The sequence below is a fragment of the Anolis sagrei genome, chromosome 5 (genome assembly GCF_037176765.1).
Source record: "Anolis sagrei isolate rAnoSag1 chromosome 5, rAnoSag1.mat, whole genome shotgun sequence".
Lineage (NCBI taxonomy): Eukaryota > Metazoa > Chordata > Lepidosauria > Squamata > Dactyloidae > Anolis > Anolis sagrei.
In genome coordinates, this window is record NC_090025.1 from 97,556,069 (window position 1) to 98,077,197 (window position 521,129).

General features: G+C 40.5%; 5 protein-coding genes across 8 annotated transcripts; 1 reads left to right on the forward strand and 4 right to left on the reverse strand.

Annotated features, from left to right (window-relative positions):
* Positions 1-2,751: 2,751 nt before the first annotated feature.
* Positions 2,752-39,171, reverse strand: TTLL1 (TTL family tubulin polyglutamylase complex subunit L1). 2 transcript variants are annotated; one of them, XM_060778179.2, is made up of 11 exons: positions 39,064-39,171; positions 32,042-32,213; positions 28,085-28,201; positions 26,272-26,480; positions 24,754-24,934; positions 21,900-22,034; positions 18,786-18,894; positions 13,746-13,889; positions 10,427-10,513; positions 7,539-7,702; positions 2,752-3,228 (listed from the first exon to the last, which is right to left on the reverse strand). In XM_060778179.2, exons 3-11 carry the CDS (start codon positions 28,195-28,197, stop codon positions 3,099-3,101), a joined length of 1,272 nt encoding a protein of 423 aa, XP_060634162.1. In that variant the 5' UTR covers positions 28,198-28,201; positions 32,042-32,213; positions 39,064-39,171; the 3' UTR covers positions 2,752-3,098. The 2 variants fall into 2 exon arrangements, with proteins under 2 accessions (XP_060634162.1, XP_060634163.1); XM_060778180.2 differs by lacking the exon at positions 32,042-32,213 and having other exon boundaries at positions 39,064-39,170.
* A 43,182-nt stretch (positions 39,172-82,353) lies between these two features.
* On the reverse strand, positions 82,354-90,052 carry MCAT (malonyl-CoA-acyl carrier protein transacylase). Its single transcript, XM_060778178.2, has 4 exons — positions 89,544-90,052; positions 86,332-86,419; positions 85,694-85,911; positions 82,354-83,488 (listed from the first exon to the last, which is right to left on the reverse strand). Exons 1-4 carry the CDS (start codon positions 89,961-89,963, stop codon positions 83,066-83,068), a joined length of 1,149 nt encoding a protein of 382 aa, XP_060634161.2. The 5' UTR covers positions 89,964-90,052; the 3' UTR covers positions 82,354-83,065.
* Positions 90,053-95,448: 5,396 nt separating this feature from the next.
* TSPO (translocator protein) lies at positions 95,449-121,613 on the forward strand. Its single transcript, XM_067468904.1, has 4 exons — positions 95,449-95,557; positions 110,440-110,635; positions 116,316-116,454; positions 121,331-121,613. Exons 2-4 carry the CDS (start codon positions 110,448-110,450, stop codon positions 121,499-121,501), a joined length of 498 nt encoding a protein of 165 aa, XP_067325005.1. The 5' UTR covers positions 95,449-95,557; positions 110,440-110,447; the 3' UTR covers positions 121,502-121,613.
* A 3,385-nt stretch (positions 121,614-124,998) lies between these two features.
* Positions 124,999-153,562, reverse strand: TTLL12 (tubulin tyrosine ligase like 12). Its single transcript, XM_060778177.2, has 14 exons — positions 153,348-153,562; positions 144,355-144,530; positions 143,103-143,301; positions 141,777-141,936; positions 141,404-141,537; positions 139,715-139,791; positions 138,245-138,361; positions 137,946-138,140; positions 136,959-137,070; positions 135,261-135,412; positions 135,083-135,164; positions 131,955-132,023; positions 129,282-129,420; positions 124,999-126,063 (listed from the first exon to the last, which is right to left on the reverse strand). The coding sequence occupies exons 1-14, from the start codon at positions 153,465-153,467 to the stop codon at positions 125,912-125,914; spliced, it is 1,884 nt and encodes a 627-aa protein (XP_060634160.2). The 5' UTR covers positions 153,468-153,562; the 3' UTR covers positions 124,999-125,911.
* Positions 153,563-166,416: 12,854 nt separating this feature from the next.
* Positions 166,417-449,304, reverse strand: SCUBE1 (signal peptide, CUB domain and EGF like domain containing 1). Of its 3 annotated transcripts, XM_067468905.1 has the most exons (23): positions 449,085-449,304; positions 430,638-430,760; positions 395,085-395,213; positions 378,069-378,203; positions 321,721-321,846; positions 312,446-312,562; positions 307,234-307,323; positions 272,563-272,679; positions 240,982-241,104; positions 199,237-199,353; positions 197,641-197,763; positions 193,332-193,451; positions 192,845-192,937; positions 189,965-190,084; positions 187,395-187,553; positions 184,448-184,654; positions 181,328-181,489; positions 179,594-179,761; positions 178,163-178,324; positions 177,349-177,546; positions 175,576-175,728; positions 172,460-172,539; positions 166,417-170,087 (listed from the first exon to the last, which is right to left on the reverse strand). In XM_067468905.1, exons 1-23 carry the CDS (start codon positions 449,191-449,193, stop codon positions 169,935-169,937), a joined length of 3,084 nt encoding a protein of 1,027 aa, XP_067325006.1. In that variant the 5' UTR covers positions 449,194-449,304; the 3' UTR covers positions 166,417-169,934. The 3 variants fall into 3 exon arrangements, with proteins under 3 accessions (XP_067325006.1, XP_067325008.1, XP_067325007.1); XM_067468907.1 differs by lacking the exon at positions 430,638-430,760; XM_067468906.1 differs by lacking the exon at positions 307,234-307,323.
* Between the last annotated feature and the right edge of the window lie 71,825 nt (positions 449,305-521,129).

The following is a 521,129-nucleotide window of genomic DNA, read 5'->3' on the forward strand; positions in this document are numbered from 1 at the left end:
AGACAAGACAATCCTCGAAAAACGAGGGATCGCCTAAGTAAGTAAGTATCGACATATAAATAAGGTGCAGTGAATCGAAGCAGATTTATGAACACTGGCAAGCAAGAGAGTCCAGTATGCCACTGCTGAGCAAAAAGAAATGGTGGAGTAACATTTAAAATTCAAGGTACATGCTACCTGTCAAATCTACTGCAATGCATCAGTGCTTCGGTGCAGCTGCCAGATGCTGCAGAGAGATACTTGGAATTCTGGCAATGTTTCTGAAAGGTAAAAGCTGTAGGTCAAATCGTGGGGAAAGAGATTGCTGTATCAGCACTCAATTTATAGATCGGTCTCCGCTATAAATAGTCAAAACAACTGGTGAGTCACCATATCCTCAACAACAGAAAAGCACCAAGTCCTCTTAAAGTCCTACAACCAACATTCTAGTTTGAATAAACCGAATTCTTGGCAAAACATAAAAAATGGCAGAATGCCATCTTTAAATGTGCTTAATTTAATACAGGACATCATGTTTATTATTTTATGTCTTTTTCACCTGAAAGTCTGCATGCTTTCAATAGGAAAGAATTTTAATATTTATTTATTTATTTTATTTACGATATTTATAGCCCGCCTTTCTCAGCCATATGGCAACTCAAGGCGGGTTACAGATTGGCACAATTCGATGTCAGGCATTCATAAAAGTGACATTAAAAATAAGCAACATTACCATATAAAACATAAATAAAAACCGTTAAAAGCATATAATCATGGGTGTCATCTTGCTAAAAACGTTATCTAGTAACATCGTCTGGCTATTGCAAGTTCATAATTCATAGTTCCGTGTTATATATTCCGCTGCATTTTCAAAAGCTTCAGAAAGTCAGGAGTGGGGGGGTGTGTGATCTAATATCCCTGGGGAGGGAGTTCCATAGCTAGGGGGCCACCACTGAGAAAGCCCTGTCCTTTGTCTCTGTGAATCGCATTTGCAAGGCAGGCAGGATCGAGAGCAGGGCCTCCCCAGACCATCCTAAGCCCCTAGATGGTTCATAGGAGGAGATACGTTCCGACAGGTAAGCTGGGCTGGAATGATTTAGGGCTTTATAGGCTAAAGCCAGCATTTTGAATTGTGCTAGGTAGCAAATTGGCAGCCAGCGGAGCTGACACAACAGAGGAGTAGTGTGTTCCCTGAGCGCCGCTCCTGTTAGTAACCTGGCTGCTACCCGTTGGACCATTTGAAGCTTCCAAACAGTCTTCACATAGAGCCCATTGCAGTAATCTATTCGGGATGTAGCAAGAACATGGACCACCGTGGCCAAGTAAAACTTCCCAAGGTATGGGCACAGCTGGCACACAAGTTTTAAAACTGTGCAAATGCCAAAACTTGGGGTTCCAAGCTCAGCAATGAGTCCAGGATCACCCAAGCTGCAAACCTGCATCTTCAGGAGGAGCGTAACCCCGTCCAACATAGGCTGTAACCCTATGCCTTGTTCGGCCTTTTGACTGACCAGGAGTACCTCTGTCTTGTTTGGATTCCATTTCAATTTGTTCGCCCTCATCCAGAAGTTGACTGGCACAACCTGGGGATCACAACCAGATACAGTGAAGACATCTGCCATTGCTCTATGCTACTCTGCTGCTGAGTACGCATGCCCAGTGTGGAACACATCTCAGCACACTAAAACAGTGGCTGTGGCTCTTAATGAGACATGCCACATTATCACAGGGTGTCTGCGCCCTACACCACTGGAGAAATTACAATGCTTAGCTGGAATTGCACCACAGTAGCAGACAATAGTGAAAGGACCAAGGCAGAGACATCTCCACCTCATCCCTTGTTTGGGTATCAGCCAGCACGTCAACGACTTAAATCAAGAAATAGTTTTCTTAGATCTACAGAGACACTCGCCTGAACACCTCAGCAAGCGAGAGTCCAAAAGTGGCAGGCTCAAACCCAGAACCTCAATCCGTGGGTGATACCAGATGAGAGACCCCCCGCCCCTGGGCACACAGAAGACTGGGCAACGTGGAAGGCGCTGAACAGACTGCGCTCTGGCACCACGAGATGCAGATCCAACCTTAAGAAATGGGGCTACAAAGTTGAATCCACGACATGCGAGTGCGGAAAAGAGCAAACCACTGACCATCTGCTCCAATGCAACCTTAGCCCTGCTACATGGACAATGGAGGACCTTCTTGCGGCAACACCAGAAGCACTCCAAGTGGCCAGATACTGGTCAAAGGACATTTAATCAACTACCAAGTTTGCAAAACTTGTGTTTTTTTTTAATCTGTTTGTTTGTTTTGTTCTGTTAGATATGTAATACAATGGTATGGTTGCTGATGACATGATAAATAAATAATCCAGATCGTCACAGCGGCCAAACATTGGTTCAGGACCTGAACAGCCTCTTTAGTAACAGGTGGGAAGGAGTGACAGAATTGGACGTCATTTGCGTACTGGTGACACCGCACCCCAAAACTCCAGATGATCTCCCCTAGTGGTTTTATGTAGATGTTAAACAACGTGGGGGATAATACTGACCCCTTCGGAGAGAGGCTAGATCTACACTGCCATACAATGCAGTTTCAGAATACAGATTAACGGTGTAGACTCATATAATCAATGCAGTTAATCTTGTATTCTGAAACTGCATTATATGGCAGTGTAGATCCAACTTGTCTTCACTAATTTTGGAATGAATACTTTTGTTGCAATGAGTCAGAGATGTGAAAAAAGGAGTCGCCTATTTAAAAGAAATCAATGCATCCTGGAAACCCGTCTGTTTATTTTTAAAAGTTGAATCCCACTTGCATTAACTCATACTATATATTACCATTTCTTGATAGAGCATGCGGCATAACAAATCTCGTAGCAACTGCACATAATTATATAGATGTTTGTATAATGGCACTGAATCAGTTGCGTACAGACCTCTGCTGACAATACAGAAGAAAAGAAAATATTCTGTCCTCTTTGAACAAAGTTACTCCCCCATATGAGTATTTTGCAAAAGAGAAGGTCATCCAAATCTGTGGATTCATTTCAAAGCAACATCCTGCCAAGACCGCAGCCCCAAAATCCAGGAAGCATCAATCTTCGGTATATTCTGCAGCTACTTCCATGTAAGGGGCCCTGATTTCCCAGTGTCTCTGGCACGGTTTCCCTTAAACCCCATGGGCTGCCCAGAACGACTTCGCAAGTCACGATCTGACATCTCACTTTGTGCCATCTCTTCATCATACCTAATGAAAAGGACAAAGGCATCAATCAATCACTTGGCTCAAAAGGAGTGATGCAGTGAACCAAAGCCAAAGGGTGCAGCTCTGACCTAACCATTACAGATTGATGATGAGGATGTTGCACAACTGAACATGCTGCTTTATGTTTAAAAAGATGAGACACTACATATTAAAATGCTTATTTCTAGAAAAAGTGTCTTGTTCAGCCTTCTAGTTTTTTTGTACACAGAGCGATTTATGAGGGAAATACATGTGTAAATCTCCAGTAACTGCAATGACTACAGTACAGTATGTGCTTGTTCACTCATCATCCCTCTGTCATAAAACAGAATAAGAGCAACTCATTATTTTGAATATATAGCTTTATGTAGAAATACACATCAGAGTCTAATCAACACTGAGGTACTCCTTCCAGCAATGTATGAAGGTTGAATGAAAAGTAATGCCTCCACCTTCGTTACTTGTGTTTGGATTGGAATGTTTTAATAAATCAAATGCAGAAATTGTCAGGTTTTACAATGTATTGTAATGTAATATAGCTGAGTCATGCACTGCTAATAGGCTTCTATTGGAAATGCTGAGTTGTCAGGAACCGGTTTCCAGGCCTTGAGTCTTGGCGCAAAAAACCAGGATCCTGACATGTGATGCTGATAAGAATGTGCAGCTGGTGGCCTTGGGGGGAAGCAGTTGGTATTTGGTGGGGAATATTGCGCGGGTCTCTCGGTTGGCGGGAAAGGGGAATTCAATTGTGAGGGAGGGTATATAAGGGTTGAACCGCGGCTGCCGGCCAATCCTGGCTTTCTTCGTGTATGAATGTCCAGCAGTAAAAGTTCCTGATTGATTACGGATTGGCGTCCTGTGTTGTTATTGGGAGCAGCTGCTGTGAGCTTACATTAAGCCAGACTCCCCTTTCGAGAATGCGGAGGAGGAGCTGGAGAGAGTGGCTGCCTTGGCTTCATCGACTGCTTATGCCCGGCCCAACGGGGTGACCCAGAGGCAAGTGAAGGGGGCAGAGGTGGCAGCGAGAGAAAGCAGTGGGCTAGACTTCCCCTCTCCGCAGAGGATGGAGTATTTGGAGGAAAAGGTGGCGGCCATGGAAACCACCCTCGCAGTGATGTCGAGGGTGATAGAGCGGCTGGCCCCCTTGGTAGAGGAACCACAACCCCGGGGGGAATCGGTGTGGAGTGCAGAGGAGAGGAGCGACCGGGGACCCGGAGCACGGCCTAAAACGCAGGCGAGTTGGAGAGCCGGGGCAGAGAGTGATGAGGAGGAAAGACAGCCGCGGGGCCTAACGCTAACGTCCCAGCAGACGCTTCTGGTGCCCCCGGCTGGAGCCGGGCGCGGCACAGGGCGATACGGAATGCCCCCGGAGCAGCATGGGCTCCAGGGAGGGCCACCGCGAGCAGAGAGCCGGGAGATGCAGCCCCTTCTCCACCACCAGAGAAGGGAGGTTGCATTAACTGTATATAGAACTTCATTTGGGAATGTGTTATGGCCTAGTCCAGGTGATTGTGAATGATGCGATCCTGGGTTTGAGTTAAGTCAATGAGTTGGGAACCAATCAGTGATTGTTATGTGTAAATGAATAGTATATAAGGAAGTCATGTACAGTGTATTCTCTCTCCTTGTGCTGTGATGTTGTTCGCCGAAGGCTATATGTAATTAAAAGAACCTGTCTGCTAAGACAAGCATAACTGTATGCTGTGGTAAATTCGTAATATCATCTAGACTGGGGGAAAGACAATGGTAAAACTGACAATGGCCGGGCATGTGCTCAAGTGTATGTAAAAGGTTCCAGAGTGACTGCCGGCTGTGGAAGCAGTTGACTGAGAATACTGTGCAGGAAGAAGCTACTGGAAAGCGCTGAAGTTGTGCAATTGAGCTGCTGCTGAATTGTGAAGTTAATCTCAACAGAAATAATCCTTAGAACTACCACTATTCACTTTTCCACACAATCACCAAACAATTGAATACATTTCTGCCAACAATTAACAAGTTTTCCGAAGCCGTCACGGAAGGAGTCAACACTCTGTTTCCGCAACCAGTATCTCACAGTTCTCTCATCCTGCATACCCATCGTGCACAGTTCTTCCAATAGCCAAGCAAAGCAATAATGTGACCCACACGTTCTTGTGAAATGCCAATTATGTTTGAAATTTCTCTCCGAGTGATACGATGATCGTCCTGAATCAATCTGTCAGCCTTTTGCTTGTGAAGCTCGGTGGTTGCTGTCGCAGGACATCCAACTCTTTGTCACACAAGTCAGATGTTCCCACCTCAACATCTTTAAACTTACTCGCCCAACAACGCACAGTACTCAGATCAACACAATCACCACAAACAGCTTGCATTCTCTGATGAATCTCCTTTGGGGTGACACCCCAAATGGCTGCACATTGCTTAAGTTGCACTGACTGACCGTCTGTGCAGGGTTTCATACTTCGCACTTTAACACAACCGTTCAATGCTAAGGCTTCCCACCAAAATGGAACTGTAGAGGAAAGTCTACTGAACAAGCCAGTACCTGCTGCTGTACAGTGCTGTTATCTCAAATCCTCTCTGCTGCATAGCTTCAGCAGACCAGGTGGCCTGTATTTCTCATATCTAAAGCAAAACCGACCAGTGCAAATATGGCAGTGTGAGACATAATAGCTGCCAAGTATTTCAAAAAGCTGGAATAGCTATACTGTATAGTATATATGTGTGTATACATACCTACATACATACATACATACTTACACATACATACATACTTACTTACACTTACAGTGTTTCTGGGCTTCATTATTCTGAATTACTCCAGGTCTGTGACTGTATAATAACATTCATTCATTCATCATTCTGAATATCACAATTGTAACATGCCTTCTTTAAATAAACCATGTGATGGACTTTATGATGTCACCATCTTTCTTTTGTGCCATTATACTCTGCTTTACTGCATTGTGCCCAAATCATTTTTATGAGTAGACTTTTTTATCCACCTGGACTTTTATTTTAGACAGTGTTGAGGAACAAATGACCCCACAGCTATTATTGGTCTACAGCAGTAGACTGTCATCTTTCGCCATAAGCTGCACTGATTTGACCAATATCTGGGGGGCTGTTGAGTTTCTTTCTTGTATTAGGAAATCATGAGTTTTTTGCGATTGGGATTGTCTGTAAATATTTGCAACATCTGATCTTAAGCTGCTGTTTAGCACATACATTACTGAGGTTCAGCATTGAACGGTTGTGCTGTTAAAGTGTGAAGTATGGAATCCTGCGCAGACGGTCGGTCAATGCAACTTAAGCAATGTGCAGTCATTGAATTCTTGACAGCAGAAGGTGTCACTCCAAAGGAGATTCATCAGAGAATGCAAGCTGTTTATGGTGATTGTGATGATGTGAGTACTGTGCCTCATTGAGCGAGTAAGTTTAAAGATGTTGAGGTGGGAACATCTGACTTGCGTGAGAAACAAAGAGTTGGACGTCCTGTGACAGCAACCACCCAGTTTCACAAGCAAAAGGTTGACAGATTGATTCAGGATGATCGTCGTATCACTCAGAGAGAAATTTCAAGCATAATCGTCATTTCACAAGAACGTGTGGGTCACATTATTGCTTTGCTTGGCTATCAGAAGATCTGTGCATGATGGGTACCCAGGATGCAGACGCCTGAAATGAAAGCGCACAGACTTGAAACTTCAGAAACTGGATCTCGCCACTGTACGACATCCTCCATACAGTCCAGATTTAGCACTGTCTGACTTCCATCTGTTCCCGATAATGAAAGAAGATCTGCGGGGACATCATTACGCTTCTGATGAAGACTTTGAGAGAACTGTGAGACACTGGTTGCGGAAACAGAGTGTTGACTTCTTCTGTGACGGCTTCAGAAAACTTGTTCATCGTTGGCAAAAATGTATCCAATTGTCTGGTGATTATGTGGAAAAGTGAATAGTGGTAGTTAAAGAGAACATTCTAAGGAATATGTCTGCGTTTGATTTATTAAAATATTCCTATCCAAACCCAAGTAGCGAAGGTGGAGGCATTACTTTTCATTCAACCCTCATAAATGAGCCACAATCTCAAACCCTCTCCACTTATCTCACAGACAGCTGCTCTATCAATTTCCTTCTTAACAAACTACAGATTTCCCTGATATCTGAATAATGGTACTCATTTGATCTCCAAAATGAAATCAAATTCCCATCTAATGAAATAGTATTGAGTCTAAAGAAGTTAAAATAATGGTTTTAATGGAAAACATAGCACATGAAATTTCAGTGCAAGGAGTGTGCAGCTGCTAAGCTATCCTTTTTAATACTTACAAAACCTCATAATTCCCAAGAGCTTCCTTTGGAGGTGATTTATTCCATTTGCAATCTGGAATTTCTCCATTAGGTACAGCGATATTGAGAGTATCATTAATAAGATTGTATTTGAGTATACGGTCATTGGCGGTACTGGAGGTAAGAGATGGAGAAGCATTGACCTATGGAAGGAAGAAAGCAGATTACTACCCACCATTTTCACTACAAAGAAAAATCTTATTTATGCAACAGAATGGTGCAATGGTTGCACTTCATGAATTATTAAGCTGCCAATCGTACCTTATGTGCAAACCTGAATCACTGGCTTGTTGCTTTCCTCACAAGCCAAAATCATAAACCATGGTTGGTTCTCGGCTAATGATTTTAATTTATCAAACAACAACAACCCAGATATCCAAATTCCAATGTAATGCTAAACAAATCACTGGCAGATACTTTTTGGTCTAATTCAATGGTTCTCAACCTGTGGGTCCCCAAGTGTTTTGGCTTACAATTCCCAGAAATCTCAGCTAATGTACCAGCTGTTAGGATTTCTGGGAATTGAAGGCCAAAACATCTGGGGACCCACAGGTTGAGAACCACTGGAATTGTACCCACTGACAGGAGAAGTAAAGTCGGAGCAAGGAAGCAGCATGTAAGAACACTAAGATTTTCTGGGGAGGCCCTGCTCTCAGTCTCGCCACTATCACAGACGCATTCGGCAGGGAAGAGAAACAGGGCCTTCTCAGTGATTGCCCCACGGTTATGGAACTCCCTTCCTGGCAATACTAGATCAGCCCCCTCCCTCCTGTCCTTCAGAAGAATTGTGAAGACATGGCTGTGGGACTAAGCCTTTGGGACAGTGCAGTGAGGCAAAATGGTGTCCTGAGATGGTTTTGTAAGCAATTTTTAATGTGAATATAAGTTATTTTAATGTTTGTGTATATTTATGGCTTTATGTCCCGGCATTGAATGTTTGCTGTATATATGTTGTGCTCCGTTCTGAGTCCCCTGCAGGAGAGAAGGGTGGAATATAAATGTTTTAAATAATAAATAATAAAATAACATACCTATTTGTTAATAGTAAACCTTAATTCTTAATAATTATAGCTTTGCACAAAGTACAAACCACTAATGGCACTATCTTTCCACAGTGGTGGGAATGCATGTTCTTGAAAAGCAAGAATGCTGATGGCAACAGTGCTGTTAGTAGGGTTTCTTAGGGCAGAAATGCTTTTGCTAAGGAGTCACACTAAATATGCCAAGGAACTAATGAGCAGATAGCCAATAGAGAAATCAAACAGACTTTATACTTGGGAGCACAAAATGGAGAAGCTGCAGTCTCTCTGCAAAAACAAGACCAGGAACAGATTGTGGCACAAACCATAAACTACAAATATAAAAAATTAGAGTAACACTAAACTAATCATTGTGATAAAAATACAACCTGAAAAACATACCTGTAAAATTTAAAGATAATGTAAGAAAGAGATTTACAGTAAGACTGAAAATACGAAGGGTATTTTTTTAAGTAAGTTCCGTTTTGTTGTAGACACTAGTAGTTCGCGCGCATACCGCAACGAGTGTGTGCGTCGTGTACCGGCATGCCTCGGGAACAACTGTGCTCAGTTTCCGCTCTGTAGCTAACCTGTACGGTTCTGTTCTGTGCTTTAAAAATGTTTCAGACTATCAACTCACCCTCCGCATGTGAGGTTCGCTCAGTGATACGGTTTTTGTCAGCAAGGAACCTGCCTGCTGCAGAAATTCATCGACAGATTTGTGAAGTGTACGGTGATACTGTTATGAGTGAAAGCAAAGTGCGTAAGTGGGTACGACAATTCAAAGATGGCTGTGACAACGTCCATGATGAGGACCGCTCCAGTCGCCATTCTTTGATTACAGACGATTTGGTGGCTTCAGTTGAAGCGAGGATTCGTGAGAACAGGCGCTTCACAAACGAATTTCCCGACGTATCGGGATCAGTGCTTTACAACATTGTTTCTGAACACCTAATGTTTAGGAAACTGTGCTCCCGTTGGGTCCCGAAACTTCTAACAGAGGACCACAAAACCCAAAAATTTGAGTGTGTGATCAAATCAAATAGTATGTAATCAAAGAAGAGCGGTCCTCATCATGGACGTTGTCACAGCCATCTTTGAATTGTCGTACCCACTTACGCACTTTGCTTTCACTCATAACAGTATCACCGTATACTTCACAAATCTGTCGATGAATTTCTGCAGCAGGCAGGTTCCTTGCTGACAAAAACCGTCTCACTGAGCGAACCTCACATGCGGCGAGTGAGTTGATAGTCTTAAACATTTTTAAAGCACAGAACAGAACCGTACAGGTTAGCTACAGAGCGGAAATTGAGCACAGTTGTTTCTGAGGCATGCCGGTACACGATGCACGCGCTCGTTGCGGTATGCGCGCGAACTACTAGTGTCTACAACAAAACGGACCTTACTTAAAAAATATCCCTCGTATTTGAACTCTTACTCTGTGTATTAATAAAATAATGAGCATTGCAAATGCCACAGGAAATCTACAAAGAACTTGAACTTGGTCAGGGATATGATTTTTCCTCAGACAAAATACCAACACAGCTGCACTGAGGAAGTAACATGTCTTCCCAGATCCATGTTTGGTAAGCACTGTTTTCCTGCTTGTGATAGCTCCATGAAAGGTGGCACCTGTATCAGACAGGGAGCTCAGAAATAGAGGTGTTGGAGTGCAGTACTCATGGACACATTGATTATTCTGAGAAAATTACTCCAATGTTATCAAAATTTCCTTGCTACCCACTTTTTTTAAAGTCTTTCTTTATAAAGTGATGGGTTTATTGGATCTCAAGGTCCACACAATTCTTAAGAGGAAATGTACAGAGAGAACATAACCCTGTTTACCTCAATAAGCCATGGCTTAAGCTTGTCATCAATGATGATATCATACCCATAGCATTCGAAGCAGTGTTTATCATTATTCATTACAGGCTGAAAAAGTTGAAAGCAACCATTAAAGAGTAGGGGAAAAAATCAGCAGATGTTTAACAACTATGAAATATAGGTGATTTAAATTTGTAAGGCATTTCATGTCTGGCCAATAATAGTGTGTTGGAATTATCAGTGTGTCACAAGGCATGTGAAAGGATACCAATAGTCACATTATGGGCAATGAACAAGAATCCACAGTCTAATATTACTAATAATATTACGATATAGTGGCATGGTGCAATATAGTAATGTTTAATACTGATATTGTACTATGCTAATAATATAATATATTGTATGTAATATATACCTTGTAAGCTGCTCTGAGTCCCCTTCAGGGTGAGAAGGACGGCATATAAATGTCGTAAATAAATAAATAAATAAATAAGTGATTTTAGTAAATTGGTGCCTGCAACTTCCATCAGTTGCCCTTTCATCCAATCCAGAGTCCTCATGATATGGCAATGAGGACAATCCACATAACCATTCTAAGGAAAATAATAATAATAATAATAATAATAATAATAATAACACTTTATTTATACCCCGCTACCATCTCCCCAGGGGATTCGGTGCGGCTTACATAAGGCCGAGCCCAAAATACAACAATACAAGCAACAACAACAACAATACAAGCAATTTAAAAACAACAAAACAATAAAACAATAACATAAGCATTATCAATAGGACAACACACTTTAAAATCTACGGCTAGGCTAAATGTAGTTAAAATTAAAAATAATCTGTCAATCTAAAACTAATTTATAGTGATCAATTGCTTCCTTTATAACCCACTTTCCCCCCCCCCCAAAAGTGGGGTTTAAGGAGGCTAAATATTTATATTTTTATATGTATGAAGTCTGCTACTCTGTTTAATGAGCTTCATACAGCACAAAGGCACATAATGATATCAATATTCAAAAGGTGGTATAAGAGCAAAATAAATCAGTGCAATACTTAATATTCATTATGCTTTGAAATATATTACATATCCCTACTTTTTAAGGATATAATTCAGAACAATTATTTGTTTATTTATTGACTGTATTTGTATACTGCCTTTCTCAGCCAATTGGCGACTCAAGGCGGTTTCCAACAAATCAGTATACATAAAAGATAACAGACAAAAAACATTAAGCAGTATAAGACATCATAAGCAGCATAAGACATCATGATATTATACATGATATTATACATCAAAAATATATATATTTCAAAGAAATCCTAATACTCAGGAACAGCAAAAGATCTCACCAGGCTTTTCTTGGCTTTATTTATAATATTATAATATATTTATAATATTATAATATTGTGTGTGTGTGTGTATGTATATATGTGTGTGTGTGTGTGTGTGTGTGTATATATATATATATATATATATATATATATATTACGGCATTTATATGCCGCCCTTCTCACCCCAAGGGGACTCAAAGTGGCTTACAAGATATATTTTCATACAATATATTATATTATTAGTATAGTACAATATCAGTATTATATATTACTATATTGCACTATACCATTATATTGTAATATTATTAGTAATATTAGGTAAAGGTAAAGGTAGTCCCCTGACATTAAGTCCAGTCATGTCTGACTCTGGGGTGTGGTGCTCATCTCCATTTCTAAGCCGAAGAGCCGGCGTTGTCCGTAGACACCTCCAAGGTCATGTGGCCGGCATGACTGCATGGAGCGCCGTTACCTTCCCGCCGGAGCGGTACCTATTGATCTACTCACATTTGCATGTTTTCGAACTGCTAGGTTGGCAGAAGCTAGGGCTGACAGCGGAAGCTCACGCCGCTCCCCAGAATCGAACCTGCGACCTTTCGATCAACAAGCTCAGCAGCTCAGTGCTTTAACCCACTGCGCCACCGGGGGCCTCTTTAGTAATATTACATATGATGTAAATATATAATTATAATTATAATGTATTATTATTACTAGTATTATATTGTATTACATTATAATATTATAAATATTATATGTATATACAATATACTATCTTATATTATTAGTAAAGACAAGATGGAACTGTCTTCTGCTCCCCTCTGTCTTCACCCTGGCCAGAGCACCAGTTGGTGAAAGAGGGAGAAGAGGGCTCCCAACTGATGATATAGAATCATAGAATCAAAGAGTTGGAAGAGACCTCATGGGCCATCCAGTCCAACCCCCTTGCAAGAAGCAGGAATATTGCATTCAAATCACCCCTGACAGATGGCCATCCAGCCTCTGTTTAAAAGCTTCCAAAGAAGGAGCCTCCACCACACTCCGGGGCAGAGAGTTCCACTGCTGAACGGCTCTCACAGTCAGGAAGTTCTTCCTCATGTTCAGATGGAATCTCCTCTCTTGTAGTTTGACGCCATTGTTCCGCGTCCTAGTCTCCAAAGAAGCAGAAAACAAGCTTGCTCCCTCCTTCCTGTGGCTTCCTCTCACATATTTATACATGGCTATCATATCTCCTCTCAGCCTCCTCTTCTTCAAGCTAAACATGCCCAGATCCTTAAGCCGCCCCTCATAGGGCTTGTTCTCCAGACCCTTGATCATTTTAGTCGTATATAGGCAGAAGACAAGATGGAAATGTCTTCTGCTCCCCTCTGTCTTCACTTTATATTTATAATATTACATTTATAATATTATGATGTAATTCAATATAATACTACGAATACTGATATGATATTATTATTATATATTTATATTACATGTAATATTACTAACAATTTTACAATATAATGGTATAGTACAATATAGTAATATTTAATACTGATATTAATATGAATTCCTAATAATATTACAATATAATAGTATAGTACAATATAGTAATATTTAATACTGATATTAATATGAATTCCTAATAATATTACAATATAATGGTATAGTACAATATAGTAATATTTAATACTGATATCAATATGAATTCCTAATAATATTACAATATAATGGTATAGTACAATATAGTAATATTTAATACTGATATTGTACTATGCTAATAATACAATATATTGTATGTATATATATCTTGTAAACCACTCTGAGTCCCCTTTGGGGTGAGAAGGGCGGCATATAAATGTCGTAAACAAATAAATAATAAATAAATTGGATACATCTTTAAAAGAATTTGGTAACAAATACATTATCATTAAAAATACAACTGAAGATAATCCTGAGTAATTGTCTCTCTTTCCTATTAACCAAGGAAGCATGTTTATGCTAGTAAATGCGTTTCTCCACTCACTGCGACAGCTTTCAGCGACTGCACAATTATCCAGTGTATTTCATCAAACAGCTTGCTGGTGACCTCTTTCCCTCGAGTGCTTTCAAGATACAAGCGCAGATTGCTCACTGTCCATTTGCCACCATGAATATGATTGTAATCATCCTACACAAGACAGCCATTAATCAGGATCTAAAGCACTGGCATTATATGTCAACATTCCATATATTTTTCAAAACAACAAGGTTCTATGCCCATCTGCTATACATATTAAAATCTATATGTATATAAATAAAAATGTAATGTTCGTTTGTGAGATTAACAGAACTCAAAAACCACTAGATGAATTGACACCAAATTTGGACACCTAACAACCCAATGTATGTCCTTCACTAAAAAAAAAATTGATTTTGTCATTTAGGAGTTGTAGTTGCTGGGATTTATAGTTCACCTACAATCAAAGAACATTCTGAACCCCACCAACGATGGAATTGAACCAAAATTGGCACACAGTTCTCCCATGACCAACAGAAAATACTGGAAGGGTTTGGTGGGCAGTGTCCTTTGGTTTTGGAGTTGTAGTTCACCTACACCCAGAGATCACTATGGACTCAAACAATGATGGATCTGGACCAAACTCTATAAGAATACTCAATATGCCCAAATGTGAACTCTGGTGGAGTTTGGGGAAAATAGAATCTTGACATTTGGGAGTTGTAGTTGCATTGCAACCCAAAATAAAATGACTCCTGAAAACCCAGAAATCTTATCATTTCTGGAATTAGCTGACATTTCAGACACCCTTTGTCTTTTTGTTGTTATGTTAAAAACAAAGAAAACCAAGGTAATGTTCTCCGGTTACTTCCAAAGAGAAACAGTATACAAGAGGACAAGGATGAAAACAGCAGCTGGCTGCCAACCCTTCCCATAGCAGTGTGACTACTCATCCATGGTTGCAGCCACCTATGCGGGCACTGTAGAGATGTTATCTCACACAGATAAATAAACACACGCACGCCCTAACTAAAGCTGTGTTTTCAGGAAACCAAGTTTCCTTGACGCAATGGTCAATGGCAACTTGAAAAGAAAGGATTATATTATTAAAACTGAGGAATTAAAAACAATACGTTTAAACTCTTGAGATGAGTCAGGCCATGTAAAACAAAGGAACACTTCTTTTGAAACTGGTCAGTCTTTTGAAGCTGTCCATTTCATAAGAAAGCAAGATAGGCTGTGCTAACATTTGTGAGTGCGTTTGTATCCATCTTGAAAATTAACATCATATTGAAAGGTATTGTGCATCTCCCAAATGATTCACCAGCATTCAGTCTAATGGAATTTAAGCATGACTACCACTTTCAGCTATCGAGTGCATTATTGATTACGAGTGTTCTGCTGTAACCCACATCCTGTCTCAAAGCACAAATTACAAGCACAGAAACCTATGCTTACTCATTTTCTGGCAAGGCTCAAAGGTCCAGTTTGTGCTTTCATTCTGTTGTACAGCATTAGAGTTTTTTGTTCTTTTTACCAAAAGTGCAGCAAGCAAAGAGCTATAGAATTGTCGAAGGCTTTCATGGCCGGAATCACTGGGTTGCTGTAAGTCTTTTCGGGCTATATGGCCATGTTCTAGAGGCATTTTTTCCTAACATTTCGCCTGCATCTATGGCAATCATCCTCAGAGGTAGTGAGGTCTACTGGGACTAGGAAAGTGGGTTTATATATCTGTGGAATGACCAGGGTGGGACAAAGAACTCTTGTCTGTTGGAGCTAGGTGTGAATGTTTCAACTGACCACCTTGATCAAGGGTCCTCAAACTTTTTAAACCGGGGGCCAGTTCACTGTCCCTCAGACCGTTAGAGGGGCAGACTATAGTTTTTTTTTAAAAAAAAAATCAATAAAAAAATTCCTATGCACATTTATTTATTTATTTATTTATTTGATGCACTTATTAACCGCCATTCTCAGCCCTTACGGGCGACTCATGGCGGTGTACAGTACACATAAAAAGACAGTTACAAAGGCCAGTATCAACAACATATAACTATACGACAAATACAAACTACATAAAAATCCGCTTCGTCTCTTAGTAGAATCATAGCCAGTCTCATCTTCCTTATACCATTCCAGTTCTAATTACCTTAATGTTGTTGCTTAGCACTTAATTAAATGCCCTCTCGAACAGCCAGGTCTTAAGGCTTTTTCGAAAGGACATGAGGGAGGGCGCCTGTCTGATGTGTGCTGGGAGAGTGTTCCACAGCCGGGGGGCCACCACCGAGAAGGCCCTCTCCCTCGTCCCCGCCAGCCGTGCCTGTGATGCAGGCGGGATCGAGAGAAGGGCCTCCCCAGACGATCTCAAGGTCCTCGTGGGCTCGTAGGCCAAGATGCGGTCAGAAAGGTATTTTGGGCCGGAACCGTTTAGGGCTTTGTAGGCCAAGACCAGCACCTTGAATTGGGTCCGGTAGCAAATCGGCAGCCAGTGGAGCTGGGACAACAAGGGCGTTGTGTGCTCCCTGCTACCCGCTCCAGTTACATTGCACATATCTTATTTTGCTGTGTGGAAGGGCCCTTAGAGGGGGTTCGTTCTAGCCCTCTTTAGGCAGTAATTCCAGGAGCAGAGAATGGGAAATCTTCCTATTTCTAGTCTGAACAAAATCTGGCTACCAGTATTAAAAAAAACTCTAAAATTATAATTGTAAATAAAGAGCAACACTCAAGTACAGGGGAACTCCAGACAAGAAATAATCAGGGCCAGTTAATCACCTCTCAACAAAGGATTCTCCCTAAAAACTGTCAGGCTATGAAATGGTAATCAAGGTGGCCAATTGAAACATTCATACCTACCTCCATCAGACAAGAGTTCTTTCTCCCACCCTGGATCTTCCACAATTTTCCTAGTTAAAGGTTTTCCTCTGACATGAAGTCCAGTCGTGGCTGACTCTGGGGTGTGGTGCTCATCTGCATTTCTAAGTTGAAGAGCCGGCGTTGTCCGTAGACACCTCCAAGGTCATGTGGCCGGCATGACTGCATGGAGCGCCGGGGCAGCCTCCCTTTGCTGGCTCACGCTGCCAATCGGGCAGCGTGAGCCTGCCAAGGGAGGAGCAGCACCGCGCGGCCTACTCTCGCGTAAAGCACCTCGTACCTCGCACCTCGGGCCTGACGGATAGCGTGAGCCAGCTAAGGGAGGGGCACCGTGTGTGTGTGGGGGGGGGGTGCTCCTCCTCCGCAGGTCGGATAAGTGCCCTTGGCAGACCGGAAGTGGCCCATGGGCCATAGTTTGAGGATCCCTGACCTTGATTATCATTTGATGGCCTAGCAGTGCCTGGGGCAATCTTTTGTTGAGAGGTGATTAGATGTGCCTAATTGTTTCCCCTCTGTTGTTTTGCTGTTCTAATTTTGGAGTCTTTTAATACTGGTAGCCAGATTTTGTTCATTTTCATGGTTTCCTTCTTTCTGTTGAAATTGTCCACATGTTTGTGGATTTCAATGGCTTCTCTGTGTAGTCTGACATGGTGGTAGTCTGTCATATGACAAGTTTATTACTTATAAACACAATATAGAGGAACAACTTCTCTTAGTCGTGGATAAATCTCCATATTCATTTAGATAAACATAATAGTCCAATCTGTCTGATGATTTAAAGAGTCACTTGCAGATGTTTCAAAGGACTATTTGTGGCATCCAAGGTTGTGTCAGAGAAGAGTTCTACACGGTGACCAGGTTGCAACAAGGTATCCCGGTTGTAGTTCCTTGTTTCAGTGTTGGTGATGAAAATATCTTCTTCAGGTAATGAATTCTTAATATTACAACAGGAGACAACTCTCTGGTACTACAATTACATGTATGAAAAGAACAACAACATACATAAAATAGATATGCTATAGCACCCCTATTCAGTCACCGTGTAGAACTCTTCTCTGACACAACCTTAGATGCCACAATTTCTAAAATGCGCAGCTGGCTGAGTGTCAGCTGCATTAAGATCACTCTGACCAAAAGGTCATGAGTTCAAAGCCAGCCCGGGTTAGAGTGGGTTTCCAACCAATTGTGTGTAGCCTGTTGTCGACCTTTGCAACCCGAAAGACAGTTGCATCTGTCAAGTAGGAAAGTTAGGTACCACCTTAAAAGTGTGGGGAGGCTAAATTAACTGATTTATGAGCCCATAAAGAAGTCTCCAGTAAAGCATTCCAGCGGGGAAGCATGTGGGGAATGCGGAAGTGCTTCGTCAGCGTCTCAGATGGACGATGAAAGCGACAGTTCCCCTGACGGCCAGAAAAATAAAATGTTAAATAGCCTCTGTGTATGTCTGTATATGTTTGTATGTCCAAAATTGGCATTGAATGTTTGCCATATATGTGTACACTGTAATCCGCCCTGAGTCCCCTGCGGGGTGAGAAGGGAGGAATATAAAAGCTGTAAATAAATAAATAATAAAATTCCCCAGGATGCTGCGAGAAAGAGACCTGTTTTTATTCAAGTGGTTAGATATACTAAACACAAAACTAAAACCAAACCAAAAATCTTTAACTATTTCAAAAAATTACTATGTCTACCTAGAGATGAGGAAAGTTGAACTATAATTCTAAAAATTGGCAATAATCCAAAGACAATAGGACTGAGCTAATAGTATTTTATCTAAATGGTAAATTAATAAGAAAAACTTTAAAATATTTTTGATTTGCAGGCTGTTTCAAAAAGATGGACCCAATTTAAATCTGCTATTTCTCTGCAACCATGAATTTCCTATGAGTGAAACTCATACAACTTGTAAAAGTGGAGCATTGAGTTTCAAATGGTCACTGCTAGGTGCCTCTCCTTGCACACCAACAGCCCTCAGCCTCAGTCATTTGCAAGATAGTGACCCCTCAACATGAGATATTCTCCAATTGCAAAGTCATTTTGAGATCTTTTATTCTGGCTCAAAATAGTAAGTAAAACGAGAACTCATTAACCCATTTGCAACTTTTTGTGCAATTGCAACCTGTTGCCATTATACTGCTTTGAATTTGGGTCCATCATTCTGAAACGTTCTGTATATTGTACAAAGATTTCTGAACTTACCCCATGCTTCTGAATGGCAACATTTGTCAGATGCACGAACATATTGTCTAATTCACTTGTACTCGGTGTATATTTTACTGTGCAGAATCGACAAAAACCAAGTTTATACCTTAAATTTAAAAAAAGGCAGATTATAATTCATCCATAATTTAAAGAAAGCCTACTCTGTGGTAGTACTCCATTTATGTATCTGAGGGAAGTCCACCTTGCAGTTATTTTACCTTTGTTTTTGGTTGATCTCGCATCAGCTTTACTTTAATTTTTGTTTTGTTTTTTTCCCTTTTAGTTTTTTCTATATTGTTTAATGGTTGCTCTTTTGCCTTGATTTATTTTGTGAATGTTTTAGCATGGTAATCTATTGTGTGTGTTTTTATCCAAGAAACAGATATGATCTTAAAACAGTTACTTATGCCGTCAATAAAAGAAGGTGGCTCAAAGTCATCACAATGTCTCAGATACATCTTCCAAATGGTGTAACCATTTCAAAATTCGGCAACTAATCTTCATTAAGATTTCATCACAGCCTGGAAGTAAAAAGTTACAAGTTTTATGCCATTCTCTTATTAATCCTAAATCTTCCCCCATCTAAAAAACAACAGAAAATAATGGAAAAATAAGCGCAAAACATAATGCGATAAGTCACAATTTTTCATCATCATGATGAGTAACGAAAATGGGTTGCATTTTAAATACTGTATGAGTTACTATTTAAAGAGTAACTTTCTAAATTCTTGATTTTATATCCTTCTTTTTAAATGACAAATAGCAATATTTAAGGACTGTATACACTGGAAATGCTCAAATATACACAACATATATAGGTTGAGGACTTTATCATGCAAGACTGATAAAGTTCAATTATTGGGATAAAAGTGTATTTGGATAGAGCTTATCACACAACGTAGTATCTTTCCTGTCAAGGCTGAAACATTATTGGATCATCTCTTTTCAGTGATGGGAAAAACATATCAATTAATTATTATTATTGTTGTTGTTGTTCTGTCACTCTTTCTTGAGTGATAGTATATGAACCACTGCATCCCTGATGATGCAAAACAGAGAAAGGTGCAGTGAGGATGCACACATGTGTAAAGGAAACAGGTAGAAAGCAAGGCTCAATCAACACAGTGCCATTGTTGTGGAATTGCAGTGAAATGCGGAAATGATCAGTTTAATAACAAAATATTTCCCTTTACTTAAATAACACAACTGCAACAAAACAACAAGTTAGTGTGATACAGTCCTGAAAGAGTGCTAAAGAGCCATAGTTACATCTCTATAGATATGTGTCACAACATTATCCCCCAAGCCTAACTAATCAGAAGGACACCTACCCCAGCAATACAGACATTTCTATACTGACAAGAGTGTGGAAGGATGAGTAGAGACATGTTCAGTTCTCTTTCTGTAGCTGAACGCATCTCTGATCACCCCCCAACTGTCCATCAATAAGGAAATTTCAGGGCTGCACTTCTCAAAAATGTAGGTTTGGTGCAGACTTTTAGTTATTATATTACACAAAAACTGTATGTGTGAATTGTGATTGCATAAAGCAGACTTACAACATCTCACATACTGAATAGGATGCCAGCCATTATATGAAAAATGTATTCAAAACACAAAGCAATACATCCAGCTATTAAACCACATTTACAGGATGAGAAAAGTAACAAAGACAAAACCATATTTTTTTTTAAAAAAAAAAAATCTTTCGGAGTTTTTTTTAAAAAATACCATAGATTAAAAAACACTGGAGGGCAAATATTGAAGAACCTTACCCTTTAAAATGTTTGACAAATAGTAGTAGTAGTAGTAGTAGTAGTAGTAATAATAATAATAAAAGGGTATTTTTTAAGTAAGGTCCGTTTTCTTGTAGACATTAGTAGTTCGTTCGCATACCGCAACGAGCACATGCATCGTGTACCGGCATGCCTCGGGAACAACCGTGCTCAGTTTCCGCTCTGTAGCTAATCTGTACGGTTCTGTTCTGTGCTTTAAAAATGTTTAAGACTATCAACTCACCCGCCGCATGTGAGGTTCACTCAGTGACACGGTTTTTGTCAGCAAGGAACCTGCCTGCTGCAGAAATTCATCGACAGATTTGTGAAGTGTATGGTGATACTGTTATGAGTGAAAGCAAAGTGCGTAAGTGGGTACGACAATTCAAAGATATCTGTGACAACGTCCATGATGAGGACCACTCCGGTCACCCTTCTTTGATTACAGACGATTTGGTGGCTTCAGTTGAAGCAAGGATTCGTGAACAGGGTATTTTAAAATTGGTTCAGAGGTGTGATAACTGTTTGAACAAACTTGGCAACTATGTCGAAAAATAGAGTGAAGTATGTACTTTCTGAAAATAAATTTACTTTTTTGAAATAAACCTTCGTTGTGTACTTATGTTCAAACGGACCTTACTTAAAAAATACCCCTCGTACATATACACAGACTGGGCCACAGCAACGTGTGGCAGGGGACAGCTAGTAAAATATAAAAATAAAAATAAGGTACAAGAAACAATATAAATAAACACATCAAACAATGTAAAATCACAATAATTTAAACACAGAAAATAAATCACAATGGGCAGGGCCAGTAGCAAGGATTAAAAGTTTAAAACACTGGGTGAGAAGGCAATGTAATGTATCTGGAGAGGGGATCAAAGGGACGAAAGTAGGATTTAATTGCACTAGTAGGTAGAAAAGAAAGTGCTTCTGAGGGCATTTTATGCAGGATTTGGTCAGGTCAGGGGTTATTGTTCAGTTAATCAAAAAAACAGAAACTGACTGTTTGTTTTTAAAGATTTGCCCCAGACTGTGTGTTTACAGACAAGAACTTCTAGAAACAATTTTAGAAAGTATCAAATTAATTTCCAAATGTAATCGATATCTCCATTCTTCCAGCTTGCTGACATGCAAAACATACATGCAAATTGAAATGCAACTTCTAATTGCTCAGGATAAAATTCATGCAAAATATGCAAAACATACATGCAACTTCTGAAATGCAACTTCTGAAATGCAAATGCAACTTCTAATTGCTCAGGATAAAAACCACTCTCCATCCATATTTACTACCCGAAAGGGGCATTATCAGAAAAGTTAAGTAACTTACATATAGCACCGCAAAGGACGGTAAGTTGACACTAACACATACAGCCGCAGGTCAAATTTCTTTCCCCCAATCAGTAGTGGATTGTTGATATAGAGAGAAATCACATATGCCTCTTTAGAAGACTGAGACACAAACCTAAAGAAATATATATTCTGTTAAACAAAATGTGCTACAAAACAATATTCTCCATTCAAAATTAACCACAAAATGGGGCTACTTCATTTTAGTCAATAGTAGGGAAACGTTTGGAGTCTGAGTGCCACATTTGGTTGAGTGCAATATTTCCCACAACAGCATGACAACAGTGAGTTGCAACTAAAACAGCCATCTGTATCTCCCAATTCCTCTCCCTACATTCTGTGATGTGGCAGGATTGTGGACCCCTTCCCCCAGCACTAACTGCTGCTCTGGACAGAGTGAAGAGAAAGGGGGCCAGGGGTCAATTCCATCTTGTCTCCTGTGCTATGCTAATAATATAATACAGGGTGCGGCAGCATAACTTCCTTTTTTTAAATGCATGCTATTCAGTTGGTCGAAGACATAGCAGAGCGTTAGTGGTCTCGTTCGAGAGGTAGAAGTATAAAGTTTTGTCCTAACACAGTTCAGTCACCATCATGCGTTGGAACAGTGAGGAGTGTGCTTTTGCCGTTGAGGCCTACTTTTCGAGCAGATGTTCTGTGATTGCAACCCAGTGTGCCTTTTGGAATCGCTTTAATTTAGCCCCATTGGTGGCTGTCCCAGACCGGAATTCAATTGTGGCGTGGGTCACTACATTCAGACAACTGCAAGTGTGACAAGACGAAGAACTGGAGTCCCTCGGCCCATTAGATCACCTGAGAACATTGAGGAAGTAAGAGCTTCAATGTTGCGATCACTACGGCGTTCTGCGCGCAAACATGCGTCTGCCCTTGGACTTTCTGATCGTTCTGTGAGGAGAATTCTTCATGACGATCTTAATTTCTATCCTTACAAGACCGCGATTGTGCAGGAACTTTCTGAATGTGACTTCAATTCTCGGACGAACGCATGTGAGGTTCTTCTCGAAGTCGTTCCTGAGGACGCTATTGTTTTTTTTTAGTGATGAAGCCCATTTTCATTTGTGTGGATCCGTCAACAGACAACAATTCTCGAGAATTGCATCAAAGGCCTTTGCATTCACCTAAAATCACAGTGTGGTGTGCAATTTCCTCAGCTGGAATTATTGGTCTTTGGTTCTTTGAGGAAAATGAAGTTGCAGTGAAAGTGAATTCGGATCGGTAAACATGTTACAGGAATTTTTTTCCCACGGCTAGATGGGTTGGACGTAGGGGACATTTGGTTCCAACAAGACGGTGCAACTGCACACATTTCAAGAGCATTGATGGTGGTTTTGAAGGAACACTTCCCAGAGCGCCTTATCTCAATTAGGGGGGATTTGGAGTGACCGGCCTGCTCTCCAGATTTGGCCACTTGTGATTTTTTTTTCTATGGGGTTTTTTGAAATCCTGTGTTTATGTGAACCGTCCAAGGACCCTACAAGATTTGAATACCAACATCCAGGAAGAAATTACCAACATAGTGCCTGCTATGCTGGCAAGAGTCATGACAAACGCCAGAAATCGGTTTACTCAGTGTATGGAGAATGGGGGACGTCACCTACCTAATTTGATCTTCAAAACTACGTTAAACAAAACTTCAGGTGTGCGCCTACATTATAAAAAAAATTCTGATTCATACAATGGGTTTTATTAAGTTTAAAAAAAAGGAAGTTACGCTGCTGCACCCTGTATAATATAATATAATAGGAACCTAAAAACCTGGCTGTTCCGATGTGCCTTCCCAGATTAGGAATTTCCCCCTTCCCAAGTCCTAGAAGCACTTTAGCACAACCGATGTTACTGCACACCGCACCTTTTAATTCATGTTCCTCCAGCCATCTCAGCATTTTAACCCCTGTACCCCATTGCGCCGGCCGAACCAGTTTTAATTGTGTCCTGAGGTAGTTATTGTTGTTATTTTGCTTGATTGTTTTGATTTGCTTTGTTTATTATTGTGTTATGTTCTATTGTATTGTGTTTTGAGGCTCTGGCCTGTGTAAGCCGCATCGAGTCCTGCGGGAGATGCTAGCGGGGTACAAATAAAGTTAATAATAATAATAATAATAATAATAATAATAATATATTGTATATAAATATAATATTTATAATATTATAATGTAATGCAATATAATACTAATACTAATAATATGATGTAATTATATATTTATATTACATCTTACTAATCATATTACACTATATTGGTATAATACAATATAGTAATATTTAAAACTGATATTGTACTATGGTAATAACATAATATATTGTATGTGTATATATATCTTGTAAGCCGATCTGAGTCCCCTTCGGGGTGAGAAGGGCAGCATATAAATGTCATAAATAAATAAATAATACTTAAATTGTGGTCAAGATTTACAAAGAGGTCAGGTCACTTTCCTGTTGCTTTGCCAGCTTGCTGTGTTCCCATACTATGCACATGGGAAGGGGATGCAGTGATGCAGCAAGTGACAATTTCTTCCTCTCTTCACCAATCTACCTGCACAACTCCAGTTCATCCTGCTTCTTAACTGTTTCCCACAGAAGGAAGAAAACAAAAAGACAAGGTTGACATCCTCCCTGTCCTCCTTCTTAGGTGACCCAGAAGACACATGTAAATGTCTCTATAACTTCAGCTAGTAACATTTGTAAGAACAGTTATGAACAGCTATTTGAATAACATTTAAAAAATAGATTTTTATTAGCATATCCCAAATTTATTCAAATATGCTTGACTGCAATAAGATACCAACAAGGAAAAATATTGATTTTTTAAAACATACGTTGATGTTTTGCTGTCTCGAGACCACTTTTTAATTTGTGAAAGTTTATTGATAAGGAATATTCCTTTTCCTTGGGCTTTTCCACAGGGCTTCATAATCCAAGTACTGGAAGGATTTTTCCGGAATTCTTCCACAAATAAATTGTAATCAGCCGGGAGCATGAAAGTAACAGGGACAAAATCTAAAAAGAACCAAAGACAACCCTGAGTTAAGAGTAGCTGGAAAAGGGGGTCCCAGGGACTGAGGTACACCCCTTTCAAAGCACAGCAACTGGAAAATAGATGCCAGAGTTATATGTGCGTATTAGGGCTGGGCGGTTTCGTTTCGTTAATTCGTAATTCGTTAATAATTCGTTAATTTTTTCAATTACAAAACGATAACGAACCATTCTGGAGCAATCATTAAAAAAAACGAATTTTCAAAAACGTTTTGTAGATGCTTCGTATTTCGATATTGTATTCGTTTCGTTATTGTTTTGAGGTCGTTTCGTTATTATTTCCGCATGTCTGGGCCAGTTTTATGGTTTAATTAGTGAAAAAAATTATAATATCACACCAACAGTCAACAACAGAGGGAGAGGGAAGCTTCAGAAGGTTTTGGAGGTTTTTTAGCGTATTTCGCGGTCGCGTCCGCCATTAACGAATCGATTCGTTATTGTTTCGGAAATCGATTCGTTAATTTTTTACCATTTACGAAATTTTGTAAATATCGAACTTTTTAAAAGGAAAATTTTGTAATTATTTTAAATATCGAAACAAAAAAAAACCCCAAATACAAATCGATTTTAGAAACAAATTTTTCCATTGTTACCCAGGCCTAGTGCGTATATGTGCATGGCAGGGAAATAGAGCTGCATGACTAAGAGCCAACCTAACAGATAGGAAAGTAGTACCGTTATGTTCTTAAAGGGAAATTTACTTTCTGGGTAGGTTTCCAGCCCTTTTATATCCTTGAACTGCTAGGCTAAATTAAATCAATGTAACTGAACACAGCACAACCTTTTCGGCACAATTGGGCAACTGTTAATATTTGGCCATGGTGCCACTAAGGTTCTAAAACCCATCTGCCTTAGAACAGGGCAACACCAACATAGCACACTAGTAATAACAGGCCACACAAGAGAATGTTCTTCTTGTGAAACCATGGCTAGGCAAAGTTGGTATGGGATTCAAACTGGGTGGAGAATACTACAACAACCTGCTAGAAATATGCAAATGGTCCATATCAAATTTCAATCAGAAAAGGTTAAAGCAAGAAAGCAAGTTCCTGGATAATGAAAGGGTTTTAAACTACTTATATTTCATCATAATAGAGTAATAGTCTAATCGTAGTATTATGATTTTTGATGTAATATCTTGAGAAGGGAAATAGATGAGTAAACTGCAAAATTCAGCAACAATACAAAGATTCAAAATATTGAATATTCAACATCATGCACATTGCAGTGAGCTGTAAAATTAAAACATTTAAGTATTTAAGTGTACACTGAGGTATTTCTAATTGACTCTATCAACTCACCTAAGTAAAGGTATTTTCCATTTTCATCTTTCTCTGCAAGAGGACTACCTTCTTTTTCTAATTCTTTCCTATACCTCTTTATATTTTTTACCATTAGGTCCTTTCGAGTGAGTTCATAATGGTTTGGGAAATGGTTGACAATCTGGTCATCGGAGAGGCGGTAACCAGTTTCCACACTGAAGACATTTCGAATAGTTTGCACGCTCATCCTGCAAAAATAAAACTCTTCGTGACTCTCCATGAAAAGACTGCATTTGCAATTTAACTACAAACAGATCTGACCATAATAAAATAAGACAGAATTGATTGTTGTTGTTGTTCATTCGTTCAATCATCTCTGACTCTTCGTGACCTCACGGACCAGCCCACGCCAGAGCTCCCTTTCGGCCGTCACCACCCCCAGCTTCTTCAAGGTCAGTCCAGTCACTTCAAGGATGCCATCCATCCATCTTGCCCTTGGTCAGCCCCTCTTCCTTTTAGCTTCCACTTTCCCCAGCATAATTGTCTTCTCTAGGCTTTGCTGTCTCCTCATGATGTGGCCAAAGTACTTCAACTTTGTCTCTAGTATCCTTCCCTCCAGTGAGCAGTCGGGCTTTATTTCCTGGAAGATGGACTGGTTGGATCTTCTCGCAGTCCAAGGCACTCTCAGAACTTTCCTCCAACACCACAGCTCAAAAACATCTATCTTCCTTCGCTCAGCCTTTCCTAAGGTCCAGCTCTCACATCCGTAGGTTACTACAGGGAATACCATGGCTTTGACTATGCGGATCTTTGTTGCCAGTGTGATGTCTCTGCTCTTTACTATTTTATCAAGATTGGATATTGCTCTCCTCCCAAGGACCTTGGTGGTGGCAGCTTTCCCCTCCGCTGCTCCGTGCTCCTTCCTTGCCAGTCTGGGCGCCAGGCTTGGGAGCCCAGCCTGGTGAGGAAGGGACCCTTTGAGGCATGGAGCAGCAGAGGGGGCAAGGAGGAGGCCATTGTCAAAGAGGGCCTCGGCAGCAGTGGCTTCCCCTTCGCCCCTCTGTGCTCCTCCGCGCTCCTCCCTCCCAGGTGGGGCACAAGCCTTGGGTGCCCAGCCTGGTGAGGAAGGAGCATGGACCAGCGGAGGGGCGAGGGGGAAGCTGCCGCTGCCACTGAGGCCCTCTTTGGCAGTGGCCTCCTCCTCACCCCCTCTGCTGCTCCATGCCTCAAAGGGTCCCTTCCTCACCAGGCTGGGCTCCCAAGCCTGGCGCCCAGCCTGGCGAGGAAAGAGCACGGAGCAGCAGAGGGGGAAGCTGCCACCACTGAGGCCCTCTTTGGCAGCGGCCTCCTCCTTGCCGCCGACTCCTCCAAGGGCCTAACTGGCCCCCTCCTTCCCCGCTGCCTCCTTTGCCTCTTTGGGGTGGCAGCGCCTCGCCTTCAGCTCAGGAGGAGGAAGCGCCGCCGCCACCAGGAGACATGATCCAGACCGCCCCTGGGCAAAACGAAGTATACTGCAAATGCTTACTCTGCCTAATGGTTGAGCCTCCCCTGAGTACAGGCCCTTGAGCGCTCCAGCTGGAGGTCAGGTGTTACCAGCAGTGCTGCAGAATTTGAAGAGGCATGAATGGAGGGTGAAAGAGAAAAACATGCCAAGAGGAAGGCGTGTCAAGCCAACCCCGACCGAGACCGCCTTCCACCTGGAAACTAATGCCCTCACTGTGGGAGAAGATGCAGGTCAAGAATATGGCTCCACAGTCACCTACGGATCTACAAGAAACTGATCCTGGAAGACTATTCTACTCGTCCAACGAGGGATCGCCTAAGTAAGTATAATATAAAAAATGCTGCTTACCAGTAGAAGTTCCAGTCTTCATTTTCTGAAACTTGAACCCATCCTCTTTTTTCAAAGTTATTGATTAATACAGATTTCTCAATGTCGGTCACCCACTTTACTTTTCCTGCCATTATCCTAAAAAGAACAAATTTAGCAGCATTATTCACATTCAGTTTTAGAAATAATTTTATTTTTAATGAAAAATGCAATGTATACAGAAGATACAGAGTGATATGAAAATTGTCCAAACTATATTGCATTTAAAACACAGGAAGAGGATTACGTATTTTGAAAGGCAATCTTAGGCTTCACTCCGTACCTCAGAGTACACCAATGTGTCAGCCTCTCATTATAGAGACCTTTCATTTTCGTTTGTGGGATTAACAGAACTCAAAAACCACTGGATGAATTGATGCCAAATTTGGACACAAGACACCTAACAACCCAATGTATGTCCTTCAATCAAAAAATTGATTTTGTCATTTAGGAGTTGTAGTTGCTGGGATTTATAGTTCACCTACAATCAAAAAGCATTCTGAACTCCACCAACGATGGAATTGAACCAAACTTGGCACACAGTTCTCCCATGACCAACAGAAAATACTGGGTTTGGTGGGCAGTGTCCTTTGGTTTTGGAGTTGTAGTTCACCTACATCCAGAGAGCACTGTGGACTCAAACAATGATGGATCTGGACCAAACTCTACACGAATACTCAATATGCCCAAATGTGAACACTGGTGGAGTTTGGGGAAAATAGAATCTTGACATTTGGGAGTTGTAGTTGCTGGGATTTGTAGTTTACCTACAATCACAGAGCATTCTGAACCTCACCAATGATAGAATTGGGCCAAACCTCCCACACAGAATCCCCATGACCAACAGTGGGCCACAGCAACGCATGACAGGGGACGGCTAGTATGGTATAAAGTAAGAAATACTTAACAAATTGGTTAGAGAGAATCTGAGAGGTTAGAACGTACCCTGAATGATAGTTTAGGAGGAACAATGTTCATTCCAGGAGCAACAATCCACCCACAAATGGGGAAATTCCCACGTGCCAGTCAATTAGGCAGCAGTCAAAGTTCTTTCTGAATGGATACATTATGACTCCTTCCTTTCCCTGACAGTTTAATTATCCAGCCCTGATTTAACTACCTATTCCCTTGCAATAAAGCTAAAACTCACCTGAAAATATACTTGACTGAACCATATCACTTTGTGGAGAGAAGCAGATTGCTCCTCCTGCTATTCCAGAACTCATGGTAAAATTCAATTTCTTGTTCTTGGGATAGCATAGAAAAGTGAGCCCGCAAATGGGACTTGCCCAAGGTCCTATCCCTGGGTGGGAATATGATATACTTTACAAAACTACCAGTTGAACCACCATTCAGCCAAATCTCATCTGTGCTGATTTTTATCTATCCAACCTAGGGCCTTTCCACACAGTCATATAACCCATATATCAAGGTTATATACCAAGCCTGACAACACATCAATAAAACAAAACGCAATAAGCAAATAAAACAATACAATTAATATAAATCACATATAAACAATAACATGCAAAGATTTTAATACCTATAGGCGGGACAAATGTAATAGTTTAAAATTTAAAAAATAAACGCTGGGCATGAACAGAGGTAGGATGTATCTGGTAAGAGGGTTTCTAAAGATACCAAAACTACACCAGCCAAGTTAGTAGCCGTAGATCCCTTTGATGCCATCAAATATTCTTTGATCTTTTTGTGATAGTCATAACACAGATAATCACTGTTTTAAGGTTCACTGTCCCACTCCCATGGATAAAAAGAGATGAATAAAGCCTTAGGATGTCTAGTTCGTGAAGTTCCTTTCAAGTACAGCTCTCTTTACATGTTTTATGCTACCTACATTCTAATGAATGGATTAGTCATGCACAAAAGTTGGTAAATAAACTGCTTCCTAAGTTTATTTCCTAATAACACATTTTGGTAGAAATCTGAGAGTCTGTCTTGTTCATATTTTAAACCAGGCATCCTCAAATTATGGCCCTCCAGCTGTTTGGGCCTTCAACTCCTAGAATTACTGAGAATTGAACAAACTTGCTAGGACTTCTGGGAGTTAGAGGACCACAGTTTGAGGATGCCTGTTTTAAACAAACTCAGATTTACAGCCAGAGCTGCCAACTCAAATAAACTATCCTTGTTGATGTAACTGAAGTTAGAAAAGCCACCTTTGAAGAGAACATCATCAAGGAAGCATCCCTGATTGCCTGAAGTGATGATCCCATAAGCCTATTTAAAATCAAATTTGATGTTGAAAACCTAGATTTTATTGTTGCACCCCTTAAAAATCTCTTTACATCTAGATATGCTGATAGTGGAACCCAAGCAAACTTAAAATACAGTGGTGTTTCAATGTATTTTGGTCTCAAACCCCTTTGAAACCAATGCTAAAAAAATGTAGTCCATATCTCATTTCAACCTGTTCCAATTGAACCATTTTAGATCTACAGTCTTTCTATATAAGTTTTGTACTTATTTCCTTCTGGAAGCCAAAATGGCTTCCTAATTTGTGCATAAAACATTGCAGATCTAAGGATTTTCTTTCAAGGTCCATATAATTAGATCCAACCATTTTGGGTTGGGATGAAATACTGGATCCTGTCTTAGCAGATCTGGCAATTTTGGTAACTTCTATGGTGGACTCATTGATAAAGGAAATCAAGTACACCTGGGCCAATGTGCCACTATCATTACCACCAACACTTTCGGCTACCATTTTAACTCTGTTCTCAAACAAACTGGCATCATTTCATAATGAACCTTATTCCCCATTGTCTGTTGATGAGGAATCATGAGTCCCCGAAGATCTTTTGAGGAACATCTCCCTCAAGGTGCTGAATGTATTGCTGATATTACGAGGGGTATTTTTTAAGTAAAGTCCGTTTTGTTGTAGACACTAGTAGTTTGCGCGCATACCGCAACGAGTGCGTGCGTCGTGTACCGGCATGCCTCGGGAACAACTGTGCTCAGTTTCCGCTCTGTAGCTAATCTGTACGGTTCTGTTCTGTGCTCTAAAAATGTTTAGGACTATCAACTCACCCGCCGCATGTGAGGTTCACTCAGTGATATGGTTTTTGTCAGCAAGGAACTTGCCTGCTTCAGAAATTCATCGACAGGTTTGTGAAGTGTACGGTGATACTGTTATGAGTGAAAGCAAAGTGCATAAGTGGGTACGACAATTCAAAGATGGCCATGACAACATCCATGATGAGGAACGCTCCGGTCGCCCTTCTTTGATTACAGACGATTTGGTTATCGGAACAGGCGGCAAGTTTTTATGAAGAGGGTATTTTAAAATTGATTCAGAGGTATGATAAGAGTTTGAACAAACTTGGCAACTATGTCGAAAAATAGAGTGAAGTATGTACTTTCTGAAAATAAATTTAATTTTTTGAAATAAACTTTCGTTGTGTACTTATGTTCCAACGGACCTTACTTAAAAAATATCCCTCGTAGAATGACCATCATCTTGGCCAATAACATTAACCTGCAGACTTTAAAGATGATACATGATCTATCTTGTGAAATGTTCTATCTCTAATTTAATTTGTCCTTCTCTTCTCCTGAAAAGCCGCATTGAGTCTCCTTGTGGAGAGAAAAAGTGGAGTAGAAAGAAACATAATAATAATAATAATAATAATAATAATAATAACTTTATTTTTATACCCCGCCAACCATCTCCCCTAGGGGACTTGGGGCGGCTTACAAGGGACACGTCCAAGACTACAATTAAAACACACATGTAAAACACTTAAAACCAATTAAAACATCAGATAAAACAATAAAAGACCAGACAACCCACTATATGACAAAGACTTCTGCCCCTAAACAAGCCAGTTGGCTCCAAATGTAATTCATTAAGAAGCTCTAACATTCTAGAGTTTGCAGCATTATTTCCATATTCTTTAAAGCTTTGCCAGTTGAACTCACCTTCAACAAAATATTCTCCAGGTATGGACACAGTTGCATCCCCTTTTGCCTGAAGTATGCAACCAGAGGACTCAATACCTTCTTGGTCAATACCCTTGGCACAGACTCCAGGCCTTGAACTGGTAATGTTCAGTTTTGTATTGGAAACTCAAGTATTTCCTATCCATTGGAGCTGTGAAGACATGAAAAGTACTTTTTTAGACATCTACAGGCACCATGAGATCTACAATTCTTAAATTCTCCTTTACTGTCTGCAAAGCTTCCTTCCTGAATCTCAGGTACCCCACAAAGCCACCCAAGATTCAGACCTGGATGAAAATCTCTGTGGCTTTTGGACACAACAAAGAAAACTCCAACCTGTGCTTGACGGGGTTACACTCCCCCTGAAAGCACAGGTCCGTAGCTTGGGGGTCCTCCTGGACTCAACGCTGTCGCTTGATGCTCAGGTGTCAGTGGTGGCCGGGAGGGCCTTTGCACAACTCAGACTTGTGTGCCAGCTGCAACCATACCTCGTGAAGTCTGACTTGGCCAGGGTGGTCCACACCTTGGTTACATCCAAACTGGACTATTGCAATGAGCTCTACGTGGGGCTGCCCTTGAAGACAGCCCGGAAGTTTGAACTGGTACAGTGGGTGGCAGCTAGGCTCCTTACTGGAGCAAACTATAGGGAGCATACAACACCCCTATTAAAACAGCTTCATTGGCTGCCGATAAGTTGCCGAGCCAAATTCAAGGTGCAGGTCATGACCTATAAAGCCCTAAACGGTTCGGGCCCCGCCTATCTCCATGATCGCATCTCCTTCTATGAACCGGCACAAGCTCTAAGATCTTCTGGGGAGGCCCTCCTCTTGGTCCCATTACTATCTCAAGCGTGGTTGGTGGGGATGAGAGGGCCTTCTCAGTGGTGGCCCCCCTTCTCTGGAATGCCCTTCCAAGGGAAATAAGGGAAATAAGACAGGCCCCATCCCTCCCCTCCTTTCGTAAGAGCTTGAAGACCTGGTGGTTTCAACAAGCCTTTGAAAATGACCAGTTCTAACTCAGCCCTACACATTGTCTAATACGGCCTTATTCTTCCTACCAGTTACCCAGATTTTTTCCTCTAATCAGCCCTGGAATGAACAGCCACAGTCCCGTACCTAATATTACTGTTGCCTGCCATAGCATTGCACTCAATTCCCGGGTCCCCTAGAATTTTTGGGCTTGCACAAATCTTGGCCCGGCCTTTTAAATTTTTAATTGCCTTGAACAAGCAGGATTACTTTTAATATATGTGCGTTGTGGCAACAATTGGCATGCTTATATTTTGTTTGTTAATCTTATGGTTATGTTGTTTTTACTCTGTATATTTTGTAATGTTACTTGGGAACCACTCTGAGTCCCCTCGGGGAGATGGAGCGATATATAAATAAAGTATTATTATTATTATTATTTCCAATAGATGAGTAATTTCTATCAACAGCACCTATTCTTTGCCTATGTATTTTGCCATGGGAGAAGCTATCTGCTTTTTGGTTTCTTGATTAGAATGTTGTATCTCTCAGCCACTACTTTTGGTATGATGTTAATTCCAGCCATAAGTTCCTGCAAAGTAGCACCCTTCCCTGTACTGGTTCACTCTTGCTATCAATATTAAGATCTAACCTTTTGGGAGGTTGATCCTGCTCCTCTTACTTGACCCTTTCTACTTTACTGTCATATCTGTCTGAACTAAAGATGTGGTTTGGACCACAGGTTCTTAAACTGTTGGTCTTGACCCCAAATGGATCAATGTTGGGGTTATGAAAAAATTGGGAACAGTAAGTTTTGCCATCTAGTGGCTCTTTTAGACATTTAAACAAATCTGTATTGTCAAAGGCTTTCATGGCCAGAATCACTGGGTTGTTCTGAGTTTTTCAGGCTGTATAGCCAGAGGCGGCCCTAGGTAATTTTCAATGGTAATCAAACAGTATTTTGTCCCCCCGTCCCCTCCAACCCCTCCAACCAATCACTGACCACAAAAGACCACCAGAAAACATAGTATTTTCTGTTCGTCGTGGGAGTTCTGTGTGCCATATTTGGTTCAGTTCCATCATTGGTGGAGTTCAGAATGCTCTTTGATTGTAGGTGAACTATACATCCCAGTAACTACAACTCGCATATGTCAAGGTCTATTTTCCCCCAAGAGCGCCTCAAGAACGCCCCTGTGCAAAATCAACTATACTGCAAATACTTACTTTGCATAATGGGTTGAGCCGCCCCTGTGTATGGCCATGCTCCATGCTACTGGAACATGGCCATACAGCCCAAAAAACTCACAGCAACCAGTTATACAAATTTGTTAGAACAAATCTGAAGTGTTTACAATGGAATCTGCAGGAGATGCTTCAGCTGTACATCATAAGAAGGAAAAACAGCCTGTTTAGCAAACCTTGCCTACGTTGATTTATTCACAGTCAATGTTTACATTTTTATACCTATTCTATGTACCTATATAAGGAGCCCCGGTGGCGCAGTGGGTTAAAGCACTGAGCTGCTGAGCTTGTTGATCGAAAGGTCGCAGGTTCGAATTCGGGGAGCGGCGTGAGCTTCCGCTGTCAGCCCTAGCTTCTGCCAACCTAGCAGTTCGAAAACATGCAAATGTGAGTAGATCAATAGGTACCGCTCCGGCGGGAAGGTAACAGCGCTTCATGTAGTCATGCCGGCCACATGACCTTGGAGGTGTCTACGGACAACGCTGGCTCTTCAGCTTAGAAATGGAGATGAGCACCACACCCCAGAGTCAGACATGACTGGACTTAATGTCAGGGGACTACCTTTACCTTTACTATGTACCTATATACCTGGAGATACATTAAAAAATATTGGGTGAAAAAGGTCCATAGGTGGAAAAACTATAAGAAGCCCTGGCCTAAATTACTGCTGTTGTCAAAAACTGGAATCTGAAAGGTCTACCTTCATGAATGAAAAAGAAATTTCCTCTATATCAAGGTCACCAAACTAAGATCCATGAGCCAGATGTGGCCCTCCAAAGTCATTTACTCGGCCTCCTCCATAACCCTTAGACTTAGGATCAACCTAAGTCTGAAATGGCTTAAACTGCTGAGCTGATAAAAAATTGCTGACAAAAGGTCAAAGGCTTTAATCCGGGGAGCAGCGTGAGCTTCCCCTGTCAGCCCCAACTTCTGCCAACCTAGCAGTTCGAAAACATGCAAATGTGAGTAGATCAATAGGTACCACTTTGGAAGGAAGGTAACAGCGCTCCATGCAGTCATTCGAACCGGAGTGTGGTGGAGGCTCCTTCTTTGGAAGCTTTTAAACAGAGGCTGGATGGCCATCTGTCAGGGGTGATTTGAATGCAATATTCCTGCTTCTTGGCAGGGGGTTGGACTGGATGGCCCATGCGGTCTCTTACAACTCTTTGATTCTATGATTCTATGAACCTGCGACCTTTCGGTCAACAAACTCAACAGCTCAGTGCTTTAACCCACTGCGCCATCGGGGGCTTCAGTTAGTATATGCTGGTTAAAATGGATCTTCCTTTTATATATTGTCTTGTTCTTCCATGCTTGTTTTGTACTACAAATAAGGTGAGTGCAGTGTGCATGGAAATCTGCAGTCCAGACCCAAGATCCTGTGTGATTGGTCAACCAGCCCTTGGCTTTAAAAAACCTGAAGACCCCTGATCTTACCTGCCCAAATGCACCTCCCTCTATGAATCACCTCAGAGGTTAAGATCTTCTGGGGAGGCCCTGCTCTCGGTTCTGCCTTCTTCACAGGGACGAGAGACAGGGCTTTCTCAGTGGTGGCCCCTCAGCTCTGGAACTCCCCATCCCCAGTGCAATTAGATCAGCCACCTCCCTCCTGGCCTTTAGAAAGAATATAAAGACATGGCTATGGGACCAAGCCTTCAAATTACAGTAAAGTAATGCTGTACAATCTATATAAATAAAAATGTAATGTTTGTTTGTGGGATTAACAGAACTCAAAAACCACTGGACGAATTGACACTAAATTTGGACACAAGACACCTAACAACCCAATGTATGTCCTTCACTCAAAAAAATTGATTGTGTCATTTGGGAATTGTAGTTGCTGGGATTTATAGTTCACCTACAATCAAAGAGCATTCTGAACCCCACCAACGATGGAATTGAACCAAACTTGGCACACAGTTCTCCCATGGCCAACAGAAAATACTGGAAGGATTTGGTGGGCAGTGTCCTTTGGTTTTGGAGTTGTAGTTCACCTACATCCCGAGATCACTGTGGTGGATCTGGACCAAACTCTACACGAATACTCAATATTTCCAAATGTGAACACTTGTAGAGCTTGGGGAAAATACAATCATGACATTCGGGAGTTGTAGTTGCTGGGATGTATAGTTCACCTACAATCACAGAGCATTCCGCATCCCACCAATGATAGAATTAGGCCAAACCTCCCACACAGAACCCCTATGTGGGCCACAGCAATGCGTGGCAAGGGGCGGCTAGTAAATGAATAGAAATACATGCAATTGACAAGTGGAATGGCTTTGGATTATGATTCTGGATTATGTGATTTTAATGTTAATATTAAGATGTTTTAATTTTATTTTAATTGTCCAAATGTTTGTTTGTGGTTCATGTTTAATATTATTTTAATGGTGGTAATGTGTATGTCTTTGTTTTTGGATATCATGCCTTGGTTTTTTATGTATGTTGGCATTGAATCTTGCCATTATTTGATGTACACCGCTTTGAGTCCCCCATGGGTGAGAAAAGTGGTATATAAATGCAAAAAATAATATATAATCTCTCTATATATAAATGCTCTGTGTATAATGAGTACCTTAAAAACAAAAGAATCAATGAACGAAATCATACCAAATTTGGCAACAAAACATATCACAACACAAGGAGTGACCATTACTCAAAAAAATATGATTTTGTCATTTGGGAGTTGTAGTTGCTGGGATTTATAGTTCACCTACAATCAAAGAGCATTCTGAACTCCGCCAACGATGGAATTGAACCAAACTTGGCACACAGGACTCCCATGACCAACAGAAAATACTGGAAGGGTTTGGTGGGCACTGACCTTGAGTTTGGGAGTTGTAGTTCACCTACATCCAGAAAGCACTGTGGACTCAAACAATGGTGGATCTGGACCAAACTTGGAATGAATCCTCAATATGACCAAATGTGAAGACTAGTGGAGTTTGGGGAAAATAGAATCTTGACATTTGGGAGTTGTAGTTACTGGGATTTATAGTTCACCTACAATCACAGAGCATTCTGAACCCCACCAATGATGGAATTGAACCAAACTTGGCACACGAGTTTCCCATGACCAACAGAAAATATTGGAAGGGTTTGGTGGACAGTGTCCTTTGGTTTTGGAGTTGTAGTTCACCTCCATCCAGAGAGCACTGTGGACTCAAACAATGGTGGATCTGGACCAAACTTGGAATGAATACTCAATATGACCAAATGTGAAGACTAGTGGAGTTTGGGGAAAATAGAATCTTGACATTTGGGAGTTGTAGTTACTGGGATTTATAGTTCACCTACAATCACAGAGCATTCTGAACCCCACCAACGATAGAATTGAGCCAAACCTCCCACACAGAACCCCCATGTGGGCCACAGCAATGCGTGGCAGGGGACAGCTAGTAAATGAATAGAAATACTGCAATTGACAAGTGGAATGGCTTTGGATTATGATTCTGGATTATGTGATTTTAATATTAATATTAAGATGTTTTAATTGTCCAAATGTTTGTTTGTGGTTCATGTTTAATATTATTTTAATGGTTGTAATGTATATGTTTATTGTTGTATATGTATATGTATAACGGTGCTCCATGCAGTCATGCCGGCCACATGACCTTGGAGGTGTCTAGGGACAACGCTGGCTCTTCGGCTTAGGAATGGAGATGAGCACCAAAAACAAAAGAGCCAATTAAAAACAAAAGAGCCAATGAACGAAATCACACCAAATTTGGCAACAAAACGTCTCACAACACAAGGAGTGGCCATCACTCAAAAAATTATGATTTTGTCATTTGGGAGTTGTAGTTGCTGGGATTTATAGTTCACCTACAATCAAAGAGCATTCTGAACTCCACCAATGATGGGATTGAACCAAACTTGGCACACAGAACTCCCATGACCAACAGAAAATACTGGAAGGGTTTGGTGGGCACTGACCTTGAGTTTGGGAGTTGTAGTTCACCAACATCCAGAGAGCACTGTGGACTCAAACAATGATGGATCTGGACCAAACTTGGCACAAGCACTCAATATGCCCCAATATGAATACAGATGGAGTTCGGGGGGAAATAGATCTTGACATTTGGGAGTTGTAGTCACTGGGATTCACAGTTCACCTACAACCAAAGAGTGTTCTGAACCCCACGAACGACAGAATCGGGGCAATCTTCCCACACAGAACACCCATGACCAACAGAAAATATTTAAAGCCATTCAATCCAACTCCCTTCACCAGGGCAAATAAAACGTAATCAAAGCCCTCCTGACAAAGAGCCATCCAGCCATAGATATAGATTGATATATATAATTCACACACACACAGATATAGTATCACAGATTTGAAAGAGACCCTTAAAGAAGGACTATGATATGTTCCATATTCCAGAGTAGGCAAACCAGGCACTCTCCACATCAACACTGACAAAGAAACAGCAAGAAATACTGTTTACCCACAAGCATAAAGAAATTACTTATATTAGAAACTAACACTTTCTCATTACTTTATTTCCCAGATCAACAGACTGGGCCACAGCAAACCGTGGCAGGGGACAGCTAGTGTATAATAAATCTATCTTCTCTTCTATCTAATCCCTCCCCATTCAAAGTAGGCAGAACTTGCATCCTCTCCTGACTCTCCACCTGCTCCAGAGCTCCCATTTAGCTCTCCTCCATGGAATGGAAAATAGGTCGGTTGTTCCTAAATGTCTGGGCTACTCCTGCCAAATATATATTCCCTGCAGCAAAGGAAAACCAGACGGAGAGCCCCTCCCTTGGAAAAATAAACCTCACCTGCATTGTTTCCTCCAGGAGGCGCCCCCTCCCTTCCTGAAGAGGCTGCTTCCGGAGGCAGTTGCTAGGAGACCGGAGGACGCTGCGCGTGCGGAGCGGAAGCCCGGCTCTCGCGAGAGCCCCGCCCCAGCCGCGAGCGCTGTTACAATGATTGGTCACCCCTGATTGAGCTCTCGCGTGGAAAGGAGAGCTGAAATTCCCAGAGTTGTAGAGTTGGAAGAGACCTCATGGGCCATCCAGTCCAATCCCCTGCCAAGAAGCAGGAAAATGCATTCAAAGCAGATGGCCATCCAACCTCTGGGTTGTTGTAGGTCTTTCCAGCCTGTATGGCCATGGTCTAGAGGCATTCTCTCCTGACGTTTCGCCTGCATCTATGGCAAGCATCCTCAGAGGTAGTGAGGTCTGTTGGAACTAGAATCAAAGAGTTGGAAGAGACCTCATGGGCCATCCAGTCCAATCTCCTGCCAAGAAGCAGGAAAATGCATTCGAAGCACCCCTGACAGATGGCCATCCAGCCTCTGTTTAAAAGCTTCCAAAGAAGGAGCCTCCACCACACTCCGGGGCAGAGAGTTCCACTGCTGAACGGCTCTCACAGTCAGGAAGTTCTTTCTCATGTTCAGATTGAATCTCCTTTTTTGTAGTTTGAAGCCATTATTCCGCATCCTAGTCTCCAGAAAACAAGCTTGCTCCCTCCTCCCTATGACCCCCTCACATATTTATACATGCCTATCATATCTCCTTGAAGTGACTGGACTGACCTTGAAGGAGCTGGGGGTGGTGACGGCCGACAGGGAGCTCTGGCATGGGCTGGTCCATGAGTTCACGAAGAGTCGGAGACAACTGAATGAATGAACAACAACATCATATCTCCTCTTAGCCTTCTCTTCTTCAGGCTAAACATGCACAGCTCTTTGAGCCACTCCTCATAGGGCTTGTTCTCCAGACCCTTGATCACTTTAGTCACCCTCCTCTGGACACATTCCAGCTTGTCAATATCTCTCATAGAATCATAGAATCAAAGAGTTGGAAGAGACCTCATGGGCCATCCAGTCCAACCCCCTGCCAAGAAGCAGGAACATTGCATTCAAAAACCCCATCCAGCCTCTGTTTAAAAGCTTCCAAAGAAGGAGCCTCCACCACACTCCGGGGCAGAGAGTTCCACTGCTGAACGGCTCTCACAGTCAGGAAGTTCTTCCTCGTGTTCAGATGGAATCTCCTTTCTTGTAGTTTGAAGCCATTGTTCCGCATCCTAGTCTCCAAGGAAGCAGAAAACAAGCTTGCTCCCGCCTTCCTATTTTATTTTATTTTTGGTTGTGTCAGGAGTGACCTGAGAAACTGCAAGTCGCTTCTGGTGTGAGAGAATTGGCCGTCTGCAAGGACGTTGCCCAGGGGACGCCCGGATGATTTGATTTTTTTTTTATCATCCTTGTGGGAGGCTTCTCTCATGTCCCTGCATGAGGAGCTGGAGCTGATAGAGGGAGCTCATCCGCCTCTCCCCGGATTCGAACCTGCGACCTGTTGGTCTTCAGTCCTGCCCGGCACTGTGCCACCGGGGGCAGTGGGTTAAAAAAAAAAAGTTTGAGTCCACAGTGCTCTCTGGATGTAGGTGAACTACAACTCCAAAACTCAAGGTCAATGCTCACCAAATCCTTCCAGTATTTTCTATTGGTCATGGGAATTCCGTGTGCCAAGTTTGGTTCAATTCCATTCAGGCCCGTAGCCAGGATTTTGATTGGGGGGGGGGGCTGAGTTTGTTTCGGGGGGGGGGGGGGCTGAGTCTGAGTGAAAGAGGGTCTACCCTAGCAAACCTTTTGTATCGTTAACCCAAAACCCCCATGCATATGGGATATATTGAGTAGGGTGATCAGATCATGATATGAATAAACATAACAGTTTAAATAATGCACCAGTAAGGCCTTTTCGCGAATCACCATGAGAATTTCGGGGGGGGGGGGTGAAGCCCCTCAACCCCCCCCCCCCCCCCCCCCCCGGCTACATGCCTGATTCAATTGTTGGTGGAGTTCAAAATGCTCTTTGATTGTAGGTGAACTATAAATCCCAGCAACTACAACTCCCAAATGACAAAATAAATCCCCCCCAATTCCACTAATATTCAAACTCGGGTGTATCGGGTATTTGTGTCAAATTTGGTCCAGTCAATGAAAATGCACCAGATATTTACATTACAATTGACAACAGTAGCCAAATTACAGTTATGAAGAAGCAACAAAAATGATTTCATGTTTGGGGGTCACCACAACATAAGGAACTGTATTAAGGGGTTGAGAAACACTGGTGTAATGGGTTGATTTAAATGAGATGAGGAAGGGCAGGTGTTTTGCCATAGCATTGGCCTCTTTGGCACAGACCGCAGCAGTAGCACAGCCTCCCTCCTCCTCCTCTTGCAAGGCCAGGCGTGGCCTCTGCTCCAGCTTTCCTCTGTTTTGCGATAAGGAAGAGTTGGCAAGTGACGCTGCGGTGAGTGAGGACTGCAAACTGGGCCTCACAGGGAGAGGAAGGGGCTTTTACATTACTTTAATACGTTTTTAAAACACTCTGATCTTATGGTCTCCTTCTTTTTTCTCTCTCCTGCAGGGCAGCTGTCGCTTGTACACAGAGGCGGTGCCACAGAAGAAGAACAAACAGGTAAGGGGATGTTGACCACCAAAAAGTTCAGGGATTTCTTTAGAAGACCCCGATGGAGGGGTCTTGGGTTAGGATCAGGTTCAGCTAGGGCTCCTTCTACACTACCCTATATCTCAGGATCTGTGGAGACTCATATAATCCAGTTATATCTGGGATTTTTTTTTTGTCGTGTCAGGAGAGACTTGAGAAACTGCAAGTCGCTTCTGGTGTGAGAGAACTGGCCATCTGCAAGGACGTTGCCCAGATGATTTGATGTTTTATCATCCTTGTGGGAGTCTTCTCTCATGTCCTCGCATGAGGAGCTGGTGCTGGTAGAGGGAGCTCATCCGCCTCTCCTCGGATTCGAACCTGCGACCTGTCTGTCTTCAGTCCTGCCGGCACAGGGGTTGAACCCACTGCGCCACTTCATCCTGGGATATAGGGTAGTGTAGATCCAGCGTTAGAGCTTTCCATGTAGCAATGCCATCATGACATCTCTTTACAAACCCTAAATGATGTCTCTCGGTCCTCCAGCACTCCTTTTGAGTGGGGTCGAAACTTTTGATGAAAATGACGATCGATTCCATATATATTTTAGACCGCTGTTGTTTTTCGCGTCAATGCTTCCTTGCAAAACAAAACACTGTTTGCAGGTGCCATCTTGGAAGGGGAAAGCCCTCTTGGAGGGAATGCCTCCTCAAAGATGGTATCTACTGTAACAGGTGTGTGTGTGTGTCGCGTCCAAACAAAGGAAGAATGCCTTTGTTTATGAAATCACTAAAAAAAAGAATGCTTCCGTGGATCATTTAAACAATCAAAGCACTAAAGCACACTGCTCTATATCCCAGGATCTGATCCCAGGTTTTCTGCTTTAAATTGGATTATATTATATTCTCCACTGCCAGATATTCTGGAATAAACAGAAAACCTGGGATTAGATCCTGGGATGTAGGGTCTGTCTAAGATTCCTAGGCAGTTTTAAAAAACAAAGTAAATATATTGTCGAAGGCTTTATATATTGTAAATATATTGTCGAAGTAAATATACATAGATTTCACTTACTCGGAATAAGAAAGCTTGAATCCATTCTGATGTGAGTCTGTTTTGCCCAGAAGATAACAAACCTGGCAAACTGCCTCAGAGGTAAATTGTGGAAAGTTCATCCTATTTGTATTTTCTCACATACATCTGAACTTTCTGGGTGAAAAAAATAGGCACAACTGAGTTTCCAAATCATTTTGATTGAATTTTGCCTTTTTTATTATTGTTACTATATGTATGTGGTTTTGCGCATGCATTGTAATATATATTTTTGTTTTTTGGCTTTTTAAGTCTCTTCCGCTGTGCTTTTCAGTGTTTTTATGAGTGATGGTCACTCGTTGGCCTGATAGGTGTATTGTGTCCAAATTTTGTGTCAATTTGTCCAGTGGTTTTTGAGTTATGTTAATCCCACAAATGAACATTACATTTTTATTTATATAGACTAGCTGTCCCCTGCCACACGTTGCTGTGGCCCAGTCTGGTGATCTGGAAAATAAAGTAATTAGAAAGCATTGGTTTCTAATATATTTATTTTCTTTCTGCTTGTGGGTAAACAGTATTTCCTGTTGTTTCTTTCTCAGTGTTGATGTGGAGATTGTCTGGTTTGCCTACTCTAGAAAGTGCAACATATCATTGTCCTTCTTTAGGGGTCCCTTTCAAATCTATGATACTATATCTCTCTCTGTGTGAATCATATTTATCTATATCTATGGCTGGATAGCTCTTTGTCAGGAGGGTTTTGATTACATTTTCTTGCCCTGATGAAGGGAGTTGGATTGGATGACCTTAAATATTTTTTGTTGGTCATGGGGGTTCTGTGTGGGAAGTTTGCCCCAATTCTGTCATTTGTGGGGTTCAGAATGCTCTTGATTGTAGGTGAACTGTGAATCCCAGTGACTACAACTCCCAAATGTCAAGGTCTATTTCCCCCAAACTCCATCTGTGTTCATATTTGGGCATATGGAATATTCGTGCCAAGTTTGGTCCAAATCCATCATTGTTTGAGTCCTCAGTGCTCTCTGGATGTAGGTGAACTACAACTCCCAAACTCAAGGTCAATGCTCACCAAACCCTTCCAGTATTTTCTGTTAGTAGTGGGAGTTCTGTGTGCCAAGTTTGGTTCTATTCCATCGTTAATGGAGTTCAGAATGCTCTTTGATTGTAGGTGAACTATAAATCCCAGCAACTACAACTCCCAATTGACAAAATCATATTTTTTGAGTGATGGTCACTCCTTGTGTTGTAAGACATTTTGTTGCCAAATGTGGTGTGATTTCGTTCATTGGTTCTTTTGTTTTTAAGGTACTCATTATGCACAGAGCATTTTTATATATATAGATTGTCTGCCTTGTTGTTGTTCTTTGTTTGTTTGTTTGTTTTGCTTGAGCTTCTAACAACTTGCATTTCCAACAAAATGCTGTGTTTCTTCAAGTCTGACGCATTTTTTCCCTATATAGACATCTCTAAAAATGGAGCACGTCTTAGAAAAGCAGGTGTATCTTATGTATTTATGGAGGTGGTGTTGGTACTGAAATTAGGGTGAGTCGTACAATCCAACAGGAAAAAATATATGGTGTTGTGTTTCACTTCTGCAAATAGACTGTTTCAACAGAGGGAGGAGCAGGAGAGAGGTTTTACGAAAGCGAGCAGCTTTCTTTTCTTCTAAACAAGGTTTAGAATTATCGAACTATGTCAGTGTTCATTCTCGTTGTGTTTTGGAAGAAGGAAGTATCTCAAAACAAAGGAAGCTTAAAGGCCTTATTTATTTTATTAATTATTGTGTCAGGAGCAACCAGACATTTGTATTACATTTTTAACAAAACAAACAAACAGACAAAACACAACGTTTGCAAGCTTGGTAGTTGATTAAATGTCCTTTGACCAGTATCTGGCCACTTGGAGTGCCTCTGGTGTTGCCACAAGAAGGTCCTCTATTGTGCATGTGGCAGGGCTCAGGTTGCATTGCAGCAGGCGGTCAGTGGATTGCTCTTCTCCACACTCGCATGTCGTGGATTCCACTTTGTGGCCCCATTTCCTAAAGTTGGCTCTGTATCTCGTGGTGCCAGAGCGCAGCCTGTTCAGCGCCTTCCAAGTCGCCCAGTTCTTGTTGTGTCCAGGGGGGAGTCTCTCATTTGGTATCAGCCATTGATTGAAGTTCTGGGTTTGAGCCTGCCGCTTTTGGACTCTCGCTTGCTGAGGTGTTCCAGCGAGTGTCTCTGTAGATCTTAGAAAACGATTTTTTGATTTAAGTCGTTGACATGCTGGCTGATACCCAAACAAGGAATGAGCTGGAGATGTCTCTGCCTTGGTCCTTTCACTATTGGTTGTTACTTCCCGGCGGATGTCAGGTGGTGCAATACCGGCTAGACAGTGTTGTTTCTCCAGTGGTGTAGGGCGCAGACACCCCGTGATAATGCATACTCAGCATTACAAACCGCATTGAGTCGCCTGTTAAGGGCTGAAAAATGCGGTATAGAAATAAAGCAAATAAATAAATAATAAATAAGGGCAGATGTCTTCACTGTGTCTGGGTGTGATCCCCATGTTGTGCCAGTCAGCTTTCGTATGATATTGTTTCTAGCATCCACCTTTTGCTTGATATTCAGGCAGTGCTTCTTGTAGGTCAGAGCACGGTCCAGAGTGACTCCTAGGTATGTGGGTGTCCTGCAATGCTCCAGTGGGATTCCTTCCCAGGTCATTCTCAGAGCTCGGGATGCTTGTCTGTTCTTAAGGTGAAAAGCACATGTCTGTGTTTTAAATGGATTAAGGATCAGTTGGTTTTCCCTGTAATAGACGGTAAGAGCACCTAGAGCTTCGGAGAGAACAGAAGAACGGCCTGCCTCAGGGGAGCATGCTTGCTCCATCCATGTCCAGCATTTACACAAATGACCAGCCACTGCCAGAAGGGACAGAGAGCTTCATCTGTGCTGATGATCGTGCCATTACTGCTCAAGCAGGGAGCTTTGAGATGGATAAGAGATAGTCAACCAGTACCTGTAAATATTAAAAACAGCCTTCCTGCCAGTGTTGAGTCTATCCCCCAACTTTAAGATCAGTGCTGAAGTTCCTGCAGAGGTATCTTATTCTGAGTTGGCACATGTTGGGCATTACTGCCAACTAGTGGGTAGTAACTCTCAAAGGTGTCAGATAGGCACCTGAGATCCTCTGCAACTGGTGATATTGAGTTGAAACTGGGGCCCTCCAAAAGGAAAGGAGTAGAATGGCTCTGAGAATACAGGAGTTGGCAATTCCTGACCCCACTGTGTTCTAAACATGTTTTTCTTGTGGAGGAAAATGTTTACTTGCTTCCATTATTAGAACCAGGAAATAAAAATCAAAATGCCTGAGATGAGTAAATGGCACTTTGTCATACATAAAAGGTACTCTCAGCCAGTAAACAGATGAGATAGGCCTTGCAAATAGTAGTTCAGGTTCTAAATTTTAAAAGATGATTGAATACTCCTCCTCAAACCAGTCTGGGATTTTCTTCTAACAGCTTGTCCAAGCATAAGGAAGGCAAGCAAGTTGTGATTTTGTCATCAAGGAGGGGAACATATATCTAATGATAGGAAGTAGAATAATAAGTAACTGTGATAAATGTCTACCACACCTACCCCCTTTTTTAATTTTTTAAAAAACAAAATTAAATATATGAATTTCTGAAGAAATATCCCCCTATGAACCAGGACAGATGTTAAGATCTTCTGGGGAGGCCCTGCTCTTGGTACTTACTTTACTTAGGCGATCCCTCCTTGGCCGAGTAAGATAGTCTTCCAGGATTAGAATTCTGGTGGGTCCATAGGTGATTGTAGAGCCCTATTCTTGATCTGCATCTTCTCCTGCAGTGAGGGTGTTGGTTTCCAGGTGGAAGGCGGTCTCGGTCGGGGTTGGATTGACACGCTTTCCTTTTGGCACGTTTCTCTCTTTCACCCTCCATTTGTGCCTCTTCAAAATCTGCAGCACTGCTGGTCACAGCTGACCTCCAGCTGGAGCGCTCAAGGGCCAGGGCTTCCCAGTTCTCGGTGTCTATGCCAGAGTTTTTAAGGTTGGCTTTGAGCCCATCTTTAAATCTCTTTTCCTTCTCCTCCAACATTCCATTTTCCGTTCTTGAGTTCAGAGTAGAGCAACTGCTTTGGGAGACGGTGGTCTGGCATCCGACATCGTGGCCGGTCCAGCAGAGTTGATGGCGGAGGACCATCGCTTCAATGCTGGTGGTCTTTGCTTCTTCCAGCACGCTGACGTTTGTCAGCCTGTCTTCCCAAGAGATTTGCTGGTTTTTCCGGAGGCAGCGCTGATGGAATCGTTCCAGGAGTTGCTCTTGGTCCCACCTCCTTCACAGGTGTGGTTGGTTGGAACGAGAGACAGGGTCTTCTCAGTGGTGGTCCCTTGGCTGTGGAACTCCCTTCCTCATTATGTGAGATCAGCCTCCTCCCTCCTGGCATTTCAAAAACACGTAAAATTGTAGCCGTTCGAAGACTAGCTACAATGCAACAGACAGTTGGGAATCAATGTGACTGTAACTGGCTCATGGACTCTGGTAATAGACTATGTGGTTGTTTTAATTGCGCCCCTTTGCGCCCCTGCACTCGGCAGGACTTTATGCCTGAAGTCTTGCCACACTCGTGGCTGGGAGTGGAGTGTGTCGAGCCCATCGGCTGCCTTCTGGGACTCTCTGGATCCAGGTAAACAACAACTCCCATTTGAAAAAGAGCAATCATTCCCCAATCCCTGCCCTTATTCACAGTTTGGCACATTGGCTCTATGTGCCAAGTTTAGTCCAGATCCAGTGTTGGCTTGGTTCAATGCCCTCTGGATAAGGGTGCACTGCAACTCCCAGATTCAAGGTCAGTCATCCCCAATCCCTGCCTGTCCAGTATGCAGAGTTGGCTATGTTTGGTCCAGATATGATGTTGGCTGCCTTCAGTGTTTTCTGGATCCAGGTAAACAACAACTACCATTTGAAAAGGGCAATCATTCCCCAATCCCTTTCTGTATGCACTGTTGGGCACATTGGCTCTATGTGCCAAGTTTGGTCTAGATCCAGCGTTGGCTTGGTTCAATGCCTTGTTGTTGTTATTGTTGTTGTTAAACAGTTATTCTACGTCAAAATGAAGTTAGTTATGCTGCTAATATGCTGCCTCCAAAGGCAGAATATGTAACTTAGGGTTTGCTAGGGTAGAGCCTCTCTTACTCAGACTCAGCCCTCCCCCATCCCCCCAAATCAAAATCCTGGCTACGGGCCTGCTAGTTGTGGATAGCTACCTCATTCCAAATCCTTTTGATATTTACTTGTGAGCAGGTGCCATAAGATGCACAAACCAAGCAGGAGAAATTCTCCTGCTTGGCAAGGCTAGCATTGCAGAGATCCTGCACCTGTAGCAAGGGAACGAGCTAAAAACAAGAGAATGTCAGAATGTCTGACGCTGAAATACATGCCTTTCAGAGTAATTTGAGCTGCATTAGAAACTGTTTTAAATCTAAACAGTATTTCAAGGTCACTGATTTGTCACAGGAAATGACACAAGGAAGGGACAAGAAGATTACTGTTGTGTCCCTTTTACGGAGTTGCTCTGAAAAACTAACTGAGAAGTACAGAAAAATGAATCACGTAGCCTCTGAGACGTCTTTACTGATCCTCTGAGAATGCCTGAAGATCAATATTCCCCTAGTTCACTTTTGCATATTTTTGCATTGATAGAACACCATGATTATGTTCAGCAGTAATGTTCCTTAAAACATTAACATGGTGTCCTGATGTATTTATCAATTCCCCAAACTCTGTTCACCAGTGCTTACTTTTAAAAGATATCCCTTGTAACAAAGAGTTTGTATTTGCAAAACTGGTGATGATGTCATAGTTGGGAACAGTAACACGTCCATTTGAATCTCATTTGCAAATGGGAACTTGGTCTGTTCTTTCACTTGGTTTGCAAAGGCACATTGTCAATTTTGCATTATTGGTAATTAAAAGGCTAAGACCCAGTGTGATAATTGTTTGTGCACCAGACTGTGACAAGGACTTGAATCCTTACTCAGCCATGGACATCCAACGGGTGAGCTTGGACAAGTCACACTCTCTCAGCCACAGAGGATTTATTTATCGTGTCATCCGCAACCAGAACATTGTATTATATTTCTAACAGAACAAAACAAACAAACAGATAAAAAAAACCCACAAATTTTGCAAACTTGGTAGCTGATTAAATGTCCTTTGACCAGTATCTGGCCACTTGGAGTGCCTCTGGTGTTGCCGCAAGAAGGTCCTCCATCGTGCATGTGGCTGGGCTCAGGTTGCATTGCAGCAGGTGGTCAGTGGTTTGCTCTTCTCCACACTCACACGTCGTGGATTCAACTTTGTAGCCCCATTTCTTAAGATTGACTCTGCATCTCGTGGTGCCAGAGCGCAGTCTGTTCAGCGCCTTCCAAGTTGCCCAGTCTTCTGTCTGCCCAGGGGAGAGTCTCTCATCTGGTATCACCCATGGATTGAGGTGCTGGGTTTGAGCCTGCCACTGTTGGACTCTCGCTTGCTGAGGTGTTCCAGCGAGTGTCTCTGTAGATCTAAGAAAACTATTTCTTGATTTAAGTCGTTGACGTGCTGGCTTATACCCAAACAAGAGATGAGCTGGAGATGTCTCTGCCTTGGTCCTTTCACTATTGGCTGCAACTTCCCGGCGGATGTCAGGTGGTGCAATACCGGTTAAGCAGTGTAATTTCTCCAGTGGTGTAGGGACACCCTGTGATAATGCGGCATGTCTCATTAAGAGCCACATCCACTGTTTTGGTGTGGTGAGATGTGTTCCACACTGGGCATGCGTACTCAGCAGCAGAGTTGCATAGCGCAAGGGCAGATGTCTTCACTGTATCTGGTTGTGATCCCCAGGTTGTGCCAGTCAGCTTTCGTATGATATTGTTTCTAGCACCCACTTTTTGCTTAATATTCAAGCAGTGCTTCTTGTAGGTCAGAGAACGGTCCAGAGTGACTCTCAGGTATTTGGGTGCGCTGCAATGCTCCAGTGGGATTCCTTCCCAGGTAATCTTCAGAGCTCGGGATGCTTGTCTGTTCTTAAGGTGAAAGGCACATGTCTGTGTTTTAGATGGATTAGGGATCAGTTGGTTTTCCCTGTAATAGGCAGTTAGAGCACCTAGAGCTTCGGAGAGCTTCTGTTCTACCATCTCAAAGCTCCCTGCTTGAGCGGTGATGGCACGATCATCAGCATAGATGAAACTCTCTGTCTCTTCTGGCAGTGGCTGGTCATTTGTGAAGATGTTGAACATGGATGGAGCAAGCACGCTCCCCTGAGGCAGGCCGTTCTTCTGTTTCCGCCATCTGCTTCTCTAGCCACAGAGGATTGACAAAGGCAAATGTAGGAACACATTTTGCTAATTAAACTCCATGATAAGTCTTTCCATAAGTTGGAAATTACTAGAAAGCACACAACAACAACAATGCAAGTAGTAAAGCATACCTTTCCATCATTACCCAAAATCAGCAAAATACTTGTTAATATGTAAGGTGTGCAAGTATGTGTACTGGTACATGGAAGATTTGACCTTGCAAAGAGTTTGATATGAATGCTCATAGACAAACACAAAACACTAGTTGCCGCACTCTATTTATTTTAGAAAAACAGGTTTATTTGTTTGTTTATTTATTTATTTCCAGTATTTATATTCTGCCCTTCTCACCCCGCAGGGGGCTCAGGTCAGATCACAATGCACACATACATGGCAAACATTCAATGCCATTTAGACACACAACATATATAGACAGAGCCAATTCTGCTTTCCCTGTTGCCTTCCCCAAAGTGCAAGCAAATGCCTTCTATGGGAAGCATTAGGTAGTTGGGGAGGTTCCTGTCATAATCTAGAACCATTCAAAATTTATTTAATTATCGTTTCAGGACAAACCAGACATTTGTATTGCATTTTTTAACAAACAAACAAAACACAAAGTTGTCAAGCTTGGTAGTTGATTAAATGTCCTTTGACCAGTAGCTGGCCACTTGGAGTGCCTCTGCTATAAGAAGGTCCTCCATTGTGCATGTAGCAGGGCTCAGGTTGCATTGCAGCAAGTGGTCTGTAGTTTGCTCTTCTCCACACTCGCATGTCGTGGATTCCACTTTGTAGCCCCATTTCTTAAGGTTGGCTTCATCTCGTGGTGCCAGAGCACAGTGTGTTCAGCGCCTTCCAAGCCACCCAGTTTTCTGTGTGCCCAGGGGGGAGTCTCTCATTTGGTATTAGCCATTGATTGAGGTTATTATTATTATTATTATTATTATTATTATTATTATTAACTTTATTTGTACCCTGCGAGCGTCTCCCGAAGGACTCGATGCGGCTTACACAGGCCGAAGCCACAGACACAATACAATAGGTTCTGGGTTTGAGCCTGCCCCTTTTGGATTCTCGCTTGCTGAGGTGTTCCAGCAAGTGTCTCTGTAGATCTTAGTAAAATTATTTCTTGAGTTAAGTCGTTGACATGCTGGCTGATACCCGAACAAGGGATGAGCTGGAGATGTCACTGCCTTGGTCCTTTCACTATTGGATGTCAGGTGGTGCAATACCGGCTAAACAGTGTAATTTATCCAGTGGTGTAGGGCGCAGACACCCCGTGATAATGCGGCATGTCTCATTAAGAGCCACATCTACTGTTTTAGCGTGGTGAGATGTGTTCCACACTGGGCATGCATACTCAGCAGCAGAGTAGCAAAGTGCAATGGCAGATGTCTTCACTGTGTCTGGTTGTGATCCCCAGATTGTGCCAGTCAGCTTTCATATGATATTGTTTCTAGCGCCCACTTTTTGCTTGATGTTCAGGCAGTGCTTCTTGTAGGTCAGAGCACGATCCTGAGTGATTCCCAGGTATATGGGTGTGCTGCAATGCTCCAGTGGGATTCCTTCCCAGGTGATCCTCAGAGCTCGGGATGCTTGTCTGTTCTTAAGGTGAAAAGCACATGTTTTTTAGATGGATTGGGGATCAGCTGGTTTACTCTGTAATAGGCAGTAAGAGCACCAAGAGCTTCTTATGCAAAATAAGGATTCTAGATTATGTGAGGAACCTTGACAAGAAGGAAAAACCTCCCCACTGCATATGTTATCTCTACAGTTTAATGGACAGCGGCTGTGCTAACACAATTGTTCTGTCCTCAATGCACATGTGGGTGTTGAATTTACATAAAAATAGAATGGCTATTTTTATTTCAGTCATTGTACTGATTAATTCAGTCAGAATGATAAACTAATCTGTTTATGCAAAAAGACATTTTGGATCTTGTTCCAGCCCAAAAGTAGGCAAATGTGGTAGATCTTTCAAGAAGCTTCCCAAAATGGAAATTGTCTGAGATACATTTTTTAGTTTGAAAACTAGAAGTTGTATGTTTTTTTTAAAGTTAAACAGCTAGGACATCAATGGGCTGCAGCACATTTAAAATCTAGATTGCCTTTCTGAAAAGTCAATTCATTCTATTTATCATAAGTATTTCTTTGACTGAAACAAAGGCAAGAGTTGCAAAAAAATGTGTTTAGGAGGCAATGTGTAGCCTTGAGGTGTACTCTAACTCCTGTTTTAGCATCAGGTATCAGTTCTGCTCCTGCAATGGAGGAACAGTCCTTAATTGTACCACATAGCTGTCACTCTGGAGCAGCTTTTACACAGAGAATCATAGGATCATAGACTCAAAGAGCTGGAAGAGACCTCATGGGTCATCCAGTCCAACCCCCTGCCAAGAAGCAGGAATATTGCATTCAAATCACCCCTGACAGATGGCCATCCAGCCTCTGTTTAAAAGCTTCCAAAGAAGGAGCCTCCACCACCCTCCGGGGCAGAGAGTTCCACTGCTGAACGGCTCTCATAGGAAGTTCTTCCTCATGTTCAGATGGAATCTCCTTTCTTGTAGTTTGAAGCCATTTTTTCATGTCTTAGTCTCCAGGGAAGCGGAAAACAAGCTTGCTCCCTCCTCCCTGTCGCTTCCTCTCACATATTTTTACATGGCTATCATATCTCCTCTCAGCCTTTTCTTCTTCAGGGTAAACATGCCCAGCTCCTTAAGCCGCTCCTCATAATGCTTGTTCTCCAGACCTTTGATCATTTTAGTCGCCCTTCTCTGGACACATTCCAGCTTGTCAATATCTCTCTTAAATTGTGGTGCCCAGAACTGGACACAATATTCCAGGTGTGGTCTAACCAAAGCAGAATAGAGGGGTAGCATTACTTCCCTAGAGCTAGACACTATGCTCCTATTGATGCAGGCCAAAATCTCATTGGCTTTTTTTGCCGCCACATCACATTGCTGGCTCATGTTTAACTTCTTGTCCACGAGGACGCCAAGATCTTTTTCACACCTACTGCTCTCAAGCCAGGCATTGTCCCCCCTTCTGTATCTTTGCATTTCATTTTTTGTGCCTAAGTGGAGTATCTTGCATTTGTCACTGTTGAACTTCATTTTGTTAGTTTTGGCCCATCTCTCTAATCCGTCAAGATCGTTTTGAATTCTCCTCCTGTCCTCTGGAATATTGGCTATCCCTCCCAATTTGGTGTCGTCTGCAAACTTGGAAAGGAGAAGTCACTTGTTTTATCTTAGAAAAGTTCAGGGTGACATCATTTTTCCTAGTGACATGGAGAGTGAAAAACTCTCTGCTTGAGAGGTGGAGGATGCATTCAAGAGAAAGGTATGGGAATGCAGCACAGTAAATGAATAAGCATGTACATTTCTAGACACAGAATGAACAGATGCTGCAGCAAATGTTTTAGTGGCACCCGTCAAATGCAGAAATGGTCTCATCAGACAATTATCTGAAAAGTGATGGAGACAAGTGGGATGTAACAGCATTTGTGTGGTCTGGACTTAAGATGTCATAGCCAAAGAAGAATTCATCCATTTAAGAGCCTGTTGTCATTTTCCCCCTCATTAGGCTCCACAAAAGACACTGACTGAAGTAGAGATGAGCTCCAAGGTTATAATGGTATTACAATTTTGTTCTTATTATGCAAAACAATTGCAATGCTAACAATACTATGTACAGCTATGAAAGAAATAGCTGTGTTCGTTTGCATTTATTTGTTTTCTACACCTGGTTGTAGGAAAACAAATGCATAAAGAGCATAAAGCCTTGATTAAATTATACACACCAAACAGACCAAGTTGTTCATTCGTTCAGTCGTCTCCAACTCTTCGTGACCTCATGGACCAGCCCACACCAGAGCTCCCTGTCGGCCGCCACCACCCCCAGTTCCTTCAAGGTCAGTCCAGTCACTTCAAGGATGCCATCCATCCATCTTGCCCTTGGTCGGCCCCTCTTCCTTTTGCCTTCCACTTTCCCCAGCATAATTGTCTTCTCCAGGCTTTGCTGTCTCCTCATGATGTGGCCAAAGTACTTCAACTTTGTCTCTAGTATCCTTCCCTCCAGTGAGCAGCTGGGCTTTATTTCCTGGAGGATGGACTGGTTGGATCTTCTCGCAGTCCAAGGCACTCTCAGAACTTTCCTCCAACACCACAGTTCAAAAGCATCGATCTTCCTTCGCTCAGCCTTCCCTAAGGTCCAGCTCTCACATCCGTAGGTTACTACAGGGAATACCATGGCTTTGACTAGGCGGATCTTTGTTGCCAGTCTGATGTCTCTGCTCTTTACTATTTTATCGAGATTGGACATTGCTCTCCTCCCAAGAAGTAAGCGTCTTCTGATTTCCTGGCCACAGTCTGCATCTGCAGTAATCTTTGCGCCTAGAAACACCAAGTCTGTCACGGCCTCCACATTTTCTCCCTCTATTTTCCAGTTGTCAATCATTCTTGTTGCCATAATCTTGATTTTTTTGATGTTTAGCTGCAACCCAGCTTTTGCGCTTTCTTCTTTCACCTTGATTAGAAGGCTCCTCAGCTCCTCCTCGCTTTCGGCCATCAGAGTGGTGTCATCTGCATATCTGAGGTTGTTAATGTTTCTTCCAGCAATTTTCACCCCAGCTTTGCATTCATCCAGCCCCGCACATCGCATGATGTGTTCTGCATACAAGTTAAAAAGGTTGGGTGAGAGGATGCAGCCTTGCCGTACGCCTTTCCCAATCTTGAACCAGTCTGTTGTTCCGTGGTCAGTTCTGACTGTTGCTCCTTGGTCCTTGTACAGATTCCTCAGGAGAGAGACAAGGTAGCTTGGTATGCCCATCCCACCAAGAACTTGTCACAATTTATGATGATCCACACAGTCAAAGGCTTTAGAATAGTCAATGAAGCAGAAGTAGATGTTTTTCTGAAACTCCCTGCCTTTCTCCATTATCCAGCGGATACTGACCAAGGCGTAACCCTTATTATCCAGCCTGGCGTCCTTACCCTTAGCAAAACTATAAGTTACTATCTCTTATGGGGGGGGGGGGTCATGTTTGACTTCAACTTCACAAATGCGGGGAAAGATAGAGCACAGATAGATGGACGGGTATGACACACCATGGTTTACAGTACAATTGAGCCAACATTTCTTGCTTCTTGTCAACATGTCCTCAATTAGGCACGTTGTGCTCCATGATATAATGTTGTACATATCCCTCCTGTTAAGATTTCCTTGCTATAAAACTGCATACAACCTGGTAAGTGAACCAGCGTGAATTCTGGACTTCATGGGTTAATATCTGTGTTTGTTTCTTTATTAGCCAATGGAAAGCTGATCTTGCCCTAACAGGTGTGTGTGACATATGCTGTGCTGTGGAGTTTTGTCCTCCTGATATTGTATTATTTGTTTACTTGTCTGACTTCTAGTGCGTGTGCTCCTTTCCTTGTTCATTTACAGAGTGCAGTTTTTGTTTTGAACACGTATAGACATTTCTATTTGTGATGGTGTGTATTACAAGAGATCCAGCATATTTTGAATGATCTTTTAAATGTTTTAATACATTTAAATGCATTTAATTAAAATATTTTCCTACCAGTTTGTTTTCTCTCTGTCCCAGTATTATTCTGCAAGGCAGTTGTATTTCATTTATTTTATAAGGTTGTTTAAATTTCTTATATTTATATGGTTTTTTCTATTTAATCTGTGGTTGGGAGTGTCTCAAGCAAGGTGGTTTTTATTCATTTATTTCTTTAAAAAACATTTTGCAATTATGATTTATTTTTGTACAGCTGGCAAACATACAGCAAAATGGCTGTATCTTGAGCCACCCCAAGTCTTTTTGGGGAGATAGGTGCAGGACATAAATAAAGTTTATTATTGTCGAAGGCTTTCATGGCCGGAATCACTGGTTTGTTGTAGGTTTTTTCGGGCTATATGGCCATGTTCTAGAGGCATTCTTTCCTGACGTTTCGCCTGGATCTGTGGCAAGCATCCTCAGAGGTAGTGAGGTCTATTGGAGCTAGGAAAAGGGTTTATATATCTGTGGAATGACTAGGGTGGGACAAAGGACTCTTGTCTGCTGGAGCTGGGTGTGAATGTTTCAACTGACCACCTTGATTAGCATATAATGGCCTGACAGTGCCTGGAGCAAACTTTTGTTGAGAGGTGATTAGATGTCCTTGTTTGTTTCCTCTCTGATGTTGTGCTGTTGTAATTACAAGGTGGTCAGTCTTCAGTTTACATATAGCCTCATGACTCTATGCTTACTTGGTTTATATGACTTTTCTCATTGAATGTATCCCTGAAGCCTATACACAGTGGAATCCCTATCCAAACCCAGAACTGTTACGTTTGAGAGCGGTTGCTCCTTTTGATTTCTGTGTACCACTGAATTGAGCTTTGTACTGGGGATTTTGGTAAATAGAATATTATATGTTTTCTTGATAATACACTTTGACATTACGCATAGATTGTTTTGTGTTTGTACTCATACTTAAAATTATACAAATTGAAGAATATAAAATACTAATAAAAAGAAATTGTAGAACCATTGACATGAAAAATGCTCAAAAATGCTCTACATTTATTACACTGGAATATATATTGGAATGAATATACCACTTTGTTTGTTAACCATGGGCATGAAGGAACTAGACATGATCAATTTGGATAAATTTTTGTCCTGAACTCCAACCACTGATTGTGATATAACTCTGTAATATGTTGTCTGCTGTGCTTTTGAGCTGATGTTCAATCTGGTTGTGAAGTTAAAGTTTAAGTATGAATTGAGAGGAAGTCTAATAATTCTGATCATCATTTCTGTCTCCTGTCCCCAGAGTAGCATGAATGGAATTGACTAGATTGGCATAGAGAAAGCTCACTTGAATAGAAGAGACTTTAGTTGAAAAAGAGAGAGTTTTGTTGCAGAATCGTTTCACTCTTTAAAATAAATAACAGCATCCTAGATTTGGAAGGGTAATATTGGCACTCTTGAATATTAATATTAAAGCACTCTTGAAAATACTCACCCAACCCTTGCTTAAAGATCTCTGAAGAAGGAGAGCCCACCATCTTCCAAAGCAAACCATGCCATTCACTGATGAACAGATCAATAAGTTCTTCCTTATGTTTAGATGAAATCTCTTTTCTAATAATAATAATAATAATAACAACAATAACAACAGCAACAACTTTATTCTTGTATCCCACCACCATCTTCCCAAAGAGACTCGGAGTGAGTTACACAAGGCACAAGGTGCCTAAAAACAGAACATAAATTGAAAACAATTTAAAAATACAATTAAATAAAACATATAGCCATAGAAACAGCAACTAACACTCGGTTAAAAACAGTGCTCATTACCAATGGAGTAAGCTACTATAAGCATGGCCAGGCTGTAAACAATCCAACTGGGGAATGGGATAAGTGTAAAACTCTTAACAATGGGAATACGGCATGGGATAAAGTGCAAGGCTTCCCATACCTTGGGAAGTCAGATCTGGCTACAGTGGTCCACGCTCTTGTCACATCCCCAATAGATTACTGCAACACGCTCTACGTGGGGTTGCCTTTGAAGACTGTTCGGAAATTGCAATTAGTCCAACGGGCGGCAGCTAGATTACTCACCGGAGCGTAATACAGGGAGCATACCACCCCCCTGCTGTGCCAGCTCCACCGGCTGCTGATCCAATTCCGAGCACAATTCAAAGTGCTGGTCTTAACCTATAAAAACCCTATATGGCTCCGGTCCAGCGTACCTGTCCGAACGTATCTCCTTCTACGTCCCACCTTGGAGTTTAAGATCGTCTGGGGAGGCCCTGCTCTTGGCCCTGCCTTTGTCTCAAACACACTTGGCGGGGACAAGGGACAGGGCCTTCTCGGTGGTGGCCCCCCGCCTGTGGAATTTGCTCTCCGGGGAAATTAGGTCATCATCATCCCTCCTCACCTTTAGAAAAAAGGTTAAAACGTGGCTGTGGGACCAGGCCTTCGGGCAATTAGGTTAAAGGACAATTGATAATGTTTGACTATGGCATGGAAGAGGATTTGGATAAGTTAAGCGGAGTAATCAATAGTAGATGGATAGCTAAACAGCTACCAGACGGGCAATAGCTAATCAGAGTGTAAGTATATAGTTATCTTTATTTATTAATGTTCATGTATAATTGTTATTCTGTATTTTATGATGTGGCATCGAATTATTGCCAATTGTAAGCCGCCCTGAGTCCCCCCAGGGGTTGAGAAGGGCGGGGTAAAAATGTACAAAATAAATAAATAAATAAGGCTGCAAAACAATTGCGTAGGTCAACTAGGGACTTGGTGTTCTCAAAAGCTTGTTTAAACGGCCTGGTCTTCAGGTCCTTATGGAAGGAGGACAGTGTTGGGGCTTGCCTGGGGAGGGCATTCCAGAGCTGGGGGGGGGGGGGCACCACCGAGAAGGCCCTCTCCTTCATTCCCCACCAACCACGCTTGTGACAGTGGCAGGACCACGAGGAGGGCCTTCCCAGCACATCTTAGAGCCTGCACTGGGGGGGAGGCGGTCACGAAGATAGGCCAGACCCGAACCATTTAGGGCTGTATAGGTAATGACGTGCACTTTGAATTGGGGCCAAAAACTTATCAGCAGCCAATGGAGCTGCTTTAGTAGGGGCGTCATGTGCTCTCTATAGCTACTTCCAGTAGTAGCCTGGCTGAACATTGGTTCATGTTTTAGGTTCGTAGTCCAGCACTCAAACCATAGCACCACATGGCTGTTAAGCTATTGTTATCCATAATTACAGTTTGCATTTTAATTTCATTTAATATATTTTATGTTATTGCAGTTTCATCTGCTCCAAGGAATTGTAACCCACCCAGGACAACGTGCAGTTTCTTCTCTCTAGCGCCAAGAACATAACTTCAAATTTAGAAGACAATCGATCTGTAACGATTTCAGACAAAGACCAACAAATGGAGATTGATATCAGGTATTACATAGTGTTAGCTTTCTTATTGGCTCGTTTTCAAGTGTGTGTGTGTGTGTGGTGAATCTTGTTTGAGACAAAACCTTTTTTAAATTTAGATATTAGGTTACTAAATTGAGGGTTGTTGTAGGTTTTCCGGGCTATATGGCCATGTTCTAGAGGCATTTTCTCCTGACGTTTCGCCTTCATCTATGGCAAGCATCCTCAGAGCTAGTGAGGTCTGTTGGAAATGGGTTTATATATCTGTGGAAAGACCAGGGTGGGACAAAGGACTTTTGTCTGCTGGAGCTAGGTGTGAATGTTTCAACTGACCACCTTGATTAGCATTTAATGGCTTGGAAGTGCCTGGGGGAATCTTTCTTTGAGAGGTGATTTGATGTGCCTGATTGTAATTTTTGAGTTTTTTAATACTGGTAGCCAGATTTTGTTCATTTTCATTGTTTCACACCTAGCTCCAGCAGACAAAAGTCTGGTCTTTCCACAGATATATAAACCCATTTTCCTACTTCCAACAGACCTCATTACCTCTGAGGATGCTTGCCATAGATGCAGGCGAAACGTCAGGAGAAAATGCCTCTAGAACATGGCCATATAGCCCGGAAAACCTACAACAACCCAGTGATTCCGGCCATGAAAGCCTTCGACAATACATTACTAACTTGAGTTCAAAAAACTTGATATTTCACTAAAATGGATAAAATATTCTGCAATTAATTAGCGCAACGTTTACATCTCCAGGAAGTCACAATTAATGCTCATTCAGAAAAGCCCAGCTGTTGTAAAAAGCAGCTGACAAAGCCATGTTTACTACATTCTTTGCATAATTGCTTCAAGCTACTGTATAACACATTTCCTGATCAGATGGTCCACAGAACTATTGTTCTTTTTCTCTATAGCCATCCTTTTATTTGGATGCTTAAAATTGTCTAAGGAGCAAAACAGTGTTCTTCCAAACAATGTGTGGTTTGGGTTGTTGTAGGTTTTTCAGGCTATATGGTCATGTTCTAGAAGCATTCTCTCCTAACATTTCTCCTGCATCCAGGGGTGGCTCAAGGCGGTACGCAAATTACGCTTTTGCGTAGAGCGCACATCTTGGGTGGGCGCTCTTGAGGAGCTCTTGAGTCGCCCCTGCCCCGAACAACACCCAGAGGCAGCTCGCTCTCCCTCCCTCCCAACGCGTTGTCTTCCTCTCCTCTTCTCCTCGCAGGCCAAGAGAGACAACGCCGGCGTGCATCCCTCTCCTGGCGTTAGGGATTGCGCGGGGAAGGAGGAGCGATACAGGGTGCACACTTTTGGAGTTTTGGAGGTTTTGGAGTTGTAGTTTACCTACATCCAGAGAGCACTGTAGACTCAAACAATGATGGATGTGGACCAAACTCTACACGAATACTCAATATGCCCAAATATGAACACTGGTGGAGTTTGGGGAAAATAGAATCTTGACATTTGGGAGTTGTAGTAGCTGGGATTTGTAGTTCATCTACAATCACAGAGCATTCTGAACCCCACCAATGATAGAATTGGGCCAAACATCCCACACAGAACCCCCATGACCACCAGAGTGGGCCACAGCAACCCGTGACAGGGGACCGCTAGTAGAATAATAAATATATAATAAAAATACAATAATAATTATAATAGAATAATAATATAATCTATATAAATAAAAATGTAATGTTAGTTGGGTTATTGTAGGTTTTTTGGGCTATATGGCCATGGTCTAGAGGCATTCTCTCCTGACGCTTCACCTGCATCTATGGCAAGCATCCTCAGAGGTAGTGAGGATGCTTGCCATAGATGCACGCCAAGTGTCAGGAGAGAATGCCTCTAGACCATGGCCATATAGCCCGAAAAAACTGACAACAACCCAGTGATTCCGGCCATGAAAGCCTTCGACAATGTAATGTTAGTTTGTGGAATTAACATAACTCAAAAACCACTGGATGAATTGGCACCAAATTTGGACACAATACGCCTCTCAGGTCAACAAGTGACCATCACTCATAAAAACACTAAAAAACACAGCGGAAGAGATTTAAAAAGCAGAAAAAAACATTACAATGCAAACCTAAACCCACATATATATATACACAAACACACACATACACACACACACACACACACACACACACATATATATATATACACACACATACAGATATATACACACACAAAATACATATACACAGACTGGGCCACAGCAACACGTGGCAGGGGACGGCTCGCTTCTGAATAAATATATGTAGGATAATGATATTGGTTGCTTTTTTCTGTATGGGCTTCAACACTATTGTATCCTTTTTCAGATTAGATAACTAGACCCCCTTCATTATTGTTTTTGTTCGGTCATTATCCTTAATCAGATTGCAATCTGTTGCCTATTTAGATGGTAATTTGTTTAGAATTGAGACCACTATGTGATTTATCATCTTCCTATGTGTTCAATATCCATAGAGCTGTGACTCAGGTTGGCCGCCAGCTTGCATTAATTGGGGATGAGTATAACAGGGCCTGCACTGGCAAAAGGGAAGATTCTCTTTTTCATCTCACAAAAAGGTAAGCACTGCCTGTGGGAAGTTTTAGTACTTGTTGTATATATAAACGCGCACTTCAAGAAATGCTTCTCTGTGAAAACAGAAAGGAAGGAAAGGGGAGGGAGATAAGGAAAGGGAAATCTCTGTGTCAATTAGAAAATGGCACAAGAAGCAGCAGGCTAGGATGGAATCTCATTCAATACATTAAATTTCACTGCGATACTGCATGTTTGATTTTCAATTTTAATACAGTGGGCCCTTGCACGAAGGCACTTTTTGACCCAATTCCTGAAGAGTTTCTCCCTCATAAATAATCTACTCCATCTCTATCTCACCCCATGTTTTTAGCTTTATTATTTTATTCTGTACATGCGGCCCGCTCACTGTTACTGTGTTATGAATGATTTCATTGTAATTTTGTATTGTTTGCTTTATTCTTATGTTTTATGTAATTTATTATGTTGTTGTTTGTGTTTTGACTTCATTTTTGTATTGTGTTATTGGGCTTGGCCTCAAGTAACCCGCCCCGAGTCCCCATCGGGGAAATGGTGGCAGGGTATAAATAAAGTTTGTTAATTATTATTATTGTCGAAGGCTTTCATGGCCGGAATCACTGGGTTGTTGTAGGTTTTTCCGGGTTATATGGCCATGTTCTAGAGGCATTTTCTCCTGACGTTTCGCCTGCATCTATGGCAAGCATCCTCAGAGGTAGTGAGATCTGTTGGAAGTAGGAAAATTGGTTTATATATCTGTAGAATGACCAGAATGACCACATACATAACTAAATTAATCCAGAAAAAAGATTTAAATCATTAAATCCAAAGTCAGCTGCATAATGATTGTTGATTTTAATTTGGTGGAAGACAATAAATGCTTGGTTTTTTTGATGCAATAATACTCCATGTAGTTTTAAATCAAATTCTAATATATTAATTTACGCTACTTTTTTTCTTAATAGGGTAGCAGCCAATATTTTTCAGAGTTGTATTTGGAACAGCTTTAAAAGTGTTATGGAAAGTGTGGGGAGTTTCTTGAAAAGTGGCTGGAAAAAGACCAACCATACTTCGGTAAATATATTTTGCTCTGTATAACGTTCCGTTTGCAGAATGGGAGTAGGAATAAATGTAGCAAAAAGAAATCTGAGACTTATGATACAAAATCGTAGCTATGTAAATTAATGCAGATTCTGTTTAGAGAGCCTAGTCTCAAATTATATGCACTCTATTGTACAAAATCTCCGGCTCTTACATTTGCACCATCTTGCATTCTGTACTAATTCAATGTTAGGGCATTACTATTTACAGTATGACCTCTGTATCCATGGGGGATGCATTCATGCACATACAGTGGAAGCAGGAAATTGTGGATAAAGGCAGTACCTATGTTATGAACAAGATAGTTTCTGTAGGTTTGTTCTGAAGTTGAATTTGTAAGTCAAAACAGGTACATTTTAAGTGTAAGTTCAGACACACACACACATGCTTTGGATAGCACTGGGAAGGTTCATCACTCCTGTTGTGTTTGTTTTGCTGTCTGTGCAAGATTTCAGGAGTGAATTTCCCTTCTGAGGGGCAGATTTTTCTCCCTTCCTGTTGTCTCAACCCTGTTTGTAACTATGATCTCAACCTTCCTAATGCCACGACCCCTTAGTACAGGTCCTCATGTTGTAGTGACCCCCAACCAAAAAATTATTTTCGTTGCTACTTCATAACTGTAATTTTGCTACTGTTATGAATCGTCATGTAAATATCTGATATGCAGGATGTATTTTCATTCACTGGACTAAATTTGGCACAAATACCCGATATGCTCACATTTGAATACTGGTGGGGTTGGGGGAGGGTTTATTTTGTCATTTGGGAGTTGTAGTTGCTGGGATTTATAGTTAACCTACAATCAGAGAGCATTCTGAACTTCACCAATGATGGAATTGAACCAAACTTGGCACAGAGTACTCCCATGACCAACTGAAAATATTATGGAAGGGTTTGGTGGGCATTGACCTTGGGTTTTGGAGTTGTAGTTCTCCTACATCCAGAGGGCACTGTAGACTCAAGCAATGATGGATCTGGGCCAAACTTGGCACGAATAATACACAATATATCCAAATGTGAACTCTGGTGGAGTTTGGGGAAAATAGACATTGCCATTTTGGAGTTGTATTTGCTGGGATTTATAGTTCACCTACACTCAAAGAGCATTCTTTTTTTTTAATATTCTTTATTGAAGTTTTTTATATTACATAATAATTAAAAGCCAGAAAGAAAGAAAGAAAAGAGAGTAAAGGGGAAAGGAGAAGGGGGAGAAAGAAAAGAGGGGGGGGGAGCACGGAAAGTTAAAAAGAAAAGTCAAAAAGTGGATTTTCACCACCCGAGGTTTTCCCTTCTTCTTCGAGTTGACTTCCAGGGTTCTTCGAGGATAGTTTCTTCCTTTTCTTTCGTTCTTCTTCCTTCTTAGTTTTCTTAAATATATATTTAGCTTTTTGACTAATCTACTGAAGATCATTGTGTATTTACAAATTAACCTTTCATTCTTTTTTAACAGATTTTTTGTCACCTCACTTCTCTTGCATTAAGTATTCATTAAGTGGTGTCCAGTGTGTATATGTCTCTGCTATTCTTTTATTTCTTTGTAATAGATAACTTAAACTATCCATATTTTTAACATCCAATATTTTCCTTTTTCATTCTTCCATTGTTGGTCTGTCTTCCTTTCTCCACCTTTTGGCGTAGCACATCCTGGCTGCCGTTGTGGATAGGAATATCAATTTATCTGTATTTTCCTCAATTTTCATCTGTTATACCCAATAGAAATAACTCAGGTTTTAGGGGGATTTTAATTTTTAGGGTTTTTTGTAAATTATTATGAATTTCTTTCCAATATTTTTTTGCCTGTTTGCATTGCCACCACATGTGGTAGAATGTTCCTTCTGCCGTTCCGCATTTCCAACATTTAGGATTCAAATTCTTATAGCATTTACTTAATTTGTAAGGTGTCATGTACCATGCAATATTCCTGCTTCTTGGGCAGGGGGTTGGACTGGATGGCCCATGAGGTCTCTTCCAACTCTTTGATTCTATGATTCTATGATCTATAGAATGTCTTTGCCCAATTTTCTTGCAAAGAGCATTCTGAACCCCACCAATAATAGGAATGAGTCAAACTTCCCACACAGAATCTCCATGACCAACAGAAAATACTGTGTTTTCTGATGGTCTTTGGTGACCCCTCTGACACCCCCTCGTGATCCCCCCCCCCCCGGGGTCCTGACCCCCAGGTTGAGAAACGCTGATCTAGATAATTTCTAGAGAGTTATCCTCCCTGGGAATTTTCTTGGTTCTCCCAAGAACTTATTTGACGGTAACTTATACAGTCCTCTATGGTAACTCCCAACAGAAGCATATTATATAGAACTAGTTGTCCCCTGCCACACGTTGCTGTGGCCCAGTCTGTTGATCTGGAAAATAAAGTAATGAGAAAGTGTTGGTTTCTAATATATGTAATATTTATGCTTGCGGGTACAGTATTTCTTGTTGTTTCTTTGTCAGTGTTGATGTGGAGAACGTCTGGTTTGCCCACCCTGGAACATGCAACATATAATTGTCCTTCTTCAGGGGCCCCTTTCAAATCTATGATACTATATCTGTGTGTGTGTGTGAATAATATCTATCTATCTATCTTCTATCTATCTATCTATCTATCTATCTATCTATCTATCTATCTATCTATGGCTGGATGGGTCTTTGTCAGGAGGGCTTTGAATACGTTTTCTTGCCCTGGTGAAGGGAGTTGGACTGCATGACCTTAAGTATTTTCTGTTGGTCAAGGGGTTCTGTGTGGGTAGTTTGGCCCAATTTTATCATTGATGGGGTTCAGAATCATAGAATCATAGAATCATAGAATCAAAGAGTTGGAAGAGACCTCATGGGCCATCCAGTCCAACCCCCTGCCAAGAAGCAGGAATATTGCATTCAAATCACCCCTGACAAATGGCCATCCAGCCTCTGCTTAAAAGCTTCCAAAGAAGGAGCCTCCACCACACTCCGGGGCAGAGAGTTCCACTGCTGAACGGCTCTCACAGTCAGAACACTCTTTGATTGTAGGTGAACTATAAATCCCAGTAACTATAACTCCCAAATGTCATCTATTTTTCCCAAACTCCATCTGTGTTCATATTTGGGCATATGGAATATTCGTGCCAAGTTTGGTCCAGATCCATCATTGTTTGAGTCCATAGTAGTCTCTGGATGTAGGTGAACTACAACTCCCAAACTCAAGGTCAGTGCTCACCAAATCCTTCTAGTGTTTTCTGTTGGTCATGGGAGTCCTGTATGCCCCAGTTGGTTAATTCTATCATGCTATTTGATTGTAGCTGAACTATAAATCCCAGCAACTACAACTCCCTATCTATCTATCTATCTATCTATCTATCTATCTATCTATCTATCTATCTCTCTATGGCTGAATGGCTCTTTGTCAGGAGGACTTTGATTACGTTTTCTTGCCTAAGTGAAGGGAGTTGGATTGGATGGCCTTAAGTATTTTCTGTTGGTCATGGGGGTTCTGTGTGGGAAGTTTGCCCGATTCTGTCGTTCGTGGGGTTCAGAATGCTCTTTCATTGTAGGTGAACTGTGAATCCCAGTGACTACAACTCCCAAATGTCAAGGGCTATTTTCCCCAAACTCCATCTGTGTTCATATTAGAGCATATTGAGTGCTTGTGCCAAGTTTGGTCCACATCCATCATTGTTCGAGTCCACAGTGCTCTCTGGATGTAGGTGAACTACAACTCCCAAACTCAAGATCAATGCCCACCAACACACTTCCAATATTTTCTGTTGGTCATGGGGGTTCTGGGTGGGAAGTTTGCCCCAATTCTGTCGTTCGTGGGGTTCAGAATGCTCTTTGATTGTAGGTGAACTGTGAATCCCAGTGACTGCAACTCCCAAATGTCAAGGTCTATTTTCCCCAAACTCCATCTGTGTTCATATTTGAGCGTATTGAGTGCTTGTGCCAAGTTTGGTCCAGATCCATCATTGTTTGAGTCCACAGTGCTCTCTGGATGTAGGTGAACTACAACTCCCAAACTCAAGGTCGATGCCCACCAAACCCTTCCATAATATTTTCTGTTGGTCATGGGAGTTCTGTGTGCCAAGTTTCGTTCAATCCCATCTTTGATGGCATTCAGAATGCTCTTTGATTGTAGGAGAACTATAAATCCCAACAACTACAACTCCAAAACTCAAGGTCAGTGCCCATCAAACCCTTCCAGCATTGGTCATGGTAGTTCTGTGTGCCAAGTTTGGTTCAATTCCATTGTTAATGGAGTTCAGAATGCTCTTTGATTGTAGTTGAACTATATATCCCAGCAACTACAACTCCCAAATGACAAAATCATAATTTTTCGAGTAATGGTCACTCCTTGTGTTGTGAGACGTTTTGTTGCCAAATTTGGTGTGATTTCATTCATTGGTTCTTTGGTTTTTAAGGTACTCATTATGCACAGAGCATTTATATATAGATAGATCATGGGGCAAATCTAGAAAATGTTTAGAGGACATATTGTAACAGATGTTATTTGCCACGTTTAATGATGTTAATCCTATTCTTTATTCTTTCTCCGAACAGATTATTTGGGTTCCTCTCAAGCATGTGTGCCAGAAATGGGCGCCAGCCACCCTGTTTGCTGTTTTGATGTGGTGGCTGATCACTTTTGAACCTCAGAACTAATGTGAAGTTGCCATTGAAGGTCATTGCTGGACTCTGACCAATATATATCTCACCCAGGAGGTGGAATTTGCTTTGTGTGTTTGTTTGTTTTTTTAAAGTTATCTATGAAACCCCTTTTTTCTATTTAAACTGTAGGGTAGTGCTGGGTCACTGCTGTTTTCATACTTTTAAATATATACATATATATATTAATCCTAGGTTGTTGCTGGGTAACTACCGGAATTGCTTGTTTTTAAATATGTATTTTCAGGTGATTAATGTCTGTCTATTCTTAATAAGATGTCCACTTTGTGTTGTTTTATACAAGGGAAGATTTTTGAAAGACGACAGAAGGAATGCTGGCCATCCTTTTAAAATATTTGAACTGCAAAATATGTAATAGAAATGAAAATCTTAAGGCTTGAATAAAATTAACATTTATGACATAATTATTTTTAGACCTGCATTATTGTGTATTTGATCTCCCATGCACATATCTAAATCTAACTACTTCCAGGGCTCAATTACTATTTTGTTACTTCACTGTTCAACGGAGAAAAAGTTTCGGGCCTGAAAATAGTTGTTCTTTTATGATTTTGGGGTGCTGAAAACAAAAATGACATTTAAAAATGTATATTGGCTTTAGTTTTTATGATATAAGCAATCATGTGATCACGTATGGTTGAAAAAATGCATGTTACGACTTACACTATGGAAGATTCTAGAATATTCTAGAAAGTTTGATGATGCAGTATTAGTGCCATGTGCAAAAGCCAGAAAGCCCTATATAAGGCCAGACTTTTGAACGGTGAGGGTCAGTCAGCTGAAGACTGAGACAGTATCGTTAAACATCGTTTTACATTGTTCTTTTTACTGTAGTTATGCCTCGCACGTGTGTAAATAAAGCACTATGGAAAAAAGATATCAAGGCAAATGGACTCTGTCAGTGCTGTCAGACTATTGCTGGAGCATTGTAAGAGACAATCCTTTCCTTGAATCCAAAAGAAAAGTCAAGAGAAGCAAACAGGATATAAACTAAAGTCACGATTAAAGCGACATTTAAACTTTCAGACTTTTCAACTGCATTAGGCCTACTAATATAGTTTCTTGCTGCACAAACATAAACAATAGTCTAATTAAATAAATATTTCTCATGTATAAACTATTGGCAATATAATTTGACTAAAATTTAGTAAATATTCACGGTAGTAAATATCCACTGGCTACCGATTTGCTACCGGGCTCAATTCAAAGTGCTGGCGTTGACCTTTAAAGCCCTAAACGGTTCCGGCCCAAGCTACCTATCCGACCGCATCTCTGCCTATGAACCCACCAGGACTTTGAGATCTTCCGGGGAGACCCTGCTCTCGATCCCGCCAGCTTCACAAGCACAGCTGGCAGGGACGAGAGATAGGGCCTTATCGGTGGTGGCTCCCTGGCAGTGGAACGCCCTTCCCACAGACATTAGATTAGCACCATCTCTAGTGGTATTCCGCAAAAAAGTAAAGACCTGGTTATTTGTGCAGGCGTTCGAATAATTAGTGCAATGAATGGTAGTGACATAGGAATGGAACAATTGATGACAAATCTGGATCATTTTTTTTTAGTGATGAGACGCTAGTGAATGGTTACTATAGTAATTGTGTACTAACTGTGTATTAGATTAGGTTATTAACTGTTTTTATATTGGTGCATTGAATTTTGCTGTTTCCTGTGTGTTGTGAACCGCTGTGAGTCGCCTCCGGGCTGAGAACAGCAGTATAGAAGTAAATAAACAAATTTATATACATGCAGTAAGGTTAGGCACATTATCATAATATTAACAAATTACCTATTGTTGAGAAAATTGAAATAGCTGTTGCATAAAAACCAGAGCCAATTAACACATTTAATTATTATATTTGAATTCAGCATGTTAAATTTATTAGGAAACGGCACATTTCGTTTCAGTAACTGAGAAAAACTGAAAATTTGTAGTACAGTGTATTGGCATGATTCCTGCCAAAATCTTCAGTTTCTTTACTTCTGCCACAGAAGCAGCATCCAGTAGGTGTCTTTTGGATGTTCTTTCACAGACTATCAGTTTGACCTGGTTTTCAGTATATTCCCTGTATCTTGATTACAGAGAGGTCATCCGGAGTTTTGGAGTTGGGTGCCATCTCTATGCAGATGGCACACAACTCTACTACTCTTTTCCACCGAATCCCAAGCAAGCTCCTCGAATGCTGGACGAGTGCCTGACCGTTGTGGCTGTCTGGATGAGGACAAACAGGTTGCACTCCCCCTGAAGTCACAGGTCCGCAGTTTGGGGGTCCTCCTGGATTCTTAACTTACGTTTGAGGCTCAGGTGTCAGTGGTGGCTGGGAGGGCCTTTGCACAATTAAGACTCGTGCGCCAACTGCGACCATACCTTGGGAAGGCAGATCTGGCCAAGGTGATCCATGCCTTAGTCACCTCTAGACTGGATTACTGCAATGCACTCTACGTGGGGCTGCCTTGAAAACAGCCCGGAAATTTCAGATGATCCAATGGGCGGCAGCCAGGTTGTTAACTGGGGCTCCTTACAGGGAGCAGTCAACCCTCCTGTTCAAGGAGCTCCACTGGCTGCCATTCATTTACTGGACCCAATTCAAGGTGCAGGTTCTTACCTACAAAGCCCTGAATGGTTTGGGACCTGCCTACCTGCGTGACCGCATCTCTGTATACGAACCCACACGATCTCTTCGTTCATCTGGAGAGGCGCTCCTCTCGATCCCGCCAGCATCGCAGGCGCGATTGGTGGCGACGAAAGAGGGGGCCTTTTCGGTGGTGGCCCCTCGACTCTGGAACTCGCTCCCTAAGGACATCAGGCAGGCCCCAACCCTGGCAGTTTTTAGGAGGAGCTTGAAGATGTGGTTGTTGCCATGTGCCTTCCCGGATTAACGATCCCATAGCACTTTGTCCCTCTAAAGCACTTTACATTTTTTAGGTCTGCTCATATGTCTTTCCACAAACGCCACTATCACCTTTTTGTCCATGTTCAGCACTATTTCCAATTTTAATTTTACATTTGGCCTTCCCATAATTTTAATTGTATGTTGTCTTATTGATAATATGATATATGTTTATGTTTTATTTTAATTGCTTGTATTGTTGTGATTATTGCTTGTATTGTTGTGTTTGGGCTCGGCCTCATGTAAGCCGCACCGAGTCCCTTGGGGAGATGGTAGCGGGGTACAAATAAAGTGTTGTTATTATTATTATCATCATCATCATCAAACTGTCTTCATGCTAGATCTGTCCTGTATGTGAGTTTCTACATTTGACACTTTATGATTTCATGGCTTTTTCCTCATTTTTTCCAAACACTCTGCCTCCTTTGGGACCCGCCTACCTTCGTAACCGTATCTCCCTGCATGAACCAGCCCAGGCCCTCCGATCTTCTGGGGAGGCCCTCATTTCGCCCTTGCCAGTTTCACAAGCTCGCCTTGTGGGCACAAGGGTGAGAGCTTTCTCCTCTGTGGCCCCCCAACTCTGGAACTCATTACCTGGAGAGATTAGGAAAGCCCCTTCCCCAGAAACCTTTAAAAAGAACCTTAAAACTTGGCTCTTCCGCTTCGCCTTTGGCGAGTAGGTACACAACCTCACACTATTGCTCGGTATCAACGTTTTTGTCAATGGAGTACATGTCCCTCCTCCCCTCGTGGGAAAGCTTGGTTCCACAATCCCTGTTTTAATGAGCTCCCCTCCGCAAATAACCTGCTCCTCCTTTTATCTCACCCGAGTTTTTAAATCAGTTTTTAAATCATTTTATTGTGCAAATGTGGCCCACCTATTGTCACTGTGACTGTTTATTGTAATCTCATATTGTTAATGTATTCATATGTTTTATGTAATTATGAGGTTGTTGTTTGTTGCTTGTGTTTTTGGTTTTATTTTGCTGTAATTTGTTGTTTGGGCCTGGCATCATGTAAGTCGCCTCGAGTTCCCGTTGGGGGACATGGTGGCGGGGTATAAATAAAGATTATTTTTATTATTATTATTATTATTTGAAACACAACAAGATGAGTCCACAGCAGACACTCTGCTGGCTGTTGAATTGGATCACACGTCGGACACTTCCAAGTGTCTAGGACTATGTGATGTATCGGCGAATAATGTGTGCAGATCCCAGTAATGTGGCCTTCTGCAGCTGGCAGATGGTAATTTTGTCAGCGCCGATTGTGTTTAAGTGCAGGCCAAGGTCTTTAGGCACTACACCCAGTGTGCCGATCACCACCGGGACCACCTTGACTGACTTGTGCCAGAGTCTTTGCAGTTCGATTTTTAAATGCTCATATCATGTCATCTTTTCCAGTTGTTTCTCTGCAATCCTGCTGTCACCTGGGATTGTGACATCGACGATCCATACTTCGTTTTTCAACACAATTATGAGGTCAGGAGTATTATGCTCAAAACCTCTGTCTGAATCCGGAAATCCCAGAGGAGTTTGGTGTGTTCATTCTCTGTAACTTTTTCCAGTTTGTGATCCCACCAGTTCTTTGTCGCAGGCAGATGGTATTTGTGGCACAAGTTCCAATTAATCATCTGAGCAACAGTGTTGTGCCTCTGCTTGTAGTCTATCTGTGCGATCTTCTTGCAGCAGCTGAGGATGTGATCTATTGTTTCATCTGCTTCCTTGCAGTCTACATTTGGGAACTGTTGTTGACTTTTCAATTCTGGCTTTGATGGCATTGGTTCGAATGTCTTGTTCTTGGGCTGCCAGTATCAGGCCCTTTGACTCCTTTTTCAAAGTTCCATTTGTGAGCCACAGCCATGTTTTTTCTTTGTCAATTTGGCTCTCAATTTTTCCCAGGAACTGTCCATGGAGAACCTTCTTTCGCAAGTTTTCTCTTCGGCTCTGGATTGTGTTTTTTACAGTATTCCCTCTTTGTCTTTTGCATTTTAAGCAGTTTACTACTACTACTACTACTACTACTACTACTACTACTATTATTCCTTGTGGAGGAAAGATGTCTGAGAAGGACAATTTGAAACACCTCCTTTATCTTGGGCCTGGCCTCATGTAAGCTGCCCCGAGTCCCCGTTGGGGAAGATGGTAGCAGAGTATAAATAATAATAATAATAATAATAATAATAATAATTACTAATAATAACAATTATTATTATTATTATTATTATTATTATTATTATTATTATTCCTTGTGGAGGAAAGATGTCTGAGAAGAACTATTTGAAACACCCCCTTTATCTAGAAGGCCATAACATTGGCACCTGTGTCTATCGTTAGCCTTTCACTTCTCAGGCATGTTGCAATTGAGCTTCACGCCTTGTTTTGGGGAAGAAGCCATTAAATTGTCCAACATTGGTCTTTTTGCATGGCTTTAGTCTCCATCATGAAGTTCAAATCCAACTTTGATCAATTTCGTTTGGAGCAAGCAGCTTCAGAACTATGTATCACCTACACCGAGAATTCCAGTAGATATTCCCACGGTGAGTTCACAAATAATCGCTAGAAGTGCTGGTATTACAGGTATACATCCTCTTTTTATTCTGTCATGTGCCTCTTTACAAGGTTTACATCTGTATATACTGGAATCTGCATCCCAAAAACATTCGGGTTCATAAAGTGAGAGAGCTGAATGCGGTATGACAGTGTTATTGTACCTTTGTGTAAACACTCATTTCCTATGTTTAACGGCTGCCTCTAGTCAAACAGGTTTTACATGTTATTTGGAGCAGTATTCAAAGAAACCTGTGTGTCTAGTTTCCCAAATCTACACTGAAGAACTGTGTACTGGGGGTGGGGGGTACTGGTGAAGGGTGTTAGGCTCTGTTGCAGCATAACCATACGCAAACACACAACCAGTGTGCTCTCCATACAAGTTGTATGCTTATGCAGGGTAAGCGATTCAACCTGTCCTTCTGTTTCACGGATTAGTTCACCATGTGTGGGTGTTTTCTGTGAAGAGAAACCATACAATCAAAATATCCCCACACATATACATAACATGTGATTTAATCCAGGAGGGAAATAGCCATCTGATTCAAAAGCCCATATAAACTGACTCTATGAAATAGAGATTCATCTATCTATCTATCTATCTATCTATCTATCTATCTATCTATCTATCTATCTATATAAATGCTCTGTGCGTAATGAGTACCTTAAAAACAAAACAACCAATGAACAAAATCATACCAAATTTGGCAACAAAATGTCTCACAACACAAGGAGTGGCCATCACTCAAAAAATTATGATTTTGTCATTTGGGAGTTGTAGTTGCTGGGATTTATAGTTCACCTACAATCAAAGAGCATTCTGAACTCCACCAATGATGGAATTGAACCAAACGTGGCATATAGGACTCCCATGACCAATAGAAAACACTAGAAGGGTTTGGTGGGCATTGACCTTGAGTTTGGGAGTTGTAGTTCACCTACATCCAGAGAGCACCGTGGACTCAAACAATGATGGATCTGGACCAAACTTGGCACAAGCACTCAATGTGCTCAAATATGAACACAGATGGCGTTTGGGGGAAATAGACCTTGACATTTGGGAGTTGTAGTCACTGGGATTCACAGTTCACCTACAATCAAAGAGCATTCTGAACTCCACCAATGATGGAATTGAACCAAACTTGGCACACAGAACTCCCATGACCAACAGAAAATACTGGAAGGGTTTGGTGGGCATTGACCTTGGGTTTGGGAGTTGTAGTTCACCTACATCCAGAGAGCACTATGGACTCAAACAATGATGGATCTGGACCAAACTTGGCACAAGCACTCAATGTACCCAAATATGAACAAGATGGAGTTTGGGGGAAATAGACCTTGACATTTGGGAGTTGTAGTCACTGGGATTCACAGTTCACCTACAATCAAAGAGTATTCTGAACCCCACGAACGACAGAATCGGAGCAAACTTCCCACCCAAAACCCCCATGAGCAACAGAAAATACTTAAGACCATCCAAGGCCATTTTCCAGATCAACTGATTGGGCCACAGCAATGCGTGGCAGGGGACAGCTAGTAATTTAGAAAAACAAACAAACCAGTAATTCATTCTGCACAAATCCACAACATGGCATAAGGTGAGCAAAGTGTGCCTCATAGAACACATGCAACCTCCCAGGGCCTTTTTACAGCTCCCAAATGGCCCCTGGAGAGTGTAAGCTCATTTTTCCATGTTTTGAATCCTCCGGGTCATTTTAGGTCCAGGAGAAGCTTTTTTCAAAAACAGGAAGCAAAGAAAAATACCACTTCCTGTTCTATATTTTTAAAAAGGTCACTCGTGACCTAAAATTACCAGAGGGCTGATAACAGAGTGAAAACTCTCCCTCCTGGCAACAATGTTTTTGTACCATGCCTCGGGGTGCAGTCTTCTAAGGTTTCCCGGAGGAAAACCCCTAGCTAGCCCCTCAACTCTGGTTCAGCATTACGGAACGAGGATGTTGCTTGTTTTCTTTCTCCTCCACCTCTCTTTGTTCCTTGTGCATGATGTTGGCCTCAAGGGAGAATGTTTTACGACTGCATTTCAATCAGAAAAATTGATTCAACCTGAAAATGAGGTTTATAAACTAAATGTTGATCCTGGCATTCAAACCAAACACAAACTTTAGTTGTTACAATAAACTATGGTTTTCTGCAAATCAGAAAATAAGTGATTCAGCAATGCCAAAACTAGCATTAGTTTCACAACCCTGTGCGTCTTTATGAGCTCCCTGCAAATAACTTGCTCCTATTTTCATCTCATTAGTTTTTAACTTTTTATCCTGTACATGTGGCCCGCCCACTGTTACTGCAACTGTGTTTTTTGTTTATTGTAATGTTATTTTGTTATTGTATTCATATGCTTCTTTCCTTTTGATGATGTTGCTTGTTGTTTATGTTTTGGTTTTATTTTGATGTAATACGTTGGCCGAGCTTGGCCCCATGTAAGCCACTCCGAGTACCCATTGGGTAGATGGTGGCGGGGTATAAATAAAGATTATTATTATTATTATTATTATTATTATTATTATTATTATTATTGTCGAAGGCTTTCATGGCCGGAATCACTGGGTTGATGTAGGTTTTTTCGGGCTGTATGGCCATGGTCGAGGCATTCTCTCCTGACTTTTCGCCTGCATCTATGGCAAGCATCCTCAGAGGTAGTGAGGTCTGTATTGTCGAAGACTTTTGTCTGCTGGAGCTAGGTGTGAATGTTTCAACTGACCACCTTGATTAGCATTTGATTGCCTGGCAGTGCCTGGAGCAATCTTTTGTTGAGAGGTGATTAGATGTCCTTCTTTGTTTCCTCTCTGTTGTTGTCAGACACCAACAACCACCACGTCATACTACACAGAGAAGCCATTGAAATCCACAAGCATGTGGACAATTTCAACAGAAAGGAGGAAACCATGAAAATGAACAAAATCTGGCTACCAGTATTAAAAAACTCTAAAATTAGAACAGCACAACAACAGAAAGGAAACAAACAAGGACATCTAATCACCTCTCAACAAAAGATTGCTCCAGGCACTGCCAGGTGAAACGTCAGGAGAGAATGCCTCTAGACCATTGCCATACAGCCCGAAAAAACCTACAACAACCCATTATTATTATTATTATTATTATTATTGCATTAGGGTTAGCAATTTTACACAGGGTGTAGAATTGGGACTAACAGTTCAGCATTAAGTTACCACCTCAGATGTACTCGGGATGTATGATTACCCATAGAAGAAAAGAAAAGAGAAGAAGAAGAAGAGGAGGAAGAGGAGGAGGAGGAGGAGGAGGAAGAGGAAGAGGAAGTAGTAGTTTATTTTTCTACCCTGCCTCTATCTCCCCAAAGGGACTCGGGGCAGCTTACATGGTAGGTTTCAAATAGCTACTTCATGGCAAATTAACATTCAAACCACTTAATAGAGCATGAGCCCTGTCAAAATAGACATGGATAAGTACTAGAGAAGCTCTCCTCAACTGTGGTGCCTCCCAGGTATGTTGGACTATAACTCCCATTGTCATTCTACCTAGGGGAAATGAAAAAGATATACATTGGATGGAAGTCGCATTGGGAGAAGCCCATTGAGACAGTCCCTACCAGATATACCTGTTCTTTGAAAGAAGAGAAATATTATTATGTTGATGTTGTGGTTACTCATGAAGGGTTGCCTCCATGCCACATGAGCAAATATTAGACATAATCGAAAGAGATTATAGTTCCTGGGTAGATAGATATATGAAGAGACATTGCAAGTGTAACTTATTCTGTTAAAATAAAAGCACATCAAGAAGCATTTTGTAGCCCAGTGGCATATTCAAACCTAAAAAGGCTGTATTGTAATCCTTCATAGTCTAGGTTGGCTTCTGCTCCCCACCCCCAGTGTGTAGATGGCACTATAATAGCTACTAGGCTTGGTTGATCAATAAAAAAAATGGTTCTAAACTCGTTTCGTATATAGCTGGCATTTCGATTTTAAAATTATTTCTCAAATTTTCTTGAAAATCTGAATAGCTTCGTTTACTTCGTTAATGGAAGGTGCCCCTCCCCCCTGTTAGTTTAAAATCTCAGTTTCCCTGGCCTCCCTGGCGACAAGCGGCAATGCAGTTTTCCCCAGTGGTCATCAGGAAGAGCTGGGCATAGCCACGCCCACTTCATTTCCCTGCCACCCATCGCCGTTCGTAGTCCTCCACCCAGGGAAGGGAAACTGCGAGATTAGTTTTAAAATCTCGCAGTTTCCCTTCCCTGAGTGGGTGACTGCGAAGAGCGATGGGTGGCAGGGGAATGAGGTGGGCATGGATACGCCCAGCTCTTCTTGACGGTCACTAGGGGCATGGCCTTCAGGAAGAGCTGGGCATGGCTACGCCCACCTCGCCCTTCCGCATCGCGGCTTGTCACCAGGGGGGCAAGGGAAACTGCGAGATTGTAAACCTTGACCAGACATCCGAAAATAATTCCGAAAAATGGGTAAATTGTTTCAATTTGTAATTACTCCTCACACTATTCCAGCATGGCTCGAAATTGTTTTAAAAATCATTTTAATACGAATTCATTCCAATTTTAGAAGCTTACGAACCAGATCAACCAAGCCTAATAGCTACATAACTTCTTCTGCAAAGAAGCTTCTTAAACTGTGGTTCAATGTTGGGATCACCAACAATTTGGTAACAATGTATTGTCGAAGGCTGGAATCACTGGGTTGTTGTAGGTTTTTTCGGGCTATATGGCCATGTTCTAGAGGCTTTCTCTCGTCACGTTTCGCCTGCATCTATGGCAAGCATCTTCAGAGAACATGGCCATATAGCCCGAAAAAACCTACAACAACCCAATTTGGTAACAGTAACAGGATTTTGAATGTCACCTATTTGCACCAATCGATTAGCAACAAGATGTTTACAGTGCACTTTGCAGAAGATGCTTCAGCTGTACTCCACGGAAAAAAAATTCAGCCTGTTTTGCAAGCCTTGCAAATGTGGATTTATTATCAGTAAATGTTTGGCTTATATACATATTTTAATAAACCTATATACTTAGTGTCATGTAAAAATTTCTCAGGCCAAAAGGGATACGGAGTGGAAATTTTAAGAAACCCTGACTTGGTGTCTCTATATGTGCAGGTGCACATACAAACATAAACACACAAGACAGCAACACCTACAACATTCTGCAAAGAAACTACAATAAGCAGTTTCTTTGCAGAATGCTCAATGATACCACCAATTTTTGAAGCATAAACATAGGCTGACATGCCACACCCTACTGATAAAACACAGAAAGACCTCTGAGGTTTATCGTAGTTAATGTTTACACACATCATAGAAACTGTCACCACAGTGTCACAGAAATTTCCCTGTCCGTTCTCAGCTTCGCCTTGAGTCCCTGAAAGCCAAACCAGCATAGGACAGCTAACAGAAAGAATGGAAGTGAAGTTAAGCCTCTAGGAAAACTGTAGGAAGGAACTTAAAATCGCCCCAAATATAAATGACCTCCTCTATAAATATAAATGACCACCTCTATGCCTTGCAGGTTAAGGGTCACAAACAATAAAACAACTGTTAAATGTGCAAGTCATCAAAATGGCACAGCTTTAATTGTGGTTTTCCAAGTCAAGAAGCATATTCATAATAGTACAGGTAGTCCCTGAGTAACCCGGAGCCCCCGGTTAAACCCCTGTGCTGGCAGGACTGAAGACCAACAGGTTGCAAGTTTGAATCCGGGGAGAGGCAGATGAGCTCCCTCTATCAGCTCCAGCTACTCATGCGGGGACATTGACAAGCTGGAATGTGTCCAGAGAAAGGCTACTAAAATGATCAAGGGTCTGGAGAACAAGCCCTATGAGGAGCGGCTTAAGGAGCTGGGCATGTTTAGCCTGAAGAAGAGAAGGCTGAGAGGAGATATGATAGCCATGTATAAATATGTGAGAGGAAGCCACAGGGAGGAGGGAGCAAGCTTGTTTTCTGCTTCCTTGGAGACTAGGACGTGGAACAATGGCTTCAAACTACAAGAGAGGAGATTCCATCTGAACATGAGGAAGAACTTCCTGACTGTGAGAACTCTCTGCCCCGGAGTGTGGTGGAGGCTCCTTCTTTGGAAGCTTTTAAACAGGGGCTGGATGGCCATCTGTCAGGGGTGATTTGAATGCAATATTCCTGCTTCTTGGCAGGGGGTTGGACTGGATGGCCCATGAGGTCTCTTCCAACTCTTTGATTCTATGATTCTATGACATGAGAGAAGCCTCCCACAAGGATGATAAAAACATCAATTCATCTGGGCATCCCCTGAGCAACGTCCTTGCAGACGGCCAATTCTCTCACACCAGAAGCGACTTGCAGTTTCTCAAGTCGCTCCTGACATGACAAAAAAAAAGTCCCCGAGTTACAAACATCCAACTTACAACCTACAAACGCAGGTGAGACAACAGGAAGTTAGATAAATCTATCCTTCGGAAGGGAAATTCTCTCACAGAAGTTATCATGGGGAAAAGGGGTCTCCACTGAAGCTTTATCTCCAATCCATATTTCCACAATAAGCCCATTTTTTTCAAAATCCAATTATCACAAGGACAGAAAGTGAGGTAAAATCCTCTGAACAGGGAAGAAGAAAGCAAAACAAATACAGGGGTGTTCACCCTTTCTTATGCTATCCAAAGTGTGTGTGTGTGGGGGGGGGGGGTACACTTTAAAATGTACCTATTCCCATTTACACACAAATTCAGCTTAAGAACAAACCTACAGAACTGCTCTTTTTTGGAACTTGGGGACTATCTGCAAATCATTAAAAACCTGCAGTGATACTTACACAGTGCATTATATTTTTGTGGTTTGAAATTTTGTTACTGTGAAAACTATACAGATTTTCTTTCAACAACATAGAAATTAAAATCTTTCAATATCTACTTTTAAAGACATCTTACTTCACCTATATAAATAAAAATGTAATGTTCGTTTGTGGGATTAACAGAACTCAAAAACCACTGTAGAAATTGACACCAAATTTGGACACAAGACTCCTAACAATACAATGCATGTCCTTCACTCAAAAAAAATGATTTTGTGATTTGGGAGTTGTAGTTGCTGGGATTTATAGTTCACCTACAAACAAAGAGCATTCTGAACCCCTCCAACGATGGAATTGAACCAAACTTGGCGCACAGTTCTCCCATGATCAACAGAAAATACTGGAAGGGTTTGGTGGGCAGTGTCCTTTGGTTTTGGAGTTGTAGTTCACCTACATCCAGGGATCACTATGAACACAAACAATGATGGATCTGGACCAAACTCTACACGAATACTCAATATGCCCAAATGTGAACACTGGTGGTTTGAGGAAAATAGAATCTTGACATTTGGGAGTTGTAGTTTCTGGGATTTATAGTTCACCTACAATCACAGAGCATTCTGAACCCCACCAACGATAGAATTGGGCCAAATCTCCCACACAGAACCTCCATGTGGGCCATAGCAATGCGTGGCAGGGGACGGCTAGTGGAGTTATAAATTTCACTACTTCCTAAAATGCCAATCAAATTATAACAAGATGTAGATATTTTCCGGCAGTTCAGATATTTTGCACGCTAATAATTATTTTAACAAACAAGCATAATGAGGATGATCTGAAGAACAAAACATTAAATATTAAAGGAACTTGGCATGTTCAGCATGAAGACAAGAACAAGGAGTGACATCATTGCTTTTTAAATATCTGAAACGCTGCCACAAAGACGAGGATGCAAGTTTGTTTTCTGTTTATAGATAAGAACTAGATTTCAGGATTCTCAGTTATTGGCAGATTGACTGAACATTAGGAGGAGCTTCTGGACAGTATGAGTTCAACAATGCAACCTAGAGAAATGATTTTTTTTATTTCTTTACTGTACTTATTCCCCACCCTTCTCACCCCCGAAGGGGGACTCAGGGCAGCTTCTCCGGATGTTTTCAGATACTGGACAGTTATCTCTAGGACTGGTCTAGCTGGGCCCCTTCTAACTCTGATGCTATCTGCACAAAAATGCAAGTTTAAATTGCATACACACTTTGAAAGACTGACCACAGCAAGTCTAAAATTAAATAAATTACTGCACGTTGCTGCCATCGTCTGGCAGAAGGCTGCTTCAAATGTCTCTCAAAAGATTATCTAAAACTCAGCCACTGTTTCCAATTGTGTAAATGTTAAACCTCCAGTATTTTTAAAAACTTTCTTCCCCCTTAAAAGTCCCATATTTACCTTAGGTATCAGTTATTTCTTGAATGTGCATTCTACACATCCTTCAAACTCTACATGTGGTTTAACAGTGGTTTCATATCCTAGCTGTGGATCAGTTTTACTTGCTTAGATTTAACAGTACTTCTATAACTTCTCTTGGAACCATTCTCTGATTACAGCTTTGAGCAAAACTATGGAAGACTAGACACTTTCCAAATTATGAGCTTTGTAAAAGAGAAATAAATATACAAATAGAGGAATGGTACAAGGAAGTATGGAAATTGGCAATAAATGATAAGCTGACATGTATATTAAAAGTTAAAAGAGGTTGGGACGTCTTTTCACTACTTCAGTCCTTTTACGGGTGTCTTTTTATGTGTGACGATGTGAGGGGAAAAATATTTTCTTTTAAATCTTTTTACTGCCTTGTATTGATGTATTTTCCCCTTTTTAAATTGCCTGGGGCTTTCTTGTGAGCTTTTACCTTGAGGCTTTTATATTACAGGCTTGAGACACTCTTGTAGTAAACGAAGTAACACAGTTTATTTATAGCTTCTGGCGCCAACGCTTATTGTTACATTTGTGTGTTCTGTTACAGTCTTGAGTCTTACATTCAATAGCATTCACTTGGTTAACTTTTCCTATCAAACTTCAACTGTTTCACCTCAACAACTACTTTTTCATACACTCTTGACAGAACCATATTCTGCCTTAAACCACACTGGCACTTCTTTATTTTCCTTAAAACTTAAGCTCCATTTTCCAAACTGCTTTTCTCTCACAGAAGTTCCTAACTGTCCTTCACAAACAGGAATCCCTAACTGCCCTCTTCTGACTCTCTAACTGCCTATTTTTAAACTTAACTCCGCCCCGTTGGAATGCTCAGCTCTCTTTCCCCCAACTGCCATTCTGGCTCAGTGGCCCTTTCAAATCCTGGCCTACACTCATCTGCATATGACCAATCGGCTGCATGTATGCAAATTTATCTTGCCTCTACTGTTGCTACCCCATTTCTGCCAATTCTGCCCATTTGCAACATAGAGCTATACATCAAAAATTTAACATAGATCAACACATTCACTACAGAGGTATATGAAAATAAAGTGATTTTGATGATGTATGAAGAAAATTTATTGAAAAGGGGTTAAAAAAGAAAGAAGGAAAGTGACCTTCACTAGAAGAATTGAAATTCTGGACAGATGATATGTAAAAACCGTGGCTTGGGCGGGGGGGGGGGGGGGGGGAGGGGGAGCACAGCAGTGAGGGATAGATAATATGTATAAGCAGAAAAATAACACTAGATGCCAAAAGTTAAAGTATGGTAGATTGTATTGAATAATATGTATCTGCTGTAAAACAATGTATAACAAATGTATTGAACCATGATAAAATAATAAAAATATTTTAAAAAAACAAAAACAAATTATGAGCTTTGTCTCTTACAAGGTATACAAGAGATGCTCTTTATTTTCAGAGACACCACTTAAAGTAGATATTCTAATCCATAAACAGTGAACAATACCAATAAATTATTCTGACTACCTCCTTCGAAATTCTTTGTCTTTCAACAGATACAGATCATCACGGTTCCCAAAACACAGCTTTCAAAAATACAACTGGGAAGAACCACTAGGCCAATGTATTTGCTCCAGGAAGAACATACTAGAAAAGGATATCCTGTTTTCTGTTATACACACACTAGGAATATTCTTTTACCAAGTGAAATTCCCACCCGCTGATGCAATGCAAAACAAACCAATGTTTAAAGCATTTTTAATATCAATGATTCTTCAAAGTCAAAAACAATACAGCAAGCCAACCCAACTCTATGGATCATGTTGACATCCATCACTGGAATAATTCATTTGTAGAAGATTGTGGGTATATTTGCCGAGAGCTGCCAAGTGGCACCCAGAGTGACTCTGGACATTACTTCAGCTCGTATGACAACAAGTAATTATTCTCTTCACAGTAACTGAGTACAAACCTGATACCAGCAGTGAAAGTGCACAGCACTCCCTGTGCCGAGGACAAGAATCCACATTCCTCAAGGTGAGATTAGGATGTCATTTGCAGCTCTCGGCAAATCTACTTAAAAGCAAATGAGCAGAATGTACGATGAACACATCTCCTGCAGGCAAATTTATGTGTTGTCTTTTGCAACGTCTTCTGAAACGTCAATATTTTTGTAGAATTTCCAAGCCTTCAAATTGCAACTTTTAAGGATTGCTCCTAGTTGCTTCCCAGGACCAACTTCATATGAGCAAGGAAAAGCTGTTCCTTTTTTCCTTTCATAGATAGCATGTATTGTTTGTTCCCATTTCACTGGCAAAACCAATTGCTTCACTAACAATTGCTGGATCTGTTTTGAGTTCGTATATTTTTGGCCGTTCACATTTGAATAGACAGAGATAAGAGGCTGTCGAATGGTAATTGATTTGAGGGCTTCAGACAAAGGTTCCATGGCAGATTCCATAAGGCGAGTGTGGAAAGCACCACTAACTGGCAGTATTTTTACCCGTGCAAATGCGTATTTCTTAGAATTTTTCTGCAAATATTCCAAAGCCTGAAAGAAGAAAAACAAAATCCAGAACTATCAGAACTTATCAAATCCAGAACTATTATATATATAACTTCTTTGAAAAATTGCAGATGCATTCTGTCTATACATTGGCATACTCAGTGACAGAAATATATTCGGGGGGGGGGGGGGGGTTAGTAAGCATTAGTGTAAACACTACTGGCAGTTCAACGCTTAATGGTTAAAGAACAGAGCCTCAAATATAGAAATTTTACCATGTTAGATGAACTCGAGTGGAAAAAACATCTCAGCAAGCCTGTCCTTGAACATAAGCTGGAAGCTTCAGAAAGTTTGCCCAGTGTATGTAATGCCAGTACTAACCACATTGATGCACTAGCTAAATCTAAACATTCAGAAAGCAGGTAAAAATCATTTCATTTTCATTCATTTAATTCCAGATATGAAACACTAATTTATTTTGCAGATGAATGGTATTATTTTTACTATTGCAAATGTGCTCTTAACAATCAATTTTAAAAATGAATGTACGGTTATTAATAAGTTACTTTTTATGAAAAATGCAGGATAAAAAATTAGTATGTACAACAAGCAAACAAATCTCTTTCACTAGAAACATGTAATAAAAGAGATTTAATGATCACTAGCTGTCCCCTGCCACGTGTTGCTGTGGCCCAGTCTGGTGATCAGGAAAATAAAGTAATGAGAAAGTGTTGGTTTCTAATATATGTAGTTCCTTTATGCTTGTGAGTAAACAGTATTTCTTGTTGTTTCTTTGTTAGTGTTGATGTGGAGAGTGTCTGGTTTGCCTACTCTGGAATATGCAACATATCATAGTCCTCCTTTAAAGGTCTCTTTCAAATCTATGATACTATATCTGTGTGTGTGTGTGAGAATCATATATATCTATCTATATTTATGACTGGATGGCTCTTTGTCAGGAGGGCTCTGATTACATTTTCTTGCCCTGGTGAAGAGAGTTGGGCTGGATGGTCTTAAGTATTTTCTGTTGGTCATGGGGGTTCTGTGTGGGAAGTTTGCCCCATTTTGTCATTTGTGGGTTTCAGAATGCTCTTTAATTGTAGTGAACTATAAATCCCAGTAACTACAAATCCCAAATGTCAAGGTCTATTTCCTCCAAACTCCATCTGTGTTCATATTTAGGCATATGGAATTTTTGTGTCAAGTTTGGTCCAGATCCATCGTTTGAGTCCACAGTGCTCTCTGGATGTAGGTGAACTACAACTCCCAAACTCAAGGTCAACGCCCACCAAACCCTTCCAGTGTGTTCTGTTGGTCATGGAAGTCCTGTATGCCATGTTTGGTTCAATTCCATCATTGGTGGAGTTCAGAATGCTCTTTGATTGTAGGTGAACTATAAATCCCAGCAACCACAACTCCCAAATGTTAAGGTCTATTTCCCTTAAACTCCATCTGTGTTCATATTTGGGCATATGGAATATTCGTGCCAAGTTTGGTCCAGATCCATCATTGTTTGAGTCCACAGTGCTCTCTGGATGTGGGTGAACTATAATTCCCAAACTCAAGGTCAATGTCCACCAAACCTTTCCAGTTTTTTCTGTTGGTCATGGGAGCCCTGTGTGCTAAGTTTGGCCCAATTCCATCATTAGTGGAGTTCAGAATGCTCTTTGATTGTAGGTAAACTATAAATCCCAGCAACGACAATTCCCAAATGATAAAATCATTTTTTTTTAGTGAAGGACATGCATTGGACTGTTAGGTGTCTTGTGTCCAAATTTGGTGTCAATTCCCCCAGTGGTTTTTGAGTTCTGATGGTAGCACGAACTAACATTACATTTTTATTTATATAGATGTTTGACTATGGCTTGGAAGTGGATTTGGATAAGTTAAGCGGAGTACTCAATAGTATATGGCTAGATATATAGCCCACCAGACTGGTAACAGCTCAATGGACTGTAAGGATACTGTTTTAATTTTTATGTCTTAATGTTTATGCTTTTTAACTGTTATAATTCTTGTTTTGTATTTTATGATGCGGCATCGAATTGTTGCCAATTGGAAGCCGCCCTGAGTCCCCCCCCCCCCCCCCCCCCCGGGGTTGAGAAGGGAGGGGTAAAAATGGTCAAAATAAAAATAAATAAAAATTTAATTACAAATCATTCTGGGTCCTGGTTGCTAGCAACAATGCTATTTTAAAAAAAACCAAACACATAAAAATCAATAAAATAGTTTAAAATTTTGGAAGAATACCTGCAAATGTCCTGCAATGACTCTGCTATCTGGGAACAAATAATTTGAAACTTCACATACTGGATTTTCTATTCCCACTGACTTGCAGTATTCGCGAGCTTCAAAGCAAGCAGCAAAATAATCTGAGTTATTCCGGCCAATGACAGACAGCATTCCACTCGGGACAGCCTCGGAGGCCTCTTGCATCGCTTCAGCACGCACCTTTACTGCATATAAGGCTTAGGAAATAACAGAAAATGTAAAGAAATGTCTCTCATTTTGAGGTAAGTGAATGTTACTGAAAAGTTATGGTTGCAACATCTCAAAAACTAATATCCATTTTAATGCAATTCACAAAATAAAAAAGACAAGAATGCTGATATTTATCATTTAGTATTTATTTTATCTAATTTACATGCCACCTTCCTTCCAAAAAGACTTCATTTTGAAAAAAGCTAGCTACTGCAATATTTACTGGTGATACCCCAATTCTAATTGTATACTTGTATATGCAAACTGGCCTTTCAAGTGTACCAAACTGGGTGAAAGACTGTTATTCTTGGCATGGACTAATATATCTGTATATTAACCATGTTGCTACACTGGAACTGCAAGAACCTGATGAGAAGGACAAAAGTGCATGGATATTCTCTTTATACCTTCTGGGTAGTCAATGGCTCCTGCAAAAACAAGGGCTGCATATTCTCCAATGCTGAAACCAGCAGCTCCAACACAGTTTTCAACTACCTGTAGAAATGTGAAGTTTCAAAATATTAACAATGTGTAAAAAAAAAAAACTAGACACTAATTTAAAACTGTAAACTTTCAAGCTGAGACAATTCAATATATTTTCCCTTAATTTACTAAGACTGGTGCCATGGAGATGTAACAGGCTTTGAGGATTTTAAAATATAGATTACAGCTTAAAATAAAATAAAATACAGCTTTACCTATAAAATACAGCTTTACCTATAAAGCCCTTAACTGTTTGGGACCCGCCTACCTATGTGATCACATCTCTGTATACAAACCCACACGATCTCTTCGATCTTCCGGAGAGGCCCTGCTCTTGATCCCACCAGCATCGCAGGCGTGTTTGGTGGGGACAAGGGAGAGGGCCTTTTTGGTGGTGGCCCCTCAACTCTGGAACTCACTCCCTAAAGATATCAGACAGGCCCCAACCCTGGCAGTCTTCAGGAGGAGCTTGAAGACGTGGCTGTTCCAGTGTGCCTTCCCAGAATAATTGAATCCCATAGCCCTTTGTCCTCCAAAGCACTTTACATTTCCCTGAGTCTGCTTGTATGCCCTCCACAAACACTAGTATCACCTCTCGTTCAGGCTCAGCATTATTTCCAATTTTAACTTTACATTTGGCCTCCCCACTGTTTTAACTATGGGTTGCTTTTTTGATAATGTTGAAGAAGGACCTGCTCCTTGTCCCCACCAATCTCACATGTGATAGAGGTGGGGTTGAGAGCAGGGCCTCCCCAGAAGATCTCAAACTCTGAGGTGGGACGTAGAGGGAGATGCATTCGGACAGGTACGCTGGGCCGGAGCCGTATAGGGTTTTTTGGGGGGTGGTACAGTGTAGGGGAGACGAGGATAGTTGATGCATATATCTATGGCTAAGCTACATTCTTTCCCTGTGAGAACTGGATTTTTGTGGAAACAAGGATTGGAGAGAAAGTTTTAACTGAGGCCCCTTTATATCTATATCTATATAAATGCTCTGCGCATAATAAGTACCTTAAAAACAAAAGAACCAACGAACAAAACCACACCAAATTAGGCAACAAAACACCTCACAACACAAGGAGTGACCATCACTCAAAAAATTATGATTTTGTCATTTGGGAATTGTAGTTGCTGGGATTTATAGTTCACCTACAATCAAAGAGGACTCTGAACTCCATCAATGATGGAATTGAACCAAACTTGGCACACAGAACTCCCATGACCAACAGAAAATACTGGAAGGGTTTGGTGGGCATTGACCTTGAGTTTGGGAGTTGTAGTTCACCTACATCCAGAGACTACCATGGACTCAAACAATGATGGATCTGGACCAAACTTGGCACAAGCACTCAATATGCCCAAATATGAACACAGATGGAGTTTGGGGGAAATAGACCTTGACATTTGGGAGTTGTAGCTACTGGGATTCATAGTTCACCTACAATCAAAGAGCATTCTGAACCCACGAATGACAGAATCGGGGCAAACTTCCAACACAGAACCTCCATGACCAACAGAAAATACTTAAGGTCATCCAGTCCAACTCCATTCATCAGGGCAAGAAAACGTAATCAGTCCACCTGACAAAGGACCATCCAGCCATAGGAATAGATATATATGATTCACACACAGAGAGATATAGTATCATAGATTTGAAAGGGACCCTTAAAGGACACTAATATGTTGCATGTTCCAGGGTGGACAAACCAGACACTCTCCACATCAACACTGGCAAAGAAACAGCAAGAAATACTGTTTACCCACAAGCAGAAAGAAATTACATATATTAGAAACCAACACTTTTTCATTACTTTATTTTCCAGATCAACAGACTGGGCCACAGCAGCGCCTGGCAGGGGACAGCTAGTGAATTTATATTTTATTGATATGTTTAATTTTTATTATATGTGATGTTTTTAATTGTATTTTTAATATTGTAAGCATTGCATTTTACCCTATTAACTGCATTGAGTCACCTATGGGCTGAGAAAGGCAGTATACAAATACAGTAAATAAATAAATAGAAGGGGCCCGAGTCTCCACTGCCATATAATCCAGTTAAAAACAGATAATCTGGATTTTATATGGCTGGGTAGAAGGGGCCTTCACTTCACATTCTTTCCCTGTGAGAATTGGATTTTGAAACATGCGGCTTTTTTGTGGAAACAAGGATTGGAGAGAAAGCTTTAACGGAGGCCCCTTCTACATTGCATACAACAAAAATACCACTTGTATAACATAAACAATAATATAATTCAACAACAGTATATAAACATGCTGAACTGTTAACCTCACAGCGACAACAAACAATATGGTGCAAAATTTTAGTACAGTCTTATCTTCTTATAAGTAGCTTGTGGATCAGCCGTCCACGACCGGTTTCGGCCTACCTCAGGCCTTCCTCTGGTGGAAAAGTTATACACTTGAGAATTTGTTCTCCTCAGGGGCTACAGATTTTTTTGGGTCAGTGGTATAAAATTATACACTTGAGAGTTTGTTCTCCTCAGGAAATACAGATTTTTTAGCTTAGTGGTATATGATACTCTGTTCCATGTTGAGTTCTGGCTCTATGTTGATACTCGCAGCCAGAACTCAACATAGAGCAGAGTATCTTATACCACTGAGCTAAAAAATCTGTATCTCCGAGGAGAACAAACTTTTCCACCAGAGGAAGGCCTTTTCCACCAGAGTAGGCCGAAACCAGTCGTGGACGGCTGATCCACAAGCTACTTATAAGAAGATACGACTGTACTAAAAAATTGCACCATATTGTTTGTTGTCGCTGTGAGGTTAACAGTGCAGCATGTTTATATACTGTTGTTGAATTATATTATTGTTTATGTTATACAAGTGGCATTTTTGTTGTATGCATTTCATTCAGGAACCCATTTATATTATAGTATATTGTTACAGAGCCCCTTCTACATTGCCATATAAAATTCTGATATGATGTATAGTACGCCTGAGGCCCCTTCCACACAGCTGTATAAAATCCACATTTAACTGGGTTATATGGCAGTGTGGACTCAGATAATGGAGTTCAAAGCTGATCTTTGGGCGATAGGCTGTGTGGAAGGGCTGCGCAGGGCCTGCCTGTCCAGTGTTCTCCCATGGCCGGGCCTTCCTGCTGGCTCACCGAGGGCTCCAGGTGGTGCAGCTTCTCCGCGGCGGCCAGGGAGGCGACGAAGACGGCGGGCTGGCTGTGGACGGTGCGGTCCAGCTGGGCCTTAGGCCCGTGGAGGCAGAGGCCCAGGAGGTCGTAGCCCAGCACCTCCTCGGCCGCGCGGAAGAGCTCCCTCGCGCTGGGGTAGCGCAGCAGGCCTTGGCCCATCCCCACGAACTGGCTGCCTTGGCCTGGGAAGAGCAGCACCGAGGTGTCCTGCGGGGAGCGACGCGGGCCCCGCAGCCCTTCGCCTGCGCTCTCCTCCTCTTCCTCCCCCTCCTCCTTCTCCACCAGGGCGCCCTCCAGAAGGGCCTGCACCCTCCCGTCCTCCTTCGGGCTCCTGGCCTGGCTCAGCCACCGTCTCGCCGCCACGAACCTGCCCCGCCACGCCATGGCCACAAGGACTAGGCCGCCGCACGAGGAACACACCGCCGGTTGCTACGGCAACCGCCCGCGTGCCAAGGAATTGCGCGCGGCTCGAGTCCGGTTGCGAAAGGCTTCCCCCTGCCTGGGAACTATAGCGCGAGGAAAGGGTTCCGCCGCATGAAAAGACTCTCTGGAATAGAATACCTTCCTCACAGCTGAATAAAACCCCACATTATCTGCTTTGAACTGGACTATATGGCAGTCTGGACTCAGGTAACCCAGTTCAAAGCAGATATTGTGGGATTTTCTGCTGTGTGGGAGGGCCCTAAGGCTACCTAAGCATTTTTTTTTAATTTTAATTATTACATTTGGCCCAGCTATTGGTTTTTAAACGTGTCGTGTTATTGTTAATGTTTATTGCTTATATTTGCATATGAATTTATTTATTGTTTTGTATTATTGTTGTTATTGTTTATTGTTGTATTGTGGGCTTGGCCTCATGTAAGCGTAAGCCGCAGCGAGTCTCTTGGGGAGATGGTAAAAGGTAAAGGTAAAGGTAGTCCCCTGACATTAAGTCCAGTCATGTCTGACTCTGGGGTGTGGTGCTCATTTCCATTTCTAAGCTGAAGAGCCAGCATTTTCCGTAGACACTTCCAAGGTCATGTGGCCGGCATGACTGCATGGAGCGCCGTTACCTTCCCGCCGGAGCGGTACCTATTGATCTACTCACATTTGCATGTTTTCGAACTGCTAGGTTGGCAGAAGCTAGGGCTGACAGCGGAAGCTCACACCGCTCCCCGGAATTGAACCTGCAACCTTTCAATCAACAAGCTCAGCAGCTCAGTGCTTTAACCCACTGCACCACCGGGGAAGATGGTAGCGGGGTACAAATAACTTTTTTTTAAATTATTATTATTATTATTACCTTCCCTCCTCCAACAGAACCCAACTTTACCCCTACAGACCTCAAGTGGGGCAATTCAGGCCTTTGGTCTGTACCTTTTTGGCAGATTTGATTTGGAGGGGCTAGAACTGTTCTTCGCTGAGGGCCCTTCTGTGGGGAAGCATTGTGAGGAAGCGTTATTTTACTGCCACCAATGTATAAACCATTTGTGAGGGTGCCCCCACTTAATGAGGGTTTATTTAGTTTGATAGCGTAGCTTATGACTAATAAATGTTGGGTTGTTGTAGGTTTTTTCGGGCTGTATGGCCATGGTCTAGAGGCATTTTCTCCTGACGTTTCACCTGCATCTATGGCAAGCATCCTCAGAGGTAGTGAGGTCTTTTGAAACTAGGAAAAGGGGTTTATATATCTGTGGAATGACCAGGGTGAGACAAAGGACTCTTGTCTGCTGGAGCTAGGTGTGAATGTTTCAACTGACTACCTTGATTAGCATACAATGGGCTGACTGTGCCTGGAGCAAACTTTTGTTGAGAGGTAATTAGATGTACCTGCCTACTTACTCTCTGTTGTTGTGCTGTTGCAATTTTAGAGTTTTTTAAATACTGGTAGCCAGATTTTGTTCATTTTCATGGTTTCCTCCATGCTTGTGGATTTCAATGGCTTCTCAGTGTAGTCTGACATGGTGGTTGTGAGAGTGGTCCAGCATTTCTGTGTTCTCAGATAATATGTTTTGTCCAGGTTAGTTCATCAGGTGCTCTGCTATGGTTGACTTCTCTGGTTGAAGTAGTCTGCAGTGCCTTTCATGTTCCTTGATTCGTGTTTGGGCAATGCTGCGTTTGGTGGTCCCTATGTAGACTTGTCCACAGCTGCATGGTACACGGTAGACTCCTGCAGAAGTGAGAGGATCCCTCTTGTCCTTTGCTGAACTTAGCAAAGTTTGCTCCAGGGACAGTCAGCCCATTGTATGCTAATCAAGGTGGTCAGTTGAAACATTCACACCTAGCTCCAGCAGACAAGAGTCCTTTGTCTCACCTTGGTCTTTCCACAGATATATAAACCCCTTTTCCTAGTTCCAACAGACATCACTACCTCTGAGGATGCTTGCCATAGATAAATCACAAATTCATCACCATCCGCCAGTGTGGTCATTCGTTATTGACTCAATCATCATTCTGCAAATGCTATATTCCAAAGCCAGGTTTTTACCAGCTTTCTGAAAGTCAGGAGAGAAGAGGCAGATCTAATCTCCAACGGGAGAGAGTTCCAGAGCCGAGGGGCAAGGCTTTAGAAAAAATAGTAACAAGTTTATTAGAATGTAGAAGTATGATGGATTCAATGTTACTTAACTCTGAGAGGCACAAAACTTCATAGGTTGCATTTATAACGTTTCTTGAATAACTCTGGGAAGGGCTCTTCCTTCCTCTAAACAGGTTTCAAACAGTTTCTTTAAAAAGATGTTTCTTTCTTTTACAGATTGGTTCAGGCACACGCTTATCTTTGCTTTATGATGGTTCTTTTAATATAAATAAGTCACCTGACTTATCTCACTATACGGGCTCAAAGCCAAACCCTGATTCTTAATATTAATATTAAAGAATCAGTCATCCCCTATAGTTCTCTAACTATAGGATTCCTGCTGGTTTTCCACACACCACAGGATCAACCACCTCTGCAGTTCACCGACCACAGACTGACAGTTAAAAACGGCTGCTCTGCCAAGTGGCAACTCAACTCAAAGCAAACTAAGCTATAAATCCCAGTAACTACAACTCCCAAATGTCAAGGTCTATTTCCCCCAAGTTTCATCTGTGTTCATATTTGCGCGCATGGAATATTCCTGCCCAGTTTGGTCCAGATCTATCATTGTTTGAGTCCAAAGAGCTCTCTAGATGTAGATGAACTACAACTCCCATATTCAAGATCAATGCCCACCAAACCCTTCTAGTGTTTTCTGTTGGTCATGGGAGTTCTGTGTGCCATGTTTGGTTCAATTACATCATTGGTGGAATTCAGAATGCTCTTTGATTGTAGGTGAAATATAAATCCCAGCAACTATTTATTTCTTTATTTATTTCATTTACTTATACCCCGCCCTTCTCACCCCGGGGGGGGGGGGACTCAGGGCGGCTTACAGTGGGGGCACAATTAGATGCCCAAAACAATTCACAAGCAATAAAATACAAACAATTCAACAATTAATTAAAAACATCAGTACATAATAAAATAATAAAAACAGTCTTATGCTCAGGGTTCATAGTCCATATATCCATTCCATTCCATTTGTCCTTGTCTATCATCAGATCCTTCAGTTAGTTGTCAGAATGACCAAAGGCTTGATCCCAGATCCAGGTCTTCAGTTTTTTCCTAAATGCCAAAAGGGAAGATGACGATCTAATCTCCCCAGGGAGTGAGTTCCACAGGTGGGGGGCCACCACTGAGAAGGCCCTGCTCCTTGTCCCCGCCAGCTTCACTTGTGACAGTGGCGGGGTCGAGAGCAGGGCCTCCCCAGAAGATCTTAAGCTTCGAGGTGGGACGTAGAGGGAGATTCGTTCAGACAAATACACTGGGCCGGAACCGTATAGGGTTTTGTAGGTCAAAACCAGCACTTTGAATTGTGCTCGGAATTGGATCGGCAGCCAGTGGAGCTGACGCAACAGGGGGGTTGTATGCTCCCTGTACGTCGCTCCGGTGAGCAATCTGGCTGCTTCTCGCTGGACTAGTTGTAGTTTCCGAGCAGTCTTCAAAGGCAACCCCACGTAGAGTGCGTTGCAGTAATCCAGCCGGGATGTGACAAGAGCGTGGACCACCGTGGCCAGATATGGCTTCTCAAGGTACAACTCCCAAATGACAAAATCAATTTTTTGAGTGATGGTCATTCCTTGGGTTAATACAGGGGTCCTCAAACTATGTCCCGGGGTCCGAATACGGCCCTCCAAGGTAATTTACCCAGCCCTCGTTCAGGGTCAACCTAAGTCTGAAATGACTTGAAAGCACGCAACAACAATCCTATCTCATCAGCCAAAAGCAGGCCCACACTTCCCATTGAAATACTAATAACTTTATATTTGTTAAAATTGTTCTTCATTTTAATTATTGTATTGTTTTTAGGAGCTTTTTGCACCACAAATAAGATATGTGCAGTGTGCATAGGAATTCATTCAGTTTTTTTCAAATTATAATATGGCCCTCCAACAGTTTGAGGGACTGTGACCTGGCCCTCTGTTTAAAAAGTTTGAGGACCCCTGGGTTGTTAGGTGTCTTGTGGCCAAATTTGGCGGCAATTCATCCAGTGGTTTTTGAGTTATGTTAATCCCACAAATGAACATTATATTTTTATTTATATAGAAGATAGTAGACTGTGACCCCTTAAATCAGTGTTTCTCAACCTTCCTAATGCCACAACCCCTTAATACAGTTCCTTATGTTATGGTGACCCCACAAAAATGAAATCATTTTTGTTGCTACTTCATAATTTTGCTACTGTTATCAATTGTAAAGTAAATAGTGTATGGTGTATTTTCATTGACTGGACCAAATTTGACACAAATATATGATACGCCCGAGTGGGGTTGGGGGGCGGATTGATTTTGCCATTTGGGAGTTGTAGTTGCTGGGATTTATAGTTCACCTACAATCAAAGAGCATTTTGAACTCCGCCAACAATGGAATTGAACCTAACTTGGCACACAGAATTCCCATGACCAATAGAAAAAACTGGAAGGGTTTGGTGAGCATTGACCTTGAGTTTTGGAGTTGAAGGTCACCTACTTCCAGAGAGCACTGTGTCTCAAACAATGATGGATCAGGACCAAACTTGGCACAAATCCTCAATATGCCCAAATGTGAATAGTGGTGGAGTTTGGGAGGAAATAAACCTTGACATTTGGGAGTTGTAGTTGCTGGGATTTATAGTTCACCTACAATCAAAGAGCATTCTGAACCCCACTAACAATAGAACTGGGCCAAACTTCCCACATAGAAACCCCACGATCAACAGAAAATACTGTGTTTTCTGATGGTCTTTGGCGACCCCTCTGACACCCCGTTGCGACCCCTCAAGGGGTCCCGACCCCCAGGTTGAGAAACACTGCCTTAAATGAAATATATCATCAGACAAATGATTATGGAACATTGATAGAAAGTATTGCACTGTATGCAACAAACACTTGCAAATGTATGCCTACTTAAATTTTAAAAAATGGGGGGGAAAATCCGGTTTCTGCCTCCTGCAGAATTCTGGGGTTTGTAGTTTAGTGAGGCTGTTAATGGCTCCTCCCTAAACTACAACCCCTAGAATTCTGCAGAGGCAGAAAACGGATTTTAATTGAATTTTTAGTGTGATGAAGTGGAAACCATTTAAAGAGACCCATTTGAAATGCCATGCCCTTCCCTTTCAAGGTCTACAGCTATAGTTTGGGAAAGTTACTTGGGCTGGGAGGGGGGAGATGCTGGGAGTGGCAGCCCAGGCTTTTTTATAGGGGTGTGTTGAGCTTGAGAAAACACAGCTGCATAAAATCCACATTGAACTGGATTATATGGCAGCGTGGACTCCAGATAACCTAGTTCCAAGCAGATATTGTGGGTTATCTGCCTTCCCTTCTTCCGTGGGAGGCTGGGAGGCGGGGCCTGGGTTCCTCGCCAGGCTTTAGCTCCCGCCTGGCCTCGCCTTCCCTTCCTTCCTTCCTTCCTTCTGCCGAAGAAGAAGAAGAAGCAGCAGGTAAGAAACGGCTTCAAAGTACCCCTAATATCCAGCACCTGTTTAATAGCCTCCAAGGAAGGTGCTTCCACCAAACACCGAGGCAGAGAGTTCCACTGCTGAACGGCTCTCACATTCAGGAAGTTCTTCCTCATGTTCAGGTGGAATCTCCTTTCCTGTCATTTGAACCCATAGCTCCATTGAGTCCTTGGGCCCTTCCACACAGCTATACAACCCAGAATATCTCATATCTGCTTTGAACTGGGTTATCTGAATCCACACAATCATATAATCCAGTTCAAAGGGATTTTTTGCCTTGATATTCTGGGATATAGGGCCCTTCCATACAGCCCAGAATATCAAGGCAGAAAATCTCATAATATCTGCTTTGAACTGGATTATCTGAGTCCACACTGCTGTATAATCCAGTTCAAAGCAGAAAATGTGGGATTTTCTGTCTTGATATTCAAGGATATAGGGCCCATCCACACAGAATATCCCACAATATTTGCTTTGAACTGGGTTATCTGAGTCCACACTGCTGTATAATCCAGTTCAAAGCAGAAAATGCGGGATTTTCTGCCTTGATATTCAGGGATATAGGGCCCTTCCATACAGCCCAGAATATCAAGGCAGAAAATCCCACAATATCTGCTTTGAACTGGGTTATCTGAGTCCACACTGCTGTATAATCCAGTTCAAAGCAGAAAATATCCAGAGATATAGGGCCCTTCCATACAGCCCAGAAAATCAAGGCAAAAAATCCCACAATAGCTGCTTTGAACTGTGTTATCCGAGTCCACACTGCTGTGTAATCCAGTTCAAAGCAGAAAATGTGGGATTTTCTGCCTTGATATTCAGGGATATAGGGCCCTTCCATACAGCCCAGAATATCAAGGCACAAATCCCACAATATCTGTTTTGAACTGGGTTATCTGAGTCCACACTGCTGTATAATCCAGTTCAAAGCAGAAAATAGCCAGGGATGTAGGTCCCTTCCATACAGCCCAGAAAATCAAGGCAGAAAATCCCACAATATCTGCTTTGAACTGGGTTATCTGAGTCCACACTGCTGTATAATCCAGTTCAAAGCAGAAAATATCCAGAGATATAGGGCCCTTCCATACAGCCCAGAAAATCAAGGCAAAAAATCCCACAATAGCTGCTTTGAACTGTGTTATCCGAGTCCACACTGCTGTGTAATCCAGTTCAAAGCAGAAAATGTGGGATTTTCTGCCTTGATATTCAGGGATATAGGGCCCTTCCATACAGCCCAGAATATCAAGGCACAAATCCCACAATATCTGCTTTGAACTGGGTTATCTGAGTCCACACTGCTGTATAATCCAGTTCAAAACAGAAAATGTGGGATTTTCTGCCTTGATATTCAGGGATATAGGGCCATTCCACACAGCCCAGAATATCAAGGCAGAAAATTCCATAATATCTGCTTTGAAATGGGTTATCTGAGTCCACACTGCTGTATAATCCAGTTCAAAGCAGAAAATGCGGGATTTTCTGCCTTGATATTCAGGGATATAGGGCCCTTCTATACAGCCCAGAATCTCAAGGCAGAAAATCTCACAATATCTGCTTTGAACTGAGTTATCTGAGTCCACACTGCTGTATAATCCAGTTCAAAGCAGAAAATATGGGATTTTCTGTCTTGATATTCAAGGATTAGGGCCCTTCCACACAGACCTATATCTTAGAACATCAAGGCAGGAAAGCCCACATTATCTGAGCATTATTGTGGGATTTTCTGGGATATAGGATTGTGTGGAAAGGCCCGGAGTCTCATGAGTAGCAGAGAACAAGCCTGCTTCCTCTTCCTTGGGATAGTTTTCTTATACTTCGATTTAAGTTATATTCCTAGTGTGTTTTCATCTTTGTACCATGCATTTTCATACGTGTATCTTTCACGACACACTTCAATCTATGTCTTTTCTTTGTCTGTATTTTATGGTGATGTGTTTTAATGGTAGCTGGAGACACTTCTGTATAATGGCAGTTTCTGAATGAGGATTAACTGCATTGAGCTGGATTATTTGGCAGTGTGGACTCATATACTCCAGTTCAATCTGCATTCTGAAACGGCCTTTAGATCCAGCCTGTGTTGTGCCTCGCCTCAAGCCACAAGAAAAGTTGGCTAACAAATCAATCAATTAATAATTAATTAATTAATTAATAATCTTTGTTTCTGGGTTATAAATGTCATTTCCTAATTCGTTCTATCTAAAAACAATTTAAAAGTGTATTAAACTACAAAAACTTTGTTATGTGCGGGACATCCTGCAGCGCATTTTGTTCTAGTTTTTCAATGAATATCTCATAGTCTCAACTGTTTTGACATTGTTTGTGGCAGCCACAAAAACAACCTTTTTGGACTATGACTTTCAAATTAAGTCCTGCAGAATTACACAGGAAATGACGCTTTCAAACCAGGAATGGAAACTTTATCAAAATTTCGTTACATAGTGTTATTATTCTCTTCCAAATAGTTCTGGGGCCTTGCCATATGATAACTCCCAGGATTCCCAATATAACATTGCAATGGTTTATATAGTATTTGAATTGTGTATTTCGCATTGTATTTAATAATCTGGTTTTTATGTGTGTATTTGTTTGTCCTGTATGTAAAAGGCCTATGGTCTAAGCATTATCTATATATATAAATCTGTTAGGTTGGTTCAACCGGACAGCAAAACTCCACAACCCCCCAACGAAACTTAACCAAAATTCCCATGCCCATAACACAACCCACAAGGTACAAACATATCTACTCAAAATGAAAAACAACACAACAACACACTAACAAAACGGCAAAACAACAAAACTCAAAAAAAACCCCAACGAAACTTAACCAAAATTCCCATGCCCATAACACAACCCACAAGGTACAAAGATATCTACTCAAAATGAAAAACAACACAACAACACACTCACAAAACGGCAAAACAACTGAGCATGTGCATTGGTGCCCAGCCGCAAGTTCCCTGGCGCATGCACACAGCCTTCCGGCCAACGTTCCCTCTGCAGAAGCCATGCCCACTCCAAGCCCCACCGCGCCGCTTCCCGCACACACACACCCCCTGCCGCATGCACACACACAACCCCACGCTCCATCACTCCCCCCGCCGCCGCACACACACACGCATCCCCACGCTCCATCACTCCCCCCGCCGCCGCACACACACATGCAACCCCACTCCCCCCGCCACCGCGCACACACACACAATCCCACGCTCCATCACTCCCCCTGCCGCCGCACACACACACGCAACCCCACGCTCCATCACTCCCCCCGCCGCCACACACACACGCAACCCCACGCTCCATCACTCCCCCTGCCGCCGCACACACACACACAACCCCACGCTCCATCACTCCCCCTGCCACCGCACACACACACACAACCCCACGCTCCATCACTCCCTCCGCCGCGACACACACGCAACCTCACTCCCCCCGCCGCTGCACACACACATGCAACCCCACGCTCCATCACTCCCCCTGCCGCCGCACACACACACGCAACCCCACGCTCCATCATTCCCCCACCGCCGCACACACACACACGCAACCCCACTCCCCCCACCGCCGCACACACACACACAACCCCAGGCTCCATCATTCCCTCCGCCGCCGCACACACACACGCAACCCCACGCTCCATCACTCCCCTGCCGCTGCACACACACACACGCAACCCCACGCTCCATCACTCCCTCCGCCGCCACACACACGCAACCCCACTCCCCCCGCCGCTGCACACACACACGCAACCCCATGCTCCATCACTCCCCCCCCGCCACCGCACACACACACGCAACCCCACGCTCCATCACTCCCTCGCCGCTGCACACACACATGCAACCCCACGCTCCATCACTCCCCCCGCCGTCGCACACACACATGCAACCCCACTCCCCCCGCCGCCGCACACACACACGCAACCCCAGGCTCCATCATTCCCCCCGCCGCTGCACACACATAATAGTCCAGATATCTACCTCAACTTTGATAAGTTTTACTATAGGCCACAGCAACGCGTGGCAGGGCACAGCTAGTATACTATATTATATTATTTTAATAATTCAATTGGTTCATCTCGTCAAATACAAGATCTGCCTAAGGGGATGAACCAATGGTTAAGCTATTTGGTGAGAAATTGGGACGGGGGGGGGGGGGGGTGGTGTTTTGGCAAATGGTAGATTTGTTTGAAGCCCAAAGGAGTGGATCGACAACAAATCAGATAGGATAGAATAGGATAGACGCACATACACACACACACCACGATTCTATGAATGCTTCAGTACGTATATTTATTTATTTATTTACGATGTTTATATGCCGCTCTTCTCACCCGAAAGAGGACTCAGAGCACCTTACAAGATATATATATATATACATACAATATATTATATTATTAGCATAGAATAGTAAAGGTAAAGGTAGTCCCCTGACATTAAGTCCAGTCATGTCTGACTCTGGGGTGTGGTGCTCATCTCCATTTCTAAGCCGAAGAGCCAGCGTTGTCCGTAGACACCTCCAAGGTCATGTGGCCGGCATGACTGCATGGAGCGCCGTTACCTTCCCGCCGGAGCGGTACCTATTGATCTACTCACATTTGCATGTTTTCGAACTGCTAGGTTGGCAGAAGCTAGGGCTGACAGCGGAAGCTCACGCCGCTCCCCGGAATCGAACCTGCGACCTTTCGATCAACAAGCTCAGCAACTCAGTGCTTTAACCCACTGCGCCACCAGGGGCTCCATTAGCATAGTACAATATCAGTATTAAATATTGTCGAAGGCTTTTATCGCTGGAATCACGGGGTTGTTGTAGGTTTTTTCGGGCTATATGGCCATGGTCTAGAGGCATTCTCTCCTGACGTTTCGCCGGCATCTATGGCAAGCATCCTCCGAGGTAGTGAGGTCTGTTGGAACTAGGAAAAAGGGTTTATATATCTGTGGAATGACCAGGGTGGGACAAAGGACTCTTGTCTGCTGGAGCTAGGTGTGAATGTGAATGTGAATAAATCAAGGTGATCAGTTGAAACATTCACACCTAGCTCCAGCAGACAAGAGTCGGGAAGTACCAGTAGCGCTGATCCGCTGCTATCAGACTGGCGACGAAGTTAATCTGTAATGGCAACCAGTACTGTCTCTGTCCCATGGAAAGGGTCCAGGCCGGCTGTGTCATCCAAAAATTGTTGCAATTGTCCCAGAACAGCCCGCTCTATCATCTTACCTAAGAATGGAAGGTTAGAGACAGGACGATAATTGGCAAGGGTCATGGGATCCAAGCTAGGCTTCTTTAGCAAAGGACGAACCCTTGCCTATTTTAGGTTGTCCGGGAAGACCCCTTGTTCAAGAGAGCCATTGATTATCTTACTCAACGGATTGAGTAGACCTTCCAGGCAGCTCTTAACCAGCCAAGAGGGGCATGGATCAAGGGAACAGGTGGTTGGTTTTGCAGCAGCCAGTCAAGCGGAGTAAATCGGTCAAAGATAGGCCCACTAAGCGGCCACAAAGTTCGAGCTCACTCAAGGTATCGACTGTAGGGGGCAGTTCCTGCCGAAGCATGGTGATTTTATCAATGAAAAACTTTTGGAATGCCACTGCTGTAAGAGCCATGGTTGCTGGGTTCTGGACTAAGGGAGCTGGACTGATCAAAGCATGAACAATATTGAATAATTGTGCTGGGCATGATCTAGCAGAGGCTATTAAAGAGGAACTGTAAGATTTTTTAGTGTCCTTGACGGCTGAGGACCTGCGAAAAGCCTTGAAAGCAGACACTGCCACCTCGTCGGGTTTCCACCGCCACCGGTGTTTCAGCCGCTTTCGTGCTTGCTTCATTGTCCGTAGCTCATTAGTGTACCAAGGGGAGCGATTCTGGCGAGGGCGAAGGAGGTGTCTGGGGGCAATCTCATCCAAGGCAGCCAACAACAAGGCAGTTGTTGACTTGCTCATTGAGAGCGACGCACACAGTTCTCAGGCCCTCAAGGGCATTCATGGCAGTTAAAGTAGTGTCAAAATGCATTCATTCTCTAGTATGGACGCACCGTTGGTCAGGCAAAGATGTGAAGAGGTGTACAGAATAACGAAAGTACGAGTGGGAGCCTGCTTTGTGTTTGATATTTGCGTCAGTTGACTTTCAAAGCAGTTTTAAGACTTCCTTAAAGGAAGAAGAAAGGGGAAGGGGAAAAAAAGAATTTTTTTTGTTTATTTTAACATAAGCTTTTATGGACACACTGAGTAAACCCATTTCTTCAAAGGCAGTACAGAGCGAGGGAGAATTGATGAAGAGGATTAAGGATAAAGGCCGCAAAGTTTCCATGTCCATTAGCAGCAACAGAGTACTTTCCTTTGAGTTCTGGATTGATTCTGACTTTGCAGGCAGAGCACAGTGTGTCTGCATTTGTTTGGAGTTAAGGGGGATTTTTATGACCCACAAAGCCAGAGTATTTGATTCCCCCCCCCCCCCCCCATCGCTTGGCAATGATCTTCTAAATATCTACTATATTCATTAATTGTAAGGCTAGGAGCCTAGAAGTTAAGCCTACTGCTTTGGTGACTCCGTTTGGGTCAACTATTACACAACCAAGTGCATTAATTGCAGCAATTCAGTAGCAGCATGACACAGAAAAATTGTACAGCAAAGCAGGTGATAAGGTCAGGGCCCTATGTAACTATTTGCATAACACACCTTATGAAACCCTTCAAGATTTTATACCGCAACTACATGCGAGGAAAACACTGCTGGGTTTTAGTTTTGTCCCTTTGTGTGAACTGTGCCTCATTCAGGAGCCGACTGCTGTTCCTGTTGTGCCGGTTGCACAAGCATTGCGACTACTTGCACAACCTGTGCTCTATTTTACAAAGATATTTCAGGGAATTACAGGGATTTGAATTACAGGGAAGAAAGGAGGAGAGGAGTTTTTCTCCGCACTTTCACCTCCCAAGTGTGGGCAGAGCTGTTGCCTAAATGAAAAGTTGGGAGTTCTTGTTGGAGGATTTTTCAGCTATATATACTCTGTCTTCTCTTCATAGGTATGATTAGCTCATCACATTTGTGAGGATTCACTTTTGCAGATTTGATTATTTGCACATTTGATTAATATGTTCTCTCTAGGAATCTTTAGGTCCTCTAGTGCAACTTTATGGCCACCAGATACCCACCAGATATTGACCATAGAGTTGTACTGGAAGACAGAGACGTTCCTAGAAAGAATTCTTGCCTAGATATAGTGGGATTAAATAGTCACATTTCAGGAGCCCCCAGTAGCGCAGCGGGTTAAACCCCTGTGCCAGCAGGACTGAAGACTGACAGGTCACAGGTTCGAATCCAGGGAGAGGCGGATGAGCTCCCTCTATCAGCTCCAGCTCCTCATGCAGGGACATGAGAGAAGCCTCCCCCAAGGATGATAAAACATCAAAAAAATCATCCAGGCATCCCCTGGGCAACGTCCTTGCAGGCGGCCAATTCTCTCACACCAGAAGCGACTTGCAGTTTCTCAGGTCACTCCTGACACGACCAAAAAGTTGACCAATGACCATAGGATTCTACTGGAAGACCTAGAGATTCTAGTAGTGTTTCATTATCAGGGCAGAGGACACAAAGGGGCCTAGAGAGAGAAGGATAGTCCATTTTATGGGGATAGAACGGAGTTGAAGGAGTATAATCATTTCCCCATTGTTCCTGTTATTTCCCCCACCCATGTCACCATTGTCAAAGCAACCATTGTTTATGATATGGGAAAGTGGGGGAGGGAAGGTTAAAATAGTTTTCCTCCTTCAACCCCCCCCCCCCATAAAATGGACTATCCTTCTCTCTCTGGCCCCCTTTTGGAATCCACCTGGATAATGGGACAGTACCAAGATTTCTAGTGAGGAACACTAGTGTTCTCACAGGTTAAAAATATTACTATATTTTTTTCAAAACCAAGATGCACTGGACGAATTGACACAAAATTTGGACACAGTACACCTATCAGGCCAATGAGTGACCATCACTCATAAAAACACTGAAAAACACAGCAGAAGAGACTCCAAAGCCATTTTTTTACAATGCATGCGCAAAACCACATTTATACACTTATACACAAATATATACCCACACATATATACACACACAAATCACACACATACGGAAACTGGGCCACAGGAACATGTGGCAGGGGATGGCTAGTCTAAATAAAAATGTAATACTTGTTTGTGGGATTAACATAATTCAAAAACCACTGGACAAATGGACATGAAATTTGGACACAGTACACCTATCAGGCCAACAAGTGACCATCACTCATAAAAACACTGAAAAACACAGCAGAAGAAACTAAGAAGCCAAAAAAAATTTACATGTGCAAAACCACATTTATACACTTATACAGAAATATATACCCACACATATACATATACAAAACACATATACAGAGACTGGGCCACAGCAACATGTGGCAGGTGGCAGCTAGTCTATATAAATAAATATGTAATGTTCATTTGTGGGATTAACATAACTCAAAAACCACTGGGCAAATTGACAGGAAATTTGTACACAACACACCTATCAGGTCCACAAGTGACCATCACTCATAAAAACGCAGCAGAAGGGACTTAAAAGGCCAAAAAGGCAAAAAGACGCTACAGCGCATGCGCAAAAACGACTCCCCCTGGCAAACAAAACACACAATGGCATATCCACACTCTCTTTCGGACTACAGGTCCCAGCATCCCCTAGACCAGGCCCTTTAGAAGAGGAGGGTGAAGGAGGGAAGGAAGGAGAGAAAGAAAGGAGGAGAGAAAGAGGGAAGGAAGGTTGGCCACAGCAACGCATGGCGGGTACAGCTAGTAATTCATAAATATATAAGAAGAAAAGGGGCCACATGACATTTGAAGACCTCAGAGTTGGCTGGCAGTAGGCACACCACTGTCACATGTCAGATAAATCATGTATTTTTCCCTGTTCCTCTTTGCCTTACAATCTTTTGTTACTCTTACTCCTTTGTAACACTTTATGCCTTGAAATGGAGTTGGCAGCTGTAACAAAATTGCAAAGCTATGTGTAACCTTAATCAGAGGAAAGTTCCCATTAAGCTTTGGATGTTTGTCCCCAAGCGCACTAGGGCAAAGGTCTGGCACCCACTTTTGGTGCCAGGGATTAGGGCTGGGATTTTATGAGGCAAGAACAGATAAGAATTATTTTAAATGCTGAATGTTTCAGTTTTCTTACTGGGGAATATGAAAGAGAACATTGTTGGAACGCATTCTAGATCAGCGAGTTTTTGCTTTTGGACAAAATGAATTTCTAGAATCTCTTTGTTTAGAACAGGGGTCCTCAAACTAAGGCCCGGGGCCAGATACGGCCCTCCAAGGTCATTTACCCAGCCTTCGCTCAGGGTCAACCTAAGTCTGAAACAGCTTGAAATCACACAACAACAACAACAACAACAACAACAACAACAACAACAAACAGCAATCCTATCTCATCAGCCAAAAGCTGGCCCACAATTTCCATTGAAATACTAATAAGTTTATATTTGTTAAAATTGTTCTTAATTTTAATTATTGTATTGTTTTTAAGTGGGTTTTTTTGCACTACAAATAAGATATGTGCAGTGTGCATAGGAATTCATTCATTTTTTCCTTCAAATTATAATCCGGCTCTCCAATAGTTTGAGGGACTGTGACCTGGCCCTTTGTTTAAAAAGTTTGAGGACCCCTGGTCTAGAAAGACTGATCTGTCCTGAGTAAATATAGTGTATGTTTTTAATAATATAGTCTAGTATAGTCAGTATGTATAGTCAGTATGGGAACCCTACAGTGGGTTAAACTGCTGAGCTGCTGAGCTTGTTGACTGAAAGGTCACAGGTTCGAATGCGGGGAGCAGCTTTGAGCTTCCGCTGTCAGCCCCAGCTTCTGCCAACCTAGCAGTTCAAAAACATGCAAATGTGAGTAGATCAATAGGTACTGCTCCGGTGGGAAGATAAGGGCGCTCCATGCAGTCATGCTGGCCACATGACCTTGGAGGTGTCTACGGACAATGCCGGCTCTTCAGCTTAGAAATGGAGATGAGGACCACACCCCAGAGTCAGACATGACTGGACTTAATCTCAGGGGAAAACCTTTACCTTCATCTATAGTCAGTATGAGAATCTCAAATATAATATTAGTATGAGTGTGTGGTTGGAAGCCCCCGGTCATCTTAATTTTATTTGTTACAACTCTTTTAACCTCTGTGCACTGTGTTTCTCTTTCCTCTTGTAACACCGCCTCTTTCCTAACTGTATTTCTGTTTGCTGTCTCTTGGGTCACAGGCCCAGGCATCTGCAAGTCTTTTGGTATTTCCTTTGCTTACAATCTGATGAATACATGGCAAGCATCCCACATAACTGCTTACTGACCAGTGGGCTGGTCAGAAATGTAGATGCTTTCAAAGACGAGTCAGACATGGTCCAAAATCTGGCATTGAAGGGTGGGAATGTCAACGGAGATTCCTTATGCCTGGAAACAGATATGAATTTCAGAAGCCAGTTGGGTTTCACATATCTTTTTCTCAGATAAATCCTTGAAGGGCATGCTTTTTTGTGTTAGTCTCACATAAGATGACACATAATGCCTATACAAACAATAGAAAATAAAGCAATGCAGGAAAAAAAACGACTCGTGCAGATTCACTTTCGGTCAGATTTGCTAGTTCTCCTTTCCAAATGTCAGCAACTTATTTATTTGTCGTGTCAGGGAAACCAGTCAATTGTATTACATTTCTAACAGAACAAAACAAACAAACAAACAGACAGACAAAACACAAAATTTGTGAGTTTGGTAGTTGATTAAATGTCCTTTGACCAGTATCTGGCCACTTGGAGTGCCTCTGGTGTTGCTGCAAGGAGGTCCTTCATTGTGCATGTGGCGGGGCTCAGGGTGCATTGCAGCAGGTGGTCAGTGGTTTGGTCTTCTCCACACTCGCATGTCGTGGATTCCACTTTGTAACCCCATTTCTTGAGGTTGGCTCTGCATCTCGTGGTGCCAGAGCGCAGTCTGTTCAGTGCCTTCCAAATCGCCAAGTCTTCTGTGTGCCCAGGGGGGAGTCTCTCATTTGGTATCAGCCATTGGTTGAGGTTCTGGGTTTGAGGCTGCCACTTTTGGACTCTCGCTTGCTGAGGTGTTCCAGCGAGTGTCTCTGTAGATCTTAGAAAACTATTTCTTGATTTAAGTCGTTGACATGCTGGCTGATACCCAAACAGGGGGTGGGCTGGAGATGTCACTGCCTTGGTCCTTTCACTATTGGTTGCTACTTCCTGGCGGATGTCAGGCGGTGCGATACCGGCCAAACAGTGTAATTTCTCCAGTGGTGTAGAGTGCAGACACGCCGTGATAATAACCTTGCTCATTAAAAATTAAATAAAAATGGTTTAAACCTCTTTTCCGATCACCAGTTGTCCAGTAGAAACTCTTTTTTAAGAAACAGGTGGGTGGAGTTCACCGGAACTTTTTGCTGCATTTATCTCATGGCCTAAAGAGAGTTTTTGAAGCTGTGATAAGGAACACCTTTGAACAATAAAAGATAACAAGTTGCACAAGTTTCTGTAACTCCTTCCTGGGCCAACCCCTCCCTCCCCTTACTGGTGCCAGTTATAAGGTATCCCTGACCTCTGTTTAAGCCACACCTTTCAGTGATCTTTTCATTTCATAAAGGTGTGTGTATACCTTTGCAATGCTATTCCACAGACTCAGTGGCCACACTATTGCAAGTCACTAAAGAGTAATTAAAATGTGGATAAGGATACACATGTGAATTGGTTGGCTCATTGGTTTTGCTAATGAATCATAGAGTTGGAAGAGACCTCATGGGCCATCCAGTCCAACCCCCTGCGAAGAAGCAGGAATATTGCATTCAAATCACCCCTGACAGATGGCCATCCAGCCTCTGCTCAAAAGCCTCCAAAGAAGGAGCCTCCACCACACTCCAGGGCAGAGAGTTCCACTGCTGAATGGCTCTCAGGAAGTTCTTTCTAATGTTCAGATGGAATCTCCTTTCTTGTAGTTTGAAGACATCATTCCGCGTCCTAGTCTCCAGGGAAGCAGAAAACAAGGTTGCTCCCTCCTCCCTGCCACTTCCTCTCACATATTTATATATGACTATCATATCTCCTCTCAGTCTTCTCTTCTTCAGGCTAAACATGCCCAGCTCCTTAAGCCGCTCCTCATAGGGCTTGTTCTACAGAAGTCCCAACTGTATCAACACAGCCCAACACCAAGGAGCCTCTGTTGGCACAGTGGGTTAAACCCCTGTGCCAGCAGGACTGAAGACCGACAGGACGCAGGTTCGAATCCATGGAGAGCGTGGATGAGCTCCCTCTAACAGTTCCAGCTCCTCATGCAGGGACATGAGACAAGCCTCCCACAAGGATGGTAACACATCAAAACATCCAGGCATCCCCTGGGCAACGTCCTTGAAGACAGCCAATTCTCTCACACCAGAAGCGACTTGCAATTTTCTCAAGTCCCTCTAGACATGACAAAAAAAAATAGCCCAACAACAAAAGCTTTCTTGCTGACTTGGTTTTTAGGCCTGTTGCTGGGGTTATTTGGGACACCAATTGAGAAAATTGCATTGGATAGATTGCCTCAGCTCTGGTTTCTTAGATATGTGTGGCGAATGACAAAAAAGTTTGTATTCCTGTTATTATGTTATTATTATATCATTATATTATATTATATATTATATACTATATTATTATAATATATAATATATTATTATTATAATATTATATTAATTACATTATTACATTATTATATTATTATATTATTATTGTGCATCTGTGATTTTGGCATGAAATAAGTAAACTATCATGTAGCACACTTTTCTTTTAATTGCTAATATTTTTCCTTCATGCTTAAAAGTTACTAATTCAAACCATACACTAAAATATCCTGATTTTTATGACCAAGCAGAGTGAAGAATGGTATATGGCATATGTTCAGTATCTCAAAACTATAGCCGATAAGGGGAAATGGAGGCGATTTTTTTAAAAGGCCAGTCAGATAGTTATTTATTTATTTATTTACATCACTTTTATCCTGCCCATTTCAGCCCGAAGGTGACTCAGGGCGGCGTACAAATCGGCAACAATGAGATGCCATATATAAATACATACATCGGTTAAAAGCAATTAAATCAGATCATAATACATATAAAAACCATAAAAGTAATAAAAACAATAAAGTTATAAAACTACTAGCCGTCCCCTGCCACATGTTGCTGTGGCCCAGTCTGGTGATCTGGAAAATAAAGTAATGAGAAAATATTGTTTGAGTCCATGGTAGTCTCTGGATGTAGGTGAACTACAACTCCCAAACTCAAGGTCAATGCTCACCAAACCCTTCTAGTGTTTTCTGTTGGTCATGGAAGTCCTGTATGCCCCGGTTGGTTCAATACTATCATGCTATTTGACTGTAGGTGAACTATAAATCCCAGCAACTACAACTCCCTACCTATCTCTCTATCTCTATCTATCTATCTGTCTGTCTGTCTGTCTGTCTATCTATCTATCTATCTATCTATCTGTCTATGGCTGGATGGCTCTTTGTCAGGAGGGCTTTGATCACATTTTCTTGCCCTGATGAAGGGAGTTGGACTGGATGGCCTTAAGAATTTTCTGTTGGTCATGGGGGTTCTGTGTAGGAAGTTTGCCCCAATTCTGTCATTCATGGGGTTCAGAATGCTCTTTGATTGTAGGTGAACTGTGAATCCCAGTGACTACAACTCCCAAATGTCAAGGTCTATTTCCCCCAAACTCCATCTGTGTTCATATTTGGGCGTATTGAGTGCTTGTGCCAAGTTTGGTCCAGATCCATCATTGTTTGAGTCCACAGTGCTCTCTGGATGTAGGTGAACTACAACTCCCAAACTCAAGGTTAATGCCCACCAAACCCTTCTAGTGTTTTCTGTTGGTCATGGAAGTCCTGTATGCCCCAGTTGTTTCAATTCTATCATGCTATTTGATTGTAGGTGAACTATAAATCCCAGCAACTACAACTCCCTACCTCTCTCTCTCTCTCTCTCTCTCTCTCTCTATCTATCTATCTGTGGCTGGATGGCTCTTTGTCAGGAGGGCTTTGATTATATTTTCTTGCCCTGATGAAAGGAGCTAGACTGGATGGCCTTAAGAATTTTCTGTTGGTCATGGGGGTTCGTTGGTGGGGTTCAGAATGCTCTTTGATTGTAGGTGAACTGTGAATCCCAGTGACGACAACTCCCAAATGTCAAGGTCTATTTCCCTCAAACTCAATCTGTGTTCATATTTGGGTGTATTGAGTGCTTGTGCCAAGTTTGGTCCAGATCCATCATTGTTTGAGTCCACAGTGCTCTCTGGATGTAGGTGAACTACAACTCCCAAACTCAAGGTCAATGCCTGCCAAACCCTTCCAGTATTTTCTGTTGGTCATGGGAGTTCTGTGTGCCAAGTTTGGTTCAATTCCATAATTGATGGAGTTCAGAATGCTCTTTGATTGTAGGTGAACTATAAATCCCAGCAACTACTATTCCCAAATGACAAAATCAGAATTTTTTGAGTGATGATCACGCCTTGTGTTGTGAGACGTTTTGTTGCCAAATTTGATGTGATTTCGTTCATTGGTTCTTTGGTTTTTAAGGTACTCATTATGCGCAGAGCATTTATATATAGATAGATAAGTAAATTAGTAAGTGCTGCATATGACCAACTTGATTGTACTCTGGGACAATGTGGTCTAAGTGTTCTCCATCACCGGCTTCCACTTAAGTTGGTTATGAATAGGAGTTTAAGGCCTGGAATGTTATCATATGCTACGTTTTGTCTTCCTCGGTGCATGCAAGGTCAGTTCTCACCAACTCTGGTCATTTGTATATGTTCATTGCAGAATCCACAATGGAAGAGGTAGAGTCCTGGGCCCCTGTGATTGGCTTCACCCTCTTACCCAACGCCGGAAGCCTTTGGGGAGCGAGGATTGTCAAGAGAGAAATCCCTGCGTGGTATCAATACCTGGAGAAACCTTCCTGGAACCCACCTAACTGGGTGTTTGCACCTGTGTGGGCATCTTTATATTCATCAATGGGGTATGTAGTTCATCATTTCTCTTGATACTTTAGAGGCCACATTTATTTTTTAAACTTGTGCCTTTTGGAATTTGTATGGGACCTAATGTCATCAGGACATGATTGATTTGCCTGACTATATGCACTAAAAACTTTTAATTTGATGCATTACATTGTTTTTCATGTTGTCAATAGTTTAATCCCATTTAAATAGTGATTTTCCCCCTAAGTTTCAGTTATATTGCATACTAGCTGTACCCGCCACGCATTGCTGTGGCCAACCTTCCCTCCCTCTTTCTCTCCTTCCTTCCATCTTTCCTTCCTTTTTTCTTTTTCTTTCCCTATTTCTCTTCTTTCTTCCATGTCTACTGTTTCTGTCCTCCCTGTCTTTGCTCTTTGGTTACATCCTTCCTTCTCTCCTTCCTTCCTTCCCTCCCTCCCTATCTTTCATTCCTTCTCTCCTTCCTTCCATCTCTTTTTCCTTTCACTTGTTTCTTTCCTTCTCTCCTTCCTTGCTTCTCTTCCTTCCTTTCCCTCCCTCCCTCCTTATATTTCGTTCCTTCTCTCCTTCCTTCCCTCTTTTTCCTTTCACTTGTTTATTTCCTTCTCTCCTTCCTTGCTTCTCTTCCTTCCTTGCTTCTCTTCCTTCCTTCCTTCCTTCCTTCCTTCCTTCCTCCCTCCCTCCCTCCCTCCCTCCCTCCCTCCCTCCCTCCCTCCCTCATCTTTTGTTCCTTTTCTCCTTCCTTCCTGCTCTTTTTCCTTTCACTTGTTTATTTCCTTCTCTCTTTCTTTGCTTCTCTACCTTCATCCTTCCTTTCCCTCCCTCCTACTCTCCTTCCTTCCCCCTTTCCCTCCTTCATTCCTTCCCTCTTTCCCTCCTTCTCGTTATTTCTTGACTGTCCCTTCCATTTAAAATTGTATTTATATCTTACATAGAAAGAAGGAAAGGAAGAAGGATGGAAGGAAGGAAGGAAGGATGGATGGAAGGAAGGAAGGAGAAGGAAGGAAGGAGGGAGAGGAAGGAAGGAGATGAAGAAAGGAACGAGGGAAGGAAATGAAGGGGAATGAAATAAAGAAAGGGAAAGAAGGAAGGAAGGAAAGGAAGAAGGAAGGAGGGACAGGAAAGAAGGGGAGGAGGGAAAGAAGGAAAGGAAGGAGAAGGAAGGGAAAAAAGGAAAGGAAGGGAGGAAAGAAGGGAAGGGAGTGAGGGAGAGAAGGAAGGTCCTTCACTCAAGCACCGTCGACCTTCCTTGCCTCCTCCTCTTTCTAATAAGGTAAGAGACGAAATGGAAGCTGGGGTCTGGAATTGTCAACAAAATATTTTCAGTGGATAGAAAACTTTGTTAAGTAACTACATAAGCTTGTGGCTATGTGCTGATGGGGGATGAAGGAAGTGACATACAGGATGAAGGGAATCAATCCTGAAAACCTCCAGAGGGAAAGAAGCAACAGAAAGCAACCACACCATGGGAAATCCTATTTATCAATTTCCCCCAGTATTGTGTCACGTTGCCAGGGCTCTACCTTATTTAGGTAGAGATGAATCAAACTCCCAGTTTTAACAAACAGTTTAATTAAAACAGCACTTACTTGCTGGCTGTTTTTATAATATAAAACAAAAAGATAGCACACAGCTACAGAATAAACTGATAGCAAAAATAACTTCGTAGTCAAAAGGGTCCAGTCTAATGTTCAAATGCTGAGAGTTCAATAAACAAAGTCCAGGGATCAAGTGTCTATACTGTAGTCAAAAGCCAGTCCAAAGGTTGAAGGTTCCAGGATTCTAAGATTACAGGAGACAGGTCAGGATACCAAAAAATCCAACAGACCTGGGGGAAAAACCAACAGCATCTACCACCAAAATACAACAAATACTTTTCTCCCAAAGATCAGTCTCAAGGTTAGCTCCTTAAATCCAGTAACACCCAGCTGCAACTCATCTCCTGCACACCTCCACCCCTAATTGCTTTCACCCATGAACTCCCACTTACAGATTACCAAACCCTCTACAGGGTTAGTCAAAATGCATAGGCCAAACATACATACAATTGTATGTATGTTTGGCCTATGCATTTTGACTAACCCTGTAGAATACTCACATTAAGCCTTCCATCACCACCACCATCAACTGCAGAACATATCATATTGATCCTTGGAGGCACATACATCCTTGTGCCTGAAATTTCTCCAGTCCCAACAATACTTCCAACGCAAACTACTAATTTCTTTCTTATAAGCACAATCCACCACTTTCTTATAAGCCAAAGTTTATTTTCCATGCTGTTTCCATGCAAGGACTTGTTGAAAGATTGGCTGTTCGGGAGATATACAGCCCCACCCTTCTGCCTTTGTGTTTCTAGTGAACATACTGGAAACGGGCATTGGGAAGCTTGCCACTGATTTGTTTCTGCACGTTCTCTCAAGAGGACAGCAAGGGCAAACACCACATTCTGGAAAGAAAACTGTCTTAGGGTCCTAGTTAGTGCGGAAAGAAGTAAAAAATGAGCTGAAGGTATACAACCACCACAACAAACTCACATTGGAGCTGGAATAGGTTACCTAACTAGGAAGTTCTGTTGATCCAAACATTTGCTTATAGAAGGTTGCATGTGTTTGGTGCCACCTTGTGGGTGAGACTGGAAAAGCTTTCGGGGAAAGTTCACCAGGTCCTCCACATTCTGGTTGGACCCCCATAAAATTGGAAAAATCTTTATATAAATAAAAATGTAATGTTCGTTTGTGGGATTAACATCACTCAGAAACCACTGGTCGAACTGACACGAAATTTTGACACTATACACCTAACAATCCAATGAGTGTCCATTACCCCTAAAAACACACACAATCTCCTCAAAACCCCCTTAAAACCCCTCAAAATACACCATATATACATACACTCATTCATACACACATATATATGCACAAGCACACACAAATATACACATGTAAACACACATACACATACATATATACGTATACACATGCACACACAAATATACATATATACACACATATACACATGCACACATACATACATATACACATGCACACTCATATACATATACACATGCATTCATACACACACATATATATGCACAAGCACACACAAATATACACATGTTCACATACATATACATACATATATTTGCACATGCACACAGAAATATATATACACACATATACACATACACATGTACACATACATATATACATATACACATTCACACGCATATACATATACACATACATACATTCATACACACACATATTTATATGCACAAATATACACATGTACGCACACACACACATATATATAAATGCACATATACATGCACACACATATAGATATACACCTACATATATTCATACACACATGTATATACAAGCACACACAAATATACACATGTACACACACATATACATACATATATACATATGCACATGCACACACAAATATATATATATATACATATACACTCATGCACACATATATACATATACACATACATACATTCATACACACACACACATATATATACACAAGCACACACAAATATACACATGTACACACACATACACATACATACAGATATACATATGCACATGCACACACACACACACATATATATACACACATATACACATGCACACTTATATACGCACAAATATGCATATAGACAAGCACACACATATACACAATATGCATATACACGTAATAAACACAGTAATACACAAATATACACACACACACACATAATACACCTATATATATATGCGAACACACATATATAAACAAATACACACACACATACACATATATACACACACAAAACACATATACACAGACTGGGCCACAGCAACACATGGCAGGGGATGGCTAGTCACAAATAAAAGTTCCATTATTTTTTTAACCTGAGAAAACACCTCTCTAGAAACCTTTGTTTTCCAGCATGATTCCAATTAACTTCTATTCGAGTTTGACTATAGAATCATGCTGAATGACCTACAAATGCCTAGAAGGTTAACCATAGAGTTGTACTGGAGGACCTAGAAATTTTCTAGAAAAAACAATATTCAAATTTGTGAAAAGTCAAATCTACAAAAAAATCTGCAAATGTGAAGAGCCAACTGTACATTTTCTTTAGCAGATGCACTACTTTTTAAATGCTGAATAGCAAGTTCCAGAAAAGGTGCAAGTGTGCATTATGGGTGGAAATACAAGAGAGTTCTCTTGGTAAATAATGCCACTTGCCCTTTAATGCATTTGTCATTCTTTTAGCTCCCATTTCTATTATGCCCGTTTCTCAGGAAGCTTATATTTATTTTCACAATCACAGAAGTTAACTGAGAACATGTGACTGACTAAAGGTCAATTACATGTTAAGGACAAATAATAAAGCCATTTAATTCAAAGGTACATATTTGTATTACTTAGGCGATCCCTCGTAGTGCGAGGATGATGGTCCTCCAAGGTTGGTGTACTGGTGGTGGATCCATAGGTGACTGTGGAGCCCAATTCTTGATCTGTGTCTTCTCCCGCAGTGAGGACATTGGTTTCCAGGTGGAAGGCGGTCCCGGTCGGGGTTGGCTTGATGCACCTTCCTCTTGGCATGTTTCTTTCTTTCACTCTCCATTTGTGCCTCTTCAAATTCTACAGCACTGCTGGTCACAGCTGACCTCCCCCTGGAGCGCTCGAGGGCCTGGCATTCCCAGTTCTCAGTGTCTATGCCAGAGTTTTTAAGATTGGCTTTGAGCCCATCTTTAAAGCTCTTTTCCTGTCCACCAACATTCCCTTTTCCGTTGAGTTCGGAATAGAGCAACTGCTTTGGGAGACGGTGGTCGGGTAACCGGACAACATAGCCGGTCCAGCGGAGTTGATGGTGAAGGACCATCGCTTCAATGCTGGTGGTCTTTGCTTCTTCCAGCACGCTGACATTTGTCCGCTTGTCTTCCCAAGAGATTTGTAGGATTTTCCGGAGGCAGCACTGATGGAATCGTTCCAGGAGTTGCATGTGATGTCTGTAGACTGTCCACGTCTCGCAGGGTTGGGAGGACAATAGCTTTATAAACAAGCACCTTGGTATCCCTATGGATGTCCCGGTCCTCAAACACTCTCTGCTTCATTCAGAAAAATGCTGCACTCACAGAGCTCAGGCGGTGTTGAATTTCAGTGTCAATGTTGACTTTTGTGGGGAGGTGGCCGCCAAGGTAGTGGAAATGGTCAACATTTTCTAATGTTACACCATTAAGGTGTATTTCTGGCATTGGGGAGGGATTGCCTGGTGACTGCTGAAAGAGCACTTTGGTTTTCTCAATGTTTAATGACAGGCTGAGCTGCTCGTATGCTTCTGCGAAGGTGTTTAGAGTGGCTTGTAAGTCTTCTTCTGAATGTGCACAGACAACATTGTCATCAGCATACTGGAGTTCTATAATAGATGTTGTAACCTTGGTTTTGGCTTTCAGTCTGCTGGGGGAACTAGAATCTTTGGAACACTTGGGGGGACATGGAAGGAGCAAGAGGGCTATATGCAGACTACAGGTTTCACTCCCTCCCTTCCCCAAGAATTTGCACTTCACAACTTTCTCAGTAGTCTTATATCTGGAGTATTCGGAGTTTCTGTACCATACATAAAAATATCAATGACTTGGAAGGTCCTTGTGTCCTTTTCATTTTTTAAACATTGGATTGCCTTCTTCGCAGATACGGTTCTTACCTGGTGTGGAAAGAATTGGGAGGCTTCAATGAAAAATCCATGGTCCCCCTTGGACTGTATGCAGGAAACCTAGCATTGAACTGGTCATGGGTTCCCATATTCTTTGGAAAGCATAAGAAAGGATGGGTAAGTAATAACAGTGGGGATTTTTCTCTGTGTGTGTGGTAGTTCATAGAATATATTACAAAAGGATTTCTCCCATGCCATATATGATTATATTATGGAACTCCATGTATTGATTAATGCAATGATCATATCAGTCTGATTTTCAAAGGAATCAGAAAAAAATTGGAGGATGTCTTTAATCACAATAGTTAAGTATAACTGTCATGATCATACGCAATCTATACCCTGGTGTCTAAACAAAATAAGGGATGCCTATCACCTCAGTGTTTTGAAGTAGCTAGATCTTTCTGTGTGGAATATCAGTCTACGAATTAACTATTATTTGCAACTAGCTGTCCCCTGCCATGCATTGCTGTGGCCCAGTCTGTGTATATGTGTTTTGTGTGTATATAGGGAGCCCCCAGTGGTGCAGTGGGTTAAACCACTGTGCTGCTAAACTTGTTGACGGAAAGGTCACAGATTTGAATCCAGGGAGCGGCGTGAGCGTCCACTGTCAGCCCCAGCTTCTGCCAACTGAGCAGTTAGAAAACATGCAAATGTGAGTAGATCAATAGGTACCTCTCCGGCAGGAAGGTAACGGTGCTCCATGCAGTCATGCTGGCAACATGGCTCTGTAGGTGTCTACGGACAACGCCGGCTCTTCGGCTTAGAAATTGAGATGAACACCAACCCCCAGAGTCGGACACAACTGGACTTAATGTCAGGGGAAACCTTTACTGCAACCTTACCTCGTGAAGTCTGACTTGACCATGGTGGTCCATGCCTTAGTTACCTCTAGACTGGATTACTGTAATGCTCTCTACCCTTGAAGACGGCCTGGAAACTACAACTTGTCCAACGTTCAGCAGCCAGATTAATAACTGGGGCGACCTACAGGGAGCAGTCTACCCCTCTGTTTAAGGAGCTCCACTGGCTGCCGTTTATTTTCCGGTCCCAATTCAAGGTGCTGGTTATCACCTATAAAGCCCTAAATGGTTTGGGACCCGCCTACCTTTGTGACCGTATCTCCCTCCATGAACCAACTCAGGCCCTCTGATCTTCCGGGGAGGCCCTTTTCTCGCCCCTGCTAGTATCTCAAGCTCGCCTAGTTAGTACAAGGGAGAGAGCCTTTTCCGCTGTGGCTCCCCCACTCTGGAACTCACTGCCTGGAGAAATTAGGCAAGCCCCTTGCCTAGAAATTTTTAAAAAGAACCTTAAAACCTGGCTCTTCTGCTGCACCTTTGATGAGTAGATATATAATCCCACATGATTGCTCAGCCCCAAAGTTCTGTCATTGGAGTATACGTCCCGTCCCGTCCCCCCCATGGGAAAGCTTGATTCCACAACTCCCGCTATAATGAGCCCTCCTCCGTAAATTCCCTGCTTCTATCTTTTATCTCGCCCGAGTTTTTAATTAGTTTTAATCAGTTTGTCTTTTAATCATTACATGTAGTCTGCCCATTGTTTCTGTGCTTGTGTATATTGTAATTTTTATATTATGTATTTATATGTTTTATGTAACTATGATGTTATTGTTTATTGTTCGCATTTTCGTTGTGTTTTGGTTTTTCTTTATTGTAATTGTCATTTGGGCTTGGCCTCATGTAAGGCGCTCCGAGTCCCCATCAGGGAGATGGTGGCGGAGTATAAATAAAGATTATTATTATTATTATTATTATTATTATTATTATTATTATTATTTACCTTTGCCAACCTAGCAGTTTGAAAACATGCAAACATGAGTAGATCAATATGTACCGCTCCAGCAGGAAGGTAACGGTGCTCCGTGCAGTCATGCCGGCCACATAACCCTGGAGGTGTCTTTGGCTTAGAAATGGAGCTGAGCACTAACCCCCAGAGTTGGACACGACTGGACTTAATGTCAAGGAAAAAACCTTTACTGTTACTGTGTATATAGTTGTATACCTAGGCATTTGTGTATATATGTGGTTTTGCACATTTGTTGTAATTTTTTGTTTTTTGTCTTTTTAAGTCCCCTCCACTGTATTTTTCAGTGTTTTTAATGAGTGATGGTCACTTGTTGGCCCGATAGGTGTATTGTGTCCAAATTTGGTATCCGTGGTTTTTGAGTTATGTTAATCCCACAAACGAACATTACATTTATATATATATAGATGGATTTCATAAGTTACTGCCTTCATTCTTTTATGAGCAATGCAGTTTGTATTGGAAATCAAGATACTGTAGAAGTGAATAATGCCATTTCTTCCTCCTACTTTCTAACACACATGGTGCTTCTATGGTACACACTGAAAAGCCCATGGAGAGGCACAGCTCCATTTCAACCACCTTTAAACGTTGTGTACTTATAAAAATACATTCTCACTTATGATCATTTCGCTTCTGACACGATAAATACTACCAAAGCATTCTTGATAATATCTTAAATTTCCAGCCACCTTCTTGAGCTGGTCACCAGGTTTTGTATTCTGGTTCCTTGGCAGCACAGACAGTCTCTGAGTTACAAACACCCAACTTATGAACAACTCACAGTTAAGAATGGGGGTGACAACAGGAAGTGAGAGAAATCTACCCCTCGAAAGGAAAATTAATTCTTGAAAGAGTTATCAGGCGAAAAGGTGTCTCCACTGAAGCTTTATCTCCAATCCTTGTTTCTAAAACATGCTGAATTTTTCAAACCCCAATTATCACAGGGACAGAAAGTAGGGTGAAATCTTCTGAATAGGGGTACAGACAGCAAAACAAACACCACAAGGGCGTTAATCCTTCTCTATACTCTCTCTCTGTATGTATCCATCTTTCTTTGGCTGGAGTGACACATAAAAATGTATCTATTACGACTAAGAAATTCAACTTACGAACTACAGTCTATCTTGTTCATAACTTGGGGGCTGCCTGCATTCATTCAGTTTAGATAGGATTGTTCATTTAGTTCAATGTTTCAATGTTCACATTCGGGCATATAGAGTATTCATGCCAAGTTTGATCTAGATCCATCATTGTTTGAGTCAACAGTGCTCTCTGCATGTAGATGAACTACAACTCCAAACTCAAGGTCAATGCCCACCAAACCTTTCTAGTATTTTTTGTTGGTTATGGGAGTTCTGTGTGCCAAGTTTGGTTCAATTCCGTCATTGATGGAGTCCAAATGCTCTTTGATTGTAGTTTAACTATAAATCCCAGCAACTACAATTCCCGAATGACATAACAGTAGCAAAATTACAGTTATGAAGTAGCAATAAAGATTTTTTATGGTTGGGGGTCACCACAACATGAGAAACTGTATTAAGGGGTCATGGCATTAGGAAGGTTGAGAATAACTGATTTAGTCCAATTCCCTTGGTCAGTCAAGTGAGGGAAGATGTTGCTGGGTTGTTGCTACAAACTCCATATTGTGTCCTAAGTGTGTGCAACTGGCTTGAACATTATCCTACTGGACAGGACAGATTTGTCCCCCAGAATCACACTTTCTTGCACAGTTCTCACTGAACGAGAATGACAATTATCCCGAGACAAAAATAGCACCAGGTTTCATCCATTTATACGATTTTTTTCCACATAGGAAAAAAAGGACAAAGGTATTACGTTTTTCCAACAAAGTAGTGTTTTATCTGGGAGCCAGTGTGCAGCAGTGCTTGAACATTTGACTGTGACTCTGGAGACCAGGGATCAAATCCCACTCGGCCGTGGACAACTTACCTCTTTCAGCCTCATAGTTATTTGAGTCCCTCTCCCACAGCAACAATTATATGATACTAATATTATGAATGATGTATTTGTATTATGCTAATAATATAGTATGTTTTATGAAGATATGACTTGTAAGTCGCTCTGAGTCCCCTTCGGGGTGAGAAGGGCGGCATATAAATGTCGTAAATCTATATAAATAAAAATGTAATGTCAGTTTGTGGGATTAACAGAACTCAAAAACCACTGGGGGAATTGACACCAAATTTGGACACAATACACCTAACAACCCAATGTATGTCCTTCACTCATAAAAACACAACAAAACGTAGCAGAAGGGACTTAAAAAGCCCCCAAAAGCTAAATGATGGAAAGCTAAATGACAATACAGAAAAAGGGGAAGAAAGAGGGAGGGAAGGGGAGAAAAGAAAAAGAAAAGAAAGACGGAGGGAAAGAAAGAAAGAAAGAAAGAAAGAAAGAAAGAAAGAAGGAAGGAAGGAAGGAAAGGGAGAAGGAAGCATGGAAGCAAAGAGAGAAGGGAGGAAGGAAGGAAAGAGGTAGAGAAGGAAGAAAGGAGAGAAAGAGGGAGGGAAAGAAAAAGGGGGAAGGAAGGGAAAGTTAGAGGAAGGAAGGAAGGAGAGAAGGAAAGAAAAAAGGAAAAGAAGGAAGGGGGAAGATATAGAGAAAGAGGGAGCGAAGGAAAGAGAGAAAGAAGAAAAGAGACAGCAGAAGAGAAAGAAAAAGGGGGGAGGAAGGAAAGAGATAGAGAAGGAAGGAAGAAGTGAAGGAAAGATGGGAAAGCAGGAAGGAAAGAGGGAGTGAAGGAAGGAGGGAAAGAGGGAAGGTTGGCCACAGCAACGCGTGGCGGGTACAGATAGTAAATAAATATCAGGGAAGAACGAGATGGAGGGACTGATGTTTTTGAGAAAGAGGGATGGAAAAACCTAGTGGAGACTTCCCGAGTGAATGCACTGTGGAGTAGTCAGGGACATAATTTTGAACATCCAGGGCCAAAGGAAGAAAGCAAAGAAGGAATCCTGTGATGTATTTCACACAGAAAGCAACCTTTGTATATATTCTGTGAAAATGGTGTATAGTGAGACAGTGAATGTAATAGGTAATTGTCATGCAGGTATCTTAACAGGTGTTCAAAGCAGCACATTTTTACAGTACTCTCTGCTCTGGATTTCAACTGATATTGTATTCTAACCTCCTGATATTGTTTCAGGGCCTGGTGACTATCCTACTAACCACAGGAGCAGCCATGTTAACAACGACAGCCTGGTATAATGTCAACAAAACAGCAGCCTATTTTATGTACCCCTACTTAGCCTGGTTAACTTTTGCCTCTGTGCTCAACTACCGGCTCTGGAAGGACAATCCAGATAAAAAACACTAGTTACATGTACACATTTTTCCTAAAGCAAGTCTTACAAAGAGAGGACTTTAAAAAAGTTTGTTTATACCGTCCTATTGCTTAAGTCATTTGCTGTGCCAGGCAAATGTTTTTTTTTTTAAAAAAATAATCATGTACATGTTCAGCTAAAATGCAAACAGGTTTACAACATAAAACTAAAATAAAATAAAATGAAAAAGTGAAAGACTACAGAATTTTGTGATTCTTAGCGACTTGTTCAAAGCTCTAAGTCAGGGGTCCTCAAACTTTTTAAACAGAGGGCCAGGTCACAGTCTCTCAAACTGTTGGAGAGCTGGATTATAATTTGAAAAAACCCCTATGAATTTATTTATTTATTTATTTACATTTGCATACTGCCCATAACAGCCCGAAAGCGACTCAGGTGATTCCTATGCATATTGCACATATCTTACTTGTAGTGCATAAAACACTTTAAAAATACAATAATTAAAATAAAGAACAATTTTAACAAACATAAACTTATTAGTATTTCAATGGGAAATGTAGGCCTGCTTTTGGCTGAGATAGGATTGTTGTTGTGTGCTTTCAAGTAATTTCAGACTTTGGTTGACCCTGAGTGAGGGCCGGGTAAATGACCTTGGAGGGCCGTATCTGGCCCGCGGGCCGTAGTTTGGGGACCCCTCATCTAAGTCCACAGTGGTATTAATACAGGAATTAGGGAGAGATGGGCCTACATTTGTGCATTCGTGGGTCACACATGCAGACATCTTGTTTATGAATAGACTTCATTTCAAGGTGAAAGGAGTAGACATGCTTACTTCCTAGTGCTGCTCAGAGATTGCAGAAACACAGGGACAAATTCAGCAAAGGGCATATAGAAAGATCAAATTACATCTTAGTTGGCAATCACTTGAGAAGGTTTAGATGTTGCCAATGCCTTTAAGCTTTGTGTCACAGTGACATGGGCCCAACAGACATGATAATGGGAGAAATTTGAAGATGAAAAGTCAAACTAGTAGCAACTTGCTTGGAGAAGATTTTTAACTTGAGCACTGTATTACATAAAGCAGCTGATCTGCATCCTGAACTATTCTCATCCACCCTCCTCCCAAAGCTAGGTAACATATTTCAATTAAGCCAAAATACTGATGGTGTCTTTAAGAGTGGCATTAGTAAACGTTAAGAATGCAGTACTACTTTTAAGGAGTTGCATATGGGTGGCATCTTAATGAGAGTTGCACAAGAAGCCCAACCATACTAGAGTTACATTACAACATTACTAAGGAAGTAATGCTACCCCTCTATTCTGCTTTGGTTTGGCCACATCTGGAATATTGTGTCCAATTCTGGGCACCACAATTCAAGAGAGATATTGACAAGCTGGAATGTGTCCAGAGGAGGGCGACTAAAATGATCAAGGGTCTGGAGAACAAGCCCTATGAGGAGTGGCTTAGGGAACTGGGCATGTTTAGCCTGAAGAAGAGAAGGCTGAGAGGAGATATGATAGCCATGTATAAATATGTGAGAGGAAGCCACAGGGAGGAGGGAGCAAGCTTGTTTTCTGCTTCCTTGGAGACTAGGACGCAGAACAATGGCTTCAAACTACAAGAGAGGAGATTCCATCTGAACATTAGGAAGAACTTCCTGACTGTGAGAGCCGTTCAGCAGTGGAACTCTCTGCCCCGGAGTGTGGTGGAGGCTCCTTCTTTGGAAGCTTTTAAGCAGAGGCTGGATGGCCATTTGTCAGGGGTGATTTGAATGCAATATTCCTGCTTCTTGGCAGGGGGTTGGACTGGATGGCCCATGAGGTCTCTTCCAACTCTTTGATTCTATGATTCTAATGTAATTCTAGAATAGCTGACATAAATTTAAACAATGTGAACAGGAGCTCAGTCTTATTAACTAGAATGGTCAAGCAATTCCTACTGAAACAGCCAAATGCATCTTGTTTCAAGTAATTTAAAAAGGGTTCGATCTAAATGGTTCTTGCATCTGTAGGTATGTGACAGGAAAGACATCTTCATACTTTTGTCACTGCTTGATTGAGTCTACAAAATTGAGGGGGGAGGGTTCAACAGCCTCCCTCTTTTCTCCAGACAGGTAGCTGGGAATTTTGGTGATATAGTCCCAAGTTGAACTTTCCCATGTTTTCTCACTTTGGTGACCATCAAATCAAATCAATCACTACCTCTGAGGATGCTTGCCATAGATGCAGGCGAAACGTCAGGAGAGAATGCCTCTAGAACATGGCCAAATAGCCTGGAAAAATCTACAACAACCCAGGAAACAGTATTGAGAGAATTTAGAGATATTAAACTCTCATGGTTCCATTGTCTACAGTTAGAGTAATGGTTCAAGAATTGGATAAAAAATAATGGGGAAGGAGGCAAACTTACACAAGTTGAACAAATGATACAAAAAGAAAGAGCGACGGGAAGATACCACAAGCTGAAAGGAATAACTAGCAAATTGTATAAGATAATTGATATTAAGGGGGGAAAAAATAAAGGATGTAACATTAAGATAGATATGGGAGGAAGACCTAGGGATTAGAATAAAAGAAGCGGATTGGGTACAGTTATGGGATCAAAGATATTTAAAGAACTTATCGATACGTGTTAAAGAAAATTATTACAAATTGGTTTGGAAATGGTACTTAACACCAGTAAAGATTGCAAATATTAATAGGAATTCCACAAAAAATTGTTGGAGAGGTTGCCAGGAGGTGGGTACATATATACATATGTGGTGGCAATGTAAATATGTAAATGAATTTTGGGGGAAGGTATTTGGAGAGATAGAAGCTATAATGGATATGAAGATAGGGAAAAGTGGAAGTATTGCATTGCTGTCACTATATAATGTTAAGAAATTGAAAAAAACAGAGAAAGATGTTAACTGCAGCAAGATTACTGATAGCGAATAATTGGAAAGGTAAAATAAACATATCAATTGAATAATAGTATAAAGAATTATAGAAAATAGCAATAAATGATAAATTGAGATGTAGATTAAGAGTCAGGAAAGGGGTATGGAAGGAAAATGTTTTTGATAAAATTTGGGGAAAATTTATTGAGAATGGCTTAAAAGAAGTAGATGGGAAATTACCTCCACAAGAAGAAATGGTATTTTGGAAAGAGAATGCAAATTGAAGTGGCTCGGAAGAGGGGGGGGGGGCACAGAGGTGGGGGAAAAAGGTATACAAGATATATATATACATTTTGGTTGATGTAATGAATTGAGGATGGAATATAAGATTATTGAAGGTATTGATGTATTCTAAGAAAACCAATAAAATATTTGAAAAAAAATTTAAATCAATCACTACCTCTGAGGATGCTTGCCATAGATGCAGGCAAAACGTCAGGAGAGAATGCCTCTAGAACATGGCCATATAGCCCGAAAAAACCTACAACAACCCAGTGATTCTGGCCATGAAAGCCTTCTACAATAAATCAATACAAGTTTGGCAGCTGAAGAGGCAGTTCTATTTACATTCAACACATAAAACATTCAGGTGACTGGCCACACTGTAGTTTTAATATTTATTATCAAACAGAAAGACATACTTGGTGAAAAGAAAACATATCATAGTATTGTATCTGGCCTTCAAACTCTTCCCTGCCCCGAGCAGCTGTTTTTTAATGGGAAAGATAGGCCAGTGAAGTCAGGCTATACCTAATCTACCCACCATCTGTCAGAATAGTTCTCGAAGTAAAAAAAAAGGAAAACAATACAAAGAAGGAACATCAACACAAATACAGTGGGATATGGGACTAAGGCAAGAACTGGTTGACCCGGGGCTCGACTTGCTAGCATACTTGACATTCATAGAAATAGATAGAATGGATTATGCAATCCTTTCTCTTCATATATATGTTTTCAACTAGAGACAATAATGATGGGCTGGTACTTCAAAGACAGTTTATGGTACCTTGCTACAACATGATTTATTAAAATTGAAATCTCTGATCACATGAGCCAACTGCAGCCTTGGAATAAAATGCTTTGTTTTACAAATAAAAAGCATATTAAAAGATAGGGACATAACAGTATCAAAACAATGGACACAGATTGCCTTAAGGGCAGTAAATCATGGAGAAAGGTATACAGATTTTTTTTTCTGTAAGCAAACTAAACACAGTAACTACAGAGACAGGGAAACACTGATTTGCTACTAAAGTTCTGAAATCATCCTTCTCCAATAAAAACATAATTTGGGTTGGTAAGCTAACAATACAATAAAATACTAGAGGAGAAAGCAGACCATAGCTTACAATATCCACGTGTCCCACCTGATTATACGTGATTTGTCCTTGTTGCCATTATAGAAAGAAATAGTTGCATAAGCAGCTCATAGAACTGAAATATAAATATAATATATATATATTCCTGTGAAGCACACATTATCAGCCAAGTGAAGCCACAGAGCTAGGCAATCAAGGTCACATGGCAACCACTGGTTTCATCCCGAAAAAGTGTGCTGAAGACATCGTTGAAGAAGGTTGGGTGGTATTTGCAGGCTCTGTCACAATCAGGGTTGAAATTCACTTCCAGGATCTGAGGCTGCATATATGGCTTCCCTGTAAGACAGATAAGATACATATTGTATATTTCCAATTATAAGATGCCATCGAATAATTCTGCTCCTTTATCTCATCCTGAGTTTTTAAATCATTTTATGTACATGTGGCCCGTTCACTTCATTATGTTTGGTTTACTGCTGCTTCTTTTTACATGTTCTGGGTATATTGTTTATATGCTTATATGTTTTATACTTTGTTGTTTATTTTATTGTAATTTGTATCTTATTTTGTTGTAATTTGTTGTTTGGGCTTGGCCTCATTTAGGCTGCCCTGAGTCCCTGTTGGGGGAGATGGTGGTGGGGTATAAATAAAGTTACAATAAAGCGTACCTGTCCGAACGTATCTCCTTCTATGTCCCACCTTGGAGTTTAAGATCTTCTGGGGAGGCCCTACTCTCTGTCCCGCCTCTATCACAAGTGAGACTGGTAGGGACGAGGGACAGGGCCTTCTCAGTGGTGGCCCCTCGCCTGTGGAACTCACTTCCCGGGGAAATTAGGTCATCAACATCCCTCCTCTCCTTCAGAAGGAAGCTGAAAACATGGATATAGGACCAGGCCTTTGGGTAATCTGGCAGACTGACAAGGTAATGATGACCAGAATCTGGAAAGGACTATGGTAATGTTGAATGGACTTACGGATTTTAGAACTCGGTGAACGTTGGCCACTAGATTGGCTTTTAGTTGTTATTGTATTAATTGAATGTTTTAACTATTGTAGTTATTGCTGTTATGTATTTTATCTGTTGAATTGTTGGCTTCGAATTGTGCCAGTTGTAAGCCGCCCTGAGTCCCCCCTAGGGGGTTGAGGAGGGCGGGGTAGAAGTGCCCAAAATAAATAAATAAATAAATAAATAATTATTAAATATTATTATTATCAATTGTAAGTTGCACTCTTTCAGTGCTACCACCATCACCAACAAAAATCCATAAGATACACCTGTGATTCCAAAAATCATCCAATTTTTACAGATGTATATATTGGAAAAAGTGCATGTTCAAATTGAAGAAATACAGTACTACTTATAGACCTCATGCATGAGCTCCAATCCAGCCATGTTGAAATGACCGCACATTCTAGATACAGATATTGCTGTTTTTTTCTCCTTCCCTGATGAAAAATCCCCTTACTGCACCTGACATCCCTAAAGCTCATCACCATCCTTCAAAAATGTGAAAGCTTTCCAATTCTTTCTATGTTTGTGACACACTTTTTAGACATGCATCCTTTTGCAACACGGTAATTCAGTTTTACTAGCAAATCAGACGTTAAACTAACCCCTTATAAGGGCATCATACAATATATTACAGTCAGTCCTCGAGTTACAAACATCCAACTTACAAACAACTCATAGTTATAAACAGGGGTGAGACAACAGGAAGTGAGAGAAATCTATTTCTCAGAAGGGAAATTCACTCTTGGAAGAGTTATCATGAGGAAAAGGCATCTCCACTGAAGCTTTATCACCAGGTCACTTTTTTTCAAAACTCAATAACATAGACAGAAAGTGAGGTGATGTCTTCTGAACAGGGTGATAGACAGCAAAAAAATAACAACAAACAAAAAAACCCCACAGGGGTGTTTACCTATGCTATTAAAGCTAATATGACTGGAGTTACACTTTAAAATGTACCTGTTCTGACTTACATACAAATTCAACTTTAAAACAAACCTACAGAATGTATCTCGTTTGTAACTGGGGACTGCCTGTATTTTATATTACATTGTATATCATATTATATTGCATATACGCTTTAGTTTTTACTGTATAAACGAGGTTTGGAATTTTTTTGTTTACACTTCTCATGTACTACAGTTGCTTCTTGTCTAGTTTCCTCTATAGCTGTACCACGTGGTTCATCACAAACATTATTTTCAATAGATTTTCTTTTCTTAATTATAAACGTTTCAGTCGTAATTACTGCAATTCAATCAACACATTGTGAAAATTATAAAGGTTTTAACAGTACCTACACTTGAACAGCACTAGCACTTCCCTTCGGGATAATTAAACCCCTGTGGAGGTTCTTAAACAGAGGCTGGATGGCTATCTAGGGGTGCTTTGATTGTGGATTCCTGTCTGACGGAAGGGATTCCTGCCTGGCTGAATGGATTGGACTAGATGCCCTTTGGGGATCTCTTCCAGAGGCGTCTCCTTCTCTGGAGGCTTTTGAACTGAGGCTGGATAGCTGTCCATTGGGAGGGCCTTGGCTTCCTGCCTGGCTGAAGGTGGCGAAAATGCTCCCTTCCAAACAGGTTTTTTTGGGGGGAGGGGGAGCAGTTTTCATGCGACACACCGTTTGGAAAGCTCTGGTCTTAAAGTTGAATGACCCTTCAGTGTTTACCCCTTGGATCCCCGGGAGGTAGGGATGACGACTGAAGAGACCTTTCACTACTTCATGTCCTTTCTTCAGGTGTCTTTTTATGTGTGACGATGTGGAGGGAAAAAAATTCTTTTAAATCTTTTTACTGCCTTGTATTGATGTATTTTCCCCTATTTAAATTGGCTGGGGCTTCCTTGTAAGCTTTTTCCTTGAGGCTTTTATATTACAGGCTTGAGACACTCTTGTAGTAAACGAAGTAACAAAGTTTATGTATAGTTTCTGGCTCCAACGCTTATGGTTACATTTGTGTGTTCCTGTTACAGTCTTGAGTCTTACATTCAATATCATTCACTTAGTTAACCTTTCTTATCAAACTTCAACTGTTTCACATCAACAAATATGTTACTTTTTCATACATTCTTGACAGAACTATATTCCGCCTTAAACCACACTGGCACTTCTTTATTTTCCTTAAAACTTAAGCTCCATTTTCCTAACTGCTTTTCTCTTACAGCAGTTACTAGCTGTCCTCCACAAACAGGAATCCCTAACTCAAACATTTTGACTCTCTAACTGCCTATTTTTAAACTTAACTCCGCCGTTCAGCTCTCTTCCCCCAACTGCCATACTGGCTCAGTGGCCCTTTCAAATCCTGGCCTACACTCATCTGCATACGACCAATTGGCTGCACGTATGCAAATAAATCTTGCCTCTACTGTTGCTACCCTATTTCTGCCAATTCTGCCACATTGCAACATAGAGCTATACATCAAAAATTTAACATAGATCAACAAATTCGCTAGAACGACCTATAAAAAGATATCCAGATTTCTTCATTTCAAAGCAGTTCTACCCATCTCTTTGGTTGTGAATGTAATCAAAACCATTACTTACCATCACTGGATGTCTCCCACTTAAGCATCAGGTCGATGGCATAGATGGCTCGTGAGGATGGATAGTCGCAGATACCAAGCGGAGCAGGTTTTGCACAAGCTGCTTGGAATAACTCCACAAAGGCCTTGAAAATATCTTCCTAATGACAAAATCACATTTGCAATAGAAGTACCAGTTAATACCACACAAATCATTTGCCTAGCTTGACAACACTGTGAGCAACACCATTTTTGTTAAGCTTTAAAAGGCATCATAATGACTTGCATGTTTAGCATAACAAATAATATTTCTTTTAAACAACTGCTTTTGCAACTGTTGTATTGAAGGATTTGGGGTAGTATTTTTAAAACCTAGAACGAAACTAAAATAAACTGACAACTATTAATGTAACAAATTATTTTCTACAAAAAGCAACATAAAGGAATACTGTTTCCCCTCCACATTGATGAGGGTTAGGAACATAGAAGCTCTAAAATGTAAAACAAAACAAAACCCTGAATAACTATCACCTTTCTCCAAAACATACAGTTCAGACTTTGGTCAGTCCCTTGCTCGGAGAATTCGCCTGAATTTCAAGTCGGACTTTTCCACCCGTGTAACTTTTCTCTTACCCCTTCTGATTTCCTCTTCCCATATCTTACTATTTTATCTCTTGCCCACCATAACACTTAGACTGCATTGCCCACCATCCCGCAACAAGTCTCATCCTGAATTTAAGATGAGGGAAGCCAAAGGAGTAAGTGAGGCAGACTGAGGGGGGACTTGTAATGAACTGTGGGGAAGAGAGATACTAAGGAAGGGATTTAAAATCTAGATGAGGATTAGATGCAAAGAAGAGCGATGAAGGAAGGAGTTTAAAATCTGGGTGAGGCATCGATGGAAAGATGAGAAGGGGAGAAAAAGATGAAAACGTTAACATTCTGGATAAGGCCTTGATAAGTTGGAGAGAAAAGTTTAAAATCTGGTTGAGGCTTCTATGGAAAGTAAGGGGGGAGCAGGGCTAGTGCTATTAGCAGGACAGTGCTGGAGAGGCAGCTGAAAAATTAAGATGAGGAAATCAAGCTGCAGCTACGAACTAAATAATGACCGTTTCAAAAGTGAAATACATGAATATGGAGTATTGCCTATAAATAAAACTGTAGTTTAAAGTGTTGTCTTCAATATGTTAAATGCTATCACAGAATCAGGCTCTCTTATGTGGAGATTATTATTTTCTCCAGTGTGTCGGCGACTAGAACTATATTTATTCCCACTGACTAGAGTTTCTTTATTTTGAGGAAATTCACTAGAGAGTGGGGTAATGCTCTTTATCTTCCTTCCCTAACATTTCATTTTTATAAGCTCGATTACAGTGAGATCTGCATTTCCACTGTAGATGTGTTGCAGAATGCGGCCCACCAATATCCTAAAATCATGGATAATAGCACAGCAATATACTTGTGCAGGATGCTTGTCTCACAGAATCACAATGGTGAACCTATAGAGGTCTATAAACACTTTATTTGGGGTGGGTGGGTGGGTGGGTGGAGGATGAATAAGTGAAACTGTGGACATCAACTCAGTTGATGAGGTAATGTACTTAAAAAAACGTTGATACTCATTTCCTAGAGGGGACAGAGCTTAGGAGCAGCCTGGAGGGAAATGTGGAGAGCCTTGATTGGCTGGGAGAAAGTGGGCGGAGCTTAGAGTGCAGAAAAAAAATTGCCTGAAAGGGTGTGTTTTAAAATCTGACAGTTTAGTCAGGATCTGGTGTTTGAAGAAGGAGTTAGGGTCTGAATGTTGAAGAGAAGAGAGGTTTAGGAGTTAGGAGAAGTCAGTCAGGTTCAGAGAGTTAAAGAAGATAGTTAGAGAAGAATGATCACTATTAGGTAGAATAGCTGGATTAGAGAATAGACAGATCCAAGAGAAAGGACTGTCTGGAGTTTTAGGAATTCTAGTCAGAGGGAAGTCTGCTAGTTTCCTGAGGGAGTGATGAGTTGTTTTTGGAACCAAGTATTGAACTGTTTTGAAGTAACCATAAGCTTAATCTCTTTATTGAAACCCTTACGCTTAAAGTGCCTATATTGTTGAAGTTCACACAAATAAACAACTTTATTTGCTGTTTGTCATCAACTGTCTCAAAGTGCCTCTGTATACAGAGTTTCTATAACATTATCAGGGGAACGGAATACTCAGATTGATGGCAGCAACTACTAAAAGGTTTTCAATATATTATTTACCTCAGAGTTTCAAAGCCCTGAGTGCGAATCCAGCACATTCCAAGAAATTTAAAACATCTTGCCGAACCAAAAGCTGAAAAGTCCTTTTAAGTGTGGTGGTAGCCAATGTTCACAATAAATTACCTCAGGAATACATTGTACTGGGGAAAAGACTCTACAGCTTCCAAACACTGAAGTTGTTTTAAATAGTAATTCCATTACAATTGGTGGATCAGCGGTGTGATAGTTTAACACCCTAAGATCTAATCCTTTACATTTTTGGTGGCACAGCGGTGGGCTCTCCCAAACCAAGGGTGATCCTCTTCACGTTATAGATTCACCTCTAAATCCTTTACACATAGCATCACACGTGGGAGGTGATCATGATCAATCAGTGGGGGGAAAAATCAAAACTCTAAAAACTTTTTATCAAAAGAGAAAAAAAGAAAAGATAATAGAATCAGTACAGACTTACTTGAATAGATTTCCAAGAATAATCAGGATACTGCTTCTCAAAGAGAGGGATAAATTCATTATAGTGTATCTGGAAAATAATACACCATTTGATTAATAATGAAGCCTTTAAAATATATGATCCCTAGAGTTATTTCTACAAGTCCTAGAGCCACACTCAATTCTAAGGCCTCCCTGGTGCAAATCTACCAAGAGTGCTCTAATTTCTTGGGCTTTTCCCTATTCTCTAGCTGCCTCAAAGTAGAACCATTAAAAGCCATTTTCCAAATGGATCACTTGTCCTTTGCCATCACTTCAGCAGAATTGCTGTATATCTCTATTTCCTTCCTTTCTTTTCCCTGTACTGTATAGGGCAGTTTCTCAAGTCACTCCTGACACAACAAACAAACAAACAAACAAATAAATAAAGGGCTGCAATGGGAGAGGGGTTCACTTGAAGGAGGGTCCTATTTCCGCAGGAAAACTCCTATTGTGTTGTGAAAGGTAGTTCAGCAGCTAACCAGCCACCTTCTGCTCTCTCTTCAGCAGTCCAATTTCTTCTGGGTAAAACCCAAAGCTATATGTGCTATATACATGATGTTAACACAATGCTCAAACTTCCGTACAGTGGCCCTTATTTCTCATGCCAGTAAGGTAATGCTCAAGATTCTGCAAGGAAGACTCCAGCAATACATGGAGCGAGAGTTGCCAGATGTTCAAGCTGGGTTTAGAAAAGGCAGAGGAACGAGAGACAAGATTGCCAATATCCGCTGGATAATGGAGAAAGGCAGGGAGTTTCAGAAAAACATCTACTTCTGCTTCATTGACTATTCTAAAGCCTTTGACTGTGTGGATCATAATAAATTGTGGCAAGTTCTTAGTGGGATGGGCATCCCAAGCCACCTTGTCTCTCTCCTGAGGAATCTGTACAAGGACCAAGTCGCAACAGTAAGGACTGACCACGGAACAACAGACTGGTTCAAGATTGGAAAAGGTGTCCGGCAAGGCTGCATCCTCTCACCCAACCTATTCAACTTGTATGCAGAACACATCATGCGATGTGCGGGGCTGGATGAATGCAAAGCTGGGGTGAAAATTGCTGGAAGAAACATTAACAACCTCAGATATGCAGATGACACCACTCTGATGGCCGAAAGCGAGGAGGAGCTGAGGAGCCTTCTAATCAAGGTGAAAGAAGAAAGCGCAAAAGCCGGGTTGCAGCTAAACGTCAAAAAAACCAAGATTATGGCAACAAGAATGATTGACAACTGGAAAATAGAGGGAGAAACCGTGGAGGCCGTGACAGACTTTATATTTCTAGGTGCAAAGATTACTGCAGATGCAGACTGTGGCCAGGAAATCAGAAGACGCTTACTTCTTGGGAGGAGAGCAATGTCCAGTCTCGATAAAATAGTGAAGAGTAGAGACATCAGACTGGCAACAAAGATCCGCCTAGTCAAAGCCATGGTATTCCCTGTAGTCACCTACGGATGTGAGAGCTGGACCTTAGGGAAGGCTGAGCGAAGGAAGATCGATGCTTTTGAGCTGTGGTGTTGGAGGAAAGTGCTGAGAGTGCCTTGGACTGCGAGAAGATCCAACCAGTCCATCCTCCAGGAAATAAAGCCCGACTGCTCATTGGAGGGAAAGATACTAGAGACAAAGTTGAAGTACTTTGGCCACATCATGAGGAGACTGGAAAGCCTAGAGAAGACAATTATGCTGGGGAAAGTGGAAGGCAAAAGGAAGAGGGGCCGACCAAGGGCAAGATGGATGGATGGCATCCTTGAAATGACTGGACTGACCTTGAGGGAACTGGGGGTGGTAACGGCCGACAGGGAGCTCTGGCGTGGGCTGGTCCATGAGGTCACGAAGAGTCGGAGACGACTGAACGAATGAACAACAACAACAACATAATGCAAGCAGGATTTCTCCCCCTAAATTCTACTAAAGAATCATTTCTTCATAAATCATCTGTAGATTAGATTTGTGTTACGGAAAGAGGCCTTAAATCTTCATTTCTTCAAAGGCAAATTCACCTCTTTCAGCTGACTTTTCATGAATATGTATTATGTTTATATCTATGAGGGCCCTCTAGATGTCTATATAGGGCTTTTTGGTGGTGAAGCATCTGATTTCTGAACATGCCACCAGCTAAACACCGAAAGCAAAGCTTTTCAAACTATATATTGCGACATGGTAGTATGCTTGCTGCTGTGTGCAGATGTGTCACGCATGAGAAATGACAATAGTCTTGAAAATGTATGTTATTATCTTACAAATCAATGTTTTTAAAAACTTGAGTGAAAGATTTTCATGAAATATGTTGTGTCCACATATATATAATTATTACAATTTATGGATGGATCCATATCTCTAATAATCGATTGGTTTAATCTCCGGCTTGTTAATAAAATTTCTGTGTCGTGAAATTATGCATGCCTAAGGAGTGTGTCACCAATATGAAGTATTTTGAAAGCTGTGGCCTAAGAACTTAAAGGACCATCTAACTTAAAGCATATTCCATTATATCACCCTCTCAATCACAGTGAAGGACACAGTCTTGGTTTGATGCATTACTGCATTTCATTGCACGATATTAACTTTTTATCTTTTTTTTTTGGCCAAAAAGGGGTGTGTGACTATTATCAATTTTTTAAAAAGCCTTTGAGTCTTTGGGTTGTTTTTGTTAAAAAAATAAACCACCTTTCTTCTGATACAGAAGGAATGGTCCCACCTCAAACAAACAGCTCTATTTGTTTGTTTGTTTTTTTAAGTCTGACTTGCCTTGGGGAAAGGAGGAGGGAAGATTCCCCCTCCTTTCCTTCTTTCTCTGAAGGCAAGGCAGTTTACAAAATCTGAAATTGAGCTCTTTAGAGAAAGGAAGGGAGATCTGAGTTCTGGAGATCTCCATTTTAAAACTGCCTTGTCTTCAGAGAAGGAAGGAAGGAAGGAAGGAAGGAAGGAAGGAAGGAAGGAGGGAAGGAAGGAGGGAAGGAAGGAGGGAAGGAAGGTGGAATCAGCCCCAAATGGCTCTACGTCCATTATGTGATGAAAGGAAAGATGCCAATTTTGGAGCCAAAAAAAAAGAAAAAAGGATACGATGATTATGCAGCAGCGGGTATTATATGGTGAATTATGGTATTTACTTACCTGTTTTAAAGATACAGTGGGATCATAGTTCATGACAGTGAAATGCTTTTCATAATCATCTAAATCATCAAGAGAAAAGGGCCTTAAAAAAAGACAGAGAAAGTGCATTAATTTCCCAGAAAATTCAGAAACCCAGGAAGTTTGAATATTGTCAAAGTGATAAGAAAGCAGGCATTACCGATTTGAGAACCGCAGCCAAAAGACATCATAAACATACAGCCTGAGGGGTTTAACTGATCTCAACAACACCACGTAACGGATGTCAAATTTAACCAGTCCCACATCTTCAAGGTGAAACAATACTGGTTTCTCAATATACTTAGACACCACCTGAAATGGGAGGGAGAAAAAAGAATTGTTCAAGACAGCAATGAACCAAGTCTTATGTTGCATCCCAGTCTTTGGAACAATTTTTACCACCAAAGCAACTTACAATTCACAACTATATAAACATCACCAACAAAACTGGGGGAGTCAAGATTCTTTGCCGCAAAATAGGGCTGCAATAATATCCTTCCAAATGTGACTAGGAATTCTTCAGCAATAGAAGAGTTTAGAAGAGATACAGAATGGGGGACAATGCCTGGCTCGAGAGCAGTACGTGTGAAAAAGATCTTGGAGTCCTCGTGGACAACAAGTTAAACATGAGCCAACAATGTGATGTGGTGGCAAAAAAAGCCAATGGGATTTTGGCCTGCATCAATAGGAGCATAGTGTTTAGATCTAGGGAAGTAATGCTACCCCTCTATTCTGCTTTGGTTAGACCACACCTGGAATATTGTGTCCAATTCTGGGCACCACAATTCAAGAGAGATATTGGGAAGCTGGAATGTGTCCAGAGGAGGGCGACTAAAATGATCAAGGGTCTGGAGAACAAGCACTATGAGGAGCGGCTTAAGGAGCTGGGCATGTTTAGCCTGAAGAAGAGAAGGCTGAGAGGAGATATGATAGCCATGTATAAATATGTGAGAGGAAGCCACAGGGAGGAGGGAGCAAGCTTGTTTTCCGCTTCCCTGGAGACTAGGACGCGAAACATGAGGTCTCTTCCAACTCTTTGATTCTATGATTTCAAAAGAATTGAAATAGAGATCCATCTACCTAAACATGGAAAATGGGAGTGGTGATCTAATCTCTGAAGGAAAAGAATTCTGTACCTGCGACCACTACTCAGAAGGTCCTCTCTTGATGGCTACCAGTTAAATGTGGAGATAGCTCTCCCTGTCCTATGCCAATAAGACTGAAGGGATATTACTAAGGGAAGCATATGAACGATCTTGGAAAACCATCAGGATTTCTTCATTCCACATCTCATCCTAGACATAGGACTCCAGATATAAAGCAATCCATTCTTACTTGTGAGAGAGCTCCACTAACGTTGTGAAGATTCATCAAATGGTATGGAGATTTTAGCAAAATATAGCTATATGTTGCAACTCCAAGTACTTGCATCTCACAATCGGTTTTGAAGCATGGTTTGTGACCTTGAAGAACTAGGCCTTCTCTAGCTTTATTACATTACTTGGAAAAGATGTGAACTAAAAACATGCCGAAAAGTTCATTACCAGTCAAGAGTACAAGAGCAATAAGCCTCTTACTGAAAGATGTGTTGCTTCACAGCAAAGAAATAAATGGTTGAGAGAGCCAAAAACTGCCATACCTAAATTTTATTGCTCCATAAAAGCACAGCAAGCATTTGCAAGGAGCTCCTGGGAAAACACTTTATAGTCAAATTTCAATCCAAGCTCAGCAAAACAAGCTCATGCAGCAGGAAAAAACATTAGGGACCATTTTAAAAGGGAGAAAACAATCCAGAGGTACTTCAGTCTCTCTTCCAGAAAATCAAAGTCCATGCCTACAAGATTTGCTTTTCTCTGACCTTAGGGATGCTCTCTCTTTGGCGGATGATGTTGTTAAGGCTCTTGGTGATGTGTGTGTCTAAGCTTCTAGCCAGGTTCCAGGGTTTACATATCCAATGGTTGTCTTCACCCCTGCAGCAAGATGGAAAGGGGGGGGGCACACAGCAGATTTATATTCATTTAATGTCTGTACCCAAACATTTTCCCCTAGCTAACAATATCTTCTCTTAAGTTATGCAACTTGTGCCACACCAAACCAAGTAGCAGTTGTATTTTATTCTTCATTTGATCAAGAGAAGCATGGTACCCAACGCAAGGAGTAACACATACACGGATCAAAGCCAGACAATGGATAGACATGCTAATGTGGCCAAGTGAAGTCGGATCTGGCCATGGTGGTACAAGCCTTTGTTATGTTCCATTTGGATTAATGTAATGTGATCTGTTTCCAACTGCCTTTGAACAGTGTTCAAAAACATCAGTTGGTCTAAAGAGCAGCAGCCAAGTTATTACATGGGGAGCTCAAAACTCTCTGTTGCAACAACTTCATTAGCTGATAATCCGTTTCCGGGTACAATTCAAAGTGCTGTTTTGATCTATAAAGTGCTTTATGCTTTGGGCCAGGTTAGCTGAAGGACCATCTCTCTCTTTACGAGCATGTTAAAACGCTAAGATCATCTGGGGAGCGCCTTCTCTCCATCCCACCATGCTCTGAAGTGCATTTTGGTGCTACCAGACTCTGGAATTCTTCTCCAAGAGAGACCAGGATGGCCCTGTCCCTGCTTGCATTTTGCAGCCAGATAAAAACACTCTTCTGCCTTCAGATAAGTATACACTGAAGAGGGTGCGCTTCTGAAAATAGTATGATTGGGATTTTAGGGTGGGTGTAGAGTTTTTGATGCATTTTAATATTTTATAGCTTTATTGATTTATAATCAAAACACTTAAAAGTAACACAATTGCCTTGTCATACCATCTATTTCATATCCTCTGCTCACAAAACTTACCTTCTTTCACGCTGCTGAAAGAAACTGATAAACTGTGGCAACTCTGTATGAAGATTAAAGGTTCGAGGCAGCCATTTCGGCCCTTCACTGCCTCCAACCCGCCTGGAGATTGATGCCAGACAATCCTTAACAGTCAAAAGATTCTCACATGGAAACTGATTCACCATCACATGAGGCCTTTCTTCACTAAGTTTCCTACAACAAAAGAAAGGTAATTAAAAAATAAAGTCCCATGGCCAAATATATGCAGATTTGACAGGTAAGAAAAATCATTACTTGCAGGGAAATAGCTGTGTAACCTGTAATCTTTGAAGTGGGAGAAGTTGTAGAGAATATCTGCTTCTTGCTCAGAGTCCGTAAATTCAAAGTTTGGGTGATTCAGATTCTGAAGGACCTGCTGGAGATCTGTGTAAACTCTGGCAAAAGGGGATCGAGAAAAAATAATGAGAGGAGGATAAAGGTGTACCAAGATTCCAACAGCACAAATTGATTTACTCAGATTATTTTTTTAAAAAAAAACGATCACCATATTTTAGGATGAACTATGGGTTAGAAATACTTGAATGGGAATATGAGAAAAGTGGAGCTTCACAACTCTAATCTACAAGTGGATGCTTACTTCTCAATCTAAAGGCCACTTACTTAGATATTCTACCTGTTCTTAGATTTGTGGCCCTGATAAGGAAGTTGGTCTTATATATTTGCAGGCTTGACTTTTGTGAGTTTCAACATTCAAACATTTCTTTAAAATGTTCTCAATAGGAATAACCTAGTGTTTATTAGGCATACTACTAAACTTCTGGCAGAGGAAAAAGTATGTCTATTACTACAGCTATTTGCCAGATCAACAGCCCAAAGTCCGAGCTGCATCCTTGTACTTAACTTAATGCAAGCAAGACGCCCTGTAGCTGTTTTTGGTTTTCTAGTTGTTGTCTTCTTTTACATAACCTGTATATGGCCAAACTCTGCAGGTTTTACAATGTGTTTCCCCTCCTCTGAGATGAGTCACCTCTACCCTCATTTTCCATAAACAATATTGACTTCATGGCCTACAACAGTTCAGTCAATGCTTCCAACTGATTTTTACTGAATTTCATAACACCCATTAACAGTATGTTCTTGGAGTGGAGTACAAAAATACTTAAAACAATAAAACATCAAGAGTACACCAGCCCCGATAATTGAAAACAAGTTTAAATAGCCCCACACTGCAAGTTAGCAACAAGCATGCTAAAGGTCTAAAAAGCGTAAAAACATGCTCACACTGCAAAGTAGGGATCACAGGAGTGAGTCTCTTTGGAGGGATTATCACAATCAGGGTGCCACCAATGAAAATGTCATTAGCCCACACCCTACATTTTATCTTACAAGGGCCTCTGAAAAGAATGGCAGACTTCAAGGCAAATACAGATGATGGATGGAGACAATTCTGTAGGGCCAATTCAGATCAGAAAGCAAAAACCTAATGCCAGTGCTACTTTCTCAAATTGCACTATCTACTGGTTGTGTCTGAGAGCTAAGTTTTTTTTTTAATGTTACCTTAATACAATACCTTAATACAATATTTTAAGAACAGAACACCATCTTTCTTTTCTATATCTTGCTGTACTATCCATTACATAACTGAGAGAGATAGTTGGAACCAAGGCTGCATATCAGATCACACAATGACTGGCATCACATTTTTCTCTTGAGTGGTTGGACTTTTAGACGTTGAAAAAGAGACACAAAAGTAATATTACAAAACAAGCCATTGTGGAAATACTTACTTGAAGATTTTATCCTTGCCATAAACTGGAGGCTTTATTGAAACAGGTAGTTTCTCCTTGTTTTCATTTAAGATTGCCTTTAAAAAAGGAATCACAAATCCCCACCAATGTTATGAAGGTTTGCACATTTATTTATAGTTCAAAGCACATAAACAGAGGGGAATAACCTGGCCTGATCTACTAATTTTGTGCTTTCTCTACCACTGATTCAGTCCTATCCCTTCCGAAGACCAAACTATTTACCTGAGCACCCTCTTTAATAATAATAATAATAATAATAATAATAATAATAATAATATATTTCTAAACTCTCCCCGGAGGGACTCAGGGTTGTTTACACATTAAAAATGTCAACGTTCAATGCCTCGAAATAGATACAATAGATACAAACACATTGAAATAATACAGGATAATTGATAGTAACAACAGAAAACTTACAATGAAGGGATTAAGCGTTGAAATAAAAATAAACAGGAACAATCCACTTTCTGTCCCCACCTACTTCTCCAAAAGAATTGAACATTATATCGGACAATAAGAGTATTACTGCAGGCTATTCTGGAGTGTGTTCATATTCCAACTGGGTTCAATAGGGCATACCCCAGCAGTATTTTACATTAAGGTTCCAAACAAATAATAGAAATAGGTAAATTTGTGCTACTAAAGTATCAATTTTGACAAAAACTTTGCCTTTTCCTTAGTCAAATATTTCTGGGCTGTCTCAGAATTCCAGATCAAGTAAGCTCACATGAAAACCATATTACAGGAGTTTTAGGACAGTGATTAGTGTCTATTTGTGTATTTTCTTGTTTTTATCTTTTACTGTTGATATGGTCAATGGACTAATCAATAAACTTTACATATTACACTTGAACAACACCAACACTCCACTTCTATAGTGATTAAACCTCTCTGCAGGTTTTAACCAGAGGCTGGATGGCCATCCAGGGGTGTTTTGACTCTGCCTTCCATATCACAGAGAAAAAGATCTGTGTGTCAACAGCATTCTAGTGACCATTTGCTTCAAATGCCCTCACGGCATTATGAATGTATTTAAGTAGTACAGGGGCAAAAAAAAATTGCCCTATAGTACAAGTGCCAGTCAGCCAAAAAGAATACCACCAACACCATGTTCTGGAACTGTTCCTGCAGATATAGATGCCTCTAAACCCAGAGATGCTCATATTCCCATTTCATTCTATCATTTATAGTTTGTGATCAAGCTCATTTATCATGTCATTCAGTCCCAAAACGAGATTGAAACATGTCTAGATAATCATCCAGGAATAACTGGAGTTGCTTCAGGACTTTTACTAGACAAAAAGGTTGAAGAGCAAGATCTATGGGACCCACAGTAAGGCATCTTAATCACAATTTGGAGGTCATTTGAAGTGCTATGTAGTTATTATCTAACTGTTTAGTGAACACACAAAATGGGAGTAGACTAGCCCACCCCAATACCCCCTACTATACCACTTGTGGAGACTAAGAAGTGTGAAAAGAAATGCTTCCTCTACATGTGGATACTTGCATTGGGTACTATGATTTTTATTTATTTGGTTACTGACAGTAAGGAAAGCACCCATGTGTCAAGGAAGTGCTCCTAAATCATAATGACTTATTGCTCTCCACATGAAGACAGTGACAAAACTCAAATAAAGCAGTTTAGGCAAAAAGTAAGAACTGTACCTGATAGTGATCATCTGATGGCTCTGTGGTGAAACAGTTGATATCTAGAGTGTCACTGGATAGCCATGGCAACAGCCGACACCTCCTGAGTAAACGATCAGTTTCCCCATAGGCAAAGTCACGGGTAACTTCCTCTGCAAGAAAAAAAAAAGACATTTTGTAGGAATTTCTGAACACTTGCCATCAACTCACCTTGATTTTGTAAATTCTAATCACTAACTGTCCAATGACAAGACATTTAGAATCCCGTGCATGCATATCTGTTTTCTGTATATTTGTTTTCTGTCAGCTCAGCATCCTGGCTTGACAACCAAAGACATAACTCGTCTCCTTCTCTTTTTCAAAAACATACCTGTTGTAAAGATACACTTACCACCATTTTCAAGGTCTCTTAAGGGCCAAAGAACAGTATAAGCAATATGCTGTGGCATGTAAAACAGTGGCGCAGTTGCAAAAGTTGGCTCATCTGAATGTTGAATCCGGGATCCAAATTCATCCATTATGTACCATACTGAAACCTTGTCCTCTGCTGTCTATATATGAGAAGAACATGGTCATATATCATTAGCAATATCATACTTTCATTAGAAATATCATACTATGGTTCCTCTTCCATTTCCACATCTAGTTTAAAGTTGGTTTTGGGCTTCAAAGCCCTGGATGATTCACATTCTGAATATTTAAAGATCCGTGTCCCTGTAGGCCTAATCACACATTGAGGTCTTCAACAAGGCACTTACTGTGGGTGCCTCTTTCATTAGAGGCTGGGGGGGGGGGGGTACAAAAAAGATGCTTCCCTCAGAGAGCTTGCCTGTTTTAATAGTATTTCAGCAAAAGATAAAACCATTTTTATTTGGCCAAGCTTTTTGGAAACAATTTTAATCCTGGTGACCATTTTGACTAAAATTGTGTATTTCCGTTATTTGTGTGTTTTCATTATCTTTTCTTTATTTCTTTTCCTTTTTGGTAAATCAATTTGGAATATGGCTGAAGGTCAATACCATGAAGGGTAAGTACTTAGAATTTCAGAAGTAACCAAGGACAGAATATCATGATAAATATGGCAAAAGAAGATTACGGAATGGCTGGACCATAACCCCTGCCCTTCTCCTTCCCACTAGATTACAGACTCTTCCTGATTTTTCCCCAATCATAAAGCACTTGCTTTTGAAAGTATTTCAAGTATATTTCAGTTATTATACAGAAAATCTGCATGGAATGAATGGCATTCCCCTAATTCATTCTATACAAGGTTCATCAAACTGCACTTGAAGTAAAATGCAAAATCCTTTGGGAACTGAAATATCTCTGTGCTCTGTTAAGACATGTAATGTTCATTTTTAAAGATAAAAAAATGAATACTTGTGATGTATGTGTCTGTATTTGTTCAATACCACCATATTCCTTCTAAGTTCAAATGCCAGTATTATAAGGAGCATGCATTCTCTATCTGAATTTCTCCTTGTTCTTCTTAACATAAGCATGTTCTGCTGAAATATGACAACATACAAAAAATAAAGGGAATGGAACTAAACTTTTGGAAGATTTATTTCCACAGAATTCCCACAGAAACTTCCTCTTATGAGACTGCTTAACAACCTTGCAGGTTTTTTTTCATAACATGAATGCTATCAAAATATTATTTCATTGTCTCAGTTAATATCAGCAACAATTTAGTGCATTCCTCTTATGGACGTACCCCAGAGGAGAGCTGGTAGGTTTGGTTGTATTTCCACATTTCCTCCAACACTTGCTCAACAGCTCTTTCATCTGGTGCTTCCCCGTGGAATTCTATTCCCATCAAGTTGGCCATTCTATGAAGCAAGCCAGGGACCACTAGCAGCTGCTGGTGGGCATGTCTCACGCGGTAAGTCCAGGCATGGTCAATCAGAAAAATGCTTTGAAGACAAGGTGTTGCCATGTAAGAGCAGAATGCACCACATATACTGTACATTAGAGCTTTGATTAACAAGGAATTAATCTACTCAAGAGAGGACAGTGATACAATACAAGTATCCAAGGGGGAAACATTCCAAGACCACCATTATCACCCATCATCCTTAGATATCTGAAACTGTGGATAATAGCAAATCCTATATTTTGACTATACTTGGGCCAGAAGCATACCATAGACTAGACTGGAGGATTGAGCAGGATTCACAAACGCTTCTGGAGGAAATATTTTTTGGAGAATAAGTAAGCCAAGCCACGGATTTTGAATTCACTAAAGAACATACTGCAATGTCCTGTATTACATCCCTCATCTCGCAATTGTAAAAGTTACTTGTGATATATAACTTCAACTCCTTTATTCAATGTCTCACCAAATTACACTCCTTCTACAAGAAACATACCCTTCCATCTGCTCCCTTGAGTAACCTCTGGTTCATGCCTTGGTCAACTCTCACCATGGCTACCACAATATTTTCCTCTCTTGAATGCCATTCCCTCAATCTGACCTCTTTACCTCTGCCAGCAAAACCATTCATGTATTTTGGCATATAATACTCTAGACTGAATTTTTAAAAAATCATTTGCTCATAGATTCCAAGCTTATTATTTTTCTTTTTACAACTCTCCCAGGACTGGTACTTTGTCATCTTTCCATCTTTGTATTCAGACACATATTGTATCCTTCCTACCTCCAAGATCCACAAAACTGAAAGTCTTCTGATACCTCATACAATCTCCAATCTTTTCTCCCTCCTGTATGCATGTCATCCAGATCACTTGTGAAATGACACCTGTCCTTACCTTCTACAAATCCCTCTTTAAAACTAATTTCTTTGAAATCTTTGAAATAATCCTAGCAGTGTGTGTTAGGAGCTTGGGGGAGGGATTGCATTTTCTATCAACTTCAACCTCTACTGCCTCCTCTAGGGCTGGGATCTTTCCTCCCATAATTTGTAAAACACCATAGCATTCAAATCTGTTGTAGAATAGTAACTTACCTATCAGGATTTGCTTCTTGAAGTCCATTCTCATTGGTAACTATTACCTTGTAACAAAGTTCATTGCCAGGGTTTAATTTCTTTTTCAATTCTTCCTGTATCTCTTCACCACCTTCTGTTTCCTCCTCTGCCTCTTCCACTTGCATTATTCCAAAATACTCTCCAGCATCAAATACCTGAAATCAAAACCAAAACGCACCTTTGAACTAAAATCTACAAAACCTGAGATTTAAAAACTTTTAAAAACAAATACTAATGTTAAAATTTCCCAACACACAATTCCATTTCTTACAATGAAATGGTAAAATCCTGGAAGTGCCATAAGATGGCTGTTTTTGCTGTTTCATGCTATGTTTCTTCAACTTTGTCACCACAACGGAACCCATACCTGCTTGGGGCATACTGAATTGGGAAAGAACTTTCCTTGAAATTAAACATGTGGTTGACACATGGGAGTCAAAATGGAGTAATAAGCAGGATCCTGTCAGCATATTCTTCTTATCCTAGCTCTAGGTATCCTGTGTATCCTTAGCAAGGTTGCTGCTCTCAGGTGTGACAGAACAGCACTCCTCCACATGTTGATCCACAGCCTGTGCCAGTCTATGAGTCATAGGCTGCCAGTCTATGCTAGGAGCTATGAGAATACAACATAACTACAGTAAATGTCTCTGCAGCACAGTATGATTCAACTACCAGTTGAGTTTACCTTTGTACATGGAATGAGGTGGTGGTGTCAAAGTATAAGTTTGTCCTTTGCCTCAGGCAACAACATTTCTTCAACTGATCTTATAGCACAGAAACGATTATCTAAAAACAATGCATCTTTGAGGTTTTGTAATAATCTAAATCTCTGGGCTTTTAAATTAAGATGTGCAAACGTGAAAACAAATATTTCTGATTCTAATTTCAATATTGATCACAACACTTCAAAAACCTAGGTATTTTTGTATCTGCTGTAATAGTTTCCCAGTAACTGCCTGATCTGCTAACCAACACCAGATGTTTAAAAGCACCATCTCTATATTACACAAAGGCGCCAGACATGGAACAATGAAAACCAGAAAGAGCAGCCAGCACTGTCTGCAAAAACAAACTCAGCTGCCATGGAAACTTTAAAAAATCTGAGCATAGTAAACAATCTAGACTCTATCATCTTTCAGTGTTTGTCAAGAAACTTGAGACAGGTGCATTTTCAAATGAAAAGGGAAATATGAAAACTTAGGAACTGATTTTACAGTGCTTCCAGTCCCAAGGATTGCTATACCCTTTTTCAATTTCATGTCATACCTTTCTTCTATCTGGCCAGATACTGTCAAAAACATACAGATCTTGGAAACTCAAGGGGCCTTTACACACAGAATTCATGCAAAATATATGCTGTATGGAGCCCCGGTGGCGCAGTGGGTTAAACCACTGAGCTGCTAAACTTGTTGACCGAAAGGTCGCAGGTTCGAATCTGGGGAGCTGCATAAGCTTCTGCTGTCAGCCCCAGCTTCTGCCAACCTAGCAGTTTGAAAACATGCAAATGTGAGTAGATCAATAGGTACCGCTCCGCGGGGAAGGTAACGGTGCGCCATGCAGTCACGCGGCCGCATGACCTTGGAAGTGTCTATGGACAACACTGGCTCTTTGGCTTAGAAATGGAGATAAGCACCACACCCCAGAGTTGGACACAACTGGACTAGACATGTCAGGGGAAAACTTTTCCCTATATGCTGTACACCAAGCTGTTGGGACAAAATTATTATTTGATGGTTCACATATAAAATTTGAGTATTATGTTCCAAAAAGTGACATTCCCTGCTTAGGAGGTATAGGTTAGACAAGCTCCAAAGAAACTGAAAATAATATTTTTTTAACTTTGGGTGACTAACTGGCTTGTGTGCTTTATATAGAGTCAAGGCAAATGATATGTATTTACATGGTATCAACGAATAGTTCTCTGTTTCAATAAAAGTTTCCACTCCTTTAACTGTTTTTCAATTTTGAATTTGCTTTTCAAAAAGGTATGTATGAAATCTGATCTTTGGATAATCTCCCCATTGTTCATTTTAAAGAACAGGTTTGTACTTATCCCTCATGTTTAACAGAGTGAAAGAATGAATGCTCTTATCCACTGAGGCAAAAAGCCAATTTTGGGTCAAAGTTGTTGGGCGGAAAACCCTGTTCTGGGCCTAAAATGGCTCAGAAAAGGTCAGAATTATGACAAAAATAGAGATATAAAAGCCCGAGGAAAAAAAACCCACACAAAATGTTTTTTCTCTCTCTCCAAACAATCCTCCTGCTCCCCAAGTTTCTTTTTTCCTGGAAAACTCGGGTGTAGAATGATCATGGAATGTTTTCTTTTAATTTTTCTTTAAAAAGCATTTCAGTATCAACTATATTTCAGTATCTTGTCCTTCCTATTCTGTTATCTTCTTCCACTTCCATGCATTTCTTGTTTTAAAATAGTTCCTTATCTCTTCTGGCTAACCTCTGGAATTGTGCATTTAATTGTGTGTATCTCCCCCTATCACTGTTTCCTTTTGCTTTCCTTCTTTCTTGGGTTACTTCCAGTGTCTCAGCAGACAACCATCTTGCCTTCTTGGTTTTCTTTTTCTTTGGAAAGTACTTTTTTGCTGCCTCCTGAAGAATGTCGCGGACTTCTGTCCATAGTTCTTCTGGTACTCTATTTATTAAATCTAGTCCCTTAAATCGGTTCTTCACCTCCACTGCACATGTGCTAGGAATGTTAGTGAGATCATATCTAACTGATCTGTGTGTTTTCCCTGATCTCTTTAGTTTGATTCTAAATTGTGTAATAAGAAGTTTGTGATCTGAACTACAGCCAGCTCCAGGTCTTGTTTTCACTGACTGGACTGATGTCCGCCACCTTTGGATGCAAAAGATGTAGTCAATATGATTTCGGTGTTGATCATCTGGTGAAGCCCATGTATAAAGCCGTCTTTTGGATTGTTGGAAGAGTGTGTTCGTTATACAGAGTGAGTTTTCCTGGCAAAATTCTATCACTCTTCGTCCCGCTTCATTTTGTTGTCCAAGACCATGCTTGCCAGTGTTCCCAGTTGTCATTTGACTTCCCACCTTGGCATCCCAGTCTCCTGTAATGAAAATAATGTCTCTTTTTGATATATTATCCAGTAGGTGCTGCAGATCCTCATAGAACTGATCTACTTCTGCTACTTCAGCAGCTGTGGTTGGGGCGTATATTTGGATCACTGTGATGTTAAATGGCTTGCCTTGCACTTGAATTGAGATAATTCTCTTATTTTTGGATTGTATCTAAGTACTGTTTTAACGACTTTATTATTAATTATGAAGGCTACTCCATTTCTTTGGTGTTCCTCTTGTTCGCAGTAGTAAATCTGGTGGTCATCTGATGTGAAGTGACCCATTCCAGTCCATTTCAGTTCACTGACTCCCAGAATGTCTATTTTCGGTCTTGACATCTCACCAAAAAACCCTCCAGTTTGCCCTGGCTCATAGATCTTACATTCCAGGTTCCTATGGTGTGCTGATCTTTAGAGCATCATATTCGTTGTTCACCTCCAGCATGGTCAGCCTTCCTTTCGGCTTTGAGCTAGCTAAGTCATCACATCTGGGGCTTGTTGTCTCTGCTCCTCCTAAGTAGCATTTTGACCATCTTCCGACCTGGGAGTCCCATCTTCCGATTGCATACCAACGTATCTCTGGTTGTACTGATCCATTTAGTTATCTTGGCAAGAATACTGGGGTGGGTTGCCATTACCTTCCCCAGAGATCGCAGTTGGTCTGACCTCTCTGCCATGACTGACTCGTCTTGGGTGTCCCTTCATGGTTTTGCATGAGGCATCATTGAGGTGCTCAAGCTCTAGCACTGCGACAAGGCAGCGACCCTATAAGCATTCACAAATGTTATGTGAAACTTTTTCAGTAGGCCTATATGCCTCTAATACAAAGAATACCAGGTTTTATTGTGATGAATAAATAAAATACAGGCTGACAGAAATCATAGTTAATGAGTAGAAGAAAAAGGCTGGTTCTCTTGATATCTATTAAATATAAAGCCAGAACCACAACCCTTAAAATAAACCATGCTGACCATGTGTGTGTGTGCATACCTTGAAGTCATCAATCTACTTTATAATAATCCTATTAGTTTCATAGTGTTTCCATAGGCAAGTATTTAGAAATGGTTCCAACAATTCCTTCATCTGAAATACAGACTACAGCCCCATGCAGGCTCAGCATCTCTTATATGAAATGCTTGAAACAAGAAGTGTTTTGAATACTTTTTAAAGGATTTTGAAACACTTGCACCTACATAATGAGATAACCTAGATGAGAGATAGGACAAAAGCCGAAACAGGAAATGCCTTTCCTACATATACACCTTACAAAGATAGCCTGAATGTAATACAATTCACAATATTTGTAATAATTATGTGCATGAAATAAAGTGTGCGCACACTGAAGCATCAGAAAAACAAAAGGTGTCATGATCTCAGCCACACATGTGAACAACTTCAGATTTCAAAATAGTGGAATTCCAGAATTCTGGAGAAGGCTTAATCAACCTCTACACATCAACTGCATACACCTGGGTCACCATAATTCCGCAATGCTAAGTTAAGTTCAGTATGTTCGCCACGAGTCTTCCAGAACTACAAATATCAACAAGATTTTTTAATATAAATCTCTGGTCACTAAAAGATATTGCCTCATTTTCTTCATTTAGGACATGCCAAGATGGCTGCACTGTGCCTACGTATGTAGGGCAGCACAGTTTGAATGATCAGAAGTCGATCACTATTGATTTCCTGGGGGGAACTTTTTTGGTTTTGTAGTTCCATCTTCCTCTATAGCCCACTTTGTATTCCCTAGTAGACCCCTCCCAAGTATTAACCATGCTTGACCCTGCTTAACTTCCATAAGAAGAGCCAGTGTGATGCCTTCAAGATATACAAACTTATTTAAATCAAATAGGCCAATGAACACCAGGTGCTGTCAGTTATATTTCAGGAATTCGCGAAGTGACCTTTGAGTATTCCTGGCCTAAGAAAACCTTATGGAATTGATGAGTCCACAGGTAACTGGAAGACATCAGTGAAAAACATGTGCCATCATAAAGATCCCCTGCAAAAGTCAGATCATTGCATTGTTTCAGATACTGTCACTCATTTGAAGAATAGCATATTACTGACAAGTGATGGACTAAGTGCTCAATAACCTGCGTATGGAAGAAGCCACAAAATACAGTATGTTGAAATTAATCTCTTGCATGTTTTGACGGAGTTCCACCTTTCCAAAATTTCCACTGAGAGGCGTGTAACAGGAAAAAAACAAAAATGAGAACAAAAATTCAGAATACTTAGAACCATCCTAATGAATAGTTCTCATATCCTATCCTCCTTTTGGAAACCAGGTGAGCATTCAACCATTATTCTCCAAACAAAATACATACTTATTACATAATAAAAGCCATCCCATCTGCCAGAACAAGCCAACTTTTCCAGGAAATAAAAATCTAAAGTAAGTGTTTTAACTTGTCTGCGCAGGTTAGCTTCTCATCAGCCGGATTAACCTTTCAGGGTGGCATGCAGCTCTCTGGAGGTAGACCAGGTTCCAACCTGCAGCACCATTAAAAATCTGTCAGAATGGTGGAAGCTGCATAATTCAAGTGGAGTGCAAGTGCACAACAAGAACAGGTTTATATTAGAAAGTAGTTTGATTATTCAGAAGGGCTTCAGAACTCATTAAAGTTTTATTTAAAACATTTTAGTCTGCTCCTATCAAGTTATATTAGGGACAACTCCATGTCTGCCCATGTAACTATGTGGTAATTCTCCTTTCCTTGTAACCCCAAGCTGGAGAACTGGCCTGGGGTCTGCTCAGTGTTGTTCCAAGGAAAATTCAAGTTTGGTGATCTTCTGAGGTGCAGCACCTGAAGCCAAGCAGTGGTTTGGATACCATCCTTGTTAGAGTATGTGTATATATCACTCTCTGTGCATATATACCTGGATGAGGAGCAAGATCTACAGAAGGGACTATCCCACTGATGAAGCAAAAGTGTGAGGATGTAAGTACTGACTGCTTTCTCATTAGAGGCCTTCTCTGCTTGGGCACCCTGGATGCAGGATGCCTTCCTTTCAGAGGCCTGACTGGTACCATCACTGGATAACAGTGGCAGGACCAGCAGGTCCCTCAAGGTAAAGCTGGCACTTCCTAAATTCCGCCCTGATGACTGGAAAGCTGTTTTACCTTGTATAGTGTATATTCATGTAGTATATTAGTCTAGAAATGTTGAGTTAAAAAATCAACACAAAATTGCCATTGACCTCAGCAACTGGCCCACTGAATGAGAACCAAATCAAAGTCCCAATATGTACATATATTCAATAAATTTCTACATCAATACTAATGAACAGATAAATGAAAAATATCTTAAGATATTTTGCTGCTGTGCTGCATTTTTCATATCCGATTAAAATAATTTTCTTCAGAGAAAATCTGTGATGCTGAGCTAAAAAATATTGCAAATAATCACCTGCTCTGTGCAGTATAAAATAATCTCAAAAACACAGAATATGTGGTTCTGAATGTCCCATATCTCAGTATTGACACAAAAGAAACATCCAGTCCTAAATATCTATGAATAACTGCTTCAACCCCAACATATCATTCAACCACCATGTGAGCTGGAGCCTAGAAGTAAAGAAAAATCATGTGTGTAATCACATCTTTAAGATCTAGGAACCAGACCTTTCTAACCCGGATCAACCTCCACTCCCAAATTAAACATGAAGACATTCAATTGCCTGAAAGAAACATGTCGTGCATGTCTGCAAAGCATGATAAAACAGGAGATCTGTGGGAACCCTGGCTTATTTTGGATGAGTAGCATGTTCACGTGTGATTAATTTGGCGAATCTAGTTTGTTTTTCTCTAAACAAACCAGAAAGGGAATCCCATAGTGGTGCTTTTAAAAATGTGTTCATGGACTCCAGCTGGGAGATGTTCCTTAAAGCAAATATTTGTAGTTTATTTTAACTGCTTTGGCTTCAAGTAGGAGTACCCAAGAAGCATACCTGAGTGTGATGCTCACCAATGGAAAATAAGTACTTCTGTACATCCTTGGCTTACTGTGTTGTGTGAATGTACTCAAAGCAGAATGAGATGCATAAAGTCAATACCACAAGTCATTCTGAACAACTAACCAGTTCATGAAAAACAAGGTTATAAAAGGCTGTACTGAACTTCTGGATACAAAGATCTTTGGATGTACCTGCATTTGTTCAATCAGGACAACACTATGTGTAAAGAGAACAAAGGGTACATCTATAGTTTGGAATTAATGCAGCTTGACACAATGTTAACGGCAATGTCTCAAGACGAACCATGGAAGCTGTCATTTTACAAGGTTTTTAACTTTCTCTCTTCTTGTAAGCCGCACCAAGTCCTTCGGGAGATGTTAGCGGGGTATAAATAAAGGTTTATTATTATTATTTTCTGTCTTGATATTCTGGATTATATGGCTGTGTGGAAGAGCTCTGTGTTATCTGAGGGCCCTTCCAGACAGGCCCTATATCCCACAATCTGATCCCAGGAAGGAATCCCACTGGAGCATTGCAACACACCCAAATATCTGGGAGTCACTTTGGACCGTGCTCTGACCTACAAGAAGCACTGCCTGAACATCAAGCAAAAAGTGGGCGCTAGAAACAACGTCATACGAAAGCTGACTGGCACAACCTGGGGATCACAACCAGACACAGTGAAGACATCTGCCCTTGCGCTATGCTACTCTGCTGCTGAGTATGCATGCCCAGTGTGGAACACATCTCACCACACTAAAACAGTGGATGTGGCTCTTAATGAGACATGCCGCATATCACAGGGTGTCTGCGCCCTACACCACTGGAGAAATTACACTGCTTAGCCGGTATTGCACCACCTGACATCCGCTGGGAAGTAGCAGCCAATAGTGAAAGGACCAAGGCAGAGACATCTCCAGCTCATCCCGTTTGGGTATCAGCCAGCACGTCAACGACTTAAATCAAGACATAGTTTTCTAAGATCTACAGAGACACTCGCTGGAACACCCCAGCAAGTGAGAGTCCAAAAGTGGCAGCACCTCAATCCCAAACCCAGCACCTCAATCCATGGGTGATACCAGATGAGAGACTCCCCCCTGGGCACACAGAAGACAGGGCGACTTGGAAGGTGCTGAACAGACTGCGCTCTGGCACCAGGAGATGCAGAGCCAACCTTAAGAAATGGGGCTACAAAGTGGAATCCATGACATGCGAGTGTGGAGAGGAGCAAACCACTGACCACCTGCTGCAATGCACCCTGAGCCCTTCTACATGCACAATGGAGGACCTTCTTGCAGCAACACCAGAGGCACTCCAAGTGGCCAGATACTGGTCAAAGGACATTTAATCAACTACCAAATTTGCAAAATATGTGTTTTGTTTTTTTCTTTTTAATCTGTGTGTTTTGTTTTGCTCTGTTAGAACTGTAATACAATGGTATGGTTGCTGATGACACGATAAATAAATAAATCTGAGGGCCCTTCCAGACAGGCCCTATATCCCACAATCTGATCCCAGGTTTTCTGTTGATCCCAGATTATATGGCAGAGCGGACTCCTATAATCCAGTTTAAAGCAGAAAACCTGGGGTCTCATCCTGGGATATAGGGCCTGTCTGGAAGGGCCCTGTGTTCACAATGCCAGATGACCCAGTTCCAAGCACAAAAATGTGGAATTTTATTCAGCTTATTCACATGGTCATTGTGTTATTACCACCTAAGAGGAGGTTAGAACTAGGCCTGGAATCACAGCGTGTCTACTGAGGGGGCGCACTAGGCCCCATTGGGATACATTTCCTCCCAAATGCCAAGCGAGACTCATGTGTTCAGCCTGAGGCGACTGTTGTGGGGAAATGCGTCCCGCTCGGGCCTAGTGCGCCCCCTTCAAATGGGTGTGGGACCTTCGGGAAAGGCCGCCTTCTTACCTCTCCGTCCAGTTTGCGCCACAGACTGGGCCAGTAGCGAGTCGGGACCCCTGAGGCGCTGAGGGCCGCGCCATGTAGCGCCACGAAGTCCTCGTAGTGCCTCTCGCAGCCTCCCTCCATACTGCTTCTGCTGCTATTCCTGCTCCTGGTTGCAGCTCGCTCCTTGAGGAGAGCCGCCGCGAGGCATGCTGGGCCGACGCTCTTAAAGCGGAAGCGGCGAGAGCCTCGCGCGCGCCTCCTTCCCAACAGAGCCGCCTTGATTGACAGGCTTCGCGCTCGCGCTGAAAAAGCGCGCCTCCCGCCTAAAATCCTGCCGCTGCCTCATTCCTTCAGAATGCTGAGGCTTGTCATTCAGTCAGACCCAAAGTTGTTGTCTGGCTGAGCCTTTGAAAGGCCCCTCCCCTAAACCACAAGGCCCAGAATACTGCAGGAAGGAGACTAAATTGCCAATACCCACTGGATAATGGAAAAAGGCAGGGAGTTTCAGAAAAACATCTATTTCTGTTTTATTGACTACTAGCTTGGGGATCTGGCGCTGCCCGGGTTATTAGAGAAAGTGGGTAATGGTGGTTCTGTATGCCAAGTTTGGTCTTTAGTGGTCATTGGATAACGGCTGCATTGTTTTCAGGAAGGGAGTGAAGGTACTTGAAGTCCCATCATCCATGGCCTATCCTCCTCCAAACAGCAGCAGGATATAGAGTGGGTCATGGGGGCTCTGTGTGCCAAGTTTGGTCTTTATCAGTCATTGGATGAGGGTGGCAGTGGTTTCAGTAAGTGAGTGAAGGTACTGCAAGTCCCATCATCCAAAGTCCATCCTCCTTCAACCTGCAGCAGGATGTAGAGTGGGTCATGGGGGCTCTGTGTGCTAAGTTTGTTTATTATTATTTATTTATTATTAACTTTATTTGTACCCCGCTAGCATCTCCCGAAGGACTCGATGCGGCTTACAAAGGCCAAGGCCTCAAAACACAACATAACAATACAAAACCTAAAGCAAATAAAAACAATTAAAGCAATATTAAACCACAAACAATAAACAATACACCAAGACACAGTAAAACGGGCCGGGCCAGAGTAGTGGGTACAGAATTAAAAGTGCTGATGTGACAGGTGATATATAAGGATTATGGGGTAAGTGCAATGTGCAGTGTGCAGCAGATCTTAATTCTAATAAAGTGCTTCTGGGACTTGTTATTGGAGATTCCTATTCTGGAAAGGCACATCGGAACAGCCAGGTCTTCAAGTTCTTTCTAAAGGCTGCCAATGTGGGGGCCTGACTAAGATCTTTGGGGAGGGTGTTCCAGAGTCGGGGGACCACCACAGAAAAGGCCCTGTCTCGCGTACCTACCAAATACCTACCAAACGTGCCTGCGACGCAGGCGGAATCACGAGCAGGGCCTCTCCAGATGAACGAAGTGGATGTGTGGGTTCATAGACGGAGATGCGGTCACGCAGGTAGGATGGTCCCAAACTGTTTAGGGCTTTGTAGGTAAGCACCTGCACCTTAAATTGGGCTCGGAAAATAAATGGCAGCCAGTGGAGCTCCTTGAACAGAAGGGTTGACCTCTCTCTGTAAGGCGCACCAGTTAACATCCTGACCGCCGCCCATTGGACCAGTTGGAATTTCCGAGCTGTTTTCAAGGGCAGCCCCACGTAGAGTGCATTACAGTAATCCAATCTAGAGGTGACCAAGGCATGGACCACCCTGGCCAAATCAACCTTTGCGAGGTACGGTTTCACATGAGATGCTAGGCTTGCTTGCTCTTTCAGCCCCAGTGGGATAATGGCCTAAAAGAAACATTGTTAGATCATAGGCCCTTTCTACACAGCTGAATAAAACCCCACATTTTCTGCTCTGAACTGGAATATATGGCAGTGTGGACTCAGAGACATGGAGCGAGAGTTGCCAGATGTACAAGCTGGGTTTAGAAAAGGCAGAGGAACGAGAGACCAAATTGCCAATATCCACTGGATAATGGAGAAAAGCAGGGAGTTTCAGAAAAACATCTGTTCATTCGTTCAGTTGTTTCCAACTCTTTGTGATTTCATGGACCAGTCCACGCCAGAGCTCCCTGTGGGCTGTCACCACCCCCAGCTCCTTCAAGGTCAAGCCAGTCACTTCAAGGATGCCATCCATCCATCTTGACCTTGGTCGGCCCCTCTTCCCCTTTCCTTCCATTTTCCCCAGCATAATTGTCTTCTCTAAGCTTTCCTTTTTTCTCATGATGTGGCCAAAGTACTTCAACTTTGTCTCTAGTATCCTTCCCTCCAATGAGCAGTCAGGCATTATTTCCTGAAGTATGGACTGGTTGGATCTTCTCGCAGTACAGGGCACTCTCACAACTTTCCTCCAACACCAAAGTTCAAAAGCATCTATCTTCCTTCACTCAGCCTTCCCTATCAGGCATGTAGCTGGGGGGGGGGGGGGGGGGCTTGAGGGGCTTCAGCACCCCCCTTGAAATTCTCAGGGTGGGCCTTACAGGTACATTATGTAAACTGTTATGTTTATTCATATCATGATCTGATCACCATGCTCAATATATCCCATATGCATGGGGGTATTGGGGTAATGATACAAAAGGTTTGCTAGGGTAGATCCTCAGCATCCCCCTTTGAATCAAACTCAGCACCCCCCCCCCCCCCCGAATCAAACTCAGCACCCCCCGAATCAAAATCCTGGCTACAGGCCTGTTCCCTATGGTCCAGCTCTCGCATCCGTAGGTGACTATGGGGAATACCAGTGCTTTAACTATGCGGATCTTGGTTGCCAGTGTGATCACGCTGTCAACAAAGATCTGCATAGTAAAAGCAACGGTATTCCCCATAGTCACCTATGGGTGCGAGAGCTGGACCATAAGGAAGACTGAGCAAAGGAAGCTAAAGACTTTCGAACTGAGGTGTTGGAGGAAACATCTGAGAGTGCCTTGGACCACGAGAAGATCCAACCAGTCCATACTTCAGGAAATAAAGCCCGACTGTTCCCTGGAGGGAAGGATATTAGAGGCAAAAAGATGAAGTACTTTGGCCACATCATGAGAAGACAGGAAAGCTTAGAGAAGACAATGATGCTTGGGAAAATGGAAGGAGAAACAAAGAGGAGCCAACCAAGGGAAAGATGGATGATGAGTCCCCCTTCGGGGGGAGAAGGGCAGGGTATAAATATAGGAAATAAATAAATAAATGGTATCCTTGAAGTGACTGGCATGATCTTGAAGGAGCTGGGGGTGGCCACAGCCGACAGGGTGCTCTGGCGTGGGCTGGTCCATGAGGCCATGAAGAATCGGAAGCGACTGAACATCAGGCCTATTCTACATTGCCATATATATATAAAACCATGGTTCTAAAGTAATTACAAAACTAGGGGGCATTGCTGCTTTGCTTCTACAGTGTTGCTAAAGTTCTGGTGGTGAAAATTTCAGAACTCTAACAAAACCTTCAACATTTCTTTATAAATGGCTGTTCCTAATTGGTTCTGACATAAAATCGCCAATAACAAAATAATAATGAAGTTTTGCTACAGATATGGTGCTGACTGCGGCACAGTTCTGGGGAGGACATTTTCTGTGGTTGTTTTTGCTGTGACACTGTCTGGTCATATGTGAGTCTCCTGTGGAGAGAAAAAGTAGGGTATAAATAAGTGGTTCTTAACCTGTGGGCCACGGACCACCAGTGGGCTGCGAAGATGAAGATCTGATCCACAAGTTTCCTTCCTTTCTATTTATTTCATTTTTTTATTTCCACTCCTTTTGCACTGTCTGCCACTCCTTCCCTGTCACTGACCATGGCACATGTTCTGTATCAGAAACTAGAGCTGATGTGGTCTAGCCAATGCAATTTTTTGAATCAGCACCCCAAACCAAATCTAAAATTGACCAAAATCTGATTCATAACCCTTTTGGTACTAATGTTGGAGAGTAGTCCCTGGTCAAAGTGGTTCCTGATCAAGTGGTCCTTGGTCAAAAAAAGGTAGGGAACCTCTGGTATAAATCGCCATTGTTATCATCATCATTTTATGAGGATTTAAGAGTAATTGAACACAATTCAACATAATATTTATCTCATTTCAGATTTATTATGAAAGTGATTTAACAAAAAAACAAAACACATGCTTCCTTTTGACCTCTGACAGAGAAAACAAAGCTACCAAGGCACAGAAAAATGTAGAGTTTAACAAGGTACATTTACAACAACTGTTTCAATGACTGATGTGAACAATGTTGTTAAAATGTTGGTAATGATGAGACCATTAAAAAAACCCTTCTAAGTTCTGAACTTTATACATTATTTCATTACTTTTCTTCTACACTACCATGATACAATTCTTGTGGAAAACAACAATATGTACATAATTTACACTGGAAATAAAGCTTAGCAGAACCAGCAGCATCTACAAAGGTTTTATTCAGATTTTTACGCATGCCCATTAATTCATTTTTTTTAAAAACCCAGGATAATATAAATTATAATACATCCAGTTTGGAGCTCTTGATGTTTCGTATGAAAGAATAGACATTTTTCTGAAACATGGCGTTAAAACATTAGTGATTTGGCGTAGGCGAGGGTTTGGGAATGGGCCAGGGACTTCCATTTCAACAGGAGCCATGCTGCAGGGATGCGGTACTGTTTCGGACACCTTGGGGCACATTTTTGTTTCCTCTTTGGTTCTCTCCCCAATCCCTGCTCCATATTAATAACTGGCGTTGTCTGAGGCCTCTTCTACATTGCCATATAAAATCAAGATTGTCTGCTTTGAACTGGATTATATGGCAGTGTAGACTCATATAATCAAGTTCAAAGCAGATAATGTGGACTATCTGATTTGGTAATTTGGATTCTATGGCAGTGTAGAAGGGGCTTGTGGTAACAAACTATGGCTGATACCACAATAGGGTCTTATACAGCATCTCAGACATCTGGGCAACAACTTCCTCTAATAGCAGACAAGATGGTTCCAGACTCTTAAAAGCAGCATCCACTTTAAAATAGGCACCACTGAGAACCTGTTTACACTGTATAGGTATGGGTCACACTTCCTTTACCACTATGCTAGCAACTGTAAAGAAATTTGTATGGACTGTTTTTCAAAGCCAAATCTGTCATGTTGAATGGCACCCAGATTGGCTTCCAGGACACCTTACCCTGCGCCTTGCAGGAAACTCACCTTGATCAAAATTACAAAGTAAAAACTAATTAGATGTTACATAAATAATATATTATGGAGTATAGCATCCCCACCTGGTTGGCTTGAAACCAGCCAATCTGGTTTTGCTGCCAGCAACCTAGCCTGACGTTCTCACTTAATTTCAACAGAAGACAGTTTTTAATTCTTTTTTGAAAAATTGGATATACCTGTGTGTTTACATATACAGTGCCCTGGGGGGTTCCTTCTTCAGAGACAATAGGCTGGAATAACAACTGCCCAAAATAGCAGCCACTCAGTCTTACAGAATTTGTGAATATGTGTATGAAGAAAATACATTTGTCATTACAAATTAGACATTTTACAAGTTATATTTTTGAAGTGAAAACCACAGTAGATGCCTCCTTTCCTAATGCTGGGATTTGAGAACACACATGATTTTTCTTCTGCAGATTAGGTAAATATGCAGTCTAACAACAACAAAAAAGCATTCAAATATATTAGGTTTACAGATGCAAGGACTCCATATTGCCACACTCTGGAAAATTGTGCACACTGGGAAATAAAATACATGCCACTCGTGGAAGGATTAATTATTAATTATTTTGAAATCACATCTGAAATTTGGTTACATTATACATTGTGGCACATCCCCATTTTGCACATTTTCTTTCTTTCTGCTTCTAGTTATGGAAATAACTGCTTAAGATTGCTTCATCCCTGCTTACAGTTTCACCATTGGGTTGTTGTAGGTTTTTTCAGGCTATATGGGCCATGGTCTAAAGGCATTCTCTCCTGACGTTTCGCCTGCATCTATGGCAAGCATCCTCAGAGGTAGTGAGGTCTGTTGGAACTAGGAAAACGGGTTTATATATCTGTGGAATGACCAGTGTGGGACAAAGGACTCTTGTCTGCTGGAGCTAGGTGTGAATGTTTCAACTGACAACCTTGATTAGCATATAATGGCCTGACATTGCCTAGAGCAAACTTTTGTTGAGAGGTGATTAGATGGTTCATTGAAACAATCAAGGTGGTCAGTTGAAACATTCACACCTAGCTCTAGCAGACAAGAGCCCTTTGTCTCACCCTGGTCATTCCACAGATATATAAACCCCTTTTCCCCTAGTTCCAACAGACCTCACTACCTCTGAGGATGCTTGCCATAGATGCAGGCAAAACGTCAGGAGAGAATGCCTCTAGACCATATAGCCCGAAAAAAACCTACAACAACCCAGTGATTCCGGCCATGAAAGCCTTCGACAATACAGTTTCACCATTCTTTGCACAGAGAAGCTGTGGACACAGAGTGCAATTCAAAAATGTTTTTTCAACCTTTTTTTTGGCATGTTGATTAACTGCATTTGACCCCGATTTCAATTACTCAAGCAGGAAGGAAAAATTACTCCAAATTAATTAAAACTAACTGTGTGGTTATAGACACATACTTACACAATCCCTTATTCACACGTTTATATATTCTCATTCTCTTCCTGTATTCATGCACAGTTTTATCTCCATGTTTGGGTGCCACCCCACCTAAGATTACCAAAGGATTTTTCTGTACAGCAAGGTCCATGTTTTTCTGCAAAAAAACCCATGCAGAAAACATGATCTTTGTGCAAGTAAGCCATGAATCGTTCTGTGCAGAAAAATCCCTCAGAACACTTTGGGATGTTCAAATGCATGGAAGTCTCTCTCTCTCCCCCCCCCCCCCCCCCGATTATCAGGAAGCCCATTTATCCACTGGGAAATGAATAGCAGAAAATAGGTAATATTCTTTCAATTCAATAGAGAATATTCTTTCAACTCTTACTCTTAGGGAATAGACTGCAGCAGGCATGGGCAAACCTTCTAACTTTTAGCATGCTAGCACTCCCTGCTAAGAAGACTGGCTGCCTGGTGATGGAAGGAAGGGAGGGAAGGAGATAAGAAAGAGAGAAGGAAGGAAGAACGAAAGGGAGGGATGGAAGGAGAAAGAGGGAGAGAGGGAAGGAGGGAGGAAAGAGAGAAGGAAGGATGAAAGGGAGGAAGGGAAGGATGGAAGGGGAAAGAGGGTGAGAGGGAAAGAGGGAGGAAAGCGGGAAGGAAGGAAAGACAAAAGGGAAGGAAGGACGAAAGGATGGAAGGAAGGAGGGAGGGAGAAAGAGGGAGGGAAGGAAGGGAAGGAGCAAGGAAAGGGGAAAGAAGGACGAAAGGGTGGAATGGAAAGATGGAAGGAGAAAGAGGGAGAGAGGGAAGGAGGAAGGAAAGAGAGAAGGACAGATGAAAGGGAGGAAGGGAAGGGTGGAAGGGGAGAGAGGGAAAGGGAGGAAAGAGGGAAGGAAAGACAAAAGGGAAGGAAGGAAGGACGAAAGGATGTAAGGGAAGGAGGGAGGGAAAAAGAGGGAGGGAAGGGAGGGAGGGAAGGAGCAAGGAAAGAGAGGAAGGAAGGATGAAAGGGTGGAATGGAAAGATGGAAGGAGAAAGAGGGAGAGAGGGAAGGGGGAAGGAAAGAGATAAGGAAGGACGGACGAAAGGGAGGAAGGAAGGATGGAAAGGGAAAGAGGGAGAGAGGGAAAGAGAGAAAAGAGGGAAGGAAGGAACGAAAGACAAAAGGGAAGGAAGGAAGGACGAAAGGATGGAGGGGAAGGAAGGAGAGAGGGAGAAGGTGGGAGGGAAGGAAGGGAGGGAAGGAGCAAGGAAGGAGAGGAAGGAAGGATGAAAGGGTGGAAGGGAAGGAGAAAGAGGGAGGGAAGGAGGAAGAAAGGATAGAATGGTGTGAGAGAGGAGAACCTGAGAAAAGAGCCCAAAGGGCCATATCCAGCCCCCGGGCCTGGGTTTGCCCAGACCTGGATTACAGGGAGGTTAACTGTGATAAGCTCAGCTCGTTTCAACCACATACTCTTTTTGTTTTTCATATGAGAACCTAACCATCCCCACATTTTATAAGTTATTGAAATAATGCACATTTAAACAAACAACTTTGTCGCTGCCACATGTAGTTGAACTTAGGCCAGATATTTAATATAATAACCTCTAAACATCAACATGGATCACCACCAAAAGCCGCTCTGGCATAGAGGCTACTTCCATTTGTTCCCCAGAAATATATGAATATAATCTACAGAGGTGAGCATTTATTAAAAGGCAGTTTAATACTACATTCTACATCTGCCAGGAAAAGGCAGCAAGTTTCAGTCTTACAGATTATGAGCATTATAGCCGTTTTCTCCAACAAATATACAGGAGAGTTACAAATAATATAAGAATATCTGAATCTTGTAATGTCCAATATATATTCAATAGCTTAACATTTATTCCTCACTGTAACGGGCAGAAAACTATTTACACAATTAGAATAAAAAAGTAAACTGTTTTTCACATTTTAATAAAAAAGATTTGCTTCATTAACCAAGTAGTTTATGAACATTAGCTTCCTAATAAGTAGTTCAAGCCAACTGTCATGTAATACATACTTATCTAAGGATAGGAAGCAATTAAATGAGCGAGGTATGTCTTAAATAAGGTAACTCCATGACTACAGGCATACCAGTTGAAATACAATGCAATAAAATAACCATCATCTTATGAAGGTACATAGAATAATTCTGGTATTTGCGTAGACATTTGTAAATATTTAACCCTTAATTCGGTTTCCTGAAGATAGATGGCCTAAATTAGAATACCTAAAAGGCATCTCTGTATATACATGTTATAAATGTATATATATATATTATATATACATTACACATATATATATATATATTATATAGTACACATCATCAAGGATTAAAAAATGAGACTATGCAGAATAAATAAATGAAATAACAAATATCTACTGCAGTATACTGTTTTTGTATTTGGATACTCAAACATTTTGCTTTATAGTTTATCTACTTGAAGGTACATATATAAATGATAGCTGTGATCCAAACAATATGGTTTTTCAGTCCTATGCAGGATATAGTCTTTTTTTTTTTTTGGTAATAGAATTGTGTTCCTGGTATAGGCTGGAAGTCTTTCAAGTGCTTACAACAATAGCCCTTTGCTGTAGCTTCCTATTTTTAAAAGTATTCAGCTTGCTTTAATAGCATTTTAAAGTTAACAGGAGCCAAATCTCCTTTATCGTGACTTTCTTTTCTTACACGTTCGGTTGGTGTAGAAATGTGGGGAAAATCTAAAAGAGGCTCTAATGGATGTGCTCAGATATGACACTTTGTATGATCTGCCCTCCATCTGGTAGGTGAGAAGGAGGATTCAGTTGAGAGTATGTGTGACTTGCAGAGCAACTGTTAGGCATAATTGCATTAAAATGTCTTATTCTTGTGCTCCCTCAGATGCTTAAAAATTCAAATATTTATGCAATAATGCATACCTGCTAACATTTCACAGATAAAACCAGGACACACGTAGCCAAGGGTCAAAGTAACAGAAGTCATTCAAGTGGGGAAGGCAACAAGCTAGGAGAGACTGCTGGAGTTTCCTTTTGCCTAAGTCTATAGGGAAGGGTATCATACCTCACTAACTCTCCCCTGAATTAAGTGACAGCAAACTCAGTTTGCAGCAATGGAGGCAAAGTGAGAATAAAAGGGCAAGATGGGCAGAGGAGGCGAGAGACACTGAAACATTTTAAAATAACCTGAAAAGTGTTAGGGATTCCTCTTCTTCAGAATAGGAAGGGGAGCAGGGAAGTGCTTAGGAATTGGAAGAGGAATCAGACGATGAGGTCTTGCAAGTGCCCACATTTCTGGAGAGGTGAAAGGAGACAGAGCACAGACGGTGTTCAGCTAGAATAGCTGCTAGAAACGCTGAGCTAATTGGGAGACGCACTAGCATCTCCTGTATGGGGAATTCAGGGCTATAAATCAGAAGCAGGGGCAGTCAGCTTTCGCTGGCAACAACGACTCTGATGCTGATGTTTTCGCTCCAATGGAACCTGCTTCAAGTCTGCTTCTGAGGATTTAGTGAACATTGCCGGTTGTCTGATGTAAGACTGCCGTTTCTTTTGGGATTTTATAAGAGACTTTAATTTTGTGTCTGCCTTAACACTTCCTTGCTTTCGTTTGCATTTTTCAATTGCCTTTGATGATCCTTTGTGTTTGCTGAAGTAAAGCATTTTTCTATTACTTTCAACATTGTATTAAGGCTGGTTTTTGAAGGGCAAATCAGGACAAAAAGATGTGTAAATAGAGAACTATCAGGACTGCCCTAGCAAATCTGGATACTAGAATGACTAGTTTTAAAATATAGAATCGTGTATGTTTAGTGATGTCCCATCAATGGCTCCTTGCTAAGTATATACATGGGGCAAGAACTGGTAAGTATACAAGCCCATCTTTATCAGTGTCATTGTTTCACCAGGGCTGGAAAATGGTTAGGATTTGCAGGGTTACATGTCTCTCATTGGACATTGGAGAACACTGCTTTCACTCCATTTTTGAAAAAAAAAGTATTACTAACAGAATGGGGTGGGGAGCTGTATTGGGGAGAAGGAGGTCAAAAAGGCCTTTGAAGGCAACATTTCAACTAAATTATGATCATGACTCTAGATCAGTGGTTCTCTACCTGGGGTCCCCAGATGTTTTGGGCCTACAACTCCCAGAAATCCCAGCCAGTTTACCAGCTGGTGGGATTTCTGGGAGTTGTAGGCTAAAAACATCTGGGGACCCCAGGTTGAGAACCACTGCTCTAGATAGTTCTTGTATCACACTTTCTTCCCACGTTTTCTGAAGCTTGAGAAGGTGTTTACAACAAGCTTCTATTTTGGTTTTCATATTGAATAACAATCTATGGTTAACATTAAGCATGGCTTGTTTAAAATAAGCAACTGGTTTCTTTAGTTGGTTTCTATCAACTAACTGGTTTATCAAAAGCAGAAAGAAAAGCCCCAACTTATAACTGGCTGTGCTCAAGGGAGTAGGATGACCTCTGAAAATGTGCACAGAGCAAGCCCTCCAACTATCCTCAGTTCTTGTAATCTGTGAATTTCTGTTAGTCCATTGCAACAACAACAACAAAAAAGAAGAAGAATCTTGTGGTATGTTTAAGATGCACATGTTTTATTTGGCGAGTGATAAACACATTACTTGTTTAGAGTGTCTCATTGAGAAACTATTTTTTCATTATAAATGTCCATGCACGAATCATTAATCTAAACAATTCCTGTCTTGAGGAAACCTTTGACTTTTTAGATATTCTGGAAACTCAGAAGCTCCTGCCAGAATGACTAGTGCTATGGGCTTGTGGAGGTTGTAGCACCAAACATCTGGAGAACCAACAGTTACACCTCTAAGATGATTTATGCCTTTGGGCCTTCAGCAGCCCACCCATCTCTCCCTCCATTGATCTCTTTTTACAAAGATAAAATGGGAAAGATGAAAGAGATGCAATTGGATCATTTGAGAAATTACATGTCTATTTTGGTTGAATGTACAAGCAACGATGCTTCTCATTAAAAAAATATTATGAGTTCACATGCTATGCTGCATATGGGAAAAACTAAAATAAGGAAATGCTTTCTGGGTGTGTAGCAAGAGAATATTGCAGAAAATAGGCAACATTGGCAAGATAAACAATACATATCTGTTGCATATTGAGATGAAACAGCCAACTACAGAGGGAGTATCAAGACGCAAAATACTTTTAAATTTGTTTTTAGAATTGTTTCTTTTAGTTCTAACATTTCGATATCCAATATTCATGGCAACTGCATTAAAGGGGAAAAAATCTGGAGTAACAGCCAGAGTTCAATATAGAGAAGGAATGAAAACATCCAAGACCGAGTGTCATGAAATCACATTTAAATAATTTCTTAAAATCTAATTTTATATTGCTCTGTTGCAAACTGTGCGTAAGCCCACTATTGTTAGTAAGAGGGGAATTATATGAATTTGGCATTAATCAAATTCAAGTTGTTAAGTATATCAATTATCAGCTTGCTGACAATATAGTCTGATGACTTGAGGAAGGAAACTGAATTGGTATTTAAAAGAATTAAGTGCAGAATTTAGGAGAGACGAGATAAAAAAATAAGTGCTACACAGTACAACTTTCATAGGCATGCTTCAGAAAAAGTTAAGCGCTTTGTCCTTTTGTTTTCAATTTAGTATATGCTTAATCCATTTAAATCAATAGGACTTTAAAGTGTTTAACAGCTGGACTGTATCCCTGCACATGCACATTCAACAAGCAACTTAGATATGAATATCTTCAGAGTCCTTGACAAATTCATTTTTAATTTTGCCGTGGAAATCAGTGAAACCCAAAATGTAATGAGAATCATCATTAAGTATTCAACTTAAACATCAAAGGAGTTTAACCAGTTCACAAAAGTGAAGGGTGGAGAATTAATGAGATGAAACACTGCAACCAGGAGCACAGTCTCTCGGTTATATTATTTCCCCTAAATGAAAGAGGAATGTTAAAAAATTCCTTTTTCAGTGATGTATGCTGTGAGCCACGTGAAAAAACACAGCTCTCGAACTGGATCCACCATTGTGTTAAAATAAAGGAGGTGATGTGCGGATGTCCAAGTCTGCCTTAGGATTTTATCACATGAAGCCAGTAGATCACAATTGGAGCACAATTATAGTGTCTGAAGCTGGAAACCCATCACATGATACCATGTCTGTCCCGTTGATGTTTTGAATTTAAATTGTTATTTAAGTCTGCAATTCCTAAGCTGACTACTTATAGCAGGCCCGTAGCCAGGATTTTGATTCGGTGGGGGGGCTGAATTTGTTTCGGGGGAGGGGGGCTGAGTCTGAGTGAAAGAGGGTCTACCCTAGCAAACCTTTTGTATCGTTACCCCAATACCCCCGTGCATATAGGATATATTGAGTATGGTGATCAAATAATGATATGAATAAACCTAACAGTTTAAATAATGCACCAGTAAGGCCTTTTTGCGAACCACCATGAGAATTTTGGCTTGAGGGGCTTCAGCCCCCCCCCCCCCCCCCGGCTATATGCCTGACTTACAGGAACATCCAGGAATCAACATATCACCCCTATACTAAAATCATTCCTAAGCTTGCTTTCAAGCCAAGTACAAAATGTTGGTACTGACCTATATGGTTCAGGTCCAGGTTACCTACAGGATCACCTTCTCCTTTACAAAATCCACCCCTTTGGACATTAGGACATCTGTGGGATGCAGGATGGCTACTCCAACCAGCCAGAGCCCAACTGGCAACCACCATCCAGAAAAACCTTTTTATTGGCCACCCCAAGACAGTGGAATGACCTGCTGGGAGAGCTCTTACAGCTAAAAGAGCTGTCAGAATTTAAAACACAACTGAAGTATCTCTTCTGGCAGGTCCACCCAGTCTATTGTCGAAGGCTTTCATGGCCGGAATCACTAGGTTGTTGTAGATTTTTCCGGGCTATATAGCCATGTTCTAGAGGCATTCTCTCCGACGTTTCACCTGCATCTATGGCAAGCGAAATCTATGCTTGCCATAGAAGCAGGCGAAACGTCAGGAGAGAATGCCTCTAGAACTTGGCCATATAGCCCGAAAAAACCTACAACAATCCACCCAGTCTGTTTTAATGATTACTTTTAAATCACATACTATGTTTATTGTGCTTTCACTTTTGTCTCAGGTATTTTAAAATGTTTATGTTTTAACATGTGCTTTTATGGTTGCATTTTACCTATGTTTTAATATATGATTTTATAGATACACTAGCCGTCCCCTGCCACACGTTGCTGTGGCCCAGTCTGTGTATGTGTGTTTTGTGTGTGTATATATGTGTATATGTGTGTGTGTCTATATTTGTGTGTATGTGTATATATATATGTGGTTTTGTGCATGCGTTGTAATATATTTTTGTTTCTTGGCTTTTTAAGTCTCTTCTGCTGTGCTTTTCAGTGTTTTTATGAGTGATGGTCACTCATTGGCCTGATAGGTGTATTATGTCCAAATTTGGTGCCAATTCGTGCAGTGGTCTTTGAGTTATGTTAATCCCACAAACGAACATTACATTTTTATTTATATAGATCTGACTATGTTGTGCCTTGCCTCGAGGCAAAAGGAGAGGCTGGTAATAAATAAAATGTATTATTATTATTATTATTATTATTTTATTTTGATGGGGAAATACTATCAATGACTCCCCATATTGCTGCTTGAGTGAGTCGGTATGTCTCACTTCTTCATTCCTTTCCTTCCTCATGCAGATCCTAAGCAGGCTGGGGTTGGTTTTATGTATATAAAAATACGTCCCAGGGAAGGGAGAAGGAAGCTCCCCCTTATTGCCCATCCCCTCTCTTTGGGCCAATTGCTCTGCATCCCTCTCTAACTGATTGCCATCCGAGTGATCCCCTCTTACAGATCAAGGGGTATTTAGATAGAGAAAAAAGAGAGAGAAATATCTACTTCTGTGATTTAAAACTTCTTTTGGGGAGTAGAAAGAGACAGACATTTGGCAAAGCCTATGGATAGAGGGAGGCAAGACAAGAGACAAGACAGGAAAAGTCAGGAGCACAATGGTGTAATTGCAGATAGGTGTGATAGTAATGGTTTTCAAATCAGTATGCTCTTGTTTGCGTCAACAATGCAACTGATTAAAGACAACAGGCTGGTGTGATAAAGTCCTTAAAATTCTATTTGGAGCTGATTTATTTGTGAGAGCCGTTCAGCAGTGGAACTCTCTGCCCCGGAGTGTGGAGGAGGCTCTTTCTTTGGAGGCATTTAAACAGAGGCTGGATGGCCATCTGTCAGGGGTGCTTTGAATGCAATATTCCTGCTTCTTGGCAGGGGGTTGGACTGCATGGCCCATGAAGTCTCTTCCAACTCTATGATTCTATGATTTTGTAACTTTCTATCAGACAAATAATTCATCGAGGAGCCTGACTGGTGGTACAGCAGGTTAGTAATAGTGAAACAGGTAATAAACAAGGTGATAACATAGGTAATGATAGGATAGGTAATGATTCTGCATATATACATTATTTCATCAATATATCCATTCCGTTTGAGCACTGTGATGACTAACAAATAATATTAATGGGCAAGATTTTCTTTTCTTTGTTTATGCTATATTATGTGTATATGATTTTTTTAAAAAATGCAATCTATATTGCTTCTTTTGAAACGTACTTCAACACAAATAACGTTGGTAACAGGTTGGTTGTCTTATTCTCTAAGGTAATTATAATGATAAAATCCATAAGAGGCGATATACAAGGCTAAGACATATTGCCTTAGCTAAATAGTCCAAGAATTGTGAGCAACTACCAGTAGATTCCTATTTCGTTGCTCAAAAACATATGGAAGCGACAAAATAATTCATACCCATTTTCTTAATTCCTGGCATCTTGTGTTCTGACCATGGTAGATCTGATGAGGATAATTTTTAACATGAAATTTCAATCTACTTCAGATAAGCATTGCAACTTCTTCAAGAACACAAATAAAATGAAAAGATAAGCATAGCCACAATCCATGAATATGCCCCAATTATTGCAAAATATGTAGTATTAAAAGCTGATAGAGAAATCTCCCTGCACATGTGCAGAGTTCTGTTTTCAACAGCTCCCAAGCGTATCCGGTCTTCATGTGCCACTATGTACAAACAATTCTGAATTGTAATGAAACAGATTATGGTATGAATGGTATTTACATGACTTATAGGTTATAATAATAGTAATACTGAAGTACCCAGAAAAAGATATATTTATATTATATTGTTTAGATCTTCTATCAGGAGTAGTAAAATTAAGCATTAGGATTTGTCCTTTAATCTCTTTCATTCCATTGTAATTTTTTAAAAGAGAAATCACTATTTATCCATAACCCTGACATTGCACTGGCAATGTTAGACATCCGTAGAACTCATGAAAAAGTTTTAAAAGGGCCAATGAAATAGTAGATTGTGAGCATAGAACTTGCGTAATCCATCAACCAAAATTACACACCCATTTCATCCCATTCTTCTTTCTTTTTGGCTTAGATCTAGAACAAAGTCTCCATAAATCAACGAATGGGAAAGTATGATATTTAGATTTCCCAATAAATTTTCACATATAAAGTTCAAGTGCAATTCAAAATCCAAGTATTATTTATACTACATACTCCTTTCCATCGTAGCTCTTCTTTGCAGGTAGTTTCTTTGACCAGGTTTCTTCTTTGGTGAAGAAGAAAACTTTTCCACTAGACAATGTTTTGAAATGCATTTCTAAACAGATGCTTCTCATCATGACTGAAGATAAAATAGTGCAGGCTTAAATTTGGATCTTCAACTCGATGCACTCTGGAATCCAATATTCTTCTTCGAAGTAAAAAAAAAATCCCATTCAAAATATTGGAGATTATAAAACATTATAGTTATTCTTCAATATACAATTTAAGATAAAAACTGCCAAGGAGTCTTCAAATTAGCAAAAAATGTTTCTACTGTCAAAGACAATACAATATCTGACAGGAATGCAAAGGGAAAAGAAACAATTTAAAAGCGCTAGGAAGTTATTTGTATGGTCGTAGAAATCTGGAAACTTTCGATCGAAGTAACTTTATAAATGATCTTGGGAACATCTCCTTTGATTCTTGTGCTGTGTACTTGAAATAGTTTTGCGGATGTGCCAATACATCAAAAAGGGCTTTAATAAGCTTCTTGTCCTGTAGGAGACAAGAAATATGCATAATATATAGAGAGAGGACATATATTCCACACAGAGATGTTAATGAACCCCCTTGTAACATATAATGACACATTTTTCCTGCTAGGAAAAAGTTTCTGGTTCGATCATTCTCAATCTTTAGAAAACAATTGGCAGCATTCAACATTTATTTCTCAAAAATTTGTGATATTTTGTGTCCAAGAGCGACTATAGGAGGGAGCAAGCTTGTTTTCTGCTTCCCTGGAGACTAGGACGCGGAACAATGGCTTCAAACTACAAGAGAGGAGATTCCATCTGAACATGAGGAAGAACTTCCCTGACTGTGAGAGCCGTTCAGCAGTGGAACTCTCTGCCCCGGAGTGTGGTGGAGGCTCCTTCTTTGGAAGCTTTTAAACAGAGGCTGGATGGCCATCTGTCAGGGGTGATTTGAATGCAATATTCCTGCTTCTTGGCAGGGGGTTGGACTGGATGGCCCATGAGGTCTCTTCCAACTCTTTGATTCTATGATTCTATACTTGAGAAAAAACTTCATACATACAAATGTTGGAAAAGAAGGTATAAACCAACCCTCCTGCTGATCAATGAGCCAATATTTTGGCCTGCTGCTGGTACCCATGGGGTGACAGCAAAAGATCCACACAACAGCTTCCTTATGTGGTCCTCCTGCCACAAGGAGGTCCAGAAGGTTCTGCCTCTGAGCCAAGCAGGACTCTGTTTTACCCACACCTCCCAAGTCCCCATTTAGTGGACTCCCATTCATGTACCAATGCCTAGTATATGGAGATAATCCATATCCTGGCAGCAGGACTTATGCCAACTGCTTAAAGTACATCAGGGTCCTCAAACTATGGCCCGGGGGCCAGATACAGCCCACCAAGGTCATTTATCTGGCCCTTGCTCAGGGTCAACCGAAGTCTGAAACGACTTGAAAGCACACCACAACAACAATCCTACCTCATCAGCCAAAAGCAGGCCCACACTTCCCATTGAAATACTAATAAGTTTATATTTGTTAAAATTGTTCTTCATTTTAATTATTGTATTATTTTTAAGTGTTTTTTCAACTACAAATAAGATATGTGCAGTGTGCACATTTATGTTTTTTTCAAATTATAATCCTCCCCTCCAACAGTTTGAGAAACTGTGACCTGGGCCTCTGTTTAAAAAGTCTGAGGACCCCTGCAGTACATATATAAATACAGATGCATGAGAAAGAGGGAGGAATCTCTCTCTCAAAAACAACTGCCAAGCAAGGGCTCAAACAGTCAAATATGAACTCCTCAACATGAATTCTACACCAGGAATACCCAAATCTGGCCTATCAAGGTTGTTTTTTTGGCCCTCGTTGGTACTGCCACCCATGTGCATATGCATGCGGCATGTGTGTTGTGGAGGGTTTTGGTGGCGACGGTAACAGGGTGTGCAGTGGCAACAGTGGTGAGCACCGGGATTGTGGTGCAACTGGCTGAGTGTCAGCTGCATTAAGATCACTCTGACCAAAAGGTCATGAGTTCGAAGCCAGCCCGGGTTGGAGTGGGTTTCCAACCAATTGTGTAGCCTGTTGTCGACCTTTGCAACCCGAAAGACACTTGCATCTGTCAAGTAGGAAAATTAGGTACCACCTTAAAGTGTGGGGAGGCTAAATTAACTAATTTATGAGGCCATAAAAAAGACTCCAGGAAAAGCACTCCAGCAAAAAAGCATGTGGGGAATGCGGAAGTACTTCATCAGTGTCACAGATGGACAATGAAAGCGACAGCTCCCCTGGCGGCCAGAAAAAGTTAAATAACCTCTGTGTATGTCTGTATATGTTGCATGTCAAAATTGGCATTGAATGTTTGCCATATATGTGTACACTGTAATCCGCCCTGAGTCCCTTGCGAGGTGAGAAGGGCGGAATATAAATGCTGCAAATAAATAAAATAAATATGTGGCACAGCTGGTACACATGCGCCCACACGCAACTAAAGTCCAGCCCACCAACAGTCTGAGGGACTGTGAACCAGTCCTCTGCTTGAAAGGTTTGGGGACTCCCGGTCTACACTATTTACTCAAGCCAGGTTCAAACCACAAGCTTTTAACTCATTGACTGGCAGCTTCTGCCTCTTTTCCACAGTGTGAACTGTTTTGATCTTATAAGTCCTGTGAACTACATGTTGTTTTGAGATCTAATAGGAACACTTGCAGCACACATATAAAGAAAGGCTATTCCAGAACTAGACTTTCCCCTGAATGGCTTTTCTGGGAACAAGGAAAGCCATGAAAGAAATTAGTTCTGATTCCTCACTGTGAAAGTATCAGTAACCCCCACCCCCACCCCAATCTCCCTGCAAGTTTGGCCATTACTAAACTAAATATAAGTTTACTAACTTTTAAAATTTCTTGATGGTTTTCTGATGCATATAAACGTCCATCTCGAACAATGTCTTCGATTAACTGTTGATAATCCTCTGTAAAGTGCAAATTCAAGAAGTCAAAGTAAGCAACATTTCATCATCATCTCACAATGGAAACAGTCTGCTGCCCAGACAACAAACAATTTCCTACCAAACACATCTTTAATTTTATGAACAGGATCCCAAACCTGTAGCTAAGTGGATTGGGGAATAGGTGGGTTTACAGGTTCAACCCATAAACATGCACATCTGGATTGCAAGTGAAAACTGAGGAAACTGTGGAAACTGAGATGCTAAAAAAGCATGGGACAGCAATAAAAACAAGGAGCTGAGTCATTGTTAAACCTTAGACATTATATGAACAAGACTGTTTCTGATTACCAAGTAAAAGCTCAGTTAGTTAAAAATCCATGGACTCCATTGCCAGGATATGTGGATAAGAAGAGGCATCTAAGTTTTCAACCCAATTGGTTCAACAGATTTCCATGGTTAGCCTACTTATTTCATGTACAAGGTGCACTCTGTAAGTATTCTGTAGTGTTTAGAGAAGTTGGAGTAAAGGTGGTCATTGGAAACTTGATGTACTGGTTGCTAAACCATTTGTGGTGCAATGGAAATATGCAATACAAGTCTTCAATGCACACCAAAAAAGAACAACTTGATTAAAAACTTCTTGCTAATTCACAGTGGAAAACATATTGATGTAACCCAATATCTTTTTCAAGGAAATAAGAAAGCAGAAGATAACAGAAAGAAACTTCTGCCAATTGTGGAAACTATTGTCCTTTGTGGCCAACAAGAACTAGCTTTAAGAGAGAGCAATGATTCAGGACCCATTACCTGTAAAGAACCTTTGCACAATGATGGTAATTTTAGGGCCTTGTTGAGATCTCATGCCAGATCAGGAGATACTGACCATAAAAGTCACCTCGAAACTACAGCTATGAATGCCCAGTATACTAGCTCTCAAATACAAGATGAACTAATAGAAAAATACGGTGACAAGATAGTCAAAAATATGGTTGAAAGATGCAGTGCATTACAGCGTTTATTGATTTGGCAGATGTAACTTTGGATATGAGTAACTCTGAACAGTTATCACTCTCAGTGCTCACTCATGAAATCTAGCCTTGCAGTATTCCACATGTTGGAAACTGCCAAGAAACAATATCACCTGTGTGCAATTTCTTCAGAGCATCATTCAACAGATGGGAACTGTTGAAAAAAAATATAAAGACTGTTTCCCTAAATCAAGAGCAAAAAACCCGTTGTTGCTTTCTGAAACCAGTTGAGTTGAGTGATATTATGCAGTTTTATGTTATGTTGAATTGTACAGTGTGGTGGTGAGAACACTTGAAGAACTAAAGAAAATCTTCTATATAACAGTGAGACGTCTTCCCAAGCTGGACACCTTCTTTAGCTGTTCTGAATCCTGAATTTGTAGTACCTTGGGTCATGGTGATGCAATGGGTTAAACCCTTGTGCTGCTGAACTGCTGATCTGAAGGTCAGCAGTTCAAATCTGTGAGAAGGGGTGAGCTCCTGTTTGTAAGCTCCTGCCAAACTTCCAGTTCGAAAACATGCAAATGTGAGTAGATAAATAGGTACTTCTTTGGTGGGAAAAGGCAAAGAGATGCTCCAAGCAATCTTGCCAGCCACATAATTAGAAGATAACAACGTAGGCTCCTCGGCTTGAAAATTGAGAAAAAAGCACCTCTCCAGAGCCAGAGATGAACACCGCATCCCCTCTTCCTTTTTCCTTCCATTTTCCTCAGCATCATTGTCTTCTCTAAGCTTTCCTTTCTTCTCATGATGTGGCCAAAGTACTTCATCTTTGCCTCTAATATACTTTCCTCCAATGAGCAGTCGGGCTTTATTTCCTGAAGTATGGACTGGTTGGATCTTCTTGCAGTCCGAGGCACCCTCTGAACTTTCCTCCAGCACCACAGTTCAAAAGCATCTATCTTCCTTCACCCAAGTTCCTTTTTCCTTCTATTTTCCCCAGCATGATTGTCTTCTCTAAGCTTTCCTATCTTGAATTCAGTGGTTGATAACGACTAAATTATCAACTAAGAGTCATTTTAAGTTTTTTTTAGACTTGAAACTTTGTAGCCAAGATAGAAATTTGATTTAATTAAGTCTATATAAAAATATAGAATGAGTCATAGAATGATTTGAATATGAACCTACTTTTCTTGATTTGTTAAAAAAATAAAATTATTTCAACCCCCCCCCCCCCCATTTTTTTCTGGCTATGGGCCTGCTGGATCCGGTCAATGGAAGTGCAAGGAAGACTGGCAAAAGAGAAGATTTACACAGAAACTTAAATGGGTTAAGGAGCTTCCTCTGAAGTTCGGTTCAAGGCCAAAATTCACTGTTCTGTACAAATGTTATCTTTTCTCTTTTCATGAATAACCTTTATTTAGAAAGTTTTGCCCTTAATATTGATATCACTTTGATAGTTTCAGATCTAAGCAAATGATAAATATTAATTAACATGCAGAACGATCGTCTTTAACAAGAGTTTGAAAACAATCTTCAAACTATGTTTAGAAATTATTCTTAAAATAACAAATGTTTTGCACAGTTGCAAGTCGATAGCACAGGAAAGCAAAGGAAAAATGAGTTTTTTTGGAGTTAGCTTAAAAGTTACTCTTGATTTTCAACTACTTAGGTCAGTGTGATGCCCTACGAATGCCACTCAGGGGTCATCTGCTTTAACCTAGGGCAAGGAAACCTTAGTGGTTAATTAATTCGGGGACGAGGGAGGGAGTTTCCCCCATCCCAGAGAAATGACAAAATCTGTTGAAATTTACAGAGACCCCTGAAGATCTTGATAGATGTGTTTGGTCTACTTCTAGTCCTCCCATTCTCCACCAGCCACAGAATAGCTGTTGGGAACAGCCATTGAACTGGTAAGAAGAGAATCGAGTAGTTTTCACACGTAAGATTTTGGTTGTCTGGCTACCAGTACTTTAATACAATAGGAAGCCCACTCTCACAAAAGTTATATTTATTTTTATCCTTTAAATAACTTTTTTCATTGATCTTTGTGTATATTTAGAGAGATGTAAAATAGGAAAAATCTTACCATCATAGGTTACATAGGGAACTTGGAATCCTTTGCCACTGTTGCCTTCATTTGATTTGAACTGTATCCATAACTTTCGTGACCTGGAGGTGAATGCTATAGGTCTTTCATATGTCTGGCAAGTTTCATACGTAGTAATGGATGTGGGCGAAGCTAGAATATTAAAACATTAACATAAAGAAATGTTTTTGTAAAAATTCGTCTTCTCATTTTTGAGACATGCCAGACAGTACGTATCCCAATCTATGATATTTTCACTATATAAATATAAGCAGCAGCTTTGAATGAACCGAGCCATTGTCTTTTCTAATGCTGGACTGCCTAATCTCACTGGTAGTAGTCGTCCAAGCAGAGATGTTTACTAAAACACAAATCGATGGACCTTAGAGCAATTAAAGCCTGAAATCACTCTAGAAGCCAAGAACTAAGACTATTATGCTTTGGTCATATTATATCATACGAAAGCATGGCTCACTAAAAAAAGATAATAATGCTTGGTTTGGGTCCAATTGCATCTCCCTATATAGACCATCCCATGCACTGTGGTCAGCAGAGGAGGCCCTGCTCTCGGTCCCACCCCAACACAAGCTCGGTTGGTGGGAATAAGAGAGAGGGACATCTCCATGATCACTCCCCATCTCTGGAACTCCCTCCCCAAAGAAATAAAAACAGTCCCATCCTCCTCTTCTTAAAAAAAACTTGAAAACGCACCTTTGCCCTTTGGCATATGGAGAGGAAGAGAACTAGGACCCTCTAGATCAGGGGTCCTCAAACTTTTTAAACAGAGGACCAGGTCACAGTCCCTCAAACTGTTGGAGGGCCAGATTATAATTTGAAAAAAGCATGAATGAATTCCTATGTACCCTGTACATATCTTATTTGTAGTGCAAAAAAAAAAAACACTTAAAAACAATACAACAATTAAAATGAAAAACAATTTAAACAAATATAAACTTATTAGTATTTCAGTGGGAAGGGTGGGCCTGCTTTTGGCTGATGAGATAACATTGTTGTTGTTCTTGTGTGCTTTTAAGTCATTTCAAACTTAGGGTGACCTTGAGCGAGGGCTGGGTAAATGACCTTGGAGGGCTGTATCCGGCCCTTGGGCCTTAGTTTGAGGACCCCTGCCATACATCTATTTGAATGTTGGCTGATCTACTTGTACCTTGTGGCCACTTAGGTAAACTTCAAGAACTATAACCAGCCAATTTCCATTTATTTTAATTGTTTTTATCATTTGAGATGTTTTAATGTTGAGAATGTGAATAGTGTAACCTGTTTCTATGTGATTATTTGTATGTTGTTTTCCATTTTGATGTCCATTTTTATACAATAAGTTCACTGACATTATTATGTTTATTATATTGCATTATTATAATTGTTTTTTGCGTTTGTCTGGGCATTGAATGTTTGCCTTTTTGTGTTGTAAACCGCCCTGAATCCCCTCAGGGAGAGTGCGTTCTATAAATAAAGATGATGATGATGATTATTATTATTATTGGTAAGGTAGAATGTGGTAAGAAAAGAGGAAGACCATGTTTCAGATGGATAGACTCAACCAAGGAAGCCATGGCCCTGTGTATGCAAGACTTGAACAGGGTGATGATAGGGTGACGTAGATGTCTCTCATTCATGGGGCTGCCATAGTTGAAGTCGAGTTGGCAGTAGTTGACAACAACAAACAGGGTATAAACAGTAGCATGCTTGGTGCACAGCTGAAAGTCAAAGATGAGCCATGTTAAGAAGAGTAACTGACAGTACAATTTTGCTTACCACTTTTTCTCATTACTAAAACATCTCCACACTCATCTTCGATTGGGAGGAATATCTCAGGTACCACTATAAGAATTCGTCTCTTTGGAGGTGGACTTATATTCCAAATACATTCAACATTGGCTGGGTAATCTCCAGGGTAATTGGGAGACTCAATGTAGCCTGTGTAATCCCCAAGTTCTCCACCACATTGTTGATCTATGGAAAAAAATAGCGAAAAGAGGATAATCGATAGATTGAATAGGTCGTCTCAGTAATTTCAACAGTTCTTGATTTGTAAAATGGGAATATCAATGACTTATATTACTGGGTTAGTTTAAGACTGAAAAGAATAAAGAACGTAAATAACTTGATGAACCAGACTGCTTCAGCAATGATCATCAACAGCAATATAATCACACGAGGCCCCTTACAACGCTGGGGCTCCTCTTCAGGGACAGATCCAGACGAACCCATCACATGATGCAAGTTGTGACCCCCTGAAGTGACGAGGAAACATTGCAAGAAGCTTCCTTTTCAACCAAGGTCTTTTGAGTAGGTCTGTCGGAGCTACCCATGGTTTTTGGCTCCCCCCCCATCTGATGGGGAAAATGGCCACACGGTAATGTGCCCTGCCACACGTTTTCCTGTCTGATCTGACTGTACCCTCTTCTATGAAGTATGATCTATCTCTAAATGCAGACATCTATATATACTGGAGCACACTTGTCAATAGTTCACAATGATTTCCAAATGATTGCAAATATATTGCTAAGTTTCAGTAGTAGAACATGTTCAACTCTATCAGTCATTGAAAAATATGGCTATAACTTACTTTTACAGTGTGTAACATTGGTAGAGCCATCAAAATCTGTACTTGTATTCCCAGGACAGGTAATGCAATAATTCTGACCAAACTCAGGCTGGTAGGTTGCAACAGGACATCTGATACATCGGTGAGTTGTAGAGTTGTAGTAATGGCCAGGAGAACAATGAACTGTAGTAGAAAGGTACAAGCATTTTCAATATATTACTGGTAAAGATAAAAAGAATGGCAGGAAAACGAAACAGCTAAGGATGGAAGAACGCAGAAGTAGCATAGGGCTGTCACCAGGCACAGCAGACACACTACAGGTATGGGCAGATAAAAATTCAAAATATCTAATTACATCCACAGAAAGCTGCTCTACCCATACAGCGGGGGGAAAACATTTAGTCAGATACCAAGAGATGAGAGAGGCCTGTAATTGACATCATAGGTAGACCTCAACTATGAGAGACAACATGAGAAAACACATCCAGAAAATCACATTGTCTGATTTTTAACCAATTTATTTGCAAATTATGGTGGAAAATAGGTATTTGGCCCATAACAAAAATTCATCTCATAGTTGAGGTCTACCTATGATGTGAATTACAGACCTTTCTCATCTTTTTAATTGGGAGAACTTGTACAATTGGTATCTGAATAAATATTTCTCCCTCCCACTGTAGCTATAGAAAGCAACTTGATGTAGAGCAGTGGTTCTCAACCTGGGGTCCCCAGATGTTTTTGGCCTTCAACTCCCAGAAATCCTAATCGCTGGTAAACTGGCTGGGATTTCTGGGAGTTGTAGGCCAAAAACGTCTGGGGACCCCAGGTTGAGAACCACTGATGTAGAGGTAACAACCTCAGCAGAAGCTGAAATTCTTAAGAGCATTGAAAACATTGAAACTGTAGTTTTCCAACTTGCGTGGATTCTGCTTCTACAGGACAGTTGTTGCTAGACACTGTATATTTTATATCTATATACAATAATCTCAGTAAAGTTGCTGCTAGAAAAACAACAAAGATTCTTACACCCCAGTAAATCTCAAAATGATGACTTTATGATGACTGGTCCCAAAAGTTAACTGTGCATCTAGTAATCACCTTCCTTGGTTCTATAATTTGCTGATAGACCTGTGCATTGTATGTTTTTGCCCTGTTTCCCCTTCCACTCCCTCACCCCCTATTGTGCTTCATTATTTATATTTACATTTTAAATGTACTAAACACATCAAGTTCGTATGAAACTTTTATTTCCTGTGCTGGTCTATGACCAAAATAAATGATTTGATTTGAATTTATGATGATAAATTGATGAATTATTGACTTATTAGGTTAAAGGTAAAGGTTTTCCCCTGACATTAAGTCCAGTCGTGTCTGACTCTGGGGGTTGACTTATTGACTTATTAGTAGTCTAATAAAAGGATTCAAGCTGTTTCACCTTGCTTTATGACTTACCCTTTGTTTCACAGTCCTGAAATGACACCGCACCTTCGTATTTGGTCCCCAGTCCTCCACCACATGGAAAACAGAGGGTCCTTCCTGGCTCAGATTGATAGGTGCCGAGTGGACACAATCGACAAGGTTTAAAGCCATCAGAAGAAAAATGTCCAGGAGAACACTGCCCTAAAATGGAAAAGTTCCATTGTGTTATTGAGCTTAACTCTCTGCAGATATTCAAGACATATTATATTGATATTGTCAATACTGATGAATGTAAAGTTTGTCAAATTTCATTCTCAGGTCCATCCGCATAGCCCGCGAATGGAAAAACAAGGATACAGCAACCTTTAATTCTTGGATTAATAAGGCTATGGACATCATGAACATGGATTTGTTAACTCAGAAAATAAGACAAAACAGAGTAATAGCTAATAATACGGATTGGAATAAGTTCATTAACTTTCTTAAAAAAAAATTACAAATATTTTTTTTTTACAAGGGAAGGAATAGAAGAATCCTAAGGGCCACGATATAATGGGTTACAGGATAACCGGCTGAATTAGGATATGATGGGAACGAAGTAACACACATGATCGCTTGAAGATCCTGGAAGTCAAAGGGAATTTATATATATATATATATATATATATATATATGTGTGTGTGTGTGTGTGTGTGTGTGTGTGTCGCACTGTATTATATGGAGGTGGATGGGGGTTATCTGTTTGTTTGGGGCTTTTGTTGTTGTATTTGTTAGGTAAGGAGGTATGTATATTGACAGGAAATATCATATGCGAAGCCATACACATAAAGGTGGTATGGCCTTAATATATACAGAGGGAAACATACGACCCTCAACTGTTGTAGATATTGTTTACTTGTATGTCTGTTTGTTTGTTTGTTTGTCTTGCTTAACTTTCAATAAAAATAACTTAACTTGAAATTTCATTCTCAGGATCTTCAGAATGAAGATAATAGACAAATGGATGCAGGCAGTCCCCCAGTTTCTGTGGATTTGTTTTTAAGTTGAATTTGTATGTAAGTCTGAACAGGTACTTTTTCAGTGTAATTCCAGAGAGAGAGGGAGGGAGAGGGAAAGAGAGCATGCACACTTTGGATAGCATAGGGAAGGGTTAGCACCCCTGTGGTGTTTGTTTTGCTGTCTGTGTCAGGTTTTACCACTCTGTTCAGAGAAAACAATGATTCGTTTTTTGATAAGAGTTAGGATACAGTACTTACTTACACTGCCCTGTGGATAAGTCAAGCCATTTTTGGGTTCTGGAGTATATACAGTGACAATAATGCCCACAAACTTGGCCTGCAATCCATGGAAGCGAACTATGCAGCAATCTAAAACCCAGGGATTTCTATTTGTAGCAGATTTCCGAAGCAAAGCAGCTGATAGGAAGCACTGCCAATGAATCATAGAATCATAGAATCAAAGAGTTGGAAGAGACCTCATGGGCCATCCAGTCCAACCCCCTGCCAAGAAGCAGGAATATTGCATTCAAATCACCCCTGACAGATGGCCATCCAGCCTCTGCTTAAAAGCTTCCAAAGAGGGAGCCTCCACCACACTCCGGGGCAGAGAGTTCCACTGCTGAACGGCTCTCACAGTCAGGAAGTTCTTCCTAATGTTCCTAATGTTCAGATGGAATCTCCTCTGAACAGAAGGATTCCCTCCTCTCTCTTCCTTCACCTCTTATGACTTTCTTTCACTATGTAACTTTTAGAATCAGATTACACTTGCCTCCACATTCTGAGACATTCCGGGCACCGGCTATGCCCTGTCCATCATTGCTTGGGCAAGGTTCACAGGACAGTTGACCTTCCGTGTCTTGGTATGTTCCTGGTGAGCAAGGAATGCACTGATTATGTTCCCCACTGAAATAGGTACCAGTGCTGCAGGTAACTGGGAAAAACAAAAATGCAATCTAGGTTAACGACCTTCCCTCTAGTATTGTAATTTGTATTCAGACAAACAGAGTTCTTTCAAATGTCCCACGATGCTTCCTAATTTAAATATTTGAACCACCTCTTAGACGTCATAAAGTTAGGTTGTTGTATGTTTTTTCGGGCTATATGGCCATGCTCTAGAGGCATTCTCTCCTGATGTTTCATCTGCATCTATGGCAAGCATCCTCAGAGGTAGTGAGGTCTGTTGGATATAGGAAAATTGGTTTATATATCTGTGGAAAGACCAGGGTGGGACAAAGAACTCTTGTCTGCTGGAGCTAGGTGTGAATGTTTCAACTGACCACCTTGATTAGCATCAGTTGAAACATTCACACCTAGCTCCAGCAGACAAGTGTCCTATGTCCCAGCCTGGCCTTTCCACAGATATATAAACCCATTTTCATAGTGTCAACAGACCTCTCTACCTCTGAGGATGCTTGCCATAGATGTAGGTGAAAGGTTAGGAGAGAATGCCTTTAGAACATGGCCATATAGCCGGAAAAAACCTACAACAACCCAGTGATTCCAGCCATGAAAGCCTTTGACAATACATTGTCATAAAGTTATTGTAAATATTGCTGTTGATATTACAAGTGAGCACTGAACTCTCATATTTAAATCTTGATATGGTAGATAGTACACTGAAATATTCTGTTTCCAATATGCTCTTTAATATACAAATGCTGTATCCTGTAGAGTGAATGTAGGTTGACAACACTTTAATTGGTGTGACTCAATGCTATGGAATCCTGGGATTCATAGTTTAGATACAAGGCTGATAAGGTCTTGTAAAACTACACCTCTTAGGATTCCATAACATTGAACTACAGCAGTCAAACTGCATTCATGCTACAGAGTAGATTAATGCTCAATGTCCTCTTGTGTTCTGGCAAGATATTTTCTATCTCTCTACGTCAAGCTTCCATTCTTTACTTCTTCACAAGTAAAACCAACCAAAGAGAAGGCTGAGAGGAGATATGATAGCCATATATAAATATGTGAGAGGAAGTCACAGGGAGGAAGACACACAGTTCAGGTTGATAATAATACAATGGATTGGCAAGAGCAATAAAACAAGCATTTCCTCATTAGGAGAATAACATGTGAATGACTTCTCCATCTAGCCTGTCTTCTGAAGGTACTTTGCATATTATAATAAAATGTGTGCATCCCAGTTTTTAAAAACACTTTAATACAAATAATGCAACATCTGCATGAATAAAAGCTCAATCCTATGAACTATGAAAGTGAGCATCTTTTAATTTATGTCACCTTGTTCATGCCCAGCATATTTTAAAATTTTTAATTATTACTTTTGGCCCAGCCATAGGTTTTTAAATGCGTCGTGTTATTGTTATTGTTTATTGCTTATTTTGCTTATGAGTTTATGTATTGTTTTTGTATTATTGTTTTTATTGTTTATTGTTGTATTGTGGGCTCGGCCTCATGTAAGCCGCACCGAGTCCCTTGGGAAGATGGTAGCGGGGTACAAATAAAGTTTTATTATTATTATTAAAACCGCATTATTATTATTAAAACCGCATTAAAACCGCATTGAGTCGCCTGTTTGGGCTGAAAAATGCGGTATAGAAATAAAGCAAATAAATAAATAAATAAATAAATAAATTATTATTATTTATTTTGCATAATTTGTTCTGCCTTTGTCACGGCAAAGGAAAAAGATATGCAGAATTATGAAGCACTATTCCTGGTCACAGAATATTTGATTTCAGTACCATCTGGATTTTGAGGTCTCAGCAGGCATAGCCTATAGACTTCCCAAGCACAATTTCCCAAAGGTTACACATTCAGAAAAGCTGAAAGTTTAATTCAGCTCCACTTTGTGCTGACAAGGAAAAAAACCACTCATATACACAGCCCTGAGTATTACTATCAACATATTCTAAATATTGCGCGAGGACAGTGGCATGCCATTTTGATGTGAGCTACAACAGAGAGAGGTTTAGACATAAATTCAGTAGAGTTGGATAGGTTTGGTTCCGAAAAACCTAAAAGTTGTAAAAACCTACCAAATTTTGGCTTCCGAAGCAGTTTTGAACCATGCAAGAAAGGTGGGAGGGGCAAATCCGAAATTGAACCACTTGCCTTTTTTTCAGAAAAATTCCATAATGTTCGGATTTCTCCCAAGGTTATTTTATTCCTTCCTTCTTCGGTTTTGCCCTTCTTCTTGTCCCTCTCGCTTGCGAGGGAGAAGAAAAGGGGGGGGGGGGAACTGGAGGAGTTAATTCCTTCCTTCTCCAGTTTTGCCCTTCTTCTTCTACCTCTTGCTCGGCTTGAGCCTTGCAAGGGAGAAGAAGAGGGGGGAAACCCGGAGAAGGAAGGAATTAACTCCTCCAGTTTCTCCCCCTCTTCTTCTCCTTCGCAAGCGAGAGGGACAAGAAGGACAAAACCGGAGAAGGAGGCGCAGTGGGGAAGGCCTACCTGCTGCTGCTTGCATGGCTCCAGAGGCCAGGGAGGTAGGCAGGCATATGGGCCAGGAGGAGCAGCTGCACAAGCGCTCTGAGTCACGGGAAGGCAAGCGGAGCCAAAGGAACACCCCCAAGAAGTGAGGGAACATTGTACTATGATTTCTTTTCTCCACCAATTTAACACAGTTTGTGCAACACAAATAAAATTTCTATAGTGGAGCAACTACTTTCAAAGTAAAGACCACCAAATGAAACAGGAAATAACATTTTCAAACCATTAACAAAATGATTCGGAAGTCTTGGAAGTTTAGAAAAAATTTGAATTTTTTTCCTCTGAAGATCGGAATTGACTTTAGAATTGAACCACCAGTGCCCCCTACATCCAAAACAAGTTTTGAACCTTTTTTTTTTTTGGATCAACCAAGGTTAATATTCAGCGGTGGCCAAAAGAGAATGAATGCTATGAGAACTTATTCAGATCTTACCACATTTTCCATCTTGCTGCACTTGTCCTGTACTGCAGGGTTCGTGTCCTTCAGGGACAACTTTAGCTGCCTTCTGAGCCACTTCATACTCAGTCCCAGAAAACTGAATGTAAAATTGTTGTTTGTTAATAGATTTCCTCAAGGTTTTGATTGCTGTTTGTAGCTTCTGTTCCATCCTTTTCCTCAAACAGTCAAGGTTGCAGGTATCTAATTGGAGAAATGATCAGAAAGAAGGGTGATTCAAATTCAAGATAGACCTTGAATCCTGTTGACTTTGCCAACTGCATTTCTACACTGACGGAGATAGAGGAGTTGAGGTGGATTGCCAGTTCAGGACCATCTGAAGCCTTCACATTTTGAGCCAAAACCCAAGATCTAGGGACAACCTGCTTGTGATATCACTGGAGGCTGGCCTGATTATGTCATTGAGCATGATACATTAAGCACTAGGTGGGTGTGAATCCATTTTGTTTTTGTTTTGAATTTTGGTGCCCCCCCCCTTCTGTTTTCGAGAAGATTCTGAGAATTAGGAGGAGAGCTATTTAGATTCGTAATTCAGAACCCTGAGTTTCATTTCCATTTTGGTGAAAGTGTCATCCACATCTGCAGCAAGGATCCTGGAAAAGGCAAAACTTCCCTCCAGTAACATTACAAGGAAGGCAAGACAAGCCATCAGAGACCTCAACTCAGATCCTGAGATCATCATTCTCCCAGCAGACAAGGGGAATGCCACAGTATTCATGGATACAGAACAATACAAGGAGAAGATCAGAAAACTCCTGGATCCTACTATATACAGAAAACTTAAACAAGACCCAACTTCCAAAATAACCAGGAAAACCAACACTCTGATTAAGAACTCCTCAATCAACTTCGACATACGACAACAGCTATGTAAATCGGAAGCCCTTCCACCTAGGCTTTATGGTCTCCCAAAAATCCATAAGGACTCCACCCCACTCAGACTTATAGTAAGTGCCATTGGATCCCCCATGTACAACTTAGCAAAATTTCTTGCTGCACAGTTACAAAGCCATATTGGGCTCACTACACACTACATCAAGGACTCAGTCAACTTCATAGAAAAAAATCAACAATCCCAAGCTAAATACCAATGACAAACTGATCAGCTTCGATGTGGTGTCTCTATTCACCATGGTCCCGGTAGCAGACACCATGGCACTCATCAACCAGGGTTTCCCAGAAGACATCACAGCTCTGTTTTACCATTGCCTCACCAGCAGCTACTTTCAGTGGGACAATGAATTCTACAAACAGAAAGATGGAGTAGCTATGGGGAGCCCTCTCAGCCCAGTCATAGCGAATTTCTACATGGAACACTTTGAAAAACAAGCCCTGGAAACAGCAACAAAAAAGCCCACTATATGGTTCAGATATGTGGATGACACTTTCACCATTTGGAGCCATGGAGAAGAAGAACTCAACAGGTTCCTGGACCATCTTAACAGCATCTACCCAAACATCCAATTCACCATGGAAAAGGAAAATGAAGGAAGACTGCCTTTTCTAGACGTCCTAGTAATCTGTAAACCAGATCAACAATTGGGTCACACCATTTACAGAAAACCTACACACACGGATAGATATCTACATAAAAACTCAAGTCATCACCCAAGTCAAAAAAGAAGCACCATTAAAGCCTTGGCAGACCCTGCAAAAAGAATCTGCGAAGCCCACCTCCTCCAAGATGAACTGAACCACCTAAACTGGGCTCTACACCTCAGACATCAGAAGAGCCACAAGACCGAGAACAAGCCACGAGAGTAAAGACGAAGATCCACCCAGAGGAAAAGTGTTCTTGTCATACATCAAGGGAACCACTGACCGCATAGGGAAGCTGATGAGGAAACACAACATACAAACTATCTACAGACCCACCAAGAAAATCCAACAAATGCTACGTTCAGCAAAGGACAAGAGGGATCCTCTCGCTTCTGCAGGAGTCTACTGTATACCATGCAGCTGTGGACAAGTCTACATAGGGACCACCAAACGCAGCATCGTCCAAACACAAATCAAGCAACATGAAAGGCACTGCAGACTACTTCAACCAGAGAAGTCAGCCATAGCAGAGCACCTGATGAATCAACCTGGACACAGCATTTTATTTGAGAACACAGAAATGCTGGACCACTCTCACAACCAACATGTCAGATTACACAGAGAAGCCACTGAAATCCACAAGCATGTAGACAATTTCAACAGAAAGAAGGAAACCATGAAAATGAACAAAATCTGGCTACCAGTATTAAAAAACTCTAAAATTAGAACAGCACAACAACAAAAACTAAACAAACAAGGACATCTAATCACCTCTCAACAAAAGATTGCTAATCAAGGTGATCAGTTGAAACATTAACACCTAGCTCCAACAGACAAGAGTCCTTTGTCCCACCCTGGTCATTCCACAGATATTTAAACCTTTTTTCTTAGTTCCAACAGACCTCACAACCTCTGAGGATGCTTGCCATAGATGCAGGCGAAACGTCAGGAGAGAATGCCTCTAGAACATGGCCATATAGCCCGAAAAAACCTACAACAATCCAGTGATTCCAGCCATGAAAGCCTTCGACAGCTTTACTCATGTTCTCTGGACTTTTTCTTATGTTGATGTATAGCTTCCATTTTATTGTTGGAAAATAAAAAGACTTACATCTGTGGGATAATGTTCCAAGGGGGACAAAACTTGTTTTCTATTCTTGGAACAGGATAGTTCATTTTTTTAATCAACAATGTTCCTGTAAGAGGTGTAAAACATTTTTGCAACATACAAGCCCATCCAAATACATAATATACATTTTGCTAACAGATAAATAAATAGTGTGGTGAGTGAGGCATTTGGGGGTGTGTGGTTTGCTCCAGATGTGTAGCAGGCAATCATTCTCATGAGCAACACAAAAGGCAAGAGGAGATGTTTTCCACCAACCTGAGACTTCTTCAGACTTCATCTCCATTTCAAACTCAGCGGTGATGTGTGATACTTCCTTCGATGGTGATTTTCGTCCACGACGTTTTTTCTTAGAGGAGTCACACTTCAAGTTCACAAAGGCTACTGGGCAGTTGTCTGTACAAGGAAATTGGCCTCCTTCACATGACAGGAACAACATGGAAAAGAAATCAATGTGCAAGGTAGCATTGCTGCATTTGTATTAGTTGTATTATCATGAACAAAGGGTAAGGAGAAGCCAACAGAGGCTAATAAGATCTTAATTGCTTATCAGAAATGCCTGCTTAGTTATAAGACAGCATTAAATCAATGTCTTCCTATTAAAATACAAATTTTATCTGATCCCTTTTTCAGCTCCTGAGCTACAACTTTGATATTTATCCCAAGTAGTACACATTACAAAAAATTACTCCGAGCAGAAGCAAAACATAAACTCTTGGGTAGTGAAGCCTTGCTTTTGGAGCCAGATTCCAAATGTAAAGAAAATCTAAGGATGCATCTACATTGTAGAATTAATGCAATCTGACACCACATTAATTGCCATGGCTTTGTGCTGATCATTGACCGTAATAAAGTTTGAATTGAATTGTATTATAATTGCCATGGCTGTGTTATGGAATCAAAGAAGCTGTAGTTTAATGAGGCACCATCCTCTTTGATAGAGAAGGCTAATTTATTTATTTTCTTTTATTTCTGATATTTCTATCCCATTCCTTCTCAACCACCAAAGAGAGACTCAGGACAGCTTACATTTGGCAGCAATTCGATGCCACTACATATAACAGAGAAATATAATAATTAAAACAATAAGTAAAACAGTAAAAAACAGTATTAATAGCCATATCATCATTCCAGTCAATTCCATATCCAATTCCATGTTCGAACTGCTATGTCTGTTGTCCAAAAGCCTGGTCCCAGAACCATGACTTCAATTTCTTCCTAAATAACAGGAGGGACGGAGCTGATCTTACCTTAGTGGAAGCGAGTTCCACAGGCAGGGAGCCACAGCCAAGAAGGCCCTGTCTCTCATCCCCGTCAGACGTATTTGTGACGCTGGTGGGAGCGAGAGCAGGGCCTCCCCGGATGATCTTAAACTATGAGGCGGGACGTAGATGCAGATGCGTTCGGACAAGTAAGCTGGGCCAGAACCGTATAGGGCTTTATAGGTCAAAACCAGCACTTTGAATTGAGCTTGGAAGTGGACTGGCAGCCAGTGGAGCTGGCACAACAAGGGGGTGGTATGCTCCCTGTATGTCACTCCAATTAGCAATCTGGCTGCCACCCGTTGAACCAGTTGTAATTTCTGGGCAGTCTTCAAAAGTAGCCCCATGTAGATTGCGTTGAAGTAATCTATTCGGGATGTAACAAAAGCATGGACCACTGTAGCCAGATAACTCCCAAGCTGCGAACCTGCGTCTTCAGGGGGAGTGTAACCCCATCCAACACAGGCTGTAACACTAATGACATATAAAACTATAGCTCCCAAGATTCCATAGCATTGAACCATGGCAATTAAAGTGGGGTCAAACTGCATTTATTTTACAATATAGATGCAGCTTTAGGGCCTTTCACACAGCCATATAACCCAAAAGATCAAGACAGAAAATCCCACAATATCTGCTTTGAACTGGGTTATGTGAGTCCACACTGCTATATATTCCAGTTCAAAACAGATAATGTGGGATTTTATTCAGCTGTGTGGAAGGGGCGTCAGTGAATAAAGAGGAGACCACATGCATCTGCCCAGGAGTGCAGCCCTCATAATTCTGTGGATGCCAAAGAATTCTCTAATTATAGGGTCTAACAATAAATAAAAATAGAAAAACAGCGAACAATGAAATAAATGAGAGATAGCTTCATTGGAGACAAATTTTCCCCATAATAACTCTTCCAGGAGTGAATATTCTTTTCTAGGGGTAGATTTATCTCACTTCTTTTTGTCTCACCCCCATTCTTAACTATGAGTTGTTTGTATGTCGGATGTTTGTAACTCGGGGACAGCCTATACATGCTTTATTGAAAGGTAGGTACTGGAACGGTTTCTGAGTTGTGTTCTTTTGCTGACTGAAACATGTTGCCTGTTGAACTTTGGAGCTGTCCAAGGTACAAAACAATCTCATATTTGACCACAGACCCTCTCTTTCTCTGTGTGCTTTTTACAGAATGCTCTCCAACTTTTTGTTACTGGCATTCATAGCCAGTCACCAGTTTGCTTCTCCAATGGCCGAACTCAGTATTGAGTCTAATCTTTAGGAAACAAGATTGATAAGAAATAAGCTTGCAGTTTCTCAAGTTACTCCTGACATGAAAACAATGTCATTAAAAAAACAACAACGAGCACTGAGTTGTTTGCGTATGCTTTGACTGCAGTTTAATATATTATTATTGACAATTAACATCACATTTAGGGTCTAAGCTAAGGCTAGGGATAGGTTTTAGTATGTGTTTCCTTGGGTGACAGCTAGCTTTTTTTTGATCAGAGAAAAATCAGCCACAAGTATGTTTGCCCATTTGTGCTTATGTATTGTAACATCCTTTCTTCCACATACCTATAACAGCCTGCTGCTTTCCAATATCCTTTATTTTTTCTTTGCTACGAGGCCTCAAGTGACACTTTGCATCCTTGATTTTAAAACGAGCCTTCTGTTTGATTGGAGGTGCTAGTATGTCTGAAGGGGGAAAAAACCAAACAAACAAGTTATTATCATTGGTGATGTATTTTTCAGGATATTCAAAGACAGATCTGGTTCCTTTTGGTAGAATAAAGAAGAGCAATGCTAACTTCAAACACTTCTTTTCACCACTGTTACAGGTTTTATAATGATTGATAACTGGGAAATAGAGGGAGAAAATGTGGAGGCAATGACAGACTTTGTATTTTTAGGTGCAAAGTTTACTGCAGACTGTTGCAACCCAGTTGCAACCCAGAACAGAAAACTGGACCCTCAGGCAACAATCCACCACGCTTGGCTTCAGGAAAACAATCCTTTTTTATTGATGAAAGATGAATACAAAATAGAGGAAAAAATGCAAAGGTAAAAGGCCACAGTAAAAATCAGCAACAAGAAATGTCCATAAACAAGATCATTAAACCCACAGCTAAACTGCTGAATCCTGGAACCTGTTAGCAAATCACTAACCGTACTTAGGGCAACTAGAAAATCTTCGTGGAACAAGGCTACTTGGATCAGGAGACCTGCAAACGCTGGCACATGAATCTGGAACGATGCCTGGTCTGAAGCTGTATTCAGAGCAGTCATAAAGACAAGGAATCTACTGCGGGACACGCCTGAAGATTTTGTTTGGATTTCCTTCAATCTGGCTGACCTGCGTAAACATTGGGCTTCTCCCCGACTCTGCCAAATCTGCCCTGCCTATCCTCAGAGCCCCCGGTGGCGCAGTGGGTTAAAGCACTGAGCTGCTGAGCTTGTTGATCGAAAGGTCGCAGGTTCGATTTTGGGGAGCGGCATGAGCTTCCGCTGTCAGCCCTAGCTTCTGCCAACCTAGCAGTTCGAAAACATGCAAATGTGAGTAGATCAATAGGTACCGCTCCGGCGGGAAGATAATGGTGCTCCATTCAGTCATGCCGGTCACATGACCTTGGAGGTGTCTACGGACAACGTTGGCTCTTCGGCTTAGAAATGGAGATGAGCACCACACCCCAGAGTCAGACATGACTGGACTTAATGTCAGGGGACTATCTTTACCTTTACCTATCCTCATTAGGCAGGCCAGGTGCCTGATTCTCTGGAGAGCTAAAACTGGGAGGAAAAGGGAGTGAACCATCTCCGCTTGGCCCGGAATGTATGTTCTCATGGGAATTTTGACTTTCGCTTTCCAAGGTTGTAGGATTTTCACGACTCAACCCATCATAATCTAAACTGGCCTCAGAATTCACATGGGCATCAGGAAATACATGAACATCAGGAAATACAACCAGAGAGTCAGATTCAAGTTCACACACAGGCTGAACCCCAACACAGATGCAGACTGGAGTCAGGAAATCAGGAGATGCTTGCTTCTTGTGAGGAGAGCAATGACCAATTTCGATAAAATAGTGAAGAGTAGAGACATCCTACTGGCAACGAAGATCCGCACAGTAAAACCAATGGTATTCCCCGTAGTAACCTATGGATGTGAGAGCTGGACCATAGGGAAGGCTGAGAAAAGGAAGATAAATGCTTTTGAACTGTGGTGCTGGAGGAAGTTCTGAGAGTGCCTTGGATCACCAGAAGATCCAACCAGTCCATACTTCAGGAAATAAAGCCCGACTCCTCATTGGAGGGAAGGATAGTAGAGGCCAAGATGAAGCACTTTGGCCACATCAGGAGAAGACAGGAAAGCTTAGAGAAGACAATGATGCATGGGAAAATGGAAGGAAAAAGGAAGAGGGGCCGACCAAGGGCAAGATGAATGGATGGCATCCTAGAAGTGACTGGCTTGACCTTGAAGGAGCTGGGGGTGGTGACGGCCGACAGGGAGCTCTGGCATGGACTGATCCATGAGGTCACGAAGAGTCGGAAACAAATGAACAACAACAATAACAGGTCTTATAATGTTGAGGTTTTATAATGTTGATCCAGTCCAATTTTTTACAAGAACAACTATTCTTTATGAGGAAATGTGAAGTCGAAAGTACCAGAATGTACTAGGGAAGGCAGGAACATTTGTATAACTGGAAAACATTATAATATATTTTTGATGAACAACAGAAAATACAATGATATGAAAACATGGAAGCATGTTTTAAGAAAAACTCATGTGCAAAACTGGATATCTGAAACAGAATCAGGATGTCAAAACCTGCAAAGAGCAGAAAAGAAGCTTAAGGGAAAGACAAAGATCCCTAATGGTTTATTTATCACATGGGATGAGGTCCTTAGGACTCATAGAAGAGAAAGGATGAGATTGTTAATCATGGTAGGAAGGAAATACAAGGTCCTAGGCACTTCAATGAGCCTCAGAACCAAACAGCTGCATATTTTTCCTGCACATTCTAGAACAGGGGTCCTCAAACTTTTTAAACAGAGGGCCAACTCACAGTTCCTCAAACTGTTGGAGGGCCGGATTATAATTTGTAAAAATATGAATTCCTATGCACACTGCACATATCTTATTTGTAGTGCAAAAAACACTTTAAAATAATATAATAATTAAAATGAAGAACAATTTTAACAAATATAAACTTATTAATATTTCAATTGGAAGTGTGGGCTTGCTTTTGCCTGATAAGATAGGATTGTTGTTGTTGTTGTTGTTGTTGTTGTTGTTGTGTGCTTTCAAGTCGTTTCAGACTTAGGTTGACCCTGAGCGAGGGCCGGGTAAATGACCTTGGAGGGCTGCATCCGGCTCCCGGGCCTGAGTTTGAGGACCCCTGTTTTAGAAGATATACTAGAAATACAATATGAGATGTTAATGAAATTACTTACCTGCACAACTAGGAAGTGTACTATTACGCTTTTGCTGTAACTTGCCCTGCTGTACTGGAACTCCACAGCTTACTGAATAACTATTCTCTGAGTCTGAACAGAATGACAACACCATAAAATATCCAAATTAATTCATTTGTACTTTTCTATGCCAATTCATTTTTTTTATAATAACAAGTCATTTTTGAGAGAAGTCACAGGTAGTTTACTGATATGGAAAATTGTCAGTCAATATGGCACAAAAAAAAGATAAATCATATCGCTCCCCCCAAGAAAACTGCCAATCGCTATCTTGTTTTCACACACAAATAAATAAAAATGTAGGATGGATTTCAGTCAGTAAGATCTATTGCACGTTTATATCAGTTATAGTCTTCTATATATTATAATCTAGAAAAAAACAAGAATTGTGCATGAAGCTACACTAGACAGGAACTTAACTAGATAGAGAAAAAATAAAATAAAAAACATGATGCACAGTACCAACCTGGGACAAAAAGTGTGTTGGATGGACAAGATAAGAAGCAGCTCTCCATTCCTCCTGATTTGCTGCAGACCAGCTGAGCCTTTGGAGCTGGTTTGACATTTGGCAGGCATTTCACCGTCTCTGAGGAAACAAAAATAGGACATCATTTGCTCAAATAACTGCAGAGTCTTCTAATGGACTTGTGAACTTTTTCAAGTAGAAAGGGGAAAATGGAAAAAAGAAACTCGAGAAAGCACAGAAGCCTAAGGCTAGTAACAAATGTGGTGGAAACAATGTCTAAACATTCCTGGGACGATCCCTTGCCAGGACAATTCAGTTCATGAAGATCCAGATCCTCTGAGCTTCTGTGAGAAGGCAAAGATTACTACACTCCATTTCAGAGTCCATTTTGCTTTCTCCCTTCTCCTCGGAAAGAGCTGAGACTAGTTACGTGTCTACCATCTCCTCTTTCCTTCCTTGACAGCTGCTAGGTGGTAGGAAGACATCGAACCTATCCACTGTCTATTCTACAAATTGAGAAAGGAGCTGAAAGATCCCCAAGATGAAATTATGGGTTGTTATTAATAATGAACAAAGACCGATAAAGACCAAATTTGGCACACAGACCCCCCCATGACCCACTCTACATCCTGCTGCAGTTTGGAGAAGAGCAGACCATGGATGATGGGACTTGCAGTACTTATACTCACTTCCTGAGACCACTGTGACCCTCACCAATGATCAAACTTGGCACACAAAGCCACTATGACCCACTCTGCATCCTGTTGTGGTTTGAATGAGGATTTAACATGGATGATGGGACTTGCAGTATGTTCACTCACTTCCTCATAGCACTGCGACCCTCATCCAATGACCGATAAAGACCAAACTTGGCATAGAGAGGCCCCATGGCCAACTCAACATTCCAGTGTGGTTTGGGGGAGGATGGAATATGGAAGAAGGGACTTGCAGTGCCTTCACTCACTTTCTGAGACCTCTGTGACCCTCATCCAATGACTGATCAACACCAAACTTAGCACACAGAGCCCCCATGACCCATTCTACATCCTGGTGCAGTTTTGAGGAGGATGGACTATGGATGATGGGACTTGAAGTATCTTCACTCACTTCCCGAGACCACTGCGAACCCTATCAATGACTAATCAAATCTAAACTTGGCACAGAGAGCCCCCATGGCCACCTCAACATTCTGGAGCAGTTTGGGGAAGGCTGGACTATGGATGATGGCACTTGCAGTACCTTCACTCAATTCCTAAGACCACTGCTACCCTCATCAAATGACCAATAAAGACCAAACTTGGTATACAGAACCCCCATGACCCACTTTCTCAAATAACCCGGGCACCGCTGGGTCCCCAAGCTAGTTACTTATAAAGTAGACTCTATTGTTGCAGTTGTGCCCAATGTGTCACATCCAGAAATTAGTAACCCTTTAGTCCCAAGGATCACACCTAAGATTGCTAGAGAGGCCAGAGGCAAAATAAGTACACATATGATGTGTGCGTCATTGCTTTACAACACACATATGTGCACATACATACCTTAATCTCTTCATCTCACGAAGTAGCTTTTAAATGGGGATTTTTCTATACAGGGAAATTTAATGAATTTTAATTTTTCATCCCAGTTCCCTTAGTTATTTTCAAAATTAGCATACTCTCCCCTTCTCTCAAAGGCTGCACCCATGGAACAGCCTTCTGCTAGATCAGATAGTTTTCACAATGGAGCAGCAAAGTAGCAACAAAGCTTTGGTAGTAGAGGTGAGCTCAGTCCAAGCAATTAGATCACGCCTTTTTCTTTTATTTTATCTGCTTTGCTCACACAACTGTACAATATTACAACACATGCACATGGCCAGTGACATTACTGTGGTTGCTAGAATCCTTTATACCAGAGCTGTCCAAACTGTGTGTTGCAACATGTTAGTGTGTCCGCTGCAGTGTAGGTGTGTTGCAAAAAGGCAGGTTAGTCAGTTACTGTAATCCTTTTAGTTAATTTATTTGATTTACCTTGATTAACAGGAGCGCCTTCAGGTTTGTTTATTTATGTATCTGTATTTCTTATAGAGGGTTGGTTTAACTTCCAGTTTACTAGTGAAACTGAATTATTGTGTTAGTGTTATCTCATCTATGTTAAATGCCACAATCTGTTATATTTGTTTGATTATAACTCCAATAATTGAGCTAAGATCATCAATTCCTTTTATTTTGGCTTGCTCGTGTACTTTTGATTTTGTTATGTAATTTCACAATGTTAAAAATGAGGTGAAGTAAAACAGCCAAAAAGTGGAATAAATAATGTACAGAATTATATTAGTACTGTTATATGACTATGGGTGTGGGAAGGACAGGAGAATCCAGTGAAATGGAAGTATGAAGGTATTATTTTCCCATTGTAGCCCCTTAGCTATCCCCACAAATTCGTTTTAAAGACTGGGAATCCCACTGGAGCTGTTTTTATGTCTAGTGGGGAGGGTTGCTGGTGGGAACTGGGAAGGAAAGAAAATCCTGAAAGTTCAAATCTTATTCACAGTTCTAACAATAACCAGTAGGTGTCTCCAGTACCCATATATTTAAACCATTTGCATCTTAAAATATGTATAGGGAATGTATGAAATTATATAATCTGGATTATATCCCGAATAGGTTACTAAACCAAACTGAAACTTTTGTACCAGATGTAAAGTGCATTTCATTGAGATTATTTTCATTTACAGGCATACTTCTGAAATAACGGCTATAAAACAACTGCAATAAAAATAGCATCCATCCATCCATCTATCTAAATAAATAAATGTAATGTAATGTTTGTTTGTTTGTTTGTTTGTTTGTTTGTGGGATTAACAGAACTCAAAAACCACTGAATGAATTGCCGCCAAATTTGGCAGCAAAACACATTCTAATCCAATCTATGCCTTTCAAATAAAAAAAAAACCTTTTAAAAATGAAGGGGAAATAACTTAAAACTCCCCCAAAAGAAAATTGCCTTACAGAACATGCGCAAAAGCCCTCTCCATTGCGTGAGAAGAATGACGTACCAACCATTGTGAGGGAAGAGAAGCCTAGCCATAGAGTCCCTTTTCGTGCATGAAGGCAGAGTCCTCTTTCTTTTGGGGAGGGAGGGATAGAGGAAAGGAAAGAGGGAAGGAAGGAAGGAGAAGGCCTGCACGAGTGGCTGCCCACCATGAAGGAGCTGGCCTTACCTGTTTCGGGAGCCAACTACGTGTGCACAGCCACACACACACACACACACACACACACAGGCTCCCTTCCAACTGGATGGCCATGAGTTGGGAGGGCTTAAATTGTGTCTTCCTTTCTTAAATTGTGTCTTCCTTTCCAGCCAAAGGGGATTGGGTGGCATAGCCTTTGGGCCTTCCTTCCAACTGTTTTTCAGTGTTTTCATGAGTAATGGTCACTTGTTGGCCTGAGAGGTGTCTTGTGTCCAAATTCGGTGTCAATTAGTCCACTGGTTTTTGAGTTACGTTAATCCCACAAATGAACATTACATTTTTATTTATATAGATTAGCATAGTACAATACCAGTATTAAATATTACTATATTGTACTATACCATTACATTGTAATATTATTAGTAATATTGCCCATAATATAAATATATAATTATAATATCATATTATTAGTATTATAATATAATAATAATATAATAATAATATAATAATAACTTTATTTTTACACCCCACCAACCATCTCCCCTAGGGGACTCGGGGTGGCTTACAAGGGACAAGACCAAGATTACAATTAAAACACACAAGTAAAACACTTTAACCAATTAAAACATTAGATAAAACAAATAAGAGCACAATTGAAAGCAATATAAAAATACATAAAATATTATGCATACGATTTTACACACCATCAAATCTAATGTGCACCTTAATTTTACCAATGTAATTTAGCCAAAAAGTTAGTGTTACAATAAATATGGTATTTGTGTAGTCTTAACCTTGTCTAATGAAAATATCAGCAGTGAAGTAATGCTGTAGATAACTATCTCTGAAAAATGGAAAGGGAAGATAGTGCTATGCAAAAGTGAGAAGTAGGAAAAGAAGCTGCAAGGTGATCCATCAGATCTTCAGGGTAAAAATATTGAATGATAATAATAATAATAATAATAATTTTATTTCTTACCCGCCTCTCCTCACGGATCATGGCAGGTTACAACACTGAAGTGACCAGAGCTAAACTGGAATATAATCCTATATGTAATCATATGTACATATGAACTTTATTTATTTCTACTCTCTTCTTTAGTGCAAAATGTGTATGAAGAACAAAATATTACTTACCAATACAATCTTTTTTATTCCAATGCAACTTCTTTCCAGGAGGACATACACATTCATAGGTTCCCATTGTATTAAGACATCCGTAGTCACAGCTCCCATTACTGATGCTGCATTCATCAATATCTGAAAGTATATTTAAACGGATTACTGCAGTATTGCAGGAGTGAATTATAATATACACAAGCACTGGGACTGTGGCGCAGCTAGTTGGGAGTCAGCTGCATTAAGATCACTACTGCCCAAAAGGTCATGAGTTCAAAGCCAGCCCGGGTCGGAGTGAGCTTCCGACCACTTTTGTGTAGCTTGCTGTCAACCTTTGCAGCCCAAAAGACAGCTGCATCTGTCAGGTAGGAAATTTAGGTACCGCTTATGCAGGGAGGCCAATTTAACTAGTTTATGAGGCCATAAAAATCTCCAGCAAGCATGCAAAGAATGGGGAAGTACTTCATCAGTGTCACAAATGGTCGGTGAAGGGATGGCTCCCCTGGTGGCCAGAATACCCTCAAGAAAAGCTTGAATGTTAAATTGTCTCTGTCTGTCTATATATATTGTGTGTCTATGGCATTGAATGTTTGCCATGTATATGTACATTGTAATCTGCCCTAAGTCCGCTGTGGGGTGAGACGGGCAGAATATAAATACTGTAAATAAATAAATAAATATTGGAAAAATCCTAAATTATATAAATATATGAATGCTGATATAAATACTGGATAAGCTATAATGCTATGTACATTATCTGAGCGTATCTGATTATGTTTTCTTGCCCTAGTGAAGGGAATTGGACTGGATGGCCTTAAGTATTTTCTGTTGGTCATGGGGCTTCTGTGTGGGAAGTTTGACCCAATTCTGTAGTTGGTGGGGTTCAGAATGCTCTTTGATTATAGGTGAACTATAAATCCAGTAACTGCAACTCCCAAATATCAAGATCTATTTTCCCCAAACTCCATCTGTGTTCATATTTGGGCATATGGAATATTCTTGCTAAGTTTGGTCCAGATCCATCATTGTTTGAGTCCACAGTGCTCTCTGGATGTAGGTGTACTACAACTCCCAAACTCAATGTCAATGCCCACCAAACCCTTCCAGTATTTTCTGTTGGTCATGGGAGTCCTGTGGGCCACGTGTAGTTCAATTCCATCATTGGTGGAGTTCAGAATGCTCTTTGATTGTAGGTGAACTATAAATCCCAGCAACTGTTGTTTTAATTTGTGTTAGATTCCAGTTTGTTTTGTAAGCCGCTCTGAGCCCTAGGGGAGTGGCGGCATATAAGTTTGAATAATAAATAAATAAATAAATAAAATAAACTACAATTTTTTTGAGTGATGGTCACTCCTTGGGTTAGTAAGTGTCTTGTGGCCAAATTTGGTGTCAATTTGTCCAGTGGTTTTTGAGCTATGTTAATCCCACAAATGAACATTATATTTTTATTTATATAGATTTATATATCTATATATAGTTACTTCCACATTGTGAATTAAGAGTCATACTAAGATTGCTACCCCCCCCATGTTTTTTTCTTGCTGCAATTCTGAAATCTTAAAGAAGAACCTAATCACATGTAAAAGTAACACAAAATAATAAAACTTTCCAAACCTCCACAGTGTGTCATTCCATACAATGTGTAACCTTTATGACACAGGCATTCAAAACTTCCCGGGTAGTTGATACAGGTATGGTCACAGGTCCTTTCAAATGAGCATTCATCTATATCTGGATTGAGGGCAAGAAGGAAAAATGCTTGTGAGTGATCGTGCAAGTTTGGTAATTGTAATGCAGCATCAATGTTCAAAATGCATTTCTGAATAATTGGTGACAAACTGGAAAGGTGAACGCAAGACATAGACGTGTTTACCAGCACATTAAACAAATTTCCTATTATAAATGCTTACAGATATATTTCATTACACACACACACACACACACACACACAGAAAACCTCTCCATGTGATGATGTTGCTCCAGCAGACCCTTCAAGATTTCCTATAACTGGGGGAAATGCAACATGCAGCTGTACTTAGTTAATCACGAAGTAAGTTGAATATATTGAAACTGTCTACCAGCAATGCATGCTTTCACCACAGAGTGTCACCCATGTATCTCTGTCCGGCATCAGAACTTAAATGTAATTTTAAGTAGTCAGCTGCAATCCTTATTTTCATGATAGGACTCAACAACCATGCATTTCTCTTTCTTAGCTTTACAAGAAAATTAAACAAAGACAATGTTGACCCAATAAAGAAATGGTGCCATGATAACATATGCACTGCGCCTATTCTAAACAGATTTCATATACGGTATATACTCGAGTATAAGTCTAGTTTTTCAGTCCTTTTTTTAGGCTGAAAAAGTCTCCCCCGGCTTATACTTGAGTCAAGGTCATTTATTATTTTACTTTGTTGTTGTTGTTATTATTACATTTACTATTGTTGTTGTTATTATTACATTTATTATTTTACTCTAAATATTATTGTTATTGTTACATTTATTATTTTACTGTATTGTTATTATTACATTTATTATTTTACTCTATTATTATTATTATTATTATTATTATTATTACTTTATTATTACTGGAGGACATGTTAGCATATTTACATTGAAGAAGGTTAGAATAATGGTTTGATCAGAGTTGGACAGTCTTATCTTGAATTACAGTTTTATGTAAATATTCAAAAACATTTAACCTACTGATGTCTAAATTAATATAATTTTATTGGTATCTATTTTTATTTTGAAATTGACCAGTAGCTGCTGCATTTCCCACCCTTGGCTTATATTCGAATAAATCCATTTCCCCAGTTTTTTGTGATAAAATTAGGTGCCTCGGCTTATATTCGGGTTGGCTTATACTCGAATATATACGGTACATTGATAATCACACTAGTGAGTCCCAGGACCTCTCTGGAAGAACAGCAAAGGTCCCTCTGCTGAACTACACATACCAGAATTCTGCAGGTGAAAGCTACATGATTTCAGATGGGATGCATAGTCTTTGCCTACTCTTTAAGCTCTAGTGTGATGTTGGTCATGGTGACCTCCATCAATAAAAGTAAGTCCTTATAATTGCCTCAATATTAAGAATGGGGGACTGAAACTAAGGGCCCTTCTACACATGCACTAAAACCTGAGAGGAAGTAGGTTAAAAGGGGGATGGGTAGCTAAATGACGTTTAGCCAAAGGGAGGAATCGGGAGGAGCTGGAGGTTTAGCGCAGCTGGTAAATCATCAGCAATTATAAGATCTATTAACCAAAAGGTTGCAAGTTTGAAGCCCCATGTTGGCATGAGCTGCCAACTTTTAGCCTAGCTCATTGTTTACCTAAACAATTAGAAAACAGCTCTAGCTGTGATTAGAGAAATGAGATACTGCTAAAAGTGGGGGGAGGTGTTTTATGATGCCATAAAGAAAGAAAATCAAAAAATGTTGGGCGACCAAAAGGAAGGAGGAAGCCCTGACGGCTCTTCATCATAGAGGATAGAGCAACAGCACCGCCATGTTTAAAGGTGACCTTTAAACATGGTTCTTCCTGAGAAATATGCACAACTGGAAAGCAAATACAACTCTCTCAAATTCTGTCTTTGATACTTTGTAATGTTAAATAGAGCTTCAATTAACAATTGGGGGAAAAATAGAGATCCGAGGGAAGTTGGTTTTTTAAAAGTTCTGTTATGTGCTGGACATCCTATGTCCATATGCGCATCTCTGGAGTGAATTTTTATAAAACTGTCCTGTCGGATGTCTCCCATCCGTCTTCCATTTTAATCTGCTTCATAAAACAGCTGTGAGGATGGTGGAGGACTATGCAGTGGGACAGACAGGTCTGTTTCAATCCTCTTTGAGGTCTCACATTTAAAAAAACTACTACTTATCCCGCGTTTTGGTGCTGTCTGGAAGGGTCCTAAGGGTGCATCTGTAGCATGCAATTTGATGTCACTTTAACTGCCATTGCTCAATGCTAGCAGTTGTACCTTTCCAAAGTCTTTAAACCGATTTCAGGATCCAAGTTCCAGGTTTATTTTATGGGTCCATATGGACCTTCAAAGGTCCTGATCCCAACCTGGTTTACATCATCAACACATCAAACTGGGCCAGGAAATACATTGATGACTGATACAATTGGTACAATATTGGGGTTATATGCTTGGAATAAGCAATCAGATCTTTTGCCCTAGGTTGAGTCTCCAAATACATAGCATGTTACAGTACTGTGTTTATGTGTTTGAAATATCCTGTTATTCCCTTGAGCCACGAGGAGAGGTGGATAAGAAATTGTTGTTGTTATTGTTCCAGTCAACAGGTTCCTAAACATTATAGGCACTTCTGTGCTTAGTTCTGGATATCTATAATCTATTCAAGTAATCTGGGGGAACAAACCCTACTCAAAATGAGTCGGCCTTTCATACTTTGTTAAGCAGTTAATAGATTTCTGCAACACCACTGTTTTCACATAATGTACCAATAATTCAATTAATGCATTTATATATGATAATACAGTTGTGTTAATGAGATCTCACACAAGCTATGGAAAAATGTGAACCGGGACTGTGGTGCAGTTGGCTGGGAGTCAGCTGCATTAAGATCACTACTGACTGAAAGGTCATGAGTTCGAAGCCAGCCCGGGTCGGAGTGAGCTTCCAACCAATTTGTGTAGCTTGCTGTCGATCTTTGCAGCCCGAAAGACAGTTGCATCTGTCAAGTATGCAACTGTCTTATAAAGTATGCAACTGTTTTATGAAGTATAAAGTGCTCCCCAAAAGCACTTTATATTGATTTAGGATTGCTTGTATTTCTCCATCAACGCCCCATCTCCTGCATCTTGTCCATGTCTAGCATTATTTTTTAAACCTCAATTACATTTGGCCCAGGCATAGTTTTAAATGTGCACTGTACCTTGTGTAATGTTTATGGAATTTATTTTTAACTGCTTTGCATTGTACCTCTTATTGCTTGTATTGTTTGTATTACAGGCTCGGCCTCATGTAAGCCGCACCGAGTCCCTTGGGGAGATGGTAGCGGGGTATAAATAAAGTTTTATTATTATTTATTTATTATTAAGTAGGAAATGTAGGTACCGCGTATGCGGGGAGGCAAATTTAACTTATTTACAACACCATAAAAATCTCTAGCAAGCATGCAAAGAATGAGCAAGTACTTCATCAGTGTCACAAATGGACAATGAAGTGACAGCTCCCCTGGTGGCCAGAATACCCTTATCAAAAAAGCTGGAATGTTAAATAGCCTTTGTATGTCTGTCTATATGTTGTGTGTTTATGGCACTGAATGTTTGCCATGTATATGTACATTATAATCCGCCTTGAGTCCCCTGCGGGGTGAGAAGGGCGGAATATAAATATTGTAAATTAAATAAATAAATAAACTTGCCTTCAAGTTGGCGGACTATCTCATGCACAACAATTACCATCTCCTGTTCTTTTAAATTATATGTTAGTTTTCATTTACATATCTCTTAGAGATAGTCAAAATGGACTCTTTATCACAGAAATTAGAAAGCACAAAAAAGAAGACGAACTGGTCAGGACTTCTGGACTACTGCAAAGGAGAAAAGATACCACTGATGATAGATCTGTCCAACGTTTAAACACTGATCATTTAAGAAGAGACCTTAGAGAAACAGAAGATACCGAAGAAGGGGAAAACTCAAAGATCAGAGGAAATTTGGGAAGTCAACGTTTTTAGAAACCCCATCCCATCCCTATCTCCCCTACCCAACCCTAACCCAACCCCCTACAACATTCCCAACACTACCCCCCCTCCCTCTCCCTCCACGATATCCCCCGATTCCTACCCTCAACCCTTCTCTTTTTTTTACCTGCAATGTAAAATCTTTTGATAAATAAAATAAAAAAAAAGTTTTCATTTACATGGGGTAAAGTGTGAAATATTATTATTATTCTAGCTTTCTCCTACTATTTGTCAACAGAATGTTGGTGGACAAGAAAAGAGATTTAAAGATGGCCTCAAAGCCAACCTTAAAATCTCTGGCATAGAACTGGGAAGCGCTGGCCCTTGAGCGCTCCAGCTGGAGGTCAGCTGTGACCAGCAGTGCTGCAGAATTTGAACAAGGATGAATGGAGGGTGAAAGAGAGAAACGTGCCAGGAGGAAGGCACATCTAGCCAACCCCAACCGAGACCACCTTCCACCTGGAAACCAATGCCCTCACTGTGGGAAAAGATGCAAGCCAAGAATAGGGCTCCACAGCCACCTACGAATCCACAAGAATACTGATCATGGAAGACTATCCTACTCGTCCAACAAGGGATCGCCTAAGTAAGTAAGTACCATTTGTCATTTAGAGTGCCAAAAAACATTATTAGAACAACAGGATAGTCAGATATAAAAAAACAAAACAATTTTTTCCCCAGGACAAACTATTGAGTAATAGTTACATTCACATTACATTCATATTATTTAGAAAATCATAATTATAATTCATATTATACAGAAAATCATAATCATTATTTTTTAAATGAATAGAAATAATGTCAATGGTAGCATGAATGAGATGAAGTGGAAAAGAATGACACACTGGGGAATGAACTTCTGTTCTCCAGCAATCTAATACGTGTGAGAAAATTACTTGGCAAAGAAAAATATACATTTTTTTTCTGTAGGAAAAGCATACATTTTTCAGAATAGTGACATGCTTCACACTCAAAATATTCAATCAAATACATTCATGAAAAAAGCCCACCCTGCACTTTTGAAGTCAATGGCCATGTGTCTATTAATGGGTCTATTTGAAAATTGTGCACAAAATACAGTTTTTGTTACATATTAAAATCTGCATAGAGGAAGATTTGTTTGACATGCCAGAGAGCTGAAGTTGAGAAAAGGAAGTCTATAGAAATCAATCTGACACATCCGCTCAACCTTATTAGTAATGTGTCCACTTATTACAAGGATATGTATTTAAGTAATAAGATTACCATATCCATTCTGTAGTCATGGTTGTTTTTATAATAATTGTTCTAATGGTTCTAACAGAAGTGTGTTACAAAATCACTATAACAGCATTCTAAGCATTCAAGGGCAGCACATACATATCTAGTTAATTTGCTTTACTTGTCCACGGGAGGATAAGTCTATATGACAGCATTTATTTTCTATGGTGAAACACTGTGAGCTTTTAGTAGGAGCTAGGGGTGCATCCATACTGTAGAATTAATGCAGTTTGACAGCACTTTAACTGCCATGGCTCAATGCTATGGAAATCTAGGATTTGTAGTTTAGTGAGGCACCAATACCCTTTGGCAGAGAAGGTGAAATAATTTCTGACATTACAACTCTCTGGATGCCATGGCATTAAACCATGGCACTTAAAGTTGTATCAAAGTGTATTAAATCTATAGTCCAGATGCACTCTATGATAGTATTATGTTGCATGGCCTTTACACCTTAAAATCAGGAGATTTTCCACGGAAAGTGTTCAAAATGTGATTGTAGGTGAACTATAAATCCCAGCAACTACAACTCCCAAATGTCAAGATTCTATTTTCCCTAAACTTTACCAGTGTTCACATTTGGGCATATTGAGTATTTGTGTAGAGTTTGGTCCAGATCCATCATTGTTTGAGTCCACAGTGATCTCTGGATGTAGATGAACTACAACTCCAAAACCAAAGGACACTGCCCACCAAACCCATCCAGTATTTTCTGTTGGTCATGGGAGAACTGTGTGCCAAGAATGGTTCAATTCCATCGTTGGGGTTCAGAATGCTCTTTGATTGTAGGTGAACTATAAATCCCAGCAACTACAACTCCCAAATGACGAAATCATTTTTTTTTTGCATGAAGGACATACATTGGGTTGTTAAGTGTATGCTTTCCAAATTTGGTATCAATTCGTCCAGTAGTTTTTGAGTTCTGTTAATCCCACAAACGAACATTACATTTTTATTTATATAGACTAGCTGTACCCACCACACGTTGCTGTAGGCAACCATCCCTCTCTCTTTCTCTCTTTCTTTCTTTCTTTCTTTCTCTCCTTCCTTCCCTCCCGCTTTCCTTCCTTCCCTCTTTTTCTTTCCCTTCTTCTTTCTTCCTTCTCTACTTGTTTCTTTCCTCCCTTTCTTTGCTCTTGTTCCATCCTTCCTTGTCTCTTTCCTTCCTTCTCTATCTTTCTCTCTTTCGTTCCTTCTCTCCTACCTTCCCTATCTCTTTTCTTCCTTCTTTCACTTTTATATTTCCTTCCCTCCTTCTTTCCTTCTCTACCTTCCTTCCTTCCTTCCTTCCTTCCTTTCTTCCTTTCTTTCTTTCTTTCTTTCCTTCCTTCCCTCCTTCTTTCTCTCTTTTTCTCCTTCCTTCCTTCCTTCCTTCCTTCCTTCCTTCCTTCCTTCCTTCCCCCTTTCTGTGTATGTGTTTTGTGTGTATATATAAGCATATATGTGTGTATATATTTGTGTATATATGTGTGTTTGCGTGTATATATGTCATTTTGCGCATGCGTTGTAATGTATTTTGGGTTTTTTGCTTTTGAAGCCCTTCTGCTTTGTGTGTGTATATATTTGTGTATATGTGTGTTTGTGTGTGTGTGTGTGTGTGTGTATATATATGTGGTTTTGTGCATGCGTTGTAATGTATTTAATTTTTGGGGGGCTTTTTAAGTCTGTGTTCTTCAGTGTTTTTATGGTCACTTGATCGGTATCTTGCATCCAAATTTGGTGTCAATTTGTCCAGTAGTTTTTGTGTTATGTTAATCCCACAAACGAACATTACATTTTTATTTATATAGATTTTAAACAAATTCCAGAATTTGTTCTTAAAAGTTGTATCTTCTTATGTTTACTGTGTATATATTTGTGTATATGTGTATGTATGTGTGTTTGCGTGTATATATGTGGTTTTGCGCATGCATTGTCATATGTTTTTTGTGTTTTTGGCTTTTGAAGTCCCTTCTGCTTTGTGTGTATATATATTTTTGTATATGTGTGTTTGTGTATATATATGTGGTTTTGTGCATGCGTTGTAATGTGTTTTTTTTTTTGCCTTTTAAATTCTCTTTTGCTGTGTTTTTCAATGTTTTTATGGTCACTTGTTGGCCATATCTCCTTACGTTTACTGTTTTCAGCGCTTTCATTTGTTATACATCACTGTGAGAACACTGGTGGGCTGAGATGTAATAAATAAAAGTTTTAAAAACTATACAAAATAATTTTTCCCAGCCTTTCTTTTAAGCCATCTTTTCAGAAAACTAAAATGCCTACATGTTTCAAACACAAAGTCTTTGGTTGAGACCCGAATTCCTAGGAATGCCTGCTAAGCTACATCCTACACTGCATTTTATGCAACCGTTTTCTATAGAATCACCAGCAAGTTGTGGAATTCAGCACTGCCTATAGAAAAGAGAAAACTATTTCACCTACTTAAATCTGTAGAAAAGGAAGCTTATTCTGAGTTAAAGGGAAGACGCTGGAATCTCTCTTCCACCCCTCTTGAGATTCCAGCATCCATGCTCTCAGTCAACTGCGGATTCTTGCCTGGCCTTTTGAGTTATTCAACTATTTGATTGTCAGTTTTACAAAGCTATGTCCTTCCTGCCAGTTCTTTTTAACCCTACTTAATTTCGGCAAACAACCATTTTAGACTTACAATGCTTCTGTCATGAGAGGGCTGTTTGAGTATTCGACTTCACAGAAGTTACCCAAATTGTTGTCCAACAATTCACTAACATTTCTGCTGCTCCTTGGACAAAACAAATTAGAACTTGTCTGAATCCTTTCTTTTTTGTTTGCAAAATAACCCAATGTAAGTAATTAAGGGCATTCAAAGCCCCCTATACTTTGATACTATTGGAATATCAGTTAATCTTCAGACCAATTTGGAAAACATGAAGGCCTCATCTACATTGCTATATACAATCCAGATTATCTGCTTTATCTATTTATTTATTTAGGGCTTTTATATCCCGTCCTTTCTCAACCTCCGCAGAGGGACTCAGGACAGCTAACAAAGCAGCACCCCATGGCGCCCACATCAAAACATAAATATACAATTAACAGTAATGTAATAATAACAATAAAAAACAGTATAAACAGTATAAAACCATATCTATGTATATAATAAAAGTCAGTGTTTGTATGCGGAGGGAGGGAAGGCGGTGTATGTGGCAGCTTTCTGATTGGCTGCCAGTTTCACAGGCCACTGTGACCTGCACAGGTGACGGACCTGGATCAAACTTGGCAAACATAACCCCCATGACTCCCTTTACATCCTGGTGCGGTTTGGGGGAAGTGGACCATGGACTACGGGATTTGTAGTACTTTCAAACACTTTGGCTCCCACACACCACTGTGGCCCCCACCAATGATAGATCAAGACCAAACTTGGCACACAGAGCCTCGATGACCCACTCTACATCCTGGTGAGGACAGACCATGGATGATGGGACCTGAAGTACCTTCAACCACTTCTTGAGACCGCTGCAACCTTCATCAAAATGACTGATCAAAACCAAACTTGGCCAGAGAGCCCCATGACCCACTCTATATCCTGGTGCAGTTTGAAGGAGGAGGGACCATGGATGATGGGACTTGCAGTACCTTCACCCACTTTCAGAGACCACTGTGACCCTCAATCAATGACTGATCAAAACCAAACTTGGCACACAGAGCCCTCATGACCTACTCTACATGCTGGTGCAGTTTGGAGGATGATGGACCACAGATGATGGGACTTGAAGTACCTTCACTCACTTCCTGAGACCGCTGCAACCCTCATCCAATGACTCTGATCAATGACTGTGAGCCACATAAATAACTGAGAAAGACCAACCTTGGCACATAATGCCTTTCTCAAATAACCTGGGCACCACTGGGTGCCCAAACTAGTAAACAATATAAAAACAATATAAAAACAGACAACAACTGGATTAAACTGGATTATATGGCAGTGTAGACTCATATAATCCAGTTCAAAGCAGTTAATCTGGATTTTATATGGGAGTAGATTCAGGGTGCTTCCACACTGTGCCAAAACTCGCACAGAAGCTGTGTTGAAATAACCTGCTCCAGTTTGGGTTCCTGTCCCGAGTCCCCCACCCAAATACTGGGGTTTTCTGGGGGGTAGGTAGTTACACACCATCCCAAGACAAATTGGGGTGTCATGAAGAAGAAGAAGAAGAAGAAGAAGAAGAAGAAGAAGAAGAAGAAGAAGAAGAAGAAGAACTTTATTTTTCTACCCTGCCTCCATCTCCCCGAAGGGAGGAACCGGATTATATGGCAGTGTGGACTCAAATAATCCAGTTCAAAACAGATAATCTACATTTTATATGGCAGATGGGGTCAAAGACTACCAAGACAACTAGAGGAGTATATGGTTAACAATAAGCACATTCTGCAATTGTAGGAATGAACTAAAGGAAGCACTCATGGAAGCAAGAGGGCCAATTTTCATTTTCCATGCTCATCAGCCAAGTCCATGAGCCTGAACCTCTGTCATTGAGGTTCCCAAAATTTCCAATTACAGCAACACTTATTATGCAGGTGGTTTTAGTGAGTTGGACACTTGCCTGCCTGTGGACTCTGAGCCCAGGCCACAAAACAGTAATCACACAGTAATGGTTTTAGGCCATCCCTGAACTGGTCTGGAGTCCTACCAGTGTCTGGGAAGTGAAAGGCTCTCTGTTTCCCCATTTAGCACCTTGCACACAACTGATGAGTCAAAATGTACCCCTGTTAATCAAACACTTTTGAGTAAGACTTTTGAGTGGCCTTGTCACAAACTATCAAGAACACGGGTAGTAGTAATACGTAATATAGAAGACTAACTATGGATCAGAGTAACAATATCCCCATTCTCATTATGATCTTTTATGGCTATACTAGCCGTCCCCTGCCACGCATTGCTGTGGCCCAGTCTGATGATCTGGAAAATAAAGTAATGAGAAAGTGTTGGTTTCTAATCTATGTAATTTCTTGATTTTTTTTTGTCGTGTCAGGACAAAATTTCTTGATGTTTGTGGGAAAACTGTATTTCTTGTTGTTTCTTTGTCAGTGTTGATGTGCAATGATCACTAAGTCCTTAGCAGTAGACACAAAGCAGGTTCAATTGGAGTGAAGACATCGGCATCAGAGTTGTTGTTACCAGCGAAAGCTGACTGCTCCTGCTTCTGATTTATAGCCCTGAATTCCCCATGCAGGAGGTGCTAGGGCATCTCCCAATTAACTCAGTGTTTCTAGCAGCTATTGTATCTGAACACCGTCTGTGCTCTGTCTCCTCTCGTCTCCCTAGAAATGTGGGCACTTATAAAACCTCATTATCTGATTCTTTTTCTCCCTCCAATTCCTGAGCACTTCCCTGCTCCCCTTCCTCTTCCAAAGATGAAGAATCCCTAACAAGTGGCTTGAAGACAAACAGGCAATTCACAAGTGAGTAGAATCTATGACCAACTTAGCCTGCCTCCAAAGGCCCATCAAATGGGATAGTGGGTAGAGAAAAGATTCAGCAAAAGGGGGGGGGGGGTTGAGCATTCACTTCCTTTCCAGTTTAGATTGGACTCCAACTCCAGATAGTTAATACAGACCAGAGTCTGCATTATCAAATTTTGTTTAAGCCAACACAAAGATTTGCTTAAACCTAGTAAGGATACCAGAGTCAACATGATTACAGGGCCTGGTTAGGCTTCTTGCCCCATTTCTATGGTTCCATATACTGTCTCAATGGCAATTGTACTGCAGTGTGGGAGAAATTTATTTATTTATTTATTATTTACAGCTTTTATATTCCGCCCTTCTCACCCCGCAGGGGACTCAGGGCGGATTACAGTGTACACATATATGGCGAACATTCAATGCCAATTTTTGACATACAAACATATACAGACATACACAGAGGCTATTTAACTTTTTTTCTGGCCTCCAGGGGAGCTGTCACTTTCATCGTCCATCTGCGACGCTGATGAAGCACTTCCGCATTCCCCACATGCTTCCCCGCTGGAATGCTTTGCTGAAATCTTCTTTATGGCCTCATAAATCAGTTAATTTAGCCTCCCCACACTTTAAGGTGATACCTAATTTTCCTACTTGACAGATGCAACTGTCATTTGGGTTGCAAAGGCCGACAACAAGGCTACACACAATTGGTTGGAAACCCACTCCAACCCGGGCTGGCTTCGAACTCATGACCTTTTGGTCAGAGTGATCTTAATGCAGCCGACACTCAGCCAGCTGCGCCACAATCCCGGAAATCTGATTGATGCTTCCCTCAGTTTGCAAAAATGCATTGAGGGCCCTGGACTTGAGAATCTTGGTGGCTTGGGAGTTTTTTTTCCATACCTCCATTACAGGCAATTCTTTAAAAAGAATACATGTAATTGCTTCAATTCTAACTATCTTCCATTTTTCTGCACAACATGGCAGAATGTTAATAGTAAGGATGGGTAGCCTGTGATTCACCATACACTGAGGAACTATTATTCTTATCTCTTCCTCTTGACTAGGAATGCTTCCAGACAGAGCTAAAACTCATGCAGAAATGGGTTGAAATAACCTGCCTCTGCATGTTCTAGTCCACAACCCAAATGGGGGGTTGAGCAGGAGGAGATGGGTGCTTCTTTGGAGGCTCCTTCTTTGGAAGCTTTTAAACAGAGGCTGGATGGCCATCTGTCAGAGGTGATTTGAATGCAATATTCCTGCTTCTTGGCAGGGGGTTGGACTGGATGGTCCATGAGTTCTCTTCCAACTCTTTGATTCTATGATTCTATGATTCTACATGTCAGACTGAATTTTGCGTATAGTGTTGCACTCCAGGACAGGAAAAGTCCTCTGACTGTAAACACCATACCGTTGATTGGAAAACAATCCTTTTATTGAAGATAATTATATAAAAAAGCAGGAAGGAAAAAGCACTTTAAAGAAATAGATAAATTCAATTAGTTAAGAATAGTCAAGTGTAAAGTTCAGCAAAGTCCATAAAAACAAAGTCCATACTTCTCTAATATAATTCAGGAAAACAGGAAACATTAATCCAAGGCATGAGTAGGCATTCATACATTCCCAGAGTCCAAACCATGAACAAGAAATACTTAGACAAAAATCTTTCAAGCAAAGCTTCCATGAAACAAAGGACGAGAACTACGCTTGAATCCAACGATGCTTCATCTGACAATATTTCCCATACTTGGAACTTTTATCCCCTGTGTTAAGCTATTCCACGCACTCAGGAATGGGTTTCGCTTTATTTGAGATCCCTTATCTTTTTCTGTCGGAGCCTGGCAGAACACCGAAAGCACTGTTCGGCCTGTCTGTTTTGATTAATTTCCTCTCGTCTATCTATTTGCTCATTAAGTCTCATAGCTGGGCCAGGTGCCCAGTTGTTTTCAAGCTCCAAATCCTGGGAACTCTCTGGTAACAATCCAGGGAGTACACTATCATCCCCACACCCTTCAGGGACATTCTCATGGGAAACTACACTTTGCACAGGGGTCTCCTGGTCCTTCTCTGCATCAGTATCATTGACCAAACCATTGCCATCTTGAAATTTATTGGCATTACTTCCCACATCCAAAGCACCCTGATCCTGAAACACAATCACAGGCTGAACTCTCAACACATGGGCTTTGTTTTTGACATGTGTGTTCTATAGAGAATAAAGAGATAAAGATTTTCCCCTGACATTAAGTCCAGTCATGTCCAACTCTGGGGGTTGGTGCTCATCTCCATTTCTAAGCCAAAGAACTAGCGTTGTCCATCGACATCTCCAAGGTAATGTGGCTGCATGTAGCGCTTTTACCTTCTCGCAGGAGCGGTACCTATTGATCTACTCACATTTGCATGTTTTCGAACTACAGAAGCTGGGGCTGACAGTGGAAGCTCACGCTGCTCCCCGGATTCAAACCTGCGACCTTTCGGTCAACAAGTTTAGCAGCTCAGTGGTTTAACCCATTGTGCCATCGGGGGCTATATAGATACTCTCATCAAATAAGTAAGGTGGACTCCAACATTACCAGAGTAAGGACAAAATCTGAATGACAAAATGCTACCAATAGGTTCTCTTCTAGAGAATTTTGAAAAATATTGCCAGCTCACTTGAAGGAATGAGTACCTTTTTCTTCCATTAACTACCGCATACACACCCTCACATTAAATACATAAACCTGACAAGTTGTATGTGTACACATTTGGTTCTAAAATAGATATTTTCTGTTTTCCTTTTAACCCTCCCAGGCTACTACCTGCAGCTGGTGCCACCCACACAATGTAATCCATCTCACAGAATACTTTGCTAATGGTTGTCTGAGGAAAGTTGAGGTACATTCACAGTGAACCAGCATTACTATGATTTTGGAGTGAGAGTAACTAATTCCAGGTTTGCTTCACCGGAAAGGAAAAAAAAAAACATGTTGAACACTTTTCTTTTTATTCTTTTATTCCTATCTTGATGCCATGGATTAGATATTCATAATTTCAGATCCCTGGTGAGTTCAACTAATGGTGGATTAGCAAGGATATTCTCCAATAAAAACTCCAAGATATTAAAATACTTGTCAGTTATCTATATGCAAGAGCTCGCCATACTTTCACAACCTGAATGACAACCTAGTTCTCTTCTCTTCTTTCTCTCGCTCACACGCATGTTAGAACAAAGTTTTCATGTAAGAGAAAGAAATTCACCATTTCAAATGGTAGATTTAGTAAAAAAAAAACTTGGGGAAAAGTTCTCTACATGTTGTTAACCAGTAACTTCTCTCCCAGTTCACCATTTTCAATAAGACTTATTGCTGATTGGTAAGTTTAGGTTTGGAATGCTAAATTCTAGATCAGCCAAACATTTCTAAATCAATCCTGCATTTTAAATGCCTCACCAGGGAGTGCAAAAGAAATGGGTACAATTCTGTTGATCTAAAAGGTATGTACTGAGTCTGCTCTCCATATTTGTTGGAGTTTGGGTGCAAAAGTGAGAAAACTACCAAAAATGAGAAATGGGTACAATTCTGTTGATCTAAAAGGTATGTACTGAGTCTGCTCTCCATATTTGTTGGAGTTTGGGTGCAAAAGTGAGAAAACTACACACACACCCAAAAGTGAGAAAACTACCTCCCTCTCCCTCTCCCTCTCCCTCTCCCTCTCTCTCTCTCTCTCTATATATATATATATATGAAAATAGCATTTCTGGACTTCCAGATGAGTGGCAGAGGTGCCCCTAGGTAATTTTCAACAGTAAGCAAACAGTATTTTGCCCCCCCCCCCCAACTGATATATATTTTCTGTTCGCCGTGGGAGTTCTGTGTGCCATATTTGGTTCAATTCCATCATTGGTGGAGTTCAGAATGCTCTTTGATTGTAGGTGAACTATACATCCCAGTAACTACAACTCACATATGTCAAGGTCTATTTTCCCCCAAGATCACCTCAAGAGCGCCCCTGGGAAAAATCAACTATACTGCAAATGCTTACTTTGCGTAATGGGTTGAGCCGCCCCTGATGACTGGTCAACTTCCACTGGAAATCAACCACAGAATCATGCTAGAGAACCTACAAAAGCCTAGAAAAATGTTCTCTTTAAGAATCACTAGGTCCTTAATGTGACTCTGAGCCAGGACAACTTCTAGCAGAGGACCTAGAGCAGTGTTTCTCAACCTGGGGGTCGAGACCCCTGGAGGGGTTGCGAAGGGATGTCAGAGGGGTCGTGAAAGATAGCAGAAAAGACAGTATTTTCTGTTTGCCATGGGCATTCTGTGTGGGAGGTTTGGCTCAATTCTATCACTGGTAGGGTTCAGAATGCTCTTTGATTGTAGGTGAACTAAAATCCCAGCAACTACAACTCCCAAATGTCGAGGTTTATTCTCCCCAAACTCCACCAATGTTCACATTTGGACATATTGTGTATCTGTGCCAAGTTTGGTCCAGAACCATCATTATTTGAGTCCACAGTGCTCTCTGGATGTAGGTGAACTACAACTCCAAAACTCAGGTTCAGTGCCCACCAAACCCTTCCAATATTTTCCGCTGGTCATGGGAGTTCTGTGTGCCAAGTTTGGTTCGATACCATCACTGGTGGAGTTCAGAATGCTCTTTGATTGTAGGTGAATCCCAGCAACTACAACTCCCAAATGACAAAATCAATCCCCCCCAAACCCACCAGTATTCAAATTTGGGCATATTGAGTATTTGTGCCAAACTTGGTCCAGTGAATGAAAATACATCCTGCATATCAGATATTTATGTTACGATTCATAACAGTGGCAAAATTACAGTTATGAAGTAGCAACGAAAATAATGTTATGGTTGAGGGTCACCACAACATGAGGAACTGTACTAAGGGGTCACTATGGAAATCCCAAGCGAGAAATGGTACACATATAAACACCTAATAAAAAAACAAAACAACGAGTGGACCCTGAAAACATTGGAAGAGTTATGGGAAACAGACAAAAAGTTGAGTTGTTTTCACTATCTACAAATAAAAGAGTGCTTTAAAGAAGACAAAAAGGTAGGCTTCAACACACAAGAAACAAGCTGGGACATCGTAATGATAAAGGATAAAAAAAATTAATTAAAATACTCTACCAAAGATTACTGGAATGGGACACAGAGAGAGAATTAGTAAAAGGAAATATGGTTAATTGGGCTGTGGACAAAACAGCAAAACAGCAGAGAGGAAACAACCAGGCACATCTTAACACCTCTCAACAAAAGATTTTCCCAGGCTCAGCCAGGCATTCAAATGCTAATTAAGGTGGTCAGTTGAAACATTCACACCTAGCTCCAGCAGAGAAGAGCTCTTTGCCCCACCCCAGCCATTCCACAGATATATAAACCCATTGTCCTAATTCCAACAGACCTCACTACATCTGAGGATGCTTGCCATAGATGCAGGCGAAACGTCAGGAGAAATGCCTCTAGGACATGGCCCTATAGCCCGAAAAAACTGTTCTAACTCCAGTACAACTATCCAAATTTTACAAAAGGTATAATAATCAATGCTGGATATGCGGGAAGGAACTGGGAACCTATTTTCATTTATGGTGGGGCTGTAAAATAATCAAGAAGTATTGGTCAACAATCCATAAGCATACTCAAAATGTTATCAGAGTAAAATATGACATGAAGCTGGAGTATTACTTGTTGAATATAACGGATTTCGAGATAGGGGAAAACGAAGAGAAGATATTGTTTTATTTGTCGACAGCAGCGAGAATATCAGTAGCACAGAAATGGCGAGAAAAGGACCCTACCTCAATTGAAGGTTGGTTCTCCAAGACAATAGAATACATGAACATGGACATATTGACACAATTGGGTTATTGTAGGTTTTTCCAGGCTATATGGCCATGTTCCACGGTGGTCCACGCACTGGTTACATCCCGTTTAGATTACTGCAACGCTCTCTATGTGCCTCTGAAGACTCCAACTAGTCCAACAAACGGCAGCCAGATTACTAACAGGAGCGGGGTACAGGGAGCATACTACTCCTCTGTTGCGCCAGCTCCACTGGCTGCTAATTACCTTCCGAGCACAATTCAAAGTGCTGGTGTTAACCTATAAATCCCTAAACGACTCCGGCCCAGTTTACCTGTCCGAACGGATTCTCCCCTATGAACCATCAAGATTGTTAAGATCGTCTGGAGGGGCCCTGCTCTCGGTCCCACCATCCTCGCAAGCGCGTCTGGTGGGGACGAGGGACAGGGCCTTCTCGGTGGTGGCCCCTCGGCTCTGGAACTCTCTCCCACTGGAGATTAGAACTGCCCCGTCTCTCCTGACCTTTAGAAAACAAGTGAAAACCTGGCTCTGGAAACTGGCATTTGATGAGTGAGTCAATAACTCGCGACTACATGGACGGATGGTGATGAACTACAATTTTATTGTGACGACTTGGCCAATGTAATTATATGACTGTATTTTAGTATTTTAATGTTTTAGTGTATTATGGGATGTGATGTTTTTAAACAATTGTTTGTGATACTGTTGTTGTGAACCGGCCTGAGTCCCTCTACGGAGGTGAGAAGACCGGTATATAAAAGTTCTAAATAAATAAATTCTAGAGGCATTTTCTCTTGACGTTTCGCCTGCATCTATGGCAAGCATCCTCAGAGGTAGAGAGGTCTGTTGGAAGTAGGAAAATGGGTTTATATATCTGTGGAATGATCAGGGTTGGACAAAGGACTTTTGTCTGCTGGAGCTAGGTGTGAATGTTTCAACTGACCACCTTGATTAGCATTTAATGGCTTGGAAGTGCCGGGGGGGGGGGGTGTCTTTTGTTGAGAGGTGATTTGATGTGCCTGATTGTTTACTCTCTGTGGTTTTGCTGTTGTAATTTTTGAGTTTTTTAATACTGGTAGCCAGATTTTGTTCATTTTCATGGTTTCTTCCTTTCTGTTGAAATTGTCCACATAATTGACACAATTATTAAAAAATCAGAATAAAGTGAACCAAACCAATTGGAAATCACTCAAAATGTATCTGCAGACAAAAATTAAACTCAATATTTAATAAGCTAAAAGAGGAAGACATCAGAGATAGTTAGTCAGTGAGACGGGAAAAAAAGAAGAAAAAATACTACATCTCTGTGGAATGAACTAGAAGTCCCATCAATCCCCATCCTCCCCCCATCCCGCTCTACTCATCCCTTCTGCACAACCCATACCCCTCCTCTCATATAACCCACCCATCCACTTCCCTCTCTATTTCTTACTTTCCTATCAACTCGATTGTTCCCCAACTTTCTTTGTTATTTGGAAATAATACTAATAAAAATGATTAAAAAAAGAGAAAATAATGTTATGGCTGAGGGTCACCACAACCTTGAGGAATTGTCTTAAGGGGTCACAGCTTTAGGAGGGTTGAGAACCACTGACCTAGAGGTTCCTAGAAAGAGCATATTAATCGAATCCATGAATAATCAAACTTGCAAAAGTTGTAGAAGGTTGACTGTAGAAGATATAATACGTATCAATAAGACAATTAAATAAAGAAGAACAAAAAGGTTAACTGAACTAAAGCCGTATTTCATTTGTTCATCGCTCAAGCTTGGAAAAATGAGAATTAATTGAGGTTGAAAACAAAAAAGCCCTTCTTTGGGTTTCCTTTGCATGACAAACTGGTAATGAACTCCATTCCATTGTTATTGAAACTTAGTTAATAATGTACTAATGATGTGCGTGCACACACACAAAGGTCTGGCATTGATTATAATACCTTTAAGTTGAGCTTTAAAGTATAAAAGGTTTAGCCGCATGTTCTGTTTCAAACTCTATTAGTGGGCAACTCTGTCCATTTTGACGAACTCTGACTTAGATAGAGTGAATGTTTATTTAAGGCTTTTATTGCTGACACTTAGCCATGTGATTAGAGAAGTCCAAATGAAACATGATAAGCAGAGAAGAAAGGACCTTTGAAGGAAATTGGTTTTGCTCAAAAGGAAATGTGCTTTCTGTTACAAAGTATTAACTTTGAAAGAATTGAGAACAAGCAGTAAAATTATAAATCCCACAGCGCATTTATGAGCTGCCCGGATGACGAGCACAATAAATAACATCAGAACATATGCAAAGATCAAATGCCACGGCTAGCAAAACATTTCTTCTCCTACTTTCAGAATCAGTGGAACAAGGGTGCTCTGAGTGCCTGTTCTGTATGAGGGTAGCCGTTTGCTATGGCATCTTTGCAGGTCAGTCTGAAAGACATATCTCCTCTATATAGTCCAATTTTTTTTGTCGTGTCAGGAGAGACTTGAGAAACTGCAAGTCGCTTCTGGTGTGAGAGAATTGGCCGTTTGCAAGGACGTTGCCCAGGGGGCACCCGGATGATTTGATGGTTTATCATCCTTGTGGGAGGCTTCTCTCATGTCCTTGCATGAGAAGCTGGAGCTGGTAGAGGGAGCTCATCCGCCTCTCCCTGGATTCGAACCTGTGACCTGTCGGTCTTCAGTCCTGCTGGCACAGGGGTTTAGTCCAATGAATTATCACGAGTCAAGAATAGGCTGGGGTTGGTATGCATAGATCAAACTATATTTTCTGTTGGCAAGTAACTGACCGCCAATCTGTGTCTCCGTTCAGTGTGCGACCTGAGACTGCATTCTATCTTCCACAATTCCGTCTGCAAGAGGCTGCCATGAAGAAAATGTGAAGCTTCTGCTTGAACTAAACATTACTACGGGTACACTGTAGAATTAAGGCAATTTCACAGCTCAATGCTATAGAATCATAACAGTTTTGGGTTTTTTTTTTTTTTATACCAAAGAGTTCTGGTGCCTGAGGAAACTACATATAATTAAGTCATGGAAGTTAAACTGGTATCAAATTATATTAATACTAGCCGTCCTCTGCCACGCGTTGCTGTGGCCCACATGGAGGTTCTGTGTGGGAGATTTGGTGGGGTTCAGAATGCTCTGTGATTGTAGGTGAACTATAAATCCCAGCAATTACAACTCCCAAATGTCAAGATTCTATTTTCCCCAAACTCCACCGGTGTTCACATTTGGGCATATTGAGTATTCGTGTAGAGTTTGGTCCAGATCCATCATTGTTTTGAGTCCACAGTGACACTGCCCACCAAACCCAGTATTTTCTGTTGGTCATGGGAGAAATGTGTGCCAAGTTTGGTTCAATTCCAACGTTGGTGGGGTTCAGAATGCTCTTTGATTGTAGGTGAACTATAAATCCCAGAAACGACAACTCCTAAATGACAAAATCTTTTTTTTAGTGAAAGACATACATTGGGTTGTTAGATGTCTTGTGTCCAAATTTGGTGTCAATTCGTCCAGTGGTTTTTGAGTTCTGTTAATCCCACAAACGAACATTACATTTTTATTTATATAAGATTACAGTGTAAATGCACCCTTGGAGATGTAGGGCAGTAGCACCCACACATTCAAATGAATGTACAGATTCACCAACTACTGTGCGTAATACTGGCACAATGGTTGTTGTTGTTATGGGTGTGATCCTGGACTCATCGCTGAGCTTGGAACACCAAGTTTCGGCGGTGACCAGGGGAGCATTTGCACAAACTTGTGCACCAGCTGCGCCCATACCTTGGGAAGCCTGACTTGGCTATGGTAGTCCACACTCTGGTAACATCCTGTATAGACTACTCCAATGCACTCTATATGAGGTTACCTTTGAAGACTGTCCAGAAGCTTCAAATGGTCCAGCGGACAGCAGCCAGATTGTTAACAGGAGCGATGCTTTATATGTCATTACCTGCACCTTGAATTTGGCGCGGTAACTTATCGGCAGCCAATGAAGCTGTTTTAATAGGGGTGTTGTATGCCCCCTATAGTTTGCTCCAGTAAGGAGTCTGGCTGCCGCTCGTTGTACCACTTGTAATTTCTGGGCCGTCTTTAAGGGCAGCCCCATGTAGAGCAGATTGCAACAGTCCAATCTGAATATAACCAAGGCATGGGCCAGCCTGGCCAAATCAACATTTGTGGACCACCCTGGCCAACAAATATCTGATGAGCTACCAAGCTTTTTTCTAATCGAAGTATAGCATCCTATCAATAAATGCAACACTGACTTTTCCATGGGCTTGTGAAAAGGGACAAAGCTACCTTGATCTAAACTTCATCTCAAAGTTGTTTGAACAGAGCAATTCATTTGGTAGTTGTATGACCAGCACTGGTTAGATTGGTTTAATGCAAGGATTCCCAAAGTGTGCTCTGCCAAGCCCTTGGGGTGAGTATGAGGAGCTCCACATCAGGTGGCGCTCCTCCTCTTCTTCCCTCCTCCTCCTCCTTCAACCCGGGGTGGCATAAGGGTGCATCACAGCAGCTGATCAACACATAGTCTTCATAGAGTGAGGTTCCACAGGTGGCATAGTTAATACGACAACCGTTACTTCTCAATCTGTTGCAGCCTTTTTCAGCCTTCACAGTCGTTGTAACATGTACAATGTTATCCTCCGCCTGCTTCGCCGTTGAGGTTTTGGGTCTTTGGACTGTGCTTGGTCTGGAACCTTCCCCGTGGCCACTCCTGGGAGTGCATGACTCTAGTCGTTGTGCCTGCAGGTTCACTGGAATACACAAGCCCCCTCACCATGACGAGATTGTATGCTGGTTGTCACGAGGGAAAGCGTTGTCCTGTTTATTTGAACTTCAAACTGAAGTTTCTTCATTTTTGAAGATTAATTGAATTATTTATTTCTCGTGTCAGGGCAGCCAGTCAATTATATTACATTTCTAACAGAAGAAAGCAAACAAACAGACAAAATACAAAATTTGTGAGATTGATAGTTGATTAAATGTCCTTTGACCAGTATCTGGCCACTTGAAGTGCTTCTGGTGTTGCTGCAAGAAGGTCCTCCATTGTGCATGTGGCTGGGCTCAGGCTGCATTGCAGCAGGTGGTCAGTAGTTTGCTCCTCTCCACACTCGCATGTCGTGGATTCTACTTTGCAGCCCCATTTCTGAAGGTTGGCTCTGCATCTTGTGGTGCCAGAACGCAGTCTGTTCAGCGCCTTCCAAGTCGCCCAGTCCTCTGTGTGCCCAGGGGGGAGTTTCTCATTTGGTATCAGCCACTGGTTGAGGTTCTGGGTTTGAGCCTGCCACTTTTGGACTCTCGCTTGCTGAGGTGTTCCAGCGAGTGTCTCTGTAGATCTTAGAAAACTATGTCTAGATTTAAGTCATTGAATTAATTGAATGATCAGGAATAATTGTGCAAATTATGTTACTTGCCAGATGTTTTTTCGAAGATGAGTGATTTCAACACATCCACACAAAGGAAATGGAAGACAATATTCGATGCTGATAACAAAATTGTCACACTGAAGAAAAAGATAGCATTCTGGAAAGTGTCAAGAATAAGGATCTGACATGTTTTTAATGGGCTTCAAACTTTTTAGAAGGAAATAACATAACAATGAATGAATCATTGCCAGCAATAATAAAAAAAACACCATCACAATTTGCTTCAAGGTCTGAATTCGTACTTTCTAGGGGACACTCAGGAATCGATTTGAAAGAATTCTGAGTGGATTGTAGATCCATTTTCAGTGATATCAAACCTAGCAGTCCTCACTGCAGCAGAATAGCAGTTCCTTATCAACATGGTTTCAGACAGCCACTGTCAGGCATCATTTAAGAGTAGACTACTTCATGACTGTTGGACTCAGTTAGGGAAGCATCTTTTGATATTAAGTTCAAAAGCTAACTTGCTCTTACTGCCTTTTGGTTCTACATTCCTGTGTGAAATGGCCTTTTTGAGGTACGTGACTACAAAAACTAAACAACAAGCTTGTTTGGATGCAGGAGACCATATGTGTCTTTAACTGACTTCTGTGACACCGATACTGACAAACTCTGCTGCAAGAAGTACGCACATTGTTCATATTAACTTTGGGTGAACATATAATATTGTAATAGTTTTCAAATATCTTAACTAGTTATTATTTTGTAGATTTAAATAATGAAAAATTTTGTCTCCGTATTGTCGAAGGTTTTCATGGATGGAATCACTGGGTTGCTGTAAGTTTTTCGGGCTGCATGGCTATGTTCCAGAAGCATTCTCTCCTGACGTTTCACCTGCATCTATGGCAGGCATTATCAGAGGTTGTTAGGTCTGTTGGAAACTAGGAACATGGGGTTTATATATCTCTCGAATGTCCAGGGTGGGAGAAAGAACTCTTGTCTGTTGGAGGTAGGTGTGAATATTTCAATTGGCCACCTTGATTAGCATTTAATGGTCTAGCAGTTTTCAAGGAGTGGCTTCTTACTGCCCGGGGGAATCCTTTGTTGGGAGGTGATTAGCTGTCCCTGTTTGTTTCTTGTCTGGAGTCCCCCTGTTTTTGAATGTTGTTCTTTATTTAGTTATGATTGTTTTATGTTTTTAAAATACTGGTAGCCAGATTTTGTTCATTTTCATGGTTTCTGCCTTTCTGTTGAAATTTTCCACATGCTTGTGGATTTCAATATTGCCTCCTGATCTTTTTTATTATTGTTTACTTTATTAAAATATGTACCGTATTATTCATACTTCCAAATACAACAATAATATAATATATATATATCTATATTGTCGTGTCAGGAGCATCCTGTTGTGAGAGAATTGGCCGTCTGCAAGGACGTTGCCCAGGGGACGCCCGGATGATTTTGATGTTTTATCATCCTTGTGGGAGGCTTCTCTCATGTCCCCGCATGAGGAGCTGGAGCTGATAGAGGGAGCTCATCCGCCTCTCCCTGGATTCAAACCTGCGACCTGTCGATCTTCAGTCCTGCCGGCATAGGGGTTTAACTCACTGCACCACCGGGGGCTCCTGGTATATAATATAATATAATATAATATAATATAATATAATATAATATAATATAATATAATATAATAATATGCTTCATAGAACACACAGACTGAGAGAACTAAACACTAAACATTTCTTGGGGCTACACGAGAAACTTTTGCTTTGAGAAGGGCTCAATGGCTGAAAAAAGTCTGGGAACCCCTGCTTTAATGTGATCAGTCTGTTTATGTTCTGGTCTAACAAAAATAAATACAACAAGTAACAATTCATTTCCTACTGTATGCTAGCACTACTTGGCTAGGTATTTCATCAGAAATAACCCCAATGAGAACAAAAAGATAGGTCTGCTAGGGAGTAGTAATTGTACTCATATGGCAATCTGGTTTTATTTATTCTTGGCAATGAATCATATTGCAGAGAGCGAAGTGAACAGCCGTCTTTGTGAAGACTGAAAATGTACCTGTCTGACTGGAAAGCACAGATGAACCAAGTACTGGGAGTTGCTGGCAAGCTTTCATCACACAACCTTCATCTAGGGCCAATCCCAGACATTAAATCCAATTCAGATTCAAGTCTCCGAACATCTATAAGTACGAGAATCTTGCAAACCAATGCCATAAGAACTTCAGGTAAAGTTCTAGACCAGACAAATAGGAAGGTCAAACAAAGAGATCTAGAAGGGCTTCTGGAGCAAGTCAGGGATGAAGAGTTAAGACTATATATTAGCTAGAGACTACAAACCCTGAAGCTAGAGAACCGTGGGCTTCTGGTGTAAAACCTACCTGCATTACTCAGAAAGCTAACTAAAAACTCCTAGCGGCCAACTACACTGTTATTCATTCAGAAGCAACAGGGTGCTGACACAGTATAATAGGACCAGAAATGGAAAATTATTAAAAATTGATAAAGGTTGAGTATCACTTATCTGAAATGCTTGAAATGTATTCCTTATTTTGGATTTTTCTTTTTAAATTTGGGAATATTATATTTACCTAATGAGAAATCTTTAGCCTAATTTTATTTACCAACAATCAGTTTTGCTCCAATGAAGATGTCAAAATTAATGCTACTGCAGGTTATCAAACATCATCCAGCCACCTCTCTTGCAACACCACATAATATGACAAATAACTTCAGATTTATTGTTGAAGGCTTTCATGGCTGGAACCACTGAGTTGTAGGTTTTTCGGATTATATTGCCATGTTCTAGAAGCATTCTCTCCTGACTTTTCACCTGCATCTATGGCAAGCATCCTCAGAGGTTGTGAGGACCTCACAACCTCTGAGGATGCTTGCCATAGATACAGGAAAACATCAGAAGAGAATGCTTCTAGAACATGGCCATATTGCCCGAAAAACCTGCAACAACCCAATTCAGATTTCCTTAAATTAAGGTTACATCAATTCTAGATTTGGGAGCAATGCCTGTAAGTTTTATATTTTTCAGATCTTGGAATTTGGCTTTATTGTTTGGCTTATTGTATTATTTTGGGATCTTACAATAATTTCTGGGCTGAGAGGGGCAGTATATAAACATAGTAAATAAATAAATAATAAATAATAAATAAATTAACTAAAAGTTAAGATTTAGTACATAAATGATATAGCAGGGCAAGACGGGAAAAGCAAGTTAAGTTTTATCTTTCAAGTTTGATTCATTTTGCTACACTGATAACGGGGAACAGCAACATTATCTACTGTATTAACAAGAAACAAAAACATTAACAACACACCAGCCCTGAATGTATATCTGTTTGCACAAAGAGAAAATGTATACAATTGGCAGACGTCACTTGCAAAATACTGCCAAGCAAGCATAACAATCATAGCTGAAGGATAATATCATGCTTAATAATAATAATAATAATAATAATAATAATAATAATAAAGCAAGCCATCAGAACAAATGCCATTAAGACCAGGATAAAAAAAATCAGCGGATGACCCAAAATGCAGACTGTGCAAGGAAGCTGATGAAACCATGGATCATATCCTTAGCTGTTGCAAGAAAATTGCACAGACAGATTGCAAACAAAGACACAACTTTGTGGTCCAGATGATTCACTAGAACTTATGTCACAAGGACCACCTGCCAGCAGTAAAGAATTGGTGGGATCATAAACCCACAAAGGTCGTGGAAAATGAACACGCAAAAATACTGTGGGACTTTCGAATCCAGACTGACAAAGTTTTGGAACACAATACACCAGACATCACAATTGTGGAAAAGAAAAAAGTCTGGATTATTAATGTCGCCATACCAGGTGACAGTCACATTGACGAAAAACAACAGGAAAAACTCAGCCGCTATCAAGACCTCAAAATCAAACTGCAAAGGCTCTGGCATAAACCAGTACAGGTGGTCCCAGTGGTCACTGGCGCACTGGGTGCTGTGTCAAAAGATCTCAGCCGGCATTTGGAAACAATAAACATTGACAAAATCACAATCTTTCAACTGCAAAAGGCCACCTTACTTGGATCTGTGCGCATCATTCGAAAATACATGACACAGTCCTAGACGCTTGGGAAGTGTTCGACTTGTGATTTTGTGATATGAAATCCAGCATATAGATCTCATTTGCTGTGACATACTGTGTTTTTGTGTCAGAATAATAATAATAATAATAATAATAATAATAATAATAATAAATGTAAAACTTTATATATATTCCGAACTATCTCCCCGAGGGGACTCATGGCGGATTCCAACAAACAAAGAGGCAAACATTCAATGCCTCAATAAGTACAAGAGTAATAACCCAGAATAACCCCACATAAAAAGACTGGAAACACAACATCTATAACTTTATTAGAAGGAAACATATGATCTACAGCACAGTGTATAAAGTTACTGTATAAAGTAGTCTAGCAGAGGATACATTAGTCTACAGCGGTCATCTTAAGTACTTTTAAATTGGCATAGTGGCCTATTAGGCATTGATTTAACAAACACAGAAGAATGAATTACTTAATTGGTTGCTAAGTCAACATCCACAATCCAATTTCTTTCCTCCCTTAATGGCACATTCAAGGGAGGATCTACAGTAAAACACTTTAGTAACTTTCCAATACTGTTTGGAGGATTGAAAGGTAAAACTAGAACTCCGATCGCTTGAATGTACAGCTAGATCAAGATTTAAGAATTTTCTTAGAATATCTTTTAGAATTGCTTTTTTTTTTGTTTCAGTATGGCTTTGTAGTGCAATATTTCCTATGAGATGAGGGGGGAGTGTGAAGAAACCCACAAATCATCTGTCTGCATGAATCTATACAGTATTACGTTTATGTTGGGGATGCAGCCGAAACAGGCTACCATCTCACCAGCCTCATAGGAAAGCTGCTACAAAACAGGAGCTTTTAGGTTGAGTTCCAGAGCCAGAAAAGCAGATGGCGGAAACAGAAGAACGGCCTGCCTTAGGGAAGCGTGCTTGCTCCATCCATGTTCAACATTTACACAAATGACCAGCCTCTGCCAGAAGGGACAGAGTTTCATCTATGCTGATGATCATGCCATTACCGCTAAAGCAGGGAGCTTTGGGATGGTTGAACAGAAGCTCTCCAAAGCTCTAGGTGCTCTAACGGCCTATTACAGGGGAAACCAACTAATCCCTAACCTATCTAAAACACAGACATGTGCCTTTAACCTTAAGAACAGACAAGCATCCCAAGCTCTGAGGATCACCTGGGAAGGAATCCCACTGGAGCATTGCAGCGCACCCAAATACCTGGGAGTCACTCTGCACCGTGCTCCGACCTACAAGAAGCACTGCCTGAATATCAAGCAAAAAGTGGGTGCTAGAAACAATATCATACGAAAGCTGACTGACACAACCTGGGGATCACAACCAGACACAGTGAAGACATCTGCCCTTGCGCTATGCTACTCTGCTGCTGAGTACGCATGCCCAGTGTGGAACACATCTCACCACGCTAAAACAGTGGATGTGGCTCTTAATGAGACTTGCCACATTTTTATGGGGTGTCTGCGCCCTACACCACTGGAGAAATTACACTGTTTAGCCGGTATTGCACCACCTGACATCCGCCGGGAAGTAGCAGCCAATAGTGAAAGGACCAAGACAGTGACATCTCCAGCTCATCCCTTTTTTGGGTATCAGCCAGCACGTCAATGACTTAAATCAAGAAATAGTTTTCTAAGATCTACAGAGACACTCGCTGGAACACCTCAGCAAGCGAGAGTCCAAAAGTGGCAGGCTCAAACCCAGAACCTCAACCAATGGCTGATACCAAATGAGAAACTCCCCCCTGGGCACACAGAAGACTGGGTAACTTGGAAGGTGCTGAACAGACTGCGTTCTGGCACCACGAGATGCAGAGCCAACTTTCAGAAATGGGGCTACAAAGTGGAATCTACGACATGCAAGTGTGGAGAAGAGAAAACCACTGACCACCTGCTGCAATGCAACCTGAGCCCTGCTACATGCACGACGGAGGTCCTTCTTGCGGCAACACCAGAGGCACTCCAAGTGGCCAGATACTGGTCAAAGGACATTTAATCAACTACCAAGCTTGCAAACTTTGTGTTTTTTTTATCTGTTTGTTTGTTTTGTTCTGTTAGAAATGCAATACAATGGTCTGATTGTCCCTGACACGATAAATAAATAGCCGAAACAGGAAGCAGCACTTAGCAAAAATACCTATAAACAGTTGTATGGTTGGGGGTATGGTTAAAATGGTGGAGACGTAGTAGATCCTTTGGGGCAAAAGTCCTTCCTCCTCCTCTCTTTCAGAGGTAAGACAGTTTTGCAAACAAACAAAAATGGCAAATATGAGGCACCATCAAATGTAAGGCACACCGCATTTTTGAAGCACTCTAAATGGCGAAAGTGCACCTTAAAATCAATGAAGTATGGTGTGTACATGTGTATGTGCCCGAGTGTGTCTGCATGCAAGGGAAGGGGAATCACTCTGTTGAACAGAAGGAAATCTGTTTTGTAATCCATTGTTTTCAAAGAGCCATCTGCACCCAGTCATAGCAATGATGCAACATTAGGCTAAATTAAAATTCTTTTGGAGATAGTTAAGATAAATGGAGCAATAATGTATTGAAATATTTGCATTCAGAACACTTTGAACCTTGCCAAACACAGTTTTGTAAGTCTAGGAATTTGTCCCCGGTTGGTTTGTGACATGGGTTACTGAAATGATCCAAAGTAGAGGTCGAGTATTTTGAAATATTTTTGTATTGTCGAAGGCTTTCATGGCCGGAATCACTGGGTTGTTGTAGGTTTTTTCGGGCTATATGGCCATGTTCTAAAGGCATTTTCTCCTGACGTTTCGCCTGCATCTCTGTCAAGCATTCTCAGAGGTAGTGAGGTCTACTGGAACTAGGAAAATTGGTTTATATATCTGTGGAATGACCAGGGTGGGACAAAAGACTCTACACCACCGGAGAAATTACAGTGCTTAGCCGGTATTGCACCACCTGATATCCGCTGGGAAGTAGCAGCCAATAGTGAAAGGACCAAGGCAGTGATATCTCCAGCTCATCCCTTGTTTGGGTATCAGCCAGCACGTCAACGACTTAAATCAAGAAATAGTTTCCTTAGATCTACAGAGACACTCGCTGGAACACCTCAGCAAGCGAGAGTCCTAAAGTGGCAGGCTCAAACGCAGCACCTCAATCCGTGGGTGATACCAGATGAGAGACTCCCCCCTGGGCACACAGAAGACTGGGCGACTTGGAAGGCGGTGATCAGACTGTGCTCTGGCACCACAAGATGCAGAGCCAACCTTAAGAAATGGGGCTACAAAGTTGAATCTACAACATGTTAGTGCGGAGAGGAGCAAACCACGGACCACCTGCTGCAATGCAACCAGAGCCCTGCTACATGCACAATGGAGGACCTTCTTGCGGCAACACCAGGGGCGCTCCAGGTGGCCAGATACTGGTCAAGGGACATTTAATCAACTACCAAGTTTGCAAAATTTGTGGGGTTTTTTATCTCTTTGTTTGTTTTGTTCTGTTAGAAATGTAATACAATGGTATGGTTGCTGATGACACGATAAATAAATAAATAGGACATCATTTTGCTCCTTTCTCTATGAGTAGTGATTGAGAACATATGGATGGAACAGAATAATAGCAGCAAGAAATTAAATTGATAGAATTCCCTAGAATTGTAGCTATTGGGATCTCCCTCTTGTTTTGTGTGAGTTTAATGTTAATATGACAGCTTGCCTTTGGTGAAATGGGGAAAAACAGGTTATTTTTAAACTGTTTGAAGTTCAACTATATTCCTTCATTAATATGAAAGATCCAGAGACTTTCCAGCTGCCACAGGTTTTCAAACCTCCTTGGAATCCACAGCTTCTGTGGTGTTCCCTTCTTTCTCCTGGGGACAGAGCGAACCTTGATCTCGGCTTCACACTCTTGCCTATTGGAGGGACTTCAAACCTGACCACCAGGATACCAGTTCAAACATGGGGTTTGTGTGGGATTGGGTCAAAAACTATTTTAAAATCTTTTTGTTTTTGGATGTAAACTTTTTTTTTGTCAAAGCAACCTGTGTAACCTTCCTTGCGGTGCCCTTTGGATGCCCTCCTGCTTGGCCTGAAGGGATTGCCTCCGTTTAACATTGCTCACCACATTTCCATCTACAAATGAGAGAAGGACGTTCATTAATGTTATTCCTGATGGATTTCAACTCCACAGCCCAAGCTGTGGCCGGTCTCCACTGCTTTCACACAACTAAGGCCTCAGACCAGTTTAATGTACAACTAAGGTAAACTGTAGGTGGGAATAGTAATTTTCTGGTCCAAAGATTCAGGATTACTAGTTCTCTGGCTCCCATGTAAAAAACAAAATTCAGAATTTTAGTTGATTCTTGTCTTTGATCTCGCTTGCCAATCAGTTCCTCTCCTCCTTTCTTTCAAAAGATGAACATCACTGGAGATTGTTTTTCTTATTAATACTCGGTGTAACTGCTTAGCTACTAGGGCTGGGCGGTTTCGTTCGTTAATTTCGTAATTCGTTATTAATTCATATTTAAATTAGCTTACGATCCGATATTGAGCCATGCAGGAATAGTGTGAGGAGTAATTAAAAATCGAAACAATTTTTCCAATTGTTTCGAAGTTGTTTCGTAATTGTTTCGTAATTGTTTCGTAATTATTTCCGTATGTCTGGTGCAAGTTTATAGTTGTTGTTTGTTTCATCAGTGATAAAAAAAATTATCACACCAACAATCAATAACAGAGGGAGAGGGAAGCTTCAGAAGTTCCCCCTGTCCCATTTGGAGGTTTTTTAAGCATATTGCGCAATCGCGTCCGCCATTAACGAATCGATTCGAAATTAACGAAATTTCGTAAATAACGAAATTTCGAAATCTCAAAATTTCGGAAGTATTTAGAATTTGGAAACGCTAGCGCCCCCTGGAAACGAATTGAGTTTAGAAACAAATTTTTCCGTGGTTACCCAGCCCTATTAGCTACTACTCCACTACCTAGATTTGGTTCAAAAGAAGGGCAATTCCAGCAAAAATACTGGCATGCTAGGTTTCCTTGAACAGGATATATGTGTTTGTTTAAAAGAATATTGGCCCTACCAAGGTCCAATGCCTATCCTATGTTTGAAGTCCATACATAACTCCCTGGAGAAGACAGTCTATTCAATAATGCAGTCGTCCGTTTTGTCTGGATAAGCACCAACTGGGGATTCGATCCCTTCAACTGCCACCCACATGGAGAACTTTAGAAAACATAATGTTAGGGCAGTCTAAATCAACACTCTTCAAGGCAAAACCTTCTCGATGCATGGACTGTAATGCTCATCATCCACAGTCAGCACAGCCAACAAGAAAACTGGTAAAACATTCCTAAAATGCTGTTTACATTCTATTTTTTTCACCCTTTAGGACAGTGGTTCTCAACCTTCCTAATGGCGTGACCCCTTAATACAGTCCCCCATGTTGTGGTGACCCCCAACCATAATATTGTTTTCATTGCTACTTCATAACAGTCATTTTACTACTGTTATAAATCATAATGTAAATATCTGATATGCAGGATGCATTTTCATTCACTGGACCAAACTGGGCACAAATACCTAATACACCCAAATGTGAATGCTAGTGGGGTTGGGCGAAGATTGATTTTGTAATTTGGGAGTTGTAGTTGATAGGATTTATAGTTCACTTATAATCAAAGAGCATTCCGAACTCCACCAGCGATGGATTTAAACCAAACTTGGCTTCCATGACCAATGGAAACATTGGAAGGGTTTGATGGGCATTGACCTTGAGTTTGGGAGTTGTAGTTCACCTATATCCAGAGAGCACTGTGGACTCATGCAATGGTGGATCTGGACCAAACTTGGCATGAATACTCAATATGCCCAAATGTGAACACTGGTGGAGTCCGGGGGAAACAGATCTTGACATTTGGGAGTTGTAGTTGCTGGGATTTATAGTTCATTACAATCAAAGAACATTCTGAACTCCACGAATCATAGAATTGGCTCAAACTTCCCACATGGAATCCCCATAACCATCAGAAAATACTGTGTTTTCTTATGGTCTTTGGCGACCCCTCTGACACCCCCTCGCGACCCCCTCAGGGGTCCCGACCCTCAGGTTGAGAAACACTGCTTTAGGAGATCATTTTAAAGAATGAGGCATGCATGGAACCAAGCATACAGTTTCTTTTCATCTTTGCTTGGACCAATTTGGTTACTTTGCTATTTTTATGATTTTTTTTCTTTTTCCTTCTTTTTTCCCTGTTTTTTTTGTACTGTTTTTAAATGAAAATTCCAAATAAAAATTATTTAACCAAGTATCTGAAAGCATGATTTTTCTCGTTCCATGTCCATTAAGCTAATTATCTTTTGTCAGCTATCCTACATTGAAAGGTGGTATATAAACACTTTAAATAAAGTGTCTTGCATCCAGTTTCTAAAAAGCTGAAGTCACAATAATAATACACCACATATTTTTCTCTGTGTCCTTTCGTCTATTGTAGATTTGAAAAAGTATACCATGAAGTCAGGCAATACTTCACCCCTCAAACAAAGCAGAATAAAAGTAAACAGAAGCAGTTAAGAGGAGAAAAAAACAGATAGAAAAATACATAAACAATATGAACAACTGCATCATCTTTCAACAGGTATATAATTAAATCTTTCTGATTCAGACTGTGGCAGGATTAAAAATCTCAAAATAACCTGCCACAAGTCTCTCAACAGTACTTAAAAAAGTCTCGCCTACAGGTTACCAAGATAAAAAACTGAAGATTTATAAATTGACATAATGACTAACTTATGCCCACCGTGGCTCCTTCCATTTCAAACAGCCACCAGTGACACTCGGTCAAGAAAGAAAGAAACAGAATACAGGTGATTCACCACTAATTCCTCGGTCTCTATTTTGCCTGCTTCATTTAACACTAGTTAAATCACAATTATTCCCATAGAAACACTAAAAAGGAAGTAATACACCCATAATCACCCATGTATTTAAGCAGGGGCGGCTCAACCCATTACACAAAGTAAGCATTTGCAGTATAGTTGATTTTGCCCAGGCGCTCTTGAGGGAAAATAGACCTTGACATATGTGAGTTGTAGCTACTGGGATGTATAGTTCACCTAAAATCCAAGAGCATTCTGAACTTCACCAATGATGGAATTGAACCAAATATGGCACACAGAACTCTCATGACGAACAGAAAATATATATCAATGATTGGTTTGGGGGGGGGGGGGGAATACTGTTTGCTTACTGTTGAAAATTACCTAGGGCCGCCTCTGTATTTAAGGCAGATATTACTGGTAATATAGCGGCTGTCGGCTTTTAGTTTAGGTTGAACATTTCTTATGCAGAATTCTGAAATATTCCAAAATCTAAAATTTGAGTCCCATCTCCAAGATGTACATATATTCAAATACAACTAATCCAAAATCAGGGGTGAAAAAAAAACAGAAATCAAAATCCAAAGCATATCAAATAAGGAATGATCAACCTGTTTTCTGGCATACAGAAAATATTTAATACTGCCAAACCATAGTGGTGTATAATATTCTTCTTTTAAAAAAGCTTTTGGTGGTTTCATTTGAAAAACAAACAAACAAGAGCCTGGGGATGTTCCTTCTCAATAAAGGAAAAAGTAGGAGCTACTCATGTAGTACTGTTTTCCTCCATATGGCCCAACATAGTTTCCATAAGAAATATTTATGTGATGACTTGACTAGCCAGCAGCTTTCTGTTAATCCTAGGCACAACTGACATGTCTTCACACCTCTTAATTTTTGTGTGACTCTTTGAATATCTTTATAGAGCATTTATTTCATTAGGTAGGTTGCTATTTCACAGTTAATGTTTCCACACACAAATTGAAGTTACTAGATGAGGAAGACTGCTTGGAAAATCGCATAGGGACGTCAAAGTGGAATCTTTAGGCATATTTAGTATGTCATGTTCTTTTTCACTACATATGTATTTATTTATTTCAAACACTTTTACCCTGCCCTTCTCAATCCGGGGGGGGGGGGGGGGGGCACGGACTCAGGACGGCTTCCAACTGGCAACAATTTGATGTCGCATAATAAAATACAAAACACCAATAATTATAATAGTTAAAACATTAAAACAATATACTTACAATCTACTGAACGATTACTAGTCTGGTGGCCATTATCTAGCTGAATTCTATGATTGAGTACTCCACTTAATTTACCCATAATCCATTTCCAAGCCATTGTCAACACTGTCATTGTCATTTCCGCCTAATTACCCGAAGGTCTGGTCCCACATCCAAGTTTTTACCTTCTTTCTAAAGGTTAGGAGGGGTGACGATGACCTAATTTCCCTGGGGAGTGAATTCCAAAGGTGAGGGGGCACCACCGAGAAGGCCCTGTCCCTCATCCCCACCAAGCATGTTTGAGACTGAGGCAGGGCCGAGAGCAGGGGCTCCCTAGAAGATCTTAAACTCCGAGGTGGGTCGTAGAAGGAGATATGTTTGGATAGGTACACTGGACCGGTGCTGTATAGGGTTTTATAGGTCAAGACCAGCACTTTGAATTGTGCTCGGAATTGGATCAGCAGCCAGTGGAGCTGACATAACAGGGAGATGGTATTTTTCAAGTATATATGCACAGTGACTCTAGACTCATATCTAAAACAAAACATACTGTAACAAGTATTTTCCAGCAAAATTATAAAAGTAGAGATAACCCATATAACAAACATATACGCACATAGTGCCTGATAGCTTTATCAACTCCCGAAGAAGGGGATTTTTTCCCTGAAACAGGGTCCAAAAAATACCCGGGCACACCTGTCAATGCCATTTGGATTTTCCCTACAAAGACATTTTTGAGAGCGGTGCTCCATTATCACTGGACTTTACTTGGATGTTGATGCTATTTGGACTTTACTTTGGACATCATGACTCATTGTCTGTTTACTTTGAAAGGTTTCTTCATCGAACACATATCCCTGAAGCCATATATGTGGATCTATCAGTCATGTTATGTTTGAGAGAGGTTGCTCCTTTTCACTTTGCTTTATGCCACTGTATTGAGCTGTATACTGGAAATTTTGATAAAATTATATACTGTATGCTCTTTGGATATGATACTTTCTCCTTACATAGATTGCTTTGTGTTTGTTCTGACATCCAACAAGGATTCTGGGACATTGTATAGTAGTATAGCCATTACATTTTTAAGGCAAAACCAATATATTTATCTTCTAATAACACTATATAACATGATTATTGTTCCTTGGTTACAAATGTCATTTCCTAGTTGGTTCTATCATAAAAACATGGAAAAAGTTTATGAAATTGTAAAAACTTTGTTTTTGCAGGACAACCTGCAGCCATTTTGCTATAGTCTTTCAATGAATATATTGAGAGTCAACCAGTTGAATATAGTTTGTGGCCGCCACAAAAATGAAGTTTCTGAAGTACAACAATTACTTTCAAAGTAAGTACCATACAATTAAACAGGAATATCACTTTCAAAACAGTTTTTCAAATTATGTTACACAGTGTAATATATGACTATTATGATGAAAACCCATCTCTACCTTCCTTACTGACACAATAAAAGGTAATTGTTCCCATCCTCCTTAACACTGCTATCCACCAAAAGATGGTTTATAAAAATTTATTGTTAGGTGAATGTTACTTAAACATATCTCATGTAACACTATCCTCCATCTCACACACATAACTTTATGTGGCTCAATACACCATTAGATCCCAGCAGAAGAAAGTTAAAAAGCCAAAAAATAAAAAATACATTACAATGCCTGCACAAAACCATACACACATATATACATGCACACACATACAGGGTGAGGCAGCATAACTTCCTTTTTTCAAAACTTAATAAAACCCATTGAATCAATCTGAATTTTTTAATTTTTTTATAATGTAGGCGCATATCTAAAGTTTTGTTTTACGTAGTTTTGAAGATCAAATTAGGTAGGTGACGTCCCCCATTCTCCATACACTGAGTAAACCGATTTCTGGCATTTATCATGACTCTTGCCAGCATAGCAGGCGTTATGTTGGCAATTTCTTCCTGGATGTTGGTCTTCAAATCTTGCAGGGTCCTTGGACAGTTCACATAAACACAGGATTTCAAAAAACCTCATAGGAAAAAATCACAAGGAGCCAAATCTGGAGAGCTGGCCGGCCACTCCAAATCCGCTTGAAAAGTAGGCCTCAATGGCAAAAGCACGCTCCTCACTGTTCCAACGCATGATGGCGACTGAACTGAGTCAGGACAAAGCTTTATACTTCCGCCTCTCAAACGAGACCACTAGCGCTCTGCTATGTCTTCAACTGACTGAATGGCGCGCATTTTAAAAAAGGAAGTTATGTTGCCTCACCCTGTATATACACATATACATAAATATATAGAATCATAGAATCAAAGAGTTGGAAGAGACCTCATGGGCCATCCAGTCCAACCCCCAAGCAGGAATACTGCATTCAAATCACCCCTGACAGATGGCCATCTAGCCTCTGTTTAAAAGCTTCCAAAGAAGGAGCCTCCACCACACTCTGGGGCAGAGAGTTCCACTACTGAATGGCTCTCACAGTCAGGAAGTTCTTCCTCATGTTCAGATGGAATCTCCTCTCTTGTAGTTTGAAGCCATTGTTCCGCGTCGTAGTCTCCAAGGAAGCAGAAAACAAGCTTGCTCCCTCCTCCCTGTGGCTTCCTCTCACGTATTTATACATGGCTATCATATCTCCTCTCAGCCTTCTCTTCTTCAGGCTAAACATGCCCAGCTCCTTAAGCCGCTCCTCATAGGGCTTGTTCTCCAGACCCTTGATCATTTTAGTCGCCCTCCTCTGGACACATTCCAGTTTGTCAATATCTCTCTTGAATTGTGGTGCCCAGAATTGGACACAATATTCCAGGTGTGGTCTAACCAAAGTCATACACACATATACATACATATACACACATATACACACACAAAGCACATATAAACAGACTGGGCCACAGCAACGTGTGGCAGGGGATGGCTAGTATACAATATATTATCTTATGGAATATGGAAAGCCATCTACTGATAGGGTTGTTGTGGGTTTTTCTGGGCTATATGGCCATGTTCTAGAGGCATGTTCTCCTGATGTTTCGCCTGCATCTATGGCAAGCATCCTCAGAGATAGTGAGATCTGTTGGAAGTAGGAAAATGGGTTTATATATCTGTGGAATGACCAGGGTGGGATAAAGGACTTTTGTCTGCTGGAGCTACGTGTGAATGTTTCAACTGACCACCTTGATTAGCATTTAATGGCTTGGAAGTGCCTGGGGGAATCTTTTGTTGAGAGTGATTTGATGTGCCTGATTGTTTACTTTCTGTTGTTTTGCTGTTGTAATTTTTGAGTTTTTTAATACTGGTAGCCAGATTTTGTTCATTTTCATGGTTTCTTCCTTTCTGTTGAAATTGTCCACATGCTTGTGGATTTCAATGGCTTCTCTGTGTAGTCTGACATGGTGGTTGTGAGAGTGGTCCAGCATTTCTGTGTTCTCAGATAATATCCTGTGTCCAGGTTGGTTCAGCAGGTGCTCTGCTATGGCTGACTTCTCTGGTTGAAGTAGTCTGTAGTGCCTTTCATGTTCCTTGATTCGTGTTTGGGCACTGTGTTTGGTGGTCCCTATGTAGACTTGTCAAACATTCACACCTAGCTCCAGCAGACAAAAGTCCTTTATCCCACCCTGGTCATTCCACAGATATATAAACCCATTTTCCTACTTCCAACAGACCTCACTACCTCTGAGGATGCTTGCCATAGATGCAGGCGAAACGTCTGGAGAAAATGCCTCTAGAACATGGCCATATAGCCCGGAAAAACCTATAACAACCCAGTGATTCCAGCCATGAAAGCCTTCGACAATACATCTACTGATACTTTTTAATTGTGAGGTCCATCTTAATATTTGTCGACAAACTTCTATTTTTTTCTTTGTAATAATAATATACAAATGTTGAATAATAAAAATCTTTGGATTGTATTGCTTCTGAATATTTTAAACAGGCACAAATTCACTGCATATTACATCATATTTCAATTTAATTATTTGTGAATTGCTCCTGAATGTTCTACAAAGAAGTGTTTTACCATTAGGCAACTGCATGGGTTTTATTAGATTGAGAAAGAGGACATTCAGTGAAAACTCTTAAGAGTAAATCTGAAATAGTTTTGCATGTACAAATCCAGAACTCACACCACCATACTCCTATTTGACTGACCTTTTCAGACACCTAAGCATTATTATTTTTTCTTAATTCTTACAAATGTGTCACCATATTGTCCAAAAAAATCAGTCATGTGTCACATCTATCTTGACTTTGGAGGTAAATGTCACATCAAATGTCATACAAACACAATCTTTTATGCTATTTCTGCAGACCTGTGCTTCGGTCATTGCCATAGTCAATGTTCCGGTTGCTGTCTACCCACATTGGCCAAGCTAACCTTATGCTGACTCCCCTATGTCTAACCACACAAACTTCTCAGATGTGGACAAAACTAGTAAAAGCTATGGAAATGCTTAACCTGCTTGAGTCACTTTTTTTCTTTTCTATGGGCTCATCTAGCCACTTCATAGGAAATGGAGAAGATGACAGAATAATTGATAGGTATTTCAGAATAGCCAGCACTTGCTAATTTGTGTGATCTTTAAAATTCAAAGTGAATATTTCACTAAGCAAAAGCCATCACTATTTATTGCAATATTGAATGAGAAAAAATGTAAAAGCATTAAGATTTCATGCCTTGCAATTAACTGCAGTCAAACAAGTGATAGTTATTTTTCTTCACACTGTTTTTCTCTTCTGTGAGATATTTAAAGAAGAGCAAACATTTTAACATGTTTCCATATAGCAAGTCCCATGCAATCCTGCTATAGTGATTGACCTGGAAATCAAGTAATGGATAATGGAGAAAGGCAGGGAGTTTCAGAAAAACATCTATTTCTGTTTTATTGACTATTCTAAAGCCTTTGACTGTCTGGATCAAAATAAATTGTGGCAAGTTCTTGGTGGTATGGGCATACCAAATCACCTTGTCTCTCTCCTGAGGAATCTGTATAAGGACCAAGTAGCAACAGTCAGAACTAACCATGGAACAACAGACTGGTTCAAGATTGGGAAAGGCGTACGGCAGGCTTGTATACTCTCCCCCAACCTATTCAACTTGTATGCAGAACACATAATGCGATGTGTGGGGCTTGAGGAATGCAAGGCTGGGGTGAAAATTGCTGGAAGAAACATTAACAACCTTAGATATGCAGATGACCACTTTGATGGTCGAAAGCGAGGAGGAACTGAGGAGACTTCTAATCAAGGTGAAAGAAGAAAGCGCAAAAGCTGGGTTGCAGCTAAACATAAAAAACCCCCAAGATTATGGCAACAAGAATGATTGACAACTGGGAAATACAAGGAGAAAATGTGGAGGCAGTGACAGACTTTGTATTTCTAGGTGCAAAGATTACTGCAGATGCAGACTGCAGCCAGGAAACCAGGAGACACTTACTTCTTGGGAGGAGAGCAATGACAAATCTCGATAAAATAGTGAAGAGTAGAGACACTGGCAACAAAAATCTGCATAGTCGAAGCAATGGTATTCCTCGTAGTAACCTACAGATGTGAGAGCTGGACCATAGGGAAGGCTGAGCAAAGAAAGATAGATGCTTTTGAACTGTCGTGTTGGAGGAAAGTGCTGAGAGTGCCTTAGACTGCGAGAAGATTCAACCAGTCCATACTTCAAGAAATAAAGCCCGACTGCTCATTGGAGGGAAGGATAGTAGAGGCCAAGATGAAGTACTTTGGCCACATCATGAGAAGAAAGGAAAGCTTAGAAAAGACAATGATGCTGGGGAAAATGGAAGAAAAAAGGAAGAGGGGCCGACCAAGGGCAAGATGGATGGATGGTATCCTTGAAGTGACTGGATTGACCTTGAAGGAGCTGGGGGTAGTGACAACCAACAGGCAGCTCTGCCGTGGACTGGTCCATGAAGTCGGAAATGACTGAACGAATGAACAGCAACAAAGTATAGGATGACAGATTAACTCTGAATATGTTAATCTTGTCTTGGTCTTTTAATTCCATGTAAGAGATTTGTTCTACAGTAAAACCTGATACTTGATAAAAGTAAAGTGTAATCTCAAAACCTTATCAAATAGTTTTGTGAAAGAACCACAAGAAGCTAGAAGGCAACAGGACCTAAGCATCCCACTGTCTGTGTCTTAATTCAGATGCCTCTGGAGCCCCTGGTGGTGCAGTGGGTTAAACCCCTGTGCTGGCAGGACTGAAGACCGATAGGTCACAGGTCTGAATTTGGGGAGAGTGCGGATGAGCTCCCTCTATCAGCTCCTGCTCCTCATGTGGGGACATGAGAGAAGCCTCCCACAAGAATGGCAAAACATCAAAACATCCGGGAGTGCCCTGGCAACGTCCTTGCAGACAGCCAATTCTCTCACACTAGAAGCGACTTGCAGTTTCTCAAGTCGCTCCTGACACGACACACATGCAAAACTCAGATGCCCTTATTTTAAGAGTACCACCTTGTACAAATACAGTGAGCCTCACACATTTGCAAGTTTGCCTTTTGTAGATGGATTATTTGCAGTTTTGCTTAAAACTTTATCTCTAGGAAGCTCTGCAGTGTGATTCTACAGTCAGCTATAGACATGCCAGATATACCCAGAGCAGTGTTAACTCAGGTTTTTCACTTTCTTGGGGTGAGTATAGCTTCAGTGAGCATATCAAAGGTGTGAAATTAGTCTTAAATATCATTTTTGTTCCCAACTAGAAATACACATATCAATGGAAACTTGGCGAGTAAATACTTCTATGTAACATTTAACAATGAATAAATATAAATTGATTTAATAGATTTTCTCTTGCCAAGATTGACACTTAAATTCAGCTTAACTAGGCTGACTGATTGAATTTTATCTCACAAGGTACTCACAAAGCTGGTACTAGGACAAGGAATATTTTCCCCATCACCTTTAAAAAGTATACAGACACCTATTTACCAAATCTACATTATGTCTCTGTTGTAACCCAGGTAATAATAATAATAATAATAATAATAATAATAATAATAATATTAATAATAATGATTTATTTATACCCTGCTCCATCTCCCCCAGGGGGACTCGGTGCGGCTTACATGAGGCCACGCCCATCAGTACAGTACATACATTGTAATACAAAACACACCAATACCAGAAAATAAAATACATAAAATGCAAAGAAATATAATAAACGACACAAACAATATAAAACAAGCAATTAAAAACAAGATTTCACTGGGCAGGGCAACCAGTCATGACTGACTGACAGAATGACTGGTTGCCCTGACACGACAAATAAATATTGGGCAGGGCCACATTCAAGGCTAAAATTATAAAAACACTGGGAGATAGGACGATGTACATTATCAGGATTTGCTGGTATTAACAAATTGGTCTGTTTCTATCTACGGATCACATAGATCAAACTTGTAATAAAATTTATGTTGAAGATAACAGAATTACAACATTGTTATTACAACCTCTCTGGTAGATAACAAAATAAGCCTTCTGGATTTTTTCATTTTAAACATTGAATTACTGAAGTCACTAAGCAATGACAAACAAGTATGCTTAAAAGAGTATTACCTTGGCAGGTTCGTTCATCTGTTAGTAGTTTATAGCCCTTCTGGCAGCTGCATTCAAAGCTGCCCACTGTATTACGGCAGAAGTGGTCACAGCCACCATTGTTTACCAAACACTCGTCAATATCTATCGGAAACAGCAGAAGAAACAAAACATAACATCAGTCCTATAATTTCAAGGAGAGGGGAAATATTAGCTACCCACACAAGAAGTCTTTTAAACATCAAAATGAGATCTTTAGGAGTACGATCTTCACAACAATATACTTGTTAACAATACTGCCAAGAGGAGAAAAAGTTTCAATATTCCAGGTGATTAATAGGAAATTTGTACCATGTAACTTTGTCAACAAATCTGAGGCAACATATACATATGGTGATTCAAGAAAAGCTAAACTGTTATCGAGCAACCACCTTCCGATCTGTAAGTGGTTTCAGCTGATTTGTTCAACACAGAAACTAATGAAAAAATTTAAAAAGTATGAAACTTCTATTAAGGTATGATCTTAAGATTAAAATGCTTCTAATCATTTACAACTGGCTATTCTATCTGCTATTATTAAAACAAAGCTGACCTTCAAGTTTCACACTTAATTGCAACGGAACAAGTCTTCACATTGTCACAAGCTCAGTATATGCAAAACTCAACTTCTCATCTCTTTCTTTTGCTTTTTTAGAACTGAAGTGTAGGCCTGTCTTTATTTTTTCGTTCTCCTTTCATCTTGTTTGTCGGTATTCACAGTCAAGTCATGTCACTTCTGCTTGGTTACATTGCAAAGATACATACTTATTTATTTCAAATATTTGTACCCCGTCCTTCTCTACCCCCATAGGGCGACTCAGGGCAGATTACAGACAGCATATGTACAACCCCACATATACAACAGATAAAACAACAGTTACATAATAAGTAAAACATTAACATTAGATTAAAAACCATTTAAAATAGTACAAATTGAATTAGTTGGCATGTCAAGTCTGAGTTCTACAATCAACAACTTAATCCGAAGCTTGTCCATAGTCTTGTTTTCCATAGCATTGTTGTTCTGGTACAGCTGTACCAGGAGCTCCAGCTTTATTTGCTTTGTATTACATGTTTGTTTGCAGTCCTAGGTTTCAGGGACTCTGCAGATAGGTGGTTTCCTTCGGTTGCAGTCATAGAGCAAGTCACCTGTTCATCATCGTTAAGTTTTGGTCTCGCCCCTTGCTCAGGGCAATTGGGAAGGGAAGGGAGCCATTTTTTAGTTAGTCTCAGCAAGGAAAGCTAATGTATAGGACGTGTGCAAGCTTCCCCTGTACAAAAGCTTCAACCTTTAAGAATTTCCAGGGAAACAGCCCTAAAGACCAAAGAACTCCAGCTGGAGAACATCTAAGCCTTTACTGGTAGGTCCACTTGGCGTTCACGAAGCAGTTCGACCCAGTAGCAGAGCCCACATTAGTAAGGGTTAGATTACAGTCAGCCTGGGAAAAGTTAAAAAGGGGATTTTCCTTTAAAGAAGAAGTTATTGAAGACAGTTGCCTGTCCTTCGTGGGAATTCACCAGTTGCCTAAAAGCTTGGAATCATTTGCTTAACTTTACTGAAGACAAGAGAAGTTTCTGTTTGATTGTTCATTAATAAAAGACTTTGTTGTACTTCACAAGCCATCTAAAGAATATTTGTGGTGAAAAACCTCTGAGAACTTCTCTTTAGGCTTCCCACTGGGCAAAGGTTGCACGTCCTGTTCTAAACGAAATTCTTTACAGGCCCAGTGCATGATAGAACAATTGTCATCATTTTTTTTTCAATCTGCTATCTGAATGCCTGGTCCCATAGCCACGTCTTCAACTTTTTCCTGAAGGAAAGGAGGGAAGTCGTTGACCTAATTTCACTGGGGAGTGAGTTCCTTAGGCAGGGGGCCACCGCTGAGAAGGCCCTATCCCTCATCCCCATCAAGCACATTTGCAGCAAAGGTGGGAATGAGAGCAGGGCCTCTCAAAAGATCATAAATTTTGAGGTGGGACATAGGGGGAGATACGGTCGGACAATTAAGCTGGGCCAGAACCGTATAGGGTTTTATAGGTCAAGACCACCACTTTGAATTGTGCTCGGAACTGGACAGGCAGCCAGTGAAGCTGACATAACAGGAGGGTGGTATGCTCCCTGTATGTCGCTCCCGGAAAGTAGCCTGGCTGCCACCCGTTGGACTACTTGAAGTTTCCGAACAGTCTTCAAAGGCAGCCCCACGTAGAGTGTGTTGCAGTAATCTATTCGGGATATAACATACCTTTCTTTCCATTCCCTCAGCAAAGAATCTTGTACATATACTGGTCATATATTGCCTAGACCTCTTTTCACAAACCTCTCTGTGCTCCGCTTTAGGTACCAATGAGCCTATCCAGTTCTCTCCTAACCAAATCATTTACTACTTTCGACAGACATCATCTGAATTTTTGCTTAAATCCTTACATGGGTTTTGTTGCTGCTCCAAAATATGGCATGGGCTCTTTTTCCTTTACTCTGAAGACATTCATGACCTTGGCTTACTCTCATTTGTCTGTTCTGACATTGCTATACATTTTAAATTGTGACCTTTGCTTCTCTAGCACTACAACCACCCAAAGATTTTTTGCTTTTTCAAAATATTATATCTCTCTCCCTTCTACAAACACTCAACTCCTGTTATTTATTTATTTACACCATTTTTACCCCACCCTTCTCACCCCCAAGGGGGGACGCAGGGCGGCTAATACAGGCAACAATTCAACTTGGTTAGCAAGTTTAACAGCTCAGTGGTTTAACCCACTGTGCGACTGGGGTCTTCGGCATAGCCACATGTGTATTTATGCACAACCACATAAATATACATGTACACAAATATATACACACACATATACACATATATACACACACAAAACACATATACACAGACTGGGCCACAGCATAGCGTGGCAGAGGACGGCTAGTATACGTAACTAAAATAACTTTTCATACATCCTACTTCTGTTTATCTGCTCTCCTCTGCCCCCCCCCCCCCCCCATCTGCTCTTTCCACTGGGTAGAATTTTGCATTGGAAGCTCTTCACCTGTCCTCTTGTACACTGTAATGAACCATGGATGCTGAGCTTTGTTTGAGAATTGCTGTTGTTCATTCGTTCAGTCGTCTCCGACTCTTCGTGACCTCATGGACCAGCCCACGCCAGAGCTCCCTGTTGGCTGTCACCACCCCCAGCTCCTTCAAGGTCAGTCCAGTCACTTCAAGGATGCCATCCATCCATCTTGCCCATGGTCGGCCCCTCTTCCTTTTGCCTTCCACTTTCCCCAGCATAATTGTCTTCTCTAGGCTTTGCTGTCTCCTCATGATGTGGCCAAAGTACTTCAACTTTGTCTCTAGTATCCTTCCCTCCAATGAGCAGTCAGGCTTTATTTCCTGGAGGATGGACTGGTTGGATCTTCTCGCAGTCCAAGGCACTCTCAGAACTTTTCTCCAACACCACAGCTCAAAAGCATCGATCTTCCTTCACTCAGCCTTCCCTAAGGTCCAGCTCTCACATCCGTAGGTGACTACAGGGAATACCATGGCTTTGACTAGGCAGATCTTTGTTGCCAGTCTGATGTCTCTGCTCTTTACTATTTTATCGAGACTGGACATTGCTCTCCTCCCAAGAAGTAAGCGTCTTCTGATTTCCTGGCCACAGTCTGCATCTGCAGTAATCTTTGCAACTAGAAATACAAACTCTGTCACGGCCTCCACATTTTCTCCCTCTATTTTCCAGTTGTCAATAATTCTTGTTGCCATAATCTTGGTTTATTTGATGCTTAGCTGCAACCCAGCTTTTGCGCTTTCTTCTTTCACCTTGATTAGAAGGCTCCTCAGCTCCTCCTCGCTTTCGGCCATCAGGGTGGTGTCATACAGTACTTAAAACAGATCAACAACTGAATGCCACAACTAACCTATCCATTAACTCCATTGTTGTTCTAATATTCTGGATGTCCCCTAGACTGTTAGGGAAAAGATTTGGGACATTTATTTGTGGTGGAAACAGTTTCCAATTAGGAAGGGCTGGATTATGTCACTTCTTTTCTAGTAGTCCTGCACCCGCTTTATAGTCCAACTGAAGGCAATCATTTGCAGTACACATATAATAAGGCAATGATCACAGAAAAAGGTTCAATTCAGAATCACAAAAAAATCACCAAGGGAAGAGTCTATCTGAAATTGTGGTATGACAGTTAAAATCAATTCCAGTACAAATTCATCGCATCGCTTGGAATGGATTGCTGTGGTTTCAGTTCCTCTGTCAGCACTACCACAAAGCAGTTTTAAACGGAGGAATCCAATTCATTGCAGATGTCAGAAGAGAGCTGAGCCACTCCAAAGCCATACAAACTTCAAAAAACCCAAACAAAACCAAATGACAATGAATTATAAAACTGTTACATTTTAATGTCTAAAGCTTCTATCCTGAGTGAATAACTGTAGGCTGTTAACACGGGAAATAACTACCAGACTATGGAAAGACTGAACATGATGTCAAACACTGGTCAAAATGACCATCTTCATAATATAAAACACACTATGCATCAGTCTGACAGTCTCTTTTTACCTAGCTTTTATTTATTTACTGTTATTTACGTATTTATTTATTTACTGTATTTGTATACCGCCCTTCTCAGCCCGCAGGCGACTCAAGGCAGTTTACAAGGCAACAATTTGATGCTCACAATACCATAAATATAATTAAAAACATTAATACAATACAATACAAACATAAACCATTAGCGTCTCCTTGTTAAAACATTGTCCAGTCCTCAAACTAGGGGTCCTCAAACTTTTTAAACAGAGGGCCAGGTCACAGTCCCTCAAACTGTTGAAGGCCCGGATTATAATTTGAAAAAAAAAAGAATGAATTCCTATGCACACTGCACATATCTTAATTGTAGTGCTAATAGACAAACTTATGGGTAAAGATGATACAATAAACAAACATCAAACATCAAGCATATTACTGTGACTCTTTGTACAGTGAAAGTGGAGGAACATAAATATAGAGAGAAGTATGGAAATAGAGAAGAAAAGAAGAGAGAAAAGGAAGCTAAATAAAAATAATAACTAAAAATAATATATATATATATACACTAGCTGTGCCCTGCCACGCGTTGCTGTGGCCTATAGTAAAACTTATCAAAGTTGAGGTAGATATCTGGACTATTATGAAAGAGAGGTCCCTACCTATTCCTTCCCCCTTTCTCTCCTTTCTTCCTTCTCTACCTCTTTCTTTCTTTCCTTCTTTCACTACTTGGTTTCATCCTTCTCTCTTTCCTTCATTCCCTCCCCCTTCCTTCCTTTGCCTTTCTTCCCTCCCTGTTTGCTTCCTTCTTTCGCTTTTTATTTCCTTTTATTTCACCACCATCATAACAATAACAATAATGCAGTGCATTGCCTCTGGGACCTGACACCTCTCCCATTCCCCCTAAAAGGGTCTCAGAGGAAGAATAGCATCATAATAATCATAGAAATAACAACCTTTACCCGCCACGCATTGCTGTGACCAACCTTCCCTCTTTCTCTCCTTTCCCTCCTTCCTTCCTTCCCTCCCATCTTTCCTTCTCCTCTTCCTTCTCTATCTCCTTCCTTCCCCCTTTTTCTTTCTCTTCTGGTCTCTTCTCTTCCTTCTCTCTTTCCTTCTTTCCTTCCCTCCCTCTACATCTTCCCCCTTCCTTCACTCCCTCTTTCCTTCTTTCATTCCCTTTTTTCTTTCCTTCTCTCCTTCCTTCCTTCCCCCTTTTTCTTTCCCTCCCTCTGTCTCTCATTTCTTCCTTCTCTACCTCTTTCCTTCCTTCCCCCTTTTTCTTTCTCTTCTGCTGTCTCTCTTTTCTTTCCTTCCATCTTTCCTTTTCTTTCCTTTTCTTCTTCCTTCTTTCTCTAACTTTCCTTCCTTCCCCCTTTTCTTTATCTCCCTTTCTCTTTCTTCCTTCTTTCCTTCCTTCCTGTCTTTCCTGGATTTTGACAGGGCGGGAAGGGGTGCGGTGGGGCTTGGAGGTGGCGTGAAGTAAAAGGAGGTAAGATTGGGGCAGGCGAGTGATGGAGCGTGAGGTTGTGTGTGTGTGTGCGGCAGCGGGGGGAGTGATGGAGCGTGGGGTTGCGTGTGTGTGTGTGGCAGCGGGGGGGAGTGGGGTTGCGCGTGTGTGTGTGTCGGTGGGGGAGTGATGGAGCGTGGGGTTGCGTGTGTGTGTGCGGCGGGGGGAGTGATGGAGCGTGGGGTTGTGTGTGTGCGTGCGGCGGGGGTGTGTGTGTGCGGGAAGCGGCGCGGCGGGGCTTGGAGTGGGCATGGCTTCCGCAGAGGGAACTGTGTGCGCGCGCCAGGGAACTTGCGGCTGGGCACCAATGCGCATGCTCAGTTGTTTTGCCGTTTTGTGAGTGTGTTGTTGTGTTGTTTTTCATTTTGAGTAGATATGTTTGTACCTTATGGGTTGTGTTATGGGCATGGGAATTTTGGTTAAGTTTCGTTGGTTTTTTTTGAGTTTTGTTGTTTTGCCGTTTTGTGAGTGTGTTGTTGTGTTGTTTTTCATTTTGAGTAGATATGTTTGTACCTTGTGGGTTGTGTTATGGGCATGGCAATTTTGGTTAGGTTTCGTTGGGGTTTTTTGAGTTTTGTTGTTTTGCCGTTTTGTGAGTGTGTTGTTGTGTTGTTTTTCATTTTGAGTAGATATGTTTGTACCTTGTGGGTTGTGTTATGGGCATGGCAATTTTGGTACAGTTTCGTTGGGGGTTTTTTGAGTTTTGTTTCCTCGTTGGATGCCCCTAACAAATTTATATATATAGATATAAATGCTCTGTGCGTAATGAGTACCTTATAAACAAAAGAACCAATGAACGAAATCACACCAAATTTGGCAACAAAACATCTCACAACACAAGGAGTGACCATCACTAAAAAAATGATTTTGTCATTTGGGAGTTGTTGCTGGGGTTTATAGTTCACATATAATCAAAGGGCATTCTGAACTCCACCAATGATGGAATTGAACCAAACTTGGCACACAGGACTCCCCTGACCAACAGAAAACACTAAAAAAGTTTGGTGGGCATTGACCTTGAGTTTTGGAGTTGTAGTTAACCTACATCTAGAGAGTGCTGTGGACTCAAACAATGATGGATCTGGACCAAACTCGGCACAAATACTCCATATGCCCAAATAGAAACACAGATGGGGTTTGGGGAAAATAGACATTGACATTTGGGAGTGGTAGTTACTGGGATTTATAGTTCACCTACAATCAAAGAGCATTCTGAACTCCACCAACGACGGAATTGAACCAAATTTGGCACACAGGACTCCCCTGACCAACAGAAAACACTAGAAAGGTTTGGTGGGCATTGACCTTGAGTTTTGGAGTTGTAGTTAACCTACATCTAGAGAGTGCTGTGGACTCAAACAATGATGGATCTGGACCAAACTCGGCACAAATACTCCATATGCCCAAATAGAAACACAGATGGAGTTTAGGGGAAATAGACATTGACATTTGGGAATGGTAGTTACTGGGATTTATAGTTCACCTACTATCAAAGAGCATTCTGAACCCCACCAACGACAGAATTGGGCCAAACTTCCCACACAGAACCCTCATGACCGACAGAAAATACTGTATTTTCTGGTGGTCTTTGGCAACACTTCTGATACCCCTTCGCAACCCCCCAGTGGTCCCAAACCCCAGATTGAGAAATGCTGCCTTAAGGCCATCCAGTCCAACTCCCTTCACCAGGGCAAGAAAACATAAAGCGCTCCTGACAAAGAGCCATCTAGCCATAGATATAGATAAATATAGATCACACACACACACACACGCTTATGACAGATAAAATACCATGGATTTGAAAGGGACCCCTAAAGGAGGACAATTATATGTTGCATGTTCCAGAGTAGACAAACCAGACAATCTTTACATCAGCACTGACAACGAAACAACAATACTGTTTACCCACGAGGATAGAGAAATTACATATATTAGAAACCAACACTTTCTCATTACTTTATTTTCCAGATCACCAGACTGGGCCACAGCAACGTGTGGCAGGGGACCACTAGTATATATATAAAATACATACATGGATACATCATATATTGTTCCTTTTACTTCCAGATCGCATATTGTGATACTGTTTATATTCTTCCTAGTTGATTCCTGTTCACTTTATGTAGAATAAAGACCCGTAGGACTTCCTTTATTCTATTTTTATAAGCATTTGTAGTTGCTGTTTTTTTTAAGAAATTAGTAAAGTTATTCCAGTTTGTTTTATTTGAAGTTGATCTGTTTTGGGCCTCAAGCAATATTTTTAATGGGTTGTTGTAGGTTTTTCCGAGCTATATGGCCATGTTCTAGAGGCATTTTCTCCTGACGTTTCGCCTGCATCTAGGGCAAGCATCCTCACTACCTCTGAGATGCTTGCCATAGATGCAGGCGAAATGTCAGGAGAAAATGCCTCTAGAACATGGCCATAGGTAAAGGTAAAGGTAGTCCCCTGACATTAAGTCCAGTCATGGCCATATAGCCCAGAAAAACCTACAACAACCTAGTGATTCCGGCCATGAAAGCCTTCGACAATATTTTTAATGTTTATTCATTCCACATTTTGGACAGTGAAGAAGCACTCTTTGATGAAAGGTTTCTCGCCTTTTCCACTACTTATATCCATCAGAGTCCGACTCAAAAATATTAGGCATAAATATCACCCTGAGCCCATAAACGGCAATCATAACCTTCTTAAGAATATGAAAAATCTGGAACTCAAATGTTTAGTGTGAAGGTCAGTGCAATGTGTTGAAATTTCAAGAGCTGCAAATAAATACTCTGTTGGAGAGTTGATGGAACCCCAAAATACTAATTCAACCCCTTGTTTTTTATTCAGTAAATGCACTTGGTTTCTTTGTATATTCCTGCTCATATTATGGTGTTTAAACGGAATCCAGTAATCTAAATTGGTTTATTTGTTTCATATTTGGAAAATACTTGGGAGTATCAAAGAAAAAGCAGGGGCTTCCTCCAGATGGTCAACAGTCATGGTAAATGTCAAACTGTTGTGTTCTTGAGCTGAAGATCTCAGAACAGTTTTTTTCCACCCCTACACTCAGTCACACCCATGGAGGCACTCCTCTTATTTCCTGACTAAAGTGTGGTGTGGGTAGTTTCTTCCCCTCCTGAAAATCTAATGAGAGAAGGAAAATAAGAGGAGGACCTCTATAAAACATATGGTCAGTGAGACTGCCCAAGAAGTACAAGAGGAATGGAGACAATGGAGACAGATGTGGGACTTTATCCCTGCCCAGGAGAGAAAAATCCACTTCCTACTCTGGACTTAAAATGTTATGACTCTTCCCAGCAATTCATGAGAAACAGAGTAAGGGTAAATTTCATTCAGAATTGAAAAAAAGGCCTCCCGTTAATCATAGACACACAACTCCTACCAAATTTGAGGCTTATGCCAGTCTGAAGAACTGCAGTGAAATCCAACAACCACCATCATAATCCAGCTGCACAAACAGAAGTAGTTCCCAGTGCATTTCAAACACATTCTTTACGATGGGACAAGTGATGAAAGTTACTTTGGACAACTTTTCTATTCTAGTTTCCTGAAAAACATCCTTAGCGACCAGCATGGAATAAATGCCATATTTGACATCTTCATATAATTTGATGCTTCAAGTCGTCTCTGGTTTTCCCTATTACAGGGAAAACCAGCTGATCCCTAATCCATGTAAAGCACAGACATGCGCCTTTCACCTTAAGAACAGACAAGCATCCCGAGCTCTGAGGATTACCTGGGAAGGAATCCCACTGGAGCATTGCAGCACACCCAAATACCTGGGAGTCACTTTGGACCGTGCTCTGACCTACAAGAAGCACTACCTGAACATCAAACAAAAAGTGGGCGCTAGAAACAACATCATACGAAAGCTGACTGGCACAACCTGGGGATCACAACCAGACACAGTGAAGACATCTGCCCTTGCGCTATGCTACTCTGCTGCTGAGTATGCATGCCCAGTGTGGAACACATCTCATCACACTAAAACTGTGGATGTGGCTCTTAATGAGACATGCCGCATTATCACGGGGTGTCTGCGCCCCACACCACTGGAGAAATTACACTGCTTAGCCGGTATTGCACCACCTGACATCCGCCGGGAAGTAGCAGCCAATAGTGAAAGGACCAAGGCAGAGACATCTCCAGCTCATCCCCTGTTTGGGTATCAGCCAGCACCTCAACGACTTAAATCAAGACATAGTTTTCTTAGATCTACAGAGACACTCGCTGGAACACCCCAGCAAGCGAGAGTCCAAAAGTGGCAGGCCCAAACCCAGCACCTCAATTCATGGGTGATACCAGATGAGAGACTCCCCCCTGGGCACTCAGAAGACTGGGCAACTTGGAAGACGCTGAACAGATTGCGCTCTGGCACCACGAGATGCAGAGCCAATCTTAAGAAATGGGGCTACAGGGTGGAATCCTCGGCATGCGAGTGCGGAGAAGAACAAACCACTGACCACCTGCTGCAATGCACCCTGAGCCCTGCCACATGCACGATGGAGGACCTTCTTGCGGCAACCCCAGAGGCACTCCAAGTGGCCAGATACTGGTCAAAGGACATTTAACCAAATACCAAATTTACAAAATCTGTGTGGTTTTTTTCTTTCTTTCTTTTTTCTTTTTAATCTCTGTGTTTGTTTTGCTCTGTTAGAATTGTAATACAATGGTTGCTGATGACACGATAAATAAATAAATATAATTTGATAACCTGAGTCTAACGTTTAGAATCTAAATGAATGTGGAAACTACTTTTGACATCAGGAGACAAATTTGATTAATTCAAACTGGTTGTGTACAGCAGCAACTCAAAGGATTTGAGCCCAAACTGGGAGTGATGTAATTTTGTGTTATTTGAAATCAGGCCTTCAAAAGAGGAGGTCAATGCAATTAACTGCAAAAACATTCAGAGCAACATAAATAACACCATGTTTCAGTTCTCACTGTATTTCTTTCCATAGCCATAGCATGTGGCATGTAAAATTATTTCACCCTGTGGAGAAGAGAGAGTTGCTGCTTTTCACTTGAAAGGGAACAACATCTAAGTGTATAACCTCTAACAAAGTCAATGGCCCCTATTATTTTTCTTTCCATAACTACAAATACAGTCTTGTTATGAGATATGTGGAAATATCTACAGAACGGATCCTACAGAACGGAAAACACAAGTCTTCATGTATCTTTGCAGATTGGTATAGTTTTTTAATTCCAAAAACATTGCATTGTTTTCATCAAATATCTGTTCTTTGTTTTCAGTTGTTTTCATCAAATATATGTTATTATAGTTATCACTTCTTAAAAAGACAGAAGCTGGAAAATCAATTTTGAGGATATTATTGAACAGAAAACTTTCAATGGGTCACCACAAATGGACATCCCAGCTAAAACTTTATAATAATTACGTGTGCACAATGGTAGAAGCACAAAGTTGTGGTAAGGAAACACAAAACACAAAGTGAAGAGGCAGAAGCATCATTTTCTTCACACTGTACTCATTCCAGCCTCACCCCCTCTCTTGCTCTCTCACCCTCTTCTCTTTTCATGAAGCCAAACATACCAGGAATAAAAACCCCACAGTATCAACTAACCACGCAAAATTAACTAACTCAACTGAGACTGTTATAAATTTTATTCTTAAGATTAGCAATGTTTAATTATGCTTTCATTTTTATCTGTGATGTCTTGTTGTATAAGCCTATGTTGTGATTTTGTTGTTGTATGCCAATAAGGGCAGTGTGAACAAACTCAAAGTTCTTCAAAGTGGACAAGAGTAAAGCAGACCGCAATCTCCCAATGGGGACAAGAGCATGAATCATGGAGGTACAAGACACAAAGGACACTTCCCTTGAAGACCCAAAGCTCGATACTTTTGTGCTAGTGCTTGGTCTGGTGCTAGCGCTTAACTCAAAATGTTGCTCGTATGTTAAAGCTAAAACTGGACTGAGCAATGGCTCTTAACTCAAAATTCTCTTAAGATGGGATGCTCTTAAGTAGAGATTCCACTGTATATGTCTGTGTGTGTGTGTGTGTGTGTGTGTGTATGTATATATACGGGGGGGGGGAGAGTATTTAGTCAGATACCAATTGTACAAATTCTCCCACATAAAAAGATGAGAGAGGCCTGTAATTGACATCATAGGTAGACCTCAGCTATGAGAGACCCCACTCTGTGTGTGTGTATCTATATCTTTACCTAGAGTCTAGGAAATCTAGGAAAAAACTGCTGTATAGGACACATTCCTATACATGCTACTTGAGTTTAAGGGCCACTCAATCCATTTGTCTAAGTAGACATCAAAGGAGCACATGGCTAGAGTTTAAAAACCATTGGACTGTAAATATTAAGAGGGATGTTAGTAGCACCCCAACACATGGGCCTGCTTTGTGCCTCAGATTATGGTCTATTGTTAAAATAGTTTAAATAAGAGAACATAAAACCTGAGTGTCATAAAATTAGTTGCAAGGCTGTGCAATGACAAGAAGGAACTGACAAGTTCTTTTTGAATTTTAAGACCATGCCACGAAGATTTGCTCAGTGCAGTTGACATGAGTTCTCAAATATCTGGAAGGACCTGGTTTTCATTAGATGCATGTGTAGATAGGCAGGGGTGCACATACACCAACCAGAAACATGGTCTATTCAAATAAATAAGTAGATTGTATACATACTAGATTTTCAGACACACCTACTTTCATAAAAGCTAGCTGCATATATATATATATATATATATATATATATATATATATATATATATGCCTCCATCTCCTATTCAAATGAAAATTAATTATTTTTTATTTTTTTATTTTGTAAATTTATTTATTTAAATGAAAATTAATTATTTATAACCTTGCTTGGCAGCTATATTTAATATTTACTCAATAACAGTTTTCAAATACATTTTTGCTTTTATAAAATGGAATTGGACTGGATGACAGTATGTGAGTGTTTGGGCAGCGTGGGGATGGTTAATATTTTCCAAGTGAATATTAACCCCACTAGCAATATTTATCCACACAGGTGATGAATTACAGAAAGAAAAAAGGGCTAAGAAATCTCTTTCCTTGGTCTGTAGTTCAAATCATTCTCAACATTTGCAGTTGCGGTTCAAGTCATTTTCAACTTTTCTGCATTGTATGAAGAAAAAAGTTGTCTTAGAAGAATTAGAAACGTATGCTGGCACACCACTATGTGAACATGCTATTCAAATAATTGATTAACTAATGTACGAAGGTTTTCCAGAATGTAAAATTACATTTTTTTAAATACAAAGAATGAATATATTTTAATAAAACGTACATGGATTGAGGCATAGGTATTACATTATTTTTCTACATACTGTTATCACCATTCTGTTCAATACAGTTTGTCATCCGTGGGACAAATTTTTGATGCCCGTGTTTCCCTCTGCCTTTCCAACCAGTTCATCACTTCGATTTTCACCTCATCATCATCAGAAAAGTGTTTTCCATGAAGGTGTTCCTTCAACTGAGTGAACAGATGATAGTCACTGGGTGCAAGATTGGGGCTGTGAGAGGGGTAGCTTAAAACATCCCAACCAAATGAAGTCAACAACTCTTATGTTGCATGAGTGGTGTGCGGACACGCATTATCATGAAGGAGACAAACTCCCACCGTCAGCATCCCACAACATTTGTTTTGGATGGCTCTGCGAAGTTTCTTCATGATCTCTGTGCCGTCGTGCCTGGGGGCTATAGTTCTTAGTGAAAGAAACATGGACGTGGCATCTTTTCCCCAGGAGATTGCTTCTTGCCCTCCTTTAGAGAACTGGAACTCTCAAGGATCAAGACAAAATAGATAACTCGAAATAGTCTTTATTGTTCACAATGAGTTATCTTTCTTAGGCATAAACTTGATGTTTCAACAGGGGTAAAGGAAATATACGTTACAGTCTCTGAAGTCTTGGGTCCAAGGAGTTTTCCAGCTGAGCAGCTTTCCAAGTTCCCTCTTTCTCATTCACAACCCCAGTCCAATGACCTATACTGAAGGCCAAAGTCTTCCTCTCGATGCCAAAGGACTGGTTTGAAGGCACTTAAGATTCCGCAACGTCGTCCAGGGTGCACTGGGCATGAAGAATGAACCTTAAGAGTACAAACTTAAGAATTGGTGATAAGAGATGACTTGACTGAGGGCTTTAGAGCCAAGCCTTTCTCATGTCCATCTGGGCTGGGGGAGCAATTCAGCCAGTGCAAAACAACATTGATAGAAAGCAGTAGATAGCCAAACAATTTAACAGACTACCTTGGGAAGTCTGACTTGGCCACGGTGGTCCACGCTTTGGTTACATCCCATTTAGATTACTGCAACGCTCTCTACGTGGGGTTGCCTCTGAAGACTGCCCGGAAGCTTCAATTAGTCCAACGTGCAGCAGCCAGGTTACTAACGGGAGCGGGGTACAGGGAGCATACTACTCCTCTGTTGCGCCAGCTCCACAGGTTGCCTAGTCAGCTTCCGAGGACAATTCAAAGTGCTGGTCTTAACCTATAAAGCCCTAAACGACTCCGGCCCAATTTACCTGTAAGAACGTATCCTCCCCTATGAGCCATCAAGGTTACTAAGATCATCTGGAGGGACCCTGCTCTCGATCCCACCGGCCTCACAGGCGCGGCTGGTGGGGAGGAGAGACAGGGCCTTCTCGGTGGTGGTCCCTCGACTCTGGAACTCCCTTCCACTGGAGATCGGAACTGCTCCTTCGATCTTAATGTTCAGGAAACAGGTGAAAACCTGGCTTTGGGGATTGGCATTCAACGAATGAGCCATGATCCTGTGATATGGATGGATGACGACTTTGATGACGACTGACCACTGTAATCATATGATTGTATTTTTGCCATTTTAATTGTTTCAATGTTTTAATGTTTTAGTGTGATTTAGAAATATGATGTTTTAATGACGGTCTGTAATATTGATGTTGGAAACCGGCCCGAGTCCCTCGAATGGAGGTGAGAAGACCGGTATACAAAACTACCAAATAAATAAATAAATAAAACTGTACATTCACATACAAGTGGGGCCAGATGCGCTGTCATAGTCTGACAATATTTTTTGTACCCATTTTATCACATGCTGTCTTGACATTATGTCTCTCCATAAACTGAAATGATTTCACAATGAATCGCATGCCCTTATCATTTAGGTAGCCTATTACAACAAGAACTTCACACTTGGCAGGAAACGGAATGAGGATGCTCATCTCTAACCTTCACCACAATGCCAGTTGATGAGCTACCGACGACTGGCACTGCTCATTCACTTCCACTGGCTTCCCACTACATGGCAGTAATACCAATTGCTCCTGAGAAAATTCCCCGTGAGAGCTACATGCCTTATAACCTTACTTTCTGGATAACCCTAGTATAATCCTAGTTGGCAACTTAAAAAAAAAACAGTTTAAATTGGCAAGTTCTTAAATATAAGGATCAGCATCATCAGCGTTCATGACCAAATCAGGAAGAAATTAGATATATTTGTTTAAATGCAGATCTTACTCATATCACAGAAAAAGATGTGAAAACTGATAATTAAGAGGAAAAAGGCCCTGTCAAAGCTCAGAAGGTTATTATTTAAGACCAAAAATAATAATAATCTGAAATTCAGAAGGTATCAGAAAGACATTTCACTTTACAACTTCTCTATAAGGAAACTGACTTTGATTTGAGCTTGCGCCATCAGAGATATATAGAATGTGTTCTTTCCACCTATTAACTAACCTAGTAATTTGCTAGGGATGTGCATTTACTCCTTAATCGAGGGCAGTTGATCAGGCTACCCTAAAATGGTGTGAATGCCATTTGTGTAGTTATTATTATTATTATTATTATTATTATTATTATTGTATTTTATATTGTTTACTGTATTCTCATGTTTTATGTATTTTATTGTGTTGTTGTTTTACGCTTTGGTTTTATTTTATTTTATTGTAATGTGTTGTTGGGCTTGGCCTCATGTAAGCCGCCCTGAGTCCCCGTTGGGGAGATGATGGCGGGGTATAAATAAAGATTATTATTATTATTATTATTATTATTATTATTATTATTTTACTGACACAAAAGCAGAGTATGTCACAGCAAACGAGATCTATATGCTGGATTTTGTATCACAAAATCACAAGTTGAACACTTCCCAAGCGTCTAGGACTGTGTTTTCGAATGATGCACGCAGATCCATGTAAGGTGGCCTTTTGCAGTTGACAGATAGTGATTTTGTCAATGTTTATTGTTTCCAAATGCTGGCTGAGATCTTTTGGCATGGCACCCAGTGTGCCAATGACCACTGGGGACCACCTGTATTGGCTTATACCAGAGCCTTTGCAGTTTGATTTTGAGGTCCTGATAGCAGCTGAGTTTTTCCTGTTGTTTTTCCTCAATGCGACTGTCACCCAGTATAGCAACATCAATAATCCAGACTTTTTTCTTTTCCACAATTGTGATGTCTGGTGATTTGTGTTCCAAAACTTTGTCAGTCTGGATTCGAAATTCCCACAGTATTTTTGCAAAAACACAGTATTTTTTGTAAGATTGTTGACAGAGAGATCTTGGCAATGATGAAAAGCATTGGGGACAATGAGTCCCCCTGGGAAAATTCCTCTTCTGATGTTGACAAGTCCATAGTTTTCATTTCCAACAAACAGTTCAGTTTTCCAGTGCTTCATCGTATTTTCAATAAAAGTGCCAGCGTTTTTACAAATCCCAATGGTGTCTAGGCACTTGATGATCCAACTGTGTGGGAGTGAGTCAAAGGCTTTTTTGTAGTCAATCCACGTCATGTGAAGATTGGTTTTTCGGCTATTATTATTAGAATCATAGAATCATAGAATCAAAGAGTTGGAAGAGACCTCATGGGCCATCCAGTCCAACCCTCTGCCAAGAAGCAGGAAAATTGCATTCAAGTCACCCCTGACAGATGGCCATCCACAGCCTCTGTTTAAAAGCTTCCAAAGAAGGAGCCTTCACCACACTCCGGGGTAGAGAGTTCCACTGCTGAACGGCTCTCACAGTCAGGAAGTTCTTCCTCATGTTCAGATGGAATCTCCTCTCTTGTAGTTTGAAGCCATTGTTCCGCGTCCTAGTCTCCAAGGAAGCAGAAAACAAGCTTGCTCCCTCCTCCCTGTGGCTTCCTCTCACATATTTATACATGGCTATCATATCCCCTCTCAGCCTTCTCTTCTTCAGGCTAAACATGCCCAGCTCCTTAAGCCGCTCCTCATAGGGCTTGTTCTCCAGACCCTTTATCATTTTAGCCGCTCTCCTCTGGACACATTCCAGCTTGTCAATATCTCTCTTGAATTGTGGTGCCCAGAATTGGACACAATATTCCAGGTGTGGTCTAACCAGAGCAGAACAGAGGGGTAGCATTACTTCCCTAGATCTAGACACTATGCTCCTATTGATGCAGGCCAAAATCCCATTGGCTTTTTTCGCCGCCACATCACATTGTTGGCTCATGTTTAACTTGTTGTCCACGAGGACTCCAAGATCTTTTTTACACATACTGCTCTCGAGCCAGGCGTCCCCCATTTTGTATCTTTGCATTTCGTTTTTCCTGCCAAAGTGGAGTATCTTGCATTTGTCACTGTTGAATAATAATATTATTATTATTCAACACTAGCTTATGTACATGAATGATGGTTTTATACTCACCTTTCTTGCACTACCACAATATGAAGAAAAAGTTTGGTTCTGGAAAAAAATATTTCAGGTTCTCTGTAAACCATTTCTTTAATTAACTAATCTAAAAATAGACAGGAATTTACTTGAGCATTTTTTCAAGTCTGCATCTTACACAGCATGATTTTTGTAAAGCACTCATCTGTATACAAATACTCTCTGAACACAGAAACTGGAGGCAGGTTTCAACAAATTTCTGTCATGTCACTTTCTCCTTTTTCACCTGTTATCTCTGCAATTTCCTGGAGGAGCATGCTTTCAAATACAAACAGTAATCTGTCACACACGCATTTGGGTGTCAGTTATTTCCCTTCAGGACATATTCAGTCATTCATTACCAACCAGCTAATCAATTTTGAAAAGATTTTCAGGCCTGCCATGAGAGTAATCACCTTGTAAAACAAACATTTATGATCTCTTGCTTTTGTATTAGAGGGAATTAATTTTATAGAAAATAAAGGAAACCACTAGAAATGAGGTACCAAATTTATAAGTTTGGTGATTTTCCGGGATGATTCGTATCAAAATGAAAAGAAACATCATAATGTTATACTTTAAAACATTTGGTGCAAGGTCAGTATAATTACTGTTACGAAGCTAAGACAATATCACTGCATTAGACAGGTCGGGGAAAGTGGGAGAAGCAGAAGGAACCAACCTACACCATTCCCTCCCATCCTTCCATATCTTCAGAGATGGCCAGCCATCTCACATGCTTATTGCACCTTCCCCTGTCTTTCCTTTGCTTTCCTTTGTCTTTTTCTATCAGGCGTTGATTGACACCCAACTCCTGATGGAAACCTTGGGGTACCACTTCCATGTGCTTGGGAAACAGAGTCCCACTGGAAGTGTCCTTATGTTGTTTAATGGTCTCCAGGGGACTCCCATGGAGCTCCGTTTCCCAAGCACATGGAAACGGTGCCTGAAGACAGTGGGATGAAGTCCTTAGTTTATAATAATTAAGCGAGAACGAAGAGATTGGGTTGTTGTGAGTTTTTCAGGCTGCATGGCTATGTTCCAGTAGCATTTTCTCCTGACATTTCTTGCATCTTCAGCCCGAAAACCTCAAAATAACCCAGTGATTCCGGGTTCCATGAAAACCTTCAACAACACAAAAATTATATTATAGAGCTATATAATAATATGTTCTTTATATTATTTTATGACCAACAACTGTGTAAGAAATATTCACACAATTAGTCCCACCTTGATGTACCCCATTCTTCCATGCATGCATACTCCCAGGCAGGCCCGTAGCTAGGATTTTGATTTTTTTTGGGGGGGGGGGGTGAGTCTGAGTAAGAGAGGATCTACCCTAGCAAACCTTTTGTATCATTATCCCAATACCCCCATGCATACGGGAAATATTGAGCATGGTGATCAGATCATGATATGAATAAATGTAACAGTTTAAATAATAAATGTTATGTATTTACTTTCATTAACAAAATGTTTAGAATACTTTTTGACTTATTTTTTTACTTTACAGCAACAGTCTTCTTTTCTTCTCCCTGGCCATTTTGTCAATTACTTTTTCTGGTTTGATAGTTATGTCCCAATGGATAGAAATCATTGCTAGCCCACTAAGTCTCTGGTCTGTCATTAAATTACATATTCTGCCTTTGGAGGCAGCATATTAGTAGCATAACTAACTTCATTTTAACGTAGAACTGTTTAATAATAATAATAATAATAATAATCTGCACGCATTATTCGCCGATACATCACACAGTCCTAAACGCTTGGGAAGTGTGATCCAATACAACAGCCAGCAGAGTATCTGCTGTGGACTCATCTTGTTGTGTTTCAAATAATAATAATAATAATATTAATAATAATAATAACAACAACAACAACGACAACAACAGGGCACAGGAATGAGTGAGTCATAACAAAGGAATCAGCGGTATTAGGAAAAAGAGAGGAAATGGGAAATAAAAGGGAAATAAAAGAAGCAATAATTGAATGTGCACAAGCAGTAATAGTATTAGGGTGGAAAGATAAATCAAAATGGACAATAAATAAATGGTACCAATATATGGTGGAGCAAATGGAATTTGAAATTATGAATGTGAAATTAAATGATTTAAAAATCAATGAAAATCGAATGAGAGAAATGGAAGATAGATGGACAAGGCTAAAGAACTATATTATGAATCATTCCGGAGATCAAGCCATAAGAAATAAGATACAAATGTTATATAGCATACAGGATGGAAATGTATAAAGATAAAGAAATAATAATTGTCTCAAAAAGAAATGAATATGTGAAAGAAAATAATCCTCATGTTGGTGGTGGGAATTGTAAATGTTTTGTGTGTGCACGGTATGTATTTTTTGTCTTGTAAAAATAAAAAGTCGTTAAAAAACAAACAAAACGACAGGGCACTGAACCAAGCCAACGCTAGATCTGGATCAAACTTGGCACATAGAACCAATGTGCCCAACAGTGCATACAGACAGGGATTGGGGAATGATTGCCCTTTTCAAATAATAGTTGTTGTTTACCTGGATCCAGAAAGCACTGAAGTCAGCCAACATCATATCTGGACCAAACATGGCCAACTGTGCATACAGGACAGGAAGGGATTGGGGGTCGCTGACCTTGGATCTGGGAGTTGCAGTGTGCCCTTATCCAGAGGGCATTGAACCAAGCCAATGCTGGATCTGGCCTAAACTTGGCTCATAGAGCCAATGTGCCCAACTGTGCATAGAGGCAGGGATTGGGGATTTATTGCCCTTTTTCAAATGGGAGTTGTTGTTTACCTGGATCCAGACAGTCCCAGAAGGCAGCCGAAGGGCTCAACACACTCCACTCCCAGCCACGAGTGTGGCGAGACTTCTATGCATAGGCACGAAGATCTGGCGAATGCATGGGCCGAAGGCCTGACATATACCAGTAAGGAATTCTCATGGACCACCTTGAGAATTTCGAGGGGTGGTTGGTGGGTGAAGCCTCTCAAGGCCCCTCCCCCTGGGCGACATGCCTGCTCCCAGGTTACACTCTGCAAAAGTAGTTTTAATGCTGCTTTGGATGCTACCATTAAAGGATCTTAATTGTTTGGCAGACAATGGAAGGAAGAATCCACCAATGCACCCTATTGTTTCATTTTCAAAAGAAAGGAGGATCAAGAAACGTACCAGAGGGAGCCACTGGACAAAGTCAGAACTACCTCACCCATTTTGGATATCCCCTCTACCACAACACACAGCTAAGACAAAGTGTTCTGAATGAGAAAATTGGCAGATGAGACAGGTGCCATTAGTGTACATACTCCTATTTCAACTGGAAATTCATCCTTCTGCTAATTCTATTATTCATGCTTACACAATCTAATTGTGGGAAGTTTTTTTGTACTTAAAGTATTCTTGTTCTCTGTACCTCTTTCTCTTCCTGAGACCAGTTTTATACTATTTTGTTTTGTTTTGCTCTAGGGGCATAGAGTGATATATAACTGCATCGTTCTTTGGTCCCCCAAGCTACTTTTATTCCCCCACCCTCTTTACTTTTGGCATACGCACACATATACACACTGTAAGTGAATTCAAGAACCTGAAAATACGAATAGTATTTTTTCTTGCTGCACCTGAAAGCCAAATGATAGGGATTTGTTTCAAGGAAGTAGGCAGTGTATTACATAGCTGGGTAACCATGACAATGAGACAGAAAGAACAAGAAATGTTTGCTTAAAAGAGCATCCAGTCAAATAATTGCTCGGTTAAACAGTATATGAGAAAGTTAGGAAAAAGTCTTACACTAGTAGAATACAATGTCTGGGCATTTCAGATTTCTTTTGACACAATGAGTTGCTGAAATGTCTAAACAAGTCTATGTTTTAGGTGCTTAGAAAGTATTACGAACAGAATATTGTTGTAGTACTGAATGCTATCAAACACAATCATGGATTGCACTTAAAAGTGAAGAGGAGATCCAGAACGTAATATTATGGGGACATGTAAAGGTAAAGCATCTCCATTTCATGTGGAAGTTCTCCTATGGACAACCAGATCTCAGGATGTAGTCCCAGCTATTTAGGCTTGCTCCTGGTTCCTTTCCCCCTTTCATTATTTCTCTCTCTGTGATTCTCTTTTCTTTCTTTTTTAAAATTATCTTTATTGAATTTTCAAGTATAAAACAGACAAAACATTTAACATTCAACATACAATCGCTACAGAAGGGGGGGTTATGGGGGGGGGGGTAAAAGGATGGGGGAGGGGGATGTAAGGTCCAGCTGTGTTACCTGGATTTCCTAAGTGACGTCCTGATATAACTGTCCATTTTTCATCCCTACACGAACATTCCACACACATTCAGACAATACATATGATATTAAAAAGTGACTTCCATTCTATTTCCACCCAGGCCGTTAGTCTGTATCCCCTACTCTCCCCACCGGGAGAACTAGATTAAATTTTGGACCCTAGCTTCTTTGTATCTTATGTTCTCTTCCTCTCTCCTCGTTAGATTAATTTATTTTATGTTATTTTTATCTTCTCACTGTTTTTCCCTTTTCATACTCCTCCACACAGGACCAATCCGTTTGACTCATTGGTCTTCCCGAACTGTTCCTCAGGAGGAAAGTCAGTTTATCCATATCCCTTATGTCCAATAATTTGTCTTGCCATTGCTCACAGGTAGGGGTGAACTCTTCTTTCCAATATTTTGCAAAAGTTATCCGTGCGGCAGTTGTTATATATGTGAAGAGCACCTCTTCGTTATTATTTAGGTTTAACTCTTTGTCTGTGAGGCCCAGTAGGAAATATTTAGGGTTTCGTGGAATCTTTCTTTTTAGAATTTTTTGGGTTTCTTCCTGTATGATCCGCCAGTACTTTGTAGTTTCCGGACAGGTCCACCACATGTGGTAGTAGCTCCCCGTTTGTTTTTTTTTACATTTCCAGCATGTTTTTGAATACGTTCTATACATTAAGCTCAATTTTTTGGGGGTCATGTGCCATCTGTGGAAGATCTTCAACCAATTTTCCTTAAGGGCCACCGAATACGTAAACTTTAATTTTCTTCTCCATACCTGCTGCCACTCCTGGATTCCTATCTGTTGTCCTATGTTTTTTGCCCATACCACCATACAGTTTTTTATTTCCTCCGTTTCCGTTTCCCAGATTAACAGCTGGTTGTATATTTTTGTTATGGTTTTTCTTTTCATTTTTGTTATTTTGTCCCAGGTTGTTTCTTTATCTTCGAATCCTAGTTGCTCATCCTGTTTGAAGATTTCTTTAATCTGTAAGTATTGTAGCCACGTGAGTTTTTTATATTTTTGGCTTAACTCCTCTTGAGGTTTCAGCTTCCAGATGTTACTGTTTTTGCTTCGTTCTAGCCTAGCAGGTCTTTATAGGTTGGCCAGCATTGCCATCCCAGAAGCCTTCTTTGTTTGGCCTCAATTGGAGAGATCCAAAGAGGGGTCCTTGTGTAAAAGTACCTTTTGTATTTGTCCCAAACTTTAATCAAACTAGATCTAACAAAGTGATTCTCTTTTCCACATTTCCTACTTTCACTGCTCTTCTCTGTCCTTCCTTAATTCTCCTATCTCTCTATTATTGTATTTTTCCTTCCCCCCTCCTCAAAAATCAGTAACATTTGTATTCTTTCTTCTAAAATCTTTTTCTTTCCACATCCTTCTTAACTTTCTCATATGCTGTTTAACCAGGCTGTTCAACCCCTTTTCTCCCAGTTACACCCATCAACTTCCTTCTCCTTCCATCTCTCCCTCTCTTTAACTCTCTTCCTCTTTTTCATATTCCCACCAAAAACTTCAAAACCATAACTAAGTTGGTTAGATTCTTAAAATATTAAACCTTTATCCATTAAAGTCAATAAGGCCTGACTTTAAACATATAGCCATAGATGGGACTACTCTGTTGGATTATCATAGTCATATATCCTAATTCTTATTATTTCTTCCCTCCAGACAGTTTATGATAATTAATAGCATGAATATGAATATTATTTAGAGGGTAAAAGATGTCACACCCTTACCAGAAAGACAAGGAAAATATCTCTCATGATTTTAACAGCCTGTTAAAAATCACACTTTGGAAAAACATATACACTCACACACAAACACACAAACACACACACACACACACACACACACACTGGCATGGAAATGCTTCTTTTATTGAATTATAATTCCTCTGTGTTTATAACAGAGTTATAAGAATTCCTTTTTTTCTGTTCAAAGTAGAACATGGAAAATTTACTCTCATTGAATTACAATGAAAGAATCCCCCATGTTTTTAAAAGCAGTGTTAGCAAGTGAGTTAAAGACAGAACTGGTAAAATTTGCCTTTTTTCTGTTCTATATACATCTTGGAAAACTATCATTTGTTGGATTATAATTTAGAAGTACTGTATTTTCTGTCGTATTGATTAAGAACACCTCTCTCTTTTTTCTGTATCCCTAAGGAAACCTAGTTTTGCATTTCCTGTGCTACACTAGGCAGATTTGCTGCTTTCGGGCTGTAAACTCAAATGGTTCAGTGCTTCCTTTGATTTTCCATTCCTAAAACCAGTTGATATCAAATAACTCTCTACTCTGTCAGCAATGCATGTTGTGTCCAATGTAGTTAAACACTAAACTGATTAGACACTTTATATATTTCAGTCAAGGCAGATAAAGAAAGGATTTAGCACCTGACAAGGATTTTGCACAGAAGCCAAGAATGTGTGGATAAATGCCAAGTGAGCTGGAAGGACAAGTGTCAAACTAAGTAGGAGAAACTATGGTGAATGGAGATGACTGTATTGACTGATGAAATTTCTTCCCAGTCTGCATCCATTTTCAGGAATTTGGAGGTCTTCCACAGATCATGAACAAGGAAATACATGTACAAGATTCTACTGCGGGGGCCACAAAGCACTTCATGTCCACCATATTACACAAAATAGTGTTAGTTCTCCGAAACAGGAATCACAACACATATACTAGGAAGGGCCTTTCAAGAGCCATTTTTTGGACAGTCTCACACAAGGTAGCTAAGCTATAAGACGTAGACCAGCTCGTCCTGTAGAAAAGCTTCCTTTCTCAATAGCATCCAGGGAAAAATAGCATCCAGGAAAAAATAACATCCGGGGATACAGAAGCAGAAATTCCAGGAGAAAGGTCCCAAAAGCTCTGGCTGAGAGCTCACAGCCTCTAAGCCTCACAGCATCAGAGGGAACAGCTCTGAAGTTTCTAAGATTTCTCGAAGGGAGAACAGCATTACAGATCCACGGAACTCCAGCTGAAATATCTTCAAGCCTTGGCTGGTAGGTCTACTCGATACCCAGACACATTTGGAATCGGTAGTAGGTCCCACACTGATGAGGCATAGATAGAAAGCAGCCTGGGAGAGGTTAAAAAGGGTTTTTCCTACAGAGAAAGTTTAGTTAATCAAAGTCAGGTGCCAGTCCATTGAGGAATAGACAAAGAAAGCCTTGAAGTATTGTTTGAACCATTGAAGATTTGTTGTTTGTTCCATAATAAAGACTTTGTTGCATCATTAAAGACTCTAAAGACCATCACTTCAGAAAAATCCCTGAGAACCTCTCTTTGAGGTGCCCTGGCTGTCCCGCTGGGCTTAAAGTATACGTCCCATAGAAAAGACAACTGTTACAGACCCAGCGTGCGACAGAACAAGTGTTATTTACAAAAAGTTACTTTAATAAGCAGTTACTTTGTTACAGTTTGCTTGTAATGGCCAGGGATCTAGTTAATAACTTCTCAGAATAATATAATAGTCTTCTGGTTGTTCATCATTACTTGGGAGACTTCTGACCCTGTATGAACAATGGAAAGACAAAGATGAAGAGCACCACTCCCACACCAGAAGCAACTTGTGGTTTCTCAAGTCACTCCTGACACGATAAAAACAAACAAACTACTGTACTTTGAAGCAGATGAATAAAAACTAAATGGCTTATTCTTGTGCCATAGTACCATCATTATTGTACCTAGAGTGTTCCCTCACTTATCGCGGGGGTTCCGTTCCAGGAGCCACTGAGATAAGTGAAAATCTGTGAAATACGGATGCTCCATCCACTCGGTGGTGGTGGGGGGGCTGAAGTTTTTTCAGGGGAGGTTTCGGGGGGGTTGAGTTTCGGGGGGGCTGAGTCTGAGTGAAAGAGGGTCTAGCCTAGCAAACCTTTTGTATCATTACCCCAATACCCCCATGCATATGGGATATACTGAGTATGGTGATGAGATCATGATATGAATAAACATAACAGTTTAAATAATGCACCAGTAAGGCCTTTTCGCAAACCACCATGAGAATTTCGGGGGGGGGGGTGAAGCCCCTCAAGCCACCCCCCCTGGCTACATGCCTGCCAGGAACATATTATATTGTTCTTGGACCAACCACTCTCAATCTCTAACTGCTATATGGGAGCAATCACCGAGTTGGAAGAGATGACAGGGGCCATCCAGTCTCTGCTTAAAACACTCCAAAGGAAACTCCATCATAGCACGAGGCAGAGTATTCCACTGTCAAATGGTTCTTACTATCTGGAATTTCTTTATAATATTCATCTGGAATCACTTTTCCTGCAGTTTAAACCCACTGCTCTGTGCCTAAAACAGCAGAAAACAAGTCTGCTCCATTTTCAATGTGACATCCTTCCAAATATTTAAACATGGCTACCATGTCACATCTTAACTTATTATTTTTCAGACTAAATATTCCCAGTTCCCTAAGCAGCTCCTCATAGGATGTGGCTTCCAAACCTTTGATCATTTTTGGTTGCCCTCCTCTGGACACCCTCCAGCTTCCCAATATAGCTTCCCAGTATTCCAGGTGTGGTTTCACCAAAGCAGAATAAAATGGTGCTGTTTCAATAAGACTGATGTGCCATTCAGTGTTTTCGTTAAGAATTACAAAGCATATATATTATTTACAAGTTGCATTGAAACAGGAATCGGTCATTACAAAATATACACTCATGTTGCTTGTTGATAGGCAGAGTAATAGTTTGAGAACAATATAAAGCAGTTACAGAAAATAACAGACTCCAGATGCTTTTCTCTAAGACACAAATTATTTTTAAGAGGGAGAAGAATAAGGGATTCTATCTCAATAAAAGTTATTGGTACATTAAGAAACATAATTAAATTCCTATTTGCTTACAAGTTGTCAGCATCTAAGACACAGAGCAGTACTTTAAAAGAACTCATATTCCCCTATTTCTTTAGGCTTGCATCTTTGTTTCTTAAGCAACAGCATTTACTTACTGAGTAAATGTCATAGCAGTTTTTATACAAAACACCAATTTTGCAGGTTATTTTCCTTTGCAGTTTTTTTTTAAAAAATAGTGAATACTCAATGGCAATAAGCCCTTTTCAAAGGGATATTATTCAAGCAATAAAAAGTCAGCTTGACCAGATGCATTGGACAGAGTCTCAGGTAAGAATTTCCCCCTTCTTTTCTGTTACAAACTGGAAGGATCTTCAAGCATCATACTATGCCTTTCCTTGTCTATTCACTTGACAACGTTAATTACCTCCAAAAAGTTAAAAAGCATGTTAAACAGCCTTAAGACGGGTGATCATTTTCAGCAAGTGGCATTTCATGGCTAGCTTTTCTGCAATGACAGTGAAAAAAGCATCATGTTGATCTTTAAGAAAAACAAATGAAGAAACAATTCTTTGTTGTTGTTTTTGGTCCTCAATTAAACTCAGACAAGAACAGTTTAGAGTGATCCTAAAAGCATTGTTACCAACTATACAGAAACTGGAAAAGTTACTTTCATTAAATTATACCTCCCAGAATCCCCAAACAAGGATAGCTAATAGATGTTCTGGCTGGAGGATTATGAAAGGCATAGTTCAAAAATATCCTTTTAAAGGCCTGCTACTATGTTAAGATTAAAACAATAACAGGTCCACACCTTCCTTACAATTTCATTGAATCAAATTACAATCCATTCTCACTGCAGTTAGCTTTAGGACCCATATACATAGACCATACACATCAATGTTGATCTGGAATTGGGAACTCTGGCCCAGTTGCTAAATGACCTAGTGGTGCAAAATCCAGGATGGCGCTGCTGGGTCCCTCTTGTTCTTAGTGGTGACCAAAAAATCGGGTGCCCTAACAAATTTGTGAACATCCTGTGGCTCCTCCATGATGACATGATGGCAACAGTCTTGGACAGCAATGGCTCCCAAAGTGACCCATTTGAGGTGGAATCAGGTGTCAAACAGGGATGTGTTATTGCCCCAACCTTTTTTTCCATCTTCATCGCTATGATACTTCACCTTGTTGATGGGAAGCTTCCCACCGGAGTGGAAGCCATCTATCGGACAGATGGCAAGCTATTCAACCTCAGCAGACTGAAAGCCAAAACTAAGCCTACAACAACATCTGCTATAGAACTCCAGTATGCTGATGACAATGTCATCTGTGCGCATTCAGAAGAAGAACTACAAGCCACTCTAAACACCTTTGCAGAAGCATACGAGAAGCTCGGCCTGTCATTGAACATCGAGAAAACCGAAGTGCTCTTCCAGCAGTCACCAGCCAGTCCCTCTCCAATGCCAGAGATACAGCTTAATGGTGTCACATTAGAAAATGTTGATCATTTCCACTACCTTGGCAGCCACCTCTTCACAAAAGTCAACATTGACACTGAAATCCAACACTGCCCGAGCTCAGCAAGTGCAGCATTTTTCCGAATGAAGCAGAGAGTGTTTGAGGACCGGGACATCCGTAGGGATACCAAGGTGCTTGTTTATAAAGCTATTGTCTTCCCAACCCTGCTATATGCCTGCGAGGCATGAACTGTCTATAGACGTCATATGCAAGTCCTGGAACGATTCCATCAGCAATCCTGCAAATCTCTTGGGAAGACAAGTGGACAAATGTCAGTGTGCTGGAAGAAGCAAAGACCACCAGCATTGAAGTGATGGTCTCCCAAAGCCATGAACTCCGCTGGACTGGCCATGTTGTCCGGATGCCCAATCACCGTCTCCCAAAGCAGTTGCTCTATTGCAAACTCAAGAATGGAAAACAGAATGTTGGTGGACAGGAAAAGAGATTTAAAGATGGGCTCAAAGCCAACCTTAAAAATTCTGGCATAGACACTGAGAAGTGAGAAGCCCTGGCCATTGAGGGCTCCAGTTGGAGGTCAGCTGTGACTAGCAGTGCTGTAGAATTTGAAGAGGCACGAATGCTTGGTATGATCCATTTTATAGGCGAGCATCCTCCAACAATCAATAGCAACAACACCTTAAATACCATTATTTCCAATGGGGATGTTCATGCATAAACATACTAATAAAGTGCAGACAATCCGTACATTATATACACACAGGCGAATCAGTTCTTTGTCTCATTAACTCAAGAAAAATGGATATAACTAGTAATCAACAGTCATTAAGGTATATTATTTTCAATTTAATGAAACATAATATCAGGTGACCATGCAATGACAACCATAAAAGGAAATATCTGGTGGCCTACCCTATCTATAAATCCCCTATAAAAGTTCACCAATTGTTAAATAGATCTTCCTGCTTAAGATCAGATTGACATAAAGGATACAATACATAGAAGACCATCAAGAAGAGATTATTTGACTAGGAGTCTATGTGAAAACATCATAGTTAAGGGTGCTGTATTAGCTACTGTGGCTTCACCAATAAATACATAGATCACCTGTAAAGCTAAATATGACTAACATACATAACATCTCAAGGTATAGGCACGGAAGAGGCTACTTTCTCTGATTGGAGAGATTTCAAGGCAAAAAAATTATCTCTGGTATCTGATTCTGCTTGGCACTGGAACCTGAGGAAACCGCCATATAAAATCCAGACTATTTATTTATTTACTTCACTTGTATACCAATTTTCTCACCCTGTTTTGGGGGGGGGGGGGGTCGAAGCAGTTTCCAACGTATTTATGGCAAAATATAATGTCTCACATACATATGAAAGCTAACATAAAACAACAATAACATGTAACTATTGTAAAAATGTAACAACATTAAAACATGGAGTTTAAAACATATTAATATAAATGTTAAAATCACATAATCCAGAAATCATGGTCCAAGGCTGTTCCAAATATCAAATATCAATTGCACATAATCCCTGATCATTCCTTGTATTGCTTACTGCCAAAAGGCTTGGTCCCATAGCCAAGTTTTACTTTTTTCTGCAGACCAGGAGGGAGGGCACCGATCTAATTTTATTGGGGAGGTAGTTACATAGTCAAGGAGCCACCACTGAGAAGGTCCTGTCTCTCTCCCACCAGTTGCACCTGCAAAGGGGGTGGGACCAAGAGCAGGGCCTACCTGGAAAATCTTAATCTACAAGATGGTTCATAGAGGGAGGTACATTCGGACAGGTAAGCTGGATCAGAACCAGGTCCCCAGGTGTTTTGGCCTACAACTCCCACAAATCTCAGCCAGTTTCCCAGCATTCTGGGTGTTGAAGGCCAAAACATCTGGAGACCCACAGGTTGAGAACTACTGATTTAGGGCTTTATAGGCTAAGGCCAGCAATTTGAATTGTGCTCAGAAGCAGACTGGCAGCCAGAGGAGCTGACCCAATCTATTTACTAATTTCTAATTATTTTCTTGGATGTTTCAGTCGTATATATCTGAGAAGAATACACTATTTCTATACACAGTTGATTCCTCCCTTACGTAAAAATAAAAACAAAAAGGTGTCTGCTGGATTTCATAAAATTTGTGTTATACATTCACTGAAATATTCATCCAAAACATAGGAATGAACCCAAAAAGAAACAGTTAGTAGACTTAATAAAAGGGTGGCTTCAGTTAGTTATGACCAACCTAACTCACACTGATGCTACTCTAAGCATGACTGCATGTAACCTACAATGGAAATTTGTAATTCAAATAAGAAAGGCTATTAGTGCCTGCTGTACAGTCAGTGATAGCACAGAATAATGATGATGATGATGATGATGATGATGATAAAAAGGTAAAGGTAGTCCCCTGACATTAAGTCCAGTCATGTCTGACTCTGGGGTGTGGTGCTCATCTCCATTTCTAAGCTGAAGAGCCAGCGTTGTCCGTAGACACCTCCAAGGTCATGTGGCCGGCATGACTGCATGGAACGCCGTTACCTTCCCGCCTGAGCGGTACCTATTGATCTACTCACATTTGCATGTTTTCGAACTGCTAGGTTGGCAGAAGCTAGGGCTGACAGCGGAATCTCATGCTGCTCCCCGAAATCGAACCTGCGACCTTTCGATCAGCAAGCTCAGCAGCTCAGTGCTTTAACCCACTGCGCCACCGGGAGCTCTGATAATAATGATAATAACACTTTATTTGTACCCCGCTACCATCTCCCCAAGGGACTCAGTGCGGCTTACATGAAGCCAAGCCCACAATACATCAATAAACCGAACATCAATAAAATAAAACATCAATAAACAATAAATGCAATATAAATCATAATCACATAAACAAAATAGACAATAAGCAATCAACAGTAACATATAAACATTTAAAACCAAAGGCCGGGCCAAATGTGATAGGTTAAAATTAAAAAATAGTGCTGATGTGAGCCAAGTAGGATATAATTGGGATAGAAATTTTAGAGAGAATGAGGGAATGCAGTCAATCGTAAAGCAGTAGTAAAGTGCATTTTGAGAACATAATGCTGAGAGTTTTCCTTATTCTGGGAAGGCACACTGGAACAACCACGTTTTCAAGCTCCTCCTAAAGACTGCCAGAGTTGAGGCATGTCTGATGACTATTGCACTGCTAAGAGACAGAAACCCAGTGTGGGCTATATTCACATTTTAACTCTGATGCTGAGACGACTAAGAGGAAAGATGCATTGCAAAACAAACAGAAGCTGACCTTTGCATGTTTTCCCATCAGGCTGCAGGGTAAATCCAACGGGGCAACTGCAGCGTACTCCTGTTGCTGTATCCTTGCAAGTACGGTCACAGCCTCCATTATTGACAGCACATGTTTCTGAGAAGCGAAAGAGAGGAACAGGGGAAAAAGAGGAGACAGAGAGAATAACACAACACATTGTAGTCCTCTAAGTGTTCTGCATAACGTTTCAATGCTATGTAAGCAATCTACCCCTAAGCATGCATATATTTGTTGCCAAGGCTTTAAGACTTCCTTAATGTTCATCCCCAAAGCACATAGTGTCCTAATTTTATTTACAATGACCTGGATTTTTTTTCATAGAATCAAATGTGCCTTACTCACAATGAAGTGAGTACCAAATATAACTATCACACTGAAGAGTTTCACTGAAATTAATTAATTTTATTCCCATGTAAACACATTTTGATTGGAAAAGCGCAACTATCAGAGAATATTTATCATTTTAATCAATATCATATTACTGTAGTCCAGAAGGAATATTTACATGCAGGTTTTGAAAAAAGCATGGCTGTTATTAACAAATTAACTTTCAAAGCAGAAATGAGTAAAAACAGTATGGCCCTGGGGTTGAATTACAGCTCACTTCCAAGTAATGTTTGACGAGCATATCAGCCGTTCTCCGTGACTACTTTTTAATACTTATGTTTTGGAGGAGGAAGAAGGGGTATTCTTCTTGATGTTTGTATTTGGAAAAAAAAAAAACAACCACAGAAAAGCAAAGCCCAATGCTGTACTTCAAAAGGAACATTTCAAATAGTTTCAATCACAGAAAGAGTGAACAGAAAATGAACTGCATACATCACTTTGACAGAAATCTACATGCCCAATCTGTTCTTACTGAACTACAAGAAAAAGGCATCTGGGTTTTGTCCACTTAAAGCTTTTTTTGCAAATTGAAAGGAGTTTGGAGTGGGTGGGGAGGGCATAATTGAGGTCACTGAACCCATTCCAAGCTGTGTCATTGAAATTTCCCAGTGCTTGTTGGATGTCAGATGATGGTTGGGCAAACATAAGAAAAGAAAGCTGCAACACTTTTTGAAAACTTTTACAATCATGAGAAATGGTTATTAGGCACCACCTCATGAAGAGTGTCTAATACATCGCCAAAAAGAAAAACATGTGACGCAAACTCACGAAAAAGTAAGCAAATAATGTTTGTAATGTAAATAATAAACAACAGCCTAAATACATTCCTTATCATTCATTTCATATAGAAAGAAGCGGTTACTACTGTTTCTTTTCATGAGTAGAACCATGGTGTGATCCAGCAGTTACTTATTGCTTAGAACTAGATTTTATGGTCTCATCTCTCCTCTATTTCTCTCTCTCTGCTAATAGACAAATGGGAAAGGCAACCTCTTTTCTGTTAAGGGTAGCATCCTTTCAAGACTAGAATGATGGGATTGCATGTTGATGTCATCAATGGCAAGATGCACACTGATTTTTGTATCACCACCACCACAAAAACCCTAAGATACACCTGTGACTAAGACACATCTCATTTTTAGATATGTTTATATAGGGAAAAAGTGCATTTTAGAATTGAAGAAATGCAGTAGTTCCATGGTTTTGGAAGCTTGATCTTTCTTACTAGAAAACTTGATACAAATACTTTAAAAATTAACTGTGAATAGATACTTCTTCTTAGGGGATGGGACTGAAAGCCTTTTCAAAGGTTGTTGGCTCAATTTTAACAGAGGTTTAAAACTGCATAAACTATAGAAACAGGATGTATATGGAGAGAACTAGTGGAACTTTTTTTCTCTTTGACAAAGTCTTGTGTGAAAATTTAACAGCCTCCCTGTTTTATGCATGTTTCTAGATGCAGGCATCATTTTCTTCTTTCCAGATATTCTCTTGGATCTGTGACATAGAGTGCAATCAAGTCTTATCAAGCCTTGTTGTTTGGTTTGGTATTGTGATATGGCCTAAGGGCTAATCAATAAAATTACTACTACTTTTGGATCTGTGGATTCACTGGAATTCCAATAACATGCTGTTGGAGTCATGAAAAATGAGTGTGTCCAGCTACACAAAGTGAGTGTGTCCAGCCAAAAGGTGACTGTTGAGATAGTATGGCTTCTCACATATATCAAAAATGAAAAGTTTTTATCTTGTACATAAAAAAACCCAATTATGAGTATCTATGGCAGTGGTTCGCAACCTGTGGGTCCCCAAATGTTTTGGCCTTCAACTCCAAGAAACCCTAACAATTGGTAAACTGGCTGGGTTTTCTGGAAGTTGTAGGCCAAAACACCTGGGGACCCACAAGTTGAGAACCACTATGGTTTTTTATGCAACATCCTTTCCAAATCACCATTAAAGCCGATATGGGCATCTAAAGTTGCATGACAAAAATATCTATCAAATATAACTATCATCACGAACAATCTCCAAACAGAGAGATGAACTATGATCTTCAGATGATTTGGAAAAAAAACCCCATAAAAGTTCATAAATAAATTATTATTTATTTTATCTATCGGTTACTTTGTTATAGTTATTAATTTACTTTTGGGATTAGGCGGGGTTGTTTATTTTGTCATTGTTTAATGTATTTATGGCATTGAATGTTTGCCATTTTTTGTTGGAAGCTGCCCTGAATCTTTTCGGGGAGATAGGACAGAATATAAATAAAGCTTTACTATTATTTATTATTATTATATGATTGTGATTTAAATCCATATTTTTCTGCCATAAAACATGCAGTTTTTACTGTGTAACTTTCACTGTGCAATCTATAAACACTAATATAAACTTTAATTTGATGATAGTAGTCAAGATACTGTGGAGTCCATGTAAAATTTATTGTAAAATACAGCTTGAGCATTTTATTTTACTGGATCTGAATTTTACACATGCCCCAAGAAAAAATAGTGTGTGTGAATGTGGTGCTGCTTTCTGTGATTGCCTATAGCAGTAGTTATCGTATTTTCAATACATTTTCTCTGTTTATCTATATGTTCTATGAGGACTGTCTTTTCTTTCTGAGCAAGAGCCTCTTTGCTTTTCTCCTGGTAAGGTACTCACCATTTTAGAATCTAAAAATATATTGTCTGCTACCATAAGAAAATCCTGAAAAGAGCGGCAGAGTCACCAATAGACCATGCTCTCATTCAGCCAAAAAAAGTTTCTGTTATAAAGGATTCATTATTGTTAGTCACACTTCTATTTTCCCTTTCCTTTCTTGGGAGTGTGCAAAATGCCAGAAATCCGTTCTCTTTTCATTTATAATTTCTGGTTGCCCCCCCCCCCCCCGCCTTGGTTCTATTTTTGGGAAGATTCTTTTTTCTTGATTGTGTTGCTATAATCAATATTTTTAACAACATGATTTGTTCATTCTTCAGTTATTGTTTATTTTAGGATGAAAAAAAAAACCCATCCAAAATGTAAAGGATTTTTTAAAATATCCTTGAAATTCCCTCGCATGAATTTCACCCCAACCCAAGTAATGAGAAAGCCTAAACCCCCCCCCCCCAAAAAAAACCCCCAGCATTTATTATATATGGGAAATTGTGGTCATTGTTAAAAAATTTTATACTGCTACTCTCAAAAGTAATGCACTGTCATTACTTGTAACCAGGCACTTCCAATAAACCGCGGGGATGATACGGTCAATATTAAAAACTGTTTGAAGTCCTAGCAATTTTACCAGGAGGCAGTTGAATATACTTAAGTCTATGGACTTCTACAAGTGTATAATTCTGATTGATGCACTCCATGTATTTGCTTATTAGGATTCTACTACTCTCAACCCACTCCCAACCATTTTTGAAGGCTGAATCTGCTGCCAAATCCTATTCACGTGAATGTACAATAAAACCTAATGGGAATTGTTTCTTGAGTAGGTACTACATTAGAAGATGAGAAACTGCAAGAATAGATTGTCAAAATTATCTTGAGTTCTAGCAAAAGAAGAATGTAAAAGTCTAGTACTTAAAAGCATGTTTTTGTCCAAAATAGTTTTTGAAGAGCAAGATCAGTTTACAATTAACGATGATGAATAGTCCTATCTGAAAGCCTGGATGTGTATGAAAAACATGAATTTGGCATTGCACCACAATGAATTGAATTATTACTAAATAATAAATTATGGCCTATGAAATAGAGTAATTATTTGCTTTCTACAATGCAAAATGTACCCGAAAATCAAATGTTTAGTGAGTAATCACGATACAAAAAGGCAAAGATTAAAACTCTGAGTACATTTAGAAAGCATAGTATGCATTTTGCAATAAGAGAAATTAAAGGATGTTGCCTATTTGTTCTATTAGATATAACTCATGGCTTTTCTACACAGGACCTAAAAGGGGGATTGAACCAGGCTAAAGGTGAGGATGGGTAAATGACATTTGCCAAAAATGCGACTGGATTGAAAAACACATGTTAAACAAAGGTGTTCTTAAAATCTGATTTTGGCTGAAAGATGCACATATTCGCATCACTGTATTTATTTATTTAAAGCATTTATATTCGGCCCTTCTCACCCTGAAATGGCAAACATTCAATGCCAAAACGTACTAGACTATACACATACAAAACCATTAAAATCACTTATCTTGACATTAAAATCCTCTAGTTAAAACTGTCTCAACAACCATATCGAATTTGGTTGGCATACTAAGAGCTCCTATTGCCACCTCATTACACAGTCCCAAAGGCTTGGTTCCACAACCACGTTTTTTATTATCCTTCTAAAGGACAAGAGGGAGGGGGCTGACCTGATCTCATTAGGAAGGGAGTTCCATAGCCAAGGGGCAACCACTGAGAAGTTCCTGCCAAATGCGCTTGTGATGGTGGCGGGACTAAGAGCAAGCTCTCCCCAGAAGATCTTAATCTCTGCGGTGGTTCATAGGGGGAGATGCATTCGGACAGGTAAATTGGGCTGGGGCCATTTAGGGCTTTATAGGCCAAAGCCAGCACTTTGACTTGTGCTCGGTAGCAAACTGGGAGCCAGTGGAACTGGCATAACATGGGAGTTGTGTGCTCCCTGTATGCCGCTCCAGTTATTAACCTGGCTGCCTCTCGTTGGCCTATTTGAAGCTTCCGAGCAGTTTTCAAAGGCAACCCCATGTAGAGTGCGTTGCAGTGATCTAACCTAGATGTGACAAGAGCATGGACCACCGTGGCCAAGTCTGACTTCCCAAGGTACAGACTCAACTAGTGCACAAGTATATCCCTGCACTCACAAAAAGCATGTGACTTCACCCCTATACACTGGTGTGGACTAGGCCAACACATGTCCACATTTTAAAATCCTGAAACATCTGATGAGGGTTGTAAACAAATGGAGCCACAAACTCAAAGGGGGCTAAATGGAAGCACAATTGGAAAGTAATTCCCATGAGAAATTTCTGCAAGCATTCATTTGTTTTGATGTTTATGAAATTAAACAGAGCTTGAATTTATACAGTGGGCACCCACATGGGAGGCAAGTGACCCCAAAGGAAAATGGGGTTCATGGGAGAAAAAAGTAAAGGGTAAGGAGGGATAATGACAAGAAATCTACTTGTGTGCACATTCAGATATCTGCATCAGTGTTTATAACAGTGGTTCTCAACCTGTGGGTCCCCAGATGTTTTGGCCTTCAACTCCTAGAAATCCTAACAACTGGTAAACTGGCTGGGATTTCTGGGAGTTGTAGGCCAAAACACCTGAGGACCCACTGATTGAGAACCACTAGCTTATAAGGTCCAGGACATCTTGAAGAGTCAATTTAAAAAAAATAAGAAGGAAACTTCTGGCAGATGTCCCCTGTCCGTCTTGCGGATTTCTAAAATCTGCTATAAACAAACGTGCCAGGAAACTAAGGGAACATTTACCAGGACTGGTAGCTCTGTGCTTGGTCTTGCTGTCAGGTACCATGATTTTTGCTACACTTCTTTGTCCAGGATGATGAGAAGGTCTGGAAGCACACTCAGATGACCAAGCCAAACTTCTGACTACTACTTTAATCCAAAGTAATTTTAGCTAATCTTTAGTGCTCTAATGTCCTTTTATTCCAAGTATGACAAAGGTCCCCCCCACCCCCAATGTTTACTGATAAGAAATTAGAAGATCAATGTTTATGAGGCAATGATACTGTATCAGGATATCTCATTATGTGAGACTTATATGTAATATTCTTGATGGCAATTAAATCCTGTATTTACTATGATTTCATTAGAAATGATACTAAATTTATTCTAAGGTGCAGTTATGCTTTGGACTCACAATTGCTCTTGGAACACTAGATTGTTCCACTGGTCAGGAGTCCATTGGCCAGCTTTGGCTGATGCATAAGTGGTTCATATCTTATTCGTTGTCGATTAGACTACTGCAGTTTAATGTATGTGGGACAGCTCTGAAAAATATTCAGAAGCTGCAAGTTGCGCAAAATGTAGAGGCCAGTAATGCATTTTAGAGATCATACACTAGTCTTGGAAAAAACTACACTAGCATCCTATTTGTATCAGAGCTGGTGTTGGCCTCCTTTTGAAGGCAAACGCCTAACCAACATGAAAGGCTGCCTCCTCTAGAGCCTTCTAGAAATCTGAGATCATCAGATTTTTGTGTCCCAAAACTTCATTAAGTTAGGTTGGGGGGGGGGGGGGCACAGAACAGGACATTCTCTGTAGCAGTGCATCAACTGTGGAACTCCATGTCCAAGAAAGTTACTTTTCTGTTTTACGTTTCTGACAGGTAGCCAAAACAATGCTGTTCTACATGATATTCACTGCTTTAACTGTGTGAAAACTGGATTCTAGGATTGTTTTACACTGCTTTCAAGAGTTTTTAAAGAATATCTGAATGCACTTTAAAATGTTTTATAATCATCAAACTGATTTGATTGGTTTTTATTCATCATTAGTTTGTGGGATTAACATAACTCAAAAACCACTGGACAAATTGACACCAAATTTGGAAACAATACACCTATCAAGCCAACGAGTGACCATCACTCATAAAAACTCTGAAAAACACAGTGGAAGAGACTTTAAAAGCCAAAAAAAATTACATTACAACACATGTGCAAAACCATATATATAAACGCAAACACACATATATACACACATATACATACACAAAACACACATACACAGACTGTGCCACAGCAATGCGAGGCAGGGAACGGCTAGTTTTGCATAATTTTGTTCTTGCATTCAAATATCCTATGGTGTTGTAGAATAATTATTCTGTGCAAAAACATCCCATGTGTTTTGTTTCCACAGAATATTTCCTTCATGACATTTTGAAGTGTTCAAATATGGGAAGAAAACAAAAGAGGAAAACTACTGTAATATGTCCTATTCACTTATGAGGATGAAACAAAGAAGATTTTACATCCATATGCCATTGTTTATCATCTGTGTTCAGCACTTAACCAATTCTGAATGCTTTCATGGCCAGAATCACTGGGTTGCTATGAGTTTTTGGGCTATATGGCCATGTTCCAGTAGCATTCTCTCCTGATGTTTCACCTGCAACTGTGGCAAGCATCTTCAGAGGTTTGTTGAGAGGTCTACTGGAAATGAGGCAAGTGGAATATGTGTATGTGTGTGTCTGTCTGTGGAATGTCCAGGGTGGGAGAAAGAACCCTTGTCTGTTTGAAGCAAGTGTGAATGTTGCAATTAGCAAGCTTGATTTTTTTTTTGTCGTGTCAGAAACTGCAAGTTGCTTCTGGTGTGAGAAAATTGGCCGTCTGCAAGGACATTGCCCAGGGGATGCCTGGAGGTTTTGATGTTTTTACCATCCTTGTGGGAGGCTTCTCTCATATTTTATTTATTTGTCATGTCAGAGCAGCCAGTCCATTATATTACATTTCTAACAGAACAAAGCAAACAAACAGAAAAATACAAAACTTGTGAGTTTGGTAGCTGGTTAAATGTCCTTTGACCAGTACCTGGCAACCTGGAGTGCCTCTGGTGTTGCTGCAAGAAAGACCTCCATTGTGCATGTGGCAGGGCTCAGGTTGCATTGCAGCAGCTCTTCTCCACACTCGCATTTCGATGATTCTACTTTGTGGCCCCATTTCTGAAGGTTGGCTCTGCATCTCATGGTCGACCAGTCTTCTGTGTGCCCAGGAGGGAGTCTCTCATTTGGTATCAGCCATTGGTTGAGGTGCTGGGTTTGAGCCTGCCACTTTTGGACTTTCGCTTGCTGAGGTGTTCCAGCGAGTGTCTCTGTAGATCTTAGAAAACTATTTCTAGATTTAAGTCGTTAGCGTGCTGGCTGATACCCAAACAGGGGATGAGCTGGAGATGTCTCTGCCTTGGTCCTTTCACTATTGGCTGCTACTTCCCGGCGGATGTCAGGTGGTGCAATACTGGCTAAGCAGTGTAATTTCTCCAGTGGTGTAGGGCGCAGACACCCCGTGATAATGCGGCATGTCTCATTAAGAGCCACATCCACTGTTTTAGTATGGTGAGATGTGTTCCACACTGGGCATGCATACTCAGTAGCAGAGTAGCACAGTGCAAGGGCAGATGTCTTCACTGTATCTGGTTGTGATCCCCAGGTTGTGCCAGTCAGCTTTCGTATGATATTGTTTCTAGCACTCACTTTTTGCTTGATGTTCAGGCAGTGCTTCTCTCATGTCCCTGTATGAAGAGCTGGAGCTAATAGAAGGAGCTCATCCATGCTCTATCCGGATTCGAACCTGCGACCTGTCGGTCTTCAGTCCTGCCAGCACAGGGGTTTAACCCACTGAGTCACCGCAGTGAGTAGTCTTGCAGCTCCAAAGTCAATCAGTGAGGGTATCTGCACAGAAATATCCTGGCTGTTGTGCCAGTAACACTCTCAAACAAAGGATGCCTCCAAACACAACAAAATTAAACCACTTATACTGAAGGGAAGGTAACTGAAGGCCCGAGAGAACCCCAAAGTTTTCAGATATTCCCCTCACTGAAACTTAAGAAGATAAAACAATATAAACCAGGTTGCTGGGCACTACCATTTAAATTATTTAAAACATTGAATACTGTGGCTCTGATCACTCTGACTTTGGAATTCTAAAGAGGAACACTCCATGCTGCACTATTTGGTTGCAAACCTCAGGGCCCTTCCAGACAGGCTCATAATCTGTGACAAATAAGTGGGTTTAAATCATATGTGGTGGAATTGCAGACCATGCAAAAAAGAGTCTACTAACCCCAGCTACTCCAAGGGGAACAGACCCTCCTAAACTGTGCTCTACAGGCCAATGGATACTCCACCGCAGACATCATAAGAGCTGCAAGACCAAGAACAAGTCACGAGAGTGAAGACAAAGATCCACCCAGAGGAAATGTGTTCTTACCATACATCAAGGGTCTGGAGAACAAGCCCTATGAGGAGTGGCTTAAAGAGTTGGGCATGTTTCCCCTTCAGAAGAGAAGACTGAGAGGAGACATGATGGCCTTGTATAAACATGTGAGGGGAAATCATAGGGAGGGAGAAAGCTTGTTTTCTGCTGCCCTGGAGAATAGGACACCAAACAATGGCTTCAAACTACAGGAAAAGAGATTCCACCAGAACATGAGGAAGAACTACCTAACTGTGAGAACTGTGAGAGCAGTGGCACTCTCTGACCAAGAGTGTGTGGAGGCTCCTTTGGAGGCTTTTAAGCAGAGGCTGGATGGCTATCTGCTGAGGGTACTTTGGAGGCGATTTTTCTGCTTCTTGGCAGGGGATAGGACTGGATGTCCCATGAGGTCTCTTCCAACTCTATAAAGGGGACCACTCTCTTCTATCAAGGGAACCACTGACCGGGAAACTGATGAAGAAACGCAACCTACGGACTATCTACAGACCTACTAAGAAAATCCAATAAATGCTACCTTCAGCAAAGGACAAGAGGGATCCCCTCACCCCTGCAAGGAGTCTATTGTATACCATGCAGCTGTGGACAAGTCTACATAGGGACCTCAAAACGCAGCAATGCTCAAACATGAATCAAGGAACATAAGAGGCACTGCAGACTAATTCAGTCAGAGAAGTCAGCCATAGCAGAGCACCTGATGAACCAACCTGGACACAACATATTATTTGTGAACACAGAAATGCTGGACCACTCTAACAACTACCATGTCAGTCCACTGAAATCCACAAGCATGTGGACAATTTCAACAGAAGGGGGTAAAAACATGACAATGAACAAAACCTGGCTACTAGTATTAAAAAAACTCTAAAATCAGGACAGTAAATAAAGAGGAACACTCCAAAAATGGGAATTCCTGACATGAAACAACCAGGGCCAGCCAACACCTCCCAACAAAGGATTCCGCCCAGCCAGGTCTTTGAAGCTGAACAGGGCATAGGGTTACAGCTTGTGTTGGATGGGGTTACACTCCCCCTGAAGACGCAGGTTCACAGCTTGGGTGTGATCCTGCACTCATCGCTGAGCCTGGAACCCCAGGTTTCGGCAGTGAGCAGGGGAGCATTTCCACAGTTAAAACTTGTATATCAGCTGCACCCGCACCTTGGGAAGTCTGACTTGGAGACAGTAGGCCATGCTCAGGTTACATCCCATATAGACTACTGCAATGTTTTCTACGTGGTGTTGCCTTTGAAGACTGTCCGGAAGCCTCAAATGATCCAATGAACGGTAGCCAGATTGCTAACAGGAGCGGCACTCAGGGAGCGTACAACTCCTCTGTTGCGCCAGTTCCACTGGCTGCCAGTTTGCCACTGGGCACAATTCAAAATGCTTGCTTTAGCCCATAAAGCCCTAAATGGTTCTGGCCCAACTTACATGTCCGAACCTAGAGAAACTAATGAGCATATAGACAGGCGGGTGGAAATTAGCTAAAACAGACAGCTCGGCTAAGGCCTTCGGCGTTCTGCCAGGCTTTGACAGATAAGGATGAGAGGCATTCAGGGAAAACGAAACCAATTTCTGAGTGCTTGGAATGGCTTAACAAGGGGATATAAAGTTCCAACCATGGGAAATATAGTCAGATGAAGCATTATTTTAGAATCCTGCTAAGTTCTTGCTCTTGTCTTATGGAAGCCTTGCTTGGAAGATTCATGTTTAAGAATTTCCTGTTTATCGTTTGCCTCTTTGTCTCTTGTGATTATGTACTCATGCTTCAGATCAACGTTTTCCTGGTTCTTTGGATTTTATTAGAGAAGTCTGGACTTTGTTTTGAACTCTGAAGAACCCTACCTTGAAATACTTTGTTCCTGCTTATCTTCCTATCTAATTGGATTTACCTATTCTTTTAAAGTGTTTTTTTACCTTCCTGCTTTTACTTATCTTCAATAAAAAGGATTGTTTTCCTACTCAATGTGTGGGGTTTTGAAGTCAGAGGGTTATTCCTGTTCTGGAGCGCAACACCGTTGTCCATTAAAATGCCCACACAGACCTCACACTAACAGTCAAAAGCCTCTCCTAAAATGGCATAAAATACGAAAGGTCCAGCCTACCCTTTCATGTAAAGGGCTTCAACAGCTCTGGAACAGTGAGTTAAAAGGTCCTGTCTTGTGTCTCCCTCAAAATATGCTGGTGCTGGTAGTAAGTCAAGAAAAAAACTTCCTCTGACTATCTCCAAACTCAGTCAGGCTCATGTACAGAAATAAAATCTTTCAGGTAGTTTGGGTCATAACTAGTATATTGATCTATGCCCAGAAATGAACCACTACTAGACAAATCTGTTCTAACAAGGAGTTTGGGTTCTCTTGTGACCAGTTTCAGTAAGAAGTCCAGACATAGCATCTTGTATCAGTTGAAGTTTCCAAACATTTTCTAAAGGAACCCCAATGAGATGTACCAAAAGCAGATTTGAAATATCTCTGAGAGGACACAACTATCCCATGAGGTTTAATTGTGCAAACATACTCCTGGCAACTATTCAAATGTAAGCATTCTTGCTCATGGCTAAATACTGGAGTAGCTGCAAATCTGCACTTTCGAAATGTAGCCCCTTATTGCATAGGTTGAATCCCTATTTTTGTATCTCTGCAAGAACACCACTATCTTGTCTTTTTAAAAAAAATCTATTTGTTCACCCGCATCCAATTTATGAAAAGTGCCTCGGCTTCCTTGCTGGGCCTTGCACGGGGCGGTCGGGAGGCACTTTTCAAGGCAGGCTTCGCTCACCCAGCGCCGCCCCCTTTTTTTGCCACGGCCATGGGGCCCTTCCTGCCTTTTTGGCGGGTGGGCACGCAGGTGGGATCACGTGAAAGGTGTTAATTAAAGTTTTCTTTCACACGACCCCCGTATGTGCGGCGACTCGCTAAACAGACGGGAAGGTGCCCCATGGCTGTGGCAAAAAAGAGAAGGGGCTGGCGCTGCAAGGCTTCCATCACCTTGGCGCCCAGGCAAGGGAAGGCGAGGCCTGGTGAGTGGCCTATCCTTTGTCAGGCCGGGGGGGGGGGTGTCCAGTGTTGTGCTGGTGAGTGGGCACCTCCAATGGCTGCCTCTTGCCTGGCGTCAGCAATTTCCCTCATCAGCTGGATTCAGTTCTCTTTGGATGTGGGTGAACTACAACTCCCATGTGCAAAGCGGTGCCCACACGGAGCAGCCAGCCTCACCAGGGGGAAAAAAGGAGAAGAGGTCCCTGCTTGGTGGGGCCAACAAAGGGTCCCAATGGGGGGAGGGGGGCCTCCCCCACAGTCCTCATGATGTATCCACTTCATGTGGGCAATGGCAGACAAGCCACCGCTGAGCACCCATCGCCACTCAGGGGCCACTGGGCTGAGTGGGTTTTAAGGCCAGAATGCCCGCCACCCCACCAAGCCCCATTTACAGACTGTTGACATCCTTCTACAGACACAGGTTCTGGCTCCTCTCTTTCTCTCTCTCTCTGTCCCTTTCTGTTTTCTTTCTCTCTTCTTCCCCTTGTTCTTTCTCCCTTCCTTCTCTATTTCTCCCTCTTTTTTTCTCTCCTTTTCATATCCCTTTCTTTTCTTTTCCCCCTCAATTCTCATCATTTTTATCTTTTCATTCAGGAGAGGGGAGAAAGGACGAGAAAGAAAAAGAGAAAGGGGGGCTCTTCCTGCTGTGCACGTGCACCTCTGCCTCCAAGCACCTCGACACTGGAGGAGGAGGAGCCTGACCTGGAGGTGGAAAAAGGAGGAAAGAGAAGCAGTGTGGGTGCTGGCTGGCTTTGGCTGCAAGAAGTTGCCCGGTAGCCATTTTGGGGAGGCAAAGGGAGCGAGGCTGAATAAGGCAGTGCCGCGACCCCTCCGAAATGGCCAAGTGACCCCTCTGGGGGTTGCGACCCCCAGGTTGAGAACTGCTGATATAGTGGCTGATAGTATCAAAGCCACTAAGAGATCTGCAATACCTAATAAGAATACACTTTTTCTTGCTTCCTCCTGGTTTAGGTCATACATCAAAGCAACCAAAGCTGTCTATATTCCACAAATAGGCTGAGACCTGATTAAAATGGCTCTAAACAATCCATCTTATCCAGTAGCTCCTGGATTCCATTACAGATGAATATTTAAAATACATTCTACTTTGTAGAAATCTTAGGCCTATGTAATACAGTCAGATCCAAATTGTGTTAAAAATTGAAAGATATTCCAAATCTTACATGGCTTAAAAATGCTGAAAGTTCATTTATCTGGCTCCATTTTATGTGGTTTTGATCCCACAGTCATAAGAATATGAGTAGATTTAATAGTTTTGATCGGAAACCAGTGAAAAAACACATCACTTTGATTGCTTGCTTTGGCAGTTGGGACACATATATGAACCAATGATGGAACGAAACCACTAACCATCAAGTAAAAACTGGGTAAAAGCTGCCAAGGTTTCTTTATTATCTTGAAGTCTGGCACCATCAATATTTGTGGGCAAATTACATGCTATACTCAAGTAACACAGTTTAACTTTAATAGAGGCTCTGTTTAATTTGGAGGGGGGGATCACATTTATCATATAATGCTGTCTTTATAATGATCAGAACATGAACATAGGCTTCAGGACACTTGAATTATGTTTCCTCATCACTAAATTCAAAAGGCAAATAAGAACACATTTGAGGGAGGGATGAGAGTTACTTGCAGCTTTCCAGATCCTCAATTTGCTTCTGCCTCTCTACCTTTCTTGTATCCCTTTCTCAAAGCAGTTATCCTCTGATTCATTAATTCCTGCCTGAAAGGAAACCCATGTATTTGTCAGGATTATTTAGTTATGTACGTGTGTTTTTCAATGTGCTTCTATGTAATTCAAGATGGATTAAGATGTATTTCAAGATGGATTCTATTCTGTTCAATTGTGTATTAGAAATACTGTGCTGAGGACATGAAAATGTAACCTTGACAGAAATGAGATAACGTGTTCTCTTACTGGGAAGAGAAGGGAGGAACTAGTCTCAGCCAGAAGTCAGATAAGCAGATGTTCAGAGACTGTTGTTTTTGCCTAGGAGTTCCTGTCTGTAGCTTGCTGTGAATAGACGCATGTAGATGTACTTAGTAAACTTAGTTTTCTGTTGTAACTGAAAGATTGCAGAGTCCTTATTCTGAACACAGTGTCTGCTGATCTAGCAATCCTTCCGCTGGCAAACGTCAATACTCTGACAGTATTAACTACATCATCTTTTGGAATTTTCACTGTACGTGTTTGTATCCTCAGTGTTCTTCACGCTAAGTGCATTTATGTATATGTTACTATTGCATTATAGTGGTCCTGTGGAAGGGTTCGGCTCTGTGACCTGCTGCAGATGTGAAAAAACCCAAAAGCAATCACTTTATTAAAGGATAAAGCTTCAGCTCATCCATGTTCATGCTTCCTTGCTCCATCCATGTTCAACATCTACACAAATGACCAGCCACTGCCAGAAGGGACAGAGAGTTTCATCTATGCTGACGATCGTGCCATTACTGCTCAAGCAGGGAGCTTTGAGATGGTAGAATAGAAGCTCTCCGAAGCTCTAGGTGCTCTTACTGCCTATTACAGTGAAAACCATCTGATCCCTAATCCATCTAAAACACAGACATGCGCCTTTCACCTTAAGAACAGACAAGCATCTCGAGCTCTGAGGATTACCTGGGAAGGAATCCCACTGGAGCATTGCAGCGCACCCAAATACCTGGGAGTCACTTTGGACCGTGCTCTGACCTACAAGAAGCACTGCCTGAACATCAAACAAAAAGTGGGCGCTAGAAACAACATCATACGAAAGCTGACTGGCACAACCTGGGGATCACAACCAGACACAGTGAAGACATCTGCCCTTGCGCTATGCTACTCTGCTGCTGAGTATGCATGCCCAGTGTGGAACACATCTCATCACACTAAAACAGTGGATGTGGCTCTTAATGAGACATGCCGCATTATCACGGGGTGTCTGCGACCCACACCACTGGAGAAATTACACTGCTTAGCCGGTATTGCACCACCTGACATCCGCCGGGGAGTAGCAGCCAATAGTGAAAGAACCAAGGCAGAGACATCTCCAGCTCATCCCCTGTTTGGGTATCAGCCAGCACGTCAACGACTTAAATCAAGACATAGTTTTCTTAGAACTACAGAGACACTCGCTGGAACACCCCAGCAAGCGAGAGTCCAAAAGTGGCAGGCCCAAACCCAGCACCTCAATTCATGGGTGATACCAGATGAGAGACTCCCCCCTGAGCACTCAGAAGACTGGGCGACTTGGAAGGCGCTGAACAGATTGCGCTCTGGCACCACGAGATGCAGAGCCAATCTTAAGAAATGGGGCTACAGGGTGGAATCCTCGGCATGCGAGTGCGGAGAAGAACAAACCACTGACCACCTGCTGCAATGCACCATGAGCCCTGCCACATGCACGATGGAGGACCTTCTTGCGGCAACCCCAGAGGCACTCCAAGTGGCCAGATACTGGTCAAAGGACATTTAACCAAATACCAAATTTACAAAATCTGTGTGGTTTTTTTTCTTTCTTTTTTTTCTTTTTCTTTTTAATCTCTGTGTTTGTTTTGCTCTGTTGGAATTGTAATACAATGGTTGCTGATGACACGATAAATAAATAAATCCATGTTCATACCCTCACCATTATATGTATAAGGTATGATGATCAGTGGTCAGTGGAAATGGCTGATCTGAAGGTTTTGAGAAAAGCCTGCAATATGTCCTTGCTTAACAATTTATTGCATAAGGGGAAAGGCTGTTACACAATCTATGATGAAGTGCAAGCACTCATACACCTAATTTTACACTTTCAAGCAAGATGTCAACTTCCTCTGTATATGATTTTAGCTATATAATAATTTTATACTAACATAAAATTAGTATAAAATTATTGTTTTTGCCTAGGAACTCCTAGGCAAAAACAACAATGAGCAGACAAAGAGATCGATGCCCATCACTCTGTTTGCAACTAAAAAAGGTCTGATTAAGATTGTTATGTTAATGATAAACAGTGTGGCTGACACTTGAAAAATATTGATTCGAGGAAATTAAAAATACTGATTTGAGGAAGCCTTTCATAGTTGGAAAATATTTATGTTTTCTGTATCTTTCTGTTTTTCCTTTACTGTGTATATTTTACATTTTACTGATGTAAATCATATTTAAATTTTGAAGCAGTAGCAGCAGTACATAAATACTTGTAAATAATAAGTAGGCATAAGAAGTTACGAGTTTAAATACGGAGTTTATTGCAGTCTAATAAACAGTGTGTTTAACACTATTTTGAAAAATATATAATATAACTGATTTAGCATAATAACATGTTGGTTGATTATATAGAGACTTGTAAAGTTACATTATTTGTAGATGTGAAAGATCAGACAATGGAAAGTGGAATGACAAGAACAATGTAATTTTCAGGGAAGTTATTACTGGACAAACCACTGCTTTGTGTAAAACTATTTCAAAAACCAAAGTACATTTTATAAACCAAAATGAAAACCTTGTTATAGATGAAACTAGACTTGAAAATAGGCTCAGTTAATATTTGTGAGGTGTAATTTTCTCTCTCTCAGAAATATATTGTTGAAATATATTGTTGGGGAAAAGTCTTGAAATGAAGGAACCTTCAAATAGTTCTTGAGCAGTCATATAGTCTCAAATTAACATTAATATGCAGTAAAGGGGGAAAGCAATTGGCTTATAAAATAATAAAATATTAAAACCAAATTAAAAGATAAGGACTTTTCCGCAGCGTGGTTCTTGTTTTTATTGGGGAAGGAATCAAAAGGCACGCCTACTTATAAGGTAGAAACCCAAAACAACAATTTGCAGAGTTTAAATCTGAACAAAGAAAAAAAAAGGTAGCTTGATATTGTTGGTGATATCTTGGGAGAAAGTAAAGGATATACTGTTATTTTCGAGTGCTGGTACTGCCTTAAAATAAGCCCTATGGATGTGAGAGCTGGATCGTAAGGAAGGCTGAGCAAAGGAAGATACATGCTTTTGAACTGTGGTGCTGGAGGAAAGTTCTGAGAGTGCCTTGGACTGCAAGAAGATCCAACCAGTCCATACTTCAGCAAATAAAGCCCGACTGCTCATTGGAGGGAAGGATAGTAGAGACAAAGTACTTTGGCCACATCATGAGGAGACAGCAAAGCTTAGAGAAGACAATTATTCTGGGGAAAATGGAAGGAAAATGGAAGAGGGGTTGACCAAGGGCAAGATGGATGGATGGCATCCTTGAAGTGACTGGCTTGACCCTGAAGGAGCTGGGGGTGGTGACAGCTGACAGGGAGCTCTGGCGTGGGTTGGTCCATGAGGTCACAAAGAGTCGGAATTGACTGAATGAATGAACAACAACATCTTGGGTTTTTTTTTCTCACGTACTCAACCTTCATATTTGCAAATAAGTAGGTATCTGAAAAAGGCCACAATATTTTCTTCTCAGGAGGCAATTCACCCTAAAACACCGCAACACTTTAAGAAATGCTAAGGGCAAAAGCTTTTAAGTCTAGAGTTCCTCTTGTACTAATAAAGCACTCTTTACCTACATAAGGAACTTGACAAAGTTGTTGTCTGGTTCTTATTTTTGTATTGATTTATTTTTAAGAACTCAAAATACTAGTCATGTACAGGCAGTCCTCAAATTACAAATGACTCATAGTTAAGAACAGGAGCACAGACAGTAAAACAAACGTCAGAGGAATGTTAACCCTTTTGCATGCTATCCAAAGCTATCTCTCTATCTCTCTCTCTCTCTCTATCTATACTAGCCGGCCCCTGCCACACGTTGCTGTGGTCCAGTCTGTGTATATGTGTTTTGTGTGTGTATATATGTGTATATGTGCATGTATATATTTGTGTATATGTGGTTTTGCGCATGTGTTGTAATGTATTTTTGTTTTTTTTAAGCTTTTTAAGTCCCTCTCACTGTGTTTTTCAGTGTTTTTATGAGTGACGGTCACTGGCTGGCCTGATAGGTGTATTGTGTCCAAATTTCATGTCAATTCGCCCAGTAGTTTTTGAGATATGTTAATCCCACAAACATTACATTTTTTTATTTATATAGTTGGGGGGGGGGGGGGGCTGGAGTTAGCATGTAAAAATGTACCTGTTCTGACTTAAATTCAAATTCAACTTAACAACAAACCTACAGAACCTATCTTGTTTGTAACTTGGGGACTACCTGTACCATTGCCCTTAAGGTGATCTTGATAATGACAGGTCTCCCAAAGTGAAAATGGTATAATAACGGATAACACCAACTGCTGTCATAAAATTGTATGGCTTAGAATGGTGGTGGTAGTTCTAAATGGGGGGAAACAATCCGTAAACACAGTAATCAATGGCATCAAAACCTGTTACATAATTTCAGATCTATTGAGCTGGTTGGAAATTGTGATTACAATACAATAAATCTGAATGCTAACAGATGTGCCTTAAAAAGAGAAAAATGATGGGGATGGGTAAAGTTGAAAGCAAAGATCAAAATGGACAAATTTATCCTAAATAGTTTGGATGATTTAAAATCACAATAAGAAGCTCAGCTAGATATATACTGCAGACCTAGGCTCTATGTACAGTGACTATTTAATGCTGTTTCAAACCAGGATTGAAGAAAGTGGATTTGCTGTGCAGATGATCACACAGGAAATCCTGGAACCAGTTTGAGTCCCAGATTATTATTACATCCATACTGTAAGTGGTTAAATATGGGGAAAGTACTTGTGGTCATTCTGCGTCCCCAAAGAGTCCTCTTTTTCCCCACTCCAGAAACTAACCAGTATTGAGGCTTCCTTGGGAGGAATTAAACCAATTATAACTAGAATGTATACAGTCAGAAATGAAATAGATCTAACCCAGTCCAGAGAAGAGACTTTTCAGATACTACTCAAACCTTGCAAAAAAGAAGAAGAAGACAGATTTGCCTTAGGGTTGCCATAGTTGAAAAAGACTTGAAGGTACACAACAACATTATTATATTATATTGTTACATTGTATTATTGGCAAGTTTTACCTATACAACATCTAAATAGTTTTCCAAAACAACAGTATGGTCTTGTCCAGCAGAAGAGGATGCTTTTCAAACATCCTGGTGGCTGAGAGACCAAGCCTGGGTTTGCCAAAGTTGGGCCATCTCATGGCATCGCTGGGAAGACCAGCACTGGGTCAGATCTGATGTTTTGTCTTATGACTTTTATAATAGGCTGTGATTTTTATTTAATTTTAGTTTGTTAAGTTATAATTTATGTTTATAGGTTAGGTTGTATAAATTTTGCTAGTATGGATGTATTGTTGTTGTACTCGGGCATTGAATGTTTGCCTTTTATGTTGGGAATCCGCCATGAGTCCCTTTGGGGAGATAGAGCGGAATAATAATAATAATAATAATAATAATAATAATAAGGTATTGTCGAAGGCTTTCATGGCCAGAATCACTGGGTTGTTGTAGGTTTGTTTTTTTTTCGGGCTATATGGCCATGGTCTAGAGGCATTCTCTCCTGACGTTTCGCCTGCATCTATGGCAAGCATCCTCAGAGGTAGTGAGGTCTGTTGGAACTAAGCAAAAGGGTTTATATATCTGTGGAATGACCAGGGTAAGACAAAGGACTCTTCTCTGCTGGAGCTAGTTTGCCCCAGGCACAGTCAGGCCATTGTATGCTAATCAAGGTGGTCAGTTGAAACATTCACACCTAGCTCCAGCAGATAGCCTGAAAAAAACCCTACAACAACCCAATAATAATAATTATCTGCAGACTTGTCCATCAATAATGCATTGGTCAGTGCCTAGATCCAGATCCATACATATGTTATCTAGCTACAACTTTAACCAAATAAAAACTGTGGCTGTTTCATGTCCAAGTTATTGTTCTGTCTGATCTTTGTGTTATTCAGAGTGCAGCTCGCCCCTGAACACAAAACATCTGATACAAAATGTAGGCCTGTATAATTTTTAAAACATTTTTTTTCCCAATGAAGACACTAGCAAAGCTTCAAAAGCTACATGATCGACTTTGTGCATTTTGGTTGGCAATATTTCGTGGATTTTTGGTTTTGTTGCATTTTGCTGCAAGGTCTATATGGTCAGAAAAAATATATTCATTTTTATATTACTACTAGCTAGCAATCTCATCACCACTTCTTCTGGTTTCGGGAGAAAAGAGGGGGAGCGGGACGAATCTGTTGCCCCCCATGCAGCTTCCTCTCACTGACACTTCCCCCATCCATTGGAGCCAGCACAATCCTTTCACTCCATTTGGGACTTGGGCCTCCACCAGAAGTCACATGATATTATATGATGCCCAGTGGGGAGGTCCAACCCCAAGTTAGGGGGATTAGACAAACTTGCCTTGTTTTTATATTGCTTTCAATTGTGCTGTTATTTGTTTTTATCTTATGTTTTAATTGGTTAAATGTTTTACATGTGTGTTTTAATTGTAATTTTGGGCGTGCCCCTTGTAAGCCGCCCCGAGTTCCCTGGGGGAGATTGGCGGGGTATAAAAATAAAATTATTATTATTATATTGCCTCATGTTGTCTTTTTCCTAATGACAACTGGAGCACTCTCCCACCAGACAGGATCTCAGCAGGGTAAACAATAACAATAAACTATGCTAACATAACATCTTCACAATAATATTTCATTGTTTTAAATGCAATCCATATAGGGTCATGTCTGCTTTGAAGATTAGACCTTTCAAATTTCAAAACAAAAGAGAGGTGAAAATTAACAAAAGAAATCTGAAACTCTTGTTTATGACTACCTCTTGTCAGAATACAAGTAGCTTTAACATCATTGGGACTGCTATTATGCTGCTTCTCTATCAAATATTTTATTATTCAGTTTCCAAAGGATCTAAACCAGCTTTTCCAAAGGCACAACCTTCCAGTTAAAAGTACGGACCAGGCAAAATGTGTCATCAAATCTTAACCTTTTCTATATTCATATACATGGAGGGGACAGAGCTGACAGTAACTGAACAGGAAAACGCTGCTAACATAATGGGGCTCAATTTAATGAGAGCATTGACACAGTGTACACATTATTTTAGGAATTGTTATGAAGAGACTGGAAATAAAACTATCAAGATGGAGATATCTTTATACAAACCTATAATTTCACTATATTATTCACTTAATTTTAATCTCCATCTTTCAGAAGATGATTGTCTACCTGAAAAGGTACAAAAATACAGACAGACTGGCCAGTGGGCAAGAGTTGTGCTTCTTACAAAACCGACTGAATGAAGATATGATAGAAGTTTATAAAGTTAAGTATAAGTAGAGATAATTGAGACATATTTTGTCCTTTCCTAACAGAATCATAGAGTTAGAGGGATCCCCATGAGTCATCAAGACCAATCTTCTGCTCAGTATAGGATCTACAGGCTATGTGAGGTCAAACAGATGATTTGGACTTCAACTCCCAGAATACCTGACCACTGAACAAGCTTCTGGGAGTTGGGAGGCACAAACATCTGGAGGGCCACAAGTTGACATCTGTGCTACCGATATCCTCAACACGCAGATGTTCAATTTCTTTTCTGAAGATGTCCAGAGAAGGAAAGTTTACCACTTCTCTAAGCGATTGGTTTACTGTCAACCAGTTCCTCCTAATACTAAAACCTAGAGTCAGCCAATGAGATTGAAGAGGAGAACAATTAAAACAGACAAAAAGAAGTGTTTTTTCACAAAGGGCAACAACTATGAAATTTAATATGGTGAAGATTGTAGATTGTTTTGAAAGGAATTAGACCAATTCATGGTTAAGTCTCATTAGATCAGTGGTTCCCAACCTATGGGTCATAACCCCCAAATGGGGTTACAAAAGGTTTCCTGTAGGGTCACCGGGCAGTGGTGAGCTATAAATTAAAAAAAAAAATCATGTCATTGCATCCTGCACAGATATTTATTTGTGTAAATGTGTAACGATCTTTCATTCATTGGGTTAGTTTGTTCTGAGGCCCAGATCCATTCGCAGTTTGGTGACTGGATCTACGGAATTCAGGTGTTGCTTGGTTTTTGTGATTGGTTGATTCTTAGTGATACAGATTTCTACGTATCTCAGTGAGATTGGATTTTCAGTGCTTCTTCAACTGAAAACCAAAACAAGAAACAGATGATATGTTGAAAATGACATGAGGTTGGCATTAACAAAAACTCAACTGCGCATTTTAAAGCTTGTTAATGAGTTACAATTTCAATCATCGCATTAAATATGTTCTAAGTTAACATTATTTTGAATTATATTATACTGAAAAATCTACTTTTATTTACCCTATTTAAAAGCCTATTTTAATGTATTGGGTTCATGGGTCACTTTGCCTTCATAAAATGGGGTCACATCTCAAAAAAGGTTGGGGATGAGTGCACTAGATCAGTGATTCCCAACTTTTGATCTTCCAGGTGTTTTGGACCTCAGCTCTCACAATTTCTAACAGTTAGTAAGCTAGCTGAAATTTCTGGAAGTTGAACTCCAAAACGAATGGATGACCAAAGGTTGTAAACCACTGCACTATGTGGAAATCTCTATAGCTATAATCATGTCTCTGAAAATCAACTGCTGAGAAGTGGCAATAACTCATGACCTGCTTTTGGCTTTTCATGGGTGATTGACCATTGTTGGTAAATGGGATGTTGAATTAGATATGGCTTCAGTCTCAACCAGGAGGGCACCTTCTTATATTCTTACACACGAATAACAATAAATGTTGAATACATAATGTGTTTTTACAAAGTCAGAACACTTTGTGATTTAATTTTGTACAGAAATACTTTTAATACGTAAAATCCCTCTAACTTTTTGTGAATATTTTAAAAACCGAGCAAAAATAAAAAATAACAAAAAAACAAAAGTCAATGGAGAGAGTCTGCTATAAGATGTTCTAAATTTAACTGCATTATAGCCACATTATTAAAGAATGCTTGAGTTTTATTTTTAAAGAAAGAAACTGTAGTCATATTCCTGAAGTTGTTTATGTAAATTGTGTGCATAAAAGGGATTTTAAGATCTGTAAACATAGGCAATTATTGACTTTACAGACTTAAAAGACTTAAAAGAGTTTTGCAGGTTTAAAAGCAATTCAAGAGACAAAATTATAGTTTCTGGGAATGTATCTCAGGTACCATTGGATACGTTGGGAAATTTTTGACCTCACTAGGATAGAACTGATCATGGATCCTTTCCCCAAATCTCTACAAACTAATTCTAAGATGGCTTCCCTAAAACGCCAAAGATCTGGATTTTACAAAGAAAAAAAGGATGTGGTAGTGAATGCAGAGGTATGACATTAATCTGTTGAAGAATATGAGATTGCATGGCTATAAGGGAATATTTGGAATGTATCTTCTTGGGAGGAAAGCAATTACCAATCTTGATAAAATAGTGAAGAGTAGAGACATCACACTGGCAACAAAGATCTGCATAGTAAAAGGAATGGTATTCCTCATAGTTACATATGGATGTGAGAGCTGGACCTTAGGGAAGGCTGAGCAAAGGAAGATAGATGCTTTTGAACTGTGATGTTGGAGAAAAGTTCTGAGAGTGCCTTGGACCACCAGAAGATCCAACCAGTCCATACTTCAGGAAATAAAGCCCGACTGCTCATTGGAGGGAAGGAGAGTAGAGGCAAAGATGAAGTACTTTGCCACATCATGAGGAGACAGCAAAGCTTAGAGAAGACAATTATTCTGGGGAAAATTGAAGGAAAAAGAAGAGGGGCCGACCAAGGGCAAGATGGATGGATGGCATCATTGAAGTGACTGCATTGACCTTGAAGGAGCTGGGGGTGCTGACAGCCAACAGGGAGCTCTGGCGTGGGCTGGTCCATGAGGTCACGAAGAGTCGGAGACGACCGAACGAATGAACAACAAACAATCTAATATGTCTCCATTCCATTGTTTTAATTGTTTGCCAGTCAGTAGGGAGGAGCATGTGAGAGCTCAAAAACAGTTCTGCTAACACTTCTGCCCAGGAAAACATTAGCAATTCTCTGGCTGAAGAGGACTGGATCAGAGCTTTCTGCCAATCTTTTTGCTTAGGAATGCAGTCTTTTTTTTAAGAGCGAGATTTTTCTTAAGAGAAAGGGAAGAAATCCAAATAGAAGAGAAACTATTTTATTCACCTCTTTTAAACAACAAGATTATTATGAATAAACTTTTAAGACAGTTCAAATAAAGTCTGTAGTTAGGAATCAGTAGTACATATATTAGCTGATGGCACAACAATATTTACAGTAGTAAAAATCGCTCTGAGTCCCCTTCGGGGTGAGAAGGGTGGCATATAAATGTCGTAAATAAATAAATAAAATAATTACAAAAAACTAAAAAAGATCTATTTCTTGGAAAATTGATATTAAAATGGCAAGTGAGAAGCAAATACAGGGTGAGGCAGCATATCTTCCTTTTTTTGAAACTTAATAAAACTCATTATATGAATCATATTTTTTTTATAATGTAAGCACATACCTAAAGTTTTGTTTTACATAGTTTTGAAGATCAAATTAGGTAGGTGACATCTCTCATTCTCCATTCACCATACACTGAGTAAACCGATTTCTGGAGTTTGTCATGATTCTTGCCAGCATAGCAGGCATTATGTTGGCAATTTCTTCCTGGATGTTGGTCTTCAAATCGTGTAGGGTCCTTGGATGGTTCACATAAACACGGGATTTCAAAAAACCCCATAGGAAAAAAAATCACAAATCTGGAGAACGGGCCGGCCACTCGAAATCCGCTCGAAAAGTAGGCCTCAACGGCAAAAGCATGCTCTTCACTGTTCCAACGCATGATGGCGACTGAACTGTGTCAGGACAAAACTTTATACTCCCGCCTCTCGAACGAGACCACTAGCACTCTGCTACGTCTTCAACTGACTGAATGGCGCACATTTTAAAAAACGAAGTTATGCTGCCTCACCCTGTACAATGAGCCATAATTTTACAAATACATTGGTTTCAACTGTGAGCAGCTCAAAAAAGGTCACTTGGAATCATGGTACTTGAGTTGATGAAAATGTCAACCCAGTATGTTGCTGTACTAAAAACAATATCATGTTGAGTATAATTAGAAAAGGATCTGGAATCAAAACTGTCGACATCTTACTGATCCTACATACATGCACAGGTTTGACCACATTAAAAAATGATAATGCAGGGTTGCAAAAGGTATAAGAAGGGTAAACCCAGATAATCAGAGGACTAAACCAAATTCCCATGAAGTGCCTGGGTCTATTTTGTTTAGAGAGGTATGTCAGAGTTATATAAATTATGTATGGTGTTGACACAAATAGATAAGGTAAAGCTTTTCTCCTTTGCTGATAATATTAAAACCAGAGATCATCCACTGAAGCTGAATGAAGGATCATTCAAGACAAATAAGTTTCCTTCTCCAGGAAGTGGATGGCTATCTATTGGAGGTTCCTGTATGATTGGGGGTTCCTTTGACTTGAGGTTCCTGTATGGTTTCTTTCAACTTTATTATTCTAAGCAAACAAGTCAGTGAAATCCATGTTACAAGAAGTAGGGAAGATGGTCACCTTTGACAACTTTCAAGGCTGATTTGGTAAATTTATGGAGCTTTGGTCCTCACTAGTTACTATCTCGAGTAGTAAAGGCAGCATGCTGCAGTATTCAGTTGTTGGAGACTGCTAGGCTGCCAGTACAGTAGAAGTCATTTCTTGCTCAAAAGTTTCCTGTGATCACCTGCCTAGCTACCATTCTAAGCGTAAAATAAGAATTTAAGTTTCAATTGTATGCTGAACTGTTTTAGTGAGCCTCATAAATTCCATCTTGGCAGCACCTGGCATTTCCCCATCAACTATATTGTTTGCTGAACTCTGCCAGTTTGGCTAGGTTAGAAATGCTATAGTTACAATATTATATGCCTAGGATCAACAACCAGAAGTTATGGTTATATACAGTGCCAAAATTTAGAAACACTCTCATCAACAAATTATTGAACCACTATAAAATACAGTACTTGAAATAAACTTTTTCTGTCTTGGTCAGTGTTTTGAGTAGTTTGATTAAAAGCAGTGCAGGGATCTGGTAGATCCTTTGGTCAAAATTATGGTTTCTTGTCTCTTTGTCTTCTTGCTTAGTTTCAGGTCTTATCTTAGCTTGTTGTTCCACCTGGACAACTGATACTTCAGTCCTACGAAACAGCATATGACATAATGGTAGATAGCATAGATCTTATGAAACACCACTATTCTTATGTTCTTAAAATAGGAACCATCAATTTAACTAAATAAGAGAATCAAGAGGTTGAGACAAAATATAGCAGGGTATAGACTATAGAAGGAGAAGACTAAGAATAACTACAGAATAATGCAAAGCAGTTGCACTTTGAAGATTATTTAAGAAATGGGAATGTCTCTGTAATTTATGTGTTTCTATCTATATTGACCAAGAAATATGACTAAAACACATAGGATATTTTTTAAAGCCAGTTGAACTCTAGATGTCCTGGCTTAATTTATTTACAATTTTAAACATTATTTAGGCAAGGAAGTTCTACCTGAATTCATCATAAAATGTATTGACAGGGACTTAAAAGGTAGAATTTCAGAAGTGAGGATCAGCTCAATGTGGGGGAGATGCAATCCAGAGAGAAAAGTGATTATGAGGGTCCAAAACTGGCAGAATTCTCCTTCTAGGAATAGAAGAAGTGAGGATTAACCATAAAAGGCATTATTTGTCTTAGTCGTCCATGAATCTGGAAGGAAGAAAAGGTCACAGAAAAGGCAACGGCTCGGGTCAGCCATCTTAGAGTGAAAATTGGAAACCCTCTCAACCGAAGAGGAAGTTTTTTTTTACTTCTCAAACAAAATATGTCTAAATCAGATCATATCTGAGGAAACTTTTTCACTAACAATATCTGCTGTTACTTAATAAATAAGACTGCCATTTATTTCTTGTCCTACTCTAAGGAGATATATCCTTGAGCCTAAAAACACTTTCGTTAATACTTGTACAACACTTCTCAACAATCCCAAAACTAAGATGAAAAACTCATAACTATAAAAATTATAACCTAAAAATAATAAAATGAAAGAGTGTGAGAAAAACAGTCCACATTCCAAGCAAAGATAAGAACTGAGCCAATTTCATCAAGTAACTAATATATGTTCTCAGCTGGTGGAAAACAAACCCTAATTTTGTCACAGAATTTTGTTCCTGTGATTTATGAAAGATGTCATATCTACAGATTTTGTAAATGTTATTAGAATTGAAGAAAGAATAAATTCAAATGGAAATCAGAATCAAGTATGATCTAAACGAATTATACAATCAGAACAAGGGGAAGTAAAAGAAAACATAGTACAGCAGACTAATGAACTATCTGATGAACTATTGATGCCATGGGAAGAAAGGATAACATAAGCAATAGAACTGGAATGAAAAGAACAAGGAGATCCCTATAAACAGATTATGTACAGTATGCAGATGTGACTGAACCAGGAAATTGAATGTGACTGTATTTTCAGACTGAGAAAACTCCCCCAAAAAATCACATTAAAAATTGTGGAAAATATGTACAAAAAGGTTTTAAAAAATCCTACATGAACTGTATGAAAGTCCATTTCAATGGGAGAAACATGTTAAAATCAAATAGAAAATGTTATATGTATGCAATGTCCTGGCGTACAAGAAAATATTGAGAATGAAGTGGACTAAATGTATTGAGAACTCTGGCAGAATTAAAAGTGAATACTTTTTTAATGTAGAGGGATGGAATGGTGAAATAACCACACTGAGAATGAAGAGGGAAATGTAATAAGGTATTACACAGAAAAAATGTTAAAATACAGTAAAATCAATTTAAAATAAAATAAAAAATGGGAGGGGATATTGAGATGATGTATAAAAGATGAAACTGCAAGAAAAAAGATTTTAGTCAATATGGTCAAATTGTGCTAATATTACATGTGAATATTCATTTTAAATATATGTGTGTATTTAGCAGAAGTTTATGCAAGTAGTAGAACAGAAGTACCATATATACTTGTGTATAAGCCAAGTTTTCAGCCCTTTTTTAAGATGAAAAAGCCCCTCTTGGCTTATACTCAAGTCACAGTTATTTATTATTTTACTGGATTATTATTATTTTATTACATTTATTATTTTACCCTATTTATTATCATCAGTATTACATTTATTATTGTTCTATATTTATTATTATTATTACATTTCCATTATTTTACTCTATTATTATCATTTTTATTACATTTCCATTATTTTACTCTATTATTATCATTTTTATTACATTTCCATTATTTTACTCTCTTTATTATTATTACCTCACTGGCAAAATTCCGGCTAACTGGAAACAAGCCATTGTGGCACCAATTTACAAGAAAGGTCCTACCAGCGACCCTGGGAACTATTGACCAATCAATCTGCTCCCAATCATGGGAAAACTCTACACACGACATTTGTGCAAGAGACACTCTTCTTTTGTGGAATCAAACAACACAATTACAGACACACAAGCAGCTTTTAGAAAGAACTATTCAACTACTGACCACTGTTTAGTGCTCTCACATCTTGCTGAGAAACATGTCAGACTACTACAAGGCAAGCTGTTTGTGGCCTTCATGGACCTAAAATCAGCATTTGATTCCATCTCAAGAAACAAACTATGGGAAAAGTGGAATAAGACATTGAAATAAAAAAGACTTCTAGGCCTTATCAAGGCCCTTTACAGAGACAGCAAACTTCAGATCAGATGTGGTAACTTGGACCAACTCTCTGGTGAGATATTCATGTCCAGAGGGGTACGTCAAGGATACATCCTTGCCTCCACTCTACACAACATATTCATAAATGATATGGCGGATACCCTTCTGGACCCCAATGGTCACTCGCCTAAGCTTGGAACTAGAAGAATCCCCTTACTGCTTTATGCAGTTTCCAATATCTGGGACTTTTTTTTTTCACCACAGACTGTCCTGGTCTACTCATATTGTTCCATTACCTTCAAAGCTCAAGTAAGCATTCTGCCATTTTGCGTCTTACTGCTACTAAAGGGGGGCTGTTCATACCTTCGGCAACTAAAGTCTTTAACACTAAGACAGCTTCCCAGCTGCTGTATGCTTTCAGCATCTGGATTAGAGGCCTAACATCAAAGATAGACCAACAGCAAACAGTTTTTAAGGGGCCTTTTCCAGCTCCCCAGATGTGTATTTTCCTGTGTCTTATTACTTGAATCCGGGGAAGCACTCCTGTCAATAAGAGCCTGGTGGTGGGCACTTAAATATTAGCTCAAGATCAGATTTTTTTAGTTTAGGGTCTAGTTTGATGCATCACTTAGCTCAGGATGAGTACATCAGCAATTGGTTTAAGATCAATTCTAAGAAAGTCTCCCCCATCGGCCTTTCTGCATTTCTCCTAACTCATCTGGGTTTTGACATGGCTCTCAAATCAATCAAACAGAGACAGTGGGACATTGCCTTTTGTGAGCTGCACTCTTGCTCTTATGTATCTTCCTCTCCTAGTGCCCTGTCCATACATTATTTTGGGCCTTTTCATGCAGCAAATTATCTAAAGAACTTGACTGTAGCCAAATAGCGTTTTCTATTTTCCAAAGCAAGGTGCAATGTGCTCCTGTTGGAATTGCTGTGTGGGAGATTTGCAGGTACTTCATATAATGAAAGACTCTGCCCATGTAACAAACAGGAAGTAGAATAATAGAATCATAGAGTTAGAAGAGACCTCATGGGCCATCCAGTCCAACCCTCTGCCAAGAAGCAGGAAAATTGCATTCAAGGCACCCCCAACAGATGGCCATCCAGCCTCTGTTTAAATTAGCTTCCAAAGAAGGAGCCTCCACCACACTCCGGGGCAGAGAGTTCCACTTCTGAACTGCTCTCACAGTCAGGAAGTTCTTCCTCATGTTCAGATGGAATCTCCTTTCTTGTAGTTTGAAGTCACTGTTCCGCATCCTAATCTCCAGGGTAACAGAAAACAAGCTTGCTCCTTCCTCCCTATGAGTTCCTCTCACATATTTATACATGGCTATCATATCTCATCTCAGCCTTCTCTTCTTCAGGCTAAACATGCCCAGCTCTACCACATTCTACTGTCATGCAGTTTCTATGAACAGCCCTGAGCACACATAATAAACCCTCTACGAAGGGATTTACCAGTAAGTCCAGTGAAACTTTATGTGAACTTTCTACTTAGTGACAACTTTCCTTCCCCATGTGACCTTGGCAGTTGCTAAGTTTCTTTCTGAGGCAGCCAGAATTAGACAATTCCCAATTTTAGACACAGGCTGAAATATGACAGCACTTCTCGTAGTCTTTTATTATGTTTTAGCCTACATATATTTTAATCAGTTTTTAACTGTTATTAATTTTATCCATTTGTGTGTTCAATGAACTGGATGTTCTTAATCTCATTATCTGCATACCTTGTATGCCTATAGTACAATAAGGGTCTTTGGACCATAATAAAATGTTGTTGTTGTTGTTGTTGTATTATTGGAAGGATACATAAGCACGCTTACATTGAAGAGGTGTAGAATAATGGTTTAATCAGAGTTGGAGAGTCCTATCTTAAATAACAGTTTTATGTAAATATTCAAAACCATTTAACCCACTGATGCCTCAATTAATGTAATTTTATTGGTATTTTGAAATTTATCAATAGCTGCTGCATCTCCCGTCTTCATTTTATACTGGAGTCAATAAGTTTTCCCAGTTTTTTGTGGTAAAATTAGGTATCTCGGCTTATATTCAGGTCGGCTTATTATCAAGTATGTACGGTATATTACAATATTTTGATAGCTGCCTTGGCTTGAGGAGGGGAGAAGTCAGTTGTGTTTGTTAATGTTTATTGTGCATTATCATCTTTTTTTCCCAAGGGAGGATACAAAGATAAGAAAGAAGTTGTGAGGAGGGAGTATTACGGTATTATTTTAAAATGGCTACTGCCACTCCACTCCATCTCAAGAACCCAAAATAGTTCCTTCACATTGCTGATGAACTCTGATCAGCCCCCCACACCAAAATAAGATGAGCAAGGATGGGTGAGGGGCTCCCTTTCTCTCTCTGGCTTACATAAAGGAAGTGTAAATGGGATGGGACCACTTCTTGCCTCTGTTTCTTGTTATTGCCTTTGTGCTGGGTCCTTAACCATTGCTTTCTTTGCTCTCCGTCTTTTTTTCCAGGTTGTATTCTCACCCCCCCCCCCCAATTTATATTCCTTTCCTTATTATATTTGTGCAAATGGAGACATTTTAAATTCAGCAATGCAATTTATCACCCCTTCAAATAAACAGATCTTTCTTTCTTTTTAGATTTTCCTAAGCATCTTTCCTGTGTGTATTTGTTACATGTCCCTAGCTTTTACCTTTGACATATTCACTTATCAAAGCAAAATCAATTTCTGGCCCAAAAATCTGCTTTTGACATTGATATGAAAAATGGAGAAATATATTTTTGTGTATTTTTTCAGATATCCTAAAAAGACTTATAGTATGCAGAATCTAAATTATATTGGACACAAAATCTGGTACAATATCTTGGAGGTTCTGACAAAATTTGGATGAAAGTTATTCTAGTATCATCACCTCAAATTCTGGTCATTCTGAAATCTTTTAGCTATATGCTAAATGATATATGCACTTTATTCACTAGCTTTATCCTCTATTGTTGTTGCACCAGTCCGCCCACCCACATTGAATTTTGCTATTGGTTGTTGGTTCCAAAATTTGTTCTATACACTGCTTAATATTTTGTTTTATATTGTTTTTTGTTATTATTTTGCTGCTATGCATTTTAATGTGTTATGTTTTAACTGTATTGCTCGGCTTGGCCCCATGTAACCTGCCCCGAATCCCTTTGAGGAGATGGGAGGCGGGGTATAAAAATAAAGTTATTATTATTATTAGCTATCGTTCCGACTCATTTCAAAGGAATTATAAAAAAAAAAATTACAATTGAAATGATCTGGAAAGTTCAGCAAGGTACCAGCCTACAGCTGAAGATGTCTAGATGTATTTTTTTATAGTTGCCTTTCTGTCAACTCTCAGCATTGAATACACTAAATTTCTTGCTTCAAATATTTAAACATCTGAAGTACATAACTTCCTGAACACTCTAACTTTTGAAAATGACTAATCTATACTTGTTGCTAACTTCTTAACTCCCAGGACCCCAGAAACCCTGTCTGATGAATAAGCACTGATATCTGCATGGCAAATTAGTAAAGGTACTGAACTATATGTTTACAGAACTTTCCAAACTTTTCATGTTAATGACATAACGTTTAGACAACCATCATTTCACAACATAGTAATTCAGGTTTAAGAGATATGTACACTTACATATATTGTAATTGCAAAGTGTATAGGGATACAACATATCTCATGAAAACTTTAATTTATATATTTTAAAAAATATTATTTATTGCTTATTTCACAAAGAGTCAGAGATTTCTCATTAGGTTTGGACAACACACCTACACACTGCAGCTGACACAGTTTAGAAAGCTCTGGTATAGACTATCTATTGATGCTATAATTTAAAATCAGTTTTATTTTTTCTTCAAAGAGAAAATGTTTCTGCTGATTAAATATGATAAGTTGGTTTTGAATCAAACATTTAGAATAGCTAAGAACTTCACAAAATATTGGGGTCATTAAAAACTGGCAACATTAAAAGGTTTCTGTATGCCACCTAGATATTTTCATAATTCTGTTAGCAACAACATGGAGTATTACAGTGGACTCTGCAGAAAATGCTGCAGCTGTACTTCATAAAAAGGAAGCAAGGCTTTAAAATGCTAGTTTATTATAAGTAAATGTTTCATTTGTATGCCTAATTTATATACCTATCTATGTCCAGGGCAGCATAAACATTTATTCAGTGGAAAGAGGTCATGAAAAAAAATCAGTAGAAAAGGTTTGCGATTGAAAAATGTTTAGTAGCCCTGTGCTAGAGGACTTAAAGATTCCTAGATAAATATTCCCTCAGGCAGGCCCGTAGCCAGGATTTTGATTCTGGGGGTGCTGAGTTTGATTTGGGGGGGGGGGGGGAAGGCTGAGTTTGATTCGAGGGGGGGGGGCTGAGGATCTACCCTAGCAAACCTTTTGTATCGTTATCCCAATAGCCCCATGCACATGGGATATATTGAGAATGGCGGTCAGATCATGATATGAATAAACATAACAGTTTAAATAATGTACCAGTATGGCCTTCTCGCGGACTACCCTGACAATTGGGGGGGGGGGGGCTGAAGCCCTCAAGCCCCCCTGGCTACATGCCTGCCCTCAGGTATTATTTAATTTGAAAGTTTTTTATTTTTTTACTTTTGTGGAGTCTTTGGTCCAAATCCCAACAAATATGGAGGGATGACTATAATGAAATCTGGTGGACAATATAAAGCAGTGGTTCTCAACCTGGGGTCCATAGATGTTTTTGGCCTTCAACTCCCAGAAATCCTAACAGCTGGTAAACTGGCTGGGATTTCTGGGAGTTGTAGGCCAAAACACCTGGGCACCCACAGGTTGAGAACCACTGATATAAAGCTATTCACTCACCAGCTTCAAATGACTAAATAAAAAAATTAAATTCTTCTGAACCCAGTAGTTTACCAAATCTTTTTTTGCTTTGTTTTTGTTTTCCCCCACTTGTTTTCGTCTGTATATGACATTCTAATAACACAGAGAGTAATTTAAGTTAATATTGTAGGATCTGGTGGCTTCAATAGTTTTGTGCTCAATTATAATTTTGGAGATGATACCATCTAACCTTAACTCTATATTCCTTACAATTACTCTTTAAAGAAGAACATCAGTAACCATGGGAGTGGAGAGGTGTAGGAATTATTCTCATAATTTCAAACCACAAGAAGATAAAATTATCTAAAGCACTAATATAAATAGTTCAGCTGAGGTGCAGGAAAATTGTTAGATATATGCAAAAAGTACATACATCATTTTATAACATCAGCATCCAAATATAATCTCAAGGGCTATATATGTCCAAACTGTATCAATTTGTACTCAAAGAAAACACACAAGTCACATGTGTAAAGCAGACTTGCAACGGGTAAGCAAGGTTAGTGGCAAATGTTTGATTCTCTGCACCAAAGACTTTAAACATTAAAGCTACAGTATTAGAGGGACTGGATGGGAAAGAGAACAGATTTAAAATGGGAAATGGGCTTTTTGATGGAAGAGCAGAATTCTAAACAATCATGACCTCAGCACACAGATGATTAACTCAAGATAAAAATAATTGAAAAACACCCCATCCCCATCCACACAGAAACAAAAGTTGAGAGCACATCAAAGGAAGTGGAAGAAAAGTGTTACCCATAAGTAGCCGCCGTTTCACCCGCTTGTCCACATCAGCTACTGACGTGGCATTGAACTCAGAACTCTCAATTGCAGCCTCATCCTTCTCTAAAACACAAGTAAGGGACAAACATGGAGCAGTTGGTTAATGAAAAGCCCAATTTTCCACTGCTGAAGACAGTTTCTTGGCCTGGTACAACCTAAGCCAAGAAGCATGAAAGCACTAAAACCCCATTTAGAGAGTTAATTCCATTTGAAATCCCAGAAATAAATCAAAGTGTGCTGGAGGAAGGGAGTGGAGGAGGTGGGCAGAAGGAAATGATGGAACATTAGCCAGCCAACATACGTTAAGCTGGTGTCACACTAGTCATAACGCAAACACAGAAGAGAAGGTGCCCCAGATCAGTGTTAATTGAGAAATTAAATTGATAAAGCTTCAAGTTCGACACATGGTTACACATTCACACACAAAAGACAATCTAAGTGTTGCAGGCGAAGAGACGCCAGCTTTTCAGCTGGCAAGAAAAGTGATCAAACACAGAAGAGAGCTAAAAGAATCCGGTGATGGATGGGCATGGGTACATGATAGCGTTGTGCACACTGACACAATGTATTAAAACACAAGAGAAAAAAATGCATGCAAATTTAAAAAAAATTAAAATAGCAAACAAAACAAATATAAATTTAAAAAACCAAAACACTTAAGTTGGGCAGTGCTGGTTGCCTGCTTGTCTATGGAACATGACTAGCTAAACATTCAATGCTAGACAAAGGATGTCACAGAAAGAGATTAGAGATTTTAGATGCATGCAGTCAAGTGGGGGATATCATTAGCATAGGGCAGGGATCCTCAAACTTTTTAAACAGAGGGCCAGGTCACAGTCCCTCAAATTGTTGGAGGGCTGGATTATAATTTGAAAAGAACATTAATGAATTCTTATGCACACTGTACATATCTTATTTGTAGGGCAAAAACACTTTAAAACAATACAATCAATTAAAACGAAGAACAATTTTAACAAATATAAACAAATTAGTATTTCAATTGGAAGTGCGGACTTGCTTTTGGCTGATGAGATAGGATTGTTGTGTGCTTTCAAGTCGGTTGACCCTGAGTGAGGGCCAGGTAAATGACTTTGGAGGGCCGTATCTGGCCCGCGGGCCTTAGTTTGAGGACCCCTGGCATAGGGCATCTTTTAGGTCATTTCTGATATCCGAAATATGAAAAGCTCCTATCCAGCATTAATAGGTGTTAAATGATGCAATATTTAGAGATCTACCAAAAAGCAATCTGCTTGCAAAGATGGGAAGAGATGAAGTGAGTAAAAGGTCTCATTCAAGGGAAAAAGCCAATACAGGGGAAGCAGTGATCAAAATAATGCACGTGGAATGAAGTATTGCATTTAAAAAGGAAATACCAAACACAAGTGGGGACTTTTCACATGCAGCAGACATAAAATAAGCGGATAAGTTGAGAAAACAAAGACAAAATGGGTTAGACAAAAAGGTATGTAGGTGCCATTGCAGGTATCTGCATCCAATAGGCACCACTATTGAAGAAAGCAAACAGTAGGCAGATAGGAGAAAGAAGTGGAGGCAGCTGGCAGGTTTTATCTGTGGTCATTCTAAATGGTTGAGTTGTAACAAGAGACGGTTCTAAGAGGAAAAAAAACAAGTTCTAGATGGGATCAGGCTGCAATAGAGGCTTTGGTTTGAGGTTTTTGTCTTTTCTTTTAATATTTTTTTCCAGAAATAATTAATGAACAGCAGGGATCAGACAAGACAGGCAATCAGGAACCATCACCAGAAAGCAGGAGTAAAAATAAAACAAAATTTGTAAAAAAAAAAAATCTAACAGAAGAAGCTACTTAGAAGGAAGAGAAGGAGGAGGAAGGGAGGAAACGACACAAGCAGCAATATGTGATTTACATCACAAACACAGAAAATGTAACATGAAGTAGTATTCTATAGCAAATATATTATATTGCAAAAATAAAGGAGAGCATGTGCAGTTTTCAACAGTTCAACAGTTTTTAATGCCAAACCAAATACATATCACCTTGAAATTAGAAGGCTGAAAGATTTAAGCAAAATTGATTCATTTTCAGCTCCTTGAACAAAATCTGTACCTATGCCCCCAATTCTTCAATAATACAACATGGCTTTTTTTAAATTGTTTCTTATGCAAATAAAGTTTTAGAGAGAAGTCTCAGGTATGCAAAACTAAAATTAGAAGAAATCCAAGAACAAGATGAACACAGCAAGATAAAATCATAAATAAATTTGTTTTTAATAAAGGAAAAAAGTGTCTTTCATCCTAAGCCCCAAAATTTTCTTTTTTAAAATTCATGGAGCTCCGATTGATAGTACTAAACATAAGAGCAGCAAAAAGTAAAAGTTGAATAGTTTTCATTCCTGGATCAATATTTTTAGTTATACACAATCAAAGCTGGCTGAAAGGGCATTCAGTATATTCAGTTCAACAAATATACAGGCTTACTGGAACTAGACATTTATCCAAAGATATCAATATATGTTAATTTCATCAAAAATGTACCCAAATGTTATGTTTAAAAGGGAAGAAAGGATTATAGTAAAATATGTATACAAAGTTTGCTGGAATTATGCATTCAAATTCATTCATACAATTAGAAAAATTCAACATTTAAGAGCAATTTGAAAAATTGTAAACATGTTTTAACATGTTACCAGAATTTTTAAAATGTGAAACCCAATTTTTTTCATGCTAAATTCTAAATTATGTGTAAAATGATTTAAACAGTTTAAAGTTCTTTCAGTTTAGAGGAGAATGCAGAAAAAATGGTGTAATCATTTTCCATTGAAATCGGTTAGGACTAGCTTAGTCAAATAATGTTCAGTATTTTTATATTATGAGAGTAACCAGACAATGAGATGAAAACAGTCACCAAACTATTATGGGCACAATTTTATTAAAATACATTCAAAGATGTGGATATGGGTCTGTATAGGTGTAATACTTATGCTTGATTCTCCTACTGAAATCAATGACACTGAAATGAGCATACTACATGTTGGATCATACCTTTTGATAATATTTCAGATTGCCATATTTAAAATGTATTTCTTGAATGTGACCTTCTCCCAAATACAGTTGCTATAGATCAGTGGTTCTCAACCTGGGGTCCCCAGATGTTTTTGGCCTACAACTCCCAGAAATCCCAGCCAGTTTACCAGCTGTTAGGATTTCTGGGAGTTGAAGGCCAAAAACATCTGGGGACCCCAGGTTGAGAACCACTGCTATAGATTGTAATACCAGTTGGAACTCATTTACGTCTCATTGATCTCACATGACAAACCTAAGCACATCTCCCATTAAATAAAAAGCTTTAACAGTCTAATTCTGATTGATTTTAAATAAATGTTATATTTTGGTGTAAAATTTAAAGATTATATTTTATTACCTATTACCATTTGCAAGTCCCTTATCCAATAAACGATATATCTGTAAACTTATACTAAATAACACCTCTGCTTATTCTACGATTGTCACTACAATAAACTCTAGATAATTATTCCTCATTAGAAAACATTCACTTCATGAATTTCTATATTTTCTTGCCTCTCATGTAATACAGTTATATTCTTTAGCCTACATAGTTGAAGACTAAACTTTATTTCTCAAATTGACTCTATATCCTCGCATCAGGTTCTCATCATGGATTCAACAGTTGGTATATTCATTCTGTGGTGACTTTATTACAAACTGGTTTTGTGAGGTTTTACAATGTATTGAAATGTCATGCACTGCTAATAGGCTTCTATTGGAAATGCTGCGTCATGTATTAACTGTATATAGGGAATCATTTGGGGAATGTGTTCTGGCCTAGTCCAGGTGATTGCTATGTGTAATTGTATAGAATTGTATATAAGGAAGTCATGTACAGTGTATACTCTCTCCTTGTGCTGTGATACTGTTCGGCGAAGGCTCTATGTAATTGATTAAAAGAACCTGTCTGCTAAGACAAGATATAACTGTGTGCTGTGGTAAGTTTGTAATGTCATCTAGACTGGGAGAAAGACAATGGTAAAACTGACAATGGCCAGGCATGTGCTCAAGTGTCTGTAAAGAGTTCCAGAGCGACTGCAGTTTGTGGGAGCAGTTGACTGAAAATACTGTGCAGGAAGAAGCTACTGGAAAGTGCTGAAGTTGTGCAACTGATCTGCTGCTGAATTGTGAAATTAATTTCTTTGCTCATTCAACTTGAACAGCACAACTTTTTTTTAAAAAAAAGCAACATCTGCAATAAAGAGATGTTGCTTGCAACAAACAAATATATTTTACAATACTATTAAAATGGTGCTTCAAACCTTCATATTACTATTTTTTCATGTCAGGAGCAACTTGAGAAACTGCAAGTCGCTTCTGGTGTGAGAGAATTGGCCGTCTGCAAGAAAGTTGCCCAGGGGATGCCCAGATGTTTTGATATCTTTGTGGGAGGCTTCTCTCATGTCCCTGCATGGGGAGCTAGAGCTGACAGAGGGAAGTCAACCCGCTCTCCTCAGATTCGAACCGCTGATCTGTTGGTCAGCAATCCTGCCAGCACAAGGGTTTAACCCATTGCACCAAAACTATAAGGTAGCTAGACATTGCACTTGGTAAACTCAACTGTTATGTGTGATTTCTGACATATTCTCTGTATGGATTCTTTCTTTTTTAGACAGAAAATCCACTTAAACCATGTGGTGAACCATTTTCATGTATGAGTTAGCATGTTTGCTTCTCATCATATGATCATGATAAGAACCGATCCCCCACATGGATCACACATGTTTAAAAATACACGTCCCAGTCCTCATAATGAGAATTAATTTATCTCCCAAATAATTCTTAAAATTGGAAAATTGTATAAATTATAATATTGATAACACAACTGTCAAAACTATACTTCTAGTTAGTGCTACACATGCATGAATAGTAACTGCTCCTACTTTTGCATTAAAAAGTAAAGGGGGCAGAGAGCTGAACAGTGTTTCACAGTGTACATGAATGTGTTTAAAAAGTACTGTAGAATACACACAAACACAAACAATGTCAAATATTTCAGGAGAAATACATTATACCTTTTCAGTGATGATTTCCGTAATCTTTACAAAACAAATCTTAAGTAACACCAAGAGCTGATTGTGCATTTTTTAAACAATATTTCACCCCCGCCCCGCAAATTCTATTGTTTAGAGAGGTACTTACCAATACACGTTCGTCCGTCAGAGTGTAGGGCATACTTCTGGTGACAACCGCAGACAGGACCAGTATCTGTGTCATCACAGGTATGTTGGCAGCCTCCATTTCCATAGTTACAGGTTACTAGTTATTCCCCCAAAAACATGTGTATATACATATATATGAATAAAACAACAATGAAACTAATTAGTTGTTTGTGGGGAACCATCTAGGCACATGAAGAAAGTAATGTTTTAAAAGGTAAGGCATAGGACACAATAATTCGACTAATATTTACATTGGTTTTGATCAAATCTTCTGTCATTGCTGGTCCTGTCCTCTGGTACAGTTTGTTACCTTCAACAGTCCTAATATCAGCACAGTGATGAATCTACCCAGAGCATTAGTTCAACTATTTCTAGGACCTTGGACAACTCAACTGAAACCCAGACTTTAATTGAGTTGTTTCAACAAAAAAAGATTTACTGCCTCACTATCATCTGCAGAAGGCCACACAAGCCCTTAATGACAATAAATTAATTATGATATCAAAGAAAAGAGAATGTTTGAGATAATAAAGAAAGTTATAAAGGACATACAAGGAAATAAAAATAAAGAAATATGAATAAAGTGGGTCACATGAAGGTTTCTAGTTGCTGGAAAAAAGCAATGAAAAAGAACTGAGGGAATAGGTCGAAGGTTGCTTTGACTTGTGCGCTAGAGTGAGCAGGGTCCCCCAAAATCCCTATGAAGGTTCTAAAGAAGCCACATGCACGATGATACTTGCACACATATGCAACAGAAAATACTAATCCCAATAACTATTCAAATCTCTACTTGCAGAAAACAACCCCATTTCTGTGATACTAGAAGAAGAAAAAAGGAAAACTACTTGAAACAGTGTTGTAAGATTACTTTGTTCTCTAAATGTGAGAGATTGCCCACCCATGGAAATCATAGACTTGGAGGAGACCTCGTGGTCCATCCAATCCAACCCCTTTCTGCCAAGAAGCAGGAAAATTGCATTCAAAGCACCCTCCGACAGATGGCCATCCAGCCTCTGTTTAAAAGCTTCCAAAGAAGGAACCTCCACTACACTTCGGGACAGAGAGTTCCACAATCAGGAAGTTTTTCCTAATGTTCAGATGGAATCTCCTTTCTTCTAGTTTGAAGCCATTGTTCCACATCCTAGTCTCCAGGGAAGCAGAAAACAAGTTCGCCCCCTCCTCCCTGTGACTTCCTCTCAAGTATTTATACATGGCTATCATGTCTCCTCTCAGCCTCTTCTTCTTCAGGCTAAACATGCCCAGCTCTCCTCATATGGCTTGTTCTCCAGACCCCTGATCATTTTAGTCACCCTCCTCTGGACACATTCCAGCTTGTCAATGTCTCTCTTCAATTGTGGTGCCCAGAATTGGACACAATATTCCAGGTGTGGTCTAACCAAGGCAGAATAGAGGGGTAGCATGACTTCCCTGGATCTAGACACTAGACTCCTATTGATGCAGGCCAAAATCCCATTGGCTTTTTTTTGCTGCCGCATCATATTGTTGGCTCATGTTTAACTTGTGGCCACGAGGACTCCAAGATCGTTTTCACTGCTCTCAAGCCATGCTTTCCCCATTCTGTATCTTTGCATTTCATTTTTTCTGCCTAAGTATCTTGCATTTGTCACTGCTGAACTTCATTTTGTTAGTTTTGGCCCATCTCTCTAATCTGTTAAGATCATTTTGAATTCTGCTCCCGTCTTCTGGAGTATTGGCTATCCCTCCCAATTTGGTGTTGTCTGCAAACTTGATGAGCATGCTTCTAACCCTTTATCGAAGTCATTTATAAAGATGTTGAACAGGACTGGGCCCAGGACAGAACCCTGCAGCACTCCGCTCATTACTTCTTTCCAGGATGAAGAGGAAACATTGGTGAGCACCCTCTGGGTTCGTCTCCTTAACCAGTTACAGAGCCACCTCACCGTAGTTTTGCCTAGCCCACATTGGACTAGTTTGTTTGCCAGAAGGTCATGGGGGGCCTTGTCGAAGGCCTTACTGAAGTCCAGATATGCTACATTCACGGCATTCTCTGCATCTACCCAGCTTGTAACTCTATCAAAAAAAGAGATCAGATTAGTCTGGCATGACTTGTTTTTGATAAATCTGTGTTGACTATTAGCGATTACGGCATTTGTTTCTAAGTGTTTGCAGACCACTTCCTTAACAATCTTTTCCAGAATCTTGCCGGGTATTGACGTGAGGCTGACCGGATGGTAATTGTTTGGGTCATCCTTTTTTCCCTTCTTGAAGATTGGGACCACATTGGCTCTCCTCCAATCTGCTAGAACTTCTCCTATTCTCCAAGAACTCTCAAAGATAATTGCCAATGGTTCCGAGACGACTTCCACTAGTTCCTTCAGTACTTTTGGGTGTAGTTGATCTGGCCCCAGGGACTTGAACTCCTTTAGAGCAGCCAGGTATTCCTGGACGACTTGTTTCCCAATTTGGGGTTGAGTGTCCTCTAATCTGTCATCCACTCCATCTTGCTGAGGTTGAAGATGACTTTCTTTTTGTGAGAAGACCAAGGCAAAGAAGGCATTAAAGTAGTTCTGCCTTTTCCCTATCACCTGTCAGCATTGCCCGTCTTCTCCTCGAAGAGGCACTATTGCCTCCTTGTTCTTTCTTTTTCTACTGACGTAAGAAAAAAAAGGCCTTTTATTGTTTTTAATGTCCCTGGCAAGCCTGAGCTTGTTTTGTGCTTTAGCCTTGCAAACCTTTTCCCTACAGGAGTTGGCTGTTTAAATTCTTCTTTGGTGATTTCTCTCTTTTTCCACTTCTTGTGCATGTCTCTTTTGAGTCTTAGCACAGTTAGAAGGTCTTTGGACATCCATTCTGGCTTCTTTGCACTTGTCCTATTTTTTTCTCTTTGTTGGCACTGTTTGCAATTGCGCCTTAAGTACTTCACTCTTGAAAAACTATCATCCATCCGTAACTCCCTTGTCTTTTAGTATCTGTGACCATGGAATGCTGCTCAGTATTTCTTTCATTTTTTGACTGTCAGCTTTCCTAAAGTCCAAAATGTGGGTTTGACTTGTCTTAGTTTCAGCCTTCCTTTGTACCTCAAATTGCAGGAGCACATGGTCACTTGCCCCTAAGGATCCAACCACTCCAACTGCATCGATCAGGTCCTCCACATTTGTTAGGATGATATCGAGAGTAGCTGACCCCCTTGTTGCTTCTTCTACCTTCTGAACCATGAAATTGTCTGCAAGGCAAGCAAGGTGTTGGACTTTGTACTCTTGGCTGAGTTTGTTTTCCAGGTCCTCACAATCTCTGGGGATGCTTGCCATAGATGCAGGCGAAACATAAGGAGAGAATGCTTCTAGAACATGGCCATATAGCCCAAAAAACCTACAACAACCCAGAATCTTGATTGACTAGAGATGCCATATGCGATGCCACTGGGCAGTAACTCTAACCATCCTATCTCACTCCCTATGTTGAAATGAGTCTCTACTTCTCTCTTCCCAGAGCATACTGTCACCTTGTCACAGTATGAAATGGTTGGAAGGTAGGATATGTATCACAGCAGGAGACAACTGCAGCATAGAAGGTAGTAGGGGGCAGTGACTGTCATCACATGTCCTTGGGCCACCCAAGAAACATGGGATGCCAATGGAACAGTTACAACCAGTTCTGTTTTGGAACTGGCCCAACTGTTCACCAGGTCCACAGTTAGGGGATACTCTAAATTCTGACCTTGAAATTGGACTGTCCCCCAACTTTTTTTTAATACACTACCCTAGATCCATTCCATGCATCATTTGGCTGCCATGGGGTTGATCAGGTCTTACACTGATCTAAATCATCAGTGTAGATGATTGCCCAAGATTCAATTCTCTCCCTTGGGCAAATCAAACACTTCCAGTTTCAGAAAAAAGCAAAGGAAACCCCTCTGAGCAAACCCTACCAAAAAAACAAAAAAACAAAACACATGCATAATTTCACATTTGGGTCTACATAAATCAGAAATGAGTCCCAGGGGTGTGCAAATACATTCTGTTTTCATTTCAAATTTCAGGTGTCCCCTATCCTACCCAGAAATGTTTTGGGGAAGATTCTGGGAAATTAAAGGAATTGGATTCGTAATTTGGGATCCAGAGATCCATTTCTATTTTGAAAAGAATCTTCCCAAAAACAGGATCAGTAATGAGAAAGTATTGGTTTCTAATATATGTAATTTCTTTATGCTTGTGGGTGAACACTATTTCTTCTTGTTTCTTTGTCAGTGTTGATGTAGAGATTGTCTGGTTTGCCTACTCTGGAACATGCAACATATCATTGTCCTTCTTTAAGGGTCCCTTTCAAATCTATGATACTACATCTGTGTATGTGTGAATCATATATATTTATATCTATGGCTGGATGGCTCTTTGTCAGGAGGGCTTTGATTATGTCTTCTTGCCTTGGTGAAGGCAGTTGGACTGGATGGCCTTAAGTATTTTCTGTTGGTCATGGGAGTTCTGTGTGAGAAGTTTGCCCCAATTCTGCCATTAGTGGGGTTCAGAATGCACTTTGATTGTAGGTGAACTATAAATCCCAGTGACTACAACTCCCAAATGTCAAAGTCTATTTCCCCCAAACTCCATCTGTGTTCATATTTGGGCATATGGAATATTTGTGCCAAGTTTGGTCCAGATCCATCAGTGCTCTCTGGATGTAGGTGAACTAAAACTCCCAAACCTAAAGTGAATGCCCACCAAACCCTTCTAGTGTTTTCTGTTGGCTATGGGAGTCCTGTGCACCATGCTTGCTTCAATTCCATCATTGGTGGAGTTCAGAATGCTCTTTGATTGTAGGTTAACTATAAATCCCAGCAACTACAACTCCCAAATGACAAAATCATTTTTTTAGTGATGGTCACTCCTTGGGTTAGTAGTTGTCCTGTGGCCAAATTTGATGGTAATTCGTCCAGTGGTTTTTCAGTTATGTTAATCCCACAAACTAACATTACATTTTTATTGATATAGGCTAGCCGTCCCCTGCCACGCGTTGCTGTGGCCCAGTCTGTATATATGTGTTTTTTGTGTGTGTATATGTGTGTGTATATATTTGTGTATATGTGCATTTATGTGATTATGCATAAATACACATGTGGTATTTATGTGCTGGAGCTCGCAGTGGGTTAAACTGCTGAGCTGTTAAACTTGCTAACTGAAAGGTCACAGGTTCGAATCCGGGGAGCGGCATGATCTCCCGCTGTTAGCCCCAGCTTCTGCCAACCTAGCAATTCGAAAACATGCAAATGTGAGTAGATCAATAGGTATTGCTCCGGCGGAAAGGTAACGGTGTTCCATGGAGTCAGGCAGCCACATGACCTTGGAGATGTCCATGGACAACGCCGCCTCTTGGGCTTAGAAATAGAGATGAGCACCACCCCCTCCCTCACTCCGCTTTGGACGCGACTTGGCTTAATGTAAGGGGAACAATGTGGTTATGCGCATGCGTTGAAATGTTTGGGTTTTTTTTTTTTGCTATTTGAATCCCTTCAGCTGTGTTTTCCAGTGTTTTTATGAGTGATGGTCACTCGTTGGCCTGATAGGTGTATTTTCTCTAAATTTCATGTCAGTTTGTCCAGTGGTTTTTGAGTTATGTTAATCCCACAAACAAACATTACATTTTTATTTATATAGATTGGGAAGCCTACAAGAGACCCCTGTGCAAATAGCCCAATGGTAAGAAATGCAATTATCTTAAGCAGTCAGAAAGGCGAAATTTTAAGTGGGCTGTATTTCTGAAACTAAATTAGATTGTTTGAGAAACCTAGCAGAGATGTTTGACAGTTTGTTTTCTAATTCTGTATGCAACTACCAACTACCAACTACCAACAACTACCACTCAGCTACCCACCCCCACACCATTTTGGGAGTACTGTATATCTGATGGGAACATTTGACTTGCTCTTTGATATTGCCTGATTTGTCCCTGTTTTTTCCTCTTTGCAAGTTGCTTCTCTTGCTAGGTGTTTCCATTCCATCTATAGCAACTGTTTTACGAGCAGGGAAGTGGATGGTTTTTGAATTCATCCACTCTATGCACTTTATCTAATGTGGCTCCATTTTATATTATTTGGAATCCCATTAAATGTTTAGAATTCTCTCAGGGATTTCAGATTCTGTAATTCAGGGCAGTGTACTTCAGAATTGGAAACACTTCGTCACACTATACATTCCAGCATTCCGAAAGATGGAGCCATGGCAGCCCAACTGCTATATTTGTGCAGTGTGGATGCGCCAGTGCTTCCTTCCTTCTGAATGTGTGCTTTCTCTGCAGTTGTCCCATTTCCAATATATTTCCCTCTCTAACCTTTCAACCCCCTTCCTCAATTTCTATGAAGGCTAATTAAGAAATAAAGAATTGATGCGAAAGACTGAGTTGGCAAGGGGAGCAGCTGTGATGGGGAAATTGATTTTTTAAAATGGGATTTTATCCTAAATCCTATGGATTAATCCTAACTGATCATTGAATAATGCATGAACATATGGGCACATCCTATTGATTCTACTGGCCTACTCTAGTTTAGACTCAAGTCAGTCTTCTAGATCATTTATACCTAGTTTGGAAAACGGATTCCTACTGGGAGAAGGTAGAGCTTGATAAGAAAACTGGGGTAATGTTTAATTTCCAGAAAGCTGATTCAAAGTTGATAGAAAATAGAGATGCATGAAATGGCAGAAATATGTTCTGTTTTCATTTCAAAGTTTGGGTGTCCACTGTTCTGTTTTGGAAAAATTCTTCCCAAAATGGAAACAGAACTCCAGATCCTGAATTATGACTCCGAACGGCCCTCCTCCCAATCTCCCGGAATCTTTCTCAAAACAGGACTGGGGGACACTCAAAATTTGAAACAAAAACAGAATGGATTTCTGCTGTTTCATACAACCCTAATACAGGGTGAGGCAGCATAACTTCCTTTTTAAAAATGCACATCATTCAGTCAGTTGAAGACGTAGTGGAGCGCTAGTGGTCTCATTCGAGAGGCGGGAGTATAAAGTTTTGTCCTGACACAGTTCAGTCACCATCAAGTGTTGGAACAGTGAGGAGCGTGCTTTTACCGTTGAGGCCTCCTTTTCGAGCGGATTTGGAGTGGCCAGCCTTCTCTCCAGATTTGGCCCCTTGTGATTTTTTTCTATGGGGTTTTTTGAAATCCTGTGTTTATGTGAACCGTCCAAGGACCCTACAAGATTTGAAGACCAACATCCAGGAAGAAATTGCCAACATAACGCCTGCTATGCTGGGAAGAGTCATGACAAATGCGAGAAATCGGTTTACTCAGTGTATGGAGAATGGGGGACATCACCTACCTAATTTGATCTTCAAAACTACGTAAAACAAAACTTTAGGTATGCGCCTACATTATAAAATAAAAATAAAAATTTCTGATTCATATAATGGGTTTTATTAAGTTTTGAAAAAAGGAAGTTATGCTGCCTCACCCTGTAGAAAACAATGGCATAAATTCAATTGTTAGTACCAAATAGAGGAGACCCATTGAAACAATGGTACCTTGCTATGTCAACATTTATGTAAGTTCCACTGATCCAATGGGTACACTCTAGTTGGGTTGGGCCATTGGATTGAATCAATGACATCTATGTGAATAGCCTTTGTCCCGAATTCTCTGGTAAAGGAAGTACGACTCTTACTTCTCATTTGTTGACATACATTTACTGCTGAACAACAGAAATATTATTTTGTCTGATAAGTATAGAAAATAATCTGTGAAACGTTTTGTAATGTATAGGTTCACCCCACATTTTAATTGGCTTGAGGCACTCTCTTTGTTGTGGCTCAAACCAATTAAAATGAGGGGTGAACCTATACATGAGCACCTAGCATCCTAGGGCACTTGTACCACTGCTGTATCTTGTCCAGGACCCTACCAATTGGGTAGCAGGGTATTTATGAGTGCCTTGGGATGTGTCAGGTGCTCATGTTGGTCTTGAAGGATCCCTAGGTACTGCAGAACTGTGAAAGAATGCAAGTCTGTATCAGAAAATGTTAAGCATTTCCACCAAGCTGTAATTCTCACTATTAAAATAGGATTGTTAAACTGGAATAAAAATAATGTTGGCCATTCATTAAGATGCATCAAAACTGGGTTGAAGAGATCAATTTGATCTGTATTCAAATAATAGGTGGAAATTTCTTAATTTCTTACCAAAACAAGCAAATATTTTCTGTTTTCCGAGAATGTACAAATATGTATCAATCAGTATTTATCGAAACAGATTTGTCACAATTAACTAACATAGGTTTTGTTTTACTTTGGATTTACTTTTAAATGTTAAAACATATAAATCAAACATGTTCAATACTGCATGACAGTAATATAGATATAGAGCAGAAACCAAGAACTTCCCAGAAAGTATTTTTCACAGTCTTTGAAAGGCCAAGGATAGAGGAATACATACTTTGGTTTTGCAAATCTTTTACTTGGTCATGTTTGTTTTTAATTCCTTCATTCTCCTAAAGCCTCCAAGATAAAATTTGGCAGTTTGCTGACATTCCAGATTAAGCTATTATGACAAAGTGGAATGTTCATAAACATGCTCTCTTCTGTTCTTTATTCTAAAATTATTTTACTCTACCACTCAGCTAAAGAAGTTGTTTAAACACACAAAATGTCAATGAAATAGTCAGGCATGATAGTCACAAAACCCAGACAGATACACAACCTAAAGTCTGACATGTGTTTGCAGAGGATCCTGAATAAAGGTGGTGCTAACTGCAGAAGTTGCAACCTGTATGATGAGCATTAGTTATTATACTGCAATTTAGGCTTACTGAAATGTAGATCAAAGTACAATCCATTTCATGGGCATTTGAGTTCTTGTTCCCATTATACTATCTAATCCTGAATGTCTTATTCAAATTCAAGACCATTGCAACAGCTGTAGGCCACACTATGTACATGGATTAGGGCCACATTGGCTCAGATGACTGAAAAAGCTAGAAACATATCATATATTGATTGCAGCTAGGTAGACAGTGTTTTGATTGTGCTCTGTCATTAAGTCTCCATAAATTCTGTACCAAATTTAGCATTTCCATTCTGATCTGTGGACTTTCATTGGTGGAGCCTATGCATTCCCACTTTATAAAATAACAGTCTAACCTTTTACTCCAATATGACCTCTGACTAAAAACCTCAGGTCAATAAAAAACCAAACGAATCAGTTTTTCGAGGGGAAAAAACAGCAATGTAGAAAATAACACATATTGGGCAATTGAGATTTGTCTGAATCTACCTACATTTGCAGTCCTTCTGGTTTTTGGCAAGTTCAAAGCCAGGCCTACATTCACAGGCAACCCCACCTTTGGGTGTCTCCCGGCAGATATGCGCGCACCCATGATCTTTGTTCATACAGTTCATACCCTCTGGAGAAAGAGAAAGAGAGAAAAATGCAGAAATTCTGAAAACAATCTAAATGGCAATAAACTCTAAGCAGTCATCAAGATCATCTTTCACACTACAGAAATAACTCATCCCCTACTCTTAATATTGGAAATGATCCATATTTTTCTGAGTACAATTGCCCAAAGGAGTTGTGATTTCCCTGTGAGAGCCCAAGAGAGCTGTTGTAGTTTTTGCATATACAAATACAAATATATATTTTTTGAAAATGAAAAATCAAGTGTTTATTCTGAGTGAGTGAGTGAACAAGAGGAAACACTTGTTTAAGAAACAGCACCAGGTCTTTTCTTTTTTAAGCAAAAGCATCTACATGTAGAAACATATCATGCTTCAAAATATATTCTAGCATCTCCAGCTAACTATACAACTCAGACTTTTAACTCCTTTGATAGCCAACCAACAGTTTGCAAATCATTTGTTCCCAGTCCACTTCTTTCTTCAACATTTATTTATGCTTGCAGACTTAACAATCACCCTTCATACCCAGTGGTTTTAATCATTTCTTCTACACCTTCCCAATGTAGCCTTTTAAAAACATGCACAGACCACAAAATAGTTAACATCTAAAAGCAATAAAGTAATCCTGAAATATTGTATACCCTTCTAGCCAGAAAAAAGCATTGCAAGCAGAATGAAAAATATTTAAATCCCCAACCGAAACATTAATATCCACCAGACAAATATATTTCACATGCCAGTAAACCGCCCTTGAAAATTGAAAAACAATCAAGTTACACAAAATATACAGGTAGTCCCCAAGTTTCGAACAAGATAGATTCTGTAGCATTGTTCTTAAGTTGAATTTGTATGTAAGTCAGAGTAGACACGTTTTAAGAGGAACTCCAGCCACACACGCACACACACACACACACACACGAACTTTGGATAGAATAGGAATGAGTTAACACCCCTGTGGCATCTGTTTTGCTGTCTGTGCCCGTTTAGAAGATTTCATCTCAATTTGTGTCACTGTGACATTTGATTTTTAAAAATTTGGCTTGTTGTGGAAACAAGAATTGGTGAGAAAGCTTCAGTTGGGACATCTTTTTCCCATAATCACTCTTCCAAGAGTGAATTTCTCTTCCAAGGGGTAGATTTTGCTCACTTCCTGTGGTCTCACAGCCAGTCTTAACTATGAGTCGTTTGTAAGTCATTTGTTTGTGACTTGGGGACTGCCTGTAGTCACCTCTGCTCACACCATTGCATCATTGACGACATTATTTCCTTGCAATGCCAATTTGCCAGTAGTTTATCAATGCACAGTAATTGGAGTAACTGTATTATTTCGTTCTGCTTTGAAATGCTGTGCACCTGTCCCTGTCCATTAGATTTTCTTGGTCTAAATTACATGTTTGCACATATGTTTACTAAATTAGGATATTCCTTTCATGTATCTACTGAATGTGCTTGACATCATGAAAATTTAAGACATATAAATAGAAACCCACTGAGTGACCTTGGGCAAGTCTCAGCCTCAGAAAGGAGCACTGGCAAACTCCCTCTAAACAGATACTGCGAAGAAAACCCCATTTGCCTTAGGACTGCCATACGTGAAAAATGGTTTGAAGGCACAGAACAGAAGCAAATTTTATATGCTATTCTTCCAGTGCAAGAGAAGTTTATTTTTAATGATCTTCACTCAAACTCTAGTCATGTAATTAGAACTACCAGATCTCCGAGTCTGGTCCCTGTTGCAGTTCAGCCTGTGATTGTGTTTCAGGATCAGGGTGTTTTGGATGTGGGGAATGATGTAAATGAGGTTCATGATGGAAATGGTTTGGTCAGTGATATTGATGCAGAGAATGACATAGAGATACCTGTTCAAAATATAGTTTCCCATGAGAATGTTCCTACAGGGTATAGGGATGATGGTTTACTCCCTGAATGGCTCCCAGAGTTTTCCCAGGATTTGGGGCTTTAAAGCAACACGACACCTGCAGAAACTAATGAGCATATAGATAGGCGGGTGGAAATCAGTCAAAACAAACAGGCTGAGCAAGCATCGTTTAGAATCCTGCTAAGTTCTTGTCCTCATCTCACAGAAGACTTGCCTGGAAGATTCATGCTTAAGGATTTCTTGTTCCCTGGTTTGGTTTTTTTGTCTCTTGTGATTACCTGCTCATGCCTTAGATCAACATTTCCTGATTTTTTGGAATTTGTTTGAGAGTTGTGGACTTTGTTTTTGGACATTGCTGAACTCTACCTTGGACTAATTTGTTTTTGCTTATCTTTTTACCTAATTAGATTTACCTATTCCTTTAAAGTGTCTTTTTTACTTTGCTGTTTTAACTTATCTTCAATAAAAGGATTGCTTTCCCTATTCAACATGTGGTGTTTTAAAGTCAGAGGGTTATTCGTGTTCTGGAGTGCAACAGTCCCTCATGTCTGATCCACAGGGCAATGGGGTGAAGACTCAGGGAGGAGCAGTGTCTTGAAAATATGCAAACTTTTCAAGACACTGCTCCTCCCTGAGTCTTCACCCCATTGCCCTGTGGATCAGACAAGAGGGACTGTTGCACTCTAGAACAGGAATAACCCTCTGACTTTGTTAGTTTGGTGTGGGTTATTTTCTTCTTTGAATATCATTTACTTTCCAATTATTCTTGACACTGAGGACCTCATCAGAGGGGTGTGGTGCTTCATTTACACCCACTGCGAAAACAGAGCCCTACGAGAGTCACAAGGAGGCCATCACATGATGTAGGGGCACTTCCAGTGGGACTCCACTCCCGCAGAAGTTGAGTGTTACCCGACTCCCAACAGCCTTTCTCCCAACGATGGGAAAAAGTGGGGGAAAGCTGGCTAAGGACATGGGAATGTTGGCCATCTCTCAAGACAAGAGGGAACAGGGTAAGATGTTTCCCTCCACTTTCCCCCGTTTTCCCCCACTCCATCTGATGAAGTCTATAATGTAACTTTATCAGTGTCCTTCCCATAACATCACAATGAGGTTATTTCTATGCTTCAGGTTTTCTTTCAAATCTCAGGCCCTAGGATATTCTAAACAGAGCAACTGCACATACAATTGTTTGTGAGAAATAATGTAAATCCAAAAGAAGTCTCCCTTTTAATGCTCCCATGATCGTAACAGCTTTGGTTACTGATCATATGTACTTAACAAAGAAAGAAATCTGTTAATCTCCATCCTGATTTATATAATACCATTACCCTCCTTAATCCCATACAAATAAACTTTGTGGTAAAATTTATTTGATAAAGTGGGAAGCACCTCATGGACTAGTTAATCTATCTCTTCCCTAAATAATGAGATAAAGTATTTATTCAACTGCAGTAAGATGCGGAGAGGCACAGATATCCTTTGTATTTTCTTTGTGTGAAAACATGGGTGGTTCCTACAGTAAAAGTAAAAAAAAAAGACCTAAAATTTCTAAAGGTTCAGGGCTAAAGAAGCTAAGATATGATCAAATATATTTACACAACAAGTATATAAAGAGATAGATAGGTGGATAGATATTGAAGGGTTGAGGGTATTGTTTGAAGGAGATTGCCTGTTGCAAAATCATTCGAACCAGAGAGAATGAAGCAGTCAGGTATAAGCAGGGGGCTGGAACCCACCTTTGGCAGCCAGGCTCAGAGCTCCAGAATTTAGCTCCAGAATTTAATTCACTTATTTAATTCTTAAAAACAAAAATGAAAAAAAAATCAAGTTTTCTCTTTGTTGGAATGAGAGATAAGTTTCTGACCATTTTAAAAAGTTACTTTTTGAATAAGAGGTTTTTGTACAACATTAATTTCTGTTTGTGCAAATATGATTTTTTGTGTGCAAAAACAAACAAACAAACAAAATTGTGGGAATGCTCTTTCACAGAGGCCAGGGTCCCATCTACAATGATCATTTAGACCGATGTCGATTAGGATAATGCTACTCCTTAATGCATCCTTGGCCTTCATTACTGTAATGAAGGAAAGCCTGAATTCTAACCCAGAATTCATACTTTCCCGTGATTTCGGTCCAATGAGGACACTTGGGCTGGTTCCTCAATAGAACCAGCTACAATTGTCCCCACTGTCATCCCACGTTCCCCAGGCTTGAGTACCCTTCCCCTTTACCCCCTGTGTCGCTGTCAGAATATGTTGAAGTATGTAATGTGTTTAAATGTAATTTCATGTATTGTTCTAAGTAAAGATTGAACCTGCTTTGTAACCAGAAGTCTCCAGAGTCTATGATTTCTACCAAGCCTGTGCAAATACTTCCGCGCTTATCGTTATCAGTCGCAACAGTCTCCAGTCATGACATGTGATCTTCTATTTCTCTGCTATTTGACCTGACATCAGCTGGAGAGAGAAGCAGGGGTCCGTCTTCTGCCCTTCCACTTTCCCAGCACCCCATCATGCTGGCTGATGTCAAGATGTGCAATGGGGAACAGACAGGTCCCATGTTGTGGTAAGAGACTGCTGTGCCACAGGGGTGAGGGGGAGGACATTTAGGGTGACCATCTAGTTTGCCAAACTGTTTGCCATTGCTGGGGTGGGGTGAGGACCCCCTTCTAAATAAAAGGTCAATATAAATGTATGGAGACTGACAACTTTTTCTATGGGCACCATATCAAAGCACTTTTTCATCTTGAGGACAAGAACATTAGCAAAGACTCTTAGCAAAAATATACGTTCATTTTAGGGTATTGTACCACACACTGGGGAAACTAAAAACTCTGCCATGACTGCAATGTCTTCCATTTTTCTAGGCATGCTGTGCAGGCTTTGCACTTATGCCCTTGTCAGCTCGCTACTGCCAAACGCTTGTTTTGATCTTACAGACCTGTTTTAGCACCTTTCCTCTTGTTGATTTTTACAGGGATGTGTGTATACTAGCTTACAGAATTTATGAGCTCATAGGTCAGATGAAAGACCACAAGTTTGCAAGTGAAGCCAAAGCCTGAATGAATATCATGAGGAACACTGAAAATGTCCTTCATTTCACTTATTGTGACAAGCATTCAGGCATCACAGAACACTATAGATATATAAACCAGAAAGCAAAAAGATAATTTACTAGACTTTCATGGATCTACAACATTCAGTCCTCCAAACTACACAATCTGGTGCTGTCTAGTTGTTTTGACTATGTCTTCCATCATTCCTACCCAGCAAAAGGTTCTGGTGCTGGTTGTCCAAAGCATTTGAAGAGCACTGCACATTGCCAGGACGTGGTTTTCTGATTTGATGGTGTCATATTGAAAGGAAATCATCAGCACATGCAAGCTATATACACATTTAAAATTGACGGACATAAATTTGTGAATGAATTTTTTTATAAATCATCTTAATTGTGAGGGGTTTTTTTTACAGATGTAAAAAAGTAATTGGAAGGGAAGAAGGGGGAAAAGGAAGGGAAAAAGAAAAGAAAAAAAAAGGAAAAAAAAGAAAAGAATAGAGGAAGGGTGGAGTTGAGGGGAAGAAACCAATATTAATGTGGGGGAAGGCATAGTGTTGGACTTTCAGTCCAGTCCACAGGGATAAATAGAAAGTTTTGTTTCCTTGTATTTTGTTTGTTGTAATGGTCGCCTTCCCTTTTATTCCATCTGTATTAATTTCTTTTCCTTACGATATCTTCTCAGTGGTTGCCAGTCAGTCTTATTCTTTATATTTTGGTCATCCAGCATATTTGCCAGAGAGTCCATGTCCATGTTCTCCCTTATTTTGATGATCCAAGTTTCGAAGGTCGGAAGTTCTTTATCTTTCCACCTGCTTGCCAGAATAGTTCTTGCAGTTGTTGTCATGTAATATAATAGCTTGTCATTGTTTTTCCCTAAATCAAAGTCTATTAAATTTAATAAATAGTACTCAGTTGTGGGGCGTAACATTGCACATAACCGAATACGTGATGCCACACCACATATGTAGTTTTCTGCCACCACTTTAATACCTGGAACGTACTCTGTTTCTGTCCTTTTACAGGTGCCTTTCCTTTTCATTCAGTGAGGGGGAAAAGAATTTCCTTTCTAAATCCCTTTACCGCCTTGTACTGCTGCAGTTTCCCTTTTAAATTGGCTGGGGTTTTCTTGTGAGCTGTTTAACCTTTGTGCTTTATATCACAGGCTTGAGACACTCTAGTAAGCAACAAAGTAACAAAGTTTATTTATAGTTTCTGGTTCCAATGCTTTATGGTTACATGTGTGTTTTGTTACAGTCTCGAGTCTTACATTCAGTATCATTCACTTGGTTGACTTTTCCTATGAAACTCTCACTGTTTCACATCAACGAAAATGTTACTTTCTTCATATACTCTTGGTTGAACTATATTCTGGCACCTTTTATTTTTCCTTAAACCTTGAGCTCCATTTCCCAACTGCTTCTCTCTAACCGAGGTTCCTAACTGCTCCTACCTTTTTTTTTTAACTGACAATCTCTATCTGCCTCTTTCAAACTTGACTCCACCCCTTTAGAATGTTCAGTTCTGTAACTGCTATTCTGGCTCAGCGGCCTTTTCAAATCCTGGCATAATCTCATCTGCATACGACCAATCGGCTTCACATATGCAAATTAATCCTGCCTTCACTGTTGCTACCCTATTTAAGCCAATTCTTCCCTATCAACCATATTGTAAACTAGAGCTACACACCAAAAATAAAACACAGATCATAAAATTCACTACATAAGGTTTTAAGTCAAATTTTATCTGGAACACTTTTTGTATATGAACAGGTATATCTTTCCAGAAATTCTTTACTTTTTTGCATGCCCACCAGGCATGGTAGTAATGTGAATGAATTGTTGCGTAAGGAACTCCATTCAAAATGATGGATCTTAATTTATGTGATGAAGACAAAAATAAAATCAAGGGGATCCTAGTACTATGCTCTTACTTCTAAATAGAAACATGTTTATATCACTGCAGTCTTGGGATCAATTCTAGGTTGCAGAAATGAGAAAAGCTGGGTTTATTCCTCATCATGTTGATGAGAATCAGTGGTTTTTACGAATCTATCCAAGTTTCTTTTCTGTCTTTTTGACTAAGGCAATGTTTATGTCCTCCAGAGACTATTTGATTCTCCCTTCCATTTCCCAATTGATTTCCTACTTTATACCCCAAAGTGATAGACTCAAAAGGTAAAAGATGCTGGAATCCTTTCTGCCCTGAACCAGTCTGTAAATCTTCAGAAAAGCAAAGTTCATTACTGCATTTTAAAGGGGCACAATCTGTTTGTCCTTAAAAGAAAGCTGCTCTCCCTGCTCCCCACCTCTTACATTTGTGTGTCTGGAATAACAATGCCAGAATGTTTATTCTAAAGGACTGTTGTCATGGCAATGCCATCAATAACATCATTTTGTGCATCCTCCTTGAAAGCACATGGACCTCAAAGCATCAAAGTGCTCGAGAAAGGACAATCCTCCTTTATCAACAACAGAGTTTTTTTTTTAAAAAAAACCTCATCAGTAGAATATTATGTAGAAAGCAATAATAAAAGACTATTTCGGGAAGCACCCAGAAGCCCATTATTAACAAAGACTCCCTCCCTTCGCTCTCCATGAATAATTGCAGCTCTTCAGGGAGAAATCGGACTAGGCTAAGGGCTCTTTGCAAGCTTTAGACAGAAAAACAAACATTTGACCATACAAGGATTTCCCTTTCATGTACCTGTCCAGGAGGTGGAAAGAAAGGGAAATTTGGGGGGGGGGGGGCAAGGTTTCCAGGAGGACTGAGAAGATCCAAGGAAAGATCTGCGGGGATTATATTATTTTTAAAAAGCTAACCCTTAAAATAAAATACTCCTATGCCATGGTACTAGTTGAAAAAGCCACGAGAATGCTGAGAAAATGGAATGAATGAATGTAAAAAAATCCCTAAAAGTAGATTTTCTAGTACCATTATAAATATACCCCCCTCTAAAAGTGTTGTTTTAATTAACTTTATAAAAAGAAGCATAGCCATTTTAACCATAACCACGAAAAACCTGAAACAGTCTGGATATGATCAATAATGTCAAGAGCTTCAGTTGAGTATTTAGAAATACAGTGTAGACACCCAAAGAAAATTACAGGCAATGTTCCCAAGGCAAACACCAAATACAAGAGTACTAGAAATGAACACGTTTCAGCGTCTCACTAGGAGCCCCCCCCCCCCCCAATGGAGCAATGGGTTAATCTCTTGTGTTGGTAGGACTGCTGACCAAAAGGTCAGTGGTTCAAATCCGGGGAGTGGGGACTCGAATCTGTCTGTCAACACCAGCTTCTCATGCAGGGAGATGAGATAAGCCTCCCACAAGATGGTAAAACATCCGGTTGGCCCCTGGGCAACCTCCTTGCAGACAGCCAATTCTCTCACAACAGAAGTGACTTGCAGTTTCTCAAGTCACTCTGACATGGGCCGATTTGCCTGTTGTACACTGCTTTCTCTCCACTTTCAGCATGGAGCCCATTAGATGATGCACAGGGACTTCTGGCAGGCCTCCATGCCAAAAGAGATGAGCAGGTGGCGTATGCCGCCATGGTGCCATCATGGAGGCTTCCCGTGTTGCTTTAGGAGCGATGGGGGGAAGCTGGGCAGTGACACTCCCCTCCCATGAGATGGGGGTCATTTTAAGGCAAGCAATGCAAGGCATGGAGCTACAGGTTCTCCAATGCTCTTGCCAGGAGCCCATGGATTCACTACAATGTGTGGTGAATCAATGGGCCTTTGTGATGAGGTCCTTAAAACTTATTTATTGTTCTCTTTGAGCATTTAATAAAGTTTGAATGGCCCCAAATAGGTAAAAAGAACAGTTTCTCCTGTCCTCAACAATATAACTGGTATGGGAAAGGTCCGATCCCACCTTTATAATCATTTATACCACTGAATGATGTCATAAATTTATTTAAGGTTTTATGTCCCAGCATTGAATGTTTGCCATCTATATGTTGTGATCCGCCCTGAGTCCCCTGAGAGGTGAGAAGGGCAGAAAAATGTTTCAAATAAATAAATAAATATATCAAAAAAGAAGAAGATATTAAAACTATGGACTGTAGGAAGGAAGGTATTTCGTATTTGGAAACCTGCAGCAGCTCTTTGCCAGTCCATTTATATCCTTTTTGAGGATTAAGCTATGCTCCAGGTGACCATTTGGCCCAGTTCACCATAGACGCAAGCCTACCACTGCAGAAAAGTAGGGCCATGTTGAGATATCTATTTTCATTTTGAACGTTGTCTCCTGCATAGTATCTGCATTAGATTTAAAACGAGTATAAATAAATGTATTAGTTAACATAGGCTATGTCAAAGAAGCTCTTTTTTATATTTACTTATTTATTTATTTACCATATTTGCACCCTGCCCTTCTCAACCCCGAAGGGGACTCCAGGCAACTATTCAATACTTTAAAATAGGGTCCTCAAACTTTTTAATCAGAGGACCAGGTCACAGTCCCTCAAACTGTAGGAGGGCCAGATTATAATTAAAACAAAATGAATGAATTCCTATGTACACTGCACATATCTTATTTGTAGTGCAAAAACACTTACAAAACAATACAGTAATTAAAATGAAGAAAAATTTTAGCAAATATAAATGTATTAGTACTTTAGTGTTGACCTGCTTTTGGCTGATGAGATAAGATTGTTATTGTTGTTGTGTGCTCTCAGTAGTTTCAGATTTAGGTTGACCCTGAGCGAGGGCCGGGTAAATGACCTTGGAGGGCCGTATCCGGCCCTTGAGCCTTCGTTTGAGGACTCCTGCTTTAAAACAACCTACAATTGAAATGAACATTTAATTAAGATTAAAATCAATATACATTAAAACATTTAAAGCATTACAATCACAATTAAAACTATGCAATCCATAGTCATAATATGGGGCCATTCCAGTAGTCATTGCACATATTCTGTATCCATCAATTCATCTATTGCACTGCAGTTGTCGTCTTTTTATCCTTCTTAGCCCCTTTTCCTCTTTATACTCCCATACGAAATCCTGTTTTAGCAGCATCACCACTGGAGGAAGAATGGATGACTAGAAAAACACTACTCCGGGACTGTGGCACAGCTGGCTGGGAGTCAGCTGCATTAAGATCACTACTGACCAAAAGGTCATGAGTTAGAAGCCAGCCTGGGTTGGCGTGAGCTTTCGACCATTGTGTGTAGCTTGCTGTTAACCTTTGCAGCCCGAAAGACAGTTGCATCTGTCAAGTAGGAAATTTAAGTACTGCTTATGCGGGGAGGCTACTTTAACTAATTTACAACGCCATAAAATCTCCAGCAAGCAAGCAAAGAATGAGGAAGTACTCGATTAGTGTCTCAATGGGACAGTGAAGCGACAGCTCCCCTGGTGTCCAGAATACGTCCATAAAAGCTGGAAAGTTAAATAGCCTCTGTGTGTCTGTCTATAAATGTTGTGTGTCTATGGCATTGAATGTTTGCCATGTATATGTACATTGTAATCCACCCTGAGTCCTCTGTGGGGTAAGAAGGGCGAAATATAAATACTGTAAATAAATAAATAAATAGTGTTGAGATGCAGCAGTGTGTCTGCAGTAAACAAATCAATAAGGCTTTAGCACAGAAAGAATGGCATTCTACTTGAGGGAATTCTAAAGAAGTCACCTATATCTGCCTGCAACAGGCAAGGTAAGAATCGTTGCCTCCAGAAGTCCTTTCTGAGCATGTGGAAACAGTAAAACAGGCGAAAAAAGTGGGGAAACAGCAGTTAAGCCTTCCTAGTGGCCCCTCCATATCTTCTTCTTTTTTTGTTTGTTAATGTTTTGTGATCTGCCTTGGATCCCATTCTGGGAGAAAGGGAGCCTATAAATTAAATAAATACATAGAAATATACATAGTAATATTACTCTAGTTGGTCTATTCAAAGCTGCTAAGTGATAATATTGTGTATCAAAGAGTCAATGCTTGATTTCACAACTAGTCAGGAAATTGCAATACTGTTTATTTAGTTGACATGCATACTTGTTTGTATATGAGTCTTTCACCACTAAATACCAAATGTTTTATTTTAAAAGGAAAACAGCCTGTTGTGACAGACACAGTTTGCTATTTGTATTAGGAAACACAATTTTTGATATAATTGCCTGGTTTTTTTTAAGGATGACTTTTAGAGTATTGCCTTAGTTCTGCACTGCTGCTGAAGCCAAGTGACTAAAGCATATGGATAATGTGGATTAAAAGTAAGGCATCTTTGACAACAGCTGTCTCCTGTTTTTCAAGCTATGACTTGGTAAGTGATCCAGTGGTTAAGCTTCACTGGTGTATTCTGTATCTCTAGTTCAGGGGTCCTCAAACTAAGGCCCTGGGGCCGGATACGGCCCTCCAAGGTCATTTACCCGGCCCTCGCTCAGGGTCAACCTAAGTCTGTAATGACTTGAAAGCACACAACAACAACAACAACAACAATAGCATGTGGACAATTTCAACAGAAAGGAGGAGACCATGAAAATGAACAAAATCTGGCTACCAGTATTAAAAAACTCTAAAATTACAACAGCAAAACAGCAGAGAGGAAACAACCAGGCACATCTTAACACCTCTCAACAAAAGATTTTCCCAGGCTCAAGCAGGCCTTCAAATGCTAATGAAGGTGGTCAGTTAAAACATTCACACCTAGCTCCAGGAGACAAGAGTCTTTTGTTCCACCCTGGTCATTCCACAGATATATAAACCCATTTTCCTATTTCCAACAGACCTCACTACCTCTGAGGATGCTTGCCATAGATGCAGGCGAAACGTCAGGAGAAGTGCCTCTAGAACATGGCCCTTTTGCCCGAAAAAACCTACAAGAACCTAGTGATTCCAGCCATGAAAGCCTTCGACAACAACAACAATGCTATCTCATCAGCCAAAAGCAGGCCCACACTTTCCACTGAAATACTAATAAGTTTATATTTGTTAAAATTGTTCTTCATGTTAATTATTGTATTGTTTTAAAGTGTTTTTTGCACTACAAATAAGATATGTGCAGTCTGCATAGGAATTCATTCATTTTTTAGAAATTATAATCCGGCCCTCCAACAGTTTGAGCGACTGTGACCTGGCCCTCTGTTTAAAAAGTTTGAGGACCCCTGCTCTAGTTGTAGAAATTCATATGCTTTCATCATGCCTGTTAGCAGGGAAACATTACAAATGCAAGGCTCTCATTTTGTGAAAATCTGTGCATTTGGAAATTCGGAAATAGAATTCCTTAATCCCGCTCTACAACCAGATTCTATCTAAGAATAGAAGATCATACATAGAATCATAGAATTGGAAGAGACCGCAAGGACCATTCAGTCCACCCCCCTGCCTTGAAGAAACATACAATCAAAGCACTCTTGACAGATGGCCATTCAGCCTATGTTTAAAAGCTCCATGCTCTTGAGGCAACATATTCCACTGCCAAACAGCTCTTTCCATCATGGAGCTCTTCCTAATGTTTAGGTGGAATCTCTTTTCCTGCAATTTCTACATACAAATTTCAAATGCTAAGCCATGTTAGTTCATTTCACTGCGGCAACTGCCTGTTAACAACAACAACAACAACAACAACACTTTATGGCCCGCTGCTCACAATGGAGGTCCAGGTCTCTGCTGTGAGCAGATCTGCGTTTTTCCATCTGCGTCAGGCTAGGCGACTGGCTCCCTACCTATCTAGGAACGACCTGGCTATGGTGATCCAGGCAACGATCATCTCGAGGCGTGACTACTGTAACGCTCTCTACATTGGCCTTCCTTTGCCTTCCTTGGTCAGTGATCCGGAAACTGAAGCTGGTGCAAAATGCGGCGGCTCGTCTTCTCGCCGGAGTGCCAGCGAGGTGTTGTATCACCCCAATCCTCCAACAGCTGCACTGGCTTCGGATTGAGTACCGAACACTTTCAAGGTGCTGGTACTAACCTTTAAGGCCTTACATGGTCTGGGGCTGGCATACCTTAGGAACTGCTTATCCCCCTACCAACCCCAGAGATTACTCTGGTCTGAAGACCAAGGTTTGCTTGCAGTCCCTGACATCCGGACTTACCATTTGTCATTTACTAGGCAGAGAGCTTTCTCGGTCGTGGCCCCTTATTTATGGAATGCCTTGCCGGTTGAAACTCGAACCATCCGAGACCTACTTGCTTTTCGGAAAGCCTGTAAAACATTTCTTTTCCGGCAAGCTTTTGACGGGTGAACAACCCAGACTATGCTTGTTCTCGCCACCTATTGTTTTGTTATTGTTATTTTTAAAGCTAATTGTATTGTTTTAATCTGCTTCTGTAAACCGCTCCGAGCCAAATTGGGAGTAGCGGTATACAAGTTAAATAAATAAATAAACAAATAAATAAAATTTATATTCCACCCTTCTCACCCCAAAGGGGACTCAGGGCAGATCACAGTACATATACATGGCAAAGGAATTATTTTAGCAGACAATTTTAAAGATTAAAATCCACTTTTTAAAGGTGTACTGGTGGAAAAGCGTATTCAAGCCTTGGGTTTAAATGCAATTATTATCATTGATGGGATAGGATCAGAATAAAATACAAGGGCCAGAGGTTTAGCACAGCTGGTAAATCATCAGCAATTATAAAATCTATCAACCAAAAGGTTGCAAGTTCGAAGCCCCGGCTTGGAGTGAGCTGCTGTCAGCCCCAGCTCATTGTTTACCTAAGCAATTCGAAAACATCTCTAGCTGTGATTAAAGAAATTAGGTACCACTAAAAGCGGGGGAGGTGTTTTACGACACCATAAAGAAAGAAGATCAGAAAATGCTGGGCGACAAAAAAGAAGGAGGAAGTCCTGATTGCTCTTAGTCATAGAGGATAGAGTAACAGCACCCCCTGGACTCAAGCCCAACCTTCCATGGCACTTCTTTCTGTTCTGTCTGTCTGTGTATTGTCTATACAAAGTGGCATTGAAAGTTTATCATTCCTGTTCTAGTTCCTTTATATCAGTATATTGAAACTCGCCTACTCCTATTGGATCCTCTCTACCACAGCCAGAAAGAGGGATAAATGGAGAGACTGAATCACCTGATCATCTGGGGGAAGGGAGTAAAGACACTTAAAAGTCTGCAGGAATTACTATCATCCTGATTTCTGATTCCGATCTAGCAATCTAAATTTGCTCTGCCCTGCAAGTTTAAAGCAAACTTTCTCAACTCTCTTGACTTCTCCACCGGATTTGCATCTCTACTAAAACTTCCTGGCAGAGGAAGACTTTTTCATGTAATTTTTATTTCTAATTCATTAGCTCTTCTGAAGAAAGAACGACATTGTGTCGTCTGTCATGTGAGATGTTTTAATATCCTATAAATGAAGCTTTACTATTTATAGGATTAGCGTGGCAGCGAAGTGTTGTATAACTGCTGTTCAGAACTGCAGGTTTCAAGTCAAAGCAAATCATTCTGGTACAGCTGCTAATTTAATAGTGTGGTTTTTACACGCAACTACTTGACTCGTTAACAACACTGACTGAATTATCGTATTTACAGGGAATAAGTATGTTAGCGTCTACCAGTGTTACGGGAAATTCCACGCAGAGAACTAATGGTCTGTAAAACTTCTTTTGGGGATTTTTAACAAAAATCTGTCTCTTGAGTAGAGGAAAGAAAGGGGGTCTTTTCATCCAAGTGTTAATCGCAATGATTACCTTGAATTTACAAAGAACTCTGCTGGAAATTGCCTTTTTTGTTGCTATTTACATTTGCTAGACAATATTGGCCTGAGTACATAATATGTGACTCAATTAAAAAACAAAACCCGAATCACTTTTCAATGGTACAAAATAGATTCTTGTCCAACAGTGTTTACAGCTGCGGTATCTTCTGAAGTGGGACATCACAGCCCACTCTCTCCATGATTTACCAAGAAGGCGTAACCAAAAATGATATGTCACAAATGTTTATAGGTCCCAAATCATTGCACACTCAAAGGTTTGGTCTTCCCATTTCTTTGTTCACCTGCAGGATCAGAGTGGTAACAAAGGATTTCCTACTTTCCCCTTTGAAGGACTAGTAGTTTTTAGTACCTAGATTGGCTCCATAATTTAGAACAAGTATGGGCAGGATTATGCACCCCACCCCTATCTTTTTCTCTAGCCCGAGCTGGATAAAGTCCAATGAGAAGGACACACCTTTGCATGTTTAGGTCCTAGAGAGCCACTAACTAACTAGAGAGCATGAGGTAGCTGAACAGAGGCCTCTGACTCTTTCTTAGAGTTGGTTGGAGCAATTCCATTTCTGAATAGATTGCAGAATCTTTCCAGATAAAGGCTCTTACAAATACCCTGAGGAGTCTCCCTCAATTTCTCTAGAACTGATCAAGAGACTAAAGACAATATGGAGCCCAGACTGCTGAAGAGTTCTTCCTAACTTTCTGCCCTTCTCACTGTGAAAGTATTTAGCTCTAGGAAGGGTTGCTGGCTCTCCCTTGTTCCTCTGCCCTTGCCTCCTTCCAACACTCTCTCCACATGTTAACTTCCTCCTTCTCCCTGTTTAGAGCCTCTATCCAGTATCCTACTGGGTAGTAACAAATATATAAACTATAGTTACGCATTCATAACTGGTATGTTTTCATGATCCTTATGCAGCCCGACTGCTCATTGGAGGGAAAGATAGTAGAGGCAAAGATGAAGTTATTTGGCCATATCATGAGAAGAAAGGAAAGCTTAGAGAAGACAATGATGCTGGGGAAAATGGAAGGAAAAAGGAAGAGGGGCTGACCAAGGGCAAAATGGATGGCATCCTTGAAGTGACTGGCTTGACTCTGAAGGAGCTGGGGGAGGTGATGGCCAACAGGGCACTCTGGTGTGGGATGGTCCATGAGGTCACAACAAGTTGGAAGCGACTGAATGAATGAACAACAAAATGCAGCCCTTAACCATGTACTGGTAAGCAACCACTGGAATCAACAGGGCTCCTTGCTCTGCCCCCAGCTGGGGTGGAAGCATTATAGGACGCTTCCCTCCTAACATGGGAAGGCTCCCATGTTGTGTGTATGAAATGGCACGGGGGGGGGGGAGGGTGTCATCTGTGTCATGAGGTTCTAAGAACCTGCTTCTTCCATATCCACTAGATGTATAGGAGGCAGGGAAGCTGAGATCTGAGAGGCAGAGGTACGGTAATAGGATACAAGGGTGGGCCAGACAGAGTTGTGTTTTTCTGAGCCCAGAGCCACTCTATCTCTTTTTTCCATACCCCAAGTGCCCCAAATGCCTGCACCTTGCACCCTTCCTGGCGAGGCGCCCCTTCACCTCACCATCGGGACCGCATTAAGTCCACGAATCCTGATGAATGGATTTTCTTCTACCGTACTTGTACAGAATCACCCTTAATGCTTTCATACAGTTGCTGCATACGGCAGGGACGCAACCACTGCCATTTTTTAGCTCCCCCTACCATATGCGGCAACCACAGATTCTCCTATTCGGATTGGAAGTTTCAGCACCCGCTCTATAGGATGACTCCTGGCGTATAAGACTATTCTTGCATATAAGACGACTCCCATGTATAAGACTACTCTAGTGTATAAGGCAACCCCTGTGTGTAAGATGACTCCCCGTGTATAAGACTACTCCTGCGTATAAAACGACCCCTGACTTTTGAGAAGATTTTCTTGGGTTAAAAAAGTAGTCTTATACGCCATAATATACAGTAGATTAGTATGAAGTTTTAACTTCTAGGTGTCTAGATATAGGACATGTAAGCTAGACTCACAAAAATGTTTTTACGGATATATTTAACTACAGCAGTGGTTCCCAACCTTTGGTTCTCCCAAGTATTTTGGACTTCAGCTCCCACAATTCCTAACAACTGGTAAACTGGGTTGTTGTAGGTTTTTCGGGCTATATGGCCATATTCTAGAAGCATTCTCTCCTGATGTTTTGCCTGCATCTATGGCAGGCATCCTTGGAGGTTGTGAGGTCAGTTGGTACATTTGCTCCAGTCAGAGTTATCATGATTACCCAATTACAATGCTGTTTCAAATCACCGTTTTTCATCTTTTGCTACTGGTTTTATCAAACTATCTGTTATTTTAGACAGAATATTGTGGTATGCTCTGGTACAAGTGGGTGATGTCCATGTCCATGTGGGTGACATCATGAGTTGCTGTACCTCCCTCCATGAACCAGCTCAGGCCCTTCGATCTTCTGGGGAGGTCCTTCTCGCGCCCTTGCCACTCTCACAAGCTCACCTTGTAAGCACAAGGGAGAGAGCTTTTTCCTCTGTGGCCCCCTGACTCTGGAACTCATTACCTGGAGAGATTAGGAAAGCCCCTACCCTAGAAACCTTTAAAAAGAACTTTGGTGAGTAGGTATACAACCTCACACTATTGCTTAACCTCAACGTTTTGTCATTGGAGTCTACGTCCCCCCTCCCCTTGTGGGAAAGTTTGATTCCACAACTCCCATTTGAATGAGCCCCCCTCCACAAATAACCTGCTTCCCCTTTATCTCACCCGAGTTTTTAATCAGTTTTTAATTAGTTTTCCTTTTAATCATTACATGTAGCTTGCCCATTGTCACTGTGATTGTGTTTACTGTAATTTTATATTGTTATGCATTCATATGTTTTATGTAATTATGATGTTTATTGTTTTCGGTTTCGGTTTTATTTTTCTGTAATTTGTTGTTTGGGCTTGACCTCATGTAAGCCGCCCCAAGTCCCCATCGGGGAGATGGTGGCTGGGTATAAATAAAGATGATGATGATGATGATGATTATTATTACCACAATTTTGAAAAAAAGTATTGGGATTTTTCATAAGACATTTGAACTAATTAGGTAAAGAAAATGAACATTAAAAGATGTTATATAAAATAAGTTCTATTGTTTTATAAAATAATCTCTATGACAGAATGATATCCCTGCCTCCGATTTTAACTGGATAAAACAGTGATTCCTTGTGCTTGTGGTGGTAGATTAGTACTGGCTTGGTGGGAGACATTTTCTTTATGACTACATAAATCGTTTCCATTAAAATTAGAGATATTTATGCTTAGGACTACCTGGCCTTTACCAGACCTCCAGGGCTAAGGGAAATCTATGCCAAGACCACAGACTTACTAAGACCTCCAGGGGCTTCCAGTCAGCCATAAGGAGTGATTTAAGAATGCAAATTTTTGAAGTTGAGTTATGAGTCCCAAGAGTCTTCACAGCTTATTTTAAAGAGCAAGAAAAAGACAGTGAGAGATTTTTTTTGCTACTATTTAACACGTAGTTAAAGGAGAAAATACTTTAAATAATAATTTTAAACGTTTCTGTTAAAGATCACATTTTGAAGCATTTGCTTTTATATAGTCAATCTCTTCTGTGAGTTTATAAAAAGCACTGCCTCAGTTTCACTGTGAAGAGCATATTATGCTTACAACACAATACAATAGGAGACATTGAAATAGTCGCATTTATAAAATTCTGAGCAAATATTTGTACTAATGAAGGTTAAGGAGCTGGCAGTCCAGGAAACTGTACTCCTCTATTTATCCAATCTAATTTCAATGTGGGCAGCAGGAGTGAAAGCTTCCCTCCAATGGCCTGGCAATCCTTTCAACCCCGACCTAAACAGACCCTCTATAGGTGCAAGTAATAATTTATTCTTTATGCTAACAGGGCTCTAGTCCTGTCTCAAGCCCTGGCAGAAAATTCCACAAAATTCACACACAGCAGTTTTATAGCATGGTCTGTGGTCAACTAGTATGTGATCCGAGACCACCTACGTCATTCCATTAAGACAAGATATTGTAGTTGAACTAGACGGAAAAATCTAGGATCATGATTTCTTTTCATCCAGTGTTACATTTTCCACATGGAAATGATAGTAAAGTAAAGTAAATGGAGATATTTATCAGACAAATCCTACCAGGCAGTAGGCAACCAGTGCAGCAGTCAATAAAATAGTTCATGGCCCTAATCAACATTAACATGTAGAAGCCCAAAATATAATTATTTTTAAAAAACATATGCAAGTACATCTGAGCAATGTAATCATTGGGACACAATAGTATAGACCAGGGGTCCTCAAACTTTTTAAACAGAGGGCCAGGTCACAATCCCTCAAACTGTTGGAGGGCCGGATTATAATTTGAAAAAAAAAACATGAATTCCTATGCACACTGCACATATCTTATCTGTAGTGCAAAACACTTTAAAATACAATAATTAAATACTAATAAACTTATTAGTATTTCAATGGGAAGTGTGGGCCTGCTTTTGGCTGATGAGATAGGATTTTTGTTGTTGTTGTTGTTGTTGTGTGCTTTCAAGTCATTTCAGACTTAGATTGACCCTGAGTGAGGGCCAGGCAAATGACCTTGGAGGGCTGTATCCGGCCCCCGGGTCTTAGTTTGAGGACCCCTGGTATAGACTGTAACATACCCAATCCATCTATCATAGAGAAAACACCATGGGATCATTGTGTTTCATGGGATCATTGAGTGCTTCATGTCAAATGAAGCACTCAATGACCTAGTTATGCCATAATTATACCAAAGAAAATTTCACTGTGGACTTATCACACAAATGTACTATTTCACTGCAGTTGTGCTATCATTGATAGTGGACACATACTGGATTGAGTGCCTTCAATATCACACCTCTCTTCAATCATACAATCATGCCAATTCACCCGTATATGATCATACCTTCGTAATACTACTGAACTGCTAGGTTGGCAGAAGCTGGGACTGACAACAGGAGCTCAAACCGCTTCCCAAATTCAAACCTGCAACCTTTTGGTTAGCAAGTTCAGCAGCTCAGTGGTTTAACCCACTGTGCCACCGGGGGCTCATTGTCTTTTACTCCTGTTCTCTCACATAACGTTTGTAACTAGGAGTCCCATGTAAGTTAGATGTTAGGAAAAGAGGAAAGCCACATTCCAGACAGATAGAATCCATCCAGAAAGGCATGGCCTGAAGAGGGATTTTAATAATAAGGTGAGTTGGAGTCCCTCCTTCATGGGGTCATCATAAGACGAAGTTGACTAAATGGCAGTTAACAACAACAAATTACTCCAGGCCTGATTTATAAGATATTCCACTTATTAAATCAATACAACTCATTGTTTTTCTTTTCCATCAACATTCAGCAAAGCACAAACTGAACGAGGAACAATGACCTAAAGGACGAAGTTACACCAAATGAAGCAAAAGAGGCAAAGATTTTCATAACTCCATACTAGAGAGCCCCAGAGCAAAAGGAAAATTCTTACACAAGCAGTAGAAATCTACATATTAATGAGGTAGAAACAACAGCTATACCTTTTACAACTGAAGGGGAAAATGTTGACCTCCCTGTCCAGCCAAATTTCATTTGCTGCAAATATTTTGAGCACATTTATCTCACAAAGAAAAGGTTCCCTGTAAAACATGAACTAATGTATTTAGAAGAAGAAAAAATGATGTGTTCTATGGTATATTTCTAGTTATGTTCAGTGTTCACATTGAGATTTATTTAATGTTGTTTCCTGTCACTGAACTGTATTTCTTGATTCAATTTCAGAAGGAAGGAAAGAAGGAAAGAAAAGAGGAAGGAAGGTAAAATGAGTTGTTATTGCCAAGCAGCTATATTTTTTCTAGATGTACACTCATCCACTTTAAATAGTTAAACTATGATATTTAGTTATCTGTAGAAGACTAGGTTCATTCTTATAACAATGTAAGAAAATCATCCATGCACTTACTTATATCCTATGTGTATGTATGTATAGATCTTAGAAGGACTTTCACTCAATTATGAACTGAGAAGTTAAAGTAGTACATATGAAGCTTATACCACCCACTTCACACTCAGCCCCACTGACTGGGGAGAAATAGGCTTCTGTGTATAACATACACAGAGGTTCATTGTACACTCCAGGGAGCTGTGAAATATATACATCCTTCACAACCTACCTTAACACACTTTCTCTCTCTCTCTCACACACACACACACACACACAAACACACACACATTCTTATAATTATAGCTGTTTCATTCATAATGCTTGAGTCAGGGATCTCTCCCGCCCCCCTTCCAAGCACTATAGTACCACTTAACCTACCATAAGAAACTCTCCTCCTACTTCTGATGTTGCTGGCACTTGAGTTTTGGATGGGATGAGGATGAGGAATGTTGGTTCCAAAGAATACCACTTTTAACCCTACACATTTTAGTTTCAGTCACTTTTTGGTAAATTGAAGAGTTGTGCCAGGTGATGTTTTGATTCTGCAATGGCTGCTTTTTGTGAGAGACAAATAAAGTGGATCATAGGGCCCTATATTCCAGGATCTGATCCCAGGTTTTAGTGCGGATTTATATAATCCAGTTTAAAGCAGAAAACCTGGGATCAGATCCTGGGATATAAGGCCTGTCTGGGAGGGCCCTGAGGAGCATCAACAAGGACGTAAGTGGGATGACTACTGGAGGCACTGATGTAACAGCTCCTAAATAATACTGGAAGTGCAGCAGACTCTTAGTTAACAAATGTTGTGACTCAGCTGGAATCTCAGAGTGATAGTGTCCATGATTCTGATGGGGATGATGGGTTTCAGATTCACAGTCAGGTGCAAAGTTATGATGTCCCTGTGTTAGACAAAGAAGACTAGGAACAGGGAGCAGAAGTTCAGTTGTTTCCCACAGCAAGGGATGACGCTGGGGAAAGTGAAACTTCTGAGAGCCAGGTGGATTCAGGAAGGGAAGATAGTTCTCAGCCTGATAATGAGGGGAAAAGCACTAACGAGGGAATTGACCTTGATGGAGCCGGAGGCTTAGATAGGGCTGATCGGTTGGAATTTAAGGTTCGAAGGACAGTCTTCAAAGGCAACCCCACATGGAGTGTGTTGCAGTAGTATATCCTGGATGTAACGAGAGCATGGACCCCCTATCCACTGCTACTCCCTGAGGTTCCAGGCTCAACAAGGAGGACTCCCAAGCTACAAACCTGCGCCTTCAAGGAGAGTGTAACCCCATCCAGAACAGGCTGTAACCCTCTACCCTATTCGACCTTGCAACTGACCAGAAGGATCTCTGTCTTGTCAGTATTTAAGTTCAAATTGTTTACCCTCATCTAGATTGTCACAGTGGCCAGGCACTAGTTCATGACCTGGACAGCCTCCTTAGCATCTGGTGAAAAGGACTAACAGAGTTGGACGTCATCTGTGTACAGATGGCATTGATCTCCAAAACTCCATTTGATCTCACCCAAAGGCTTCATGCAGATGTTGAACAACATGGGGAACAATATTGAGCCCTGGGGGACCCTGCAGAACAATGGCTGCGGGGCCGAGCAGGTGTCCCTCAACAACATCTTCTGGTACGATCCCCCAGGAAGGACTGGAGCCACTGCAGAACAGTACCCTCAAAGCCCATTCTTGCGAGGCGATCCAGAAGGATACCATGGTCTATGGTCTCAAAGGCCACTGAGAGGTCCAGGAGAACCAACAGGAACACACACCCCCTGTCAAGTTCTCTACAGAGATTATCCACTAAGGTGACTATGGCTGTCTCAGTTCCATGACTCGGTATGAATCCAGACTGCGACGGAGCCAGATAGTTTTGTCCAAGAACCCCTGGAGATGCAAGGCAACCATACATAAGAGAAAAAAAACCCCTTATATATGCAAAGAAAGCACCCCTTGATACAAAAACACAGTGCAATTGTCCCCCTCCCCCCCCCCAAAAAAACCCTCCCTTTCCAAACATTAAAGAAAGAGAAAAATAATTTCCACCACAAAGCACGGGGTGCGGGAGAGTGCACTATTGGTTGAGGAAACCACGCAGAGAAAATAGGATTATCGGTGACCTTAGCTTGGTATCCTAAGCACACTTATTAGAAAATTAGTGCAACTGAACACAGTGACATCCTATCACAAGGACATGAGATAAGCCTACCAGCAACACATCTGGGCGTCCCCTGGGCAACGTCCCCTGGGCAACATCTCTGCTTCTCTCACACCAGAAGCAACTTGCAGTATGTTCTCAAGTCACTTCTGATACCACACACACACACACACACACACCTCTCACAGGATTGTTCTATTCAGAAAGTGGATTTCTGTTAGTCTCAGCTCCCATCCTTTTAATAAGAGAGTACTGGCAAGGATGTTTATATGATTGTTGTAAGAATTGCACGGCACTGCATGAAGAATTTTAAACACTTAAAAAAATTACATTTTTAAATTCAGTGGGATATTGTTCTTAAAACCAATAAAATATGGTATGTACAAAATTATGAACACAGTTGTAAGATCATTGGATATATTCCCAAGGCAAGCTATTACAAAAACAATGGGGAAGAAGAAGGGAGGAAGATGATAAAAAAGAAATCTGACTTTGTTAATATAAATGTTCTTTCTTTCTTTCTCTAATACAAATAAATAGAAATTCTTTATTTAGAAGAATTATTATTGATTTGTCATTTAACGTTTCTTGGACAGATCATGTATTTTTTTTAAAAAAAATGACAGGCAACTTTAACTGTTGACCCAAAGGGCACATTTTGTTGTGAGATTCGGAAATCCACTTTTATCCTGTTTAAAACTGATTTCCTCCAACTGGAATTTTTTCCCAAAGGAACTGCAAAGCCAGTAGCACAACTGTTGCTCAGTTGCAGCACTAAGCAGGTGACCATAAAGATTAATCTATGAATCAAGAGCAAACCATTTTTAATGAGAGATGTTCTGACTACTTCTAATTATATTAAATTTTATACATGGCAGAGTAAATGTTTGTTGAGCCTGGAACCAAAAGATTCATGAACTAAGCTGACATCCTCCCTATGTCTATTCAGATATTCCACTTAATTATCCAAGTGTCCACCACTGTGCAACTAATACACTAAAAGATTACAGAAGATTTAATGAGAATTACATCCGAGTAAAACATAAAGAGGATATTAGCTTAGGTAAATTATTAATTCTTCCTTTAAACTAATACCTCACCGAACTGCACAGAGTGTGTAACTCACTGTAGGGCAGTTAATGATTAGCTAAAATTGAGGAAAAATAAAGAGAGGAGAAATTGTGTGAAAAACAAAAACGTTTCACATAATTATTCAAATGCTTTGCACTTTGTGAGCGACAACACACATATTAAAGGAGTACAAAAGAAGTTTGCTGCAGTTCTCAATATACCGGTAATAGTACATCATATATCACACAATACACAATAGAAACCAGTATAAAATAAATGGTTTTTGTTGCAAGTGATTTCTGACTAATGGTGTCCCTAAGGTGACACTATCATGTGGTTTTCTTTGTAGGGTGAAGCGGGAGTACCCTTGCGCTCCTTAGAGAAAGTGTGATTTTCCCAGTGGGTTTCATGGCCGAGCAGGGATTCAAAACCTAATCTCCTTAGTATCCCAACCATTCAGGCCACTACACCACAATGGCTTCATTTAAAATCAAGACAAGTGGCACAGATAAGGTCCAGAGGTCACTACACATCCAGATATCCACATCAAAAAACAAATGAGCCAAGGAGTCAGTTCAGGGATCAAGAATGTCTGGAAACAGGAATACCAAGAGAACGGCCATTAAACGAGTGAAAGTTGTGAAAAACAAGGAGTTCCCAGAACTACAACAAATTTACATATGGCTGTCTCTGGATACAAGGTGTTTGAGGAGTCAGGGGTCCAATCTACACTGACCACTTGGGAGCTGACCTGCAGTAGCCTAAAGAAACACCACCTTAACATGACCTTGTCCCATGTTACTCCAGATCAGAGGAAAGCCTAAATTTATGCCAAGTGGCAGAGAACAGATAGAAACTGTATCATGACTGGAGACCTCCAAGACAATGGAGAGACAGTTAGGAGGCTGTCCAGTAGCATTGAACTGTGCCTCCATGGTAGTTGAGAGAGTTTCGTGGTGACAAAACTTGACGCCAATTCAGGATTCAGCATGCTGGATTTGCCCATGGGGTTGGATTTATATAAATTCATGTAGATGATTTCCACTTGCCTCTTGTTTCTTCATTAGATTTCAAAGAGTTATGGTGTATCTTCAATGTCTGTCCATTCCTGATGAGGCAATCCTACCAGCTTCTCAGATTTGAGTGAGTGGGGAGACAGAAACAGAATTGTCAGGGGCAAAAAACCAAAAACCTCATAGTTCACATTTCTGTGTTGGATTTCTTGGAGATGTGTCAAAAACAAAAGAAGTAGAACCTGGGGAGCATCCAATGGAAACCACAGAAGAAACAAGAGACAGCTCTCAAAATGCTCAAGCAATCATTATTATCCTATTAGAAAAGTTTGCATGCACTCTTAAGATCTTATTCTGGAGGCTATTTAGGGTCAAACCAAAGTTTTCAAATGAGAAACATTTTCATTTCATGCGTTCACTAAATGGTCTGAGAGTTCCAAATAGTACCCATTTATTTGTCCCATGCCCTCGACGATACAATCCAAATAAGTCATTAGACATAAGGAAATGGATCCAGCTAATACAGTCTCTTCTCTACCTTTGTTGTCCCCACCTTGCAAGATTCATGATTTCCAAAAGGACAGACCAAACCCCTTCTATAAAAGCTATAACTCTTTTTTTGGATGGCATCCTTCCCCTAGGAGAGCTTCTAAACAACCGACAACAGCCCGACAACAGCCCAAACCCCTTCCATAAAAGCTATAACTCCTTTTTGGTTTGAATTCTGAGATGTATGTGGATTGGAACCAGTGCACATCTTAAACTTTTCCAAAGCAGTCTATTTACCATTTCCCACACATTCGGACGAAGGCACATCTAGACAGTCCCCTTAATGCGGGAGTTACTACAATAAAAAAGGGCTATCCAGATGACGTCCTGGGCAAACCTGAATTAATTCATCACAAACCAGGAAAAACCCTGTTTTTTGGTGAATTGATTTGATAGTAGGTTTATTCCACACCTTCTTGGAAGGCACAGGATAAACTCACTATCTTGTGAGTATGATCCCCCAGGAAGGACTGGAGCCACTGCAGAACAGTACCCTCAAGGCCCATTCTCGTGAGGCGATCCAGAAGGATACCATCGTCTACAGTCTCGAAGGCCACTGAGAGGTTCAGGAGAACCAGCAGGAACACACACCCCGTCAAGTTCTCTGCAGAGATTATCCACTAAGGCGACCATGGCTGTCTCAGTTCCATGACCTGGTCTGAAACCAGACTGCGACGAAGCCAGATAGTCAGTTTTGTCCAAGGACCCCTGGAGCTGCAAGGCAACCATGCATAAGAGACAAAACCTTTATATATGCAAAGAAAGCACCCCTTGATACAAAAACACGGTGTAATTGTTCCCCTCCCCCCCCCAAATAAACTCCCTATTCCAGTCCAGATAGTATTCCCATGGTTTTCCAGGTTAAATTAGGAAGGAAAATCGCTCCTGCCCCTCCCCCTTTTTCCTGGTGCATCATTTGTATGTGTCAGGAGAGCTCCAGCAGTCCTCTAATATAGGCCAGGTAAGTTATTTTGATTTTTACACTGGTTTTGGGGTCTTTTTTTGGGGGGGGGGGGTTAAAGTGTCCAGGTGTTCTACCGGGAAGTTCCAGAAAAACATCTGGACACCCACCAGAGAAAGCACGTGCTTTCTGGGGCATGTGTGGATAGGAGCCCAGGAAGATCCGCATTTTTCTAACATGGATGCTCCTGGGATAAATGGCTGTGTGGAAGCGCCCCAACTATCCAGTTCCCTGAATAAATTATATCTTTTTGCCCCAAAAGTATCCTTTTGAATGAATTCCTTGTCTTTCTCTATTCTTGGCTATACCTTGCTCTATCTATCTGTGCTTATCTGCATTTGCATTGATTCCCTGATACGCACAAGTGCATAATATGGACTTTAAAAGGACAAAACATAACCCCATATGAACTGCAAAGTCAGGGCTGTGGCAGTTAGGATGGAGGAAGGCCTTTTTGCCTGCCCCTGGGCCTAGGTACGATGGAGCTGTGTCTACTTGAAGAAGGCCTTAAGAGTACACACAGACCAAACTGAATTGTGCTTGATGGCTAAGCAAACAAACTAGTCTGCAGTCAATTCATTCCACACTAGGACTCTTCCCTCTCTTTCTCTCACTCTCTCATTTCCATTATTCTTTAGTGGCTCCCCAATACCAGCTCTTCAACTGTTTCCCAGCTATTCGGCTAGTTTCTGCTGCTTAGCAACAAAGCCATGTAATGCATTTCCTGCAATCCTAATCTTGCTACTTTGACTTTTGGGGTTTTGCTGACTCTGCTCAAGGAAAAGTCATCTATCTATCCTAATGAATTTCAAAGGTTTAAGATTAATTTACTCACAAAAGCATTGGATTAAAATTAATCAGGAAACATAAAAAATTCGACCACATCTATAGCAAAAAAACAAAAACAAAAACAAACCCTTGCTGTGCTAATATTTTAATGAACTAAACAACTACTTATTTTCCAAGGTCTGATCTATGCATATGGATAAGAAAACTTATCCATGCTATCAATTCTCCATAAATAGTACCTTTTAGTTTACTCTACAAGATCAAATGTTCCTATGGTAATTTCCAGCTATACTAAAGATATATTTGTATTTCAACATCCTTCATTACAGCTTTTCAGCTATTAACACTGGCCAACACATATTTCGTTGTCTCAAATGTTAGCCCTGTTCTGGGTATATTTGACCTCCTGATTTCAAAAAATGGCACCAGTTTCCCCCCTACCAGTCCTAGTTTGTGAGATACAGAGCATATGCCATCTACTAGGCGCCATCTGCTCACCCAATAGAAAGCCATTATAACCATATGTAAGTAAAAAAGAGCGGATGCGGTCTATCCAATGCAATTTTCTGAATCCGTGTTCCAAATAACCCCAGGATCAGGCCTAAAAAGCAAGACACCAAGAAATATTTCTGTGGTTGGGCTGTGTAATCTGACTATTATATTTCACTAGGAAATCCAAACCTACAGAACACACGAAGCTCTTCACATCCTGGCTTCTGTTTACAAGAAAAGTGCTACAAGATGGCAAATTTTTGTTGAATTTGTAAATGCCATACAAAAATCACTCCACATACTAAAAAATACTCCACATATTTCCCATAACTAAAGGCACCTTAAACGTATCACTACATTTAATTTTACACAGCAATACTAGAATCAATAGAGCTTGAATAAGGAATCCTATGTAAATTCATTTGAGTAATGCTAACTGGGCATGCATGAAATTCCCAGAAATTCTGGCATGCAACTAAAAAAAGGATGTATTTTCTTTAATGTATGACTTTGACTGTTTTCATTCAGTCCCCCCCCCCCCCCCCCAATACATGCAGGAATGTATATTATGTACTACCTGCATATTGCACCTAAAGTTCTGTAACATGAAATATTGTCTTATTGATAACAAAGTCCTGACGACTGGAGCGTTCAGGCATATGTTTATTTTGTTATGTCACATAAGTTGATTTAGTTGACAAATGGCCTGTATCTTGACTTGAATTGTCATTCAATCTGATGTCCTATATTATATTAACTGATCCTGTTAATTTGCTCTGTTTCCATGATATTTCCTTTGCCGTTATACAGTACATTGTTATCCATCTTACTAAATCACCTTATCCTTTAACCAGTTCACGTAGTGGTTTTCCTCCCCCCCCCCCCCCAAAAAAAGTCTGCTGTTATTGTTGTTGCTAGCTATTATTGTTATGTTGTTTTACGCTGTTTTGCACTGTCTTAATTGTTATTGCTTTTAATTGTATTCTGCCTTGGCCTTGGGCCCCATGTAAGCCGCCTCGAGTCCCTTCGGGGAGATGGAGGCGGGATAGAAAAATCAAGTTATTCTTCTTCTTCTAGTTATGTATTATCAGCACTAATATAGCTAGTGTGGGTATGCGGTGAATTGACAGGGGACTGTCTCAAAAATAAAGGTGTAGTATAGTCTCCTGCAAAACCAATTAAAACACTGTGAACCTAAAACAACACAAAATATCAGTTTAAATACAGGAATTAATAATGTTGCTGATACAGGAATAATAAATAAATACAGGAATTAATAATGTTGCTGGAGTAACACTTAGACCACAAAAGTATTCACACTGAGGCTGATGTAAGTTGATAAAAATAACAAGAACTTTTATTTGAATACTTGAATATTTCAGGTACTAAATGCTTGATAGTTTCAGTAAAGTTCTGGTATCAAAAAGCTTGTGGTTACGTCTGAGAAGAGATCTTAAAAACTTCTGGGTTTCAAGTCTTAAAAGTTACAGCACAGAAAATTACATCAGAAAATGAATATCTGAATATCTAATTCCCACAAAAAAAACCCTTAGGAAACTAGCCAAAACTGAACCTAGCCAAAACTGAACCTAGCCAAAACTGAACCTAGCCTTCCTTAAGGAAAAGAACAGACCACTAACGGGGTATTGTTCCCCACAGTATTCTAGCTATATTTTCTATAGCTATTCTGAATACTATCCAAAAGAGTAACCCAAAACTGCTCTTGCTAACACCCTTCTTCTCTCAAACCTTTCCAAGCTCCCACTGGCAATCTGGGAACTGAAGCCTCAGTTTAAAAGTCACTTTTTCCCCTTCAGATCACTTAGGCTCTGCCCACATCTTCTTAACCAATCCTAGTTTTCTAGCTTTCCCTCCAAGACTAGAACACGCCCCTTAAGGCAAACCTAACCTAAGACGGCTTCTTCCTGTCTCCCTTCTCCAAAATGGATGCCGTGGCTTTGCCAGGCCCACTCTCCTAGGCCTAAACTAGCTTGCCGAGGTAAGGGATACATTACAACCAGATACAGGGAGTGAGTGGGATGCTTTATGCCCTTCCAAGCCTCCCTTCCCAGAGAGAGAGTATTGGGTTCAGACCTGTTCGGAGTCTCCTTTCTTGCAGCCATGAAGCTCCTGGTCGTGCTATTTGCCTTGACTTTGGTCACAGGTGAGTGCCATGTCAGCCAAAGCTAAAGCCATAATTCACTATTTTTATTTATTGGGAAGGATTTGTTTTGTTTAATTTACATCCCCTGGGTGACACTTTGGGCAGGTCACACTCTCCAAGCCTCAGAAGAGAGCAATGAAAAAGCTGATATATTTGACTCTAGTTTTGTCTTGCAGGAAGCCAAGCCGAGTTCAGAGCCCAAGTTAAGAGAACTTAGCCATGGCAGTTCAAATGGGGCCAAGCTGCATTACTTTTACGATATCGATGTATGCATGGAAAGTCTGCTGAATGGTTCTTATATTCTATATTGCATGTACTTCTCCACCCTATTTGAACAATTATGCTAATTTATAGGGAATACTATACATGCGAAAATCTTATTTCATTATTTAATTCAGGCTGCAGCATTAAACGAAGTCGAATTATGGGAGCAACATAAAATTGTATAAACAGTGACGCTGAACAGATTTTTCAGCTGTGCTATATTTGCAAAGTTCTCTCAACTTGGTTTTTATTATTCAATTCCAGATGCCAATCAAAAAAATGTAGCATTGTTTTCTAGCTAAATCCCTTTTGTGGTTTGACATTTAAAGGATGAACAAAGATCAAATCCAGTAGAAGCAGGATAACCGTTGAGAGAATAGCATTTGGTTACAATGGGTGATTAAATTTGGCTTTTTGTGAAGACACTGGTTATTATCATCTACCAAATTACAACAGAGCTTTTAGCATAATTCCTAACAGAGTATACTTCTTTCAAGAGCTATTCCTAAGCATTTTGTAATAATTTTAAAATATTCTCAAAAACAGAACTACAACACAGACAACAAAAGTGTGAATTTCTGTTGTTTCTGACAAAGTGTTAGTGACTGTAAAATTTGGAGCTAGTATTTATATGATGGAAAATGTATCCAACTATAACTTTTTGTGTGTAAACAAAAAAAGGAGGTGTGGTTTGATGCATGTATATAGGTGATCCTAATGTTCGTGCTTGAATTTTTTCCTGACTGCAGAAGTTGTCAGTTGCCGACAGACAATCAATGAGTGAGCAAGTGACCTGTGAGGATGCTTGCCACAAATGCAGGCGAAACGTCAGGAGATAATGCCTATAGAACATGGCCATATAGCCTGAAAAAACCTACAACAACCCAGTGAGTCCGGCCACGAAAGCCTTCGACAATACATCTCATTTTTGTTTTTGACAAAATGACAGAAGAACTTGAACAAAACTACTGCATTTAATTTTGTGTAAAGCTTTGTGATCTCTCATGTGAAAATGACCCACAAGATTCAACAGGTCTTTTGAGATGGAGCAATGGGCACCACACAGATAAAGGAGTGGTACAACCACTTCAAAGATGGCTGCATATCAGTGGAGAGTGAGGCACAGTCTGGTAGGCCCAAATGAGATGATCACCAAGTGAGGACCCTGGTGATACTGACTGACTGACTGACTGACTTATTTACAGCTCTGCGAGTGCAGTATTTTTCCAAATGAAGCAAAGAGTGTTTGAGGACCGGGACATCCGTAGAGATACCGTAGAGATACCAAGGTGCTTGTTTAAAAAGCTATTGTCTTCCCAACCCTGCTATATGACTGTGAAACATGGACTGCCTACAAACGTTACATGTAACTCCTAGGACGATTCCGTTAGCGCTGCCTCTCAAATCTCTTGGAAAGATAAGCGGACAAATGTCAGCGTCCTGGAAAAAGCAAAGACCACCAGCATTGAAGCAATGGTCCTCCATCATCAACTCTGCTGGACCGGCCATGTTGTCCAGATGCCTGACCACCGTCTCCCAAAGCAGTTGCTCTACTCCGAACTCAAGAATGGAAAAAAGAATGTTGGTGGACAGGAAAAGATTTTTAAAGATGGGCTCAAAGCCAACCTCAAAAATTCTGACACTGAGAACTGGGAAGCCCTGGCCCTTGAGCGCTCCAACTGGAGGTCAGCTGTGACCAGCAGTGCTGCCGAATTTGAAGAGGCACGAATTGAGGGTGAAAGAGAGAAACGTGCCAAGAGGAAGGCGCATCAAGCCAACCCCAACTGAGACCGCCTTCCACCTGGAAACAAAATGCCCTCACTGCGGGAGAAGATGCAGATCATGAATAGGGCTCCACAGTCACCAAGGGACCCACCAGAACACTGATCCTGACCTTGGAGGACCATCCTACTTGGACTACAAGGGATCGCCTAAGTAATTCCATTTTGACTGAGGATTTGGGCTTCAGAAGAATCTCAGGAAAGTTCGTGCCAAAGATGCTAATGATTGAGTAGAAGCAACTCTGGAGATCACACAGACATGCTGCATGCTGTGAATATTGAGCCTGGTGTTCAGATCATGATATGAATAAACATAACAGTTTAAATAATGTACCAGTAAGGCCTTCTCATGGACTGCCCTGAGAATTTCGGGGGGGGGGGGGGCTGAAGCCCCTCACCCCCCCCCCCCCCCCGGCCACATGCCTGGGATGACACCCTTGCTGGGACAGAAGGTGCTGGTATGATATGTTACTGGGTCACACTTCTATATCTTCCAAACCAATCCCTAATACCACAGTTGTCATAGGAATATGAGACATGACAATACAAAAAGATCCAACACACTTCTTGACCTATAGAGGAACGAAAAGACTCAACAATGTGGGGATGACTCAGAATTCCTCAAGCACCAATATGTTCTATCCATCAGAACGTGCAAATTGCAGTGTATTTTCTCTTACGCTGCAATTTGCAATTCCAATCCCAGCAATTTTGGTGCTCTAAAACTTGTCAAAAATGCAATAGAAGGAGCACATTCTCTGTGGCTACCAGGCCTTTAGCTACGAACCACAATTAGTACTGCTGAAAGCCACAAGACTTCACACATATACAACAAACTAAGGACAGTGCACAAAACTATCAAAATTCGCAGGGCAAATATGTCTAAACCAGAGATGTTAGCAATGTACTCATAGACTTGTAAAATATTCTTAAATGTTTTACAGGATTTAAAATGCAAAAGGAAAAAAAAGGTGTAAGATATGGTTTTGATCAAGAAAGGCATTTTAAAACAATAACTACTAGATGGATTGAATCTAGATTGTGGCACTCAAGAAGTTTACCACTACTTCATTTTCCCAATTATAATCACCATGACACTTGGTATTTGCCTCACAGGTGAAAACACACAGGTTGACATTTTCTTCTACAAGCAAAACATATAAGATACATGCACCTTGATAGTAGAAAAACAGCTTAGGGGAAGGAGAGAGATAGGGACAAAGGAATGAGGGTCAGTGCCACCACTGTTTACACATGGATAGCTTTTAACCTTTCAAAATATGACGTAAGAGCTTATTCCTGGTTTTCCCCGCAGACTGAATCTTACACCAAGACTTGGCATTTCTCCTAGTAAGATCAGTTGCTATCTGTAGTGAATAGGCAGGTGAAGTGTACATTCAGCCCTCCACATTCACTGCAGTTAGAGACACAAGGCCCCTGTGAAAGTGAAAAACCACAAATAAAGAAATGGCTGCTTCAAAAAACCTGTAATAATACCTTGCTAGGAATATCTACGTCTTTCAGCACAACTCTAAGGTCATTCTGCTGGAAGCTGACTACGGAATCACACTGGAAAGCCCAGCGATTCTTATGGCTGGAGGACGTTAATCGTATGACTGGAGGACGTTAATTGCAGAAGATTCCTAGAAAGAACTTTTTAAAGCCAATCCATTAATAATCAAAACTTCAGAAGTGAAAACCGCAAATGTGGAGGGCTGACTCAATTCCTTTTGATTCATGACCATTGTGCTGGTTGACAAACATCCAATTCACCATGGAAAAGGAAAATGAAGGAAAACTGCCTTTTCTAGATGTCCTAGTCATTCGCAAACCAGATCAACAATTGGATCACACAGTTTACAGAAAACCTACACACACAGATACTTAAAAACTCCAACCATCACCCAAGTAAAAAAAAAAAAAAGCACCATTAAAGCAAAAAGAAGCTGCAAACCCCATCTCCTCCAAGACGAACTGAACCACCTAAAGTGGGCTTTACAGGCCAATGGATACTCCACCACAGACATCAGAAGAGCTGCAAGATCGAGAAACAGCCATGAGAGTCAAGACAAAGAACCATCCAGAGGAAATGTGTTCTTGCCATACATCAAGGGAACCACTGACTGCATAGGGAAGCTGATGAGGAAACACAACATACAAACTATCTACAGACTCACTAAGAAAACCCAACAAGTGCTCCATTCAGCAAAGGACAAGAGGAATCCTCTCACTTCTGCAGGAGTCTAGCGTATACCATGCAGCTGTAGACAAGTCTACACAGGGACCACCAAACACAGCATTGCCCAAACACAAATCAAGGAACATGAGAGGCACTGCAGACTACTTCAACCAGAGTCAGCCATAGCAGAGCACCTGATGAACCAACCTGGACACGGCATATTATTTGAGAACACAGAAAGGCTGGACCACTCTCACAACCACCATGTCAGACTACACAGAGAAGCCATTGAAATCCTTAAGCATGTGGATAATTTCAACAGAAAGGAGGAAACCATGAAAATGAACAAATCTGGCTACCAGTATTAAAGAACTCTAAAATTATAACAGCATAACAACATCCAAACACAGGGAAACTCCAGAGAGGAAACAATCAGGGACAGCTAATCACCTCTCAACAAAAGATTCCCCCAGGCACTAACAAGCTACACCAAAAAACAGCCAGGCCGTCAAATGCTAATCAAGGTGGTCAGTTGAAATATTCACATAGAGGTCTTTGTCCCACCCTGGACATTCCAAAGAAATATAAACCCAATTTTCCTAGTTCCAACAGACCTCATAACCTCTGAGGATACTTGCTATAGATCAGTGGTTCTCAACCTTCCTAATGCCGCGACCCCTTAATCCAGTTCCTCATGTTCTGGTGACTCCCAACCATAACATGATTTTCGTTGCTACTTCATAACCGTAATTTTGCTACTGTTATGAATAGTAATGCAAATATCTCATTTGCAGAATGTTTTTTCATTTGCAGAATGTATTTGCAGAATGGACCAAATTTGGCACAAATACACAATACGCCCAAATCAGAATACTGGTGGAGTTTGGGGAAAATAGACCTTGAAATTTGGGAGTCGTAGTTGCTGGGATTTATAGATCACCTACAAACATAGAGCATTCTGAACTCCACCAATGGCAGAACTGAACCAAACTTGGCACACAGAACTCCCATGACTAACAGAAAATACTGGAAGGGTTTGGTTGGCATGGACCTTGAGTTTTGGAGTTGTAGTTCACCTAAATCCAGAGAGCACTGTGGACTCAAACAATGATAGATCTGGACCAGACTTGGCATGGATACTCAATATGCCCTAATGTGAAAACTGGTGGAGTTTGGGGAAAATAGACATTGACATTTGGGAGTTGTAGTTGCTGGGATTTACAGTTCACCTACAATCAAAGAGCATTCTGAACCCCACCAATGATAGAATTGGGCCAAACTTCCCACACAGAACCCTCATGACCAACAGAAAATACTGTGTTTTCTGGTGGTCTTTGGCAACCCCTCTGACACCCCCTCGCGACCCCCTCAGGGGTCCTGACCCCCAGGTTGAGAAACGCTGCTATAGATGCAGGCGAAATGTCAAAATAGAATGCCTCTAGAACATGGCCGTATAGCCTGAAAAAACCTACAATAACCCAGTGATTCAAGCCATGAAAGCCTTCTACAATACACTGACTGCATTTTGTCCATATTTATTAGGCCAAACTGATATTTGCCTTAGGAGAGAGCTCTATTTCATGATGAAACAAGTTCTGCATGCATGATTTGTACAAAATTGCCTTAGAGTTACTAAAACTAGAAACACTGGGAAGAGTTCTGGCACCCTTCAGGATGAAAGCTGTTATATTAAACATAAGCTCATTATCAGAGGCATCCTAGTGAGCAGACAGGACACAGTAGTAATGTATCAGCTACACAGTCAACTTGCTCGCAAAAGAATTCTAAGCTAATGCATCCACATGTGGGAGACAGTATGAAGATGCAGAATAAGCAGAAAGGCTTGCCAACCCAATCAATTATCTCAAACAATGCATGAAAGCTTCCGCAGCAACTATACATTTGTCAAGAGACAAAAATCTGTGGAGCAACATCTTTGGCTAGACAACGTTTGAGATGTCTTCATGTCTGAGGAAACTATTTATCACATCTAAATCAGAACTATCACATGCATACCCAAAAAATTGTGCTAAGAAAACTTTATGAAATTCATGAAGTCAACATAAGTCGGCAAACAATTGAAGGCACATACATATGACCTTTTCTGCAAAAATGTTTTGAAACTCAACTCTTCAGCAGATTTACAGTCTGCATGAATAATGTGCCATTCAAAAGTCCAAAAGCTTTTTTAAAAAAATCCAAATTCCAGAATCCCATGCTTCACATGGTCACCAATCATGAGATAGAATAGTACTTATATTTTAAAAATGTAATGCTTGGATAATAATATGCCATTCTATGGACTTGTGAAATTAATAACATTCTAGTGGGAGATAGTGGAAGTGATATCACAATTCAGTTTTAGCATCTATGCCAAGACAGGCAATTTTCTAGTTGCAAGGTAGTTCTATCAGAAATAAGGAGTTAAAGGAGAAGAGCTAATGAAAACTATGAGTTAGCTGGTTTATGAAAACTGAGTCAATGTTGGTTTATCAAACAGGTTTTCAGAACATAAAAGTGAAAGAACACAGTTATCCTTCATTTCTTGATTATTTAAAACTTCTTTGCGTATGTTAATGGAATTGTGTATATATATTATACACAATTATTATATATAATTATTATTATATATAAACCCTATACGGTTCCGGCCCAGTGTATCTGTCTGAACGGATCTCCCTCTACGTCCCACCTCGGAGTCTAAGATCTTCTGGGGAGTCCCTGCTCTCGACCCCACCTCTATCACAAGTGAGGCTGGCAGGGACGAGGAGCAGGGCCTTCTCGGTAGTGGCCCCCTACCCGTGGAACTCACTCCCCGGGGAGATCAGATCAGCGACTTCCCTTCTCTCATTCAGGAAAAAACTGAAGACTTGGATATGGGACCAAGCTTTTGGACACTCTGGCAGCTAAAAAGAAAGACCATAATGATGGGCAGATAGTGACGAAACGGAATGGACCTATGGAACTCCGAACACTGACCATGAGATTGTTTACTATTGTGCTATTGTGTTATGTATTGATATTTTTAATCTGTTAATTGTTTAATTATTTTAATTGTTTTATATATGTATGTATTTGGACATGTGCATCGAATTGTGCCTTCTTTTTGTAAGCCGCCCTGAGTCCCCCCTCGGGGGTGAGAAGGGCGGGGTATAAGTAGCTGAAATAAATAAATAATAAATAAATAAATATTCATACTGTTGACCATATATTACAATAATTTTAATATGTCCATAGCCAATATTTAATTTGTGCCAGGACTCCTCCATAGCTTGTACTGTGTACTGATGTAGACATAGAACACAAGGCAATATCCTTACATATTTTTTTTCAAATCATTGAGCAACTGAGAAAAATCTGCACACATGGGAGAATGGTATAAAACTTCAAAAGGTGATGTAGCCAGACAAACCTGAGCTTTGACGCTCTTTTTTAAACTGAGAATTATGCACTTAACAACTGTTAGGCATAATGGTATTCATTAATGATAATCATTTCTTTTATTGAGAAGTGCAACTTTGTAGAATGTGTTTTCACTGCACAGTACTTAATAATAATAATAATAATAATAATAATAATAAACAACTTTATTTGTACCCCGTCACCATCTCCCCCAATGGGGACTCGGGGCGGCTTACATGAGGCCAAGCCCAAACAGCAAATTACAATAGAATAAAAACCAAAACACAAACAACAACACAGTAAAATACATAAAACACATGAATACCATAAGCAATAAACAATATAAAAATACAATATCCAATATCCACAACCACAATGACAATGAGCGGGCCGCATGTACAAGATAAAATGCTAAAACTCAGGGTGAGATAAAAGAGGAGCAGATTTGCGAGAGCTCATAAAGAAACGGGGTTGTAAAAACAGGCCTTCACACAAGGGGGAAATATTCTCCGAGGACAATAACAGTGAAGGGAGCATTAGAGTAAGGTTGTGCAGCTACTCTCCAAAAGCCCAACGGAAAAGCCAGGTTTTAAGATTCTTTTTAAAGGTTTCTAAAGTGGGGGCTTTCCTAATATCTCCGGGCAAAGAGTTCCAGAGTTAGGGGGCCACAGAGGAAAGGGCTCTCTCCCATATACCCACAAGATGAGCCTGTGAAACTGGCAAGGGACGAACGGAGGGCCTCCCCCAATGATCAAAGGGCTCGGGCTGGTTCATGGAGAGAAATACGGTCACAAAGGTAGGCGGGTCCCAAACCATTTAGGGCTTTGAAGGTAATAACCTGCACCTTGAATTGGGATCAGAAAATAAACAGCAGTCATTGAAGCTCCTTAAATAGGGGGGTTGACCACGCCCTGTAACTTGCCCCGGTTATTAATCTAGTTGCCGAGTGTTGGATGAGTTGTAATTTCCGGGCCATCTTCAAGAGTAGTGTAACGACACCGCCAGTTGTAGGGACGTTACTGATTTGTCAGGGTCTCCCACAACTTGCAATGAATCTACAAAATCGATAACACAGCCACTAGCCTGTAACATGTTGTTTATCTTCCTTTGATGTGTAGCACGGCTTGACTCGAAAGTATACGAAACAGAGACTTGGATTTAAGAGAAACTGTAATAAGTTTATTGAAGTATAGAAGCTTAATGGTTTCAATGTTTCTTAACTCCTAGAGGTACATTCCTTTAGTGGTTAGATTTATAACCTTTCATAAAACAACTCTTAAGAGGACTATTCTTTCCACTAGACGGGTTTTAAACTTATTTCCTTCAAAATGTGTTTCTTTCCTTAACAGATCACTCCAGGTACTAGCCTATTCTTTCCCTCTATTACAGTAAAGATTCTTACAGGGGTTCTCTTCCCCTTTTTGCTCAAACCCTAACTACTAATCTAAATAAGTCAACTTGACCTATCTAAACCACACAGGCTAAAAACCTAAACCTTCCTGATTCTCAACACAGTAGAACCAGCTTTCCCTGCAGTTCTCTGACCACATACTGCCTATTTAAAATGCCTGCTCTTACCAAGTGGAAGTTGGCTCCTCCCTTTTTCCATGGCAACCCATCTCAGAGTGAGCTGAGCTGGTTACCACTCCCCTAGTTATGCTATTTTAAATACTTGCCCTTTTAAACACCTACCTATAATTATACATGACTGTAGGTTAAAATTCACACTTCACCATAGGTAGCCCCATGTAGAGTGCACTGCAGCAGTCCAGTCTAGAGGTAACTAAGGCATGGACCACCATGGTCAAGTCAGATTTCACTTAGGACTTCATCAAATGCAAGATCCCCATCCCCTGTTTCCACACATTTCTAAAACAGTTAATAGACATAGAACTGATCCGTTCATATAATGCAAGCAGACTTCCATCTGTCGCCTGTGCTACTTTGGCTGTGAAGCATTTCAGAAGTGTGGGGAAACAAGGGGAAAACTGAACTGGGGAGAAATTGTCTTCTGAGTTTCTGATGCACATGGAAGTGGGAGAAAGCAGTGATTAACATATGGGATGGGATCTTGAAGAACGATGCTTTCCATCTCCTTGAGAGTAAGGGACCAGAGAGGCAAAGGAGTCCATGGAAATGGCATTTCTCTTAAGAGCTATGCCTTGTGTCTCCTTGAGAGTAGGGGCTTGAGGGGGCAAGTAAAGGAGCCCATAGAAATGGTGTCTGTCTTAAGAATTATGCCTTGTGTCTACTCTTGAATAAGGGGTGGAGAAACAGAGGAGTCCATAGAAGTGGTGTCTGTTTTAAGAACGATGCCATGTGTCTCCTCTATGTTGAGCTAGAGGCAGGAGGAAGTCATCCTGTGAGATGGGGTAAGTAAATTCTCCATCTTCTTTAAAGATGGAATCCCATGCAAAGAAGACAATTTTACACGCAAAGAAGATGATTTCCCTTGCTTTCCCCTGATTTCCCCATCCCCATCTGATGAAGTCCTTAGAATGGTTAAAGCTAGCATGCACTATCTGTCCAGATTAAGGAGTTAAATTTTTGCTAAGGAATCTTGACATATGAAAAAATGAAATATATTTACATCTTCCACAGCATACCAGAAACCTCCTTTCTCATACCAAGATCTGTGTATGTTGGCAGGAGCTACTGACTGGAAATATGCACTCTCCATATGCCCAAAGGCACTTATTGACAACCACCTGGGCATGAAAGCAGATTTACAGGTATATTCCTGCTACCAAAACAAACATAGTTTGACCACTGTGTCAGTGACATATTTGCAATTCTTCTATAATTATCAAACACAACAGAAGTGGCGTGTTTTGTTTCCACTAATCAAATATAGTTTTAAATGTTAAAATACGAGCTCAAACTAATAACTGATATTCTCTATTGACACTTTTTAGTTTCTGATCCATTGAGACTATTTCCAGCAGACATTCATATCATGTTCTGAAATCCTCACGTTAAACTTGAAATGTACTAATCAGATAAAATACCAACTCCTTGAATATAAAATCAAAGAAAGACAATTTGTTTCCTTCATGTTTTAAACAGATCCCACAAATGAAACCGATTGATCTTGAAAAAAGATCTTAGTCAAGAGCCAAAAAACTAATGACCAAAAAAATAAATCAATAATTTTCAGAGCTTTCTGACATATTTCAAAATCTTTCTCCAGTATTTTAAGGGTAAGCACAGTGGGTGTGTATGGCAAATGAATACATTGGAAGTGAGCTACGTTTTTGCACTTGAAAGATCTTAAAAATCTCAGTTCTTCCATGGAATTCTCACTTATAAAATACAATGAAGTCAAAGCACAATTCTTCCAAAATTGAGTAGTTTTTAAAAATATCGGAGTTCAGATTTGGGTGCTATACAACATGATTCAGTAGTAAGATGCCTTGATTAGCATCACACAATCCATGAGCAACAGGCCACCTCATAAGGAATTACTGGAGACTCACTCATTCTTCATCTCTACTTCTCAACTGCTGCTAAGATTACCCTCAGGTATTGAGCAAATGTGTTGCTGCCATTTATATTCCTGTCAAACTGTGTTACAGTGAGTTGTAAAAGGATCAGCACCAAGTATATGTGTGTGTTAAAGAAAACCTATACTGTTAATTATCATGTGCAGCTGCTAATCTAGGTCAGCAAGTAGGTTTGAGCCACACTCGGTGCGGTATAACTGTCTGTGGCTTAGAATACAGTTCAGCTCTATGCTCAGAAGGCTTTACTCTGAGGAGTCTTTTGGCTCACAGCGTTTTGCTCAACCATTTGTGCTACTCATGTGAAGGGAGATGAAGAAGCCAAGCTCTTTGCGTTCTGTATTTCTTACAAGGACTATGTACGCTTGTTGCATTGTTTATTTTGTGTGCAACACTGCAAGTTTATGTTTTGGTTCTGCTGACAAGCGTAAAGTTTTCTGGATTTTTTTCCTTCTGCTTTTGTGCAAAGTTATTGTGTCTTTTGCATTGGACCAGATTAAATTCCACTTAAGCGCAACAAACTGCCACCACAGTACCATATCATTTTTGCCAAACAAGTCACCTGTTGCGTTGTTGTAGGTTTTCCGGGCTATATGGCCATGTTCTAGAGGCATTTTCTCCTGACGTTTTGCCTGCATCTATGGCAAGCATCCTCAGAGGTAGTGAGGTCTGTTGAAAGTAGGAAAATGGGTTTATATATCTGTGGAAAGACCAGGGTGGGACAAAGGACTCTTCACTGCTGGAGCTAGGTGTGAATGTTTCAACTGACCACCTTGATTAGCATATGATGGCCTGGCTGTTGTTTGGTGTGGCTTGTTAGTGCCTGGGGCAATCTTTTGTGGAGAGGTGATTAGATGTCCAAGATTGTTTCCCTTGTGTTGTTTTGCTGTTGTAATTTTAGAGTTTTGTAATACGGGTAGCCAGATTTTGTTCATTTTCGTGGTTTCTTCCTTTCTGTTGAAATTGCCCACATGCTTGTGGATCTCAATGGCTTCTCTGTGTAGTCTTACATAGTGGTTGTGAGAGTGGTCCAGCATTTCTGTGTTCTCGAATAATATGCTGTGTCCAGGTTGGTTCATCAGGTGCTCTGCTATGGCTGACTTCTCTGGTTGGAGTAGTCTGCAGTGCCTTTCATGTTCCTTGATTCGTGTTTGGGTGCTGCGTTTGGTGGTCCCTGTGTAGACTTGTTGTAGACTTACAACAGCAAAACAACAGAGAGTAAACAATCAGGCACATCAAATCACCTCTCAAAGAAAGATTCCCCCAGGCATTTCCAAGCCATTAAATGCTAATCAAGGTGGTCAGTTGAAACATTCACACCTAGTTCCAGCAGACAAAAGTCCTTTGTCCCACCCTGGTCTTTCCACAGATATATAAAACCATTTTCCTACTTCAAACAGACCTCACTACCTCTGAGGATGCTTGCCATAGATGCAGGCGAAACGTCAGGAGAAAATGCCTCTAGAACATGGCCATATAGCCCGGAAAACCTACAACAACCCAGTGATTCCGGCCATGAAAGCCTTCGACAATACAAAGTCACCTGTTGTTTTCAACCTGATATATCTGCCTTTCTTCACTCCATGCTGTCTCTGGCATTCATTCCTTGCTGCAGTGCTATTTCTGAGTAGGAGGTCTAATTCCTTGAGCCAGATTTTCTAGGAAATAGTAGGGCAGCAAGTCTTAAGAGGGCTTCCCACTAGATTCCAGGTATATATATGTTCTGCAACAGATAGGCTGCCTGAGGACACAGAACTAACACAGCAAAACAGGACTGTAGACTATGCCTTTAGTATTCACTCCTCTTTCTGGCAAATAGACAAACAAACACAATTTCAGTGGTGTTGTATTCCTCTATAATAACTTGATCACAAATGCAATGTATTTTGATATGTCCCTCCCTCTGCCCCAAATGAAAAATGAAGAATGCAATGTCACCAAAAATTCCTTTCCCTTGAGACACTGCCCAATTTGTAAGCATTTAGCAAGGGAAATGACAGTTTTACTGTCCAGACAAACTCTCTAAGCTTTAGGAGCTGAAAAGTGTTGGCAGACCATGCAATTATGTTGAAGTTCACAGATAGATTGAGTGATAGGCTGGAAAGAGCTGTCATTATTGATTTGAGGATTAGTATTTGTCTTGTTTGACTGTCAGCACCTCAAACTTCTGCATAAGCTTCAGCAATGAGGATAAAATATTCCAGCAATCATATCAGCATATCTTCTTCACTCCCCTTGTTTTTCTTCTAAAGTTGGATCTCACCTTCTAAACTCTACAGAGGCAGGAAACTGTTTCCCCCCATTAAAATTCACTTTGTGAGTATTGAACGCATAAAAAGGTAAAGGTTGTCCCCTGACATTAAGTCCAGTCATGTCTGACTCTGGGGTGTGGTGCTCATCTCCATTTCTAAGCTGAAGAACTGGAGTTGTCCGCAGACACCTCCAAGTTCATGTGGCCGGCATGACTGCATGGAGCGCCCTTACCTTCCCGTCGGAGCGGTACCTATTGATCTACTCACATTTGCATGTTTTCGAACTGCTAGGTTGGCAGAAGCTAGGACTGACAGCGGAAGCTCACGTCGCTCCCCGGAATCGAACCTGCAACCTTTCGATCAACAAGCTCAGCAGCTCAGTGCTTTAACCCACTGCGCCACCGGGGGCAATATTATGCATATTAAAGCAAAATAACAGTACATATAATTATGCAGAAATCACTTTTTGTTTCATTGTGTTCATAAAGTATCTGAAATTAAAATATACAGCAAAGTAGCTTGATTTTAAAATGAACTACACTATTCAATGAAAATGATGAAACCCAAGGAGATGTGTGAATAACAGAGGCATCTTTCTAAACTTGGAGAATAGGAAAGAAAATTCCAAGTGAGACTCTGCCTAAATAAGTATAAAGAGAAGCACAATGAGCTGAAGTCTTCCTCTGATGTGGTGGAGATCTAATGGGTTGATCAAATGGAGATCGAAGCGACCCTTCCCTCATCTTTCCACCCTGCTTGGCAGGAATATGTTTTTTATTAATAGTCAAAAAAGCCAGAAGAAATTTTGAAAGCAACTTTTGTGGACTCAAAAATTTGAAAGCTATTCCTTGGGCCCCATATATACTGTGTAGATGAGAAGCAGCCAAACACAGTATGGGACTGATCTGTGCTAATGTGGAGTAAGGACACCTTAATACAACTTGACCCAGCATTACCCAAAGTCAGGGGAAAATCCAAATACTGCCACAGAATTTGGACTTTCCCTCAACTTATGGCCAGTGGGGACAGATGGGCTGGTTTCCAAATAGAAGTGGATGTAACTGTCACCACTGCCACCCCTATTTCCCCTGGGCTTGGGTTAGGGTTAGGGACATAGAATGGCAATCCCCTTCCCCCTTGCCTCCTGACCACAAAACAGACCTAGCTATTCCTTGTTCCCAGTTGGGGCCATCAGGAAAATACTAGTAAAGAGGGTTCCTCTTCTCCACCTTCATCAGTGCCCCATCACTCTGGCTGACATCAGGGCAAGTGTAGGGGAACAGACAGGCTCTGTGTCACGTTGGCAACCACCACAATACAGGAAGCATAGGGAGGATAGTTATTTATTTATTTCATATCAAAAGCATTTTATAAATTAGTATCAAACTGATAAAAACTGAAGGAGCACAGGCGGCTAAATGTCTTTTGACAAAAACGGGCAACAGCAACGGCATTGTCTGTAGCCTCCAACAATTCTTCCTCTGTACATGAGGCAGGGCATAGTGGACAAACATACTGGTGCGGAGTCATCTGTTCTACTCCAGAGTCACACAAGGTTTGTGATTTTTTTAGGTAGTGCCATTTTGCCAGGTTGCCTTTTGATCTGCCCACTCCACTTCTGGGTCTGTTCAGGGATTTCCAATTTGCCCATTCTTGGTTTGCCCCTGGAGGAAAACCTCCATGGGGGGCCATCAGTTGGGATTACCTGGTTTAGCTGCCCAGAGGGATATCCTTGCTGTTGCTGGGGGAACTCCAAGAGGAGTGGTAGTTCTCATAAAGCATTTTCTTGATTTGAGTCTATTGAGAGGAGGCTGGTTAGGGTGGCAGTATCAAACTGCATTCAGCACTGCTAGGCTTTGGAAATGCCCTCCTGCCATGGTGGCAAGGGGAGTTTCTCTGGGGACATTTTTCAGGGCTGATCTGGCATTTAGCATGCCAGATCAGAGCCAAATGAAGTGTCAGTGGAGATGTGCCTCTGATTAACATCTCAATGAAATATATTATTAACCTGATATATAGCACTAGTGAAAAAGCAAAGTTAATGCTGGAAATAATGAATTCAAAACAAAACTGTTGGCCATAATATTTCATCTGCTGCATCCCAAAAAAGGCTATCAGCCTTTGAAAAAGTACAAAAGGCAGAAACATCTTCTTTAAAACTCATAACACTTTCATATATTTTATTTTTCAGGTAAAACATCTATAACAAAGGAAAAACACTTGCAGAATATTACGGGAGTATATAAATTATACATTATGCAAATTATGGTATGGAAATGATGAAATGAGAATAATAACTTCCCCCATGGTCCTATTAAAATTCAAAGGTATTTGAAACTTAAATTGCTGGAATTTAAGTTTGTCATATTTTCCTCAATCCTCACTTTAAATGTGTTTTTAAAATGGATGGGCCCTTTCCTCATGGACTGCCTAAGATTAACGTTTAACCATAGCAACTAAATGGAGCCTATGTCTCTTAGTATGTATTTTAATAAGTACTTATTAGAGTGTAATAACAAACAGGATTGTGGCGCAGCTGGCTGAGTGTCAGCTGCATTAAGATCACTTTGACCAAAAAAGTCATGAGTTCAAAGCCAGCACGGGTTGGGTGTGGGTTTCCAACCAATTGTGTGTAGCCTGTTGTCGAACTTTGCAACCCGAAAGACAGTTGCATCCTTCAAGTAGGAAAATAAGGTACCACCTTAAAGTGTGGGGAGGCTAAATTAACTGATTTATGAGGCCATAAAGAAGACTCCAGCAAAGCATTCCAGCGGGGAAGCATGCGGGGAATGTGGAAGTGCTTCATCAGCGTCGCAGATGGACGATGAAAGCGACAGCTCCCCTGGCGGCCAGAAAAAGTTAATAGCCTCTGTCTATGTCTGTATATGTTTGTATGTCAAAAATTGGCATTGAATATTTGCCATATATGTGTACATTGTAATCCACCCTGAGTCTCCTGCGGGGTGAGAAGGGCGGAATACAAAAGCTGTAAATAAATAAATAAATAAATAAATGTTCTGCCTTCTTGAACTGCTATACTAAAAGTGAGCTGTATCCCTGGTAGCAATTTTAAACATTCAAGTTAAATTGCAAGGAAAGTGATACAAGTATTTTTATATATACTATAAATCAGGGTTCCTCAAACTAAGGACCGCGGGCTGGATACGGCCCTCCAAGGTCATTTACTCAGGCCTCGCTCAGGGTCAACCTAAGTCTGTAACGATTTGAAAGCACACAACAACAACAACAACAACAACAATCCTATCTCATCAGCAGGCCCACACTTCCTATTGAAATACTAATAAGTTTATATTTGTTAAAATTATTCTTCATTTTAATTATTATATTGTTTTTAAGTGTTTTTGCACTACAAATAAGATATGTGAATTCATTAAGGATTTTTTCAAATTATAATCCAGTTTGAGGGACTATGACTTGGCCCTCTGTTTAAAAATTTTGTGGACCCCTGCTATAAATACACTATAGATACAGAAACAGATAAATTTAAATCTCATTTTTAGTCCCAACAAGACTAGACTAGATCTCGTGAATTAATAAAACTTACATGAATATTGACCAGGTTCTCACTGATTCCATGGGTCTACATTAGTTGGGATGAGCTATTGGATTTATAGTTTATTTTTAAGATACCAGAAGTGACTGCTGTTTTTGAATGAAATACACATAAAAACTATTCTCTCGGGGTTTTATTTTTACTTTGTTTTGAGGGGGGGGGGGGGTTGAAAGGGAAAGATCAGCTCTATTTCATCCAGCACTATCACTACTTTCCAAACTTTATGCTCCTGTATATCATCGTCATCATCGTTGTCGTCGTCATCATCATCATCATCACCACCACCACCATCATCATTCTGAACAAGCATTATAAGAAAAAACAATGATATGCCTCCCGTACCCTCTTCGAGCATTTTACATATTTTCCCTTGTTTAAGGAAAGTGTTTTCCACTGTATTTTCCCAACCATGCGTACAATTTTCTATTTTTGTCAGCGCTGCCAGTCAGTCTGGAGTTTGCCTGCAGTCTGTTCAACTATTTTTATTTTCACACAGGTGTGGAGAGATTTTTTTTATTTGACTTCCTCTCTCTCTCTTTCAATCTTTTTCTGTTTTGGCAAGCAGCCTACCTTGTCAAATTGCCGGTCTTGGTTTTAAACAACATCTAATTTCACAATACGTGTCTTATTATTCTGACACATTTTCCTTTCAGTCGCTCACCAAAAAGCACTTTACATTGAAACCTGAAGAAGTAATGCCCCTGTCATCTACCCACTTTTAACTCCCTCCAGTTCTTTTTTCTACATCAGAAGTTTCAGAATTCCTATCTCTCCAAGAGCTCTTCCATATTATGTACCCTCCTAAAACTCTGATGCAGAAACATCACATTACAGAAAATTGTGAGCAGATTCTAGAGTAGTGGATTCTGATCAGATTTCAAGGCGGAAATTATGTTCCCAGACCCTCAGTCTCATCTTCATAAATGTTGACTACCTAAAATCCAACTGATGGCTGCCTTCAAAGGGCCAATGAATCCAGGGACTGTGAATCCATGGATACAGAGAGCCAGCTATAATTCTTTTACATACCAGTTGGTACTCTTTTGTTTTTACACAGTTTGGATCCCCAGTTGTTATTGAACAATAGCTCTCATAACTTTTGATTTTCTGCCAGGCAGACTGGGGATAATGGGAATTGCAGCCCAGCAGCACTTATCTTTCTGAGGTTGGGGAAAAGTTAAAGGACATGGTGAAGTCAGACATCCTATTCGCAAGCCTTTCATGTAAATTCAAACAACATTCTCCTGCGAGCAAGCAGACTAAAAGTGAATCCTGCTAAATCTGAGATACTCTGGCCTGGCCAGCCGCCAGAATTAATCCAGTCTCTGCCTGATTTCGATGGGGAAGCTCTGGTTCTGTCTGCCACTGTTAAAAGCCTTGGGACTGACGATGGAGGCCCAGACCACTGCCATAAGTAAGCAGGCCTTTTTTCATCTTCGCCAGGCAAGGAAATTGGCATCCTACCTTTCGGTAGAAGCATTGGCAACAGTAATCCACGCAACAGTTACCACGAGGTTAGACAATTGCAATGCCTTATATGCCAGCCTTCCGAAGTCAACAACCCAGAAGATTCGGATGGTCCAAAATGCAGCGGCCAGGCTGCTAGCAGGATCATCTATAACAGTGGTTCTCAACCTTCCTAATGCCACGACCCCTTAGTACAGGTCCTCATGTTGTGGTGACCCCCAACCATAACGTTATTTTCGTTGCTACTTCATAACTGTAATTTTGCTACTGTTCTGAATTGTAATGTAAATATCTGAAATGCAGGATGTATTTCCAGTCACTGGACCAAATTTGGCACAGATACCCGATATGCCCAAAATTTGAATACTGGTGGGGTTGGGGGTGATTGATTTTGTCATTTGGTAATGCTGGAGTTGCTGGGATTTATCGTTCACCTTAAATCAAAGAGCCTTCTGAACTCCATCAATGATGGAATTGAATCAAACACGGCACACAGAATTCCCATGACCAAGAGAAAATATTGGGAAGGTCTGGTGGACATTGACCTTGAGTTTTTGGATTTGTAGTTCACCTATATCCAGACTGTGGACTCAAGCGATGATGGATCTGGACCAAACTTGGCACAAATACTCAATGTGCCCAAATGTGAACACTGGTAGTGTTTGGAGAAAATAGACCTTGCCATTTGGGAGTTGTAGTTGGGATTTATAGTTCACCCACAATGAAATAGCATTCTGAAGCCTACCAATGATAGAATTGGACCAAACTTTCCACACAGAACCCCCATGGCCAACAGAAAATACTATGTTTTCTGATGGTCTTTGGCGACCCCTCTGATACCCCCTCGTGACCCCCACAGGGGTCCCGACCCCCAGGTTGAGAAACACTGATCTATAAGATCCCATATTACACCGATTCTGCAACAACTGTATTGGCTACCAATAGAACATCGGATCTCTTACAAGATACTGATCCTGACATTTAGAGCTCAAAATGGCCAAGGACCTTTATATCTTAGGGACCGCCTCATTCCTTTTCTCCATCCGTGGTCACCTCGATCCACCCAGGAAAATCTCCTATACATACCGGGCCCTAGGGAGGTACACATGGAGGCTACAAGATGTAGAGCTTTTTCGACCTATGCTCCAATTCTGTGGAACACATTGCCTCCATACATTAGAGCAATGTCGGAGCTGCGACCTTTTGTAAAGGCACTCAAGACTTGGCTGTTTGGCTGTGCATTTAAGTAATCAGATCTAATTTGCCAAATAGTCACTGTTGAATGTTTTTATGTTGAATGTTTTTATATTGTGTAAATGCTATTTTAGATTGTAAGTCGCTCGGAGGACCTTGGTGGAGAGCGACTAAGTAAGAAATAAAGTGAAGTGAAGTGAAGTGACTAAATAGAAGAAAAAGCAACCTTCCAGATATTACTGCAACACAACTCCCATCAGCTCTATTCATGGTGACTGATGATGGGCAATACAAGAGTTGTAGTCCAGCTTCTGAAAGGTCACATAAAATGACATGGATGGCCAGAATTGGCCCATGGGCCTTGAGTTTGACACATGTGTTTTAGAGGAACCTCCACATTTTTATGCAGTGAATTATCATTCCCTAAGATTGGGGTCCCATATCCTGTCAAGATAAGAAGATAGTCATATTGCTGTTTTTGAATTGCTAGGTAAACATAAGCTAGGGATGATGGCGGGAGGTCATTCCACCAGCAGCTTTGAACTGCTAACCTTTTGGTAGGTAAGATTTTCTGTAGCTGGAAGTTTAACCCGCTGTGCTAAAACTTATACAACAGTATGTATGATTGATTCCTTTTTTTAAAAAAATCAAGTATCTTGTGTTAAACTTATATTAAATCTTACATTAATGTATCTAATTTTCCTACAGTTTCAACTAGGAAAACAATTATTTTTTTAATACTGGTGACTCTGTATTATTTGATCAAAAGCCTATGCCCAGTTACAGGAAAAACAGTGTAACTGAGAAAGTTCATGCTTCATGGTGAACAGAAATAATTTAAGCACTAGGGCTATTTTTTTTCATGTCAGGAGTGACTTGAAAAATTGCAAGTCACTTCTGGTGTGAGAGAATTGGCCGTGTGCAAGGACGTTGTCCAGGGGATACCTAGGTGTTTTGATGTTTTACCATCCTTGTGGGAGGCTTCTCTCATGTCCCCGCATGGGGAGCTGGAGCTGACAGAGGGAGCTCAACCTGCTTTCCCCAGATTCGAATCGCTGACCTCTTGGTCAGCAATCCTGCCAGCACAAGTGTTTAACCCATTGCACCACAAGGGGCTTAATTAATAGTACCATCTTTGCAAGAATTGATGGCAGCCCTGTGATATGTCAACACATACTCAATGGAGCAACAGGATCTTATCATGGACTTTAGAAAAGATGTTCGTAGTAGGTAATATTTCTTATTGTACATTCGATCTAATGCTTTAAAAGTTGAGAGTGTAGCTTGGCATACAATCTTTCATCAAAATCTTTTGCAAATTTCCCAATGAGCTCCCTGACCTTTCAAATTGAATATCTGAATTTGAATATCCAATATATTTCTGTCAGACTTTCTGACAGAGGTTAAAAACTCAAATTCTTCAGAATCATTTAAGTGTAATATGCCTCAAGCACCTACAGGTTAGAGTTTTAGGCCACATTAAACGCAAGGATTGATGTATTTTGACTCTGTGTTTTACCCACAGGCATAGATACATCAGATCATTTAACCAAGTATTTCAGCAGACCTGCCAACAAAACCCATGAAGTCAAAAGATCTCAATGCTACAGTAATGACATTGCTATAGTAATTACACTGAGATAGCAGAGTAAGTTTAATATCACACACACAAATTCAAAAGCTGGTGTGAACTCAGTCTTATTAGGCACAAGCAAATCTTGTTTAACTTAAAAAGAGTCATCAACTACTTTCTTGTTTACATCCCATAGTCATAGATATATAGAAAGGCAGGACCTCAAAGTTGAAAGGGACTACAAGGGGCATCAAGATTGTTGAAGGCTTTCATGGCCGGAAGCACTGGGTTGTAGGTTTTTTCGGGCTATATGGCCATGTTCTAGAGCAGTGGTTCTCAACCTGGGCTCCCCAGATGTTTTTTGGCCTACAACTCCCAGAAATCCCAGCCAGTTTACCAGCTGTTAGGATTTCTGGGAGTTGAAGACCAAAAACATCTGGGGACCGCAGTTTGAGAACCACTGTTCTAGAGGTAAGAAGACAAGAGGAATCCTCTCACTTCTGCAGGAGTCTACTGTATACCATGCAGCTGTGGACAAGTCTACATAGGGACCACCAAACACAGCATTGCCCAAACACGAATCAAGGAACATGAAAGGCACTGCAGACTACTCCAACCAGAGAAGTCAGCCATAGCAGAGCACCTGGACACAGAATATTATTTGAGAACACAGAAATGCTGGACCACTCCAACAAACACCATGTCAGACTACAAACACCATGTCAGAAACCATTGAAATCCACAAGCATGTGGACAATTTCAACAGAAAGGAGGAAACCATGAAAACGAACAAAATCTGGCTACCAGTATTAAAAAACTCAAAAATTACAACAGCAAAACAACAGAAGGGAAACAATCTGGGACATTGAATCGCCTCTCAACAAAAGATTGCCCCAGGCACTAACAAGCCACACCAAACAACAGCCAGGCCATCATATGCTAATCAAGGTGGTCAGTTGAAACATTCACACCTAGCTCCAGCAGACAAGAGTCCTTTGTCCCACCCTGGTCATTCCACAGATATATAGACCCTTTTTTTTAGTTCCAACAGACCTCACTACCTCTGAGGATGCTTGCCATAGATGCAGGCGAAACATCAGGAGAGAATGCCTCAAGAACAGTGTTTCTCAACCTTCCTGATGCTGCGACCCCTTAATACAGTTCCTCATGTTGTGGTGACCCCCAACCAGAAAATTATTTTTGTTGCTACTTCATAACTGTATTTTGCTACTGTTATGAATTATAATGTAAATATCCTATATGCAGGATGTATTTTCATTCACTGGACCAAATTTGGCACAAATACACGATATAATCAATAGAAATACTGGTGGGGCGAGGGGGGATTTTTTCATTTGGAAGTTGTAGTTGCTGGGATTTATAGTTAACCTAAAATCAAAGAGCATTCTCAACACCAGCGATGGAATTGAACCAAATTTGGCACACAGAACTCCCATGACCAAGAGAAAATACTGGTTCTGGTGGGCCTTTTGATATAGAGGATGACAAACATATCTTAATAAATATTTAACTTAATGATATTTAATCATGGGTAAACGCCTTATTGACGAATGCCTAATGACCCTTCCCCACACATGTGGGCCACCCAAAATCCTATCCATTCCAGGAAATAAAAAGCACTGAATTAGCTCTGTGTAACTTTGAAAAATATATAATGCTGAAAATGCAAACTAGAGAGGCTGTAATTTCTAATTTTTGATCAATATGATGAATGGCAGATTACAGTGTGGGAGAGGTATTTTGCTTTAACGGTTGTGACCTACAATTTTATTGTTTACAAGTCCAGTTGAAACACAGGGCATTTTATCTTAATCATAGACCAACTTAAACAATTATTATATTCATTATACATTTTCTTTAGCATAATCTGAATGCACACTATATTCAGTTTTACCAGTCCTTGTTATTTCAGTGCCATCATTTGCTATTTGCTAATTGGTACCTTTCAAAAGCAGAAAGAAGCCTTAGTTATGTGGACCTCCCACATTTAAATGCCTGTAAATTCGTAACATTAATTTTGTCCACAAGTTCAGTTTTTCTGTATAATCTATCAGTCAGTACTTACAGAATCCTTTTATTAAGTTTGTATGTTCCATTGCTGTTTGTTAGAAAAATCAACGATGGTGAAAGAGAAAACAACAAGTTCTCAAACACTCAAGGAAAGCAATTATTATCCCCATGTTTCTGTAGGTGATCTGTGCATCAGTAATGCACTTCACAATGAAGTGGTGAATAGGGTTTAGTCTGAACTTTAACAAAGCTATCCAAGGTGTTGGACCTATATTATGGCATTATGGATAGCTTGAGTAAGATCTGATTAAAATCCTGACCAGATTCGCTGCTCAACTAATGTGAAAGCCACAAACTACTATTGAATTTTGTGTGTTTATCACAAAGAGCACCAAGAGACATTTCTTGCAGCCTTAGGATAAAGTCACTCTCAGAAGTGAGGTACTATTAAAATAAGGACATCATCACAAAGACCCATGGATTCGACACACATTGGGATGAATCCATGGGCTCCCAGCAGGGGGCATGGAGAACCCGTCGCTCCTTGCCCCGCATCATGTAACCTGCCTTTCCCCCAACCTATGGGGGGAAGCACTGCCGACTGGTTTCCCCCAATTGCTGGTAAGACAACATGGGAAAGTTATTGTGTTGTCGCGGCAGCGGCATACACTGCTAGCCGTTCCCTTTCTGGAGGGAGCCCGGCTCAAAGTACGGGTATGTAGTGTAATGAACTCTGTCCTGAAAGGGGACAACAACCAGCATATGACAGTCCAAGTAGCCCACCTGATGAGATAGTAAGACTTGTCTGAATGCTTATCTGGATATGCGTGAAGCTATAACTTGCTTTTTCAAGTAAAGGAGATAACGCTAATCCTGGGTGCTAGCTTTTCTATTTCAGTGCAGCAGAATAATCTTATCATTTCTCTACATACTATGCATGTCTAAGGAGAGAAAAGAAATATCATTACTTGAAACTGTTGGGCCCACTGAATGTAGCAGTGTGCATATTTCTCATTACTGAAGCCCATCTCCAACATTGCATCTCCAACATTTTCACCTCCATGTGTCAATCTGGAGACCTTGCTTTTTTGAAATCCTTTATGATCTTGCTATTAAAGGAAATCCCAATGATTTAAGAAAAACATGTCTTTCAATAATATTGGAAATAGTTTAGTCTTATGAACAGCACAGCCAGGTTTTAGAATTAGAAGATTTTCTTTTAAAGCGACATTTTCAATTAAGTATCTAACAATATTGGCTCTGCTAAACACCATATTTTTCACACAATATCAATCTCGAACCAAAGCTAATTAGTCTGAGATAGTATGGTTGGCTAAGAATTCCTCCAAGAGATCCCTTAATATTTGCATTCAACAGCGTTGATCCAATGAGATCTACCCAGGTTTCCGCCTTTCAGCAATGCAAGAGAGACTCGTTTTTTAAAGACCCATATATGGAGACACCTGAACATCCATCCTCCAAGAAACCATTCTTACAGCATAGGCCCAATTTCAAGGCTTTAGAGCAGGGGTCCTCAAACTAAGGACTGGGGGCCAGATATGGCCCTCCAAGATCATTTACTCGGCACTCGCTCAGGGCCAACCTAAGTCTGAAACAACTTGAAAGCACACAACAACAACAATCCTATCTAATCAGCCAAAAGCAGGCCCACACTTCCCATTGAAATACTAATAAGTTTATATTTGTTAAAATTGTTCTTCATTTTAATTATTGTATTGTTTTTAAGTGTTTTTTTGCACTACAAATAAGATATGTGCAGTGTGCATAGGAATTCATTCATTTTTTTTTCACATTATAATCCAGTCCTCCAACAGTTTGAAGGACTGTGACCTGGCCCTCTGTTTGAAAAGTTTGAGGACCCCTGCTTTAGAGGTTAGACGTAAAGATGGCCAGTTGAACAAATGAAATAGTCTTTATCTTTATGCAATAAGGAGAGTACATCTACCAAAGTCCTGGCTGCTCTGTTGTTATTTCAATATTTATATCCTTTTAAAAGACACCACAAAACTCTTTAACTGAGACACAGAAAGAGAAAAAGACACCGTCTCATCATGAATGTCTTTTTTTTTATATTCTCTAATCATATTCTCTCAAAGGAGCAGGAAAGGTAAATCAAGATACTGACAGGATACAACAGGGAAACTAATAATAATAATAATAATAATAATAATAATAATAATAATAATTTATTACGGTCAATGACCAGCATCAAAAAGGTACAAGTGACAGGGTGTGCAAGTGTCAGAGTACGCACACATGTACAAGCACAAGTGCAGAAGTATACAAGCATCAGGTTACACATCTGGGTATCAGGAAACAATGTTAAAACAGAGTTTAAAATCCAATATTGAGTAAGGTAATTAAAGTGGTGTTAAACATTTAAATACTAAGATATCAATGATAAAATATATGTTAAAACTTTCTAAGTCTGTGTCAGCATCTTGGGGTGACAAGCCATTGCCGCTGCACAGAAGCTAGCAACCCTGACAGTGACCTTGGGGTGTTGGTCAGACAGGAGATAATCTGTATAAAACCTTGCAGATCTCCCTGGTAGACTTTCTAGAATTGGATTTATAAAATGTTTACGAAGGTCACGGTAAAAAGAGCAGTACAACAAAACGTGCTCCACAGTTTCCACTGTCTCGTCCTCACAGGGAAACTAAGTAACACTACACAGGCAACACTACCTTCAAATCACATTTGTGGTCCTGATATTTTGTGCCTAATTTAGATTCCTCTTATTTCATTTATTTATTTCAAACATTTATATCCCGTCCTTCTCACCCCCTCTGGGGGGGGGGGGGGACTCAGGGCGGCTCACAACCAGCAACCATTAGATGCCAAACACAACAATTATAATAACAATTACAATTAAATCGATTTAGTCAAAATATCAATTATAAAACATCAATTTAAAATTACACTCTTATTTCCTGGAAGGACCCTTGCTCTCAATGTAATGCAACATGACCAAATCATACAAAGTTTTTGGTATGCCCTCTTGTGGTTAATAGAACCACCCACTTCTTCACAATGAATCATCATCAGAAAGAGGTAAGTCCTGCTTGTGGACACAACTGTCTAAAAGGCACAAAAAAGTCAAAAATGTAAATTTAGTAAAAGAGGTTGCTAACATTGTAAATTATGTAAATTATTCTAGAATGACAAGCACGTTGCTTATATATTGACTGGAAACTTACCATTGGAGCGGTGAATACATGTGTGTTGGTTATCACTCAGGAAAAAGCCTTCTTTGCACTGACATTCATAACTTCCCATTGTATTGACACAGATCTGTTGACATCCTCCATTGTTATCCAGACATTCATCAACATCTAAAGTAAAAATATATATGTTAATATGCATATCTACACACAACAACTACATGTGGTAAGTAGGATGTTAGTGCAAAAAACGCATGGCTTTGTTAAAGCAGAGATTGATCTGTAGATTATGAAACCATGGCTGCTTAAGAATAATCCTGATGATCAAATTCCAAAGGCTACTTTTTTTTAGTTTTTCAAAAAATGGGAGGGGGAGCTATGAATAGTCAGTTGAAGTGATGCTCAAATAGACTGCAAATATGCTGGTTTGAAAGCATCTAGAGCAGATGCAGGGAGCTGGAGTGGGCTGAGCAACAACATTCATTGAGGAGTGGGAGAGAGGAAGGAATGACTTCAGCGGTCATCAAAAATGGATGCTTTTGTCTATTCCAGACATTTTAATTGCATAACTATTAAAAGAATATATATGTGTCTGTAATACAATTTGGATTTTTGTTGCCTCTTCTTGTCATTTATTTACAATTTTGTTGTTGTGCACTTGCTATAATGGACTGGGAAGACCAAAGTAGAGGGTTCTTCTAGCAATTTTTTCCACATTGTTTCTTAATGTTTAAGGAGATGGTTTTTCTGGGGGGGGGGGGGGGGGAATAGTACTGGAAACTGCTCTCAATAACGTTCTCTCATTTAGAAAGTTAGGTTTAGATGCTATATCAGACATGTTCAAAGCCTCGTGTAATTAATACAGTAAGAGAATAAAATATACCCTTATGTTTAATAATAATGAAAAAAACCACAACACCAGAATTTATTTATTTATTTATTTATTTACAGCTTTTATATTTTGCCCTTCTCACCCCGCAGGGGACTCAGGGCGGATTACAGTGTACACATATATGGCAAACATTCAATGTCAATTTTTGACATACAAACATATACAGACATACACAGATGCTATTTAACTTTTTTTTCTGGCCGCCGGGGGAGCTGTCACTTTCATCATCCATCTGCGATGCTGATGAAGCACTTCCGCATTCCCGCATGCTTCCCTGCTGGAATGCTTTGCTGGAGTCTTCTTTATGGCCTCATAAATCAGTTAATTTAGCCTCCCCACACTTTAAGGTGGTACCTTATTTTCCTACTTGACAGATGCAACTGTCTTTCGGGTTGCAAAGGTCGACAACAGGCTACACATAATTGGTTGGAAACTTACTTATTACAGTAGAACTAGTTAAACATTCTTCTACACTAAAAGATAAATATGAGTCTATGGACATGGGCAGCTTGTCACACTTGGTCTTGACTACTAGTGACCCATTGAGAAGATAGATATTTGTGAAATAAAAATTCATTTGTTGATCTATCTCTGCGAGCATGGGTTTTTGTCCAAGTTTGTCTCCTTGAAAGAATAACTATAAGTTTATAAATGGTGTCTTGTCCAACTATCTTGAAGAACATAGTATGACAACTAATGTATATGACTGGGAATGTATGAAGCTAGTATGAAGCTTTCAGTTCTGGAAGTTGCAGGCAGTTCCCGAGTTACACATGACTTACAAATGATAAATCTCTCCCTCAGAAGGGAAATTCCCTCCTGACAGAGTTGTCATGGGGGAAATGTGTCTCTACTGAAGCTTTATCACCAATCCTTGTTTCCACAAAATGCCAAAATTTTCAAAATCCAATCATAACAGGGAAAGAAAGTGAGGTGAAACTTTCTGAACAGGAGCATAGACAGCAAAACAAACACCACGTGGCTGTTAACCCTTCCCTGTGCTATCTAAAGCTTAAAACCTACAGAACTTATCTTGTTTGTAACTTGGGGACCGCTTGCATATTCTTTTGAATCCCAAATACTGGACATTTAAAAAAAAATAAGAGAAGGACGCCTATTCTAGTTAATCAGTGTATCTGACTAGGTATTTCTGGAAATGTAATGGTGGGTAAATGAATTATGAGCTGATCTATGAACACATTTTTAACCTGTGAGGCAAATGCCATGTACAATTCTGTTTTACAAATGCAAAACTGAGGCTAGTAGTGGCTAACTCAAGGACATACAAGGTACATGGTTTGGGTTCATGTCTCTCAGTATAAACACAGACTTTCCTCTATACCAGGTATTTTGTAAAATACATTTGCTACCATGTTTGGTCTGCCAATAGCATGACTGAAAGAAATATCCTGAAAAGCTATTTATACCTCTGAGGATGCCTGCCATAGATGCAGGCGATACGCCAGGAGAGAATGCTTCTAGAACATAGCCATATAGCCCAAAAAACCTACAACAACCCAGTGATTCCGGCCATGAAAGCCTTCAACAATACAGCTATTTATATGTTTGCTGAAGAGATCAGAATAAATATTACAAAGGAAAAGAACCACAAAAAGAAGCTGTAATGCAAAAGCTCCCAGATTTCATTCAAACCATCATGCCTGAAACCTTTGAAGGCACTGCTGGCTGAACCAAAGTTTAACTTATTAAAATACATTTCCTATATTCCTATTGGGATGATCAATTCTAATGAAAGAGAATGAAATGTCCAGGTAACTTTTCATTTCTTTTAAACATAACATTTTTCAAAACTAAGTGAAATTGTCAAAGACTTCATCTTTCCCACATTTCTTTATGAGTGAACTGCTGTTCAGAAAGATGTATTTCATGTACCGATCCAAAAACATCCTTCTGAAAGCAAAGATCCATGGTCTATTAAAAATAGTAGCCAACTGCTTATCAAATGTCAAGTGTATTGAATTTACTAGCCTGCAATTACCTGTAATCACTGCCATAATGTCATTGAATACTCATCTCCTTCCATAGTTCTAGTTCTGAGCATTTCAAATTTAGGCAATTTAAATTCACTTAATGGCACTATTTGTAAAAGCAAATTGTTTTCTGCATCATTCTAACACTAGCTAAAAAGGAATGGGTATGACTGTAGCACTTTAAAAATCAATACATAAAAGGAAGCATATTTAAAGGTATTGACACAGTCCAAAGCAACATTAAAATCTTTGTTCCTGCCATTTTGCAGATTGCAAGGGCAATTCAGACTGTCTACTTAGCATCCAAGATAATGTCCAGACCCTTGAATTATTCCAAGTGTCTTATAAGAATATTTGCCACTCTATATGCTTAAAAATAAAAATGTAAAAGGAAATTATGTGACAAAAATCAAATACAATGGAATTAGAGAAAAAGTTTAATGGTGGAAGCAAGAGAAGACCCTCCCCGGACAATCTTAAAGTACGTACTGGTTTATAGGGGAAGATGCGATCCTGAAGACAGGCAGTTCCTGAACTGTTTAGGGCTTTATAGATGATCACCTGCCCCTTGAATTGGGACCGGAAACTTATTGGCAGCCAGTGGAGCTCTTTATACAGGGGAGTTGACTGCTTCTTGTAACCAGTTTATGTCAATAATCTGGCCGCCGATTTTTGAACCAATTGTAATTTCCGGGACGTCTTCAAAGGCAGCCCCACGTAGAGAGCATTTAAGTAGTCCAATCTGGAGGTAACTAGGGCATGGACCACCATGGCCTATTCAGACTTCACAAGGTACGGGCACAGTTGGAGCACAAGCTTTATTTGGACAAAGGCCCTCCTGGCCACCGCTGACACCTAAGTATCAGGGTGGAGTCCAAAATGACCCCCAAACTGCAGACCTGTGTCCTCAGGGGGAGTGTGACCCAGTCAAGCACAGGTTGCCACCCTATACTCCGATCAGCCACACAACTGACCTTGGGGACCTCTGTTTTGTCAGGATGAAGCTTCAGTTTGTTAACCCTCATCCAGCCCATCACAGTGGCCAGACACTGGCCAAGGATCTGGGGGGCTTCCTTGGAATCTGGTGGAAAACAGTAGTAGAGTTGTGTGTCATCTGTGTAGAGATGGCACCGAACTCCAAAACTCCGGATGACCTCACCCTGAGTTTTCATGGAGGCTTGACCCCTTATTATTATTATTATTATTACAAAATATCTGTCCCTAATATAGATGATACCTGATAGAGATTGTTACAGATATCAACACAGTTGATACAAGGATGCTGCTGTAGATACTGCCCTGGCAAAAGCTTGTCCTTCAAATTTCCTACCACACAAGTATATACTATGCCATGCACACATTTATCATTTGATAAAGACAGCTACTTGCATAGATATCAGAATGTCACATTTCTGTTCTTGTGAAAGTTCCGACAAGTAAGTTTCTTGGGATATAGTTGTTTGCTTTTGTGCAACACAGACAGGGCAAAATCCCATAGTTACAGCAATAACTCAATCTACTTTGACCTTGCGGAACTATAGTATTTGGAGCAGAAAGAGATTATGACAGAATTGTAAACATACAATACACAAAGTAATCCTGACAAAGTGATGTAAAGTGGCAAGTCATTATGGCAATCAATTCTTGAAAGCTGAAATAATAGGAAACCAGCACTAATGTTGATAAAAGCAATTTGAGAAAATATTGCAAATGGTGTTAGTAGTACTAGTGCCATGCAGGCATTATAGGAGATTACTTCCATTAATAGAGAAAGGGTGGAGCTAAGGAAAGCCGAAAAGAAATTTTAGAGGTAATTTAGGGACAAAGCCCCTCATTAACAACTAATCTGGAAAAAAAAATCTTCACTGTTCTGTAATACCATTCACTATGTTCAGTATTATTGCTCAGTTGAAATGAAAAGGGACTAAAGTGTGGTGTAAATCTAATCAGATTCTTTTTAGTAATCTGGGATGGCTTAACCTACAGTTGGCTTGACCCTTTAATTTTACAAAAGATCTGTCCCTAGTAGAGATGTTACCTGATAGAGATTGTTACAGATACAGATCAACACAGTTGATACAAGGACTCTCCTTGGGGATGCTGCTGTAGATACTGTCTTGGCAAAAGCTTGTCCTTCAAATTACTTACAACACAAATATATACAGGATGAGGCAGCATAACTTCCTTTTTTAAAATGCACGCCACTCAGTCGGTTGAAGATGTAGCGTAGTGCCAGTGGTCTCGTTTGAGAGGCGGGAGTATAAAGTTTTGTCCTGATACAGTTCAGTCGCCATCATGCGTTGGAACAGTGAGGAGCATGCTTTTGCTGTTGAGGCCTACTTTTCGAGTGGATTTGGAGTGGCTGGCCCGCTCTCCAGATTCATCCCCTTGTGATTTTTTTTCTATGGGGTTTTTTGAAATCCTGTGTTTATGGGAACCATCCAAGGACCTTACAAGATTTGAAGACCAACATCCAGGAAGAAATTGCCAATATAACGCCTGATATACTAGCAAGAGTCATGACAAATGCCGGAAATCAGTTTACTCAGGGTATGGAGAATGGGAGACATCACCTACCTAATTTGATCTTCAAAACTACGTAAAACAAAACTTTAGGTATGCATCTACATTATAAAAAAATCTGATTCCTACAATGGGTTTTATTAAGTTTTGAAAAAAGGAAGTTATGCTGCCTCACCCTGTACTATGCCATGGGGTGGTGGAACTAAGGAACTTAGGGTTATATTTTTGTGGGCAAATGAATGTGTAGTGTGTATTGTCGAAGGCTTTCATGGCCGGAATCACTGGGTTGTTGTAGGTTGTGTTTCCTCATGTTGAGGAAACAAAACATACAAACTATCTACAGACCCACCAAGAAAATCCAACAAATGCTTCGTTCAGCAAAGGACAAGAGGGATCCTCTTGCTTCTGCAGGAGTCTACCATATACCATGCAGCTGTGGACAAGTCTACATAGGGACCACCAAATGCAGCATTGCCCAAACACGAATCAAGGAACATGAAAGGCGCTGCAAACTACTTCAACCAGAGAAGTCAGCCATAGCAGAGCACCTGATGAACCAACCTGGACACAGAATATTATTTGAGAACACAGAAATGCTGAATCACTCCAACAACCACCATGTCAGACTACACAGAGAAGCCATTGAAATCCACAAGCATGTGGACAATTTCAACAGAAAGGAGGAAACTATGAAAATGAACAAAATCTGGCTACCAGTATTAAAAAAAACTCTAAAATTAGAACAGCACAACAACAGAGAGGAAACAAACAAGGACATCTAATCACCTCTCAACAAAAGATTGCTCCAGGCACTGCCAGGTAATCAAATGGTAATCAAGGTGGTCAGTTGAAACATTCATACCTAGCTCCAGCAGACAAGAGTCCTTTGTCTCACTCTGGTCATTCCACAGATATATAAACCCTTTTTCCTAGTTCCAACAGGCCTCACTATCTCTGAGGATGCTTGCCATAGATGAAGGCGAAATGTCAGGAGAAATGTCTCTAGAACATGGCCATATAGCCCGAAAAAACCTACAACCCAATGTGTAGTATGCCTCCATTCCAGTATGACCCCACAACATTTGACTTTGCTGTGGCTACCCACAATAAAAATTTAAAAGTGCTAATGTGAGAGAAAGAGACATCTTTTGAAACATGCAGATCATCTGAGCTGCAACTTCCAGAGATATGCACATCACATTTTTAAGCCATGAGCTTGTCACCCATACTTTATTTAACATTAGTTGGAGGTGTATCTGTGTACCACTGCAATCCAAAGTGTGAAGTTGCACATGGTCAGATTCTAACATATGATACCCATAAATCAGGAACAAAGCATTACACAGAAGGAGGACTAAGCAAGAGGCCTGTTCTTTCGATTCCTCTTCCAAATATTTTGTGTTTATATAATGCACAAAACCTTTCAAAAGTTGTTTAGTTTTAGTTAACAACATTCAATGTTTAAACATGGAGAGGGGGTAGTCCCTAGTTGAGTTGTTGGATAATATAAAGACAAACAAACATCAGCAACGGAAACATTCATTTGGGAGTTCTTATGACCTACACGTTGCACACAGCTGTCCTCAGGGAGAAGAAAAACAAAGCTAAAAAATAAAAAGAGGGAAAAAAGCATTGTAGCCTTTAATCACAGAAGTGATTATGCAATCCCAAACTAATTAATGCTTGTTGAGAATTTACATCTGGCGATTTATGAAATATTCCCTATATAACTCTAAATCTTTCACTGGATGTCTGCGGAATGAGTGGAACACTGCTTGAAAAAGGGGAGAAGGCAGGTAGACCATGACAAAATCAAACTTCTTTAATGAACAGAAGTTGAAATATACATATACCATCCCACTGCAGTTAAAGCTACACACAACTGATGGGCTACTAAAGGACTACTAACATCGTTCTGAATTCTTTTCCAAGCTGTTGAAGTTGAAGCAGCATAAAATAACTTTCTGGATGTGCTTAGGGTGCTATTTTCCAAAGTTAGGAACACTTTCTGCTTTCTTTTCAAGGCATTGCAAAAGTTTCTGATGGAATTACTGGCTGCTTCTTCCCGATGGATCCTGTGATAATGCGTGATAATGTCACTACATTTCCTCACTGACATGATACCCCATTTCAGTCAGACTATTGTTGTTATTATTATGATGATATTTATTTATATACCGCTTTATCTCCCCAAAGCGGACTAAAAGAACTACAGAATTTCCTTGAGACTGTGCATTGCAAGGAAGGTTAAATATAGGTTATTCTTCCTTGCATAGAAAATGGTGTTACTAAGGACCTGTCCTGTGAAAAATTCAGACAGGGTTGACCTGAGTCATCAGCATTTTCTGTGCAGAAATTGCTCTTTGCTACGTAGAAAATATGTTGCTTTCTCTGCAACCCCACAATGTGTGAACAGGCTCCAAAAGCTGTGTAGTTTTCAAAGGTGTCTTACAGTTAAAAGAAAATTAACAAAAAATTGCATCCCTATTCTATGGAATCAAAACAAGCACACTTCAAAAACCTCAGATCTGCCATTCAGAAGAAAGTCCAGATGTGGTAATTATTTCTCAGAAAGGTAAAACTAGATCTAATAGACTTAAGAGGCTCAAAGTGTAAATAACATGTTCCAAGTAATGTTGCCTATAACACGGGGAGGAGTTGATAAGGGTGTCATAGCTTTACTAAGCTCTCTGAAGATTTAGGTGCTCTTACTGTCTATTACAGGGAAAACCAGCTGATTCCTAATCCATTTAAAATGCAGCTTATGTGCTTTTCACCTTGAGAACATACAAACATCTTGAGCTCTGAGGATTACCTGGGAAGGAATCCCACTGGAGAATTGCAGCACACCCAAATACCTGGACCGTACTCTGACTTACAAGAGGCGCTGCTTGAATATCAAGCAAAAAGTGGGTGCTAGAAATATTATCATACAAAAGCTGAATGGCACAACCTGGGGGTCACAATACAGAGAAGATATCTGCCGTTGTGCTTTGCTACTATGCTGCTGAATGCGCATGTCTAGTGTCCACATTAAAACAGTGGATGTGGCTCTTAATGAGACATGCCACATTATCACAGGATCCATAGGGAAGTAGCAGCCAATAATGAAAGGACCAAGGCAGTGATATCTCTGACCCCTCCTATGTTCAGATATCAGCCAGCATGCCAACGCCTTAAATCAAGAAACAGCTTTCTCAGATCTACAGAGATACTTGCAGGATCACCTTAGCAAGCGACCACATTTTTTGGACCGAATTGGAACACGTTTTAGACTTGGTGAACTGTTTTTAAATGTATATTTATTATCATTTTATGTAATTATATGTTTTATTGGTGTTTTTATATTGTTGGAAACCGCCCTGAGTCCCTCTTCAGAGGACGAGAATAGGACGGGATACAAATGTTCTAAATAAATAAAAGAAATAATAATCAAGATTCCAAGAGCGGCAGATTAAAACCTAGAACCTCAATCCATGGCTGATAATGGAGGAGAAACTCCCTCCTGGGCACACAGCAGACTGGGTGACTTGGAAGGCACTGAACAGACTGAGCTCTGGGACCACAATATGCAGAACTAATCTTGAGAAATGGGGCTACAAAGTGGAGTGCACAACATGCAAGTGCAAAGAACAGCAAACCACAAACCACAGACAATGGAGGACCTTCTCACAGTGACACCAGAGGCACTCCAAGTGGCCAGATTCTGGTCAAAGGAAATCTAGTATAATGCCAAGTTCTTAACTTTGTTTGTGTTTTTAATACATTATAACTGTACCCTCAATTTACTTCTGACATGAGAAATAATAATAATAATAATAATAATAATAATAATAATAATAATAATTGTATTTTTTTAACCTACCTTCATTTCCCCGAAGGGACTCGGGGTAGCTTACATATGGCACAATGTGCCTAAAACAACACATGAAATAAACATATAGAACAATCAACAATAATAATAATAATAATAATAATAATAATAATAATAATTTATACCCCACTACCATCTCCCCAGGGGACTCGGTGCGGCTTACATGAGGCCGAGCCCAGAATACAACAATAGAAGCAATAACAACAACAATACAAGCAATTAAAATCAAACAAGACAATAAAACAATAACATAAGCATTAACAATAGGACAACACACTTTAAAATCTATGGGTAGGCCAAATGTAATTAAAATTCAAAAATAATGCTGGACATGGGCAAAAACGTGATGGGGCGTTTGTGGAAACATACAAGCAGACCTAAAACAATATAAAGTGCTTTGGAGGACAAAGTGCTAATAGCATATAAAACAATAATTTAAACTCAAAACAGCACCCAATAATCTATGGCAACAGCTTTACTATAACCTATAAAATAGGTTAAAACAATAATTTAAACTCAAAACAGTGCCCAATAACCTATAAAATAGCTGTACTACTTTTTAGTTTATCCAATTGTTGTAGTCTATAAAGTCTGTTGTTACTTCTAAAATGTTTTGGAAGAATGGGTTTGTGGGGAGCACTGGAATTTTTCTATTTTATCTGGACAGCAAGAGTAGTTTGGCACTGGAACCAAATACTTAAAAGTGTCCTTTCCTAGTACAATTTGTGGTTCCTGTGAGAAACTGGACTATGGCACTGATACAGCCTGAAAGATCTGGAACACACCAATGAAGCAATATCCTATCCAGTAAAACTGATCAAGTTAGGCATTGGTAATTCTCAAGGATAATAAGGGAAGGTGAAGTTATGTCAGGACCCTGGACAGGTGCAAGTTAACACTCACCCAAGAGGAGAAATGGTTTCAAACCTACATGAAGCCTTATGAAAGGTGGTTTATTTGCCCCTGAAGTTAACCTCACATTACACTGTATTTTTAAAGGGAAGTTGTTCTACAGTCTTTGGATCCTATTATGTAGAGTATGACCTACAACAGAGGGGTGTCCAAGAAATATGGCATCTAAGTCCCCTGATTTCAGAAGTGCTGGAGCAGCAAGTGCTGAAACCACCTCTTCTTCAAGTATTCCTCTGAGACAGATGAAATGCTAGAACAAACTATATGACAGACAGTAAACAGAGATCTGTAGGAAACAACTGATATGTTATAGATTAGAGATGCTCTAGATCTCAGTTTCCTAGTGGAGCAGAGGCTCTGCAAGATTCCAACCTGCTCAATGAATCTGCAGTAGAAAATACTCAACACAGTGAAGGAAGAACAAGCTCAATGCATTGGATTACATTAAATGATTTCTATCATGGCTATAGAGGTGAAGAATACTGCTCTTGCTTGCAATTTTCAAACATATTAAAGTTAAAACAAGAGGACCGTGGTCCATATTAAGGTCTTCTTTGTGGTGAACCATTGTAATAACGGAACAACTCCCAGACTACCATATTTCACTGCATAATACTTGCATTCCCTTCCCCCCTTTTTTGGGGGGGGGGAGGGGTGTATTAATATTATGAGATGGCAACTATTGTATGGTGAAAAAAGCCCATTTCAGTGACTTATTTCACCACATAATAGTAGTCCCTGTGAGGGTGTAGTCATGCAGATGGGTGAGGAGGGGAGTGAATTCCCCCACGTGCTCCCTTTTCATTTTGAAGCTGTGGGGCTTGATGCAGCTGGAAACTGAGTCAAGCTCCACAGTGCCATAATAACTATTATGCAGGGAATGGCAAAACTCCGAATTTGTGTTATCCAAAAGGGATGTGTAACTATAGTGCGATGGCGACTATTATGTGATGAAATGCAGCATTTCTGTCCACCTACTGGATTCTTACATAAATAACTTACTGTTTCAGTTTGCCTGAAGAGTCATATTATCTTCTGTAATGAATCCCTTACCTTAGCTAGCTGCCTGATAGCCTAAGGGGGTGGGCCTGGCAAAGCCACGGCATCCATCTTAGAAAAGGGAGACAGGGAGAAGCCATTTAAGTTGGGTTTGCCTTGAGGAGGCGTGTTCAAGTCTTGGAGGGAAAATAAAGAGGCTAGGATTAGCTAGAAAGATGTGGGCGGAGCCTAAGTGGTCTAGAGGAAAAAAAGTGTCTTTTAAACTGAGGCTTAATGTCCCAATTTAGCCAGTTGGAGTTTGGAGCTGTTACAGAGCGGAAGAGTTGGTGTTAGTCAGAGAGAAGTTTGGGTTTAGGGAAGAAGATTGGGTTAGTCTTTTGGGAAGTATTCAGAGTAGCTATTGAGTAAATAGCTAGAATACTGTGAAGGAGCAGTACCCCGTTAGCGGACTGTTCAATTCCTAAGGAAGTCTAGTTCAGGGTATTTTTGGCTAGATTCCTAAGGGGCATTTTTGGGAGTTACTTTCAGAGATTCATTTCCTGAAGTAATTTTCTGTGGTGGAACTTTGAAGACTTGTAACCCAGAAGTTTTTAAGATTTTGACTCTAACACAACCACAAGCTTTTTATGCCAGTATTTCACTGAAACCATTAAGCATTTGTACCTGAATATTTCAAGCCTGTTCAATAAATGTTCTAGTTCTTTTATTCAACTTATACCAGCCTCAGTGTGAATACCTTTGTGGTCAAAGTATTACTAAAGTCAGCTTCACAGCAGCCTCTAAGAAACTATAGTGGTACAGTGTGTGTTACAGAACAAACTCTCAATATTACCTCAGCCTGTTTAATATTGAAATGGTGGCAGCGGAATTCATTTGAGTAATCATTTTAAGTCTTTCATTTCCAGTGGTTCCCTGTTCCTAACTTTTAAATATACAGTTGGTTCAGCAACCATACTTTCTCTTCCTTTTGACGGCTTTATAATTTTGGCTGATCAGCGTTGGGATTATTATATATATATTTCCCCGTATATAAATTTAATTTATAATCTTACTCTACCTTGCTGCTTTATTATATCTTCCTATATCCTTTTTGTCTTTTTTCCTCATTTATCTTTCTGTCTGGCCTGTCCTCCAGTTTTGAACTCTTTTGACTCAACTTCCAGTTCATTTCAGTTCACTCCAGCCTGTTGCCCTTGAGGCTTTCCCCAAGTAAATAATTTCTTGCTTTGTATCTGTTTAGCTCACAAGGTCACATACTACCTGCTATTAAATCCAATCATATATATATTTACTTGGAACAAGCACCCACTGATATGGATCAAACTTACTAACAAGTTTTTTTAATATGCAAGATTCATATGCCAGTTATTTCATTTAGTACTTTTATATCATTGTATTTGATATCATATTTATTTATGTGTATGTGAATGGCCTATGCGCTAAGCATTAATACATTACTACTACTGACAAGTAAATATACATAGAATGACAATTTCGGAATAATTTGGATTTGTCAGTATTTCAGGGAAAATTTCCCCCTATTATAACAAATTCTGCAGATTTTAAAAAATTGGATAACATTTCCATTTGTATGTAATATAAGATGGTTTAACAGATTTTGACTGAAGTCCCTGGGTCATAAATGAGGAAAAGAATAATGGGAAATGACAGTGCACATATGCCACAGCATGGAGAGAGGGAAAATCAATTAATCAATTAATCAATGGGGAAAAAAATCAAACAGAAAATAACATCTGGACAAATATGCTACTTGCTTGTAAAAAAAAACAAACCCAAAGCATTTCCCTCATGAGCAGAAAGGAACAGGAATAAAGTTTCAAATTAAGGTATAAATAAACCTTCAGTTCATAAGACTAAATATTAATCTTGTGTCCACTAAACTGAATTTAAAACAATAATCATCACAAAAGACCTTCTGCAATTTCAAGTGATTACAATGCTAAAAGCAATTATATTTAACCAGATGAGTATCTCACCATAGTTTAAATTCCCCCTGGTGTCATTTCATGTTATATTTGAAAAATTCCTCAATAAAAATGTCAAATAGAGAATGAGTTGAGTTCCTCCAAGGACAGACTTGGAAAACTTCCAATACAAATGTGTAGCCAACAAATCTCAACTAAAATGAGTAGAAATAAAGTTCTTTGGATTAAAGTGAAAAGAGAAAAGATGTAAATAGGAAAGACAGGAGGCAAAGAACTCATCAACTATATCTCCTTGGCCTAAAATAGACAACACCTTTACAGTTATTTGCACATTTGTTTAAAAGAAATGCCAAGAAAGAGCAGATTCATACGGGGTCCTGTATGAAGCAATTTCTTTCTAATGTTCTACTAATTAAAATAGCAAGGAGGAGATGATACATTTTAAAAACTTTCTCTACAAAACAGAGAGAAGAAAATGTTGATTCAACACTGCTAATTCTTTATTGACCTTCTGACAAGATCTTCCTAAGTGGCTTACAATAATGTTAACAACATGTAACAAACATTTAACATTTAAGCTGTAAAGCCAGCTGTTGACAAACTGTTTCCTCCAGCAGAAATTTTATTAGATGGAAACTTTCAAAATTAAGATCTAAGATGTTATTTATCTTCATGAGCAAAAATGCAAAATCTTTGGTTTTTGGATGAAATCTAAATTGATGGATTATTTCAATTTCCTGAGATGGCCTCTAGATAAAGTTGATTCAAGTTATCTAAAAACTCACTCAGGTCACATTTGATTGTTTCTACACATGGAATTAATGTTGCAACAAAGCTCTATACTATTTGAAATGTAGATGTGGCTCTTAATGAGACATGCCACATTATCACAGGGTTTCTGTGCCCTACACCACTGGAGAAATTACACTGCTTATTCAAGATCAGTTTTGTTCCTATTATTTAAAAATGCTTTAATATAATCCGGTATTGCACCACCTGACATCCGCTGGGAAGTAGCAACCAATAGTGAAAGGACCAAGGCAGTGACATCTCCAGCTCATCCCCTGTTTGGGTATTAGCCAGCACGTCAACGACTTAAATCTAGAAATAGTTTTCTAAGATCTACAGAGACACTTGCTGGAACACCTCAGCAAGCGAGAGTCCAAACGTGGCAGGCTCAAACCCATTGGTTGGTATCAGCCAACCAATGGCTGATACCAAATGAGAGACTCCCCCCTGGGCACACAGAAGAATGGGTGACTTGGAAGGCACTGAACAGACTGCGCTCTGGCACCACGAGATGCAGAGCCAACCTCAAGAAATGGGGCCACAAAGTGGAACCCACGACATGAGAGTGTGGGGAAGAGCAAACCACTGATCACCTGCTGCAATGCACCCTGAGCCCTGCCACATGCACAATGGAGGACCTTCTTGCAGCAACACCAGAAGCACTCCAAGTGGCCAGATACTGGTCAAAGGACATTTAATCAACTACCAAACTTGCAATTTTTTGTTTTGTCTGTTTGTTTTGTTCTATTAGAAATGTAATACAATTGACTGGTTGCCCTGACACAACAAATGAATTTGAAATGTGAATTTGAATTTATTTCACCAATGTGTGAAGGGTATGTTACAGTATGTTGTAGCAGGACCAAGTGTGTGTGTGTGTGTGTGTTGAAGAAAAACTTTATGATGGTAATTATTGTGTGCAACTGGTAATGTAGGTCAACCAGCAATCTTGGACTACACCCAATAGGGTATAACTGTATGGGTTTTCTAGAATACAGTTCTGGGGAGTTTTTTTCTCTGAGAAGATCTATGCTCAACGGCTCTGCTCTGAGGAGCAGGTTGGAGAGAAGCCGTTATGCTGCTCTAAAGGAGGTTATGGTGGAATAGCTGTTTGCTCAAGGTTTATGTTTTACTTTCTCATTTGACTTAGGATGAAGATGCCTTATTTTGTGTTACTTACAAAGACTACGTAACTTTCTTGCACTGTTTTTTGTATGCAACACTGCTAGTTTGTATTTCATCTCTGCTATTAAGAGAAAAGATTTTTTGTTCATTTCTACTCTTGTCTGTGAGTCTTGTGCATGGGACGTACCTAAGATACCGCCGTGAGTCGCCCTAGGGCTGAGAACGGCGGTCTACAAATACAGTAAATAAATAAATAAAGAAAGAAAGAAAGAAAGAAAGAAAGAAAGAAAGAAAGATCCGGGATAAAGGTAAATGAGGGTACTAAACGAAATCACCCACTATGTTCTTAAGTTCTCTTGTTACAAGTCTGCCTCCCTGTATGCCCCAAGTTGCCACTGCCTTTGCCTCTTCCTCCTCTCCTGGGACCCATCCCCTACACTCCCACTCACCAGGGCTGGCCTCCTCGCAGTGCGGGCGGAGAGTGGATGGCACAGCCTGGTGGTGCGGAGCTGGCGGGGCAGCCCTGGCTCTGGAGAGGCAGTGGACCCTGGCAAGTGGAGGAGGAGGCCTCACCAGCCCTGAAGAGGTCTGATAACAAGGGTCGCCATGCTTGCACATTTGCATGAATGTAGCAGGATAGTGGCATCGTACAATAAAGTCCTTGACCCCCATCAACTTCTCAGATACGTTTGTGGGAACAAGAGAGAGGGCCTTCTCAGTGGTTGCTCCCAGCTTTGGAATTCTGTCCCTAGTGAGACTAGGATGGCGTCCTCCTTGCTATCCTTCTGCTGGTAAATAAAAATCTTCTGTTCCAATAGCCTTTTGGGAGTCGACTATAATGTTGTGCTATTTGTTGATTTTTATCTTTGACATTGCATGCATTTTAAATGCTCTTAATACTATACACTTTACAGTTGCATTTTAAGATAAATTTTATATATTATTAGCTGTACGCACTACGCGCTGCTGTGGCCAACCTTCCCTCCCTCTTTCTCTCCTCCTTTCTTTCTCTCTTTCCTTCCCTTTTTTCTTTCCTTCTTTCCTTTTCTTCCTCTTCCCTTCCTTTTTTCTTTCTCTTTTACTTTCTCTCCTTTCTTCCTTCTCTACCTATTCTTGGACTGCAACTCCCAGCAGTTCTCCTGATCAATCTACCTACCTATCTCTATCTAATCTATCTATCTAGAGGTTTGCTGGGAGTTGCAGTCCAGGAATAGGAAATTGGAACTATTCAGGGATTGGGATGCTCTCTAAGAAATCCAAGGAGAAGAGAACTTGCATCTTGGAATCAATGCATTTGGAGTATCCTCCTCCCCTAAAGGGCTTGGTGTAGGGGATACTGGGATCTGTCGTTTTCGCACATGTGTTGTATTGTCATTTTGCTATTTATGCCCTTTTTGCTGTTTTCTTGGGGAGGGGGTTATGAGTGATGGTCACTTGTTGGTCTGTTAGGGGTGTAGTGTCCAAATTTTGTGTCAGTTCATCCAGTGGTTTTTGAGTTATGTCCGTCCCACAAACGAACATTACATTTATTTATATATATATGTATATATATATATATATATATATATAGAGAGAGAGAGAGAGAGAGAGAGAGAGAGAGATTACTGATGCCTTTTACTGGTGTCTATATGTTAATCTGCATTTATTTTAATATTTTGTAAACTGTTTTGGGTCTCAGAATAACAGGGACATGAATCACATCATCATCATCATTATAATCATCTGAATAAACAAAAATGCTTGTTCTGTATTTTGCGATCTCAAGCCATTTGTCGACTGAAAGTATTTCCCTAACATGGATTTTGGATGTCTTCTCACTCCCAGTCTCTTAGAAACTGAATGACTTGACAAAAAATGTATGGGAAGGATTTTTCAGGGTCAGGTGTAAAATTACTTCAGTTTTCTTATCAACATTGTGCCTAAATAACTGTAAGCACCTCTGAATAAGATGAGTTATTCAAGAAATTATTTACCAATAGTTTCCCCAGAATAATGACTCACCAAGGCAGTTGTGTCCATCATGAGCCAGCATGAATCCATCGTAGCAAGTGCACCTGTAGTTGCCTGGAATATTGATGCATTCATGTACACATCCACCATTGTAGAAGTCATTTTCACACTCATCGATATCTAAGAAGAGAGAAGCCCATTGTTTTTAGCAGTTATATCACACATAATGTATGAGGACAACATCATTTACAGAAATTATTGCTATATGGGGTTGCAATGCTTAGAGGGGCTGTAACACTTAGAGCAAGACTTCTTAAACCTTTTCAACTTGTGACCTTATTTTTTCTGAGAAATGTGTGTGTGTGTGTGTGTGTGTGTGTGTGTGTGTGTGTGTGTATATATATATATATATATATATATATATATATATATATATAATATCCCATAGGCCTCAAAGCTTGAGTCTCCAACAAGCCCTCTCTTCCACCTTCTCCCTTTCCCTTTTCTCTAAGGCAAGGACAGGCAACAAGTTTTTTGGGGATAATAGTATGACACAAAAGAAGATGCTTCTTCCCTCCCTCCCTCCCTCACCCTGCCCTCACAGAAATTTGTCCAACATAAAGCTATGGCCATTCGAAGTCAAAGCTTTCAATAGTTTTGACTTAGAGTTACATTATAATATTCAATTACAAATGTGCTTCAAAGTCATTGGCATGATGCACGACTAATCAGAAATTACATCTATTTTGCCAAAGAGAAGTAGAGATTAATAGGTGAAAAACATTGCTGGAGTGCTTTGGCATACATGCAACTAGATTAGTTCAGACATAACGTTCCAGATCTTCTTGAAAGAGAGACAAGTAATGAAGTTTAACACATTTTCCCCCTTTGCACACCATGAACTCAGAAGAAGGAAAGTGTACTTTAATTTCTTTATAAACAATATAATTTTCCTATGAACTGTAAACTAGGATCAAATCTCTAATAATAATAATAATAATAATAATAATAATAATAATAATAATAAACTTTATTTGTACCCCGCTACCATCTCCCCGATGGGGCACAGTGCGGCTTACATGAGGCAATATAATAATGACAATGAGACAACATTACAAATATTTTTCACAATACTGCTCCTTTCCCTAGTGGGTAACTTAACATGAGCAACCCACACAGATAGATTTTAGATGACCCCACACAGATACAGATATAAAAGTCATATCTATACATCTGTAGGAGATTTCAGGAAAGTTTCTTTCGTGGACTAAAACTCTTGGGCTGGAATATACTGGAAGCAATATTCCAAACATTAACTTTTTTCAGGCTAGATAAAGATATCAATATTGATATCTATTTGTTTAAAATTAAGTCTAGTTACTGGGTTGTTGTAGGTTATTCGGGCTATATGGCCATGTTCTAGAAGCATTCTCTCCTGACGTTTCGCCTACATCTATGGGAAGCATAGATGCTGAACATAGCATTTGTTGGATTTTCTTGGTGGGTCAGTAGATACGTTGTGTTTCCTCATCAGCTTCCCAACACCAGAGACCTCAACTCAGATCCAGATATCATCATTCTCCCAGCAGACAAGAGGAATGCCACAGTAATCATGGAAACAGAACAATACAAAGAAAAGATCAGAAAACTCCTGGATCCACTATATACAGAAAGACCCAACTTCCAAAATAACCAAAAAAACCAACACTCTGATCAAGAACTTCTCGATCAACTTTGACATATGCCAACAACTATGCAAATTGAAAGTCCTCCCACCTAGGCTTTATGGACTCCCAAAAATCCATAAGGACTCCACCCCACTCAGACCCATTGGGAGTGCCATTGGAACCCCCACATATGACTTAGCAAAATTTTTGGCTGCACAGTTACAAACCCATAATAATTAGTTCACTGCGCACTACATCAAGGACTCAGCCCACTTCATAGAAAAAAATCAGCAACATACAAACTGTTTACAGACCCACTAAAAATATCCAACAAATGCTACATTTAGCAAAGAACAAGAGGGATCCTCTCACTTCTGCAGGAGTCTACCATGTACCATGCAGCTGTAAACAAGTCTACATAAGAACCCCAAACGCAGCATCGTCCAAACACAAATCAAGGAACATGAAAGGTACTACAGACTACTTCAACCAGAGAAGTCAGCCATAGCAGAGCACCTGATGAACCAACCTGGACACAGCATATTATTCGAGAACACAGAAATGTTGGAACACTCAAACAACCACCATGTCAGACTACACAGAGAGGCCATTGAAATCCACAAGCATGTGGACAATTTCAACAGAAAGGAGAAACCATGAAAATGAACAAAATCTGGCTTCCAGTATTAAAAAAACTCTAAAATTATAACAGCAAAACAACACTAAAACACAGGGAAACTCCAGAGAGGAAACAATCAGGGACAGCTAATCACCTCTCGACAAAAGATTCCCCCGGGCACTAACAAGCCACACCAAAAAACTGACAGTCCAACAAATGCTAATCAAGGTGGCCAGTTGAAACATTCACGCCTAGCTCCAGCAGATCAAAAGTTCTTTGTCCCACCCTGGTCGTTCCACATATATATAAACCCAATTTTCCTACTTCCCACAGACCTCACAACCTCTGCCATAGATGCAGGTGAAACATCAGGAGAGAATGCTTCTAGAACATGACCATACAGCCCAAAAAACCTATAACAACCTAGTGATTCCAGCCATGAAAGCCTTTGACAATACATTAAGTCTAGTTAGCTCTTAAAGGCAACGATGGGAGGACAAGCCACTCTATGAATTAATGCATTGGCAAAAGGATGGCAACACAAAGAGCAGGGGAGGGATGTTTTCCTACATGAGATCTGAACCAAAGGGTAGTAAGTACTACATTTCTCATGAAAGTAGAGAGAACAGTGGAATCATGTGAACTGAACAGATCTTTCTTTAAAAAAGCAGAGCTCCTCTTCCTTGATAGGCATGTGGATAAGGGCTTTATCCTATGGAATGCACGCTCCTTCAAGTTGCAATCATTTCACACTCTTGCTATAGATTTTTCTAGGTTAGTGATTTTCAGCAATTTGACAGTTCTTGTCAGCTTCTCTCTTTTTTTGGATCTACTGCCTTCAGGGTATTTAGGCATCGCTACTACTGCTGTAAAATCAGACTGGGTTTGTTTTTACAGAATTCTTTCTTTTTTGTAATTTTTAAAATTTATTTAAGTATTTATTTATAAAGACATTTACATACACCTCCTACATAAATGGCTTCAAGGTGCTTTATAACAATAACACAAAATATAAGACACAAAAAGAGACTGTACAAACAAACACACAATAGCACAATTAAAAGACAAATAAAAGACACTGAAAACCTGGTAGAATATATATTGTCTTTCCTGCCCACATAAGAAAAAAATACATTAGACAGTATTAACTATGGAGAGCATTACAATTGTTGAAAGAAGAGATGATTACATTACAAAATCCGAGACATAGTTATACTGTTATGGATCTGGATTAGAATCCCTGCATATTTTCCAGTTAAGTAAAGCAAATATAGCTTGGGAAGAGATAGAGAATTACAAATGTAAGAGTAAAAGATATGTATGTTCAAAATATTAGTTTTCATGCTAGTGGATTTTTGCTTCAGGCTTTATATCTCACCAGATAATGTTTCCACCTGCTTTTATAATGATAATAATAACAGTAACTATTATTATTATTATTATTATTATTATTATTATTATTATGTCCATTTAAAAAGTTAGTGAAGCTGACCCAGGCCTCCAAACAGACATATTTTTGTCTTTTTTTAAAAATTGAAATATATCATCAAATTTGTATCTATCCTTCTTTCATATACATATGGATTTTCTGTGGTATCCATATTATCTAGTTCATTGTGTACTATATAATATTGTTGTAGACTGGTCAGATTCTGAGTGCTCAGAAGATGAGGAAGGGGATACTGGGATAGATTCAGAGAGCCCAGAGGAAGATAGAAGTGGCCCGGAGAGAGATGTTTTGGAATCCCCTGGCAATCCCCTTGACATTGGAGAAAGCAATATCAATTCTCATGAGAAGCGCAGGCTAAGAGTCATGTGGGAAACAAATGTTTGTCCAGATCAAGGTGCTTGGAACTTTGGAGGCAAAACGTACAACAGACAGACTCGCTTTTGCCAGTGGCTTAGAGATATGGAGAGGAAAAGCAGGTGTGTGAGGAATTATGTTATGGGAGGGTTTGAGGCCTTTTAAGTGGTTTTCTGCTGGTACACTCCTTTGTGAGAGCAATTGTGCTGGTATGGCTGTACCAGGAGCTCCAAACTCCCTTTCGTTCTTTGAGCGTTTGCATGTGCTTGTTCTGGCCATGAATTTTGCAGTTGGATGGTTCCTGCTAGGCTGCAGTCATGGAACTAGCCACCTGTCTGTCATCGTTAAGTTTTAGTTCCACCCTTTTTTCCAGGTTCAGGAGGGAAAGGGAACCATTTTAGTTCAGTCTTACAGTTGGAAGCTCAGCTACAGGAAGTGAAAGTTTTCTACCTGTAGAGAAGCTTTGTTTCTTAAAAAGTCCAGGGGAAAACAGTCCCAAAAGCTCTGGCTGGGGAATTTACAGCCTCACAGCTTTAAGTACAGTCTCTAAAGAAAGGCTTTTAAGAGAAACGGCTTTACAACACAACCCTTGTTGGGGTTGGGGAAACGGACCTACAACTTTTGTGGGAAAAATCCTAAGGACTCCAGCTGGAAATTCTTCAGAGCCTTGGCTGCTAAGTCTACATGGGTACCAAAGAAGCAATTTGGAGCCGGGAGTAGGGCCCACACCAGCAAAGCCTAGAAAGCAGATTGCCCAGGGAAAGATCAAAAAGGGTTTTCCTCGTAAAGGAAAGAAATAGTCCTCCAAGCAAGTTGCCTGTCCATTGTAGACAAGTTAAGAAGCATTTGTTTGATTTGTTGAAGATCTAAGATTGTTTGTTGAAGACCTAAGCAATAATAAAGAACTTTGTTAAACTTTTAAGCTTCTAAAGACTTTGTATAGGAAAACCCATAGGACCTCTCATTCGAGGCACCCCGGCTTCCCACTGGGCACAAAGAGCACGTCCTGTTCAAAAGCCAATTGCTATAGGCCCAGCGCGCGAGAGCACAACAATGTTGTATTCAGGTGAACAGCTTGGTCCTACATTTTGGGAATTCATGCATTCAACTTGATATTTTTGTTCTTCAGTTCTTGTGGGTTTTTTCGGGCTATATGGCCATGTTCTAGAGGCATTTCTCCTGACGTTTCGCCTGCATCTATGGATTCTAGTTTCATGTTTGGCATAGGTTGCCTGCCTTGGATTCATGCAATCATGTTTATGGATATATCTGACACTATATTTGAAAGGATTTTGGAATCTTGGCTGTCTTGAAAATAACTGTTTGAACTTTGATTCTCCTTTTTGGATTTGCTTATTTTTTTATATATACTCTTCTCTTAATAAACTTTTACTTACTGGATTACCTGGACAGAGTGTGGTTTGTGGTGAAAAAGCATTTCAGGGCTCTAGTGCAGCAAATATAATAGATTAACATTCTAAACATGAGATCCCCATGTTGGAATTTTCCTTCTTCCATGAAATTTTGGAAGGGTTCCCAATCGGCCTTATGCAGAAACAAATTCAGCAAGCACAACACAATCGGAAGCCTATCCATAGTCCATTTTCCATAACCTTATCATCATTGCCATTGTCAATTGTCTGCCAGCTACCCAAAGGCCTGGTCTGATAACCACAGTTTTAATTTCCTCCTGAAGGTGAGGAGGGATGTTGTTGGCCTGATTTTGCTGGGGAGCAAGTTCCACAGGTGGAGGGCCACCACTGAGAAGGCCCTGTCCCTCGTCCCCGCCAAGTGTGTTCGCGACAGAGGCGGGGCCGAGAGCAGGGCCTCCCCAGACAATATTAAACTTCAAGGTGGGACAAAAATGGAGATACGTTCAGACAGGTAAGCTGAGCCAGAGCTATATAGCACTTTATAGGACAAAACCAGCACTTTGAATTGTGCTCGGAATTGGACTGGCAGCCAGTGGAGCTGACATAACAGAGGGGTGGTGTGCTCCCTGTATGACGCTCCAGTGAGTAATCTAGCTATGGCCCATTGGACTAGTTGGAGTTTCTGAACAGTATTCAAAGGCAGCCTCACGTAGAGCGCATTGCAGTAATCTATATGGGATGTAACCAAAGCGTGGACCACCATGGCCAGATCAGGCTTCCCAAGGTATGGGCGAAGCTGGTGCACAAGTTTTAGTTGTGGAAAAGCTCTCCTGGCTACTGCCAAGACCTGGGGTTCCAGGCTCAGCGATGAGTCCAGGATCACTCCCAAGCTGCGAACCTGCATCTTCAGGGGGAGTGTAACCCCATTCAACACAGGCTGTAACCCTATGCCCTGCTCGGCCTTTTGACTGACCAGTAGGACCTCTGTCTTGTCTGGATTCAATTTCAATTTGTTAGCTTTCATCCAGCCCAACAATATCTATGAAGTTCCACCCATATAACATGCTACTATTTAAATTAATAAGCTTGCTACACAGGCATGGCCTGGGGAAGTTTAAGAAAATGTTGGTTTTCTGTTTTGTTTTACTTTTTACCTGTTAAAAGTTTTAGTAACAGCCAAAAGAATAATAATGAACAATAATAATCATAACTACAGTCTAGACTCCCCAACTCTAAGCACTGTCTCTGAGCTCGGTTGATGACAGACCTTCCAACTTGAGCCATATTTAGCCAAAATGTATGTTTTTCTTTCATACTGTGCCCTTTTGCTATTGGATCTGGAACTAATTTGTGAAGCATAAATTGCAATTGACTTTCAATAATTTATGTTCTCGAACCTCTGCAGAAATACAGCCATCAGGAAGCTGTCTGCCTGCATAAATCTTAAACATCTTTTCATCTAAATCAGCTATCCAATTGCAAAACATAGCACTTGGGGAAATCATATACAGCAGAGTTTAGGTACTAAAATGGCTTGAAATGTAATGTTTTCATTGCCGATATGTCAGTAGTTGGCTACATAGAAGTATTTATTCAGACATCAGAAGGGAATAGATATGCCAGTATTATATTGAAAGAATGCAACTTGAAATATATGATGTGTCAGTAAAAAAGTATTAGAGAGGAATTAAAATTGGTTTTGCTTAAGGACAAGGAAATGTAATGATCAAGTTATATGAATGCGCACAAGAAGGAATCCAATGTGTACATTTCCTATATTATTCTAAGGCCCCTCTAACACCACCATATAAAATCCAGATTATTTCTTTTGAACTGGATTATTTGGCAGTGTAGACTTATATAATCTAGCCCAAAGCAGATAACATGGATTATCTGATTTGATAATCTGGATTATATGGCAGTGTAGAAGGGGCTTCACTTTCATTATCTGAAGCCAATGGCATTTTAAATAGATACTGTACTTCCTTAATCTATATAAATAAAAATGAAATGTTCGTTTGTGGGATTAACAGAACTCAGAAACCACTGGACGAATTGACACCAAATTTGGACACAAGACACCTAATAACTCAATGTACGTCCTTCACTCAAAAAATTTGATTTTGTCATTTGGGAGTTGTAGTTGCTGGGATTTATAGTTCACCTACAAGCAAAGAGCATTCTGAACTCAACCAATGATGGAATTGAATCAAACTTGGCACACAGGACTCCCATGACCAACAGAAAACACTAGAAGGGTTTGGTGGGCATTGATGTTGAATTTGGGAGTTGTAGTTCACCTACATCCAGAGATCACTGTGGACGCAAACAATGATGGATCTGGGCCAAACTCTACACGAATACTCAATATGCCCAAATGTGAACACTGGTGGAGTTTGGGGAAAATAGAATCTTGACATTTGGAAGTTGTAGTTGCTGGGATTTATAGTTCACCTAGAATCACAGAGCATTCTGAACCCCACCAACGATAGAATTGGGCCAAACCTCCCACACAGAACCCCCATGACCACCAGAGTGGGCCACAGCAATGCGTGGCAGGGGATGGCTAGTTACAAATATAAACAACTGTATATGGCAGCAGCAAATACTGATTAAATCTGGAATTTCTGCCCGTTGTAAAAAAATATTTTGCCATTACTTTGACTTGTGGTCTGAACTTTTGTTTATTTTTCAGGTTTCATCCATTTCAGACATAAGGGATATTCTTGAGAGTGAATTCTAGTTCAAATTCAATGAAACAAATTGAATTTCCGGCAACAAAGAAAACCAGGTATAAACCACATTTACTTCCCTTCCTCCCAGTGCTAGGAGAAAGAGGTCCTTATAAAATATTGCCATATAAAACACATTTTACTTTTAACTATTATAGTCCTGCAACTGATGTGATTTTAAAAAAAATCAATTAAGGACATTCTACATGCCCTTTTTGTTTTTATTGCTTTCCAGTTGTCATGATGTTTTCAAGACACTAGTGTCTGAGGAAATGGTAAAAAAAAAATTAAAGGCCCAAAGACTGTTTGAGAGGACAAGGTCAAGGGTGAATATTGGGAATAGGAGGCTCAAAGAAGAAAAATCTGATGGCCATTAGGCCAAAAAGAAAGGCACAAGTGCAACAGCTTCCCTATACTTGTTTGCTTTGATGAAAGCACATTTTGAGAAGAAAACGAGGAAAAGGGCTTTGTTATTTAGCAATGAAACACTGGGATAAATATGGTATCATCCACACCAACCAGTATGCAATAAATTGTGATTTAACTTGTATCCATGAGGGTAGGTCAATGCCAGATAAATGCAATTTCTGGTTGCTTTAGAGTTACTATTAAAAATAAGGGTAAGTATTACTATATCCCATATTACACCATATCATATACTCTGCATTAACTTGATATTAATACTGAAACACAGTCACCTTCCAGCAGTCACCAGCCAATCCCTCTCCAATGCCAGAAATACAGCTTAATGGTGTAACATTAGAAAATGTTGACCATTTCCGCTACCTTGGCAGCGACCTCTCTACCAAAGTCAACATCGACACCGAAATACAACACCACCTGAGCTCTGCGAGTACAGCATTTTTCTGAATGAAGCAGAGAGTGTTTGAGGACTGGAACATCCGTAGGGATACCAAGATGCTTGTTTATAAAGCTATTGTCCTCCCAACCCTGCTTTACGCCTGCGAGACATGGTCTGTCTACAGACGTCACATAAAACTCCTAGAACAATTCCATCAGTGCTGCCTCCGGAAAATACTGCAAATCTCTTGGGAAGACAAGCGGACAAACGTCAGCATGCTGGAAGAAGCAAAGACCACCAGCACTGAAGCAATGGTCCTCCGCCATCAACTCCGCTGGACTGGCCATGTTGTCCGGATGCCCGACCACCGTCTCCCAAAACAGTTTCTCTATTCCGAACTCAAGAACGGGAAATGGAATGTTGGTGGGCAGGAAAAGAGATTTAAAGATGGACTCAAAGCCAACCTCAAAAACTCTGGCATAGACACTGAGAACTGGGAAGCCCTGGCCCTTGAGCACTCCAGCTGGAAGTCAGCTGTGACCAGCAGTGCTGCAGGATTTGAAGAGGCACGAATGGAGGGCAAAAGAGAGAAATGTGCCAAGAGGAAGGCGCGTCAAGCCAACCCCGACCGAGACTGCCTTCCACCTGGAAACTAATGCCCTCACTCCGGGAGAAGATGCAGATCAAGAATAGGGCTCCACAGTCACCAACGGACTCACCAGAACACTGATCCTGGAAGCCTATCCTACACAGCCAACGAGGGATTGCCTAAGTATGAAAACAACATATTCAACGAATGGAATCTTAGCACAAGTTATACAGCATACAGTTCTCTAAACCAAAAATCATTTATCTTGTATGGTATAAACAACAAATTCTACAGCAAGATATACATCTGTTTTAAGGTTGTTTTGAAAAGAAATATTGTCAATAACAATACACAGTTTATGAATCTTTTTACAGGTCTCTTAATCCAGAGCTTCTTGATCTGGATTAAATAAAGTAAAGTTTGTCCACGGCAACACCCAGTTTATCAGTCCATTTTTTTCAAAATCACAGTTTGTCAAGCACAGTTTATCAGTCCTTTTTCAAAATCCCTTTTCAAAATCACAGTTCGTCAACCACAACCAGTTTCAACTATGTGTAGTCTTCTTCAGGTGGTAGTAATAAGTTTTTTCTAAAGTGTACAATTCTTCAAGTAAGATGAATAATGATGAGAACCTAAAGGGAACACATTAAGTGGCTAAACATAGTAGGGAATTCAATTATCAAAAGTGAAAAAAACACAACTAGAATCAAAATACTCACTTAGGTTCTCCTGCAAGGTGCTCTGCTTGTTAGGTATATTTCTGTGGCAAGCACAAGGGAAGCAGGTGGAGATTCCAATATATAAAGAAAAAGTAATAGTGTATGAAGCAAATTTTAAAGGGGCCCCATATAGCTGTCAGTGTGGGTGTGTTCCAGTTTGCAATAGTAAGTTACTCAAAAGAGAAAAACTTGTTTTAAAAGACCTGTGCCTGCTCACATGAAACACTGAAATTAAATAGAATCATTCAGACCCTTAGGATATAGTTTCAAGAGTGAAAATCCAAAAGGCTTCACGTTGTAGTAGTCTAGTAGATAAATCTATAGTTATGGAGGATGTAACCACTTCTAAAACTACGACCCTAAGTGATTCTGGACTATGTCTCATGTCATGTATAGGTTTGAATTTTTTTGGGGGGGACGGGGACTATGCAACATAGAGTAAGATACACACACTCAGATTAAATATAAATCTTCATTGTATTACTTATATTCATTATGATGAATATCCTGGCAGTGTCTTTTAGGGCTGTGCTTTTGTTTTATGCCAAGCCTCATCCATTGGAGGATTGTAATCCCAAAAACTCCGTAAGAAAATCTTAAGTTTAAATACACTTTATGATGTTTCCACAACTGTGATAATTTGTGTCTTCTTTGAAAGTTTATACTTTAATTTCTCCTAAACTATCAATTTTTGAATAATTAGGTACCAGATTAAAGGTAGTTTCTAAAAATTTGATAATATGTATGTGTCATTGATCTTGATTTTTAGATATGCCAATTTTGTGTGTGTGTGTGTAGGTTGTTTTCAACTCTTAAATGTCTGAAAACTTACATAAGAAGCACAATGGGTGTTGTAGTACAGCGTGACAGTAACGTTACTACTACTGGTAGAAGGGAGAAGAGGGCTGTGCAGGTGTTGGAGGATGAGCAGCAGCGAAAGCGGATTAGAGATATATTCATGGCTCCAACTGATTCCGAGTCCTTCGAGGGTTTCTCAGATTGTGAAATGGGGGAAGGAGAGGGAAGCAGGGGAGTTAAGCGGGCTACTCGAGCACAAGAATCAGATGAGGAGATCCAAAAGGAAGCGTATCCGTGATATACTTAGCGCTCCAACAGAACATGAAGACTTTGTGGGTTTTGAAAGGAGTGATGGGACTGGAAGTGACGATGGGGAGGAGGATGCTTTAGACTGGACCCATGTGCAGGAGATTAGGAACATCTGTACTCAGCCTACATCCAGTGATGACTTTGAGGGGTTTGCAGAGGACTGGCAATCTGGGAACACTTGGGAAGACCTAAGTCTTGAAAGATGCTGGCAAAGGTGGAGAGATGGGTGGCAGTGCTCAGCTGCAGGGAATGGGGCAGCTGAAAGTGATGATGAAAGGGTGGGGAGCAGTTCTTCCTCTGATGAGGAATTATAGGATATAAATTGGTTTGAATTCAATGGGTCTTTGCAGAAGGTAAAGTGTCTTATCGGGTTTGGATCTTTGTTACTGCCATTACTCTCAAGTTTGGGTCCTTGGACTACAGATCTCCGTGTTTCCGTGACTTCTGGCTGGAACTCCGTAAGTGCTGACTTCAACCTCCCCTTTTCACTCTGGACTGTGTTTTGACGACGACTTTGTTTTTTGGACTGCTTCATCTCATTTCGGACTGTTTTTGGACTTCAATTTTGCATGCTCCCACCTTGTTTTCTTGTGCTTTTTGGACCTTTTGAATTTCAAGCAGATTGCTGTAACTTTTTGTTATCCCAGATTATACTCTGGTATAATCCAGATTATATTTAAATTTTTTGCTTAGTGGTTGCTATAGACTCTTAGTTTGTGCTAGAGGCACTGAGTTAAGTGTCTCTAAGCCGTTTTTGTGTTTAATAAACCTTTGTTTGGACCTTTTATACTGTGTTTGGCATTCTTGGGGCATCTGGGTCTTGACAATGGGGCACGAAAGACTGACTGAATTTGCACTCTTGAGTGTCCACTGAAGATTATCGATGGGGCCTGATTTCTATCAGTGTATTGACACAGTTTTCAGGTGTTTCTAACAGACGTTGTGGTATTCTTTTGTAATTATAAATGACCAATTAACAGTCATTTACAACATTAACAAAAAATCCAGGATGTATCTTAGAAATTACACCTATATAAAAACAGATATACACCCATGCACATACATTATGTGATGCTATAGAAAACTAATAGAAGGCAACTTCATTTGCAATATGACTTAATATGAAGCGACTTGTCTATAGGCTGTTCAAATGCACAGTAAAGAAATAAGCAATGTATTTACTTCTTTCTAAATAGGTCAATTTAGATCAGAAACAAAACTCTTTTCAACTTCTATGAATTCACCTAAACATTCTTTTAAAATTTAATTTCATGTGTAACCGATAAGGTAGTCAAATACCTTAAGTGTGCCCAAAGCTATCAGTTTGCATGCTGATACAAGGACTTGTAACAGCTCATAACTCTTAAGAGCAGCATACTACATTCCCTACCCAAACCTACTGCTCGCAGTCTCTGCTCTAACAACCAATTCCATAGCCAGAAAATAAGACAAAAAATGGAGAAGGCTTTTAATTTTTTTTAATTAACTGCAATACGTTTACGGTAATGAGTAGCTATAGAGGGACTAAATTATTATCTAAAGCTATTCAAGCCTTCAAACATGCCATTTATGAAAGGCTTACCGGGTGCTTTTGAGGGAAAAAAACAAGCTGTTTCCTATTATAAAGGAAAGCTTTTAATTAAGATTAAAACAACCTAATTCAAGCAATCATTTGGTTCTTTTAGTTAGTAGGTCTCTATTAAAAACAGAGCTATTAAGGTTAAATGGGTTGAGGCACTTAAAGTTCTCTCCCACCTCAAATAATATAATAGTAGGGAAGGATATGTCAGACTAATTCAGACCAGAAGACACATGTTTCAAACAAGTTTGTGTTTCCCTGTTAATAACAGGGTTGCATTTAATGTTTCACCAAACACTAGTGTGTTTGTAAACTAGATGTTCAACAGAACATCAATTTGGGTTGAATTATAATCACACACAGGAAAACTACTACTCAACTCCTTCATCGTGCCTTCTTTCCCAAAACCTAGACTGGCAACTATATAACCTAATGTAAATGGCTAGTTTAAATGCAAAGGAAGATTGCATCAGCTTTATAAAGTGGTTAAAATGTTCAACATTTGATATATCGTACTTTAATGCAGTGATTCCAAACACTGCACTTGCCGATGGCTTTCAAGATCATTATTTTAGAAAAGGAAAACAAACTGAAACCAAATTAGAATCATAGAATCAAAGAGTTGGAGGAGATCTCATGGGCCATCCAGTCCAACCCCCTGCAAAGAAGCAGGAATATTGCATTCAAATCATCCCCGACAGATGGCCATCCAGCCTCTGTTTAAAACCTTGCAAAGAAGGAGCCTCTACCACACTCCAGGGCAGAGAGTTCCACTGCTGAATGGCTCTCACAGTCAGGAAGTTCTTCCTCATGTTCAGATGGAATCTCCTTTCTTGTAGTTTGAAGCCATTGTTCCGCGTCCTAGTCTCCAGGGAAGCAGAAAACAAGCTTGCTCCCTCCTCCCTGTGGATTCCTCTCACATATTTATACATGGCTAGCATATCTCCTCTCAGCCTTCTCTTCTTCAGGCTAAACAGGCCCAGCTCCTTAAGCCACTCCTCACAGGGCTTGTTCTCCAGACCCCTGATCATTTTAGTCGCCCTCCTCTGGACACATTCCAGCTTGTCAATATCTCTCTTGAATTGTGGTGCCTAGAATTGTTTCTTCCTTGCCCTCTGCCTTGCTGAAAGCTGTTTAGAATCATCAGCCTTGGGAAGATGGCAAAGGAGGACTGTAACAAACATGTTTACACAATTGGTTCACATCTTACTCTATTTTAAAATGGCTTTTTATCTCTCTGTTTTATGGACAGTTGTTTGAATGGGTTCATCTTTAGAACTTAAAAGCATGAATCTCCTCTCTTGTAGTTTGAAGCCATTGTACCGTGTTCTAGTCTCCAAGGAAGCAGAAAACAAGCTTGCTCCCTCCTCCCTGTGACTTCCTTTCACATATTGGGTGAGAGGAATGAGTGAGTGTAAACAGCCTTTGTAAAAAGGGGTTTCACTGGGCACTTCCAGACAGCACCCAAATCTGTGCCAAAGTGGTTTAAAAAGCCCACTTTGGTGTGGATTTGGGTCCACCCCCGTAAAAAAAACCTGGGCTTTCCTGGGGGGGGGGAAGGGGCATGTCTAGATGCCCTCTTGGTAACTACTGATAGCTAGAAGCCTCCCCAAACTAGCCCTAACATTTTGGAAAAGCTTACCTGGCTGCAATTAAATTGCTCTGGCAGTCTTTCTGATGCGTAGAAATGACATGCCAAGAGTGCAAGATGGCTGTGAGGACTGATCCCCAGATATTCCCATGATTACCCAGTAGTCAGTCCCCATTGATCTAATACCCCATTAGACCCCAGCCTTTCAGGAAGGTTCAATGGGATATTTAATTAATCCAGAATAACAATGGTTATTCCAAATTAATTTGCTTTTACCAAAGGTGTTGTTTGGATGCCCGGTAAAAAAAAAAAAAAAGCCCAACAGGCCCTACATTTTGGGGGCTATCTAGAAGGGCCCTCTGTCACATGCTTTATTATGCAGTTAGTAAGTTATACATGTAAATTCTTGGATTATCTAGTCACCATTTTTGGATTATCCAGCCATTGTTTTAATTTTAAATTGGAAAAAGCCATCCGTGTATCCTCATGTTCATCACTCACATTCCCCAATGCTCCCAGAGAGAAGTTGCTCCAGGATTCAGATAGAGTTCCTCATGTTGTTGTTCCTCATGGCATGGAAACTAGCCAATAAATGGCCATCATTTCTGTAAGGCAACATTGAAGGAAGACCACCTTTTCCAATGTATACAAGAGCATTCTTGGTACTCTGAACCACGTGCACAGGGAGGGAAGGCAAACATTGCTCTTTACCAGTTTCACAGCCCACCTTGTCGCTGAAAAGAATGTGTGAATGTTTTTGAGGGCAGTTATCAATCTGTTTTTACTTCGAATAACTAATGCAGACCCTGGTCTCCTTTTGCATTGGAGGGGAAATTATGAACTTGATTCATTAGGAAAACCTACATACACATCCTTATGATTTCCCATCACATTTTTCTTCTCTCTTGGGCTAGGGTTAATCATTTGGAAAATCATACATTGACTCCAGCATACATGCTGATGTTCTTAATGTGGTTTGTGTCAAAAGGTGCCATTAAGTCCATCATCAGTCCACAGTTAGAAATTGTTGACCTTGTACAGGAAGAGGTAACTCAAACCAGCCACATAGGAGTATGCAAAGAGAGTCTAGGAATGTTTTAAGAGGAACAAAATTTTCATAACAGAAGGAAGCTTTAAAACAAAAAAAAAAAAAAACCCCTAATTTCATTTATAACGTCACCTTCATCCGACAAAGACTTCCACTCTCTTTATGGCATTATAAAGATTACCAGGAAGCAACATGTAAACTACTCCACTCAACAATTCATTCCTCATTTGCTAAATAATAGGAAAAGCAAAAGCTAACATTTCTTCCCTAACATCAGGAAGGATTTTAATGTAGGGTTCTCCAGCGTTGGAATGCCCTTTTGAGAAGGAGCATAAGGGTTTAATCTCTAGATTATACAGATAAATCATTATGCATTTAGAGGACAACCAAATAAAAACTGCTATGATTTCATGGACTAAAGCAGCGTTTCTCAACCTGGGGGTTGGGACCCCTGGGGGGGGGGGGTTGCGAGGGTGTGTCAGAAGTATCACCAAAGACCAACAGAAAAATCAGTATGTTCTGTTGGTCATGGAGATTCTGTGTGGGAAGTTTGCCCCAATTCTGTCGTTTGTGGGGTTCAGAATCCTCTTTGATTGTAGGTGAACTGTGAATCCCAGTGACTACAAATCCCAAATGTCAAGGTCTATTTCCCCTGAACTCCATCTGTGTTCATATTGGGGCATATTGAGTGCTTGTGCCAAGTTTGGTCCAGATCCATCATTGCTTGAGTCTACAGTGCTCTCTGGATGTAGGAGAACTACAACTCCAAAACTCAAGGTCAATGCCCACCAAACTCTTCCATAATATTTTCTGTTGGTCATGGGAGTACTGTGTGCCAAGTTTGGTTCAATTCCATCATTGGTGAAGTTCAGATTGTAGGTGAACTATAAATCCCAGCAACTACAACTCCCAAATGATAAAATAAACCCTCCCCCAACCCCACCAGTATTCAAATTTGAGCATATCAGGTATTTGTGCCAAATTTGGTCCAGTGAATGAAAATACACCCTGCATATCAGATATTTACATGACGATTCATAACAGTAGCAAAATTACAGTTATGAAGTAGCAACGAAAATAATGGTTGGGGGTCACTACAACATGAGGACCTGTACTAAGGGGTCGTGGCATTAGGAAGGTTGAGAACCACTGGACTAAAGACTTAGGGAAAATATTGATTTGGAGAATTGGGAACATCTATGGAAAAGAGGAAGAAGTGGCCCTTTCCTGATCAGGATTATATATGTGAGATGAAATAATAAGAGAAGAATTGATACCACTGTGTCACCTTAATGACGATTTAACCTCAGCATAAGTTTTTGTGGTTTACAGCCCACTTCCCCAGATACCTGGAATACAGTTTAAACGGCCAACACTTAAAGGCAGCAGTGGGGTGGGGCAGGGTGGTGGTGGTGGAGGAGGACATATTTTTTGTACAAAAGTGCATTTGTATAAACATTTCTACAAAAATTGTGCAAACATTTTCCAACTCAATCTGCATTCCATGCATTTGGGGATGTGGACCTTTGTCCGTGAAAGCTTAATAATAATAATAATAATAATAATAATAATAATTTATTTATTTATACCCCGCCACCATCTCCCCAAGGAGACTCGGAGAGGCTTACATGAGGCCAAGCCCGACAACACATCAATAAAATAAAAACAATAAGCAAAAACAGTACAATTAATATATCTCACATGTAAACAGTAACACACAAGGATTTAAAAACCTATGGTCTGGCCAAATGTAATGATTTAAAATTTAAAAAATAAACGCTGGGCATGAACAGAGGAAGGATGTATCTGATAGGAGGGTTTTAAAAGAAATGGAGAGCAACCCAACGGGTAGTTAAAGTGCTTCTGAGGACATTTTGCTGGGGATTATTTCCTTATTCAGGGAAGGCACACTGGAACAGCCATGTTTTCAGGCTCCTCCTACAGACTGCCAATGTGGGGGCATGCCTGATATCCTTAGGAAGTGAGTTCCAGAGTCGGGGAGGGGGGGGCACCACAGAGAAGGCCCTCTCCCTCATCCCCACCAATTGCGCCCGCGAAGGGGGCGGGAGTGAGAGCAGGGCCTCTCCAGATGATCGAAGAGATTGCATGGGTTCATACACAGAAATGCGGTCACGCAGGCAGGCGGGCCCCAAACCGTTCAGGGCTTTGTAGGTAAGAACCTGCACCTTGAATTGGGATCGAAAAATGAACGGCAGCCAATGGAGCTTCTTAAACAGGGGGGTTGACCGCTCCCTGTAAGTTGCTCCAGTTAGTAGCCTGACTGCCACTCGTTGTACCAATTGAAATTTCCGGGCTGTCTTCAAGGGCAGCCCCACGTAGAGTGCATTGCAGTACTCCAATCTGAAAGCTTAGGCTGAAATCAGTTGAAATTGGTGCTGGAAAGGGTTCAGTGCCATGGGACTTCCACCTTTATCTTCCTCCTGTTGATCTGACCTTATTTAAGATACCACCATACCCTTTCTTTTTATTCTGAAACAAACACAACTCTCTGAAAAATGGTCACTGGAACTAAATCTCTTAGAGTGCATCTACAGTGAGGAATGAATGCAGCCTGATACCACTTTAACTGCCACAACTCAATGCTATAGAATCATGGGATTTGTGGTTTTATGTGGTCTTAAGCCTTCTTTGCCAAAGAATGCTGGTACTTCTCTAAACTACAAATCCCAGGATTCTATAGCATTTAGACATGGCAGTTAAAGTGCACTAAACTACATTAATTCTACAACAGAGATGCACCAATAACAATGTGGTGTGGGGGAGGAAGTAGCAAGTAATATGTGGGGATATGCCTCCAAGTTACCTGTTAATTTATGGCAATCTCAATCTGGCATTTCTTGGCAGTCTCACATTAAAGTACTAACCATGGCTAACTCTGTTTAGCTTCCAAGATTAGAAGAGCTCTGAGGTTCTGGCGCAGGAGGTGAATGGCCTTGAAGGCATCCAGATGACAAGTGACCTCCATTCCCATTAACACAGGAAAATTATTCTTGGTGTGGCCTTGTCCTGTGATTTAAAAAACTGTGGGATGCTCCAGAGCTTTCCTGCACTTTGTGGCAATGTGAACACTAGGTGGCTTTCAATTCATAAGCAATCACAGCTGTTTTCCTCGAGGAGCCTGAAGACAGAGGATGGCACTGGCCTTAGCAGTAACCACCACACACAAAACTGGCAGTGGTCATCATTTGATACCTGCAATGGCACTACCTGGTTGCTGCTATGGCCAAATCAACAGGAGGAAGATAAAGGTGGAAGTCCCATGATGCCGAGCCATTTTCAACACCACTAGGCTGTGTGGAAGTCATCCAGTCGCCAGGCTGGCTTTGTGCCGCACAGTACAAACCTCACCAGCACAAGGAACGACAATGTGGATTTTGGTGATGCTGAATCCGGAGTACTCCACTCCAAATCAGCACCCCCATTATGGGTCCTCTGGTGCTTTTAGGGACCAGAGAAAAACTCTTAGGAGATGCAGGATTATGTATACTTCAGTAATTATTAATTGCACTTCCTCCCACCTTACTGAAGGCCTAACTCCACTGTTCCGTCCCCTACGAGCTCCTTCCTCACAAATATACCTTTTTCATTGCTATCTCATCCAGAGTTTTATCATTTTATGTCGTGCATTTGGCCCGCCCACTGTGTTTGATTTTCCATTATGTTATTATGCACTGTTTATTTTACCTGAATGTATTATTTTATTCTGACGTTATTTTTGCTGTTCTGTATTTTATTTTGCTGTAATGTATCACCGGGCTTGGCCTCAAGTAAGCCGCTCCAAGTCTTCTTTGGGGAGATGGTGGCAGCGTATAAATAAAGATTTATTATTATTATTATTATTATTCAATATACATGCTAATAATAATAATAATAATAATAATAAAACTTTATTTATACCCCACTACCATCTCCCCAAGGGACTTGGTGTGGCTTACATGAGGTCGAGCCCACAATACAACAATACAAGCAATACAAGCAGTAATAAATACAATACAAGGCAATTAAAATAAATCTCATACACAAATAGCATAAACATTGAACTAGGTCCAGTGCACATTTAAAATCTATGGCTGGGCCAAATGTAATTGAAGTTTAAAAAATAATGCTAGGCATGAACAAGATAAAGGAGGTGGGGCGTTGATGGAGACATACAAGCAGACCTAAATCGATATAAAGTGCTTTTGGAGGACATGATGCTAATGGTTCATTATTCTAATAGTTAATTTAAACAATTATTTTAAAGAATAAATAGTCTGCACAGGTATAAAAAGAGATAAGGACTTGGCTATGAGCTAGTCTACTCCATTTTCTTCAGCCTACCTGGAAGAGAATGAAATATTTCCTAATTCAGTAGCATTAACATCAGCTATGATACACTAACCATAATAAGAAGAAGAGGAAGAAGAAGAAGAAGAAGAAGAAGAAGAAGAAGAAGAAAAAGAAGAAGAAGAAGAACAACAACAACAACAACCTTTATTTATACCCCACCACCATCTCCCCAGTGGGGACTCGGAGCGGCTTACATGGGGCCAAGCCCAGACAACATATTACAGCAATAAAATCAAAGCATAAACAAAAACACAACAATAACATCAAAATACATTTTTAAAAAGGGCTGTCATAAAATAACATTCAAAACACAATCACAATAACGATAACAATGGGCGGGCCACATATACAATATCAAACAATTAAAAGGCTGTAATGAGATAAAAATAGGAGCAGGACACTTACGGGGAACTCAAGAGTTGTGAGGCTAAACTTCCCATTTAGAGGGCATGAGCTCTAGTAGCAAAAACAACGATGAGGGGTGCAAAATGTCATGGTGTGCACCTACTCACCAAAGGCGCAGTGGAAGAGCCAGGTTTTAAGGTTCTTTTTGAACATTTCTAGTGAATGGGCTTTGCCGATCTCTCCAGGACAGGAGTTCCAAAGTCGGGGAGCCACAGAGGAGAAGGCAACAAGATGAGCTTGTGAGATTGGTAGGGGTGAGAGAAGGACCTCCCCGGAAGATTGAAGGGCCCGGGTTGGTACATAGATGTTAATCTAACTATGCTTGGCTATGTAGGGGGAAATCCGACTAGCCTCAACTGTGTTTGACATTGTAGAGAAGGTGTTGAAGAAGAACTTAACAGATCAAAGGCTCTGCACATATCCTATCTGATAGCAGACATACAGATTTGCCATCATTGCCTCCACACTCCACACAAGAGCTCACTTAAACGAAGGCTTTTGTGATATTTTTTCTTTCACACAATCATCTCTTGGGTTTTTAAATTTTTCTGCATTGTGTCTTTCACTACAAATCTATATATATATAAATACTCTGTGCATAATGAGTACCTTAAAAACAAAAGAACCAATGAATGAAACCACACCAAATTTGGCAACAAAACGTCTCACAACACAAGGAGTGACCATCACTCAAAAAATTATGATTTTGTCATTTGGGAGTTGTAGTTGCTGGGATTTATAGTTCACCCATCATCAAAGACCATTCTGAACTCTATCAAAGATGGAATTGAACCAAACTTGGCACACAGAACTCCCACGACCAACAGAAAATACTGGAAGTGTTTGGTGGGCATTGACCTTGAGTTCGGGAGTTGTAGTTCACCTACATCCAGAGAGCATTGTGGACTCAAACCATGATGGATCTGGACCAAACTTGGCACAAGCACTCAATATGCCCCAATATGAACACAGATGGAGTTCAGGGGAAATAGACCTTGACATTTGGGATTTGTAGTCACTGGGATTCACAGTTCACCTACAATCAAAGAGGATTCTGAACCCCACAAATGACAGAATTGGGGCAAACTTCGCACACAGAACCCCCATGACAGAAAATACTTAAGGCCATCCATTCATCAGGGCAAGAAAATGTAATGAAAGCCCTCCTGACAAAGAGCCATCCAGCCATAGATATAGACAGATAGATATGATTCACACACACACAGATATAGTATCATAGATTTGAAAGGGACCCTTAAAGAAGGACAATTATATGTTGCATGTTCCAGGGTGGACAAACCAGACAATCTCCACATCAACACTCACAAAGAAACAGCAAGAAATACTGTTTACCCACAAGCACAAAGAAATTATATATATTAGAAACCAACACTTTCTCATTATTTTATTTTCCAGATCAACGGACTGGGCCACAGCAGCGCATGGCAGGGGACAGCTAGTGTAATATATAATCCTAAATACAGAAAGTAAATGTGAATTCCGGCCATGAAAGCCTTTGACAATACATTGAATCCGAGTAATTCCTATTGTGTGCATCTTTAAAAGACAATCTTTTTCAGCTGATTCGCTGAAAACCTGGTTAAACAAACCTTGTAGCTCATCAAAGTATATTGACTTTTAATCTGGCTGGGGTAGAACAGAGCAGAGAAACCTTACCACAAATTTCTGAAGACTTGTCTTGTTTTGTGGAGATAAATGCTTCCCTCCAGAAATCTTATGCCACAATATAACATTACAGTGGATTTACTACATACAGCAAAGCTCACCGAGTAACTCTTAATGGCCTGTTGTCCATCTGTACTATTTTGTAGTATCACTGGTTACAGAGGAAATGGGAAACAACTCAAAAACCCCTTTGGAATAATTCTGTTTCAAGAAGGCAAAAATAATTCATTTACAGAAGCACTGGTTTGCCGGCATGTAGATATCTATCTGGCACAAGGTGCCAAATGAATTCCTTCTTTGCTTTTAGGGGAAAAACCACAACTTACAAAATGGTTCTTATGAGTCTGTGTTCTGAAGTATGTTATGAAGTGGAAATCAATACGAGCATGCTATTTGCATCTGTGGTTTTGTAAATTCAACCTCCTAGCCGCAAGATTAGTCTTTTCTTGTTGAATAGAGGAGAAGGCCTTCAACCTGCTGCCAACTTGCCTCCTGACCTTGTCTTCTTGCTTCGCTGCAACATATATATTCATTACAAATGGGTGCAGCAACACTCCTCCACATCCAAGACAATTCATGAATGTGACAGATTGAAATATACTCTGAGAGAATCCAATTTAAGATCTGTTTTTAATTTGAGGTTGAAATCCAAGGACGCCCCGCTGAACTCAGGAGGAAATACTTCCAAGTAATGAAGCACAGTATTGGGCTACACATACATTAATGTAACCATTTCTTTTTTTCTTTTTCAAAATCACATCTTGAGGGGAGGTAACAGCACGCTTAGAAAAGTGTTAAATTCTATCTTCTGAAAATCATATTGATTCAACATATTCTGCAACCTATTAGCTACAATCCCACATAAAAGGGGAGTTTAAAAAATATTTTCTTTAAGCTTAAAAAAGTATGGAACTGCATCTTGTTTACATTCATTACCAAAGGATTTCCTGTTATTGTTTCCCTACCAGTAGCAGAGGTTTAAAAGTGGGCTATCAGAAGTACTCCAAAAGAACATAAATGTCCATCCAAGGGAAAAACTGGATTGATTCCCATCTGTGATATGGATTATCTCAAACAACTTTATGACAACCCCCCCCCCCCCCAAGCTAATTTGGAATCATTATTCTTTCTGATGCCAATCCAAGTGAACAATATGCCATGAAGTATAGATACATTTCTTTACATCTCTTTTAGAACTGAAATGTAACGTAGTTGGACTATGGCTCTGGAAAGAAGAGTTTAAATTCCTAAAACCCAATGGGTGACCCAAGACTAAGTCACAGGCTTTTAAGCTGTATCTATACACTAGAGTGGGGTCCCCAAACTAAGGCTCGTTGGCAAAATGTGTCCCTCTAATGCAGGGGCCCTAAAACCGAATATGGCCCCTCCAAGGTCCTTTACCCAGTCCTCGCTCAGGGTCAACCTATATCTCATCAGCTAAAAGCAAGCCCACACTTCCCACTGAAATACTAATAACTTTATATTTGTTAAAATTGTTCTTCATTTTATTGTTTTTAAGTGTTTTTGCAGTACAAATAAGATATGTGTAGCTTGCATAGGAATTCATTCATGCTTTTTTCAAATTATAATCCGTCCCTACAACAGTTTGCGGGACTATGACCTGGGCCTCCATTTAAAAGGTTTGAGGATCCCTGCTCTAATGCAATTTACTCAGCGCCCATTCTAAACTTTAGACTTAGGGTTGCTTTAAGTATGAAATGACTCAAAGGCATACAACAATCTTAATTAATTTGACAATCTCACCAGCAAAAGCAGGCCCACACTTCATGTTGAAATACTGATAAGTTTATATTGGTTAAAATTGTTCTTCATTTTAAATATTGTATTGTTCATTCATGCTTTTTTGCATTGCAAATAAGATATGTGCAGTCAGCATAGGAATTCATCCATTTTTTTTTCCAAACTATAGTCTGGCCCCCAACAGTCTGAGAGACCATGAGCCAGACCTCTGCTTAAAAAGTTTGAAAATTCTTGCTGTAGAATTAATGCAGTTTGGCAATATTTTAATCACCATGCATTTACAGTGTAGTATTAAAGCAGTTTGATAGGGAAGCTGATGAGGAAACACAACATACAAACTATACAGACCCACCAAGAAAATCCAACAAATGCTACGTTCAGCAAAGGACAAGAGGGATCCTCTCACCTCTGCAGGAGTCTACCGTATACCATGCAGCTGTGGACAAGTCTACATAGGGACCACCAAACGCAGCATTGCCCAGACACGCATCAAGGAACATGAAAGGCACTGCAGACTACTTCAACCAGAGAAGTCAGCCATAGAAGAGCACCTGATGAACCAACCTGGACACAGCATTTTATTTGAGAACACAGAAATGCTGGACCACTCTCACAACCACCATGTCAAACTACACAGAGAAGCCATTGAAATCCACAAGCATGTGGACAATTTCAACAGAAAGGAGGAAACCATGAAAATTAACAAAATCTGGCTACCAGTATTGAAAAACTCTAAAATTGCAACAGCAAAGCAACAGAGAGGAAACAATCTGGGACATCTAATCACCTCTCAACAAAATATTGCCTCAGGCACTGACAGGCCATCAAATGCTAATCAAGGTGGTCAGTGGAAACATTCACACCTAGCTCCAGTAGACAATAGTTATTTGTGCCACCCTGGTCATTCCACAGATATATAAACCCTTTTTCCTAGTTCCAACAGACCTGACTACCTCTGAGGATGCTTGCCATAGATGCAGGAGAAACGTCAGGAAAGAATGCCTCTAGAACATGGCCATATAGCCCGAAAAAACCTACAAAAACCTAGTGATTCCGGCCATGAAAGCCTTTGACAATATATTGTTTGATATTACTTTAACTATCAAGGCTCAATGGTTTGAAGATCATTAGGAAATGATATAAAACAAAACAGAAGGAATTGCTATTGTTAAACAGATTTTTGTTGAAATTGCAATTGGAATGTGTATAATTTCATAAAACTCATAAAATCAAAGAAATTGACAGCGAGGGCTGTAAAGTCAAACATCTTGCCATGCAGCTAGAGATAGCTAGCAAATTTCTGATATAACCATATAACCTCTGTTACAACTTCATGACCTGTCTCCACAAACGTTCTAGGGTGCTTGGAACACAGCTGATTGAGAGAGCCCCATGCTGCACATCACACGAGGCACACTCACTTCTGATAGGACAAATTAAAACCTTGCATAGACAATTATTGATACTAATGCTAAATGAAATGGAGAAAGTTTAATTCTGTAAATTTGTAATTAGCAAATAAACCATAGATCAGTGTTTCTCAACCTTCCTAATGCTGCGACCCCTTAATACAGTTCCTCATGTTGTGGTGACCCCCAACCATAGCATTATTTTTGTTTCTACCTCACAAGTGTAATTTTGCTACTGTTCCGAATTGTAATGTATATATCTGATATGCAGGATGTGTTTTCATTCACTCGACCAAATTTTGCATTGACACCCAATACCCCCAAATTTGAATACTGCTGGAGTTTTGAGGTTGGGGGGGGGGAGTATTGTATCATTTGGGAGTTGTAGTTGCTGGGATTTATAGTTAACCTACAATCAATTTTTTTTGTCGTGTCAGGAGTGACTTGAGAAACTGCAAGTCGCTTCTGGTGTGAGATAATTGGCCGTCTGCAAGGACGTTACCCAGGGGACGCCCAGATGATTTGATGTTTTTATCATCCTTGTGGGAGGCTTCTCTCATGTCCCCGTATGAGAAGCTGGAGCTGATAGAGGGAGCTCATCCGCCTCTCCCCGGATTCGAACCTGCGACCTGTCGGTCTTCAGTCCTGCCGGCACAGGGGTTAAACCCACTGCACCATCGGGGGCTCCACCTACAATCAATGAGCAATGATGGAACTGAACCGAACTTGGTACACAGAACTATATGTAAACACATATATATACACAAACAAAACATATATACAGACTGGGCCACAGCAATGCGTGGCAGGGGGCTGCTAGTCTATATAAATAAAAATGTAATGTTCGTTTGTGGGATTAACATAACTCAAAAACCACTGGACAAATTGCCGCCAAATTTGGCCAAATTTGGCCACAAGACACCTACTAACCCAAGGAGTGACTATCACTCAAAAAAATTGATTTTGTCACCTGGGAGTTGTAGTTGCTGGGATTTATAGTTCACCTGTAATCAAAGAGTATTCTGAACTCCACCAATGATGGAATTGAACCAAACTTGGTGCACAGAACTCCCATGACCAACAGAAAATCCTGGAAGGATTTGGTGGGTATTGATCTGGATCTTTGCAGGTGTGGGGTGCATGAAGACTGCTCTAAGGATTGCCATCAGCAACCCCAGGACAATCTACATGGACGTTCCGCCTGCACAGGCTCAAGCACCACACGGAGGAGGCATGGCAGTGTCATCTACCCCTCCCTTGTCCCCTTTCCTCCTTTTAAAACAAATTAAAAACAGAAAGTGATCAAGACATGACACAACTGATGTTTTGAGAAGGGGGCGGGGTTGCTGTTGTTGTCTTCAGGTTGACTCCAATTTATGGCAACCCTAAAAGTGGTGATGGTGGTGGTAAATATATTTAGGGGAGTCTTGCTTATACCTTTTTTTTAATTTAAGAGAATGTAATTTGCACAATCTTCACTTTAAATCAGGGGTTCTCAAACTTTTTCAGCCGTTGATATCTTTTTCAAGCAAAGTTTCTCATGGAGCCCCAAGAAATGTTTCTACATTATATTCTGTATTATATTATATATTATGTATATATATATCAGGCATGGGCAAACTTTGAGACCAACATAAACTTAACAGTATTTCAATAGAAGACGCCAGGGCCATGCCGTCCAACCCCATTCTGCCATGTAGGAAAAGCACAATCAAAGCACCCCAACGATGGCCACCTAGCCTTTGTAATATTACAAATAATAATCTATATAAATAAAAATGTAATGTTAGTTTGTGGGATCAACATAACTCAAAAACCACTGAGCAAATTGACACCAAATTTGGACACAAGACACCTAACAACCCAATGTATGTCCTTCACTCAAAAATTGATTTTATCATTTGGTAGTTGTAGTTGCTGGGATTTATAGTTCACCAACAATCAAAGAGCATTCTGAACCACACCAACGATGGAATTGAACCAAACTTGGCACACAGTTCTCCCATGACCAACAGAAAATACTGGAAGGGCTTGGTGGGCAGTGTCCTTTGGTTTTGGAGTTGTAGTTCACCAACATCCAGAGATCACTGTGGACTCAAACAATGATGGATCTGGACCAAACTCTACACGAATACTCAATATGCCCAAATATAAACACTGGTGGAGTTTGGGGGAAATAGAATCTTGACATTTGGGAGTTGTAGTTTCTGGGATTTGTAGTTCACCTACAATCACAGAGCATTCCGAACACCACCAACGATAGATTTGGGCCAAACCTCCCACACAGAACCCCCATGAGGGCCACAGCAACGTGTGGCAGGGGACGGCTAGTAATAATAACAACAATAACAACAATTAAGATTATGGAAATCGAAAGGCCTACCCTACTTCTCTCACCTATTCTCAATCAGCTGCTAAATATCATCATATGTGAAAGTTTAAAATTAGTCATACAAATTCCATTTCACACATACATTTTTGCAGGGTGATTCTGCAGAGGAATTCTTCTTTCAATTCCTCACAGAGCACATTTATTTTGAGTAAGCCAAGGTATGTTAGGACAGGAAGAAAGTTATGCATTAAAAAAGCATGGATTGTAGCCAGGTCTGCCATTAAACAGAAATCAACATCTAAAATATGGGGAGTTTTAAGGCACAGGGAAATGTTTGATGTGGCTAGCCGGCCCAGCTACAAGGATCAACACCGAGGACACTGCTTCATGTAGCTGCAGCCTTAAATAGGTTTTCCCAGAGTATAGAATTAATTATTTGGAAGACTAGGGAGTGAGGAGGGGGAAGGACTATATAAATATTCTCTCTTTGTTCCTCTGTTTGCTAGAGAGAAAAGCTGACTTCCAAGCTAGAGTCATTCCAAAAGACTGGAGCACCAAGACAAGAAGATTCAAAAATTTATCACTGTCAAATCTAAGCCCAAAATAGAAATAATCTAATGACCACAAAAATGTTTTATGAGGGCACTTGACCAAACATTTTCAATGCCCCTAGAGAATATGAAGTTCTATTTTTTTTATTTTAAGCTTTAGCATAGCAAACCTAAAGTCTTTAATCTTTTTAATGGGCTGATCTTATAATGTGCTAAAATTTCAAATATGGTTTCATCCTGCTATTGGAAAGGCATTTATAGCAATGCTAACTACATTTACAAGTGCAAAAAAGCCACATGCCTTATTTACAAGGCTCCGTGATGAATGCAATAATGACTTTTACAGAACACAGACTTACATGCTAAAATGTGTGTGCAAATTAAAATTGAATGTATGTACAATCTGAAAGAATTAATTTTTATAATGCTTACAAATGCATAATTTAAATGTATCTAAATGAAATCTTGGATTGCAACCAAATTTATTAAATGTGAGCCCATATGCATTATATTCTGGAACAGATTCCAGAAACAGCACTAACCATAGACATAGGGGGAATGAAGCAGCAGGAGTCTGGCCAAGAATCTAAATCTATCCACAGTCTATTTTGTCCACTCCACCACTTTGGCAAACGTCTACAGTTAAACCAATATGCCAAAGGTAACAACATTTCACCCAGACTCCAGCAATTTTGACAGAGCATAAAAAGATTGGCTGAAAAGAGAAACTAATCATCTAGGATGTAAGACAAATCTCCGAGTTCTCCAAAAAGCAAGGAGAACTGGCTCAAGCACTTAACTTCATAGCTGAACTTCCCAAATGAGAAATCAGATTCTTCACTTAAAAGATCATGCAGATGCAAAGGTTATTCCATAACAACAATTGAGGTCCAACACCAACCATGACACAATCCCTCCGGGGGGAAAAGAAAACAATAACAACCAATAGTTCTGTCACAAACCATGAGACCTAGGGAGTATCCAGACATCCCCCTTAATGCAGGAGTTCCCGCACTAAAAAGGGACTGTCCAGATGACATCCTGGACAAACACAAATTAATTTGTCACAAACCATAAAAACCCTGGTTTGTGGTGAATTAATTTGTTAGTGGATGTATTCTGCACCTTCTTGGAAGGTGTGGGATAAACTCACTACTTCCGGTGTCTGGACTGAAGTCCAGACAGTAGTCCCACGGTTTTCCAGGCTAAATAACAATCCCCTCCTGCCCCCCTTTCTCCTGGCACATTATTTCTACATGTCAGGAGAACTCCGGCAGCTCTCTAATGGAGGCCGGGTACGTTTTTTTGTTTTCTAAAGGGCTTTTGGGGAAGGTGTTAAAGTGTCCGGGTGTTTTCCCAGGAAGTTATGGGAGAACATCTGTACCCCCACCTCAGAAAGCATGCACTTTCTGGGGTGTGCGTGAATGGGGCCCAGGAACATTCATGTTTTTTAAACATGAATGTCCTGAGATAACGGGCTGTGTGGAAGCGTCCCTACTCAGGCCAACTCATACTAGCCCTTCATCTAAAATGAAGAAGTCAGAAACAACTATTCCTTCTTCTCTTCAGAGTGAGTTCCCCATTACTACCATAGGACTAAATAATATGGTGACACAGATAACAATTGCAGTTAAGATTAGCCAGTTGTTCCATACACACATATTTATCCACATAGAAGGTGAAACTGTGGGTGGTTCTATGCAATTAGGAAGTGAATTAAAGAGACAGTTGGGACAGTAACCATAAAGATCTGCTGACTGCACATCGATCTGACACCAGGAGATTATTTTTCTTGCCTAGTCCTCCAGGATGCGCTGATGGGCTGCACTATGACTATTCAGGATCAGTGCTTGACCAAGGCAGGACACAGAAAACAGAGGGGTGGAAAGCAAGTTTTTCCCTGGGAATGAAGTAGTTTCCTCTCTAGAGAGGGAGGGTGTTTATTTACCTTCTGGCACTGTGTTTCCAGGATTTTCAAATGCATCAGCACTAGGTCTAGCTCTGCATTTTTCGATCTCAGATAACACCACTGCATGGGATTTACACTGATTGGCTGCTCACTGGAATTTTTTGGTGAGTTTCTTTAATGCACTGTTTTGGGCTTGATGTGTGCTACAGCTCCCTAACACCCCCCCCCCCCCTTATGCTATAACATCATTTCTATGAGCCAGGAGAGCTGTGGCAGCACTCCAATAGAGGCTGGGTAAGTACTTTTCTTTTAAAAGTGGTTTTTAAGAGCTTTGGGGGAGGAGGTTGGTATCCCCCAATTTTCCGGGCTAATTTAGCCCAGAAAACCATGGGAACACTGTCTGGACTGCAGTATTCTGCAGTCCAGAGATCATCAGAAGTAGTGGTTTGAACTAGATGGTTCAAGTTTCCAGTCTTTTTTAATGGTTTGGTATTAATAAGTCTTACACTTTTTATGTAGATTATAGAAGCCCTAAATGGTTCGGGACCTGCTTATCTCCACGATCGCCTCTTCCCCTATGAACCAGTGCGTACCTTGAAATCACCTGGGGAGGCACTGCTCTCTCTCCTCGCACTATCTCAAGCACGGTTGTTGGGGACGAAGGAGAGAGCTTTCTCGGTGGTGGCCCGTCAGGTCTGGAACTCCCTCCCTACGGAGGTTTCAACCTTGTCCTCCTTTCGGAGTCAACTAAAAACCTGGATGTTCTGGTGTGCTTTCGATTGAGCAGATCACCAGTAATTTTCCTGTCCCAAAGTGAGTTTCTGCACTTTATTTCAACCTTCAAACGGCCTACCTCAACATGTTTTATGACAGCACTTCCCGCCCAATCTACTAGTCTGTTGCACTTTTCTTGCGCTCCTGCAGAATGTATCGCACTCATTGAATTGTACCTCAGCTATGATTTTTCTCAGCCATATTGTTCCCATGTTGTTTATAATTGTGTTGTATTGTTTTTATCTGATGTTTTAATTGTAGTGTTTGATTGCTGTGTTTTAATTGTAATTTTTGGGCTTGTCTCTTGTGAGCCGCCCCGAGTCCCCTAGGGGAGATGGCTGGCGGGGTATAAAAATAAAGTTGTTGTTGTTGTTGTTTGTAGTGGATCAATTCTCGTTTGGCCAGAACATTGTCTGGACAGCCCCCTTTTTATTGTGGAAGTTAAAGGGGCTGTCTAGATCTACCCTTAAGATAGCATAGGGAAGGGCTAACACCATGTGCCCGTTTCACCTCACTTTCTGTGCCTGTGAAAATTGGATTTTGAAAAAATTGGCTTGTTGTGGAGACAAGGATTGCTGAGAAAGCTTCAGTGGAGACACTTTTCCCCCATGATAACTCTTTCAAGAGTGAATTTCCCTTTCTCTCACTTCCTGCTGTCTCACCCCCCATTCTTAACTGTGAGTCATTTCTAAATTGAATGTTTGTAACTCAGGGTCTGTCTGTATAAATCTACAAGATCAACATTTTTTAAAAAACAACCAAAATTATTGCATTAGCATGTTTAAGAAAGGATCAAAATACTAACACTTCAAACTTGAATAGGTGGATAGTGATTATGTTAAGCCACTGAAGTACAAGTGAGTAGAAAAAGGAAGTCATTTCTACTAATTCTGATTTGTTTTGCTTTTTCTGAGAACACATTTTTGGCAGGAATATTTTGAAACTACTGAAAATTTGCCCTTTGTAAAACTGTAATTTATTGACTTTGCAAACATTAATGTACTTGAATCCTACTGGGCACAAATAGTTAAAGATCTAACCTGACAGGATCAATGCTTTTACCACAAGGTATAATCTTCTCCAGCTCCTAATTCCCACATCTATTTACTATTGGTTTTTGTACAAACACACATATTAAGACATAGTATGACATGTTAAGAATTTGCTTTAGCACAACAACTGATAGTGAAAATATGGCTGGTATGTTCAGGGGCTGAGAATGGTGGGATTTTTTTATGTATATGCATGCACCTGCACCCTCTTGCACTGGATTTTATGAGTTTATTTCAAGGGTTAAAACTAATAGCTAGACTAAATGAAAGTAGATCAAATAAATATTTGAGATACACATAGGTTTTGGCTTACTGTTTGGCCAAGTCACAGTCTCTCAAACTGGAGGAACGGATTATAATTTTTTTTTTAAAAAATGAATGAATTCTGTGCACACTGCACATATTTTATTTGTAGTGCAGAAAACACTTAAAATACAATAATTAAAACGTAGAACAATTTAAACAAATATAAACTTATTAGTATTTCAATGGGAAGTGTGGGCCTGCTTTTGGCTGATGAGATAGTATTGTTGTGGTTGTTGTTGTGTGCTTTCAAGTCGTTTCAGTCTTAGGTTGACCTTGAGTGAGGGCCGGGTAAATGACCTTGGAGGGCTATATCCGGCCCCCAGGCCTTAGTTTGGGGACTCCTGCTCTACTTCAGCTGGGATTAAAAACAGATTTAGGAGGAACATTTCTCAGATAATGGTTTCAACCTTAGATACGCAGATGACACCACTTTGATGGCCGAAAGCGAGGAGGAGCTGAGGAGCCTTTTAATCAAGGTGAAAGAAGAAAGCGCAAAAGCTAGGTTGCAGTTAAACATCAACAAAACCAAGATTATAGCAAGAAGAATGACTGACAACTGGGAAATAGAGGGAGAAAACATGGAGGCAGTGGCAGACTTTGTATTTCTAGGTGCAAAGATTACTGCAGACGCAGACTGCAGCCAGGAAATCAGGAGACGCTTACTTCTTGGGAGGAGAGCAATGACAAATCTTGATAAAATAGTGAAGAGTAGAGACATCACACTGGCAACAAAGATCTGCATAGTCCAGGAATCCTCATATTTTTTAAAGAGGGCCAGGTCACAGTCCTTCGAACTGTTGGAGGGCCAGATTATAATTTGAAAATAACATGAATGAATTCCTATGCATGCTGCACATATCTTATTTGTTGTGCAAAAACACTTTAAAACAATACAATAATTACAATGAAGAACAATTTTAACAAATATAAACTTATTAGTATTTCAATGGGAAGTGTAGGCCTGCTTTTAGCTGATGAGATAGGATTGTTGTTGATGATGTTTTTGTTGTTGTTGTTGTGTGCTTTCAAGTCGTTTCAGACTTAGGTTGACCCTGAGGGAGAGCCGGGTAAATGACCTTGGAGGGCCGTATTCGGCCCCCGGGCCTTAGTTTGAGGACCCCTGGCATAGTCAAAGCAATGGTATTCCCTGTAGTCACCTATGGATGTGAGAGCTGGACCATAAGGAAGACTGAGCGAAGGAAGATAGATGCTTTTGAACTGTGGTGCTGAAGAAAGTTCTGAGAGTGCCTTGGACAGCGAGAAGATCCAACCAGTCCATACTTCAAGAAATAAAGCCTGACTGTTTATTGGAGGGAAGAATAGTAGAGGCCAAGATGAAGTACTTTGGCCACATCATGAGAAGAAAGGAAAGTTTAGAGAAGACAATGATGCTGGGGAAAATGGAAGGAAAAAGGAAGAGGGGCCGACAAAGGGCAAGATAGATGGATGGTTTTGAGCTATAAAGTGCTGGTTTTGACCTATAAAACCCTATACGGTTCCGGCCCAGCGTACCTGTCCGAACGTATCTCCTTCTATGTCCCACCTCGGAGTTTAAGATCTTCGGGGGAGGCCCTGCTCTTGGCCCCGCCTCTATCACAAGTGAGGCTGGTGGGGACGAGGGACAGGGCCTTCTCACTGGTGGCCCCTCGCCTGTGGAATTCACTCCCCGGGGAAATTAGGTCATCAACATCCCTCCCTCCTTCAGAAGGAAGCTGAAAACATGGATATGGGACCAGGCCTTTGTGTAATCTGGCAGACTGGCAAGATAATGATGACCAGAAATTGGAAAGGACTATGGTAATGCTGAATGGACTTACGGATATCAGAACTCAGTGAACATTTGCCACTAGACTGGCTTTTAATTGTTATTGTTTTAATTGATTGTTTTAATTACTGTGGTTATTGCTGTTGTGTAATTTATCTGTTGAATTGTTGGCATCGAATTGTGCTGGTTGTAAGCCGCCCTGAGTCCCCCCTCGGGGGTTGAGAAGGGCGGGGTAGAAGTGCCTGAAATGAAATAATAATAAATAATGGTATCCTTGAAGTGACTGGATTGACCTTGAAGGAGCTGGGGTGGTGACGACCGACAGGGAGCTCTGGAGTGGACTGGTCCATGAAGTCACGAAGAGTTGGAAACGACTGAACGAATGAACAACACCCATATCCAACAAAATATGTCCACTAGAAAATTTCTACATTTTATGGTGTGTGACTGGCAGAAGTTAACAAAAGAGTTATCCTGATGGAATGTAGTCGTCCCCCCCCCCCCCCCCGAAATTCTCATGGTGGTTCGCGAAAAGGCCTTACTGGTGCATTATTTAAACTGTTATGTTTATTCATACCATGATCTGATCACCATACTCAATATATCCCATATGCATGGGGGTATTGGGGTAACGATACAAAAGGTTTGCTATGGTAAACCCTCTTTCACTCAGACTCAGCCCCCCCCCCCCCCCCAGAATTGAAATCCTGGCTACGGGCCTGCGATGGATCTAGCAAATTCCTAGAGAGAACACTCTACAATACATTTAAAATATTATTGCTAATGTTACAAATACATGAGAAAAATATCAGTTTATGAAGAACATTGTATGACCATTGGGTGGCAAAAGTCACAATAACCATAACTGTAGCCAAAACTTAAGTTTCTGCACCAGTCTGAGGGAAACCTTAGGACAACAAGAAACAAAGGAGGTCACTGAAAACCTCAATCCTTAGGAAAGGGGATCATATTTAGCGTTCTCTTGGGCCTCTGAGATTTTTTTCAGGCTCAGTCAACATCATTTCAAACATAGCTCCATAACCACAAAGTAGAAAAGTTGTACTGGAGGAGGAGGAGGAGAAACTGTGCTGCTTTTGAAATAGATTTCGATTCCAATAACACTTTCTGTGCCTCAGCTCTAGAGTGTGCAAGAAACCACTTATCATAGTCAAACCCAATGGGGATTCTTTTATTTTAATGTTTAAGTTATAGAACATTTAGAACTCATGGATTTAGAAGCGATGCCAATGCCGCATAGAAACAGCGCATGTCCTGGTTTCAATTTAGGCTTTTGTTTTCATTAACAAGTCACGTTTCTGAGAGGCTCCACTGACACATAGGCCAAGGACCGAACAGAGGATGCACACAGAACTTTCGTGCTATGAAAGAAAAGAAAACAAAAAACAAGGTTTGCTTAATAGGTTTTAAACTAAAGTCATAGCTAGTGTTTTAGAAGCAACTCACAGAGTGTGGGACATGCCAGTTAGACGCAGAACAATTAGCAGAAGCAGCAGGGGCATCTTTCCAATAAACACAATGATCTGAGGATAAGCAGCTGTAAATCTGCATTAATTGTTTCAGGAATTCCACTATTTACAGAAGCACTAGCAGAGTAAATAAACGGGAAGCAGGAGAGAGAGAGTCTGACAGAAATAGGAAAGTAGCTAGCCTTACCTTCACATTGTTTTCCTTCTCCTTTATAACCAGGTTTGCAAATGCATTTGTAAGACTTCGGTGTGTTTTGACAAATTGCGTCGATATGGCAGTCGTCCGTCCCTTCTGTACATTCGTCAGCATCTGTGCCATACAGCATTGGGGGGGGGGGGGTGATAACAAGAGATCTCATCAAACCCTTGAGAGTTTCCACCAACAGAAGCTGTCTCACTGTGTTTGTACCAGGTATTATTATTATTATTATTATTAATTAAACTTTATTTGTACCCCGCTAGCATCTCCCGAAGGACTCGATGCGGTTTACAAAGGCCAAGGCCTCAACACAACAACAATAGACAATAACAATACAATGCAAAGCAAATTAAAAACATAAGCAATAACAAAAACAAAACATTACACTATTACGCAATAAAACCAGGGCCAGGCCAATGAAGGGTACGGGTTTAAAAAAAAGTGCTGGGTGTGAGAGGTGATATGTTGGGATTCTGGGCAAGTGCAATGTGCAGAGAGTCTTAAACTCTAATAAAGTGCTTCTGGGACGTAGTGCTGGGGGTTATCTTATTCTGGAAAGGCACATTGGAATAGCCAGGTCTTCAAGTTCTTCCTAAAGACTGCCAACGTGGGTGCTAGTCTAATGTCTTTGGGGAGGGTGTTCCAAAGTCAGGGGGCAACCACAGAGAAGGCCCTGTCCCTCGACCCCACCAAACGAGCCTGCGACGCAGGTGGAATCGTGAGCAGGGCCTCTCCGGTAATCACCATAAACAAAAACAATGTCACTGCTGAAACGTATTCTACATGCAAAACACAAATCCTCAAATTGATAAAAAAAAAGATTCTGTTTTGGGAAACAGGACTACATATACGTGGCTATGATTTTTTTAAAAAACAAACAAATAACATGAGCCTTCTTAAATAACTGAGTATTTTTTAAGGATTACTGCAGAAAACATTGTCCAGTGTCGTAGATTGTATTTTTTTTAAAAAAATATATTTTTATTATTTTATCATGGTTCAATACATTTGTTATACATTGTTTGTTTTACAGCATAGAATGATAGAATCAAAGAGTTGGAAGAGACCTCATGGGCCATCCAGTCCAACCCCCTGCCAAGAAGCAGGAATATTGCATTCAAATCACCCCTGACAGATGGCCATCCAGCCTCTGTTTAAAAGCTTCCAAAGAAGGAGCCTCCACCACACTCCGGGGCAGAGAGTTCCACTGCTGAACGGCTCTCACAGTCAGGAAGTTCTTCCTCATGTTCAGATGGAATCTCCTCTCTTGTAGTTTGAAGCCATTGTTCCGCGTCCTAGTCTCCAAGGAAGCAGAAAACAAGCTTGCTCCCTCCTCCCTGTGGCTTCCTCTCACATATTTATACATGTCTATCATATCTCCTCTCAGCCTTCTCTTCTTCAGACTAAACATGCCCAGCTCCTTAAGCTGCTCCTCATAGGACTTGTTCTCCAGACCCTTGATCATTTTAGTCACCCTCCTCTGGACACATTCCAGCAGATACATATTATTCAATACAACCTACCATACTTTAACTTTTGGCATCTAGTGTTATTTTTCTGCTTATACATATTATCTATCCCTCACCACTGTGCTCCCTACCCCCATCCCAAGCCACGGCTATCATCTGTCCAAAATTTCAATTTTTCTTGTGGAGGTAACTTTCCTTCTTTATTGTTTAATATTTTTTCAATAAATTTTCTTCAGACATAATCAAAAATCACTTTGTTTCCATATACCTCTTTTAACTTTTAATATACATGTCAGCTTATCATTTATTGCCAATTTCCATACTTCCTTATATAGTGTCATGGATTGTAAAATTCAACGAACTGCTCTACTACATGGAGATGTGAAATGTTCAGAAATCTTGAAAAAAAATAGGTTGGGGGGAATGGTGCTCTGGGGTTTTTTCCCTGGGAGGATTGGAAAAAAACAAATTTGCAGAAAAATTGAATAATGCAAAATTGACAATATGTATGAAATACTTAAAATATGATTTGGCATAAATAATTTAAAATATTAAATAAAACTTAATAGAGGCAGTCCCAAGTTACAAACAAGTTCAGTTCTGTAGGTTTGTTCTTAAGTTGAATTTCTATGTAAATTGGAATAGATACACTTTTTAAAGTATAACTGCAGATACATACACACACATGCTATAGTTAGCACTGGGAAGGGTTAATATTCCCATGCTGTTTGTTTTGCTGCCTCTGTCCACATTCAGAAGATTCCACCTCATTTTCTGTGATCATTGGATTTATAATAATCATCATCATCTTTATTTATACCCCGCCACCATCTCCCCAACGGGGACTCAGGGTGGCTTACATGAGGCCAAGCCCAGACAACATATTTCAGCAAAATAAAACCAAAAACATAAGCAACAAGCAACAGCATCATCTATATAAATAAAAATGTAATGTTTGTTTGTGGTATTCACAGAACTCAAAAACCCCTGGATGAATTGACACCAAATTTGGACACAAGACACCGAACGACCCAATGTATGTCATTCACTCAAACAATTGATTTTATCATTAGGGAGTTGTAGTTGCTGGGATTTATAGTTCACCTACAATCAAAAAACATTTTGAACCCCACCAACGATGGAATTGAACCAAACTTGGCACACGGTTCTCCCATGATCAACAGGAAATACTGGAAGGGTTTGGTGGGCAGTGTCCTTTGGTTTTGGAGTTGTAGTTCACCTACTTCTAGAGAGCACTGTGGACCAAACTCTACACAAATACTCAAGATGCCCAAATGTGAACAATGGTGGAGTTTGGGGGAAAATAGAATCTTGACATTTGGGAGTTGTAGTTGCTGGGATTTATAGTTCACCTACAATCAAAGACCATGCTGAACCCCACCACCGATACAATTGGACCAAACCTCCCACACAGAACCCCCATGACCACCAGAGTGGGCCACAGCAAGGCATGGTAGGGGACAGCTAGTACTAAATAAAACATAATAGAGGCAGTCCCAAGTTACAAACAAGTTCAGTTCTGTAGGTTTGTTCTTAAGTTGAATTTCTATGTAAATTGGAATAGATACACTTTTTGTGTGTGTGTGTGTATCCGGAGTTATACTTAAAAAAAAAAGTTAGCACTGGAAAGGGTTAATATTCCTGTGCTGTTTGTTTTGCTGCCTGTGCCCATATTCATAAGATTTCACTTCATTTTCTGTGATCATTGGATTTGTTGCGGAAACAGGGATTGGTAAGAAAGCTCCAGTGGAGACACCGTTTCCTCATGATTTACTCTTCCAGGAATGAATTTCCTTTCCAAGGAGTAGATTTCTCTCACTTCTTGCTCTCTCACTCCCGTTTCTAAATCTGAGTCATTTCTAACTCGGATGTTTGTAACTTAGTATATTAAAAGTTGGTTTATTACAAATGGAAATATAATATCCTGAATTGTAAGGAATATTGTAACTGTAAGAAGCCTCTTTGTTTTGGCAGTTTAGGGAAAAGAACGAAACAGTAACTACAGAAGAAACCATCTATGTAAGCAAAACAAATACAATTACTTTGTCTTAGGCCTGGGTAACAACGGAAAAATTTGTTTCTAAAATCGATTTGTATTTGGGGGTTTTTTTTGTTTCGATATTTAAAATAATTACAAAATTTTCCTTTTAAAAAGTTCGATATTTACGAAATTTCGTAAATGGTAAAAAATTAACGAATCGGTTTCCGAAACAATAACGAATCGATTCGTTAATGGCGGACGCGACCGCGAAATACGCTAAAAAACCTCCAAAACCTTCTGAAGCTTCCCTCTCCCTCTGTTGTTGACTGTTGGTGTGATATTATAATTTTTTTTCACTAATTAAACCATAAAACTGCCCCAGACATGCGGAAATAATAACGAAACGACCTCAAAACAATAACGAAACGAATACAATATCGAAATATGAAGCATTTACAAAACGTTTTTGAAAATTCGTTTTTTAAATAATTGCTCCAGAATGGTTCGTTATCGTTTTGTAATTGAAAAAATTAACGAATTATTAACGAATTACGAATTAACAAAACGAAACCGCCCAGCCCTACTTTGTCTCCTTTACTGCTACAAAGACAGCCAGTGTGGTGTAGTGATTTGGGAATTGGACTAGGATTCTGGAACTAGGATTTGAATCCTCTACATAAAGGTCACCTGAAGCTAGTAATACTCTCTCAGCATCGGAGGAAGGCAATAGCAGCCCTGTCTGAAAAAACCTTGCCAAGAATTCCCCCATGATAGGAGCAACTAATAATAATAATAATAATAATAATAATAATAATAAATCTTTATTTATACCCCGCTACCATCTCCTGGAGAACTCGGTGCGGCTTACAAGAGGACGAGCCCAAATACATCAGTAAAAACAACAACAACAACACAACAATAAATGAACTCAAAACAAAGCAATAAACATTAACAACATACCACGACGCATTAAAATCTATGGCAGGGCCAAATGTAATAATTTAAATTTAAAAAATGCTGGGCATGACCAGGTGAAAAGGGTAGGTATTTGGAGGGGCATGGGGCATGCAGATATCCTAGATCTCTAGTAAAGTGCATTTTAATTTAAATTTAAAAAATGCTGGGCATGACCAGGTGAAAAGGGTAGGTATTTGGAGGGGCATGGGGCATGCAGATATCCTAGATCTCTAGTAAAGTGCATTTGGAGACATATTGCTTGGAGTTTCCTTATTCTGGGAAGGCACACTGGAACAACCACATTTTCAAGCTCCTCCTAAAAACTGCCAGTGTTGGGGCATGCCTTAGGGTCACTATAAGTCAGAAACAACTTGAAGATACACAACAACAAAGTCTTGTCAAGCAGACATAAGCACCCGTTCCCATAAAGTATGCAGGAAGTATCTAGAATGTATTCTGCTGCCCTGGAGACTAGGACATGGAACAATGGCTTCAAACTACAGTAAAGGGGATTCCACCTGAACATTAGAAGAACTTCCTGACTGTGAGAGCTGTTCAGCAGTGGAACTTTTTGCCTTGGATTGTGGTAAAGGCTCTTTCTTTGGAGGCTTTTAAACAGAAGCTGGGTGGCCATCTGTCAGGGGTGCTTTAAATACAATTTTCCTGTTTCTTGACAGGGGGTTGGCCTGGATGGCCCAAGAGATCTCTTCCAACTCTATGACTCTATGATTATATTCAACTGCACAATATAGCAATTTGTCATCTCTTTAAATGACATTGTTCCATTGATGGAATCTTGTGATTTTGCAGTTTACTAGGACATAGAATTCTCTGGTTCACTGCTCTGCACTACATCTCTCTATCAGAAAATGCTAAATAGCACATAAAATACACATTCCAGGATTACATGTGATCGGTCATGACCATTAACGGTGTATCCATTCTGCAGCCCAGAGGTGCCCATAATCTGAAAATCAGTCTGATTGCTGACAGTTATGCTTTGACAGTGATCAATATGGCAATATGTAAACGTGACACCTCAATTAGTATGCCAATCTCATGCAAACACATTCTTATCAAAGCACAAAAAGATTTAAAAGCATCTCAGCATTAAAGTAAAAAACTGAATTCTGTTCTTATGTTATCTGAACCAGAACTTGTCCATATATAGTATTGTAATCTGCCCTGTGCATTGTAATCTGCCCTGAGTTGCCTGCGGGGTGAGAAGGGCAGAATACAAATACTGTAAATAAATAAATAAATAAGATAAGATAAGATAAGATAAGATAATCATATATAAATAAAAATGTAATGTTCGTTTGTGGGATTAACATAACTCAAAAACAACTGGAAGAATTGACACCAAATTTGAACACAATACACCTATCAGGCCAACGAGTGACCATCACTCATAAAAACACTGAAAAACACAGCAGAAGAGACTTAAAAAGCCAAAAAACAAATACATTATAATGCATGCGCAAAACCATATATATATATATACACACACACACACACACACAAGAGCACGCAAACACATTCACAAATATATACACACACATAAACACATATACACACACACAAAACACATATACACAGACTGGGCCATAGAAACGCATGGCAGGGGACAGCTAATCAGAAATAAATCATTTACATGCATTATCCTTGCTCTTTCAAGAGCAATATATACGGAGAGCAGTATAAACAAATGCCTTCTAGTTGACTTACACCGGCAATAGATGCAACTTCCCATAACAACATTTGTACCCTGCACCGAGCCTACCATTCTTCACATTTAATCCAATGTCACCAACTATTACCACACATAAACTTTCCAGCTTCATTCCTTCCCATAAATTTACTATACCCCACATTCTCAATGTCCTGATTGTTTATGAATGTGTGAAAAAATGTGACAAGATGCTACAGGAGATTCACCTTCCACATTATTATATGGACACTGCAATATTGTTGCAGAACAAATAGTTACACATAGCCATTATCAGGACTATAAAAAAGCAGCATGCATAACCACTACCCTTTCATTTCCATTTAATATAGTTCTTAACACCTCCCTTTTTTGGATGGATATCCCTTGTGTAATCGTGGTCAGCAACTACCCTTCTGGGAATCCTTCTATAGTCAATACGTCAAAAATCTCTTTGTACATGGTACTACAGAGCACCCTATTACAACATTTTGTTACTATAAATTCTACTTCTTCCTCACCATTCTGCCTGAAATGAAACAACTGGTGGAAAAAACAGCACTTCCTAAAGGGCAGAATGTAGCCCAAGGACTAATTGTTTAAGAATGCTTTTGGTTATGCTGGGCCTGGTTTAAAATATTACAATAATATTTACATTTACATGGTGTACTGTTGTTCTATTTATTTATACTCCACTTTCTCTCTCTTAAAAGAGATTCACTGGTAACTTTGGTGACAAAGCATGTGCATGTATAATGAAGTGTGAAATCAGAAAAGGAAAAGAAAGACGAAAATAAATGAAATCACAAGGCAGTTAACCAAAATAAGCTAGTCCATGGAAAATCAGCATTGCCTAAAGATCTGATGTAAGAAACTGCCTTATATGGATCTTTACCCATTTCTGTTAACAGAACAGCAGGTGCCATCATATGCAGTCCTGCTCCTTGTGATACTTTTAGGAATTGCACCTTGAACTTTCTGCGCATGCTCTATCAAACCCTTTCACTATTTTTCAGGTAAAAGAATTGATTCTGTGTCTGTGGGTCAAAAAGTCACAGAAAAACTAATGAAGTACATATTACATCAGCTACATACTTTTTTTCTATGACAGATTGTATAAAAATGAACTAGTAAAAGGATATCAACATAGGAAGCTAGGCAAATGGGTCAAAATGAATAAAGCCTTCCCACTGGTGACATCCTTCCTTTGGAACTCCCTCCCCTAAAGGTTTCTTCATTGGTGGCATTTTAATGCATAGTCAGTATATCCCCCTTTTTAGCAATGTTTTTAACTGCCGGACCACTATGATGAAAAGTTATTACTGTTGGACAGCTGTGATCAATGGGCCCCCGGTGGTGCAGTGGGTTAAACCCCTGTGCCGTCAGGACAGAAGATCGACAGGTCGCAGGTTCAAATCCAGGGAGAAGAGGATGTGCTCCCTCTATTAGCTCCAGCTTCTCATACTGGGACATGAGAGAAGCCTCCCACAAGGATGATAAAAACATCAAATCATCCGGGCGTCCCCTGGGCAACGTCCTTGCAGATGGCCAATTCTCTCACACCAGAAGCAACTTGCAGTTTCTCAAGTCACTCCTGACATGACAAAAAAAAAGAAGCTGTGATTGCTATTCCATTTAAAATGTTGTTTAGGTGATTTAAAACTTTGTTGGTGTTATGCACTTTTATAGTTAAGAAAGAGTTAATTCTCAGGCTTTATATTTACATTACTTTACTAGCCGTCCTCTGCCATGCGTTGCTGTGGCCCAGTCTATGTATATGTTCTTTGTGTGTGTATATATGTTTGTTTCAATATATTTGTGTATATGTGTATATATATTTTGTGTATATGTGTACGGTATATATGTTTGTTTGCATATATGTGTATATGTGTATATATGTTTGTTTGCATATATGTGGTTATGCGCATGCGTTATAATGTTTTCTTTTTGGATTTTTTAAGTCCCTTTCACCATTTTTCAGAGTTTTTATGAGTGATGGTCACTCATTGGCCTGATAGGTGTATTGTGTCCGAATTTGATGTCAATTCGTCCAGTAGTTTTTGAGGTTTGTTAATCCCACAAACGAACATGATATTTTTATTTATATAAGATGGACTTGGTGCATGATAGCCTTTCCAGATTGATCGTAGTAATAATACTAGTTTGCGGTTGATCATGTGCAGGGCTTCTTAAACTTCTTCTACTTGTGACCACTTTTTGGCCCAAGAAATGTTTAAGTGACCCCAGGCAGGCATGCAGCTGGGGGGGGGGGGGCTTGGGGGGCTTCATCCCCCCCTGAAATTGTTATGGTGGTCTGCGAAAAAGTCTTACTGGTACATTATTTAAACTGTTATGTTTATTCATATCATGATCTGATCACCATGCTCAATATATCCCATATGCATGGGGGGTATTGGGGTAATGATACAAAAGGTTTGCTAGGGTAGACCCTCTTTCACTCAGACTCAGCCCCCTCCCCTCCCCGAATCAAACTCAGTCCCCTCCCCCCCTCCCCCGAATCAAAATCCTGGCTACGGGTCTGACCCCAGGTATATCTATATAAATAAAAATGCAATATTTGTTTGTGGGATTAACATAACTCAAAAACTACTGGACGAATTGACACCAAATTCAGACACAATACACCTGTCAGGCCAATGAGTGACTATCACTCATAATAACACTGGAAAACACAACGGAAGGGACTTCAAAGACCAAAAAATAAAAAATACATTACAACACATGTGCAAAATCACATATATATACACAAACATACATAGATACACATATACACAAATACATACACACAGAAAACACATATACACAGACTGGGCCACAGACACATGTGGCAGGGGACTGCTAGTAGTATATAAAATAGGTATAGAAACATTTACTGATAACAAACCAACATCTGCAGAGTTTACTAAACAGGCTGATTTTTCTTTTTATGTAGTACAGCTTAAGAATCCACTGCAAAGTCCACTGTAAACACTGCACAGTGGATTTGTGTAAATGGCGAAAACAGCCACTTGGTTACGTCCAGAAAAAAAATTGGGGTCCCAACATTGAGCTAAGGAGTCCCCATTTGGAATTGGGAACCACAATGAAAGAAACAGTGATATAGTGGATATTGTGAAAGATTCTGGCTAAAAAAACTATAATTCAGTTCTCCTCACTGCCATGATGTTTGGAGCAGTCGGCATCTCCCAGGCCCCATCCACACTACTACCTAATCCAGATTATCAAAGCAGATAATTCACATTATCTGCTTTAAGCAGGATTATATGGATCTACACTGCCATGTAATTCAGTTCAAAGCAAATAATCTGGATGTTTTATGGCAGTGTAGAAGGGGTCTTAGTGGCGGAGTGGGTTAAAGCCCTGTGCCTGCAGGACTGAAGACCGACAGGTCACAGGTTTGAATCCAGAGAGAGTGCGGATGAGCTCCTTCTATCAGCTCCAGCTCCTCATGCGGGGACATGAGAGAAGCCTCCCACAAGGATGGTAAAAACATCAAAACATCCAGGCATTTCCTGTGCAACATCCTTGCAGGCAGCCAATTCTCTCACACCAGAAGCGATTTACAGTTGCTCCTGACATGACCAAAAAAAAAAAAGGGGGGGGGGAGGTCTTAGTCTGACCTAACTCACAGGGATATTGTAAAAATAAGATGAGTCAGTTGAGCACACAATTCTACATCATGCTCCAAGTCAAAAGGGCAGAATGCAAATAAACAAATCCCAATAGAAAGTAATCTCGAGTTTTTCAAACAGATGAATACAGCCGGCGAGAGAGTCCACAAACATGTATGCGGAACAAAACAAACGGCATGTAAACCCATGAAATGAAATCTGTAAAAAGTTCATTCTGTTCTCTGTGAAAGTTAAAAAAAATTAAGTCTAAAATATTGAAAGTGACAGGTGCAAAAGAAGAAAGCGCACCGGAAATGCCACCCCTTTCACCATTAATTGCTTTAAAGATATTCATAGTACTGTATTGTTAAAAGGATAAGCATTACTTCAGATATTATGTTTTCCACACCTTTTTCCTTTTTAAAAAGAGAAAAATAAATAGTAGTGCAGCTTAGAAACTAATGAATGAAAAAAAGATAAAAAAAAGAAAGAAAGAAAGAAGAAAAAGTGAAGAGAAACTGAAATCACTCCGTAAGGGAAAAGGGCTGGGAATCAGCTGATTTTCTGGAAGGACATTTGTCAATGAGCCAAGCCATGGGAGTCCTTGACACTCATGGAAGAAAGTGGCCCAAGGCTATTGATTACTGCCTAAATGTCAATCAGGCAAATCCACCTTATAGCGAGAGCAGCTTTTAAATGGATTTCCTCATAATTTAATGCAAGAGGCCCATCTGGGGCTCTTTAGCTTATCGGACGCATATCCATCACGAATAATAATGGACCTAACAATCGACTCTCTAAAACTAGGAGCGGAGAAATATAAAAGATTTAAAATGTGTGATAGGGATGGACTAAGGGAACGGGAAGATCGAAAAATGATGAGAGACTCCTCTGCCATCCAGTGCAGTTTGTTTCATGCCAATTAGATTAACAGATCCTAAGAAAAGGTGCACCAAAGTGAAAAACGCTTTGATTGTTAACTTGAAATCCTAACGCTAATTGTTTCAGAAATGCTCACTCAGCCATCTCCAGCGATAAAACAAGGATTCTTCAAAGTCACCAAGGAGTAAAAGGGGGGGGGGGAGGTTGAGGGGGCTCCTAAGAGGCAGCAGGAATAATCAGATATTGTGATCTGGCACACATCAGAGGACTTTGCAAAGGAGAGAAATCTAAAGCAAGGAGAGGCAGACATTGTTGTTTGGGGTGAACCTTACAAGCAAGCTTACTAGTAAACCAAACAACACAAATCCATAGTCGGAGGAAAGAAGTTTCCCTTGCTTTCCACCAGTGAAAATGGAGGGGGAAAAGTGGCTTTAATTGGCTTCTTTCGTTTAGTTTATTTTAGCTGCTCAGCCAACTCAGGATGTACTTTTTTTAAAAAAAGGTTTAAATTTGTTTAGTGGTTTTGAGGGTGCAGTTCAGATCACATACACATGCCGCGATGTATTCACTCAGGCAGGGGATAAAGCAGGAGGCGGCGCTTTTGTTTCAAATGCCGAAGTTCATACTTTTCACTCATTAAAAGGGGCAACCAGTTCTCCCATCAAGCTCAGCAGAAGTGACAGCTGGGCTCTTTTCTAAGGCCGTCAAAAGCTCAAACTCACATTGAGCCCAAAGGGGACATTTCACAGCAACCCGAGGAGGATGCCGGAGAGTCAGGCGTGTGAATGCCAATGAGTCAAATGGAAAGGGCAAAACCCAACAGTGAAAACTTCCTCTAGTGCAGAAATCCTGCTAAGCTGCTGGGATATTATATTTTCAATCCCCCGGGCCTCCCCATTTCAAGAGGTATAGGTAAAAAGCCAGATCTCAAAGACTGGTTATACTGGGGTTCTCCCCAAGATTTACTGATGGCTGGATAATTTTTTTTCTGAAGTAAACCCCCTTTTTCCAACCCCAAAATGGTTGTATCTAGTGGGATTTTAGAGATCTGAGTTAAAGTTCTGAAACACACTTGAGCTAAACCTTTGAAACACACTGCCAGTTCCATCTCCTGTCCTTCACAGAGTCATTATAAACATAAAATTAGACAGAAGAAGAGCTATCCACATTGCCATGAACTTGCTGGATGAAACGTCAGATACAAAATGACCAAATAAACACTAGTAAAAAAAATTACCTACTCTGAAAGGAGTCTCTCTAGGGCTGTGCCTTTTCTGAAGCCAGGTTATACTGCCACATTTCTGGCCTGTAACCCTTTCTACACTGTCCTAAATCCCAGGATCAGATCCCAGATTATCTGCTTTTAACTGGATTATATGAGTCTACACTGCCATATATTCTGGGGTAAGAAGATAATCTGAGATCAGATCCTGGGATATAGGGTGGAGTAGGCCCAGCCTAGGGTCCCTTCTATGTTGTTGTTCATTCATTCAGTCATCTCCGATTCTTCGTGACCTCATGGACCAGCCCATGCCAGAGCTCCCTGTCGGTCGTCACCACCCCCAGCTCCTTCAAGGTCAGTCCAGTCACTTCAAGGATGCCATCCATCCATCCATCTTGCCCTTGGTCAGCCCCTCTTCCTTTTACCTTCCACTTTCCCCAGCATAATTGTCTTCTCTAGACTTTCCTGTCTCCTCATGATGTGGCCAAAGTACTTCAACTTTCTATATGGCCATATAAAAATGTATGTATTTATTTATTTACTATACTTGTATTCCACCTTTCTCAGCCTTATCGGCGACTCAAGGTTATCTGCTTTGAACTGGATTATATGGTATTGTTCAGGCAATCCAGTTCAAATCAGATAATGTGGGTTATCTGTTTTGATAATCTGGATTACATGACAGTGGAGAAGGGGCCTGGGTTAAACCTTTGAAAGAAACTGCCTGACTTGGGGCCAGCCCTCATCTCCTATCCTTCACAAGGTTGCTGTACGCATAAAGTAGGTAGGAGAACTTGCCGTGAACTCGCTGAAGGAAAAGTTGGGTATTGAATGACCAAATAAATAATAGCAAAAAAAGAAAAAGAAAGAAAATACCTACTCTGAAAGGAGCCTCTCTAAAGCTGTGCCTCTCCTGAAGCCAGGTAATTGTACTGTAATGGCATACTACAATATAGTAATATTTAATACTGATATTGTACTATGCTAATAACATAATATATTGTTTGTATATATATCTTGTAAGCCGCTCTGAGTCCCCTTCGGGGTGAGAAGGGCAGCATATAAATGTTGTAAATAAATAAATAAATAAATCTGCTGCCTTTCTGGACTAGAAGTGACTAAATATTCCAATCACAGAGCAGAAAAGAAAGAGAATTATCTGCCTCCCACTTGAAAACACACACAAGGCCAGGGAAGCAAAACACACAGAGACATGGTGGGTAGCCTCCTCCATGGGCAAGGCTCCTGGGGCCCCTTCTACACTGCTCTATATCCCAGATTATCTGCTTTGAACTGAATTATACGAGACCCCATGTACACTGCCAGATGAAATCCAGATGATGATGATAACAATTTTGTTTCTTACCCACCTCTCCCTGCAGATTATCTGTTTTGAGCTGGATTAAATGGCTGTGTAGACTCATATAATTCAGTTCAAAGCGGATGAAATGGATTTTATCTGGCAGTGTAGGTGGGGCCTGAATCTACACTTGCAGATAATCTGGGATAAGAAGATAACCTAGGATCAGATCCTGTGGCCCCTTCTACACAGCTGAACAAAATCCCACATTATCTGCTTTGAACTGAGTGTGGACTCAGACAACCCAGTTCAAAGTCATTATTGTGGATTATCTAACTTGATATTATGAGTTATATGGTTGTGGAAGAGCCCTAGGGCAGTGTAGATTCAGCCTGGAAATGAAGTTGAACTCTACCAACAGTCATATGTCCCCATCACATGTGGGTATATTAGTCCAAATCCCATGTAAGGCAGACTGAGGCCCCTTCTACACTGCCATATGATCCTGATAATCAAAGCAGGTCATTGACATTATCATTGACATTATCTGCTTTGACCTGGATTATATGAGTCTACACTGCCATAGACTGCCAGTTCAAAGCAGATAATCAGGATGTGATATGGCAATGTAGAAGGGGGCAGATTTACTAACAAGATTTGATTTTTTGGTATATTTTAAATTTGATATACCAGTGCTTTTACGACAAGTCGCTTTGAGTCACCTTTGGGGAGATAAAGCGAGGTATAAATAAATATAATATTAATAATTTATGAAGGACCATCTCCCCCCTCCCTGGGATAACGGCATCACCAGAATCATTTGAAGAGCTTCCCTTTCCAGGTTCCACCTTAATAGTCATATTCCACACACAACATCTAGGACCCTTTCCACACAGCTGTATAAAATCCACATTGAACTGGATGATCTGACAATGTGGACTTAGATAACCCAACTGTGCGGAAGGGCCCTGAGACAAAGAAGCACCACGTATCTTAGAAATCGACCTAACGGTGTAACAAAACACTCCTAGTGCTTGAGAGACAACAAGTGGATGTAAACAGAAGCTTAGAACTAACATTGTTTATGTTTAAATTGTTCCATGGCAATGCTATAGTTTTCTGTTTCTGACCTAGGGCCTTTCAACACAGTCATACAGCCCAGAATATCAATTTATTTATTTACAAGGCGATTCCATCTGGACATTAGGAAGAACCTCCTGACTGTGAGAGCCATTCAGCAGTGGAACTCTCTGCTCTGGAGTGTGGTGGAGGCTCCTTCTTTGGAAGCTTTTAAACAGAAGCTGGATGGCCATCTGTCAGGGGTGCTTTGAATGCAATTTTCCTACTTCTTGGCAGGGGGTTGGACTGGATGGCCCATGAGGTCTCCTCCAAGTCTATGATTCTATGATTTATTTACGACATTTATATGCCGCCCCTCTCAGAGTGGCTTACAAGATATATATACATACAATATATTATATTATTAGCATAGTACAATATCAGTATTATATATTACTATATTGTACTATACCGTTATATTGTAATCTTATTAGTAATATTACATGTCATATAAAATATATAATTATAATATCATATTATTATTATTGAGGTAAAGGTAAAGGTTTTCCCCTGACTTGAAGTCCAGTCGTGTCCGACTCTGGGGTGTGGTGCTCATCTCCATTTCTAAGCCAAAGAGCCAGCGTTGTCCGCTGACACCACCAAGGTCATGTGGCCAGCATGACTGCGTGGAGCACGGTTACCTTCCTGCAGGAGGTAACCTACTCACATTTGCATGTTTTCAAACTGCTAGGTTGGCAGCAGCTGGGGCTGATGGCAGAAGCTCTTGCTGCCGCCCCAGATTCGAACTTGCGACCTTTCGGTCAACAAGCTCAGCAGCCCAGCGCTGTAACCCACTGCGCTGCCGGGGGCTCTCATATTATTATATTGTATTATAATAATAATAATATATTATAAATAATATATTATACATTATATATTATTAATTTATAAATATTATATGTATATACAATATATTATATTACATTGGGGGTCCTCAAACTTTTTAAACAGAGGGCCAGGTCACAGTCCCTCAAACTGTTGGAGGGCCGGATTATAGTTGGAAAAAAATTAATTCCTATGCACGCTGCACATATCTTATTTGTAGTACAAAAAACACTTTAAAACAATACAATAATTAAATGAAGAACAATTTTAACAAATATAAACGTATTAGTATTTCAATAGGAAGTGTGGGCCTGCTTTTGGCTGATGAGATTGGGTTGTTGTTGTTGTTGTGTGCTTTCAAGTCATTTCAGACTTAGGTTGACTCTGAGCGTGGGCCGGGTAAATGATCTTGGAGGGCCGTATCCAGCCCCCGGGCCATAGTTTGAGGACCCCTGTATTACGTTATATTATATAGGGTTCTGACCCAGCTTACTTGTCCAAACGCATCTCCCACTACATCCTGCTCTTGCTCCCGCCAGTGTCACAAATACGTCTGATGGGGATGAGAGACAGGGCCTTCTCAGCTGTAGCCCCCCACCTGGGGAATTTGCTTCCCAACGAGGTAAGATCGGCCTCATCCCTCCTGTCTTTTAGGAAGAAATTGAAGTCGTGGTTCTGAGACCAGGCTTTTGGACAGCAGACATAAATAGCGCTTTGGATATGGAATTTGACTGGAATGGTGATACGGCGGTTAATACTGTTTTTAATTGTTTTAATTAATGTTCTATTTATTGTTTTAATTGTTGTTATATTGCTTTGTTATATTTAATGGCATCAAATTGTGCCAAATGTAAGCCGTCCTGAGTTGGGAAAGACGGGGTAGAAATGCTAGACATAAATCGATCTATATGAGTAAAAATGTAATGTTAGTTATTACTCAAAAACCACTGGACTAATTGCCACCAAATTTGACCACAAGACAACTACTAACCCAAGGAGTGACCATCACTCAAAATATAAATAAAAATGTAATGTTCATTTGTGGGATTAACAGAACTCAAAAACCACTGGACTAATTGACCCCAAATTTGGACACAAGACACCTAACAACCCAATGTATGTCCTTCACTCAAAAAAATTGATTTTGTCATTTGGGAGTTGGAGTTGTTGGGATTTATAGTTCATCTACAATCAAAGAACATTCTGAACCCCACCAACGATGAGATTGAACCAAACTTGGCACACAGTTCTCCCATGACCAACCGAAAATACTGGAAGGGTTTGGTGGGCACTGTCCTTTGGTTTTGGAGTTGTAGTTCACCTACATCCAGAGATCACTCTGGATTCAAACAATGATTGATCTGGACCAAACTCTACAAGAATACTCAATATGCCAAAATGTGGACACTGGTGGACTTTGGGGAAAATAGAATCTTGACATTTTGGAGTTGTAGATGCTGGGATTTATAGTTCACGTACAATCAAAGAACATTCTGAACCCCACTAACGATGGAATTGAACCAAACTTGGCAAACAGTTCTCCCATGACTAACAGAAAATACTGGAAGGGTTTGGTGGGCAGTGTCCTTTGGTTTTGGAGTTGTAGTTCACCTACATCCAGAAATCACACTGGACTCAGACAATGATGGATCTGGACCAAACTCTACAAGAATACTCAATATGCCAAAATGTGAACACTGGTGGAGTTTTGGGGGAAACAGAATCTTAACATTTGGGAGTTGTAGTTGCTGGGATTTATAGTTCACCTACAATCACAGAGCATTCTGAACCCCTTCAACGATAGAACTGGGCCAAACCTCCCACACAGAACCCCCATGTGGGCCACAGCAACCCATTTCACCTGTCATTTAAATCTTTATTCATTACATTTGGCCCGGCCTCAGTTTTAAATGCGTCGTGGCGTTATTGTCTAATGTTTATTGCTATTGTTTTAATGTTTATTGTTTTGCTTTATGAGTATTTATTGTTGTATTGCTATGCTGTTGTTTTATTGATGTGTTGGGCCTTGGCCTCTTGTAAGGGAGATGTTAGCGGGGTATAAATAAATAAATAATGGCAGGGGATGGCTAGTAAATAATAAAATATTATATTATATAAAATATTATATTATTTTATATAAATATTATATATATATTATTATATATGTTGTTCATTCGTTCAGTCATTTCCAACTCTTCGTGACCTCATGGACCAGCCCACGCCAGAGCTCCCTGTCGGCCGTCACCACCCCCAGCTTCTTCAAGGTCAGTCCAGTCACTTCAAGGATGCCATCCATCCAACTTGCCCTTGGTCGGCCCCTCTTCCTTTTACCTTCCACTTTCCCCAGCATAATTGCCTTCTCTAGGCTTTGCTGTCTCCTCATGATGTGGCCAAAGTACTTCAACTTTGTCTCTAGTATCCTTCCCTCCAGTGAGCATTCGGGCTTTATTTCCTGGAGGATGGACTGGTTGGATCTTCTCGCAGTCCAAGGCACTCTCAGAACTTTCCTCCAACACCACAGCTCAAAAGCATCTATCTTCCTTTGCTCAGCCTTCCCTATATCCAGGTCCAGCTCTATATCCAGGTCCAGCTCTCACATTTGTGGGTTAATACAGGGAATACCATGGCTTTGACTATTATATTATACACTATATATATTATAATATATATAAATACTAATATTATAAATAAATTTTAATATTATATATATATATATATATATATATATAATAAATATTATATTATATTATTAGCATAGCCCAGGAGACAGCCTTCCCTAAGGTCCAGCTCTCACATCCGTAGGTTACTACAGGGAATACCATGGCTTTGACTATTATATATATATATATATATATATATATATATATATATAAAATAAATAAATGTTAATATTATATATATACATATATACATATATACATATATATATATATATATATATGCACACATATATATATATATTATAAATAAATATATTATATTATTAGCATAGCCCAGGAGACAAGATGGAACTGTCCCCTGGCCCACCTTCTTCACTCTTCAAGACAGATAATCCACAATATCGTCTTGGAACTGGGTTAAACTGAGTCCACACTGCCATATATTCCAGTTCAATGTGGATTTTATGCAGCTGTGTGGAAGGGGCCCTAGGCATCTGTGAGAGCTGAGGGAGGAGATGCTGCTCACTGGGAATAACTTTGAAAGCTTGGGAAGACAAAGCCTCAGGGCAACAGCTGTAGAATCCCCTCACCTTTAAAGCCCAGGAGAGTGGGGAAGTGGGACAGAAAGGGGTCAAAGGAAGGAAAGGCGCCTGCCTTACCTGGGACGCCGCTGCCCCCCGCGAGGCCGCGCAGGCGCAGGAAAGCGAGCGCGAGGCACAAGTGCCACGCCAAGTGAGCGCTGCTGCTGCTGTTGCTGCTGCTCCCCATGATGCTGGAGGCGAGGATGCGGAGGAGCCGGGGAAGTTGGCGTGCTGCTCGCGCTGCTGCTGCTCCTGCTTCTGAGATGCGGAGACGCGCTCCGGGCTGGCGAAACTGACGCGCGGGCAGCCCCCCGCTGATTGGCAGAGGGCCCCGCGGGGTGGGCGGGACCCGGGAGCAGAGTGCCAATGGCGCAAAGGGAGGGGGGCGGGGGGAGCCGATAGAGGGAGTCCTCTCCGGCTGAAAAGGGGGCGCGAGGGAAGGTGAGGGAAGCGCGCGCGCTGCTCGAGGTCCTGCTTGAGGCGCGCGAGCCACGCACCTCCCTCCACTTTCTCAAAAGTCAACGCGCACTTTTCTCTCAGTATTAAACACATACACTTCCATATCTTATCTATATAAATAGAAATGTCATGTTCGTTTGTGGGATTGACATAACTCAAAAACCACTGAGGGAATTGACACCAAATTTGGACACAAGACACCTAACAACCCAATGTATGTCGTTCACTCACAAAAACATGATTTTGTCATTTGGGAGTTGTAGTTGCTGGGGTTTATAGTTCGCCTACAATCAAAGAGCATTCTGAACTCCACCAATGATGGAATTGAACCAAACGTGGCACACAGGACTCCCATGACCCAAGAGTATACCTGTCAGGCCAACGAGTGACCATCACTCATTGAAACACTGAAAAACACATGGAGCCCCCGGTGGCGCAGTGGGTTAAACCCCTGTTCCAGCAGGACTGAAGACGGACAGGTCACAGGTTCAAATCCGGGGAGAGGCGGATGAGCTCCCTCTATCAGCTCCAGCTCCTCATGCGGGGACATGAGAGAAGCCTCCCACAAGCATGATAAAAACATCAAAAATCATCCGGGCGTCCCCTGGGCAACGTCCTTGCAGACGGCCAGTTCTCTCACACCAGAAGTCGCTCTCAAGTCGCTCCTGACACGACAAAAAACAAACAAACAAACATATATACACATATACACAAACATATACATACATACATATATACACACACAAAACACTTATACACAGACTGGGCCACAGCAACATGTGGCAGGGGACCGCTAGTCTATATAAATAAAAAAGTAATGCTTGTTTGTGGGATTAACAGAATTCAAAAACCACTGGACGAATTGTCACCAAATTTGGACACAAGACACTTAACAACCCAATGTATGTCCTTCACTCAAAAATTTATTATTTTGTCATTTGGGAGTTGTAGTTGCTGGAATTTATAGTTCGCCTACAATCAAAGAGCATTCTGAACTCCACCAATGATGGAATTGAACTAAACGTGGCACACAGGACTCCCATGACCAAGAGTACACCTGTCAGGACAACGAGTGACCATCACTCATTGAAACACTTGAAAACACAGCAGAAGAGACTTAAAAAGCCAAAAAACCCCCCAAAAATTGCATTACAGTTCATGCACAAAACTACATATATATGCAAACACACATATATACACACACAAACATATAAATACACACACATATATATATTATACACAGACTGGGCCAGTCTTCTATCTATCTTCTATATAAATAAAAATGTAATGTTCGTTTGTGGGATTAACATAATTCAAAAACCACTGGACGAATTGGCACCAAATTTGGACACAAGACACCCAACAACCCAATGTATGTCCTTCACTCAAAAATTTATTATTTTGTCATTTGAGAGTTGTAGTTTCTGGGATTTATAGTTCACCTACAATCAAAGAGCATTCTGAACTCCACCAATGATGGAATTGAACCAAAAGTGGCACACAGGACTCCCATGACAAAGAGTACACCTGTCAGGCCAACGAGTGACCATCACTCATAAAAACACTGAAAAATACAGCAGAAGAGACTTAAAAAGCCAAAAAACAAATAAAGGCACTACAGTGCATGCACAAAACTACATATATACGCAAACACACATATATACACATATACACAAACATATAAATACACACATATATACATATATACTCACACAAAACACTTATACGCGGACTGGGCCAGTCTTCTATCTATCTTCTATCTTCTATATAAATAAAAATGTAATGTTCGTTTGTGGGATGAACAGAACTCAAAAACCACTGGACGAATTGACACCAAATTTGGACACAAGACACCTAACAACCAAATGTATGTCCTTCAGAAGGTGGCTAGAGCGCGTGTGGCGCAGGAATCCGACTAAATCAGCCCAAACACATCTGAACGCCTTTCTAAGGTCCTACGTTGTGGCAATAGCGGCAGCACAAAAAACATCGTTTGCTGCCAATATTGCATCTGCGAAGAATCGTCCAGCTGAGCTCTTTCGAGTTGTCAGGGGTCTGTTAAACCCGCCAAAAAGCGAGATCCCTGACAGCTCTGGAGCTCGCTGTAAAGCATTTGCTCGATTCTTCGCACATAAAATTGTGCGGATTCGGTCGGTTTTTGACACCACTTTACCTGCAGTCTCTGAGAATGTAACGAGAGCATCTGCTTGTCAGGTTTTATTGGATTCATTTCAATTAGTTCAGCTTGAGGATGTGGACAGGATCCTTGGAGAGGTGCAACCCACCACATGCATCCTAGACCCCTGCCCATCCTGGCTGATAAAAGAAGCCAGAGGGGATTTGGCAGAGTGGGTGAAGGTGGTGGTTAATGCCTCCTTACAGGAGGGCAAGATTCCAGCGAGCTTAAAACAAGCTATTATCAAACCGCTGTTGAAAAAACCATCACTGGATCCCACTCAATTAGATAACTATCGGCCAGTTTCCAATCTCCCCTATTTGGGCAAAGTCCTGGAATGTGTGGTGGCAGCACAACTCCAAGGATTTCTGGTAGACACTGATTATCTTGATCCGGCACAGTCTGGCTTTAGACCGGGACATGGAACGGAAACAGCCTTGGTCGCCTTGGTAGATGATCTTCGCAGGGAACTGGACAGGGGGAGTGTGTCCCTGTTAGTTCTGCTGGACCTCTCAGCGGCCTTCAATACCGTCGATCACGGTATCCTTCTGGGATGCCTCATAGACATGGGTCTCGGGGGTACTGCCTTGCAGTGGCTCCAGTCATTTCTTGAGGGACGGACCCAGAAGGTGTTACTTGGTGACTCCTGTTCGGCCCCACAACCGTTGTCGTGTGGAGTCCCTCAGGGTTCGATTCTGTCCCCAATGTTATTTAACATCTACATGAAGCCGCTGGGGGAGATCATTCGGAGTTTCGGACTGAGATGTTATCTCTACGCAGATGATGTCCAGATCTGTCACTCCTTCTCACCTGTCACCAAGGAGGCTGTCCAGACCTTGAATCGATGTCTAGCTGCTGTGTCGGACTGGATGAGAGCTAACAAATTGAAATTGAATCCAGACAAGACAGAGGTCCTACTGGTCAGTCGTAAGGCCGAACAGGGTATAGGGTTACAGCCTGTGCTGGACGGGGTTACACTCCCCCTGAAGACGCAGGTTCGCAGCTTGGGAGTGATCCTTGACTCATCGCTGAGCCTGGAACCAGGTCTCAGCGGTGGCTGGGAGAGCTTTTGCGCAATTAAAACTTGTGCACCAGTTGCGCCCGTACCTTGGGAAGTCTGATCTGGCCACGGTGGTCCACGCTCTTGTTACATCCCGAATAGACTACTGCAACGCTCTCTACGTGGGGTTGCCCTTGAAGACTGTTCGGAAACTTCAACTTGTCCAGCGAGCAGCAGCCAGATTGCTCACCGGAGCGACATACAGGGAGCATACCACCCCCCTGTGCCAGCTCCACTGGCTGCCGATTCAGTTCCGAACACAATTCAAGGTGCTGGTTTTGACCTACAAAACCCTATACGGTTCCGGTCCAGTGTATCTGTCCGAACGTATCTCCCTCTACGTCCCACCCCGGAGTTTGAGATCATCTGGGGAGGCCCTGCTCTCAACCCCACCACTGTCGCAAGTGAGGCTGGTGGGGACGAGGAGCAGGGCTTTCTCAGTGGTGGCCCCTGTGGAACTCACTCCCGGGGGAAATCAGGGCATCATCATCCCTCCTCGCCTTTAGGAGGAGGGTGAAGACGTGGTTATGGGACCAGGCCTTTGGGCACTCTGGCAATTAAATTAGACAATCAGCGAGTAAGGCCAACAGGATTGATTAAGTGGAACATAAAACTAGATCTATGAGTTAGCGAACGCTGACCATGTAAGAGGAGAAATTGGGTTTGTATAGGTTTTATTGATTTTATTGATTTTATGGTTATAATGCATGAACTGTTATTAATTGCGAATTGATGTAATTTTGTGTATGATTGTTTTATGATGCAGGCATCCAATTGTGCCTTTGCCTCTGTAAGCCGCCCTGAGTCCCCTTCGGGGTGAGAAGGGCGGGGTAGAAGAACCCCAAATAAATAAATAAATAAATAAATAAATAAATAAATAAATTCACTAAAAAAAAAACCATGATTTTGTCATTTGGGAGTTGTAGTTGCTGGGATTTATAGTTCACCTACAATCAAACAGCATTCTGAACTCCACCAATGATGGAACTGAACCAAACGTGGCACACGGGACTCCCATGACCAACAGAAAACTCCCATGACCAACAGAAAATAAAACAATCATCAATACTTTAAAATACTAACAGCACTATAAAAACATAAAAATCATACACAACATTTAAAAACATTATCAAAGCATCTCCATCTCAAATCATTGTCCAGTTGCGTCATCAGTTGTCCATAATGTCATATATCTATGCCATATTTGGGAAGGCCTGTTCGAAAAGCCAGGTTTTCATCATTCTTCGGAAGGACAGGAGGGAGGGGGCCGATCTCTTTAGGCAGGGTGTTCCACAGTCGAGGGGCCACCGCTGAAAAGGCCCTGTCTCTTGTCCCTGCCTTTGAAACGCATCTGTGAGGAAGGCGGGAGTGTTCTAGATGGTTCGTAAGGAGAGATACGTTTGGATAGGTAAGTTGGACCGAAAGTGTTCTGGTCAGCAACAAAGAAACATGAACAAGCCCTTAACATGATGGGCATGAAAATACTGAGATGGACACTTGGCTTGACACTTCTTGACCATGTGCCAAATGATGACATCCATCAAAGACTAGGAATAAAACCAATCATCAAGAAAATGTAGGAAGCAAGACTACGGTGGTACAGCTCCACTGGCTATCAGCTTCCGAGCACAATTCAAAGTGATGGCTTTGGCCTATAAAGCCCTGAACGGTTCTGGCCCACTGAACCAGTCTTGGCACACAGAACTCCTATGACCAACAGTAAATACTGGAAAGGTTTGGTAGGCATTGACCTTGAGTTTTGGAGTTGTAGTTCACCTACATCCAGAGAGCACTGTGGACTCAAACAATGATGGATCTGGACCAAATTTGGCACGAATACTCAACATGCCCAAATGTAAACACTGGAGGAGGTTAGAGAAAATAGACCTTGACATTTAGGAGTTGTAGTTGCTGGGATTTATAGTTCACCTACAATCAAAGAGCATTCTGAACTCCAACAATGAGAGAATTGGGCTAAACTTCCTACAGAACCCCCATGGCCAATAGAAAATACTGTGTTTTCTGATGGTCTTTGGTGGCCCCTCTGATACCTCCTCACGACCTCCCCAGGGGTCCCGACCTCCAGATTGAGAAATACTGGCTTAGCCATGAAGGCTTTTCTTTGATGAGGAAATCATTTGCTAATTTTTTGGGGGCGGGGTTACAAAACATTGCTTTCAAAGGCACATGACAAGTTTGGAGAAGTCTAACAGTCCCTCTAAAGTTCTATACCATGGTGTTTGAAACCACTTTATAGTTTCACTGCGGCCTACTTTGATAATCTGAATTAAATGACAGTGTAGAAGGGCCCTGCATTTAATTGCATCATATGAGTCTACACTGACCTTGGAATGCAGTTTCAACCTGCATTATATGGCAGTGCCGATGGGTCTTAGGCTGGATCTACCCTGCTGTCTATCCCAGGATCCAATCCTAGATTATCTGCTTTGAACAGGTTTATATGAGTCTAGACAGATGGATAATCTGGGATAAGAAGATAATCTGGGATCAGATCCTGGGATACAGGACAGCGTAGATGCAGTCTTAGATAACTAAATGGTGGGATTGGGAGATGAGTGACAATTACCTTCGTTCAACGTAGTGAAATTGCCATATTGTCCTGAATTCTGGCCAAGTAGTTCTGAACGTCTTATTTTTCAAAGGTTTATCCGACAGTGTTGCATCTAGATAAACCATGAAATCTGTTCTCCTTTTGGGTTTTTCACCAGATTTTTCAGACTACAGAGCTTTGCCAATAATACCATGTAGTAACATTTCAAACATTTTCTGTTCCTGCTTTGAAAGTGTTATGTCCTGGTTAATTGTGTGGTGCTAACTTTGAAAGTAATATATACTCCAGAAGCTTAGTTTTTGTGGCTGCTTCAAACTATGTTGAATTGGTTGAGGCTCTAGGACAGGGGTCCTTAAACTTTTTAAACAGAGGGCCAGGTCACCGTCTCTCAAACTGTTGGAGGGCCGGATTATAATTTGAAAAAAAATATGAATGAATTCCTATGCACACTGCACATATCTTATTCGTGCTGGAAAAAAAACCCACTTAAAAACAATTCAATAATTAAAATGAAGAACAATTTTAACAAATATAAACTTATTAGTATTTCAGTGAGAAGTGTGGACCTGCTTTTGGCTGATGAGATAGGATTGTTATTGTTGTTGTGGCTTTCAAGTAATTTCAGACTTAGGTTGACCATAAGTGAGGGCCAGGTAAATAACCTTGGAGGGCCATATCCCCTGGGCCGTAGTTTGAGGACCCCTGCTCTAGGAGATATTAATTGACAAACTCTAGCAAAATATGCTGCAGGACATCCAACAAAAGCTAATCAAGGTGGTCAGTTGAAACATTCACACCTAACTCCAACAGACAAGAGTCCTTTGTCCCACCCTGGTCATTCCACAGATATATAAACCAATTTTCCTAGTTCCAACAGAGGATGCTTGCCATAGTTGCAGGTGAAACGTCAGGAGAGAATGCCTCTAGAACAGGGGTCCTCAAACTTTTTAAATAGAGGGCCAAGTCACAGTCCCTCAAACTGTTGGTGGGCCGGATTATAATTCGAAAAAAACATGAATGAATTCCTATGCACACTACACATAACGTATTTGTAGTGCAAAAAACATTTTAAAACAATACAATAATTAAAACTAAGAATAATTTTAACAAATATAAACTTATTAGTATTTCAATGGAAAGTGTGGCCTGCTTTTGGCGGATCAGATAGGATTGTTGTTGTTATTGTGTGCTTTCAAGTCATTTCAGACATAGGTTGACCCTGAGCGCGGGCCAGGTAAATGACCTTGGAGGGCCGCATCCGGCCCCTGGGCCGTAGTTTGAGGATCCCTGCTCTAGGAGATATTAATTGACAAAATCTAGCAATAAAAGCTAATCAAGGTGGTCAGTTGAAACATTCACACCTAACTCCAACAGACAAGAGTCCTTTGTCCCACCCTGGTCATTACACAGATATATAAACCAATTTTTTTAGTTCCAACAGAGGATGCTTGCCATAGATGTAGGTGAAACGTCAAGAGAGAATGCCTCTAGAACATGGCCATATAGCCCGAAAAAACCTACAACAACCCAGTGATTCTGGCCATGAAAGTCTTTGACAATACATAACACTTTCTCTGCACTTTGTTTCCCCCACACTTGGCTGCCTCTGCTGCCCCTTGGTTCTCAGGTGTGCCAGGCTTCCTCTCCTGGGCATATGTTTCTCATATTCCCTGGACTCACTTCCTTGAGGATGGAGCCCTCGGCCTTTCTGAGCTCCAGGGGCCTGTTCTCCCCCTCTCAAGGGTTTCAGTGACTGCCTGATTTGCAAAGAAATGGCTCCTCTGGAGCCGAAGGCAGGCGGCTTTGAAGCCCCACAGTCCAGCAAACTCCACAGCAGGTCTCCTTGACAACCAGCAAGAGGGAGACCCCCTCCTCCTTCCTGGGCACAGACTAAAAAGAAACTTTTTGAATGTGTCTCTCCCCCTCCGTACTTTCCCTTCAGCCTCATCTAACCCTTAGTCCTGCCTTTTCCACTTGCTTCAGGTCATTACCATTAAGACCAGCCACTAGATTTCCATAACGTTTGAACAGTTAAAAGAACCACCTCCACCCCTGCCCCCCAGCCCTTGGGCAATTTAATTTCCTGTAATGTCAAGTGACAGGGTTCTTGTTGGGTTGCGGAAGAGAAGATTGGAATGCTGGGTTCCTCAAATAATAATAATAATATAATAATAATAATAATAATAATAATAATAATAATAATTATTATTATTATTACTAGGTGTACCCGCCATGCTTTGCTGTGGCCAACCTTCCCTCTTTCTCTCCTTCATTCCCTCCTTCGTTCCCTCCCTCTTTCCTTCTTTCCTTCTTTCCTTCCCATCTTTCCTTCTCTTCTTCCTTCCTTCCTTCCTTCCTTCCTTCCTTCCTTCCTTCCTTCCTTCCTTCCTTCCTTCCTTCCCCCCTTTTCTTTCTCTTCTGCTGTCTCTCTTTTCTTCCTTCTCTCTTTCCTTCTTTCCTTCCCTCCCTCTTTCTCTACATTCCCCCTTCCTTCGCTCCCTCTTTCCTTCCTTCTTTCCTTTTTTTCTTTCCTTCTCTCCTTCCTTTCCCCTTTTCTTTCCCTCCCTCTTTCTCTCCTTCTTCCTTTTCTATCTCTTTCCCTCCTTCTCTCTGTCTTGGCTTCCATGCTTCCTTCTCCCTTTCCTTCTTTCTTTCCCTCTCTCTTTCTTCTTCCTTCTCTACCTCTTTCCTTCCTTCCTTCTGTCTTGGCTTCCATGCTTCCTTCTCCCTTCTTTCTTTCCTCTCCCTTTCTTCTTCCTTCTCTACCTCTTTCCTTCCTTCTGTCTTGGCTTCCATGCTTCCTTCTCCCTTTCCTTCTTTCTTTCCCTCTCTCTTTCTTTTCCTTCCTTCCTTCCTTCTTTCCTTTCTTTGTTTCTTTCTTTCTTTACCCCCTTCCGTCCCTCTTTCTTCCCTTTTTTCTGTATTGTCATTTAGCTTTTCATCACTTAGCTTTTATTATTTATTTATTTATTTCTTGCATTTATTAACCGCCGCTCTCAGCCCTAGGACGACTCGTGGCGGTGTACAATACAAAAAGACACTTTACAAAGCAATCAGGACAACAAACTAACATCACTAATACACAACATTTAAATTACACTAAAAATCCGCTGCGTCATATTATGGAATCATAATCAATCTCGTAGTCATAAATTCATTCCGGTTGTCATTACCAGTAACATAGCACTCAGTTGAAAGCCTGTTCGAAGAGCCACGTCTTCAGGCCCTTACGAAAGGCCATGAGGGAGGGCGCCTGCCTGATGTCAGCAGGGAGGGCGTTCCACAGCCGGGGGGCCACCACCGAGAAGGCCCTCTCTCTCGTCCCCGCCAGACGTGCCTGTGAGGCAGGCGGGATCGAGAGAAGGGCCTCCCGAGATGATCTCAAGGTCCTCGTGGGCTCGTAGGCCGAGATGCGGTCCGTAAGGTATTTTGGGCCGGAACCGTTTAGGGCTTTGTAGGATAATACCAGCACCTTAAATTGGGCCCGGTAGCAAATCGGCAGCCAGTGGAGCTGGAACAACAAGGGCGTTGTATGCTCCCTGCGTCCTGCTCCTGTTAACAACATGGCTGCCGCGCGCTGGACTAGCTGAAGCTTCCGGGCCGTCTTTAAGGGCAGCCCCACGTAGAGAGCGTTGCAGTAGTCAAGACGGGATGTGACCAGAGCGTGTACCACCGTGGCCAAGTCAGACTTCCCAAGGTACGGGCGCAGCTGGCGCACAAGCCGAAGCTGTGCAAATGCTCCCCTGGTCACCGCTGAAACCTGGGGATCCAGGCTCAACGATGAATCCAGGGTCACACCCAAGCTGCGAACCTGCGCCTTCAAGGGGAGTGCGACCCCATCCAGCACAGGCTGTAACCCTATACCCTGCTCGGCCTTGCGACTGACCAGGAGTACCTCTGTCTTGTCTGGATTTAATTTCAGTTTGTTCGCCCTCATCCAGACCATTACAGCGGCCAGGCACCGGTTCAGGACTTCGACGGCCTCCTTAGTAGCAGGTGGAAAGGAGTGACAGAGCTGGACATCATCTGCGTACAGATGACACCGCACCCCGAAACTCCGGATGATCTCACCCAGCGGCTTCATGTAGATATTAAACAGCATGGGGGACAGTATAGAGCTCTGTGGAACCCCACAGGTCAAAGGCTGTGGGGTTGAACAGGAGTCCCCCACTAACACCTTCTGGGTACGACCCTCCAGAAATGACTGGAGCCACTGCAAAGCAGTGCCCCCAAGACCCATTTCCGCAAGGCGCCCCAGAAGGATACCGTGGTCGACGGTATCGAAGGCCGCTGAGAGGTCCAGGAGCACCAACAGGGACACACTCCCCCTGTCTAGCTCCCGGCGCAGATCATCCACTAAGGCGACCAAGACCGTCTCGGTACCATGTCCCGGTCTGAAACCAGACTGTGCCGGATCCAGATTTTGGAGGCTTTTAAAATCCCTTCTGCTGTTTTTCAGTGTTTTTCTGAGTGAAGGACATACATTGGGTTGTTAGGTGTATTGTGTCTAAATTTGGTGTCAATTCATCCAGTAGTTTTTGAGTAATGTCAATCCCACAAATGAACATTATATTTTTATTTATATAGATTATTATGTTTACTAGCTGTCCCCTGCCACGCGTTGCTGTGGACCAGTCTGGTGATCTGGAAAATAAAGTAATGAGAAAGTGTTGGTTTCTTATATACATACTTTTTTATGCTTGTGGGTAAACAGTGTTTCTTGCTGGTTCTTTGTCAGTGTTTGGTCCAGATCCATCATTGTTTGAGTCCACAGTGTTCTCTGGATGGAGGTGAACTACAATTCCAAAATTCAAAGTCAATGCCTACCGAACCCTTTCATTATTTTCTGTTGGTCATGGGAGTTCTGTTTGGTTCAATTCCATTGTTGGTGGAGTTCAGAATTCTCTTTGATTATAGGTGAACTATAAATTCCAGTAACTATAACTCCCAATTTTCAAGGTCTATTTCCCCCAAACGCTATCTGTGGGCATATGGGATATTCGTGCCAAGTTCCCTAAATCCCAGCAACTACAAGCCGCAAATGCCAAATTAGAATTTCACTCCTTGGGTTAGTAGGTGTCTTGTGACCAAATTTGGCGGCAATTTGTCCAGTAGTTTTTGAGTTATGTTAATCCCACAAACGAACATTACATTTTTATTTATATAGACTACCCATCCCCTGCCACACATTGCTGTGGTCCACATGGGGGTTCTGTGTGGGAGGTTTGGCCCAATTCTATCATTGGTGGGGTTCAGAATGCTCTGTGATTGTAGGTGAACTATAAATCCCAGCAACTACAACTCCCAAATATCAAGATTCTATTTCCACCAAACTCCACCAGTGTTCTCATTTGGGCATATTGAGTATTCGTGTAGAGTTTGGTCCACATCCATCATTGTTTGAGTCCACAGTGATCTCTGGATGTAGGTGAACTACAACTCCAAAACCAAACGACACACTTCCAGTATTTTCTGTTGGTCATGGGAGAACTGTGTGCCAAGTCTGGTCCAATTCCATCATTGGTGAGGTTCAGAATGCTCTTTGATTGTAGGTGAACTATAAATCCCAGCAACTACAACTCCCAAATGACAAAATCATTTTTTTTGAGTGAAGGGCATACATTGGGTTGTTAGGTGTCTTGTGTCCAAATTTGGGGTCAATTCATCCAGTGGTTTTTGAGTTCTGTGAATACTACAAACGAACATTACATTTTTATTTATATAGACTAGCCATCCCCTGCCACGCGTTGCTTTGGCCCACTCTGATGGTCATGGGGGTTCTGTGTGGGAGGTCTGGCCCAATTCTCTCATTGTTGGAGTTCGGAATGCTCTTTGATTGTAGGTGAACTACCAATCCCAGCAACTACAACTCCCAGATGTCAAGATTCTATTTTCCTCAAACTCCACCAGTGTTCACATTTGGGCATATTGAGTATTCGTGTAGAACAGTGGTTCTCAACCTGGGGTCCCCAGATGTTTTTTGCCTACAACTCCCAGAAATCAGTTTACCAGATGTTTTCTGGGAGTTGAAGGCCAAAAACATCTGGGGACACCCGGTTGAGAACCACTGGTGTAGAGTTTGATCCAGATCCATCATTGTTTGAGTCCACAGTGCTCTCTGGATGTAGGTGAACCACAACTCCAAAACCAAAGGACACTGCCCACCAAACCCTTCCAGTATTTTCTGTTTGTTATGGGAGAACCGTGTGCCAAGTTTGGTTCAATTCCATCGTTGGTGGGGTTCAGAATGCTCTTTATTTATTATTTATTTATTATTTCATTTATATACCGCTTTTCTCAGCCATCGGGTGACTCAAAGCAGTTAACAGTAGCAAAAATTCAATGCTTGACATCATAAAAACAGTTAAAAAACAAATAAAACAATTACATAAAAAACAGTTAAACATAAATATAACATCTCATTAGCGTCTCAAGTCTTTGATTGTTGGTGAACTATAAATCCCAGCAACTACAACTCCCAAAAGACAAAATCATTTTTTTTATTGAAGGACATACATTGGGTTGTTAAGTGTCTTGTGTCCAAATTTGGTGTCAATTTGTCCAGTGGTTTTTGAGTTCTGTTAATCCCACAAACGAACATTACATTTTTATTTATATAGATTAGATTTATTTATACTCTGTTTTTCTTTCTACAAGGCAACTCAAAGTAGCTTACATGTTTTTAAAAACACTACCTGTGGCATGTCAGAGGTAGGATGTTTCTGGTAAGAGGGTTTTAAAAGAAATGAAGGGAGCGCAACCAAATGGGTAGTTAAAGTGCTTCTGAGGACATTTTGCAGGGAATTGTTTCCTTTATTCAGGGAAGGCACACAGGAACAGCCAGCATAGTGATCTTATTTGCTGTGTACTAATCTTGTTATGTAGCTAATAATAATAATAATAATAATAATAATAATAATAATAATATCCAGCATATAGATCTCGTTTGCTGTGACATACTGTGCTTTTATGTCAGTAAAATATTAAAGTTTATTTATATCCTGTCCCCTCTATCCAGAGAACTCGGGGTGTCTTACAACATAAATAATGCAATAAGTGTAATATAATAAAATACAGAAATCGGGATAAACATTAATAACACATCAATAAATATAAAACGCAAAACAGAGCACAGTCAAATATAAAAATTAACAATAAAATTATGAGCTTTAAGATCAAACACAGTCATTCCTATAAGCTAAAAGAGCTTGCTACCATAAATCCATATGCTTGAGGTTGATTACTCACTGTCAGGTCTTCAAGTCCCTCCAGAATGTGGTCCCATCCCGTCCCCCCCTCGGGGTTTCCCCACCACCAAATATGCTTTGTAGTATTGTAGGTAGTCCCCTCAGGGAGATAGGGTGGGATATAAATAAATAAATAAATAAATAAATAAATAAATAAATACACAACTCCCAAATGACAAAATCAATTTTTTTTTGAGTGAAGGACATACATTGGGTTGTTAGGTGTCTTGTGTCCAAATTTGGTGTCAATTTGTCCAGTGGTTTTTAAGTTCTGTTAATCCCACAAACGAACATTACATTTTTATTTATATCGATTATTATTATTATTATTATTATTATTACTATTATTATTTGGGTGAAACAATCTAAAGAGAGAAACAATGAAAAAAGAGGTCACATATACACTAAAATCATTTAAAGTCCACTCCAAACAAACCATGTGAAACAAATTATTAGCACAATATGTGGATGTTTCATAATAAATGTTCTTTTTGTTATTACTTCAGTAATAACAAAATTAACAGATATAGTTTCACTCAGGTTTGTAATGTATGACTTGGATGGAATGAAATGTCCCTCCTCTTATGTCTCTTTCCATTACCTTGGATAGTGTCAAGACAGTTTTCTCAAATGATTGTGTGTCTCCTTTAAATCTCCTTTATTTCATGCTTTTTTCACTTCTCTTTAAGAAAAGTTTTAGGTTTATTGATGAGATGCTTCTCTGTAAATAACTAGTAGCAACACATTTGTATAAATCCCAATGGAAGGTAACCTGGAACCTTAGAGCTCCATCTAGTGAATGTCAATGAATGTCAAGCAGAAATTGCATACTTTGAAAATAAAAGTACACATCTGCGTTTTTTTCCTAGGGACCTGTTGCATAGATCTTAACTTTTCAGTACTTTGGTGCATTCTCCTAGGAAGGCTAGAAGACCTCCTTTCATGCCCTATCATTGGCAGATAACTTTTTTCAAAGAGGATTAAAAAAAATTGAGTGTCTCTAGAAAAAAAAGTATTTTTTATTATGGTTAATAGTTTAATTTGGCTTTACTGTTTACCTTTTCTACATGTTTAATTGTAATCTTTTCTATCAGTAGGCTGCCTCGAGTCGAAGGTACCCTATATCCCAGGATTTTAAAAACTGTGGCATAGACACAGAGAATTGGGAAGCTCTGGCCCTTGAGTGCTCTAGCTGGAGGTCAGCTGTGACCAGCAGTGCTGTAGAATTTGAAGAGGCACAAATGGAGGGTGAAAGAGAGAAACGTGCCAAGAGGAAGGCACATCAAGCCAGCCCAGACTGGGACCGCCTTCCGTCTGGAAACCGATGCCCTCACTGCAGGAGAACATGCAGGTCAAGATAGGACTCCACAGTCGCCTACGTACCCACTGAACCTATCCCAGGATCTGATCCCAGTTTATCTTCTTATCCCAGATTATATGACAGTGGAGTCTCATATAATCCAGTTCAAAGCAGATAATCTGGGATTAGATCCTGGGATATAGAGCAGTGTAGATCCAGCCCGTCTTTGGGGGAATGGCAGCATATAAATTAATGGCAAATGGAAAGAGTTTGGATTGGATGGCCCCTAGTTTTATGATACTAGGTGCTGATGCTGCCCCCTTTTCTTCTGCTTTACAGTTTACTTCTGGTTACATCCTGAATAGACTACTGCAACTCACTCTACGTGGGGTTGCCTTTGAAGACTGCTGGAATTGTGAACTGAGGACAAGCAGAGCTGGATGATCTGGACAGAAAAACAAGAAAACTGATGACAATCCACTACTCATTACACCCACGTAGTGATGTTGACAGACTTTACCTGCCCAGAAAATCAGGAGGCAGAGGGCTTCTAGAAGTGAAACAAATGGTAGAAGAAGAGAAACATGCACTGGCAGATTATGTGAAAGGCAGTCGAGAAGGGCCGTAGCCAGGAAAAATTTCGGGGAGGGTTGAAATTTGGGGGGGGGGGTGTTGAAATTTTCGGGGGTGTGTGTGTTAGGGTCACGCTGAAGCAAAGAGCACAGCAGGGGGCAGAGCAGCCTTCAATAGCCTGCAGCTCCGCCCCTGTCAACCACCTCCATCAAGTCTGGCCTCCTTAATGAGAGCATTTAACACCTCCCCCCCCCCAACTTGGTTGCTTCACTACATTGGCTATTGCTGCAATTAATGACAGTGTGAATAAATTGTCAATATTTGCTTGAGATAGTGCTTGCACTATCTCAAGAGTCTGGAGGGACTCTTAATTTTTTGCGTCTCATAGACTTTGCATGGGGATTTGGTTAACCAGTTAAAATTCATGAGTAAACCAGGTTTTTTTAACCTGAAATATTTGGGGGGGGGGGGTTGAACCCCTACCCCCCCCCCCCCCCCGGCTACAGGCCTGCAGTTGAGAACCAACATTGAGGGCAGTCAATAGTAGTAAACTGCTTCAAGTGCAAAAGGCAAAGAGTGAATACTGTTAAAACACAATGCAGAGCAGAAGAGAAAACTGGTGAAAGAAGGCTCTCCATGGTCAGTTCCTGGGAAAAATTGAGAGCCAAATTGATAAAGAAAAAACATGGACGTGGCTCACAAATGGGACTTTGAAAAAGGAGACGGGGGCCTGATTCTGGCTGCCCAAGAACAAGCCATTAGAACCAATGCCATCAAAGCCAGAATTGAAAAGTCGACGACAGATCCCAAATGTAGATGGTGCAAGGAAGCAGAGCCAACCTTCAGAAATGGGGCTACAAAGTGTAATCCTCGATATGCGAGTGTGGAGAGGAGCAAACCACTGACCACCTGCTGCAATGCAACCTGAGCCCTGCTACATGCACAATGGAGGACATTTGTATAGTAACACCAGAGGCACTCCAAGTGGCCAGATACTGGTCTAAGGACATTTAACCAACTACCAAACTCACAAATGTTGTATTTTATCTGTTTGTTTGCTTTGTTCTGTTAGAAATGTAATATAATTGACTGGTTGATCTGACACAACAAATAAATAAGGAAGCAGATGAAACAATAGACCACATCCTCAGCTGCTGCAAGAAGATTGCACAGACAGACTACAAGCAGAGGCATAACACCGTTGCTCAGATGATTCATTGGAACTTGTGCCACAAATACCATCTGTCTGCGACAAAGAACTGGTGGTATCACAAGCCTGAAAAGGTTACAGAGAATGAACACGTCAAATCCTCTGGGACTTCCGAATTCAGACAGACAGAGCTTTGGAGCACAATACTCCTGACCTCACGATCGTGTTAAAAAACAGAATATAGATCATGGATGTTGCAATCCCAGGCGACAGCAGGATTGAAGAGAAACAACTGGAAAAGCTGACATGATATGAGGATTTAAAGATCAAACTGCACAAACCAATCAAGGTGGTCCCAGTGGTCATCAGCACACTGGGTGCAGTGCTTAAAGGCCCTGATCTGCACTTAAACACAATTGGCACTGATAAGGTTACCATCTGCCAGCTGCAAAAGGCCACCCTACTGGGATCTGCACACGTTATTCGCCGATACATCTCACAGTCCTAGACACTTGGGAAGTGTCCGACGTGTGATCCAATACAACAGCCAGCAGAGTGTCTGCTGTGGACTCATCTTGTTGTGTTTCAAATAATAATAATCTATATAAATAAAAATGTAATGTTCGTTTGTGCTACCATCAGAACTCAAAAACCACTGGGGGAATTGACACCAAATTTGGACACGATACACCTAACAACCCAATTTATGTTCTCCACTAAAAAAAAACAAACAATAATTAACTGGAAAGAACTTACCCCCACAAGGCTAAATGCCTATATAGAGCCTGTTTGAAAAGAACCCTCTCCCTCGCCCCTCGCACCTGCACGAGGGAAAAAAAAACCCAACCGTTGAGAAAGAGAGAGGGGGGGAGGTGCGGCACAAGAGAGGGAAAGGTCTATCCCTCTGCCTACCCCATGCCTCTCTCTTCCCAAAGGATTGAGAGAGAGAGAGAGGGAGATGGAGGGAGGGAGAGAGAGAGAGAGTGTGTGTTCCTTCCGCTGCCTCCACTGGGCTGATGGGAACTCACAGGGATTCTGTGTGTGTGTGTGTGCCCACAAACCTCACCCATACTGAGTTATGGGAAGGCATTCTGGGAAATGAAGTCCAGTATTCAAAGAAGGGACAAAAAGGCACGCTCTGTGAGTTAGCAAAGGCTGTCCAGGAAGGCGGAATCAATACACTCCCAAAAGATGGCCATCCATTTTTACTTTATAGCAACCCTAGGCTATAATATATATACAATAATAATAATATCTATATATCCATCATAATAATATCTATCAATCCCTAATAATATATATGTCTATGATATCTATATGTCTTTAACAATAATATCTACATTTCTATCATAATATCTATATGTCTGTAATAATGTCTATATGCCTATAATAATATCTACAGGTCTGTAATAATATCCATATGTCTATAATTATAATATCTGTCTGTCAAAAATATCTGTACATGTATAACAATAATACCTATATGCGTATAATATCTATGTCTATAATAATAATATCTATATAAAGTATAATAATATCTATACATCTATAATAATAATAGCTATATAATATCTATAAAAATAACAATAAAAATAATCACATCTATATGTCTAATAATATCTATAGGTCTCTAATAATATCCATACATCTCTTATTATTATTATTATTATTTCATTCACTTATACCCCGCCCTTCTCACCCCGAGGGGGACTCAGGGCGGCTTACAGGGAGGGCACAATTAGATGCCCAATCACACAACAAGTAATCCAAAAATATAACAATTCAGCAATTAAATTAAAACATCAATACATAGTAAAATCATAAAACCTAAAACAATCTCATGTCAGAGTCCATATATCAGAGTCCATCCATCCGTTCTACTCCGTTTGTCCTTGTCTATCGCCAGGTCCTTGAGTTAATTGTCAGAGTGACCAAAGGCTTGGTCCCACATCCAGGTCTTTAGTTTTTTCCTAAATGCTAGGAGGGAAGTCGCCGATCTAATCTCCCCGGGGAGTGAGTTCCACAGGCGGGGGGCCGCCACTGAGAAGGCCCTGCTCCTCGTCCCTGCCAGCCTCACTTGTGAGACTGGCGGGGTCGAGAGCAGGGCCTCCCCAGAAGATCTTAAACTTCGAGGTGGGATGTAGAGGGAGATCCGTTCGGACAAATACACTTGCCTGTTTTTGCTCAAAAGATATTGAGCCCTATGCTCCTTCTATTTTTACTCAGTTTTATACTAATTTATACAATGCTTTTGATATGAAATTCATAAATAAATAACATCTATAATACTAATACCTATATAGCTTTAATAATAATATTTGTATCTATAATAATAATAATAATAATAATAATAATATCTAAATGCCTATAATAATATCTATATGTCTATAATGACAATAATACCTATATAAAATCTTTGAACTGGGTTAAATGGCAGTGTGGAGACAGGTAACCCAGGGCCCTTCCACACATCCATAGAACCCTTTGACCTCGAGGAGACAGAAATGGGCCTGTATTAGGTTGACACTTTGCCACTTCCGTTGTGTATTGATAGCTTAGAAACCAGCTCTTCCTCTTTTCTTTCTTTCCCATTTCTCCACAATGGGCCACAGCAACACGTGGCAGTGTACAGCTAGTAATAATAATAATAATAATTATTATTATTATTATTATTATTATTATTATTATTATTATTATTTGCAACCAATAAAGCGCCAGAGGCACAGGGATTCCTGATAGTTTGACATACATGTTTGACCTGATGGAAAGGGAGAATTTGCCCTTAAATCTATTATCATGAGTTTCTTGCACCACTCCTAATCCATGCTGACTTCATTTTAATTTTTTTAAAGAAAAATTCCAATTTGCTGTTTTTTAAAAATGGTAGTTATTTGAATCTACTTCAGCAATTTGGGCTTTTCTCCCTGCCACATTCTATATGCTACTGACAGGCATGTAGCCGGGGGGGGGGGGGGGGGGGGGGGGGCTTGAGGGGCTTCAGCCCCCCCCCCCCCAAATTCTCATGGTGGTTCGTGAAAAGGCCTTACTGGTGCATTATTTAAACTGTTATGTTTATTTATATCATGATCTGATCACCATACTCAATATATGCCATATGCATGGGGGTATTGGGGTAATGATACAAAAGGTTTGCTAGGGTAGACCCTCTTTCACTCAGACTCAGCCCCCCCCCCCCCGAAACTCACCCCCCTGAAACCCCCCTGAAAAAAATTCAGCCCCCTCCCCCCCCCAAAAAAAATGAAATCCTGGCTACGGGCCTGGCTACTGACATAGAAAACTATCCTCAGATCATCTGTCATTTGGTTTTGTCTTGCTTTTGATACATCCATTTATTTGGAGTCCAGTGTATGGCTTATGGTTTGGCAACTTTGTCCTACTCATTTCACCATGGCCGAGGGAGTCAGGACATAAGCCTAACATCATGGAGGCTTGTCAAAGTTATTTCCTTCCTAGGGAACACCTTCTTCAGCATAAACAAATTGTTCCCCCAGAGTAGCATTCAATAGATCTTATTATGTCTCTTCCCTTGGAATGAGGGGAGACAATGTGACATGTTATGTCTTTTAAAGCCAAGCACTGTAACTATGGGAAAATAATATTTATTCAGAAATATTTAGATTCCACTGCCACCCTATCTCTGCCTTCTGAAAAGGGAATAGTGTGTGCAACGTAATAACAAAAATAGGTCTTAGGGCTAATAAGAACCGGGCAACAGAAATTAAAATAATTCTAAATATTATGGCATATTTATATGTTAGAGCATAATCAGCATATAATTTATAATTGGTATGATCTAAATATGTATCAGGATTGTATATTTAGAGAAACAGACATCAGAAACTAGCTTTGGCCATTCTTCCATCTATTTCAGAGATAGGTAAAGTGCACGAAAACTAGAAGTGAACCTTTGGCTGCTTCATTTTTTGATGTTGATTTTCTACTATTTTGGCAGAATGCCCTCCCAGATGGTCACAGGTATAGAAAATTGACCCCTGGATATGCTACAGCAGTCCAGCCTGTATCTTCTCCCATAACATCTAATAAATGAACTACATTTTTACTAGAACTTAATTTTCAAGCTTTCCAGTAAATAGGTTTCTCATTATCTGATTCCTGATTACTTATTAGGAAATGATAGGTATTGAACACACACATCACATACTCTATTGCTGGCATAAACATTGAAAGCACCTCACAATTGCAAAGCTAAATCCATGAGGAGCACCCACACTCTTTTCATAAGTTCTGTCTGAACGTATCTCCCTCTATGAACCGTCAAGGAGGTTATGATCATCCAGGGAAGCCCTGCTCTTGGTCCCACCACTCTCAGCAGGTGCAGCAACTAGAATGAGAGTTCTGTCTGAACGTATCTCCCTCTATGAACCGTCAAGGATGTTAAGATCATCCGGGGAAGGCCTGCTCTTGGTCCCACCACTCTCAGTAGGTGCAGCAACTAGAATGAGAGTTCTGTCTGAACGTATCTCCCTCTATGAACCGTCAAGGAGGTTAAGATCATCCGGGGAAGGCCTGCTCTTGGTCCCACCACTCTCAGTAGGTGCAGCAACTAGAATGAGAGTTCTGTCTGAATGTATCTCCCTCTATGAACTGTCAAGGAGGTTAAGATCATCCGGGGAGGCCCTGCTCTTGGTCCCACCACTCTCAGTAGGTGCAGCAACTAGAATGAGAGTTCTGTTTGAACATATCTCCCTCTATGAACTTTCAAGGACGTTAAGATCATCCGGGGAAGGCCTGCTCTTGGTCCCACCACTCTCAGTAGGTGCAGCAACTAGAATGAGAGTTCTGTTTGAACATATCTCCCTCTATGAACTTTCAAGGACGTTAAGATCATCCGGGGAAGGCCTGCTCTTGGTCCCACCACTCTCAGTAGGTGCAGCAACTAGAATGAGAGTTCTGTCTGAACGTATCTCCCTCTATGAACCGGCAAGGAGGTTAAGATCATCCGGGGAGGCCCTGCTCTTGGTCCCACCACTCTCACAAGTGCGACCGGTGGGAATGAGGGACAGGGCCTTCTCAGTGGTAGCCCCCTCCCTAATGAAATTGCTGATCACATAAAATTACTCTCTGCCTCCTTCCACTTTCGAAAAAACTTAGAAGATGATTGTGGAACCAAGCATTTGAGCAGTAGGTGCAGCAACTAGAATGAGAGTGATTTTATGTGATCGGCAATGGACTGACCTTAGACTATGATTCTGAACTGGCTGAACTTTTAAATGAATGTTTTATAACTGATTTAACTGTTGTTTTAACTGTAACTGTTTATTTTATAATTTATGTGTTGGAATCTAATGGTTGCCTGTTGTAAATACTGCTCCAGGGGAGAGAAGGACGGGATATAAATGCCTGAAATAAATAAATAAATATCCTCATATTACATCATATGAACCAGAACTAGAATGGGACTATGAAAATGAAGGAGCAGGTTATGTTGAAAGGCTGGGGCAGCCATATGTTCAGTCATTCACATCACTGGCAGCTATCAATCATTATTTCTCAGATATCTCCATACAATATATGTTACTGCATGTCATTTATTCCTATTGAAAATATGGCACACAGTGTATGTTAAATGCTATTGCAATTGGGAAAAAATCCGTTGTAGTTCAGTCCCAAACTTGTCTAATAGGGATAGCAGCGGTAGCAGCAGCATATTCCACATTGTCAAAACAGTGCCAAGCTGCTGTGGGCATCTTAAGTTGCCATCCAAAATGGGAACAAAGCTTGCAGACAAAATAAAATAAAATAAAATCCTAAAGTCAATTTATTTTAAACCCTTCTAGTGTTGTCTGTTGGTCATGGGAGTCCTGTGTGCCACGTTTGGTCCAATTCCATCATTGGTGGATTTCAGAATGCTTTTTGATCGTAGGTGGACTATAAATCCCAGTAACTACAACTCCCAAATGTCAAGGTCTATTTCCCCCAAACTCCATCTGTGTTCATATTTGGGCATATGGAGTATTTGTGTCAAGTTTGGTCCAGATCCATCATTGTTTGAGTCCACAGTGCTCTCTGGATGTAGGTGAACTACAACTCCAAAACTCAAGGTTAATGCTCACCAAACCCTTCTAGTGTTTTCTGTTGGTCATGGGAGTCCTGTGTGCCATGTTTGGTTCAATTCCATCATTGGTGGAGTTCAGAATGCTCTTTGATTGTAGGTGAACTATAAATCCCAGCAACTACAACTCCCAAATGACAAAATCATTTTTTAAGTGATGGTTGCTGCTTGGGATAGTAGTGTCTTGTGGCCAAATTTGGTGGCATTTCACCCAGCGGTTTTTGAGTTATGTTAATCCCACAAACGAACATTACATTGTGTTGTCGAAGGCTTTCATGGCCGGAATCCATGGGTTGTTGTAGGTTTTTCCGGGCTATATGGCCATGTTCTGGAGGCAATTTTTCTCCTGACGTTTCGCCTGCATCTATGGCAAGCATCCTCAGACCTCATTACCAATGAGGATGTTTGCCATAGATGCAGGCGAAACGTCAGGAGAAAAATTGCCTCCAGAACATGGCCATATAGCCCAGAAAAACCTACAACAACCCACGAACATTACATTTTTATTTATATAGATTTAGGAGAAAAATTCAAGATATTGGATTGTGTGTCTTAAACTGAGGTTGCATTATGAGACCTAGACTAAATTAATATCTTGTTTTGTTAAAAACCGAGCCACTTAGTTGTTTTTGGCATGATTCAAAATGTGTTCTTATTATCAAGGTACAGCAGCTACTACTTAGAGCCATATTATAACCTTAACAAAGGAAGGCCTTGATATTCCAACATGATATTGTTTAAAATACCGTGGTCTTTGTTCTATGTAAAATTGTTGTATAGATATTTTTTTCGCACAACAGTAGACTTGTGATGATTTTTAAATATAAAATTAACTATATGCTCTAAAAATTATTTAGCTGAAAAAGAACACTAATACAGCGGTTTCCAAAAATATCAGTTGTTTCACGAAGGAAGACATTACAGTTTGTTCTAGCTGTACTGAATCTGAGCCAACCAACATCTTGTTGCCAAGATTATAGTAATCAAAATGATAGTATTATTTCAGCTTCTAAAGCCAAGAAACAATGTGCTACAAATTAGAACCGAACACTAAATAAAAGAAAGATAAGCAACATGAAAGAAGACGAAGGTTAATAAAAACAGAAAGGTTTACATTTTTCTCATGATTTCAGGCCTGGTTTAGGCTTGCAACTTTATTCCAATTATTTTTGTTCACTATTTTAAAAAAATATTCTACCATATTTGGTGGACTTGCAGAGAAGCCTAGAAATATTGGAGATGGATTCATGAAGAATGCCAACAATTTTTTAAAAAGAAATTTCCAACCCCCCCCCCAAAAAAACCCCAAAATACTACTTATTAGGTATCACATATGGAGATATAAAACTGGAATTGAATGAAGATATTCTGTTAATGTATATGACGACAGCCGCTAGAAAAAACTATGTGAAACTTTGGAAGCAGAAGGAAGTACCGGAGAAGGATCAATGGATAAAAAAGATAAATGAAATTAAGGACATGGACAAATTTAACTTTTTTACTGAATAGGAATACAGAAAATCCAGTCAAACAAACAGTGTTGTAGTAGTCTGTGGGCAACACTGCAACTGGTAGGATTGGTAGAGGAGGGAAACGAGGCACCCAGGTGTTAGATGAGGAGCAGCAAAGGAAGAGAATTCAAGTGATATTTAAGTCACCCACTGATGAGGAATCCTTTGAAGGTTTCTCCGAGAGTGAAATGAGTGAGGAGGAGGAGAGAGATTCATATGGGAATAGAGGCATTAAGAGGATTACTCGAGAGCAGGAGTCAGACGAGGAGCGTCAGAGAAAGAAGATCCGGGACATACTTACTGCTCCCACAGAGGAAGAGGATTTCATGGGCTTTTCTGGAAATGATGGGTCTGGGAGTAGTGGGGATGAAAAGGAACCACTGGATTGGACCAAGGTGCAAGAGATTCGGAATGTGTGTACTCAACCAACGTCTAGTGACACTTTTGAGGGGTTTTCTGGTGGCGGGGATTGGCAATCTGGTGATACCATGGAATCGTGGGGAGACCTAAGTCTTGACAAGAGGTGGAAGAGTTGGAGGGATGGACGTCGGCGTTCAGCTGTAGAGGCTAAGCCAGCTGATAGTGATGAGGATGGGGTGGAGGGCAGCTCATCATTGGATGATGAGTTGTAAGATAACTGAAGGCATTGGAGTAATAGAACTTTGCAGTAGGCAAAGTGTTGGTTTCATGCCTTGGGGTCTTGTCGCTGCCACTTTTCTTGTTGGGCTTGGGTCCTGGATCTGCAGGTTGCTGCTTTCTCCATGTACCAACCGGCTTGACTTCTCGTAAGTGCGGATTTCCCCTCTCCTTGACTTTGGACTGTTTTTGACGATGACGCTGCCCTTTGGACTTTGGAACTTTCAACTGGATTTCTTTGACTTTGGACTGCTTCTGGACGACGGCTTCTTTTCACGGCTCATTGTTTGCTTATTATCTTCGAACTGTGTGATTTTGGTGTGTTTTGGAAGAACTCGTGTTTAATCCGGAATTTTTGCCAGTTTGTTTTTTAAGCTGCAAATTCCTGCAAACTTTGAGTTTTGACCAGAGACATTGAAGCAAATGTCTCTGAGTCCGGTTTACTTTGCTTTAATAAACTATTGTTTTGGATATACTCCTGTGTCTGGCTCTTTAAGGCATCTGGGTTCCGACAAACAAACTGGGTACAGGTGGAAAAATACTTAGAAAAGAGAAGTAAAAAAACTTAACCGTGAATAGTATATCAATATAGGTTACAAGAGTGGACAATCAAGAAAAATCAAGGACAATCAGGAAGATCACATAGACAATAAAGTTAAACTCATGTAGGATTAGAAGGAAGACACAAGACTTTATTTTTATCTTTTCATTTTTTTTCATTGTTACTTTTTCCAACTCTTTTTTCTCTTTACCTTTATCTGCTTTTTTCCTCCACTTTTCTTCAAAATATTATGTTCCCACACTTTACTTGGAAATTATACTTTTTTTCTTTCTATATACCAAATAAAAATTTATTTCAGAAAAAAATATATACAATGTTAAAAAGATCATGCAGAAATATTATCAATATGATGCATGGATCACAGTTGTGGAAAGACAATAATTGTTTAGTCTGATTAAAAAAACATTAAAAGAAAATCCATTTAACATATGGGAAAGGGGAGAACAACAATTGTTTATGGGGAGGGGCAGAAAAAGTGAGTTTTAAAGGAGCATCCACTATTAATTTCCTTCTATCCATTATAATGTAATACAAAATTATCTCACTATTGAGTTTTTATATTGATAACAACCAAAAGTAGTACTTCATCAGATTCAAACTGATATGAATAAACAGTTGTGTATTACCAAGGGAATCCATCCATGGGAAAATGAGAGAGGGAACCTTCAGGGAACCATGAATAATATGGTCACTTGTATTTGTATGAAAGGTCTTAAAGATTAAAGGTATTATGTAATGTGCGAGATGTTATTGTTAAAATAACTTTTTCAAAACGTGTCAGCCGACCACTAAATATCCTTAATGCAATAACTTCATTTGAACTTCAACCATATCATTTGAACAAGATGCTTTGTCTTGCAAATGCTTGGAAAGCAGTGTGGTTTTTTTTAACAAATTGGATATATATGAGACATTGCTGAGAAACAGACTAAACTAACACTTAAAAGAAGAAGAATTCCATCTTTAAAAGGTATCTTTCTGTACAACATCCACTAACATTGCTTCATCTGCATCCAATGAGTCAGGGGGCTCTCGTACACCTCAATCCCCTCCCTTCTCCCTCTTTTCCTTTTTTCCTTTATAAGAATATTGTTTTGAAGTCGGCCAATGAAACATGTTTTATTTAAGTGCTATATTCCTGGAGCAATAGATTCTTTGGAGAGCTAAAGGCTGCAGAGCACTTCATTAGTTCCACATAATGAAAGAATGGGGCAATTGAAGGGGGTCTCTAAGGGAGAATGGCGTGAAAATTAGAGATCCGTCTGCTCACTTGCAAAAAAAAAATTGTGGATTTGCTAAATAAAGCACACCGTCTCCATTCAAATCCATTGAGAAAGGGTTTCCCCACTCAATCCTCTTACCGTTGACAATATAATAAAACCAGAGGGACTTTTTTTGAAGTAGATCCGCGCATTCCACATTTGGATTGAGGGGCAATGGACTGTTTAAATTGCTATTTACATTTCCAGCTGTTTTACCAGTGATTTGCCCATCTTAATAGCTCTTTAAGCTTTTAAACAAGAAAATAGCTATTCTCACGACTCAAAGAAGAAACCATGGTTATTTCAGACTGCCGCTATTGTCAAAGGCTTAGCTCCCTCTGTCTTTATATATGCCTTTCTCTTTATACTACTTCCCATTTTCCATCCACTTCTGGTTTCTAGATTTCAGTTCTTTTTCTTTTTTAATTTTTACATTATATATGTTAGTAACATAAAAAGGCTTTCCTGATACTGCTGATTCAAGGAGGGGGAAAACCCTGACAAGGAGCCATAATGCTTCCCTAGAGAGGCCCAAGCCAGCCAGAAAACGAGAATGGAGACTATAATCTTCTGCTAGTTATTGGAGAGTTAGGCTAGTGTTAAATGCTCTGAAAATTGTGTATTTATTTACCCACTTTTCTCTGGAGGTACATCAAATTTACCAGCATATTCAGGCATGATTTAAGCCTCTGTTTTTTGTTTTGTTTTGCTCATTTTGAGGATTTTAGAATGACAAAATGGTTGTTACATTAAACTCAGAAATATATATTAGAAGTATGGAACAAATATAGGAGAATGTTAATAATGGATGGCTCAGTAATAACCCCAATTGTAATGAAAAAGAAATTTCCATTTTTTTTAAAAAAAGTAATGGATAAAACATTAAGGGAAAGAAGGGGATTGGATAAAGGTGGGAATAAAGAAGGAAATTATTATGGAAGAATTTAGAGACATAATATTGACATGGTGCCATTGTATACAATTAGAACAATGGTTTAAAAACTGGGTAAAAAAATAATAAAAACGGAAGTAAGCTTAACCAAATCGAACAAATAATACAAAAGGGAAGGGCTGTAGAGGAGGATGAAAATTTAAAAGGAATAACTAGTAAAGTATTTAAGATAATAATTGAAATAATAATAATAATATAATAATAATAATAAACCTTTATTTATACCAGGGGTAGGGGGAGACTCAGGGCGGCTTCCAGCTGGCAACAAATCAATGCCTCCAATGTACATATAATAAAATACATAATAAAATCCAATAATTACATACATTTAAAACATTAAATCACATTAATGAATTAAAATTTGTTTCTGTTTCAATAACAGCCTGGCAGTTAGAGTCTCCCAATCATGTCCATAGTCCATTATATAACACTAGCTGTACCCGCCACATGTTGCGGTGGCCAACCTTCTTTCTTTCTTTCTTTCTCTCTTTCTTTCTCTCTCTCTTTCCTTCCTTCCCTCCCTCCCTTTTTCTTTCTCTCCTTTCTTCCTTCTCTACCTATTTTTGGACTGTAACCCCCAGCAGTCCTACTGAATGATCTATCTACCAATCTACTATCTATCTCGATCTAATCTATATATCTTATATATCTGGAGGATTGCTGGAAGTTGCAGTCCAGGAATAGGAAATAGGAAATATGTATGGATTGGGATGCTCTCAAAGAAATCCAAGGAGAAGCAAGCTTGCAGCTTGGAAGCACTGCATTGGGAGCATCCTCCTCCCCTAAAGGGCCTGGTTTAGGGGATGCAGGAAGCTGTCGGTTTGTGCGCATGTGCTGTATTGTCTTTTAGATTTTGGGTTTTTAAGTCCTTTCCGCTATTTTTTGGGAGGGCTTTATGAGTGATGGTCACTCGTTCGTCTGTTAGGAGTGTAGTGTCCAAATTTGGTGTCAATTCGCCCAGTGGTTTTTGAGTTATGTTAATCCCACAAACGAACATTACATTTTTATTTATATAGATAATATAATTGTGGATAAACATATTGAGAGACTGGCTGTATTGATTTTTCTGAATGCTCAAAAAGTATTTAACAATTTGAACTGGAATTTGTTATTTGCAGTTTTAGAGAACAATGAATTTTAAACATACTTTTATTATTTGGAATAAAGCAACATCTAACAATAATTGGCAAGGATTTTAGTGAATGGCAAACTAACAAATTTGTGTAAGATATAGAAAGAGAACACACCAGTATGTCCACTTTCTCTATTATTATTCATTTTAACATTGGAGGTTCTACTGAGGGCAATTAGAGGTGAAGAAAAAAAAAGACTTGAAGATAAATTAACATTAGATTAAGAGCTTTTACAGATCATGTGATGATAGTGCTTGAAAAACCATTAAAATAATTGGAACATCTTTTAAAAATATTGGAACAAAGTGGAGTGGTTGTATGTTTTAGAATCAATAAACAAAAGATGACGATGAAGTTAAAACAAAACTAGAGAAGACAACTGGCTTCAAAGCAGAAAAGAAGGTGAAATATCTGGAACTTACACTGGCTAATAAAAATTCCACCTTATTTCAAGATAACTATGAAAAGACTTGGAAGGAGATAAAACGAGACTTGAAAAAAATGGAATAAATTGAGATTATCATTACTTGGAAGAATTTCTGCAATCAAAATGAATGTTTTGCCTAAGATATTTTTTTCTCCAGCTGATACCAATTTTGTCAAATGATACACCATTTAAAAACTCGCAAAAACATATGCTGAAATTTATCTGGGCTGGCAAGAAACTAAGATTTAAAGTTCTGCAGGATGATAAGAGCAGAGGAGGCTCTTAATTTTTCTCAGCATGCTCTTTAGTTTGGATAAAAATGTTAATGTTGAATCATAGTTGACTGTTGCAATTGGAAGAACATGATCTGCTATTGGGTGGCATGCTTACTTCTGATATCACAAGGTGAAAGCAAATATGGATTTTATTAATCACTTTGTGAGACATGCTATATTGAAAATTTGGAATAGATACAAACTCAACCAAATTTTGCACTGACACCCAATACTCCCAAATTTGAATACTGATGGAGTTGTGAGGTTGGGGGGGGGGGTTATTGTATCATTTGGGAGGTGTAGTTGCTGGGATTTATAGTTCACCTACAATCAATGAGCATTCTGAACTCCACCAATGATGGAATTGAACCAAACTTGGTACACAGAACTCCCATGACCAACAGAAAATTCTGGAAGGATTTTGTGGGCATTGTCCTTGAGTTTGGGAGTTGTAGTTGCTGGGATTTATAGTTCACCTTCAATCAATGAGCATTCTGAACTCCACCAATGATGGAATTGAACCAACCTTGGTACACAGAACTCCCATGACCAACAGAAAATTCTGGAAGGATTTGGTGGGCATTGACCTTGAGTTTGGAAGTTGTAGTTCAGTTATATCCAGAGAACACTGCGGATTCAAACAATCATGGATCTGGACCAAACTTGGCACAAATATCCCATATGCTCAAATATGAACACAGATGGAGTTTGGGAGAAATAGACCTTAACATTTGGGAGTTGTAATTGCTGGGATTTATAGTTCACCAAAACCAAAGAGCATTCTGAATCCAATCAGTGATAGAATTTGGCCAAACTTCCCATACTGAACCCCCTTTACCAACAGGAAACACTGTGTTTTCTGATGTCTTTCATGACCCCTCTGTCATCCCCTTTGCGCTCCCCCCCCCCGGGGTCTCGACCCCCAGGTTGAGAAATGCTGTTTTAGGTAGTACCATTTTGCCAGGTTGTCTTTTGTTCTGCCCACTCTGCTTCTGAGTCTGTTCAGACTCAGAAGCCCTGGAGGAAGATGCTCGTGGGGGGGTCATCCAGTTGGGGTTTCCTGGTTGAGCTGCCCAGAGGGATACCCTTGCTGTTGCTGGGGGGACACCAAGAGGAATGATAGTTCTCATAAAGCTTTTCCTTGATTTGAGTCTGCTGGGAGGAGGCTGGTAGCCATGTAGTGGGTGTCTTTCACAGTGTTCAACCTTATTTCTCTCGCATTTAGCAGTAACTTCCCGTCGCACATCAGGGGGGGCAATGCCAGCAAGCTTGTAGGGTTTATCAACAGGTGTAGGTTTAAGACATCCTGTGATTATTCTGCATGATTCATTCAGTGCTATGTTCACCTGACCTATGCCAAACAGGGCAGGCATACTCAGCAGTTGAGTAAGACAAGGCTAGGGCTGATGTTCTTACTAATTTTGGGTCTTCACCCCATGTGCTGCCAGTAAGTTTCCACACTATGTTACTGCATGCAGCTACTTTGTGCTTGGTGTTCAAGCAGTGTTTCCTATATGGTAGTGTTCGATCTAAGGTGACACTGAGATATTTAGGATGGAAACAATGTTCAAGCTCTTGACCTTCCCAGGTGACTTTCAATTTCCTGTTGGTTTCATGGTTGCATAGGAGGAAAGCACACACTTGTGTCTTGGCAGGGTTAGGCTACAGTTGGTTTTCTTTGCAGTAGCTGGAGAGATCTTTCAAAGCATTAGGAAGTTGGATTTCAACTGTTTCAAAGTTAAAAGCATATAAAATCGCAGTAGCCCCTGATGATCTTAAAAACTTTCTTCTTTAAAAGTCTGCCTTAATAAAAAGGTTTTAACTTGCCTCCTGGAAGACTGCAGGGAGGGGGCCATTCTGGCTTCCCTGGGCAGGGAGTTCCAGAGGGCCAGCCACCGACAAGGTTCTCTCTCTTGAGTTTGCAGTCTTGTTGCTGAGGCAATGTCTTGCTGGATGGTGTTATCATAAACTTGTTGTGTTACTGGCTTTATGAACCCCGGATCAGACTTGGAATTAAGTACTTAGGATTTTGTCTTGCAATTAGTTATACTGTTACTTACTGGCTTGTTTGACCTCAGAACTTCGACACTGACTACTGGCATTTGGACTGTGGATTTAGGTTTTGATTTAAGAACTGTGTTTATGACCTTTGGACTTGGCTATTGACTCTCTGTGTTTGAGCATGAATGAAGCTCTGACATACGGGGGGTATTTTTTAAGTAAGGTCCGTTTTGTTGTAGACACTAGTAGTTCGCGCGCATACCACAACGAGCGTGTGCATCATGTACCGGCATGCCTCGGGAACAACTGTGCTCAGTTTCCGCTCTGTAGCTAACCTGTACGGTTCTGTTCTGTGCTTTAAAAATGTTTAAGACTATCAACTCACCCATGGTTTCTTCCTTTGTCATGTGGACAATTTCAACAGAAAGGAAGAAACCATGAAAATGAACAAAATCTGGCTACCAGTATTAAAAAATTCTAAAATTGCAACAGCAAAAACAGCAGAGAGAAAAACAGGCAGGGACATCTAATCACCTTTCAAGAAGGGTTTGCTCCAGGCATAGTCAGCCCATTGTATGCTAATCAAGGTGGTCAGTTGAAAGATTCACACCTAGCCCAACTTACAAAAGCACTTTGTCTCACCCTGGTCATTCCACAAATATATAAACCCCTTTTTCCCCCTGTTCCAGCAGACCTCACCTCTGAGGATGCTTGCCATAGATGCAGGCGAAACGTCAGGAGTAATGCCTCTAGAACATGGCCATATAGCCCGAAAAAACCCACAAGAACTGGATTATTATTATTATTATTATTATTATTTCCTTTCAGAAGCTTAAAAATTGCCTCACTGTGGTTTTCCTACTGACAGGGATGGAGAGATTAATGCAATGTAGTTGATGTTTTGAGGGGCATGACAACTGCACATGGGAATGGCATTTTCAGGGCATTCATAATGCCTAATTTTGTCTCATGAAGTAAAACATATTTCATGCTAGATCTGTAAAGAGTGAAGGAATGAAATAGATAATGTTTGATCTTAGATACGATTTAGCATAGTACAGGGATTGTCCTCAGTTAAGACAATAGAGAAAATTGTTTTCTTTGCCTAAATTGGGAATCAGTTTTCTACCTTATATATCCGACGGGACACAAAAAGGAAGTCTTTTTAACTAGAAAGGATATTTGATGTATAGTATGTACAGTTTGTATTTTTTTGTGCTTATATCGTGTCCCCCCCCCCCCCCGTTGTTGTGTCTTAGTATGCCTGTATGTATGTATGTATGTTTGTTTGTTTTAATATTTGAAAATGTAATAAAGATTATTTTTTTAAAAAGTTTTCTACCTTGGAAACTCACATTACTTTTCCTATTCCCAAGTTTGCCTTTACCCTCTTTTTCTATTCTCTAAGCATGGAGTTCTTCACTTTTCTTGTCTGTAGTACAACGAGAAACAAAACATAATTATGGTTATGTCTGTTAGGATTTTTTTTTGTTATCTGCATCCAAACATATCAAAACAGTTTACAGACAAAACCCCAAATCATCATGTTATATCACAATAAAACAAAACCAAACCAAACCTAATGGTACTATAAAATATTTTAAAAGGTAGTAAAATTGATGGTAAAAGGACAAATTAACCTGCTAAAATATCTTGCAAGGAAACCATTTGAACCCAGCAGTGAAAAGCAGTAAAATTAGAACTGTGGTACTACCACTATGTTCATATATTGTTTTCAATGAGAAATATGACATTTCCAGTGGAAGCAATGTATTTTAAGAAAATAGTATGATTCATCAAGTCTGTCTGCAAGTATGTATATATTTATATCCCACCATTCTTTTGCCCTGGGACCCAAGACAGCTTATTACAAGAAGGTTAAATGATGAAACAAAATAAAACTCTGAAGAACCAATTAAATGTTAAAACAGCAGGGATTAAAACAATAGAAAACAACTGAAGAAGAAAACAATATAAAAGTTCAGCATACACACATCCATTTTTTTAATCCTTCTGTCAAAAACAAATTATTTAGCAAATACCTTTTAAAAATGCAAAGCTCATTATCTGTTAGCAGGAGAGCAGAGGCAAGGTCAGACCAAGGCCCCTTCCACACAGCTGAGTAAAATCCTACATTATCTGCTTTGAACTGGAATATATGGCAGTGTAGACTCAGATAACCCAGTTCAAAGCAGATATTGTGGGATTTTTTTTGCCTTGATATCCTGGGATATAGGATTGCGTGGAAGGACCCCAAGCTGGAGGGGAATCTCACAGCCTGGATGCAGCCAATAGGATTGCTTCTAATCTGTCCTCACTAGTCATCGAGTAGTGACTTCTGAGCCACTTTTTGCCAGTGTAGACAAGTCTGAGATGACACTTCTAGTAATAGCTTTTGCTTCTGAGAAAATTAGCTTTTGTCTTCAAGGACATAGTAACAATGTATTTCAAATTTGGGTTGTTGTAGGCCATGTTCTGGAGGCAATTTTTCTCCTGACGTTTCGCCTGCATCTATGGCAAGCATCCTCAGAGGTAGTGAGGTCTGTTGGAAGTAGGAAAAATGGGTTTATATATCTGTGGAATGACCAGGGTGAGACAAATGACATTTGTCTGCTGGGGCTAGATGTGAATGTTTCAGCTGATCACCTTGATTAGCATTCAATGGCATGGAAGTGCCTGGGGGGAATCTTTTGTTGAGAGTGATTTTATGTGCCTGTTTGTTTCCCCTCTGTTGTTTTGCTGTTGTAATTTTTGATTAGCATACAGTGGGCTGACTGTGCCTGGAGCAAACTCTTAATGAAAGGTGCTTAGATGTCCCTGCCTGTTTTTCTCTCTGCTGTTTTAATTTTAGAATTTTTTAATACTGGGAGCCAGATTTTGTTCATTTTCATGGTTTCTTCCTTTCTGTTGAAATTGTCCACATGTTTGTGGATTTCAATGGCTTCTCTGTGTAGTCTGACATGGTGGTTGTGAGAGTGGTCCAGCACTTCTGTGTTCTCAAATAATATGCTGTGTCCAGGTTGGTTCATCAGGTGCTCTGCTATGGCTGATTTCTCTGGTTGGAGTAGTTTGCAGTGCCTTTCATGTTCCTTGATGTGTGTCTAGGCGCTGCGTTTGGTTTATTTATTTATTTCTAACATTTCTACCCCGCCCTTCTCAACCCCCAAGGAGGTACTCAGAGCGGCTTACACTGGCAGCGATTCGATGCCGACATGTAAAAAACAGATACAATCACTATAACAAAGTTTAAACAGTAAAAACAGTAAATTAAAAACAATCTAAAAACATTATTATCAGCCAATAGTCGCATTCAGTCCAATTTCACATCTGAGGTGCTTTCATGCCTGCTGTCCAAAGGCCTGGTCCCAAAACCATGATTTCAATCTTTTCCTAAACGAAAAGAGGGATAATGCCGATCTAATCTCACTGGGGAGCGAATTCCACAGAAGGGGGGTCACCACTGAGAAGGCCCCATCCCTCATCGCCGCCAAACACGTTTGTGAAGCTGGCGGGGCTGAGAGCAGGGCCTCCCCGGATGATCTTAAACTACGGGGTGAAACATAGAGGGAGATATGTTCGGACAAGTAAGCTGGTCCGGAACCGTATAGGGTTTTATAGGCCAAGACCAGCACTACTGCCATGAGCTTTTGATGTAAGTTTAGAGCAGACCCTGTCTCCTCAATTGTTCACAAGGGAGAAGAAACATATTCAGACTAGAAACTTGTGAATAGTTACAAGCTTTTCCAGTCATTTCCACGGCTCCCGTTCTCTTTGGAGATAAATGCCCGAGGCTACCAAACAAATTTCAACTCCATTCTTACGAAGATGTCAAGAAACCTCTCCAAGATATAAAGACTTATGACTGTGATTTAGGAACTGAGGAAAGGTCCCAAAGACTTCTTAACTTTCAATGTCAGTTTCAAAGCACTCGAATAAATTTGTCTTCTACACTGGCCTTTAACCAGTAGAGATTTCAATTTCAGGAAGAGGGGATGACAGAAAACAGATGATAGAAGGTGATAGCATACATTTGAACAGTTCGTTTACAGTTTATGAGAAATGTGAATGCAACATTCTAATTTAGGATTTTGTTGACTGATGGCTGTGAAATGAACTGCTATGGTTGAGCAACTTCCTCCAAGGAGTGATGTAGAATTTTTTTCCATATAGTTTTTGCTGTTTTGTTACAGAAGGTGTATATGGTTTGTACTAAATAAATAGACACAAAGGATACACAGTCCAACAGTACATACACTACATATGATATGCTTTGAATTTCCTTTGTGGAGGGAAAAAGTGGGGTATAAATAAACATAATAATAAACATAAAAATAAAAAACACAACAACAACAACAACAGATGTATCTTCTAGGCATGGATAGAGCCGCATCGGATTACTCGTTACTCGTAATAATTTTGTTGAAGTTTCCTTTTTGAAGCAATTTCGAAGCTTTTAAAAAACCTGGAAGTCCCTTTGCCCTTCCGAAGATTTCTTCGCCATTTTTGTTACAACTCAGGAAGTGAGTCAGGAATTTTCAACCCTCTAGCCTGCTGGGAGGCTGGGAGGCTCCTTGCCTCCCCTCCCTGCCTATCAGGGGAGAAGTTTTGGGGAGGGGAGGGGTTTCGGCATGGGCAGCCATTGCTGTATATAAAGGGGAGCACATGGCTCAGAGGCTCATTCGGAGCCGGGAAGGGAAGGGAGAAGGGAGAAGGGGAAATATAAAGACAAAAACTAAGGGAAGGGAGGTTGTGTTGAAGGGAGGTTGGAAGAAAGGCACAGTGGGCAAGCAAGCAAGCAGAAAGGAAAAACGGCTGGGAGAAGGGCTGTTGTCAGTCATTCTTGGCTGCCTGGCTGGGCAGTGGGAACAGCCTGCCTTGCCGCTTGTGTGTTGTTGCTGTTGGGGTTTGGGTCAGGTGGGCACTGTGAGGGTAGTGTGTGTGTGTGTGAGTTGCATGGGTAGGAGCAACACAGAGGAACCAAAGCACTCACTCCAACATTTTAAAAAGCCAGCATTGTAGCTGGTCTCTCTGGCCTCACTGTTTTTTAGTTTGTCTTGCACATTGCCTCGAAAGAACTAGATCTCCCATCAATTCAAGCCACTTTTTGAACACAAACTCTCCTTCCCAAAGTAGTGAAATCATCTTCCAAGGCAAAAAGGGCAGGGCTGTTTCCTTTTTTTCTTTCTTCGCTGTGAGTTGCCTAAGAAGACACTAGAAATCCCATACATTGCGCAATTGCGTCCGCCATTAACGAAACGATTAGGAAATTTCGGAAATTTTGGAAAGTTCCGAAAATTTTTGGGGAAAAATTCGGAGTTCAATTCCGAATTGAACCGTCAGCACCCCATACATCTGAAACGAGGAAGAAGCATTTCAGAGCGTGGGACTGCTTCCTTGAAAGGAGTACATGTGCATGTGTGTATGTATGTGATAAAGTATTAGAGATTTTTTTTTAATTTGAACTATATCCTCTGCACGGCTCTTCTTGGTCCTTAATGTATGGCACTTAGTGCCATCATCAGGGATTGTGTCTCCTACTCCAAAGAAAAACAAAAAAGAGGAAGCAAAATGGAAAAACGTCAAGAGCTCATTTGTAACTTGGCTGCTGTAATTTGTAACTTGCCCCCTGCTGCCATGCAATGCCTGAGACTTTCAATTGAAATAAAGTTGGGGCGGGGGGAAGGAGGTAGAATGGTGGTGGTGGCATCATATGCTTTAGGCGTACAGTTATAAGCACTTTATTTCTCTCAGTAAAGTTTTTCCCATACATGTACTGATGACTTGGAAATTATATAAACTATATAAACTGGGAAATCATATAAACATAGATGCGGGTGAAATGTCAGGATAGAATGGCTCTAGAACATGGCCATATAGCCCGAAAAAACCTACAGCAACCCAGTGATTCCAGCCATGAACGCCTTTGACAATATATAAACTAATATACCTCTGAGGATGCTTGCCATAGATGCAGGCGAAACGTCAGGAGAAATGCCTCTAGAACATGGCTCTATAGCCCGAAAAAACCCACAAGAACCTATAAACTAATATATTTATACTGTAGACATGCATTTCCAAGTATGATAAGTGGATTTCTCACTTTTTGGGACCGCTCCTCCTCCTCTTCCTCCTCCTCCTATTATTATTATTATTATTATTATTATTATTATTATCCCGCTTTATCCCTTCTGACGGAGACTCAAAACAGCTTCACACAAAAGCATTAGCTTACAATTTAAAATATACAAATATGCAAGCATTATAACAAAATTAAATATGAACAGTATTAACAAATTAGCAGTTAAAATCCATTAAAACATATTCAAAAAGTAAAGCATTCATTCTTCATCTGTAAATCAACTAAATAGCATAAAGGCATTAAAGGCTAGTTCGGCTGGATTTACTGTCCTTTGAGATAATTGACAACAACACTGCTGCCTCCTTGTGGAATTACACATATATACATATAATCCATTCTAGTTAATTCTAACCTATACACTTTTTCTACCTTGAATTTCAAAGAGACTTGATACCAAAATTGCAGAAGGATTTTGACCAGACAGCATGTGCTCAGAAAAGGGGTGATAAAGATGATCAAAGGTCTAAAACTCAAGTCTTATGAGGAGTGGCTTAGGGAGTTGGGTATGTTTAGCTTGTTTTCTGCTGCTCCTAGAATCATAGAATCATAGAATCAAAGAGTTGGAAGAGACCTCATGGGCCATCCAGTCCAACCCCCTGCCAAGAAGCAGGAATATTGCATTCAAATCACCCCTGACAGATGGCCATCCAGCCTCTGTTTAAAAGCTTCCAAAGAAGCAGCCTCCACCACACTCCAGGGCAGAGAGTTCCACTGCTGAACGGCTCTCACAGTCAGGAGGTTCTTCCTCATGTTCAGATGGAATCTCCTCTCTTGTAGTTTGAAGCCATTGTTCCGCGTCCTAGTCTGCAAGGAAGCAGAAAACAAGCTTGCTCCCTCCTCCCTGTGGCTTCCTCTCACATATTTATACATGGCTATCATATCCCCTCTCAGCCTTCTCTTCTTCAGGCTAAACATGCCCAGCTCCTTAAGCCGCTCCTCATAGGGCTTGTTCTCCAGACCTTTTATCATTTTAGTCGCTCTCCTCTGGACACATTCCAGCTTGTCAATATCTCTCTTGAATTGTGGTGCCCAGAATTGGACACAATATTCCAGGTGTGGTCTAACCAGAGCAGAATAAAGGGGTAGCATTACTTCCCTAGATCTAGACACTATGCTCCTATTGATGCAGGCCAAAATCCCATTGGCTTTTTTTGCTGCCACATCACATTGTTGGCTCATGTTTAACTTGTTGTTCACGAGGACTAGTACTAGGACTGTACTAGAACACAGGAACTACATTTTACTGTAGGAACTGTTCAACTGTGGATGAACTGCTTTGGAAATATTTTTTTAAAATTGAGTGTACAGCTTTTGGAAGTGCCTTACTTGTGTATTCCTGCATGGCAGGAGACTGAATTAAATGGCCCTTGTGGTTCCTTCTATGTATGTGTGATTTTATGATAGTAGAGATGAGAGTGCACTGAACAGGGCGGTCAAAAAACCCTTCACAGTGGGCATATGCACCTGAGCTTACGCTACTACACTGGAGCATCTCTAACAGTAAATATGATAGCACCTCCATCTACCTCATACTCCTGATACTCCACCTCAGACATCAGAAGAGCTGCAAGACTGAGAACAAGCCACGAGAGTAAAGATAAAAGATCCACCCAGAGGAAAAGTGTTCTTGCCATACATCAAGGGAACCACTGACCGCATAGGAAAGCTGATGAGGAAACACAACATACAAACTATTTACAGACCCACCAAGAAAATCCAACAAATGCTACATTCAGCAAAGGACAAGAGGGATCCTCTCACCTCTGCAGGAGTCTACTGTATACCATGCAGCTGTGGACAAGTCTACATAGGGACCACCAAACGCAGCATTGCCCAAACACGAATCAAGGAACATGAAAGGCACTGCAGACTACTTCAACCAGAGAAGTCAGCCATAGCAGAGCACCTGATGAACCAACCTGCACACAGGATATTATTTGAGAACACACAAATGCTGGACTGCTCTAACAACCACCATGTCAGACTACACAGAGAAGCCATTGAAATCCACAAGCATGTGGAAACCATGAAAATGAACAAAATCTGGCTACCAGTATTTAAAAACTCTAAAATTACAACAGCACAACAACAGAAAGGAAACAAACAAGGACATCTCATCACCTCTCAACAAAAGATTGCCCCAGGCACTGGCAGGCCATCAAATGCTAATCAAGGTGGTCAGTTGAAACATTCATACCTAGCTCCAACAGACAAGAGTTCTTTGTCCCACCCTCATCATTCCACAGATATATAAACCCTTTTTCCTAGTTCCAACAGACCTCACTACCTCTGAGGATGCTTGCCATAGATGCAGGTGAAACGTCAGGAGAGGATGCCTCTAGAACATGGCCATATAGCCCGGAAAAAAACCTACAACAACCCAGTAATTCTGGCCATGAAAGCCTTCAAAAATACAGCACCTCCATCATTTACAGGCACTGGCTGAAAGAAAGACTAATACCAGTCTCCCTCCCCCCATGTTAGTTGTGTTGTTGTTGAGCCACAGCACTCCCCCCCCCCAAGATTTATAGTTCATCAAGAGACTTTTCTTTAGTTTCTAATTACAGCTGTTCCTTAAACAAGCTATCAAATTTAACCCTTTAATAAAATGTATCAACTTTATCATTTTGTGTAATTTGTCTTTCATATACTGTTTCAATTTCTAAAATTATAAAATGTATAAACTGAATGAATGTATCAAAATATATTTAAAAAATAGCACCCTTATTACTTATTTTTTGTTATTAGATATGTTAACCTGTCCATATTTTTAATGTCTATCACTTTTTCAATCCAGTCACTAATTTCTGGTATATCTTCTTTTTTCCACAATTTCACATAGCATATTCTTGCTGCAGTGTTTAGCATTAGGATTTTGTCTGTATTCTTCTCCGTTTTTTGGTCTGTTATTCCTAATAAAAATATTTCTGGTTCAAATGGGATTTTCATATTTAATATTTCCTGTAGTGTCTTATGTATTTTTCTCCAATATGTTCGAGCTTTAGTGCACGACCACCACATGTGGAAATACGTTTCTTCTATCTTTCCACATTTCCAGCATTTAGTGTTTATATTTTTGTAACATTTTCCAAGTTTCTGGGGTGTCATGTACCATCTGTGTGCAACTTTAATCCAATTTTCTTTAAGGTCTGTTGCTTGTGTATATTGGATTTTTGTTTTCCATATTTCTTTCTAATTTTCTTTTTTAATTGTTTTCCCCATATTTTCTATCTTCTCACATAATTTTTTTCTCCATCTGGTTCTACGTTCCATTTCAGAATTTTTTTGTAAATCATTGTTATTACTTTTCTTTCTGAAATTAATATAGTGTCCCAAAAGGTATCATGTTCTTGAAAACCTCTTTCCTTGTCTATTTTGAAGCAGTCTTTTACTTGTCTATATTGATACCATGAGATTTTTTTGTCTATCATATTCATTTCCTGTTGTGTCTTCATTATGGTTTACGCCACTTTCTTTCTTTAATAATTCTTTATATCTTGGCCAGACATCGCAGCCCATTTCCCTTCTTTGTGTAGCCTCTAATGGGGTGATGGTTGGAGTTTTTATGTAGGTATCTATCCATGTGTGTAGGTTTTCTGTAAACTGTGTGGCCCAATTGTTGATTGGGTTTGCGGATAACTAGGACATCTAGAAATTGTAGTTTTCCTTCATTTTCTTTTCCCATGTTTTTCCCCAATAGTTGCTTTTTTATTATTGTACAGTAAAGCTGTTGACCTGTGTTCTGAAACACACACAAGCCGACACTTCGTTTTGGCCTCAACACGCAAAGTAAAACGTGTGACAGGACCTCCCTCCCCACATATAATAAGCAACAAATGTGGGGATGGATTGAGGTTGCTCTTCCTCCAAATGATCCACCATGACATGGCAGGGTTTTTGCTGTTGTTGCTTGTCTGGAAGAAGAGTTGTGCAGTTTTAAGAATATTTTTCATACACTTAAGTGAATTGGACAGGATGAGAAAAGTTGCTGACTTTTCAAGGCAGCTTTTAATTGGTTATATTTGTGGTTGCGATCTATCAGTCTGTCCTGATGTGCTTTCTGTATGTGTACCTTGCATCAGAAAAAGGAAAAGGCACTAGTTTTAGACAGATGTGGTTTTGCAAAAATTAGGGTTGGGGATGCCTCAGGATGCATCTGCACTGTAGAATTAATCAATCCATTGCATCATGCGATGTGCGGGGCTGGATGAATGCAAAGCTGGGGTGAAAATTGCTGGAAGAAACATTAACAACCTCAGATATGCAGATGACACCACCCTGATGGCCGAAAGCGAGGAGGAGCTGAGGAGCCTTCTAATCAAGGTGAAAGAAGAAAGCGCAAAAGCCGGGTTGCAGCTAAACGTCAAAAAAACCAAGATTATGGCAACAAGAATGATTGACAACTGGAAAATAGAGGGAGAAACTGTGGAGGCTGTGACAGACTTTGTATTTCTAGGTGCAAAGATCACTGCAGATGCAGATTGTGGCCAGGAAATCAGAAGACGCTTACTTCTTGGGAGGAGAGCAATGTCCAGTCTCGATAAAATAGTGAAGAGTAGAGACATCAGACTTGCAACAAAGATCCGCCTAGTCGAGGCCATGGTATTCCCTGTAGTAACCTACAGATGTGAGAGCTGGACCTTAGGGAAGGCTGAGCAAAGGAAGATCGATGCTTTTGAGCTGTGGTGTTGGAGGAAAGTGCTGAGAGTGCCTTGGACTGCGAGAAGATCCAACCAGTCCATCCTCCAGGAAATAAAGCCCGACTGCTCACTGGAGGGAAAGATACTAGAGACAAAGTTGAAGTACTTTGGCCACATCATGAGGAGACAGGAAAGCCTAGAGAAGACAATTATGCTGGGGAAAGTGGAAGGCAAAAGGAAGAGGGGCCGACCAAGGGCAAGATGGATGGATGGCATCCTTGAAGTGACTGGACTGACCTTGAGGGAGCTGGGGGTGGTAACGGCCGACAGGGAGCTCTGGCGTGGGCTGGTCCATGAGGTCACGAAGAGTCGGAGACGACTGAACAAATGAACAACAAAACAACATGGAATCATGAGAGCTGTAGTTTTGCAAGGTGGTGGTGACATACAGCATTAATTATGCCGTATAGATGCACCCTCAGTCTAGCGCTGGAGGTCAGATCCATCAAGAGGGTTGGAGAATCATCAAGGTTTTGTCTTATCAGTCCAAGAGGGAAATACTCAATTAAAATCTCAGCATCTGTGGGATTTCATCACATCACTAGTATTTACATTATGCTCAACACACAAAGCTCTTTGCTTCAACCAAATATTTGCTATTACAAAAAAAGAGACCTGTCCTGTATGGATAATATTATTGTAGATACAAAGGGTTTAAATTTAATTGTGTTGTCGAAGGCTTTCCTGACCGGAATCCATGGGTGGCTGTGAGATTTTTGGGCTGTATGGCCGTGTTCTAGCAGCATTCTCTCCTGATGTTTCACCTGCATCTGTGGCTGGCATCTTCAGAGGTTCTGTTGCTAGTGAGACAAGTGGGGTGTACATATATTTGTGAAATGTCCTGGGTGGGAGAAAGAACTCTTGTCTGTTTAAAGCAAGTTAGCAAGCTAGATCAGCATTGAGTAGCCTTGGGTATGTTTAGTCTGGAGAAGAGAAGGTTAAGAGCTTCAAAGTCAACCAGTGAGGGTATTTGCATAGAGGTAGCTTGGCTGTCGTGCTTGGAGACCTCCTTTGTATTGGAGGTATTAACTGGCACTTGGTTGTTTGCTGTCAAGAATTCCCATGTTTCTTAGTGATGTACTTTATTTATCATCCTGATTCTGATTTTTTTAAAATACTAGTAATCGGATTTTTTAATTATTATTTTCATCTATATAAATAAAAATGTAATGTTAGTTCGTGCTACCATCAGAACTCAAAAACCACTGGGGGAATTGACACCAAATTTGGACACAAGACACCTAACAGTCCAATTTATGTCCTTCGTTAAAAAAAATGATTTTGTCATTTCGGAATTGTCGTTGCTGGGATTTATAGTTTACCTACAATCAAAGAGCATTCTGAACTCCATCAATGATGGAATTGGGCCAAACTTAGCACACAGGGCTCCCATGACCAACAGAAAAAACTGGAAGGGTTTGGTGGACATTGACCTTGAGTTTGGGAATTATAGTTCACCCACATCCAGAGAGCACTGTGGACTCAAACAATGATGGATCTGGACCAAACTTGGCACAAATATTCCATATGCCCAAATATGAACACAGATGGAGTTTAAGGGAAATAGACCTTGACATTTGGGAGTTGTAGTTGCTGGGATTTATAGTTCATCTAGAATCAAAGAGCACTCTGAACTCCACCAATGATGGAATTCAACCAAACATGGCATACAGGACTTCCATGAACAATAGAACACACTGGAAGGGTTTGGTGGGCATTGACCTTGGGTTTGGGAGTTGTAGTTCACCTACATCCAGAAAGCACTGTGGACTCAAACAATGATGGATCTAGATCAAACTTGACACAAAAATTCCATATGCCTAAATATGAACACAGATGGAGTTTGGAGGAAATAGACCTTGACATTTGGGATTTGTAGTTGCTGGGATGTATAGTTCACTACAATTAAAGAGCATTCTGAAACCCACAAACGACAGAAATGGGGCAAACCTCCCACACAGAACCCCCATGACCAACAGAAAATACTTAAGGCCATCCAGCCCAACTCTCTTCAGCAGGGCAAGAAAATGGAATCAGAGCCCTCCTGACAAAGAGCCATCCAGCCATAAATTTAGATAGATATTATTCTCTCTCACACACACAGATATAGTATCATAGATTTGAAAGAGACCCTTAAAGAAGGACTATGATATGTTCCATATTCCAGAGTAGGCAAACCAGACACTCTCTACATCAATGCTGACAAAGAAACAAGAAGAAATACTGTTTACTCACAAGCATAAAGGAATTACATATATTAGAAACCAACACTTTCTCACTACTTTGTATTGTTTTTACGTGTTTCTTACACTACAAATAAGATATGTGCAGTGTGCATAGGGATTCATTCATGTTTTTTTTCCAAATTATAATCCGGCCCCACAACAGTTTGAGGGACTGTGACCTGGCCCTCTGTTCGAAAAGTTTGAGGACCCCTGCTTTACAAGGTCTTGGACCTTCTCTGACAAAATGTGCTGCTTTTCTAAACTACAACTCCCAAGATTCCATGACATTGAGTCATGGCAGTTAAAGTGGTGTCAAACTACATTAATTCTACCATGTAGATGCATAATACTTTTAATATCCTGATCTATCCAATTAATATTGTTTATAGGAGGCACTATCAGCACCTTTGATTTATCTTTGCCTTCGTCTTCATTGCAGAAGATTCAGTATGAAAATGTCAGAGGAAATCTAAGGCCCTTTCTACACTGCCATATAATCCAGTTCAGAACAGATAATCTGGATTTAATATGATAGCGTAGAAGGTGCCTAAGTATCCATTCATTTTATAGGTATCACCTTGTCATCCTTCTGTCTTTCTATGTCTATTTCATCCATAATCAAATGTGTGTATAAATGTGTCTTTAAGTCACCTGCTGACTTAAATGCTCCAGTGGGATTCCTTCCCAGGTAATCCTCAAAGCATCCCGAGCTCTGAAGATTACCTGGGAAGGAATCCCACTGGAGCATTGCAGCACACCCAAATATCTGGGAGTCACCCTGGACCGTGCTCTGACCTACAAGAAGCACTGCCTGAATATCAAGCAAAAAGTGGGTGCTAGAAACAATATCATATGAAAGCTGACTGGCACAACCTGGGGATCACAACCAGACACAGTGAAGACATCTGCCCTTGCGTTATGCTACTTTGCTGCTGAGTATGCATGCCCAGTGAAGAATACATATCACCACGCTAAAACAGTAGATGTGGGTCTTAATGAGACATGCCGCATTATCATGGGGTGTCTGCGCCCTACACCACTGGAGAAATTACACTGTTTAGCCGGCATTGCACCACCTGACATCTGCCAGGAAGTAGCAGCCAATAGTGAAAGGACCAAGGCAGTGACCTCTCCAGCTCATCCCTTGTTTGGGTATCAACCAGCACGTCAACGACTTAAATCAAGAAATACTTTTCTAAGATCTACAGAGACACTTGCCAGAACACCTCAGCAAGCGAGAGTCCAAAAGTGGCAGGCTCAAACCCAGAACCTCAACCAATGGCTGATACCAAATGAGAGTCTCCCCCCTGGGCGCACAGAAAACTGGGAGACTTGGAAGGCGCTGAACAGACTGTGCTCTGGCACCACAAGATGCAGAGCTAACTTTAAGAAATGGGGCTACAAAGTGGAATCTATGACATGCGAGTGTGGAGAAGAGCAAACCACTGACCACCTGCTGCAATGCAACCTGAGCCCTGCTGCATGCACAATGGAGGACCTTTTTGCGGCAACACCAGAGGCACTCCAAGTGGCCAGCTACTTGTCAAAGGACATTTAATCAACTACCAAGCTTGCAAATTTTGTTTTGTGTCTGTTTGTTTGTTTTTGTTTTGTTAGAAATGTAATACAATTGTCTGGTTGCCCCTGACACGATAAATAAATACCTGCTGACTTATAGTGACTCCATTAATTTCATAGAGTTTTCTTTATACAAGGAATATTCAAAGGTGGCTCATCATTATCTTTCTTTGAAATTTAGCCTCAAGGTACTGGTATTCCTTGATTATTTATTTATTTATTTATGTCACTTTTATCCTGCCCATTTCAGCCCGAAGGCGACTCAAAGCGGTGTACGAATTGGCTACAATTACATGCCATATATAAATACATCCATCGGTTAAAAGCAAAAAATTACATCATAATACATTTAAAAACAATACAAGCAATAAAAACAATAAAAATTATAAAACTATGTCTTCCTGTTCAACCGTTTCTATCATCTTAGCCGTTCTGTGTTCATATTCCAAATTGAATTTATCTGGTCATGCTGAAGTTCCAAACGCTTGCTCGAAGAGCCAGGTTTTCACTCTTTTTCGAAAGGTCAGAAGGGAGGGGACCGATTTAATATCCCTAGGCAGGGAGTTCCACAGCTGAGGGGCCACCACTAAGAAGGCCCTGTCTCTCGTCCCAGCCAGATGTGCCTGTGAGCCAGGTGGAATCAAGAGGAGAGGCTCCTCAGACGATCTCAACCTCCTTATACATTCGGATAGAAAAGCTGGGCCAGAACCATTTAGGGCTTTATAGGCTAAAGCCAGCACTTTGAATTGTGCCTGGTAGCAAACTAGTTTCCCTTCCAATCACTAACCAAGTATTGATTTTGCTTAGCTTCCAAGAACAGACAGGAGCTTTTGCCTTTAAGCCTGCAGTTACTATATTTGTCACTAGATGGCAAACATTTCCTATAATAATTTTGAGACCAAACCTACAAGAATGGCTTCAAAGAAACAAATTAATAGAAATAGAAGATTTCAAGTCACTTTATGTGCCCTTTGTGCTGAACTTTTCACTATTGTTGTCTGCTTTAAAACAAATATTACAGTAAGAAAAAAAACATGAAATGTATAAATCCCCCATCCTTCATGAGAAAACTGAAAGATGCCAGTGTTTTAGCAAAAATATCACCGTGTTCAATATTTGATTACCTTTTTTGCACACTGTAATTAGGCAACACAATGCCTATGTTAATGTTAATATATTAATTATGAACCATATGTGAATTAAGAATTATCTATTTGTAATTCTAGTTTCTCTGTTGTTTTTGGTGTTAAGTCACAGCATTAAGAAAGCACTGCATTCACTGAAGAGAACAATGCATTTAAAATTTCTCTTTAGTCAATACCCCATAAATGATAAAGCATAGTGACTACTATAGTTTAATCCGTTTTATTGTCTTTCATTGTAGTAAATACATAAGCCAATGTTATTGCTTTAGGAAAAGAAAAAGTTAATTGTGCTTTTAAAGGTTTTCATTTAATTTGAGGAGACTGAAGTATAAAAAGGGGGGGGGGTGTCATTGCATACTTACTTAGGCGATCCCTGGTTGTCCGAATAGGATTGTCTTCCAAGATCAGTGTACTGGCGGTGAGTCTGTGGGTGACTGTGGATTCTTGATCTGCATGTGCTCTGGTACAGCTGTACCAGGAGCTCCTACTTTATTTGCTTTGCATTGAATGTTTGTTTGCAGTCCTAGGTTTCAGGGACTCTGCAGATAGGTGGCTTTTTTTTGGTTGGAGTTATAGGGCAAGCCACCTGTCCATCATAATTAAGTTTTGGTCCCGCCCCTTGCTCAGGGCAATTGGGAAGGGAAGGGAGCCATTTTTTAGTTAGTCTCAGCAAGGATAGCTATGTACAGGACATGTGTAAAGCTTCCCCTGTACACAAGCTTCAACCTTTAAGGGGAGAACAGCTTTAAGAGTCTCCTAAGAATTTCCAGGGTTACAGAAATTCCAACAGAAAGAGAAGAAAAAGAGTCTCCAAAAACTTTCCAGGGAAACAGCCCTAAAGATCAAAGAACTCCAGCTGAAGAGACTACAGGCCTTGCTGGTAGGTCCACTCGGTGCTTTGAGATGCAGTTCAACCCAGTAGTGGTGCCCACATCAGTTAGGTTTAAGTTTACAGTCAGCCTGGGAGAAGTTAAAAAGGGGTTTTTCCTTTAAAGAAGAAGTTATTGAAGATAGTTGCCTGTCCTTCGTGCGCAAGTTTAGGAATTCACCAGTTACCTAAAAGCTTGGAATCATTTACTTAACTTTACTGAAGACAAGAGAAGTTTCTGTTTGATTGTTCATCAATAAAAGACTTTGTTGAACTTCACAAGCCATCTAAAGACTATTTGTGGTGAAAACCTCTGAGGTCTCTTTAGGCCCCCTGGCTTCCCGCTGGGCAAAGGTGGCACATCCTGTTCCAAAGGAAATTCTTTACAGGCCCAGCGCTTGACAGAACAGCATGTTCTCCTGCAATGAGGGCATCGGTTTCCAGGTGGAAGGTGGTCCTGGTCGGGGTTGATGCATCTTCCTCTTGGCACGTTTCTCTCTTTCACCCTCCATTCATACCTCTTTAAGTTCTACAGTGCTGCTGGTCACAGCTGACCTCCAGCTGGAGCGCTCAAGGGCCAGGGCTTCCCAGTTCTCAGTGTATATGCCAGAGTTTGAAGGTTGGCTTTGAGCCCATCTTTAAATCTCTTTTCCTGCCCACCAGCATTCCATTTTCCATTCTTGAGTTCGGAGTAGAGCAACTGCTTTGGGAGACGGTGGTCGGGCATCTGGACAATGTGTCCGGTCTAGCAGAGTTGATGGCGGAGGACCATTGCGTCAATGCTGGTGGTCTTTGCTTCTTCCAGCATGCTGACATTTGTCTGCTTGTCTTCCCAAGAGATTTGCAGGATTTTTTGGAGGCAACGCTGAGAGCTGGAAGACAATCTTACTCGGGCAACGAGGGATCGCCTAAGTAAGTAAGAATGCTACTGGATTTTTATTATTATTAACAGATATAATTTTTGAGAAGGCTTTGAGATATTTACATAATGAGTGTGCATATGTATGTATGTATGTATGTATGTGTGTGAGAGAGAGAACCAAAATACCACAAACAAATCAATAAACTCTAGGATGGAACCATGGCTTGTGTTACCATTAATACCAGTTTCACAATGTTTGGGGTGATTTTTGGACTACAGCTCATATAATCCCCCAGTAGCCATTCTGACTGGAAATCAGAATAACTTTTTGAATGCCTGCAAATTAAAAGTCTTCTCAGTTCAAAGCAACATTGATTTCATTTCTGATAAAAGTCTGGGCTAACAGATACATGCAGCATTCCTGCCATTACATGTAACATTACTTTGATGTTTACCACAGCTAAAGGGATGTACTTTCTTAATCTATCAAAGACAAATAATAGTTGGAGATGGGGGAAGCAGAACTGCACTGAGATCAACCCCAGCCTGTATAACAATAGATCATAAAAGGTAGTAGTTAATCTGTTTTTTACCCCATAGAGTATGGCTAAACTTGTTACCACTCATCTGAAACAATGAAAGAATTAGATTAATCTTTCATTTGGCAAAAACGCAGCTTTTTAGGCCCACCAAGAATTATAATCTTGCTGCTCTGTGTTTAGAAGCTGAACTTAAATCTTACTTTTTAGAAGGATGGTTATTAGCTATAATATCATGCTTGGTTTTTAAAAAACGGAAAGGTGTGTCACGAAAATATCATTGCAGATTTGATCAATGTGGTTTTAATATATGTGTGGGAATGAATGGAAGAATGGAAGTTTGTATGAATGGAGTTAATAATTTTGGAGACACCAATATAATATTAAGGCCTGCAATGACTAACTACCTGCTTGCTGGACTGTAATTAAAAGTTGCTAATAAGAACTGAAAAGGTAAGCTGTGATCAGAACTGGACAGTGATAAGATAAATGTTTACAATGTTAAGAAGGAACTCAACACAATGCTAACACCAATCAAGAAAAATCAACATCTGGCCAGGAAACTGAGATGGATCCAGGATTGAAGATGTTGATCATTAATTTACAACTTTGTGACTACATCAGCAGAATATTCCTATAAAAGACTCTCTCTAATAATGCTCAAAGTATGACAGACCTGAGGAATCTGGTTCACCCCCCATGCTCTGCTCCATTGAAGGAGAGAGATTGTGTATTCGGAGAGTGGCAGATATGCTATGGGAAAGCATGATTCTGTACACTTTGGGGCTTCTTTCTCAAGGAAAAAGGAAGAAATGTGCTTTTGGAATCTTAGATTTTGTTCAGGGAGTTGTTCTGCTGTATGGAAAACAGAGATCTGGTCATTGGCATTGTGCTTAGGGAAAGGATGTATTTTGGCGTTTTGAAGTTTTGGTGTTATGGAGGTTTTTGGAACTATGCGTTGGCAGGCTGCAGGAAAGCAGGGTCTGGCCTAACAGGTGCTTCTCCAAGGAGGGAGAAAAGGATATAATAATATTTAGGTGCATTAGGATGAACGCATCTACATGTGTGTGAATGTTGAGTGAAAATGTAATTCCCCTTTGTTTGTTTGTTAACTTGTGACGGCGCGAGTGGCGCCACTGTGTGTAGAACTTTAAAGTGCAAAGGTTTAAACTGTATAACATGCCCAAACTTGCCTAGTTTGTAAATGTATAGTTGGATTGATTGGTTATTTATAGCTGTCAATCAATGTTGTTTGCACCAGTTATATTGCTTCCTCAGCTCAATTGCTTGGCTCCACCTCTTCCAGGAGGAGGGCAGAGCTTTTCCTTTTCCATTCTACCATGAAACTTTCTATAACATTGACGTGAGAAAGAGACTTGGCTCTAAAGCCCTTAATTAAGTTACCTCTCATCACCAATTTTTACCCTTGGGACTCATACTTCATGTCCAGATCGCCCTGGACAACGTTGAGGAGACCCAAACGCCTTCAAACCGGTCCTTTGGCATCAAAGGGAAGACTCTGTGCCTTCAACATAGGCCGTTGGACTGGGGGTTGTGTTTGTTCCGACCTTCACAGCCATTGAGAAAAGAGGGAACAGGAAAAGCTTCTCAGCTGCGAAATCTCCTTGGACCCAAGACAACCAGAGACTGTAATGTATATTTCCTTTACCCTCTTTGAAACTTCCAGTTTATTGCCTTAAAGGGATAACTCTTTGTGAACAATAAAACTTATTTTGAATTATCTATAGTGTTTTGGTCCTTGGGAGTTCCAGTTCTCTAAAGGAAGGCAAGAAGCAATCCCCTGGGAGAAAGATGTCACGTCTATGTCTCTTTCACTAAGAGTTATAGCCCCCAGGCGTGACGGCATATAACTAATGTAATTGTGAATCCAATGTAGTTGCATAGAATCTGTATGTCTGTATGTCCAATGCCATTCTTTGTGTAAAAGTTCTGTAAAAGTTTTGCTATGTTTGATATACCCTCTCACACTCGAAACTGCAATAAAAAGAACCTATGCTTTAAAGTTATTGAAAAGTTGTTCATGACACTGGCAAGGATGATATTCTCGATCCTAGACTAGAGTGTCATCTCATCATTAGGCAGTTACAGATGGCTTGCCCATATCATATTATTTCTCCTTAGTTTCCAACTTCTACTGGAAAACTACCCCTAAATGTGTTTTATAATGATAATTGTATTATGTTACAAAAAAAGAGTGTTAGTGAAAATCTTTCTATTTGGATAATTTCAAGTGATGTTATTTTAAGTTTTAAAATTGATCCACATTGATGGGTAATGTAAAATCAATGAAAAAGGTAAAACCATTTGAGATTACTGTCTAATAGCGCTGTAGCTTGCATTCCTGCCAGATTGAAAGGGGCTGGACTAGATGTCCTTTGGGATCACTTTTGGATATGGGATAGGTAGAGACTTACTTACTTACTTAGGCGATCCCTCAGTGTTCCAGTAGGATTGTCTTCCAAGATCAGTGTACTGGCGGTGGGTCTGTAGGTGACTGTGGAGACCTGATCTGCATGTTCTGCATGTTCTCCTGCAGTGAGGGCATTGATTTCCATGTAGAAGGCAGTCCCAGACTGGGTTAGCTTGATGCGCCTTCCTCTTGGCACATTTCTCTCTTTCACCCTCCATTCGTGCCTCTTCAAATTCTACAGCACTGCTGGTCACAGCTGACCTCCAGCTGGAGCGCTCAAGGGCCAGAGCTTCCCAGTTCTCCGGGTCTATGCCAGAGTTTGTAAGGTTGGCTTTGAGCCCATCTTTAAATCTCTTTTCCTGCCAAACAACATTCTGTTTTCCATACTTGAGTTCGGAATAGAGCAACTGCTTTGGGAGAGAGTGGTCGGGCATCCGGACAATGTGGCCAGTCCAGCAGAGTTGATGGCAGAGAACCATCACTTCAGTGCTGGTGGTCTTTGCTTCTTACAGCATGCTGACATTTGTCCGCTTGTCTTCCCAAGAAATTTGCAGGATTTTTTGGAGGCAATGCTGATGGAATTGTTCTAGGAGTTGCATGTGATGTCTGTAGACAGTCCACGTCTTGCAGGTGTATAGCAGGGTTGGGAGGACAATAGCTTTATAAACAAGCACTTTGGTATCCCTACGGATGTCCCAGTCCTCAAACACTCTCTGCTTCATTTGGAAAAATGCTGCACTCACAAAGCTCAGGCAGTGTTGTATTTCAGTGTCAATGTTGAATTTTGTGGAGAGGTGGCTGCCAAGGTAGTGGTAATGGTCAACATTTTCTAATGTTACACCATTAAGCTGTATTTCTGGCATTGGAGAGGGATTGGCTGGTAGGTAGAGAACAGAGAAAACATACATTCTGGGAGAGATGCATTTTTTTCAGGTTGTATCTATTTCACATTATAATACTGTTCCATTTTAAGGCATCACCTTGGTTTTACTATTAATTGTGTCAATGTTATTTTCAAATAGCCAAGGTGAGAAACAAGGGAATGCTCGCATTCAGTTTAGAACAAAGAGGTACACAGAAACATATACTTTCACAGATAAGCCTCAGAAATGCAATAGAAACTAAAACAGAGATGTTACAATGAAGCTGAAAAAAATGCAATATCAAAGTGAAAGCGTTTCATTTACATAGAAATATTCGCACCTAATTTTGTGTGAATTTCTTGCTCTCTGAGAATTTTCAGATGGACATGTGCAATGTGGTTTAATTCTAGATGATGGAATGGATATTTTGCATGAGACCAATCGTAAGGCATTTATGTAAATTGAGAAGAATCCAATTTTAGAAAATCCTATTCAGGTTTATAGGCTTCAGACAAAAACTGGGTGTCAGCTAAATCATCTCCCAAGTTTTCTGCCCTTTCTGCAGAATGTCAAATTAAGGCTGTGGTTGATTTCCTTTCCTTGGAGGTTGTTGTTATTGAAAAATAGTGATAACACATTTTTAAAAGTATAAAAAGCATTACATAAGCTAGAAGCATACTAAATGTAATTAATGAGTCAAAACAGACACTTTTGAGTTTCCTTTGTGGAGAGAAAAAATGGGGTATAAATAAACATAAACATCATAATAATAAACAGGTTTTAAAATATTAAAATGTTTGTTGAAAGCATGTGTGTTGGGATTTTGAGGTAAGTCAGTGAGGTCCAAAATACCAGCATTTTACTTATCACTTAAATGTCACCAGTGTTGATGCAAGTTGGGCCTCCAAGAAAAGGGGTGCCAGAATGAGAAAAAAAGATTGGGATGCCAGAAAGGCCCCTTCTCACACCCCAAATTGTCCACATGGGTGGCTGAGTCACAACTTTGCTTTCTGATGGTTCAGTGTGATCAATCATAGTTGGCTTCATGTACAAAAATATTTTAAAATACTGTACAGACATAATATAAAGCCAGGTCGATGGAATCATAGAATTTTACAATTCCATTGCACGCAATTTTTTTATATAAAAATAAAAATTAAGTCGCCATTTCTATGCATTTAGAATTGGCCACCACTGAGCCCAACACATGTGGCAAGCATCAACTGTGGGTTTCAAATATTTCACTTTTTCTAAAATGTTGATTTTCCCCACAATTCAGAAGTTGATTGGCAATCGACTAATTTTTGAATTCCTCACATTGAGACATGTAAAAATGCCAAATTTAACGTGATAGGAACCCCGCCTTGCATATTTGTAAATAAAACAAAGATGTCATCATGGGGGGGGGGGGGTGAGATGGACAATACAGAATCCTTTAAGTAAGGTCTGTTTGAACATAAGTACACAACGAAAGTTTATTTCAAAAAAGTAACATTATTTTCAGAAAGTACATACTCCACTCTATTTTTCGACATAGTTGCCAAGTTTGTTCAAGCACTTATCATACCTCTGAACCAATTTTAAAATACCCTCTTCATAAAACTTGTCGCCTGCTCCGATAACCAAGAGGTCACTGTAATCAAAGAAGGGTGACCGGAGCGGTTCTCATCATGGACGTTGTCACTGCCATCTTTGAATTGTCATACCCACTTATGCACTTTGTTTTCACTCATAACAGTATCACCGTACACTTCACAAATCTGTCGATGAATTTCTGCAGCAGGCAGGTTCCTTGCTGACAAAAACCGTATCACTGAGCGAACCTCACATGTGGAGGGTGAGTTGATAGTCTTAAACATTTTTAAAGCACAGAACAGAACCGTACAGGTTAGCTACAGAGCGGAAACTGAGCACAGTTGTTCCCGAGGCATGCCGGTACACAACGCACGCGCTCGTTGCGGTATGCACACGAACTACTAGTGTCTACAACAAAACAGACTGTACTTCAAAAATATCCCTTGTATTTAGAACCAAGGAGGTAATTTATATATATTTTTAAATAGTGGCTAATGCTCCTTCAGGCACTGTGGCTCCCACTGAAATAAGTGCATAATAAGGGTGCATTAACTCTGCTTTAGTGGAAGGGTCTCGAGGACAAATGACCCCAGAAAGGTGGTGCCTTAAGACTGATGCCTTAACAATGCTTTAGTGGAAGGGTATTGAGGTCAAATGTGTTGCACAAAGCGTGTTTTAGCCAATTTCCATGCAAAAGACACACAAATGAGAGGAAAAAGGAACAGAAAAACTTTACTCTTATCAGCAGAGGCATAAACTTGCAATGTTGCATACAAAATCAAACAGTGCAACAAACTTACATAGTCCTTGTAAGTAACAGAATAAGGCTTCTTCATCTTCATTCAAATGAAAGAGCAAAACATAAACCTTGAGTAAATAGCTAATCAACCATAGCAAAGAGCATAGCTGTTAGAGCATAGCAGCATTACAGCATATTGCTTCTCCTCAGAGTAGCGTATTGCTTTTCCAAACTGTATTCTAAAATCCATACAGTTGTACCCCACCGGATGTGGCCCAAACACGCTGGCTGACCTACATTACCAGCTGTACATAATAATTAACATCATAAGGTTTTTCTTTAACACACACTTGATCCTGCTATGACTTACTGTAACAAAATGACCCCAGAAAAGTGGTGCCTTAAGACTGATGCCTTACCAATACTTTAGTGAAAGGGTATTGAATGCATACGTTCCCAGAAAAGTGGTGCCTTAAAACTGGTGCCTTAAATCTTCAAAGAAAACGGGGAGGAGACAATAGGAGGAAACTTATGTCTCTCATGTGATGGCAAGTCAAACAGATAAATCTTAAAGAAATCAGAGAAAAGGATTAGGTGTGATGGGGGTAGGTAAACTGTCAATTCAATTTCAAAATGGGGTGTGCTGAACTTAAGGGAAAACCAACTATCTCATACATTTTACTTATCCTGTGGGATTAAGTCCAAAGCCAAACAGGCCATCCAGTCCAACCCCCTGCCATGCAGGAAAAGCACAAAGAACCCCTGACAGATGGCCATCCAGCCTCTGTTTAAAAGCCTCCAAAGAAGGAGCCTTCACTGCACTCCAAAGCAGAGAGTTCCACTGCTGCACAGCTCTTTCAGTCAGGAAGTACTTCCTAATGTTCAGGTGGTAACTGCTTTCCTGTCTTTGTATATGAAGCATAAATGAATTTAGACTTAAGTCTCATCTTCAAGCTATCTCATTATGTATATTCACGTACAGATATTCTACCCACCTCCTAAAATATTCTAAATTCAAAACACTTCTTATCCCAAACATTTCATATACGGAATTCTCAACCTATATTCTCCACAAATATGCCTGTCGCAATTCTTTTAACTGATTGTGTTCTGTTGTAGGAATAGAGATGAATGGAAATTTATGAGCCTATTTTAATGGGCCACTAACTGACATTCAACTTAGTAATACCAATTTACTATATTTTAATGAATTGTTAGACCATTTTATTTACTTTCTCAGCACTTCCGAATCCTGTCTGCAATTGCTTAGACACCATCTAATTTACTTCTGCTATTGCCAGAAAGAAGACATTCTTCCATAAAAGAGTCTCAAGGAAATGAAGAAATCCACTTTTAACTGACCACAGAGGTAACACTTGAGACAGAATGTAGGTGCGTGACTCTAAGATCACTTTTCTTTTGTGTGATTTTCAAAATCACACAAAAAATCTTTAAAATCTTTGTTTAATGAAGAAGCCAAGATCTGAAACCTTGCAAAATGTCTTTCATGCATGTTAGCTGACCTAATGCAGGATTTTGGATTCTGTTGCATTTTGCTGCATATCTAACTCTGATAATGTTGGAGTTTTACTTGTATACTCATGTATACGTCTAGAAATTTTAGTCACAAAATTGACCCTAAAAACCTGAAATTACTTATCCATGGATCAATGTAAATATTGTACCTTAAAAAAGTTTGTTCTTGACTAATACATACACTTGGCTTGGTCAAGATGTTATTTTACTTGTTGGCACTGAAGTATATATGGTACTCTTTCCAATTAGACTGGACCCTGTGCCATGAGAACTTTTATGAAAAAGTCCTAAATCAGAAACAGAATTAAACCTTTTATTTTCCCTCAAACCACAACTAGGGCAACACAAAAAGAAGACCCATTTAGCTTCATATCTTTGGAAAACTTTAGTGTTAACCACAGGAGTGCCTTGCATATGCATTTTATTCACAGTTAATAAACCACATAGTTTCATTTCTTTCCTGCAGGCAACTTGTTCCAACAGTGCTTCCAACACTATTATTTCTTCCAGTTGTGCTACAGTATTCAAAGGGAGAAGAAACTGAATAAATCTGACAACAAAATAGACTTGGTCAAGATGTCATTTTACTTGTTGAGCTTCAGTTGCTTTGACTGGGTGGCTCATTGTTTCCAGAAGGCCCTTCAAAGGGAAGCTTGCTGGTCACAACAGTAATATAATTCACTCATACTTTCCAACAAAGATCTCTCTGTCTTCAACGGATAACAACGATTAAATGTCTTTGTGCTTTGCTTCTCTTTGTTTTCTTCCTCTTCCACTTCTTTCATCCACATTATGAATTTATGTATGTTGTGATGGTTGTGGACTTTATTGCATGAAGGTGGCAAAGTAGTATCGAAGCAGAACTGTTCTCTATGGTGATGGTCCATATTATATGACGCCATGTGCATCCCGTTGCTGATCTGCCTCCTTCTTGTAATTAACTCATTCCCTGCTATTGATGAGCAACAAACCTGTTAATAGCCCCAGTTTTTCTGTCACTTACCTGATGTCATGGGGTCATTCTGCTTCTGTGCCAGCATGTTGAGCCTATTTACTACTTCTCCTTTCCACCTAATTCCAAGGAAGCCCCTCGGGTGCTGGACGAGTGCCTGGCCGCTGTGGCTGTCTGGATGAGGATGAACAAGCTGAAGATCAATCCCGACAAGACAGAGGTCCTCTTGGTCGTTCGTAAACCAGATCGGGGTATAGGGTGGCAACCTGTGCTGGATGGGGTTACACTCCCCCTGAAGTTACAGGTGCGCAGTTTGGATGTCCTCTTGGATTCATCGCTCACGCTTGAAGTTCATATGTCAGCTGTGGCCAGGAGGGCTTTTGCACAATTGAGACTCATGCGCCAACTGTGACCGTACCTCGAAAAGGCTGATCTGGCCGGGGTGGTCCATGCCTTGGTCACCTCTAGATTGGACTACTGTAATGCGCTTTACGTGGGGCTGCCCTTGAAAACAGCTCAGAAATTTCAATTGGTCCAACGGGCGGCGGCCAGGTTGTTAACTGGTGCTCCTTACAGAGAGAGGTCAACCCTCCTGTTTAAGGAGCTCCATTGGCTGCCATTCATTTTCCGGTCCCAATTCAAGGTGCAGGTGCTCACCTACAAAGCCCTAAATGCTTTGGGGCTTGCCTACCTGTGTGACCGCATCTCCGTATATGAACCCACATGATCCCTTCGTTCATCTGGAGAGGCCCTGCTCACGATCCCACCTGCGTCGCAAGCGTGCTTGGTGGGGGTGAGGGACAGGGCCTTCTCTGTGGTGGCCCCCCGACTCTGAAACTCTCTCCCCAAGGACATCAGACAAACCCCAATGTTGGCAGTCTTTAGGAAGAGCTTGAAGACCTGGCTGTTCCTTTGTGCTTTTCCAGAATAGGAAACTCCTAGCATCATGTCCCAAATGCACTTTACTAGAGAATCAAGATTGTCTGTACACATCGCACCTACCCTAAAATCCTTACATTTCACCTGTCATGCCCAGCATTTTTAACTTTATCCATTACATTTGGTCCGGCCCTAGTTTTAATGTGTTATGATGTATTGTTTTATTGTTTTACTGTTACTGCTTTAATGTTTATTGGTTTGCTTTATGAGTTTTATTGTTTGTATTTATTTGCTGTTGTTTTATTGAGGGCCTTGGCCTTTGTAAGCCGCACTGAGTCCTTCGGGAGATGTTAGCGGGGTACAAATAAAGATAATAATAATAATAATAATAATAATAATAATAATAATGTTGGCATTGAAGTGATGCCAGAGAACAGGATTCCCCTTCTCTTCTACTTCCTCCACTTCCCTCACTGTTTCCAAGACAGTAATGTTTGGGTTTTCAGCTGTTTTGTGAATTATTAACCATTGTTAACCATTGTGAAATTGCTTTTACAATTATTAAAGAAATACATAAAGCAGTGTGAATGCAGGAGGGTGGCAATATGATGTAATGTGGAAGGTAGGAGCATGAGATCACAGATTGGTGAAAGGAGCAGTTCTGCAAATATAGAGATATAGCGAGGGGTATATATTTGTTATCTGTAATCATACAATGGAATATCACTTTCAGTCAATAAAACCCTACATAGGGTTTAGTAGGGGTCTTTTGCCTTTGGAGCTATATGTTTATTATTATTTGCTTTATTTATTTATTTACTGTATTTGTATACCGACCCTCTCAACCTTCCGGCGACTTGAGGCCATTTACAAGGCAAAATTCATCCCACAAAAACACAAGTACAATTTAAAAAATGTTAACATCAGTAAAATCATAACAATAGCAATAAAACATAAGTCAATAGATGCTCATTAAAACATTGTCCAGTTCCATCATATAGTTGTTCCATTTTCCTATGTCCGTTACTCAATGTTTGCAAATGCTTGCTTGAATAGCCATGTCTTGAGTTTTTTTTTTGAAATGTTAGGAGCAAAGAAGCTGATCTGATCTCCTTAGGGAGGACATTCCATATCCAAGGGGTCACGCTGAGAAGGCCCTGTCTCTCGTCCCTGCCAGACATACATGTGACGAAGGTGGGACCAAGAGCAGGGCCTCCCCAGACGATCTTAAAGTCCTCAACTTTGACCATTTATAAAATCAATGACATTTTAAAAGAAAACTCTAACTATATATATTCTTAATTGAAATTTTATCTTCTGTTTTTATGTAATCAATCTGTGGTGATACTTCTTAAATATTATCCTAATGTTTTACTGTGAGATGTAGATATCAGAGAGCTGAAGCTAAGGCTTTTTTCTCTGGTCCCCAGGGTAAAATGAACAAAACACAGAATAAGAACACTAATTTTCTTATTTGTTAGATCTGAAAGCCATTCTTTATGCAACTACGATAGATTCCACACTTAATGACATCACCAGGGGCCATTTCCTGTGACATCATAAGGGCGTCATCCTCAAGTCACAGTTTTTGGTGCTGAAATATCAAGATCTGAGGTTACCCCCCCCCCCTTTTAAACAGTTTATTTTAGTTATGATACATAACAGAGCAACAAATCACAACAAATATGGTCAGGTAACAATATTTTTGTTGTATACATGCCTATCTACCTTAGTCAATCAACCAGTTAATTCTGACATTGAGTACATAGTATTATCAGTTACTTAACTTAAAACATATAGACTTGCTATTACTACATGTTTTCCACTATTTTCAGTCTAAGCTTTCTACTCATTTTTTCCCATAACATTCAAACAACCAACACACGACAGACCATACACTCACCCAAAACCTCTATCCCACCCAAAACCTCTTCCCCACACTCGTGCACCCTTCACCGTGACTTCCAACACTGAAGCACTATGAAGTCTTTGAGCCCATTTATCTATCCTTGTTTATAGTAAACCTAAATTCCTAATGGAGCTCCTCTATATTACTGACTCTCTCTATTCAGATATGTCATGGCCAACTTCCATTTTTCTAAAAAGTCTTCATTACTTTTGGTTCCTCCTATTATTGGTTAGTTTAGCTATTAGCATATATTCCCACATTCTTTCCTGCAAATCCTTTTTAGTTAAACCTTTTTCACCTTTCCAGTCTTTGGCTATGGTCAATCTTGCCACTGCAAAGTAATATTGGTATGTTTCTTGGTCCTTTTAATTATTGTTTTCTCTATGTAAAACTAGCAGACACAATACTGGACTTTAAAAAAAATCTTATTATGTAGCATTTTATTTGTTTCCTATTTGTTACCCTGACCTGCCTACCTTCATCCGGAGTTTCGGGGTGCGGTGTCACCTGTACGCAGATGATGTCCAACTCTGTCACTTCTTTCCATCTGCTACTAAGGAGGCTTTTCTGTTCAGGTCCTGAACCAGTGCTTGGCCGCTGTGACGATCTGGATGAGGGTGAATAAATTGAAATTGAAATTGAATCCAGACAAGACAGAGGTACTCCTGGTCAGTCGTAAGGCTGACCAGGGCATAGGGTTACAGCCTATATTGGATGGGGTTACACTCCCCCTGAAGACGCAGGTTCACAGCTTGGGTGTGATCCTGGATTCATCGCTGAGCATGGAACCCCAGGTTTTGGTGATGACCAGGGGAGCATTTGCACAGTTAAAACTTGTGCGCCAGCTGTGCCCATACCTTGAGAAGTCTAACTTTGCCACAGTAGTCCATGCTCTGGTTATATCCCGTATAGACTACTGCAATGCGCTCTATGTGGAGTTGCCTTTGAAAACTGTCTGGAAGCTTCAAATGGTCCAACGGACAGCAGTTAGATTAATAACAGGAGTGATGATCAGGGAGCATACAACTCCTCTGTTGTGCCAGCTCCACTGGCTGCCAGTCTGCTACTGGGCACAATTCAAAGTGCTTGCTTTAGACTATAAAGCCCTAAACTGTTCTGGCCCAACTTACCTGTCTGAATGGATCTTCCCTTATGAACCTGCACGGACTTTAAGATCGTCTGGGGAGGCCCTGCTCTTGATCCCGCCTGCATCACAAACACGTTTGGTGGGGACGAGAGGCAGGGCCTTCTCAGTGGTGGCCCCTCAGCTATGGATCGCCCTTCTTGGGGACATTAGATCAGCCCCCTCCCTCTTAACATTTTGGAAAAGAGTCAAGACTTGGTTGTTTGTGAAAGCATTTGAAAATGCAAGGTAAAAGACATAGGAATTGGAACGACTGGACGACGAGATGGGACAATGTTTTTTTATTAAGAGACGCAAATGATCTATGTTTTAATATTCTTGTTATGGTTTTATATTATGTGTTAATGTTTTAAAATGTTTTATGGTGTTTTTGGGCATCGAATCGTTGCCATTGTAAACCGCCCTGAGCCGCCTGAGGGCTGGGATGGGCAGTATACAAATACAGTAAATAAATAAAAAATATATATAAACTATTTTTTTCAAGCCTAACAGTGACTTGGATTTTTTTTTTTTTAGCTACATCTCCAGAATCCTCCCAATAGTATTATCTGTGTCAAAAAAAGTTATGTTTCCAACACCTGACTTTCAGGTTCTTTGTGCCGAATGAAAAACAAGTATAGGAAACTTGTGAATCCATCTCTCAGTTTCCTCCCTCGCTAAAAGTAGCTTTCTGTGGCTCCATTTTAGCTTGGGGCTATGTGTAAAAAGATATCACCAAGCAAAATGGTCCTATCCACTCAAATATTAATAGCTGTAGGGTAGGTGAAGCACATGCTCTGTTCCTCCTGAGGACCAAGTAGTTTCCTGATTTGGATACATCTGGCAATATGTGTATGTGTGTGTGTTAAAATCACTTAAGCCAGTGCCATAGGGATCCAATCCAAAATCTAGTTCCCTAGGGCTGATTTTAACAAAGGAACAAGATATCAGAGGCTACATTAATACAGCCACTGTACCATGTTTGGGAGATAACGCCTAGAATAGTAAATCATGCTGAGATGCACTGGGCAGCTTCTTCTATGGATATAACATTCAGGTACTCCCAGATGTTTTGAATTGATTCATTCATTTATTCCTTAGGGCACATTAGAGCACAGGATTTTGTCTTGTACCAGCTCCGAATTGTGACATATCTGGTCTGAACTGTCAGAGTCATTGATTGGCTTTGCAGAGATTCAGAGGGAAGTGCCTTCCAGCCCTCCATGAAGAGCCAGATGTGGAATAAAACCTTCTGCAAACAAAGCATGTGTCTCCTGCACTCTGGCCCTTCCAATATACATTTGCTTTCTGACATAGACTTTGTGAATTGCTGCGATAAGGTAAAGGAGGGTCAAACGAGTTTGTAATAAATTCTGAATAACAGGAATGAATGTCAATATGAGCTTCAGTGGGAATTGCTAGCAAGACAGAACAGTATAAACACAGCATTGCTGTTTATAGCCCTCAGAAATTTGAAACTGGTAGTCCAAGTTATAACACACAGCACATCTCTTGCCTGCCTGGCATTATAATTAATGGAGTTTAAATATTTGTGTACTGTGAGAGAATTGTTAAAATATGGGGAGTAGGAAGTGCTGTTTAATTTTGAGATACTTCCTCCTAAGACCTGAAAAATATGTACAAGAGAAACAAAATCAGAATTAATGATGGTACTTTTGACAAGTGTAACTAAATTAAAAAAAATATTTATTTTTATACATTTTGTATTAATAATGTTAGTATTAACAGCGGTGGTTGTCAAATCAAGGCATGTGGGTTTGACCTGCTGAGGTTTTTCCCTGGCCCTCGTCATTTGTGTCAGTGCCCCATGTACGCTGCTTGCTTTCACACTCACTCATACTACAGCTGTTTACTAAGAAAAGGGAGGGAGAGAGGGAGGAAAAAAGGAAGGAAGGAGGGAATTAATAAGGACAAAAGGAAGGAAAGAGGGAGGGAAGAATGGAGAGGGGGAAAAGGAAGTAAGGGAAGAAGGGAAGAAGGAAAGAAGGGGAAAAAGAAGGAAGGAAAAAGAGGGAAAGAATTCAGAAAGTATGAACTTGTGGTTTAAACCTCAGACTGTGGCTCTGAATCCACTGGGTGACTTTAGCCAAGTCACACTCTCTCAGCCTTGGAGGAAGATAAGAGAAAATTCCCCTTGAATAAATCTTGACCAGAAAACTTTATGATAGGACTAGCCATCCCCTGCCGTGCATTGCTGTGACCCAGTTTGTGTATATGTGTTTTGTGTGTGTGTCTCTCTCTGTGTGTGTATGCATATGTGTATATATGTGGTTGTGCACATGTGTTGCAATGTAATTTTTATTTTTTGGCTTTTTAAGTCTCTTCTGCTGTGTTTTTCAGTGTTTTTATGACTGATGGTGACTTGTTGGCCTGATTTGGTGTCAATTTGTCCAGTGGTTTTTGAGTTATGTTAATCCCACAAATGGACATTACATTTTTATTTATATAGACTAGCCGTCCCCTGCCACGCGTTGCTGTGGCCCACTTTGGTGGTCATGGGGGTTCTGTGTGGGAGGTTTGGCCCAATTCTATCATTGGTGGGGTTCAGAATGCTCTGTGATTCTAGGTGTACTATAAATACCAGCAACTGCAACTCCCAAATGACAAGATTCTATTTCCCCCAAACTCCAGCAGTGTTCACATTTGGGCATAGTGAGTATTCATGTAGAGTTTGGTCCAGATCCATCATTGTTTGTGTCCATAGTGTTCTCTGGATGTAGGTGAACTACAACTCCCAAACTCAACATCAATGCCCACCAAACCCTTCTAGTGTTTTCTGTTGGTCATGGGAGTCCTGTGTGCCAAGTTTGAGTCAATTCCATCATTGGTTGAGTTCAGAATGCTCTTTGATTGGAGGTGAACTATAAATCCCAGCAACTACAACTCCCAAATGACAAAATCAATGTTTTTTGAGTGAAGGACATAGATTGGGTTGTTAGGTGTCTTGAGTCCAAATTTGGTGTCAATTCGTTCAGTGGTTTTTGAGTTATGTTAATCCCACAAACAAACATTACATTTTTATTTATATAGATTAGCTTCGTTTTAGCTCTAAGTCTAAAACAACCTGAAAGCACATTACATCAAAACAATCCTCATTAACTTGACTATCTCATCAGCCAAAAGAGACCCACACTTCCCACTGAAATACTGGTAGGTTTATATTACTTAAAATTGCCCTTCATTTAAAATATTGGATTGTTCTTTCATGTTTTCTGCACTGCAAATAAGATATGTGTGGTGTGCATAGGGATTTGTTCATATTTTTTTCAAACTATAGTCTGGCCCTCCAACGGTCCAAGGGAACGTTAATCAGCCCTTTGCTTTAAAAGTTTGAGGACCCCTGATCTATAGCATCAAATATCCAAAGAGCCAAAACTTTGGGGTTCCTGCACTTCAGTATATTCTACATTTTAACTGATCTACTATTAGGTAGCTGTGGGTTTCTAATATTCAGGGTGGCTGTCAAGTCTCTATACCATAGAAAAAATTCTCTTGAGCAGTAGCCATTTTTAGGGGTTCATTTTATTTAACAGAGGCTTTTTCATCAACAGGGTACCTGAAACACACAAATACAATGTGATTGACCACTGAATTCATAGAACAAATGTGATTAAGATATCTTCTCAGTTGCATTTGTAATAACTTTTTAAAATGGTAAAGCGATTTATGGACACCCTGCACTTTCTTAAAGATATATTTTATTCTGGTTGTTTATATTTTAAGACACCCCACAGACTGGTGGAGCTGAAATAACCCTTGTTGAGGGCAGAATTGAGTGTTTCAAGAAGCACACGTCTGCTTCGGATTAATGAAGGCCCCTCTGATTCCACAATGAACCTGCCATCTCCAAATGGTTAGTATAGTTGATCTCATCCTGTCCCCATGTTATTATGCTTCATCCATTCCTAACCCTAGTCCAAAAGCCATAAGTTGCTGATTCATGAAAAGGTTGTTTTGCTTCATATTTTCTTATATAGACATACATACATACATACATACATACATACATACATACATACAGGGAATGAGGAATGGGGCAAAGGAACATACACAGAGTTCATGGGGGATAAATTATATAAAGGCAAAGGGGAACCATGTCAACCCTCCCTCCCTCCAAAGTTCATCAAAAGTTCATAAAGATTGGGGGGTATAGTAAGAGTCCATAGGGTTTGGCAAGAAAATTCCTAAAAGATCTAAAGTTCTTCAAAGGTTGATAAAAGGTTCCAAAAACTTTCATGAATGTTGGGGAAAGTTCATAAAAGTCCATGGGGAGCATATTGGGGCCACTGTGAGCGCTGAGGGTCGAAATCCATTCATAACACAGGAATTTTATTCATGAAAAGGGAATCCAATAAATAAATAAATAGCCAAATTGGTCAGATACTAGTTTGGGTCACAGGGGCATTGCCATGTGGGGCCATGGAAAAAGCCTTAGGTTTCCACATGAGGGAGAGATAGTGGATTATGGGATCATTCCAGCCTGGTGTCCTTGGCAAAACTATGAATTCCCTGATTTTGAACCATCTTTTAGAGAATCCTGGGGGGGGGGGGGGTTACCTTCGATCTCACCATCACAAAGCCCATGCACAGAGGCTTCCATCCAGGTTCCATGTCGAAAGGGAAGAGCAAGCAGCATATGCCGCCACCACAGCAACATGGGAGGCTTCCAGTGTTGCCTTTGGATCAATGGGGGGAAGCCAGGCAGCAACATGTCCCCCCAAGGGATGGGGGTCCAGGTAAGTCAGGCGATGTGGGGCGTGGAGCAATGGATTCTCCATGCCACCCGCCAGGACTCCACAGATTTGCCACAATGCATGGCAAATTTACTGCCCTTTGTGATGACATCTTTTGGGTCACTAGAACTATCTGACTCTTCAGTGCTAAGCATTGTTGTACTTCCAAGAAATTCATCCTGAGATACTGAACAAGAATGCTACTGTTCTGTTCCAATACCCACCCTCTTAGGTCATATCTACACTGCTATATAATCAAGGTTTAGAATGCAGATGAACTGCTTTGAACTGGATTATATGAGTCTACACTGCCATATAATGCAGTTCAATACTGTTAATCCTCATTCAGAAACTGGGTTAAATGGCAGTGTAGATGGGGCATTAGTCCTTGCACACACATACTTCTGTGTATCTATTTTTTTCATTTGTTTTGTGGTATGAATATTGTTCAAATATTCCTGCCTCAAAGGGAACACATATCTGCTTATATGTCTTCAGGTTTGTATAATATAATGAAAAGCCAAGCACTGGTGCCAAATGGTGGACCCTAGAGAAGCTTAGCAAGGTATCCAAGTCTTCCAATTTGGCATACTAGTGAGATTCCCATAATTCTACTTTTATACTGCCTGTATATAGATTATTATTTGTCAAGAACTTACTGTACTTGGCAGTGGATAAAGCACAGAGGCAGGCACAAGTTCTGCACTTGAATAAAAAGCCTTTGGACAATTGATATTGTGATAAACAAAGGAATATGATGGCGGTGATGAAATGATTGGCTAAGATGCCCCATTGTCACAGATGCCAGGGCAAAGAAAAGACTCCTGCTGCAACATTCAATAGACAAGACTGAAGGATCGACTGAGGAATGACTCAGTATACACATAGGATAAATTGAGGAATGAAAATCAAATTATGAATTCTATATATCAGTCCTTCCAATTAATTTCGGGCACAGAATACATTTAGAAGAAGAGGTCTGAAAAAAGAAACAGATTTTAAGTTAATGTTGTTGAGCAGTGTTGACAACCATCATTCCTCTTTATAGCACCAAAAATGAACATAGAGATCACAAGTTTTGCTTGTGATCTGTCCTGAATTGCTTGAAAAGTTTCATCTGTTATTCATTAATATTTTTCCTTCTTTTTGGCTGCAGATAGCATTTTTTTTAACCTTAAAGGCATTTAGGAGGGTCATCCCCTATCTGATCTTGGAAACTAAGCAGGGTCACCTCTGATAAGTAGTTGGATTGAAGTCAAGCATATCCCGTCCTCCCCCCAAAAAAATAAGGGATGGTAACTTATAGTTCTGCAAAGGGCAAGGGTACCAGACTGCACAAAGGGGTTAAGTTTTGGTCAATTTGCCAAGACACTAGCAACAACAAGGACCCCATCTTCTCTTTCAGGGAAGAGCCTGACCTTGGGGCCCCAGTCCTTGGAGGGAGTTATAGTTTCCCAAGGACCAAAGATCAGCTCGATCCTGGCGTTGCAGAAATCCATTCTTTGGCTCAGTGAAGGTAATCAAGTACCTTTCTGTAACTGTTGGTCTTTCCTCAAATTCTTTTTTGGCTCAAAGGAACTCATTTTCACGTCTGAATTTCCCCAGTATGAACTATGGACACATGTTTTATTAAAAGGGATATTTGATATGAATTTCTTTGGATTCCTATATTCCCCATGTGTTTTTCCTTAATTCTTGCCCTGCCACCCAACCCATTGCCCTTTCCCCTCCCTCTTGGAGGAAGCTCATCAAGGAAGTGGCCAGCTGGTGAAAAGGATGATTAGCTATCACAAAGAACTCTTATCATGATAACTTGTGCATGGAAAAACATAGAATTGGAAACTTCAAATTGAACCTCGGAGTTGGACCATTCAATGAAAAGGTTTCGCTTGGCACCTTCGATCACATCACCCTGGGGGGCGGAAAGACCCTCAGAAGGGCTTTTCCTCTCTGAAACTGTTTACATTCCAGATTCTATACAGCAAACATCCACCCCAGCCTTCCTCATTGTGTCTTATCTGATGGCAACAGGAAAACTCGGATTAAGTAATCACTATTTATCGCCCACCCATCTAAGGACAATAGACTGGGCATCCTTTGCAGGCTGCTTTTTGTGGACTCAGGATCCCCGAAGCATGAAATCCATTTAATCCATTCATACACTCATTGTTTCTACTCCCGCCTCCCCTCTCCTGATTCGCCAGAGCGCTGGGGCGGTAGGAGCTCTCCCATTGGTTCCTGCACAGCGGAGGAGCTCTGTGATTGGCTCTGACACAGGGCGGGCGGCTGAGCCTCCTCCCAGCTGTTATCGTGTCAGCCAATCACCTGCGAGCCGGGCGGAGGGTGGAGGGCGGGGATTTTGAAACTTCTAAGCCTGTAAACCCTATAAGAATGTCTCTGATCTTTGTACTGGCATGCTTTGTAGGCTAATGATTGCTACATTGCATCCTTTTCAGTTGAATCGCTAATAAACACCTTGGTGCTTCTTCAACTTTGGTGAGGATTATTTTGAATTATTTTAAGCCTAATAAAATTGCTGAAATCAGGCTTCTCTAGCTCGCCGAAGTAGCAATCCCTCTTTGGTGGGATCTCAGGGTCCCTCCTCCTGGGGACGACCCTCCTAAAGTTCCTATCGACTTCAGGATGACTGATCACCAAAGATATCTGTGAGATGTAGGGTATAAACAACTGTATAAAAGTAGTTTATACTTATTTAAAATTGAAATATATAATTTAATAACGTGTGATTTTGAAGCAAAAGAAGAAAAGAAGCCTTCAAAGATAATATCTTACAATATCATGGGAAATTAAATGTTGCTCTGTACTGAAGTGTTTGGACTTCACAAACTGATGTAATTTAGAGAAGGTTAAAAAATGCAATAGAAATAAGCAAAATAAAAACTGAATCAACAGCTAGGTTCACAATAAAGGATATTCAACAATAAATAGTGAATGTACAGACACTGTAGAAATTGATATTTTACATTTTGAATAAATTGCTAAATAATTATTTCCAAGATAACTGTTCCTTTAGTTTATCTTTCCTTTTAGTAAATTTGCTGCTATTCATCCTTAAACAGAAAAAGGGAAGGGAAAAGGAGGGGATAACAAAAATGAGTATGTTGTTAATGTAGGAATCTAGGTTCCAGTCTTGAAAAGACATGGCTTCCCAGGCCCGTAGCCAGGATTTTGATTTTGGGGGGCGGGGGGGGGGGGGCTGAGTTTGATTTGGGAGTGGGGTGGCTCAGGATCAACCCTAGCAAACCTTTTGTATCATTGTCTCAATACCCCCAGGTATATGGGATATATTGAGCATGGTGATCAGATCATGGTATGAATAAACTTAACAGTTTAAATAATGTACCAGTAAGGCCTTCTCGCAGACCACCCTGAGAATTTGGGCGGGGGGGGGGGGTGAAGCCCCTCAAGCCCCCCCCCCCCCGGCTATTGGCTTCCTGTATTCAGGTGCTGAATAAATAAATGCATTGATTTTTTAAAAACATATTATGGCAATAGTGTACAAGCTCTCTCTACATGTATATCCCTGGTATACCAATGATGGGATAATAGTTACACAAAAAATGAAAATCTATATAAATAAAAATGTAATGTTCATTTGTAGGATTAACATAACTCAAAAACCACTGGACGAATTGACACCAAATTTTGACACAATACAGCTATCAGGCCAACAAGAGACCATCACTCATAAAAACACTGAAAAACATAGCAGAAGGGACTTAAAAGCCAAAAAAGCAAAAAGATGCTACAGCACATACACAAAATTTACTCCCCCTGGCAAACAAAACACACAATAGCATATCCACACTCTCTTCAGGACTATAGCTCCCTAAGACCAGGCCCTTTAGGAGAGGAGGATGATCCAAATGCACTGCTTCCAAGCTTTCTTCTCCTTGGATTTCTTTGAGAGCATCCCAATCTCACCATATTTCCAATGTCCTATTCCTGGACTGCAACTCCCAACAATCCTCCAGATAAATAGATTAGATAGATAGATAGATAGATAGATAGATAGATAGATGGGTCAGGAGGACTGCTGGGAGTTGCAGTCCAAGAATAGGTAGAGAAGGAAGAAAGGGGAGAAAGGGAAAGTAAAGGGGGGGAGGAAGGGAAGAAGAAGAGAAGGATGGAGAGAGAGAAAGAAAGAAAGAAAGGGGAAGGAAGGAAGGAAAGAGGGAGGGAAGGTTGGCCACAGCAAAGCATGGCAGGTACAGCTAGTAATATACGAGGGGTATTTTTTAAGTAAGGTCCGTTTGAACATAAGTACACAACGAAAGTTTATTTCAAAAAAGTGAAAAGTAAAAACTTTCCACCACCAAAAGCCACCAAATCGTCTGTAATCAAAGAAGGGCGACCGGAGCGGTCCTCATCATGGACGTTGTCATGGCCATCTTTGAATTGTCGTACCCACTTACGCACTTTGCTTTCACTCATAACAGTATCACCGTACACTTCACAAATCTGTCGATGAATTTCTGCAGCAGGCAGGTTCGTTGCTGACAAAAAACGTATCACTGAGAGAACCTCACATGTGGAGGATGAGTTGATAGTCTTAAACATTTTTAAAGCACAGAACAGAACTGTACAGGTTAGCTACACAGCGGAAACTGAGCACAGTTGTTCCCGAGGCATGCCGGTACACGACGCATGCACTCGTTGTGGTATGCGTGCGAACTACTAGTGCCTACAACAAAACGGACCTTACTTAAAAAATACCTCTCGTATATGTTTGTTTTTTTTAAATACACACACACACCTACTTATGTACTTTTAGTTCGTTACCTAAGTGTCAAATTTACATATTTTTGCACACAAAGCAACAAATACAAAGAAAAACAGTATCCATTTCTTCTTGACTAAAAGTCTTTTTTTAAAAAGAGATGGAGATTAAAGCTGGGAAGTAAATAAAAACTTGAGGCTAGCACAGCAGGTTAATCTCCCAGCTACAGAAGATCTTACTGGCTAGAAGGTTGGGAGTTCAAGCTGCTGGTCAGGGTGAGCTCCCACTGTCAGCTCTAGCTTCTGCTTACCTAGCAGTTCAAAAACAATAATGTGAGTAGATAAATAGGCACCGCTTTGGTGAGAAAGTAAAAGGCACTCCTGAAGACATGCCGGCAATTTGATCAGGAAGGTGTCTGTGGACACAGTTCCTTAGCATGGAAAAATAAAACAACAGCCCATGGCCAAGTTGAGCACAGCCTCCAGATGCTGGAGATGCCTTGCCTCTGTTTATGAACTGTCTGTCTTTGTTGTCAATTGTATAATGGCATTGAATGTTTGCCATACATGTACCCTGTAATTCGCTCTGAGTCCCCTTGGAGAGATAGAGTGGAATATAAATAAAGTATATTATAGAAATGATGGTGGAAGACAGTTTCTTCTTTTTGCCATAGCAGGTTGCTCTGTGTCAGCTGGATACAAAACTATTTCTAAAACCCTTCTCACAAAGAGTTAGGCTTGCTGCTGTGTCTCTTGCGCTTCTGTGTCTTAATTGCGCTCTTTCTTGGGGAAACCAAAGCAAAACTGTAGGTTTTCTTCTGCAATCGGAGCGTGCTTTAATTACATTTGGGAAAAAGCAAAGAAGAGAATGGGAGTGTGCCAACATTCATGCTGTCTGTCATCCGCAGCTTATTGATGACAAGGAGTTGAAAGCTTGGCAGTTACACTTGTAAACAGCAGCCTGGCCAATAAGGAATGGAAAATTTATATAAAATAGAAGGAAGAAAAGGGGAGAACAAAATGCAAAGAAGACCCAAATGAGAACAAAAGACCACGAAGGAACTTAAACAATGGCCTTATCAAAATAGGAAAGACAGCCAATAATATAACTGGCTTTTTCAATTAAAAATGGTATCAAGAAAAGAAGAAAGCAAAAAAAAAAATGCTCTTTCTTGC

Coding starts and splice junctions, on each gene's coding strand:
- TSPO (XM_067468904.1), top strand. CDS start 110,448: ATGGAAGAGGTAGAGTCCTGGGCCCCTGTGATTGGCTTCACCCTCTTA. Junction 110,636..116,315: donor TCTTTATATTCATCAATGGG/GTATGTAGTTCA, acceptor CCTTCTTCGCAG/ATACGGTTCTTACCTGGTGT. Junction 116,455..121,330: donor GAAAGCATAAGAAAGGATGG/GTAAGTAATAAC, acceptor ATATTGTTTCAG/GGCCTGGTGACTATCCTACT.
- TTLL1 (XM_060778179.2), bottom strand. CDS start 28,197: ATGGCAGGAAAAGTAAAGTGGGTGACCGACATTGAGAAATCTGTATTA. Junction 26,481..28,084: donor GAAGACTGGAACTTCTACTG/GTAAGCAGCATT, acceptor TTATTTTTGCAG/GATGAGCGTGCAAACTATTC. Junction 7,703..10,426: donor TTAAGCCATGGCTTATTGAG/GTAAACAGGGTT, acceptor TTCCTTCCATAG/GTCAATGCTTCTCCATCTCT.
- SCUBE1 (XM_067468905.1), bottom strand. CDS start 449,193: ATGGGGAGCAGCAGCAACAGCAGCAGCAGCGCTCACTTGGCGTGGCAC. Junction 430,761..449,084: donor GGGGGGCAGCGGCGTCCCAG/GTAAGGCAGGCG, acceptor TGTATGGCACAG/ATGCTGACGAATGTACAGAA. Junction 199,354..240,981: donor AGATGAACGAACCTGCCAAG/GTAATACTCTTT, acceptor CCCTCAATCCAG/ATATAGATGAATGCTCATTT.
- MCAT (XM_060778178.2), bottom strand. CDS start 89,963: ATGGCGTGGCGGGGCAGGTTCGTGGCGGCGAGACGGTGGCTGAGCCAG. Junction 85,912..86,331: donor AGCCATTGACTACCCAGAAG/GTATAAAGAGAA, acceptor TTATTTCCTAAG/CCTTATATGCAGTAAAGGTG. Junction 83,489..85,693: donor TCATTGCAGGACATTTGCAG/GTATTCTTCCAA, acceptor TTCTTCTTTCAG/GCTTTGGAATATTTGCAGAA.
- TTLL12 (XM_060778177.2), bottom strand. CDS start 153,467: ATGGAGGGAGGCTGCGAGAGGCACTACGAGGACTTCGTGGCGCTACAT. Junction 138,362..139,714: donor GGCAAGGATAAAATCTTCAA/GTAAGTATTTCC, acceptor CCCTTTTGCCAG/AGTTTACACAGATCTCCAGC. Junction 137,071..137,945: donor TTTCAGCAGCGTGAAAGAAG/GTAAGTTTTGTG, acceptor ATCTTGCTGCAG/GGGTGAAGACAACCATTGGA.